Raw genomic sequence first — 576,716 nt, 5'->3', positions numbered from 1 at the left:
GCTGTGGCCTCCCGAAGGCAATGGAAGGCCTTGTCACTATTCTGCCAAGGAAAGGTCACAGGCACTGTAATAAGGCCTAACCCTCAACATCCAGAAATGGGTAGAAAAAAGATAGAAAGAACATGTTAGTTTCCATTTCATAGAAGGATGGCAATCAAAGGAAACAAGGTGTTATGGCCGCCGGCCGCGGCGGTCCACGGCCGGGACCAGGTGCTCAACCGCAGCATTGGGTGAGTCCGGAGGCTCCTGCAGGAGCAGGGAGCCTTCTTCAGCGTTCTTCCCACGGTCTTGGCCGCTGCCTAGGCCGGCCGTGGAGCCCAGCGGGGCTGAGCTGACTCCTCCCCCTTTCCTGGCTGCCTTAGAGCCGCGCGCGTGGCTGAAAATAAGATTTAAAGGGGCCACGACAGGAAATGGTCATGACTCCCTTCTGTAACTCCTCCTTCATCCTGGTATTTAAGGCAAGGTCTGCCCCCAGACCTTGCCTTGGTATTGAGGCTTCTAGTTCCGGATTCTGCGTTGGTGTTCCTGGTCTCCGTTCCACTTCTATTCTCCTTCCTTGTTGGACTGATTCTTGGCTTTCGACCCCTGGACCGGCTGTCGTTCTTTGTTTGGCTTGACCTTGGACTGGCTGCGGATCCTTCTCCTGATTTGCTCCTGGACTGGCTGCGGACCCTTCTTCTGGCTTCGACCCTCGGAACGGCTTTCGACTACTCTTTGGCTTTGACTCCTGGACTGACTCGACCTGCTGGAGGTGCCAGCCATCTGGAATCAATGACTTGCAGGAGGCACCTACATCCAGACCAATCTTCAGTCCTGAGGGAGTCTCCTAAGTCCCAGCGGCCGGGTTCCTTCAGGCTCCTCCTGGGGGAACCGCGAGCTTCCAGGGTGAAGTCTTTTACTCGACTGGCAAACCTTCAAGCCTTGCCCTCCGATGGTAAGGACCAGAGAGGGTTAACTCCCCCTTTGGCAGTGATAACCTTACCTCAGAACAGGAGTCCACTTCCAGAGTCATAACAGAATACTAAGTCCATGGACCCGGCAGAGGCTTCTGCTCATCAGGCCATTCCCGGACTAGCCCAGAAAGTCAGGGAGCAGCAACGGATATTAGAATCTATGGCGCCTCCCTGGAGCGACTCATTGCCCGGCTGGATTCCATTGCTGCGGTCCAGACAGCTCCTCCATCATTTCCGCCACCATCCGTAGGGCTGGGTAATGCCCGTTCTATGATTCCTTTGGCTATTCCTCCACGTTATGCTGGTGAACCTCGTTCATGTCAAGGATTCCTCGACCAATGCGGTATGCATTTTCAGCTACAAGCTTCTCTGTTTCCGGATGATCTAACCAAGACTGAGTATATTTTATCTTTGTTGGAAGACAAGGCACTAGCATGGGCTTCCCCCTACTGGAGACGATCAGATCCTATTCTACAAAATCTTCCTCAGTTCTTGAATCTGTTTCAAACAGTCTTTGATGATCCAGGGAGACAAGTAGTCTCTGGCTCCAAGCTTCTTCAACTCCGCCAAGCAGGTCATCCGCTGGCAGACTACAGCATAGAGTTTAGAACTCTTCCATCAGAACTCCATTGGGAGGAGAACTGTCTCCGGACCATATTTTTGGAGGGATTGTCATCCAAAATTAAAGACAAAATGGCAGCCCGTGAGTTGCCTAACTCCTTGGATTCTTTGATTGATCTTGTCACCAGGATTGATCGCCTTTTACAAGAAAGAGCTCGTGAAGGACACAGCACAGGTAGACACACGACTGAGTCTAGTGCTGTTCATTCCTCTCCCCCGGCAGCTCGATCTACATCCAATACAGAGAGGTCGGGTGAAGAGCCTATGCCGTTGGGTCGTGGACCTCTCTCTCCAGAAGAAAGGCAAAGGCGACGTAAGGCAGGCCTCTGTTTATATTGTGGAGGAGTGGGTCATCTCATTGCACGTTGTCCTAAGCATCCAGGAAACTGCCAAGCCTAGGGTATATTGGAGGAGTAACCCTAGGCATCACTACTCCTGCTCCTCCACTCACATTACAAATAACCCTGCTTCTAGGAGATCACAAATTTTCTACATTGGTGTTAGTAGATTCTTGGGCTGGAGGAAGTTTTATCCTGCAAGATGTGGTGGAACAACTACATATTCCTACCAGTCTGTGCCCCAAGCCTTTAATCATCTCTTCCATCCATGGAGACCCTCTACCAGGGAGAATAACTCATCACACGATTCCCTTGGACTGCCATATTGCACCGAATTATACCGAAAGCATCACCTTTTATATCATTCAGAAAGCTATTTGCCCAGTTGTTCTTGGGATTCCTTGGTTGCAAAGGCACAACCCACAGTTTGACTGGACATCACTAAGACTGGTTCATTGGGGTCCAGCCTGTCATGGAACTTGCATTAAAGAATCCAATGCCTCTAGTACCATTATCTGTACCACTCGTCTGGAGGGCCTTCCTTCCCAGTATGAACAATTCATCGATGTCTTCTCTAAGAAGGCTGCAGATACGTTGCCTCCGCACCAGGAATTTGATTGTACCATTAACTTGGTTCCTGGAACTTCCCCACCGCGTGGTAGGGTTTATCCACTATCCGCATTGGAGACTCGTGCTATGACTGAATATGTCCAAGAAAACCTACAGAAGGGATTCATTCGACAATCCAAGTCTCCAGCAGGGGCCGGGTTTTTCTTTGTTGGGAAAAAAAGACGGTACTTTACACCCTTGTTTTGACTATCGTGGACATAATGCGATTACCATCAAGGACCGATACCCTCCACCGCTGATAGCGGAACTTTTTGACCGACTACAGGGAGCCAGAGTGTTCTCTAAACTGGATCTACGAGGAGCGTATAATCAGGATTCGGGAGGGTGATGAATGGAAGACTGCTTTTAACACCAGAGATGGTCATTATGAATACCTTGTTATGCTCTTCGGATTGACTAATGTCCCTGCAGTGTTCCAGCATCTCATTAATGAGATTTTCCAAGACCTACTTTATATATGCGTGGTAGTCTACCTTGATGACATTTTGATTTTTTCCTCCAATCTACAGGCAACATGTGATTCAGATGTTACAACGCTTAAGAGAGAACCGTTTATACGCCAAGATCAAAAAATGCATCTTTGAACAGGAATCCTTACCCTTCCTGGGGTAAGGATTCCAAACACCCTTCCTGGGGTAAGGATTCCAAACACGGTTTCCAGATGGATCCTTCCAAATTAAGATGTATCCAAGAGTGGCCCCAGCCGAAAGAATTACGTTCACTTCAGCGGTTCCTAGGATTCGCAAACTACTATCGTAGTTTTATTAAGAACTTTTCCAAACTGGCCACACCCCTTACTGCGCTTACCCGTAAAGGGTCGAACATCAAGGAATGGCCTATTGAGGCTGAGCAGGCCTTTCAAGCGCTTAAAAGCTCTTTTCTCCAGCAACCCTGTCCTCAACATCCCGATCCTAAATGCCCATTTATTGTGAAGGTGGACACTTCTGCTGAAGTAGTAGGAGCTGTTTTAAGCCAGCATGACATCTCAGGGACCTCCCATCCTTGCTCCTATTTTTTGAAGAAATTTTCATCAGTGGAGCGTAATTACTCCATCGGGGACAAAGAATTACTTGCCATAAAACTGGCTTTTGAAGAGTGGCGGCAATGGCTGGAAGGAGCTCAACACCGTATAATGGTATATACGGATCATAAGAATTTGGTATATCTTCAACAGGCCCAACGTTTGAATCCACTCCAAGCTCGGTGGGCACTCTTTTTTTACATGTTTTCACTTCGAACTGCGATATCGCCCAGCTAACAAGAATGTTAAAGCTGATGCCTTATCCCGATCGTTTTCCACTGAAGACACAGAAGAACCCATTCAGCATATTATAGATCCAGCCTGCATCACCCTAGCCACCACCTTCATGGTCCCACCTGGAAAAACGGTGGTACCTAAGAGACTGCGGAATAAAGTGTTGGCTTGGGGACACGATTCTCAGCTAGCAGGACACCCAGGACAAGCCCGGACCCAGACACTTCTACAACAGTACTATTGGTGGCCTGGAATGTGTAAGGATATAAAAGCTTATGTGGCTTCCTGTCCAACCTGTGCCCAACATAAGATTCCTACCGGGAAAATACAAGGACTGTTACAACCATAACCGGCACCCTCGAAACCTTGGACACACATTTCCACAGATTTCATTGTGGAACTTCTGCCCTCAGAGGGCAATACTGTTATATGGGTGGTAGTGGACCGATCTTAAAAAATGGCCCACTTTATCCCACTACCCTCCCTCCCGTCTGCTCTTCAGTTGGCTCAACTGTTTATGCACCATATCTTCAGACTTCACAGTCTGCCACAGCACATTGTTTCTGACCGAGGTCCTCAGTTCACTGCACATTACTGGCGCAATCTCTGTAAAAAATTTCACATTTCTTTGGACTTTACTACTGCATTTCACCCGCAAGCCAATGGACAGGCTGAACGTACGTATCATACTTTAAAACAATTTCTGTGCATATATGTAAATTCTCGCCAAGATGATTGGTCAACTCTTCTCTCTTGGGCTGAATTCTCCCATAATTCTCACGCCTGTACGGCTACGGGGGCTTCACCTTTTCAGATCATATTTAGACGGCAACCCAGACCACCCTTACCTTTGCCATTACCAGTTCCTTCCCCAGCAGCACAACTCACTACTGCACAATTAAGACGGCTATGGGTCCATACTCAGCAGATACTACGTAAAGCGGCACTCTCCGCCAAAAGCTTTGCCGATAGGCACCATCAACCAGGTCCTCGGTTCCGTCCAGGTGAAAAAGTATGGCTGAGCACCCGGCACATCTGCCTGAGAGTTCCGTCCATGCGACTAGCTCCTAGTTATATTGGGCCCTTTCCGGTGCTTCGACAACTAGGTCCTGTGACCTATCAACTTCGTCTGCCAGTGACATTACGAATCCATAACTCCTTTCACACGTCTCTGCTGAAGCCGGTGGTCCTCACTTGGCCTGCCCACAAGGTCCCTGAAGCCACACCGCCTAGGGCAGAAGAAGAGACGATTTATCAGGTGCATGAGGTACTTGATGTCCGTAAATGAGGTCGCACATGGGAATACTTGCTGTCTTGGGAAGGATTCGGACCGGAAGAGAATTTCTGGGAGCCTGCTAAGAACATCTTGGATAAAGCACTTCTCCAGACCTTTCACAATGAACACCCAGATAAACCCAAGCCTTCTAGAGGGAGGCCTAAAGGAGGGGATACTGTTATGGCCGCCGGCTGCGGCAAGCCGCGACCAGGGCTGACTGTCATGGCCGCCGGCCGCAGCAGTCCTCGGCCGGGACGAGGTACTCACCCGCGACATCGGGTGAGTCCGGAGGCTCCTGCAGGAGCAGGGAGCCTTCTTCGGCGTTTTCCCACGGCCTTGGCCGCTGCTAGGCCAGCCGTGGAGCCCAGCGGGGCTGAGCTGACGCCTCCCCCTTTCCTGGCTGCCTTAGAGCCGCGCGCGTGGCTGAAAATAAGATTTAAAGGGGCCACGACAGGAAATGGTCATGGCTCCCTTCTGTGACTCCTCCTTCATCCTGGTATTTAAGGCAAGGTCTACCCCTCAGACCTTGCCTTGGTATTGAGGCTTCTAGTTCCGGATTCTGCGTTGGTGTTCCTGGTCTCCGTTCCGCTTCTATTCTCCTTCCTTGTTGGACTGATTCTTGGCTTTCGAACACTGGACCGGCTGTCGTTCTTCGTTTGGCTTGACCTTGGACTGGCTGTGGATCCTTCTCCTGATTTGCTCCTGGACTGGCTGCGGACCCTTCTTCTGGCTTCGACCCTCGGAACGGCTTTCGACTACTCTTTGGCTTCGACTCCTGGACTGACTCAACCTACTGGAGGCACCAGCCATCTGGAATTAACAACCTGCAGGAGGCGCCTGCATCCAGACCAATCTTCAGTCCTGAGGGAGTCTCCCAAGTCCCAGCGGCCGGGTTCCTACAGGCTCCTCCTGGGGGAGCCGCGAGCTTCCAGGGCGAAGTCTTTTACTCGACTGGCGAACCTTCAAGCCTTGCCCTCCGACGGTAAGGACCAGAGAGGGTTAACTCCCCCTTTGGCAGTGATAACCTTACCTTGGAACAGGGGTTCACTTCCGGAGTCGTAACACAAGGACCCTGTCTGCTGTGCAGAAGATAATATCCAGTAGAATATTAATACAAGAATGATATGAAAGTTAGGCAGAATAGAGAAGAACCTTAAACTGTAATGTATTAGCGGTTTGGAGATCCCGCCATTCTGCTGGCAAGACAGTATTCACTGCATGTAACAATAAATAGGGAAAACATCAAACATATGCTTTGGTTTATCAGATTTATCCATGTAACCTACAGTAGTTCAGGCTGATCCATTCCTGCCCTGACCCAAAGTACGCAGGATGAATCCGTCCTGCTCGGTCAGCAGGCACTGCTTTTGTATATGTATAGTCACACCCTCTGAGTGTATCTCCATGCATGCCAAGGAGGAAAACCAGAATTGGTTTAACCTATCCTATGTGACACATAAAATTATCTACAAGCTGAGGTAGTAAAAAAAACAAAAGAAAGAAAGAAATGAGACTATAAAAGTTTGGAAACATTCTGCAGGTAAGAATAATAAAAATAAGGAACACAACTAATTATGAACCCACAGCAATTAGAGCAGCAACCATAATCGTGACTAAGAGCCTTCAGGACATTGATGAGAATACAAAGCAAATTGCATGTAGAGCAGATATTGCATATGTTAAAGCTGTATTATCTTACTAGACGAACAACATAACACCCATTAAAGACTCTGAGATCAAAGCAGCCATGCATCAAAGCAACCCAAATTTACATTCTGCCTACAGTCATGACAGTTAGCGAGAGGAAGTAATTTGGCTATGGAAAAATCAACTCATCAAGAGCTGGTTAAAAGCAAACGTGGCAAATTCCATTGAAATGTTTATGTCCATGGGCTCAGAACTGGAGAAGACAGACCTCTTATGAATCAGGCCTGCTCAGTCATTAGCTGCTGCTCTTGGGTATGTGCAGTCACGCCCACATGGGTAATTTTCAAAGGGACGTCTGCAGGTAAAAACAGCGCTTGAGCCACAGAGATGGACTTTTTGATATGTTTCTAAAATAGCGCGACGCAGCCTGTATGAGCGTAATTTTATACGCATAGTGAAGGGGCTTTCCGCTGGGCGGCGTTTGGATTTACGATTTTGAAAAGCATTGCACGCATATATTCTCAGGAAAGGTCCCCACGCAAAATTAGCAGCTGCAGCTTGTACGGAGAGCTTAGCTTGGATTATTTTGAAAGCAAACTTGTGCGTGTAAGTTCACTTTGAAAACTGGTATAATTTGTGCGCGTAACAGTTCAAAAATGAATGCAGTTACAAAATTACCCCATAAAAGGCTGTTAAAATTCATATACCATCTCTAATGTGGCTTAATACTCCTAGAGGTGAATTCTAAAAGCCCAGCACATGCATTAATTAGGGGATGCATGAACAAGTCAGGCTTGCGCCTGCCGAGCAGATTTTAAAAGCCACCCAGAATCACGTGTATCTCCCATAGCGCGCACATCTCCACAGATTTCAAAAAGGGGCGGGTCTGGGCACGGTCTGGGTGGGACATAGGCATTTTGGGACGTGAATGAGGGATGAGCGCGTGCCAAAGTCCCATGCTGTGGAATTTACTTCTGCTTTGGATGATGTGTACGTTCAAAAATAAAGAAAACTAGGCAGATCTGCAGGGTTTTAAGGGTCGGGACTAACTGGGGGGAGTGAAGGCTATTAAACTAGGGGAGACTGGAGGACCTATCTCTTAACTGGGAAAACTGGGGACAAACTGGTAGAACTGGAAATAGTGTCGGCGCGCTCCTTTAAAAAATCCCCCGATTTACGCAGTAGAAGCGGGGAATTGCACGCCCACTTAAAATTTGGTGCTCAAGTACCTGCAGCCAGACTATTTTAGAACGTGCACGTATGTTATAAAATGGCCGCGTCCCTGGGCATGGGCCGGTGTATGTGTGCCCGCACCAGTTTGAAAGTTACCATCCCAATGCGGCTATATAAAAAATAACATGCTTACATTATATTTTCAATTTAAATGTGCCAGTACCATGGCAATGAGTTCATTACTTAAGAACATAAGAAATTGCCATGCTGGGTCAGACCAAGGGTCCATCAAGCCCAGCATCCTGTTTCCAACAGAGGCCAAAACCAGGCCACAAGAACCTGGCAATTACTTGTTGCTGTGGCATTTGTCACGGTGCATTAAATTTACCTTGGATGCTTTTCATGCACCTGTGGGTCAAACTGAGGTAGCAAACCCTTCATTCAGTTGAGAAGCAGCGAAGCAGGAGACCTGAGGTAGGTTGCTCTCTTCTTCCTCCTGCTTCTTTCCTGTTCCTAGGAAAGAGAAAAGGCTGGGGGTTTCCATGACTTTGGATAGGGTTGGTTTGAGTATTTCTGCAGGTGAGGATTTGGGGGAGCTTGTGTGACTGGGAGGGGTGCTTGACTTGGGTGGTTTGGAAGATCTTATGTGATTGGGGGCTTTAAAGGGCTCTGGGGGGAGGGGGTGGACAGAGACCCCCTGTTGGTGTTGCCCTTTCCTCCTATCTACTGTGGATCGATTGGTGCGGGCTTCAGGAGACTGCATGGATTGTGGTCATGTTAAACTGACCGTCTTAGGCCTAGATTTTCTAAGACACCGCGGCGGCGTGAATCACACGGTACAGGGGGGCGAAGCGGGGGCCGGCTTTCGCACTCAATAGCACCATCATAAAAGGTGGTGCTATTGGGCTCGAAATAGGCAGCAAAAAGGGTTCTTACCTTTTCTCTGTCCGCCATGTCTTCGTGGCGTCCGCCCCGGTGCCGCCCTGACTTTTCGCGTGCGATTGCTTTGAAAAATGACCCTCTTAGTTTAATGTAGACATTTTAATAGGGCCACAATCTTGCGTCTCATATTAAAATGTGGTTTAGCATCACCTTCCTATTCTAACACGTCTTAGTAAATGATGATAATCCTCTGCCGACATGTTATGCTTAATTTAATTTCTGTTTTGGGTTCCATGATCCTGAAAGAAAAAAAAGAATTAAACTCAGTTAAGCAATTACGCTACATTTATTTTCTGTTCTATCAAGGTTAGGAATTTTTTTAACTGGAATTTTCAAGATTTCAATAAAATACTTCCTAAGTGTTAAATGGGGTAATTCACCGTGACTTTAGGGAAATTGGTGAATCTCAAATTCAAATGTCTGAATTGATTCTCTATAACTTCCTACCTTCTATAGAGAGAAAAGCGCTCCTGAATAATCATAGCATTAACTGTTGAATGTCCTTAACATCCTTCCCCAAAGATTGAATTGTCTCTGAGTGTTTCTGAAGGATTCTCTGATGATCCTGAGGAACCGTGTCCAGTCTCTGAGATATGGCCTCTAAACAATGGGAGTGATCACAAATGACTGGGATAAGCTCACAAAAACCAAAGCAAATTCAATTGAACTACTGCCAGTTTAATAAAACAACTGGGGGGCTCGAAAAACAGCACACTTACTTTCTGGAGTGGCAACCGCCGCCAGCAACCTCCCCCGCTGGTGTCGATTCTGAGGCAGAGTCATCCCATAGAGCATCCTGCCTCCTCAGCAGAAGCCCACCACAGAGATGACACAAGACTCATCTCCCCAACAGATGAGATGCTGATAACTTCCTCCTCTTGGACAGCAGCTATGAGGTCATCACCAAGCGCTCCCATAAAGTCGCATTCCTCTGAGTACTTGCAGGCAGTGGTGGCTGAATATCCAGCGGGCTGAGTAAAACTTCCCCCGGTGAAGACAGGACTCCTCTCTCCATCCCGCCAATGGGACTTAAAGCCTGAGCTTCTAGGGTGGAGGAAGCATATTCTAGGATGGAACGCTGATCCAGTGGAAGCGAGGGCTCAGAAGGGAAAACCTTCACTCGACCCTTCCTCTTATGCAGCATATTTCAGAAAGGGAAAACAAGTACAAGGAAAGCTAGGAGGAGCAGTGAATATGCGTTTGTTCATGCTACCATCTTGAAATTTCCCCTATGACCAGGTTTTAATTAGACCTTATCTGAATTCTTCCCCCCTCTGGAGAAGGTGCATTGAGTGAGCCTAACTTCAGTGCCATGAAAAATCGTGGAAACTGTTATAAAGAATAAAATCACAAAACATTAGATAGACATGGTTTGATGGGACACAGACAGCATGGATTTACCCAAGGGTAGTCTTGCCTCACAAATCTCCTACATTTTTTTGAAGGGGTGAATAAACATGTGGACAAAGGTGAAGCGGTAGATGTGGTGTATATTTGGTTATTCGGAAGGTGTTCAATAAAGGCCCGCATGAGAGGCTTCTAAGAAACCTATAAAGTCATGGGATAGGAAGTGATGTCCTTTTGTGGATTGCAAGTTGGTTAAAAGACAGGAGACAGAGAGTAGAATTAAATGGTCAGTTTTCACAGTGGAAAAAGGTAAAGAGTGGAGTGCCTCAGGGATCTGTACTTGGACCGGTGCTTTATAATATATTTATAAATGATCTGGAAAGGGGTACAACAAGTGAGGTGATCAAATTTGCGGATGACGCAAAATTATGCAGAGTAGTTATGATATGATAGAAGTCTTCAAAATCATGAAAGGACTTGAACAAGTTAATGTAAATTGGTTTTTTACTCTCTCAGATAATAGAAGGACCAGGGGGTACTCCATGAAGTTAGCAAGAAGCTCATTTAAAACAAATCAAAGAAAATTATTTTTCACTCAGTGCATAGTTAAGCTCTGGAATTCATTGCCAGAGGATGTGATTACATCAGTTAGTGTAAATGGGTTTATAAAAGGTTTGGATAAGTTCCTAGAGGATAAATACATAAACTGCTATGATGGTAATTAATAAGCAATAGAAGCTTGTGATCTATCTAATGTTTGGGTACTTGCCAGGTACATGTGACTTGGATTGGCCATTGTTGGAAACAGGATACTGTGCTTGATGGCCCTTGCTCTGACCCAGTATGGCATTTTTTATGTTCTTATGTTCTTAATTAGTTCATCTCTGCACCCAAGTGTGAATAAGTTCAGTGCTTCTCTAACTCTTTCTAGTTAGGTCACAATACCATCTCACCTCAGTGCCACCAGAAGGCCAGAATCTTGATTCAAGATTCATATGGCTAATGAGCCGGCTCAAAGTAAAACTTTAAAATAAATTGCAAAGGCCTGCAGCAGTGATTTACCAGCATGACTATAATAGATCCCTCTGGGTACTGGAGCTATTCCATGGTGTCCAAACATTTCAGCTGTACCTGTTATTGTGCTAAATGTAAATAAGATGAAAAAGATCTTGAGCCCAATTTATCAAAGGCCTGCGTCTACCTACTAGCCTATTAACTGCTTTAGATCTCAAGCATAAAGAGAAGTGTTTCAGTGGCACACACCAGCAGCTTGATTTATGTCTGCCTAAGTTGCACAAGCAATGCTTCTGCCCACAATAAATCAAATCCCATGTGTGGAAGTCCCATAGAAAGGGAAAAATCTGCTTGACATGCATGAGATGTCATCCCTAAATGCTTTACATTAAATTAAAGATACTTTGGATCTTTATTTAAGGATATTTAGCTTTTACGTATTCAATTAGGAATTTTAAATAAGATCAATAGAGCAGTCTTGCAAATCAAGATTAAAATTGTGCCACTGTGTCTCACTGACGATAGCAACATATGTTTTAAAGATCCTTGTTCTAGGAAAGGTCTAGCATTACCAGTAAACGTCAGTGCCAGACAGTATTATCGATCTGAATGCCAGTTCTTGTGACCTACAGGCTCTTCTTTAATTCTGCAAAATACTTCAGTGCTTTCCAAAGACAAGGGAAACAAGTTTGCAAAAAAAGTAAGTTTGTGTGAAACAATTAGACTCCAGCAACTAAATCATGAAACGCTGCAGGGCTCCATGGCCTTGAGCTCCCTTTTCTGAAAATAGTAACTGCTCTAGCATGACTAGGGTTCTATTATTTATATTAGCTCAGAAAAGAAGAGCTGAAATACACGTTTTCACTCTGAGGAGAGGCAGCTACAGGGTGATTTCTTGAGCTGATTGAAGGGAGCCCTATTAGCCTAGAAAGCAGGGACAAAAGCATAGATATTCTCAGATCTGGTGCCATACGACAATAGGTAGTTCATCTGGTCCAAAGTAGGCCAGAAGAAGTCCATTAAAAAAAAGGTTGCTCAGTGTACACACCATCACCTCTGAAATGGTGAAAGAACTCAAAAGGGCATGGGATAAACACTCTGGATGAGAATACATGGGGGTAACTTATTGGTGCGAAAATTACTACCCTTAAGCAATGTCTTGATGCTGTTGATAGAACTCCAATATTGCTCTCTGCATTCAACGGCAGGGGAAAAAGGAACTTGGGTTCAGACAGCAACAAATGAGGGCCCCGACTTTTACGGTCTGGGGAACTGATAAGCATGGGAGTGTCTTGGTGGTGTGGCTGTTACTACCCTTAAGCAATAAGCCTTGATACTTTTGAAGCAACTCCAAATTTGCTCTCTGCTTCAACAGCAAGGGGGAAAGGGGAATTTGGACTCAGTCAGCAACTGATGGCCCCGACTTTTATAGTCTGGGAAACTGATATGCAGATATAAGGGAAAAAAAACATAGGACTGCTTCTACGGCCAAGCCCATAAGTAAAGCACGTCAAGCAGCACTGTCTGAATTTTCAAGAAGGTTCATCACCCAGTAAAAAGGTTGCTGATAATACATTTTTATGGGTTTTATGGATTTTTGCCAGAAAAGGCAAGTTAGAGATGGGGCGGTAATTAGTTAGGGTGGCAGGGTCAGATTTGGGTTTTTTAAGTATGGGTTTGATGATGTCCTGTTTAAGGACAGTGGGAACGTCTCCTGCGTTAGGGAGCTATTTATGACGTTGGTGATGGGTGGCGCGATTATTTCTGGGATGGTCAGGAGTAGTTTGGCGGGGATGGTATCGCTGGGGTGTGTGACAGGTTTGAGTTTCTTGAGAATGGATTTGATTTCCGAAGTGTCAGTGGTCTCGAAAGTGTTGAGTGATGCATTAGGGTTATACGTTATGGTTACAGTGGGGGTGGGGGGGGGGTTAAGGGGCAGAGAATCGAGTCATGGTTTTTTCTATTTTGTCACGAAAGAATTGAGCTAGGTCTTCACTTTTGCTTTTTGCATCTTCTTCAGGTATGGGCAGGGGAGCTATCTTGGTCATCTCAGAAACATAACTAAAGAGAGCATTGGAACTGAATTGCAAATCGTGGATTCTTTTTGCGTGGAAATCTCTTTTGGTTTTGAGAGTTTGATTGTGATAATTGTGAAGGGAGGATTTGTATCTAGCTAGATGGGTGGGTGAAGGGTCTTTGCGCCAGATTTTTTCTAGTTTTCTGAGACCTTGCTTCATGATTTTTAGTTCGGGGGTGTACCAGGGTTTTTTGGAGGTATTAGAGTGGTTTATTTTTTTTGAAAGTAAGGGACAGATTTGATTAGCGATATTGCTGGTGAGGGAGTTCCAAGATGAGATGGTAGTGTCAGTATCTGACAGATCTAATTTGTGTAGGTCATTGTTAAGTGCGGCAGTGAGGTCGTCTATAGAGCAGATTTTACGAAAATGTATGGTATTGATTCTTCATGTGTTTGTATGGAATTAAAGTGCAGAGAGAGTGTTGTTCGTATAAGGTGGTGATCAGACCTTGGAATGAGTGTGTAAATGGGGGCGTCTAGGGAAATAGCATTGTTAATGAATATGAGGTCAAGGGTGTGCCTGGCTTTGTGCATGGGGTTTGTTAGGATTTGCTTGAAGCCCATAGCCTTGAGGGATGATAAAATGATTTTGCAAGAGGGAGAGGGCACGCGCGCGCCGGCGCGCCTATTTTGCAAAGGCCTCCAGCGCGTGCAAAGCCCCGGTACATGTGTAAGTCCCGGGGCTTCGTAAAAGGGGCAGGAGGGGGCATGTCCGAGGGCGTGTCGGCCAACAGGGAGTGTGTTCGGGGGCGTGTCTGGGGTCAGGGGGCAGTCTGAGGCGGGTCCGGGGGCGTGGTGATGGTTTGGGGGGGGGGCCAGGAGGGCGGTCCCGCACAAGTTACACCTGCCTCAAGCAGGGATGATTTAGATAGGGCTGGGAGGTGGGTTAGATAGGGGAAGGGAGGGGAAGGTGGGGGGACGCGGAAGGAAAGTTCCTTCCAAGGCCGCTCCGATTTCGGAGTGGCCTCGGAGGGAACAGAGGCAGGCTGCGTGGCTCGGCACGCACAGGCTGCCGATTTTGTGCAGCCTTGCGCGCGCCGACCCCGGATTTTATAAGATACGCACGGCTACGCAGGAGCCCTCCACCCTTTTTTTGGGATCTGGGGATAGAGAAAATATTATAGGTATTGTTAGGGAGCTGGTTGAGTAAGACAGTGTCTGTGTCCTTAAGCCAAGTCTCCGTGATAGCACGTATATCTGGGTTTTCATTAAGGAGTAAGTCATGGAGAAAGGCGGTTTTTTTGGTTATCGATTGTACATTGAAAAGCATTAGAGTGAGGGCGGTGAGGCCAAGGAATTGAGTAAGAGGACTGAGCATGATTGGAAGTAATTGCCTGGCGAGATGGCTGGGATGGGTGAGTGAATGGTAGCTGGGTTGGTGGGAGTAGTATCTGAGAGTAGGGATGGGGTGCCTAGACATAATTTAAAGGTAAGTAGGGGTAAGTGAAAAATATGATGAGCTTAGAAATTAGGGAGAGGGAAGGGGATAAGAGCAAGGGTAGGGGTGGGGGGGAAGGAGCGGGAAAGAACAGTAACGATTAGTGAAATTGGTGAGATTTGGTGCGTCACTAAGGGGCGCACCAAGGGGCCTGCTCCATGTTTGTGCTCCTTAGGCGCACGACACCTTGGAGCAGGCCTTACTTTAAAGGGCTCCTTCGGATGATGTCACTCAAGGGGCCGTCTGAAGCAGGTAGGAGGCGCGGCTTCGCATGGTCGATGGCGGTGAGGTGCGGCCTACTCCAGACCCCGATGTGTCAGTCGCCGATCACGGGAGCAAGGGCCGAGGTCGAGCCGGTTGGGAGGGCGGCTGAGAAAGTAGCGATGCCTTGGAGCAGGCCTTACTTTAAAGGGCTCCTCTGGATGATATCACTCGAGGGGCCGTCCAAAGCAGGTAGGAGGTGCACTTCGCGTGGTCGATGACGGTGCTGTGCGGCTTACTCCGGACCCCGATGGGTCAGTCGCCAATCGCGATTGATGTTGCACAAATGTAATGTGCAACTGATGTTGCACAAATGTAATATCAGCCGCTATGAGCCTCTGGGAGAAAAGTGTATGATAAATTGAAGAATAGACTAGAAAGAGATGTACTTGTGTATTTTCCATTTGAAAACTGGGCACAAAGTAGGGATATGTGTTCATTTATCAAATAAAATGAAAATCCATGACAAAACACTGGCATTTTGTTTTGTTCAAAATGAAATCAAACACACACATCCCGAAATTCAGGGGGGGGGGGGGGGTTCCATTGACTTTTGTTTAGGAAAATCAACCCAAAAAATTAAAATAAACCTCCATTGTCCTTTTCCATAAGTCTTCCAGAAGCCGTATCTAATTTTTATTTTTGATTGCTGAGGGGTGAGGGAGAGCAGTGTCATTTATTGTGTGTGTGGGTTTTTTTTATTATTATTTTAATGTTTGCTTTGGCTCAGTAAACAAAAGGAAATGTAATTAACATTTAAGTAACTGTAACACATATTTAAAAAAAAAAAGAAACAAAATGAAAAATTTCCCTGCCAAAACTCTAGTATAAAGAACCCATGAACTTTTGCACCTCTTGTTTTTTTTTGTATGAATAAAATTATGCTGGAAAATAAGGTGCCTAGATTTGAAAATGCAATCATGGAAGATAAGTTTCTAACAAATGTGTACGGCAGCATATGCACACATATATAGCCAGGATCAGATCTCCGCTACGCTAGCTCTCACACACAGTGCAACCCAAACAGAATTTTAGACAGATTACAGACAGCCAAGTTACTGTACCTGGGTAAACTGATTTGAAAATTGTCTTCTTAGTGATTGCTTTCCATTTTGGCTTTTGCCTTTCTCAGGTGCTCCCATGGAGCAGGCATGAAGTTACAATGTACCGGAGGCTTTTTTCAGGAATGTCCCTACTTCAGGGACTCCTGATATTCCCTTCCAACCACAGAGAGTCTGGCCTTGAACTGGAAACCATTTTGTGCAGAGCATAATTGTGGCCAGCTATAAAACAACTTTAATTTTATAGGAAATATACAGTCATTAGAAATATTTTCGGTGGCATGATTACGTTAAATCAGCAATGTTGATTTTTTTTAAGACATAAAACGTTATTTTATTTTATTTATTTTTTGCTAGCTTTAAATAGTTGTTTCTGAACTTTTTGGGTTCTACTACAAGTCCCAGACATGTTTGTATTCACTGAAGTTTGCTATTTGCAATATTATAGTCATATAACAGACTGGAGCAGGAATAACTTCATCTTTCCATTTACTTGCGATGAGCTGAAATCACCAAAGGTAAGCAAAGTATGGTTTATCTGACTGTGTTGCTATCTTTGCACCATAAAGTGAATCAGAAAGCAATTTGCATTACATTACATTTGTGCAACATCAGTATAAAGCACCATTTTGAATTATTTATTGAAAATTTAACTAGCGGTATGCCAGAAGGCTAATACAGAAATTCACAAATTGATTTTTTTTTTTTTTTAGATTAAATTAGTTTGGAGCTCACTTAACACAGATTAAAATTTAATAGTAACTCTTTCCTTTGCATTGCTTTTTTTTTTTTAACTGTGTTGTGCTATTTAGTAGGAAAGTTATCAATGTATTTGGTTACAGTAAGGTGTTCAAATGCTGTTTGTTTTCTTTGTGATGATAAAGAGGTTTATTTATGCTTTTAAATGAACAGTGTGTAATGTGAATTAAAAATGTACATTAATGCACCCTTTTAGCACAAAAGACATTATAGAAATGTAAAGTGCAAGCCTTGATATATTTGAGTTGCTTTACATGATTTTGAATTTCAGTAGTCCATGTATATAATATTTTACACATTAATGTGAAACCTTGCACGCTTGCATTAAGACAAACCTATTAAGGCATATTCCCACCTCCTTAACACTAATTAGGTGATAACACAGCATAGCAACTGATAACTTAGGGCCTCATTTTCCAATATCGCACAGTATTGCATGCGATACCAAAAAGGGGTGTTACCTTATGCTAATAAGCATGTGTATCACAAATTGTGATAACAGCTATGCAACACGCTCTTAATGCAAGTTGCACTATTAACCCAATTTGGGCTGCAGGCTAGGAGAGAGAGAGAGAGAGAGCGAGCAAGCACCTTGCTATAGTGCCTCTTCCCTAGACAGGTATTTGTATCCCTATGGGAGGCCCACCTAGTAACTCGAGGTGGGGATTAGGTATGAGTGTAGGGGGTTGGGGGTAGGGATGTGAATCGTGTCCTCGATCGTCTTAACGATCGATTTCGGCTGGGAGGGGGAGGGAATCGTATTGTTGCCGTTTGGGGGGGTAAAATATCGTGAAAAATCGTGAAAAATCGTGAAAAATCGAAAAAATGTAAAATCGCAAAACCGGCACATTAAAACTCCCTAAAACCCACCCCCGACCCTTTAAATTAAATCCCCCACCCTCCCGAACCCCCCCCCCAAATGACTTAAATAACCTGCGGGTCCAGCGGCGGTCCGGAACGGCAGCAGTCCGGAACGGGCTCCTGCTACTGAATCTAATGGCGCCGAAAAATGGCGGCGGCCATAGACGAACACGATTGGACGGCAGGAGGTCCTTCCGGACCCCCGCTGGACTTTTGGCAAGTCTTGTGGGGGTCAGGAGGCCCCCCCCAAGCTGGCCAAAAGTTCCTGGAGGTCCAGCGGGGGTCAGGGAGCGATTTCCCGCCGCGAATCGTTTTCGTACGGAAAATGGCGCCGGCAGGAGATCGACTGCAGGAGGTCGTTCAGCGAGGCGCCGGAACCCTCGCTGAACGACCTCCTGCAGTCGATCTCCTGCCGGCGCCATTTTCCGTACGAAAACGATTTGCGGCGGGAAATCGCTCCCTGACCCCCGCTGGACCTCCAGGAACTTTTGGCCAGCTTGGGGGGGGCCTCCTGACCCCCACAAGACTTGCCAAAAGTCCAGCGGGGGTCCGGAAGGACCTCCTGCCGTCCAATCATGTTCGTCTATGGCCGCCGCCATTTTTCGGCGCCATTTTGGAAAATGGCGCCGGCTGAAGACAACAAGATTCAGTAGCAGGAGCCCGTTCCGGACCGCTGCCGTTCCGGACCGCCGCTGGACCCGCAGGTTATTTAAGTCATTGGGGGGGGGGGTTCGGGAGGGTGGGGGATTTAATTTAAAGGGTCGGGGGTGGGTTTTAGGGGGTTTTAGTGTGCCGGCTCACGATTCTAACGATTTATAACGATAAATCGTTAGAATCTCTATTGTATTGTGTTCCATAACGGTTTAAGACGATATTAAAATTATCAGACGATAATTTTAATCGTCCTAAAACGATTCACATCCCTAGTTGGGGGCCACTTTCACATTCAACATGAGACGTACGAACAGAACAGTGGTCTCTTGTGAAGATTTGATGGCCTTCGGAATGAGGAAACTCACTCCGCAACAACAAGCTAGGTGGAGAGAACATTGTCCAAATCTCATCTTGGAGTGAGTTTCCTCACTCCGAAGGCCATCAAATCTTCACAAGAGACCACTGTTCTGTTCGTACGTCTCATGTTGAATGTGAAAGTGGCCCCCAACCCCCTACACTCATACCTAATCCCCACCTCAAGTTACTAGGTGGGCCTCCCATAGGGATACAAATACCTGTCCAGGGAAGAGGCACTATAGCAAGGTGCTCTCTCTCTCTCTCTCTCTCTCTCTCTCTCTCTCTCTCTCTCTCTCTCTCTCTCTCTCTCTCTCTCTCTCTCTCTCTCTCTCTCTCTCTCTCTCTCTAACAGGCTGTCCAGAAACATTATGAACTGTGATAAACCTTTACCAGCCTCTAGCACACAACATACCGCAAATGAAAGAGGCGTAGCTATTGGCGGCACACGATAACTCTTTCCTACTTTACATATGCTCTGTCCCAACTCCACCCCCTAAATTAAAAATTTGCATTCGCAAATCGCATTAATGGCTGTTAGCGTGATTTGCGGAATTATCTCCCGCGGTAACTCCTTGGAAAATGACCCCCTTAGCTCCTGCCCAGCTTGTTGCCATCAGGTGTCATAACATATTTCCTTGGTTTACAGAGAACATGTTGGACCTTAAGCACCTAACAAGGAACCTTGAACATTGCTGGCACAAGTCAAATAGTGAGAATGACTATCTTGAGTGTAAGTTGCATAGATAGTTTTACCACTTACAGGCTGATGCAATATTGGTGCGCATTAAACGGGCATCATGATTGAACGCCCACTCTCTTAACGTGCGCTGATCCACCTCTCCTGATCGCCGATTTAATATTTAAATGGGCTGCCATGGTAAAAAGGGGCGCTATGGAAAAGTTTGTGGTCCCTAACACCTCTTCAGCATCGGGCGCCCAGGAGAGGTGGCTGTCAGCGGGTTAGGAAAATGGGCGCTCGTTGTTAATTAAATGTCCATTTCCTATGCATAGCCACAGGTTAGGAAATGTTATGGTTTTGAGGTGTTTGAGTGGATTCTTGGGTACTGTGGAGATGACCACGCCCACAGGGAGGAGCCCCGTGAGAAACCACAGTACTAGACTAGACTCGAGACACGCAAACACAGAGATTTGTCTTTTATTATACAGCTGAGATATACCACCAGAGGTGGCAGTAGTGAGGTGATCCAGAGGTAGCAATCCAGGGGTGCTCGGCAGAGGAGACCTGTCTCCCAGAGATAGTATAGGGAGATCCAGATGCAGGTTCCCAGTGCAGCAGAGCTGTAGATGAGACAGACTGACAATCGGGCCGATACAGTACAGTGCACTCCGACAGAGCGCACTGTTAACTCTCTATTGGACGCGCATTTTCGACGCGCTAGCGTTACCCCTTATTCAGTAAGGGGCCGAAAATGCGCGTCCAACCCCCCGAACCTAATAGCACCTGCAACAGGGCGATATTAAGTCGGAGGTCCCGAAAGTTACCAAAAGTAAAACAAAAAAACAAAACAAAAAAAAATTTGAAGTCGGCCCGCGGCTCGCAGGTCGAAAACCGGACGCACAATTTTGCTGGCATCTGGTTTCCGAACCCATGGCTGTCAGCGGGCTCGAGAACCGACGCCGGCAAAATTGAGCGTTGGCTGTCAAACCCGCTGACAGCTGCCGCTTCAGTCCAAAAGGAGGCGCTAGGGACGCGCTAGTGTCCCTAGCACCTCCTTTTGCCTGATTTTACCATCGGGCCTAATTTGCATAGTGAATCGCGTGCACAGGAGAGTGGCCTGTGCGCGCTCTCCCACGGACTTTTCTGTATCGGCCCGAATGTTAGATTACTCACTAAGTTGGTAGCTATATAGGTGGAGATCCCAGCAGGCACTGAGCCAGGGAGAGCAGGCCCTCAAGGAGTGAGTACCTGATCCCAGATAGGCACCTGAAAGAAAGCAAAGGGCCCCCGAGGAGCGGGTACCCAAGTTAGAGAAATACCCCGAAGGGCAAAGAGAGCTTCCAGTGGCAGCAAGGAAGCGGCAGAATAGCTCAGACCGGAGGCTTTCCATCCATTCACAATCCTTGCTAACTCGATTAGCTAGCAAACGAAGGGCAGGCTAAATACCTGGATGGCATGACGTCACTTGAGGGGAATGCCCCTGAGGTTCCCGCCATGACGTGGATAAAGACGTGGGTGGCGTGCGCGTGCGCACCCTAGGAGGCCCTCAGGAGAAACATGGCATGAGGCATTGCCATTGCCTTTCCAGGGATGCCGGAGAGAGCGGCATACAGATGCGGCAGTAGCCATCTTCCCGAGGCTAGCAGGGAGAGCAGAGAGAAAGATGAGGCAAAAAGGTTGAAGCCGTCTGAGACCAACGGACACAACAGGAAAATGGACACTCATTAATTGAGCGTCCATTTTCCTAACCTGACCACTGTCATCTTTTATTGAACTGATTTATTGTATTTCTAATATGTATATTGTAAACTGCTGTGAAGGCTAACGCCAATACGGCGGTATAAAAAACCCAATAAACTATAAACTATATTTCTGTTCTCCTTTTTTAGGTTCCTCCGACTTAATATCGCCATGATACTAAATCAGAGGAACTACAGAAAAGCAGCATTTTCTGCTTTTCTGTTAACTTTAGGGGCTCCTCAAGAATTAATGCCTACTTTCCCTTGTCGCCTAATGTGGACCATATAACTTTTTTGCATAAACAAGGCTAAAAAACCCTTACTACCAGGGTCTCATTGTTGAATTTTGAGGTTAAAATATTGGCAAAGATTATGGTGGATAGATTAGCCATATATCTGCAAAACTTGATTGCAGAAGAGTAAGTTGGATTTGTCAAACGTAGGATTTCAGTGCACAGTGTTCACCAAATGTTGGCTTCAATGGAGATCAGTACCAGGCATAGGCTTCCATCTTTGCTTTTAAGCTTCAGTGCTGAGAAAGCATTTGACCAGGTCAACTGGCAGTTTATGTTTGCATTTCTCAAAGCAGTAGGAATAGATGGGTATTTTAATAAAGTGGTAAGAGTACTATAGAGTAAACCGATTGCCTTGGTATTCACGAATGGAACTCAATCCAAGTGTTTTGAACTCCAGAGGGGAATTCGTCAAGGTTGTCCACTTACCCCTCTATTGTTTATTCTTACATTAGAACCTCTCTTAAAAATGATTAAGGGAAATCAGGTTATTAAAGGAATCAGCATGGGAAGTGGGCAATCCCCAATATTTAAGCTTTCAGCATTTGTCGATGACATCTTGGTTCATATTATGGATGTGGAGACTTCCTTACTGGCTCTTTTAGAGGAGTTTGTTAAGTATGGCAGATTGGCTGGGTTTAAAAGTAATCTAGATAAAAACAGAAGCTTTGCTGATGCGACAGGAAGTTAGATCCTTATATGGGAATCAGATTCCTTTTAGTTGGGCTGGGGATTCTTTTAAATATTTGGGGGTGCTATTATATAGGGATGTGACCAGAATGCATAAGGAGAATTATAAACATTTATTATCTCAAACTACAAAACTTCTACATTCCTGGATAGATCTCCCTCTTTCATTACTAGGGAGAATACATTTGTTTCATATGATCCTACTAAATCGCCTAGCAGAAATCGGATTAACAGGATCGGCACACAGCTGGTTTAACTCCTTCCTAAGTAACAGAAGCTTCAAAGTAAAAATCAATAACAACGAATCCCCAGATGTCAAATCAACATTAGGAGTACCACAAGGCTCCTCCTTGTCACCTACACTGTTCAATATATACCTCTTGCCCCTCTGTCAATTGCTTACGGACCTAAAACTAAAATTCTATCTCTATGCAGACGACGTACAGATTCTGATTCCCATTACAGAATCTCTCCTTAAATCTCTCGACTTTTGGGAATCCTGCCTCAAATCTATTAACAATCTGCTCACCAACTTGAATCTAGTTCTGAATGCAAATAAGACAGAACTCCTAATCATCTCCTCGGACCACTCGGCCTTAATCAATCCACCAGCAAGCAACACCCAGATCACGCAAGTAAGGGACCTTGGAGTAATCATTGATAACCGTCTGAATCTTAAGAAAGCCATCAATAACACTACCAAGGACTGCTTTTATAAATTACAAGTCATGAAAAGGCTCAAACCCCTCCTCCACTTCCAAGATTTCAGGACCGTGCTGCAAGTCACGCTCTTTTCCAAAACAGATTACTGTAACTCTCTTCTCCTCGGGCTCCCCATTTCATCTATCAAACCATTACAGATGCTCCAAAATGCTGCGGCAAGAATCCTGACTAATACCAACAGAGGAACACACATCACTCCCATACTACAGAACCTTCACTGGCTGCCAATAAAATACAGAATATTACACAAGGCCCTCACCATAATCCACAAAGTCATTCACAACCAACAACAACTAGACCTCCAGATTCCCCTCAAATTATACTCATCAGACAGACCAATTCGAGAAGCATATAAAGGCACCCTGCAACCCCCTACAACGAAATCTACTCGACTATCATCTACCAAAGAACGAACTTTCTCTACAGCTGGCCCAGCCATCTGGAACAAGATACCCACAGAACTCAGATTAGAACCATGCCCGCTTACCTTCCGTAAAAAACTTAAGACATGGCTCTTCATCCAGGCCTTCACCTAACATACAGATCCAGCAATTCCTCACTAGTTCAGACACTGATTCCTATCTAAACCCTCTGACAAGTGTAGCCTATACAGTTATGCCTCTTCTCTTCATATTATTGTATTATCTAATTTGTTCAGTTATGCCTTCTATCGCTCCGGCTTTCTTAGCCCTCCAGGTTAATACCCCTTGTTATATGTAACTTTCATTTCTTGTTATATGGTTGACTTTGTTATTTCCCTCGTGTTATTTGTAAACCGATTTGATATGAATTTATTTCATGAAGGTCGGTATATAAAAATGTTAAATAAATAAATAAATAAATGATGATACTCCTAAAATGATTGCATCTGCTCCAGACAGTATCCATATGGTTAAGGAAAGGGGAGTCTGGTGGTATAGAATGTCAAATACGGCAATTTATATGGAAGAGGGCCAAGCCCTGCATACAACTTGCAATGTTAACAAGGAAGTGGAAAAATGGAGGTTTGGGATTGGCAAACATAAAATATTATAATAGGGCCTGCAACCTGAGACACGTAGATGACTGGCTCATGGGGACAAAATGTCACCCCCTTGGAAATGAAGGCTAGTTTGGCAAGACCAAGGTAGTTGCATTATATTTTACATAAGTCTTGTTTGGACTTTCCAAAACACCTTCAAGAGAGTATTCTTTTGGCTCCAGTAATCAGAACATGGCAATGGCACTATCAAAGAGCAGGGGTGGATTATCGTACATCTCATTTCTTGCCTATTGTAGGGAATGATGATTTCTCGCCAGGATCACAATCTTGAGTTTTTCAAAACTGGGGGACAAAGGGACTATTACTTTTGATTCATACTATATCTGAGGAGGGTGCTCTTTTATCTTTCCCAGAATTGTGTCACAGATTTGATTTGTCTCCAATGCATAGCTTCTCACATCTCCAATTAAAGCATTATATGCATTCATTGAATTTTCAGGTTTTGGAGGGGGAGCAGTGTGAGATATTTTCAACCTGGAAGACCCTGTCGCCACTCTGTTTCCTTCTAGTATAGAACCCTACAAAATTTGCAAACAGGACCTAGTTTTGAGAAAATAGCAAGCGGTTGGAATGGAGAATTGAATTTGAATTTATCGAGGGGGCCTATTCTCTCATGCCAAATGCTTCCTTAAGGGAAACTCAATATAAATTTCTTCTTAGTGTTTTACTCCCAAATCCAAGCATAGAAAAGTAACCTAATGGTGAGTGATCTATGTGTGAAATGTGGGTCGGGAAATAGGAATGTTGGGTCATAATTTTGGGGGTTGTTCTGCTTTACAAAACTATTGGAAAGCAACACAAGACTATAAACAGGAGGTAATGGGAGTAACACTAGCTATGGAGGCAAGTGTTCTTTTGACTGAGGATTTAAAGGATTACTCTTTTTCATCTGGCTATGCCAGATTATGGTGTAGGAAAGTTTTGCTATTAGCTAGGAAATGTATTCTTCAGAAGTGGGTAATGGAAGAGGCACCTAATTTAGGGCAACTCAAGAATATGATCTTTCAGACTTATCAACTGGAGAAATATATGGAACAAATGGATATGATTAAGAGACACTGGACCTATCTACAAATTTGGGATCTATACTTGCTGGCTTTATCACCCCTTGCTAGGAGCCTGATTATAAATGATATTGCTCAATAATTTGTTTAATAGAAAGCTAAATGGAACTGCATATACAGATATTGATATACTCTCCATAAGGTATGACTGGGATTTCAATGTTATTGGGGATGGGTTGGGGGATTAAGGGGAAGGGAAGGGCTTAATACATTATTCTCTTTGATTGTGATTAATAGCTGTTGTATTCCACATGGGCTGGAAAGAGCATACCAGCCCATGAAGTTTGTTCTGTTATCTTGCAATGTGTTTAAAAATAAACAGATTTAAACTAAAGCACTGACTTGGAGACATATTTTGAGGGGCACACAATTGTTAAATGCCTTCCAGGATCGTTAGCTAATAGAAATGCAAACCAAATTAATTGTTAACGAATTAGAGAAGAAAGTAAGGACTATGAAATTGATTATAATTGATATGGAGACCAATGACCCTCACTAGAAACTGAAGTACAGAGAACAATGCCATAGCTAACCTATTGCACTGATGGCCACGATCATAGGTGCCACTGCTGGAGGCACTCAGGCCACAGTGTGGGGACCAGAGGTGCAGGAGGAATGTTGCTGCCATGCTCACCACTTTCATATAGTGGCCCTTGATCCTCTTCATCTCCTCTACCCTGTGGAATTCTTCCCTGAGGGAGGCCACCACTGAGGAAGCGAGGACCCTTCTGCCACTGGTGAAAAGGACCCTGCCACCTCCACCAGAATAGAGATCCCAGTGACTGCCATCAATGGAAAGAAAGGGCCCATCAGCTGGCAGCAAAAAGAGACCCCTGCTGCCACCACCAGAAGAGAGAGCCACACAGCTGCCTGTGAAGAGAGGGCTTGCCACCGCCAAAGAAAAGGGCCCCCATGGCCACTAATGAAGACAGGGCCCTGCCAATGACCAAGTAAGGGCCATGCCAAGACAGCTGAAAGGGAAAGAAAAGAAATGTGTTGGAAGACCTATGGCTGTCAGGAATGAGGAAGGAAGAGCAATGCAGCAGGAGCCATGGCCTCTTGTATGAAAATATTTAAATACTAAATTAACTCAACTGGGAGAGAGGGGGCAGAGAGGGGGATGTTGATGATGGTGGAGGAAGGGACAGAGAGGGACTGTTGATGGTGGTGGTGGTGGGGGACAGAGAGGGAGATGGTGGTGGTGGTCTGGGAGGGGTCAGAGGGGGTATATTGATGGTGATGGGGGGGCAGAGAGAGGTGGTGTGGAGGCAGAGAGAGATAGTGGTGGTGGTGGTGGTGGTGGTGGTAGTAGGACAGAGAAGGAGATGGTGATGGAAGTGGTCATGGAGGATGAAAAAGGAAACTGAGGGGGAGAGGTCCATTACCTGCTATTAATTAAGTTGACTTAGAAAATAGCCACTGCTATTACTAGCAGCAGTAACATGGAATAGACTTAGTTTTTGGGAACTTGCCAGGTTCTTATGGCCTGGATTGGCCACTGTTGGAAACAGGATGCTGGGCTTGATGGACCCTTGGTCTGACCCAGTATGGCATGTTCTTATGCTCTTAAGAGAATGGTCGATACATTACAGTGCACTCCAGTGGAGCTCCAGTGGAGTGCACTGTTAGCCCAGTTTGGACGTGCGTTTTTGACGCGCTAGCTTTACGCCTTATACAGTAAGGGGTAATAGGCAGGATTGGAGGGGTGGGGGTGGGAGACCCTGGAGATCAGATAGTGGATGACGTCCCTCTCCCTCCACTCCCCTCAGAGTCCTAGCGTGTCATAGCAGTCCCCCTATGAAGTGGATTGCTAGAGCAGGCTCCTTGGCACAGTTGCACTCCTCTTTGGCCTGAGTATTTGGCACCTTCAAATTTTGGTGCCCTAGGCAATTGCTTATGATGTCTATGCCTAAATCCAGGCCTGTAGGCAGGTAAAAGAGAAATGTGTGGTCCAGAGTTGTAAGGATGTATAGTGATGCAGACCCTGTTTGAAAGTTTTTTGCTTTTCAAGAGTTATGTGGGGTTTTTTTCACAAGTTTGGATTTCATGTAAGTAGGACTGGCAGCTGGTTCCAGGGCATCAGAGACAGAAGATGCAATCCTGGTTTTTGCACAGCCACATTTGTTGACTTGTAGCCTTGTTTACAAGTTCATAGGTGCAACGAAGCAAACCAGAACTGACTCAACCTTTCCCAGGTGATCTGGAGCCATCTGGAAACCCTAGCAATGGGCAGAATGCTGGCTGCAGCTGCTTGATGCACTGCTTTAACCTGGAATGATTTGAAAGTTTAGTGTCTGATGCTTTCCTGGCAGGATGAAGGCACAAAATAGCCAGACAACGTTATGAGCATTACAAGAGGATTCAGAACTTTTAAAAAAAACTGGCATCAGTGGCAAGGTATGATTCTTCCTAATATGTTTTTGTGTTTTTAGCCTCAATCCCCAGAATAGTAACACAGAAACATAGAAGTGAAGGCAGAAAAGGACCAAACAGCCCTTCCAGTCTGTCCAGCAGGCTCTCATACTTATCAGTCTCCCATACTTATCAGTCTCCCATACTTACTTATCAGTTTCCCACACTTATCAGTCTCCCAGACAGCCAAGGTCAGGGCTCTTGTTGGTTACTGTTTGAGTCCAAAGTCGTTGAAGCAGTATCCCAGATACATTTTTTTTTTTTAAATGTGCTTCACTTTAAGCCTGCACCCTTCCCTGGACAATCACATCTACCTAAAAAGTAAAAACTTGTTCCATTGTTGATATTTAAATTTCTCCTGGAGTTTACAGCCTGAAAGCTCAGCTCTTTCTCATCCAATCACGAGATAAGCAATTCTGAGATATACTCTGCATTTTAGCAATATTCTGAAGATGATTGAATTATGAATGTATATGGAAGTTGAGCAAATAGAAAGTAGCCAGGATTGAAGTCTTGAGAACCTGTGCTACTGCTCACAAGTTTCAAATTTGTGCTAATTCAACCCCCTTTTTATTTTATTTATTTTATTTATTTAGGCGTTTTATATTCCATCGTTCCAAAAGAAGTTCAGAACAGTTTATAAAGTCATTAAAATTCTTGGTTAACATTCATATTCAAGGTCAACATAACAGCAAAAACATATTCTCATTCATATCCATAAATATTCTAGGTCAACACATCGGCAGATATATAATCTAGTACATATTCATACATTTTCTAGATTGACACAACAGCAACTACAGATCCTGATTCTAATAACAATACATTTAACGTCGTTCAGTCCTTATTGCTCGCTCCGCTAACATTATCTCTGGTACTGATTTTGAAGTTAATCAGCATATTGGTATTTTATGTTAAATCGTATACTTTGCTAAACAGCCATGTTTTCAACTCACGCTTGAAACTCTTTATTTCTGTTATCTGGCGTAGTGACTCTGGAAGAGAGTTCCATAACTTGGGGAACCTGCTATGGAAAACATTTGTTCTCTTATTTGTGTTTGGTGTGTGCTCCAAATAAAAGGCACCTTTAGAAGTCCTTTGTTTTTTGATCTTAAGGTTCTCTGTGATGTGTAATGTTGAAGTGTCACTCCTAATAAATCTGGGTTATTATTGTTGATGATATTGAAAATTAGAGTTAATACTTTATAATGAATTCTGGTTTGTATCAGTGAGGGGGTGATGTGGTCAAATTTTCTTGTCCCTAGTAAGAGTCTAGCAGAGGCATTTTGAAGTAATTGTAGTGGTTTTAGTAGTCCTGCAGGTAAGCCTAGTAATAGGGAGTTGCAGTAATCTAAGTCTGAAAATATTAGAGTTTGTAAGACAGTGCAGAAGTCCTGTATTGTTAATAAGGGTTTCAGCCAATGTAATATTCTCAGCTTGGAGTATCCTGTTTTGATTAATTTGCTTATATGCTTTTTCATAGTGAAGTTTTCATTGTTTTGTATTCCTAGATCCTGTACTTGATCTGAGGGAGTAATATTAATAACTCCTAGGTCTAGGGCTGGCAGTTTGATTATCACGGTGTCTCTCCTTAACCACACTATTTCAGGTTTTGGGGGGTTTAGATTTAGTTTCAGTTGAGAAAGTTTTTGTTGTATTACCTTCATGTATGTTGTCAGAGCTGATGCAGTTTTTTCAAATGTTTTGTCAAAAGGGATGTAGAATTGTATGTCATCTGTATATAGGAAGAAATTGATTCCTAGATTTGCTAGTAATGTGCATATAGCAGCAGAGAGACGATAAATAGTGTGGCCGAGAGAGCTGAACCTTGGAAGACTTCTGTTATCGATTGGTAAGGTGTCAGAAATTTGATTGCCCAGTTTGACTTGGTATGTTCTATCTTTTAGGAAGGAAGAGAACCATTTGTTAACTTTTCCGTCTATTCCAGTTTCTCTCAGTTGGTGGCATAGCAGGGTATGATCAACTGTGTCGAATATTGCTGTTAGATCAATTAGTACCAGGATATGATTTTTTGTTGTCAAACCCCTGAAGTACAGAGTTGGCTAAGGAAATGAGTAGGGTTTCTATTGAGCGATTTTTTTTCTGAATCCAAATTGGTTTGGGTATAGTCTATGTTAAAAAAAAAAAAATGTTCGTTTCCAGTATGTAATTTTTGTTCAGTTAAACCTCTGACTCTAATATTCTTCCTTCGATAATAAGTTGTTCTAATGTGATTAAATTGTATTAAGTTGTTCTCATGTAAACCGGAGTGAAGGCAATCTGCTATACTTCGGTATATAAAAGACTGGAAATAAATAAATAAAAATATTTATTTATTTTATTTAGCATTTTTATATACCGACCTTCATGGTTAAATACCATATCAGTTCGGTTTACATCGAACAGGGGTAGATAACTGAAACGGAAGGAACAACTTTTTTATAATCAAAGAGACAAAAGAAACAAAAGTTACATTTAACAAGGACCGTAAACTTGGAAGCTTAGGCAGCTGGAAGAAAAAAACCCAAAGAGGGTATTAAAATAAATTAAATACAAGAGTAAAAATGGAATCCGGTGTAGTGTTAGTCCAATTATTAGGGGGAGTGCTACTGCAAATGAAGTATTTAGAGGAGGAGTGAGGTTCCATTGCTCGTGAGCGGATTAATCATTTAATGAGTGTCCGAGGGATCCGGGAAGGCTTGGCGGAACAGCCAGGTTTTGAGTTTTTTTTTAAATGTAAGTAGGCAAGGTTCCAGCCTAAGTTCTGCGGGGAGGTTGACCCAGATGGCTGGGCCTGCTGTCGAAAAAGCCCGGTCCCTGGTTGAGATGAGGCGTGTGGCTTTGGTTGGAGGTGCTTGTAGTGTTCCTTTGTAGATTTCTCTCATTGGTCTGTTGGAGGTATGGAGTTTGAAGGGGATTTCAAGATCGAGATGAAGGTGATTATGGATGGCTTTGTGTATTACTGTTAGTGATTTGCATAGGACTCTGTGGTTGACTGGTAACCAGTTTTTGTCTTCTAGGTGGTAACCAATTATTGTCTTCTAGGTGGTTCTCTAATTGTGATACCACTGCTTTTTCTAGGACTTTAGCAATGAAAGGTAGGTTGAATATCGGTTGATAATTGTCTCAATCATCGATTCTGCCAGTTTTCACTTTTTAGGATTGGTTAATCATAGCTTGTTTTGCCCTAGCATGAACCAATCCTTCTGCTAGCGAGTGGTTTATTATGATTGTGAATGTTGGAGTTATTACATGTTTAACTGTTTTCAGAGCACTAGCAAATATAGGGTCCAGTGGGTAGATAACGGGTTTGATTTTTGTGGTGATTTGGTTTATTTCAAATTTGTATACTGGGTCAAATGAGTTCCATTTCGCTTGACCAAATTTTTCTTTTGGCTCTTTTATTGGTAAGTAGGAAGAGAATTGTATTTTTAGCTTATTAATTTTGTTTAACAATGAGGTGTTAGACGCCTCGGCCACAGGTGGCCGCGGCCGACTCCTCTCACCTCCTCTTCGGGCGCCGAGACCACCATCAGGATCCATGCAGCGGTGGGGAGACACCCCCACTGCAAGCCTCTGGCCTCCTCCTCTCTCGTGGCTACTGCTGCCGAATCAGTGCCGCAGGCCAACGCTCCCAGCAGCTCACTTCGGGCAGGGCTCCTCCTAGATGTGCGGCTGTGCCCCCTGAGCACTTTTAAAGGGCCAGCACCGATTGATGTAGCTCAGCCTCCTGGATGACGTCAGGAGCCTGGAACTATTTATAGAAGCCTCCTCTTACTGTTCCTCGATTTGGCAACGAGTCTGCTTCACCTTGGTGGAGTTTTCTGTGCTTCTTGGATGCCTTCTGAGTCCTGTTCCTGCCTTCCGAGTCCTGTTCCTGCCTTCTGAAGTCCTGTTCTTGTTCCTGCTCTCTTTTCTTGGTGCTCATGGACAGATCTTCTGGCTCTTGACCTTGGACTGGCTCTTGGTGATTCTCTGGCTTCTGACCCTAGACTGGCTATCGGCAACTCTCTGGCTTCTGATTCTGGACTGGCTATTGGCGACTCTCTGGATTCTGACCTTGGACTGACTATCGCGATCCTTCTGGCTGTGATTCTACATTCTTCACAGGGGCCCACCTAAGACCAGCCGGCCCCACGCACCCAAAGACTCAACCTGCGGGGAACAGGGTTGGTATTGGTGAAGCTCCAGTCGGGCCCTGCATCTGCTCAGCCTCACCTCCCGACGGTAGGTGAGGCGAGGGCCCCCCTCGCAGGTAGTGCCAACTCCTCAGGCAAGGAGTCCACACCCTCCTCCATCAGCATAACAGATTGCCAAGTCCATGGACCCGGCAGAGGCCTCTTCCCTCCAAGCCATCCCAGGCCTAGCTCAAAGGATCCTTGAGCAGCAGAAGGCCCTAGAGATGCTTGCCTCCACCGTCGAGAATCTTAATCGGCGATTGGACTCCACAGCTTCTACAGTCACCGCCTCACCACCGATGCCTATTGCCTCTCCTTTGCTACTGGGAGCTCACCCGGTGATTCCCTTAGCTGTTCCTCCCCGCTTCTCGGGGGACCCACAATCTTGTAGGGGTTTCATTAATCAGTGCAGCATGCACTTCAGCTTACAACCAGCTCTCTCCCCGAGGATGTCACAAAGACGACTTATATCTTGTCTCTTCTCGACGGGAAAGTCCTGACCTGGGCATCTCCCCTGTGGGAATGTGCAGATCCAGTTCCGTGGGACTTGAATGACTTCCTGACACTTTTCCACACTGTGTTCAAAGACCCCACTCGGCATGTGGCATCCAGGGTGACCCTTCTCCACTTATGCCAAGGTTCTCGGACTCTGTCAGTGTATGTCATCGAGTTTCGAACCTTGTCCAACGAGCTCCACTGGGATACTAGTTGTCTGAGGGCCATTTTTATGGAGGGCTTAAATCCCAGAATCAAAGACGAGCTCACAGCCCATGAGCTACCAGAATCACTAGATGCCTTGATCGACCTGACCAGGCCTATCGACCAGCATCTCCAAGAACGCTCTCGGGAAGTTCAACTTTCAAGAAAACCCTCCACTGGCTCCCAATGTTCCTGGCGTTCACCTTCCCCCAGAGGCCCTCTTGGGCACCCCAGGAACCGCAGCAGAGGAGCCCATGCAACTGGGTCAGGGTAAGTTAACCCCTCAGGAATGCCTCAGGCACCTGCAAAGCAGCCTCTGCCTCTACTGCGGTGGAGCAGGGCATGTGCTGGCGTTGTGTCCAGTGAGTCCGGGAAACTCTCAGGTCTAGAACCTGAAGGAGGACTCTTCCTAGACCTTGCCTCACCCATGCCTCCATTGACATTACCAGTTACCTTGATGATGGGAGCCCACGACTTCCATACCCTGGCCTTGGTGGACTCGGGGGCCAGGTGCAACTTTATTATGAAGAGCTTGGTGGAACATCTCCAACATCCACTTCACCGCTCCCCGGTTCCGTTGGTTCTCTCATCTATTCAGGGCGAACCCCTACCAAGTCGGGTCACCCACATTACCGCTCCCATCCAGATCCATACTGGAATGCTTCATGTGGAACACCATGCCTTCCATGTTCTTGATCGGGCCATACATCCCATTGTGTTGGGACCTCCCTGGCTACAATTACACTCCCCCAATTCAACTGGAAGACATTGCAATTGGTCCACTGGGGACTGGCCTGTCAAAGCACCTGTCTCAATTCTGTTTCTCCTCTACGATGCTTGACCACGATAGCCCTTCCACTTGGTCTGCCACCGCAATATGCCTCGTACATGGATGTCTTTTCCCAGAAAAAAGCCGAGACCCTACCACCTCATCGGTCCTTCAACTGAGCAAAGTACTGAGCCACCCCGGGGGCACACTTATCATCTTTCACCTACTGAGACCCAGGCCATATCCCACTACATCCAAGAAAACCTGGACCGAGGATTCATCCACAAGTCCACCTCGCCAGCCGGAGCTGGGTTCTTTTTCATGGGCAAGAAGGATGGGATGCTCCGCCCCTGTATTGACTAGCGGGGACTGAACACTATAACACTCAAGGATCGCTACCCACTCCCCTTAATTTCAGAGCTCTTCAATCGACTTCAGGGGGCATGAGTCTTCACCAAGCTGGACCTTAGGGGAGCCTACAACTGAATCCATATCAAGGAAGGCGACGAGTGGGAAACGGCCTTCATTACCAGAGATGGGCACTATGAGTACCTAGTTATGCCCTTCGGTCTTTGTAACACCCCGACTGTCTTCCAAAATCTGATGAATGAAGTCTTCCGAGATTTACTGTATCAATGTGTCATCATCTACCTCGATGACATCTTAGTCTTCTCCAAATCTCTCTCTACCCACCACCAAGATGTCTCCCGGGTTCTCCAACACCTTCAGGAGAACAGGCTCTTCGCCAAACTCGAAAAATGCGTCTTCAAGCAAGAAGCTCTCCCTTTCTTGGGGTATACCATCTCTAACCAAGGGTTTCGCATGGATCCTCAGAAGCTAAAAGCCAATCAAGACTGGCCTCAGCCTTCCGGATTAAGACCTCTACAATGATTCTTGGGCTTCGCAAGCTACTATCGTTCTTTCATCTTCAACTACACCTCTTTCCTGGCCCCTCTGATTGCCCTGACTCGTAAGCGGGCCAACCCTAAGCACTGGCCACCCGATGCGGTCTCGCCTTTCTCCGCTTGAAGGAAGCATTTCTTCTCAAGCCCTGCCTCTGTCACCTAGACCACAACGTCCTTTTATTGTCGAGGTGGTCGCTTCCACTGAAGGAGTTGAGGCCGTCCTCAGCCAATACTCCGCCAACCACACTCTGCATCCCTGCTCCTTTTTCTCATGCCAATTCTCCGCAGCAGAATGTAATTACATCAATGGCGATAAAGAACTCCTTGCCATCAAGATAGCTTTTGAAGAATGGCACCCCTGCACCAGATTACGGTCTACACTGACCATAAAAACCTAAAATATTTGCATTGGGCCCAACGTCTCAATCCATGGCAAGCCTGTTTGACCTCATTCTTTGGAAGATTCGATTTCATCCTACGATATCATCCAGCCACCAAGAATGTGAAGGCAGATGCACTCTCTTGAGCCTTTGACACCACGGATACGCCAGAACCCCCCAGCTTCAACATCGACCCATCTCAGGTCCTACTGGCTGCCACCACGCCAATTCCACCAGGGAAAACCTTTGTTCCACAACGTCTCCGGAGTCAGGTGTTGACCTGGGCCCACGACTCTCACAGCTCTGGTCATCCAGGACAACACCGAACCCTGGCTGCTCTCTGCCAGTTTTACTGGTGGCCTGGGACCGTGAAGGATGCCCGGTCCTATTTTGAATCCTGCCATATGTGCGTCCATCACAAGAATCCTACAGGTTTATCATGGGGTCTACTCCACCCACTACCTATTCCCAGTGAACCGAGGACACACATCTCAACAGACTTTATCATTCACTTTCCGCCATCTAAAGTCAACACTACCATCTGGGTCATCGTTGACAGCTTCTCAAAAATGACCCATTTCATGGCATTACTGGGATTACCCTCTGCACCTCAATTAGCCCAGCTATTTATCCACCACATCTTCCGGTTTCACGGTCTACCCAAGGTCATTCTTTTTTACCGCGGACCCCAGTTCATCACTAAATTTTGGAAATCCCTTTGTCAAAAGTTTGATGTCACCCTGGAATTTACGTCAGTTTACCATCCACAAACCAACGGTCAAGCAGAAAGAACAAACCAAACCCTCAAACAATTTCTATGGGCATACATAAATAACAAACAGGATGATTGGGCGGATTTACTTCCATGGGCTGAATTCACCCTCAATTCCCATCCATCGGCTGCCACCGGCTCTTCTCTCTTCCAAGTGGTATATGGCAAGCAACCTCTCCCACCTTTGCCCGTTCCTGTGACCGTCCCTTCACCGGCCGCTCAGCTATCTGCCAGAGATTTACATCGACTTTGGACCTTCACCCAACAAATGTTGCTCAAAGCTAGTCAGGCGGCCAAAATATTTTCAGACCTCCATCGAAGACCCAGTCCACATCTTAGACCCGGCCAGAAAGTGAGGTTGAGTATGCGGTTCATTTGCCTGAAATTACCATCTATGCGCCTCGCCCCTCGTTTCATTGGTCCTTTTTCGATACTCTGCCGCGTGGGCCCTATATCTTACCAGCTCCAACTCCCACCTTCTCTTAGAATCCACAACACCTTCCATGTGTCCCTCTTGAAGCCAGTGGTGTTGACATGGCCCTCCAAAAAACCGCCCGAATCACAGCCGCTTTCCTCAGAGGACGACTCCACCTATCAAGTATGAGAAGTTCTTGATGTTAGGAAACTCAGGAGGAAGTGGGAATACCTGCTAGCTTGGGAGGGGTTTGGCCCTGAAGAAAATAGTTGGGAGCCTCTCGCTAATATCTTCGACAGGGACCTCCTTGCTCAGTTCCATGTGAACCATCCTTCCAAATCAAAACCCCCAGGGAGGCACCCTAAAAAGGGGAGTACTGTTAGACGCCCCGGCCACGGGTGGCCACGGCCAGCTCCTCTCACCTCCTCTTCAGATGCCGGGCCACCGTCGGGATCCGTGCAGCAGCGGGGAGATGCCCCCGCCATAAGCCTCTGGCATGTATTTTGATGTTCTCTGACGATTTCCATAGTTTCCTCATCCTATAATGGTTTCAGTGAGGTATCCCAGTCCCATTTTATGATATGTTTGGTTAGAGCTGAAATTAAAATTTACTTCAGGCATGCACGAAGGGGCACACAAAGGAGCAGGCTCCTTTGACGCGCTCTTTCATGCACCTGTGGCGTTACAGCCACTTGGATGTGAACGCTGATGGTGGTGGTGTGCGAGCACCGGATGTTGGGTGGGCAGAGGGAGGGACCGTTCCTCTGGTGCCGGTTCCCACCTTTGCTTCCTCCTTGCTCTGTGGGGGAGGGGGGTGCGCACTGGACCACGCTGCTCCCCGTTGTTTTTTCCTTCAGTTCCCATGTGTCCAACAGACTTTATCATTGACTTTCCGCCATCTAAAGTCAACACTACCATCTGGGTCATCATTGACCGCTTCTCAAAAATGACCCATTTTATGGCATTACTGGGATTACCCTCTGCACCTCAATTAGCCCAGCTATTTATCCACCACATCTTCCGGTTTCACGGTCTACCCAAGGTCATTCTTTCGGACCGCGGACCCCAGTTCACCACTAAATTTTGGAAATCCCTTTGTCAAAAGTTTGATGTCACCCTGGAATTTACGTCAGCTTACCATCCACAAACCAACGGTCAAGCAGAAAGAACATGCATTTTTCTTCTTAAAAAATTTCTGGAGAGTGACAAAAATAAGAAGATGTTTGTTTTGTGCACAGAATCTAGCACTATTGCTACTATTTTTTAGTAAAGGAAATAGAGACTTGCAAATGTGAAAAATAAAGTACAACTGCACACTGCATGAGGGTGGTCGTACACCTAACAAAATTATGCCAGCCTACCGCAGGCGTGAATATATGTGGGGGTGAGGGCTGCCCAAGACGCGTATTTTCTTTATTTCAGTGAATCCTCTCAGATATCCGTGTTTATGGCAGCTGCTATTTGTTTTCCTCACTGTTTGTCCTCTGGAGGCCAATAAGAATTTGGGCGAATCAAACTCTTTCACGTCATGTAGGATATCCTGGACCAAGCAGGAAAATTCTTTTGCAAAGAAGAGTAACAGTATTCATGCTGTTAGAAGTGTTTCTCCATTTTAAAAAGAACTGCAGTGTCATGGTTGTCCTTTTGAAAACCTGGGTGCAATATTTTACAACAATATGAATACACTTCCAGCTTGAAAAACACAAGGCAGGAGGTGAATGTTCAATTAACACTTAATTTACATCTTAGAACCAAGGCGTGAAAATCTGACAAACTAGTTCTCAGACTCAATTATACCAAGCAATCTGATGAGGGCCAGAAAAGAAAACAACAGCCTTACTGCACGGAAGCACTTTATAGTGCAGACGTATGGTGATTCATTATCCTGATGATTTACCAAGGCAAAATCAAGGGGGCCAAGCAAAGGAAAATGCACTTGTCAACAAAAGCATGTATGGTATCGTTAATCTCTGTCAAATGAAAGAAGAATCGGTTTATCAACATGTAGCTATGATATATGCATGAATGGCAGAAATTCTACTATTGTTTAGTACAAGGTCTGTTTAATCTTAGTTCTTCAGTATTTTGTAATTTGAATAGCTTATCTTATCCAGCTGCTAGCGACTGTATACTAAGAAAATAATAATTGCCAAACTGGATCAGAGCAGAGGTCCATCTGAGTCAGTTTTCTGTCTCTGAAGTAGCAAGCAGCAGGTATTCAGAGGAGGTATATTAAGAAACAGGGAATGTGTAGAATGGGGATTTGCAAACTTCTTGAAAACATGTTTGCGAATTGCGATGCAATTTGGCAAATCCTGAAAATCTTTGTAAGTGTGTACCTGTAGAGTTTCAAAATTGCCATCTCCATCAACAAAATGCTTTGGAAGGAGGGGAGGGGGGATGCAGGTCTGTCGTATTGTTCTGCCATCACCCACTATGTTACTTTTTACAGGGGCCACCTTCAAATGCTGCAGAGTACTCTCCAACTTGTTGCAGCTCTGGAAATAAAATTCTGCTGTGGAAGACAGGTTAACCTGTAAGGCCCAAGGGATCATAGTCAGTCACACCAAAAAGAAAATCCATAGACCAAGAGGTAGATATTGAGCCGCGGTGAGGCTCAGCTAGTTTTTTTTATTTTTATTTAAAAATATTTTCTATACAGGTATTTGGATACCACCATTATATCGGTCTACAATATAAAAAAGTTAAAATAAACTATTAAAACAATACAAAAATATAAAATAACATATAAATCCATAGATTCATTCATACATTAGTTAACCCGATAAACTAATCCGGCTAACTTAGCCCATATATTCAGCGGCATGACTATGCCGCTGAATATATCTTTATTTATTTATTTTATTTATTTATCAAAATTTTTATACTGGTATTTGGGACAAGCCATCATATCGGCTTACAAAAGATACAATTAACTGAAATTCTACCACATTCAGATAAATAACATAAAAAACTGGTCATAAAAATATTACTAAAAATTAACTTATTACAATCTTATAATTATAAAACATAAAAAAGCAAATAAAATTACATAAAAACATGGATGAATCAGTAGACCACTCCTTTTAAATTAAGTGCCAATAGAAATAGCTATGCTCAGGTGTTACCCTCAGTGAATGCCTGTTTAAACAACCATATTTTAAGACTCTTTAAACTATATTAAGCTGGTTTCTAGCCTTAAATCTGCTGGATGTTTATTCCAAATTTTAGGCCCTGCTAATGATAGAGCTCTGTCTCTCATAGAAGTCAATTTTGCTGATACCAATGAAGGGTATTTGAAGATCTTAAAATTCTGGTAGGTGTATATAACCGTATTGATACGTTCAACCAGCTATCTTAAAGTTGGTCAGGTACGTTTATCCGGCTAACTTAAGGACAGTCCTATAGACTGACCAGACTTAGCCCCTTAATCTAACAGCCAAGCCTCCCTTCCACGTCTTATTACCAAGTTTTATAGTAACCTTCACAGCCATCAAAATGAGTGAGGCGACCAAAATGATAAAGGGAATGGAACAGTTCCCCTATGAGGAAAGACTAAAGAGGTTAGGACTTTTCAGCTTAGAGAAGAGACAGCTGAGGGGGGATATGATGAGAGGTCTAGAACGGGTTAATGTGAATCACTTATTTACTCTTTCAGATAATAGAAAGACTAGGGGGCACTCCTTGAAGTTAGCATGTGGCACATTTAAAACTAATCTGAGAAAGTTCTTTTTCACTCAACACACAATTAAACTCTGGAATTTGTTGCCAGAGGATGAGGTTAGTGCAGTTAGTGTAGCTGTGTTTAAAAAAGGGTTGGATAAGTTCTTGGAGGAGAAGTCCATTACCTGCTATTAATTAAGTAGACTTAGAAAATAGCCACTGCTATTACTAGCAAAAGTAGCATGGAATAGACTTAGTTTTTGGGTACTTGCCAGGTTCTTATGGCCTGATTGGCCACTGTTGGAAACAGGATGCTGGGCTTGATGGACCCTTGGTCTAACCCAGTATGGCATGTTCTTATGTTCTTATGTTCTTACAGCTCATCAAACTCATCAAAGTTTACTTTCTAACATGGTCTCTCCATAAAGGATATCACAGCCTTTGGAAGCCCAGTGAAACTACACCACTACCATTAGGATTGTCACCTTTGCGAGTTACCCAAATACCTTCTTGGAAACCTAGTATAGCCATATAACCAACCTTCAGGGTGGTCAGAACACATGAATTTTCAAGTGACGTTTACCAGATTTATAGGAACAAAGCTTGTATTTTTTCACTCCTAAAATATATAACAATAAGTGCTTTGAGAACAGTTGGTAAATTACGGAAAATCCTAGACGGTAGACTTATTTGTGAATCTTGCCAACAGAGCATGAGTCTGATTTAAAAACAAATCTCACTTTCATATTATACTTCGAGAGTGCCAAATCCAAAATCTTCAGAAGCTCATTAGGGATTCAGATTATCATTGGTTAGAATTTGATTATGTTGTTAGCTATTAAGATTTATTGCGAGCTTAACTGACCTTCTACTCTGTGGCCATTGTAATGGCACATAATAATTTATTGACTTTTATGGGGTCTTCCAACAGATTTCCTCTGTTTGCCCATCTCACATTGCTGGTTTTATTGATGATACCCAATGGGCTTCAACAGTAAATCTTTTGCAGTTATATGGTTACCAATGGACACTGAATTTATACCAGATAAAGCAATGTAGAGTTTCTATCCCAAAGACATTACAGTCTGAGAAAACAAAGGTTAAGTAATTTACTGAAGGTCACAGAGTAAGCAATGGAGTCAGGAACATTACCAAGGGCTTCAAGTTTTAAAATCTGATACATGAAGTTTTAGCATTAATATTTCTTAATACAAAATGAAGAATAAATAACAAATGTTGAAAAAGAACTGAATTGGAGTATTTTTTTAATGAAGTGTTCTTGGAGTATCACCCTGCTGTAATTCCTGCAATTTCTTTTGATCTCTGTGTTAAAGAAGATACCTTAGGTTGTTGACTGAATTTCATGAAAAATGTAAATATTCTTAAGATACCATGTGTATTTCTGGCTTGCCATCTCCAGAAATACACATGGTTTCTTAGGAATGTTTACATCTCCAGAAATACACATGGTATCTTAGGAATGTTTACATCTCCAGAAATGCACATGGCATCTTAGGAATGTTTACATCTCCAGAAATACACTTGGTTTCTTAGGAATGTTTACATCTCCAGAAATACACTTGGTTTCTTAGGAATGTTTACATCTCCAGAAATACACATGGCATCTTAGGAATGTTTACATTTTTCATGAAATACAGTCAACAACCTAAGGTATCTTTAACACAGAGATCAAAAGAAATTGCAGGAATTACAGCAGGGTCATACTCCAAGAATACTTCATGAAAAAAATACTCCAATTCAGTTTCTTTTTCAACATTTGCTTTTTATTCTTCATTTTGTATTAAGAAATATTAATGCTAAAACCTCATGTAGCAGATTTTAAAACGTGGAGCCCTTGGTAAAGTTCCTGACTCCATTGCTTACTCTGTGACCTTCAGTAAATTACTTAACCTTTGTTTTCTCAGACTGTAATGTCTTTGGGATAGAAACTCTAAATTGCTTTATCTGGTATAATTGCAGTGTCCATTGGTAACCATATAACTGCAAAAGATTTACTGTTGAAGCCCATGGGTGTGTGTATGCTGTGTATATATTAGATATATCTCTGATTTAATTGTATGTGATCCTCATTGAGGAGACATGAAAAATTTGAACTTGGCATGATTAGAGAAATTTTAGGTGACTACTGTAGGCAAGTCATAAATTATCTTTTGAAGCCAAGATGACTGGATGACTGATATTATCAGATCCAATTAAAAATGTCCATCCCCTATACAGTATATAGATAAGTAAGCTTATATGGGGATGAACATTTTTATCCATCCCTTATATATGTATATAAATATATATAGATATCTATCTATATCTATATTTATATCTGTATCTGGATACACATGAAGCATCCCTTCTTGCTTCATTTGCCACCCCACCAGTGGGCTCTCTGCTCTGGATACTACCTTCATGCCTAGGTAGAAAATGCAAGGAATGGTTGGATGGGGCAAATGACTGACCATATACTGATAGGCTGCTTGGTAATGTAATATTAAGGGAAACCCCAAAAAAGAGGAATTTAGAATTGCATGCCAATTTCAAAAAGTGTGTTTTATGACTCCATGACCTGGATGTTTATGTTATAGAAGGTGTCTTTCACGTGCTCTGTTGGGGGTGGAGGAATGGAGGTAGGTATCTGTGTGGGGGGAGTCAATGGGTAATGGATAGTAGCGTGTGGGTTGGTAGGCTTGCAGAGGGTGTGTGGGTGGGAGGGGATGATGTATGCACTAGTGGCGATGGTGGTTTGTGTGGGTAGTTGTGAAGGTTGGATGTACATGTGGATGCTGTGTATGGGGGTAGTGATTATGTTTGTTAGCACTGATGTAAGTGACAGGTGTGTGTGTGTGTGTGTGTGTGTGTGTGTGTGTGTGTGTGTGTGTGTGTGTGTGTGAAAAATGAGTGTTCAAGAGAGTGAGTAGAGGGTGGTGTGTACATGAATTCTTCCCCCTCAGACTCTCCACTTTGTATCCTTCTTCTCATCCCCATGCTTGTATGTAGAGGGGGAAGTAGTGGTATAGGTGGGGTGTGACTGAGAGATATGAGTAGTGTTGGGGGGTGTGAATGTCAGGAGGCTGGGGATGTGTGTGGAGGGGTAGGGCCACTCTTTTCCCCTCAGATGCTCCTCTTTGCCTCCCTCTCCTTATCCCTGTGTGGATGTGACTGGGAGGTGATGGAGGGACGTAAGTGGTCATGTGTGGGAAAGGGAGGTAGGATTGTCAGCTGCTCCAGATTTTCAGGTTTTTGATCCAATATCAAAATCAGTCCATCTTGCCTATTAGAGACAGTTTTTTAGAAATTTTATAAGTGCTAATTTTTATCTTTATTTTATGTTTCATACCTACATAAAAACATAAGAAATTGCCATGCTGGGTCAGACCAAGGGTCCATCAAGCCCAGCATCCTGTTTCCAACAGAGGCCAAACCAGGCCACAAGAACCTGGCAATTACCCAAACACCAAGAAGATCCCATGCTACTGATGCAATTAATATACTCCAACACCCACTGTTCAAGGGAAACCCTTGCTCGGTGGTTTTGTGCGGTGGCTATGTTAAAGGACAACCACTTTGTAATTGTCCCTATTTATAGCCCCGTGTTTTACTCTTTATTATTCACTCTTTATGTCCATTTTTCTCTTTTTTTTCTTTCTTTTTATTTTCTTTCTTTTACACTTCTCCCTGGCTGCTTATCCGACCCAATTATCAGTTTTTCCTTTTATCATGTACTTATCAAGGCTGCCGCCCTTATTGCTTCTCACGGGTTCGGATCTGCCTGCCCGACATTGGCCATGCTTCAGTGTAAAAGAAATAAAAAGGTCCCTGAAACAGGCAACGTCTTGCCGAAACATGGCCAATGTCGGGCAGGCGGATCTGAACCCGTGAGAAGCAATAAGGGCGGCAGCCTTGATAAGTACATGATAAAAGGAAAAACTGATAATTGGGTCGGATAAGCAGCCAGGGAGAAGGGTAAAAGAAAGAAAAAGAAAGAAAATAAAAAGAAAGAAAAAAAAGAGAAAAATGGACATAAAGAGTAAAACACGGGGCTATAAATAGGGACAATTACAAAGTGGTTGTCCTTTAACATAGCCACCGCACAAAACCACCGAGCAAGGGTTTCCCTTGAACAGTGGGTGCTGGAGTATATTTTGTATAGGGAAAGAGGTTGGTTAGTGAATACTGATGCAATTAATAGCAGTGGCTATTCCCTAAGTAAACTTGATTAATAGCCGTTAATGGACTTCACCAAGAACTTATCCAAGCCTTTCTTGAACCCAGCTACACTAACTGCACTAACCACATCCTCTGGCAACAAATTCCAGAACTTAATTGTGCGTTGAGTGAAAAAGAATTTTCTCTGATTAGTCTTAAATGTGGTACTTGCTAACTTCATGGACTGCCCACTAGTCCTCCTATTATCCGAAAGTGTAAATAACTGATTCACATCTACTCGTTCAAGACCTCTCATGATCTTAAAGACCTCTATCATATCCCCCCTTAGCCGTCTCTTCTCCAAGCTGAACAGCCCTAACCTCTTCAGCCTTTCCTCATAGGGGAGTTGTTCCATCCCCTTTATCATTTTGGTTGCCCTTCTCTGTACCTTATCCATTGCAGTTATATCTTTTTTGAGATGCGGTGACCAGAATTGTACACAGTATTCAAGGTGCGGTCTCACCATGGAGCGATACAGAGGCATTATGACATTTTCCGTTCTATTAACCATTCCCTTCCTAATAATTCCTAACATTCTGTTTGCTTTTTTGACTGCTGCAGCACACTGAGCCGACGATTTCAAAGTATTACCCACTATGATGCCTAAATCTTTTTCCTGGGTGGTAGCTCCTAATATGGAACCTAACATCGTGTAACTACAGCAAGGGTTATTTTTCCCTATATGCAACACCTTGCACTTGTCCACATTAAATTTCATCTGCCATTTGGATGCCCAAACTTCCAGTCTTGCAAGGTCCTCCTGTAATGTATCACAGTCTGCTTGTGATTTAACTACTCTGAATAATTTTGCATCATCCGCAAATTTGATAACCTCACTCGTCATATTCCTTTCCAGATCATTTATAAATATATTGAAAAGCACCGGTCCAAGTACAGATCCCTGAGGCACTCCACTGTTTACCCTTTGTCAAACACCTTCTGAAAATCCAAATACACTACATCTACCGGTTCACCTTTATCCACATGTTTATTAACCCCTTCAAAAAAATGAAGCAGATTTGTTAGGCAAGACTTCCCTTGAGTAAATCCATGTTGACTGTGTTCCATTAAACCATTTCTTTCTATATGCTTTGCATTTATTAAGGGAACTGAGTCACTGTAATTTTATATTGCTTGCACCTCTTTACTGCTCTTTTGGGCTGTCAGCTCTTGGAACCTGACCCAGCTGGGGTTAGGGGGTAATGAGCCTTCGTTAATTCCTTCTAAAATCTGGTGCAGGGGAGCTCTTGAGTTGGCCAGTAGATGTCACTCTTGAGAAACAGCTGGGACTCTCTGTCAGGTCTTTATGGCATCCTCAGCCATTGCTGGCCCCAATCCAAGTCCAGGAATCAAAACTCAGATGTTGTCGTCATTGGACAATTGATCCAGCCCTCTGTCGCTTTTCTGATATACTTTAAATGCATGTAAGTGAAAGGAAAACAAGATTATTAAAAGAGAAAAACAGTGCTATTACACAGCTCTCCCACAGGCAAAACAAACAAACAAGAACAGTTTATCGCTTCCTAGGAGTTGGGAAAAAAAATAAAAGCCAGTAGGGGTGACAGCAATAGACCGAATTACTAGAATTCACTTCTTCAATCCTTATATTATATACCCCACGGTTTGTTTAACAATGACTAAAAACACCGGTGCAGAGAAAATCTTTTCATTTTAATGTTAAATCCTTTTTCCTTAAAATAAATCAAAAAATGTCACCAAAGTACTGCAGACATACACAAGCAAAAGGGTGATTTCTAATTAAAATTTAAAATGTTTCTCTGCACCAGCATTTCGGGTTGTCTTGGGGATTTTGCTCACTCAAGAACATCTTGTGACTTTTCTATATATGAATGAAACAGAAAAGTTAAAGAAACTCTCAAGTGTTCAAAATTCTTTGAACCAATACACAATTGGTTGGACTGGGATGGTGGCTGAATGTCAAGTGCTGTGCTCGGCAGTGGACCGGGGTTGTATTTTGGTGGCCAGCTCTTCTGTTCCATGGCCACCTAGGGCTGGAAAAGTGGTGGAGGCAATGTTTACAAGCAGACGGTCCCAGTTCTCACACAACAGTGTCATCCAAGTGGGCAAGATCTGAGGTCGTGGTCCAAAGGCCACATTTCTTCTAGGCAGAATAAGCAACTGCCTAGGGGTGCCTTTAAGGGCGCAGGTAGGAGCGGACGGCCGCTGTCACACAGCCTGAACACGGGGGGCCACCCAGATGTGGGAGGAGGTACCACTTTTCATCATGGTGCATCTTTGGAGGGGGAACTCTCCCCCACCCTGGTTTCTACACCCCCCAGTAGGGACAGCTCCCTTCCTGGCTCCCACTTCCTCGGATGGAGATATCCCCGTCCCCATGCTCCTGTGCCTCGGGGGCACCCGAGAGGTAAACCCAGTCCTGTCTGACCCACAATCGCAGGGTTCCAGAAGGAGTTCTGACACATGGGGGGGGGGGGGGGAAGAATTGTAAATGTAGGCTCCAGATCCCGCCCTGAAGGAAGCAGGAGGAAGCCACCAGGTGAAAAAAAACACACTCGGTCCTACTATCAAAGGATTTCTTTTTGTCATGAGTGAGAACCTTGTTTGAAAATAAGATCCATATAATCTTATAATTCTTCAAGCACAATACTGTCAGCCTTATACTTAATTTGCAAAAAAAAAAAAAATTGGACACAATTCTTTTGCCAAAGGCCTTTGCTGTGCTTCATAGATTAAATTAATGTAGCGGCAGCTATAAATACTGTAATACTACTAAACCTGATATATTCAGTGCGACTTTATGATGCAGATAAAAATGTAATTATACTTTTCATGAGAAGTAAACACAAGAGGGGCATTTGCCAGCAGCAATGTGGATTATTCATTTTCAGTTATTTTGTTAGGAAACAAGTCTAATACTGAACTGAAGAACTTGTGGGACTCAAGCTTCATAATGCAAACAAATTTAGCAAAATTGTACTTCAGCACATTCAGCCCCAGGACCGAAATACTCTCGGGTCTAGCCACATGCAGAAAATTGGAAGTGGGTGTGTGTTTGTCTTGGGGTTCTGCCGCCTACTCTTTGTGTCAGTACCTGCCAACTAAACCCGAGATGCCAGGGATAGCAGGATGGCTCCATCCTGCTTCTCTAAAGCCTATTTATTAATTAATATATTTTGAAAATTTCTATTCTGCTCATATCTGAAAACAATTTATGGTGGATCACATGATAGCATTCAAAATAAAACATAATAAATAAACAATTAAAACAAAGCTTAAAACATAGTATAAAAAACATAAATGCAAGATAAAAAACACAAAAACATGATTAAATGTCAAAGCTCAAACACCCATAAATACACGTGAAACATAAAATAGACTGCTCAAAAATATTCCTCTTAGCCTCACTGAGAAAGGTCATTATTCTGCTTCTCTGTACTTTTTGCCTTAACAACCTTTCTACAAAGCTGAATATATAAAGCTCCAAAATAGCATTGAAATAAATCTCACAAAACTGGTTATTTATCTGGTTCACCAAATGTCTCCTTATAAAATATAGGTTTAACCACCTTTCTAAAGGTAATGGGACATTTTTGGCTCCTAATTGAGTCCGGAAGGGCATTCCATAGGGATGGACCCACTATGAAAAAGGCATGCTCATGGGTTTCATCCAAGTGTATCAAACTGAATGAGGGAACCTCAAGTAAGGATCTACCTGCAGATCATAAATTATGTGACTATTTCAAAACAGCTGACAAATAGAATAACATCCAATAATTAAAAGCGCATATAAAAAATTGTAAAAATGTTCCAAACACCAAAAGGTATTGCAAAACAGAAGACACATCAAATAACACCCACTGATTAAAAATAATAAGGATAAAAAAATATCCCTACTCTCCATATCGGGGAACTTCTGATTTGCAGATGCCCTGAGATTGTCATAGATTAGCCGTGGAGTTGAAAGTGAGGATTGTTGCTCACAAACTTTCTCCTCTCTCTCTCTCTTATATACCTATACAAACATGCTTTTACACACATGCTCTTTCACAGGCTTCCTCTCTTTCTCACTCTCAAATGCACAGGCTCGTTTTCAGATACACATGCACACACACATAGACAGACATCCCAACTCCCTCATACAGGCTCCTTCCCTCTCTTCCTCTCTCACTCACACACAGACTCCCTCCCTCTCTCGCTCACACACAGGCACCTCACTCCCTCATACAGGCTCACTTTCTCTGCCTGTTCACTCACACACATAGCCTGGCTCCCTGTCATTGGAATACAGACTCTCTCTCCCTCTTACATACACAGGCTCCCTCTCATGCTCTTACATACACACACACACACAGACACACACACTGGCTCCTTCTCACTTCTCACTTTCTCACTCGCAGACAAATAAATAAGTTCCTTTGCTTTCTCATTCTGGGCCTTTCCCTGTCTCCTTCCTCAGCAGACAGGATGGGCTCTGTCCGCAGCTCTTGCAGGCTTCAGGTCTTAGGCAGCTTTTCTCATCTTTGGCCGCAGGAGGGATGAGCTCCACCCATGGCCCTCCCGGGCCTTCTCGTCTTCACCATGGGTGGGATGGACTTCGCCCATGACCTGGCTGAGCCATTCACTTTATCTTCATATGCTAGGGGATTGGGCTCCTCTCATGGCTCCACTGGGCTACACGCCTCATCTTCAGCCACAGGCAGGATGAACTCTGCCTATGGCCTTCTTTGGCCTTCTAGTCTTCGTCCATGGGTGGATTGATTCTGCCCGCAGCCCCTCTGGACTGATCTCCGTATTGGTTGTGTGACGAATGGGCTCCACCTTTGCCCCTCCTGGGCCTTCCTGTCTTCGTTCACAGCCCCACTGAGCTACACTTCTCATCTTCAGGCACAAGCAGAATGAGCTCTGTCTGCAGCCACACTGGGTCTTTTTGCCTCCTGTCTCTGATCAGGGAGGGGCTCGTGCTGAGGATTTTGCCTCCCTTTAAGGGTTGGCATGCTAGGTCAACCCTAGTTTACCAGTTTATAGAAGTGCCAACCATGCTTGCTGTTTAGTCAGGAGTCCAACAAGTAAAGAATTACAATAGTCCAATCCTGTAATGACCAATGCTTGCAACACCATGCAAAAATCTTGCTAAAATAATAAAGGCCTATGTCTATAGAGCATGAGCATCTTTACAAACAAGGACCTCACTAGAGCACTAATCTGATGTTTCATCGATAGATTAGAATCCAAGGTAATTCCTAGATTCTGGACAATAGATGAAACCCTAATGTCATTGCCAGCTAGTTTAACATTGATAGCGCATCATCCAGAAGCAGCTTGCTCATAATCAAAATTTCAGTCTTATTTGGGTTAGAGCAAGGTAATTATGTGTTAACCAAGTGAGAATAAAATTGTAGAGAAATAGAAATTAAGCATTTTACCAGTTGCCATCCAAGATTCAAGTTTAGGTATAAAAAAAAACTGGATATTGTCTGCATAGATCTTAAAATTAATACCCAGGTGATACCACTCACAGACCGCTGCGTCATGCCCAACCGCCGAACGCCACCATTCCGCAGCAGAGACGTGCTGCCAGGGGTCCCCCAGGTGCACGCGCACGCAACAGCCCATTTCTTAAAGGGCTCGCGGCAGGAAACCCCAGTGGCACAGGTGATGGACATCATCAAGCAGCCCCTATTTAAAGGGCAGCTTGACTTGCCTTCGGGGCCTCAGCTACAGGTCCCTTGTCTGAAGCGTTTTCCTGCTGTTGCCTGTTATCTTGTCGGACTGTGCCTGAATCATTGTTGCTTGCTGCCTGCCCTGACTCAGACTGTGCCTCGGACTCCTCTTGCCTGCCGCCTGTCCCCGGATTATACTCTGGACACCTCTTGCTGGCCATTGACCCACTCAGAGGACAGCTGTCAGGCCCCGTGCCTAGATGCAGCCTTCGTCAAAGTGTCTGCCTGCTATGGCAGGGAGCCCGGGGACCCCTTCGTGGGGCCTTCCACTCTGTCGCAGTACAAGAGTCCATGTAAGTAACACTAGGGAATTCAAAATCTAGCAAAACGGAGTCATATAAATATTAAAAACTACAGCAGAGATTACTGACCCCTGTGGAACCCCAACCATCGAGTGTGCCATTGAGATGATTCTGTCGCAATGGTAACATTTTGCTTTCTGTACATCAAATAAGATAAAAACCAGTTAAAATTTGTTCCAGAAATACCAGTTTCTTTAAGTCGGTTAAATAAAATCACATGATTAAACATATCAAACGCAGCAATAATAACTAATCAAACCATCACATAAGATTTCCATCAAAGCCACATCTGATCATATCCACTGAGGACAATAATAAGGTTTTGGTGCTATGCAGATTTCTAAATCCAAATTGACATGGATCTAAAACAGCATGTTCCTCTAAAAAAAAAATCATTCAATTGTATTAAAACTGCAGATTCAATAACTTTAGAAACAGGACTATAATTGCTATAACATGCTGGGTCTAGCAATGGCTGAATGGATGTCCTTTTTAAAGATGGGAAGTGACCCTCTTGGTAAGGAATTTACAACAATCATCCCGTAATACTTTTAACAATACTGGCAAATACTGATTTAAAGGGCAGAAAGATGGATTGAGACTAGACGTCTAACCAAACGATATTAGATGCCCCTCTGCCAAAGCTCATCCACCTTGAGGAAATGTTACACCCGTCGGTCGCAGATGGCTGCGACCGCTCTTGCTCACCTCCTTCTTTGCTTCCCTGTCTCCATGGATAGATTGGCAGCCTCCGCCAGCTGCCAACAACCTGCCTTTGACCGCCATCTTGCCATTGGGACCTTCTAGGCACGTGCGCACGAGCCAGACTTATCCATGTCAAGGCGGGAACCTCGGGGGCATCCCCTCCAGATGACATCATCCCTCTCGGGTATTTAAACCAGCTGGCCCTGCCTATGGACGACTTGGCAAAGAGTTCTATCCTTGCCATATTCGCCTTGCTTCCTGAGGACCCTGTGTTCCATTTCCTGCCTCCCGGTGTGGACGTCTCGGGTACTCGCTCCTCAGGGGCCCTCTTCTAGTCGTGGCTATCTGCTCCTCGGAGGGCCTAACTCCTGGGACTCTGCCTGCCACGTTCCCCGGGGCTTCCCTGGAACCAACATTGCTCTTTCGTGACCACTTCCTACTCTACCAAGGATCTCCCCAGTGTACCCCATGCTGCGGACCATTACCATCTCTACGGAGGTACCCTTTGGATGCACCCACTCTGCGGGCCTTCATCAACCCTATTGAGAACCTCACTGGCGCACCCCACTCTGCGGACCACTATCATCTCTACCAGAGACCCTCATCAGTGTACCCCGCTCCGCAGGTCATTACCATCTCTACTAGGACCTCATCTGTGCACTCTGCTCTGCGGACCACTACCATCTCTACAGAGGACACTCTTTGGTGTACCCTGATCCTCGGGCTACTACCATCTCTACTAGAGACCTCTTCGGTGTACCCCGCCCCGCGGGCCACTACCATCTCTACTGAGGACCTCGTCGGTGTACCCCGCTCTGCGGACCATTACCAACTCTACAGAGGTATTCCTTTGGGCATTCCCCATTTCACCAACCCTGTGCCTCTGGGTCTGTGAGACGTCCTCTCTGGCACCCCCGCTCCACGGGTAGTGCTCCTATCTCTTTAATAAAGCCTCTAAGACTGTCTCTGTGTCTGACGTCAGCTGGAACCTTGCCTCCCAACAGTGAGGCTCCCAGGGCTTCTCCCTGTGGACTGTACCACCTCTCACTTTGGCCCAGGGCCACTTACCAACTATCTTAACAGAATCCTAACAGGAAACCAGAGAACGTGCATTCGTCTCCGCAGGACCACGCCTTTGGAACAGCCTACCTAAGGAAGTAAGATGTCTCTGAGAAAGAACATTCTTTAAAAAAGCCCTAAAAAGATTTTGTTATTCCCCCCTCCTTAAGAATTTTGTATTGTATTGACCTCTCTTAGACTTTTGACTGTGTATGTTTATTTTTTGTACCCCGCTCTGAACGTAAGAAGGGTGGGTAATAAGGGCTGGATTTTAAAAGGGTTACGCGCATCGGGCCCAGCAACGCACATAAAACCCCGGGACGTGTGTAAGTCCCGGGGTTTGCAAAAAGGTGAGGGGGCAGGGCGGGGGCGGGGACGGGGTCAGGCTCCCGGCACAGCGGCCATATTTGCCGCTGTGCTGGGGATCACGTGCCGACAGTCGGCCGGCGCACACAACTTACTTCAGCCACAGGGCTGAAGTAAGCTGTGAAATTAAAAAAAAACAGAAAAAAAAGGTAGGGGGGAAAGGACGGGGGAGGTACGGGAAGGGAAGGTAGGGTAGGGGGTTTGGAACGGGGGAAGGCAGCGCGGCTCGGCGCGGGCTCGGCGCGCGCAAGGTGCACAATTGTGCACCCCCTTGCTCGCGCCAACCCCTCGTTTTAGTTATAAAATCGGGCATACATGTGTGCATGCCGGGTAGCTTCGCACTTGTACGCCATGCGCGTTCCTATTAAAATCTACCCCTAAATGCCTTTAGATAAATAAATAAATATTTGCTGCACTTCATTACTAGATACTTCCAAAAAAACAAAAAGAGGCCCATAATGACATTTTGCTGTCAGAATTCAAGATGGAGAAGCAATTTTACCCACAAATCTATTACATACTGTTAAAACCTTTTCTTTAAAATAGCTTCCAAAGTTATCATGGTTACGCACAAATCCGGAGGATTTACGAGCATAACCGGGCTTACGCGCGCCAGGCCTATTTTACAAAAAGCCCGGCGACGCACGTAAAGCCCCAGGATGAGTATAAGTCCCGGGGCTTTACTAAAGGGGCAGTCTGGGGGTGGGGGCGGGGCCAGAGGCCTCCAACAGAGCGGCCATTGCTGCTGTGTAGGAGGATTACGTGCCGGCAGTCAGGCTATTGCCCTTTCTTGTTATTTTCTTTTCTCAGTCATTGGAGGTATCCAAGGTATTGAGAACAGAGGAAACTTTTACATTAGGACAGGGTTGTAGCTAGGAGGGTGCTGATACTGCAGTGGCACAGAATGCATCTTTGAAAAGCTAGCAAAGGTGGCAGAACGGTCATTGACACCGAGATCATCAAGGGCGCTAAATTCACTAGTGATGGCGCTATGGTAACACCTCCTTTCCAGAAATGTTGTCACAGCTGAAGAAGGGACCCTAACTGGCCTTCAAAACTCATATACAGCATCTCTGAGTAATTCATATGTTGGTCCTCTAAAATGTGTCTCATAGATACACAGAAGATGGCTGAATAGAAAGACCATCGTGCTTTTTGCCTACTATGCTGCCACAGGCTCTACACAATCTGTGGTCTTCACCCTGCCATCACTAGGGTCCCTTTGCATCCGTCTTATCCATGCTTCCTTGAATTTGACCATAGCTTGCAAAGAATCCAGTCAAACAGAAATAAGTAACTCAAATTGCTGGTGAAGTAAAATAAAATATTATTTTTGTGAATTATGTCATGTTTACAGGCTGGAGGACAGACTTGCTAGAGCCAATACAGTTACAGAAGACCTCAACTGGGCAGCTTAGTCCAGGTGAAAATGAAAAAGACCAATCCTGTTCCAATGCGGTAAGTATTGGCAGTAGGAAGTTAGTGACTGAGAAAAGTTAGATTAAATTTTGGTACATTAATTAAAGAACACCTTTTCTCCTTCAGATATGACTCATATTGTACTTGTTACCTTGTGAATTATTTTTGTTAAAATATGGGCTTTAGCTAAGCACACCTCACTATTTTCAACCTCTGAAACTTTTCTTATAAAAGATGTGTTTAACACTGCTGTATTTCTTTGCATAAAACTGATATTTTATAGGTCTTTTAGTTGCAGACTGTACCATGATTATTTCTCCAAGCAGCTACAGCTTTGCATTGTGTTTTCTGATACTTGTCATCATCACCTCTGGTATTGGTGCCTGGCTCAGGTGAACTCTGAAACGCTGATCCAATACTGGGCTCCATTGAACACCATCCTATTGCATTCTGGGACTTGCAATTCCATTTATTATCAGGAAAAGCCACATAAAGCAGCAAAGTGATGCACCTGCACATCACCGTTTTTTTCGGCAGATGCGGAATCCTTAAATTCAGTCACTTTCAGCGAAATCCAGGAATCTACTCTTAAAAGTCTTTAGCTGAGGACAGTTACTCTGAGTGACTGTATAAGGACTGCTGCATCGTTTTCTTAATAACTCAGTGTTGTGTTTACCCAAGTCTGGGAACAGGAGATGGGGGTGGGGGGAGGGAGAGGGGAAAGCAGTGGGTGAGGGGGGTGAGAGTACTGGGGGACTAAAAGTATAAAAATAAGGGGCAGATTTTAAAAGCTCTACGCACGCCGAGCTTATTTGGCATAGGCCCGGCATCACGCGCAAAGCCCCGGGAAGCGAGTATGTCCCAGGGCTTGAAAAAAGAGGCGGGACGTGGGCAGTCTAGAGTGGGGCGGGGCGTGGCCAGAGGCCTCTGTAGGGCTGTAGGCCAGGGGATCGTGTGCCGGCACTCGGCCAGCGCGTGCAACCTACGCCTGCCCGAAGCCAGGCACAACTTGTAAAATAAAGGTTAGGGAGTTTTTTTAGGTAGGGCTGGGGGGTGAAGGAAAGTTCCCTCCAAGGCCACTCCGATTTCAGAGCGGCCTCGGAGGGAATGGGAAAGCCATCGGGGCTCCCCTAGGGCTCGGCGCACGCAAGGTGCACTAGTGTGCACCCCCTTGCACGCGCCGACCCCGGAATTTATAACATGTGCACGGCTGCGCGCGCATGTTATTAAATCAGGCGTACATTTGTGCGCACCGGTTGCGCACACAAATGTACGCCATGCGTACTTCTTAAAATCCGGCCCTAACTGCACATCTAATGCTATGGCGTATCTGTCCACCGGGGTACATCAGTCGAATGTTTCTATGTCATAATGGTTTAACTTTTTGTACCTATATTGGTTCTCAATAAAAATGTTAAAAAAAAAAAGAACAGGATTGCCCCAGTTTGGAAGAATTGGTAACTAGACTGAAGGTGGTGTAGAGGAATAGAGCAATCACGCTGGGAGCCAATTAGTGCGAGCTCAGTGATAATTTCAGAACCTAGACCAGTTTGGAACCACTCTGGGTGTTCTGTCCCCAGTAGTGGGTACATGTTGAATGAGCCAGCACACTGGGTATTTTGGATATATTCAGATACAAATCAAAAATGACTACATCGCCCTGAACATGAATCACCCGGCTTGCTCCCAGCAACATTTCAGCACTGGAATGAGCAGTTGAAAAATTATTCAAAAACCTGCAGCCAATTGTTTGGATGGGAGCTCACCTCCAGGTGGGCAAGTGACTTTCATGACCAGCTTTCCTGGCATGACTTTTTGGAGTGGAATGCTTTTCCCTTCCAGAATTTAATTTCCTTTCAGAAAGAAAATGATAAAAAAGAGAAAAGCAAACAACTAGATTAACATATATTCTATAAAATGGGTGTCATGATTTTAAAGAAGTAGTGAATATAGGCATAGACAGGAAATCCTTGACTTAAGGCGTTTCAATAATTCAGAGTTAAAACATTTCTAAATTGACACCAATTATCCAACTTACAACTCTTGTTTCGACTTTAAGACGCCTGAGCACATCCCAACAGGCACACATTGGTGCGCTAATGAATATGACGCTTGGCAAGGTGACATCAGTAAGAAGAATACCAGGGACTTCCTCTCCTGAAAATGGTGTCAGTGTTATGTCCTGCAGGCATGCCTTGACACTTTTCTCTTCAGGCAAATAAAAGTACTGCTTTAAAAGGTGTCTGTGCTTTTTTACTGTACTATATATTCCTAAATTATAGGTTGCATGGGTGAAAATAGGATTTTGGGTCCTGGCGCTGAAACCAGTCCCCCAAATATATAACTTTTGTTCTTATGGGGCGATCGATTTCAAGTTAAAATGTTTCAGCTTAAAACACAGTTTTCAGGACCCTTAAATCTGAGGACGTCCTGTATATATATATGCATGTCAAGGTGCTGACTCTTGCAATCATATGATAGGGTTTCAGTCAATGGCAGGAGAATTCTAAGATATATGTCATGGTTTGCCAGCTAGTAAGGCCCCTGTAGTTATCTATGGATGATTAGAAAACTGGAAAATAATAAAAGTCCCAATAAAATATGACACTAGTTCAATATGAATTTGCACAAAGATGGATCATGCTATGTAAATGATTCAAATTTATGGAGGAGTCAACACTATTTTTTCAGACACAGCTAAACATCTTAGCTAAGTGCTTTGAAAAGCAACACTTTATGCTATAAAACTAGCAGTAGTTGCAAATGAGTAAGTAGAACGTTAACCCATTGGAAGAATGAACTTCCAGCCTATCAAATGGTAAAAATAAGAAGGGAAAATGAGCATTTAAAAGACTAATCTGACAAATTAATACATTTTCTGCATAAAACACCAAAATATAGTTCTTCTTACGGCAAGTGAGCCATCTTAAATTAGCTAATATTGGCCAATAATGACTGGCAATTACTGAAATATAGAAACATAGAACATGATGGCAGATAAAGGCCATCGGTTCCACCCAGCCACACCTCCTGCTCTGCTTTATAGTCACTTCCTCTCCCTCAGAGATCCTCTGTGCCTGTCCCAAGCTTTCTGCCCTCGCCTTCACCACCACTACCCTGACTCCCGTCTTCCAGAGCCTCCTTTCCTCGGAGGCATTTGAATGTCTGTCATATCTCCCCTTTCCCCTTCTTTCTGCCAGGGTGTGCACGTTTAGAACTTTAAGTCTGCTCCCCACTTACTTTATGATGAAGACGACCATTTCAGTAGCTGTCTTCTTCTGAACTGACTCTATTCGGTTTCTATCCTTTCGAAGGTGTGGAACTCAGCACTCCAAGGTCTCACCAGAGACTTATACAAAGGCAATGCCACTTCCTTTTTCATACTGGCCATTCCTTTCCCTCTGCACCAAACCTAATTTTGGCTTTTGCCATCACCATATCTACCTGTTTGGCTACCTTAAGCTCACCCCCAGATTCTAATCTGAACTTCATCCCCTGTACTATATTGCTCTCTTATGGGTATATTTTCAAAGGACTTACATGCATGAAATTAGCATAAATGCATGTAAGTAGCTTGTATTTATGTACATTCTGCTTTATAAACGTCAAAGCATGTGCGTATTTTCAGTTTTATATTTACCTGCACAAAAAAGAAGAAGTCTAGAGGTGTTTGGGGACAGGTCTAAGAGGTATGCATGAAAGTTGCGATTTTATAAGTGTGAACGATCCTCCAGTCGTGTCACCAGTAGGACCTGGTTGAACCCTTTGTTCAGCTAGAGAGAGAGAGAGAGAATAGGTTAGAGTGACGGGAGGATCCATTCAAATACAGCCCTTTCTTCTGCAGGGTCTGGAATGGCCAGCCCACTTGGAACAGTTTATAACCGAGCCCTTGCTACAGCTTGGGAGGCAGTCCTTTTAGGTTATCACAGAGTGCAGAGGGGTCAGGTGTTAATGTTTGTTGTTTTACAGGCCCAGTCAGTAAAGGCAGGCTAACCCAGCTTGCTGGTCCTGACTAGGCTCAGGAGGGATTTCCTCTTCCAGTCCACCACCTGTCTGGTTGAGTCCCCTCTGGGTCTAAGATTAGGGATTTTTGAGATTTTCATTAGGAGCCTTACTGGACACCTGGGCCTGTTTTGCATGTAGGGATTGAGGAACCCTGCATGTGAGCCGCCCAGGGATAGGGAAGATGCACCCCTGAAGTGGTGGGGACCTTCTCCGAACTTCACAGCCCTAAACTCTTTAGCCTTTCCTCATAGGGGAGCCGTTCCATCCCCTTTATCATTTTGGTTGCTCTTCTCTCTACTTTCTCCAGTGCAACTATATCTTTTTTGAGATGCGGCGAGCAGAATTGCACACTAGGTGTGCTCTCACCATAGCCCCATCATTCTAATAACAGCTGATCAAGCTAATGGGTGTAGAAAGGCCTGCACAAACAGCCAGGGCTTTTAACCCTCTTCAAAAACCTCAAATAATTGAATTCATAGGGATATCAATTGGAATTGTGTTCCACAATACCGGGCCTACATACATATGTGCAGTTTTTTTCTTGATCCGTTTTGGCTTCACCCCCACCTCTACAGAAGAAGGCAGCAAGCAATGAGCTCCCTTCCTGGCACACAGTTGCTTACCCGTTGCCTTCCTGGCACACAGTTGCATACCCGTTGCCACTCTTTCAGTCACTGCAATCAAGCTGACAGGGAGCACGCAGGATCAAATCACTGTCCCGCAAGTACATCATAAACTCCAAAACCTCTTCTAAACATTGAATCTTTCATAATCAATTAGTTTTATTACTATAGAAGACAAACCACAGCCAGCAGGAGACATTTTCATTGCATTACGTTGACTTATGACATGTTTTTCCTGGACTTCACCTCCCGCTTTTAATTGAAACAAGGGCAAGTTCATATATAGCTACGCACACGCCAACATGGAGCCGTTTACCAGTCTTATTTCTACAGGGCATTCATTATGCTATTCTAGACTATGACTCAGTTACTTCAGAGGGGTTTGAAAAGGTATCGGTTTAAGAAAAAGAGTAGAGACTTAAATGAAAAGTTGCTTTATGGTTCCCGCCACTCTTTTGGCAAATCCCATGCAGAAGTGAGCTTCTTCCATTCATTTTCCATGGAATGCATCCTTTCGAAAGTGCACTGTCCATCACCAGTGGACAGCTGGAGGTCATCTTCTTGCAGAAAGCCCTTTTCCCGCAGCTTAGGTGCACAAGTGCAGAACGAGCAGAGAGGCATGTTAGCTCACAAAAGCTTTTCTTTGCTCCAAAGTGTTAATTCGTTAAAGAAGGAACTTGAAAATTTCGGCGCGATTGGTTTTGTGTTACCTGGGGGGGGGGGGGGGGGGAGGGGGCGGGGCAGGGCCCAGGGAAACAACTTTAGTGATTCTCTTCATGTTTGTCAAACCTAAAAGCGATCGTGAAATGTTTTCTTGTCCTCTGAGCTAAACGGCCCTGAAGCTTGAAAATCCTCCTCAGCAATGGCAAGTATTTCTTAATGCCTGCCAAAAATGCCGTTTTCTAAGGGCCAGTGGATTTGAAGGTGCATTATCATGCACCTTCAAATCCACTGGCCCTTAGAAAACAGACTTCCCAAAAACAGACTTCCCAATTCCTAAGTATCCTAATTACCCTAATTATGGACACTGCATCAAGTACTAATTTTAGAATCTGCTACTGGACAATTACCGTTGAGCTCAAAAATTTACTATATTTTATATATATATTTGGCATTGCTTATATTTATATTTATTGATACGTTAAACAGTTAAACTGTCTTTATAAAATATTATATTGCTTTATTTATTTCCAGTTAAACTATTATTACTTTATTTAGCACTATGTTAAATTGTCAATCAGTTATACTGTTCCATATGTTCCTCGGTTCCATGTAAAGCTCCGCTCTCTGTTGAGCAGTTCTTCGTTTTATGTAAACCGGATTGATTTGTAGTCCATACAAGAACTTCGGTATATAAAAATAAAAAATAAATAAATAAATAAATAAATCATGCTCGGTTTAAAAGAACAGGCAGTAATCTTCTTAGCTACAGAGCAGCTTGGTCCCACCAGCTGTCCTGGTAGTTTTTTGGTAGAAAAATCTTGCATTCCTATGTTAGGCCTGGATTCACCATTATATCGCAGAATGATGAATCCAGCGAAAACGGGGGGCGGGCCTGCAAATGCCGGCAGCCATCGCACCACCACAGTGTTATCGCTGCCGACTTTCGCACCCAATAGCACCACCGGCGACGATAACGTGTCTTACCTTATCGCCGCCAGCGAAGACATCGCGGAGTCCGCCCCGACTCTTCCCCAACTCCGCCCCTAGCAAGCTATCACATGCGATAAGCCTTACAAAATGTGACCCCCCTCAGTGAGAAGCAGTAGAATAGCAGCGTTAAATTTGTAATTTTCATCTGTAAATAGTTTTCTTAGCATGGACAAGGTGCGGTGCCTACATGTCCTGCACTCTGCTTCTTTTAGTAACCCACAAACGGGCCGATACAGTAAAAGTCGCGGGAGAGCGGGCGAGCCACTTTCCTATGCACGCGATGTAGTATCGGCCCGCATGCAAATGAGGGCCTGCGGTAAAAAGAGGCGCCAGGGAAACTAGCGTGTCCCTAGCATCTCTTTTTTCACAGGAGCGGCAGCTGTCAGCAAGTTTGACAGCCGACGCTCAATTTTGCCGGCGTCGGTTCTCAAACCCACTGACAGCCACGGGTTCAGAAGCCGGACGTCGGCAAAATTGAGCATCCGGTTTTCAACCCACGAGACGTGGGCTGATTTTAAATTTTTGTTTTTAATTATTTTTAACTTTCGGGACCTCCGACTTAATATCGCCATGATAGTAAGTCGGAGGGTGCACAGAAAAGCAGTTTTTACTGCTTTTCTGTGCACTTTCCCAGTGCCGGCAGAAATTAACGCCTGCCTTTGGGTAGGCGCTAATTTCTGAAAGTAAAATGTGCGGCTTGGCTGCACATTTTACTTTCTGAATCGCGCGGGAATAACTAATAGGCCCATCAACATGCATTTGCATGTTGCGGGTGCTATTAGTTTTGGGGGGTTGGACGCGCATTTTCAATGCGCTATTACCCCTTACTGAATAAGGGGTAAAGCTAGTGCATCAAACGTGCATCCAAACGCCGCCGCCGGAGCACACTGTACTGTATCGGCCTAAAAGGAAATACCATAGTGGACACTATGAATGCCATTTGTTTGTTATTTGTTTTACAGGTGATTTTATTTGAATTATATTGTAATTATGTATATGAATTTTATGATGCTTTGTTGTAATGAACTAACCGTTTAACATTTTATTTTATTTTTATTTATATTTTTGCTGTGAACCATTATGAATGTATTCAGAATATTGGTATATAAACTATTATAAATAAATAAATGGTACTCCACAAACCGAATACAAACATTCATAAACCAAGCCCTGCTACAATAGCACAGTATTTTATACAGAATTATGCTGTGAAAAGACTGCAGAGCAAACTAGCAATAATTGCCACCAGTGATTCTGAAAGGCAATATCAACTGCTAACAAACATTTCATGTTCAAAATATGCATTTTATTTTTCTGCTAGGATATCAATAATATTATTGCTCGGTCTATTGTCAGCTTCATACCACAGATCTATTATGAGGTCCATATTCAAAAGTATTTAGCTGGATAACTCAGAAGTTATCATGCTAATTGAAGATTTGGGCACTTATCCGGCTAAAACTTGGGGGCATAACTGGGAGGAATTGAGTTAGCCGAATAAGTTATTTGGCTACGTCTGGTCGTCCCGTAGCCCTGGATATATTCAGAGGTGTGGCCACTCTGCTGACTATATAGGTAAAGTTAGCTGGATAAGTTTATCCAGCTAAGTAGCCAAGCTACACAGTGGCTGAATATGGATCTCAGCACATGTTAGTGTCTTGTGTTGGGGTTTAAGTGTGTGCAGATATGTCTTTGTTGTCATTGCATGTTGCCACAATGGAATGCACATCCAGAAAAAGTGTTGGAGAGAAGAAAATGCATGTGCAGCGACTGCTGACCACAGCACGGAGTACATGCATGAAGCTTGACTGTTTGTCATTTTTTACCACAGAAATAAGGGAATATTTTTTATTCCTGCAAGCAGCTTCACAATACATAGAATTACAGATTCACTTCAAAAGAAAAGCCCATTACAGTTTTCCTCCAAAGACCAAGGACTTTCTCCACATTCAGAAAACAAATAACCATTTTAATTAACATAATTATAACCCAGTGCCAGAGCTAGCTATCCCCGAACATAACCCAAGTATATTATCTTAGTCCACAGAAAATTCTGCCATCCAAATATCTCCATTTCATCTCCTATTTACCCAGCTTAGCAATTTGCAGAACTGAGCCCTTTGCAAATATTTATATAGTCATTATTTCCATAGTGGAAATTTGGGCACAGATTAGTAGATTGCACTGGACCCAAGTCAAATTCAATCATGCATCCCCTATTTTTAGGCCTACTTTCCAAAAAGATCAAAAGAACACCATCTGGGTAGGTTGTGCCCATATTTTTGTGGCCTGGCTTCAATGAGGAAATGAGGGAATAGATTTTAGATGAAATATGAAAGTTTTACACAAATAGGAATTGAAAATGACGCTTTGAAATTATTTCTGTCAAAAAAGGGCAAAGCTTGCTTTACCGAAGAATACCATTGGCATATGTGCGCGTACAGTGGTGGAAGTACACACTGCCTACTTGTTATTTCTAAAACTAATCTTTCTAACTTGCACAGACCCCACCCCCAACTCCCGTCAGAACTCCAGGGGTGCCAATTACTTTCTCACAGTATACCCAGACCCTGGCAGCCCAAGAAGCAGGACGGGCGATCGAAAACTGAGCCTAGGGCTTCTGTGTCACAGAGCACCCACTGGCTCCTGCATTTTACATTTTGAATGTGATATCAGCTATATCGTAGCTGATACTAAGGTGAATTTTAAAAGCCCGACGCGCCAAAACCGGGAGAGATGCAAATATATCAGGCCGGTGCGCACCGAGTGGATTTCAAAAGCTGCCCGAGTACGCGCGTATCTCCCGCTGCGCGCACAACTGAAAAGCTCCCAAAAAGGAGCGGGGCTTGGGCGCTCCTGGTTTTCAGCTTCACATTAGCGTGTAAATACTCACGCGTGCACAGGCACACAACGGGGTCCCCTGCCGAGTAACTTTACTGGCGGGGTTTTTAGAGTTGGGCTAACAGGGGAAAAGAAAAGCTATTAAACTAGGGCGATTTGGAGGTCCTATCCCTTATCTGGGCAAACTGGGAAAGAACTGGGAAAGAACTGGTAGTGGCGTCGGTGCGCGTGTCTTTTAAATCCACCCCCCCCCTCCCACTTACACGGTAGAAGTGGCATTTGTTGCGCATAGGCGTGCATCCTCTTAAACCTGTGTGCGCATGTGTGCACGATCAGCCTATTGTATAACATGCGTGCATATACGCGCACATGTTATAAAATGGCTGCGTTCCTGGACATGGGCCGAAGAATGTGCACACATCTGCGCCCGCGCGCAGGTTTGAAAGTTCCCGTCGCTGTGTTTATGAGTACATCCAGATTTTCAGTGAAATCAATGGTCCCTATCTTTCCATTTCTTTGCACGTGTAGGTTTGTTTTGTCAACAGTGCAAAGACGTACAGGACTCCGTGAGTCAAGCTTCACGCCATACCACAAAATTAGCAATTTCCATCATTTTCTTTCTAACTGAATAGCTTAAAATCCACAGTAGCGAAGGCTCTCCAGTATTCTCCCATTAAATACAGTGCTTCATGGTTAACCTGTTCCTGTTTTACTACTACTCATTTGGTAATATTAAATGTACAGTCTAAGTCGCCTCTTAAAACATAATTAATAAATGCATTTGGTCCTGGATATTGATTTTTCTCCCTGTGATTAGGGAGGCAGATTTTATAAATTTGCGCGAGCGCGTACTTTTGTTCGCACACCAGGCGTGAACAAAAGTACGCTGGATTTTATAAGATTCGCGCGTAGCCGCGCGTATCTTATAAAATCCGGGGTCGGCGCGCGCAAGGGGGTGCACATTTGCGCGCTGCCTGTTTCCTCCGAGGCCGCTCCGAAATTGGAGCGGCCTCGGAGGGAACTTTCTTTCCCCCCTCCCCCCCCCCGCACCTTCCCCTCCCTTCCCCTACCTAACCCCCCCCCCCCCCCCCGGCTCTATCTAAACCCCCCCTACCTTTTGTTGGCAGATTTACGCCTGCTGAAAGCAGATGTAAATCTGCGCGCGCCAGCGGGCTGCTGGCGCACCATCACTTGACCCGGGGGCTGGTCAGGAGGCCTCGACCACGCCGGATTACAATAGATACGCGCATAGCCGTATCTATTGAAATCCGTAGCCGTGCGTATCTTTTAAAATCCAGGGTCGGCGCGCACAAGGGTGTGCACATTTGTGTCAGGGCACTCGGCATGCCCCCCGGACCGCCGCCACGTCCCCGAGGTGACACCACGCCCCCTGGTCACACCCCCGAACCGCCCCTTTTTCAAGCCCAGTGACATACGCATGTCCCGGGGCTTGCGCGCGCCGCCGAGCCTATGCAAAATAGGCTCAGCGCGTGCAGGGGCAGATTTCCTCAGGTTATGCGCGTAGCCTTTGAAAATCTGCCCAATTCTGTACATACAGAAAGTTGCATCTTTTCCCGAGCAGGCGTGGCTTTCCTCGTGTGCATTCACACACATAGTTTCAAAAATCGAAAGTATGAGTGTAAATGCTTTGCCCACCCTGACTCCGCCCCACCACCAGCACCACTTTCGCAGGCCCCTCCCCCCGATTGATTTCCAAAGTGACAGCTTGCACGCATGAAACTGGATTAGATGCATGCAAGCCTCTTTGAAAATCAAGCCCTGAAAATTTTTTGAAAATCTGGAGATCTTTAAATTGTTAGGTGCGACATCAAAAATGAGTAAAAGGACATATACATCATCGAATATAAGGCATCACGCTGTGCAGAATTCGTTTTTTTCTCCAGGACAAATACTAGGATTCTGCATTCCATGGACACCAAGAAAATTATTGACTTACTAAAGAATAAGAGGCGGATTTAGAGCCGGCCTACAACGGCCGGCTAAAATTTAACCAACGATATGAGGCTTATTTTCAGCAACACGAAAATGCAGCTAAAAATGGGTCTAAACGCAGGTGACCAAAACCTGGCCACCTAGTTACAGGCCTGCCATTTGATCACTCAGAGTTAGGGTGCCCAACTGTTAATCAGCGCTAGGCGGTTGTCCTCTGCCTGTCCCCGCAACGGCCTCCAGGGGCCACCTACTTTTACGGGGGCTAAATTTAGCTGCTATAATAGGGAACATTTCCTCTTGCATGATTTAGCTCACTACTTTCTAATTTGGCAGCCTCATCCCATGGTAAATCACCCCCTAGGTGCACCCAAGCTAAGGTAAGCATGCAACCGCAGGAATTTCTTAACTTTTGTTTTATCGTATTTGAAAACATTAATCTATCATGTTTGTTTGTTTGTTTGTTTTTGTTGCAGACGCCAGAGGTCAAATTGCCCACCCTACATACAGGATGTGAAGGAACAGAGGCAACGTCTTAGTCAGCCTTGTCTAAAATGGAGCAATTTGAAAGACAAATCTGTCAACAAGATGTGCTTGCCTGGAAAATGAAAACCCTTCGCTAGAAAATTGCTGCAGTAATAAATGCTGAAATAAAATGAGAAAAGAAAGAGAAATACATCATAAGAAATGTTTTCTGATTTCTATTCATTTGTTTTCGTGATTCCAACAGCTTCAAATCTCTTTGCCTGCAGAATTTTTTTTTTGATTCAAATTGTGGAAGCAAACAAGCATACAGTTTGTTTATTTGTATTGACATCAAAATAAAATATCTGAACCCGATAGCAGAAGCATTTGTCACGCTATGTGCATTTCACTTTGGACAGTGAATGTTAATTTGAAAGTGAGAAATGCAGTACGAGTCTTTGCTTCAACTCTTTGACGCTTTCTTTTTTTTTTTCAATATTTTTTTCCGTATTCTGAGTGAGGAAAATGTTGCCTGATTAATTCTTCATAAAGAAAACAGCTGAGACGGGAGTAAATCATGTGTATCACAGAAGCAAAACGGATCCCTTGCCTCTGCCAGTCTCGTGGAAGACAGATCATTTCCTTGGCTGTGCAAAATAGAGTATCATTCCTGCAAAAATGTTGTTTCACCTTCTCCGGTGCAGAAGCACCAAAACAACAGCCAATCAGGATTACCATCAGGAGCGGTGCTGCTCAAGTGGCAGTAGCCATCACTGCTTCACAAATGACATAGCACTCTGATGACATAAAACACAGGGGCTCCAGCACATGACCAGGCATTGCACAGATGGAACGATCACCAAACACTTTCCATTGCTGTTTTGTCTTTTTATTAAAGTCTTTATGATCTACTCAAGTAAAATCGATTAGGCAAACAGAAAGCCTCACAAGAAATTCCCAATGAAAACATTCAGGAATAAGGAATCCGTTTCCCTTCCCTATGGTCTGTGATTAGTCTGCAACTTCCAAGGGGGAGCTAGAAACATAAGAACATAAGAAGTGTCTTTTTTTATTTCTTTATTTAAATGTTTTAGATACCATCATTCCATGTGAGAATCACTAGTTCATAACAGTTTACAAGTAAAACATTCATAAATATAATGGGGCAGATTTTCAAAGGGGTACGCGTGTACCCCCGAGAACCTCCCCCAAGCCTCCGGACCAGCCCCCGGACCGGAACATGGTGCGCCGGCAGCTGGCCCGACACGCGCAAGTTACGCCTGCCTCAGGCAGGCGTAACATTTGGAATAAAGGTAGGGGGGGAATTAGTTAGGGCCGGGGGGTGGGTTAGGTAGGGGAAGGGAGGGGAAGGTGGGGGGAGGCGGAAGGAAAGTTCCCTCTGAGGCCGCTCTGATTTCGGAGCTGCCTCGTAGGGAACAGAGGCAGGCTGCGCGGCTCGGCGCACACTGGCTGCCGATTTTGCACAGCCTTGCGCGCGCCGACCCCGGATTTTAAAAGATATGCGCGGCGTACCCTTGTTTGCGCCGGGTGCGCGAACAAAAGTACACACGCGCGTACTTTTCTAAAATCTGCCCCAATGAGTGTTACAAGATGGATAAGCATCCATAGAAATGGAAGTAATACAATGGTAGTCATTTAACATGAACCAGAGCTAGATTATAGGGGTTTGCGAGGAGGGGGGTTATTGTTTAAGATTTATTAGGTTACTGAGTCATGGGGAACTGGGGGTTTCTGCAAAGTAGAAGGCATTTTTTAATAGCCAAGCTCTTAAGTCGCTTTTGAATTTCTTTTTATCTGTTAATGTTTGAAATTCTTCTGGCATGGGATTCCAAAGTTTTGGGCCAGCAATAGTATTCATTCTATCTCTAGTTAGCGTTATATGAGAACCTCTTAAATTAGGGATTTCTAGGAGGCCTTTCTTCTGAGATCTGAGAGCATGTGGGGGCTTGTAAGGTTAAATGTTATTCCTGGCAGATCGTTGTTATTCAGGTTAATGTTATTGAATATTATTGTTAGAACTTTACAATCTATTCTTGACTGTTCAGGAAGCCAATGCAGAGTCATCAGTATTGGGGTGATGTGGTCCAATTATCTTGCTCCAGACAATAGTCTAGTTGCAGCAATTTGCAGTAGTCGAAAGGGTTTTAAGTGACTAGTCAGAAGACCTAGAAGTAATGAATTATAGTAATCCAGATTTGAAAAAATGAGGGTTGTAAAACTGTTCTGAAATCTGTTGTGCTTAGTAGAGGTTTCAATCAGCTCAAAATCCACAGCTTGTGGAAGCCAGATCTAATCAGTTTTCTTATGTGGGCTTTCATTGTAAAATTTTCATCGATTTGGATCCCTAGATCTCTCACTTGGGTTCTGTAGTGGGAGGCTTGGATACGTCTCCACCTGCAGCCATATCCAATGGAATAGTAGAAGCTTCTAATTTAGAAATACCTGATTTAAATAATGTGACCCTGCTTGATGTCTGGAAGTCAGTAAACAGTATGCAAAAATTATTAGCTCAGGCTATGACTCAGTTCGGTTCTTTTAATAATGAAACAAAAAATTCACTTCAGGATCATGCAACTCAATTAACTAGTTTGGAAAGTAATCATATGGCTGTAAATTTACAAGTTTCTAACTTGTTTCTAACACAGCATTTGTTAAGGATAGCTTGGTAATGTCCAGACAGCTAGAGAGTTTAGAAAATGTAATTAGATCTAAAAATCTTCGTTTTTTAAACTTTCCAGTTACTAGATTATTGTCAGCAACAGAGTTGCTACGGAAATATCTGGGTGAGGTTATACAAATTTCTACAAGTAGAGAAATAGTGTTAACTAAGATATTTTATGTCCCTAGATCTAAAATTATTCCTTTGGGTCCTGAGGTTGGAGTAGATATGATACAGGGAGGTAGCCCGAATTTGACTTCCTTTTTAGAAGCTTCAATGGATGACATTCCTACAAGAGCTACCCTCCTAGTAACTTTCAATAGTGAGATTGATAAAAACTTAATTTTACAAAAATATTTTAAAAACAAGGATTATCTCTTCTGTGGAAGTAAAATCCAGGTTTTTCCAGATGTGGTTAGACCCACCCAGATGAAAAGAAAACAATTTCTAGCATTAAAAGACAGGGCTTTGTCGTTAGGTGCATTGTTTATACTTAAATTTCCAAGCAAGTGTTGCATTACTTTAAATGGAAATAAGTTTATCTTCTATGATCCTACACATTTAGAAACCTTTCTTCTTGATAAAGAGTTGAAAACTGAGTGATCTAGAGGACTGCTGAGGAACAGATGGAAAAGAATAGAAATAATATGTCCCTCTGTATGAAATTGATATTTGGTTTTTCTTTTTTCTTTGTTTTGTAGCACTCTCCATTTTTAATGAGGGCTAGAGAAAAGGTTTTGGATTGACAATCCATAATTATGTTGGTTGTTTTTTCTTGATACTTGTGGAATCCTTATTTCATGTATTTTATTGATGTAAAAATTGATGAAATCCTAATAAAATATTAATTTTAAAAAAATCCACAGCTTGTGGAAGCCAGATCTAATCAGTTTTCTTATGTGGGCTTTCATTGTAAAATTTTCATCGATTTGGATCCCTAGATCTCTCACTTGGGTTCCAAGGGTTAATTGGCAACTTCCGAGATCTATCACTGGGGGTACAGTATTTTGAGGGTTGTGGCTTAACCAAATTATTTTAGTCTTATTGGGGTTCATTAAGAGTTTCCATTGAGCTAGTTTTTCTTTTATTTTAATCATATATTCAGAAATTAGAGATGTTGTTTTTTCAAATGATTTTGTTAAAGGGATATAGAATTGGAGATCACCTGCATATAGGAAGAAGTTTAAACCTGGGTCTGATAGTAATTTGCATATGGGTAGCATGTAGATATTAAATAATGTTGCTGATAGTGCTGATCCTTGTGGTTCGCCAGTTGTGCTTTGGAAGGTGTCAGACCAGTAATTGTTGAGTTTTACTTGGAATGATCTATCTGCGAAGAAAGATATGAACCATTTTAGCACATTTCCATCAATCCCGATGTTTTTCAACTGTTGGCATAGCAGGTTATGGTTAACAGTGTCGAAGGCAGCTGTTAGATCAATCAGGACTAGGCAGTATGATTCGTTTCATTCAAAACCTCATAAAATAGGATTAGTTAAGGATTGAAGAAGAGTTTCAGTTGAGTGGTTTTTCTGAAATCCAAACTGGTTATGATAAAGTATCTTATTGTCTTCAAGATGGTTTTCAAGTTGGGTAAGGACTGCTTTTTCAAGTATTATTGCAATGAAGTGTAAAAAAGCTGCCCCCCCCCCCCCTTGACTAATTAACCCCATAAAGACCAGCTCTACAAAGGTCATAAAAGTAAGAGGTTTATTTATGGAGGAAGGCAGGGTTCCTCCAGGAGCAGAAGCAACACAAAACAAGTGGTATATCTGAGCCTGCTCAAAGATCTGATGTGTGTGCTCAGCAATTTAAGGGTTTTGCTCAGCCAATTAACAGATATCTCCAAAAGCCCACCCATTACCTTATAGCCAATCAATAAATTTTAGCATGTGTGCATGCTCTTACTATGGGCAGGAGCCTCTTGTTATCATTAGCAGAGAATAAGACCAAGTTAACTTTCATTTTCCCAGGAATTATGTCATCTGTGCTGGCTGGTTCTCTGGAAAGTTCAGTTTTCATAGTGCTTCATAGTGCTAGTGACACGTGTGCAGGATATATGCAATTTACTATTATTACAGAAGGTTAAGTTGGAGATTGGACGATAGTTATTCCAATAGTCAGGTCTACCAGATTTAATTTTTAAAATTGGTTTTATAATTGCCTGTTTTAGACCTTGGATCATATAACCTTCCTCAAGAGTGAGGTTGACTAGCGTTGTGATTGTAGAGTTATTGTCTGATTTACTTGTTTTAGCAGGGTGGCTGGTAGCAGGTCAAGGGGATGTGTAGCAGGTTTTAGTTTGGCTATAATTTTGCTTATCTCCAGTTTCGATACTCTGTCAAATGATGACCATTTATCTTGTGCTGATAGATCTTCTGTTGCTTTCAGAGGGTAGGAATATGTGATTTGTTGATTCAGCATCTTGATTTTTTTCTTAATACTGTCGTGTAATCATTACATGAAGTTTTTGCAAAAGTAATGTTCGTTATATGATGTGAAGAAAGGTCTTTAATAAGACTCTTAACTGTCTCAAACAAGAGTTTTGAGTTGAAAATTACTCTATGTATCTGTTTTGCATAATATTCTTTTTTTGATTTGTTCATTAATGTTCGGTAATGGGATAGGTGAGATTTGTCTCTTCTTAGTGATTCATTTGTAGGGTTTTTTCGTCATCTTTTTTCTAGTTTTCTTAGTAGTTGCCGTACTGGGTCAAATCGAGGGTCCATCAAGCTCAGTATTAGAGATGTGAATCGTGTGATCGATCGTCTTAACGATCGATTTTGGCTGGGGGGGAGGGAATCATATCGTCGCGGTTTTGTTTTTTAAAATATCGTGTAAATCGTAAATCGGGGGATGGCGGGAAAACCGACACACTAAAACAACCCTAAAACCCACCCCGACCCTTTAAAATAAATCCCCCACCCTCCCGAACCCCCCCAAAATGTCTTAAATTACCTGGGGTCCAGAGGGGGGGTCCCGGTGTGATCTTCCACTCTCGGGCCACGGGTGCGTTGATAGAAATGGCGCCGGCGCTACCTTTGCCCTGTCATATGACAGGGCAAAGGTAGCGCCGGCACCATTTTGGTTCCTGTCCCCCGACGTCACGAGCATAGGAGATCGCTCCCGGACCCCCGCTGGACCCCCATGGACTTTTGGCCAGCTTGGGGGGCCTCCTGACCCCCACAAGACTTGCCAAAAGTCCAGCGGGGGTCCGGGAACGACCTCCTGCACTCAAATCGTGTTGCTGTAATGAAAAATGGCGCCGGCCGTATGGCCATACGGCCGGCGCCATTTTGCTTTGCTTTGTATCAGCCTGTAAGTCTTAAGTTCCTTCTTAAATGCTTTTGTGTCGGTGGTTGTGCATAATGTTTCAGACAGCGCATTTAATAAATGTGGGCCGGCCACTGAAAAAGCGTGGTTTCTCGTTCAGCCCAATCTTTGAGTCAGAATGTCAAGCATGTTTTTATTTGCGGAGCAGAGCTGTCACAGAGGTTTATACATCCACAATGAAGAGCTCAGCCAAACATTAGAGTCATTATTAAGCAAACTGAAGATTATCATTAACACCTTATATTGTATTCAAAATGTTATGGATAGCCAGTGCAACAATGCTAGTACTGGTGAAATAGGATCTCTCTTTTGAGTATTAGTCAAAATGCAAGCAGCAGAACTTTGAACTAGCTGCAACGGCCACAAAGCGTTACTGGCATACCCAAATTCAATGAATTACAGTAATCTATTTTTGTTGAGTCTAGGTATTGAAGAACCATACAAAAATCGTATGGTTCAAGCAATGGTTTTAAACACTTTAATAGTTGTATCTTGTAAAATGAAGACTTCACTACAGAGAAATTATGGTGGTCCATAGAAAGAAAAGAATCAAGAATTATGGCCAAATTTCTGGCTGTTTGTACAATGGAATAGTAAAACCATCGAAATTTAAGGTTGCAGTGATAATAGCTGGTATGCTGGATAATAGCATTATCTTGGCCTTTGCAATGTTCAATTTTAATCTGTTGTGTGTTAACCATCTTTTTACAAAGTTTAAACATACTCTATCAATGATAAAGTATTAGGGTACCAAAAATTGGATGTCGTCAGCATAGATTTTGCAGTTCATGTTGAGATATTCAAATATCTGACACTGTGGCACTAAGTAAATGTTAAAAAGTTGCCAAGAGAGCTGAGCCCTGCGGCACACCAATTATTATCTTTTTCTGTTGTGACTGAAACTGACCTAATCAAATTTGTTGAGTTTGTTCCAGTTTAAAAAAGACCTCCTAAACCATTTCAGCAGCACTATGCCAGCAATACCTATAGAGTACAAACGCAGCAGTAAGATGTTATGATCTAAAGTATCGAATGAAGCTTTTATATCCAAGAGAACAAGTATGTAATCAATATTAGAATCAAATCCTCGAATAGCAGTGTCAAACGATGAGAACAGAAGTGTTTCGGAACCATGGCCACGTCTAAAACTTTGTTGATTAGGGCTTAATATTACATTGTCGCTTAGGTAGTCTGTAGTTGATGTATGATTTAACGTCTAAGATAACTTTATTAACAAGCATATGAATTTTTGTACACTCTGTTAAACATCAAAACTTTGTAAACCGTTGTGATGGTGAAACTGAATGACGGTATATAAAACTCGATAAATAAAATAAATAATTAAATGTAATATAACAGATTCTTTTATTTTTTCTAATGCCAGCAGAGAAGAGTTGGGTCTGAAATTAACATAGTCTGTTGGATTGCTTGGTTGTTTTTTTGGGATCGGAGTGACCAAGGCACGTTTTATTGTATTTGGTAATCTCCCAGATGAAAGAGATACATTTACAATTTGCATGATGTATTTAGAGTCATTGTTTTTTGACAATGTGAATAAGGTAATTGGACATGGATTTAACAGATTAAAAGACAAATTTAATTTGTTTATTATTTTTTCAATTGTAGCATTACCAACGGTTTCAAATGCGGTCCATCGCACCTCAAAATCTGACACGTTAATGATTGGCGTTGGGAGATTGGAACATTTTTTAGTTATGTTATTGACTTTGAGAAAAACAGGCAATTTTGTTTCATTTACTTTGATTTACATAAGCATCAGTGGCAATCTTTGTGGCTGTCAAGAATTTAACAATATTAAACAGTACTGCTGGATTCCCACTCGCTGCTTGAATTTGTCCTTAATAGTATGCTTTCTTTGTTTTATTGATTTCCTTCCTGTATATTTGCAGAGAGGCCATAAAGGCTTCTTTTCTCATGAGAATAGAATTTTCCCACCACCGGCACTCATGTTGTCTTAATGTTTTCTTCATGGTCTTAAAAGGCTCGATATACCGTGGAATACTATGATTACAGGAGGGTGTGATGGTCTTAATTGAAGCAATAGTTGTTGCGCTGGAGGTGGATTCTTGGGCTGAGGTGGGGTTGATGCTACCTGTGGGCAGGGGCCTACAGGTCCCCACCATCAGCAGGTGGAGTGGGCTGAAGCTAGAGGCCAATGGAGCTTCACCTATACCAGCCCACGTTCCCCTTGGGTGGAGCCTTTGGGTGCCGGGCCAGCAGGACTCAGGCAGGCCTCGAGTTTGATCAACGGCAGGTATTTCAGCCCAGACACAGCAGCCAGCAGATGGCGTAGTTCTACCTCTGACGGGTTTCGGAACTGAAACTCAAGCACCAAAGAACAAGGAAGAGCTGAGGGTGCCTGAGGAAGGAAAGGCCGAAGCCTCAAGAGTCCACGTCCAGAGGATAGAGACAGGAGCATCACTGTTGAGCTTGAATGGAAGCTGGCGGCCAATAGGTAGCGGCCAATAGGTAGCAAGCAACATAGAACTCTGGAAGAAAGAGAGTCTGTAACAATGTTGTCCATAGCAATGATCAGGGCACGAAGAAGGCAGGCATGGTCAGGAGTAGCAAAGGTCGAGACCCAGTGAAGGCAGACATGGACAGGCGTAACTATGGTCAAGGCACGGAGAAGGCAGGCGTGGTCAGGCATAGCAATAGTTGGGCTTGGAGAAGGCAGGCGAGATCAGATGTAGCAGAGGTCAAGCTTGGAGAAGGTAGGCGAGGTCGGACGCAGCAGAGGTCAGGCTTGGAGAAGGCAGGCAAAGTCAAACATAGAAGTCAGCACCGGGAAGTCAATCAATACGAGAAGACGAGACGAACACAGGAACTAGGAACCGAAGACACAGGAACAGGATCAGGAAACACGGAGAAGCAACGAGTACTTGGAAACCAGGAACAGGCAAACCAAGGAAACCTGTTACAAAAGCAAAACTTCTGTGGAAAACCAGGGAATTTATATGGTACAGGACATGATGTCATCATACGGGTCCGCAGCCTGGTTCCCGCCGCAGGCCCTTTAAAGGTCTCAAGGAGTTGCGCGTGCACCTAGAGGGAGGCACAGCGCCACTGGAAGCATCTCTCCGCTGTCCACACAGAGAGGCCCGGTGGATGGAGGTATCCTGGCTGGAAGGCCCGGGAGGACATGCAAGGCCGGAAGTGTTGGTGGATGCCCAAGGTCGGAGCCAGCAGCCCACCACCACCAGGGAAGAGGAACTGGGTCCCGCAGGCTGCGTAGCAAGGTACGAGGGCCGCACCGCAGGGTTACCACGGGCAGCAAGCATAACAATAGTATCCATTACTTGAGTGACTATCCCATAGAGAAACAGTCTCGTCAATATTATTTAATGGGAAATCAGAAAGCATTGGATTTAAGGTCAAAATAAATAAAGCAGGGTCAGTAGTTAAACGCTTATTAAAAGATTTTTTTCATTTCAGATGGTAGCATGTTTTGACTTTAATGTACAAGAAAAAGATATCAGATAATGATCTGACCAAGGTATACCTTTGTTTCCTATTCTAATTGAAGACGGTGAACTACTGGGTAAGATATGCCCATGTTTAAAAGTAGGACTGGTTATTATTTGTTCCCAACATAGGCCGCACATAGAATCCAGTAACAACGAAACTACACTCGAATGGGGAAACACATCCAGGTGGAGGTTAAAATCGCCAGCAACTATGGTATTAGAAGTATCAATTGGTAAGGTAGAAAAAATTTCAATTAAGGGAGTTAGATCAGTATATGAAACTTTCGGAAGACAGTAAACCAAGCAAAAATTAGCTTGCAGGGTCGAAATGAAAAATACTTCATAAGGATTGTCAATTTTAATAGATTTTTGTTGAGGGGCAATTGAAGATTTAATAATTGCAAGAAGACCTCTACCTCAACAGTTTGGCCTAGGCTGAGAAACAGCAGTATAACCAGGAGAGCAAATTTGTTTCAGAATAACATTATCTGACTCCAATAGCCATGATTCAGAGATTAACAAGCAGTCAGGTTTGGAATCCAAAATCAAATCATAAATTATAGGTACTTTCTTGTTGACAGATTGTGCATTTAATACTAGTAAGCAGAGAGTGAAAACAGCCATTAGAATGGGAACAGGATTAATAATAAGAAGCATGCTTAACAGGTTTTAGAGGCTTACATTGGAGGTCGCCATATCAACAATGTCCGGTGATTACTGGGATATCATTGCAGAACGTTTAGAAAGAACTTCTGGTCAACTCTGGTCAAATGAAGGCGTGTTCAAAGAGGCAAGCACCTTTGTGCTACTTCTTTGGTACGCAGCACCTCTGGCGTCACGCGAGCCCTCCTATACCCAGCTGGCGCCCAGATGACATCAGAAGGGGCAGGGCACAGTTTCCAACCAGTTGGGAGGTACTGCAGGGTGGAAGTCAAGCAGCAAGAAACGCTGGTGCAGGGAAAAAGGCTCCCACGAAGTCAGCTGAGAGCTGAACAGGCAGAGCAGCTGGAATCTCCGGCATCACGCGAGCCCTCCTATATCCGGCGCCCAGAGGACATCAGAAGGGGCTGGGCACAGCATCCAAATGGGTTGGGAGGTATTGCGGGGTGGAAATCAGGAACACGCATGTTTTCAATTCCCATTTTCATAAATATGTGCATATATTTGGTGCATGTAATAACTCTGAATTAAACATGGTGGCAGGTGTTACTTAAAGTATGCGCCAACGCTGCTTCTGAACATACTTACTTGCACGTGAACTTAGAATCACCAGTTCACTGATACCTCCCCCAGTTCATCCAGACCTTCACCATTTTACCTAGACCCTCAAGCACTTATTTATTTATTTATTTATTTAACACTTTTCTATACCGACCTTCATGGTAGAGACCATATCAGGTCGGTTCACATCGAATAGGGGAACTGAACCAAGAACAGTAACCAAAACAAAAGGTTGAACGTGAAAAGCAAAGTTACATTTAACAGGGAAATTAAACTTGGAGGCATAGACTGCTGGAAGGAAGGAAAGGCTAGAGATAGCGGAGAAATTATTAGTATAAACAGAGCAGTCAGGAGGCTCTTATTCTGGGCTTAGGGGTAATATGGAAATCCATTGCTCCTAAAGGAAGTTCTGTCGACTATTGTGTGTCATGGGTATCTGAGAAGGCTTGGCGGAAAAGCCAGGTCTTCACCCTGAATCCCCCTACCAGTTCACCCACACCTCCCATCCAAAACTGCAGGGAACAGATATCAGTCGTGCGAGTCAATAACAAGCGTAAAAGTGTTCAGACGAGTTTGGTAATGTATGCGCATCTACTGCTTACAAAATAGTAACTTGCACTGATACTTCTAAAGCCCCCCCTTGAAATACTCTAGACAGCCCTTTTTCCCCGTTAGCATTTATGCGCAACACTGCAAGTACGCGCGTACTCTCGAGGTTTATAAAATAATCGCAAAGCATGTACGTGCTACTCTGCTATCTCTTTGAAAATTACCTTTCATTACAGGCATAAAAATGTGCACATAATTTTATTTAAAAGTATGCATTTCCCTGCATTACAATTGTACATACATAGTTTTGGGGTAGAAATATGTGCTATTTCATAAATTGTGTGGCTCCCGCCAGACAGTTTATAAAATATTAACATTAATCTCCATGGGCCTACCTACACGCACATTTGGTGACATATGTAGGCTATTGAAAATTAGATGTCCCATGAAGATAACTTTCAAACAACTCTGCTTGACCTCGTATACGTGTAGAAATCTACTACAGTATTTTGTAATCTGTACATATCTGTAACATATGCACGTATGTTGTTTGGTTGCACACAAATATCAGCAATGCAGTGAAAGTGCGTTCTTTTTCTATATATGTAGTTTATAAACATACACATATATTTTACGTTCCAAAAAATTATAACTTGCGTAAAACCTTGATTTATATGTGGAAGTCTGTATGTTTTAAAATATGCTGTAATTGAAATCACTAGTTTGCCGGTACATCCATCATTTCATCCAGGTCTTGGAGACCCTCCTAGTACTTCACCCTCAACTCCTCCCAGTTCACCCAGACCACCCACCCAATAATAGCAGATAACAGACAAGTCTAATCTCAATTGCACTGGATAATTAATTAGCAGGTGCAAAATTGTGCAAATAACCTGCTTAATGAGGATGTGTAAATCTCTTATCAAATAGCATTTTTATAGGCATTCCTCTTGGCCTCACCCCAGAATGTCCCTAGACCATCCCTTTGTTGTGCAGATAAATGTGCACACAAAACTGACAATATGCGCCTACTTTTGATGTTTGTATAATAACTTGTACTCAAAGACAAGCTACTGACTTGCGTATATACTAATTTTATGTGCATAACTCCTTTGGAAATTACCTCCTCTGTGTATTAACTCCTGCATTAAAGTTAACAATGTTTAGTAAAGAAGCCCCTAAGTGACAGAACATAGTACTTAACTATTTTATTTATGGTGGGGTTTTGACAAGCATAAAGGCTTTGGAAGTTTCGCTTTAGAACAAATTTCTGACTATTGAGTATCTAATGACTGAATTTGCAGCTTGTGTTCTGGAGAGAAGAAAAGAGAGCTGTCACAGACTTTCTACTGTAGAAAACATCTCCCACGTTAGAAATGCTGTAAGTCGTTCTAGAAGGGAAGTTACTTCACTTTCTTAAAGGCTCTTAATGACCTACTGTGTGGCAGACTTTTCAGCTTTCCTTCCTGCACGTTCTCCAGTAACAGCATGGATTTTTCATCCCTAGCCTAGCCTACAAAAAAAATCTAACATCCCCTCTACTATATCCAGGCTAGCTTAGCACTTACAAAGACAGCTTCTGTTCCCAAGTTTATCTCAACTACCCTGGATATTGGTGCATAGGAATACTGTTAAATAAGCAAAATTAATCCTGTGCTTACATCCATAAATAGAATTACCCACATCTCCAATCTCAGTATCATTCAGAGGAGAAATCTATATCTATATAGATACAGATATAAGTAGATAGGTAGATGATATTTTTTATTGGATTGCTCAATCAGTTGATTGCAACTTTAGGTAGCTCCTGGTAGCTCCCTCTCTACAATTGGGGCTTCTTATTCTGCTTGAGGATAGCTAATGATGGCTTAATGAGAAAGACCCAGGAAGGTTTTAATTTAGCCTGCTTCTCCTAAGCCACTTTTCAAACAGATTACTTGTCAGAAAAAAAAATCAAAATGTTAAACATTAGCTATGTCAATAAGGCACTCCAGGGGTTGATTGTGCATCAGGTAAAATCTGCTGCTAAGGTCATGGAGCATCTGCTTCACTGCACGTAATCTTAGAGTATCTGGTAACAACTTGACTCTTAGAATGACTCACTGTTTAAGAAATTAGCCTCCAGGGAAATCTGATCATTAGGACTAACAACACACTCTGCATGTCTGGCATAAACAGAAATTACATATAGGGTGGCATTCGCTAACATTTTTCCTGGCATCTTCTATATGACATTATAACGTAGCAAGCCACTGATGTGTTGGCCAAAGTGTCATCAGAATTTATGTGCTTCAATGCCAGACAAATGGCAGTGGTTCTCTCTGTGCAGTCTATGGGTGTGTGAGTCTAGACAAAACTAGTACCAGAAGCTTGCAAGTCAATTTGCTTACATTATTTTGTAAAACGAAGGGTCAACAAACGAGCTGTACGTGTAGTAGCTTTCTATTGAACTTAGTGGATCTGTGGCTACCTTTCAAGAGCTAGTCACGATAAAAAGCGATCGCCTACAACTGGTTTATTGACCATTAGTTCTACGTATTTAGGTAGACTAATATGACAACCACAAATACTTTTCTTAATTTGGAACAATGGGAGGTTGGATGTGAGAGGGGGGAGCGAAGTTTGGTCAAGGATTTAATTTCCTGCAGCTTTTGGGGAAAAAATAACTGCAGTGCTGTGTTAATCTACTTGGATGTATAAAACCCTTTGAGACAGGAAAAAAAAATCCACAGGAAAAAATAAATGACATGTAAACAAATACTTGTGCAAATAGCCCGATGAAACTTTTTCCAAATTCATAACCAGTACTTTTGGGCAAAGGTTCTGCAGGATTGATTGCACAATTTTGTTATGTAGGGGTTTTTTTTCCTTTCTAGAAGTTGCAGGATATTAATTCTGTTTCATAGAGATGCTCTTATTTTTTTCTCCCAGGTCAATAATTCAGATCTGTTCTGGGGCAATTTGTGGTCAAGAATCATTCAGTAGCACTGATGTGCCATTTTGGTTGATACCGTAAGAACAGAAGAGGTGCCATGCTGGTCAGACCAGTGCTTCACCCACTCCTCCATCCTGACTCTGAGTGTGGGCTATCAATCTGGATCACTTGGAAGTGCTTGGCAGATCCTAATGGGAGGATTCCTTCCAAGAAGTAAGAGGAAGAGATTCTCAGGGTTATCTGGTTAATACTCATTAAGGGATCTGTTCTCCAGAAAGGTATTCAAACCCTTTTTATTTATTTTTATTTTTTCAATCCAACTATCCAGCTAGCCTTGATATGATCCTCTGGCTACAAATCCCACAGTTTAATTGTACACTGACTGAAAATTAATATTAATGTGTTTTAAATCTGCTACCATTTAGGGGGCCATTTTCAAAAGCGATCGCACGCGAAAAGTCCCTTTTCACGTGCGATCACTAAATGGGGGCGGAGTCGGCCCCAGAAGAGGAGGAGTCGGGGTGGCACCGGGGCCAACGCTGCGCAGACATCGCTGGCGGCGAAAGGTAAGGACCTTTATCGCCGCCAGTTTTGCACCGAATAACTACACCTTTTAACTAGGGTGTAGTTATTTGGTGCGAAAGCCGGCAGCCAGCGCACTGCAGTGGTGCGATGGTTGCCGGCTTTCGCAGGCCCTCCCCCCGCTTCGCCCACTCCCCTGCCCCCGTTACCGCCAGATTTTCTAAGGTCTGCAACCTTAGGAAAATCCAGCTCTTAGTTTTTTGGAGTGTCCCCTAGTCCTAATACTATTTAAAAGGGTTCCCTATTAACTTGTTCCACGACATGATTTTATAAACCTCTATCATATCCACTCTCACTCTTCTCTTCTCCAAGCTGTTCCTTACCCTTTATCATTTTTGTTGCCCTTCTCTGTACCTTTACTAGTTTTTTGAAAGGGCAACTATAAGTGAAGTACTGTAAGTTGGTAACACTAGACCATTTCTCATTGGATAAAACTGCCATTAGAACATAAGAACATGCCATGCTGGGTCAGACCAAGGGTCCATCAAGCCCAGCATCCTGTTTCCAACAGTGGCCAATCCAGGCCATAAGAACCTGGCAAGTACCTAAAAACTAAGTCTATTCCATGTTACCGTTGCTAGTAATAGCAGTGGCTATTTTCTAAGTCAACTTAATTAATAGCAGGTAATGGACTTCTCCTCCAAGAACTTATCCAATCATTTTTTAAATACAGCTATGCTAACTGCACTAACCACATCCTCTGGCAACAAATTCCAGAGTTTAATTGTGCGTTGAGTAAAAAAGAATTTTCTCCGATTAGTTTTAAATGTGCCCCATGCTAACTTCATGGAGTGCCCCATAGTCTTTCTATTATCCGAAAGAGTAAATAACCGATTCACATCTACCTGTTCTAGACCTCTCATGATTTTAAACACCTCTATCCCCCCTCAGCCATCTCTTCTCCAAGCTGAAAAGTCCTAACCTCTTTAGTCTTTCCTCATAGGAGAGCTGTTCCATTCCCCTTATCATTTTGGTAGCCCTTCTCTGTACCTTCTCCATCACAATTATATCTTTTTTGAGATGCGGCGACCAGAATTGTACACAGTATTCAAGGTGTGGTCTCACCATGGAGCGATACGGAGGCATTATGACATTTTCCGTTTTATTCACCATTCCCTTTCTAATAATTCCCAACATTCTGTTTGCTTTTTTGACTGCCGCAGCACACTGTACCGACGATTTCAATGTGTTATCCACTATGACGCCTAGATCTCTTTCTTGGGTTGTAGCACCTAATATGGAACCTAACATTGTGTAACTTTAGCATGGGTTATTTTTCCCTATATGCATCACCTTGCACTTATCCACATTAAATTTCATCTGCCATTTTGATGCCCAATTTTCCAGTCTCACAAGTTCTTTCTGCAATTTAACACAATCTGCTTGTGATTTAACTACTCTGAACAATTTTGTATCATCTGCAAATTTGATTTTCTCACTCGTCGTATTTCTTTCAGATCATTTATAAATATATTGAAAAGTAAGTGTCCCAATACAAGTCCCTAAGGCACTCCACTGCCCACTCCCTTCCACTGAGAAAACTGTCCATTTAATCCTACTCTCTGTTTCCTGTCTTTTAGCCAGTTTACAATCCACGAAAGGACATTGCCACCTATCCCATGACTTTTTACTTTTCCTAGAAGCCTCTCATGAGGAACTTTGTCAAACGCCTTCTGAAAATCCAAGTATACTACACCTACCGGTTCACCTTTATCCACATGTTTATTAACTCCTTCAAAAAAGTGAAGTAGATTTGTGAGGCAAGACTTGCCTTGGGTAAAGCCATTCTGACTTTGTTCCATTAAACCATGTCTTTCTATATGTTCTGTGATTTTGATGTTTAGAACACTTTCCACTATTTTTCCTGGCACTGAAGTCAGGCTAACCGGTCTGTAGTTTCCCGGATCACCCCTGGAGCCCTTTTTAAATATTGAGGTTACATTAGCTATCCTCCAGTCTTCAGGTACAATGGATGATTTTAATGATAGGTTACAAATTTTTACTAATAGGTCTGAAATTTCATTTTTTAGTTCCTTCAGAACTCTGGGGTGTATACCATCTGGTCCAGGTGATTTACTACTCTTCAGTTTGTCAATCAGGTCTACCACATCTTCTAGGTTCACCGTGATTTGATTCAGTCCATCTGAATCATTACCCATGAAAACCTTCTCCAGTACGGGTACCTCCCCAACATCCTCTTCAGTAAACATCGAAGCAAAGAAATCATTTAATCTTTCCGCGATGGCCTTATCTTCTCTAAGTGCCCCTTTAACCCCTCGATCATCCAACGGTACAACTGACTCCCTCACAGGCTTTCTGCTTCGGATATATTTTAAAAAGGTTTTACTGTGAGTTTTTGCCTCTACGGCCAACTTCTTTTCAAATTCTCTCTTAGCCTGTCTTATCAATGTCTTACTTTTAACTTGCCAACATTTATGCATTATCCTATTTTCTTCTGTTGGATCCTTCTTCCAATTTTTGAATGAAGATCTTTTGGCTAAAATAGCTTCTTTCACCTCCCCTTTTAACCATGCTGGTAATCGTTTTGCCTTCTTTCCACCTTTCTTAATGTGTGGAATACATCTGGACTGTGCTTCTAGAATGGTATTTTTTAACAATGACCATGCCTCTTGCACATTTTTTACTTTTGTAGCTGATCCTTTCAGTTTTTTTCTAACAATTTTTCTCATTTTATCAAAGTTTCCCTTTTGAAAGTTTAGCACGAGAGCCGTGGATTTGCATACTGTTCCTCTTCCAGTCATTAATTCAAATTTGATCATATTATGATCACTATTGCCAAGCGGCCCCACCACCGTTACCTCTCACCAAGTCCTGTGCTCCACTGAGAATTAGATCTAAAATTTCTCCCTCTCTTCTCGGTTCCTGAACCAATTGCGCCATAAAGCTATCATTTATTCCATCCAGGAACGTTATCTCTCTAGCGTGTCCCGATGATACATTTACCCAGTCAATATTGGGGTAATTAAGTCTCCCATTATTACCGCACTACCAATTTGGTTAGCTTCCCTAATTTCTCTTATCATTTCACTGTCCGTCTCACCATCTTGACCAGGTGGACGGTAGTATACTCCTATCACTATACTCTTCCCCGACACACAGGGGATTTCTACCCATAAAGATTCAATTTTGCATTTAGTCTCATGCAGGATGTTTATCCTGTTGGACTCTATGCCATCCCAGACATAAAGTGCCACACCGCCTCCCAGGTGCTCCTCTCTGTCATTGCGATATAATTTGTACCCCGGTAAAGCACTGTCCCATTGGTTATCCTCCTTCCACCATGTCTCTGAGATGCCAATTAAGTCTATGTCATCATTCACTGCTATACATTCTAATTCTCCCATCTTACTTCTTAGACTTCTGGCATTAGCATACAAACATTTCAAAGTTTGTTTTTTGTTTGTATTTTCATTCTACTTTTTAATTGATAGGGATAAATTAGAATCTTTTAACTCAGGTGAGTTTTTAGTTACAGGCACTTGGACTACTTTTCTTATTATTGGAACCTCACTGTCAGGATGCCCTAATTCTAATGCATCATTAGTATCCTTTGAAGATACCTCTCTCTGAACCATGCGCTGCTGAGCGACTGTCGGCTTTCCTCTTTGTTCTAGTTTAAAAGCTGCTCTATCTCCTTTTTAAAGGTTAGTGCCAGCAGTCTGGTTCCACCCTGGTTAAGGTGGAGCTCATCCCTTCGGAAGAGACTCCCCCTTCCCCAAAAGGTTCCCCAGTTTCTAACAAAACTGAATCCCTCTTCCTTGCACCATCGTCTCATCCATGCATTGAGACTCCGGAGCTCTGCCTGCCTCTGGTGACCTGCGTGTGGAACAGGGAGCATTTCAGAGAATGCTACCCTGGAAGTTCTGGATTTAAGCTTTCTACCTAAGAGCCTAAATGTATCTTCCAGAACCTCCCTCCCACATTTTCCTATGTCGCTGCTGCCCACATGTACCACGACAGCCGGCTCCTCCCCAGCACTGTCTAAATCCTATCTAGGTGGCGCATGAGGTCTGCCACCCTCGTACCAGGCGATCCTCACGCCCACAAGCCACCCAGCTATCTACATTCCTAATAATCGAATCACCAACTATGACGGCCAACCTAACCCTTCCCTCCTGGGCAGTAGGCCTTGGGGAGATATCCTCAGTGTGAAAGGACAATGCATCACCTGGAGAGCAGGTCCTTGCTACAGGATCCTTTCCTGCTGCACCTGGTTGATGCTCTCCAATCATGAGACCTTCTTCCTCCAAGGCAGCACCAGGGCTGCCAGCCTGAAGTTGGGGCTTGGCTACTATGTCCCTGAAGGTTTCATCTATATACCTCTCTGTCTGCCTCAGCTCCTCCAGGTCTGCCACTCTAGCCTCCAGAGATCGGACTTGTTCTCTGAGAGCCAGGAGCTCTTTGCATCGCATGCACTTGTACAACTTCTCACCGGTGGGTAAAAAATCATACATGTGACACTCGATGCAAAAGGCTGGGAAGGCCCCCTCTTGCTGCTGGACTGCTGCCTTCATCTCAATTTTGATCAGTTTCTAGTTAAGTTTTAGGTTGCTATGGGAGTAGGAATGTGTCTAACGTCCTTTAAATGTATTACTGAATTCACTATATGTCTGGTAGTGGCCTACCGGGGTCTGATCAAACTCTCAATAAAGTTTTTGTTGTTGGGTTTTGGTTTTTTATTTTTGTGAAAGTGGCACCTGCCTATAAATTAAAGGATGAGCTAGGGGTGGGTGGGCAAGGGGTGGGAGGGTTGGGAAATACAAACAGTCTAACTTCAATTAGTCAGCCAGAGTGACTCACTGCTCTCTTGATTAACAAATGTTGGTACCTATTCAAACCAAATCATACTACCTCAACACCTTTCCAAGGTGAGTAACTGAGCTGAACCTTTCAACCTTTTTACTTAGGTATACACTGCTCCTAGCTTATTTCTAGCTTCTGGCTACTTTTTTTTTGGGGGGGGGGGGTTGTGGGTTTTGTTTTTTTTAAATACAAGCACTCAGTTCTGCTTACTAGCTGCCTTACAGACTTTTAAAAATAAACACATTATCTACTGCTTACTAGCTGCCTTATTGACTGACTATTTAAAAATACAGTCTAACTTGTTTATTCACTGCCTGACTATTAAAAGCACAAACACACTAAATAATATTCCCAAATAGTTAACTTTGCCCCAATACTTTTAAAAAAGACAATGTCCCAAGCAAAAACTTACTGATTCCTTTCAGCCACCAGCAAGGTGATCCTCTCCTCTCAGTGCTTGGAACCTTTGTTGGTCGGCCATATTAGAGAACTAAATAGATGATAAGGCCTTGAAAACTGAGCTACCTTCTCACCCGAAGAAGCTGGTCATTCAAAGCATGGTTGAGGCATTTTGACAGAACAATGGGGGGAGGCTTTCAGTGTCTCAGTCCATGGTTATAAAAACATTGGGGGGAGAAGTCATCTATGCAGAGGAGAGGCAAGAGAGAAGATGGTGGCTGAGTAGGGACGCGGTGGAAATACTCTCGCTGCAGATTACTGGATTTGCTATATTTTCCTTTGGGAATTTTCTCTAGAATGCCTCACACGAAGAGGAAAGCGAAACTGAGAGGGGTGACTTCTAGCTCTCCTTCTTTAGACCCTTTACAATCCTGCATCAAGGGATTTTTCACTAGTGATGTGGTTCAGACACCGAGAGACGCGGTCGCTGGAAGAGGTGTGCAAGAGCGAGCACCCTCCCCCTTGACCCTGGACACCACACTCAGTTCCGGCACACTGAACAGACCAGCCGCTCCACGCTTTGAGGGTATTGGGAGTCCAGGGACGGCAGAGATATCCCCGGAGGAAAGTCAGAGAATTTCGGGGCAGTTGCAAAGGAGGATATCATTGGGGGAGAATGAGGAGCCTCAGATTCCGGGCGGGGCGACTCCTCTAAGGATAGAGGACAGATTCGATCTAGGCCCCTCCGAAGTGGTAAGAACTATTGTGTCCACTATAAGAACTGACCAAGATTTCGTGGCTGGGAGCAGGCAGTAGTGTGGGAGTGAGGAATCAGTGTCTATGGAAGGCTTGTGGACTGTGTTAAAGTCTATTGAAAATTCATTATCAACATTATCTTAAGCAGCATTTGAAACTAAAAATCAAGTTTTGGTCAATACTAATCTGATTACAACTTATAACTTAAAGCTAGAAGATATGGGCCAACGAATTTCATGAGTGGAAAATGTCAAACAGAATTTGGTTAAGACTGAGTTAATTCATAATAAAAGATTGGAAAATGCATTGAGAACACATAATTTGAGAATCTTAAATTTTCCAGTGGTCAATCTTGTATCTCCTTTGGATCTCTTTAAGAGGTATATTCAACAAGTACTAAAAATCCCTGAGGCTGCAATGCCTGTTGTAACACAGTTTATTCAAGAAAATCAAGCAGCTCAGGGGGAATTAGCACAGCCATCTGTATCTTTGGATATTTCAAGGGTCTTGGAGGTATCCCAGGGAGAGGAGATTACATAAAGAAGACTTTTATTAGTATCATTTGCTTTCCTGATGGATCGTAACAATATCTTGAAACGATTTTTCCGCAATAGGCATTCTCTATTTCTTGGTCAGAAACTTTGTATATTTCCTGACTTGGTAAAAGTCACACAGACCAGGAGGAAAAATTTCCTGTCCATGATACCTGAAGTCTTACAATTAGGAGCCAAATTTGACTTGCGTTATCCCTGTACGTTCTGTGTTAATTACCAAAATATAAAATATGTCTTCTTCAAAACTAATCAGCTCAGAGTTTTTTTTGGATGGTCACCCCCAAAGAGTGCTCACTGCTGGTTTGACATAAAGATAAATAATCACATACCCTCTCGGTGCCATTACTGAATTGTAAAGTAATATTTGCCTTTTTTTTTTTTTTTTTGCTTGTAATATGTTCAGCTTCCTCCTCAAATTACTGTTGCGCTCGGGGGTAGACCCTTGTCCTGGGGCAGAGGTGGAATGCCTCCTGAAAGGGATGGTGCACTGGAGGAGACAGAGGCTGGGAAGAGCTTCACCACTGGAAGCCCGAGGTCCCCCCAGGGGGAGCCCGTAGGGACCAAGGCCGCCTGGACTTAGGTGGACCTCGCATGGAAGTCCGGCGTGCCCACGGAGACAGGGGGAGCGCGATTGGGTTCAAAGTGGCTGCTAGTTGGAAAAGGGAGAACCTGAACAGAGTTGGTGATGACAAGGCGAGGAACAGAGCCAGAATCTGGAGACTAGGTCAGGTAGGCAAAGGTCAATGTCCAGAGGTCAGTCCGAGGAGTGGTCAGCAAAGCAGAAGTCAGATACTGGAGGTCAGATGAGGTCAAAGGCAGGCTGAGGTCTTGAGGCAGGCAGCAGTCAGGCAGGGAGGTCAAGAGCAGGCTGTGGTCTTTGAGGCAGGCGGCAGGCAGGTCAGGAACAAGCTAAGGTCAGTACCAGTAAGTCAGTCCGAGGGTACTACCTGGGTAGACAGACAGACGAACATGGGAACAAGCAGGATACAGGAACTAGGATGCAAGAACGAGTCAGGAACAGAACTGGAACAGAAGCATCCTGGAAGGAGACTAGGAACAAGCAGGAACAAGTACAAGCACGGAGGCAATCTCAGAACAAACCGACCCGATTGCCAAGGCAAGGAAGCAGAGACAGGAACTTCCTTATATCGGGGGATAATCAGTGCACGCCACGGAGCTAAGACCCGCCCTTGGCCCTACATGAGTCCGGGCAGTCCGCGTGCGTGTATGGGCATGGCCAACATGGCCAAGGATGCCGAACCTCGGCGTGAGGCCCGGCGCGCAGTGGGAGGCCTGGCGACCGCCGCCGCTGGACGCCGGGGCCTGGCAAGACTGGCAACTACTGCGAGGGAGGTCGTCCCGGGACCTGCTGTGGAACCATGAAGGCGAGCAGGCCTGCGCGCGGGACGGCCATGGGCGGGGCGCGTAACAATTACTTATATTGTGGTACATGGCTAAATGTGTTGTTAACATTTTGCAATATTAATATGTAATTTCAATTTGATTATTATAATATCTATGTACCGAGATTGCTAATAAGTTCTTCTTGTAAGAAATGTAAAAGTTGTGAAAATTAAAAATTAAAAAAAAAAAAACATTGGGGGACAGAGGTGGTCATTTTTAAACATATTCAACTGTTCTTTTCAAAGTTTCTAACAACTAAATTTAATCAGATAAGTGGAGCTGTTTAATGGCTGACGAGTGAAGAAAATCTTCTCTGACTGAAGACTAAACTGACACAGTATCAATCACTGTTCTTTTTGATTAAGTAGCACACTAATCTTTGTCATTGTATAATGACTGTACTTGAAAATAGTCAAATTGCTTTGTGCCGTTCATGTGCATTAATCAAATAAAGTAAGAAAGACAGTGATATACTTCACCAGATAAGGCAAGAAGCTAGATGACTTATCCCTGAAGAGGAAGAAATGATGCACTGTAGGAAGTAGGACTCGTAAGCAAGTGAAAATTACAGCCTAAAGGAAAATATAACAAATTATCATAACCTGTGGTTATTCAGTGCAGAGCAATTTAGAATATCCAGAAGTGAAAACAGGGGAAAAATATATTGGGTCCCACTAACACATTAGCTGTGACTTAGTCATGTGGTGTGATAACAGTGGAAGAAGGATATTGTACTATCATATGGAGCGGTTTCGTTGAATCCTACAGTTATCTACAGAATCGTACTAAGAGATAGATTAGGAGTTTAAGACAATTTGGGGAATTTCTTATGTTGAGGTCCAGGTTCATTCCTAGGCTTCTTTCGAGCTGCATTTTTTGACAGAAACCCTTAGGGCCTTAGCCACAGTAAAACAACCGTGGCTCATACCATTCGGGCTTACTCATGACACATCCGGCTTGACAGATTTCTGACTAGATTGGGATCCTAAATGAACAAACAGAAATCGCAGACTGCATTGATGCAAAGCAAAAGCTGACTCTCATATCTGATTTGATTTCTCATGTGAAAAGTACAACAGGTACTTAGGTAAACAATTCTTAAAGAAACAGAGCTAAGAATTCTTTGTCTCATAAGAGCATACAGAGGGCAACTCAGTAACTGTGCAGGCAGGGCTAAAAAGTCTAAACCTCTACATGCAGACCTTAGCCAACATGCTCAAAGCGAATTTATGTGCAGTAATTTACTTTAAAAATGTCCTGCCACACTCACCCATTAGGTTACACTACCTCTACAGAGAGCATAACTTGCATGGGATTAACTCACACACACACTTTCTAAAATAAAAAAAAATTGATGTACATTAAGTTCCAACTCTGCCCTAACTCCACCATTTGAAATGCCTCTTTCCAGTTTTGCAAAAAAGTATGCATATAACTGGGTTACAAGCCTAATTTTACATTCACCAAGCCCTGGGCTATTTTGTAACAGCTGTTTATACGCTTAAAGAAAACAAGTTTATGCAGATAAATGATTTGGACAATTCACTTCTGCAGAAATGTACTGGCAATCGAAGGGCAAACACAGGCATTCTGTGGGTAACTCTATGGTGTCTCTACGTCTAAAGTGCAAACACCTGATGAACCTCCTAGGAGTTAATAAGCAATATTACTTCTCTACAGATTTCTTTGAGTATTGCAACAGAATTCAAACATGCTAGAGATTGACAGAAAGGATGGGAGTGGCCGAGAGGCCAGAGCTAGAACTGTGGCAGCAAATGAATGTCAGAATCAGTCCCTGATAGGACTCAAATCAGGGACAGATGAGGAAAACAGGCCACCGAGCCAGTCACCAGTTCTCAGAAAGCCCAGGATCCTGGAAGACGTCAGCCACAGGGGCATAGGGTGACTGCTGAAGTTGATGGTGCACCAGAAATGTTCCTGCTGCTAGGTGCCCTATAACACAGTCCACCCTCCAGAATTACCCTGTGAGCACTATTTCTTTGATGAAAAAAGCCAATGTTATGCTCACAGCAACCCAATCTTAGAGGGAAATTAGCTAAATCCATTCCTTAAAATAATCACCTCATTTACTAACAGCAGCTGCAATAAAATAATGGGAATAAAAAATATTTTCTGCAAGAACATTCAAAACCATTTTCTGCATGCAAATGAAATTAATAAGGAGCAAACTTCTGTTTCAAATAGAAATGAGAAAGAGAGGACCATAATGCCGTAAAAGCCATCGATAAGTACCTGTTATGTTATGAGTAAAGTCAATAGTGGACCCTTGGGCCGGCTGAGGTGGACAGCGTCCACAGGAGTTAATAAGCCGGGAGGCGGCACTCAGCTGGAGCGGACTGGTGGCGTCTTCACCCTGGAAACCCGAGACCCCCCCAGGAGGAGCCCGTAGGGGTCCGAGTCGCTGGGACTTAGGAGAATCGTGAAAGAGTCCAAGGTTCGAGGCTGGCAGAAGACAAAGGAGAATCGTGAAGAAGACCAAGGTTCGTGGCTGGCTGAAGACAAAGGAGAATCGTGAAGAAGACCAAGGTTCGTGGCTGGCTGAAGACAAAGGAGAATCGTGAAGAAGACCAAGGTTCGTGGCTGGCTGAAGACAAAGGAGAATCGTGAACCGGAGCTGGAGTCAGGATATGTAGACAGCAAGTGGAGCCCAGAGCTGGAGCCAAGGCACAGCAGGACCAAACAGAACCTGACCTGGAAGCAAGGCACGACTGGGACAAGCTGGAACCGGAGCTGGAAGCAAGGCACGGCTGGAACAAGCTGGAACCGGAGCTGGAAGCAAGGCACGGCTGGAACAAGCAGGAACCGGAGCTGGAAGCAAGGCACGGCTGGAACAAGCAGGAACCGGAGCTGGAAGCAAGGCACGGCTGGAACAAGCAGGAACCGGAGCTGGAAGCAAGGCACGGCTGGAACAAGCAGGAACCGGAGCTGGAAGCAAGGCACGGCTGGAACAAGCAGGAACCGGAGCTGGAAGCAAGGCACGGCTGGAACAAGCAGGAACCGGAGCTGGAAGCAAGGCACGGCTGGAACAAGCAGGAACCGGAGCTGGAAGCAAGGCACGGCTGGAACAAGCAGGAACCAGAGCTGGAAGCAAGGCACGGCTGGAACAAGCAGGAACCAGAGCTGGAAGCAAGGCACGGCTGGAACAAGCAGGAACCAGAGCTGGAAGCAACGCTGGGAAGCAACTAAGCACTCAGGAGAGCGACCTCGTTGCAAAGGCAAAGCAAGGAAGTCAGACGATGGTTTAAATAGCCAGCCAGCGTCTGACGTCAGGAACAGGGCGGTTCAGCACTTCCGGGTGCTGGACCTTTAAGAGCCCCCTGCTCACGCGCGCGCGTTGCCTGGCAGTGGGAGGAGTCAGAATCGTCCTTCGGCAGCATCTCCACGTGGAGAGAGACGCTGCCATGCGGCCCTGCAGGCCCCAGGAGCAACGGATTGCAGCGAGACCGGGGGAGGCAGGAGAAAGGTAAGGACCCGGTCGCTAGCCTAGCGACCGGGACTGCAACAGTACCCCCCCCTTTACGCCCCCTCTTCAGAGGGCTTGGCCTGTCAGGATGGTCCAGATGATATTGCTGCAGAAGAGTCTTGTCCAAGATGTTGCGGGCAGGCTCCCACGTATTGTCTTCGTCTCCACAACCTTCCCAGGCTAGCAAATATTCCCAACGTCTGTTGGCGAAGCGAGCATCCAGGACCTCTCGTACCTGAAACGTAGGATCCTCATCCGTAGTGATGGAAGCGTCCTCAAGAGGCCTGGGGTGGAATCTGGAAAGAATCACTGGTTTTAAGAGAGAGACGTGAAAGACATCATGAATGCGTAAAGTGGTTGGGAGTCGTAGACGGTAAGAGACCAGCCCTACCCTCTCTGCAACGCGGAAAGGACCACAGAACTTGGGTGAGAGCTTCTTGGAAGGTTGCCTCAGATGAATGTTCTTTGTACTAAGCCACACTCGATCGCCTGGGAAAAAAGCGAATGCCGGTTTTCGGTGTCGATCATAGTAGCGTTTAGAAGTGCGTGCGACTTTCTGAAGTCGGTGTTGAGTAGAGGACCAAAGTTTACTCAATTGGTCCGCGGTCAATTGAGCAGCTGGTGAGGAGGTTGGTACTGGTAGAGGTAACGGTGGTTTGAGCTGTTTACCGTACACAATTTGAAAAGGGGATTTCCCCGTCGCCGTATGTATTTGATTATTATAGGCGAATTCTGCCCAAGGCAAAAGCTCCACCCAATTATCTTGTTTGTGGTTAATGAACGCTCGTAGGAACAACTTTAATGAACGATTCATGCGTTCGGTTTGCCCATTACTTTGCGGGTGGAAAGCGGAGGAGAAAACTCAGCTGGATCTTAAATTTTTTGCATAAGGCTTTCCAATACCTGGCTGTGAATTGAGGGCCTCTGTCAGATACAATGTCCTGAGGCAGACCATGAATACGGAATACATGGTGTGTGAACAGAGAAGCCAGTTCAGTGGCGGAAGGTAATTTGGGCAAAGGCACAAAGTGAGCCATTTTAGAGAAGCGGTCCACCGTGACCCATACCACAGTCTTGCCTTGCGAAGGCGGGAGTTCCACCATAAAATCAGTAGCAATATGTGTCCAGGGTTCCGTGGGTATAGGTAACGGTTGTAGAAACCCTCTCGGAGGGCCATTAAGCGGTTTCTGCAGGGCGCAAGTGGGGCAAGAATTCACGTAAAGGGAAACATCACGTCGAAGACCAGGCCACCAATAGAAACGATTTATAAGATCCAATGTTCTTAGTCTACCAGCATGTCCCCCGGTCAAGGAGTCATGGCCCCAAGACAAGACTTTCCTCCGAAGCCTCTTAGGAACGGTAGTCTTATTTGAGGAAGCAATGGAAGTGGTAGTTATTTGAACACAGGCAGGATCCAGGATGGTTCGTGGAGAGTCGTCCTCTTCTTCCGGCTGATAGGTACGAGATAGAGCATCGGCTCGAACGTTCTTCTCAGCTGGTCGAAACTTGAGGATGAAATTGAAACGACTGAAGAAGAGTGACCATCTTGCTTGCCGCGAGTTTAGTCGTTGAGCTTGGGCCAAGTACAATAAATTTTTGTGATCAGTGTACACTGTCACCGGATGATTAGCCCCCTCCAGCCATTGCCTCCACTCCTCGAAGGCCAACTTGATGGCTAAGAGTTCTTTGTCTCCGATGCCATAGTTACATTCAGCAGGCGAAAACTTTTTAGAGAAGTAAGAACATGGCATCAATTTGCCCGAAGTATCGTGTTGACTGAGCACCGCTCCAACAGCCAGATTCGAGGCATCGACCTCCAGGATGAAGGGTCGTTGTGGATCTGGGTGTCGTAGGCAGGAAGCGTCTAGGAATGCTTGTTTTAAGTCTTCAAAGGCAGCCGAGGCGGTAGTGGACCAATCGTGAGCGTTAACCCCTTTGCGAGTAAGCGCCGTGAGAGGAGCTACCTTCTGGGAGTAATGTGGTATAAAATGCCTGTAAAAATTGGCGAATCCAAGGAATCGCTGTAGCGCCTTCAGGCCAGACGGGCGAGGCCATTTGACAATGGCCGCCACCTTCTCTGGGTCCATCTGGAAACCGGACGAGGAAACAATATATCCCAAGAACGGAAGCGACTCGCGCTCAAACTGACATTTTTCAAATTTAGCGTATAGATGATTGTCTCTTAGAGCCTGTAAGACCTGTTTGACGTGTTGGCGATGGGAGGAGAGATCTTGGGAATAGATCAGAACGTCATCAAGGTACACTATGACGAAAGAATGAAGCATCTCTCGGAGTACCTCATTCATCAGATTCTGGAAGACAGCAGGGGCATTACATAAGCCGAAAGGCATTACTAAGTATTCGTAATGTCCATCTCGCGTGTTGAACGCTGTCTTCCACTCGTCACCGGGACGAATACGAACCAAATTGTATGCTCCACGTAAATCCAATTTTGTAAAGATCTTGGCCCCCTGAAGTCTATCGAGCAGTTCTGGGATCAGAGGCAAGGGATAGCGATCTTTCTTAGTGATGGAGTTCAGACCTCGATAGTCTATGCACGGCCGGAGGGAGCCATCTTTTTTGGACACAAAAAAGAATCCTGCTCCTGCAGGAGAGTGCGAAGGGCGAATGAACCCTTTGGCAAGATTCTCCGTAATGTAGTCTGACATTGCATGGGTTTCTGGCAGAGAAAGAGGGTATACCCTACCCCGCGGGGGAGTGGAACCAGGTAGTAAATCAATGGCACAGTCGAAGGGCCGATGGCATGGAAGCAGTTCAGCTTTTTGTTTGGAGAATACGTCAGCGTAATCCTGGTACGGCAAAGGAAGGTCCAGGGCAGAGTGAGAGAGTAATATCTCCGGTCTAGGAACGGGATCCAGGCAATTCTGGAAACAGGAAGGACTCCATTGCGCAATTTGGAGAGAGTCCCAATGGATCACCGGAGCATGTTGTTGCAACCAAGGGAGTCCCAGGACCACAGGGTGCACCGATTTATCCAGTAGCAAAAAGGAGATTGTCTCAGTGTGAAGCACTCCCGTCCGTAAAGTGAGAGGCATCGTGGTTTCAGAAATGGATCCAGGTAGAGGGGTTCCCCGGATAGAGGTAACCCGTAACGGAGGTATCCGGCGCTTAGTAGGTAGTCCTAATTGGTGTACCAGTTCTCTCCAGATAAAGTTCCCTCCGGCTCCGGAATCAATGAAAGCTAGAGTCTGCAAGGAGCCACCTGGATATTCCAGCGTTATAGGAACTGTACATTGAGGAGTAGCATTAACATAGCCTAGGGGAACCTCCTCATCTCTCCCTAGACTCGAGCATTTCCCGGTCTCGCAGGACATTGACCCAGGAAATGACCCTTAGTGCCGCAGTATAAGCACAGGCCCAGAGTGCGGCGTCGTGTCTTCTCCTCCTCGGTTAGCGGTGCCCGTCCAAGCTGCATAAGTTCCTCTGAGGAGCTGTGGGAGGCTGATGGTGTCTTGTGAGGTACAGTCAGAGACCTGGAGAAGGAGGGTGCCAATGAGACAGGCCGACGAGGAACTCGACCCTCCTTAGCTCGTTGCTGCAATCGCCGGTCAATCCTCCCGGCCAAGTCTATCACCCCGTTCAGAGTGAGGGGCAGGTCGCGAGCCATCAGCTCGTCTTTGATACGACCTGCAAGACCTTCCAGGAAAATACCCCGCAAACAGTCATCCTGCCAGCCGAGTTCCATCGCCAGAGTACGAAATTCAATAGCGTACTCCGCCAGAGAGCGGGATCCTTGTCGTAGCTGTAGAATTTCAGTGGTAGCAGTGGTAGCACGAGCTGGCTCATCAAAAGTCTGTTTGAAGTGAGTCACGAAATCCTGCAAGTTGTGCAGCATGGCGTCCTGTTTCTCCCACATGGGAGAGGCCCATAGCATAGCCCTCCCATCGAGCAGAGACAAAATATATGCTACCTTGACGGCATCAGACGGGAACTGCCCTGGTAGCAACGTGAAGCGGATGAAGCACTGATTCAAAAACGCCCTGCACGATCTGGCATCCCCGGAGTATCGAGTAGGCGCTGGAAGCTGAGTCTGTGCGGGAGCTTGAACCGCCAGTGGAGGCGGGGGTGGTGCCAGCGGTGGAGGATTGGCGTCCAAGCGACTGGCTAGGCGATCCACCGTAGCAGCCAAGACTTCCAGACATTGCTGTTGCTGCTGGATTCTTTGGGCCATGCCAGGGATGGCCTGCATAGGAGCGGAGTCCGCCGAGTCCATGGCCTTTGCAAACTGTTATGTTATGAGTAAAGTCAATAGTGGACCCTTGGGCCGGCTGAGGTGGACAGCGTCCACAGGAGTTAATAAGCCGGGAGGCGGCACTCAGCTGGAGCGGACTGGTGGCGTCTTCACCCTGGAAACCCGAGACCCCCCCAGGAGGAGCCCGTAGGGGTCCGAGTCGCTGGGACTTAGGAGAATCGTGAAAGAGTCCAAGGTTCGAGGCTGGCAGAAGACAAAGGAGAATCGTGAAGAAGACCAAGGTTCGTGGCTGGCTGAAGACAAAGGAGAATCGTGAAGAAGACCAAGGTTCGTGGCTGGCTGAAGACAAAGGAGAATCGTGAAGAAGACCAAGGTTCGTGGCTGGCTGAAGACAAAGGAGAATCGTGAACCGGAGCTGGAGTCAGGATATGTAGACAGCAAGTGGAGCCCAGAGCTGGAGCCAAGGCACAGCAGGACCAAACAGAACCTGACCTGGAAGCAAGGCACGACTGGGACAAGCTGGAACCGGAGCTGGAAGCAAGGCACGGCTGGAACAAGCTGGAACCGGAGCTGGAAGCAAGGCACGGCTGGAACAAGCAGGAACCGGAGCTGGAAGCAAGGCACGGCTGGAACAAGCAGGAACCGGAGCTGGAAGCAAGGCACGGCTGGAACAAGCAGGAACCGGAGCTGGAAGCAAGGCACGGCTGGAACAAGCAGGAACCGGAGCTGGAAGCAAGGCACGGCTGGAACAAGCAGGAACCGGAGCTGGAAGCAAGGCACGGCTGGAACAAGCAGGAACCGGAGCTGGAAGCAAGGCACGGCTGGAACAAGCAGGAACCGGAGCTGGAAGCAAGGCACGGCTGGAACAAGCAGGAACCGGAGCTGGAAGCAAGGCACGGCTGGAACAAGCAGGAACCGGAGCTGGAAGCAAGGCACGGCTGGAACAAGCAGGAACCAGAGCTGGAAGCAAGGCACGGCTGGAACAAGCAGGAACCAGAGCTGGAAGCAACGCTGGGAAGCAACTAAGCACTCAGGAGAGCGACCTCGTTGCAAAGGCAAAGCAAGGAAGTCAGACGATGGTTTAAATAGCCAGCCAGCGTCTGACGTCAGGAACAGGGCGGTTCAGCACTTCCGGGTGCTGGACCTTTAAGAGCCCCCTGCTCACGCGCGCGCGTTGCCTGGCAGTGGGAGGAGTCAGAATCGTCCTTCGGCAGCATCTCCACGTGGAGAGAGACGCTGCCATGCGGCCCTGCAGGCCCCAGGAGCAACGGATTGCAGCGAGACCGGGGGAGGCAGGAGAAAGGTAAGGACCCGGTCGCTAGCCTAGCGACCGGGACTGCAACAGTACCATAATTTTCACAGCAAGAATTCAAGTTACACAAGAACTAGACCTTTAAAATACAGACAAACCCTCACCAATTACAAAATAGAAATATGCCAACAAATACTGTACTGGAAACCAGAAGAAACGAACCATATTATTATTCCTTGCAAAACATCAAGCAATAAAATCATTCATAATATTAAAACCATACTAATAAAAAGAATAAATGTCAACATAGCCAATGAACATCCAATAATTTAAAAAAACATGCATAAATTTATTCTAATATTTCCCAAACATCAATACAATTTTTCAAAACATCTGATGAATAAAACATCCAATAAATAAAAAAACAATCAAATGTTTCAAAACAATAGAAACATCAAATTACACTCAAAAAATCTCCTGCTCTCTACACCTGGGACCTTTTGCTTTCCACTCACCCTGAGATAATCATTGATTGGGGGAGGTAGATCTAGGAGATCTTTCTCATTCACACATACATACTAACACGTTCACTGTGCACTGTGGACGCTCCACCCATGATCAGCCAGACACACACAAGAAGGAACCACACCCCCAAGGGAGCAGATTGGCCGTGGGAACAGTTATAAGGGAAGGCTGGGAAACAGGAAATGCCCCCAGCAACTTGATCATAGCTTTGCCACGGAACCTTTTTCTGCAACTCCAATATCTGTAACCTCTGAATCTCCAGAGTGCCTATTTCCTGTGAGTCCAGCACCCCTGCCTCCAGAAATATCCACGCCCCTGCATTCTGCATCTTCTGTATTCAGGATTCCCTTAGCTGCCTATACTCCTGGCCACTCCATGAACTAAGAAATTGCCTTGCCCTTGCTGGCTTTGAAGCCTAAGGATGAGAAGGGCTTACATTTTTGTTTTGGTTCATTTTTTGGTTCATTCAATGTTTGTTTGGTTTTTTTTTTTGTTTAGTTTCCAAACTGAAAAAAAAAACTTTAAGGGATCAATGCTCAAAGGGATCTAGCCAGGTAAGTAAACCTTTAAAAATCAGACAACATGCCCAGCTGAATATCCTAAATTTCAGTAGGAAGCTAAATTTAGACAATCAAATTCTAAGCAGGCCTGATGGCAGTGAAACTGTAGAGGCAGTGAAAGGGTAGAGAGTTAAGCAGCTAACACTGAGCTCCAGTGCTAGCTGTCTAACCTGGCCAAAGAAATCTAAACAAACACTGCTAAAAGCAGTCCTTAATAAAACAACAAAAAAAGTGACTCTGCTGGCCCAAGGCCTCTCCATCACCCTCACGATCTCTAATCAATGAAAGAAGGGATCCTCGCCAGCCCCAGCCAGGCCTGGCACCACCAGGTGTGCAAACGGTGCAATTGCATAGGGCGGCACACCCAGTGGGGCAGCATTGGGAGCAGGGAGAGGCCTTTGTTGCCACTAGTGGACCTGATCTCACAACAGAAGAAGCAGTGAAGGTTAGTGTTGCCGCCAGTGGGATTGGCTCCACCGACGGCAGAAAAAGCAGGAGGCCCGTGGTAGCATGTGCTGGCCCCATGGTATTCAACATTCGCGGTGCTAGCACTTACTGTATTCTCATCTCATGATGCATGAGTGTGTGTGTGAAAGGGAGCTTGCCTGGAATGAGTGGGTGTATGAATGAGAGCCTGCCTGCCTGGGTTGCATATGTATATGTGTGTGTGTGTGAATGGGAAACTGCCTGTGATGGGTGTGTGTGTGTGAATTGGAGGCTGCCTGTGATGGTTGTGTGTGTGTGAATGGGGCGCTGCCTGGGATGGGTGTGTGTTTTTGAATGGGAGGCTGCCTGAGATGTGTGTGAATGGGAGCCTGCCTGGGTTGTATATGTGTAAGTGTGTATGTGAATGGGAGCCTGCCTGGGATGGATGTGTATATGACTGGGAGCTTGCTTGGATAAGTGTGTGTGTGTGTGTGTGTACATGCATGCATTGGAGCCTTCCTAGGATGGGCATGGTGTGTATGTGTCAGAATGGGAGCTTGACTGGGATTTGGGTGGATGTGATGGGAGCCTGCCTGGTTTGTGTGTATGTGTGTGTGAGAGAGAGAGAGCGAATGGGTGCTGCAGGTGGATTCCATACTGCCAGCATCTGTAATGAAGATGAAGGCCTGATGCTGCTGGTAGATCCCTACCAAAGAAGAACTGGAGATTTATTTATTTATTTAACATTTTTTATATACCGAACATTTGTGTTAACCTCACATCGGTTTACAAAAGGAAAGAGGACAAACCATTATTCTTTGTCCAGTAAAACATGTTAAGTTAATTATACTAAAAGTAACGTAAAATAAAATTAAAATAGAGATAAAAAACAAAATAAAAATGTAAATGATGTTAACAACATTAGGAAAATTAAGAAAAATTGCCCTTTAAAGTTACTAAATAAAATAACATTTAAAATTGAATCAATTGTAAGCTATAAAATTACAAAATAATAAAATACAATTATTAAATTCAAAAAACACAATATACATTAATTTAAAAAACCTCCTTATCATGCAATTAATAGTGATGGGAGAGTCAATAAAACTTAGGATTATCCTGGCTGGGTGTAGACCTGTTCAAACAACCATGCTTTCAACATTTTCTTGAATGACTCTATGTTTGCTTCTTGTCGAATGTCAAGTGGAAGAGAGTTCCGAAGTTTTGGCCCTGCTAGCGAAAGGGCCCTTTCCCTGACTGCATTTAAATGGGCTGACTTCGGTGACGGGATGGAAAGTAGTGCCTTGCCTAGAGATCTAGGAAGGAGTGTGTATATGAAGAGATGCATTTAACCAACCTGTGTTCTCACAATATACTGTTTTTTTTTATTAAGGTCAGACATTTGTACTGGATTTGGGCGTGGATTGGTAACCAATGAAGGTCCATCAATATAGGAGTGATATGGTCGAATTTCCTAGAATTAGTTAGTAGATGTGCAGCCGCATTTTGTAAGAGTTGCACAGGACGGATTGATGCTGAAGGCAGGCCCAAAAGGAGGGCATTGTAGTAGTCGAGTTTGGACAACAAAAGGGCTTGGAGTACTGTCTAAAAGTCTCTACTATGGAGCAAGGGTTTTAATTTCTTCAATATTTGTAATTTATAAAATCCGTCTTTGACTATTGCTTTTATAAATGCCTTCAGGTTAAGTTCGCTGTCCAAAATACAGCCAAGATCCCTTGCTTCCTGACTAATTTTATAGGAGGGAAGGCAAAAGCTAATGTTCATTGAGATCTTTTCTGTGATTTTATTACATATAAGAAGAATTTCGGTTTTTGAATTATTTAAGGAGAGAGACATTTGAGTAATTGTTGTATAGAGTTAAAATAAATTTCCAAGAGTTTCAAAGTGTTGTGAAATGAATCTTTAATAGGTAAAAGGATCTGGACATGCCTGTGGGTTGGTCTGAGAGGGAGCATACATGTGTATGAGCTAGTGTGTGTGTGTGTGTGTGTGTGTGTGTGTGTGTGTGTGTGTATTTATATAAGAAAGAGAGGAGAAAGTTTGTGCATCTCACTCCCACTAATCCATGACAATATCAGGATGAATGGAAATCAAATGTTCCCAGGTATGGAGAGTGTGAATTTTTAACATCCTTTTTAGTTTTATTTTTCAGGTGTTATTTGATGGTCTTCTGTTTTGAAATATTTTATTGATATTTGATACATTTTAAAAAAACATGTATATGAGTTTTTAATTATTTGATCCTTTGTTCATCATCTTTATTCGAAATATTATTATTAGTATGTTTTTAATATTATGATTATGTATTTATTTTATTTCTTGATTTTATTGTTTGATGATTGAGGAACGGCGATGGTTCTGTTTTTTCATTGTTGCATTGCATAGAGAGTCTGGCTTCTTGTGGTTTCCAGTTCAGTTTTTATCTGCGCATTGGTATTTCTACTTTATGATAGCTCTATTCTGTATTTGGTGAGGATCTGTTTATGTTCTGCGTGTGTGATTGAGGTGAGGCATTTTTCTAATAGGAAGTCGGTTCAGTGTGATGCGGCAGTCAAAAAAGCAAACAGAATATTGGGAATTATTAGAAAGGGAATGGTTAATAAAACGGAAAATGTCATAATGCCTCTGTATCAATCCATGGTGAGACCGCACCTTGAATACTGTGTACAATTCTGGTCACCGCATCTCAAAAAAGATATAGTTGTGATGGAGAAGGTACAGAGAAGGGTGACCAAAATGATAAAGGGAATGGAACAGCTCCCCTAAGAGGAAAGACTAAAGAGGTTAGGACTGTTCAGCTTGGAGAAGAGACGGCTGAGGGGGGATATGATAGAGGTGTTTAAAATCATGAGAGGTCTAGAACAAGTAAATGTGAATCGGTTATTTACTCTTTTGGATAATAGAAGAACTAGGGGGCACTCCATGAAGTTAGCATATGACACATTTAAAACTATTCGGAGAAAGTTCTTTTTCACTCAACGCACAATTAAACTCTGGAATTTGTTGCCAGGGGATGTGGTTAGTGCAGTTAGTGTAACTGGTTTTAAAAAAGACTTGGATAATTTCTTAGAGGAGAAGTCCATTACCTGCTATTAATTAAGTTGACATAGAAAATAGCCACTGCTATTACTAGCTAGAGATGTGAATCGTATGCCCAGTCGTTTCCGCTTTCAGTTTCATGTGCCAGTGGGAAAATCTCGTATTCCCGTGGATTGGCTTTTTTTTTTTCAGTGAAAAATCGTTTTTGGCTTAGTGCGCATTAACGGGTCTATATAATATATTAAACCATATGATATTCTTTGGAATTTAATAATCCAGCTGAAAACTCATCAGATTTCATAGACTTACTACAGCTGTTCAGTGCTATATCCTTTTAGAATCATGAAAAGATTATCATCAAAGGTGGTTATGTGTTTTACAATCATTGAGCCCAATTTCATAATAGCCCTAATTTTCAGCATGGACTTCCACATAAATCCGCTTTGAGAATTAGCAGGTACATGCATACCTTAATGCAGCATAGGGCTGCACTTTTACAACCATATTTTGTGTGCATAAATGCTTTTGAAAATTACTTCCCTTGCTTTTAATTTATCTTATGCTGGCAGACGTTAATTGTGACAAGAATGTACTATAGGCCAGCCCATATGCTCAGTGGCAATGCTGAAGCTAGGAATGCTGCAATGTGCACAGCCCCCAACAGGAGGGAACGTCGACCATCGCGCAACAGTGAACCCCTAGTTGCCAGAATCAGGATGCGCGCCTATCAGGTTCTATAGGGAGCTGCGTCCTCTGGTCAAGGACTGTCCCCATGACGGCTGGGGTGGGAAGATGTTGGGTTCATGAAATGGGGAAGTTCTGAATGAAGGTTCATGGCACCGTAGTCCAGCAGAGGCTGGTTCCAATAGGAACAAGAGGAAATTGCTTTGCCAAAACAAAAAGAATGCTCGCTATCTGCCATTTTTCTGCTCTTATCCTGAAACCATAGATCAAAAACAAAGCCAAGAATGTATCAGGCATCCTAATTATGTGATAATCCATTGCCATGAAAATTATTGCATCAAGTCTATCCATTCTCATGATGAAGAATAACAAGACAGAAATAATGCACCATTAATCCTTTCTTCTGGTGCTCTATAAATTCAAAACTCATGATGGTCTATTTTCAGCTGTTCTATAAAAGGAGGTGTAGAAAGAAAACCACATGCATGGACAACTGATGAAATATAGACACACCAATTCTTCAGTCAACTTCAGCTCAAAGGGATGTAACAGTAGTAGCCTGAGCTTTTAGCTAATCGATGTCTGGAAATTGTTCATCAGTAGAAGCTGGGGGTTTATTATTGTTTGGGTTTCTAAGGAAACGAGAAAGCTTCCAAAAATGTGGGGGATTCAGCATTTTTGGACTTCCTGAACACAAAAGTGAACAGAGCTCCTGGATTCATAGAAAAACAGGCCTCCGAAGGGTGCAGTCATGATCATGAAGGGAAGGACATTCCACGAATCAAAATTAGTTGCAGTATTGAATCCAAAAGTAATGGAAGGTCTCTGACTTGGTTCTTCATCCTTAACTGGTATCGGTTTCTTTACATTTTTTAGAAATTAACTCTTTCCTCTTAATTCTAGTCTTGTGAAACATTTACCCCTCCTGTAAACCCAACACCTACAGCCTCAGAGAAACAAAATCAATAGCTCTTAGGTTCTTTTCTTTTTGTGTTCTTGGTGTCCAAACAAATCCAGGCAAGATGGAGTTTGTTTTTTTTTTCCAACACCAGATATTGAACTTTCACATGCTGGAGGCTACAAACTTCATATAAGCTCAATAAAACAAAAACTCATTTAGAATAAAGGGAAATATATTTGAAAACCCTAAAGGCATAGTTTAGCTAAAGAATGCTTGAATAGGCCCCATTTCCCAAAAGAAGAAACTTGCCATAATCCTGTCATGTTGTCAGAACTGAATTTCAGGGGAATATTTCTTGTAAAATGGATCCTGGAAAACAAAAAAAAAAAAAAGCAACAATAAAAGCTCAATGGATGCTATCTATACCAAAGTCATAGTAAATCAGTCCACAAGCTTTCCAAATTTTAGAATACATGCCTAGCACATATCTGTTTCTTTGTGGTTAAATCTGCTGGGTGAGGATTTAGAAGGTAGAAGTAGCTACTAGTGCTTTAAACTTTGCCTTGCTTGCTCACAGTCCCTATTAAAGGGGAGGGGAAAGGGGGTCATAGTCCAGATTTAGGACTGTCATTTTAGGGTTCTAGAAGAAGCCCTAGTGCATGGCCTCTGCAGGACTGTCTCCGCAATGACCGGACTGAGCTGGGAGTGGATCTAAAATAGGACAAAAATCCCCAGATAGTTGCGAATGATTCCAGTACAGTTGGAAGCCCATAGGTTCAAAGGGTCAAGGATTTCGGTTTTTTATCTTGCTGTTCGCTAGCATCCTTCATGCTCAGAAAGGGGAGATTCCTACTGTACTCACTGTGGTGTGTCATGTTTGTTTCTTGTGAAAATCTGGGCCAAAATCATTTAGCTTATTTTGATGTTCATTTTTTTTTGTATTGCTCAGACATAAAAAAATAATTGTTAATAAATGTATTTTCCATAAAATTTGGTAGCCAAGGGCCAATGTACTGCAAAGCACTAACATCAGCTGTTGGCACATGTGAACATGGTATTTATCTCACGTGCTAATGGCCGATGTTAAGAACATGCAAATGAAGCAGACGGTGAAGTGCTTGTCGAGCTGCAGATGGTATCGTAAGAGCGGAACACTACACCACTCTGAGGCGTGGCTCTACGTTTTGCACTAACGAGTCAGTGTGAAGCAGTTTGCGCATGCAACTTTTCACTGCACCGAGAGGAAATGAGCCATTTTGCATAGTTTTGCACTGAGTTCACATTAAAACTGCCACAAGTCAGTTTTGCACAGGTTAACAGAACTGTCAATGCTTACAATAGCGTTAATGCACTTTAGCACATTGGTTCCTAACATTCGGGCCGATAAAGAAAGAAGCGCGGGAGAGCCGGCGAGCACCCGCTCTCCTGACGCGTGCACAGGCCAGTGTCCTGGGTGCACGATTCAGTATCGGCCCGCATGCAAATGAGGGCCCGTGCTAATAAGGAGGCACCTCCTTTTTTACAGAAGCGGCGGCTGTCAGCGGGTTTGACAGCCGACGCTCAATTTTACCAGCGTCTGTTCTCAAGCCCGCTGACAGCCACGGGTTCGGAAAACGGATGCCGGCAAAATTGAGCGTCCGTCTTCCAACCCACGGGCCGCGGGCAGATTTTTAATTTTTTTTTTTTGGGGGGGGGGCCTCCGACTTAATATCACTATGATATTAAGTCGGAGGGTGTACACTTTGCTGTACACTTTACTTAGGCAGGCGTTAATTTCTGGAGGTAAAATGTGCAGCTTTGCTGCACATTTTACTTTCTGTATCACGCAGGAATGACTAATAGGCCTATCAACATACATGTTGTGGGCGCTATTAGTTTCGGGGGCGTTGGCCGCGCGTTTTCCACGCGCTATTACCCCTTACTGTATAAGGGGTAAAAATAGTGCATCGAAAACACGCGGCCAAACGCAGGCTAACAGTGCGCCGTAGCGCACTTTACTGTATCGACCCGTCTGTGTTTCCAGTGCTGACGTGTCACCCAGTTGGAAAATGGTACAGGCTGAATTGGCCCCTACTGAAGAACATGCTACTTGCCGACCCTGTACAGTGCACTATTTGTGCTTTACAGATTTCTGCACTTACACTGTCATCAACTGTATTTCTCATAAAAAGGTGATACAAACCGTAGAGTCCTGGAGGTGCATTGTAATGGGTAGACCCTTGAGCAGTGACTCAGAAGAAGTCACTGGGCATTGTAAACTCAAATCCTGCTCATCTGATGACTTTCTGGTGCAGTTGGGCAAACTATTTCCTCTTCTTGCCTTACCCAGCTGTAACAGTGAAATATAATGATAACCACTCTCCCTTCCAGAAGTTTTCATGCAGGCCCGAGGCACCAGAATTGCACTGCTGTCTGGGTCATCTCTCCAACCACAGAGATGACTGGGGGTAGGCTCCTGAAATTGGGATTCTGTTCAAATGATGAACATCAGGCAAGTTAAATTGATTATCATTATTATCTTCAGAAGATGCAGGCTGAACCTGTGACAGGCGTCCTTGTACAACAAAAACCTTTGTATATGGGGTGCTTTTTTTCCCCCTTCATCTACATTCCTCAGATTTACAGTAGAATAACACCTCATTGTCTCTTGCCAGATTTGTGCCAAAACAAAATGTGCCACCTATGGCCCTGATTCAAGCTCTGACATTCTCAGACTGACCTTGGAAAATGAGAAACCATGTTCTAATATAAATTTCCTAATTCTGAAGATAATGAGGTTTTCACAGATGAGTCGCACAACTACCTTTTCAAGGTTCATTAGCTGTTTCACCTTGAAATGGCTTTGCTGCAGTGCAATGTGCACATTTTCCAAGATTAGTGCTGCACGTGCTCTAAAGCAATGAACTGCAGCACTGACAAGCAATCCTAGTTTCAAATACTTAAAACTAGGGTCTTCATAAAGAATGCTATGAGATAACAGGGCAGCATCAACTTCAGAAATTATTGAATTTAACCCGTAAATTCCCAGGGGGGGGAAAAAAAAGGCATTGAGAGGGTGCTTTTCAAACAGCCTGCTCAGTGCTAAAGTCTCTGCCTGTCCATTCCACTTTGCTGAATATCTGAAATTTGCGTGCATGGGCTGGCTTTGGAAATCTTCAGGTGGCTGGCTGAGGACGCGCGCACGTAGAGTTACTCCTGCTTTTCAGAGGGTGTAACTTACTTGAGGGGAACTTGGGCGCATGCTTTTGAAAAATAAAGAAAAATGTTATCCATAAGTTCCATTCCTCTGGAGCACCTCTCCATAGTTTGCTTAAAAGTTGTTACGCGAGTACTTTTAGGGGCACAGAGCCCCAGGCTGCTTTAGTATCACCATTCATGTGCATAAAAACTCAGTTTTATATGTGTCATTTACACCCTTAAAATAACACGTGCCTTTCTTCCATCCATAACAATATAACTTGACAGGTACTATCATAATTTTGGAGAGGTGGTGTTGGAATAGTCACTTTTAAACCACGGTGACTAGTCCTTACACAGAAAACAAGTATATACTTATAGGGGCCGACGCAATAGCGGGCGCTGAGTTTAGCGTGCCGCTAAACGTGTGGTTAGATGCGTGTTTTAGATGTGCAACACATACACCCAAAGTAATATCAGGATTGGCGCGTCCATGCCAGCGCATAGCTAATAGCACTCATCACATGGAAATGCATTTCCATGTGATGAGTGCTATTAGCGCCCAATGTGCATATTTTAACCCTCAAAAACTGATGCCAGCCCAGAGCAGGTGTTAAATTTTGAGGCACCCCAAGCCATGCTCAGAAAAACAAAAAATACAGCTTTTCTGTGGTTCCTCCTACTTGATATCGTTGCGATACTAAGCAGGAGGAATCACAGAAAGCTGCAACATGAAAGAAAAAAAATCTTGACAGCAGTCAAGCTAGGAAAAGGGAAGCTCAATTTACGAGCGTCCATTTTCCTAACCCATGGTTGTGCACGGGTTAGGAAAATGGATGCTCAGAAAATTGAGTGCTTTCCTTACCTGTGCCCAGCCACTTCTTCTGGGCGCTCAATGCCATGGACGTGCTAGGGACGCGCAATTTATCCATTGCGCATCCCTTTTAGCATGCCTACTCATTTGAGTATCATATCAAGCGCCCAAGAGAGGGAATGTGCACGCGTAAAAAAAAAACGTGCATCCAGGTTGAACGCGCGTGTTTTGCACACATGATATTGCACCAGCCCCATAGTTTGCCTGGATATCCTGCACACATGCTTGTTATGGCTGAGAACTTGGTAATTTCTTTGTATCTGTTTGTTTTAATAAGTTGTGAATATAGGTTTACATGCAGTTTTAAAATTGTTTATATTATATATTGATTTGTTTTATGTTTTTATGCTTGGTGTTACAAGATTTTAGGAATGTACAGCTGTTAACCGCCACAATCTATTGGAATGCGCGGTAAAGAAATAACTTTAAATAAATATCATAAGCAATAGTTAATTAAAATAACCACTGGGTCGTAATGCATATTCAATCTTTATCAACAAATAGTCTTATTAAATAAATTTCCTATTTATGTTACATCGCTCAATGCTAACAAATAAATGTACACTCAATTAATGATTTCTGTCAGGCAATATTTACTGACTGGTAAATATAAAAATTTAGTATTTATATCTAGATCTAATCTAATCTAGTTTTGGTTGTGTTACGTCTTTCTATAGGGAAACCTGTTCTAAATGCACATTACAATGATTCAGTGAAATATAACACAAAGCAAATTACATCAATAAAAGTTGTACATAATAAATAATACATCACCATAAAATAAATGATGAAATAATGCATCATAAAAACTCAATACATAATAATATATCATGTTAACAAAAAAATCTGCAAGTACCATAAATACATAAGGATGGTCATTTTCAAAGGCATTTCCATGGGTAAAACAGTGCTTTACCCATGGAAATGGCTTTGTTACAAAATTCCTAATCCAATATGTGGGTAAAGTTACAGGCGTTGGTCCTGTTTGCACTAAGTTTCCATGGATTGAGTAGAGGCATTCCTGGGGGGGTGGTTTTGGGGAAGGATTTGGATTTATGTGCATATTTTTGGATTTTCAAAACTATGCACATAAATTTCCTGCTCTCAAATTAGTGGTGTAATTGTGTGTGGGTAGTTTTGGCGGGATCATTTTCAAACCAAATTGGTTTGTATTTGCTGACTTTCTTATAGGTGCTGTTTCAAAATTACCCTCTCTAACAGTCTAACCACATGACCCAAACTACCTCACCCTCACTAGGGAGGAAAAGGCCACTAGTATTGCATGCATTCATAACCTCTCAGAACCGCATATTCTATCTCCTACAAGGTGCATGGTCATGCCTGTTGCATGACAGTTTCTAATGAGGAGAAGGTATAAAAAATGGTAATGAAGTGGGAGCATCTTCCTGATGCAAAACATTCCTGGTGGTTCCTGCAGCAGTATTCCTCCTCCCCCGGATGATCCTTGCCACAACCTTCATGGTAATGAGCTGAGAGATGTCTGCTGTAAATATCCCTTTGATGCACCATGGCTAATGTGTGTGCCTTCAACAATCTGTCAATATTAAACTGAACGAGTATAACGACCTTCTTACAGTATATCTAAATAAATGTGTTCTTACTGTCGAGAGCTATTGCTTTCGCTGACAGAAATGAATCAATAAAGCATAAACTATGACTAATTTCTCTCAAAGATGAACAGTCATTGCAGCTGATATTAGAACTCTGGTTGAAATTTTCCCCTGCGTGACATCATAAAGCTCTATAAAATAGTTCCAGCGAAAGTAAAGGAGTCCAAGATTCACTGCAATTAAACATTGCTTGAAATGAGCATTTTAAACTTGATTGTTCTACCCAGCTGGCCTATGCCAAAGAAAGAAAGAAAAAAAATCTATATTTAAACTCAAATTACAAGTGTATAATAGGTTTAATCAGGCCTACTGTTGTTATCAGAGATTTATTTTTCTAAGAATTTGTTGTGCAAATTAATGGCTCACAAAGTGAAGCTGGGGTGAACAATGGCATCAACCTTCATTTTTCCACCATTCAAATAGCAAAAACAGAGAGGTTATAATTAAGCGATTTTTATCAATCTGCATTAAGCCATCAGCCAATATTGATTTTAAAGTCCATTCAGTGGCATAGAATATGCTTGAAAAAGGTTTTAAACTCCAGTAAAGTAGGAAAGCTTATGTTTATGGCATCTTTTATAGTATATGTGTGGTTTCCAATTCTGGTCCTCAAGAATCCTGTTGGGGTTCTCAAAGTCTTTATTTGGGAGCCGCCCTTCTAGACAATCACTTGGGGCCTGGTTTTCAAAAGCATTTACACGCTTAAAAATGGGTTTTACATATGCAAATACACTATCTATGTAAGTGGGCTTTTGAACATTGCTACAGTATATGCCAATGAATTGTCCATAGGATTTATTCACGTAAGTGACTTTTGAAAATTGCTACAATAGTATGTTACGTTTAGCCATAATGCCTAAATTCACCTGAGAGAGCTTGATTTTGCTGTATTCAGAAGATGCAAAAGTTGGCAACTATCTGGAGATATTCAGTTTAGAGATTTTTTCTCATGCACAAATCCACATCATTTTACACCTGAAATTCATTTCCCCTTCCTAATCCTCCCCCCTTGTTCAATCTCATGAGCTTAACTCTATTCCCTTTTACTACACCCTGTTTTCAAACAAAAAAAACACAAAAAACTTGTAATGCTTACAGTGATCAGGAAAATAATCAATTATTGGAAGTTGTGTGGGTCCAAAACAATATGGCAGAATCAACTTTATGGGCTGAACAATAAAGTACCTAAGACAATAGAAAAACTTTCCAAAAAATCAATTGTCTTAATTTTCTAATACTCCTAAAGATCTATAGCAAAAGTACCATTATCTGGCATGCATGAAGAATAGTACATGCTGTTATCTTGGTGTTAATAGGGGTTAAAATTAAAAATATACTTAGTTGATCCCTGGAGAACTGATGACAGGAGTTGCCACAGAGGAAGGGCCTGTGGGGCCTGTAATAATGCTTAAGGAGGTTGGAAGGGCTTCCCATGGTGCTCTGCTGGGGGCCTGTTCTGGACAGTTGCAGGGGCTTGAGGTAGGCCTGGGAGGAATGGGACTGGAGTAGGACTGCTGAAGCAGCTGTGAACCACAAGTGAGTGCCATCAGAGCATGAGGGAAGCTCCCTGTGGCTCCGTTGGGGCTAGTGTTCTGTTTTCAGGTGAGGATGGTGCTGAAGCAGCAGCATAGCGAAGGGCCATGCCTTGGCCACCATTTTGACTGAGGTAGGGGCTGTGACAGGCTACAGTAGTGACTGAATGCTGCAGGAGCCTGAGGGACGCTCCCTGTGGCATTTTAGATGTTGCAAGGGGGTGGAGCAAGCCGCGATTTTCTGGGCTGTGGCTGTGAATAAAAATTAAAGCACTGTCATAGGAAGGATCAGAGCGGCATGATGAGGCATCAGGGTTGTGGGAAGGCCCCAGGTGCATTGATGGTGCACAAGCCACAACACTGATGTCGCTGATGATGTTAGTGGGATTGTGTGAGTCCCAGCCTGAGGAAAGAATAAAGTTAAAATAAAAGTGCAAATAAAAATAAAATAAACCTCGATTTCAGGTGGGGGATATTGGAGACGCCCCCACAGAAGTTTTAACTTCCAGGAAGCATCCTGGCAATGCCGCTCCAAAGAGTTTAAAAACATAAAAAATACAAAAGGGTAGGAGCACATTAGAAAAGGTTGGGGATCCCTACCAGGCTTGCTTTTTTTCCGATTTAAAAGTGAATTTTTAAAACTAAATTTGATCTGTTTTCCACTAGTTGATTTTGGGTTAAAAACATGTAAATTACCACAGGAAAAGTTAATTGGAGTATGGGAACATCAGGATAGGGATTATTAAACCCTTAAAGGATGGTAACTTCAAGGACTAGGGGGCATTCCATGAAGTTAGCAAGTAGCACATTTAAGACTAATCGGAGAAGATTCTTTTTCACTCAACGCACAATTAAGCTCTGGAATTTGTTGCCAGAGGATGTGGTTTGTGCAGTTAGTGTAGCTGAGTTCGAAAAAGGTTTGGATAAGTTCTTGGAGAAGTCCATTAATGGCTATTAATCAAGTTTACTTAGGGAATAGCCACTGCTATTAATTGCATCAGTAGCATGGGATCTTCTTAGTGTTTGGGTAATTGCCAGGTTCTTGTGGCCTGGATTGGCCTCTGTTGGAAACAGGATGCTGGGCTTGATGGACCCTTGGTCTGACCCAGCATGGCAATTTCTTATGTTCTTATGGGCACACTTGTATATATGGGCATACCAGCAACTTTATATCCCGCTTGCAGATAGGCGCGCATGTTATAAAATAGCCTTGGCGTGCATATGTGTATTCCTAATTTTACAAGTGTGCATGCACAGTCACATAATGTTGGATTTGAACCACTCTGATTAGGGAATTGTATAACAGATGCGCGTCCACACCATGACCAGTTTCACCAGTTTGTCCACCAGTTTGCCCAGTTTACGATTAGATCCCTCAAGCACCTCAGAGTTGCCCGGAAATTGTTTTAGTGTGGTCCATATTTAAAAGCCATTTATACGGATACCTCAAAAGTTATCCATTTAAATAGCAAGTGTGGCATATTCAGCCATTTATCCGTCCAAATTATTTCCGGATACGGTAAGTAGTTATCCAGCTATTATTTAGCAGGCGTGTTATCCAGCCTTGTGTGCCCGGATAAGACGCTACTTAACTAGATGTCTTTAAAAGATATCCAGCTATGTAGGGCTGTCACGACCCTACAAAATAAAAGATTAATTTTAAAAGCCTTACGCATGCCACAGCCGGTAGATTTACGAGTATCTGGGGCTGGTGCGTGCCACGTGGATTCTGAGAAACGCACGAATACGCGCGTATGTTATAAAATGGCCGCGTACATGTACGCCCGCGCAGCTGTTTGAAAGTTACCGTCCCCAGGTACAGACCAGAGGGCAGCCAGTCCCTTCCCTCCCCTCCAAAGCGTGACAATAAAGTCCTGCCAGGCCGTAATCTCCTATTCCCCAACCCCCTCTGCCCTAACCTTTTTAAATCTTGAAGTGCCCCCCGGTCTCTGGCCCCCGGTGCCAACCTTTAAACATGCCAGCTGCCTCCTCTTCTTCCCCTCACCCACCCACAATGAAGAATCATGACGCCCGCCCCTTCCCCTCCCCCCTCCTCTGACACTCCTCATCCCGGCCAATGCTTTTTTTTTTGTTATCTGTGCCGGGAGCAAGGGGACTTTGACGCTGCCCAGTGCCTCCAGCTGGGACGCATAAGCTGTACAGCACTGCCATTGTCAGAGCAGCACTGGAAGCACTGGGAGTGGGGCCAAGATGGGAGGGGGGGGGGGGTCAGGCGCCATGATCCTTCCTTGTGGGTGGATGTGGGGGAAGTCGAGGAGGAGGCCAGAGTGTTTAATGATTGGCACTTGGGACCGGGGAGCAATTCCTCAAGTTTTGAAAAGGTTTTAGAAGGGGGGGTAGGGTTAGGAGACTATGGCCTAGCAAGATGTCATTATCATGCTTTGGGGGGGGGGGGGAGGAGGGAGGGGATTGGCCGCCCTCTGGTCTATGCCTTTATTTTGTAGGATCATGACATGATCATCATCCTAAGCATGTATTTATCTCATGCTCTTCCAGATATCCGGTTAAGTAGCATGTTATCCAGCCACACAAGGCCGGATATCAAAAACGTATCTACTAGATAAGGGAGCCCGGACCGACGTGCCGCAAATGCGCAGTAGAGAGCAACTCTACCGTGCATGCGCGGGCGAGCACGTTGGCCAGAGCTTGCCCATAACAAAAATGGCGCTGGAAGGCGAGGAGCAGTGGCGGCGGCGGCAAGGAGCGGCGGCAAGGACCAGGAGCGGCGGCGGCGAGGAGCGGCGGCAAAGACCAGGAGCGGCGGCAAGGAGCGACGGTGGCGAGGGGCGGCGGCAAGGACCAGTAGCGTCAGCGGCGGCAAGGCGCAGTAGCGGCATGCGCGCGCAAGGGACCTCCCCCGAAGATCTTCCATTTGTGCTATCCGGAAGGGGAGTGACTGAGGGGAGGGGGAGAGGGGAGGGAGTGACTGAGGGGAGGGGAGGATGGAGTGACTGAGGGGGAGGAGGGAAGGGAGTGACTGAGGGGAGGGGGAGGGGGAGGGAGGGAGACTAGAGGTGGGAGGGAGAATAAAGGGTGAAGGGAGAATGAGGTGGGAGGGAGAATAAAGGGTGAGGGGAGAATGAGGTGGGAGGGAGGAGAATGAGGGAGGGGGGAGGTGGGAGGGAGAATAAAGGGTGAGGGGAGAATGAGGTGGGAGGGAGGAGAATGGGGGGGGGGGGAAATGGACCGAAAATTTTTTTTAATGTAGCCCGTTGTTACGGGCTTAACGGCTAGTCCAGTTATATTCAAACATAGCCGCTTAGGTTTTTGTTACCCGGCGCTGTGTATAGCCAGTTAACATTAGGTTGGTTATATTCAGTGGGACGTTTATCCTGCTGAATATATGGGGCAAGTTATCCAGCTAACTTGATCTGGATGGACCCCATTGAGACTTACACCTCCTCCACAGCAGATATGCTCACATATATCGGGGCGCGTGACCAAGCCTGTAGGTAATTGCGTGCACATCTCTTGGCCCTGCCTCAGAATGCCCAAGTCCATGCCTTGCCCATATTCCACCCCTTTTTCACCCAATGTGAGATATTTGCACATTGGGACGTGTGCTCGCATCTGGGCAGCTTATAAAATCGGGTGGGCAGGCCCATACGTACCCATCTCCCGATTTTGGCTCGGGCCCAATGTTTAAAATTCACATTTAACTATCATCACCAGCCCCAGGATCCCTTGCACACTAGAGAACGTGTAACAGTTTGAGAGCACAGAGGAGAGCAGAGTGGAACGTGAATAGAGAATGAAAGTTATTGGTTGACTCCTTTCTGAGGCTCTTTAAAACTAAAAAGAAAAAAAAGTACTGAATTACGGAAAGAGAGCAGTAGTAAAAATGCAAAACAATGTTTGTGTGAATGAATATGAATTGTTTAAAGGGAAGGAAACATAAAAGAAGATAGGATTTTCTGTAGCCGGCCCGCTATAAATAAATTCCAGCTTTTCTAGTTAAATGTTGTGAGTGAATCTTGGATGAAAGAAGATTTGTGAACAACTTTTGAGCCACAAATAAGCTGCATAGGAATGAAAGATATTCCCTCATTTATACAAGCCCCAAATTTCCAGCTAAGAAGAGTGACCCTCCTGCTGGACAGAAAAACATTGCAGTGTACGTGTGCTGACGGGCAAAAGAAGTGTAATGTCAGGTGGAACTAAGTGTTTCTTGTAAGGTGCCATAGCACCTTTCAGGCACCTGCAGTGCAGCAGCTTATAAAGGCCTAAGAAAAACTCAACTGGAATTTCTTAAAGGTATCTGCAATTAAAGACATTTCTCATTATTATATAACAATTATCCTGCTTAACAGATCACATACCAGAGTGAAAACAGTAGTGAGCAAACAGATCACATACCAGAGTGAAAACAGTAGTGAGCAGTTAAGAAACCAAAGCTATTATTATCAGACCTTACTAAAGATATAATCTCCAGAATAGAGTGATGAATATATTATTGTACAATTGTAATTTTTTCCCATAATGACTTCGGCTTCTTTTCTCAAATAGTTAGGGGACTGTCAATTATCATTTCTTTTCTTATAGCTAGTTATCTGAGTTCAATAAGACATCTAGACAACACATCTAGACAACACTGAGGGAACATTTTAGATAATGGAAGATTTACGTGACAGGTAGTTAGTCTCTCTTTTTTAGTTTTTAAAGACAGGGAGTAGGAAGAAGATAGACATTTGTGGCAAGAGTTCCAGTCATCAAAAACTAGTTTAAAATCTTTGCAGCATTCACTAACTTCTAATAAATTCAGCTAAGTGTGTGCATACACCTACATTCCTAGCCACAGATCATACAGAAGAAAGAGTCAGTGTCAAAAGCCATCTTTTCACATTAAAATATAGAAATAAAACAGAAAATAATACAATACAGATCCATGAGGAGAGAGTGAGGAAAGAAAGCCACAAAGAAAAGCACACTACAGCGTAATATAAAGATTACAGATGTTCTAGCATTTATCTTATTTTATGATAACTTAAAGTTTGAAAGAATATAGGAGTAATAGATTGTTAAATCTTATGAGCTTATAAGAAAATTCTAATAAGAACTGAATATTATTCCTTATTGAATACAGTAATTTAATTTCTTTTGCCATCTTAAATTCTCATTTGAATACAATCATATTCTTTATATCAGAGAAGTGTCTTTCTAGGTTATACCATCTGTGAATTTATGTTAACAATAATTAGAACCCCTGAAGCCTTAGCCATCAACTATAAACATGACAGCGGATAAAAAGTGAAGTTCCAGCCTAGGTGGTTTACTTTAGTATCCCCTGCTTCCTACTCCAGGTGCAGGGAACAGGAGGGGAAGGAGTGAGGCTGGAGTGCACAAAGCAGAGCAGAGAAAAGCTACTCTGCTCTATAATGTTGATTACAATTCTTTAACATCTTGATAGCAGTTAAAAGAATTTTTAAAAAACCCAGAGTTCTGATGAGACTGAAAAAATATCTCTACATCAGCCAGGATTCATGGTGTCGGGCAATCATTTTTCATAGTAATAAATATTACAACCGGTTATTTACATATATAATAGCCGCCATACTGAAGTAATTATAATTTTGTACATTTAAACCGTATTTTGCACTCCATTTCAATATGTCCAAATAATGCATAATCAACCATAGCTTTATGGATTCCTCTAGCAATTAACTATAATGCTCTATTTTGGAGCATTAGCAGAAATTGGAAATAAGCCAACCTTAAACTCATTAACCCACCAGAAAGTCTTAGTCACTAATCAGTGCACTATAAAGATCAGTCAGTTTCTTGCTGATAATCCACTGCTATTATATTCCATTTATACTTTAGCTTACAGAGGGAAATTTCCAGAACCCTCCTATGGCTAAAGTGAATTTAGCCCAAATTTTCAAATCAGATTTATGCACGTCTACTTTAAATATTGGCGGGTTGTAGTGAGACTCATACATGCAGGAAGTTACGCCTGCTCCCAAACAAGTGGAACTTTCTGCCTGTACGTGTACGTGCTTACTTTCAAAACTAAAAACTGTGGGAAATATAAGCTTGCCAGCAAGCCATTTCAGGGTTTAAACATTAACTTCCCTTCTCCCTGAACTTTGCCTGAATAAAAGCATCACTTGTGCTTAAGCCTCTCTGCCTAGGAAAGGATACCTGACATCATGTATTTCTCTGGCTTGTGCTTAGCCCTGAATTCCTGGGGGAGGGGCTGGGTGTTCCCTAGTCAGAGGCAGGACAAAGTCAGGAGGTATAGATTTCAGCAGCCAATGAAATGATCTGTGCACACCCCCTGAGCCAAAACCAATAGTGTAGGGACTCGTCTGTTGCTATGGGAAAGTAGCCAATCATGTAATGACACATCATCTGCCTTTGTATGAATGTACAATAAAAGAGAGTGCTACACTGTGCTCAAGTCCTTTTGCTGCCTGCCATGAAAGCTGTCTGATGCCTCTTCATTACTCCTACATCTGGTGAACCCCGACCGTGATGATAAACTCCATGCTTATTTCGGCTGGTCATAGCTTAAAGGTACGTACCGTTCAACAGATTTGCAATCGTAAATATTTTTAAGGTATGTTTTAGTATTTTTAAAAGTATTTCTCAGCAAGTTTGTTCCCCACACTCGTAAGCATGGGCAGTGATTTGACTGTACAGCAGAGGCTACATGCCAGAGAGCTGCAGCAAATCATCAATAATCATTATTTCATCACCAGAACAAAAATAGCGCAAGTCAGCCTGGGGGACTTAGAAAAATTAATAAGTGAAATAGCTTGCCGTTGCCCTTGGTATTCAATGGAGTCTGGAACTCTAAATACTCTAAATACCCAGGAATGGATTTCAATCGGCAATTGTCTTCATACGGCTCCCAGAGCTCCCATAAAGCAAAGATTAATCTGGCAAAAATGTACAGAGGCCATCGAACACATGGAAAAAAAAAGTTTAAAGACAGCAGTTTCAAACCATGTGCTTTTAGAAGCAGGCAGACTCAATCAGAATACCCTTCCCCCATCTTATGCTCAGTCTTCCTCGGAGACAGCAAATTCTTTACCCACACCCAAGCCCATTCACACCTTCCCCATTTCTTCAGAAAAGCAACCCTTGAGAACAATAGAGCCACGACCTGGCCTGGGTGGGGCGATTAGCATTGAATTTCAGCAGAAACCGCAGAAAGAAAACTTTACAGAAAAAGAATTGTTGGAAGGACTTCAAGCCTTCCCCATCACAGAAAAGAACCATGAACAAAGGGGGACAGAAAATGAAATAGAACATCTGGGGACACACACTCACATGGCTCCTGTGGCTTCCTCTGCCTCCACCTCAGAGAAAAGGCCCCAGGAAACTGAAAACACTGAGGTCAGAAAAACTAGCCTTCCTCCATCTTGCCTGCAACCCCCTTCCCCCACCACAAAGGGGATTAAAGAGCTGGGTGTGGCAGCAAGTGCCATGTGCAGTGGCTATGCCCCCAGGTCTTCAAAGAAATCAGCATATAAGACCTTGGGCCAAGCAGCTGCACTCCTGCGTTACAAGCAAAGAAAATATCAATATGAAAAAAAGGATTTAATTAGACTCCTGCGTTACAAGCAAAGAAAATATCACTATGAAAAAAAAAATGGTTTCTCTCTACAAACAGTACAAATTTGGAAAAAATGGTTTCTCCTGGTCTTCGATGTTCAGTTGCAGAGGGACTGCATGCTTAAGGAGTAGTTTCTATTTGAATTCAGTTACAAAAAATCTGCATACTTTGAGAGTATTTTCCCCCACAAAGTGTATGCACAGCCTTATGTTAAAACTGTACTGAGATTTGAATAATATACTGTGTAAATTACATGTGAAAGTTTCCCTTTTGCAAAGTTTATTTGGCTCACATTTAAAATGACTCCATTTCTCTGAGATTTAAGTTTATAGCTTGAATTGCCAGTGCACAGAACTTCTACTTTTATTGTAATTTGCCCTACAGGAGAAAAATAGTATCTGTCTGCATGGAATCAGCAAATCAATTGTTAAACAAAGCTATCTTTAAGTTCCTATTGACTGAAGGATTAATTCCTTGGGTGCAGTTCTTTTCTTTTGAGAAACACTGCTCCTCCCCCCCTTTTCTGTCTTTCTTGCTTGCCACTCTTGCTTGCCACTCATGGGGGAGGGAGGGAGAACTTTTGAAAAGAAAGAAAAAAAACTGGACTTAGTACTGCAGTTTCTCTCTCTAGTTTATATATTTGTTATAACTTTTCTATATTTGTTATAACTAATACTTTTCTTTAACTGTGCTTGCAGCTTTCAAAGGGGGGCACGAGACAGTTCAGATATCCTGCTGATCCAAATCTTTTCCCTCAACTTTCAATGCATTACTGCACTAGCCCTTCCTCTCAATCTGTCTTTAATCTTTTAATACTTTCAAACTTTAGCGTGCAGAAGACAGAGCAGAGCAAACAGCGTGTTTAATTTCCTATTCTAATAATTATATGAAGAAATTCTATTCTGATATTCCACATTGAAAGTAAGCTCAGAGTATTACTGATTGCAACCTGGAACAATAGTTGCAATCTATAAAGTAATGATGGTGTCTCCACTAGGAGGCGCTATGCTATTCTACAAGTTATATTATATTATTGTTTTAATAATTCTGTTGTATAATAGTTTTTATTTTTCAGGCCTACAGACCTTCTGTATTAAGGACACTTCAGTTTTATTTTTTTGTTCACAAAATTTATACAGAATTCTGAACCTTAAAATTTTTACTGATAGAGGTTGCTACTTCTAAAGCAATCCCTCCCAAGCCTTTTCTTGCAAATCCAAATTGATTTTATTAAATTGAATGATAGAATTGATTCTTCAAGGTTAAAAAAAAAAAGTAAAAACTTCACTTTAATCCTTACCTTAGTAATTTTTTGCTGTATGCCAGTTTTTAATATTTTCCAGATTTACAGCCTTCCTGCCATGAGGAGATGTGAAGATGAACACTTTGCAGTTTATTTTAACATTTTTCTAACACCTTTTGACTTTTGACTTTTGATCCTTGATCTAATTTTGTTTTTGATAACTTTTTGATAAGATTTTTATCTCACATTATGTGTTATCTGTTGTCTGTCTTGATGCCAAGAAGACTATGAATGAATATTTGCAGAATGGATGAATATGTGTCAGTTTTGTGTAAATGAATATTTGCAGGACATATGAATATGTGTCAGTCTTGTGTAACATATGTTTAATGTAATCTCTAATATACTTGTCATTTGATTCTGCTTACTGCAAATGACTTTTCCTTTAAACGATTAATTTACATTTATTGCTATTTTACTGAATGAAAATTGATCACTGCATAAAAACTTTCTTGATAATGGGGTTACCCTCTGTCCTGAAAACTGATAATGGCTCTGCTTACTGCAGCCATTCCTTTGCATGAATTTTGTCAATAATTGAACATTAAATACTTATTTGGCAACCCCTACAACACCACAGGGCAAGCCATTGTGGAGAGAGCAAATCATACCCTTAAGAGCTCTGGACCAAACAAAAAGAAAAAGGGGGGATTGCCCCTGGATTTTCCCCCTGAACAAAGTATTGTTTACTTTAAATCATCTAAACAAATCAAATTTAAGACCACAGCCATGAGTAATCATTATGGGACTAGGGTTAGTCACCCACAGCCATCAGTTTTGTATAGAATATTTAATGTCTGGTACGGTCCCGTTCCCTTAAAATGGGGAACGAGGATATGTTTCTCTGCTTGCTTCCACAGGTATCAAGCCGTGGAAAGATGGAAAGGTGTCCAGGTCTACAGGACCCGATCCCCAACTTCTCCCTGAGCCTCCACAGCCCTCAGAAGGACAGAGACCGGACTCCTTGCAAAAAGCAGCACCACATGACCTGGGGACAGATCAAGGCCCTATCCAACCAATCTGCACAACTCTTAGAACAGCAAGGCCTTGAGAAAACTCCAGAGAACTTATTAGCAGTCTTTTCTTGCCTGAATGCCAACTCATTAACAATTGTGTTCTGTACCCTCATCCTTTATGCACAGAACTTTTCACACCTGTTGAATCGAACAGACTGTTGGATCTGCGCACACATGCCAACCCAAGCCTGCGGAGAATGACTGATGCATGCTGTACCATTTAACCTTACAGTATGGACTAATTATCCTTTACAGAGAGGTGTTTTCATTAACTCTCCAGTTAATAATACCATACTACACATTGGTAGCTGTATTCAAGAGACTGCCACTCTTTGTTGGGACTATGATACAGGGGATGGGAAAGGGAATTCAGGTGGGAAATATCCATATTGTAACTGAACTTTTGTATTAATCACTGAACACTTGCATAGTTATACCACATATGTATGCAATTGGCAGATTTCAGGATGTGCAGTGGGAGACCCAAGCAGGTACAGAAAGTATAGAGGGGATGAAGGATTTACCTTTTGTAGTTATATAGCCCAAATATAACCAATGACATGTCCACTAATCTGTTAGGAAACATATGGATGTTATGTGGGTGTAGAGCATATATGTACATTTCCCCAAGATGGAGAGACAGATGCACTTTAGGCTACATCCTCCCCTCATACTATGCAGTCAAAAATTTACCCAAAGCAAGGCTCCGTAACAAAAGGGAGGCGATAAATATCCCATAGAAAAGTATACAGAAACTCAGATAGCTAGAAGCCTGTTTCCCCCAATGGGGACAGCTATGAATTACAGAGATTTACACGTCCTAGCTAACTGGACGGCTGCCATATTTAATCAGACAGTCCATGCATTAAAACTACTCACAACAGAAGTCTCTCAGATTAGAGAAGTAGCATTACAGAACAGCTATACCTTAGAAACCATTTTAGCCTTAAAGGGTGGTGTTTGTGCATTAATTGGATCTCATTGCTGTGTGTACATATCAGACTATAAAGCAAACCTCACACATACCACAGAGCAGATAGAAACCATGGTTGCTGATGCACCACTTTCAGGCAGAATACCAACTTCTCCATGGGACTGGCTATGGTCCTGGCTCCCTGCTATTTCTGGTCTCAAAGGGGTGATTTCTATTATAATGACCATAATTGTCTTAATTATTTGCCTGTGATGCTGTATTCAGTGCATACCCAAACCTCATATCCATATTGAAACCTTGCTCTCAGCCCGAATACAAAGATGTCTTGTAAGATGCCTAATAGGGAATCATGAGCCCTGCAGCGTTGGCACACCACCTGCACCAGCTCTGGGTGATATGGAGATTCAGGAGCTCATCGGTGGCTGGCACACCACGCCGAATTAGCTTTCTTCTCTCCATAATCCCCCTTCCCCTATTTCCAGCCCATACCAAGACATAACAGATTTCAATAAGGGTCTAAAGCTTTACTGAGCTGCCTAAACAAAAACAGAAAGGGTGAGATGTGGGAAATATAAGCTTGCCAGCAAGCCATTTCAGGGTTTAAACATTAACTTCCCTTCTCCCTGAACTTTGCCTGAATAAAAGCAACACTTGTGCTTAAGCCTCTCTGCCTAAGAAAGGATACCTGACATCATGTATTTCTCTGGCTTGTGCTTAGCCCTGAATTCCTGGGGGAGGGGCTGGGTGTTCCCTAGTCAGAGGCAGGACAAAGTCAGGAGGTATAGATTTCAGCAGCCAATGAAATGATCCGTGCACACCCCCTGAGCCAAAACCAATAGTGTAGGGACTCGTCTGTTGCTATGGGAAAGTAGCCAATCATGTAATGACACATCATCTGCCTTTGTATGAATGTACAATAAAAGAGAGTGCTACACTGTGCTCAAGTCCTTTTGCTGCCTGCCATGAAAGCTGTCTGATGCCTCTTCATTACTCCTACATCAAACTATGCATAGAAGTGCATTTCCCAGCACAACTGCCATGAACACAGGTATAAGTGTGTGCAAAATCGAGGAAAATGTGTACTTCCACCCGCCTACCACCCTGCCCTGGATGACTTTCAAAAGCCAATTTACATGCATAAACTGGCTTTTAAAACTTACCCCCATAAATTTAAGTATCCCAAGCTGATTGGATCCTTCTATGTCTAGCTGGTTACTGCTATATTCCAAAAAAACCCCCCAAAAAACAAAGGTCTTCAGAAAAGCTAAATTTATTTTAGGTTGTCAAAACAAAATTGAATTTGGCCTGAAGACATTAGGTGGTAGGGGTATGCAGAGAAAAAAACTTTGTTTTCATTTTTCGGTTTGTTTTCGGGAGGGTTTTTTCCCATGAATTTCAGTTCATGGAAAGTTCGATTCTAGTGAAAAAAAATGAATCAAACATTTAACCCCCCCCCCCCCCCAAAGCAGCCAAAAAACTAAAAACGAGACCTCCCAAGGCCTCCCACCCACCCAGAAAATTGCCGAGGCCATGATCCCACTGGCCCCCACTTACCCAGTCTGGTGGGGATCCGCTGGCGAAGCCTAGTCCCAGGCGGAAGCCGAAGCCTTGCATAGCCGGAGGTCGTGGTAGGTCGCCACGATCTCAGCCTTGGCCTACACAAAGCCAATGCCTCAGCCTAGGCTGAAGCACATGCCCAAGCCCGACACCACAGCCCGGCCTGAAGGCCGGGTCCTGAACATGGACTGAGGACTGACTCCAAGGCCCGCCCTGGAAGCTGGGTCCCAACATATTGGCCTCAGTCTAGGTTCAGGCCAAAGCCTCGCCATTGCATAGGCTGAGGTTGCAGTAGGTTGCTACGATCTCAGTCTTGGCCTACTCAAAGCCTCAGCATCAGCCTAGGCTGGAGCCCAGGCTTAGGCTGGACACCAAGGCCCAGCTCAGAGGCTGGGTCCCAAAGTTGTGGCCTTGACCCAGACCCAATGCCAGAGCCCAGCCTGGAGGCCAGGTTCTGACATCAGAGCATCAGTTTGGACCCAAGCCCAGTGTCAGGGGCCCGGCCCAGAAGCTGGGTATTGACACCTGGGTTTTGGACTAGTTCAGAGCCTGGACCCAGGTCTGATAAAGCAGCCTGGCCCAGAGGCCAGGCCCTGACACTAGGACCTCAGCCTGGTCCCTTTCCCAACACCAGATCCTTGCCTGGAGGAAGGGTCCCAATGCCTGGGCCTCAGCCTAGGGTCACGCCCAGGCCTCAGAGCATCTCAGATGGATCCAACGACCTCTTCTTTTCTTCTTCAATTGATTCCGTCTGTTGGGGTCATGCCGGAGTTAATAAACTCCAGCGCATTCACCCCAGTGTATGGCACCATTTTGAGGTATGGGCCAAGGCCCAGCATCTTATCCAGCTAAGTGGCGGATGCTGAATATCCAGATATGTTCAGTGGTTGCAACTTAGTCAGATAAGTGTATTTATTGTGGTACATCTAATGGGCTGGCAATGGGCAGATCGGGGAGGAGATACTTATCTGTCTATTATAGCCAGATAAGTGATGAAATTCAGATATATCTGCCTACAATAGGCAGATAAGTTAGACCTGCTCAATAGCAGTTCTAAACTTAGCCAGATAAGAGAAGGGGGAAATGTGGAAAAGAGGATTTGCATTCAGACAACAACCAAAAAGGACTGAACTTAACAATCGGGGAAACAAATAAGCGTGGGGGTAGCTTGCTTATTACGGCGGTTACTACCCTAAACCAATTAAGCCTGATACATCACTTTGAATGCATATATAGTGTTGCTCTCTGCTTCAACGGCAGGGGGAAATGTGGAAAACAGGATTTACATTCAGACAACATCCAACAAGGCACCCAGGGACAAGGCACCTAGGGACAACTGCGTCCGGACAAAGCACACCAGGGCCATGTGCATCCAATACAAATGCACCAGGGACAAGTGTGCTGGGGACAAGTGCAGTGGAGACATGTGCACTGAAGGACAAGAGTACCAGGGCAAGTGTGCCAGGACAAGTGTGACCGGAACAACTGTACCGGGGCAAGTGCATACAGGTTAAGTGTGCTGGGGTCAGATGTGCCTGGGACAAGTTTACCTTGGAACAAGTGTGCTCAGGATCAAGTGCACCCAGGACAAGTGTGCTCAGGAAAAGTGCGCTATGGACAAGTGTGCCTGGGATCAAGTCCACCGGGGACAAGTGCACCCGGGACAAATTCACCCAGGACAAGTGTGCCAAACACAAGTATACTGGGGACAAGTGCACCTGAGACAAGTGTGCCGGGGACAAGTGAACCGGTAAAAGTGCACCCAGGGACAAGTGCACCTAGGGATAAGTGCATCGGGACCAAGAACACCAGGGCCATGTGCATCCAGTACAAGTGCACCTGGTACAAGAATGCCAGGGACTAGTGCACTGGGGACAAGTACACCAGGGGATAAGTGCACCAGGGACATGTGCACCGAAGGATAAGAGTACCAGGACAAGTGTGACCGGAACAACTGTACTGGGGACAAGTGCACACAGGACAAGTGCGCTGAGAACAAATATGCCTGGGACAAGTTTACCTTGGAACAAGTGTGCTTGGGATCAAGTGCACCCAGGACAAGTGTGCCTGGGAAAAGTGCACTGCTCGTAGCCCTGAGAAGCACACAGTCAGCGGTGCGAACGAGGTAGGAGTCGGGGCTGAGACCACCAGAATCGGAGAGACCTGGGGGGGGGGGGGGCGGCATGGCATGCGGAAACACAACTGGGGGCGGGGGCGGGCACAAGGCAGAAATCATCTAGGGTGCCTACTACCCTTGCACCAGCCTTGTACACCAGTAACAAATGAACCCAGGACAAGTGCACCTGGAACAATTGTACGGGGGACAAGCGTGCTCAGTTGAAGTGCATCCAGGAAAATTGCACCTGGGACAAGCATTTCAGGGGCAAGTGCTCCCGGAACAAGTGCACTGGGAACAAGTGCAGCCGGAACAAGTGTGTCCAGGACAATTGCGCCCAGGACATGTGTGCCTGGGATAAGTGTACTTGAGGCAAGTGCGCCTGAGATAAATGTGCAACGGGGACAAATGCACCTGGGAGAAGTGTGCCTGGGACAAGTGGACCTGCGACAATTGAGACTGGAACAAGTGCGCCAAGGGCAAGTGCTTTGGGGACAAATGCACCAAGGGCAAGGGCTCTAGGAACAAGTGTGCCCAGGGCAAGAATGCTGGCGACAAGTGCACCTGTGAACAAGTTCAATGCTTCTTTAGAGTGTGGAGTAGTTCTGGAAGACTGGAAAAGCACGGATGTGGTTCCTATTCATAAAAGTGGTAGTAAAGAGGAAGCTGGGAACTACAAGCCAGTTAGTCTGACCTCTGTGCTGAGCAAACTAATGGAATCGCTGCTAAACAGAGGATTAGTGCAATTTTTAGAATCCAATGGATTGCAAGATCTGAGGCAGCATGGTTTTACCAGAGGTAAATTTTGTCAGATGAATCTGATCAATTTCTTTGATTGGGTGACCAGAGACTTGGATCAAGGGAGAGCATCAGACATAGAGTACTTGGATTTCAGCAAGGCCTTTGACATGGTTCAGCACAGAAGACTTATAAATAAATTGTGCGCTCTTGGTATGGATCCTGTGGTGACTGACTGGGTTAGAAACTGGCTGAGTGGGAGGTGACAAAGGGTAAATGCAGTTTTCTCATGAGGGGGTTGTTACTAGCGGTGATCCTCAGGGATCGATCCTTGGACCAGTTCTTTTCAACACTTTTGTGAGTGACATAACTGAAGGGTTGTCAAAAGGTTTGTTTTTTTGCCGGTGATACCAAAATCTGTAACAGGATGGACATCCAGGAAGGAGTGGAAAACATGAGGAGGGATCTAGCAAAGCTCGAGGAATGGCTTGAGGTCTGGCAAGTAAGATTTAATGCTAAAAAATGCAGAGTAATACACTTAGAATACAAAAACCCAAGGGAAAGGTACAGTATTGGTGGTGGAATTCTTCTAAACACAAAGGCAGAGCAGGATCTGGGGGTAATTGTATCTGATGATCTTAAGGTGGCCAAACAGGTGGTTTAAGTGACGGTAAAAGCCAAAAAAATGCTTGGCTGCATAGGGAGAGGAATGGTCAACAGAAAAAGGGAGGTGATATTGCCCCTGTGGAAGTGGTGGAGACAAAAACAGTATCTGAATTCAAGAAAGCATGGGATAAATAAAGGGAATCTCTAAGGAAGTGATGAGAATTATAGTGCTAAATTAATTGGACGGATGGGTACACTGGTGGATGGTCTTTTTCTGCTGTCATGTTTCTGTGTTTCTATATATGTAGTTTCTCTGATGAACATCTTGCTAATGGCGTTAAATGCAAACTCCATAGTAATAGTGGCTGATCATCTTCCTTTTTAGTATATGATATACCTGCCCCATCCAAAGATCTATGTGGGCAGAACTATGCAGATTATAAGGACCCGACTGATTGAACATTGTAGTTGCATGCACACAAACAAGTTGAACGCACCCATCATGAAACATTGTTTTGCTACAGGGCATGATTTTTCATATGTTAAATGGAATATTATTGATAATGTTTTGCCCTCAAGAAGAGGGGGCCATCGTGAGGCAGTTTTGAATTTATAGGAACAGTATTGGATTTTTACATTACAGTCAACACAGTAGAATGGCATGAAAGCCGACGTGAAATGGCATGAGAAAGCGATAACATTATCAGTCATAAAATGTTTCAGCTCATAAAACTTTTAAGTTGCCACATGTTTCTTAGGCACTCACTGTGTCAGTCTGTAGGAAGAGTTTTGCTAATCAGCAGCAGCCAAACCATACTGCCAATCTTCATCCTGTGTCAGGGCCTCCGCTGCTGCCAATGTCAATCATTTCAAGCCAGGCTGGCAGCGTGGCTGGTGCTAAGTGCTTACAGCAGAAAGCTTAAGAGACCTGGAGACCTCTTTTCCAGTCTCACCTCCATCTCATGCTACGTGACCTTGAGCAAGTCAAGGAAGCTCCCTGTGCTCAAAGGTAGAATCTGAACTCATTTATAACTATGATGTGTTCCCTAGTCCTAGTACTATTTGAAAGAATAGATGCCTGTATTCTATTCATATCACCTCTATCATATCATCTCTCGGTTGTCACTTCACGTTGAAGAGCTCTAGCCTTTCTTTATAAGAGAGCTGTTCCAACCCCCTTATCATTTTTGTTGCCCTTCTCTGCATTTTTTTCTAGTTCTGCTACAGGGACAGATTAGCCTTTTGGGACTTCGGGCATGCGCCAGTGGGCCAATCATGTTGGTCACATGATGAAAGGCAGCAGCAAGATTTCTCCATTGATTGCTTGCTGTGTAGGGCCGATGCAAGGGTCTGTAGCGCCCTAAGGCAGACCAACGTAACACCGCCTCCTCTCAGCCCACCCCGAGTTGAATGTGCCCTCCTACAGTGGTAGATATATAGAGTTATGGTCATGCTCCTACAGTTCTCTCTCTCTCTCTTTCTCTCTCTCTTTCTTTCTCTCTCTCGCTGCACAAACCTAGCAAGCACGCCATGACTGCTGTTGCCCCTTCTTTCACATTTTGAAAATGGTACCCTTGCGTACTCTGGCGGTGCCCCGCCCACTGATGCCACACTAGGAGACCACCTAGTCCTGCCTAATTGTCATGCCGGCCCTGTTGCTATGCAGTGTCCCCGCGTTTCTGGTTTTACCATTTTGTTTTATATTTCTTGGTTTTGTTGTTTGATGTTTTATGGGGAATAGTAATGTTTCTGCTTTTCATGCACAATGTCTGGCTTGCTGCAGTTTCCAGTTCAGATTTTGTCTGCACATTTTTTTTTAAATACTTTATGGTCTCTTTATTCTATGTTTGTTGAAGGTCTGTCTGTATTTTGCCTGTGCCAGACCAAAGTGAGTTATTTGGTTAGGGTATAGTTTCTGTTTAGGGATCTATAGCTGCTTGCCTAATAGGAGGCATATTGATGTTTTAGGGCCTGGTGAAATATTTGCAGTCCTGTTTTTTCACAGGAGGGTTGTTACTGTTGGAGTGCTGGCAGTTAGTGCTGTTTTGATGTGGGAACTTATTATATTATAGTTTTAATTTAGTTTATTCATGGTTTTCTTAAGGCCAAGCTCACACCCAACACATGTTACAATAGGCCTAATACCATATGAGTTCCAAGTGTCTTATGTTTTGCAGGGTTTTATGATTAGCAACACAGCAGTGCAGGTAAATATAGAATGCATATTTCTATTTTTATTTCAGAAGACTGTACTTCAAATGTTCTTTTTCGTGTACATTTTTTAATTGTGTGAGTGGAGGGTAGGGCTGGGGATACAAGGCTGTACAGTTTGCCTAGGGTGCCTAATACCATTGCATCAGCCCTGGCTCCACGTGGGAAAGCAGAATTCCTCCTGGAGCTGGGTTGTTGTGGGCCAGGCTCTCCCCAGTCTCTGCTGCAGCAGTTGTTGCGGCCCTGGGCTGTGCCCCGGGTCCCCCACCTACCTTGAGGCCGGCCCGGACCGCCGTGGATCCGATTAGGCCTGCTCGGGCCTCTGCTGCAGCTCTCCCTCCTCGAGGGAGACACTGGCGTTTCGCCGTGGCTGTCCCCACCCCCTAGGCGCACGCGTGCGCGCGCGCAGGGGCTGGAGAATTAAAGGGGCCAGCGCGGGAAACCTCAGGACTGCCCCTGGATGACGTCAGACGCCTTGGCTTATTTAAGCCCTGCTTCTTAGTTCTTCCTTGCAACGAGGTTCCTCAGGTGTTCCTGACTTGCTAGTTGCTGTTGGCGCTTGGATTGCTTCTGTCTTCGACCCGGCTTGCTTTTGACCTGTCTCCTGCTTCCGTCCCTTGGTTTTGATTTCGACGTCCGACTTCTGGCTTCTGACCTGGCTCCGTCCCACGACTTCGTCTTCGGCTTCTGTTCCTGGCTTGGTATTGTCTTCTGACCTTCTGGCTTCTGACCTGGCTCCGTTCCTGACTCCGTCTCCTGCTTCGTCCCTGGCTCTGGTGTGGATCTTGGACTCCTGGCTCCTGACCCGGCTTCGCTCCTGGACTTCAACTTCAGCTTCTGCCTCATCTCAGGTATACAGTACTTACTAGCCCAGAGGTTTCTCCTAAGTCCCAGCGGCTCGGGCTCTCACGGGCTCCTCCCGGGGGAGCCGCGGGCTTCCGAGGGTGAAGTCTCTTCAGCCGCTACCTGGGTCCTTGGTCGCATAGGACTCCATCTAAGTCCAAGAGGTCCTTGTCCCTATGGGCTTCTCCTGGGGGGACCTCGGACTTCCAGTGATGAAGCCTCCTCTGAGTCTCTTCCGAGCCACCTCCCGGCTGGGACGCTTGCTGTGGCCTTCCATAGCATACCATCCTCTGTCCCAACCGGCCCAAGGGCCCACGACCGTAACAGCAGTGGTGCATAAAGCCTTGACCAGGGCTTAATTTTCTTTTCCTTTAGCTTTGTAGGAAGCAGGCAGTATGGATCAATTCTAGTAACTCCCTCTCTAGGCAGAGCAGAGACTGGGGAATCATACAAGCAGCAGACAATGAGATTGTGCTGGAGTGGGCAAGGCCCTGAGACGTGGAGGCAAGCTACTGTCCTAGAACGGGAGGGGGTGAATCAGAAGGAGATGTCTGTGCAGTGCTAGTGAGAGGTGGCTGGGCTGAGCTCTTAAAGGGGCAACTGGCTGCAGCAGTGCTGGGCCAGGGAGGCACTCGCTGAATGAGCACAAGAGAAGTAAATGTCTCTGAGTGTGCGTCTGTCCTAGCCACTGGCTGGCAGTGTGGTTTTCTCATTACTTGGCAACTTGTTCAAGAGCTGACTGGTTGGAAAAAGACTTTAACACCAGACCAGGAATCCAGGATATATGAGGGATGTAACCAAATTTGGGGGGGGGGGGGCCCCAACCGATTGCATGGATAGAAAAGGGATTGCAGTTCAGTTTGCTCGCCCCGATCTAGGAACGCCCTCTACTTAAATTTCACCTTTTTCATAAAAAATGATGTTGGAGATTTTTTGTCTCAATTCTTTCAGGCTCTAAGTTACATGATGCACCTCGCAACAATTTGCTCAGGATCCTTTTGGGAGGTTTTGAAGCAACTACTGCACAGAAAGCATATGAGTGAGGCACAAATACCCTGCGGGCTGGTTTTGAAAAAATCCCCATGGTTGACATCTGCCTGCAATCCGCCCCCGTTCTGCTACATCTTTCTTGAGATGGGGCTACTCAAGGTGCATAAATCTATTTCCGAGGCATTTAATATTCACTGTTTTAGTCTCCATTCCTTTCCTAATAATTCCTAATATTCTATTTGCTTTTTTGACCTCCACCGAACACTGAACTGAAGATTCCAATGTATTGTTCACAGTGATTCCAAGATATTTTCCCTGGGTTGTTATTCTTAATATGGAACCCAGCATTGTGAACCTATAAATAGGATTATTTTTTATCTGAGTGCATCATTTTGAACTTGGCAAGCCTCTCCTCAAATTCTGCTTTATTAATATTTTAACTTTAGTTTAGCAGTCTAAATGTGCCTTCCTATTTTCCTTAAGAGGTCCTGCTTTCCATTTTTTAAAAGATGTCTTTTTGGTTTTGATAGCCTCTTTCACAGCCCCATTTAGCTATGCTGGCAGACACTTTGCCTTCTTTAGACCTTTTTCAAGTTGTGGAATACATTTTATCTGGGTTTCAAATATGGTGTATTTAAATAGTTTGCATGACTCATACACAGTTTTATCATTTTAGTTTCCTTTTAACTATTCCTCATCTTATCAGTCTCCCTTTTTAAAGTTATGTTATTCAGTGGTTTTATTTATTATTTTCCCTCCAATGATTATCTCAAATTTGACTGCATTATGACAACTACTGCCAAGCAGCTCCTTGACCATTACCCTTTGCATATTCATTTCAACTGTCCTGAAAACTAGTTAGGGGTGCCTCCAGGGCTGGATTAGAAAATACCCGCTTGAACAGCATGATGCCATGAGAACTAGAAGTCTGAAACATGAGATGAAAATCACACTATTTGTGAAAACAAGTACCATAATAACCTCCCAGTTGTTCCTGCTTTCTCTCTTGCTATGAATACAGGACCAGTGCTTCCATTAGGCAAACCAGGAGGTGTCCTAGAGCACCAAAATTTTGGGGGCAGCAAAATTCCATCAGCATGAAGCCCAGAAGGGTGCTGTGCCAGAGGCAATATCGCCAAAGAAGGGAGCATTGTGCTGATGCCACTGCCACTGGTAGGTGCTAATAGTAAGTTGAGAGAGGAGGGGGGCATTATGGAAGGTTCACATAGGGCACCAAATATTCTCACTGACCCTGTATGAATGATAATTGTCTTTTTTATAGCTGACAATAGTCCCTTTGTACTCTCCTCATGCACTTCTTGTCTGTGACTCATCTTTACTGTCCCATCATCAACCCGGCCATGGGGGCGGATATTTCCATAGCTCTGTTCTGCCTGTCTGGAATGAACTACCAACACCTTTACATATCACCATCGCACTCAACTCCCTCCTGAAGATGCACCTCTTCTTCGTTACCTATTAGTGCTAATTATACTGATAATGTAGGGGGTGGTATATTCTAATGTATTCTATTCTCCTTGTGTGCACCTGATGAATCATTATAGCATGTTTTAAGATGTATTTGTCTATTCTATAGACATCTTATACAGATTAACTTTGAAGAATCACAGGTTCTCAACCTTCAAGTTGAGAAGCATCTGGTTTTTGAAAAAAGAATAAAATTCCAAGAGCATCGATTGGCAGGAAAAAGTAATTTTTATTTTTTGTTCCCGATACACACCTCTTGAGTATTATTATTTTGTGCCTAGCAGTATCCTCCTGCTCCTTTCGACTTTCAGCTCAATCAGACTCAGACTCTGTTAGAGCACAATGAGCCTTCATTCACAACTTACCTGTGGCTTTTTTCCCCCATTTTACATCCCCTTCACAACTCTGCCCAACCATTGTAGCAACAGCCCTTGGCCAAGGGCTACAAACCTCAGCTGTTTCCAGAATCCAAATCAAGCCCCTGGGTATCACTTTTTAGGGATGGCCAAGAAACTCCATGCCCTCTCTCTCCCTCCTCTAGAGGCTATGAATACTGCCTCTACAGCATCCCCAGACCCAGCCAACCCAAAGATTATAGCCCTGGCCCAGGAATCAAATCCCCTATGTATGGTCTCCAGGCCAACCCGAACCTCTCCCAAGTAATGAAATGCAGAATTCTTTTCCTGGCAGAGCTTGTCATATTTTTCACAGCAACAATATTTAAGGAGCTTAAATTGCTCCAACAATTTTGTTCTTGTTTTCCATCATTATAAGAGCATGTGGCAGATCACGAGGCACAGGAATGACAATCTGTGATATGAAAGGATCTTACTAACCAATGCTTAGATTGTGGCGACAGTGGTGATCAATGCGATGAAGACGTTATCTCTACATAGGGCCTTACTTTTTAAAAAAGAATTTGGCCAGAAACAGAACTGAAGAAAACCTTTTGAGAGCAGTTTCCACATAAGGAGGGAACTAGCAAAGCTTACAAACATTAGCGAATGAACGTTTATGGGTGCACATGTGTGTATATATTTATACAGCGAACAATGTGAAAATATTAGAAACCGTCTTGATTTCTTAAATACCCTTTACTTTCCACCATTTTTTCTGACTCTTCTAAGGTTGGACTTCCAACACATGACAAATGGTACTAGATAAGAATCCATTTCCCTCCTTGTCTTCTCAATCCCTTGTAATACCAAGTATCTCCATCTCGCTGTGATTCAACTGACCACATGACAAAAAGCATTTTTTTAATTTCCTTAAACTGAAATGATCATATGGCTAGAAGTATTTTGGGAACACAGCCCTTTTCGTGACTAAGTGCTATAACCAGTCGGGGAATAAACCAAGCGTGTTTCATGGCACCGGAGTATGTCATCATTGGACTAGAAACTGCTATCCCATGCAACAGTTTGTTTCAGCAGGGAATTACTCTGCTATTTTCCAATAGTACATACTGTCAGAAATGGCAATAAGCACGTTATCTATTACATAGCTACTCCCCTCCCCTCCTGGGGTGCCTTCCTTGATATGACACAAGGAAGGAGGAATAAGGCCCGAGTGCGTGGCTTAGCGGCAGAGCTTTTCACTGTGGTGGAAGCAGTTCACATCTGAGACTTGCTTTCATGCTTGGTAGAGTGCCAGTATGCTGTGGGGGTGATATGCACCGTCCCCAGAGGAAGGGAAAACAATTACCGCTGAAGGAGCAACCTATTTTCATTTAGGAGCCATACTTCAGCATTCAGACTCAAAAAAATAAAACTTACCCTTTATCTCATGCTCAACAAGTATGACTAGAAAATTCCAATCAACTGTCCCAGAGATAAAAGGAGGAGTGGGTGAGGGGGGGTGAAGGGAGAAGATTTTAAAAAAATAATAAAATAGGTTAGCAAACTGCAGGTAAAGAGATCAAGTCCAAATCCAAAACACAAGAGAACGGCGATGTAGCATTCTGGTAGCCATATTGATCCAGGATTCCAGTAACCTCGTCCTGATATTTTAGATTGTTGTAGAGTAGTCTGCCTTCAAACTGGTTTTTGAATTAAAAACTATAAGGACCCAATAAATTACAATAGAGAAATACTTTTGTTTAAAAGTCCTGGGGCCTTTTCTAAAGCCTATATGCTAATATGTTCTTGCCTGCTTTATAACCTTAATGCATAATACAATTCAATTCTCTTCTTATACTTGAGAGTCAGCTGTGAATCTTCCACGAACTGTTTCTCCTTCATTGCCCGCATGAAAGGGATTATTAGTGAACGCTTGGACAGGCAAATGCTCCAGTCTCAGTCCCACACTGCCATCTCCCGTTTCAGCAAGCAATGCAGGGCCCTGCAGAATTCAGATCTCAAACTGCTAATCTAAACCCAGAACATATATTGAAGGAGCTATCTTAGGGATGTGCTATCATTTGAAAATGAGATGGAAATAACAAGGAAACTTGTCGTTTCCAACCCAAAACGTCAAAAAATAAAATAAAATAAACCGAAACAAAAATAATATGAATAATCCCGAAAGAAAAACAAAACAAAAAAAACAAAGTACCTTTTTTTCACGTGCACATCCCTAATCTGCATGAGTAGATGGTCTGGACTTTGGTGGCACAAGCTCACATTGCTGCATAGCAGTATAACTTACTAGGCGTATAGTAATTTTTAGAACTGTATAGTGTCCTAAGCCTACATCTTTGGCCCTGTGCTCACTATTTTATTTAATGTCAGAGGTAATTGAGAACACGGTATATCAGTGTTCTTACCTGTAAATGTTTAATGCATTTGCTCAATGGAATCACCAACATTTCTGCAAACTTTTGGGAAACGAAGATTTTGGAGGGAGCATTTCAAAAACTAAAGAGTAGAATGAGAATTTTCAAAAATAGAATGCGCTATATTAAAAATACATAAAATGATATATTAAGAGTCTATAGAGCGCATTAAAGTGGTTAAATGTAAAATAATCAGATATTCTGGGAAAGTCAGAATAACCGACAACAGCAAACACAACCTGGAACGGGCTATTCTAGGCCATGGCGTCGATGAGATCAATCCAAACATACATGAAAGAAATTGTATCTCGCAAGCCATTCAAATGATGAATTGAATAATTTTAAAACAAAACACTAGATGATTGTTTCAGGGATTTTACTGAGAGAATTTTACTACTTACTAACAGACAAGGGCGGTTCTATAGTGAGGCAGGGTGAGGCGGCCGCTTCAGGTGGCAGAATTTAGAAGGGTCAAAAACTGCCCCCCCCCCCCCCCCAAACTCCTCTAGCGGCTCCCTCACCCTGCCGCCAAAAGAACAAAGGACCCACAGTCCTAGGGGAATTCTGCGCTACTGCAGAACACAGAATTTGCACAGAATTCCCCCCCAAAATGGCAAAGATGGAGGAGACCCCGGGCATGCCACAAACAGCGCACATCCCGCTCGCGGCAAAGATGAAGGCCCTAGCATGCCTTTTATGTCTAAGGTCCTAACATATATTAAGATTAAAAAAAGAGAAAGAAAGGCAGGAGACCTCAGCATAAGCCTGCAGGAAAGGTGTCTTTTTTTCTTTTTGTTGGAAGAAGCAGGAACGACGGCACAGGCACAGCTGACTGGCACTGCCTCTTTAAGACATTCCACACCCCCTTTCCTTTTGGGCGGTTCCTCAGTGACGCCTGTACACGTGGTAACCCCTCCCCTTCCCATGCCCCTCCTTGACTGGTTCTGGTTGGGCTACAGTGCCATCAGTCAGTGCCGGGGGCGTACGAGCTCTGATCGCAGTGAAGATGTAGGCCCTGGCATGTGGCGAGTGGAGCACAGTGAGAGTGAGTGTGTGTGTGTGTGTGTGTGTGAGAGACTGTGAGCCTGGGGGGGGGGGTGAAAGAGCATGTGAAGGTGCTTGGGGGAAGGGAGAGAGCATGTTTCAGAGTGCTTGGGGGTGTGTGAGAGAGAGAATGTGTGAGAGTGCTGGGGGAGAGAGCCTGTGTGAGCATGATTGAGTGCTGGTGTGTGTGAAAAAGGGGTTGTGTGAAAAAGGGGTTGTGTGTATGTGAGGGTGCTTGTTTTTGAGAGAGGGAGCCTGTATACAGGGATTGTGTATGTGTGAGAGAGAGCCTGTATGAGGGTGTGTATATGTGCACTAAAAAGAGTGAGCCTGTGTGAAAAAGAGAGAGTGAGAGGGGCAGAGGGAGGCTGTGTGAGGGGCAGTACTGAGAACAGGGTCAAACTCTGGGAGTGGAAATAGTGGAAGGGAGAGATACTGGTAGGTGGAGGAGTTGGGGCCTGAGAGGGCAAAGTGGCCAGGGGAGTAGGGAGAGAGAGTGGAAGGGACACCCTTACAGTGAATTTCTAGGGAAATTATGCTCAAAATATTTAAAACTCTGCAACTTTAAGTAATAACTTTTTTCTGTATTAATTTAAAAAGTAATTACTTAAAGACTGTCATGTAAATTGTGTTATTTTGACCAATAAAAAGTTTGCGGGCCTGGGGAAAGAGGAGGCTCCTGTGGCTAATGAGAATCGAGGTGAGAAGAGGCAATGAGAGTGCGTGTGTGTGTGGAAGAGGGAGAGGAGTGAATGAGTGTATATGTGCGTATGCATGTATGGGTGTGTGTGGAAAAGAGAGAAGGGGGCAGGGGGTGGAGGAGCAGAGGGGGGCACCATCTCATCCCTCGCCTCAGGTAGCAGATTGCTTTGAGCTGCCCCTGCTAATAGAAATAAGAACTTTTGAAGAAATGATAGAGTTGCATTTGGCAGCTCATGGGATGATCCTGCAAACCGCTGCACTCACCCCTGCAGCTGCCTCTCACTGCCAGAGGTCTCCCGTTGCAGAATACCGCCAACCATTGCTGACGCCATCATCCCAGCCAGGCTACTGCCTTCCGATAGGCGCGCGCGCACATGTGTGCAAATAATATGTGCACTGTGGCGGGAAACCCGGAGTGGCACCTCCAGATGACGTCAGCCTTCTGGCCTATACAAACTAAGGCCCTGCAGTAGTTCCTCATTTCAGCAACAGATCTTCTATTCCTGAAGTAGTGCACATGTTGCTCCTATGTGTTGGTTCCTGATTCCTGTCTGCGTTCCTGGTTCCTGTGCTTTGTCTTCTAGACTTGCCTCATCTAGCCTTGCCCTCCAGCCTTGTCTCATTTACTCTTGTCTTCCAGCCTTGTCTTGTCCTGCCTTCCTAATCCAGCCCACCTTATCCAGCCTCGCATTGTCCTACTCATCTTGTCCAGTGTCTTCAGTGTGTCTCCGTCCACCCTTGGCTTAACTGCTCAGATCTTGACCTCTTGCTTGGACCTGACCATGATTGCCTGCTGCCTGGACCTGACCCCCTTGCCTGGACCTTGCCACAATTGCTAGCTGCCTTGGCCTGTCCTTGACTCCGTTAGTCTGCTGTTTGCCCTGACCCTGGTGTGCTTTTGGACTTTCGTTACCTTCACCACCCTAGAGACCCACCTAAGTCCTGCCAGCCTTCAGAACCCAACAGTTCAACCTGCGGGGGAGGCAGCTGGTAAAGGTGAAGTTCCAAACTGTCCTGCTATTTAGGGTGCATATGCCAGCTGCCAGTGTAGGCCTTGTGGGTTCGCCCTCAAGGCTGCATCAACTATGCCACAGCACAAACGGCTCCCACACCCACCACCCTTCGCAGATAGCACACAAACGATGCGAGAAAAATATACAACCTCCTAGGGAAAATATTTAGGCCTCTTATCCCATATCAAATATACATAAAACCAGGGAACATTTACCATAGAACGTGCTCTCATTTATCATGAACTTGTGATGAGGCAGAAGGCAGAATTCACGGATTGAAAGGAACGTGACAGAAGCCGGAAGAGAAAGCAAGTCAAGAAATGTATAGTTAGTCCAGTAAAAAGGTATCACTATATATATATTTTGGTTTTTATTGGCTAACCTTTATGTTTGCTTATCCAAGTTGATTAACACGGCAGCCAAAATAATTTATCCAGGAGCTGTGAAGTCAATATTTCTGTTATGGTCTTTGAAAGTGGACTGAAGACACTGGGTTCATTTCCTACAGGCCACAACCCCTAGGCTCATTTTATACAAGCCAGTGGAGCAGGAGTTTGAAGCAGTGGCCTAGAGGTGAAAGGGTTTGGATTTCTGTAAGCATTCCAGTCAGTTATCCCAAAAGAACATAATGAGGAAAAACAAGACCAGCTAAACCAAAGACCATAAAATAGGCCAAGGAAGATCCCTGGCAAGGAATGCCCTCCTCCTCCTTCTATTTATAAAGTGCTACTAGACATACGGGACTTGGGAGAGGCGGGGGAAGGATTGGTGAGGGAGAAGGAGAATAGTTCAAGTCAAATTTTGGATGCTTTTAGACCAACATAAAACGAAATGAAATAGCCATGCAGAAGACTGAAAAGGATTCAAGAAGCAGGGACAGAAGATTACTGACAATGAAGAAAATACAATTTATCCATACACCATGGTGCTGTATCTCAGTACCCTGACAATGGATTTCAGAAATGTGAAAACCCTAATGTACATCTACCGGGAACAGTTAGATGTTCATAGAAAACTGCTATCGGTCCCCAAGGCAAAGTAAGAAGGCCACTCAAACATTATAGATTCAGATAGCAGATGAAAAATGTCATTACCACCAGACAGCCTGGAATAAGAGGCATGGCCTTACTAAGGCAGTACGCACATCTGCAGAGACTGGAATTGGTTGTTTACATGAACTTTAGAGAACAAATTAGATCAAAGACTGAAAATGATACTGAAAATAAAGCACAGGTTGACAAACATCTGTGATCTCATTTAAGAAGATGTAAGGTACTTCCACAATCAAAATATCAAACTTTCTTACGAGGTTATCTGCCACGTTAACACTATAAAACCATTCTGGATAGGGTAATTTTAAGTTATATTACATACATTAACCAAACTGCATAGAAATCTCCAGCTCTTTAGGGGATATGCAGTCTATATCCACCAGTGGTTCAGCCTTCGCACAAGTCCAAAACAGAAATTTGCAACCTATAGTGTGACTTGCATGGGCCTAAATCCCACAAATCAACCATCCCAGTGAGGTCTCCAGCCATATAGCACACCCTGCATGACAAAATTATGTCTGTCTAGACCTGATCCAAATGACTGTAGTGAGAGAAACCAAGATGGGGATCTGAAGTTTGCCAAAACAAAACTTCTACAGTTTAGCATTCACCACTTTTCTTCCTGGGTTTCCAAAAGAGAGAGAGAGAGAGAGTGCTTTCATTACCAGGCTGCTACTCCAGACTACCTCTGCAAATGGAATATTAGCCTCTGAGGTTTCTTATATCCAAGATAAATGAAATTCACATGCGTCCTCATTTTTGTGCCAGACATAGCCCAGACACAATTTTTCTCCATTGATAGCAGCTCTGGCTGATAATGCTTCTAGTTTAAAACTCTGAAGAAAGTAAAGAAAATATGTTCCATGAATTCAAAACAAACAAGGTAATGCAATTGGTAAGGACTGAGTAAGCCACAGAAGAGAAATAAAAGAGTAAAAGTGTTGCACCCACCTCCAAATCCCACCAGCCCCACTGATGTTAGGTGACATGGACTGTTTACGTTGCTGTTTGCACGGCAGGGATCTTTGCGAAGAAGCGTTTTCAGTGCGGAAAGGACAGAGAACGAGGCACCATCATGAAGCAGTGGGAGCAATTGCTGCTGTGAGCATTTTGGGGGTAATTTTCAAAAGGATTTCTGCGTGTAAAAGTATCATATATCGTAGCGATTTTCAAAAGCTCACTTAACGTGCTTAAAGTGCATTTGCACATGTAAAACCCAGTTGTACGGGCAGAAATCCTTTTTGAAAATTATCCCCTAAGAGACTAATTCACTAAATTGTTTGCTGTAACGTGCATTGCTAATGGCTGATTTTAACGCAGCTTACATTATAGTGCATGTGTATTACTAAAATATGTCAGTGTGCGTTATCGCAATGCATGTTTACGAGCTCAAGTCACCTGATAGGCCTGTAATTGAAAAAAACGGAGAAAGGCTGCAATAGAGCCATCTCATTTTCTACTTAGAGCAGTGGGCCTGGCCAGAACCTACATATACAGTATATCCGTCTCAGTCTTTCAATTGGCAGCTATAACAAAATCAACACCACCATCACCTCCCCTCTTCATTATGATTTTTATTTTATTCCAAAGGCAATATTAGTATGTAAATCAAAGTTCTCTGTTCTGACACTTTTCTGAAGTGAAATTATTTTGTTTGTCCTTCATTTAAAAATGAAGGACAAACAAAATCTTCCTAGCAGTACAAGAAACAAATTACTGTAGTTCTAGTCAAAACAATAAAGCAGAAGGGGGGTCCACCGAGACGAATGTCCTTGGCATCATCAACCATGAGGATGGCATTGTATGGCTTTGGATGAAAGAGAGAGCCAGATCCAACCTTCCCCTCGGGTAGTCTGCACTCGGTGCGTTAGGACACTGCCAGCAGGAGCGTCTCCCTTCAAAGAGGTTGGCAGGAGAGTTTGGGCGATGTGCACACAATGAGACTTATTGGAAATGGAAACTCATGAGACTTGATGGCAGCTAATCCAATTTCAGAAGCAATATGAGAGAAATAAAAAGTCAGGTACGCTGCCCAGCTGCGACTTACGTGCCTGAATCCGAGGTAGGTGTTTCAGCAGAGTCTTTAGAGGAAAAAAAAGTGCTCTAGGCTAAGAGGTCAAGATATGGCCTCCAAGGGAACAGACTCATGAGCAGCATCGGAAAGAGCAATGGATGCATGGAGACAAAAATACGGTAATAACAGAATTCAAGAAGGTATGGGATAAGCACAGAGGATCCCTGTGTACCAAGAAATAAGGGGAAAGCCAAGATTAACTGGGGTCTATGGCAATGTACCAGGAATGATATCGGGGAAACGAAATGGGCCTTAAGATTTTTATCTGCCACCATATTCCATGTTTCTATGTAAAGCCGATTTCTGTGAGCCTGTTCATTACATGCCTAATCACAAGCACTCGGCTAATTAGGAATGATTTCAATTTAGGAACAGTTACGCTCATTTTCAGTTTTGGAAATGATTGAGCTCTCCTGATCAGGGCCGACGGCACTCACTAGGCAAACTGTGCATTTGCCTTGGGTGGTAATTCCAGAGGGGTGGTGTCACCCAGCTGAGCCCGACAGGTGCAGCCCGCTTCGTTATTGCTGCCCCTGCCAAACTCCCTTGTCACCCTGCAGCCTGACGCCTCGCTTGCCACGTTTCCTCTTCACCCCCCACCAAGGGCCTGCAGCTGCTGAGCTCCCTCTCCCCCGTGACCCACTGCTGCCGCTGCTGAGCTTCCTCATCCTGCCCCCCCCCCCCCCTCACAAATATGGCCTGCTGCTCCTGGACCCTGTGTTCCACCAGTGGTCGCTGTCACTGAGCTTCCAGGCCCTGCAGCCCGCCACCATGCTCCCTCTTGCTGGTGGTCCTGCCGCCATGAGATTCAAGGCCTTGAAATCCACAACATCTCCAGTGCACTAGCGTGCTCCTTCTTCCTGGGGGGTCCTGCCCCTGCTCTCACTGTCTCCCACAATTTCTCACCAGCAGGAAAAGCAGCGCTTAAAATGGCATCTGCTTGCTATGAGGAATGGGGGGGTCGGTCTCTCAGTATGAGCCAGGAGATTTGGACCATTCACGCACAAGACTGACCCCCACGCAGGAAGGAAGCAGACATGGTGTATTAAGCGCTGCTTCTCCTGCGGGCTGGTGAGGAGACTCAAAAGAGTAAGCCTGCTGCACAGGAGATGGGAGGGGGAGGTAAAGCAGGATGAGGAGAGGAGGAAGTACAGTGAGAGTTTTGGGTGGAGGAGAGAGGGAAGAGGATCAGACTTTAGGGGGAGAGTGGAGCAAAGTGAAAGCTTTTTGTTTTGTAGGGGAAAGAAGGAACAGGGTGACAGTGTTCAGAGGAGGGGGAATAGGGAATGGGGGTGAGAGTGATACTCACAGAATGGGAGAAAAGCTGTGGTGGGTCAGGCCCTTGGATGTCTAACTCTTCATCCCGTTTAGGCGTCCGATCTAGTTTCCAGATGGAGGTTTAGATACATGATACTGATTGGAAATCTGCCCAGGTTTTAAATGTGCACAAATTTATGCATTTCAATTTGCATTTAGACAGAAAAGTTGACCCATAGTATGCAAAGTCATAAAATAACACAACTCATGATGCCTTTTATCAAATAAGTTCATCAGGGGCTTAGTTGGGTTTTGCTTTAAAATCCTGTTTTTGATTTAGAAAACAAGAACTCTGTGTACCACAGCACCATGTGAATGCTTTGTATAATACTAGCAGCATTTTCAGAGCTTATCTTTGAGAATAACTTGGATGGCCACCTCACACCAGGTCGACCACACAGGCCGATCCGGTCCCCATTTTAACCTATGGCAGTGCCGCTCTGATTTTCTTAGGGAAATCAATGGTAAAAAAAAAAAAAAAAAAAAAAATCAGAATATGAATGCAATAGGGTAAAACCCAAGACTGGATCAGCCTGTGTGGCTGACCTGGGGTGAGGTAGCAACCCTAAGTATGACCCAATAGAAACAGCAAAGTACCGCAGTATCAGGCAATAAGCCATGTGGAACTAGAAAAAGTACATAGAAGGGCAACAAAAATGATTTTAAAAAATGGAAAGGTTCCCTTATGAAGAAATTCTACACAGGTTAGAGCTCCGAAACTTGCAAAAGAGACTGAGGAATTATGATACAGGGTTATAAAATCCCGAGTGAGGTGAAATGGGTGAAGAGAGCATAGTTATTTACTCTTTCAAATAATACTAAAACAAGGAGACACTCCATGAAAGTAAAAACCAGCAGATTTAAAACAAATTGTAGAAAGTACCTTTTCACTCAACGCACAGTAAAGCTGTGGAATCTGTTGTTGGAGGACTTGGCCAATGTAAGCATAGCTGGGTTTAAAAGAGATGAGGACAAGCTCCTGGAGGAAAAGTCCAAGCAACATTATTAGCCAGAAAGACTAAAGAAATCTATTACTATCCCTGGGAGTGAGTAACAGGAAATAGGATCTAGTTTATGGGATCTGCAGGGCACTTGATATCCAGACTGGCCACCGTTGGAGACAGGATGCTGGACTTCCTGGATCTGGGTCTGAGCCAGTATGGCATTTCTTATGTTCTTATGTGTAATATAGAAAGAGGTTTGAATGCAGCGCATTTTCGCCCAAATTTTCAAAGGCCCGCGTGCGTAAAAATCGGGGGTTACGCGCCTGGCCGGGCCTTGTGCGCGCTGCGAGTATTTTAGAACAGGCCCAGCCAGGCATGTGACACCCCCGATACGCGCATAAGTGCCAGGCCTACTGAAAGGGGCAGCCCGGGGGGGGGGGGGGGGGGCAGGGGCGGGGCGCGGAGGGGCGGGGCGGGAAGTGCCCGGGACAGCGCCATTAGATGTTGTCCCGGGGAAGAATGTGCTGGCAGCTGGTTGGCACATGGAGTTTACTGCTCTGGAGGAGCAGTAAGTACAAAAATAAAAAAAATGGGGATAGGTAGGGTTAGCTTTGGGGTTAGGGAGGAGAGGGGAAGAGGGAGGAAGGATAGAGTTAGGGGTATAGAAGTTCCCACCCAGTCCACTCCTTTATTGGAGAGGACTGGAAGAGAAATGGGGAAGCCCTACTTGCGGCTCCACATGCATTTTTCTAAAATTCCCTCATGCTGACGCGCGCATGTTATAAAATCGGCGCATCCATGTGCACATGCCGGGAACCATGCACACATGGACATGCGCGCGTGCTTTTAAAATCAACCCCTTAGTGAATATTTGATCACTAATGCAATCTTAGCGAAGGTCAGAATTAATTTTAAAAAAAAAAACCCAAACCCTAAACATACAAAGGGAATTGGCGCCACCTTGTGGTCATAAGTAAAAACTATAATTTTCAATTTATTACTGTTTTGTGGCAGTAGAATCTTATCATTGCCATATCTGGATATCTAATCCAATACATTTGTGAGAACACATCACCGTGAAATTGAATGCAAAGACAAAACTTGCTTCATCAAGCCCAAATATTCTAGCAAAATGAGAAGATATTTGCCTCAGCTCTGTACAAAATCTGCAGATTTCCACAGATGTGTGAATTTTAGTTGAGCCACAGCAGGTTTTTGCCAATTTTTCCGAAATCCACTGCAACAATAACAATAACAGGAGCAGTAACTTTAATCAGGATATTTAACAGGACTTACCAGGGAAGTCTACGTCTGAATAAGCTCTCCTAAGGTAACCTGGGTAATTTCCACTGGCAATCTTTAGAACTGTGATTTACCTGACCAAACCTATCTGCCGAAATTTAACCAGATAGCACTGAATATTGGTGCTACTGAGATAACCGCAAGCCATGCCCCAGAATGCCTACCACCTTGTCGCTTTTTATCCGGCTAAACTGTACCCAGATAAGAAAAATTACCTGGGTAAAATGTCACTGGTCAGTGAAGTGGGAAACTGAAATCTCAGAATTTATCCGGATTACTTGCAAGCCACAGGTCCATGTTACCATGTCCTGGAGGGGACTGTGGTCTGTGGCCCCCGGACTGTCCCTGAAAAGGCTGGGCTGAGTTGGGAGGGAGGGCATTAAAAGTTAGGGAAATAGTCACACGTGGATGTCAATGAAAACCTATGGCACTGCAGTCTAGTAAGTGCCCAGTCCCAACCAAGCTGACCAGTAATCCTGAAGCCCTCTGGCTGCACAAAATAACAGAATAACAATGCTGCTTCCTCTTGATGCGCTCAAAATCTAGTTTGAAACGACTTGCAAGCACCAGTGCTTTCTCCCAAGTCTATAATCGGTGTAGCCTGTCTGTGATAAAATGACTAGAAAAGGCTACACTTAAGGTAGGACAAGCTTGCAGCCTGTATGCAAAGGAGGTGCCTGTGTGAGGAACCGACCTAAATTAGACCACATAAGAGGACTAATTAACCAATAAAATAGAGCTGTTTGCAGACAGGAAACTAAATAGACTTGTAAGCCTCACATATTGCAGAACGGAGACAACTCATATAGTTCATTGACTATCGTTTAAATCAGCTCATAAGACGCACTTTTCACCAAAACATGGTCTAAATTAGTCTTGTGTCATAGCTTCTGTTGATTGGTGGAGCCGAAGATCGGAGAGGTTCTAGGAGATGGTCCGGTGTGGCTCGCAGAGCCCATCTCACCAGCCGGAAAGTAACCCAGGGCAGCTGGCAGAAATGTTCTCATGGACTGTATTTATCAGACTATAAGACCTATAAAAAGGCCGTAGTCCATCTTAGAGTCTGATAAAGATGAAAAGCTGAGGCCGGTCAAGCTCCCTTTTACTGAGGAGATTTTAATGTTTTCATTTTCACTACATGAAGTGTGAATGATTAGTGATTTCTCAACGAGCCAGGGGAGAAAAAGGATTAATTGTGTAGAGATAAACACCCTGCATTGTCCGTCTTGTGTGTCCAGGTTAATTCTGAGAGGTAATTCTGATGAAATCTAAAAATTGAAGTGTCAAAATATTTGGAGGCCTATTACTGGCCGTGTAATTTTACTGCCTCACAACACTTCTGCTCTGTGGGAATAAACAGAAAAACAGTTATGTGCAAAACCTGCTAACATCAGCTTTTATTACTGGCGAACCATACTCCATGCAAATCTCGGAAGCAGGTGGTAGGGTAAAATGAATTTGATCAGTGGCTCTTGTCGTGCATTTTTAAAATCTATTTTGAGAGTCTCTTTTTTTTATTTTGGTTTGAAAAGGGCTGCACTTCACTGGTAGCTTTGCTGGTGGAGAGGAGCCAGCATTCCTCAGAGTGGCCTGAATGTTTTATGAACTGCATCTCTGGGTAATGGCAGTCAACATCGCTAGAACCATTCAACTGCTTTTAATTCCCTCCAGAGGGAAGCCGGCTGTCTATCCTTATCCTGGATGGAGCAACTTTTGGAACAGACTCCACAGAGCAAAATCTTAAACTGAATCACTAGAAGTCCTGAAAATGGCAAAAAAAAAATCAACCAACCCCCAAAAAACAACGTTTTAAAAACTGTACGTTATTGCTTTGTTTTTTTTTGTAAGAGCTGAAAAGTGATTTATTTATGGTGCATTTTGTTTTTTTCCACTGGTTGATATGGATATTGGTTGTGGTCTGCATGGAAAAAATATGTTTGTTTCGCATCATCATATCATTTAGTTACAGATTTATTAGGTTTCTATAAAAATGTTAAGATGTGCCATGCTGGGTCAGATCAAGCCCAGCATCCTGAGGGTAATTTTCAAAAGAATTTACGGGCCTAAACGTAAGATATAACATAGCAAATTTCAAAAGGCCATTTATTCGTGTAAAACCCAATTTTAAGCACATAAATCCTTTTAGAAATTACTCCCCCAGTCTCCAACAGTGGCCAATCTGGGTCATTAGGAAGCACCCGGCATATCTCAAAGAGTAGATCCATTTCTTGTGGCTCACTCCCAGGGATAACTGGTGGCTTTCCTCACCTGGCTAATAATCATTTATGGACTTTTCCTCCAGAAACCTGTCCAAACCTCTTTTAAACCTCGCTATGCTAGATGCCTTCACCACATCCTCTAGCAACAAATTCCATGGCTAAATTGTGCATTGAGTGAAAACAATACTTTCTCCAATTTGTTTTAAATCTGCTACCTGCTGTTTCAATGTGTCCCCTAACTCCTTGTAATATTTGAAAGAGTAAATAACCACTCCCCGGTTCCCTGTTTCACACAACTCATAAATTTATAAACCTCAGTCACACAATATCTCAGTTGTAAACTGTTTTGTTTTCCTGCGTGTATCATTTTGACTTAGAGCCTGCTAAAATATTTTGGTGCTCACTAAAATGACATAAATGACATGAGACAAAATTTTGCTTTTTTGTGTCATTTCAGATAAAACCAAAACAGGAAATATAGCTGGTGTTTCAATGTCATTTTAAAACAAATGCAAATCCACATAGTTGGCATTTTAGGACCCAAGGAACGCAATCACATTTCCGCCCTCCCACCCTCATCCTTGTTATACTCTCCCACCACTACCCCCACCCCTGTTCCCCCCCATCTTATTTTCCTCTCTCTAACCTCTCTCTCTCCTTACTCAGGATTGCACGAAACAGAAAAGTTCTCTCCATTTTGGTCCCTCTCTGACCTCGCCTCTGCTTTTAGCTAAAAAGATTAATGGCAAGTACGATCCTTCCAAAAATCGGCTTGTCTCTGAGCGCAAGTGAAATGTAACTGTCATCCAGTACAACTTCCTGAACAGCAGACAATAAAGAGCTTTGCCAGGCATAAAGCCAGTACACGAGATGGCGAGTGCAATGTCCTTGCAAGACACGTCTCAGCAATCCTAACCAGGATTACTTTTGTTCTTCCTATTAATTCAGTTCTCCTTATACTACATCCCCTGATTTCGGCAATAGTACCACAATGCTGGCAGGTGCCAGGGCCGGATTTAACATTTCAGCTACAATAGGCAGTTGGGGAGTAGGGGGAACCTCCTTCCCTCCTAGAAATTATTGGAGAGTGCGGGGCCCCTACCCAGATCTTCTCCTCTCCCCTTGGCTTCCTGCGTCCATCTCCCTTCAAAGTCTCGGCCTACCGGCAAGTTCCGGTTCATCCAGTGGCAGGAATGCAACGGGGAACATAAGAACATAAGAAAATGCCATACTGGGTCAGACCAAGGGTCCATCAAGCCCAGCATCCTGTTTCCAACATTGGCCAATCCAGTTCATAAGAACCTGGCAAGTACCCAAAAACTAAGTCTATTCCATGTTACCATTGCTAATGGCAGTGGCTATTCTCTAAGTGAACTTAATAGCAGGTAATGGACTTCTCCTCCAAGATCTTAGCCAATCCTTTTTTAAACACAGCTATACTAACTGCACTAACCACATCCTCTGGCAACAAATTCCAGAGTTTAATTGTGCGTTGAATAAAAAAGAACTTTCTCCGATTAGTTTTAAATGTGCCCCATGCTAACTTCATGGAGTGCCCCCTAGTCTTTCTACTATCCGAAAGAGTAAATATCCGATTCACATCTACCCGTTCTAGACCTCTCATGATTTTAAACACCTCTATCATATCCCCCCTCAGTCATCTCTTATCCAAGCTGAAAAGTCCTAACCTCTTTAGTCTTTCTTCATAGGGGAGTTGTTCCATTCCCCTTATCATTTTGGTAGCCCTTCTCTGTACCTTCTCCATCGCAATTATATCTTTTTTGAGATGCGGCGACCAGAATTGTACACAGTATTCAAGGTGCGGTCTCACCATGGAGCGATACAGAGGCATTATGACATTTTCCGTTTTATTCACCATTCCTTTTCTAATAATTCCCAACATTCTGTTTGCTTTTTTGACTGCCGCAGCACACTGTACCGACGATTTCAATGTGTTATCCACTATGACACCTAGATCTTTTTCTTGGGTTGTAGCACCTAATATGGAACCCAACATTGTGTAATTATAGCATGGGTTATTTTTCCCTATATGCATCACCTTGCACTTATTCACATTAAATTTCATCTGCCATTTGGATGCCCAACTTTCCAGTCTCACAAGGTCTTCCTGCAATTTATCACAATCTGCTTGTAATTTAACTGCTCTGAACAATTTTGTGTCATCTGCAAATTTGATTATCTCACTCGTTGTATTTCTTTCCAGATCATTTATAAATATATTGAAAAGTAAGGGTCCCAATACAGATCCCTGAGGCACTCCACTGTCCACTCCCTTCCACTGAGAAAATTGCCCATTTAATTCTACTCTCTGTTTCCTGTCTTTTAGCCAGTTTGAAATCCACGAAAGGACATCGCCACCTATCCCATGACTTTTTACTTTTCCTAGAAGCCTCTCATGAGGAACTTTGTCAAATGCCTTCTGAAAATCCAAGTATACTATATCTACCGGTTCACCTTTATCCACATGTTTATTAACTCCTTCAAAAAAGTGAAGCAGATTTGTGAGGCAAGACTTGCCCTGGGTAAAGCCATGCTGACTTTGTTCCATTAAACCATGTCTTTCTATATGTTCTGTGATTTTGATGTTTAGAACACTTTCCACTATTTTTCCTGGCACTGAAGTCAGGCTAACTGGTCTGTAGTTTCCCGGATCACCCCTGGAGCCCTTTTTAAATATTGGGGTTACATTTGCTATCCTCCAGTCTTCAGGTACAATGGATGATTTTAATGATAAGTTACAAATTTTTACTAATAGGTCTGAAATTTCATTTTTTAGTTCCTTCAGAACTCTGGGGTGTATACTTTTATTTAATTTATTTATTTATTTAGCATTTTTTTATATACCGAGGTAGAGCAGAGTAGCCTTCACTCCGGTTTACAATTATAACAACCTGTTACATTAAAAGTTTTAAAACATTTACATTTAACAATCTGAGAAATGTCATATCAAATTAATATAAACAAGGCAAGATAAACCAAAGGATAGATACATTGAATATAAACAAGGCAAGATATACCAAAGGATAGGTACATTGACAAGACTGAGTTCAATCATAATGGTAGAACAGTAGTAGACATCTGTAGGATGCAGGATGACTAGTCAGAAGGGACGAATGAATGATAGGAAGATATGGGAGGCTGTGGTGTTATGTTTTGAGATTGTTGTGCAAGCTGTCAGTATGAGATTGGCAGAGTAGCCAGGCTTTTAGTTCTTTCTTAAAAGATTTTGGGTTTTCTTGAGCGGCGAGGTACTGAGGTAATGAATTCCATAATTTTGGGCCGATGATAGAAATGGCTCTGTTTCTGGTGGAAGAGAGTTTGGCATGTGGGAGTGATGGAGTCACTAGTTGTAGTTTACTAGTTGATCTTGTTGTGCGTGGAGAATAATGGATATGAATGATGTCATCAAGTGCGGTGTAATCTGCTTTGTATATTGCTTTCAGTAAAGTTGAGAGGATCTTAAATTCGATTCTTTGTTCAATTGTGAGCCATTGTAATTGCTTGAGAACGGGTGTGATATGATCAGATTTTCTTTTACCCGTCAGGACTCTGGCCGCAGCATTCTGAAGAAGTTGTAAAGGTCTTAGGGATGATTTAGGTAAGCCAATTAGTAGAGAATTGCAGTAGTCCAGACCAGTCCGGTCTATACCATTCAGTTTGTCAATCAGGTCTACCACATCTTCTAGGTTCACTGTGATTTGATTCAGTCCATCTGAATCATTACCCATGAAAACCTTCTCCATTACGGGTACCTCCCCAACATCCTCTTCAGTAAACACTGAAGCAAAGAAATCATTTAATCTTTCCGCGATGGCCTTATCTTCTCTAAGTGCCCCTTTAACCCCTCGATCATCTAACGGTCCAACTGACTCCCTCACAGGCTTTCTGCTTCAGATATATTTTTAAAAGTTTTTACTGTGAGCTTTTGCCTCTACAGCCAACTTCTTTTCAAATTCTCTCTTAGCCTGTCTTATCAATGTCTTACATTTAACTTGCCAATGTTTATGCTTTATCCTATTTTCTTCTGTTGGATCCTTCTTCCAATTTTTGAATGAAGATCTTTTGGCTAAAATAGCTTCTTTCACCTCCCCTTTTAACCATGCCGGTAATCGTTTTGCCTTCTTTCCACCTTTCTTAATGTGTGGAATACATCTGGACTGTGCTTCTAGAATGGTATTTTTTAACAATGACCACGCCTCTTGGACATTTTTTACTTTTGTAGCTGCTCCTTTCAGTTTTTTTCTAACAATTTTTCTCATTTTATCAAAGTTTCCCTTTTGAAAGTTTAGCACAAGAGCCTTGGATTTGCACACTGTTCCTTTTCCAGTCATTAAATCAAATTTGATCATATTATGATCACTATTGCCAAGCGGCCCCACCACTGTTACCTCTCTCACCAAGTCCTGTGCTCCACTGAGAATTAGATCTAAAATTGCTCCCTCTCTCGTCTGTTCCTGAACCAATTGCTCCATAAAGCTATCATTTATTCCATCCAGGAACGTTATCTCTCTAGCGTGACCCGATGATACATTTACCCAGTCTATATTGGGGTAATTGAAGTCTCCCATTATTACTGCACTACCAATTTGGTTAGCTTCCCTAATTTCTCTTAGCATTTCACTGTCCATCTCACCATCTTGACCAGGTGGACGGTAGTATACCCCTATCACTGTAGTCTTCCCTGACACACAAGGGATTTCTACCCATAAAGATTCAATTTTGTATTTAGTCTCATGCAGGATGTTTATCCTGTTGGACTCTATGCCATCCCGGACATAAAGCGCCACACCCGCCTCACGAGTGCTCCTCTCTGTCATTGCGATATAATTTGTACCCCGGTATAGGACTGTCCCATTGGTTATCCTCTTTCCACCATGTCTCTGAGATGCCAATTAAGTCTATGTCATCATTCACTGCTATACATTCTAATTCTCCCATCTTACTTCTTAGACTTCTGGCATTAGCATACAAACATTTCAAAGTTTGTTTTTTGTTTGTATTTTCATTCTGCTTTTTAATTGATAGGGATAATTTAGAATTTTTTAGCTCAGGTGAGTTTTTAGTTACAGGCACTTGGACTACTTTTCTAATTATTGGAACCTCACTGTCGGGATGCCCTAATTCTAATGCATCATTAGTATCCTTTAAAGATACCTCTCTCCGAACCATGCGCTGCTGAGCGACTGTCGGCTTTCCCTTTGTTCTAGTTTAAAAGCTGCTCTATCTCCTTGTTAAAGGTTAGCGCCAGCAGTCTGGTTCCACCCTGGTTAAGGTGGAGCTCATCCCTTCGGAAGAGACTCCCCCTTCCCCAAAAGGTTCCCCAGTTCCTAACAAAACTGAATCCCTCTTCCTTGCACCATCGTCTCATCCACGCATTGAGACTCCGGAGCTCTGCCTGCCTCTGGTGACCTGCGCGTGGAACAGGGAGCATTTCAGTGAAATGGGCCTACGCCCCAGCGCGGGGCTTGTGAGAAATGGGCCTATGCCCCAGCGCGGGAATTGTGAGCTGGCACGTACCCTCCCAGACCCTACAGCACTCCCCTCCTCGCACGTGTCTCCCTGGTAACAGGAAGCGTGTGCTGGGAGGAGAGGGTGGGGCCGCCACTGTGCCTGGGAGAGCACGTGCTAGCTCACAGACCCACCATGATGTTTAGGTGGCGTTCTTGGCATAACCGTGCAGCCAGATGAAAATGAAATTGTCAGCAGGCACCAGGGCAGGCAGGAGGCTAATCGCTTCCAAAAACCCCGTATGACTCAATTCTCCCAGATTTAGGACTTAGAACAATCTATGATCGCAAGTGTGCACAAAGAAAAAAAAAGAAATCACTCCCTCTAATAAAAAAAAAAACAAAAAAACCCAAAACCAAACAAAACACAGCCCAGAGGCCCAGCACATACCTCAGAAAAATTTCCACCTTACATGCTCCTTTTCTAGCCTGGCCCTGGCATGGAACTGAGTAATACACCAGCATAACCTCACTGTCTCTGTCTTAATATCAAGAATAATTCTCCTAATGTCGCTAGTATCTGGAACTGGGCAAAGAGAAGCCCCAAGGAGCAGGATCTCACCTGCGATGTTAGCTCAAAGGCCTCCAAGCTCCACCAAAAAGCTAGAGATGAGAAAAGGAGAAATTACTACTTACCTGATAATTTTGTTTTCCTTAGTGTAGACAGATGGACTCAGGACCAGTGGGGTTTATGTTTCCCTGCCAGCAGATGGAGACGGAGCAAGCTGACGTCACAGTAGATATATATAACCCTGCAGTGACCCCAGCCTGCCAATATTCTCTTCAAACGCAACTGTGGACAGACTAGCAAAAAACTTTATTAAAAACAGACAACCATTCATGTACTCAACCAACAAGAAACACTGTTTGGGCAGGTGTAGGTTGTGCGTGGCAGCACGCGATCCCCCGGCCTAGCAGCCCTATGGAAGCTTCTGGCCATGCCCCCGCCCCGGATCGCCCCGCCCCTTTTTTCAAGCCCCGGGACATACGCGTGTCCCGGGGCTTGCGCGCATCGCTGGGCTTATGCAAAATAGGCTCAGCACACGTAAATCCAGCTGGGCTGAGATGCCCGAATCCAGCTGGATTTACGCGCGTAGGGCTTTTAAAATCTGCCTCATACTGAACAAGAGAAAAAGAATTGAGCACATTCGAGTACAAAATTAAGGAAGATTATCCACGAAGGTTCTGGCTGTAGCCGGATCTTCAAAGAAAAATTGATTTCCCCCCATCCCAGATCTTGAGTCTTATTGGAAACTGTAAGGTAAATTTCAGTTTCTTTTGTAGAAAGCAGAGTTGCTTACCTGAAAGCTGTCCTAGATGTTCTCCCAGGACAGCAGGATGTTAGTCCTCACATATGGGAGTACTCTGTGTTGATAATGCCTGTGACCCACCATGAATCGCAGGTACTTGTGATGAGGAGGGAAGATTGCAATACGGGCATATGCGTCCTGAAGGTCCACAGAGCAGAGCCAATAACTTTGATGTAGCAGAGGTAGCATGATGCCCAGGGACACCATCCTGAACCATTCCTTGCAAAGTGTTTAAGGCACGGAAGTCCAGAATAGGCTGGAGGCCGCCAGTCTTTTTTGGAATTAGGAAATACCTAAGAGTAGAATCCTTTCCGCTGCTGGGTCAAGGGAACCAGTTATATGGCCCTGGCATGCAGAAGGGTTGAGAATTCTGACTTGAGAAGTGTTGTGTGATTGTCCCGGCTCCACGCTAGACTGGGTGGTGAGTCCGGGGGTATAGGTGAAAAATTTAGACGGTAGCCATGGGTTATGATGGACAGTACCTACTGGTCTGTGATAACTGGGTGCCAATTGGTTGCAAAGTGGCAAAGGCAGTCTCCCACTGAGATCAAGGGGAGATGGCTGCTGCTTTCTGGAAAAGAGTCAAAATCCAGTCGCAGGACCAGCTTGTGGAGCTGGCTGCACTCTAGGTGTCCTCGCTTGGCGTGTGCATGTCCTCTCTGAGGGACCCGAGCTGGTCGAGCACAGGATGCAAGAAGATAATACCTACGCGGTCTATAAAATTGTTTCCTGGTGTCCCTGCGCGTAGCCCTGAGGGCTATGGAGGGTGCATCTGAGGTGACAGTTGAAAGTTGACGCAGGGTCTCATGATGGTCCTTTAACTGGGCCACTGCATCTTATCCCCGAATAGGTTTTCTCCTGTACAGGGAAGATCTGCAAGTTTGCCCTGCACCTCCGGGAGTAATTCTGAGGCCTTGAGCCAGGCCCAACGCCTAGCACTAATGCCCGCTGCTGAGACTCTAGCTGCTGTCTCAAAAGAGTCGTAAGCAGCTCTGACCTCATGTTTACCTGCTTCCAATCCTTTTTGTAGGATGGAGGTTAAGGTCTCTTGCTGTTGTTATGGTAAGGTCTGTACAAATTCCTGGACTTGTTTCCAGAGATTTCTGTTATGCTGCTATTCATGCTATCAACATGGACCCTTGAAAGACTCTTCGTCCTAATGCATCCAATGCCTTCTGTTCTGTACTAGGAGGAGCCGAGGAATGTGGACAGGATCTTTTAGCCTTCTTTTGGGCTGATTCCACCACTACAGAATGGTAGAGCAGCTGGCTGTTTTGAAAGCCTGGGGCTTGTTGAACCAGGTACGTAGCATCTGTCTTTCTGTTGACTGAAGGTACAGTACCTGGATGGTCCCACAAGCGGTGCAAGAGGTCAAACAGTACATCAAGTACTGATAAGTTTATCTGGCTACCTTGTGCAGCCGGACAGTGGCTGAATATTGGCCACATAATCAAGTGTTTTAAAGTCATCTGGGTGCCACCTTTACTCAAATACTCCAGCTCTGCTCCATATCTCAAAACAGGAGCTTTACCCAATCTTTTATTAATATCTAAAAGCGATAAAAGAAGCACATTGAACAAATAAAACCACATCCTCTTTCTTTAAAACATAAACCAACTTTTAATAAAAACAGATTTCCTATTTATTTTAATGAGAATAACAATTTAATTTAAAAACAGAACAGTGCATCCTGTAAAATGCCCATACAATCATTTACTGTACTACCTTACTGTATAATGAGTTACTTGCATTTTTATGTTTGAGTGTTAATATTAAAAAAAAAAGGTGTCTTTGTTTGGCAGGCACTACAAAGATAGTAATTTAATAGAGATGGTAAAACAAAGAATGGGTAAAAAATGACTGGATATTTGAGATATTAATCCACCAGATACAGAGAAGTTACACTGGCTCTCACATAATATTTAAACAATTTGGCAATTCTCTCTAGAATGAAACAGTTAATATTAAGCCATGTCCCTCACGTGAGATTATTCTCCAGTTTACTTATTTTGTATCTTTTATTTGGTTAACAGAATAATAATAATAATAATTTGAATTTATAGATCACTTTTATCTAAACAGGATACAAGGGTGTTTTTTACAATCCAGTAATTAAGACACATGGATGCAGCTACCCTGTGGTGCTTAGACCATCAGACTGGCAGCACATTTTGTGCACACAGAGAGCATGAAATCTTCCTAAGGAGGAAGGGCAGGATAGGGAGGGATGGGAGAGACACCATCTAAATTTACTAACAACCAATTGCTGTTGGTTAAAGGGGAACAGAGAGAGGATGTCTCTTGCCCATGCTACTACAGAGTTTGTGGCAGGAAGGAGACTTAACATGTTTAAGGACGTCTCTTAACTTGCATTTCAAAGACCGCCATTATTAAATCCAAAAATCTTCAAAATGGTATTTAAATCTGAATAAGAAAACAATGATAGGGCCAATATGCATTTATGGAAGGGGTGGGGGCAGAAATTTGTTGCAGTCCCTGTTTCACTTCCCAGTCTGTCCAGCGTTGTGGCTTGTGTTTGCGGGACTATAACATCTGACAGACATGAGGAAAAACACTTCGAGCCCCTTCCATGGCGTTAACCAAATGGGTTCTGAAAGCAGTCAGGTTGAAAGAGGAAACAGCTTTGATATGTTAAGACATGGTAACCTAGAAGTTAGTTTCCTCCCACTGGGGGAAGACTGATGAATGAACAGCACTAAGGCACATCCTTTCTGGCCAGAGACCAGTAACAATTTTCCATTCGTTTCAACATGTGCTTTGGATGAATGTATTGTACTAAAGAAGAATACTGATCAGGGGAACAAGATCAAAGCAAAGTACAATATATACACAATTCTTTTACTTTTTACTTATTAATCTTTCTACTATATCATAATAGTTGAATTAAAAGATTACTTAAATACTGACAAGTTTTCAGTGTTAAATAATGTAGAATCATTTGTAAACCAGGAATATCTGGATAATTTATAGCATTGTAGGTTTGTGCCATTTTGGACAATATAACCTTTAAAATCTTGTATATGGTATGTAACACCAGGCTGTAAAACTGTCATGTCAGTCCATATAAATAACTACTTCTGACCTTGTTTCAAATCTACCTTCTATTAAACGTATCTGAATATTTTCTTTTTCATTTTTGTTTGTTTAATACATTATTTCAATTCTCCATGTCTCTCTCCTGAAATTTTACAGTATTTCCAGAAAACATGAAAGAAGATTATGTAGAACAACTATTCCACTGCTGAATGTCTGGTAAAACAAATAATAATAATCAGAAGCTGTAAGAAATGTAGTATACAGAAAATGTTGTTTACTGATGTGAAGCATAATGGAGTTCTGGAATAAATACTTAGATTAAAACAATACAAAAAAAAAACCTTGTGCTATTTACGATTTTAAAAATGTAGACCAATATATTAATAAGTATGTTCATGACTACAATGGTCCAGAGCAAATGTATGTATCCATGATTCAAAGTCACTGACAATGCAAGCTTGTTTGCTACGTCAGGTTCCAGTTGCTTTATTCTGTGTCAGATTTATGCACCGCAAACTGTATTTCACATCAGTTCAGCTGCTGATCCTTGATGAGTAATGAGGCGCTTTCCACAGTTTTTACATTTTATTTTTTTTGGCAGAAGACAATTCTGTCCAAAATCCATGCCACAAAATGCCAAGAACAAGCCAAGGCACACGTACAAAATGTCGAACCTTGTGTGGCTGAAGAAGGCAGCAGATTGGGGGTGCTTTGAGGCTAGACTCTGATTTTCTAGGAGAAAGCACACATACAGGAGCCAAGAGTGAGGACAGCGCTGTCTCCTCTGGTTTCTGGAGCACTGTTCATCGCCAATGGCACAAAGTGACCCTTGTTTCTTTCATGACATCTATCTCTGTTGAATATTTATAGAGTGCGCTACAAGATTGTCTTCAGCTTTGCTTGTGTTTTACAAATCTCCGTCTAAAGGGGGCTGGCAGAGCTGGTAAATCCTATAAAACAAAAATTTAAAGAATTACTATAATAGGAAATTTCATTCGGCAATTTTAGTTGTGCTCCATAAAGTCGACTTCTCCAAAGTCTGTTCAAATGCAACACCCTTATAATTGGGTTGAACAACTCTTAGTTGCAAAATGACATAATGGTTGTCATTCTTCTCGATTCCTTGAGGTCAGTCTAAAAGCCGCAGAAAAAAGAGTCCCTAGTGTGCACTGTACCTTGTTCCCTCAGCCATGGGAGACTGCTGAAGCATTTGATCTACACAGAGAACAGGTATGGTAGGAGAAAGACTTTATTTATTTATTTATTTATTTATTTATTTATTTATTTATTTATTTAAAGCTTTTTTTTTTTTTTTTTATTCCGGTATTAGTAGTTGCATCATACTTGGAAAAAATAATGGAGGATTCAGGACAACTCTCTGTTAAGAGCTGGATAAGCAAAGGAAGAAGACCTTGCAGCAGAAAAGAAATGGGGAAAATGTTTATGTTCCTCAGAAGAACTTTAAAATCTTCTGAAAAATAATTAAAATAAAGCACTAGTAGGATGGCCCGGTGGCTCAGTGGGTGCACTATATACTGCCATGTGGAGGGACCAGATTTTGATTCCTGGTCTTTCAAACCCTGGGGATGCTAGAGAGGCAGAGTTAGCAGCCCCTGAGTAGAGGGGGCTCGCGTCATTACTAAGGATAACACCTGGTGGCTGGAGTTAGAGTCTACAATACGCACAGGGTCGGTTTATTTATTTATTTATTTAAAAACATTTTTGGAAGGCCTATAATAATACAATCATGCTAAGCAGATCATACCTTAACATATAATAATAATAAAACCACATACATACATTTAAACAATCTTTAACTTGACAAGTCATCAATTAAAAGCTTCTCTAAACAATAATATCTTCAACTGTTTTCTAAAAAACTTCAAATCAGACATCATCTGCAGATCTAAAGGCAACTCATTAACGACAAAGTTTGATTCCTTGCAGACTGTAGCCGAACTTCCCCCATAGATGTAATCACTAGAAGCTATTGGGTAGCAGATCATAAGCAACAGGATGCTTGATAAAACTTAGACAGATTTGTAAAATATGTAGAATAGTTCCCCTTTAAAGCTTTCAGAGCCATAATTAATATTTTAAATTTCTCCCAGAACGTAATCGGTAACCAATGAAGTTGACACAGTTGGGGAGTGATGTGCTCCTTTAATGGACTTCTAGTAACAAAACGCACTGCAGAGTTTTGCAACAACTGCAAAACACACAAACGGTTTTGAGGTAAACCCACATATAGTGAGTTGCAATAGTCCACTGAAGACAAAATGAACGCTTGAACAACTATTCTAAAATCCACCACGTCCAAAATAGTCCTCAAATACCGCAAAAGTTTAAGCTTATAATAACCAGTGGTAAGAATGTTATGCAACTGAGCCTTAAAATCCAAACTACTATCAAAAATAACCCCCAAATTCTTCACTTGATCCATAAAAGAGATTAAATCTCCTTTGATTACAATAGTTGGAAAATCATTTGGTCTTGGCCTTCTAGAAATCCCTAAAGCCTTGGATTCTGCTAAATTCAAAACAAGTTCATTGGAAGAATCTCTGGTGCATAGCTCTTGGACACAAGACTATTGCTGCAATGACCACACTAGGAACAGTGGGAGAGAGGGTCTGTTAAAATGGGGAGAATTCCCAGGTAATGGCAAAGGGAGGCTCACAGAGTCCAAATCTCAGCCCTGGAAGAGAAAAGAGGAACTACTGCGCCAAAAAATAAATAAATAATAATTCCTGTCATCTCCTTAAAAAAATGCATCCTGACCTGACTGGCTTATTCCCCAGCAACCAATGTTGTAAAGGGTTTCTCCAATTTTGTGTCTACGACAAAATTCTCTATACGCTTGCAAAAAAAATAAATAGTCATTATCATCATTGTTTATTACACCCTCAAAGCATGTTACAGAAGAGTGGAAAAGGAGTCTGCTCCAAGAGTGTCAGAAAAAACAGAACAAAGAGGCAGTAATGTTAAGTCAATACAAGACTACATTTGGAACAGCACTAAATAAATGAAGAATACCAGTGATAGCATGCATGAGGAACAGGCCATCTGAGAAGCACCATCTGAAAAACACCAAGGGGGTGAAGAAGTGCAGCAGGGAGGAAAGCAGTCAGCTAGGCCATAGAGGCCAGGAGGTCAGGTCAAGAAAGGTCAGAGGCCTCTGCTATGGGCCAAAGGCCTCAGCAAATAGCCACGTTTATAGTTTTTTCTTATAGGTCAGGAGATCCAGACTACATCTGATGTCCCGTGGCAGGGAGTTCCAAAGGGTCGGGACTGAACCAAATAAATAACTGTCTGTAAACAGACTATTACACTCCAGAGTCAACTGCATCCTTTACTGTGGTCTAGTTAAAATATTATCCCATGTAACTCCCATCACAACCATTACAATACACAGATTCTCAGCTCAGTGTCCTGAAGATGGCCTGCTAGTGAGTGAAATAAGCAGTTTTAACCACTATACTATTATTGAACATATCCACAAACCTAGAATATAACAGCAGATAAGGACTGTAGGGACCATCTAATTTACCCAGATTAATTCCTGTTACAATGCCTTAGTCATGCCCAACCAGGTCTGATTTTCAGGATATCCACAATGGATATTCATGAAATAGTCTTGCATGCAGTGTAGACTGTGCATGCAAGTCTATCTCATGGATATTCATTATGGATATCCTGGAAACCAGAGTGGCTTCTCTAGGACTGGATTGAGGCACACATGTCAGGCTTTTCCTTCACTTTGAGGATAAGGATACTCTGTGCTGTTGCTGTACATCAATCACCCTCTCGGTGAAGAAAAGTTTTTAATGTTACAACTGAGTTTACCCCAATTTCGATCTCATATAATAACCTCACTCCTTTCCACTGAAAAATGTTTGCCTCCTGGGCCTTGTTTGTACATTTGAACTAACTGAATATCTCTATTGTATCACCTCTCCTCTAGGGCATATATATTTAGGTCCTAGGGCATATATATTTAGATCCTTAAGGCTTATCTCATAGGGCTTTTGGTGAAGACCTTGCACCATGTGATCACTCTTTACTGTGTGATGGTTGGGTTTGGCTCTGTTGAATTACATCTTGCACCTAATACATGAGGCAAGGTTCCAGGTACAAATCTATAGGCTGAAGACAAGACTCATGCTAACTGCTGAACTGAACAAAAATAGAAGCTGTTGTGACTCTATGTCACTGGTCTTCAAAAGCCACAAACAGGCCAGATTTTCAGGATATCGACAATAAATATACATGAGATAGATCTGTATGTACTGCCTCTACCATAAGCAAATCTATCTCATACATATTCATTGTGGATATCCTGAAAACCCAGACCTGTCTGTGGCTCTTGAAGACTGGAGTTGTCCACCCTTGCTCTATGCTGAAGAACCATGCCGACACTGACGAAAAACCAATTATCGACAATGTCTGTATGAAACTGCAGCCTCTGCAAGCACATGCAGTCTCACAAGGCGGCTCTCCTGGTTGTTTTCTGGTCTCCCATATGATGGGAGGCAAGGGCTATTGGTGATGATACAACAACTTCTAGGTGAAAAGTCACAGTTACTCTGTCCAAAGTGAATGCAATATGACCCATGATTGACAGGGATGGCATCACCCATGAATTTCAGAGATACGTTGCCAAAAAGGTATCAGAAATGAAAGAACACAAAAGGAACTTCAAAGTCATCATCATCATGCAAGTTTTGGGCACAGACTTATCATCTGACTTCTCCGCCCTTCTCATGTTCAAGAAGCAGTTTGGGCTAAAATGCTAATAAATTCTATTATGTTACTCTTGCAAAGATAATTAGATGAACCTTTCTCTCCGTTTACAAACTCCGAGATCCCAAATACATGCAAATATTTACATTTCTGTACACATAAGAACATAAGAAATTGCCATGCTGGCTCAGACCAAGGGTCCATCAAGCCCAGCATCCTGTTTCCAACAGAGGCCAAACCAGGTCACAAGAACCTGGCAATTACCCAAACATACATGCTATAATCTGACTGGGTATTGTAATAGTAGTAATTATAATAATCTATTCATTTATTTGGGTAACTTTCTGGTCCCCAAGAATTATTTGGTTTTATTTGTACAACTTATTGTTTATTTTGGCATTGTTACCACTGTTATCCCCTGCTCCCCTCACAAGGTGGTTAATATCTGGACTACCTCTACTCTGTCTAGATTCATTTGGAGGAATGGCCTCCAGAACTGGAGACAATACATCTTATAGGTTAAGAGACCCTAGGAATTAATTTTAAAAACAGCTACTGAAACAGATATTTATTCCTTTGGAAAGCATCGTGCCAGCAAACACACCTCGATAAGCGAATCTAGAGATGCAACATGTGCCAAAGTACATGAAAGTGCAAGTTCATATGTGAAAAAGGGTAACAGGGTGGAAGACAAATATCAGGTTACTGGCAAACTGGCAACAGATCTGTAACTACTATTTGAAAATTGTCTAGAAACACAGAAAAAGAGACCTCGACAGCATATAAAAACCACCACCACCATCGCCATTTCTTTGTTTCATGCTTTCTACAACTAGCAGAGCTCAAAAGTGAGTTGCAACAGTTTAGGATCAACATCAGAGTATCTATATTTAAAACATACATCTGGGAGTAACTTTTCAGTATAAGACACAATGGGTAAGAGAACATAAGAAGGAAGGACTCCACACTCCACTATTTAAAGTGACAAGTAGTAACATCAGTACTAAAAGTGACTAGGAGTAACAATTGTTCAAGCATCATAAGGCCCATCTGGTCAACTCATTCTCCCTTGCTGTTATAATACCACAGACCCTGTATAATTTCCAGCAATACCGTCCCCAGGACCAGTTTTGCAGGTAGCGAGCAGGGCAACTGCCTCGAGCTCCAGTGCCACAAAGGGCAAACCTGAGTGATGCCACTGAGGGAGAGCTCTAGGGCGCTCAGCATCGGCTGTGCCTGCCGATCAGTTTCTGCCCTGAGCCCCAGTTTGCCTTACACCAGCTCTGAAGTTCTCTGTCTCACAGCTAAAGATTGTTTAGTGCTTATCTCATGCTTTCGGCAATTCTGTTACTGTTTCTGCTTGCATGACTTCCACTGGGAGGCTGTTCCATGCATCTGCCACCCTTCCCAACTTACCAATGAAAAGTTATCGGGCAAAATGAAAAGAGAAATAAACAAGTTCAAACAAATGCCTTCCAAAAATCATTTTTCAGTCAACATAATGATTTTACTAGCAGAAATGTTGCACACAGAATAAACAGAAATGAGCACAGATATTAATTCTCATTGAATCAGACGCATTACTCTGAGAACGTACCGTGGTGCAGAAGGTGGCATTTGATCCATTACTTTTAAATTTTTTGCAGAGATTTCAACTCTGGGTCCCTAGAGGAAGAGAAAACATGGGTTATTGATCTCACTAAATCTTTCACTCCTGAAGCTGTAACTAAGGGCGGCAATTGTTTCTGACTGCAAGGCCATTAAATTCTAATGAGGCAAGAATTCCACTGCTCATTAGATTCACAGCCATTTGCAGATTTACCTAAAAATATCATGTCAATTCTTCCACCGATAAGAAATTTCACAGGTAAGCTGGCAAGCAAAAAAACAACATCCAGCTGAATATTCAGCAGCATTTATTGGGGTAAAGGTGCTGCTGAAATATACTTGGCTAAAGTTATCTCCAGATAAAATTATCCAGGTAACCCTCCCCCCCCCCCCCACTGAAAAAAACCCCAAACCCAAACTAGCAGCCCATCCATTTTCCTCCTTAATATAATTCAGAAACGTTGCACGGCCAAACGGAACCCCTGCCCCCATTCCTGATAACATATGCAAAGCAGGTGGCCCGGCCAAGCCAGATCCCCCCCTCAGTTTCTTTGGAATCAGGAAGTACTGGGAGTAGAATCCCTGCTCTCTTTGCCCTGGTGGAACAGGCTTGATCGCTCTGGCCATTAAGAGGACGGAGAACTCCTGTAACAGCACCTCCTGATGTACCATTGGCCCCCAAAATGGGCATGGAGGAGAATTTGGCGGGACACCCAATAGGTTCAATCGGTACCCTTGGTGGACGATGGACAAAACCCACTGGTCTGAGGTTATACTGGGCCACCGATCCGCAAAGAACCGTAGCCTGCCCCTGACTGGGGTGCTCCAGTGTCTTGGGTACAGCTGGCTGGGGTATGCTCCCTATGATCCAGGCAAAGCCCTATCCTGGGATTTGCCTGGGACACCGGCTGGGGCTTGGGAGCATGCTGCTGCCTGGGATGGCCTCGGGAGCTCACCTTCTGTGAACAGAAGTGAGGGGTCGGAGGATATTACTTCCTCTGATGGTAGAAAGACCTCCTCTGACCCTGCCTCGCAGACCTCCTAGCTGAGGAGGGTGGAGGGTGAAGTGCCAGTGGAGAGATGCTGAAGGGTCTCATTATGATCTCATAACTGGGCTACCGTGTCCCTTACCTCTATCTCTGAAGAGATTCTCTCCTGTGCACAGCAGGTTGGCGAGTCTTTCTTGTACCCCCAGTCAGAGATCCGAGGCCCGCAGCCATGCCATTCTGTCGGTGACAATTTCCACTGCAGAGACTCTCGCTGCCATTTCAAAAGCATCATAGGTGGAACGTGCCTTGTAATTTTCACACTCCGGGCCCTGATGCACCAGCAACAAGGAGGTGTCTTACAGCTGTTGAGGCAGCTGCTCGGCCTCCTCCTGTACCTGCTTCCAGAGGTTGCGAGTGTACTGGCTCATGTAGAGCTGCTGGAGGCGATGCGGGCAACGAGCATCGCTCTCTGAAACATGTTCCCCCCCAACAGCATCCATCACTGTGATCCTTCCCTGGGGGTGCCAAGGCATGGGTCAGAGAGCGCTTGGCCCTCTTGAGAGCGGATTTGACAACTACTGACTGGTGTACCAGCTGATGCCTTTTGAATCCAGTAGCCTGTTGGACGAGGTAAACCCTGTTTGCCTTCCCCTTTACAGGAGGAACTTGTGAGGCGGTGCTCCCAAGTCCTTAGCAGCAACTCCTTAAAGCTCTCATGTACTGGGACTGCCACGTTCTCTTTAGCAGCCTCCACAAACTGGAGGATTTCCAGTATCTTGTGTCTAGCGTCCTCCTCCTCTATCATTAATTGAAAAGGGAAGGCTTCCGCCATTGCCCTCACAAAATCTGGGAAGGTTAGGTCCTTAGGCAGAGAGCTCCTTTGTTCCTCTGGAGGAGACGGTTCTGAGGGAAGACCCTCCAAGTCCTCTGAGGAGGATTCTGCAGTGTCGTCCTTCCAGGGGTTATCCTCACTGAAATCTACAAAGGATGGGGCCCTGGGTGCTTGGCCTTTTGTCCAGAAGCCTAGGCACCGGTAGCATCGGTGCCAACCCCGGCAAAGATGGACAGGGGGCTGCAGGCCTCAGTGTCCCTGCTGGCCTTGATGGGACTTCCTCTTCCTCGGAAGAACTGGCAATGAGCACATATTGGTCAGGGTAAACATCATGCCACGCCGGGCATCGATGGCCTCCCAGGAACCAATGTAAGCTGGGTTGGTAACACACCGATGAGTTCATTGAGCTGTTCCGGCAGCGGTTCCAGCAGGGAAAGTGTGGGCATTGATATTGTCTGTGCTGCTAGCTTGATGCCCCACAGGGCATGATCAACTGCCAGCTGGACTCTCTGCTCCAACTCCTCCTCGAAGGTTGCCAATGCCAAATCGGACTGGGAGGCAGGAGGGGTAGCCAGATCTTCCTCGGATCCCTGAGGGGAATGGATGATTGACACCAGGACCAATGGAGACTGTCGTGGACTCCCAGCATCAATGGAGGTTAGGCACTCCTTGCTGTGGGGTCGCTTCGGGGGCATCTTGGCAAGAACTGGTGCTTTCACAAGCCCAGAATCATGCATCGAAGGTGACTGGTGCCGATGTTTCCTCGGCTTCCCTCAGTGCTCGGCCCGGTCTTTCCCCACTGCCAAGGTCAATGACGTTGAACCTGATGTCCTCGACCTGGAAGATACCAAAAGAGGCCGGTCCCTGGTGCCCCTATCTGCCGGCGGCATCGATGGAGCCAAAGGCACCGCAGATGTCGATGGCTCGGTGTCCATCACTGCGACTCCAAGGTCCTTCGGTGTTGGGTACTTGCCAGGTTCTTATGGCCTGGATTGGCCACTGTTGGAAACAGGATGCTGGGCTTGATGGACCCTTGGTCTGACCCAGTATGGCATTTTCTTCTTCTTCTTATGATTCCACCGATGCCAACTTCGATGGCTCAGCCTTTCTCACCCCGAAGAGCTTTTCCATCTCTTCGAGGTGAGCGCGGCGTCACTCGAGGTTCATTTGGTTGCATAAGCAGCACCCCCAGACATTGTGCGATGCCCCCAGGCAGTGGACACACACATCGCTTGGATCCTTGATGGACATAATCCTCGAGCACTGAGGGCATCGACGGAAATCCGACGCAGCCATGTTGAAGTGAAAAGAAGGCTTGAAAACGAGAACAGTGACAGCAGGCCACCAACGCCGGGGGGCACCGAGGCACCACCGCCACGGGGGAATGGAGTGAAATAAAACTTACCAAACCATCAAAAACCTTGCTGGAAGCTAAAGGGGAACCAGAGAGAGACCCGTGCCAAGAAAAGATACGAAGAAGAGGGAAAAAAAATCAGTGCAAAAAGTTTTCCAAGGCAATTTAAGAAAACATGCTATGAGCTCAGAGAAACTGATGTAAAAGCTCCACGGAAAAAAAAAAAGAGACTGAAGAGGGCCCCCTTGTGGAAGCAAGGTATAGTGCATGCTGAGCATGCTCAGTGTAGAAGTTCTAGAAACTTTGTCATACATTTTCCATGCCGAGCTCAATCCGATGATGTCACCCATGTGTGAGGACTACCATCCTGCTTGTCCTAGGAGAAAAGTAGTTATCCAGCTATAATTTAGCCGGATAATAAAGAGACAGTTTGGGGGCATTCTGAGATGTGACAAAGTTATCTCGCTAACTCAACTTTTTCAGCTAAAACCAGCTAAGTCAGCTGGATAACTTTAGACCTGCTTCCAAGTGCATGCACTTTTCCTCCCCAAACTAAACACACTCCTAGGGACGCCTCTTTTCCATGTAGCTAAAAGTCTGTGCAGTGTGGAATAGGGGCAGGACTGAGCATCCCCCAACTGCACCATTGCAATACTCACTTGCTTTCTCATAATGTCCATAGTCTGCATGATACACTTCGGTAACAACCCATGACTCCGAGCAAGGATAGCCGCCTGTTCCAGGGACACGCTTAAAGTGCTTCTACATTTACGGATGCAGAAAATAAGTGTTAAAGCAAACAGCAACATAAGCGCACAGCTAGCAAACACAGTGTACAAGTCCATAACACAGAATTAATTACATCTCTGAAAATAAATCAATATCATAAAGAGAGTGCTGGAAAAATTACAGAGATTCTAAGGTTAATTTTAAAAGGGCATATTCTCTTCTGAACCTGTTGGGAAGGTACTGGGAGCAATCAGAAGCATTGGGGCAAGAAACCACAACCAGAAAAAATGCATTTTAGCATATTTTTATGAGCTAACAGCTAGTGGAGCTGCTACTTAAAAAACACAATTTAAAATCCTAATCCATTTCCTCCACTGTTAACGTATACTATTGTTTTAAACAATCACTGACTGATTTCCAACTGAATCACCAACAATTTGTCAACTTCAGATGCTTAGCAATTGTGTCCCCCTAGAGTTCTGCCACCCATCCCAGTTCTGCTTTTCATCTTGGAGCACTGAGATTTGTTTTTAATGGGCTCCCACTGCAGCAGATGCGGCGACACAGAGAAAGCTGAAGCACGGGATCTCACCTCTGCATGCCAGTGCCGCACATGACCATCTGACAAGCACCAAGCCGATAGCAGAGCTCTGAAGAAATGGGCAAAAGTCCAGCTCCGGATACATTGCCGCTCGAATACCCCGATGGTGGCATGTTTGTGCTTATAAAGGATTTCGTCAGGCGGCACAGCTCATCCATAGCGTTAATCGGGCGAATCAGCTATGGGGGAATAAGTCTATTAAGCACATGTTGTAACAGGGTCCTTCTCACACATTTCGCCAAGAGTCTGTCCTTCTGGGGCAGCTGAGAATTGTTTGTGTTATGTTACCAGACAGAAGAATAAATGCAGAAGAACAAGACTTTATAGAAGCAATTGTCAATGCCTCCACAGGCTTGCAAGCTCATTTAGAGGGCTAATAGGTAACATGGGTGCTTTTATACCCACGTGTTTTGCAGGTGCAAAGTTATGCAAGATAAAGTACACGTGCGGAGCCAAAAATGAAATTTCTGTGCATACTCTGATTTCCTTGCTAAGCTCTATCCCATGTCCCTTTTTAGTATGCCTCCGTCATGCAGTGCATAATTTTAGCAGCATATATGGGTGGGTGGGAGGGAGGGCACGCACAATATCTTCTGACCCTGCAGTTTTCTCCTGCTCCTTTGTACTTCCAGCTCAGTCGGAACACACGTTGGGATCTGGTGCCATGAACTGTCACTCACAACTATCAGGGGGACTTTAATCACCTATTTCTATATCCCCCCCTCCCCCAAACATACCTTGTCCAATCACTACAGTGACAGTTCTGGGCCAGAATCCATGCTCTAGGGCTCTTTCCAGAATCCTGCCGTCATGGGCCCTGAATCTGGCCACGTGGTGTCAGCCTTAAGCAATTACTATAACCCCCCCCCCCCTCCCCCAACTGGGGGCTGTGAATGCTGCCTGTGTAGCATCCCTATCCCCGGGTGACAAGGACAGTGCGAGAGCTGCCTCAGTGATCGAACCGGGGACCTTCTGCAGAGTAGGTCTCTCATTTCTCCTTACAAGCTGACAAGACCATTGTAATTACATGCCGGTGTACCTGGTCAATCTTTACTGCTGTGGTGTTCGAATCCGTGGATTTCTCAAGATAAAATGCCCTAGAAAGGATTATAAAGTAATTATTTTGAGAGTGATCTTTTTCTAGGCGTTATCGAAAAATCAGAAACAGGGATGAAACTGCAAAGATGGCATAGAAAAAGAGTATGTGGCATGGAATAACATTTTGCTTGTACAGTTTTATCTGCTCTGATCCTCTGTGAACAGTACAGTATGCCTGATACTTTTGATGCAACTCCAACATTGCTCTCTGCTTCAATGGCAAGAGGTAACTGGGTATTGGACTCAGACAGTAACCAACAAGGGCCCTGACTTTGATGGTTTGGGAAACTAAGTATGGGGGTGACTTTGTATAGCATGGCAGATGCTACCATTATGGCGCAGAAGATGCTACCATAAGCTTGCTGGGCAGACTGAATGGATCATTTGGTCCTTTTCTGCCCTCATTTCTATGTTTCTATGACTATTACTCATCTCTACAGTTGTGGAAAAGGACAAGCGTGCAACAAATGTTTTATAGCCGAATACATCAAATCAACCTTTATTTTCCTATTAAATTAACTGCTCAGGGTCAGCTTTATGAGTTGCCCTGGTCTGATATTTACATCATGCTTTGTTTCATTGGTTGGATGCTGAAAGGGTAATTTTCAAATGGAATTCCATGGGTAAAACAGTGCTTTACATGCAGAAATGGCCTTCTACAAAATTCCCCACCCGATATGTGGCTAAATTTAATGCACATAGGTTAAGTGTGCATGTGTGTTTACCAGACTGAGCAGAGGTGTTCCTGGAGGCGGAGTTGGGGAGATAACATAGAAACATAGAAATGACGGCAGAAAAAGGCCAAACGGCCCATCCAGTCTGCCCAGCAAGCTCCCACACTTATTTTCCCATACTTATCTGTTTCACCGACCACCAAGTTCAGGGCCCTTGTTGGTAACTGTTTTATTCGAATTTCCTGCCACCCCCTGCCGTTGATACAAAGAGTAACGTTGGAGTTGCATCAAAGGTAAATAATAAGGTTTAATGGTTAAAGGTAGTAACCACCGCATCAAGCAAGTTACCCCGATGCTTGTTTACCCTGACTGCACAGGTCAATGCCTTGTTGGATGTTGTCTGAATATAAATCCTCTTTTCCACATTTCCCCCTGCTGCTGAAACAGAGAGCAATGCTGTATAAGCATTCAAAGTGAAGTATCATGCTTATTTATTTATTTATAAGTTTTTATTTATTTATATGTTTTTATATACCACAGAATAGGGCAGTAATCTGACCATCTAAGCAGTTTACACATACGACATACATAATAAAATGACATTGCAATCAAAATTAAAATACATTAATATACAATATCAATTAAAATATGCTGGTAGAAAGATGATGTCTCTAAATGAAATGAAAGAATAAATCTGTTAGCTAATCTTATAGGCTGATGTAAAAAGAAGTTTTTAGCAGTTTTTTTTTAATTCTTTTGTATTTGATGTTAGACGGATTTCTTCAGGGATAGAGTTCCACAGAGTTGGGCCTGCGACTGAGAAAGCTCGTTTGCATGTTAAATCCAGATGTACGATTTTTATTGAGGGTACTTCAAGGATACATTTGTCCATTGAGCGGGAATGTCGGGTTGGTTTGTAAATCCTTAATAGAGTGCAAAGCTGTATAGATGTAGGGTTGTAAAGTAGATTATGAATTATTGTGAGAATTTTGTATGTGACTCGGTAAGATAATGGTAACCAGTGAAGATGTTGTAGCATTGGAGTGATATGATCCCTACGAGATATGAACATAAGAACATAAGAAAATGCCATACTGGGTCAGACCAAGGGTCCATCAAGCCCAGCATCCTGTCTCCAACAGTGGCCAATCCAGGCCATAAGAACCTGGCAAGTACCCAAAAATTAAGTCTATTCCATGTAACCATTGCTAATGGCAGTGGCTATTCTCTAAGTGAACTTATACAATAGACTTGCTGTGGAATTTTGAATGAGGTGAAGTGGATGAGTGGTGGATATTGGCAAGCCTAGGTATAAGGAGTTACAGTAATCTAAACTTGTCAGAATGAGTGCTTGAGTTACGGATTGAAAATCCATTGGAAACAGTAAGGGTTTGAGTTTTTTCAACATTTGAAGTTTGTAAAAGGATTTCTTTACCAGTGCTGATATATTATTGGACATGGATAGTCTGGAGTCCATGACTGTGCTTAATTGGTTTAGGGTAGTAACCGCCGCAATAAGCAAGCTACCCCCAACCTTATTTGTTTACCCAGACTATGTAGTTCAGTCCTTGTTGGTTGTTGTCTGAATGCAAATCCTCTTTTCCACATTTCCCCTTGCCGTTGAAGCAGAGAGCAATGTTGGAGTTGCATTAACCGTGTGAAGGCTTATTGAGTAAGGGTAGTAATCACCAGGTAGTAGCCATCACCATTCCAGCAAGCCACCCCCATGGCTCTTCTCTTCATTCCCATCCTCTAGCCTTTTTGGATCCACAGTGTTAAAGATCAAGGAAACGAACGGAAGAATGAGAACTTCAGAAGTGGGATTCGAGCCCACAACTCCATCAGGAGACCAGAACACCAAGTACAGAGAAGAAGAAACACTTAAATTCAGCACCTTAGACCACTCGACCATTACGACAACTGACATATTTGTACTTACATGCATACTTTGTCAAATTCAAATGTATGCGTGAAAATTTTCCTAAAAAGATGTATGCATACCAAATAGCTGGTGTTTGTGTGTATTGGAGACTTTTCAAAGCAAACCCATGTGCATAAGTCTGACCCACATATCTATTTATTACAAGTGGACTTATTTTCACTCTGATATGGTCTAGAGGGAACCCACATTGCTCACTGCAATCAAAGGGAGCACAAGTTAAGTCTAATCACAGGCCACGGAATAACCAGGCTACAACTGCTCAGAAACCAACCAGGTTGACTTCGGAGGATTGGTAGTGGCAGGTTGTCATCCAGCAGGGACCACGGGGACCTGGGAAGCCAGATATTAGGACCTCATTAGCTTTGGAGGCTGTTTAGATTTTTTTTTTTTTTTTAAACTTGGTGATCAGACGTGGGGGGGAGGAGGGACGGGGGGAGGTGGATTAAAAATGGTATCTTTTAGCCAGGATGGCAGAGAACCAGTAAAGAAGGAAATAACTCACTTGGATAAGGAACAAGCCTTATCCTACAAATGGCCAAGCTTCTATGACAGGTAGATGGGAATATATCCTTGTAGTGTGGATAAGAATAACTGCGTGGATGAGCCAATCAGTCTTTTTTTTTTTTGCTATCATTTACTAGCTTACTATATTGTTATTTCTTATAGTGTTTTTGTAAACAAGATTTTAAACAAATCCATTTATCTCTGTGGAAGGCTTTTTGATTTTTTGTTTTTACCTGAGTTTACGATAATAATGTTGTACTTTCTCAAGGGAAACTCCATTAATCTGATGCTGCAATTCTTCCAAGGATAAGCTGCTGCCTCCTGGTGACTGGCCTTCAAGGTTTTCCAAGGCTGAGGAGAAAACACTTTTCATAAACAATAGTTTTCCACAGATGTTATTTGCCCAAGCTATGCTGCAGGCCATCCACCACCACGGTGGGTGCATTTTGTAGAGCTGATCTTTAATGAGAACCCACTGAACTATTTCCATTCAGACCCAACAGTGGTTTCTCCTCTAGGAGCCAACCCCCAAATGGAGAGTGGCCAGCACAGGAACACTGCCCTCACTTCCCCTTCTCGTCCTGACCTGCACTGTAATTATTGGAATCTCTTCCACCCGCAGCTTTTCATTTCTAAGCGGTCCTAGTCCCGTCAGCACGTCTGATTCTACCGGACAGGAATGAATGGGTGGACTTGCTTTTCTACAAGAGGAGGGCACACTGCGGACCAAGGCGTTCAGCCATGACGCACAAACGTCTTCAGTTTCCCCAATACAGTCGCTGCCTCATTAGGAGGACGACCATTCTTACTGTAACGTGGGTAAAAATAAAGTATAAATAGCTTAAGAACGGTTTACCACTTCAGGCTGTTGTGTGTAGCATTGCCACGTACGGCGCTATTAGTCGATGATACTGCCAGCCTCTGCTTAGCAGTGACAAAGTACTACAATGGCCACAGCGCATTTTATACCGATATTTACAGGGCTTCCACATCACATGCCCTGAGATCTTTATAAGTAAAAGCACAGCCGCACTGGCTGCCAGCCCTTTCGTTTCCCATCAGGGACAGCCACGCAGTTATCTGTCCTGGCTTTGCCATGTAAGGAACGAGCACGGCACCTCTGGTGAAGAGCACAGAATGGAGCTTCAAACTCCCGCCGTTCTGAAGCCGAGATGGTAACTTGGAGAAGTGGTAACTGTCGAGGTAAAATAGGACTTTTAAGGATTGACGACTTCCTTCTACGTGGTAGAAGATACATGTGTCTGAAAAGGAAAAGAAAAAAGAAAAACAAAGAAAGAAGAGTGTTTAGCTTAAAAGGATAAACTTTACAGTTCTATAGCATTTTCTGGCTGGCGTTATAACCATCACAGGGGTATTTTAGTTCACCATGTCCTGCAAACAAATTCACGTCACCCAATGCAATTCAATTCAGCTTTATGACGTGTCCCTTAATCCCATGTCACTTCCAAAAACATCCCTCAAAGCATGACTTAACCAGCCCTGCTAATACAAGAGAGCAACAGGGAGGCTGAAACTCCAGACTGACGTTGCATCCTTCTCTTTACTCTTTTCTGGTTGCAGCTCTGTACTGCAGAGTTCTAGTAACTGTCCTGGCCCTGCAGGATACTGGACTCTGGGTAGGTTGTGATCTCTTTTATTATGTTCTAGTACACATATGCTTTCCAGAGCACTTAAGTCCCCTTCCTCAGATGTGACTCTTGATGATAACCCTTTTAACATTTATTTGACCATTTTTCCAGACCCATTTTTTTAATAGCAGTTCTGTGATTTGTCATAGAAGACAGCTCGCCATCAAGTGATGCTGTATTAGCCCACACAACAAAACATATCACAGCCTCCGCAGATTCCCTGCAGTCCCTTAACCTTCCCTCTTCTCAGAAGGAGCAGGGAACAGGTTGCTATGCTGCAGGTCAGAACTGTATCAGATGAAATCTGCACTGGAGCAGGCCCAATTCATTTGAGCTTTTCTCTGGTAATGCACTTTTACAGAAAGGCAAATGCCAGTAATTTCTTCATGAGAAGTGGCTTGCTTCAACAGTGAACTAATTTTTCCACTGCACCATTCCTACCAGAGGGCAGACAGTGCTGTAAACATAAAAGCATTCGCTGCTCCCCACAGGTTCTGAGAACAAAGCCCATTTCATAGATAATTACTGCAAAATGAGGTTAGAGATCCTTTCAAGAAATCCCATCACTGTTTATGAATTATTAAAGTGTCCGTCCAGGAAAAGAATTTCCTCTGTGATGTTTCCCCTATGGCATTTGAATCATGTTTGGCTCAGTTTGCCAATATTAGTACTGCTTAGGTAATCTGTGATACTGCAGAGCCAACCTAGCTCACCATGATCATGGTGTATTTTTTTCCTTTATACTGGTGAAAGGTAATAAACAGACCATAATAGACTAAAGCCTGTGGGTACTTTTATTTGCAGATTTTAGCCTGAATTTTCAAAGTGGAATTATACATCAACTATATGCACAAAGTTGCACCTACTTGGGAGCAGGTGTAACTTTGCATGTGTATATTTGCAGCCATACTTTCGAAAATCAAAAGTATATGTGTAAAACATATCCCTGCCCCAGAGCCACTCCCCCTGAAATGCCTCTTTGTAGTGCATGAAAAAACTTGTAGGGACGTGCATTTGTTGGGCCATTCATTTCATAGGTAGATGCGTACCTCACGGATTTATAGTACACATGTAAGAACGAATGGTATGCGAGTACCCACAGAAGAAATGAAACGAACGGCCCAACGAATGAACATCTCTATGAAAAGTACGTGTGAAATCACTTGTGCGCGTATGTTTACATGCACAAATCATCCCGCCACCACCACCCAGGCCATTTTGAAAAGGCCTTTTATATTCATAAAACCAGGGTTTATGCATATAAATACTTTTGAAAATCACCCTCAATATGAGCACCCATCATGGACCAGAATCTTATTTACCTCGATTAGGTACTGGAGAATATATATTCTATATTGCCAGAGGATTTCTGGTCCAAGGGGCACCTTCCGTAATGGGGTTAAAGTGCCTGGGATAAAATCCACAGGAACCAAGGTCCACAGTGAGTTAAAAAGACAGATGCTATTTATGGTCTTTCCCATGTGTGTAGATTCGGATTCTGAACTATGAGATGCAGAACAATAAAATTAAAATAAACCTGCTGGGACAATGCTCTTACTTGCCACTTGACTTTCATCCAGCTGCTTAAAATAAAAGACCACCTTGTCCAGTTCCGAGAGAGTGACTCTAATGTCTTCAAGCATAGTGCGCTCCTCCTTCTAGAAACAACAGATTAAAAACAACATTACTACATCACGTTTCAAAAAGCACAGCAATCCTGTCCCCATGACACACTTCAGTGGCAGCCCAAGTCACACCCTGCACCTCTTCCCCCGAGACGTGGCAGTGTGGTCACCGTGTCAGTCCATCTGAAGGCGCGGAAATAAAAGCCACCCAAAGAAAATATAGGTAAGGCGAAACCTTTTTGTTAGACTAACTTAATGCACGTAGAAGATAAGCTTCCATTCCCTCCCTTACTGCGGCTAAGAGCACACATTGGGTCCAATGTTCAAAGATATCCGGTTACCTAAGTTATCCGGATATAACTTATCCAGTTACCTTAGAAGGGATATTCAGCAACACAGCTTTGCTACTGAATATAAGTGGATAAGTTCTAGTTAGCCGGATAATATATATCCAGATAACTTTAGACCTGCTCAATGGAAGTCTAACTTATTCGGTTAACTTATCCGGATAAGGATGAACATAGGCACTTAAGATAACCAGATAAGTTGCCTTGTCTTGATCCACCCATTGCCTGCTCCCAAGGCATCTGGCTATCTATTTAGCTAGATAAATACCTATCCGGTTAACTGGTGGCTGCTGAACAGAGCCAGATATTTAGCGGCTGCCACTTAGCCGGATAAGTCCCTATTTATCTGGCTTAAGTGGCGCTAAATACAAGCCCTGTGGTGTTTTAGCCACATCTAAAGGAGGCGTTCCTCGGGGACGGCCTTCTCAATGCTAAGTGCATCATTTGCCACGAAAAAAAAATAAACTAACACCAGCAAAAAAAAAAAAAGCAGGAAGCAAATGCCTCCAGGCACAATGTACCTGCAAAGAGTCTCAAAACGAAAGTAGGATGCAAAGCCCACGGGAAACAGTTTTAGAATAATCTCCTTCTTCACTATCTTTCGAGAGCTTATATGCCACATGTTAGGTCAAAACAGGAAAAGCAGGTAAAGACGAGGGATGATGCTGTCTGAATACATACTTCTCCCCCGACCTAACCCAGCCTACTTTTCCATGGGTAAGAGTAGGTGCCTCGGCGATCCCCATGTGTACATAAAGGGCGAGTAATTTTCAGAACACCTCCTTACTCAGGTAAATGGCTTTTGAAAATTGCCAACACCCCCATATATTTCCAGTAAATTTATTCCGCTAGGAGATGCAAGTGATAAAACACAGTGCCAGCCAGGGTAAGCTTTCATACTGAGCAGCCAAGGTATAATATTCCTTTTGGGGGGGGGGGGGGGAAAGAGGGGAATAAAAGAAAATCACCAGCAGTTACTAGTGCAGAGATTTTAGTGTTTCACATCCAGAAGCAGCAGACAAAATGTTAAGCAGGACTGCTGCAAGTCGCTTTGAGCCTTTACGGTAAGAGCATAAGAACATGCCATACTGGGTCAAGCCAAGGGTCCATCAAGCCCAGCATCCTGTTTCCAACAGTGGCCAATCCAGGCCATAAGAACCTGGAAAGTACCCAAAAACTAAGTCTATTCCATGTTACCAATTCTAATGGCAGTGGCTATTCTGTAAGTGAACTTAATAGCAGGTAATGGACTTCTCCTCCAAGAACTTATCCAATCCTTTTTTAAACACAGCTATACTAACTGCACTAACCACTAACACATCGAACCCCTGTACATATCTTTTCCCTATGTTTTCCATTTTCACCCCTCCCCCTCCCCCCTCCTATTGTCTCGTATATCCCTACCCTTCCCTCCCCTACTTACTTATCTAGTTAATTGCCATGTTACTGCATTTATGTTACAAACTGTTCCTTGTAAAGGCTTTGCCTATATATTATTTGTTATAAGTTATCTGTAAACCGGCACGATGTGCAAACGGCTGTCGGTATATAAAATCAAATAAATAAATAAATAAATAAATCCTCTGGCAACAAATTCCAGAGCTTAATTGTGCGTTGAATGAAAAAGAACTTTCTCCGATTAGTTTTAAATGTGCCCCATGCTAACTTCATGGAGTGTCCTCTAGTCTTTCTACTATCTGAAAGAGTAAATAACCGATTCACATCTACCCGTTCTAGACCTCTCATAATTTTAAACATCTCTATCATATCCCCCCTCAGTCGTCTCTTCTCCAAGCTGAAAAGTCCTAACCTCTTTAGTCTTTCCTCATAGGGGAGCTGTTCCATTCCCTTTATCATTTTGGTCGCCCTTCTCTGTACCTTCTCCATCGCAATTATATCTTTTTTGAGATGCGGCGACCAGAATTGTACACAGTATTCAAGGTGCGGTCTCACCATGGAGCGATACAGAGGCATTATGACATTTTCCGTTCTATTAACCATTCCCTTCCTAATAATTCCCAACATTCTGTTTGCTTTTTTGACTGCCGCAGCACACTGTACCGACGATTTCAATGTGTTATCCACTATGACGCCTAGATCTCTTTCTTGGGTTGTAGCACCTAATATGGAACCCAACATTTGTGTAATTATAGCATGGGTTATTTTTCCCTATATGCATCACCTTGCACTTATCCACATTAAATTTCATCTGCCATTTGGATACCCAATTTTCCAGTTTCACAAGGTAAAGTGGCAGATTCCCTGAAATATTTATAAACAACTAATTAAAGGGGGGGACAATTTTCAAACTGTCCGCTTTGGAAGAAAGGCTGAAGGTACTGTTTTACCTGCAAACACTGCACCCGTTTTTGAAGGGAAATAACGTCCATACGTTCGCTGCGAAACGTGCGGTGGACATTTGTGCCTGTGTTCTGAGCAACTAGAGCTTCCAAGGAAAATAAGGCTCATGAAGAAGGAATGAACAACCCGCACGTTATTCTCTGATTCTGCGCAAAATATGCCACCCAACCCCCGCTCCTAGGAATGCATCCCTTAAATGTGGTTAAAAGAACATGCGCTGTGCAACACCGCGCTGCTTCCAATCACTGAGGGAGAGGGTAATTTTCAGTCAATTTACACGCATATAAGGCGATTTACCTATGTCACCGGTTTTGAAATCTGTCTTGCCTGAGACTCGTCCCCCCACCCTCAAGCCAAGGCTGGCAGCTTTATGAGAAGATAAGTCACCTTCTTTTCCATTAGCCTGCACAATTTCTAAGAATACCACCCTGTATAAATATATATACACACACACACACATCAGCACAAGACTGGCAGATCACAAAATCTCACCCAGAAGTAAACTACTCATGATTTCAATTTACTAGATGGAACTAAATTGCAGTGCCCCACACCATACTTTCCTTTCAAACCTAGATAAGCATTGGAGAAATTACTTACCCAATAATTTTGTTTTCTTAGTGAAGACAGATGGACTCAGGACCAATGAGTTGTGCTCCCCTGCCAGCAGATGGAGACGGAGTCAGGTTTCAAAGCTGACGTCACCCTAAATACACCCCTGCAGTGACCTCAGCTCTTCAGTATTCCCTTCAAAAGCCACTGTGAACCTACTATCAAAAAATGTGATTAAAAAACTTGATTAGAAATGGATAACCGTAACTGTACTCAACCAAATACACACTGAACCCCAGTAAGATTATAGATGCCCTGATCTAGGGACTGGATGATGGCTTATTCATAATCTCTTGGAATCGACATCCACTCCACAGGCGAATCCTTGGCACCGTTCTTGGGCTGCCGGGGGCGAGATGCTGAGTCCATTTGTCTACACTAAGGAAAACAAAATTATCAAGTCGATAATTTCTCCATTTCCTAGTGTGTAGCCAGATGGACTCAGGACCAATGCATAAGCTACTCCCGATTGGGGTGGGAGGCTGCCCACGGTCCGGTTAATACTGCCCTTGCAAAGGCTGCGTCTTTTCAGGCCTGTACGTCCAGGCGATTGAACCTAGAGAAGGTGTGCAAGGAGGACCACATCGCCGCTCAGCAGATATCGATGGGAGACAGCAGTCTAACATCCGCCCATGAGACCGTCTAAGCCCTAGTGGAATGAGCTTTAACCTGAGAAGGTAATGGCTTTCCTGCCTACACATAGGCTCCTGTGACCACTTCCTTAATCCAGTGACCTATGGTAGCCCGCGAAGCTGGTTCACCCTGCTTCCTGCCACCAAGAAAGACACACAAGCAGTCTGTCTTTTGGACCAGTTCTGAAACTTCCAGATATCACACCAAAAGTCTACCGACATTCAAATGACAAAGGAGGTGGTATTCCTCCATGTCCCTGTGCTTATCTAGGGAAGGCAACGAAATGGACTGATTCAAATGAATGAGACAACCTTGGGCATGAAGGATGGAATGGTATGACGTTGTAACGCTCCTGGAGTCATCAGGAAGAACAGTTCCCGACACAACAATGCCTGCAGTTCAGAGATGCAACACACCGAGCATACAGCCACTAGGAATACCATTTTCAAGGTTAATAAATGCAAGGAAAGACTGTGCAGTGGCCAAAAGGGGGGCCCTGTTAAAAATTCCAATACTAGATTAAGATTTCACACGGGAACCGGCCACCTAGGTTCTTCACCCCTTTCAGAAAATGGGCCACATCTGGATAAGCTGACAGGGAAGTTCCGTTCACCTCGCCCCTGAAACAGGAGAGGGCCGCTACCTGCACCTTCAAGGAGTTAAGGGCCAAACATTTATTCAAGCCGTCCTGCAAAAATTCCAGAATAAGTGGGATTTCGACCGCCTGAGGGGGGACACCACATTCCTTGCACCAGGCCTCAAATACTCTCAAATACTCTCCAGACCCGCACACACACTAGGCACGAAGAGAACTTCCAAGCACGGAGTAAAGTGGCAATTGCTGCCACAGAATATCCTCGCTTCATCAGGCGAGTCCTCTCAAGGGCCAGACCATAAGACAGAATTGAGTCCAATCCTCATGAAGGACAGGTCCCGAACAGGAGTGATCCTTTAAAGGGCATCTTTGTAAGGCTGACCTTGGAGGTTGTCAGATGAGCAATTCCGAAGCCATAGCTGTCTTCTGGCCGCTACCACTGAGGCCACTCTTCTGGCTGAAGTATGGACTAGATCCGAGCCAACATCTGCTAAAAAGGCAGTGGCGGGTTCCAGAGCTGCTCTGGGGTTCACCCCTGAGTCATCCACCTCCTGAGAGAGAAGTAGACACAATTGCGCTACCAGGGCACAATAAGAATCAATCTGTAAGGTCATTGCTACTGCGTTAAAGGCCTGTTTAAGGATGGACGCAAACCGTCTATTGTGCGCATCCTTTAAGGCCACTCCTCCCTCCACTGGGATAGTTGTTCGCTTAGAGACAGCGCAGACCATTGCATCCACTTGAGGGAAACGCAAACGTTCTGTCAATGCTGGATCCAGCGGGTATAGAGCTTCTAAAACCCAGCCCCCTTTAAAACTTAAGAAACATAAGAACATAAGAAAATGCCATACTGGGTCAGACCAAGGGTCCATCAAGCCCAGCATCCTGTTTCCAACAGTGGCCAATCCAGGCCATAAGAACCTGGGGCACCCATTCCAGGTCAATCAACTCCTGGATGGCTTCCAGTACTGGGAAGTAGCAAGAGGCTTTGTGCAAGGAAATCAAAATAGGATTCGTCTTTGATTCCATCATATATTCCACTCCAGGAACTCCCAGTGTTTTCAGGGTCTGGAAAACCAAGGCCGGCAATTCATCTCTATGAAAGAACCATAATACTGTTCGATACAGTTCTAAACCCGAGGGAATTTCCCCTTCTTCCAAGGGATCTTGCTCTTCATCTGTGCCATCAGGGTCCCTACTAGGGATACCCTTGGTCAAGCGGGGCATGCATCGAAGTCTGCCAACAAGAATGGGAGAGGGATAGGGGGCTGGCTGGGGTTCCATCTGGAAAGGGGCAAGCGAGAAAGTAGACAGCACCTATACAAAGGCCTGAGTCGCTGGAAAAATTCCATCCAAGAAAAGGCTGCCGGATCCATGACTAGCCCAGGGGGAACTGGGGTGGGCTCAGCTGAGTTTCCCTCTCCCATGGAAGACCCAGCCAAGGGGTTACTCAGATCCAGAGTACTTCCAGTTAAGGCTGCCAATCCATCATCTGAATGGCAGGAGCAGGGCTCAGCAAAGTCCGGGGAGGCCAAACCCCCTTGGGCTTCCTCACAGTGCGGGAATCCAGGTCAGGCTGGGAAGCCCTAATATGACAAGCAGTGAAGAGAGCAAGGCACTTATGTTTCTTGGCTGCCGGCTTCATTGGCGGAGGTAACTGTGAATTCAATCGACTCACACTTAAAAATGTATGCGCACAAATTTTGAGCGCCTAGGCAGGGCTTTTCCTGTATCCTGTGTTTACTTTTCCTGTATCCTGTGTTTACTTTATTGTACGTGTAAGTTCGCATATGATGTACTGCACGCGGTGCATCCACAGAGCCAACGCAGTGCACATACATGGAGTGGAGGAGTAGCCTAGTGGTTAGAGCAGTGGGCTTTGAACCAAGAGACCTGGGTTCAAGTCCCACTGTTGCTCTTTGTGACCTTGGCCAAGTCACTTTACCCTCCATTGCCTCAAGTACAAATACCTCCAGTCAAGCTGCTCCACCTGCTTGTAAGCCCACTTCCCCCATCAGGATCAGAAGTGACATTGGGTACAGTGCACCAAGTAAGGAGACTGGAGGAAGTCTTACTGAAACCCCTCTTATCTAAAGGTAAATCTTCTTACCTGGGCTCAGTGCTTATCGGCTGAGAGATGGTCTCTGGCTACAGGAGGGGAGAGGGCTTTTGCCATCACCACCATGTTTCGCTTCCTGCACCCGCTGCCTTTCAGCTGCTTGAGAAACGTCTACGCCAGGAACTGGCTACCGGACCAAGGCACACCTCTGAGGGATCTCAGGAATTCTCAACTGGGGGAGGGACCTTTAGGTATCACCGCAGGAGAGTGGGGCTCAATCTTTTCTCCAATTTAAAAGTAGAATTTCTTCTTCCAAAAGGTACAGCGATCCCCCTAGGGAAAGCATGTCTACATCTGCAGGAGACGGAGAAATACTGAAGGGCTGAAGTCACTGCAGGGGTGTATCTAGGGTGACGACATCTTTGAAACCTGACCCCATGTCCATCTGCTGGCAGGGAAGCACAACACATTGGTCCTGAGTCCATCTGGCTACAAGCTAGGAAATAGCCCAATGGCAGGCTACACTTTCCTCAATAGAGGGCAGTGTGCACACATTCAACTAAAGATAAGAAACAAATCTTAACAGTTTACAGAAGTCAAAGATGAACCCTGCTCTGCCAAAAGCAAAACCCCCTGAGAAACAAATGATTTTACTAAATGCCAAGACCACTTAGCATTTAACACTGTCCTTTTTTGCCTACTTGTTCCTTCTTCGATAGTTGTAAGATCCTAGTTTAATTTGAAGAAGGTAATAAGATTGCACCACCAAACCCCTGCTCTCCCATTAGCAGCTACCCACAGAGAATTGGTTCATAATTGATGGCATCACAGTTTGTTTTACCACATAAGAAACAGCAGAAAAAACCATGGCCTCTTATCTTCTGGACACTTTGATCCAATAAGGTATCATTATAATTTAAGAGATGAGTAATAGCAAATTATTAAAAGAATAATCCTGACTCTGCTTTTATAAAGTGAGCTTCCTAAAAACAATATCCAGCACTGAGTTGCCTGAACTGCCTGTGGTTTTGTCTACTCAGCTTTATTTGGCTAATTAACAGAAACACTTGGACAAATAAAACACTCCCTGTGGTGTCCTAGAGCTTTGCTCTTAGTGCTGAGTCCACTCTTAAACTCAGAGACCACAACCCTCCCAAAGTCACGCTCACATCTTCATCCCAAGATGGGCAGCATCAAGGAAAGCTGCAGGGGTTTTTTTTTGCGCTGGGTACACAGCAGAGAGCATAATACAGGAGGATCAAGAGAAAGAAAATAAATGTATTGTATTTTATCTTGCATTTGAGTGCAAGCAATTTTGGTTTACACACACACACACACACACACACACACACACACACACACACAAAAACACTCTATTAGGCTTGCTGACACCAGAAACAGTGCTATTATCCAGAAAAATCAACTAGGAAAGCTACCATTTAAGTATCTATTCCTCACCCAGTGAAATATTGAGACTACACAAACCACGGAAAAATGCATTTAAAGGGCTTATCTGGGTCAGATTTAAAACATTTCTTTCGAGTAGTCCCAGAGGTGACAGAGTGCATCTCAACCCAGAGCACACAGTTATATTACTGTCTGTATGTGCTGCAGTAGCTCTGAATCCTGTATGCGTTGCATTATCCTCAGGTGCAGGCCTTGCGCTCCGAATAAACCTGCGTTATTCATACTTCCGCCTCCCCAGGTGACGACACAATCCCTGCATGTTGCAGAATATATCCTGAATGTCAGGATCAAGTTGGCTGGCCTATATCTTTGAAGGCATCAGAAAGGAGTCAACCTGTATCTTTCTCATCCACGCTGCAGGCGCTAGGGGGTGACAACTCTTACCGTGCTGGGAGAAAGGAGTGACTGGTAGTTTAAAAGGACTCCAGTAGCTGAGATCTGCTCCAGCCACTTCCTGCTGGCATCCCTGCTGTTCTCCTCGTACTCGCCATTGTTGTTGTACCTGTAGTTCAGAGCCGCCGTCAGCTGTTCCGAGAAGGTACATATAGCAGCCACCAGGGACTGGCAGAAGATGACGTCACGTCTCAACTGCAGCTCCGTGTCTGCCACAAGGCAAAAACAGAACGGTTTTAGAGTCAGTTCACCTAGAATCTTACATGACCATAATTTGTCTTGCCCAATATCTTGAGTCTTGTGTTTCAAGCACCCATACTGGAATTCTAATATTTATTTATTTATTTAATATACTACATGGTGAAAAAAAGAACACCGTAACTTTATATAGCAAATCCATAACCGAAAGTGTAGAAAGCCAATGGAGTGACGGCCATGTGGGTGCATGAAGGCTGAGCATATGCTCTACTGGGTAAAAGTTAAAGAGAAAAGGAGAAGAGAGAAATGTGGCTAATCTAAAAAAATGTGTGAGTCTTGAAGAATATATAAGTGAATGTTTGACTTATTTGGCCTAACGGGAGTAGGTCGCTCAGCACATAGTTAAGCTCTGGAATTCATTGTCAGAGGATGCGGTTACAGAGCAGTTAGTGTAACTGGGTTTAAAAAAGGTTTGGATAAGTTCCTAAAGGAAAAATCCATAAACTGCTATTAATTAATAAGCAATAGCAGCTTGAGATGTATTTAATGCTTGGGTACTTGCCAGGTACTTGTGGCCTGGTTTTGGCCTCTGTTGGAAACAGGATGCTGGGCTTGATGGACCCTTGGTCTGACCCAGCATGGCAATTTCTTATGTTCTTATGTCCTTAAGGACAAGGAACCCAAAACAGCAGAGCACAGGATGGTACCAATGACATCATGATCAAAGGGATTTCTGTCCTAATGCAGCTTTCTTCATCAAACCTACTTTCTGGTGTCACCACATGAGACACTGAGCACACCAAATAAAAACCATATACGCCAGTGCCCAGGAAGGGAGATTTTAAAAACCCATTTACCTCGCTAAAAGTTCACGTGGGGAAGCAACAACGTGTGTGAGGTTTACCTGGGAAAAAAAGAAGGTGGGCCTAGGGGTGCGGCAAGGCTAGAGAGGCACCAATGCCACAATGTGATGAGACACGGGCAACAGGAATCAAGAAAGTAGAAATGGCTTGGAAAGCATGAGTACTTCAAAATCACCGTGTCCTGCTCTAAAACCCTATATACAAATGTACAGATATATATATATATATATATATACTTCTAACCACTAGTGTAAGTTTTACCCATTGACAATTCCTTTGAGAGTAATACTTTGAACAATATGAACAATCAAGAGAGTTTTATTCAAAAGTATTTACTTTAATTATGTTGAAAGCACAATTTTTTCCTTGTCGGGGTACTTTACAGCAGAATTTCAATGCTGCGCCATGCAAGAACGTTTCAAACTTATTCGTTTTAATATATTTGCGTTGATACTGGATTGTGGTCACGTGGCCACTGATCATTCTAAATATATAGTTTATTAGTTTATTGTATTGTATATGCTGTAATTGTTTGCATTAATTGTACTTTCCAATAATTTAGGAGATTTAATTACCACAATTGAACGATGATGGCGTTTCAAGGAGCAACTGGTGTGTGTGTGTGTGTGTGGTGTGTATGTTTTTTGTACTTTGGAGCAATATTTTTAACTATTGATACATGAAATTTGGCATATGTGTTTTAAATGTATGTAAGTCAACCATATTGTCAAGGAATATGTCAATTATTTAATATATGGATAGTCTATGCACATATTTTAAGCTTTGTGGAATATTTCATTATTCTAAATAAAGTCTGGATGGAATTAATGGCATGTCTTATAAAGGATGCATGCGTGCTGGTTTACCTTAGGGTAATTATGTGCGTGTGTTGTATATATAAATATATATATGTATGTATGTATGTATGCATGCATGTATAATAAATATCTTTGGTTTGGGTTCAGGTGGTGGGTGCGAGGGTGTGAGTGTTACAGAAAGGAAGAGCACAGTTCTAAATGTAGCACAACATTCTAAATCAAGGAACAAACTATTTAAAATTACTTTGTTAAATATTATTAATAGCATGTGAAAGTGTTTACATTCCCCACACTGAAAATAGGGAATAGCTGGAAGACAGATGACTTATTACTCATTTCCACATGCTTCAAGCATCGGTGATGGTAAGGCATGATAAAAATGAATGTAGAATTATTAGTAGTAGTAGTAGTACCCAGTTGTGTAGGGAGTGTATAGGAGTGGCCTCACTTCTAAGAGGGGGTCCTGGGTCTACAGCTCCACACCACTCCCACCTCAAGGAAGGTGGCTGAGGGATTTTGAGAGCACTGCCATTGGAAAGATGGAAGCAGGACAGAGTGCAAGCCACCAGCAACCAGTGGAGATCTCCGAGTCGAGAAGGATGTCCAACTTTAGCCATCTTGTTCTACTTTGACAGCTAGAGTCATGCCTTTGACAGTTTCCAAAACGTTAAACTTGGTCCCACTTGGCCATGTGTGCTATTTTACGTGTCTAACGCACAAGTTTTCGAAATTTGATGTCACTATGGATATAACAGTGAAGTGCTTGCAACATGAAAAATAAACTTTCAAATGTACAATGTTGAACACATAAAAAAGCATCCCAGGCAAGCAATGTAAGCCCTACCTGTACATTTTAATAAGGCAAGCAGCAGCTGATTTTTCCCATCTACAAAGAATCAAAAATAAGATCCATGAAACATACATGTTCAAATAAACCTACCAAACTATAGCACATCCCTTTATCATTTTTCTTTGTTTCTGCAACTGATGGCAGAAATGAAGAACTAACATAGACTTCTTTATTCAAAACGGATTTTCCCCATGCTGAGCCCATAAGGAAACCTGAGGCCTGCGACCTTAGCCCACCAGTTACTCAGGCACCTTTAGCCGGCCGATGCCGCATGTTGTCAGCGCTGACTGGCCGTAAATGCGCTCTGGGAACAATCCCCCACCACTGCCTCGTTTTAGCCTACTAAATTTTGTCCCTGGCAACAACTGTCCTGGAGAAGATTTAGCTGAGAGAGGGCAGAGAATTTTAACTGTGAAGTTTTTGTCTGGCTAACTCCCAAACACAGCCAGACAAACCTTTTGAATATCGACCCCCACAGTATTTTCCACTTATGTTTTCCACCTTACGCAGTGCTTTCTTCCCGTTACCATTATACATTTTGGGCATAAGAGACACTCAGCCCTTTATCTGCCAATCATCGTCATCACAAGCATAATGATCACAGCAGCAAACTGTAAGGGACCCAATATTCGGTAAGCCAGCGAGCAGATAAGGCTACAGTTACTGGATGACTTGTTCCGGATATTCAGTGGGATAAATTTCCCACTGAATATCCCTTATTAGCTAAGGGGTAGATTTTCACATGTGTGCGCACACATGTACGATCGATTTTATAACATGCGCGCCGATACCCGCGGGCTTCCCCCGTTCTCTTCCCCTAAACTAACCTTTCCATCCCTTCCTCTAACCTGTCCCCCCCCCCAGCCCTATCCTAATCCCCCCCCCCAAATTTTAATTTACCTTCTGCGCCTGCCGGCACGTGATCCCCCGGCACAGTGGCAAATGGCCACTGTGCTGGAGGCCTCTGGCCCCACCCTTTCCCCCGGACCGCCCTGCCCCTTTTGTAAAGCCCCAGGACTTAGACGTGACCCGGGGCTTTCCGCGCGTCACCGGGCCTTTATAAAATAGGCCCGGCGTGCGTAGGGCTTTTAAAATCAGCCCCTAACTGTAGCCAGAAAACTTTAAACCTAACTGGTCACATTTTAAATGTGTCTGGTTAGGTCTAAAGTTATCCTGCCTTATCTGGCTGGATAACCTGCCACTTAACCGGATATCTTCAAAAGATCCCATAGGAAACAATCCCGGGGTCAACTGGCCTTAATGGTGGTGGGGATGTGAGAATCAGGACAGGATGCTCACAGTTTTGGGGTTTTTCTTCTATAGGATTTGCACTTAACTGGATATCTTTTGAAGTCCAGAAAACTTAGCCAGTTATAATTAGAAAATGGCTTAGTTAGCTGGATAACTTAATTCCTCTTTGGAATGCCCTCAAAACACCTCTTTCTTTTTATCCAGCTAAAATCTAGCCTGACAATGGCTCAGACTTCAAAAACGTGCCATTTAACTTATCTGCCTGACTGGCTTTGAATACTGACCTCAAGGGTCTCTCAGGCAGCAGCTGCATGGAGACGGCGTGTTGAGAACAGCATTGCATGATTCTATTTTGACTACGTAAAGGTTGTTAAAATGGTATTATTCGTAAAATGAAATGCACACATTTTGATTTAAAAGCTATCAAGCTTTTCCTTTTGCATTTTTTTAATAATAACTTATATTTGAAAACCTGTGTCATGCTCAGCTTGTCAACTACCAAAACCAGGGTCAGGGGCAACTGCCAACACAAGTGAGGAGAGCGTGCAGATCACATGACAGCAGTCATGTGCTGTTGGCCAGGCCCAGGCACGCTAGTATTTATGGAATCTCCATAGGCAGTTGCAAGGCGCCTTTGCAAACGGCATTCTAGGCAAACCTGCCTGCCGACTGACTGGCGGGCTGCCTTCCACTGCACGTTTAATTACTAGTCGTTATTACATTACTCTGGTCTTAAAAGATTTGCATTGGCTTCTTGTCTCTTTTCTAATTAAATAACAAAACTGGCAAATCCATTCACCACCTCCTATATGACAAAGTCCCCATGGATCAGCTCTATTTTAAGAATTCACACTCCTGTTTGAACACGTGGGTCCTCCCATCAGTTCCTATTGGATGTTCCCCCTTCTAAGGCAGCCTGGCTCGCTTCTACCCATGAATGTTCCTTTGTCAATCTTTGGGCCGATTCTCTGGAATTCACTTACCCTCTCTCTGCGCCTCACACAGGACACAAAGATATTTAAAAAAACAAAATAAAAACTCATTTATTTAAAGAAGCTTGCCAACAGTCCTTTTTGCTCCAGCTTTACTCCACCTTGTAAATGCTTGTAATATTATATTCATATATTTTGTTAGTCTGTTTGCTGTTACTATTTCACTATCATGAATGTTTTTACTGTACCCTGCCCAGCACTTTGGAGGGGCGGGAAATAAATGCTTTTGAATAAATAAACATGACACTGTCACTGTGTAATGCACCATGTTGTCATAAATACAGACCTGACACATTATCTGAGAAATCTGGGAAGGGATAAATTTGCACCTGCGAGTCGAGAGATTTGTTTCCCCATTCCAATAAGTAAAGGACCTCATCTACAAACCTTCGACATATTTTTGTATGCTCTCCACGAGGGTCTTGATGGAGTTTGGAAGGTTCCAGGGATCTTCCTGAATGCTGATTTGAATAATACTCCTACATCGTATTGTCCATTCCTCTTTCTGACGAAATTCTGCAGGGAGAGATGCAGTACAAAGACATTACTACTTGAAGTAGGATTGAGGCTGATGATAAATGCCTTCTGTCTTTGGATGACAAGGCGATTTGTAGGCATGCAGGGAATCGCTGCAATGTATCGGCATCAGAGTTTCTGTAACAGCCCTGATCCTGGGTCAGGCTCTGGCCTCGAGCCTAATCATGCTTCTCGGGCACAATCATACCAGCACTGCTCCAGAACCACCCTCGTCAATCTACAGATGAAGTCTCAGACTCACGCCTGCACTTGAGCTGCTGCTCCAAGAAACTGTCCCCAGGTCGTGCCTCAGGCATGGGCCCAGGATGGGGATGAAGAAGGTGAAGTCTGGTGGTAAGAATGAGGAGTCCATGCTGCCTCAGTCTTGGTGTGACTACTTGAGACAGCAGCTAAGGGAGAATTTTTCAAAAGGATTTCCGTACGTAAAATGTGATTAACATTGGCAGTCCGCACTTCCGTGTCCGTCCCCTCCTCCCCCCACTTTCACAGCCGCCCCACATATCACACAGAAACTCAATGCTTGGTGAAACAAGGCCGCAGCATTTATTAACATTAATTAGAATAAATCACCATAATCAATTAGAATAAATCAACATAATTACATTTCCGGTACCCGAGCCGTCGGTACGTCCACCCTAGTGCATTCCGGGCGTCAAACCGGCGTCCGCCGTTTAAGCCAGACCGCCACCATCTTACCGGCCCCCCGCCGTGCCAAAGCCACGGGGCCATTCTTCGAGGCTGCCCACGCCTGTATACATGCACTTTCTTTTACCTAGGACTTCCGGTCCGTCCTGACCGTGTCCTCTATGTCCCCACCTACCTACCGACTCGGGTACCCCCGCCTTGCTGCGACGAATCCTTCCTTTCTTATCCACGTGTAATTCGCCCTCCTTCTCCCCTGTCTCCCGATACCCCGTCTCTTCGTGGCCACCCCCTTCTGCTACTGTGGGCGGGTGGGTGGGTGAACCGGCGAGCGCTGGCCAGGAAAAAGGATCAAGGCCGGCGCTCGCCGGCGTCTTAAAGGCCCCGGGTCTCGCGAGAGACCCGCGGGCCGACGTCATCGCGTTGATGACGCGCCAGCGCCGTCCCTCGCGCCGCCCCGCCCCCTCCCCGGGGCCCGACGTCACCACGCCGCCGCGCCGCCCCTCCCTGCACTGGGGGCCGGATCGCGCGCCGCCGCGCGAACCTCCCGCACTGCCGTGCGAACGGCCCACGCCTCGGGACGAGGAGGGGGGGGGGGCCCTCCCCTCCGGCGGACGCCATGTTAAGGGGGGGCCCTCCCCACACGAGGTGAGTCGGCCCGTTTTAACATTGGCAGTCCGCACTTCCGTGTCCGTCCCCTCCTCCCCCCACTTTCACAGCCGCCCCACATATCACACAGAAACTCAATGCTTGGTGAAACAAGGCCGCAGCATTTATTAACATTAATTAGAATAAATCACCATAATCAATTAGAATAAATCAACATAATTACATTTCCGGTACCCGAGCCGTCGGTACGTCCACCCTAGTGCATTCCGGGCGTCAAACCGGCGTCCGCCGTTTAAGCCAGACCGCCACCATCTTACCGGCCCCCCCGCCGTGCCAAAGCCACGGGGCCATTCTTCGAGGCTGCCCACGCCTGTATACATGCACTTTCTTTTACCTAGGACTTCCGGTCCGTCCTGACCGTGTCCTCTATGTCCCCACCTACCTACCGACTCGGGTACCCCCGCCACCAGACTGGGACAGTGCCCCACTTGTCTCAGTCTCCCCCCAATTGCTGCGGCCCAACCTTGCACAAAACCCGCTCCAGCGATTCTTGAATGGAGTTATTAAATAAATCGTAACCTATGTCAGACAGATGTATTTGGTCCGGCCTATACAGGCCTGAGCATGGCTCATCCGCCCATTCATGCCTGATTTGGTGAATGCCCCTCTGTTGCGCCCATAAACAGACCTGCCTATTAATCTTCTTCCTCCCCCTACCCCATAACTTGCTGCCCTGCCATTTAATCCTCGGTATTATCTCCGACCAAACTACGGCTGTTCCCGGTGTCAACTCCCTAATCGCGGCCAGGTCCCTTTTTACCATCTCAATCAATTGTTTGGCCGAATGCACCCCCAGGTCGTTTCCCCCGAGGTGAATAACTATGGCGTCTGGGTGTTGAGACGTGCATAGTTTTTGCCGCAGATCCGATAACAGGTGTTCCCATTTCAGGCTGACTCCTTTCGGAGCCAGCCCCAAGTGCGCTCCATAAGGTCTCTCCTGCGCCCTTTTGGCCGCCCATCTCACGAAGGAATGTCCTATTACCCATGCTATCTTCCTTTGGTTCCATGCATCTGCGGGTGAAATTAAACGCATTAGTTATCCATCTGAGCGGACTCCGGCCTCACATACCGCTTGGCCACCGCGGATTGCCAACGACCGATCTTACGGATGGTCTCCATCGGCAAGCCCGCTTGCGCTGCGCTGGTCGCTACCCCGATCCGGAACGAGTGTGTTCCATACTCTCTCGGGTCCAATCCAATGCTTTCTAACGCTGCGCGCAACACCGCAGTGAACTGATACCTAGTTAGCGGAACGCCATCCCTGTGCACCAGCAAGTGCTCCCCGCCCTTCGGCCGTACCCGCAAATAGTTCTTTATGTTCCTCACCGGGCAAGTTACCTGTGCCCCCGCTGTTGTCAATATAATCTCGACCCCTTTCGCCATCTGGTCTGTCTTAGATTTGTGTACTCGCAGTCTGATGAGCCGATCCTGAGCTTGGACGTTGCCGTACAATAACCCGTTATTACCCTTATCGTTTTTGGATGGGGCCACCAACTCGCTAACCCTTAACGCGGCGAAAAAGACCGTACAAAACGCTGCCCTGAACAATGTCACCTCAAACGGCTCGGTGCATACTTGCTGTACTGCGTGCCACAATCTGACCAGTAGCTCATGCGTGATGGGCCGTCTTTTATCGCCTTCCCATGCTACCTCCCTCGCCCACCCTGCTAGCAACTTCTTGACTATGAAGAAGCTGAACGGATCCCCCAACCCCTGCGCCTTCGTGAAGAAGGCAAAACCGGCCAAATGGTTGATCGTGGCTCCCCTGGACCGGCCTGCCTCCTTTGACCGTGATATAAAGCGAACTATCTGATTGGCCTCTACTACCCCTGGCGCGCTGCCCTGCTCTAACAGAAATTCCTGAACCTTCTCATAACCCCGGCAGTATGCTTTCCAGGTCGCCGGGGCAACCGACGCCCTCAACAATCCCTGCTCGACCTTGCTCCAATCTGCCATAGATGGGCCGGTATTGGGACTCCCTCCGCCTCTGCCTCCGGCACCTGTTGGCGAAAAAGATCCCACTTAGCCCTTGATAACGCATCCGCCACCTGGTTCCGGGCCCCCGGTACATGTTTTGCCCCTATGGTCATGTTCCATCGCAAGCTCTGCAGGACCACTTCCCTCAACAATCCGGCCACCCGGGGACAGTGGGCAGCCTGTTTGTTCAACACCGTCACTACTGCCGAGTTGTCACACCAAAAGACTATCCGTTTGTTGCGCAACTTGTGGGCCCACACTGTAATCGCTACCAATATGGGAAAGAGTTCCAGGAACGTTATATTCCGTACCAAGCCGTCGTCCCGCCATGCCTGCGGCCATGGCGCCGCACACCAGGCGCCTTGGCAATACGCCCCGAATCCCCAACCGCCTGATGCGTCCGTGTAAATATCTAAATCTCGGTTGGACATTACCTCCTCCTGCCACATTGCTACCCCGTTGAAATTTTCCAAGAATTGCAACCACATCACAATTTCGGCCCTTATCGGTCTCGCTACTCTGATGTGGTGGTGCGGTCTCCTTACCCCTATTGTCGCCTCTGCCAATCGCCTCAAGAAAGCCCTTCCCATGGGTATTACCCGGGTGGCGAAATTCAGACTTCCTATTAGGGATTGCATCGCGGTTAAGGTGACCTTCCTTGATGCCAGTGTCTGCCTAAGCAAGTCCCGTAGCTTATACACCTTCTCTAACGGTAATCTTGATGTCATTGTCTGGGTGTCTATCTCTATGCCCAAAAAGGACAGGGTAGTAGCGGGGCCCTCCGTCTTTTCCTGTGCCAATGGAACCCCAAACTCTCGGGCCATTCCCTGAAATTCTACTAACAGCTGTGCACAGGTGTCCGTATTGGCCGGTCCCACAAACAAGAAGTCGTCTAGGTAGTGGACCACGTTGCCATTCCCTGCCCTTTCTCGCAATGCCCAATGTAAGAATGTACTGAACATTTCGAAATAAGCACAAGATATGGAACACCCCATCGGCATACATTTGTCGAAGTAGTAACTGCCTTTGAAGCGAAAACCTAGTAGCGGGAAGCTGTCGGGGTGCACGGGCAGCAGTCTGAATGCGGATTTTATGTCCGCCTTGGCCAGTAATGCCCCGTGGCCGCATTGCCTTACCAAAGCGATCGCCTCATCGAAGGATGCATATTGGACCCTGCAAGCCTCCTCCGGCACGTGATCGTTAACCGAGTCACCTGGGGGATAGGACAGGTTCTGAATAAGTCTGAATTCCCCTTTCTCTTTCTTGGGCACTACTGCCAGGGGCGATATCATCATATCCAGGAATGGGGGGTCCGCGAATGGGCCCGCCATCCTGCCCAATTCGATCTCCTTAAGTACCTTCTGTTGTACTATGCCCGCGTGTCTCACCACTGAGGCCGCATTACCTAAACTTGCGCTCCTAATTTTTCCCGTGAACGGTATTATAAAACCATCTCTAAAACCCTCCCGAAGCCTGGCAGCGTCTAAACTTCTAGGGTATTCTGCCAGCCATTCCGACATGGTCACCAATTGTATCGGTGAAGGTGCCTTGCTGAACACACTATCGCCTTCCTCCTCCACCGAGATTTTCTGCCGGCCCTTGCCCTTTTTTGACACACTTACTTGCCGGGTGCGGTCCGGCACACATGGAACACATGTGCTTAAATTTGCATTCATTGAAGGTGCACCCTGCCTTATTGAATCTCCAACACACTTTGCTATTCCCGCTCTCTCCCCAGGCACTACTCCCCGGCGTAGGTGTCCCGTTGCCCGCCTTTGCGGTCCCATGTGCTCCACTTGTATCAAGGACCTTGCTAGTCATCTGACGCAGCCACAAGCCGACGTCCTGTGTTCCCCAAGCCATACTCTTGTTGTCTTCCATTTTGTCCCTAAACTGCTCGTCATAATTTAACCAGCACCAGCCCTGATACTCCTTGTAACCCTCGAGTATGGCATCTGCGTAGCTAAGCATGGGCGCATACTGCGACGGGTCCTCCCTCCCCGTGATACTGATCATCCTCAAAAAGGCTCTGGCCCAATTTATTATGTTCTTTGCCACCTTCGCGTCCCCCCCTTTCTTCTCCTCCTTCTTTCCCCTCTTTCTCCTTTCCGCTGCGCCTTTCCTGCCCTCCATTATGGAAAATATATCAATGTATTCCCTTCTCCTAATTTTACAGCGCAATGCCCTCGGAACACTTTCCCACAACTCCGCTAAAGGTGGCAGGGCCGTTACGGATGTCGCGCCCGCTGCTACGCGCCCAACCGTCTCAGAGGGCCCTCTTTCCCCTTCGCTCCAGTCAGATTCCTCGTCTGACGAGTCAGTGGGAGATTCGCTGTCCTTTCTCCTTCTCTTATTACCCTTTCTCTTTGTCACTGCCTCCTTGTCCCGTCCTCCACTGCCTTGTTCGCTGGGTGCCTCCGACCCGACCGCCACGTCTGCTGCTCCTACCGGAGTTCGTGTCTCGCCGTCCTCCCCCGAGCTCGCCTCTCTCTCTCTGCTCTCCGTTCCTTGTCCTCTGCCGGCACCGTTCGCCGCGGTCTGTTTCTTGGGTTGTTGACCCGACTTGGTCTTCCTCTCTCGCCCTTGGGTGGGCTCCGATGTCGTTTGCGCTCCAGTGACCCTGTCCTGTGGAGCCGTCATTCCCCCGGACGCCGGGTTGTACCATGGCGGAGGTACCTGCCACCATGGGGGGTACATGTGTTGTTGGTAAGGATTACCCATTGCAGCCGTCCATGCCTGTGCACCGTGCTGAGTTCCTCCCAGCCCACTTTGTGTCGACACTGTAGCTGGTCCGGACGCTCCCGAGGGCTGCATAGCCCCTGTTCCCATCACCGGCCAGAAGGGCCATCCCCACTGCGGTGGGCCGCCTTGCCCCGACTCCAGCTGCCTGCCTTGCGACCCCTGGTGACTGCCTTGTTCCGCCGAAGCCGGTTTCGCCTGCTGTCTCCTGCCTCCGTTCTTCCTCGCCTGCACCTTCTTGCCTTTTCCAGTCAATCCTGGCTCGCCCTGGTTCCTGGCCTGTGGTCTTCGCCTCCCCCCGGCTTCTCGCCCTCTTTCCCCTCTTCTTGGGGCAGGAACCGCCGGTGCGTCCCGCGGCTCGGCGCCCATCTGCTGCCTCGCTCCTCCCCGGGGTTTCTGCTGCCTTGCTCCTCCCCGTGCTTTCTGCGCTCCTCTACCCGGCATGCTCGCGGTCAAATACAAATGACTCTTTGCTGTTCTTTATTTAATTGTTTGTTATTGTTTACTCACGGTTTGTAGCTTCTAACGGGAGGAGCGCTGGCAGGTACCTTGTTCTGTACTTGACTCCGTCTCTTTTGCCTCCAGGGGTATGTCCGACTTTAAAATTCTTGTGGTACTGGGATCCCCACGAAAGCACGTGGTTCTCTGCTGCTCGGCCGTCCAATCTCCTGCCTGGTTCTTCCTGCAGCTGCAGTTCTCTGCGCTGACCCAGCTCAGGCTGCCCACGTGGCCACCGCCTGTCCGGCTCCCTGGATCGAATTCCGGATAGCTGCTTTGCCCGGCAGAGCTGCACTGCCCTTCTGCCACTCTTCTTTGGCTGCCCTCGTGGCCACCTCCTGATTGCCTCCTCCGATCAGCCTCCGGGTCGCCGCTGCTCGCGATCCCGACGTTGTCTGCCGCAAAGGGGTGCTGTTCTTTTGAATTCCTCCCTTTCGCGGGTCCCCGGGTCCCGTCAGCCGACCGCTGCAGTGCCTGCCTCCACGTCCGACCTCCCGGACGTCCTCCTCCTGCTCGATCGAGCCTTGGTCCTCCGTGCGTTGCCCCCGATGCTGCGAGCCCCTCCGTGCACTGAACCGGCGAGCGCTGGCCAGGAAAAAGGATCAAGGCCGGCGCTCGCCGGCGTCTTAAAGGCCCCGGGTCTCGCGAGAGACCCGCAGGCCGACGTCATCGCGTTGATGACGCGCCAGCGCCGTCCCTCGCGCCGCCCCGCCCCCTCCCCGGGGCCCGACGTCACCACGCCGCCGCGCCTCCGCCGCCGCGCGAACCTCCCGCACTGCCGTGCGAACGGCCCACGCCTCGGGACGAGGAGGGGGGGGGGGGCCCTCCCCTCCGGCGGACGCCATGTTAAGGGGGGGCCCTCCCCACACGAGGTGAGTCGGCCCGTTTTTTATGAAAATTACTCTGGGGGTTGTACGCGTAAAAGTGCACGCAGAAGCATCTGACTACTGCAGACAGATGTTCCCAGGGTCGGAGGTCAGGCAGGGAAATAATTTACATGTATGCTTTCTATTTTCAGAAGTCCATGCGTAAATATTCGCCTGGACATTTACATCTCCTCTGTAGCAGGTGTAAGTGTGCACACTCAAGCTGCACAAAAGTACGCACGGTCTGGCTAATATTCAAAGTGGACTTATGTACATTATACATCTGCTTTGCAATGAGCTCTCAGTGTGCTATTAGAAATTTGGGCGCCCACTCTAGAAATGCACAATAAAAAGGAAGGGAGGTGAGACACAGAGTGAACCCCTGCGACCTCCATCTTCATGGCTTAAAGGCACACACTCCTTTTCAGGGTGATTAATCAGTTGGGTAGAGGTTAAGGATCAGTTCTGGTACATTATGAATTTTTATGTTATGAATGTATCATTACTTTGTTGTTTGTTTTTATTCTGTTTTTAGTATATTATTACTTCTACCTTGTTTTAATGTATTTTGTTTGTATATTACTATTTATATTTCTTGTAAATTGCTTAGGGCCCTGTGCATAAAGTGATACATAAATCCGCAATAAACATAAATATAAATGTTGTTAATATGCAACCCTTGAGGAGAAACTTGTATATGGTGACCACTAATGTACAACAGACTTGGCCATTTCCACTGAGACTTTGTTATACTACACTTGAAGCCTCCCAGACAGACCCAGCTGCTAGTTTAATGCTACTGTTGCAGCCTAACCCAAATGGCTACCCATACTAGTGGGGCTGTTGTCCAAACATCAGGGCTCCTACATCTCCTGCCAGACAAACCCTGTTATGAGAGCACTTGCGTTTCTGCTGGGTCTTCCAGTGCTTACTGTACTTGGAGCCTAGCAGACCCAGATCCAGCTGACAGTTCATTCAATCAGCACATCACAGTCTGTCAAACGGGCCCAGCAGCATGGTGACCTGCATTCATTCTAGTAACCCCAACACTTGCTGAATCATTTCAGCAGTGCATTTTAAAACTTAAAGCACGTGCTGCTAAGTTGTGTTTCTGCTGTTTCTTCCCTTTCCTACAACTAAGGATCCTTTATGCTTATCCGATGAACTCTTAAAGTCTGTTAGCGTTTTAGCCTTCACTCCATGCATCCACCACCTTTTCCATAAGAAAGTATTACCTGACGATGCTCCTGAGTCTATCCACTCGGAGTCTCGTACCATGGTCCCTTGTTCTAGAACTTCCATTCCACTGAAAAATGTTTGCCTCTTGTGTATGGTTAATATATTTCAGACATTTGAACACCTCTCCCCTAGGGTATACATATTTAGATTCTTTAGTCTCACCACATAGGATAAGTTCTTGGAGGAGAAGTCCATTACCTGCTATTAATTAAGTTGACTTAGAAAATAACCACTGCTATTACTAGTAACGGTAACATGGAATAGACTTAGTTTTGGGGTATTTGCCAGGTTCTTATGGCCTGGATTGGTCACTGTTGGAAACAGGATGCTGGGCTTGATGGACCCTTGGTCTGACCCAATATGGCATGTTCTTATGTTCTTATGTGTAGATCGCATTATTTTAGTTGCCCTTCTCTAGACCACCTCCAACCTGTCTATATTTTTCTGGAGCTATGACCTCCAGAACTGGAAATAGTCCAGGTGAGGTTTCACCAACAAACTACACAACAGTATAATCCCTTCCTTTTTCCTACTAGTTATGCCTCTCCATATGTACTCTAGAATCTCTCTGGCTCAGGCCACACACTTGTGGCTTTGTTTCATGCCCTTGAATTCATTAGATATAATCAAGCTGAAGTCTTTTTTATACTTTGTGAACATCAGTTTCATTACTTTTTGCAATACAGTCACCAAAGAAACTACAGCGGCACCTTAAAATAAAGCAAACACCCTTGATGCATTTCAGATCACAAGAAGAAGATAAAAACATCTTACAGGAAGAAAGATTTTTTGCTACATAACTGCCTTTTATATCTAAGAAACATTGGCTCAATTGGTTCTGTAGCTAAGAAAGATGAGGGTCAATATGTGCAGGCAGCAGGTGCATGGGCATGCTTGATGCAGCAGATGAGTTTATTCTGTCAGTCACCCATTAACGATGAATAGCAAAGTAATTCTGTAAGCAAGCTCAAGCATAATCTGTATCAAGGGATCTGTTCTAATTCATTCATCCTTATGTTGGTAAGTAAGATTACGTTTTCTTTTTAAATTAACGCATACTTGTTTCTGTATTCAAGCTTGGGATAACCTGATTGGTTTGACTTCACCTTTTCCAGGTGCAAAACTCTGTTACACTCCAAGAAGAGCACTACCAAGCAGATATATTTTAATAAATGACAACTTGAAGTGTGTATTCACTAAAGCATCACTGCACTTTCTTGCAAGGGTTTTTGTCTAGGGATTAGGACTCATGTTCTAGATCCAGATTTTTCTCTGAATCTCTGTAACATAAGGGGAAAAGTCTCTCTCTGTGCCTCGTTTATCCAAGCCGTAACTGGGACTTCTCCCTTGCGTACTCACTTTAGGGAATGTCATGCAATGCTGCAGAAGTATCAAGAACACATCTGCCTCAGAGATGGCTGCACATAGGTTTCCAAGATGTTATGCTTCTAAATTTCCTGGGATATAAGGTGCCTTTTGCACTATTACAGAGCAATACAACAATTCTTACAAACATTAGAAATAACGAGAAAAACGTTTACACTGTACATGCCCAAAGTTTAATGACACTATAATAACCCCCTTTTTTTTCACCTTGTAAACTGTGGTCCATCGGAAAGTGCTTTGTCTCTTCAAAGGCTTTGGTCATCACCATCCCTTTGAGAAGTGTATTGATAGCATCTACCTGTGGTAGAAAGTATAGGCGTCAACTCTTAAAGGAGTTTTCCAAAGAGTGGTTTGGGTTTTATAGCTTATTTGCACCTTTACTACTCTGCACAAAAGACATGTCACCATTAATTGGGCAGGAAGTTCTGAAATGAGTTTTTAACATTTCTCCATGTGATGTATTTTGGGAGCAGGTGCCTATCTCGCACACCATGTATGGATGCTGTTATTTCCACCACTGCTGATGAATTAACTTGCCCGTGTACCTGGGCAATTTTCCAACTATCCGCAGGCACGCTTTACCAAGGACTTTGTATCATGTATACTTTCCCCTTGAATCTTGCTGCAGGGACTTCTTTGCCTACATTTTTTGGGGGGTAGATTCTGCATGGAAAATAATGAGCAGAAACTTGAAAATACAATCCACGCATACTATTTTCTGATCCCACTCAGAACATTCCCCCCCTCCCCATATGGCTCTATAGGTATGAAACACTGCGTATAGTTTTAGCCATAGAGGGAGGGCAATTTACCCACATAATTGGCTTTGAAATTTGCTCTCAGATTATGTAAACACATGGCTTAAAGTTTTAAGTGTTTGAGGTTCTCCACTACCCCATGATAACTGACGTTACTCGCTTTTATCTGGCTAACATCCCTCAGGAGAGGAGAGGAGTCCATTTTACATGAACACACAACTCTGCCAAATTATACAGTAAACATGTTTTCCTTACTGTAAGGAAACATGCAATCGATAAACTTGACTGGTTCATAAGCCTGCAGAAGGGGAAAGGATTTCTTTGTAGGTTATCCCTGAAAAAAGGGTCGACTGAGACCTTTGACCCTAGTATCCCAACTCTAGTTTGAAAGTCTGTCCACAACTGGAATCTACCACTTGCAGATTCCAGTTGTGGACTTCTGTTTGGTGCCAATCCCCCATATGGATCTGTAAAATCAATACATGTTCACACACCTGATTAAAGAGATGCTCAAGACAGCCATGGAGCTTGTCCTGCTTGTCTGAAGGGATTCGCATGTCACAAGGAAGCTCATCGCCTATAGTAGAGTGAAAAAAAAAACCAGTCAATTAGACAAGGAGGTTTATGTTTCACATTATTGCTTTGAGACTCACTCAGAATGGGCTCCATTTGCACCGTTTGGTCTCTAGTGGGCTACTGTAGATGAAACTGAGAGCGGCAATGGTCATAAAAGCAAATATTCATGAGACATTTACCAAAGAGAAAATATTTGCCACAGCCAAAAAAAAAAAAAAAAGAGAGGAAGATATTCACGGCACGCAGGAAGAGTGCCCTCCACTTCACCCACAGATCTGCTCACAACACCTATCAAGCCAAAGATTTGCCTTTTATTCACCTTTGGCGGCCTTGAGACCTGAATACACTTATTCGAGCCTTGGGCAGTAGCAACTCGAGGCCCTGTCACTGCCACATCCATGCAGCTCCCACTACTTTCAATGGGAAAAGATCTTGCCATTTTTTCCCCTTGGGGAAATAATAAGAAACATAGCTTTGATATACTTTTTCTTTTACTGTGTCAGTTTGCGCCTAAAAATAATTTAACTATCTTCCCTTATTTTAAAGGCTGGATAAAGTTTAACATGCAAAAGCTGCTTTAAAAGGGCTAGAATCATTCTTAGTGGGATCATGGCACTCATCTTTTAAAGACCACTTTTGAATAACCCAGTGTCTATATAACATATATCCTATATCTCCCATCCTAAGCTTAGTTTTTACTTGCAATCACATCTTATTGCTCTCCTCTCTCTCAAAGGGACACGTCAGAGTGATTACAAGAACAAGAACTTTTCCAGGATGATCTCAGTGGACATCTGCTTTCCTCCAACTGACGTCTACGCAAGTGAGCAGTGGGCACACACCTGATCCCATCTCGTCGCTGCCAAGGTAAGAACTGTTACTGCGCACACTGGTGTAGGAGAGCACGGAATCGCGGTTACTGTTACATTCACTGCAGAGAGGAGAGAGAGAAAAACAAGACCCTCTTGTCATTCTTCTCAGTCATCTGATCCCACATCAATGACCTCTAGAAAGCTGGCTTGATTGCCCGTGTGTGATCTCCCATTTTTGCCAGGACATACTTCTGGGGCAGAAACAGTTGGGAAAACTCTAAGAACAGGGATGGATCCAACATATAGTGCAATTTTTCTTTTTTTTTTTTTAAAATAAACAATGAGCACTATTAGATCTAGACGAATGCTTTTGCTGATTGCAGTACCTATGAATAATCCAAAGATGCTGTCATACATGAGTTTTTCAGACCACGTAAGTCCCTCCTTCAGAAAACATTGTACAGCTATTAGAATTCTGCATCCCACTGGATATAAATTATTTCTACAGTACTGCCTGTGATGAGTACATGTTATATTCATCTACACAAATTTGCTTTCATTTTTCCATTAAAATTTGATAAGTAGCAGCTGCCAGCGATACAACCAACATGCTGGGAATAACTGCTCTTCCCTTTCACTTTTTTTTTTTTTTTTTTACAAATACATTTCTAGTTTTCTATTTCCTATGAGTAGAGCAAGGATTGAAATTCAGAAAGCATAAAATTATACAGCGAGACTCAAAACTGAGAAAATAAAGCATGGTACTTGAGGACTTGTTAATGAGAAGTGGAATATTTCCGTGCCTTTTTTCTTTTTCCGTGTCTACAAATCTTAATCGTTTTCTAAGAATAGAAAAGGGAAAAATAGTACAGAGGAAAAAGAAGGAATTGCAATGTTCAGTAGGATTTCTAAGCACTGATTCACCATTTTTTCTCACCTTTATTTTCCATAGAATAGGCAGAGAAATCACAGTACAGGAAAGCTTTAGGGTTAATTTTCAAAAGATTCCTTGAGCGATTAAGATAATCGAGTAATTTATCTTTGCTGTTTAATTTTACCCGGTTATCTTTAGCTGAATTTTAAGCCAAACCTAACTGGCTAGGTTTGTGGGTAAAAATTCCCCTAAATCTGGCTGCGATCATGGTCCCTAAATCTGGCCACTAGGTGTCGCCACTGTGCAATGACCAGGAATCCCTCCCCTCACGGACTGTGAATGCCGCTTCCACAGGATCTTCAGCCCTGGCCAGCCCAGGGAGTAGAAAACCTGAGCCTGGAAGCAAATCCAAGTTCTCTGCATGGCAGAGAATATCACCACAACTGAGACTCTATGCTGGCCCCTAATCTTTTCTATTGTTCCTCCTTATTTCTATAGTGCTACTGGAGATATGCAGCGCTGTACAACTACACATCCAGAGTCCTTTCTCTGTAGAGCTTATAATATATTCAAGACAAACACGACAAATAAGAGACATTTTTTTTAACCCTAAGCATCTATTGTGATAGAAATGCATTCAGATACCTCCAGATCACTATCCTGTTAAGTGCAAGAAACAATAAATTCAGCTAATGTAAGCTGCTGCTTTATTCTGCATGTTGTGTTAGTCTGACAATGGTAACAGCCAGAGGAAATGTGAAAAAAAAAGGATTTGCATTCACAAAAAAATGCGGGGAGTAGCTTGCTTTTTACGGCAGTTACTACCCAATACCAAACAAGCCTGATGCTTCACTTTCAATGCATATCCAGTGTTGCTCTCTGCTTCAACGGCAGGGGGAATGAAGAAAAGATGATTTTTAAATTCCGACAACAACCAACAAGGACTGAATTCCACAGTCTGGGTAAACAAATAAGCATGGGTGTAGCTTGCTTGCTACGGTGGTTACTACCCATATCAATTAAGCCTGATACTTCACGTTCAATACATATCCAGAGAAACTCTCTGCTTCAACGGCAGGGGGAAATGAAGAAAAGTGGATTTATATTCAGATAACAACCAACAAGGACTGAATTGCACAGGCTGGGTAAACAAATAAGCGTGGGAGTAGCTTGCTTATTGCGGCGGTTACTACCCCTAACCAATTAAGCTAGATACTTCACTTAGAAGCAGTCAAGCACTGCTCTCTACATTAATGGTGGGGGTGGAAGGGAAAAAGAACCAAAAGGTTACATTAATACTTCACTTAGATGCAGCTCCAACACTGCTCTCTACATTAATAGCGGGGGTGGAAGGAAAATAGAACCAAAAGGTTACTAAAGGCTAAGAGTAACAGATAAGTATGAGAGAGAGAGAAAAAAATAAGTGTGAAAGCTTGCTGGGCAGACTGGATGGGCCGTTTGGTCTTCTTCTGCCGTCATTTCTATGTTTCTATGTAATGGTAACTGTTGTGTATTCCTCTCTGTTTTACAGAGCTGAGCACCTGAAGGCCTGAAAAGCCTGCTGAAGGATAAAGAATTTTTATTGTTTTTCTTTTTTTTTTTTTATCTTTTGCCTGGTTGGACCGAGTGACATACCTGAGGAGGGAGCAGGCTAGGATTTAGTTTCCCTTGCATTACACTTGGATATTTAAACTAACTCCTTTTTCAGTGATGTTGTTAAAAGAAAACGGGCATTTAGAGAGGGCCACGAAGGACCGGGTAGTGGTACCAGATTAATATTTCTCTTTACTTGAGGAACACAGCCTGAGCCTTCCAGAATGTAAAGAAGCAAGTTGGCCCAGCAGGAGTGGAAACTAACCCAGGACATCCTTTGTCCTACCCCAGCCTCTCTCACAGATCGATACTGTAACGTGCGGTTGAAGATTTCCCGTCCGTAACACGCTGTGGGCGCACAATTCCGACGCGTAAGGTGATCCTGCGATACAGTCTCCAGTTTCACACGTCCTTAGCGCTTCTTAAAACAGACACATAACCCTTTCCGCACCCAGCATGTATATGATATGTAAATGAACAAATTAGCTGTTTAATGAAGGAATTAGCTATTCCCCTCCGATACTGTGACGCGCGCTCAGATTATCTCCTTAGTAACCCGCTATTTTGCCGCGGCCTTAACGTGTTAGTTTACCGCCTACCCTCTACTAGGTGTTAGTGTGGTGTTCGAACAGCTACATAGCGGAATGTACCATGGACGACCTCTATATATATATATATATATATATATATATATATATATATATATATTTGCAGCATAAAGTGTAAAAAAACAAAAATATGTATAAATACATGTCACTTTCCTGTCACTTTCCGAATCCCCCAGACGTGCGGTCATCCAGGCGGCGGCGGGAGCCGGCGGGCGGGTGGGCGCACGTTGGGTCCAGGCGGCCAGGTGGGTGCCTGTTCATCCAGGCGGCGGCGGGAGCGGGGGGCGGGTGGGCGCACGTTGGTTTCAGGCGGCCGGCGGGCGGGTGGGCGTGCATTCATCCAGGCAGAGGGAGCCGGCGGCGAAAGCGGCTCCCTCTGCCTGGATGAATGCACGCCCACCCGGCCGCGGCCTGGATCGAACACGCGCCCACCCGCCCGCCGGCTCCCACCGCCGCCTGGATGAACAGGCACCCACCCGGCCGCCTGGACCCAACGTGCGCCCACCCGCCCGCCGGCTCCCACCGCCGCCTGGATCCAACGCGCGCCCACCCGCCCGCCGGTTCCCACCACCGCCTGGATCCAACGCGCGCCCACCCGCCCGCCGGTTCCCACCACCGCCTGGATGAACAGGCACCCACCCGGCCGCCTGGATCCAACGCGCGCCCACCCGCCCGCCGGCTCCCACCGCCGCCTGGATGAACAGGCACCCACCCGGCCGCCTGGATCCAACGCGCGCCCACCCGCCCGCCGGCTCCCACCGCCGCCTGGATCCAACGCGCGCCCACCCGCCCGCCGGTTCCCACCACCGCCTGGATCCAACGCGCGCCCACCCGCCCGCCGGCTCCCACCGCCGCCACCGCCTGGATGAACGGGAGCCCGCCGGCTCCCGCCGCCGCCTGGATGACCGCACGCCTGGGGGATTCGGAAAGTGACAGGAAAGTGACAGGTATTTATACATATATATATATATATAAACAACTTACGCTGCAATGTTAATATGGAGGTCGTCCATGGTTTTTTACACTTTACTCCCTTTGGTTTTACCCCCATTTTTTACACTTTATTCCCGTTTTAATTTTCGCCCTGCGCCTTGCTTCGGGAGGGGGGGGAACCATCCACTTCCTGGTGCCTGTCATTTCAAATGACATTTGAAATGACAGGCACCAGCGCACCCAGGATACTGTATAGGCACTGTATTAGCGCCTATACAGTAAAATGGGTTGCGCGGGCCTAACGCTTGCCTAAGGCTTCGCAGCCGCGGCATGCATTTGCATGCAATTTGAAGTGAGTATCGAGCGGTAGGTGAAGAGAACTGTGCGTGCGGGGAACGAGGGTGCGCCCGGCACTGCCGCACTGTTTCTACCGCGGCCTTAGAGTATCGATCTGTCAGTTAGTTGATCTAATTCCACCCCTGTTTCATTCTTCGACACTGATAACCCAGCATGTTTATCAACACACTGGAGCAAGGTCAAACCACTTAATTAACAGTGATGAGAACTCCCCAGCTTCTACTCCTTGGTCCAGCCAGGACAGGGAGTGCTGGCAGGGGAGTGACATCTGGCCAGATTCATGGTGACCGATTACGGGGATCCAGATAGAGCCCACTGCTTCTGGCCACTGTGAGAGCAGGGGCTAAGAAGGAGTGGGAGGAAACGCTGGGTATTTAGGAAAGAAGGCTTCTTATTGCCGTAGCTCCTGTAAAGGGCAGGTTCCGAATGAACAGGAAGAAAACATTAACCCACAAAAAAAAAAAACCAACATTCAAGACTTTTACTCTCTTCTGGTGTCAACTGTTGGAATTGCATGTGTGGCAGGTGAGGAAAACAAACAGCTACTCGTGTCTCAGCGCTGTACTGATCTCTGAACCACTGGTGCAGGTTTAATGGGCACCATAAGGCGCCTTCATGTCTATGCTTAGTTGGATTGATCGACATAATTTAATTTTATGGCTAAAAATGCTTGAGAGACTGCCCAGAAGACTTACAACTCTGTAGAAGTTTTTTTTTTTTTTCGTTTTATGAAGTGTGATGTGCTAGGTTCTCTTCCATCACTCACTACAGAGACGGGAAAGCTGCTTCGTGCCTTTCTATGCCATTCGTAGACTTCTGGTCTTTGCTATCAGGAAACTGAGCATGTTCTTCGGCATGCATCGTGCTGAGGGACAATGTGGGTTTTGTTTTTTGGGGGTTTTTTTCACTTTCAGTGTTTGGCACCTGCCACGGTGCAAAAACTGTAGAAAGCCCATCCTAAGGCAGCAGTGGCATCATTATTTTCAAAGCAATTTCAATATTTAAAAGAATCCCCTTCTTAGCCCACTTTCCGAAAGGGATGGCGGCTTGTGTTTGAGCCTGTGTGTGTCTGTTCCCCAAATGACTAGATTGTTTGGCGACCTATAGTATCTACACCTAATGTTCAGGACAAACTCAGGGAGATACAGGAGCATTTTGACAGGTGCATTTTTTTTTTTTGGGGGGGGGGGGGAGGAGTTGGCATACAGCCTAAAAGTGCAGACACATCCCAGAAAGTCGGCTCTGTTGCTTCTGTGTGGGACTTGTTTCCTACCAATTTATATTTCACTTCCAAGGTGAGCTTGCAGCCCCGCCTAGCAGTAAAGTCTGCATGCACATTCTGCACGTGGACGTCAAACGGTATCCTCAAATTTTCAAGCGGTAACCACTGCCGTGCCAGAGGTGCAAAACTATGTGTAATATACGCTTCCAGCGCAGCCTGTGACAGAAGCTGGAGCGCGCCAGGACTGGGTATTGGTAAGTGCATGACACGCTCCCAGCGGAGAATTTTAGGGCTCAGCAGGATGGGGGGGGGGGTGGGCCTGGGGGGTGGTGGAGGTGGAGGCAGATGCGTCGCTGCAATTTAAGACTGTGGGGGAGTGGGAGGGTCTGGCCACAGCCACATATTCAATATTGATTGAACTGGGGATGGGGGTGGGGAGAGGGGGCGTCTGCGGATACCGAAGCAATTTTACATTTAGGAGGGGTTGTGGAGAGGGGGTGCACGGTCCGACACACTTGGGGGGGAGGGGAGCAGAGGAAATCGGGCCACAGGCCCCTTTACTTCTCTTTTCTTTTTATTTCCCAGTGATACTTAACCGGATATTTTCTTGAAGTTATCCAGCCACACAAGGACAAATAACTTAAAAACCTAACCGGCTATATTCAAACATAACTGCTTAGGTTTTTAAGTTATCCGGCTATATGTGAAGGTATATGCCGTTTTGAAAATACTTGTGTGCGTACTAGAAATCACCAGTTCACTGATACCTCCAGCAGGTCACCCAGTCCTTTTCTACTACATCTAGACCTTCTAGCACGTCACACTGAACCCCCACCAGTTGACCCAGACTTCCAACCCAAAAATTGCAGGCAAGTCCGATTTCATTTGCACTAGTCAATTAGGAGGTGTAAAAGTGTACGAATAAGTTCGGTAACGTATGTGTGCATATCTCTTACAACACAACAACTACCGCGCCCACTCCTGAACTCTGCCCCAGAACGCCCCTGGAAGGTCCATTTTTCTCCCCTGGTAAAATGTACGCACAAAACTGAAAATATGTGCGTATGTTTATAAAATAGCATATACGTGCCACTCATCTGCGTGTTTGCTATTTTTACACGTGGAAGCCCTTTGAAAATTCACCATATGCTTTTGAAAATCGAAAAGTATGATTGCAAGCTGCACCTCTGCTCCCCAGAATGCCTTTTCACGGTGCAGGCAAAAGTACTCGTGAAAACAATCTATTCACGTATTTAGGCGCCCTCGGCCCCAGTCAATTGTACAGTAGCCGTTTATGCGCATAAAGCCGGGTTTAAACCCTGCCAATGGCTTTGACAATCACCCCTATAAACGTTCAGCCATCGCCTCTTACTTAGCTACTGACAGCCATCACGAATCTGAGTAAACTGAAATGCTGTGGTCCTCAATACCCAGAACCTCACGCAGCCCCTCCACTTACCAAACGTGAATACAATGGGGTGAATATTCAGCAACATTTAGCCACATAACTCACAAGTTCTCAATTTTTCTCCCACTTATCTGCCTAACTTATGATCTGTCTAAACTTTAGCTTACGAAGGGGCATTCCAGGGGCAGAGTTAAGCTAGCTGGCTACGTTATTCGGCTACCTCTGGTCATGCCGTGGAGTAGTCCTAAAGGTATATATTTGGCTATTTTTAAGGTAAGCCGGATTTGGCCTACAGTCACTAAGCCGCAATGTTTTTTCGCGGAAGGAGTCTCACTGCTGTGGGGCGCGTTGCCACAATAGGGGAGACCCTCCCCTGAAAAAAATATTGTGGCTCTCAGGCGCATTCTTTTGTCGCGCAGCCAAACACCACGGGACAAAAGAGCGTGGCGAGCGGCCCTTTAGGCGCGATGGCGGCCCCAAAATCAAGGGACAGCCATTGCCTTAAAGGGCCGGCCGCTTAAGAAGTTGCCCACTGAAAAAAAAAAGTGGAACAGCGGTCAGGGCTGTGGCCCCCAACCCAGACTCCTCAAAATAAAAATTGAAATGTCATGTGCAGCAATGGCTTCCCCCACTCCCCACTATGCCTTCAAAATGTAAACGAAAAGTCATTGGGGGTTCAGGGACCCCCCCCCAACCCCCGAACCATTAAAAATAGCTGAACATCCAGTAACCCCTAGCACCCAACCTGGTTGACAGCGTTTTTCAAAAATGAAAAATGGCATCGACCTGACCTTGCCCCTGTCATGTGATGGGGCCCGATCAGGTTGGCGCCATTTTGAAAAAATGGCATTGACTGGGTGGGGTGATAGGTGTCCTGGCCCCATCACCGGATCTTCAGCTATTTTTAAAGGTTCGGGGGTGCAGGAGGGCAGTTGGGGGGTGGGAGGTGCCTAGAGATGCAAAGGCATGGGGGGGGGGGGTCCCTGAACTCCCCCACTGATTTTAGTTCACACTTTTGGGGGGAGGAGGTGCCAGAAGAGACACTCTACCCCCCCCCCCCATTAGGTGGGGGGTACCCCTGAACCCCTAGTTACTTTCCTTTTAAACTTTGGAGGGGTGGGGCTTCATCGCATATGACATTTCAACAATTTTTTTTTTTTTACTTTGAGGAGTCGTGGCCACCTTCAGTGGTGGCCCAGGTTGAGCCAGAGATCAGCCCTGACTTCCACTCAACTTTCCTTTCAGCCGTGGCTTTCTTTCTGCTCTGTGCCTTTTAAATGTAACGCAGGAGCCTCGGGGCTCCTGCGTTACATTTAACATTTTCCCAGTAGGTGTAATTTTATCATGGCTGGCCACTTTCTCTGTTCGCTGCAATAAAATATTAACATCAACTTGCCTATTAATGAGCTTCTTTGCATGCATTTACATTATTCATGCATGCAAATCAGGTCATTGTAATAGGGGAGGCAACCTGGACTGTCCACACATAATATCGTGTATATCATTCAATATAGTCGTGATAGTGCTCTATCGTGCGATATACAGCGATATATGCGTTTACCATGCATTAGAGCACTACAGCAGCTTGATGCTGCACCACTGAAAATCCCTCCAAAGTTAGGTCTGTATGTGTTGTTACACAACTGGGCTCTCTATTACACGCCACATGTTTCACTGAATGGGCAATAGTCCATGTTGGGGCTGTTTCTAAAATCAGGGAAAAGCAGGTTGGATATGCATCCCACCGCAGGATCCAATGTCTGTGTAACTTTAAGAACAGGTTACACAATAGTGGAGATTACCACCGCTTCCCGACTGCAGTGCTGAAAGCTCCTTACAATTAGAAAGTAGTCCTTTATTTTCTGGAAACTCATTCCTTGCTGTAGGGATCTAATTACAATAAACCTGACACTTTCAGCACCATAAGAAATGAGATATGACAACAATTATATTTGCCTTGGAGGATGAGAACACTTTCTGACACCGGCGCTCGTACTGTAATTACCTTCACGGCAATTGTAATCGCAGATGACGATTTGCATATGTGAAGCTTGACAGCAAGAGCTGGCTGATTTTTTTTTTTTTACGAAGCCAATTTTCCGACCACGGGCGTGCAAGCCAACCATTAAAGGGAAACTCCCTTCCCTGGTGGGGACCGCGGGTACATAGGTATCTGCAGAGTTTGCAGGTGCAAACTCCCACTCTAGGAAGAATGCACAAGGAGTTAAAAATAAACTCCTCATGTTCACTTTGTTGGAACATCCCATCCTGGTCCCTAGCCCCACCCGTTTTCCCCACACACGGGCGGGGGGAGGGCACAATTTTCAGAGGTAAACACACCTCCCCCTCTGTTTTCTCCTGTATAGCTGTGTTTAAAAAAGGATTGGATAAGTTCTTGGAGGAGAAGCCCTTACCTGCTATTAATTAAGTTGACTTAGAAAATAGTCACTGCTATTACTAGCAACAGTAACATGGGATAGACTTAGTTTTTGGGTACTTGCCAGGTTCTTATGGCCTGGATTGGCCACTGTTGGAAACAGGATGCTGGGCTCGATGGACCCTTGGTCTGATCCAGTATGGCAACTTCTAATGTGCTTATGTTCTATGTCATCTAGCATCTTCAACCAAAGAACAAGCACCAGAAATATTACATTTAAATTACTCCTTGGCTAAGACAATTAGAGGGCCATAGTTAAGAGGAAAACTGAAGCCCTGGAACAGAATGGCAGGTACCGGTTTCCATGCTATGTATTCATGCAGGCTGCAGTTTGGGTTTCAAAGATGCCTACAGCTTCCATTTAAAATGTTTTAACAAGTTAGTGTACTGTTTTTATATATTATCACTTCATCTTATTTATGTTTGCTGTAGTTTTTAAGTTACATTTACATAAACTGTGAATGTTGTTATTGTAATCCGCTCCGACCAAGCTACGTTGGGAGGTGGCGAAATACAAAAAGACAAATATATAAATAAATGAATACATTATTTTTACTAAGACGTTTCTAAGCAAACAGTCAACCATAAACATATAGTAAGATATAAACAACGAAATATTCTGATTGTTCATGCAACAGCTGACAAACTAAACAAGCGAGACAATGAAACCTAAGCAATCATCGCCATCACCAAAGAAGAAAGAATAATTCTGGAAAAAGCAGCTATGAGAGGTGCTTGTGACACACGTTGGTAAATAGAGATTACCGTGTGAGGTGGAAGCAATAATATCAGGTCCTGCATGCATGCAACGAAACCCCAACAGGGGGGCAGGGACATTCACTCTATGCTCTGCCCATTTTGTTGCGTAGGAGGTAGACCCGTGGGCCGAGGTGGGGTTGTCGCTACCCGTAGGAGGGATCCTATGGGTCCCCATCGTCGGCAGGCGGAGTGGGCTGACTGATGGAGGCCGGCTGGAGCTTAGCCAATGCCAGCCCTTGTTCCCCGCAGGTTGAGCCTTTGGGTACCGGGGCTGGCTGGAGTTAGGTGGGCCTCCGTATGCAGTTGTCGAGGAGAAGATGGAGAGGTCAGCACAGAGGCAGCAACAGCGGACATAGACAGTGGGAGCATCATAGAACAGGCTGAAGTCAGGGTAGGAATGGTGGCAAGGCAAGGCTGAGGTCTGGACTAGGAGATGATCAGTAGCGTGGTCAGGCAAAGCAGAGGTCTGGACGAGGAGATGATCAGTAGCGTGGTCAGGTGAAGCAGAGGTCTGGACGAGGAGATGATCAGTAGCGTGGTCAGGTGAAGCAGAGGTCTGGACTAGGAGATGATCAGTAGCATGGTCAGGCGAAGCAGAGGTCGGGTCCAGGAGAAGATCAATAGCGTAGTCGGGCAAAGCAGTGGTCGAGTCCAGGAGAAGATCAATCCGTAAGGGAAGCTGGGAAGCAGGAATGCAGGAATGAAGAAGACAAACCAGGAACAGGAACTCAAAGGGAACAGGAACCAGGAACACGGAGGAATCACCAGGAGGCAACGAAGTACACGACCAGCGTGGAGACCTGTTGCAAAGGCGACTAACAGGAGCTGAGCCCAGCCTTATATACCGGAGCTTCAGCGACATCATCATCCGGGGCCGCAGCCAAGTTCCCGCTGCGGGCCCTTCAAAAGAAGAGGAGATGCGCGTGCGCCTAGGGAGGGGCATGGCGCTGGATGGCGGTGTCTCTCCATGACCACACAGAGAGGCCCACAGCGGAGCACAGGAGTCTGCTGTAGAACCAAGAACGCTGTGGACGGCCCGGGGATGGAGCCGGCGGCCTACAGCTGCAAGGGAAGTGGAGCCAGACGCTGGATTAGACAACAGAGGATAAGAGAGCCTGGCTGCGGGCCTGCCGTAACCGGCACACGCAACACGCGTGGCCCGACGAAGACCGCACCTCCCAAACGGTGCTGGCCAATTGGAGGCCAGGCGCACCGCTGACCTCATCAGGCTGTGATTAGGCAGGCAAGACCTTTTAAATTTACCTGCTCTCCTCGGCGCCACACACCGAGCGCAGCGCCCCGAAGGGGTGCGACCTAAGGGGCATGCCCCTTAGTTTGCCCCTTTGTTTTGCTCCAGTAAATTTCTGTTACCTATTTGCTCAGGTAATGTCTGTTACTTTCATCCCCTTTCGAAGCATTAAAAGACAACTAGAGTATTTCTAGAACCTCTCAGCTCCCCTTTCCCTCTATCTTTTCTTTATCCTATCACTACTTCTCTCTATTCCCCCACCCTCACCCCCTCTCACTTACTCCCCGCACCACAAATTCCAGTGCAGCACTCTTCCCCCCTTCCAACCAATCTTCCCTCTCTTGCCTCCCTCAAAGATCTGACTCCCCTTCACCCACCCTTGCACACGCAATAATACACCCCCTGCCAACCCCCTCTCTCCCCCCTCCACTCGAAAGTAGCCTCTCCATCCATTCAATGCTGCCCAGCACATCACTACACTCATCAAACACACACAGTCTCCTTAACTCCTCTACTCCCTATCTTAACATGCATCACTACCACATAACCACTCTCAAACACAATAAACACAGACCCCCCATCCCCTTCCATCCACGGCAACACTCACACCTCAAACCAATCCTACCTACTATGATCTCCCCCCCACTCTCCCAAATATTCGGTCTCGCTGCCCTCACTCTTATCCTTCTCAATGTACAATCATTAAGCAAAAAAAACCCCATCCTCAATGACCTACTCATTGACGAGAACCCGGACATCTGTGCAATAATAGAAACATGGCTTAAGGAAACGGACACAGTTCTCCTAAATCAACTCCCCACCAAATCATACAACATTTTCTCGATCCCTAGGCCCAAAAAGAAAGAAGGAGGAATCCTTCTATCCATTAAAAAAGAATTTAACATGATACATCAATCCATCACCCCTCCGCCTAAACTTGAAATAGGCCTTTTTAAATCCCTTTCTCTGCAAAATTGTTTAATTTACGCCCCCCCCAGGAACCCTTGACAGCAACCCTTCGTCTTTCATTGAATACATTGCCAAAAACATCTCCATTGACACGCCAGCAATCATCCTAGGTGACCTCAACCTGCATGTCGACAGCTCTCCTCGAACTCCCTCATGCAACGTCATCCTCAATTCCTTAGAAGCTCTAGGTTTCAAACAATCCATCAACTTCCCAACCCACAAAGCAGGTCATACCCTTGATCTTCTTTTCACCAATTCCCAGATTCAGGTTGACCCTCCATCTGGCACTCCCATCCCCTGGTCTGACCATCACCTCATCAGAACCAGCTGCTCTATAAAGAAACCCCCCAACCTTCACAATACAAACAACACTATTCACTACAGGAAAAACTGTAGTAGAGATGATCTCATCACAGCACTTTCTAACAAATTAAATGACCTAGATCTTTCAAACGCTGACAGTGCCTTAGCTTCATGGCATAACATAACTAACACTATTTCCAACAATATATGCCCTTTACAATCTAGGCAACTACACCAGCACCATAACAAAATAAAGAACCCTTGGTATACTCAAGAACTAAAAAACCTGAAACAACACCTTAGGAAAACCGAAAAGGCCTGGCGCAATGATCCTGGCACAATTCAAATCCTCTCCACATCATTACAGCGAAAGGCTAAATAATGTGAAAAGAGATTACTACTCTTCTAGAATACACCAATTCCAATACAACCCGCGAGCCCTCTATGAGTATGTTGCCTCGCTCACTAAGTCAGCACCCCCTGATATTCCCAAAGAAGTAGCTAAATCCAAATGCGAATAACTCGCTACATTCTTTCAAGATAAAATCAACAAGCTGCTGACCTGATTCCCCACCCCCTCTCCTCCTACGCAAGCCTACGAAAAAGCTTACCAAGCCCCCCCAGAAACCTTGCCAAGGGCCTCACCTCATTAGACTGCACCACTGTCCTCGAAATAGAATCATTTATCAAGAAAGCCAGACCATCCACCCACCCCTCAGACATGATCCATACAAAACACCTCCTATCTATCCCTAACTTAATTGCACAACCCATAGCCAACATTATAAATTCCTCCATTAACTCAGGCCATGTACCTGACCCTCTCAAACAAGCTATTGTCAAGCCAATATTGAAGAAACCGAAACTTGACCCCACTGACCTGTCCAACTACCGCCCCATCTCAAACTTTCCATTTATCTCAAAACTTCTTGAAAAAACAATCAACAAACAGCTCATGGAATACCTTGAGGACAATCAACTCCTCGCCCCCTCTCAGTACAGTTTCCGGAAATTCCATGGCACTGAGACCCTCCTCCTCTCCCTGTCCGACCAACTTATCAAAAGCCTTGACAAAGGGCAATCCTATATTCTAGCCTTTCTAGACATCTCTTCAGCATTTGACACCATCAGCCATAATATCCTTCTACAACGTCTAACCGAAATTGGAATCACTGGTGTCGCCTTCAACTGGTTTAAGTCCTATCTCAGCAATCGAAACTTCAAAATCAAACTTGGAAACCATGAGTCCAAAGCTATTCTTCTTGATCAGGGAGTCCCACAAGGCTCCTCCCTGTCCTCCACCCTCTTCAACATCTACATCTCACCCCTCTGTCATCTTCTATCCAGCCTCAAGCTTCCCCACTACATCTATGCTGACGACGTGCAGATACTCATTCTCGTATCAGGCACACTCCCGAATGCCATGAACATCTGGAATTCCACACTTCTCTCAATTAACAAACTCCTAACTACTATCCACCTTGCCCTGAACACTGCAAAAACCGAACTCATGCTTATCTCACCTCAAAGTCATCCCAACACTATCCCCCTGCCTCTCCCTCAATCCCCACTAATCCCATTCTCCCAACAGGTACGAGACCTAGGGGTCATCCTGGATAATCACATCAACCTTAAGAAATTCATAAGCAACACACTAAAAGACTGTTTCTTTAAATTACACACACTAAAAAAACTTAGACCCTTACTTCACCCCCCAGATTTCCGTACAGTACTCCAAACGACTATATTCTCCAAACTCGATTACTGTAACTCTCTCCTCCTAGGTTTACCTAAAAGCTCTATCCACCCTTTACAAATACTACAAAACACAGCTGCCCGGATCCTCACCAACACACACAGAAACGAACACATAACACCCGTACTAAAGGAACTACATTGGCTCCCAATTGCATCCCGCATTCAATACAAGACCCTCTCTCTCATACACAAAGCACTGTACAATCCAGAGATGAAATGGCTCAACGACTCTCTTAGCTTCCACCAGGCTACTAAACCCACCAGACACCAATACCTCACCACCATTCAGACCCCCTCCCCCAAAATCACCAACCTGGCCTCCACTAGAGCACGTGCGCTCTCGGTCGCCGGTCCTACCCTTTGGAATACAATGCCAGTAGAGCTGCGCCAAGAGGACTGCAATAAAACATTCAAACAAAAACTTACGACGTGGCTGTTCACAAAAGCCTACACCTAGCACCAATCAGCCTACACTCCTGCCCATTTCACACCTATCTTCCCCCACAAGCTCTCTACCTGATTATCTCAGTCCTTCCCCAGCTTACACAGCCGAATCCTTCATATCCTTTCCTATTTTGTTATGGATATACTTTCTGCAATGTATACAACACTTAGCTTAAGCATTCCATTCTGTCCCTTCTGCAATCTGTTTAGAATCGGTATTATTTATAATTCTACAGTTCAACGTATGTAGCCCCTGTATATAGTTCACCCCTCTCTCCCAGTTGCAGTTTATGATGTCTACTTACCCTTGCCTGTTCTATGTCAAACGCATTACATGCGTAAGTTACTGTTATACTGTAAACCGATGTGATATCATTGATGAATGTCGGTATATAAAAACAAATAAATAAATAAATAGCACATTTAACAGGCTTCATCTATTTCATTGCCTGGATGACTGAGATGCTTAGACTGGAGAAGGCTTACATCCCATCGCTGGCAAAGCCGGATAAGCTTTATTGAGAAATCAAAGTTTTGCAAGTGGTTGTCTAATTTAACGTTTATGAACCACTGGGACTTCCATTATTAATATTATTTTTTCCAGATTAACTGGTGGATACCTATTTAAATCTAATCTCAATGAGCAATATGTACTGGACTTGGTCTCCGAACATATGCAGTGTTCACAGCATGCATTTCCACCAGGCATCACAGAAAACTACAAGGCACGGGTGGCCCTGGAAAAATGTGAGGATTAAGTCCATCGCCCTTGAAAATAAAATAAAGCACAAAAAATGTAATGAATTGTCACAAATGAATTGTTTGTGCAAAGGGTGTTTTTTCACCACATGCAAAAGCATGCAAAGCTGAAAAAAATATACTTGCTCTTGAGGTGCTGAGCAAAATGCCAAGATCCGGAAATGGTACCAAGTGAAACTAAAAGATACAGACAGAGACCAGCTTCTCTCTGGCATGGAATGCCTTTACTCTTCAACCGCTAACATCGCTGATTTTAGTGACAACAGGAAAGCTAGAGAGGCTATTGCAAAGCAAGAAAATAATGACAAGGTGCTGAAGATGTAAAACCACAAAACCCACGGCAGCAGCACTGCAGACTAGCTGCTGGTCTGCTCTGAGCTGTACAGAGGCCAGCAGAAGTGGCACTAACTATTTTTGTCACAACAACAGCTACAGCAGCCATGACAGTAAATTACTTAGCCTCATTAGTACAATTAGTGCAGATTTTCTGACATATTTGAATATGTTGCTGGAAGTGGCTAATTTGTCAGACTCGGATAGCTAGCAGTTGATATGGAGGAAGTGGTGGTGGTGGTGCCTTACTAGAATAAGCAGAGATTTAGACTAATGCAAGCTCCTTTTTTCCAGCAGCAGAAAAAGAGGGCACGCAGGCACTCACTCACTCACGGAGCACTCAAGCACAGCCCAGCAGGGCCCTTAGTAAATAGGAGAGGCATGACAAGAGTTGGTGACCAACATAAAAAAACAAGCTGAAAGGATATACTCCTTCTGGGCGTACCTATGCAGGAGCGGCCTTCTGGTACACATACCATGCCCCAGTCAATTGCACACTACGTGGCTCTCCTCCCCCTCCGGCATCCAATCTCTCTTCCGGCCCGTCTGCATCCCCTCTCCAGCCACCACCTGCTCGCACGCCTGATTGGCTCTTACGTTCTGCCACATGTCCAGTGGGGGGCTACATCCAACCTCAAAACACAGGAAATTCAACCTGGCATAGGAGAGAGCCCGCACAGCCCAAAGGATGACACAATATCTCCTACCATTAAGCCTTTGGAACAGGGGGTGATATACAGACAGACATGGCCTAACCGTTAAACTTTCCTTTGTACTGGATTGCCTAAGAAATAGAATTGAAGTTGTTAATGGCAGCATTTCTTCCCTGGTTATTTACATCTTTCTTCTACCACAACCAATCAAATCCCAGAATCCTGTTCCAGTAGTTCACGGTCTCCAGGTAAAGAAAACTGTATAAAAACACACCAAATGCCTCTAAATCTGAAGCCACCCTAAAAATACTATATAAACACAAAACCAATGAAAAGGGTGCAGGTTTGACAGGTATCTGACTGGAAATTCATATGCCAGCTTTTAGGCTATGTCTTAACTCGAGCTATATACCGTTTTTAATTTTTTGTTAAGTTTTTTTGATGCAATTTAGAAAAAAAAAGAAAGAAAAACAGTCAGAGAAATGCCAGCAGGTTCTTGAGCCTTCATCCAAAATGTAATGCAATTAAAATCCGAACTAAATGCAAGCAATTCTTAAAACCCTCTCCAAGATCTATATTACTGGCGGCTAGGGAGCATTTAACAGAGATTTGGGCTTGAAGACAGCCCAGAACAGCTTGAAGTAGTATACAAATTCCCTGCGGAGAGTGACTTCCTGCACCCGACGCCGGCAGCGTTTCGACAATCAGGTCTGCTTCGGGGGCTAGAGAAAGTGTATTGAAGAGAACTCAGCACTTTCGACCCACTGCCATCGCTGCAGCTTAAGTCGCTCTCGGCAGGCAATTTGTGTATTACTTCAAGCTCTTTTGGGCTGTCTTTAAGCCCAAATCTTGGATAAATGCTCCCTAGCCGCCAGTAATATAGATCTTGGAGAGGGTTTTAAGAATTGCTTGCATTTAGTTCGGACTTTAATTGCATTACATTTTGGACGAAGGCTCAAGAACCTGCTGGCGTTTTTCTGAGACTGTTTTTTTAAATGGCATAAAAAAAAAAAAAGTAAAACGGTTTATAGCTCAAGTTAAGACATAGCCTAATAGGTGGCATATGTCTTTTCAGTCACATACCGGACAAACTATAAGGCAAGAAAGACATCTGCACCCTTTTTGTTGGTTTTCTGCTTACAAAGGAAACTGTATGCCAACAGCAAGCTAAAAAAACAGTGAAACCACAATAATCTGCTCTGATGAGAAATAATAGTACATTGGCAAGAGTCTGAACAAGAATGATAAATGTCATCATCTCAGGATGATTACATGCAAGGTCCCTGGACTGGCTGCGCCTGTGGCAGAGATAGAAAATGCGTGTAACCACTAACCAGTTTTAGAGACTCAGCGGTGGACTGGATTTATAATGCTTGCTATGCGATTTATTGAAAATAAAGCTGGAAACTAATTTCAGAAATAGTTTGCGTGTGCCTGAGTTTTTCATTTTTCCTGGGTTTCTTCATTCAACTTCTCTTACTTTCTCCATCTGCTTTTACTTATCACTCTTTGAGCCACTTCTTTATAGTCACCCTCTCGCTTCAGCCCGTCTTCACCGTTAGCTCTCTCTCCTCACTCCACACCCCTGCTCTCTTCTCATTCCTTCTGTGGTCTCCCTCCCATTGCTTCATCTCCTTCCGTGCCCCTCCCTCTTTCCCCATCCCACAATATCTTCTCTCCCTCCCACTCATGTCTCCCCTCAAACCCTCCTCCCCACAATGTCGCCGCCTCTCATCCCCTCCCACCATTATCCGCCAAACTATCCACCTACTATGGTCTTTTCTCTCCTCCCCCTCAACCAGGCATCTCCTCTCCTTTTCCCGTTATGCAGCTCGAATCTTCCCCCTCCCCTGCTGCCACCGATCCCTCCCTTCTTGCTGCTTTTGCAGTCACCGCTTCCAGGCTGTGGGGCTCTGTTTTCGGCTGAAGGGGTTTTTCCATGTTGTGTCTATGGGAAAAATGCTTAGTACAGTTCGAAGACACCGCTTAGCACAGGAAGAAGGTGTCCTTGAACCTACCTGTAGGAGTCTCTGCAGCTCATTGTGTCGTGTCCTGAGTCTTCCTGGTCCTCTTCAGAGACCTTGAAACAAACCTTCTTACTGCCACCATGCTCGGCCTTATCGATATCACCCTCTTCTGGCTCCTCTGTGGCAGGAGGCTCACATCTGTCCGATTCGGTTGGCTCTGTTATGGTGGATAAAAGCCTGCAAAAGCCAGAGTCAGAACACTTTGGTACTTTATATTCCAGAGATATGAAGACAATTCGGTCTCACTACTGCATGCTTAAATACACTGCATGGAGCACCAACAAAGCGCGCGCGAGAACACCAGCAAAAACTTGATTTAATTCGTTATCCATGAGGAAGACATCAGGCAAACTCCCATGTTAAAAAAAAAAATGGCACAGGGTAAGATGGGATTACCCAGTAAGCCTCAGTCTATAGGGCTCTGCTCTTCAGCCTGTCTGACTGCATCGGCCGTGTTTTGCTTCCCAAAATGCCTAATTATCAACAAGAAGACTAAAACTGCATAGAAGCATTAACAACTTCTTATACAAGTACTCCTTGGACTGAAATGTCCTAGACTGAGAAAATACAGTCAACAGTATCGGCAGGTTTCCTCCACCCGCAAGCAAAATCTGCCGAGCTGTTCCTGGGTTACCTGTAATGGGTTCACTGGCCCAGAGAACTGCGTGCCAGCACTGCACCTACTGAAGCACAGCAGACTCTCTGTGTTCAACAAAGTACCTTCCCAGCTGGGGGAGACACAGTCCTTTTCTATTTCTACAAAAGATACCTTCAAGCTGTCCTCACCATACACTAAGCTAGCTCAGCTTCCTGGCACTGGTGGGCATCATGTTTCAAATTCTAACACAAAAGGAGGAGACAGACATGCGCGAGGCAGGCAAGAGAATGGATGTCATTCTGAAGATGAGCAGCTTGCGGCGAAGAGGAGTCTAATATTATCACATCTTTGCTACTTTGGCTGAGCTGTACCGTCTTTAGCTAACAAAGACATCTCAAAGAATGTACTAAAATGCGCACCGCACACATTTACAGAGGTGCTCGCTGTTTCTGACTTGAAGACGACTCCTGAAGAACAGTATCCATGGTCTAGGGTGGGTGGACAACTCTCCTGCATTTGGTTAAAAAGGACCTTTTTTTTTTTTTTTACTCTGTCCTGCAAGTACATTCATCCAATGCAAAACATTTCAACAAATTCCTTGACATCCTTCTTTCTGACCAGACATAGTGCAAATATCGGCCACACTAGAACCTCTCTCTCTCACTGGCTTTTGCATCCTTTCCCTCCCAGCTGGGAGAGTTTTCTCTTTAGTCCCCAAAATATCCTGATCTTCCTCTGCCCGAGTCTTCATCGCCCTCCTAAACCCTCTTTATCTTCCATGTTTATTAAGTGTTAAGCTTGGGAGCATAACACAGTAACATGGAGGTCCATATCTAGCCAGCTAGTAAGTTCCAGGGGCATAACTGGGAGGAGTTGAGTTAGCCAGCTAAGTTAAGTGGCTAACTCTGATATTCGAAGTTAGACCAGATGACTTAGCCAGCTAACTGCCTGATTCACTAAGCCTTTTCTCCCATTCTGGGTCTATGGGAAAATACCTTGATGAATCAGGCACTGAGTCTGGTCGGGCCAAAGAGCTGTCCTAGAGTCAGCTAGCTAACTTTAAGCTTTCCAGCTATATTTAATAGTTCGACTGCACTACTGAATATACTGCCATACGGGCCAATTCAGTAAAATGTGCGGGAGAGCCGGCACTCCAAGGCGTGCGCCCGCTCTCCCGACACGCGCCCAGGCCACTCTCCTGGGCACGTGATTCTCTATGCAAATGAGGGCCTGCAGTAAAAAGGAGTCGCTAGGGTCACTAGCGCGTCCCTAGCGCCTCCTTATTGGCAGAAGCGGCAGCTGTCAGCGGGTTTGACAGCCGACGCTTAATTTTACCAGCGTCGGTTGTCGAACCCGCTGACAGCCACGGGTTCGGAAAATGGACGCCGGCAAAATTGAGTGTCCGTTTTCCAACCTGCAGGCCACGGGAAGATTTTTTTTTTATTTTAATTTTTGGGGACTCTGACTTAATATCGCTACAGAAAATTTTTTTCTGCTTTTCTGTACACTTTCCCGGTGCCGGCTGAAATTAACGCCTGCCTTTGGGCAGGCGTTAATTTCTGAGAGTAAAATGTGCGGCCTGGCTGCACATTTTACTTTCTGTATCGCGTGGGACTAACTAATAGGCTCATCACCATGCATTTGCATGTTGAGGGCGCTATTAGTTTCCGGGGGGTTGGACACGCGTTTTCCACGCGCTATTACCCCTTACTGTATAAGGGGTAATAATAGCGCGTGGAAAACGCGGGTCCAAACAGGGGCTAACGGTGCACTCGGCCTGAGCGCACCGTACTGAATCGGCCTGATAGTTAGTACCTGGTTCAATAAGGGGTTTTCTCATAGACACAAAACGGGTGAAAAGCCTTAATGAATCTGGCCCTTAGCCGGATAAGTTTATTTGGCTATCTTCACTATCTGGACTGTGTCTGAATATGGATGTCAAAAAGACAGTACCCAAAGAGACTATAAAGTAAAAAGGATTGCCATGCCAATGCACCACTCAGAGAAGATACTCTTGTAATGGCCAATGATACAGAATGTCTCGTCAATAATGTTAAATGTGCATGACGTAGATACAGAAAGACGGTTAAAGACTGACTTACTTATTAATCTGAGTAACATACTGCTTCATTTCCTTCACAGCAAATTCCAATTTGTTAAAGAGCTGCAGGTATGAATCCTGGATCTCCATGTCTTCCTGTTTCAGAAGAAAACTCAGGCCTCTGTCGTCCTGGTTGGCTCCCCCATTCTGCTGACCGAAGCTGCTGTCCATCATGCTTCCATCTACGTCCTCACCACCATTTTCCTGGCTAAGACACTTCCATGATGGGGCAGCCATGGAAGTAGTGCAGTGTTGGGTATACGACATTGGACTTAAGTTACCTACTGAATATACAGTGCAGAAAGGTACCATTTTAAAAAGTACTTTTTAGTGAGAAAAATTCTAAAGCTGATTTTAAACATTACTACATTAGCAAAATAGCAAGCAGAAAGATGCAGAGATGACTATCATTCATTTATTTAACAGATAACTTAAGCACCAACTTGAGCAAAGCACCATGTTCAAGGACAGACCTCTAGAAGTCATATTTGTCCTGAAGAAAAATGAATTCTTTGCAGATGGTGACACCTTTGTTGAAACCCAACAGGACAGAGCCCGAGCACCTGAAGAAGGGTCATGCATGGACCCAAAATTTCATTAACACGATAATCTTGCAGAATTCTTATGTTGATACAATAAATGGTATCAGAGTCTGCAAGACATAATAGGACCTGAAGAATTCATCCTTCCCCCTTCAGTTCTGATTAATCTACTCTTGCTGCTTTCATCCAGTGCCTTTCCTTCACAGTGACTATTAACTGTACCACGCTGTAATGAGACTTGCATCCACTAAGGCCAAGATTAAAAGCTCCAGACTTAGTCCAGGTGGATTGTTTTTGTGGTGGAAAATAAACTGCATTTCCTAAGTAATAAGTTCTCTCGGGCACACACAGAGACAACGAAGGGCTTCTCCAATCAAGCAGTATTTAAACAGGAAATACACACCGTACACAGAAGTACAACCTGACGTGTCCAGGCATTTTTCCCCACAGGAGCTCACAACAAGTTTTGAAAGCCTAGGAGTGAGAGGTGGTGGTGCTGGGGGAGGGGAAAGCTTCCTTTTCAAAGAATAACAGCAGCTGGAGTCCAGGCCGCAATTGCTTTCTGAACAATTTAATAGGGCACCGTTCAAAGTCCTCACCTTGATCCGGATCCAAACCAAAGAAAGAATTCTTCCGTCCGAACCGAATGCTGAATGACCTGCTGGTTGAGGTAGTGGTTTTGGGGTATGAAACCTCCATGAGGTTGATGTGACAGTTGGTGGGACAAAAGTCCATGCTGCTGAGGGGGTGGGCCTCCGTTGTAGCCTGCTTGAATGGAGGGCTCACTTTTGTCTTCAGTTCTTCTGCAAACTAGAATGGAAAGCCAGCATGAATTCTCACGTAAAATCAGCTCCCTAACCCGGCTAAAAGGACCTCAGGGGGGAAAAAAACCCCCAGCTAATCTTTCTTTCCAAAAGAAGGGAAACTTTGAACTAGTATGGCCACTAAGGAGTCCACAGTCAGATGGTTTGTCCGACTAAGTTCAAGACATGGCCAACAAAATGCATAATTTAAATCTCCTGCTGCACTGAAAAGGAGAAAAAGTTAGTTGGATAATCTGAAGGCATTCCCGGGGCGTTCTGAGGCAGATACGTTATTTGGTTAACTCTGATAGCCAGATAACTTATCTGGTTAAGTTTGATCATGGTAGAGAGCAGTCCTACAGTAGGCTGGATAAGTCTATCAGGCTAACTAGGACTTTTTCTTGGTATATTCAATGGGATAGATATTGAGAGGCCAGCCGGCTATGTAACTGAGCCAGAGAACACTTATCCTGCTAAGTTACAAGGATATTTAGCGGCATGGCTATTCCGTTGAATATCTGCATACAAACAGGACATAGCTGGATAAGTGCTATGTGGCTAAGTCTAGACACTATCAATAGCAGGTCTAGTCTTAGCTGCCTAACTTATGTGGCTATTTCCCAGTATCGCTATTTAGACAAAATAAGGTATTTAGCTAAGTAACGCCGTCCCGATCTGTCCACTGTCCGGCCCCCTTTTATCCAGCTAACTAGCTAGATAAGTCCTATTTATCCAGCTACCTGCTGGTTGAATATGAGCCCCAACAGAGTTCCCAATCAGCAGAGCTCCACTGAATACCCCTGACAATTTATCTGCCTATCTTTAACTGGATAAATTGTCCGCTCACCGCATTGCTGAATATTGATCTCTGAAATTTTTATTTTTTACTTAAAGCAGGAGTAGATTATTAAATAGGAAAGCTGGATTTTTTTTTTTTAACACTGAAAACCAGTATGATGAACCGTCCAAAAACTGGCATGGCGCCTTTCTGCATCTCACAGTATTTATAGGGGAACGTTTTCAGCCCCACCTCCGTGTAGCTTGCAGGCCCACAGGTAATTTGTATTTTGTACCTGCTGACCTTTGCAAATGTCGTTCCTTGAAGGAACTGTGTGGCAAAGTGGAGGTGAGGGGTATCCCCAGCAGCATTCTCTTTTTTTGCGGGGGGGCAGCAGGAAAGGAGGGGGGAATCTTCCTGCCATGGGGGCCATTTTTTCAAATAAAAGAGTCAGAAGGGAGGGAAGGGGTCCTGCTACCACGGAACTGCTGTGCTCATTTTTAAGGGTAGGGTGGAGGAAGGGGTTGGATTTCCATGGGGCAAATTTTTAAACTTAAAGAGCTGGGAGAGAGAAAGGGAAGGGATCGGACTGCGTAGGGGCAATTTTAAAAATTTAAAGAGCCAGGAGGGAGGGAAGAAATCAGGCTGTGCCCATCCAATTTTTTTTTTTTTTTTATTAAAGAACCAGAAGTGAAGATGGCTGGATAAATTTGGGCCTGCTATTCCAGCATTTCCATTTTCCCAGCCAAGTTGGGTGGCTAGCATGACAAACAGTGCTCAGTGTCTAACCTTCTCCACCTGCCCTATCTTCACTCCCAGGCCCACCCAGAATTGACAGGCTAAATTGATCTACCTAGTAGAATTTAGATGGCTAAATTTAGACCAGTCAATTTTCAAAGGCTTTACTTAACGAGCTAGGTCCCTTTGAAATTTGACTTTATGTCGTCTACATTCCTTATATAGCAGGTAACCCTACACAACATCAAATCAATATATTGTTCAACACCATCTTCATGAGTTAAAAAGGTACCTCTTGGTAACTGGCAATTCTTTTGCTGATGCTCTCCAGTTTGGTGTCACAGATATTCGTGAACTCATACTGAGGCATGGTCACTACGGCACTGCTCAAGGAGATCAGCCTTCTGCAGTTCTTCACAAACTGACTGTCATCTGCAGAAAAGGCTTCCAAAAGCTGAGAAACAAAACCACATAGTGAAGAACCGTAGATCCCAGTGTGCCGGTCATCTTAAGATGACAAGATGCAACAACATCAATGAGCAGATGACTATCACCTACACGGAAGTTTGGTATATCCAAGCTCCAAAGCTTTCGTGCTCACTTTCAACCAGAAGAGAGCAGCAGGGAACTGAAAAGAATCACATACGGTGGAAGATTGTTCTCCGTTACTGAGCTCTTCAGTATAATCCATCGTGTCCATTTCTTGCCCTGGGTTTGTGAGCTTGACTTATCACAGATTTGTACATCTGCAACTGACCCCCAGTGTTCACATCAGTTTAACAAAAGACACTGTATACAAGAATACGGAATTATACCAGGGGGATCTGCTGAACAGGCCTGTATTAAATTCTGACATGAAAACCCAACTTACTGCAGTAGCTAATCCAATCAAGGTTACATGAAATCTCAGTAGGTTGTAATATCTTTTTTTGGACCAACAGATTTTGATTAGTCTTATGATGTGCCAATAAAAGCTATCAAAGTCTATTAAGATTCCAGTTTTCCACAAAGCTAATATAGCTTCTAATACTCTGTATTATCAGTGTTAAATTTCTCACAAGTTACAGTACCTGAAAGAGCTGCACCATTAGAGCCCTGGTTCACTCCTGTTCTGCACCTTTGGGAAAACTCATTTCATACCTAGGACCCATATAAGCTTTATTTTAATATGGTATATCCTGTTTCATCTATTTGGTGTCCAATGTGAACATTTTTTGAGATCATCCTCCTTTGGTGAAACAATTCGAAATATGCAATGCAAAAAGGTTGTATCTTTCTATGCATCTAAGCAGAATGTTATTTTTCAAGGTTTTCTTGGGGTTTTTTTTTAAAGTGTCAGAATTGTGCTCCCAGCAGTGCTTGCTCATTTTCAACCCTATAAATGTACTTGTAAGACAAGTTACAACTCACACCTACCCATGAAGTGTTACAATTTGCAGAGAAAGCAGAAAAAAAATTTGATGCTACTAAACAAAGGACTTCTTTTCCAGACTGCTATTCCAGATTTGTTTTTCTTATCCAGAGCTGTCGGTTCACATCTTGCACTGAATGATACATCACATACCTTGGCAGTTAAGTTGAAGCAGCCCCTTGGCTCCACTATTTTCTCTAGAACATAGCACTTGATCCCAGCCGTGCTGACGTACTCATACACCACCCCGTGCTCCAGATGAATGTTGTCCACAGTCAAGCTGATCAGTGGTACGTCCTCGCTGATGACCAGCTGGGAACTAATGTTCTGAATCAGTTCTGGAACAACATGGAAGTAATCGGCAAAACAAGAGTTGGGTCATGCACCATAAGCAGGTTTGCCAACAGCCTTGACAAACAAGTGCTTCATACTAGAACACACAAAACATGTTTAATATCTTAAGCGGACAATTTTCAGAAGCCATTTGCCCAGGTAAAATGGCTGTCTGAATATTGCCCAGCCTTAGCCCAGCTAAATGTGCAGGGTTCCACAAGGTGCCCACTCTTTGCTGGGTTAAGGGGAAGTGCTCCTGGGGACTGGTTTTGGGCAGGATTAAGGAAGCAGTGCACATACATTGCATTTTAAATGTACGCATGCTATATCCCAGCCAAATTTAGCCCGCACTGGAATCAGGTGCAAATTCTGCAGGCTAGTTGTACCTGTGGATAATTTTGTTTATGCTTATCGCCCTGTATCAAGGGGTCTTTTTATCTAGAGCGCATGGGAGAACAAAGCATGGTGTCACACACTGGGGTTGAAAATAAGATTTAAACTCAAAGAAAAGGATTTTAGATTCTCGCAGTGGTATAAACTGTTGAGTATGCTGCCAATGAAGACAGTGCCAGCTACTTCAGTAACATTTTTAAAGCTGGATTAGCTCCTAGTGGTTAATGGCCCTGCAGGGTATTTCAGTTTATTGTGATTCTAATTGATTGGTACTAATTGAAATCCAAATGGTGAAGTGACTGACTTCTGTCTAGGTCTTTTGTTTTCTGAAGGACTGAGTTCTTGATAAGAAAGTTTATTTTACCTGCTTCTTGGGGACTGCTGTTCAGAGGTGCTAATTTTGTGTCTTCATCTTCAGAAAGTTCTTGTTTTCCAGCATCACAGAGACTGCCATTGAGACACTCCTGGGACCCTAATTTCTGAGCTCTTTCATCTTCTGCCTCTTCATGTGTTCTATAAATCCACTGGTGCAACCCCTGAAAAGGAGAAGGTAATCCTTAGCAGTCCAGACTTCAATACAACATTCATATCAAGGCTGCTGATTTTGGATGCTAATAATCTGTTATGTTCTGGTATGGTTGTGGATCCTGGATTGTAGTGAGAGCTGACTCCACCCACAGGGTGACGTCATGCGGAGGGGACGCCTCCGAGGTTCCCGCCATGACGTGTTTAAGAGAGGGCCTGGCGCACGCGTGTGTGCCCTAGGTAATCCCCGTTTTAAGATGGCCGACAGGATTGCCCACGCCGTCCCGGGGACGCCAGGGAAGGTGGCGTTTGCAGACAGAGACTGCCATTCTTCCAAGAATCGCCGGTGCAGGGAAAAAGGAGGTGAGCATCAGAGGTCGCAGCCGTCTGCTCAGACTGGCGCAACATAATCATCTTGTTATGTCGTCATCTACATGGTCCAAAATCACTGGGAAATAAGTTAAATGGGGATAGTACTGTACTTTACCTCTATTCACTTTCAGAGATCACACTGAATTAGTCAAAAAACACAAAGAAACCAAACTGATTCTCACCACCGACTCCTGTTGGGTATTGCTGAATGCGGCAAAGTGTTCTAGAACTTCCACATAGCTGTCCTGGGTAACATTGTTGCCATTCACTTTCAGAATACATTGTCCTGGGTGAAGACCAGCAGCTGCTGCCTCTGACCCTGAAGGAGAAGGACAAAGGTAATTCAGGAACTATACAGAAGAAGCAGAAGAACGCTGGAAAAAAAAACTATTTAGCTAGAAGAATATGGAGCCAATATCTAAAAGCCAAAGATATATTTGTAAAGCAAGTTCTGAAAAGAGTGTACACTTCTATAGCTAAAGCAGGACGAACGTACAAACTATGCTGAGGTGCAAACCATTATACTAAAAGCAACTTCTTTAGCTTGGCCAATGTGCGCATTCTTTTCTTTCCTTTTTGGCCAAGGAATCCTATAACTGTACAATCAGTTCCCAGGCTATTATGGGTTCATGTCAAAGAGGTTGCATTTTAATTTTTCTGCAAGACAAAGGTTTACAGCCTAATGTAGGAATCAATCTCTTTTTGACAAAGCACTTCAGCTTGAGTTGGCTGAACTGAAATGTGCCACCATCCACTCAACAAGGGTGTATCTCACTAAAACACCATGCTAAATACTCTGCAAATGGTGAAAATAACATTTTAGTAACAAGCTGCTGCCCTTTACATGGAGTTCTTCCAGTTATGCAGCACCCAGTTGCTTTTAACCCTTTAGTGAATTCTTGATAAGCTCAAGTGGATATTGCTGTATTGCCAAGAGGAAAATAGAAGATCACTGGGCATTTGCCAACCCCCAAAGCATGAAGGAAGACATTTTAATAAAGTTAATAAAATCTACATTTTAGTACAACACATGTGCAGCAAGGCAGCTCAACTTAGGTGTCTCTTGAACTGGCCAAGTTGACATGCCTCTAAGGCTTTGCGAAGGGATCATAAAACCCAGCCAGGCATGGTAGCATTAACAAACATCCCAGGTTCTTGAGAAACCTGAACAAGCACAGAGCAGTAAGATAACGAGAGTCCAGGTCACAAGGAATCTGCAGATCTGGCGCAGAGAAATTCTCATGCCAGCACACTCAGGATTTTCAGCCCTGTTTAGCTCACAATGACAAGGAATCAGCCCATTCTTCTGCTTGTAGCTTACTAGCTCTTGGTGGTATTTAATGCCTATTAAGCATCAGTCAATACAAATTTGTTTACATAGGAACGGAATGGGGAAACAATTTTTCAATAAGGCCCAGTATGTCTGAATAAAACATTTATATACCTGCTCTAAGAAGAGTACCGAAGAGGCTAGGATGTGCTTTTCATAGAAAAGGCTGCAATGCATTTATATAAATATCTTCCTGCTAAGAGGAAGTGGCAAGTCTAATTCTGGTGAGATGCTCCTGCAAAGAAGAACAATATGATTGCTATATGCCCCGATCTGTCGCATCCTTTCAGAGCAAATCCAATGTTCTGCCGTCAGTCTTGAGCATGCACAGGAGCTGAGTTTACAGCACCTTGGCTCTCCGTATCATTCCCCAAGGGCAAAATGCCCAAGAATGAGGGATGATCCTTCTACAAGTGCACATGGTCTGATGGTACCTATTGGTAACCAATGTTAAAGAGGCAGTTCAACATGAATGACTCAAACAGCCAAACTGAAATGCCCCCTCCACAGGTGCATAGTGCTGCACCCCAAAAAGGAGGCACTGTTTTGCAATTTTTGTATCATTCCTCCATTACAGCCCCTCCCTGCATGACTTGCCTGGGAGATATTTTTTTTTACCTCATTGATTGAGGGACTAGGGCAGAAATTTCTCCCCAAACTGACCCCACTCCTTGCTGAACGTCTGCCAGCAGGGTTTGCACGCTGTGGCAGAGGCCACCTTCCCCTCCCACCTCCTCCCTCTCGGAGATCGAGCACATCATCCCCGCCCTTTCCGGTCCTGCAAGTCAGGAGAATCAAATCTGAGTTCCCCTCTGCTGCAGCACTAACCGTAAAGTCATGGCGGACTGACTGCCTTGGAGAAAATGGCGCTCAGACAAAAGCAGTATAGAGGTGGAATATTTATCCATGTATTTATCTGGAGTTTTCACGTGGAACTCTACCCAGAATAAAAATATTTAATAAAAAACTCTTCCATTGCACAGCATGAATAGTTTTTTTTATGTCATTGGCTATTGCTCAAAATTGAATTTGCTGTTTCAAAGCAGAATTTCGAAGCTGTAGCATTTGTTCACATGGTAATTATTACAGCTTTCAAGGGAAGATAAATTTGGTCTCTGATTTAGTGTCTGCTACTCACGGAGAGACATATTTGTATGTACTGCTTTTGTTGTATGCAAATATATCTCATGCATATTCATTGTGGATGTCTTGAACACCCAACTGATCTGAGGATCCCTAAGGACCAGGCTGAGGATCGCTGCATTAGATCTGCCCAATAAAAATATCAGCTCGTCTACTTCTTGGGTAAGGCTTGGCCAAGGTCTTTGTGATTTTCTCTTTATCACGCAGTTCGGCTTTAATTATTATCATTTCACTTTCTGTTGGGAATTTGGAGTGCTGGTTATTAAATAAGGAACTATTAAAGCCGGTGCAGTGAGGAACCTAATTCCCCCTGGGTTTGCAGATAAAGGATTATCACTCCCTCTTGTACTTTGTGGAAGGATTCCCAGTTGGTTGGCACGCTATGCTGTCTCTTGGCTTGCAGAGAGCATTGCACTTTTGCAAAATCAAAAAATTATTGCCCAGTAAGCATGCTACATAGGAAGGCAGGAAATACAAGCTGGAACAGGAAGTACTACAATGTCACATCTTGTACTTAAGAAAAATGTAAATCAGTCATTTCTAAAGTAATGGACACCATACTAAAATACAATTTAGTGCCGCTGCCAGGGTCGGTGCTAGGTTTTTTGCTGCCCTGTGCGAACAATTACTGTGCTTCCCCCTACCCCCCTCCTGGTCATTCATTCTCTTGTCCCGGGCCCACTAAAAAAAAGCCCAGCTCCCTCCAGTGATACAAACTTTAAAAACTGACACACACACACACCCCCCCCCCCCCACCAATGGCTGGTGCAAGGGTATTAGGTGCCCCAGGTGAACCTTATAGCCTTGCACAATGCCCCCCGCCCCATTCCTCACACACAGTTAAGAGTACTGCATTTATATTTTACATGAAAAATATGAAAGTACAGTATTCTGAGGTAAAAATATCAATTACATTATATTTACATGCACTGCTGTGATGCCAACCAGAAATCTCTGCAAAAAAGACACTTTGAACCCATAGGGTATTTGGCCTATTGTGATGCGTAATGGGTGTGGGCTTCACCCTCTGAAAGCCCGAATACACTTCCTATTAGGAAAATGCCTCACCTCATTCCCACATGCAGAATATAAACAGACCCTCACCAAATACAGAATAGAGCAATCATAAAGTAAAAATACAAACACGCAGACAAAAACTGAACTGAAAACCACAAAAAGCCAGACTCTCTGTGCAGTGCAACAATGAAAAAACAGAACCATCACCATTCCTCAAACATCAAACAATAAAATCAAGAAATAAAATAAATACATAATCATAATACTAAAAACATACTAATAATAATATTTCAAATAAAGATGATGAACAAAAGATCAAATAATTAAAAACTCATATACATGTTTTTTTAAATGTCCCAAACACCAATAAAATATTTCAAAATAGCAGACACAGCAAATAACACCTGAAAAATAAAACTGAAAAGGATTTTAAATATTCACACTCTCCAATCCTGGGAACTTTTGATTTCCAGTCACCCTGAGATTGTCATGGAATAGTGGGAGTGGGATGCACAAACTTTCTCCTCTCTTTCTTATATAAACACACACACACACAAGCTCATACACACATATGCTCCCTCTCAGACAAATCTGCAGGCGTCTCCAGCTCTTCTTTGTTTGGGATCTACCAGCAGTGTCAGGCCCTCATCTTCATTTCAGCTGCTGGCAGGTTGGAATCCACCTGCAGCCCCCATTTTCTCTGTCTATATCTTACACACACACACACAAACATACATATATATTTACATTTTACATTTATTGCATTTATAAACCGCCTAACACTAAGACGGCCTAGGCCTACAAACAACCCAGGCAGCTCCCATTCTTTCTCTCTGTCTCTCACATATACACACATACACCCCAAACAAGCTCCCATTTACACGCACACACCCCAGGCAGGATCCCATTCACATCCACCCAAATCCCAGGCAGGCTCCAATTCTCACACACACACCCTGATCCCAGGCAGCACCCCATACCCATCACAAGCAGCCTCCCATTCACTCACACAAACAAACATACCCATCCCAGGCAGCATCCCATTCACTCACCCATACCCATCACAGGCAGCCTCCCATTCACTCACACACACCCACTCATCCCAGGCAGCCTCCCATTCACACACCCATCACAGGCAGCCTCCCATTCACTCACACACACACACACACCCATCCCAAGCAGCCTCCCATCCACTCACCCATACCCATCACAGGCAGCCTCCCATTCACTCTCACACTCACACACACACACACACACACACACCCATCCCAGGCAGCCTCCCATTCACTCACACACACATGCAGACCAGGCAGTCAGGGTCCATGGGTCATTCCTTCTCCGCTGCTGCAGCCAGCCTGTTTCTTCCTTGTGGAGAAAAGCCATTTTGCAGCTCTTCTTCATGTGCTGGCCCCAACACTTGCAGTGCTAGCACTTCCTGGATTCTCATTTCGCGAGAATACATGAAGTTCTAGCACCACAAATCGAATACTGCAGGGCCAGCACCTGAGGAGGAGCTGCCCAACAGACTTCTTTTGCCACCAATGGGATCGGGTCCACCAGCGGCACCATGGACCTCCTTCCACCGCCAGTAGGATCGGGTCAACTGATGGCACCATGGACCTCCGCTTCTTCTGACATTGGTGGGATCGGGTTCACCGGTGGCAGCACGGGCCTCTCCCTGCTCCCGATGCCACCCCACCGGGTATACAGCTCTGTGCAACTGCACGGTTTGCACACCCAGTGGCACCGGGCCTGGCTGCTGCTTCAACCTCAGGATTTGTTTGAGGACCTCTGCGCTACAGCACATCACAAGCAAACTGAATTTTTTACCATTCTACAATCCAATCTCCAAAAAAACCCCCAAAACCTTTTTTGTAGTCTGGGATTGGGAATAGATGTATAACTGTTTTCTAGCTGAACTAAAAATAATTCAGAATCTACTGCAATATCCCAAGGACTGTGCAACTAAGACTGAAAGTAGAAGTCCATATAAAGGAAGCAAAAGTGTCCGATGGTCCTTGCTGCAGGAGACAACAAAAAATTTTAGAGGTACATCTTTAAAAGCGCTGCTCGTGCAAAAACGCCCACATATATGTGTAAGCAATGCAAATTATAAAAAGCCGCGAATTACACGCATATATTCTGGTACGCACGTCAAAAATAAGAGAGCAGAAAAGGGGTGGGGCATGCGTAACTTCGTATTCTGAAACCGGAGACCGCGGCACATGTCGGCTTGTTATCCGCACAACTTTACTGATGCGCCAAATCAGCAACAAGTCTTTACATCTCGAGTTTTAGAGCTTAGAGGACAGGGAAGTGGAAGACCTCGATATTAACTGGGCAAACTGGGGGATTAATTGGAAAAAAATGGGTTGTCCCTCCCGCAAGCATGTTTTGAAATCCGACCCCATACGTGCATAAAACCCAACAAAGCCTCATGGAAGACACGCGCGCTAGCTGTGCTCGAGTAACCTCTTAAAATTAGGGGCAAACTTATGCCTGGTTGGTTTATTTTAAAACATACGCATGCAAGTGCACAGACGATTTAAAATTCCAGCGTATCTTTGCTCGCGCACCAATACGCGCGTGTATGGGCACACGCATGCTCATTTTAAAATTAGTCTGCTACTATACAGTGCACCAACAAATGCATAGGAAATGGACAGCAGATCCAACTGTCTGGAAGAATACGAATCATTGACATGCTACTGTCTTAACAATATATCTGCAAGTACAGAGATGGACTCCTAACGTATGAACGACTAAGGAGGTCATTTTGAAACATCTCACATAAGTTAGCCGGCAAACACGTACATGAGTTACACCAATTTTCAAAGCGGTCTTACGCACTGCTTTGAAAATCATCCCGGCCAAACTATGCGCACCCCACACCTGCTATGTGGTGCTCATAGTTTGCCTGAGAGAATTTACGCGTATACTTTTTAAAAATCAAAAAAGTAATGCACGTAAGTTCCAACCGCCCCCAGAACGCCTCTCCCCTAACCACGTAAAACCAGACGCTTACAGGCGAAAAGCCCTCTACTCGCCAAAGCCGGGAAATATACACGCAAGTTGCGCTGGCGCGCTCTGAGCAGATTTTATAAGCTGCCCATGTACACGCGTATCTCCCGCTAGGCGCGTACGTCGACATTTTAGAAAAAGGGGCGGGGTCTGGGCATGATCTGCACCGGGCAAGGGTTTGTCGGGGAGAGGCCAAGGGACGTGCACAAAGTTACGCGCACAGGGACAAGCCAGGGTCCCCTGCTGCGTGACATCAAAAATCTAGGCTGGTCAGTGGGGTTTTAAGGGTTGGGGCTAACGGGGCAAAAAGGAGGATAAGAAATTAGTGGGAGGGGTTTGGAAGTCCTAACCCTAACTGGGCGAACTGGGAATGAACTCGGAAAACTAGCTAAGGCGTCGGTGCAGGTCCCTTATAAAACTCCTCCACTTGCGCGACAGATTCGGCATTTGCGCGCGCATGCATGTGTGCATTTAAAATTATGCGCAAAAGTACGCGTGTCTAGGCTATTTTATAATATGCGCGCGTATGTTATAAAATGGACACGTCTCTGGATGCAAGCCTGCAAACGCGTGCACATGTGCGCCTACATGACAGTATTAAAGTTACGGTCCCTGGAGGCAATTTTCAAAGGAGTTACATTTAAATATAACATATTATCGTAGCAATTTTCAAAAGCCATTTAGTTGGGCAACGTGGACTTACACAAGTAAATGCTATGGACAGTTCAATGGATTTATTGTAGCAATTTTCAAAAGCTTACATACTCGAGAAAAGTGCATTTACTCGCATGAAACCCGGTTTTACGCGTATAAATGCATTTTAGAATCAGGGCCCCCATAGCGTGAACGCATGTCGGCTGCGCAATTTTCTAAAGGGATATTTCTGTGGCTAAAGCACTTCTTTCCCTGCAGAAGTCCTCTTTGCTACTGGCATTACTGGTCAGAGAAGATTCTGTGTCCTCCAAAGTGATAAAGCTACCACTTGTAATACAAAGAATCCGCTACCCTCGTTCTTGTACCAACAGCAAGACTAGATTCAGCACACACAGCACCAGTGCCATCTTGGCTGCTGTCCTATTAACCTTCCGGAGCGACCGTCAAAGAGAAATAACAATTAATAAACATTTTTGGAATTTCAGCCCTGCCTTTCCCAAATGATGCTCAAGGCAGCTTATGGCATTATATGAATTCAGGTACAATAAGTCCCTGCCCCACCGAGCTTACAATATGACATATTTTGAATGCAGGCCTACTTTTGGCTTCAGCAAATTGAAATGAAGCGCAGCAGAGCTTAATTTTCAGCAGGATTCGTGGTCAAGGTTATTATACTTTAAACAGATTCACTTTGCTGTTAATTTGTAGTAAGAATCAGTAAGGACCATCCATCTGGTCCATCCTGAGCAGAAGACTGATCATTTCAAGCACTCTCTCCATCTGGCTCTCACCTCTCCCCACAGCATGGACATAGGGTGGAGCCGTTCCCCTTATCTGAAAGCAGGGAGCTTGTGTAGAGTCTGGGATTTTGATAATCCTGTTAGGGGAAACAAAAAAACAGAAAACATCTGCTGCAGCTGTGCTAATTGACATAGTTATAAATAGTGCAGTACTCTGACACAGCATATCACCTTTCTTTCCTGAGAAGCAGACGCATCCATACAGGAATGAATGCAGATTCAGGTCCCGCACCCCAAAACGGAATTAAAAACAGATGCCAAGATTGCTCACAGTCAGTCACCCTACGTCCCTTCTCCCAGTGAGGAAAGTTACAACCTTCAGCACAAAGCCTCTGTTGTAAAGTTCAAGTAGCAATAGATCTAGATTTAGATTTGGAACTACTCAAAAATAAGTCACTAAACCACCAATTGCTATAGTATATAGCAAAGAAAAACAACATTATTTTTGATGCTCGAAAAGATAACAATATACTAATGGACATGACTTTATCATTACAAAGTAATTAAACATTTGAGGAAAAGGTGGAAAGGACCAGAAAAAAATGCTATTGATCAGAGGACTCTACCTAATGAAACCAAAAAATATTTAGGGGTCCATATCTGAAGCCTAGCCAGCTAGGTAACTTAGGGGGTCATTTATCAAAGGCTTATCGCATGCGATACGTATCGTGTGCAATAAGCATCTATCGCATGCAAAATGGGCCTTTTCCATGCGATATAATGCAAATTAGAGGGAGGGGAGGAGTCGGGACGGGAAGGGGAGGAGTTGGGGGAGGAGTCGGCAGTGTCTTTGCTGCCGGTGATAATGTTACTAACATTATCATCGGCAGTAGAGCACCGAATAGCACCACCTTTCACGTGACGCTATTTGGTGTGAAAGTCGGCAGCCGGTGCACCGCCATAGTGCGAAGGCTGCGGGCTTTCACAGGTCCGCCCCCCCACCTCCCATTTTCGCAAAGAATGATGAATCCTGGCCTTAGTCAGGATATTCAGTGGTGCAACCGTGCCATCGAATATACACGGATAACTTTTGAGTTAGCTGTTGAGCAGGTCTAAAGCTAGCCGCCTGACATAGCCGGATAAGTCTCAATAACACTACTCATCTGGCTCCTCCCAGTTATGCTCCCGACCCGCCCACCACTTAGCTGGCTAACTGCTTAGCCAGATAAGTAGTTATCCGGTTAAGTGGCAGCCGCTGAACAGGGGCAGCTATTCAAAAGCCGCCACTTAGCCAGATAAGTTGGAACTTATCCAGCCAAGTGGCACTGATCTACCTCTTAGCTATTAATAAGCGAGACAGACGTAATAGTGGAATTATGGAAAGGTAAACTTACCATCAACGGCGTACTCACGATAAACGTATGCAGTAATTGCATTTATAATTTATTTACAATAGCAATTGTATTATTAGCTGACATCTCAGAAAGTACAGCCGTACGAGGCAAGATGAACTGGATTCGTTCCAGATAATAATGACCTATTGCCAACAGAAGCTTTCCTTTAGAGTCAGCTCTGGAAACGTACTCTTTCGATTTGGTGGCCACCAGGATCCTAAGCGGTCTCCGAGAGCAGAAAGACTGGTTCAGCATGATTTCCGCTTCTTGGAAGGGGCGCAAGAAGACCAGGTCTTCATTGATGGCATAAATTTTCCTCCCAACCTGCAGTCCTGCCATCTGGAAATCAAGACCAGAAACCATCAAGAGTGATTCCCAGTTCAAATGATCATGCAGTTTACTGATTATACGCGCCTGGTCCAAACAAACGTTTGGTGGCATAAAACTGGAAAAACTTAGGAGACCTGCACCGGCCAAGGCCACAGCGCTGGGGGAAAACTATCACTTCCAGCACGGGCAACTCCCTTCTCTTACAGATGCCATTGGCATCTTTGATATTCATTTCTGCCCTTGACGCCAATGCAATTTTGTTCTTTCATCCCAAATAATGACACCAATTTGTGTAACAGAGGAATCAGCACGGAACATGGCTCGTGATTTTCTGGCATGTCTCTGAAGACTGAATGGCCCAGGTAAGTGTGGCTTGGTTATTCATAGGTGACATCAAACACAGACAGTGAGGTGGTGTTTCCAAGCAACCCAACCATCTATAAAGACCAAATAATCATCTCTCCCACACACAAGGTAAGCTTAAAAAAAAAAAAAAGTTATTTATCTCATTTTCTGTCTTAATCAGAAACGGCTTACTGGGTTAAAGTATAAAATATCCAAACTACCCAGATCTCATCTGCCTCAAATAAAATGGAAACGTGAGAAAGTTGTTAAACAAATTAAAGCGTGTACTGCATGTATTATGTATTTAACGTATGCAAACATCCGGGCAATAAGACTGCTGGGTTGTTCTGGAGACAAGAGCTTTCAGCCTTGGTCTGGGGTCCGCAGGTGACGCAGCAAAATAAGGAACATGGAAACTGTCAAACAACTTCCGATTCCTATAAAATTTCAGCTATAGCAGACAGCAAGAGGACAGAAGTAGAGGTCTGGCTGGGAAATAGTCTGAAACGTGCGCCACCATAGTGTTAATGTGTTCCTACAATTCCACTTTTTTTCGGGGGGGGGGGGAGGGGGTGCGTCGAAATTCAATACAGTCATATCTGTTAATCTCCAGCCCAGTTTTAAGAAGACAAGAGCATAAGAAGTGCCATGCAGGGTCAGACCAAGCATCCAGTGAGACCTGCACCCTGTCTCCAACAGTGGCCAATCTAGATCTTGGGAAGTACCTGGCAGATCCCAAAGAGTAGATCCATTTCTTCATAAACCTACTCCCAGGCATGTGATTGCCTTCCCCGGAGCCTAACTAGAGAACTGTATATGAGTTTTTCTTCCAGGGACTTCTCCAAACCCCTTTCAAAATCAGTTGTGCTAGACATCTTGACCACATCTTCCAGCAATAAATTTCACAACTTAATTGTGCAATGAATGAAAAAAAAACCCAATACTTTCTCCAATTTGCTTTAAGTCTGCTACCTGTAAATTTCATGGAACGTCCCCTAGTCTTTGTACTGTCCGAAAGAGTAAATATTATAATTGCTCCTTGTTTCTCTGTTCCACGCAACTCATGATTTTGTAAATCTCTAACTAACATATCCACCCTCCTCCTCCCAGCTGATAAGTCCTACGTTCTTCAGCCTTTTCTCATAAGGGAGCCATTCCACCCCGTCCGTCATTCTTCCTGCCCATTCCTGTCCCTTTTCTAGTTCTGCTACATCATTTTTTGAGATGGGGAGACCAGGAATGAACATCATACTCAAGGTGTGGTTGCGCATAGATCTATAGGGAGGCCTATGACATTCTCATTTTTTTCTTAGTATTCTGTTAGCTTTTTCGTTGACACCGGCATCCTTTTCCTTGGATAGTGATTCCCAATACGGAGCCCCGCATCATCTCCCCCTAATTAAGATTATTTCCCCCTATGTGTATCACTTTGCACTTGTCCACATCAAATCTGCAATTGAGATGAACAGTTCTTTAGTCTGGCAAGGTCCTTTTTGCGGTTCCTCACAGTCTTCTTGTGTTTTTGTGTCGTCTGCAAAACTGATCACCTCACTCATTCATCTCTTTCCCAGATCATTAATGCATAAATTAAACAAGACTGAGGCACTCCAGTTTACCCCTTTCTGTTGGGAAAACTATTTACTTCTACACTTCGTTTCCTATTTTTTTAATCTGTTAACATATTCACAGTAAGACCTCGCCTCCTTTCCCATGAATTTTTAGTTTCTTGAGGAGTCACTCGTGAAGGACTTTATAAAATGCCTTCTGAAAATCCACTGTGGCAACGGGCTCAGCTTTCTCCATATGCCTGTTCAAAACTTCAAAGAAAACTATTAAATTAGTAAGCAACAATCTCCATTTGCTAAATTCATGCTGGCTCTTCCCCCTTAAACCATGCAAATCCATATGTTTAGTCATTCTAAGGTCAATATTCAAAGCCATTTACACTTACAACTACTGCTACTTAATATTTCTATAGCGCTACATGACATATATACTGCTGTACAAACATACAAAAAGACAGTCCCTGCTAAAGAGAGCTTACAATCTAATACGGCAAACATACAGGACAAGAAACTTGGGGTATTTCATAAAATAAGACAATGATTAAAAAGAAACAAAATGAAATTTAGTTAACAAGACTAAAAGCAGACAATAAGGCATAAGATTTAAGAGCTTTTTCAAAAGGTGGGTCTTTAGATGGGATTTAAACATGGCAAGAGAATGAGCATGATGCACCAGTTCAGGAAGACTATTCCAAGCACACGGCACAGCCAAGTGGAAAGCACCGAGTCAGCAATTGGTGGTAGAAGAAAAGTAAACAGATAAGAGTGGCTTGTCAGATTATCGGGGTACACGAGGAGTGGTTTAGAAAGAGATAAGAGAGGAGAGGTAGTGAGGCGCTGCAGAGAGAAGGCATTTGTAGGTAAGAAAGAGGAGCTTGAACTGTATGCGGGAGCAGATAGGGAGCAATGCGGTGACTTCCAAAGAGGGGTTATGTGAGAGTAGCGACTTTGGCGAAAGATAGGTCGTACAGCTGAATTTAGGACAGATTGCAGTGGAGAGGGATGGCTTGCCGGGAGACCTGTGAGGAGCAGGCTGCAATAATCTAAGCGGGAGGTATAGAAAGGTAGAGTCAATAGCAAAAAAAAAAATGGTATTGAAAGCCATGAGAGGAAATCAGAGCACCAAGGGAATTAGTATACAGTGAGAAGACAATAGGGTCCAAGATAGAACCCTGAAGCACACCAATTGATAGTGGAATGGCAGTAGAGGAGGAACCACCAGAGAAAATGCTAAAAGGGCAATGGATGAGGTAATGTGTGAGAGAGGCCCAAAAGGGCCCTGTGAAATTTGGGTGAAGGGAAAGGAGGAAATCAAGCCTTAGGCCCCTTTACTTTTTTTTCCTTCTATTTGACATTGCTATTTAACCAGGTATCTTTTGACGATTAATTCCGTGGGATGCTTATCCCGCTGAATATACTGGAAAGGTTATCCTGTTAAATTTAGCCAGATCATTTGTCAACTTGCTGGCAGATTTTCAAAGGCTACGCGCGTTAACATACGCGCGTAACCCGAGAAAATCTGCCCCTGCGCGCGCCGAGCCTATTTTGCATAGGCTCAGCGGCGCGCACAAGCCCCGGGACGCGCGTATGTCCTGGGGCTTGCAAAAAGGGGCAGTCCGGGGCGTGGCGGTGGTCCGGGGTCATGGCCGGGGGCTTGGCATGGCGGTGGTCCGGGGGGCGGGGGTCGAGTGCTCCAGCACAGTGGCCTGTGCCGGGGCATGGCGCGTAACTTTTGAAGTAAAGGTAGGGGGATATTTAGTTAGGGATGGGGGGTGGGTTAGATAGGGGAAGGTGGGGGGGGGGCCAGAAAAAAGTTCCCTCCAAAGCTGCTCCGATTTCGGAGTGGCCTTGGAGGGAATGGGGAAAGCCATCGGGGCTCCCCTCGGGCTCGGCGCGTGCAAGGGGGTGCACATGTGTGCACCCCCTTGCACGCGCCGAGCCCGGATTTTATAACATGCGCACGGCAGCGCACGCATGTTATAAAATCGAGCATAGATTTGTTCGCGCCGGTCTTGTGGTAGAGTCATCTTTTATTTGTGCAGAGCAAACACCAAGGAGGTTGGTGCAACTGAATTGGCAGGGCCAAATGGGAACTCCTTGATATCTCTGTGGGCCAGTATGCCCGTTAGTTTCTGAGGATTTGTCAATCTGGTATATCAGGTTATAAACAGTTATTATTTCAGTCTCCAAATCAAAGCCTTGAATTGTGTGATGTATGCTGCTGGGTTAGCAGTGTAAAGCAAAATCACAGGAAATGGTTAAAAAACATTCACCGCCCTACTTTTCAAAGATTTTCCATAACAGACTGCAAGCTCATTAGAATGCCCCTTTGTTATACGATGACTGTAGTTACCTTCTCTGGCCAATATTTCAAATGTTCACACAACCAAAGCGGAGAAAACTAAAACTTTTAGGACCAGTTTTCAAATGACCTCTTCCATTCAGGAAAAAAAAAAAATGTAAAAGTGGGATCCATTCTGTAGAGCTCATCCTTTTCCTCAAATTCTGTACAAAGGGAAGGAAAGATTTCCTCACATCTCTGGCAAGGCTGTGATGCTATCTCTGCTGCATACACTTTTGTAGGCACAGTGGGTTTCTTGATCTTCTAAAGAGTTATTTATGCAATTCAACCGGCAGCCTAAAAATCAAACACGTTCCCATCTCTTATTTTACTTCACAGCTGCCAGTCAGTCCAGTCAATTGTGTGCTGCAAAGAGCAAGGTGATACTCACTGCAACCACAGCCCTGCAAGGGACATAAGCTGCAGACATCCTGGACAGCGCTGCGGTTATCAAAGAACAATTAAAAAGCAGGGGTGTGCAGGCTTTGCTTTTCACTTCACTTCACTTGTTGCTGGGGTATTTTTCATGGACTTTATTTGTTTCATTTTAGCACACATTAAAATTGACAACGTGGGATAAAATGGAAAAAAAAAAACTACACAAACTTTATCTTTCATTTCATTTTAAAAATGACACAAGATGAAACTACAATCTCATTGTGGTTTCTGTGCTGTCTCAAAAGAAAAGCACATCCCTAGGAAAAAGCGCTAGAATGTCCTGCACTATAATTTAATCACTGGCAAAATCATTTATGGAGAGTTATGCTGTCCAGTCCAGCTAAGGACCGGACCTGGCCCCTTCCAAATATTTTAACTGCGGAAGAGATTGTGATAGGTCACAACAAGGTCATCTTGGAAGGTCTACAACAGAACGCATCAAGGAAAAATTTTTGCAGAAGATCGTATGCTTCTGTGTCCAAATACAAACAGATTTTCAAGCACAACATTCAGCAGGCAGCTATCCAAAGAAGTGCCTTAGGGGGATCATCTGTTAAGCAAAAATTACACCAGAGGAGGAATGATAACATTTCTGGCCAATGTAAGCAGATTCTTTCATGCGGAGGATACTAAAGTTTTAATTTATTGCATCTGATTCAGCGCAAACAGCAGAGTATATCACAGCTCCATAATCACTTAGTACTAAAATTAGGAGTGTGTGAATGAAATATTGTAATTTCTGCTCATGTTTTCAACACGTCTAAATCTATTTCCCATTTCCTCTTCTTGTATTAAAATAGTCATTACAGATATGAGATCAGCTGTAAACACAACGGGTTCAGGTGATTTGCCATTTGATGTGTTACAGATCCTCTCCAACTGCTCCGCGTTTGTGTAATGGCGATCAGATGTGCCGTGGCCATGTGACAAAGCAGGAATTGGTCCTCATAGCCACGGCGAAGGCTATTTTCAAAGCAATTCAGGCGGTAAAATGCATTTCACCTATGCTAACCGGCTGCCTGCAAATTGCTTGATCTCAATGAGGCTAAAAGTACATGGTTTGGTCTACAACACGCACGCCGTCAGTCCGCATTTAGAGGAGCTGCTCCCAGTAGGGGAAGGAGGGGAAGGGCCTCCTCTCAATAATGCATATGGATTGCATTTTTCACCTTCACGGGGAGGACTTTTTGATGAGAAACGCACCCGCAGAAAAATCTCTGCGCATGCTTTGTTTTCACAGCAAAATCGCAGGCGTGCATTCCCGTTGAAAATCGGTGCAATGTTGGCAGGTAAAAAGTTCTCATGGACATTGTGTCAATGTGGCAAATTTGAAAATTTTCCCCCAACATCCCTAAATACGGTATTTTTCACAGGCTGTTGTGACCTTCGCTGCATGACGTCTCCACTCCACCCACCTTACCTCTTTGGCGACTCCCTCTTTGGTTGATGGAGGTTTGACTGCCGCAGCGTCAACTTGCCGACCTCCTCCGGCGTTGCCGGACTGGCTAGATGCTGTCTTCCGCCATGTTCTCCTGAGGCCTAAGGACGCGTGCGCAGCGCGGCCCTGACTCAAGTACCAGCTGTGGCGCGGACCTCAGGGGCATCCCTCTGAGATGACATCAGCATCACCAGATATTTAAGGTCTCTTGTTTTGCTAGCTATTCGAGTTAGCAAAGGGTTTCCTACTTAGCTGCCTCCAGGTATCGCTGCGGATGGGATTCACTCTCCGCTTACCTTGCTACTCTGCCTCCTCGGACTTTACCAGGGGTACCCGCTCCTCGGGGGCCTCGCTCTCTCTCTTGCTTTTCAGGTTGCAGTCTGGAACCGGTACTCGCTCCCTGAGGGCCCACATTCCCGGACCTGCTATTGAATATAACTTCTGCCAGGAAGTCACCGCTGCCTACAACACCAGTGAGTTACCATCTCTCTCTCAGAGCTTTCCCTGGAACCAGGTACTCGCTCCTCGAGGGCCTACTTCATTCCAGCTCCTGGGCTGTTCCAAGAGACTACAGTGTGAGTGTTACCATCAAGGTTCTGTTCCTGAACTCTGCATACTCTGCCTATTCACTATCTCAGTTTCTCTACAGCTCAGCCATCCTGGGATCGCTGTTCCAGTGCCTGAGGGACTACAGCCCAGCTGGGCTCTTCCAGCTCACTACTGCCACCTCTGGTGGTTCTCTAAAACAGTTTAATAAAAGAACTAGTGTGTGTCTGTCTCCCAACTCTGAGCCTGACCGGTGGCCCCTCTCGGGATCTTCCCCCGTGGGCATGGTCATCTGCCACCGGCCCAAGGATCTACCCACAATTATCACAAATAATAACACAGGCCATTCCATTTTCTACCTTAACCTCCCTATTAGTGCACTACTGAACAAAAATGGTCAAAAGCTAGCAAGATAGGAATTGGAGAATCATTAATGGATCAATCCTTTTAACCCATTTGTTATTTGCTGCCACCTTGGTAGTTAGGCCCAGCCTTTCTTTTAGCTTTTCGCTGTTTCTTAACTTTTCTAATGCAAATCTGAAAGAGTTTGAGAGAGAATGTGCCACATCGCAATGTTCTGAGCCATGGTGCAACGGCAACGTTATCTGTGTGCAAACCAACCCATAATGGTGGTACCTTTCCATTTTGGTATGGACACTAAGGCATTTTTAGATCTCTAAAAAAAAAATCTCTCAGCCGGGAGGACTTGGAAGCACAATCTTGCAAGTAGAATCTGCTGAAGCAAGTGAAAGATAAGAGTATCCCAGTTCTAAATACAAGTCTATCTTGCTGATTGTCCATTTACAGCAGGGCAAAGAATAAGGCTGATGTAGACACCTAAAGCCAAATTGCCTTGTACTCAAGCCACAAGCACGTACGTATAGGGTTGCCAACTGGCTACAGATTTTCAGGACAGGTTGATCCAGTCCTGGTTTTACCACATTGCATGCAGGGATTTGTAGCTTTGCTTTTCTAATCAACTGCAATAGCGAAATCAGAACTACAATTCCCTGCATGCAATGGAGCAATGGAGAGGCTTCTAAGAAAACTAAAAAGTCATGGGATAGGAGGTGATGTCCTTTTGTGGATTACAAACTGGTTAAAAGACAGGAAACAGAGAGTAGGATTAAATGGTCAATTTTCTCAGTAGAAAAGGGTAAACAGTGGAGTGCCTCAGGGATCTGTACTTGGACCAGTGCTTTTCAATATATTTATAAATGATCTGGAAAGGAATACGACGAGTGAGGTTATCAAATTTGGGATGATACAAAATTATTCAGAGTAGTTAAATCACAAGAGGATTGTTGATACATTACAGGAGGACCTTGCAAGACTGGAAGATTGGGCATCCAGATGGCAGATGAAATTTAATGTGGATAAGTGCAAAGAGTTGCATATATGGAAAAATAACCCTTGCTGTAGTTACACGATGTTAGGTTCCATATTAGGAGCTACCACCCAGGAAAAAATCTAGGCATCATAGTGGATAATACTTTGAAATTGTCGGCTCAGATTGCTGCAGCAGTCAAAAAAACAAACAGAATGTTAGGAATTATTAGGAAGGGAATGGTTAATAAAACGTAAAATGTCATAATGCCTCGTATTGCTCCATGGTGAGACCGCACCTTGAATACTGTGTACAATTCTGGTCACCACATCTCAAAAAAGATATAGTTGTGATGGAGAAAGTACAGATAAGGGCAACCAAAATGATAAGGGGAATGGAACAACTCCCCTATGAGGAAACGCTGAAGAAGTTGGGGCTGTTCAGCTTGGAGAAGAGATGGCTGAGGGGGATATGATAGAGGTCTTTAAGATCATGAGAAGTCTTGAATGAGTAGATGTGAATTGGTTATTTACACTTTTGGATAATAGAAGGACCAGGGGGCATTCCATGAAATTAGCAAGTAGCACATTTAAGACTAATCGGAGAAAATTATTTTTCGCTCAACGCACAATTAAACTCTGGAATTTGTTGCCAGAGGCCATGGTTAGTGCAGTTAGTGTAGCTCGGTTCAAACAAGGTTTGGTTAAGTTCTTGCAGGAGAAGTCCATTAACTGCTATTAATCAAGTTTTCTAGCTAATAGCCACTGCTATTAATTGCATCAGTAGCATGGGATCTTCTTGGTGTTTGGATACTTGCCAGGTTCTTTTGACCTGGATTGGCCACTGTTGGATACAGGATGCTGAGCTTGATACAGGATGCAGTAGCCAAGGCGTGCTAATCATAAGGTTGGTGATAGATATTGATTACTTTGACGAAATTTGCTCCTTGTGCCTCCTAATTGCTAATTGTAACTTTTCTTATAATTAAAATGTCAGTAATATATATATATGATGAAATATGTATATTTGATAGATTTGTTTCTTTTGTAGTGACATTGAATATTCTGTAAGGAGTTTTCCTGGTAAAATTTCAAAAAAATTGAAAAGAAAAAATTGAAAAAAATAAATATTAAGTAGCAGTAGTTGTAAGTGTAAATGGCTTTGAATATTGACCTTAGAATGACTAAACATATGGATTTGCATGGTTTAAGAGGGAAGAGCCAGCATGAATTTAGCAAATGGGAGATTGTTGCTTACTAATTTAATAGTTTTCTTTGAAGTTTTGAACAGGCATATGGACAAAGCTGAGCCCGTTGACACAGTGGATTTTCAGAAGCATGGCAATTTCTTATGTTATTATGTTCTGAAACTCTAAATCAAAAGGACACATCTAATATTTAACTCCGTGGCTCAGGAATATTATCTCAAAAATATTATCTCAAAAATCCTCAGCCTGTAGCTATGTTTTTATAATTTAATTTAATTTATAATTTTATGCCTATTACAATTGTAGGACCTATTACAAGCTCTTTGTTGTTGTTTTCTGTTTTTTGTATTATGTTCTTAAAACGACAGGTTCAATCTGTCCTGAAAATCTGGAACCAATTGGCAACCCTACTTGCGTGAAAGGCAAGAACAGCACAACTGTGCTATCAAACTAAAATATTTTTCATTTTTCAAAACTGTATGTTGGTCTTTAATATGCAATCTAGGGGGACCACTTCATGCATACTACTGATGACATACATTACGGTGTGCATCGTATGAGCCCATTAAAATAAATGCATTTCCTTAGCTCGTTATTATTTTGCATATCTGATGCTTGCTTAAAGTCAAAAGGAAACAGAAGCAAGAGTGACCTAAAAAAGCCTCTATTTTCATTTACTTTTATTGAAGGGACACACTGTGCAATACGTCATTGATGGTATCATTATTGATGAAATCACTGCTTATCGGCAGGGGCGCAATTTTCAAACTACTCACATTGATGCTAAAATCCATGCCACCCCCAGGAATGCTTCCTCTCGATGCGGCGAAAAGTACGCTAACAACGCACATACTTTTAGCTGCTCTGAGGGAAGGCGTTAAATTTGCCCTAAGGTAGACTAGAAAATAAAATGATAATATGTACTTTATCAGTATCTCTTGCCACAGTAATGTCTTTATTGCCCAGGCAATAATCTGTACATTCTGCTGACCACTCATTAGCACCGGGCTCCGTCCTATCACCAGTACTTTTCAACATCTACCATAGAACCACTAACACAGCTTGATCCAAGCCTTTGATATAAAAGCCTACATCTATGTGGACAATGGTCCAGCTGTGCTGCCAATGGACCGTGATCCATCAACAGCAATTTAAAAAAAGCTAGGTACCTGCCTCACAGACATCCAACAGTGGACTAAAAGCAACAAACTCCTGAAGCCAACAAAACTGAGATTCCCTGGATACAAAACACAGGCACACAGATCCTGGATTTGAATCTTTGAGCTACCACTAAAAGCAAAGGTTAAAAGCCTTGGAGTCTTGCTTGACTCAGAACTATGCATGTTCCCACCAAACGTCAAAGAATTGCCTCTTTCAATTGCATACACTGCGAAGACTCCCTCCTTCCATCAAGAAAAAGAAGTCACTGTTGTCTATGCCGGAGTAACCACATGATTGGATTACTGCAATGCCCTGTATAAAGGATTAACAGATAAGACCCTTCACAAACTCCAACTAATACAAATTTCCTCTGCACAAATGATAGAGGGATGCAAGATAAATCACCATAACACACCTGTCCTACAAAAAGTGCCCTGGCTACCAGGCCCTGATAGAACCAAATTCAAGGCCCTGACACTGATCTACAAAGCCCTAGGAGAAAATGGACCTAGTTACCTGAAAGATAGGCTGTCCTGCTACAAGACCTCCAGACCTTTAAGATCCTCAATTGGTGCCTTCATAACACCTGTAATAAAAGAAATTAAAAGAACGGATACCCATCGATGAGCTTTTTAGGGAGCAGTATCTGCTCTATGGAACTCTCTCCCAGAAGACCTCCATTAAATGTATGACTACTCCCACTTCAGGAAGCAAGTAAAAGCATGGCTCTTCCATCAGACCTTTAATTCAAAACCAAGAACTACGTCCACCTTGGAAAACAGATGAAATTGCTCCCCTCCATGCATTAGAAGCTATTTGGCACCACACATTAGTACTTGAACATATTGCTAAACCGATTTTTTGATGAGATGTTGTCTATGTTTTGCTGAAGTGTTGTGTATGCTACTGAGATGCTGCTTAAGGTGTTATGTATTTTACTGAGATGTTGCATGAAATGTGTATTTTTTAAATTTATTTCTATTGTTTGGTTTATTTCAAGATCGGATCTTACTGTCCACCTTCTCCAACAGATTAGAATTGCTAAACTGCTACACCTACTGGGAATTGACTATATGCTACCAGTCTAATATATTTTACCTCACCTTGGGTGAATTTCTTATTCAGAAAGGTAAGTAATAAATTCAAGTAATTAAATAAGGTTATGATTTGAGCAGAAGTCAGTTGTCCTGTAAAGGAGTCATAATTTCTCAGGAATAGCTACGCAGACTGGATGGACCTACTGGTCTTTTATTTTTATTTCTCTTGATTTTAAACTCCATTATACACATCTGTACAGCACTTCAGAAATAAGTAGCAGTAGTGCCATCGTCTACTAGATTATGATATTTCTACCTGCAAGACCATAAAAAGTGAACATATGTCTTTTCTTGTTAGTTCAAATGTTGACTTACTGTTGAGAATGGCCAATGGAGAAATTACTTACCTGATACTATCATTTTCCTTAGTGTAGACGGATGGACTCAGGACCAATGGGTTATGTTCCCCTGCCAGCAGATGGAGACACAGTCAGATTTCAAAGCTGACGTCACCCTAGAAACACCCCCTAGAAACACCCTTCAGTATTCTCTTCAAAAGCAACTACGGATATACTAATGAAAAAGCTTGACTAAAAATATGATTAAAAACGGATAACCATAACTGTACTCAACCAATCAAAAACACTGAAATCCAATAGGAATATAGATGCCCTGATCTAGGGACTGGATGATGGCTTACCCGTAATCTCTTGGAATCGATATCCACTGCATGGGCAAATCCTTGGCACCATTCTTGGGCAGCCATGGGCGGGATGCTGAGTCCATCTGTCTACACTAAGGAAAACAAAATTATCAGGAAAGTAATTTCTTCATTTCCTAGCGTGTAGCCAGATGGACTCAGGACCAATGGGATGTACAAAAGCTACTCCCAATCGGGATGGGAGGCTGCCCGCCGTCTGGTTAATACCATCCTTGCAAAGGCTGAATCCTCTTGTGCCTATACGGGCCTTGAGAAGGTGTGCAAAGAGGACCACATCACCGCTCGGCAGATGTCGACAGGAGACAGCAGTCTAGCTTCTGCCCATGAGACCGCCTGAGCCCTAGTGGAATGAGCTTTAACCTGAGAAGGTAATAGCTTTCTTGCCTCCAGATAGGCTCCCGTGACCACCTCCTTAATCCAGTGAGCTATGGGAGCCTGTGAAGCTGGTTCACCCTGCTTCCTTCCACAATGAAGGACAAACAGGTGGTCCATCTTTTGGACTGGTTCTGAAATTTCCAGATACTGCGTTCCTCGCACCAGGCCTCAAATACTCTCCAGATCCGCATATACACAATTACTGCCGCAGAATATCTTTGCTTCATCAGGAAAGCCCTCTCAAGGGCCAGACCGTAAGACAGAATTGAGTCGGATCCTCGTGAAGGACCGGTCCCTGCTGAAGCAGGCCCCTATGCGGAGGGAAGCACAGGAGGGTTTCCATCAGGAGTCTCCGCATGTCCACATATCATGGACGCCTGGGCCAGTCTGAAGCTACTAGTAGGACTAATCCTCTGTGGTACTCAATTCTGCGAATGACCCTGTCCAGCAGGGCCCATGGAAGAAGGTTTTATATCAACTCTTCTTCCGGCCAGGTCTGAATGTGTTACTGTTTGTAAGGTTTTGGGTGGACCCTTGGAGACTGTGGCAGATGACCACGCCCACGGGGGGAAGTCCCATGAGGGGCCACAGGTCAGGCTCAGCTTTAGGACACACAACACAGAATTATCTTTTATTAAACAGAGTTGAGAAGCCACCAGAGGTGGCAGTAGTAAGTAGAGATGAAGCCCGGCTGGGCTTGTAGTCCCTCAGAACACTGGAACAGCGATTCCTCAATAGCTATGCTGTAGGGAAGAGAAACTGAGATAGTGAGTACAGTGGAGCATACACAGGGTTCTGGTATAAAGCCTCGTTGGTTGATTACTCACACAGCGGTTTCTCCCAGAAGGTAACACAGAAGCTGGAATAGAGGCAGGCCCTCGAGGAGCGAGTACCTGGTTCCAGGGAACAGCTCTGAGAGAATATAGATGGTAACTCACTGATAGTGAAGGCAGCAGGTTCTTCCAAGCAGAAGTGAAGCTCAGGCAGCGAGTCCGGGAACATGGGCCCTCGAGGAGCGAGTACCGGTTCCAGACAGTGACCTGAAAGAAAAGAGAGAGGCCCCTGAGGAGCGGGTACCCTGATAGAGTAAGTCCAATTAAGGAGAGGCAGAGTAGCTAAGTACGGAGAGCGAATCCCATCCGTAAGGAGTCCTTGCTAACTCGAATAGCTAGCAAACAGAGTAGGCTTTTGTATCCGGGATGCGTGACATCATCACAGGGGGACGCCCCTGAGGTTCGCACCAAAGAAGGAATAAGAAGCAGGGCCGTGCGGTGTGCATGCCCTATGGCAGCTGAACAACATGGCGGGATGCAGCGCCCAAGTCGGACCGGGGACACCGGAGAGGATGGCAGGCAGACGCCGTGGCAGTCAGACGTCCATCAACCGCGGGAGGAGTCGCCAAAGAGGTAAGGAGGGCGGAGTGGAGATGTCGGGCAGCGACAGTCGTAACAGGATGAGAGTGATGACCCCCAGGGACCACTGTTCTTTTCTGTGACTGAAGAATTGGGGAACCTTCACATTATGGGATGTGGCCAGCAAGTCGATGGACAGGAGACCCCAGCGATCTACTATCAGTTGAAAAGCTTTGGTCAACAACTCCCACTCTCCTGGATCTAGAATCTCCCTGCTTAGAAAGTGTGCTCTGACATTGTCTTTTCCTGCAATGTGGTAGGCTGAGATCATCTTTAGATGTATTTCCTCCCATTCCATAAGGAGATATATCTCGTGTGACACTTGCTGGCTCTTGGTTCCACCCTGGCGGTTGATGTAGACTACCGTTGTTGCATTGCCTGACATTACGCAGACTGCTTGACCCTGGAGTTGGTGGCTGAATTGTAGCCATGCCAATCTGACTGCCCGGGCTTCTAGGCAATTGATCTTCCAGACAGCCTCTTCCCCAGTCCAACGCCCCTGGGCCGTGAGTCCCTGACAGTGAGCTCCCCAGCCCAGGAGGCTCACGTCTGTTTATTTATTTAAAATCTTTCCCATACCATCGTTCAGTTATATACCATCACAACGGTTTACAAAAAGGCACAAATAGTAATGTCGGGACTTGAATATGTTAATACATTTTATAAGAGTGCCATTAAGGTTCGGTTACATAATTTCATAATAAGGCTATTTGATGAATGTAACAAATCTGTTGTGAGGACCAGCTAGTTCGGGGAGGACAGAGGTACACTCCTACTCAGATGAGCTTCCTGCAGCCACCACTGGAGCTGAGAGCATACTCCTATCGGTAAGTGGAGGCAAATCGAATAGTCTTAAGACTGCGGGTTCCAACAAGACAGTAGTGAGCGTTGAAGTAGTCGCATGTGTGCCCGCGCCCATGGCACTACTTCCAGGGTTGCTGCCATCAACCTGAGATCTTGAAGATATCTCCACATCATCGGGCGGATTGTGCTCATCAACTGATGCACTTGGCACATCAACTTCCTTATCTGCGTGGTCGGAAGAAAGACCCTGCCCTGTTTGGTGTCAAATCGGCCTCACAGATACTCCAAGGACTGGAAGTGCTTGAGACTGCTTTTGTCCAGGTTTACAACCCAGCCGAGTTCCTGAAGCAAGGAGGTGACCCTTTTGGTCACTCGAAGACTCTCTTCCACAGACTTGGCCCGGATCAATCAGTTGTCCAAGTAGGGGTGCACCAGGAATCCCTCTTTTCTCAATGCTGCTGCTACAACCACCATAATCTTGGAAAATGTTCTGGGGGTGGTGGCTAGGCCAAAGGGCAGTGCCTGGAACTGATAATAGTGACCCAGTCCTGCAAAGCGTAGGAAATGTTGGTGTTCTCGATGGATTGGAATATGTAGGTAGGCCTCGGATAGGTCCAGGGAAGTTAAGAACTCTCTCGATTTTTCAGCCATTATCACAGAGCGTAGGGTTTCCATAAGGAAATTATTCACTCATAGATGTCTGTTGACACTGTTGAGGTCCAGGATGAGGTGAAAGGAACCTTCCTTCTTTGGTACGATGAAATAGATGCAATAACGCCCCATATTTTCCTGGTGTGCAGGTACTGGGATTATAGCCCTCATCCTGAGGATCCTTAAAAGAGTAGTCTCCACTGCCTACTTCTTGTGCAGGGAGTGGCAAGGAGACATCATGAATATGTCCAGTACCCATTTGTCTGAAGTAATCTCGACCAACCGCTGGTAGAAGAGGGACAGTTGAACCCCATCTCCTTGTTCCGAGGATGGGTTGGCAAAATTTCATTGAGGGGTTTGGGACAAACCTGAACCGGAGCCTGCCCCTCTCTTGGGCTGTCTACTACAAAAGGACTGAGACCTCCCAAAGGGCTGAGACCTCTGAAATGTTGAGTTTCTGTAGAGGCAAAAGCATTGGGAGCCCCTGGATCAACCCCTCATAGGCGAGGGGCGCTGTAACTGTTTTCTCTTATTTTCTGGTAGCCGAGGAACTGGAGATTCATCCCATTTACTGGTCTGCTTTTCCAATTTGGTTCCAAAAAGGAGTAATCGTTTAAAGGGCATTATTGTAAGATTTGCCTTGGAGGTTACATCTGCTGATTAATTCCGCAGCCATAAGTGCCTTCTAGCCGCCACCACTGAAGCCACTCCTCTGGACGAAGTACGAAATAGATTCGAGCCCATGTCAGCTAAAAAGGCGGCAGCGAGATCCATAACCGCTCTGGAATTCATCCCAGAGTCATCCACCTCCTGAGAGGTGGATGACGAGCTACCAGGTCACAACAAGAAGCAATCTGTAAGGTTATTGCTACTGCGTCAAAGGTCTGTTCAAGGATAGACTACATCCGTCTATTGTGTGCATCCTTTACTGCTACTCTTCCCTTCACTGGGATAGTTGTTCACTTAAAGATGGCACAGACCAGTGCATCCACTTTAGGGAAACACAAACACTCTCTCACTGCCGGATCCAGTAGGTGTAAAGCTTCTAGCGCTCATCCCCCTTTAAAACTTGCTTCTGGGGCATCCCATTCCAGGTCAATCAACTTCTGGATGGCTTCCAGTACTGGAAAGTAGCAAGAGGCTTTCTGTAGGGAAACCAGAATGGGATTCTTCTTTGGCTCTGTCATAGATTCTGCCCCAAGAACTCCCATCATCTTCAGGGTCTGGAAAACAAAGGCTGGCAATTCATCTCTATGGAAAAACTGTAACATGGTCCAATATGGTTCTAAGCCAGGGGGAATTTCTCCATCTTCCAAGGAATCCATATCCTTCTCTTCGTCCATGATGTCCTGGTCCCTGCCAGGGATACACTTGATGAGATGAGGCATGCCTCGAGGTTTGCCGATAGGACTGGAAGTGGGAGGGCTTACTGGCTGAGGTTCCGGACAGGGGCATGTGAGGTAGCAGACTGCGCCTGTACGAAGGCTTGAAGGCCCTGGAAAAATTCCACCCAAGAGAAGGCAACCGGGTCCATGCCTAGGCCAGGAGGTACTGGGGTAGGCGCCACTGAATTTCTCTTTCCCATGGATGACCTAGTCACTGGAGTACACAGATCTGGGGTACTTCCAGTTAAGGCTGTGGTTAACCCATCCTCTGAATGGGAGAAGCCAGGTTTATCAAAGTTCGGGGAGGGCAACTCTCCCTGGGCTTCCTCACAGTGCTGACATAAGTTGGAATCCAGGTCAGACTGTGAAGGCCTAATATGACAAGCAGTGCAGAGAGAAAGGTGTTTATGTTTCTTAGATGCTGGCGCCATTGGCAGCGGTAACTGTGCATTCTGTCGGCTCGCACTTAAAATTTTATGCGAACAGATTTCGGGCACCTAGGTAGGACATGGCGAGGCGCACGCACAGCCCATACACCCGGCTTTACCTTTATTCTGTGCTTAGTAGGTTGTGCATGTATGTACGCGCACGACGTTATGCATGCAACTTGCATGCAGAACTGACGCATTGCACATACTGACATTCTATGGAAAGTAATACAGCACGCACAAAGACGTGTGCAAGATGGCGCTGCTGCGGCCTACCACGCACTGTGTCAACCAAGCCTAAAGCGGGGCCTAGCTCACCAGGGGGCCACTCAACCTGCTTGGAAGCCCACTTCCCCTTACCCCAACGGGATCGGGAACGACGTCGGTACGGTGCCGAGCAAGGAGATCGGAGGAAGTCTTACCGAAAACCCCTCCAAACATCCCTGAATCAGGAGGTAAATCTTCTTCTCTTTTTTTTTGACTTACCTGGCCTCAGCACTTACCTGCTGAGTACAGAGACGGCCTCCAGCTGCAGGGGGAGAGGGCTTTGGTTGTCACCGCCGTGATCGGCTTCCTGCACCCGCTGCTTTTCAGCTACTTAAGCAGCAAATTCCACGCCAGGAACCGGCTACTGGACCAAGACACACCTCTGAGGGATCTCGGAAACCACCTCAGGAATACTCAGCTGGGGGAGGGACCTTTAGGTATCACCGCAGGAGAGCGGGGCTCAATTTTTTCTCCATTTTAAATGTAGAATTTCTCCTTCCAAAACATATAGCAATCCCCATAGAGAGAGGAATGTCTACCATCTGCTAGAGATGGAGAAATACTGAAGGGCTGAGGTCACTGCAGGGGTGAATGTAGGGTGTCGTCAGCTTTGAATTCTGACTCCTTCTCCATCTGCTGGCAGGGAAGCATAACCCATTGGTCCTGAGTCCATCTGGCTTCATGCTAGGAAAATAAAATTGCTAGCATTCTTAGGCATTACATACCTCGGCATCGGATCCTCGCCGAACTGATTTGACCATGATGGCTTTGTTCTTATCTTCAACGGTAAATCCATAGTCCTCCTCCTGAGGCAAGATCTGCCATAGAGAAAAGGCAGAAGACATTTCAGCAATTGAGGCTTGAGATTAAAATTCAAAATCCTGAATGTTTGATTTTAAACAACACAGTCTGAAGCACACAAAACTTTACCAAGGAATACTCGCATAGACTTCCAGAAAACCCACTTTATTCCTGTACTGGGGAAAGTGAAGATGCACAGTTCTCTGTCAAGCAGATACCTCATCTAGAAAATCTTTTTCATGAAAAGACTCTACCCTAGTGCTGACTCTTCCACTAGCCAAAACCTGTTCCTGATCCTATTATCATTATGACCTGCTTACAGGAAATCAAGATAAAGCAATCAATATAATGCATAGATACAGAGGAAAACAAAAGAATTAAAATGCTCTTCTGAGAAGCAGAATGTGGTAGTTATTCCACAAGAACATAAGATTAATCTATGCTTGGTCAGACCAATGTTCCATCAAGCTCAGCATCAGATTCATTCCTTGTTGCTCACGCCAAGAGATAATTAGTGGCTTTCCCAAATCTACCTGGCTAAATGTTTATGGACTTTTCCTCCAGGAATTTGCCCAACCCTCTTTTAACCCCACCTATGCTAAAGTAATCATAGGAAGTACTTGAAGCTAAAGCCTTTGAGATACCTACCTGTAAGGCAGCACCACTAGTGTTCCATTATTTACCTGTGCAGGATCAGGCTAGATGCCTGGTCCACCTTAAATCCACTAAGGCGAGTATGCACTATGAGCGAGATCCTGTGGGGCAGGTGGGGCTCAGAGGGAGTAACCAGAGGCTGGGGAATAAGAGCTGGGATCTAGGTAAGGATAACCAGACCCAGGCCCAGGTCTCCTGGAGGAAGGCAGCTCCTGTATGTAACACTGTCCAAACACTGAGCTGAGATGAAGCAGCACAACTGTGAGTAGAGAGAGAGTACGCTGTCTGAAGGTAAAGTCAGTTTACTGTTGTCTATATGAATGAAGCTGTGAATAAAGAGGATGTTTTAAGAAAAGCTGGCGTCAGACTGAATTTCTGCCTCCAGGTCTGTAGGAATCACAACTCGTTTCCACACTACCCAAGAGCACCAGGATAGCCCATTACTGATTAGGTAAAATATCCTCTGTCAGAAACACAAGCTCCTCAGAAAAATAGAGCTTGTGATACAGAATTCTTGGAATGGAGTGTGTGGGGTCTATATTCAATGACATCTAGTGGGATAACTCATAAGTTATCCAGCTAAATGCAATTTTAGCTGGATAACTCATTAGCTAGAATTTAGCTGGAAAGATAGGGGAGTTCCGGGAATGGAGTTAAGTTATCAAGCTAATTCTAATGTTCAAAGTTAGCCAGGTAACTTATCTGGCTAAATCTAGTCCTTGTCACAGAGGAGACCTAAAGTTAGCCAGATACACCTATCCGGTAACTTTAAGACAGATGGGTATATTCAATAGTGCGGCTGCGCCATTGAATATCCTGCCAAAGGTAGCCAGATAAGTTTAACGGGCTAACTTTGCTGGCTGGAAATTGGCTGAAAATGGACCCATGTATCTTTCTGCAAGTTTCAGCTATAAAGCCCTGGCTTCTTGGGGAGAAGGGAATGTATTCATATGTGTTATGTTAATAGTACCTACTCTATATGATCTTATCAATACAGATTGATATAGAAAGGTTTTAAGGACCTCAGACTTATAAGGCAAGTGAGAAATGTCCATATAAATGACGTACATGTATTACTAAGGTATCTGAACAGTAATATTCTATCACATGTTTAAGAATTATATTTTGAAAAGATGAAGCAAAGATCATGCTAGATATTTTCTTCCCATTTGTTGAACTTTAACATTGTTCTTGTTTCGAAGACAAAATAAATTCTATTTATAGAATTATTGACTGCCAACGGCTTCTGCTTCCCTCACTTTAACTGCTAGCAGAAGGCAGGAGAAAAAAGAAGCCCTGTCCAACAGCACAAACGGCTTTCCTGGAAAAATGACAAAAGGCTCGGAGAATGTAAAAAGCTCCAATCTCTGCCCTTCTTGCGGGGGATTCTATAAATCCGCTAATTTTATGTGACGATCAAAAGTGCACCTTGAAATGATAATACAGGCCTCTTTCTTGCAATCTCCACATTGTGGTCAAGGAGATGCTATGTTTTCCAATAAGGCAGGCACACAAAATAATAATAAAAAAAAAAAAGCAGCGTTTAATCGTATGAGTTTGCTTGGAAGAAAATTCACCATGGTTTCTAGTTGTTGGACATAAGAAAGCTGTTTGTGGAATGTTCAGCCAGTTCCAAGAGCTATATCTTCAACTTCCAAAAGATACATCTTGTAATTATCAGCCCAACATCCTTCTAATGATACTTGCAGACTTTAAAATAGCCTTGATTGCTCATTGTATTTATAAGTCATTAAGAAAACAAATTGCTAATCTGTTTCTAGCACTCTGAACTTCAGTGACATTGAATGCTGCTGAATTTAAAGTGCAAAAGCTGGATAACCATCCCCACTGGCCATCTAAGTCTATAAAATGCCTGCAGTCGGGGACAGCTGGATTCCTTCTACGTTCGTTCGGTACTAGTAATCTCTGTTTTCACCGCCATGTTGCAATTTTCTGTATCCCCCTCCACCAAAAGAAAAAAAGCAGCAGAGCCCATGAAAAATGTGCATAAACACAATGCGCATAAAAACACCAGTTTATATACATCAAGAACGCCCATACAGGAGAGCCAAAACAAAGATTCAAGAACCGATAAAACTAGTTTCTCTCCTCTGACACAAACCTGTTCAGGAAGAGACCAAAGAATAAATGAATCCTTCAAAAAAAAAAAAAAAAATCCCAAAATCCTGCTACAGTAATTGTATACCACTATTTATGTAAAGGGGTCCATATTCAGTAGGACGTTTAGTGGACAAGTTATCTGGCTAAAGCTAGCCGAATAGCTTGCCCTGCATGTTCAGTGGGATAAAGGTCTTACTGAATATCCCCGATTAAATTTATCCGACTAACCATAGCCGAATAACTATACATAACCGGTGATATTCAAAAGAATATCACCGGTTATGTATAAAGTTATCTGGCTATGGTTAAGTTACCTTCCATTAAAACAAAAACCAAAACGGGGACTGTCCCCCACCTCCCTTCCACCACCTGAGCTGCCAAGGCCCTACAGGGGCAAACTAGTCACCCTACAAAACGGGCCATATAATGTAAAAACTAAATTTTTGGGTGCCGGGCATCCTCCCCTGCCCTCCTCCACCCCCTGTTCCGATTTCCCCTTACAAATCTAAAATTTCAAATTTGCAGCCTCGCAGACTTATCCCCCCCCCACCTGCCCCATAACTTTATTTCACGTTGGTCTCCAGGATCACGGTAGCCTCCTACCATGATCCAGGACCAGCGCTTCTGGAGACGCCGCTGCCATTGTTAGGCAACTACGATGGAAGTGTACGCTTCCAGAAGGTCTAAAGTTATGTGGCTAACTCAGCCGCATATACCCAATATTCGGCTTAAGTTAGCCGGATAACAGGACCCCCTCCCCCGGAACGCCCACAAAACGCCTCTTTTACATCCAGCTAAATTATAGCCAGGTAACAACATATCTGGCTATAATTTAGCCGGATAATAGGCTCAATACGTCATTTAACCCATTTAGAAAGATAACTTGTGAGTTATCCGTCTAAATGGCTACTGAATATGTACCCCAAAAAGTCTACAAAAATGTAACCCGCAAGGGTTGTGACACCAGAAAGAATACCTGCATCATGGGACAAGAAACTTATCTGTACCACATCTCAGCAGCCTTCACTTTATTCAGGCCTGATTTTCAAAGCCATTTACGCTTGTGGAACAGTTTTAGGCAAGTACGTGGCAGTTCTGAAACTGACCCAGGCTCAAAGCGCCTAAAAGTGGGTACATATCTCGGTTTCACGCTTACTTTTATACGAACCAGAAAGGGGCATTCCTGCAGATGGAGTTGGGACTCACATGCATACGTTTCCATTTAAGTTCACCCACACAAGTTCCATCCTCACTAGAGCTGGTACAACTTTGTGCGAGAGCACCACGGGCACAGACTTGAGAATTTTCAAAGCAAACGTATGCGCATAAGTTTGCTAAGAAAATTCAGGATAAAATCTGCATGTGAAAGTTACATGCACACTTTCCCCCACTGTCCACATTTATAAAGTTACCCCAGCCACCAGTACTAGGCCCAATAGGAAGACCAATGACCATGATTGCTGAGATGTATCCCTCCTGGAGAGGTACATCTGCAATTTTACACATTGGGTTACAATACTGAAAGGGCCAGTTAACTTTGTCTGGATACTTAGCCACAGCTAACTGGCTAAGTAAGTTGCACCTGAATGTCCAGTTGAAGGTCTATGCAGTTAGCTTTAGGACAGTCACTTGTGAGGGCAGAATTGTCTACACAAATTTAGCCGGTTAGCACTCCGGCTAAATCTGAAAACTCTACCCCAGGCACATCTGGCTAAATCTGCCCATACAGCAATTTTGTGCAGACAGATTTTAGCCAGAGAGAAGGGCAGGAATTTTTAACTGGTTAGATTTAAGCAGTTAAAAGTCTACTTTAATCGCCTAAATCTTTTGAACCCATTATGACAATTTGCCATTTATGGCACCAAACCTCAGTACCCTCCAACTCTGGTCATGCTAGAGAATATGTCTTCATGATCATTAAGAAAAACAAATTGGCCAAACAAAATCCGTCTCTGCAGAACATGTGCTGGAAAACCATCTTTGCTTATCTCCTCACAATAAGGACATCTGGTCAGCTACAAAGAAAGAGTGCTCTTCTGCTGACAGAACTACCCTAATGGAGCTCACGTGTGCAGCAGGTAGCGCTGAATTGCACCACCTCAAATTCTATGTTCGCATTTTATCCTGTCAGTATTTCACTTTCAGCTTCCTGCCAACTTTCCTCTGTACAATAACAATCTATAAAAAGAGAAACGACGACTTCCGTACAGTACATCTGAATGAAAATAGCAAACCAAATAATTCACAGCAATGCACCTGTAAGAGATATTAATGTGTTACCCCTTAAGTCAAGGTGCCTGATACTAGTGTGTTTCAAAAAACAAAATCAGATTTTTATGCTCGAGAAAGGAAGCAGGCATGAGACTGAACATTCTGGAACATGCGGACTTTTTGTTGTAGTGCAAGTGGTTTGCATCCATTAGAACTAAAAACCCTCTACAGTTTGAGCTGGGGCATTATTCAATGCTCCTGAAACCGCAGCCTACAAAAACAAAGGCATTCCCAAGCATTACTTTTTACCATGATCAATCACCCACCAGAAGGATTAAAACATCAACTATTCTCTACTTAAGAAAATGACAAATAGCTCTGACTGCCGTTGTAACAGAGTAGGTGATGGCAGATAAAGACCAGTTGGCCCATCCAGTTATTCCAGTCCACACCGCTAAGCATACTTCCCAGCTGCAAGCCAGAGGCGCTTGACTGCTTATAGGATATCACTTATTATCCAAGTCAGCTACCCCATGAGATTAGTCTGATAACTCATTGCTGGGCTCACGAGATGGGCTATTTGGGTTTTTATCTGCTGTCATTTACTATATAAGTTCCCATTTTTAATCCAACACCAAGCTGCACCCCACCCTACCCCTACCTCATGTCTTACCATCAAGTTTTGAAATAACCTAAATAGCTCCTAAACCTAATGAGGCTGTTACCCGAACATCTGGGTCCAGGACTGATCTCTGAGGCACCTCCACTCATCGCCTTCCTGTTTTGAATGTGAATTCCATTTACCATGTTCACTCCATCATTCAGCCAGTACCAAAGGTTCCTCAGCATGTTTTCAGAACTTATGCATAATGGTTCAGTGTAATTCAAACATATCCTCTCAAGTTCACTGAAAGGAACAATGAAGCTTATTACTGCTGTCAGCCTTAAACACACTCCAAGCTATGGACCAGCTGGAGGGCTGCTGCACTTCACTGTTAGTATGTGAAAGACAATGGAAAAGAACAGACGCCGTGCAATACGCCTTGCGTAAGGACTGAGGCCTTGCAAGGACATGAGAGAAATGAGCCCCAACTGACGTGGATACTACTTTTTTTTTTTTTATTGGCTCTCATTTGAAGCTAGCAGAAGCGATATGTGCTAAGCTACTTCTTAATTGCAAAAGGCGCCTCTTAGAGCCAGGAGAAAGATTTCAACTATCATCTGAATCAGACAAGTGATGCCAAGCGAATCACGAGTGATCCTTGTAGCCGAGTCCCACACTTTTTTCTCCCCTCAGCAAGCATTTGTTCTGACAAAAAAAAAAAAAAAAAGAGAAGAGACATCCAAGAATGCACAGAAAAGGGAAGCATGAACGAAATAGGGCTGACTATCTCTCACTCATAACTTGGCGTGGCTGAACATTATGAACAATCCCAAACATTGTTATCGTTAATTCCTGTTCTCAAACAATGGGAGAACTAAGCCTGGAGAGTACCGTACATCTTAAAGGCACTGTTCCCTAATCCTAAGAGAAGGAAATTGCCTGGCAAAGAAAAAAAACACAGAATATAAATAGTAAGGCCACACATGTGGGCAACCAAATAAAAGTTCTATGGCGTTGACCTCATCCGCCTGAATAAACAATGATTTCATTTAAATAAACACATTATCAGAGCTCACCAGCAGAGTCTTGGCCAAGATGTTTTCAATGAGTTTGAAGTCATTGCGCAGCTGCTTGTTCCTGGAATTGGTCCCCTCCATCTCTTCATCGGCATGAAAGCGGAAGAACTGAGATTCATCTTTGAACTCGCTCTTCTCTAGGACTAGAGACAAGGAAAAGGCATGCAAGGGCAAATCAGAAAGGAAATCCAAAAGATATTCCTAATTCAAATCAACAACACAAAATGAAAAAAAAAAATTATCTTATTTATTTATTTAACAGTTTTATATACCGACCTTCATAGTAAATAACCATATCGGATCGGTTTACAATTAACAAGAATAAAAAACTGGGGTAACTATTCAAGTAAACGAAAGATAAACAGTAAGTAGGAATGAGTCAAAGTTACAATCAACAGGGAAGAGAACTTGGAAGCTTGCAACAAGCTGGAAAGAAGATAAGGCAGGAAATAAATATGAAGTGATGCCATAGGGCGTACGGGTTAAAGCTTAATGGTGCTTTAACCTGGGAGAGTCAGAGTCCTTTAACCTGGGAGAGTCAGAGTCCAGAGATCTTAGAATAGGATTCCAAAAAATGCACCATAGAATGCATCCTGAAGAAAGGACTTGTTGCACAGTATCTGAGCAAAGAGAGTAATGCAGCCAGAAGAAGCCGTGAACTGACTAAATACTGAGGTTTTGTGTTGCTCTATCAATAAACTAAGCAAACTCTCCATTCCAGACAGACATTATGACCTCCAGGAATTCCGTTTTTGCTCTTTGCTTTCTTGAGGGTCTGATGCATCATGGATTTTTCTCATAGACACAGAATAGGAGAAAAGTCTTGGTGATTCAGGCCTCTAGGTGTCCTTTAAGTCTGGGGATGCTCTTCATTTTCATGTGAATGAAATGAATGATATAGTCCAACTTACGCTAGAGTGCACACACTCTCTCTCTCTCTCTCTCACTCACACTCTCTGTTGACCTCTTTTTAAAAAATTGGATTTGCTCATGACCAATAGCTATTTTTCACAGGATCCAGAAAAGGTGTTTGGGAGTGCGAGACAGGTGTCAGGGGGTGGGAGGTCCGACTAAACTACTAATGCTTTTTTAAATTCATTTGGGGAAGGGAAGGGAAGGGGCGGCACCATTACCCCAATGATTTTGGAGTTCTATTGGGGTGGAGGACTGGAGGGAAGTCACAGCTCATATGTTTTCGGAAAGGGGGGCTGGGGTGACAACTTATTTTGTGAAGACAGGGTTTGGGGGGGGTCCATCGCTGTGCATGGAAGTCCATTCTTTTTTTTATAACTTTGGGTGTCGGGGCTGCCTCAAGTGGTGGTCCGAGGTTGAGCTGGGGGTCAGCCATGACCCCCAGCTTCGTCTTTTTGCCACGACACTTTTTTAATTTGTATGACCCTTTAAATGCAATGCAAGAACCTCAGGACCCACGTTAGGGTCTCTGGGCTCCCGCACTAGATTTGATTCCTCAAGGAGTGTTATTTTAGCATGGCTGTCCACTTTCTAAGTCAGCCAGGATAAAATATTTACATAGAATTGCCTAGTAATGAGATGCTTTGCATGCATTCGCATTATTCATACATGCAAATGCATGCAAAGCAGTTCATTGTAATAGGGGAGAGAATCTTGGCAGGGCTATGCAAAATATTGCATATACCATGCAATACTGCTTCGATAGGGCTATATTGCGTGATATATGCTATATATGATTATGAACTGATAGATGATAATGATGCTAATAATTTTAATTATGTTTTAATTTCATAGATAAGTTATATGTTTTAGGAATTGACACTGTATTCGATTTTAACAAACTGTTGTAAACCGTTATGATGGAACCCCCTCCAAATGACGGTATACAAAACGTGTAAATAAATAAATAAATATGCTGTTTTACATACATTAGAGCCCTTCCACAGCTTGATGCATCTCCCAGTAAGAGTGCAGGAAGACGATTCTCTCTATATGATCTGAGGTATTGGCACTCGGTGCCACATGTATGGTCCATTTTCCTTTTAAATGTATGGTAGTTTTGGCCGCAGTTAAATATATTTTCTTTGAGCCACCTCAATTAAGACTCTTTCTGGACTTTAAGAAAGTAGCCGCAGGTCAATTATGAGACCAGCATTATGGGACTGACTGCAACAACTATAGTTGGTAAAGATGTCGGAATTTTGTTAACAGTTTTCTTTTCGCATTTTCTCTTTAGGCTGTAACACCTATGAAAGCCCGCTTAGACATATTTTTCTTGATTCTCCCCAATAGTGGCCTCTGAGGTTTGTGTACTGAATTTATTTTTGGTTTTTCTTGTACTTATTTGCAAATTTCTTGTACACACTTCTGTTTACTCTTCAAATACACATTGGGGTGGATTTTCAAAGGATTTTCAAAGGTGGGCAGGCAGAAGGAGAGTTCCCTCCAAGGCCGCCATGAGTTGTGTGTGTCCAATTTCGGAGCGGCCTCGGAGGGAACGGAGGAAGGCTGCGCAGCTTGGTGCGCACAAGGTGCACACGTGTGCACCCCCTTGCGCCCGCCGACCCCGGATTTTATAACATGCTTGCGGCTGCGCGCGCGTGTTATAAAATCGGGCGTAGATTTGTGCGCGCCGGGTTGTGCGCACAAATCTACGCCCACACCTATATCTTAAACTCCGGCCCATTATTTCTTTGATAGTTAACATGCAAATAAAAAAAAAGATTGGAAATGCCATCTATGAATGCACATTTCCTCCCTCCCCACCAACCTAAACCACTCCACAGGAATGACTTCTCTCAACGTGGCTAGAAATATCTGGCCAGCAATTTTCAGCCTGCCAGGTGAAGAGGGTAAAACACTGTTTATCCATGCAGATTGCTTTGAAAATTCTCCTCTTGGTGTCTAAGAGGGGTTTCTTTCAATACAAACACTAAAAGGTTAATTGTAAAAGCCTGATGTGTGCATCAGTTAAGGGATGCAAGCACAAATTTGGCTGGCACTTGCTTGCTGAATTTTAAAAATCACCGAGATGCGTGCAGATCTCTGGCAGCGCACACATCTCACGCAAATTGAAAAAGGGGCAGAGTCTGGGCGGTGCATGGGCATTTCAAGGTGGGGCCAAGAGATGTGTGTGCAAATACTTATGCCCCTGGGCATGTGCCCAGGTCAAGTGCTGCATAAGTTTACTTCTGCTGTGGAGGAGGCACAAGTTAAAAAAACAAAACAAAACAACAACCAGCTGTCCATGAGGGGTTTTAAGGGTCTGGGGTAACTGAGGGGAGTGCAGACTATTAATCTAGAGGGGTTTGGAGGACCTAACTCTTAACTGAGTGAACTGGTGAAACTGGTATCGGTGAGAGCGTGTGCCCATTTTAAAATCCCCCAACTTACGCAGTAGAAGCGGGATTTGCACGCCTATTTAAAATGGGCAGACATGTGTGCACACCCAGGCTATTTTATAACATGCGTACATATGTGCGCACAAGTTATAAAATGGCTGCGTCCCTGGGCATATGCCAGAACACACGCGCTAATATGTGCCCGCGTGCCGGTTTGAAAGTTACCATGCCCATGAGTTGATAGATAGATAGCAGGTGACTTGTCCAGTCAAACATACAAATATAAAATACATGTGGATTATTAACAGTTTGTAGAACTACTTGGACTGTTTACTGGTTTTTCCAAATTTTGCAGCTACCAAGAGGTAGGCTGGAACGACATTGCTGGCATTTTATTCCCAGGCCAGGCATGTCTCCTTGGAATGAATCAGGAAGGCAAAATCATTTCCAAGGCTTGCATGGTCCTTGCTCTTAGCTTTCTGGCTGTGCTACCCAAGAAAGACACTTCTCAGTTCTCCACAAATGAAGAATGAAAAGTTATTTCTGGGCAATGCACCACAATAATAAGATTCATGTAAAAACTGCAAAAAGTGATTCAATCAGCAACAAACACTAAAGGGTGGATTTTCAAAATATTGCACACATAAACATTAGTTTAACAATAGCTTTAAGCTGAGGTTTAAATGAAAGCGTAGCATCAAGAAAGACGCCGAGACTTTTAATTGGTTTGTTCAAAGCAAAAGATGAATTATCCAACCTAATGGTGTCTATGTAAGGTGTAGAATGAGGACGATGTATGAGTAAAAACTCTTGTCTTTTTTGTATTGAGAGAAAGCTTGTTTTGATTTAGCCATTGTTTGATGGTAGTTAAACATAGATGTAGGTGATTAAGTGTTTCTTGCCAAGAAGGTCTGATTTTGATTAAAAAAAAACGGTATGTCATCTGCATATAATTTGAAACCATCCGTAACATTGGTCAGTAATTTAGTAATAGGCGCAAGGTAGATATTAAACAGCATAGTGGACAATGCCGAACCTTGCGGCACTCCAGATTTTAAGAGAAAGGTTGATGACTGCTGATTATTGAAACTAATGGATTTCGAACGACCTTCAAGGTAGTTGGCAAACCAAGCAAGAACAGAGCCATTGATACCACATTCACGCAATCGAAAAAGAAGGATCTCATGGTCGACAGTGTCGAAAGCCGACGAGATGTCCAGAGAAACCAATAGAAATTGCTGTCCATTATCGAGTCCTCGTTTTAAAGTATCAATAAGTTGTATGTGATATTTTTATGTTTGTTTTTTATACTATTTTATGTATGTTCTATTGTAAATCGCCTAGGCCACAATTTTGTTGCGTTAAGCGATTAATAAATTTTAATAAATGAAATGAAATGAGTAAGTAGCCTCTACTTATGCATGCCTTATTTTATAAAAGTCGAAAATGCACATGCATGTTCACTTTTCCACACACATATATGCACATAAAAAGGAAAAGTCTAATCACGTTCTGTGATGGGGCCAATGCTTGTGCATCTAAGTTGCTATTTTAAAAGACACTTATGCGCATACATTTGCCAACTTACTTGCGTATTTTTACACCTGCTAATTATCTGGCATAAGTGATATTAAATGTGCTTATTGTGTAGTCCTGACTGGGTGGGAGATCTGGGTGAAATGGGGGGTGTTCAGGCTGAAGAACCAGGAACGTCTTGAAGACCATGCAGAAGGACTGGGTGAACCGGTGGACTAATTAATACACTGGTTAATTTCATTTACACGTGCATGTTTTAATATTGGCCAACTTAAGCACATAAATCAGGACTTATATAAGCAAGTTCTAATTTACTTTCACACATAAAAATTTACGCATGCCTATTTTTAAAGTAGGAAAGAAAAGTATGTGCGCCCATTGCTTTGGTTTTAATGCGTTGCATGCATCTGTGCGTAAGCCTACGTACACACGTAAGTTGCAGGGTAGAGATATGCACATATATCGCATACATGGGTTATAAAATGCTTGCTTTGATCTGCTCACAGCCTTATATATACGTATATGCCACCGCGCGCATTTGTTGCACTCCCTGAGGGCAACTTTCAAACTGTGCACAGAAGTGTAAAGCCACGAACTTTACATCAATTTTCAAAGCAAAGGAAGTACATAAGAACTTAAGACCAAGATCCATTGAGCCCAGTATCCTGTCTCTGATAGTAGCCAGTCTGAATCACAAGTCCCCGCAGATCCCCAAAAGTAATCTATTTCTTGCTACTTCCTCCCAGGGTTAGCAAGACATACACAGTCCCGTTAGCTGCTATTTGCAAGGATACTTTTCCAGCAAAATTATGCACAAATGATCGAAAGTGCCAAGTTCACCCAGACTCCTAGGATCACCTCCATTCTCCTCATGCAGAAGGTTGAAGGTACTTTTACATGCAGAGAGGACCCCAGTTTTGCACGCAAAACACTGTTTTATGCACAGAAACGGCTTTGAAAACTGCCTCTCCAGCTATTGCCCACCAAATATGCTTTGTTGCTTTAACAATCGATATGGTTTTACCCCTTCACAATGGTCTTCCATCTGAGTGCAGTGTCATCCTGAGCCAATGATTTTAAAAACCCACGGCAAAGAAAAATAATTTGCATGCTACTCTATTTGGGCATGCTGTGAAAGTTATCATTCAGGAGGCTGTTTTCCTTGGCTGCTGAAATCAGAGGTACTGATTAATTACCATGATGCATAAAGCCATTATTGCAGAGTCCAATACCCAGTGCAACAGCTTCCTCCCGAGTCTGGCAGTCTCCCTGGTAACAAAAAGAAAAAAAGATAACATTACACCTCCAACAACTTCCTCATCTGCACAATGCTCCCCTTGAAATTAGCAGGGTGCTCTTTACCCTGCACAATAAGCCATACTTTAAAAAAAAAAAAATCAGCTTCCCGTCCTGACAATCTCATTGATTCCTATATATAGCTCCTCTCGCCTTTCCCGCAGGAATTGGGCAGACAAAGGCAGGAGCTTCAGCATACAGCGGCCCTGCAAACACAGATACATTCTGAGAAACCTCATTTTACTGGCAGTCACGACCACAAGCAATACGCTGCCCGAAAGGGAGGGGGCTGTTTTGTCTGGATGAAATGCGAAGATGAAGAACACCCCGTGCAAACCAAGTCCTCTTGGGCCTCGATTAGTGGTCCCTCCAATACTGTTGACAGTTAATTTGATTGGCCGGCCAACCTAACGTGCAGACTGGGGAAACACTCACGTAGGCACTTTGTGGCTTTGCTCCCGTTTTTAAAGTATTAAGAGAGCGCGCAGTAATGTTTAAAAAAAAAAAAGAAAAAAAAGAAGTGTTTGTAGAATTACAGAGAAGACAGGGGCACGTCTGCTCCCTGGAACGCCCTTGCCCTGCCCAACACTTACCTGGCTAACTATTTAGCCGGATAACTAGCCACCCAGCTGAGTTGTGGCCATTCAGCAGGGGACAGGATATTCAGCCGCTGCCACTTACCCAGACAAGCCCTAACTTATCCGGCTAAGTAGCACCGAATATTACCCCCCTTAAAATTAAAAATTAAAGCTGGCAAGGAGATTTCAAAAGGAAATCCTTGCGTGTCCTCTTCCCTGCATAGGGGGAGGGAGTGCACAGTTTTCAAAGGGGCTTTTACCTGCAGAAATCCCTTTAATAATTGCCAACCTAATGACAGCTACTTCTTCATTTATACCGTTTACACTCATGGCTTTAGATTTTGCCCTGCCCCCTTTCTTCTAAGGGCACGTTGGTGCATGCTTACTCTAAATAGAATTCCATAATAACCCCCCAAAAGAAAAGAGAGAGTCACTGACAGCCAAATAATAAGAATTAACTCAACCTCTGCTGCTGTCGTCTCCAACCCGAAGCCTGGATGTGCTCTGTTGGGAAGTGCAAAGGCAGCGAGACACCACACGCTGTGCTGTCATTACTCAGGGATTCTCCCATATTATTATATAGCACTACAAGAAATGCTCAGCACTGTAGATAGACAGCCTTGATTATTGCAATTCAGTCTACATTGGGATGCCGGAAAAAGGCTCTGAGAGAGCTTCAAATCATTCAAAATTCAGTCGCCCATGCTCGGACAGGTTCAAGTCTTAGAGAATGCATTACAAGGACACTCTGTGACCTTCACTGGCTACCAAGAGAAGGGAGATTCAAATATAGAGTGGCCATGTTTACCCACTAGCCTTTGAGCCAAAACGATTTTCCATGGATTAATGCCACGCTGTGCATTTATAATCTTCCACGCATTGTCCTTCACATCCCATCTTTGCATTCAGTGCCACTCGCTGAGACCAGAGAGAGGGCATTTTCTGGTGTAGGTCCAATTTTTTGGAACGTCACCCGAGTAGCAACATTTAATACCTTGCACACAGATTTTTTTGAAAGAGACTTAAAACATATCTGTTTCAGCTTTTGCTTGCTCCTGATAGGCAGAGTCAGATATTTCCTAATTCTAGCAGGAAGATTGTCTCAGTGCACGCCTATGAGTCTTGAAAGTTATTATTACTGTCTGATCAATCATTCATAGATCAAGCTATGTAAGGGAGCAGTTGAACTGCCGTTGCTTTTCTGTTGGTTTTATTGTATTTTTAGGATTGTCGTGCTGAACGCTACCTTGAACCGTGGACTAAGTTTGGATTGTACATTTTTTAAATAAATAAATACACATAAGAGACATGTCTGCTCCGCTGCTGCTGGCAGACGCTGTGCAGGTAGGTGCTCTACAAAACGAACGGCACACGTTTATTATTCTCCCCAGTGACATTTCCATGACAACTCTGAAATGCATTGCAAAGAATGGCAAAAGCAAGGGCCCTTTTTTGGAACAGGCTTTTTGATAGGCAGAGAATGCACAGAAATATAGTAGATGACAGCAGAAAAAGGACATCTGACCCATTCAGCATGCCCTTCTACACTACCAAGGATATATCCCAGATGCTAACCATAGAGCATGAGCATCTGTAAAATATCGCTCCTTATCCAAGGCAGTTTTTGCATTCATCCTTCTCTGTACGCCACCCTACTGGACACCTGAGCACAATGTTTTGTTTTTATATCAGGAAAGGGGATGGGGAGAAAGAAGTGCTGTTAAATGTTAAGTATCTACAACTTCTTTGCCAAGGCCTTAGTTGAAAATATAAAGTTATTTTTATATATTTTCCCTCTCTTTTGCTTATCTGCAGGACACCTGCCTGGCTAATCCCCGTCACCTTTGAAGGGCAAAGGTCGAGAAGGGAAATCTCATTTAAGATTGAAACCTTCAGCACCACTCAAATTCCTGCAGGCATTCGTCCTTAAGCCAGCAGTGGTCATCTCTCTCCGCCGCAGCCTGACTATAGCCCACTATCAGATGCCTGGGCTTGGCCAGTTCTAACAGACATCGAAAACGGACCATCCTAAGGTTCTAGGAAAGAAAACCCTGGCAATCTGAGCTTCCAGCCCTGCTCTTCTCTGCATCACCCGTTCACAGTCAGTCTCTCTCACTGCACACCTCAGAAAATGACTTACAGGAAAAAAGAAAGCCAGAATCACGAGATAGTGATCTTTAATGAAGCCAGGAAAGGCACAACTACCTAACCCAGGATAGATGATGATGATGATGATGATGAAGAAAATATGTTGATTAATTCTGGAAAGGAGCACCTAACATTATTTAGCCAAACAATTTGTAAGCAACACAAAAATAGCACAGACATAGGTAAGTTGACATTTGAAGAATCTAGCTGGCACTGCTGATTTCAAAAGCTCAAATCTTCTCCTTCCAGTATGAAGTACAAATTAAAAGTGAGAAAGAGAGAGGGATAAAGGCAGAAAAGTAAAAGAAACAGTTAAAATCGGACTGCAAAATAAATTCTGAGGTCATTCCTGTCAGCTCTATTGGAGAAATTACTTACCTGATAATTTCATTTTCCTTAGTGTAGACAGATGGACTCAGGACCAATGGGATGTACAAAGCTACTCCTGATCAGGGTGGGAGGCTGCCTGCGGTCCCGTTAACACTGCCCTTGCAAAGGCTGTGTCCTCTCAGGCCTATACATCCAGGCGATAGAACATGGAGAAGGTGTACAAGGAGGACCATGCTGCCGTTCGGCAGATGTCGACAGGAGACAGCAGTCTAGCTTCCGCCCATGAGACCGCCTGAACCCTAGTGGAATGAGCTTTAACCTGAGAAGGTAATGGCTTTCCTGCCTCCACATAGCCTCCCGTGACCACCTCCTTAATCCAGCGAGCTATTGTAGCCCGCGAAGCTGGCTCACCCCGCTTCCTTCCACCATAAAGGAAAAACAGGCAGTCCGTCTTTTGGACTGGTTCTGAAACTTCTAGATACCGCACCAAAAGTCTACTGACATTCAAATGACAGAGGAGGCGGTATTCTTCCGCATCCTTGTCCTTATCTAGGGATGGCAACAAAATGGACTGATTCAAATGAAACTCCGAGACTATCTTGGGCAGGAGGGATGGAACGGTACAAAGCTGTAACACTCAATGAGTCATCCAAAGGAATGGTTCCCAACACGACAATGCCTATAGTTCAGAGATGCGACGTGCCGAGCATATAGCCACAAGGAATATTGTTTTCAAGATTAATAAACGCAAGGAAAGACTGAGCAGCGGCTGAAAGGAGGGCTCTGCCAAAAATTCTAATACCAGATTAAGATTCCACAAGGGTTGGCCGGAGGTGCTTCAACCCTTTCAGAAAACTGGCCATGTCAGGATGAGCCGACAGGTGGGTTACGTTCACCTTGCCCCTGAAACAGGAGAGAGTAGCTACCTGGACCTTCAAGGAGTTAAGGGTCAAACCTTTATTCAAGCCGTCCTGCAAAAGTGCCAGACTTAGTGGAATTTTGACCACCCAATGGGGGACATTGAGTTCCTCGCACCAGGCCTCAAATACTCTCCAGACCTGCACATATGCAAGGGACGTAGAGAACTTCCGCGAGTGGAGTAAAGTGGCAATTATTGCCGCAGAATGTCCTCACTTCATCAGGCAAGCCCTCTCAAGGGCCAGGCCTTAAGACAGAATCAAGTTGATCCTCGTGAAGGACCGGTCCCTGCTGTAGCAGGTCCCTGTGCAGTGGGAGGCACAGGGGGGACTCCACCTGGAGTCTCTGCAAGTCCCCATATCACAGATGCCAGGGCCAATATGGAGCTACTAGTAGGACTAATCCCCTGTGGTACTCAATTCTGCAAATGACCCTGCCCAGCAGGTGCCATGAAGGGAAGGCATATAGCAACTCCTCTTCCAGCCAGGTCTGAACAAGAACATCGAAACCCAGGGACCACTGATCTCTTCTGTGACTGAAGAATCAGGGAACCTTCACGTTTTGAGATATGGCCAGCAGGTCAATGGAAAGGATACCCCAGCAATCTACTATCACCTGAAAGACTTTGGCCAACAATGCCCAATCTCCTGGATCCAGACTTTCCCTGCTCAGAAAGTCTGTTCTGATGTTGTCTTTTCCTGCGATGTGGAAGGCTGAGATAATCTGTAGATGTATTTCCACCCATTCCATAAGGAGATCTATCTCCTGTGACACTTGCAGGCTCTTGGTTCCACCCTGGCAGTTGACGTAGGCTACCATTGTTGTGTTGTCCAACATTACACGGACCCTGGAGTCTGTGGCTGAATTGTATACACGCCAATCTGACTGCGTGGTCTTCCAGGCAGTTGATGTTCCAGAGGACCTCTTCCTGGGTCCAACATCCCTGGGCTGTCAGTTCCTGACAGTGAGCTCCCCAGCCATGGAGGCTCACGTCTGTTGTGAATACCAGCCAGTTCAGAGAGGAACCCTGCTCAGATGAGCTTCCTGTAGCCATCACTGGAGCTGAGAGCGTACTCCCATCAGTAAGTAGAGGCAAATCAAATAGTCTTGAAACTGCAGGTTCCAACGTGTCAGTAGTGCGCATTGAAGTGGTCGCATGTGTGCCCTCGCCCAAGGTACTACTTCCAGGTTTGCCGCCATCATACCGAGAACTTGGAGATAGCTCCACACCATCAGGTGTATCGGCTCATCAACTAACGCACTTGGCACATCAACTTCCTTATTCACATGGTCCCTGGATTGACCCCTCATAGCGAAGGGTGCTGTAATTGCTTTCTCTTATCTTCTGGTAGCGGGGAACTGGAGATTCGCCCCATTTACTGGCCAGCTTTTCCAATTCACTTTTGAAAGGAGTGATCCTTTAAAGTGCATCTTTGTAAGATATGCTTTGGAGGTTGCGTTTGCTGACTAATTCTGCAGCCATAACTGTCTTCTGGCCATCACCACTGAGGCCACTCCTCTGGATGAAGTATGGACTAGATCAGAGCCTGCGTCAGCTAAAAAGGTGGCGGTGGGTTCCATAATCACTCTGGAATTCATCCCCGAGTCATCCACCTCCTGAGAAAGGAGCCAGCACGAACAAGCTACCACGGCACAACAAGCAGCAGTCTGTAAGGTCATTGCTACTGCGTCAAAGGCCTGTTTAAGGATGGACTCCATCCATCTATCATGCGCATCCTTTAAGACCACTCCTCCCTCCACTGGGATAGTTTGCTTAGAAATGGCACAGACCAGCACATCCACTTTAGGGAAACTCAAATGCTCTCTCACTGCCGGATCCAGTGATATAGAGCTTCTAACACTCGTCCCCCCTTTAAAACTTGCTTCTGGGGCATCCCATTCCAGGTCAAACAACTCCTGGATGGCTTCCAGTATTGGAAAGTAGCAAGAAGCTTTCCTTAGGGAAATCAGAATGGGATTCTTCTTTGGTTCTGTCATAGAGTCTGCCCTAGGAGCTCCCAGCATCTTCAGGGTCTGGGAAACCAGAGCCGGCAATGGAAAAACCATAACCTGGTCAGATATGGTTCTAAACTAGGGGGAATTTCCCCATCTTCATAGAAATTTGTATCCTCCTCTTCATTCGTGCCATTTAGGGCCCTGCCAGGGATACCCTTGGTGAGGTGAAGCATGCCTCGAGGTCTGCCTCGAGGCATGCTTTCCTGGCTACCGGAGCTTTCTTGGCTACCGGAGCCATTGGAGGTAGTAACTGTGTGTTCTGTCAGCTCACACATAAAATTTTATGCACACAGATTTTGGGCACCTAGGCAGAACACGGCGAGGCACATGCACAGCCCGCGCACCCGGCTTTGCCTGTATTCTGCGCTTAGTAAATTGTGCGCATATGTACACGCACGACGTTATGTGCACTGCGCGTACTGACATTCTATGGAGGGCAATACGGCATGCACAAAGACGCATGCAAGATGGCGCCACCAGGGCCTACCACACGATGTGCTGACCAAGCCTAAAGCGGGGCCTAGCCCATTGGGGGGCCGCTCAACCCACTCGGAAGTCCACTTCCCCTTACCCCAACGGGATCGGGAACAACATCGGTACGGCTCGCCGAGCAAGGAGACTGGAGAAAGTCTTACTGAAACCCCTCCAAATGCCTCTGAATCAGGAAGTAAATCTTCTTCTCTTCTTTTTTTTTTTTTAACTTACCTGGGCTCAGCACTTACCAGCTGAGTACAGAGACGGTTTCCGGCTGTGGGGGGAGAAGGCTTTGGCCGTCACCACCGCACTCGGCTTCCTGCACCCGCTGCCTTTCAGCTGCTTAAGCAGCAAATCCATGTCGGGAACCGGCTACCGAACCAAGGCACCCCTCTGAGGGGAAATCGCCTCAGGAATTCTCAACTGGAGGAGGGACCTTTAGGTATCGCCGCAGGAGAGCGGGGCTCAATTTTTTCTCCAATTTAAATGTAGAATTTCTCCTTCCAAAAAGTACAGCAATCCCCATAGGAAGAGGTATGTCCACCATCTGCTGGAGATGGAGAAATACTGAAGGGCAAAGGTCACTGCAGGGGTGTATGTAGGGTGACGTCAGCTTTGAAATCTGACTCCGTCTCCATCTGCTGGCTGGGGAGCATAACTTATTGGTCCTGAGTCCTTCTGGCTACACGCTAGGAAAGAAAGCATTCTTTAAATAAAATCAGCTGATTAGATTGTAAGCCCTCTGGGGATAGAGAAATACCTACAGTACCTGAATGTAAACCGGTGTGGTATCTCAATTGAGATCGAATGTCGGTATATAAGAATAATAAATAAATAAATATACAGTTTCCCAAGTTAAAAGGACTAAACTTTGCAATATGATTTCTTTCTGCCCTATTAGCCCAGATTTGCAAAGAATTTGCTTCACTGAATGTTCAAAGTCATTCACACACTTTTAAGAAATGCTAATTCTTTTTTCTAACTTCTAGATTTACAGGTGTGTCGGCACCCAAAACCCCTTAAAAAATCTGGATACAGAAGGAATCCCACCTGGTCATCTCACTGTAACATCACATGAACACTGAAAGAAAAAGGCCTCCCTCTCAGCGAGAACATCTCTGCAAAATAAGAGATGGAATCCTTCCTTTGCCAGAATCCTGATGCCATTGTTCCATTGTCTGTCTCATAGTTCCCAGTCGGACAGTTAGAGGGCTTTTATAAACACTATCATCCGCCTACAGACCAAATGAGAAAGATCTTACTCCCTCTACTAATTCAGCATCCTGTTGCAGGGGCGTTGAATTACAACTGCGATATATTTAACTGAAATAATTACTCCACGCCGCAGAGAGACTTATAAAGTATCGTTTATCCTCAAATTGTTCCATTCTCTGCTGAACTCTATCTTAAGAAAAGGATAATGCTCTTATTAAATCTAAACTTAAATGCTCCTCCCCTGCCAGGGATATTTTTTGTTTAACAAGTATGCAGTTTAACATCCAAAACATGTGATATGTTAGCATTAAGGACATGTTTCAGTGATGTGAAACTCGGGGCTGTTTTATGCTGTAGATTTGCAGCAGGACAGCAGAAAATAGCTGCAGGCTTTTCCCACATCCCTATCTGTGGATATTCCCTGCCTCTCCCTCCACCCTTGTTGCTGGGATGATTCTGGCTGGTCTTGGGAGGAGGTGGGGGTGGCTGGAATGTAGTCGGAGATCTCTGTGCAGGTTATCAAGACCACTCATGGTTACTTAGTAAGAACGCTCTTAAAACCACCCAATTCAGCTCTTGCACGCTCTGTTCTCATAAAGTGGCAATGCATCCCACCCATTGTAAAACTGAAAACTTCAGCAAGCAGGAAAAAAGGAAAAATAAGATTTTTTTTTCCTGCGTTTGTTTCTTTTAAAGGCAATTATAAACAGAATTTCTTGGAGTAGTAACCTCTCTCGGACCTTCTCTACATCCTCTCTTTGGCTTATCATGGGCAAACCCATTCACTGGAGCTGCTCCAAAAGACCCAACTGGTGAATTTACCCATGACCCCTGCAAAGGGGCCGAGAAACACAATGAAGTGCAGCCTTTAAAATCATACATAATTCATTTTTAAATTGCTATTATTTTAGTAACTTTTAAAAAGTGGTTAATATTCTAAATTATCCCATCAAAAATGTTTCTGCAGTCCAAGTTTTCTATTCAATGCAAGTTTCAGTTTTTCCAGGAGCAGAAGGTTCTCAAGATAGCTTGGGATGGCCTGGGGAAGACCTGAAATAAAGTTCCCTTTCCCTTGCCTGAGATTCAGAGATAAGTTACAGAGTGAGTACCTGCCATGTCTGCCAACACTGGAAGCTCATAAAGCTTTCAGCAGATTTAGACTGAATCATCACAGAGCGAGCGCGACCTGGGATTCCAAACCTTGCAAATGAAAACCATTTCCTCCCACCACAGCTGACCCTAAACTCTATCTGATCTGCACCGGTTTTTAATAGTGAAACTCTTGGGACAGGTCACGGGCTACCAACCGACCTCTACTCTCGCACATACCGGTGCTGCTCTCAGAATTCAATTAAGATGGAGAAATAGCCTCTAAGGGGCTTAGAAGTGACTCCCCTTTTGTGTTTTGACTTAGTCGCAACAATCAGGCAGATGTATCCAGACCTTTATCCATAGTCCAAACAGGACCTCCCAATGCACTGTACAATGAGATTGTGCCCAAAATACATAAAACCAACACCTCTACATCAGTATCTACGTGGCAATATTTCCTCACAGGTGGCCAGTGTGGCTTAAATTACAAGATGGCTGCAGTGTGCCTGGTGGGGAGAGGAAAGGTGTTGTCAGTCACCTGGACACCAGCGGTTCTCAACCCAGTCCTTGGGGCACACCCAGCCAGTCTGGATTTCAGGATATCCACTAGGGATATGCCTTTGTTTAAAACGAAAATGCAAAATGTGATGAAGCAGGCTAATTTGTTTCATTTGGGGGAGCCTCGAACCGAATCAGGGGGGTCCCCCACAATGAAACAAACCTTATTCATTTGTTTCTTTTTAAATCAATGCATCAGGCCCTGGTCTAGGGCACAGGCTGAGGCCCAAATTAGGGACCGCAGCCTATGCCTGAGCGCGATGCAGGTGCCTAGGCCCAAAGCCGAGGGCCTCGCTAGGGACGAGGGTGAGGTCCAAAGCAGGGGCCACGGCCTAGGCCTGAGAGCAACGCCGGGGTCTTGGCGGAGGCACGGGCCAATGCCAGGGCCTTGGCCGAGACCCCCAAAAATAAAAAAATAAAAAATAATCTTACCTGATCTATCAGGTATCCAATAGCTGGGCCTTGGGCCGGACCCAGGCCCGACACTGCAACCTGACCCAGAAGTGAGGTCTCGACACTAAGGCCTTGGCCTCTAGGCCTGATGCCGCAACCCAAACCAGAGGCTGAGTCCCAATGCCGGGGCCTCGGCCCGGACCCCGGCCTGATACCGCGATCTGACCCAGTGGCCGGGTCCCGATGCTGGAGCCTAGGCCTGGACCCAGGACCAGTGCCGGGGCCTCAGCCAGGAGGCCGGGTCCCGACACCTAGACCTTGGTCCAGGGTTAGGCCCAGGCCTCAGAGCTCAGGCCTGGGAGCTCTTCTTTGGTCCTCTTCTTTCTTCACCTGCTTGAAAGTCAAATGACGCTGTCTGCCGGGGTTACGCCAGAGTTAATCAACTCCAGCTCAGTTTTTCCAGCGGACATCACCATTTTGATGTATGGCACTTTAATGTACCTAATATAATCTGCTTTGAAGTGCTAAAAAGCAGAATATAAATCAAATTTAAAAGAAACAAACATGTGCATGTCCTGTACACATATAGGTTTACCCAGATTGAGTGGAAGTGTTTGGGACTTACCACATACTTTTGGATTTTCAAAAGTATGCATTTAAATTCTCCATGCACAAATCAGCATGTAGTTGAATACTGTGTATGGATAGTTTTGGTGGAATAATTTTGAAAGTCAAGAAACATGTATTACAAAGTTACCCCCTCAATAAATAATATCATAACATAAGCACATTAAACCGCATATTAACTAAGGAAATAATACATAATAAAGCATTAATCAATTAAAAAAAATAAAGATATAAATCACAATAAATACATAAAACATTCAATCAACCCAGACAATAAATCGTTTCAGATACCCTACAGCTCAGCAACTGTCCAACATATAACGTAGGCTATTCTAAGCCAAATCATAACAGGGATTATGGCAGAACAGCCAGGCCTTTAAATCACATGGTTAGATATGGGAAGAGAGGAATGCCGGGTATGAACTAAATAGGGTATCTTATAGACTCATTTACACAAAACAGCAGTATACAAAGGAGAAAGATGACAAAAACTACCTGGGATAAGGAGAGAGATCTTACAAGTGGTCATGCTCTATGGCTGGCAACTGGGATATATCCAAGGCAAGAAAGATCTGAGCAGACTGGATGGGAGGGTTGGTCTTTTCTCTGCTGTCATCTACTATGTTATTATGTAAGAGTAGCCTGTTTCCAAGGCAATTTTCAAAGCCTTATCCATGGGTAAACAGCTTTTTACCCACAGGAAGAGGCCAGGTGAAAATAGCAACCTAAGCTCCCCGCCCCCAATGTGGGTACAAGAAGCAAGGCTAGGTCAGAGGTGGAAGAGTATGCGTAGGGCTTTCTTCATAGCAGGTTCACATGTGTGCACTGAGAATGGTGCCCCATTCCCACGATGGCCCAATTTTCAACGAGAAATCCCCATTCATGAATATCATTTGCAAGGTACGAACACTTGGTTTTGGTCTTGTTTTGATTTTTTTTTTTTTTTTTTACTGTGATTGAAAAACCTTCCCCGCATCTCTAACACTAGACTGATGCAGCACTGAGAGTCCGGGTTGTTCTGCCCATTTGTAAATAAGAAAAGCATAATACAATTAAAACAGTGATGCAAACCTGTGATATCAGCCAATCCACAAGCTTACTGGCGGGAACCACAGATTTATAGGTCTTCAAATGGTAGTCCCGGTCTCTGCAATATAGTTATAAAAAAACAAAGAAACACGCCCAAGGCATTATACAAACTCATTCTTAAAAATGCTTTTGATTTTAAGCACTATCGATTTTGTACAATAGGGCAGCAGAGTTTTTAGGAATTAGATCCTATCCATAATTTCAGAGAATAATGCTGAGTACTTAAGCGTAATCAAATGCAGACCCATTAACAGAGATTCCATTACCAGATAAAGCAGGGATGCACCACTGGACCCTTCACTTAAGGCAGCAAAAGAATAACATTTACCTGAATTATATTTTTACTTCTGTAGCAACCACACTATTCCATCATTTCAAACTGTGATGGTTAAAGAATATTAAGGCCCAACATACAAAGGATACAAGCACAACCTCACACTTGTCAAAATATTATAATGAAAACATAAACAAAAAAAGACAGTAATCCCCAATACTTTTCAATCAGGCTGAAAAAAAAAAAAAGTCTTCTCCAGTCTATTGGAAAAAAAATCACTTAATCAAGCTGTGGAAAAAACGTCTTTGTCCTTTCAATGAAAAATCACTTTACCATCCAAACACAAGTATGCAGTCACATTTTTTCCACAGCTTGATTAAGCAATTTTTTTCCAATAGACTGGAGAAGGTATTTTTTTCAGTCTGATTGAAAAAGTATTGGGATTACTCTATTTTTTTATTTTTTCATTATAATGCAGTGACTGCATACTTGTGTTTGAATGGATAAAGTGATTTTTCACTGAAAGAATAAAGAATATGTTTTTTCCATAGCTTGATTAAGCAATTTTTTTTCCAATAGACTGGAGAAGATATTTTTTCAGTTTGATTGAAAAAGTATTGGGATTACTGTATTTTGCCTTTTTTCCTCATAATATTTCGACATATTGGATGGCTGTGTACATAGAGTACTTCATGTCTATTTATTTAGTAATGAACCGTGTTTTCTAACCATTTTTCACACTACGATTCTTTGGTTCCTGGCTTTGACTGCGATAAAAATGCCTTTAATTATATGATGAACTGTGATGCCTGTTGCTTTAAGGGTTACCGTACTGGGGATACCATATAGAGAAAGGAAAGGATCATTTAATTTAAGAATTTAAAAAATATTACAAAAAAAGCAAATGGACTTTCATCACTCATTCACATATTATATTCTTTGGTTGTAGACACTGTGCCAGCTACCATCTCCAGAGCACAGAAAAATATGCTACAAATGTCATATTCGACCTCTCCATCCTGTGAAAAAGAGAAATATTAGTAGACACACAGGAAATACTTGGCCACTATTCATTGACATTTTTGAGCAGCTGAATTGGCACGGCTAGAGTAAAGGATATTTGGAGTGCGCAGGAGATGGGAGCCATGACAGACTACGATCACTGCTATAAGTAATTCTATAGCACTTCCAGACACACACACAGCACTGTACAGAAACACAAAAGACAGTCCCTGCTCCCTGGAGCTTACCACCTGGTCAAGACACAGAAACAAAACTCAAGACTAAAGGCCGAATTTTAAAATGGCTGAGCATGTAAACATACTCACTTACATGTGTGGCCGGACCCTGCACGCACCGCACGCATTTTGAAAAGGGTCCAGCCACACGCGTAAGTGTCAAGACGCGCACAAGTACTGGGCCCTGAAAAGGGTGCAGGGGGGGCGTGGTCTAGGTGGGGAGGGGCGGGGCTGTTCCAGGGAAGCGCGCGCCGGCCAGCTGCGGGCGTATCTTATTTCTCCTCATCAGAGCAGGTAAGTCACAAAACAAACAAAAAAAAAAGGGTTACTTAAGCTAGATTTAGGGGTTGGGTGGAGAGGGGAAAGGGAAGGAAGATTAGGCAGGGGGGTAGGGAAGTTCCCTCCCAGTCCGCTCCTTAATTGGAGTGAACTGGGAGGGAACTGAGGGAGGCCCCCGATTGCATCGCCACGCATATCAATGTAAAATTCGGCCCCCTAGCACCACCGCGCATGTGTCATAAAATCGGCGAGCCCGTGTGCGCACGCACGTTTTAAAATCTACCCCTTTGGGTTAAAGCTAAGAAAGGTATCACTGGGATGGATCAGAGCCAGGTGATTCATAAGGTGAAATAAATTAAGGAGAACTACAAGAAATTAAACCCCTGCCTAGATTAAAAAAAAAAAAATTTTCTATATAAGAAAACCAGGACTTAGGGAGGATACCATTAAAGAAATGAAATACAGTCCCTTTCCCACAAAAGCCACCTCTTAAGAGAACTTAGAGAAGAAGATTAATGCAGATAGCGTTTAGCTCATAGCACTTGCAAGCCCAGGCTGGGCTCCAGGAAGGATATGCAAAGATAGAGCTCCCCAGCCCAGTCCTAGAGGAGCCCCTAGCTAGTCTGGTTCTCAGGACAGCCACAGTGAATATGACACCATAGATTTGCATAGAATGGATGCAGTGGATGGGGGCGGCTGGCTGGCTAATATCAATTTACAGTCTAACTTTAGATATGTAGAATGATCATATCTTGTATGTGTTGGGGGGGTTTTTTGTTTTGGTTTTTTTTTTTTTTTTTTTTTTTTTAATTATGGATTTTTTTTGTAATTTGCCACAAACTGAGGAGTGAGCAAGAAATAAATCTTTATTATTACTATTATTATTATTATTATTATATTACATATTCATGCACATTCATTGTGACTCCTGAAAAGCAGCCTGGCTTGGGGCTCCTTTATGACTGGGTTGAGGTTCTCTGACTCCATTAGCACCCTTGGCACCATCACTGTCCTATCCTGAAAACTGGGCAGACAAAATGTGTCTTACTGTGTTTATCGGCCATCAAATTCTCGGTTTCTATGACCCTGATTACCAAAAAGAGAGAGGTGCCAATATGTTGATTGCAGATGGATTTCACAAATCAGCATTTAGCCAGCTAACAATTGGTTGTGCTGAGAAGCTCAACCTTAGGGGTCTGGCATTAGATTCTCGAAAATGACACTACTTCTCTATTTCCTCTCCCGACCACTTCCTCGTTTTGTGTAATTCTTGGGCTGCCTTTTTTTTTTGTTTGTTTGTTGGATGGGGGAGGGGTTGCATAATCTCACATTCAGCACTTTTCTCATCCCCCAACACAGCATACAGTCAGAGGAAACTTGTAGACTCCAGTTTTGGTTAACATATTCTGTAGCGGTCAGCAGACCACGGACCTATCCCATGGCCCATCGCTCTTACCTCCAGCCCGGGCCCAACCAAGTGCGCTTCTGGCATCGCGACCGGTCTCCCCGTGCATCTGTCTCCAGGCCCCTTCTGCGTGTCCCCGATGCCAGGCTCTCACTCCTGCGTGCGGCGGGAGGTTGCGCTGTACCACTCCTGCAGGCCGCCCTCTTCCTACGCGATGGGATGCTGCTGAAGGTGCGGAGTCCAGCCCCCCCTTAAGGGGCGCGCTCACTGACATCACTACCTTTATTGGGCCAGTGGCAGGAAGTACCCGGTGGAGCTTCCCAATGATGTCAGCAGATCTGCCCTATAAAGGGCTGAGGCCTTCACTCCTCCAGCGCCTCAGCAACAGGCCTTCTCGTCTGAGAAGTGCTTTGCCACCGTGTTCCTACTTCCTGCTCTTCGTTCTTGTCTCCAGTTCCTGTTGTGTGTTGATCCTGTTGTCTCCATGTCGTGTTCTTGGGTTTCTGGCAGCCTGGTTGTTTCCCTTGATGGTCAGTTCTCCCTTGTCTGTCTTCAGCATCTCGTCTTGCCTCTGTGGTCCTCTACCCACTCTCCTCCCTGGATTGGACTTCTGGCTTGACCTCGGATTGGACCTCGATGCTGCTTGACTTCTGCCTGCCCTGACCACCTGCCTGAACCTCGTTACCGACTCATTACAGCCTGTCTCTGACCTACACCCGTTTCTGACTCTGTTGCCTGCTTCCTGCCCGACCTGACTCGCTCTTCATCGCTGGCCTGCCACATCCTCTCTTCTTCGGATCTTCATCCCCACAGGTGCCTGAGCCTAAGCCCAGTCAGCCCCGGCGCCCAAGGGCTCAACCTAAGGGGAACGAGGGATGGTATTGGTGAAGCTCCAGTTAAACCCCTGCGCAGGTCAACTCTGCCTGCCAACGGTGGGGGCCTGCAGGGCGCCTCCCTGCAGATAGCACCAACCCCACCTCGGCTCAAGGGTCCACATCCACTACATATCCATACTGTCACAATGAAATAGAGCAGCATTAGTAACAATGGTGCAACCTTAGCCATTTAGCTGAGCATACAGTGAATCAATGGTAGCATAAAGACACTTCTGCTGCAGTAGCCATGTGTGCTAATGTAGTCTTATTCCATTTCATCCTCCAAATAAAAGCCTAAACTTGGTAAATGGGTACACACCTTAACAACATTGATGGAGCGCACACTACATTACGTTCTGGGGTAGGTGCCACCTCCCCTAAAAAAAGGGAGCAACCTCCTCTTTGGCTGAAGGTCGTGATGGGGCTTCATGATTCTTGACTATCTGGAATTCTTAATGGACTTGAATTTTAGGGAAAACCAATTTATAAATGTACATGTTCTTTCAAAAAAAAAACAAAAAACCCAGAATCAAAATCAGGCTAGAGTCTGAACCAAGCCAAAGTTAAAAAAGTTAGAATCCAATCAAAGTACAATTAAACTGTGAAATTTGTTGTCCAAGTATGTGGTCAGTGCATCTACAGTGGAGTGGAGGAATAGCCTAATGGTCAGCAGGGGTTGCCAACTGGCTTCAGATTTTCAGGACAGTTCGATCCAGTCCTGCCTCTACATTTGCACTTCTGACTTCTCCATTGCACTCCCTTGGAAAACCAGGACTGGGTCGACCTGTCCTGAAAATCTGGAACCAGCTGGCAACCCTAGTGGTTAGAGCAGCAAGCTGCCACTCCTTGTGACCTCGGGCAAGTCACTTCACCCTGATTTACCAAGGCTTTTCTCCCACTCTGGGTCCAAGGGGAAAATACTTAGAAAAGGAGGTCCTTAGAGTGCAAGCCCTATGGGGATAGGGCAAACACCTACAGGACCTGAACGTAATCCGATCTGAATCTAAATTAAATGAATACAAATCAATTAAATACATCAATCTAGCTTAGCTGGGTTTAACAGGGGTTTGGACAAGTTCCTGCCAGGTGGGTTCTACTCTTTGGGATCTGCCGGGTACTTCCCCATGACCTGGACTGGCCCCTTTACAGACTGGGCTTGTCGGGCCTTCGGTCTGACCCAGCATGGCTCTTCTTATGGCAGCCTCTCACCTATATGAGGAATCTGGCAGCCTGAGTTAAATAAATAATAATCCTCTTCACCTGCTTGCACAGAAGGTTGAGACTTTCCAACACTCACTTTGAGCTTCATTAAGGACCCCCCGGAGTTTATTTTTACCAGCCAGGGGACAGATGTTCCTAATCAAGCTCATAGTAAAATCTGCAATGGCTCAAACTTGACGTGCAATGGCTCAAACTTGACGTGCAATGGAAGGGTTAAAATTTTCTCCATTTGCTTAGAATGAAGGAAAAATTCTGGTACCCTTCCCAAAGGTACTGCAAATTAAAAAAAAAAAAAAAAAGAATTAAATTCCCAGAGGGTTATGGCTGCCAAAATGCCTGCTTTATTTCTATAATCCAATACAAAAGCATATAATTGTTGTAAGTGATTCTATTAAGAATCCTGACAGTACGCCTTGAGTAACGAAGCACGCCCGAGAAATCTGTCAGGTAAGAGAGATTTATATGCAGGGCGTGACAACATTTCCTGAAACAAATGTCTTCTAACAAAAAACACAAAAAAAAAATTGTCTAGAAAACCTGACACGCAGACATTCCAGCAATGATCCCACCGCGTTCAGCTCAAAACGGAAGAAGCCCAGCTAGCAGGTTTCATTTTTCCACTCTTATCACACGAGCAGGTTTCAAATGAAAGTGAAAATATATACTGTAAACATTCAGTAATTAGCTGGGCAGATTACAGAGACAATCATCCAGCTTTATGGCATGGAGCGCAGCGTGCTGTCAGGACACACAGTTTCACGCTGTGGTGTATGAGCTGGCATTTCTATTCTTTGGATCTTAGTAAAGCCAATAAGTAGCTAACACACTGCTGCTGCCTGTTAACTGTTTGCACTGCTGGGCTTTTGAAAATTGATTAGAAATGGTTTCCAGCTCAGGGCTACGGGGATAGCACCTCTTCCTATCGTCACCATGCCATACCCCCTGCTGCATGATTGCCATAAATATAGACCCCACTTTCCGACAATTCCTATATCTGTCAGAAACGAGAAGTGATTTTTAAGCACTGCCGGATCGATTCAGATGGTCAGCGTGGAAATATATCAACCGAGCTGTACCCTAATAGCCATTAGAGTGGGTCACTCAGCTTGGGAGATTCAAACCCCACCCTAGTGACTACTGCACACAGACAAGCAGCCAGCACGATGCAGTATAAATGTGTGAGCCAGCCTTGTCTTAGAACTGTGGTTCCTAATTTCTTTTCTTCTTAAGTTCAGACCTAGCCAGACAAACCACAGGATTTAAAAATACCATCAAACTGACTGGCTCTGATATAGCCGGATAAGTTTTTATCTGGATGAAAACTTACCTGGCCGTGTCAGGTGTGGGGAGGAGGCATTCCTGGGCAGCACTGCTTATCTGGCTAACTTAGGGGGTCATTTAATCAAAGTGCTATATGGTGTTTTTGCATGCGTTAAGGCGTTTTTGCATGCAAAAAATGCCTTTAACGCATGCGAAAACGCCATTAACGCGTGCGAAAGCACCATAACGCATGGTGCAATGCAAATGAGAAAAAGGGGAGGATATTGGGGCAGGATTTTTGGCCAAGTGGGCTGGGCTCACAGTTTTGTGAAGCCTTATCGCATGGATTTAATGCGAATTTTAACTACACCTTTTTCATTTGCGTAAAGCCGTGCGATAGGGCTTTATCACGCGTTGCGATGTTTTCGCATCTGCTGTTTTAAGCTCCTGGAGAGCCAGCCTAGCTATTATATCTCTATGGGAGGCCCACCTAGTAACTTCAGGTGAGGTTTAGGTATTAGTGTACAGGTTAGGGGCCACTTTGACATTCAAAGTGAGCTGAACAAACAGCATAGTGCTCTCTTGTGAAGATTTGATGACCTTTGGAAAGATGAGATTTGTGCAATGTTCTCTCAACCTAGCTTGATGTTACCCAGGTAGAGAGTCCATCAAGTTAGAATGAGAGAACATTGCACAAATCTCATCTTTGGGTGAGTTTCCTCACTCCGAAGGTCATCAAATCTTCATAAGAGAGCACTGTTCTGTTCATACATCTCACTTTGAATATCAAAGTGGTCCCTATCCCCTTCACTAATACCTAAACCTGACCTCGAGTTACTAGGTTGGCCTCCCATAGAGATATCTCTCTCTCTCTCTCTCTCCTTCCTAAAAGTAGGCCTAAAGTTAGCCAAATAATATCTGGCTAACTTCCTGATAGCTGAGGATATGCAGCAGCGTGCTGGCGCCACTAAATATCCGGTAGGAGTTAGATGAGTTTATCTGGATAACTTAACCAGACATCCTGTAGCTGAATATTGGCCTTCATAGTGTAAGAATATCATCTTTATCTTGGCCTAGTCCTCTGTTACTACAACTCAAAAAAAAAAAATAAGGTGAGATTACCTCTGAGAGGAGACCATTCTTGTCCAATAAAGGTTCTATTAAATAATTGATTCCTTTTTTGTCTCTTGGTCAGAACCTTTTACACTAGTTCTTAACAAGATGGCAGTCACTGAGAAGGGGCAAGTCTAGCAAAGGCTGAGAGCCCAGCTAGCAAAGTAATTCTCAATGTCCTTTTATGTGGAGAGCAAAGGCGGACCCTTTATGAGTACTTCCAAGAACACAACCATCAAACCCAACATTAATCTTCCCGGTTCCTTTCTGTTCAACATAATGGCTACCAAGAGTGCTTTATTTACTTTTTATGAATGCAGCTCATGCAATAGGAACATTTGGCTAATACTGTCTCTATCCCAGAGAGTGCTCTCAGGACACAAATCCACTGTCATGAAGGCAAGGCAGTTTGCTCTGTAAAGGCCACAGCATGTTCTCAGTGCTTCAGCCTCTGGAATGTCAGATGACGTAAATATCGCAGTTTTAAGTTATGCTAAGCTTGCTATTCTTATTTATCTATTTTACATACAAATGACTCTTCCCAGTGCAGGAAACGCATCCTATAGCCCCCTATTTTCCACATTAGCACTGCAAACCTGCCTAGAGCGACCGTGTTTCCAGTCAGCCAGGTTATGATTGATGAAAATGGCTCTGTGCTACAGACAGCTTTAGCACGACAATGATCTGTCTTTGCCATCAGCACATCTGCTGAGTATCTCAGGGGTCAGCTTGGCTGAAATGGAGCCCCCATGAACTTTATGTGGCCCCAGAATCGTTGCTCCTATGTCCATCTTCAGACATTTCACGGCTGTCTGCCCTTCATGGTTTATAGTTACCATGCAACATCTAAATGTTATAATTACGACTATAGGGCTGCTGAGATACTGCGGGAGCAGCTCCTTTTTTCAGAGGGTGACAACATGTATTACGTTTACTTGGAGAAATGGCATTTTCAACCCAAGATCCTGCCAGCTTCTTTTCTGAAATGTCGCTTTAAGAAGGAGTACAAAATCATTCCTTCAACACAATTGCCTTCTTATTCTGGGCTCTTTTTCCCATCCAGGAAACAGGTTAGTTAAACCTGTTTCCTAATCACCACTTTAGCCTACTTTCCAAAGGGACTTAGGCTTTAAGTTAGTACTTAACTAATTTTGTGGTCTGCTGATCCACAAATCTCAGTGGATTTTAGAAAACATTCACACTTCAGTAAAATCTCATCAAATAAATTAGTAAAGAACGCCATATCTGTGTGTGCGCATCCTTCCCTAATAACTTGGAGGCAGATATTCAGACATATCTGTCTATGTAAGTTAGCCACATAAGACTTATCCAGCTAATTTACATTGAATAATCAGCAACACAGCTATGCTGCTGAATATCTCCATAGAAATCCACACATAGCTGGATAAGTCTTATCCAACTGAAGTTATGCCTGCTCCATGGGAGATCTAACTTATCCGGTTAACTTAATCAAATAAGTCAGAAGATCAGCACTTATCTGGCTACGTTAACCAGATAAGTAGCACCACCATGATGCGCCCATTGCCTGCCCCCAAGATATCCAATTATTTACATGGTCAGGTATGTACTTATCCAGCTAAGTAACTCTGAATGTCGGTCTTGCATATTCTATCTAGTATATGTCAGAAGGTCCGAGAAAATCCCAACAGGGATTTGGGGGTTTTGTGGATTCACGTATACATATATGCCTGGACATGAACATACTGTATCCTGGAAAGTATGGCTTCAGTAGTTCTGCTTTTAACCATCCTAACGCAACTGTAATGTAGCAGGGTGGCAAAGTCATACAGAATGAAACGATGTCTAGAACGGACATATGACAAAGAGGAAGCCAGAATAAAGATGTCATGTTGCAACTAGAAATATGCAAAATTCTTCTCGGCAAAAGAGAAAAAGCTGCCAAATTCTGGCTTTATGCCCAAGTGACAAATTCTTGTCATACTCATATCTACATCTGTAAATGTTTTCCTTACAGAATTTAAACGGACATTATTTGGGAGAAGAAACTGAAAGACAGACCACACATTCACTGCTTTTGTGAATGACCCACATTTTAAAATATTTAAGTGAAATAAAAAATGTGACATGCTGCAGAACTGGCAAACGTCCACATTTTTCTGCATTCCCAGCAAACTTTCCCTTATTAAAGCCTGCGGCACAGAATGGAAAGGAGAATATTCACATAATGAAAGTTTATTTCTCATATATCCCTTAATGACAAGATAATACCATTGGAGGTCCCATGTAAAGTTACAACAATTAATTTATAAAGCAACTTACTTGACTACTGGAGAGAAAAGACTGTGAAGCCGACAGTAAAGTCGCACCCCCTGTGAAGGGAAAAAAAACCTTGAAGTTCAATATTTTAATAATAAAAACAGTTTATGATCAACACACCATTATTTTGTAAACAAATGATCATTCATGTGAACCAAAGGAAACATGTTTGGATGACTAATATGTGCGCAATCTTACAACTGCAAGAGAAAATGCGACACCTCACTAGTGAAGCAAGCCAAATGCAGGTTGTTGGGCCAGCCCAATGGTTCAGTGGCAATGCTGTGCACTGTCGCTTGGAGAGACCAGCAATCTGGGCTGGCCAGGGCTCGGAGGACTCCAGAGGCAGCATTCATATCCAGGAAGGAGGGAGGGCGTCATGGTCATTGTACAGCAGTGACACCCCATGGCCAGACCTAGCGCCCAGGATTGTAGAAGGAGCCCTAGAGCCTGGGTCCTGGCCAAGGACTATCGCTGCAATGATAAGGCTAGGAGAGCTGGAAGGGGATATAAAATAGGAAGAAAAGTCCCCAGGTAATTGTGAATGAAGGCTCATGGTGCCAGATCCAGCCCCTAGTTCCAATAGAGCAGCACTCAAAGGAGCAAAAGGAAACTGTCAGATCCCACCTGCCCACCCCTTTAAAAAAGAATGCAGATTTCTTCAATACTGAAGACTCCATGAAACTGCTGGAAACCTGGAGGAGAAGCAGAGAGGAACCACGTCACAAGAAGGAGATCTGTGCATAGATCACCAACCGGGTCAGTTCGAAAATATAGGGGGCATGCCTTTTTCACCTGAAACATGTGTGACTCTTGATTTTAAGGTGGCTCTTAGACCAGCTGAGCCTGCAAGTCTGCGATTCAGCAGGCCTTTCAAATTGTCGGGGCTATTCACAACCATGAAGATTCCTGCTGGCTCAGTCCATGTCCCTGGGAACTTATTGCCAACTGAAAGGAGAAGCAATACCTTGGACATGATGTCTTCCAGTTCGCTTCTTGGTTTGTACGTTCCATCATCGTACCGAAATCTGTAAAGTACCTGCTCATTCTTAAACTGGTGCTTATCTGAAACTGAAGGCAGAAGACAGCAATCATCAGCATTTCTAGCACTGATCCACATGGTAGCATCTTTCGATCTTGTGATCTATCAGAATATGGAACTGAGGCTTCGGATTTCTCAAATGTAATCGGATAATGTTCCCTTCCCCCACTGGGAGACACCGTATACATATAATAAAAAATACAGAAGCAGAAAAATCAGCTACAAGTCCTTCCCCTCTGGTGGTAACTGGGATCATGTTTCTAAAATATTAGAACTGTTAGGTCAATTGGGAACTAGTTTGAATGGAATGAGCTATATAAGTGTAAATGCATCTTATTGATATGATTGGTCATTGGGAGGTCAGGTCCATACTGCGTAACTCATCAAGCAGGAAAGTTATCAGGTAAGCTTAACCAGATATTCAGCAAAACTTTCCCGGATAAGTATTCTGCTGAATATACTCAAATAAATAGTGAAAAGTGTTCTACAGATCAAACTCACAGAACACATAGAAAGACATGGTTTAATGGAACAAAGTCAGCATGGCTTTACCCACGGCAAGTCTTGCCTCACAAATCTGCTTCACTTTTTTGAAGGGGTTACTAAACATGTAGATAAAGGTGAACCGGTCGATGTGGTGTATTTGGATTTTCAGAAGGCATTTGACAAAGTCCCTCATGAGAGGCTTCTAAGAAAAGTAAAAAGTCATGGGATAGGAGGTGATGTCCTGTCGTGGATTGCAAACTGACTAAAAGACAGGAAACAGAGAGTAGGATTAAATGGTCAATTTTCTCAGTGGAAAAGGGTAAAGAGTGGAGTGCCTCAGGGATCTGGACTTGGACTGGTGCTTTTCACTATATTTATAAATGATCTGGAAAGAATTACGACGAGTGAGGTAATCAAATCTTCAGATGATACAAAATTATTCAGAGTAGTTAAATCACAAGCAGATTGTGATAAATTGCAGAAAGACCTTGAGAGACTGGAAAATTGGGCATCCAAATGGCAGATGAAATTTAATGTGGATAAGTGCAAGGTGATGCATATAGGGAAAAATAACCCATGCTATAGTTACACGATGTTAAGTTCCATATTAGGAGCTACTACCCAGGAAAGAGATCTAGACATCATAGTGGATAACACATTGAAATCATCAGCTCAGTGTGCTGTAGCAGTCCAAAAAGAAAACAGAATGTTAGGAATTATTAGGAAGGGGATGGTGAATAAAACGGAAAATGTCATAATGCCTCTGTTTCACTCCATGGTAAGACCGCATTTGAGTACTGTATACAATTCTGTTGCTGCATCTCAAAAAAATAGTTGCACTGGAGAAGATACAGAGAAGGATGACCAAAATGATAAAGTGGATGGAACAGCTCCTCTATGAGGAAAGGCTGAAGAGGTTAGGGCTGTTCAACTTGGAGAAGAGACAGCTGAGGGGGGATAGGATAGAGGTCTTTAAGATCATGAGAGTTCTAGAATGGGTAAATGTGAATCAGTTATTTACTCTTTCGGATAATAGAAGGAGACACTCCATGAAGTTAGCATGTAGCACATTTAAAACTAATCGGAGAAAAATCTTTTTCACTCAACGCACAATTAAACTCTGGAATTTGCTGCCAGGAGATGTTGTTAGTGCCGTTAGTGTAGCTGGGTTTAAAAAAGGTTTGGATAAGTTCTTGGAGGAGAAGTCCATTACCTGTTATAAATCAAGTTGACTTAGAAAATAGCTACTGCTATTACTAGCATCAGTTACATGAGATATACTTTGTGTTTGGGTACTTGCCAGGTACTCATAGCCTGGATTGGCCACTGTTGGAAATAGGATGCCAGGCTTGATGGACCCTTGGTCTGACCCAGTATGGCAATTTCTTATGTTCTTAAAGTTATCCAGGTATTTTTCCGACTTACCCAGCTAATTTTTTCTTGGCAGCACATAATATCAGCACTTCCTTGGACAAAGTGATGCATCTTTTCACCGGGGTACATTTTGTTAAGTGCAAGTTAGGGGGGAAATATTCAAATCTCATGTCTTGTCCAGGTAACTGTAAATATTAGCCAGGTTGTGCTAAACATATCCTCAAGTACTGTTCTCCCTACACTGAGACTGACATATTTTACAGTGGCTCAGGTTATAACTCGAACAGTGCTTTCCTGCACAGTGTTTTTTTTTACAAAAAACAACAGCTGAGCTGTTTGGTTTGACAGCAGCGCCTTGTACTTGATTAAGAACATAAGAAGTGCCATGCTGGGTCAACACCAAGCTGCCTCAGACATTGGTTAGCCAGGGTCAAGTGCCCAGTCAGATCCCCAAATAGCTAATCTATTTCTTATATCTCACCCCCAGGGATAAGCGCTGGCTTTCCCAAGTCTACCTGGCTAATAACTGCTTATGGACTTTGCCTTCAGGAACTTGTCCAATCCCCTTTTGAACCCTATGACCTTAGTTGCCTTGACCACGTCCCTCTGGCAACAGATTCCATAGTTTGTGCGCTGAGTGAAAAAGGAAACGCATTTTCACAACTTTTTGTACAGATTTCTGGTAAGCACTGCTGCTACAATTTTGCAAGAGATAAGTGGGTTCCACTCTTCAGGGTGTAATTAACTTCACATAGTATTATTTTCGCTCTCATTCTGATGATGGTTGCAAAACTCTCTTGATACCACAGAGGTAGCTCTGGCAGCACTCACAGGATAGTGTGCGAAAATTAGAGAGTCAACAGACAAATTCTTCCATCCACCACTCTTGGGAAAAATAGAAGTATTGGCAGGGCACTGCTAGAAAGAAACTCCCTAAATATTTTACAATGAGTGCTATGCACTACAGATAAAGGAACAAGGAGCGCATAGAGGAAGTTGCTATCAAAACTATGAAGTGATAAAATTACAAAAGTAAGCGTTTTGTTAGCTAAGAGCACAGACTTTTTAATGTCTTGCTAGCTGAACCTAAAATCTGGTAAAGTAAATTTTTTTTACAATTAATCTCCATTGGGAGTTGGGATTGGATTTCAGAAATGAAGTGGGAGTTTTTCCTTTGTTATTTGGTCAAGGTAAGTCCTGGATTGAGTTTTCCCAAACCCGCTGACAGCTACAGGTTAGGAAAATAAATGCTCGTAAAATTGAGCATCCGTTTTCCTAACCTGCCGGCACTTTTTATTTTTTTTAATCTTTTATTTTTTTACCTTTTGGTTCCTCCGACTTATTTTACCACAATATTAAGTCGCAGGATGTACAGAAAGGCAGTATTCTCTGCTTTTCTGTACACTTTTTCTGGTTGATCAGCTGCACATTTTTTCTTTCGGTATCCCAGGCAAATGACTAATAGCCTCATCAATATGCATTTGCATGTGATGAGCGCTATTAGTTTTGGTGGGGGTTGGATGCGTGTTTTCGACACACTAAACCCCTTACTATATAAGGGGTAGTGGATGCATGTCGAAAACGCGCGTCCAACAGCGGTTTAAACAGTGCACTCAGCTGAGCGCACTTTACAGTATCGGCCCGAGTGTTTGCCATCTGGAACAAAACACAGAAAATATTGCCTAAAACTCTTACCGCTTTTAAAGGGATTTCACATTTTGTTAGATAAGAGCACAGATTTTTTAATGTCTAGCTAGTAGAACCTAAAATCTGGTAATTTTTTTTACAATTAATCTCCATTGTGAGTTGGGATTGGATTTCAGAAATGAAGTGGGAGTTTTTCCATTGTTATTTGGCCAAGGTACGTCCTGGATTGAGTCATGAAAGATAAACTTAATTTTTCAGATATGTTTACTTATTAGGATCCATAGAAGACTGGAAAATGACAGCATTTCCTTTCCATTTTACTACTATATTCTGGCTGAAAGTGCATTTTCACTAGGGTGTGAAAGGTATTGTTTAAATGCATACAAAGAATGATGCTCCAGCTTTAAGTTTGTTTTCTCACTGTTTCAATATTTTTATACTCAATATTTTTAAATGACTGAACAGTACCCAAATACCGAAGAAAAATAGAAAGTGTTACCGCCGTGCCACCATCTGGAATGAGCGCGGAGAAGCAGAAGGTATGACTAAACATTTATTCAGGACCTAAGACCTGCGCATGTTGCTTAGAATATACTCTGCTGCCTCCTAGAGGTCGGACATAACATTACAGGTCGAATACACACCACACCATTTCCTTCAGGCATTGTGTGACAGACGCATCATCAGGAAGCAGGCTTGAAGACAGCCCTTAGAATTCCATGCCCAAATGCAACACAGGGAGCACAGAAAAACACCATAATTCTACAGAATACTGTAGCCAGTCCACAGATGGTTGTGGATAATCAGCGTGGCTCCATGCACAATAACGTTGGCATTGGTTTGCCTTGTAGAAATCTACCGCTTTTGAGCAGTGGAGAATGGAGGCTATTATGCCTCTTTATTAGATTAAGAAGTGTATGGACATTCGCGGCCCCAAGGAAGGAGAGAACTGTGGTCAATGCTCAACAGTGACACCTAGTGGCCGGATTTAGGGCCCATAATTGCAGGGTTCCGGGAGGGACCCTGGTGCATGACCGCCACCCCTCCCCAGCCAGCAAAGTGTTGCTGCAATGACCCAGCTAGGTACATTTGTGAGAGCGGGCAAGGGGGATTGGATATAAAACAAGGAGAAAAAAAAATTCCCAGGGAGTTTGCAAATGAAGGCTTCTGGTACCAGATCCCAGCACTGGTTCCAACTCAGCTGGAAACCCAAAGGAAGAGGAGGAACACTGTCAGGTCCAAAAAAAAGAAAAGGCCCATGGATGGGATCTGCCTCTTTAGGAAGGAAAAACTCCAGTTTTTAAAAGGTTTAACTACGAGCCTAAAATGGCAGGAAAAGTCTCAAAATCAAGGTCTTGAAATAATGGATTCCATAGGGCCCTGTGAACTCAGGCAGTTTTCCCAGGCTCCTGTAAGTACTAAAACAATGGAGAAAACAGTGAAATGTTAACAGAGAAACAGGAGGGGGATTCTCTAAACTGCACATTATCGGACCTCATGAAAACTGACTTTCAGCAGGTTACAACTCATCCGAGCTGGCACTGGCACTGCCGAAGCATTACTCACAAACGATCAGGTGCATAACAACCCAATTTAGAAAGGAATGCAACAGCAGAGATAGGTGGAGGTCCGGTTCAAATTCTTAACTATGCAAAAGAAAAGCTCCAGGATTTCCTGCCGCTGCCAGCTGGGAGCCTGCAGGTGCCTTTATCATCAGGAAACCCCACTTCCTGTATTCCAGTTAGATTATTATACATTCCCACCAGAGTAATAAAATTGTGAGACTGGGCAGAACTACCCAGTGCAATCTTTCATCAGGTCCTCCATGGTCCACTTTATCCTAATAAGGCACAGTGAGGCCTGATAAAAAAAAAATAATAATAATAATAAAATAAATCTAGCATTTAATCTGTGCTAAGTGACTTCTATATAATGAGAAGTACTCATCACATGCAACAGTAAGACTCTCTGAGGATGAGCATATTTTCCGACCCTAAATAAAGGGATGCTTAAAGCAGATCAAAGTGTTTGAGAAAATCTCTCAAATCCAAATTTGTACTCAGTCTTTCCACAGACCTGGATTTCTACACACAGTAGGCCCAGTAACCTAGGGTGGAAACAGTATGGGGGCAGCAGGTGAAGAAAGCAAAGATTTGCTGCCTCCAACGGGGGAAGGAGAAGCCATCACTGAATTCCCCCTAATACAGATCATGGGCTTCGGCCGCCACCCCCACTCCCAATATGGCCCTTGGGGGCCAAAGAATAAAGCTGCAGGTGCCACCTCTCCTCCTGGGGATGCCAAAGAGTAAAGCCAGTGGCTCCACCCTCCCTTCCAGATGTGGCCTTCATGGAGCAAAGAGTAAAGCCACCTCTCTTAATGTAGCTCCTCCTCCCAGTGTGGCCCACAGCCTACAGCCCCTGGCAGGGCCAGTGCTAGCTTTCTTGCTACCCTGTGTGAACGATTACCCTGCTGCCTTCCCCCCCCCCCCCCCACCCAATTCATTCTGTCCCGGGCCCATCAAAAAAAAAGCAGAGAGCCCAGCTTCCTCCTTATTTTTAAAAACTGACACCCCAGCCTGGAACCTATGGATAGGGAAGGGCATTAATACCCTAGGGAAACCTTACAGCCTTGCACACACACACACACCCCTCCCCCTCCACACACAAACACACTCCCACACCCTTTACAGACACACTCAGTTAAACTATGCATTTACAAAACATTTCACATGACAAAGGACATTCAAAGGTACAGTCTTTTCAGGCAGAATCATCACGTACAACAAGCATACAATATTTATGTGCACTGCTGTGGTGCCAACCAGAAAACCCTGCAAAGAAGACACCTGGAACTCCTATGGAATTAGACGTTTTGTAATGCATGTTGAGTGTGCGGGCTTGGCCCTCAGAAAGCCATGAATAAACGGAATTACCATTACAATATAGTAAACGCCCCATACCAAAACCACCCTAGCAACCTTATCTATGAAAAGGCAACACTACACACATTACAACAAGACCTAGAACACCTAGAACACCAATACACCTTCTATTAGGAAAACAGAACAAATCAGACTGCTATAGATCCCTACAGAGAAATTATATGGTAGCAGAATACCTCACCTCAGTCACACATGGAGAACACGGACAGACCCTAATCAACTACAGAATAAAGAGACCAGAAAGTGGAAATAGAAACATGCAGAGAAGAACTGCAACACACAACAAGCCGGCCTCTACATGCAGAGCAACAGTGGAAAAACAGAAACATTACCATATTCAGGGCTGTGTGAGAACAAATAGTCTCCATGTTAGGCACAGGAGTCTGGTGAACATGAGAGACAGACTCTTTATAAGGCTCATCCTGATACTTTATATATGGACCATTGTAAGAGGGTACTTTGATTTGGGGTGAGTTTTCGGGACATGGGTTGGGGTTGGATTGGGGGGTGTTACAGACACATTCAGAGGTATCCATTGTAAAATTGATCTCATTGAAGAATTTTTGATCTTATAAGACACTGCAGTGTCTGCTAGCTGGACAGTCACCTAACCCCAATCCACCTCCCGAAAACTCACCCCAAATCAAAGTGCCCCCTCACAATGGTCCATATAAAGAGCATCAGGCTGAACCCTAACTAGAGTCTTTCTCTCCCCCCCCCCCCCAAATGATGTTCACCAGACTCCTGCGCCTAACAAGGATTAGCAGCAAAGAGTTACGCGCACTGGCTGAGGAAAATGAGAGGCTACATGCATCAGTGCTGGAACACGCAAGCCCCGCCCACTTTCTGGGGGCACTCATACAGCGATGTATGTGCGCCCTTCTCAGCTATTTAAAATGCGTGTAGCTCCTGTGCGGCCCACTTACGTGCATATCTGGCCATTTTTGCATGTGCAAGGCTTTTAAAATCTGCCTTTAAATCATAAAAAATCATAGTCATAAAAAGAATAAATATTTCAAAGCGGTTAACAAATAGAATATCCAAAACTTCCCAAACACCGATAAAATATTTCAAAACATCTGATGAATAAACAAAATCCAATGACTAAAATATATTCTATTTCCCCCCCCCAAAAATAAAATATTAAAAATAGCAAATACATCAAATTACACCCAATAATTAAAACTAATAAGGATTTAAAAATCTCCTGCTCTCCACACCTGGGATCTTTTGATTTCCAGTCGCCCTGACATTCAGGCCGATACAGTACAGTGCGCTCCGGTGGAGCGCACTGTTAACCAGCATTTGGACACGCATTTTCGATGCGCTAGCTTTACCCCTTATTCAGTAAGGGGTAATAGCGCGTCGAAAACGCATGTCCAACCCCCACCCCCCTGAGACTAATAGCACCTGCAACATTTTCAGCTGCTAGCCAGTTGAGTTCTGCCAGCGGCCCAGTGTCCTCTCCTGCTGCTGCCATCTCCTCAGGTGTGCATCCCAATGCGAAGGTACAGTCGCGCCAGGCCTGGTCACTGGCGCCACACTCCTTCTCCCTACCCCCAGGGAAGGCTCGTCCATTAGCAAAATAGTTGCTTACAGCGCCAAGATTTTAACAATCCCTGGCACTGACTGCAAGCTTGTTTGAAATCTACAACAAGCACTTCCTGATTACTGATCTTGTGCACTACGAGATCAACATTCAGGACGTCAGACATGCTGGTCTGCAAGTTTTAAAAATGCTTGCAGTGCCAGCACTGGCCGAGGACTGGGACCATTCCTCCAACAGCTGAAGAATGCAGTTGGCAGACCCCCATCCTGCTAGCAGCTGAAGAATTCAGGAGGCCAAGGGCTGTCGGCAGATCCCATCTCATCGGTGGACAAAAATGCATAGGCCGAGCACCACTGGAGGAGCCCATCCTTCCAGTAGCTAAAGAATGCGGGGGGCCCAGGGCTGCTGGTGGAACCCATCCCACAGTGGCTGAAGAATAGAGGAGAAGCCCATCTCACCAGCAGCTACAGAATGTGGGAAGCTCGGAGCCTGGAGCTGCCACGATTAAGAGAGGAGACAGAAGGAAACTAATGCTGGATAAATGTGGGGAAATGGAGGGAAAGGGATGAGAGAGACAGAGAAAATGCTGAGCGAGTGTGCTGGCAAAACAGTGTGTTGGGTGGGTGGGTAGTGAAGAGAGAAAGAGTTTGTACCAATTAGGGATTTGTATTTGTTTCAAACAAATGGAACAAAACGAAAATAGCCTCCTATGAACATTTGGGTATTTTTGTAATTGTGGCATTTCGGAAAAAGAAAAAAAAAATGGGCCTCCAGCAGTCCAGACACACACACACTCCTGAGCCAAAAGAAATAATCTGGCCCAGCCAGGGCAGGGTCCCTCTCCCTTTCCCCCTTCCCCATTTAAAGATGTCAGAGCTGGGGAGCTCCAACCTTAGGCCCCACTTACACCCCACCCCACCCCCTTCCCAGATCTTCATTGAAAAAGCACAGGAGCAATGCCTACTCACTCCCAAGCATTAAAATTGGCGTCATCCACCTGAGGACGATGCTGAAGCGAGGTTACTTTAGAGCCTTTCTCCAGTGCGGCCAGCGCCATTTTGAGGTACATAACATTCAAATGGTGCCAGTCGCACCAGAAAAAGGTGCTGAAGTAATGTCATTTCAACACCGCCCTCCAGGCAGATGGCACCATTTTTAAAGCACTAGGACCCAGGCAGGAGCAAATGGGCACCCCTCCTGCCCTATTCAACAAGGATTAGGGAAGGGAGTAAATGGGAGCCAAGGTAGGAGCTCCCCAGCCCCTACTCATTTAAACGGGGGGGCCTGGACTTTCTTGTCCCAAAGAGCTTTTCCATCTTGTCGAGGCAAGTATGATGTCCCTTCAGGATCATTTGGTCACACAGGCGGCACCCTTCTACATCACGCGATGCCTCCAGGCAGAGGATACACACATCGTGTTAGTCCATAATTCACATCATCCTCAGGCGCTGAAGGCATCGACGGAAACCCAACGAGGCCATGGCAAAGCAAACTAAAGAGGCGAAAAATGTGGAGCGGTGACAGTGGATGACCAATGCCAGTGGACTCCAATGCACCGCCGCCACGGGGGGGGGAACAGAAGCGAAATAAAACATACCAAACCACCAAAAATGGAGAGGAACTTGTGCCGGGAAGACACAAAAAAAAACCCCCAAAAAAAATTGGTGAAAAATTTTTCAAAGGCAATTTTAAAGAAAAAGCCACGAGTTCAGAAAAACTGTGAGGCAAACACTCCATGGAAAAAAGCGACTGAAGAGGGACCCCGCATGGAAGCCTGGTATAGGGCATGCTGGGCATGCTCAGTGTACCTAGTCAAAGTTCTAGAAACCTTGACATAAGTTTTCCATGCCGGTTCCATCCAATGATGTCATCCATGTGTGAGGAGTACTATCCTGCTTGGCCTAGGAGAATGGTGATATTATTTTATTTCTTGCAGCATGCAAATATGCCAAGCTAAAATTCACCTGGAGACCACAAGTGAAGAGTGAATGTTATAAATATGCTAGGTAAATATCAATTTACCACACAAGTTTACATGGGTAATAAAAATTATATTTGCTGAGGAGTGGCCTAGTGATTAGCCCAATGGGCTATGAACCAAAGGCCATGTTATTCATTTGACTTCATCTTCCATTGCCTCAGGTACCCAATTAGATTTTAGGCTCTTTGGGACAGAAATTTGTGGTCCCTGAATTTTAAAAATGCCATAAGCCTCCTTGAACATTATTTGGAAAGATGGACTAAAAGTTATTACTCACCATGATGAATGATGCCGTTTTCTAACAATGCTTGTCCGAGATTGACTCCTTCCTCTGGTTTACTTATCTCTCCAATCTCCATGAGCCAGGATACAAATTCACTACAAGTAAGAACAGCATGCAAGTAAGCCCCTGATCAAATCTGTACTAAATTTGCCAACATTTGGTCATGTTTCTCCTTAGTATAAGCAATAATGCCCATACAAGACCTCCAGACGTGAGCCAAACCAAGGTGAATTCATGACTGCTAGAGTTCCTACATTTCTTAGGGTATGAGCAGTAGATGAAACTTGTTGCCTGCGCAGACTTCCAATGTTTGTTTGTTTTTTTTTAATTATTTATTTATTTTATTTATTTAACAGTTTTATATACCGACCTTCATAGTAAATAACCATATCGGATCGGTTTACAATTAACAAGAATAAAAAACTGGGGTAACTATTCAAGTAAACGAAAGATAAACAGTAAGTAGGAATGAGTCAAAGTTACAATCAACAGGGAAGAGAACTTGGAAGCTTGCAACAAGCTGGAAAGAAGATAAGGCGGGAAATAAATATGAAGTGATGCCATAGGGCATCACTTCATATTTATTAAATATGAATTAATTAATATTTTTATTAATTATATTAATTAATATTTTTATTGAAATTTTCATAATATACAAATTAAATATAAATTCAATTAGACAATAACAATTTTCTTTAAAAATTTTACAATTAAAATATAATTTGTAATTCTTTCCCAAACCCAACTATTTCCCCCCCTTTTATTACTAAGTCCTCCCAACTACTTTCCCTAAATACTTTTCCTTAACTTGTAAATATAAACACACGTACATATTGGGCATGCGGTAACAGACAAAGTTGAACTGGCACAATTTAGAAATTTTTAAGGAGTCCAAATGATCAGTAGCCAAGATTGAAGCTCTGATGAATGGTGCTCTTAACATAGTAACATAGTAATGACGGCAGAAAAAGACCAAAATGGTCCATCCAGTCTGCCCAGCAAGCTTCCCAAGGTAGTAACTGCAGGTTACCCCCAAGCTTTTTTATTTATTCCCATCCTCTAGCCTTTAGGGATCCACAGTGTTTATCCCATGCCCCTTTGAAATCCTTCACAGTTTTAGTCTTCACCACTAGTTTCAAAATTGTGCTACTTCAATCCTTTTTGCATCAGTTTAACATTGCCTATCTATATTTTTAGAATAAGCAAATGTTTTTTTCTAAAAGAATAAAGTAAATCCAAAATCAAGAGTTGCCAGAAATGTAAAATCCTTTTTTCAAGTATGCTATTTGTTTATTTATTTATTCATTTTAAAATGTTTATATACCGCTTTATAAAAATTAATTTTGTCAAAACGGTTTACATTGGATAAAATAAAATTATAAAGTAACAATCAAGGTCAAAATAAATTTAAAATAATCATAAAATTAACTAATAGCTAGAACAAGTTCTGGCTTAAAATAAATCAATATTTACTCAAAATAAATGAAACAAAAAGTTGTTGCCATGGGACTTACTGTAGCTATGGGAAGGAAAGGAAGGGGAGTGGGGGGGGGGGGCATAGGATGAAAATTGATGACATAGCTAATGGAGGGGAGGGAAGGAGAGGAGGGTGGGAGTGAAATGAGGAGAGTGGAATGAGTAGGGGCTGTAGATGAATTAGTAGAGTATGATGAATGTTATGTTTGATCTTGGTTAAGTGTTTTAAATGCGAGTTGAAACAAATGAGTTTTGAGTGATTTTTTGAAATGAGAAGAGTTTGCAATTGACCGGAGTGGATTTGGGAGTGAATTCCAAAGAATGGGACCGGCTACCGAGAAAGCTCTCTTTCTGGTAACATCTAGCCTAGCTTGTTTGGGTGAGGGAATATCTAGGAGGTTTTGAGTGAGTGATCTTAAATATCGTGCATGTTTATAAATCCGTAATAAGGAACAGAGCCAAGTAGAGGTTGGATTGTGGATTAAGCTATGGATGGTGGAGAGAATTTTGTATTTTATCCTAAACTTTATGGGGAGCCAGTGTAATGACTGCAGGATCGGAGTGATATGGTTGTGTAAAGGAGTCCTAGTTAGTATATGGGCTGCACTATTTTGGATCAATTGAAGGGGATATAATGAGGAATCTGGTAGTCCTAGGTAAAGTGCATTGCAATAGTCTAGTCCGGAAAAGATTAGAGATTGAAGACTAGTTCTGTAGTCACGATAGAAAAGTAATGGTCGGAGGTGTTTTAAAAGCCGTAGTTTGTAAAAAGATTTTTTAGTAAGTGAGGAGATATGCTGTTTCATGGAAAGATCTGAATTTATAATTATTCCTAGGTTTGTGGCATGACGTGTTATGGGAATAGCAGTGTTATTTATTGACAGATGCTATATTCTAAGATATGCACTGTATAATTTACATGTATGTTCTGGCAACCTTATGTTATTTATTTTGATTCAGCTCACACCTTTTCATCGGTAACTCAAGGAGAATCACATTCAAGTACAATAGGTGTGGTCATCTCTTGCTCTAACCTATTCATTCTGTTTGGACCTGCAGAAAGGACTGTTAACTTCCAAAAGCCAGTCAAGAAATGTATTATGTTAGTCTAATTAAAAGGTTTCACCTTTTCTTATTCTTTGAATGTTAACCTTTATTTCTGTGTATTTGAGACTACAGGCACAGAGGAAATCTGTGTTTATGGACATCTATAAAAATAAAACAGGTTTAAATGCCAGCACTAAAATATGGACAATCTACCACAAATGTATCCACGCTCTGTATTTTGAGCGGGTGACACGGGACAAGCATGCAGCTGTCTCAGATCTCAAGCAAGCTGTGCAAACCCTCCAGGGACGACATTAAACTGGACTGCAGCACATCCGCGAAAATAAGTGTTCCCCTGAGGGTCATTCTATGCACGCTCACAGGACCACCTCTCCTCCGCATTACCTTATGCCTGAATAATATTTACCTTCACAAAACCTGGGGCAGTGACCTTTAAAATGCAAATGGTTGGAAAGAAAAATTGGTCTTGGCATGGAAAGAAGGATCTGCAATTACTCCTAAAACCTCAAAATTGCATCAACAAACGAAGACAAAATTCCATCTGAAACTTTACCAAGCTGGTAAGCTGACCCACGACTATTCAATGCGAATGAGACTGAGAGACACTGCGTCCTTTTGGGATCATGGAAAAGTGCTTTTTAACATTTTTGCAGCTTTTCTGGGGGCACTTTTTTTTTTTTTTTTTTAAACAACCCCAATGACACATTTTTCCTTGTACCTCATTTTCCCTCCAACTAGTCATTGCAATCTATCGTTTTGCAAAAAGGCGGTGGCACAGCTGCCCTGAGCAAAGTTTCAGGTTTCACTGTTACAATTGTATGGGCAATCATTTGTATGTAGCTTACGTTAGGCCTAAGTGCTTACCACTGTGCTCACCAATTGCTCTAAAAGCTTCTAAATCTTAAGGGCCTGATCTAAACAGGAAAAAAAACTGATCTGTACAGTGCCTCATGCATATTTAAAGCAACAGAGCTGTGTGTGTGTGTGTGCCAGCTGCAGAGCTAAAAGCTGCAGGGCACAGGAAGAAAAGCTGAGCTTTCTTTCAGAAAAGGAACAGCTGGTTCTGTTTTGTTTTGTTTTTTCTTGTGCAGTTCAAACAACAAAAACACGTGACTTTTCCCAAAACTGGCCACCAGTTTCCTCTCTCCTCTTGGGTCACATGGGTCCCGAGAAAACCGCCTTCGTTGCAGGATGTGGTACTGAATTGGATTATTGCAAGAATTAGGCAATGAGGGTGCTGTACAAGAGCTTTCTACATCCTATCGGTCTCTCTTTTACTGGACGACTATAAGGGTCATCCAAAGATGTGGAATGTGAGCTTTCAAGGCTACTGTCATGATCCGCTATGCTGGTGGGAGGAGTAATCAGATAGGGGTGTCAATCTGTTGTATTCCGTAGGCGGACTTAGCAATCTGTTGTTATAGACTGCCGGAGATAGTAGTAAGTGGATCCTTGGGCCGGTGGCAGATGACCACACCCCCGGGGGAAGATCCCGAGAGGGACCACTGGCTAGGCTTAGAGTATGGAGACAGACACACACTAGTTCTTTTATTAAACAGGTCTTGAAACCACCAGAGGTGGCAGTAGTGAGCTGAAGTGCCCGGTAGGGATGAAGTCCCTCAGATACTGTAACAGCGATCCCTGGGTGGTTGAGCTGTTGAGAAACTGTAGACAGTGAGTAGGCAGGGTATGCAGAGTTCATGAACAGAACTAGATGATAACACTCACAAATTGGTCTCAGGGAGCTCAGGAGCTGGAAAGGATAGGCCCTCGAGGAGCGAGTACCTGGTTCCAGGGAAAGCTCTGAGAGAGCGATGGTAACTCATAATGATGTAGTTAATGATGACTTCCAGGCAGAAGAGAATCAGCAGATAGTCAGGAACGAAGGCCCTCGAGGAGCGAGTACCGGTTCCTGTGTGTAAACTGAAAGGCAAAGAGAGAGAGCGAGGCCCCCGAGGAGCGGGTACCTCTGGTAAGTCCGAGGAGGCAGAGTAGCTTAGGCAGGGAACCCAATCTGAACCTTAGCCCTTGCTAACTCAACTAGTAGCGATATCAGAGACCTTTAAATATCGGAAGTGGATGATGTCATCTCAGGGGGACGCCCCTGAGGTTCGCACACTTCCTGGTACTTCACTCGGAGCGCGTGCACACGCACCCTAGGCTTCAGGTAACATGGCGGATCTGCAGCGTCGAGCCGGCCCGGGGACGCCGGAGAGCGACGCTGCGGCAGCCAGCCATCCTTCAGACCTGAAGGGAGTCGCCACGGAGGTAAAGAGGGCGGAGTGAAGACGTCGGGCAGCGACGGTTGCAACAGATGTGTGTCACGTCTGAAAGTGACACTTTTGTGGTCCTGAAAGCTCAGGAAAAGCATCATCTGTTGGGAAATTCTTATGTTGGTCCAATACAAGATGTCATAACCCACAAATAAGGCAGTTCCTCCTGAGCTGGTCAAGCCTCAGTTACATAGTAAGGGACCAGAAACTTAATTAGTAGACAGAGATATTATGAGGTTGAGGAAAAGGGACAGAGACAGACATAGCACTATTTGATTGCCAGGTTTTGTTTTTTTCTGGGATCCTTTTAATTATAATTAATTCACTACTTCACCTGCTTAGATGTGAATATGCTAAAGTTGTCCCAAAGCATTTGTCTTCTGATTTTTAAATTAAACTGAACTGCTTTTGCATTCTGGTTGCACAGTTTAACTATGCACTTAATCAGCTAATTCCAAGATCGGCCAGGCCAAGATTTTAATCTGAATTAGCAGAACCAAAGCGGATCATAGGCTAGAATTAGCAAGGCTTACTCTTAACAGAGGCAAAAGAGAAGTAACATCTCTGCGCCATTATTCCGTCCTTCATTACTGGATGACAATTCCTTCCATCTAGCTCCGCTTTATGTGAAATCAGATGCGTTCAGATTTGTCCAGACTAAAGAATGCAGCTCATTTGGGGGGGGGGGGGAATTGTTTTACTGCCAAACAGCCGAAATTCCAGAAATAAAACCAAAATTTAAACCTCTGATGCCAAATCACCAAGCATACATGAAATTTAGTACGTTTGCCTAGTCTCCACCTGGAGAACAGATGCCATCTGGACTCCTGATGAAATGTAAAACTATCCAAGGTGGGGGATAGATGTATTAACTCTCAACATCTTCCTAATCCAAGGCGCTCAAAGGTTTCTGCTTCTGAGAAGCTGAACGTTAGCCAGAAGATTTCTCTGCAACTGAACAGGAGGAATCCAGAAAATTACTGAGATGCAAAATAAAGCAACAACAGAGAGAATTCAGCCATCAGGTAAATATTTATACTATCAAACACAGGAATTAAAGAGGGTATTTCTTAGTAAGACGATAGGAATTTTCTTGTTGATATTAAAAGCAAAAAAAAAAAAAAAATCAGATCCAGTCCGGGAGGCTGGCCTAGTGGTGATTTCTAATTGATTCAATTTCAGGCCAACTTGTGAGGCTAGCAAATGGGCTGAAAACAATGCCAGAGGAGAGGTTGTTCTTCACAGTTCACTTAGGAAAAACAAATTACACCAATTTTCAAAACCAACCTGCTAATTTGTGCAAGGAGATTATTTTGAAGGAAGTTTATGTGCCTTACTTTTCAAAACTGAAAAGCAGGCAGGCACATGAGCTCTGTCCAGACTCCAGCTTCCCCTCCCCAAATGTCTCTCCACTGTGCGCATAAAATTACGCACATCAAGGGTGCACGCATGCAAGTTTACCGTGTGTCATCGGGTGAGCAATTTTCCAAAGGGCCATGTCTGCACTGTTTTACCCACAGATGTCCCTTTGAAAATGTATTTTCTTATAGTACAAAAAAAAAAAAAAAAAAAAAGGTTGATCGCAACAACACAGGGTTCTAAGAACATTCTTAAGAATAATCCAGAAATGTCAAGGCGATATATGAATGTGCTATTTCTGTGTATTTTGCAGTAACCTGTAAACACTGTTAAAAGCCTGCATGTGGTCTGTTATGTTACAAAATGACAGGAAGGAACCCTGATCTTTGATTAACTGCTGAAGGCTCCATTTCATACCAGTCTCCCAGCATGGTAGTAAGGGTTAGATGTTAAGTAAAAATGGACTTTTAAAAAAAAGTATAACTGCAATAAGCCACTCCAACTTCTATGCTGTACGCTACTAGAATGCTGTTGTGCCTCAGTGCTTAAACATTATGCACTCTTTTAAGGAGAAGAAATTACACTTTTCTCAGCAACTTTTGGGTTAGCACCTGCCAGGAGCTCTTGGTTCCTTTCCAGGCAGTGATCCATTCCCCTGCTGTGTACCATCAGGAAATCTGCAGTCCCTGATGGCAGGTTCTCAAACAGAAACAAGAAACTGAACCTCAAACATGCATTGACAAAAAAACCTTATATAACAAAAGGTTCCTTCTTGCAACTTTTTACATTGTTATACTATAGTGCCATGTAATTGTTGGAAGCATTTAACTGGAATAATTGGACGTGAAAGAAACAAAAGCTGGCTCGCCAAAGGCAGATGGATACAATTCTCTCTCAGCATTGCCATCACTTTATGTTATTAGTGTAATATTTTTCTCTGCCATGACGCTACCTATTACTCATTGGTCAACAAAAACATTCTCACAATTCATCTGATGCGCACAATAACATGGCTTTTTCGCCATGCTCATACAACTCTAGGTCACCAAGGGACAGGCAGGCTCAGTTCAGTCTTCGTATTTCTCCTGCCAATGCATTCTGGAATTTGTAAAGGAAACACCACCACAATTCGGAAGGTTTTAATAAAAAAAAAATAAAATTCTGACTCATCCAACCTGACCTTTGTAATCTCTAGCTGTATGGCTCTGTAAACCATCACAGTACAACAACCAGAGGCCGACTCAATGAGTCACAACATTCCCCTTAAATATTCTTATTTATTTAAAGCATTTAGAATCCACTGTTCCAAATAAAATTTTTCAAAGCGGAGCACAGAACAAAGTTAGAGAGACATTCCTGGCTTTACTTTACTTCTAAATGAGACAATAGACATCACACTGTTATGATAATAATAATATAATATATTAAGTTAAGCACAAAATTCAATAAGGCATGAAAGTAATTTGTTGGACATCATAACACCAGGGTAGTTACTTGGTAAGATACTTTTCTCCGCGAGAACGGAATTAACTAATCATCAGTCCACGGGTCCTTTTTTTATTTTATCATGTAGAATCTGTGAGAAGTAACAAGGTTAAATTAAAGTTCAAAAATCTTGAAAATGTCCAAAATTCTCTAGAATAACATATGAAAAAGATGCTTACTTGTGCTCAAAAATGCATCTGTACTTCCAAAAGTTAAAGAAATGCCAACTGTGCTCTCTGTAAAATGGGGTGAAAAGCGAGTAGAAGTTTGTAAAAACAGGTGGGATTTAATTCAAGGAAAAAATATTAACTTGAAAGCATAAAGAAGACTAAAAGTGCAGTATGGAAAAACAAAAATAGACTTACTGTCTTTAACATGGCATGAAACGCAGCAAAGTTTCAGCTGTAAAGGTCTCCTCCTACATTGCCGTTCAGGAAAAGACACTACTGGTATGTGGTGGTCTTTAAAGATGGCTGACGGGGAACACCGATGCATTTTTGTATGGGTTCATGGGCCAATATCCTTGTTAATTGAAGCCCCTGAAGCAAGTATTTCGAAACATGGTGCCATGTCGGGCCCATTAGAACTGGGCACAGTTGAACTTTACTTCTAAGTAGAAGGGAATAGTTGAACCTGATTCCTGAGCACAAGTAAGCATCTTTTCCATATGTTATTCTAGAGAATTTTGAACATTTTCAAGATTTTTGAACTTTAATATAACCTCGTTACTTCTCACAGATTCTATATGGACACTTGAGCATTTTGTTAAAATAAAAAAATGACCCGTGGACTGATGATTAGTTATGACCATTCTCGTGGAGAAAAGTATCTTACCAAGTAACTGCCCTGGTGATATGATGGTCCTTCAACAAATTAGCAACAGATCCTAAAAGGTCAGAATCAACAACAAAGAATCCCACCCTGTCAGCTCAACCCTGGGAGTCCCTCAAGCCTCCTCACCATCCCCTACCCTCTTCAACATTTACCTCCTCCCACTCTGCCAGCTCCTTTCGAATCTAAAGTTAACTCACTACATATACCCCGATGACGTGCAAATACTCATCCCGATTAAGGACTCACTTCCCAAAACCCTCTGCTTCTGGAACACCTGTCTACAATCTATCAACCTCCTTCTCACAAGCCTCAACTTAATACTTATCATCAACAAGACAGAACTCCTCCATCTCCCAGGACGACAACTACGCAACAGCCAACATCCACCTCACCGCTCAACCAACCTTCTCCTCCCAAGTGAGAAACCTCGACGTCATCGTAGACAATCATCTGAACCTAAAGAAATTAGTCAATAACACTACAAAGGATTGCTTTTTCAAATTACAAGTCCTAAAACGGCTGAGACCCCTCCTACACTTCCAAGACTTCCACACAGTTCTTCAATCCATCATCTTTTCTAAAATTGACTACTGCAACTCGCTTCTTCTCCGGCTCCCAGCTAATACCATCAAACCCTTGCAGATGTTGCAGAATGCCATGGCCAGGATTTTGACCAAAACCAACAAAAGAGAGCACATAACACCTATCCTGCGGAACCTTCACTGGCTTCCTATCAAATTTAGAATTCTGTACAAAGTCCTAATGGTTATACACAAAGCCATGCACAATCTCACTCCACTCGATCTTAACATCCCTCTTCGTCCCTACAAGCCCTCCAGACTGGTTAGATATGCATACAGTAACACGCTCTACACCCCTCCTGCCAAATCCCCTCTTAGGAAACGAGCCCTTTCTACAGCTGGTCCTCCGCAATGGAATGCATTCCCTCCAGATCTCCAACTAGAACGATGCACGACAACCTTCAAAAAAAGACTCAAAACTTGGCTATTCGGTCAAGCCTTTCCTCAATCTCAGATCACCCATCCTTCCTTCTAGACACGCTAACTTCTGGACCAGCTCTCAGTTTTACGTCTCGGTCTTCTGAACCAGACATAGCGTCGCAGAAAAGTTTAGTTTTAATTTTTTATTTTACTTTAATTTTAATTTTATTTTAATCTTTAATTTTAATTTCTAACTTTTAGTTTTACCTCCACCTCTGGTTTATTGTCTCCTCTCCTTTCCCCCCCCTTTAATTTCACGCATTGGTCCATTACCACCCAGTTTTCATTGGTTTTGTTCACTCCGACATCATCTTCAAGCGAAGTTAGCTTTGGTTTCCATGTTAGATATCATAAAAATGTGACTTTGTTGGGTGTTTTATAACAGTTTTATAACAGTTACTCGCTCTCTGGAGGAGCTCAATATTTATCTGTATCCCTTGATCCCAGTTACCTGTATCCCTTGTTCGATGTAATGCATTCGTTTTATGCTGTTTCTCGTTTCGCTGTAAACCGATCTGATATGTTCTTTTGCACATGAATGTCGGTATAAAAAAGTTCCAAATAAAAAAATAAATAAATAAATTTCATGCCTTATTGAATTTTGTCCTTAACTTAATATATTACCTTCTAGTGCCTCATATTTTTTCACTCTTTCTGAGGCCTAAATTCATGAAAATGTGGGAGAAAGAAAGAGAGAGAGTCTTTATAAAGCATTTATAGTAGTCAACTATTTATATCACTATAGGAGGACCAGCTAATAACTTGAGGTGAGGTTTCGGTGGTTGTTTAGAGTTTGGGGGCCAATTTGACATACAGAGTGAGACCTACAAACAAGCACAGTACACCTCAGTGAAGATTTGATGTCATTTGGGTGAGGAAGGTCTCACAAAGATGAGATTTCTACAATGTTCTCTTGCCCTAGTTTGATTGGGTTGTAGAAATCTCATCTCTGTGAGACTTTCCTCACTCCAAATGAGGTCAAATCTTCACTGAGGTGTAGTGTGCTGTTCGTACATCTCACTCTGCATGTAAAACTGGCCCCTAAATCCTAAACCCCCACCAACACCTCACCTCAAATTACCAAGATGACCCTCTTATAGTCATATAAATAGTTGAATATTGTGACAGCCTCTCCAGAGGCTCTCTCTCCCTCCCTCCCCCTTCCTACTCTAAGCCCAGAAATGGGCAAAATGCAATTTGCAATGTTTATCACAAATTGCGTTACGGCCATTTCGGGCATATCACACAGCTTAACATCAGGAAAAAAGGTGTAGTTATTTCTGGCATTAAAAAACATGCAATATTGCCCCTCATTTTTATTAATCCCACCCAAATCCCTCCCCAATCCCGCCCTTATGAAAAATTTGTATTTGCGCAATGAGATACCATTTTGATGAATGACTCTGTTAGTTTGGATTATTTTTGGGATGATAATAATACCAGCAAAATCAAGTTTTACAGCTGGGATGGAATAACTCACACTACCTCTCAAATTCTCTAGTGGATAAAGCAGTGGGCTATGCATCAGCAAAGGCAGTGTTCAAATCCTGCTTCTACCTCCCGTACTATTTGTGACCTTGGTCAAATTGGCTCACCCTTCATTACCTCAGGTACCAACTTAAACTGTACACACACTGAGGTAGAGACCTACCTGCTGGATATGAATGTAACTCCCCCTGAGCCTGTCTTTAGAAAGGTGAGTAAATAAAACTAAAATCCGCATTCTTCCTTTATCAAAGGAAATTATATTCTCTTTCCTTCTGGTATATCTGCAATAATTATTGTGGGTATCTGGAGTATGTTCTGTTGGCCTTTTATGATAATTTTTGTGCCCCATATAAGTACATCAATGATTAACTGTTTGCAAATGCTAATCGTGTGCAATTCGTTTCTAATTAATACAAAGCACTTCTGGCATCTCATTCCCTCCTAAGAAACTTCCTAGATTTCTCTGGTTTTTTTGCTAAGAAAGAGCCTTTCCTATCAGAATGCAACTTACCTGCCAAGAAAACACTTGGGAATCGTACTGAATTTTCTCCTCCGATCCTTGATAAGGTTCGATTTCTTGGATATCATCGCGTGATAGAGCTTCTCCCCTTTCTCTGCAATCATTACGTAAGCATCCCTCTCCATTCCCAGCTTAAGACCTGAAATACAAAATCAACATCTCACGCCAGCCGCTGAGGGTCCAAACGGCATGATGCCAGCAATGCCTGCTCCTATCCAGTTCTGATGATCCATTAGTGGAACCACAAACATACAAACCGGAGCGCGTTTCATTCTGCCAGAAAATGAACAGATGTGTCCAAAGACATTTAGGGACCGATGTATTAATCCGCATTAACATCGGCTGTTAATACATGTGAATATGTTGTTTTACTCTGCTGTCATTAATGCACATTTATGCGTTAATATGTAAATGATATAGCAAGCAAAATTATGCAAAGCAGATCATGGACATGTAGCATCGTTTGCATTAACCATCCACATCACCCTTAAAGAAACTTTGAGCTATACTATAAATACAGAGGCCAACCAGTGAGACAGAAATTCAAAGGCTAATGGCAACCATGACCATTATTTCTTCTTGCTAGCAGTTATGCTGATAATGTTGAGGTGAACTGTGAGTCTGTTCCCCCTAGTGAGAGCAAAGCGGATTTCGGAGCCCCAGATCTAGATTACTGATGTATTTTTGTGCTGTATTATGTATAGTCCACTCTTTCAGCCATTTCCAAGCAGAGTACATTCAGCTAAGGGATTTTCCTGCAATCTAACAGGCCGATGCAGAAAACGGTGCACTAGGGGACTGTGCGCAGAATTTCAGCACCCAGTTTTAATGCACAAGCTGCTTTATTTTTTTTTAAATTCCCACTGCATTAAGCTAATGCCAAGCCAATGCCTCAGGAGTTAAAAACTGCACATACAGAGTTCAAATTGGGAGCTCAGCACAGGCTGCAGGCACATTCTAACTCGGAGGGGAGAGGGGGTGTAGAGTTTGCCTGTTGCAGCCTTGTGCCTGAGCGTGCAAAGAAGAGGGGTAGGACCAAAGTGCCAATAAAGACCTCACAAGGGAAAAGTGAAAGTTAATGTCTCTTTATTGCATTGGAGAAAATAACTTAGCAACTGCAATTCTTGATGGCTTGTGGGGAGAGGAGAAGGACAGGTTTAAGCTTTTGCTTGGTTTGTTTCCTAAAGAAGACATTTTTCTGGCCTGTGTTTATATTTGTTTTGCCTGTCAGCAGTGGGTATTATCGGGGATTGTTATTTTATAATTTATTTTACCTCCTCAGTTTGAGGCCGATGCAATAAGACATGTGAAAGAATTCAAAGGGGCATGGGATAAACACTGTGGATCCCTAAAGGCTGGAGGATGTGAATGAAGAAAAGAGTGCATGGGGGTAAGTTGCAGGTGTGGCGGTTACTACTCTTAACCAAGAAGCCTGATGCTGCAGATGCAACTCCAACATTTGCTTTCTGCTTCGACGGCAGTGGGAAAAGGGGAATTGAATTCAGTCAGCAAACTGCGAGGGCCCTGACCTTTACAGTCTGGGAAACTGAGAAGCATGGGGGGTAACCTGCACGGCGCGGCAGATACTACCATAAGCTTGTTGGGCACGCTGGATGGTTCATTTGGTCATTTTCTGCCATCATTTCTATGTTAAAACAGGCGCTCATTCTGAGAGCAAGTTTTCCTAGTGCGCAAACAGCCACATCCCCTGAGCACCCGATGCAATATTAAAATGAGGGGCTGTGTTAGAAAGGATGTGCTAGGAAAACCTTGTGCGTCCCTAGCTCAAATTCATCGGGTGCACATCCGTTTTAACCGCTTCTGGCCGATTTCACCCCTTGCTATTGTACGTGCATGAAGTGCGTGTAAAGTGTGCGGGTATACAGTGTGCGCGGAAAGCGTGCATATAAAGTGTGTGCCCAGGAATTTTTTTTTTTTTTTATATCAAACCATTATACTATACCTATCTTTGTAAACACCAACGATAGTGTTACAACGATACTAAGTAGGAGGAACCACAGAGGACAGTAATTTTTAATTTATCATGAGCCCTTGACTCGCGGAGTGACTTAACGCCAGCTCCGCGGCTGGAGTTAAATTTTCTGCATTCAGAAGTGTGCGTTGGCACCTGGGGTGATTTTCTGCATCGGGGAGGGGTAACAGCTAATAGCCTCATCTACATGTTTTTTCTAATTAATCTTTTTCTAATTAATGTTTTTATAGCTTAGATACCCTATTATATACTCCCTGTTATTATATACATATATATCTCTTGTATATTTTCACATATATATTTTATTTACATATATCTCTTGTATATATTTTTTTTCACATCTTGCTATTGTTCTTTGTAAGGGCTATACCCATAAGTTATCAGTTGTATGTAAACCGATACGATGTGCAAATGGCTATCGGTATATAAGAAACTCCAAATAAATAAATAAATACATACATACATACATGTGCTGAGCGCTATCGGCTACGCAGCCATTTGGGCGGGCGTTTCAGACGTGCTAATCTCCTCATTGCATCAGGTACTAGTCTGGCACGCCCAAAACGAGCGTCCAACCATGCGTAAACCTGTGTCTTCGGCTGGGCGCATTTTATTGCATCGGCCACTTTGTCTTTGTTTTAAAAGGGCCAAAACTTAAAACAACCCTGAAAATCTCTCTTTTTTTTTTTTTTGGCTCGTGTATATTTTTTTAAAAAGACCCTAAAGTTTCTGTTTAAGTTTCTTCACTACATCGTTTTATGATTTTCCAATATTGCTCTGCCTCCATCTGCAAACTGAACTTCTGCAAGGGGACAGCAGCACTGGAAACCTAACTCCATCCTTCACCAGGAGTAAAGTTTCTAGCACTAGGAAAACCCAAGTTAGGCCAAGCGCACTTCTCGGCATCAGGGAGTACTGCTTAATGCCCTCACTTGATGGGATTTGCGTGTGAGGGCACTAAGCAGGACGCACAGTTTTACATGCAACATTTTTGTGCACAAACCTCTTTCCTGCATCGACAGTAAGGTTTGTGAGCACATGCGGGCAGATTTTAAATTCCCGGCGCGTGGAAATCTCGGGGTTTACGCACATGGCCTGGCCTTACGCGTGCCAGGCGAATTTTCAAATGGGCCCGGTCATGGGCGTAAACCCCGGTATGCGAATAAGTCCCGTGCCCTGAAAAGGGGGCGGTCTGGGGGCGTGTTCTGGGCAGGGAGGGGTGGGGCGGGGCGGGATGGATGCCAGCCGGTAACTTGCTGGTGTGGCGGTTATAAAATCCAGCGCGCATGTGCACGCGGCCACCCGATTTTATAACATGTGTATGCACCGGCGCACGCATATTATAAAATCGGCAAGTATTAAAATCTACCCCAAAATGTGCATTCTACTGAATGCATCTTATTGTATTGACCTGTAAATCTGTACCCAACGCAATGGAGGGTGAAGAGACTTCAAGGGAACAGGTGTTTTACAATAATATTCACAAATGGTCCCTGTGGACGGATTCTCTAATAAATACTGCTGTGTACATACCTTGAAGGCACTTATTGCTTATTTAAAATATTTATTCTGGGGATGTTGGACCATTTGTGAATATTATTGCAACACACCTGTTCCCTTGCTATGGGTTTGCTCATTACTCCACATTTTTTGGGGTGAAGGGACTTAGCCAAGATCACAAGGCGCAGCCAGCAGTGGGATATGAGCATTGGCTTCCCTAGTGTGCAGCCTCCTGCTCTAACCTCTACTCTATAATATATTCTATTTTGTTTTATTTGTTTGATGTAACTCGCTTTGGGCTGAACTTGTTTCAAGGAAGGTGATATAAAAGTATTACACAAAATACAACAGCCCACGCAGTAATGTTAATTTTATTTTTTTTTATTTAACTTCTTTTACTATACCGACACTCAAGACCAGGTCTTATCGTACCGGTTTACATTAGAACAAGGGGAAAAATCAATTAACGTATAAGTGGAAAAGAGAAGTTACATTAAAACAGGGAGAGTAAAAACATGGATGTCGGAAGATAGGACAGAATTAAGTAATTGAACAATAAGTTAACAAAATTACAAACTATAAATTAACATAAAACAATAAATTAATAATACAGAAAACATGGATTATAATCAGCGGAAATATACATGGAAATATATATATATGGAATATATACAGCTGGAATATACATGTTATGTCAGATGGGAGGAGTGGCGGGGGTGAGGGAAAAGGGTGGGTTGAGGTTGCGAGTGGAAAAGGGAAAAAGTGAAAAAAGTTTGGGAGTGCGGGGAGGGAGAAGGGTGGGTTGGAGGGTGAGAGAGAGTTGGTTAATATGGAATCCTTCAACGATAGGCTTGTGTGAACAGCCAGGTTTTAAGTTTTTTTCTGAAGGTTAAATGGCATTGTTCCTGGCGTAAGTCTTGAGGAAGCGAATTCCAATGTAGGGGACCTGCTGTTGAAAAAGCTCGCTTGTGGATGGAGTTGTGAACTGATGATTTGTTGGGAGGGGCCTTGAGCTTACTTTTGTAGGCAGTTCTTATTGGTCTTGAAGATGTAAGTAGTTCCAGAGGGAAGGTGAGTTGGAGAGAGGATTGTTGGTAGACCGATTTGTGGATGATAGTGAGAGCTTTGAACAGTATTCTATGTTGAATAGGAAGCCAATGTAAGATTTTTAGGATAGGTGTGATGTGGTCCTTGCGCCGTGTGTTTGTAAGGATCCTGGCTGCTGCGTTTTGCAGCATCTGTAGAGGTTTGGTCGAAGAGGCGGGGAGACCGAGTAGAAGAGCGTTGCAATAGTCAATCTTTGAAAACAGTATTGCTTGAAGCACAGAACGGAAATCCTGGAAGTGTAAGAGCGGTCTTAGATGCTTCAGGACCTGTAGCTTGAAGAAACATTCTTTAGTTGTAGCGTTAATGAATTTTTTGAAATTCATTCTGGAGTCAAGGGTGGCCCCAAGGTCTCTGACATGGCTTGCTAGTGGGGTTATTGTGTTATTAGTGAAGGGGTGGTTATCGCTAGGGGAGATAACCAGGAGTTCCGTTTTGGACGTATTTAGGACCAGGTTGAGATTCGTGAGAAGCTGGTTGATGGCATGTAGGCAGTCGTTCCAGAAATTTAGAGTTGAGGAGATGGGGTCCGAGATGGGGATTATGATTTGCACATCGTCTGCGTATATAAAATGGGTGAGGTTGAGGCTATTGAGCAGCTGGCATAAAGGAAGTAGGTATATGTTAAACAGGGTAGGGGACAGAGAAGAGCCCTGTGGTACTCCTTGTTTTGATGGGACGGGGTGGGATTCTTTGTCGTTTATTTTAACTTTGTAGTGCCTGTTGTTCAGAAAGGATTTAAACCAGAGCAGTGCAGAGCCAGAGATGCCTATTTCCATTAGACGGCTGATGAGGATGTCGTGATTTACCGTGTCAAACGCCGCAGAAATATCGAGTAGGGCTAGGAGGTAAGATTGTCCCTTGTCAAGGCCCATCAGGATGGTGTCCGTTAAAGAAAGAAGGAGGGATTCTGTGTTTAGGCGTTTCCTGAAACCGAATTGAGAAGGGTATAAGATATTGTGGGAGTCCAAGTAGTCGGTGAGACGGAAGTTGACAAGTTTTTCCATTATTTTAGCTATAAAAGGTAGGTTTGCGATGGGGCGGAAATTTGCTGGGTTGGCTGGGTCCAGATTGGGTTTTTTTAGTAAGGGTTTCAGCGAAGCAATTTTTAAGGAGTCAGGGACAGATCCTTGATTGAGGGAACAATTTATGATGTCTGCCAGAGATCTGGCAATGGTGTTAGGAATGGTGAGGAGAAGTTTGGTTGGTATTTGGTCTAGAGGGTGAGATGAGGGTTTCATTTTCTTGATAATCGATTCTATTTCCAGGGATGATGTAGGTTCAAGAGATACTAGCGTCTGTTTAAGAATAGTAGAGGATGGATTTTGGCTAGGAGTTTGGCTGGGGGGTTGTAAGGCTATTGATGATTTGTTGGATGTTGCCAGTGGGCCAAGTAGGTTTTTGACTTTGTTGTCAAAGAAAATCGCCAACTCTGTAGATTTGTTTTGGGCTTCTTCTTCTGAGAAGGTAGGGGAAGTGGGAGTGGTGAGGGCTGCCACATATGAGAAGAGCGTTTTCGGGTCGTATAGGAAACCGTGTATTTTTTTGGCATAAAAATCTCGTTTGGTGCGGGTGATCGATGTTCTGTAGAAGCTCATTGCTGTTTTGTAAGTAGCCAATGATGTGGGGGAGGGGTCTTTCCGCCAGCGTAGTTCCTTGTGTTGTAGGTCTTGTTTGAGTTTTCTTAATTCCGTAGAGAACCAGGGTTTTTTGTTCGAGCGTGCTGGGTTGATAATTTTTGAGGATAATGGGCAAATTGAGTTTGCTACTGCGTGTGTGATTGTTTGCCAGGAATTAATTGCGGTATCAGCATCTGTGAAGTCCAGTTTGGATAGGTCTTTGGCAAGGCTGTTGTTGAGTGCGTCCATTGAACAAGGTTTCCTGAATTGGATGGAGGATTTGGAAGCAACAGGGGTCTGTTTTTGATTAATGGCTAGTTTTGTAACTATCAACGAGTGGTCTGACCAGGGGATGGGGGAGCAGGAAGGTGGGGAGATGGGCGAGATGGTTTCATTAGTGAATATCAGGTCAAGCGTGTGGCCTGCCTTGTGGGTGGGATTATTTATGATTTGATTGAATCCCATAGCCTGGAAGGAGGAAAGTAGGGCTTCGCAATTGGAAGATGGGGAGGGAGAATCAACATGGATGTTGAAATCTCCTAAAATGATAGCGGGTAAGATGGAGTCGATATGTTTGGCTATAATTTCGATGAGTGGAGAGGGGTCGGCTTCTAGGAGCCCTGGGGGGGCGTAAATAAGGCAGATTTGGAGTTGGGAGGATTTGAATAATCCGATTTCTAATTTAGTCGTAGATTTGAAGGCTTGTTGAGTTAGTCTTAATTCTTTTTTTGTGATTAACATTATTCCACCCCCTCTTTTTTTAGGTCTGGGGATAGAGAAGACGTCATATTGTTGTATTGGTAGTTGGTTGATTATGGCTGTATCAGTGTTTTTCAGCCATGTTTCGGTAATGGCACAAATGTCCGGTTGAGAGTCTAGGAGATGGTCGTTGAGCAAGTGAGATTTTTTTGAGAGTGACTGTGAGTTTAGAAGGCTTAAGGTTATTAAGGATAGACCTAGGAATTGTGTTATTGGGGAGATCATGATTGGAATCAGAGATCTCTTTGAGCGTAGATTGAGTAATGGTGCGTTAGCTCTGGTGGGGATTGAGCGAGGGATAATCGGAATGGAGAAGGTTTGTAGCATGTTAATGTCTTTTTTGGATGTAGGTTGATGCTGGATGCTGGAGATACAGATGACAACTCCCCGACACGCAGTTACATTTTTGCATAAATGCATCTGCGATGTGCTTTATACATTTTAACGTGGATACTTTTCCGCTGCGCTAATAGATAATGAGCTATTTTGCAAACTTTTGCATAACACTACCTCATTAGCATAGATTCCACATTAACACCATTGCAAGCTAGTTTCTGCACGTTAAGAATATGACTAATGCACATTAACAGCATGTGATCGCATTTAACAATTGCAATAGTGTTAACGTGCTTTAGTACATTGGGTCTACAGTTTAGTCTAAATATCTGCACAGTTTAAAAGCAAATACCTTTTGCATAAAATACATTTTAATAAATTACAGCTTGATTTCAGCTTTAAAAAAGTCAGTCGTACTAAAAAAACCCCAGCATTTAACCTGTACAGTTGATAATTAAATTCATTAAATTACTTTGTTAACAACTCCCTCTCTCATTCATATTTAATTTTAATTCTTGAAGTCACATTGGTTTAAAGTTTCTGAGAACACCTCTTATTTAATCGCTCTAATATCTATGTAAACTGAGGATGCTGCTGTACTGATTATCATCAGAATCCCATGCGGGCATCACAGTGAGGCACATAAGTAATGAATGTAGCACAAATATTTGAAAAGAGAGCTCAGAAATAGAATTTAAAACCAGGTAATGTAGACATGACAAAAAAAAATTGCACTTAAATTCAAAACTTGGGTAAAACCTAAAAGAGCTTTGGGATTTGGATTGGTATTTGGAGCTACTTTTGACCTTATCCCTGAGGAATGCATCCTGTCCACGTGAACGTTACCTTGGATTAAATAACATTTTGTTTCAAGCAATTGGGTGAATCTCTGTGAATGACATAACACATGGAGACCTTGGCCCTCGAGTGAAGAGTTTGCACAGGAGCAGCAGAAGATCAACTTTGGGGTTGGAATCACATCCAATCTCTCTTTGGAGAAAGAGTCACTCTACTTATCTAAGATAAGGGACTATGAACTATTTTTACACTTGCGATCTGATGTTAGGTGCTAGATCTGAAACAAGCGTTTATGATCTTTATTGTCCACCTGTTACGTGCTTCGGTACTCAGTAACACCCTTTGCAGTACTAAAAATACTACTTCATGCATGAATTGAAATTTCCCACAGCAATCGATTAAATAGTGTAATTTTGCTTCAGGGTTAGACTGAACCTTTGCAATTTTATCATTAGAATAAGTCTACTGCTGATATTTTTCAATTTGCTAGTAGTTTATTGAATTAAATATGACCCTATTTGTTTTATGGATTCATTTTGGGCTGTAGGGTCATTCTTCGCTTTGTTTTTGGTGTTGTAATCAAAACATGAGAAATAAAGTATAGCCAAAAAAAAAAAAGGAAAGAAAACAGAGATTAAACCAATAAAGGAAACAGTCAATCCAGAAGGAGGCTGCTTGATATGTTTAAGAATACAGTTAGTGTTATTTTAATAATTACCTCCAAGACTGGGTTTTCCTGTTAAAGCCCTAGTGTCAAGATCAATGAGGGAGCATTTGGCACCCTACAGACATTTGGCAGCTCCAGTACAGGGTTTCCCTCTTCGGTATACTGGCTTCGGCACAGCACCACTCTGTGCCTCGTGCTGGCAAGATTTTGCCACCCCCAAAACTTTGGCACTCTGGGCGCCCGCCCAGTTTGCTTAAAGGAAGTGTGTGAAGACCTGAAGCAACTCCTGCCAGCAAGGTATTAACTATCAGTAAATGTCTTCTCCGTCAAGTATTACTTAAATAATCCATTCAGCAGTATATAACTAAGAGGGTCATTTATCAAAATGCATCAGGACCCTAACACAGGCAATAACGCCGTAACGCCTGCGATAAATACCGCATTGTGAAATGCATATGCAAATTTAAAACTAGTATTCGAGTGAGGGGAGTTTGGGCGGAGTAAATGGAAATGAGGGTCAGTTAACATGGCGTGCGATAAAGTAATGCACGCTATCGTGGGATTTAACTACCCCTTTTTTCTGTGTGTTATGCCTGCATTACCAGCCGAAACAAGAGAGAGAGAGAAAAAAGAGAGAGAGCCTCTGTGGAGGCTCAGTTACATTTGCTACCTAACTTGATGCATTCTCTACCTAGCTGCAATCAAGCTAGGTAGAGAATAAGAGGTACAAATCTACTCTTCTTTCACCTTTCATCACTCCAAATCACATTCAATCTTCACTGATGGTAGTGGTAAAAAAGTTAACTTTTTTGTGATCCTCTCTCAGCCCAAAATCTTTTCTTGTGTCAGGGCCAAAATTATGGAACATTTTGCCTGGAGGGTTACTGGCAATTAATGATATTAGTATTTTTAGGAAACAATTAAAAGCACATTTGTTTTCGCACACTTTCAAGTAATAGTACTGTCGGTAGTAGCTGGTATTTTTCTCTTTATTGAACCTGATTTGGTTGTATATTTTAATGTTTTATTTGATTATATTTAATTTTAAGATTGTTAAGCTATGATTTTTTAAATTGTAATCTGCTTAGCACAACTTATTGCTATAAGTGGAATAAAAACACTTATAAATAAATAAATAAGATTTATTTATTTATTTATTTAGTACTTTTATGTTCCGTTAATCTGTAATTCATTCTTAACGGTTTACAGAAAAATTAAAACATGGTCTTAAAAAAGTAAATTACAAAACAAATTCTTTATACAATGAACATTAAGAAACAGAAATAAATAATATTTTAACTGAATCTAAAAAATTAAATTATTGAATATAATATCGCAATAAAAAGAAAAAGAAAAAAGATAAAAACAATCAAATAAAACTTTAAAAAGCTAAAATATAGAGATGTGAATCGGAACCGGAATCGGTTCGGATTCCGGTTCCAATTCAGATCGTGGGGTTTTTTTTTCGTCCGGCCCGATCGCGGTTTTGTTTATCGGCTATGCCCGAGCCGATAAACAAAAAACCCACCCCGACCCTTTAAAACTAATCCCTTAGCTTCCCCCACCCTCCTGACCCCCCCCAAAACATTTTACAGGTACCTGGTGGTCCAGTGGGGGTCCTGGGAGCGATCTCCCGCTCCCGGGCCATCGGCTGCCACTAATCAAAATGGCGCCGATAGCCTTTTGTCCTTACCATGTGACAGGGTATCCGTGCCATTGGCCGGCCCCTGTCACATGGTAGGAGCACTGGATGGCCCGCGCCATCGGCGCCATTTTGATTAGTGGCAGCCGACGGCCCGGGAGCGGGAGATCGCTCCCAGGACCCCCACTGGACCACCAGGTACCTGTAAAAAGTTTTTTGGGGGGTCGGGAGGGTGGGGGAAGCTAAGGGATTAGTTTTAAAGGGTCGGGGTGGGTTTAGGGGTTATTTTTGTGTGCCATTTTTCCCGCCCTCCCCCAAAACGATAAGAGAACCCCCACAAACAATATCGTGGGATTTTCCTATCATTTTGGGGGAGCCCCCGATTTCTGACGATTTTGAAAATATCGTACGATATTTTCAATCGTCCGAAGCCCGATTCACATCCCTACTAAAATATAAGGCTGATCGGCAAGAGCCTGTCATAGCTGCTAATTCAGGTGTTGTATGCCTTTTTAAAGAGCTAAGTTTTCAAAGTCTTCTTGAAGGCTTTAATATCTTTTTATGTCCTTAGTTCACTCGGTAATTGATTCCATAATTTAGCGTCTTTGATGGAAAATGCTCTTTCTCTAACTTTATGTAGGATAGCATTAAAATATTGGTCCTATATGTTTTCAAGAGCTAAAGCAATTAAACACTAGCCCTCCAAATGCCACGGCAAATAAATACATTCTAGTGTTAAGGACTTGAATTAATTGCAGGGAGTTGTTGGAAAGGCCATGTCATCTGTTAAACTCAAAGAAGAATGGCAGTGGAAAGGAAAACCTACACAGAGGCTGGAGAAACCTTATAGATTTATTGAGGCTTAAGCTTTTCAGGCCAAGTGCCCATGCACTTCATCAGATGTGTCTGTCGGACTCTTACCTTCCTAAACCTATGCCTCAGTGGATCTGTTGGTCCAGAAGCTGTCCCCAGCCTGTCTGCTGGTTTTGCTTCTTCAGTTTAACATGCCCACCCTTCCAGTAGTTTATCACCACATACAGGAAAGGTTATCGAAAACTTCACCTTCCTATCTTGTACAGTGTGACTTTACAGATCTTAAAGCTAAGCACGTTTTAATAAAGCATCAGTACTAGTGAAAACATTTTTAGATCATTCAGACCACAGTTCGGTGATATGAAAGATACTCCTTTCATATTTTTATTGTATTTTTGTTTATTCATTTCTTAACGGAGATTAATGCTGAAAGGTTTTGAAATATCATGCTCTTAGCCAAACCCACCCTTAACAAACTTCCTGCTGCATTGATCATTATCAGAACCTCACGATACCTCGCCTAGCCATGTAAAGCCTGAGCACAACATAAACAAACGACGTGCACTCAGAGAAAATAATTCCAAAGACTACAAAAAAAAGGATGCACACCTTTTATTTAAAAAAAAAAAGAGAGAGGTAAACCATGAGAAATAAAATACTTTATCATAAAAATGGAAGGAGAATTCGTAAGGAATCTACAAGAAGCAGCAGAAGAGCTAAGATAAGACCAGTTGCTATTTTAAGCAACCTAGGTAGCAGTGCTTGTGAAGTAGTGGACCAGATGATGTGAAATTAGATAAATTAGCGGCACTGCTTTTGTACTGGAAGGTCAAAAGTTCAAATCTTATATGGTGGGAAGGAAATACATCTTACCTTTGGCCAGTGTCCGGTGCAGGAAACACATTATCCTGCATATCTTTCAACCTCAGACTAGGCCACCGGGATCCTGTCTACTGTTGAGTGCTGACGGCTTGATCTTCCTTGATTAACAAAACAATGTTTTGCTAATTTTTCAACACGATCTAATCAGTTTTAAAGATCAAATGCCATGGCTTGACTGCATTTGATTTTGTCAAATGACCACCCTACTTATTCCCTTTGATGCGCCGTAATTCTATCAACAGAGGAAAACTCCATTTCTTTGTCATTCTGGAGGTTCATGCCACTGTCTCGTTTACTTGCTTGACTGTCTCATTTCATTTACACACATTAGGAGTTCATAGTACCCATTGAGTTACACAAAGACAAGAGCAATTCTTGAGAATTTAAAGAGGGTAATTTTAAAACAGCCTGCAGAGTAGTACATTTTACACGCAGACTTTGCTGAGTATTTCCCAAGGAAACGTAAGTGCACATGTTTGCTTTGAAAATCCTCTATTAGTTGGCCAAGTGTGCGCATGCACACTTCCATTTACAGAAAGTTCCACTTGATTTTCAAAAGCATGTACATGTGTAAAACTGGGATTTACATGTGTAAATGCACTGAACCCGTGCAAATGGGCTTTTGAAAATTGCTACAATCAATGCCATTGAATTGTCCATAGGATTTGCTCGTGGTAAGTACTCTTTACATGCGTAAATGGCTTTTGAAAATTGCTACAATAGTATATGCTACATTTATGTGCATAACTGCTTTGAAAACTCACCTGATTTGGTTTAAGAACCCAGTAAATTTGTGTACACTTACACGCAGACTTTGTCAAATCAAAAACAGGAGTGTAGGTGAAGACCGCCCCTCCCTCCCCCCTTCAAGTGTCTCTCCTCAGTGTATTTACAAGTGTGGATAAAACCGGGTTACTTTTGGCCCAGGTCAATTTTAGAACCCCAAAAAGACTGAAAAAAGAGTGTAGAATTAAATACAAAATCATTACCATTTCATTTACCATTGGTTCTCAACTCTGCTGTTCTCAACGGAATCTGGTCTTCATTATATTCACATTGAACATTGATGGAAATATTTGCACACTTTGGGTCTGATTTTCAAAAGCATGTACATGTGTAAAACTGGGATTTACATGTGTAAATGCACTGAACCCGTGCAAATGGGCTTTTGAAAATTGCTACAATCAATGCCATTGAATTGTCCATAGGATTTGCTCGTGGTAAGTACTCTTTACATGCGTAAATGGCTTTTGAAAATTGCTACAATAGTATATGCTACATTTATGTGCATAACTGCTTTGAAAACTCACCTGATTTGGTTTAAGAACCCAGTAAATTTGTGTAACTTATTTCCCCTAGAAAACCATCAGACCTAGGGAGCACAAGGCCTGGAGCCTAAAGTCATTTCCCTCTATCAATGCTATAAATTGTTGGGCTCCAAGAATACTAATTCATGTTGAAATTTAGCTGCAGAATCCATGGTGCTTTCTGTCTTGGCTACTACAGCAACTTTCACTTCCCGTCCCCAGAAGAGGGAAGGCGGTGACTGGTACAATAACTCAGCCTACACCTGCTGAAGACGCAGGAATTCCCCTGAGATTTTATTTTATTATTATTTTTTTTGTTATCAAAGAGGAATTGGAAAAAGCAAATCCTTAGAAATTCTTTTTACTATGATCTTCTGCATATGTTTCTAGAAATGTCTTTCTTCTAAATAGTTTCCATTGAAAACATTATAAATCATTACAAAAATACATTTTCAGGATGTTGCAGGCACATTATCAAGTTGTACCTTGAATTTTAATGTTATTAAAGAGAAACAAACACCCGATTCATGTGCTAGAACATGTAAGTAAAAACACATTCCTGCTAGTGGAAATAAAATATGGGGCTAGAGAAAGTTTGTTCATTTTTCTATGGGAATATAATAGCTGAAATGATGAATTGCTTAAATTTGCACAGACATTCATCAAATAAACGTTCATCATACCATCACTTTACACAGCTCATCTATCAAATGAGCCCCGGTGCTCTCAGTTTACAAATTATTGGCATAACACAGTAAAACAGCAGATGACAGCGGAAAATGACCAACCTATCCATCCATTCTGCCCAGTTATTGTGTCTACACTACTAAAGAAGCATTCCAGCTGCCTGCCAGAGTGTGACCACATGTAAGATATTTCTCTTTATCCAGGACAGACTATTTTGCATTTCTCCTTGATACTCCACTATTCTTGGGATACTAATGAAGCTACAAGATCCTCTCTTAGCTTTCTCCAGCACCCATCCTTTCTCACGTCCAAAGCACAAAGCTCTATAATAATCTAAAAAGTCAGTAGGGCAAGCACAGTCATTGCCCAAACATCCAGTCTCCTGGGTTTCCTATGCAGTCTGCCAGACAGACCAGCTGCTAGCTTGTTTCTAATAGTTTCAGATATTCTTCAAATACAAGGAATGTATCACACTTACTATAAAATCCACTACAGTTATCTACCTATTATCCAACTGCCAAGTAGTCGACTAGTCCAAGTAATCGTTTTGGTGATAGATGTACCACGCTTGGACAATAATCAAAAAAGTCCAGATAACCGATCTTGCTGTCAATCACAGTTGGCCACCAGGGACGCATCCTTCCAGCAAGTCAACCCTGTCTGGACATCGGAGGTCACCGTCAATCAGCACCTTGTCTCAGTCTCTCTCTCACCCCAACCTCTCATTGACTTGTAATGCCACACATTCCAAGTAAGCACCAGATATTTGATGCTTCCGATTATCTGACCTAGCTCAGGTCCCAAGGGGTCAGATAACAGGTCAATGACTGTACTATCAAATTGCAAAGGGCATCAAGCATAGCCTCCAGCAAACACAAATACTCGCTCCCATAAAATAATCCTTTTATCTCTTATTGCAATCCATGATAATCAGTCACCGCACCATCCAGAACATAACTACTAAGCCCCAAAGGAGTGAAAAGAGGGCCGGCCCAGGAACTCAGTGGGCTGCAGAGGCAGCACTCAGGACCCCTGGAGAGGAGAGAGTCAACCACCACTCAAACCAGGCTTAGGGCGCACGTATGCCAAGTTTCAGAGAGAGCCGTGATCTGTGGCCTTGATCAAGACTTGTGCTGGCAACAGCTGCATGGCAGGGGGGTGTGGGTTGGTGCGAATGAAGCCTCATGGCACCATATCCCCAGCAGAGACCAGTTACGGCTGAGCTGGAAGCTGGTAGGAGCAGGAGGAAACCGCCGAGCATCAACAAAAAAAAAACAAAAAAAAAATTTTTTTAAGTAAAGGAAATCCTTATTATATTCCCAGAGACAATGGTGTCAACGCAGTCAATTCCTCTTCCCTTAAGTGTTACAAGAAAGTTAACAATAAAAGGTTTGCGGGTCTCTATCTCTGTGGCTTTGTGTTTCCTGAGCAGGTCGGAAATGTCATTTCACAGACTAAAGAATATATCCCCCGTTAAACCCCCCTCCCCCAAAAAAAAAAAACCAAACAGATTGATGGCTTAAATATTAACTCTATACCCGTTATGTTTCCACTACTCGACGCACTTTACTGCCCAACCTGTCCACAGCTCGCTTACCTTGTTTTATTTAATGTGCAGTACAAAACAAGTAAGAGGGTATTTTTCAAATGACTCGTTATAAACCGCCCGCCCGATATGCGGGGAAACCTAGGCGGGTAGGTCCTGTCTGCAAGTCAGTTTACCTGGGCCAAGAGGGGCGGGAGAAGGGTCCTGCATGGAAGGTTTCCCTGCAAACTTTCCTGGGCACCCATTAGCAGATGTGCAAGCAGTGAGAGTGGCATCGTTTCCAAAGACGAGAGAGCATGCCTAAGCTCGCTTTGGAAACTGGTGTAATTTATGCACAAACTTGGCAGACTTTCTTATGCAAGCTGTTTACAAAATGACCCCCCTAAACTGCAATTACGCCACTCTACACTGCTCTCTTATGGAGCAGGAGAAATAAAGACTCATTCTGGCGCATATTCTTTTCTAATACCCATATTTCATTTTCCCCAAAGGAAATTCTCTCTTAGGGGGGGCCCTTTTCGCATGCAATAGCAAGCTGGGGGCGGAGTCGAGGCGGCGAGGGGAGGAGTCGTGGCGGCGAGGAGGCAGACTCGGCGGTGTCTTTGCTGGCGGTGATAAGGTAAGTAACGTTATCGTCGCCAGTGGCGCGCTCAATAGCGCCACCTTTCACGGTGGCGCTATTGGGGGCGAAAGCCGGCAGCGAAAACACTATGGTGGTGTGAAGGCTGCCAGCTTTCGCAGGCCGGCCCCCCCCCCAACCCCCGTTTTCGCTGAATTCACCATTCTGCGATAGAATGGTGAATCCAGGCCTTATTTTTTAATATGTTGAGTTGTTTGAAATTAAGAAATATTATTCAAGGCATTCTCCAACATTACAGGAGTAAGGGCCTGATTCGTCCCATAGACACAGAATGGGAGAAAAAAACAGTATATAAGGGGTCAGAGGCCTGATTTCCACTGGGTGGGGCTGGACAAGGGGGAGGCCGAGAGTTCAGAGGCTCAAATGCTGTTTGGGAGGATATTTCAGGCACTCTAGCCCCAGAAAAAAGGCTGGGGCTAGAGTGCCTAGGGTTTCTTTCAGGATTGATTTCGACTGTTCTAGGTGACAAGTATTTTTTTGGTCTCCTTTTTTTTTATTTTTAGTGTACCAAGTCAACACACTCCTATGTCAACACTTACTGGCACACAGGCCCTTTTCTGCATTATGATGTGTCAAACATGGCGGCGGACCATTTTCTGAAAGCCAAGCAGAGCCTGGGGAGGTCGGGTTGAAAGTTTTGTGATTTGATCCCCTGAAGAAAGTGGTCGCTGGTGCTGAAACACTATCAGTGTCGGGTCTCTATTTGAAAGCATTAGTCATTGTGAAGCGAGCGGTATAAGTTTAATTAAGTGAGTCAGCTAAGTACAAAATATTTTTATAATGATTTTTTCAAAATATACTAAAATTTGATTGAAATAAAAATTAAACAATTTCTTTTTAAGAATATGAAAATAAATTGGCAAATATAGGTGGGGAACAGGCAAATGACGTGATTCAGGGTGCTTTTCCTATGATACCAGGTTGAAGCACATTATGTACAAGAGCCTGCGGATTAAGAGTATAAAGCAGAGTTGCTTACCTGTAACAGGTTTTCTCCTAGGACAGCAGAAGGTTAGTCTTCACACTTCCATCATAGGATGGAGGCTGGTACGGAAAACTTATGTCAAAGTTTCTGGAACTTTGACTAGGCACACTAAGCATGCCCAGCATGCCATATACCACGCGTCCACGTGGAGTCCCTCTTCAGTCTTGTAATATAGAATTCCAATAAAAAATAAAAATAGGAGAAACCCTACTCCGCGGGGTGGTGGGCGGGTTTCATAAGGACTAACATCCTGCTGTCCTAGGAGAAAACCTGTTACAGGAAAGCAACTCCACTTTCTCCTAGGACAAACAGGATGGTAGTCCTTACACTTGGGTGAATTGCTAGCTACAGGCTGCTCCCCAACACGGAAGGGAACCAACAAGCACCAACCAGGTGCCAACGGGCACAACAAACACAGTACTGTTGGTAACAGAGGGGGAGACAGCCTGAACCCAAACAATGGGTCCTAGGCAGGGAGAGTTGGATTCTACATCTCAAAGATATTCCGAAGGACAAACTGGCCGAACCTACTATGATGTCAGCCATACCTATCCAGACAGTAGTGTGATGCAAATGTTTGGAGAGAGCTCCACGCTGTAGCCTTGCAGATCTCCTCCATGGTAACTGCTCATCAGTGGGCCACCAACTTTGCCATGGCTCTGACAGAATGAGCCTTAACATGACTGCCAAGATGCAGTCCTGCCTGGGCAAAACAGAAGGAGATGCAATCTGCTAGCCAACTGAAAAGTATATACTTGGCATCGGCAACTCCCAACCTATTCCTAACAAAAGAAATAAAATGTTGGGTGGACTCTATGGGCTTCTGACCACTCCAGGTAGAAGGCTAAGGCTCTCTTGCAATCCAAACTGTGAGGTGCTCGTTTGCCTTGGTGCAAATGGGGCCTGGGAAAGAATGTTGGCAGGACGATGGAGTGTTTAAGATGTAAATCTGTCACCACCTTAGGCAGGAACTTAGGGTGCATATGCAAGACCAATCTGTCACAATAAAAATTGGTATAAGGTGGATAAGTAACTAAGGCCTGGAGCTCACTGACCGCCACCAAAAATATGATCTTCCAGATCAGGTACTTCAGGTCACAGGAGTGCAGCAGCTCAAAAGGAGCTTTCATCAGATGAGCTAACACCACTTTGAGGTCCCAAGATATAGCGGAAGGCTTTAGGGGAGACTTCAACTGAAGCAGGCCCCACATAAAGCATAAAACTATAGGCTGCACAGAAATGGATGTACCATCTACACCTTGGTGATATGCACCAATTGCCTCTGATAGCTGTAGAAGGTAATCATGTAGTTTTTGGGTGGGGCAGGAGAACGGATCTAGGGCCTTCTGCTCACACCACATGGAAAACCTCCTCCACTTCAGTCCATATGACTCTAGTGGAAGGCTTTCTAGAAACCACTATAACCTGAGACACATCTTTTGAAAGATCAAGCAGCTGCAGAAACAGCCTCTCAACATCCAGGCTGTGAGCAACAGGGCCTAGAGGTTGGGATGCTGCAGCCTGCCCTGATCTTGTATGATGAGATCTGGGGAAGTCCCCAGACTGATCAGTCTCCGGAAGGACAACTTCCAAAGGAGTGAAAACCAGATCTGTCTCGGCAAAAGAGTGGCTATGTGGATCATAGTCCCTCGGTCCTCTCCAAACTTTAGGAAAGTCTTTGTCACCAGAGGAATTGGAGGATACACATATAGAAGATCCTTGCCTCAATGGTGAGCAAAGGCGTCTGAGGCTGGCTCACCATCTGACCTGTACAGAAAGCATAATTGAGTCACCTTTCTGTTGCAAGGGGAAGTGAACAAGTACATGTCTGGGTCTCCCCAAAGAGAGAAGATTTGATTTGCCACCCCCTGGTCCAGCAACCACTTGTGAAGTCTGAAGGCCCGACTCAGCCTGTCCACTATCACATTCTCCACTCCGGCCAGATACATGGCTTTGAGTACGATCTCATGGGACAGAGCCTAGGACCAGATCTGGACCGCTTCCCGACATAGGAGGTATGATCCTGTGCCTCCCTGCTTGTTGACATAATACATCACTATTTGGTTGTCTATTTGGATCAGGACAATTTGGTTGGACAGCCAATCTGTGAAAGCCCACAGAGCGTATCTGACCGCCCAAAGTTCCAGGAAGTTGATTTGACATTGTGCTTCCTGGGTGGACCATAGGCCATGGGTGTGGAGCCCCTCCTCATGAGCTCCCCTCCCCAGGGTGGATACATCCATGGTTAGGACAATTTGGGTAGGGGGAGTTTGGAAAGATATTCCCCGTTCCAAATTCGAGAGAACTCGACACAAGGACAAAGAGTCCCGGAGAGATGAAGTGATTCGGATGTGGACCTGGAGGTTCTGGGTGGCCTGGCACCACTGCAGCCTCAGGGTCCATTGGGCTCTGCTCATGTGTAAGCGTGACAAGGGAGTAACATGGATGGTTGCGGCCATGTGACCCAACAGCCTCAACATGTACTGAGCTGACACCTGCTGGCTCTGTTGAAGCACTACCGCTATGGACGCCAAGGTGACCGCCCTGGACCGTGGCAAGGTAGGCTTTTGCCTGTACTGTGTCTAGCAGGGCTCCTATGAAATCCAATCAAGGTCTTTGAGTAGTTGATGATGAACCCTAGTAACTCCAACACCCAGATAGATGGTCAAGCGCATGGACCGAGCCACCCCGTCTGAGAGGCACTCTTGACCAGCCAGTTATCTAAGTAAGGGAAAACATGCACTCCAAGCCTGTGGAGGTGCGCCCCCACCACGGCCAGGCATTTTGTAAAGACATATGGGGCCGACGCTAGCCCGAAAGACAACACTCTGTATTGGAAGTGCTGTTTTCCCACCAAAAATCGGAGATACTTCCTGTGACTTGGGAAGATCTCGAGGTGAATGTACGAGTCCTTTAAATCACACAAGCATAACCAGTCTCCTTTTTGCAGGAAGGGAATCAGAGTGCCCAGGGAAACTATCTTGAACTTTTCTTTTTTTTAGAAACTTGTTCAAGACCCTCATGTCTAGGATGGGACGGAGTCCCTCTGTTCTCTTTGGCATCATGAAATACTGGGAGTAGAATCCCTGCCCTCTTTGTCATAGTGGGTCCATTAAGAGGGCGAATAGCTCCCTTAACAGTACTTCCTGATGATCTATTGGCCCCCAAAATGGGCACGGAGGAGAATTTGGCAGGACACCTAATAGATTCAATTGGTACTCTTGACAAATGATGGACAGAACCCACTGGTCCGAGGTTTTACTGAGCCTATGATTAGCGAAAAACCATAGCCTGTGTCTCGGGTACAAGCAGCTGACTCATGCTCCCTGCAATCCAGTTAAAACCCCGTCCCGGGATTTGGCTGGAGGGCCAGCTGGGGCTTGGGTGCTCGCTGCTGCCTGGGACAGCCTCGAGAGCTTACCCTCTGCGAATGGGAGTGAGGGGCCAGAGGATAGTAATTCCTCTGGTGGTAGAAAGACCTCCTCTGACCCTGCCTCGCAGAACTCCTGGCTGGCTATCATTGTCACCATTTTATCTAATAAACTCATTTCGATTTCACCAATCGCTTCTTTTTAGTTGTTACTCAACCTGGAAGAGACTGGCAGGTGCCAGTCCCTGGCACCCCTATCCACCAGCAGCATCGATGGGACCAACTTCCCCACCAATGTTGGTGGCTCAGTTTCTATCAGTGCAGCTCCAAGGTCCTTCGGTGCCAATGCCGCCAATGCCGATGTCGATGGCTCGGACTTTCTCGACCCAAAAAGCTTCTCCATCTTGTCGGGTCGAGCGCGACACCCCTTCAGAGTCATCTGGTCACACAACTGGTGATGCCCACAGGCAAAAGACACACACCTTGTGTGGGCATGTGCCTTGGGCACTGGGGGCAACAACAGAAATCAGACAAGGCCATAACAATACAAACACAGAGGGAAAAATGACAGGCAATGACAGCAGATGACCAATGCCACTGGTCACTGAGGCAACACCACCACGGGGGGAATGGAAGCGAAAATAAACTTGCCGAACTGCCAAAAAACCTGACTGGGAGGCTAAGGGGAACCGAAAAGGGACCCGCATTGAAGAAAACACGCGAAAAACCAAAACTGATTGGTGGAAAACCAAAAGAAAAGCTATGCACTCACTTCACCACAAAGCAAAAGCTCCATGGAAAAAGAGACTGAAGAGGGACCCCACAGGACGCATGGTATATGACATGCTGGGTATGCTCAGTGTGAAAGTTCCAGAAACTTGGATATAAGTTTTCAGTGCCAGGCTCCATCCGATGATGTCACCTATGTGTGAGGACTACCATCCTGCTTGTCCTAGGAGAAACCATGTTTAAAATCTGATAAAATTCCCTGAAAGGTTGAGTTTTAAATATTGGAGCACCTTTTTTGTATTTTTGTAGTATTAGTTGAGGTGTATTGCTCATCTTTTGAGTTGAAGCTCTCATATAAGACCCTTTAACTGAATGGGAACATAAATCCCCCTAAGAAGAAAATGCCATACTGGGTCAGACCAAGGGTCCATCAAGCCCAGCATCCTGTTTCCAACAGTGGCCAATCCAGGCCATAAGAACCTGGCAAGTACCCAAAAACTAAGTCTATTCCATGTAACCATTGCTAATGGCAGTGGCTATTCTCTAAGTGAACTTAATAGCAGGTAATGGACTTCTCCTCCAAGAACTTATCCAATCCTTTTTTAAACACAGCTATACTAACTGCACTAACCACATACTCTGGCAACAAATTCCAGAGTTTAATTGTGCGTTGAGTAAAAAAGAACTTTCTCCGATTAGTTTTAAATGTGCCCCATGCTAACTTCATGGAGTGTCCCCTAGTCCTTCTACTATCCGAAAGAGTAAATAACCGATTCACATCTACCCGTTCTAGACCTCTCATGATTTTAAACACCTCTATCATATCCCCCCTCAGTCGTCTCTTCTCCAAGCTGAAAAGTCCTAACCTCTTTAGTCTTTCCTCATAGGGGAGTTGTTCCATTCCCCTTATCATTTTGGTAGCCCTTCTCTGTACCTTCTCCATCGCAATTATATCTTTTTTGAGATGCGGCGACCAGAATTGTACACAGTATTCAAGGTGCGGTCTCACCATGGAGCGATACAGAGGCATTATGACATTTTCCGTTTTATTCATCTTCCCAATGGAAGTACTTTTCACAGGATCTCATATCCAGGCCTGGATTTAGGCATAGGCAACTGCCTAAGGCGCCAAATTTTGAAGGCACCAAATATCCATGCCTAAGAGAAGCCGGCTTCTGCTTGCTTTAGGAACATGCTCCGGCAAAGCTTCAAAGGGATGCCATCATGCCTAGGGGCACCAACATTTTAAATCCAGCCCTGCTCGTATCTCCTGTGCACTTTTGTTATCAGTATTCTGAACGTATCTACTATACAATATTTGACATATAGCTCATAATTTTTGGTTCACATGTAACAATACTCAAGCTAGGAAACAGAATTTTAATTAGCGTTATGCAGTCTGCAACATGCTATGCACTACATGATCAGGACACGTTATAAATGAGAAAACATGGCTGATCCTACATCACCTATCTTCCACGTTACGTGTGTGAACTTTCTTCCTGTGGACCAAAAGTAAAATTAAGCTACCATGCAGCTGGCATCTAAACAAAAGTGCCACAGACCTTTGCAAAGACCTATTCTATAAAGAATATAATTCACTTTTCTTTTGTGTCTCTTATACCCAGTAATTGAATTGATTTCAACTCTGTTTTATCCTTCAAAGAGGTTAACATATCAAATTGTAACTCAACTGTAATCTACCTTTAACTGTATCTCTATTGTAATCTCCTGCTGCTGGCGACTCTCCTAACCTTACTCCAGTCCACTTCGAAGTGGCTGTCCAATCATGAAAAGAGAAACAGAAATTGAATTAAATTAAATCTATGTTTGGGGCAAAGGGAACCAACTGGACATTCATTGTATTCTGAATCACTTCCAGGAAAACAGTGCACTGATAGAAATACCTATACAGGCAATATAAAAGAACTGGTTAGTTTAATGGGATGGGGAGATGGCTGCCCAGGATAATGTGGGCGTTGGGCCTGACCTTATCATGCTCCCACTGAAGGAGGCCCAGAAGGGTCAGTTAGGTTAGGGAATTGGGGGGGGATTGTTCCCTTACTCCGTTGTGGGCATTTAAAGTTATATGTTATATGTACGGGCACTGCCCAATGGTTTTTTGTTCACTGTGAACCGATACGATGTGCGAACGGATATCGGTATAAAAGAAATGTTAAATAAATAAATAAAATAAATAAAGTTAAAAAGGATTCCATCGGGCTTCCTGATTGGATGAGCCAAGATGGAGCAGGAAGAGGATTGTTGTTGTGATTCTCTGCCTTGCCAGCCTCATCTCTCCCATCCGCCTTCTATATATTCTCCATATTTGTCATCTCTTACAGGTTGTTATTGTTACAGCTGCAAAGTATTGGGCAGAAGTTTGAGGGTTGGGAGGTGTAGACCGATTGGCCTGGGGAGGCCAGTTGGAACATTCTCCATGAACTCGGGACGAGGGGTGTGACTGAGTACATCTGGTGTTGGTAGTTAACTACAGGCGAGGTGGCTTGGGGTGATGCATTTTGCTGGGCAGTGACAGATGTCCACCAAGGTGAATTTGGTGGTTTTATTTGTTATGCTCGGATAAAATATTTGGTTGTGTTTGTCCTAATAAAGCTGTGGCCTTTATGATTCCTAAAGATTGCGTGGCTGGTGTTATTTGTTTGGTTGGTATATTAATGGTGCAAGGAAAGCGGATGCGTGATGAGGACAGAAGTCCTGGCTGCCCATATTATAGACGTAGTGAAGTTGATATCACCATAATACTCTGCAGACAGTGAAGATATTCTTAATAACCCGCTAAACAAACAAGAAGACAGACAAGCAACTGTGCATCGCAAGACTGTAATTTCATTATGAGGTTATGGTGACTGAAAGTTTGAGCAGTCAAGTGGTTAGAATGTCGCCATAGTCGTATGATGGTGTTCCAAACTCTTGTAATTCAAATTCAGTCTGTCTACTTCTTATTTTTAGAATATATAATTTGTCTCAGTTATAATACAGCACCAGCAGAAAGCCATTGTGTTGGATTAGGGAGGGGATTTAGTTCCTATTATGGACTCTCAGCTAATCTACACACTGGCTTTATGCAACTATCTCAACAGGAAAACCTGCTTTTTACAGTCGTGAAGACAATCACGGTTTCGAAGAAAAACAATGTTTTGAGCATGCAGAAGGAGAAAACAGAAGGAAGAAGGGGGGGAAAAGTGAAGTTGCCTGTGACACTACAACACTGGCTTCCCTTCTCTAGCCATGGAGTTGAATTGTGATAGGACATCTGCAAGTGCTACAGCATTGCCTCCTACTATCAGAAAAAAAAAATCCAAGACCCCCTCCCCATCTAAAGATACCCCATCTATCTAATATAACATTGGCAGGTGCCCAGAACTGTGCTAAATCAAAGACCAGGTTTTACTCTTTCAGGCTGCCAGAATGTTTCACTCGCAAATTCCAAAATACAGCAGAAAAAAATTCCTTATTCTAAACAAAGCATACAGCACATACTTTAAAATCCTTTAGTGAAAAAAAACAAGCAGCAAATACGTTTAATGTTGTACTTGGTCTCAGCCAGCATGAACTACTACTCCCTGCATGTACAAATGTTTGCTTTATAATTTTAAATTTAAGCTCTCTCTCCAAAACCACTGCCATAGTAAGTGTTGAACTGGTTCTGATCCAGCTGAAAATCCAAAGGATCATGAGAAAACTGATTACTACATGAGTAAGTAAATAGGTCAAGAAGGAAACACTTGCAGTTACATATATTTCCGAGGGACTGAAGTATACAGGTTTTCTTTCAGTTATTGTGCTGTGTGCCTTTTCTGCTATGGCTTACTAAAATGATATTCGCCATTCTTTTACCAACTTTTAAAGTGTAATAGGGATGTGCACAGAAAATCTTTTGGTTCGGTTCATTCGTTCTTTTTTTTTTTTTTTCAGTGCATTTTTTCAGTTCAATTCATTCACTGCGGGGATTTATGTACATAGATGCCGCTTTGTGTACGTAAAGTTTACATGCATATGCTACCAAAACAAACAAACATGAATGCAGTCCCAATTATTACTGCAACAGTGCAGAATTAAGAGCTTTTTCCCATGCATCGCCTGGACTATGGAATGCCCTGCCGATGAATCTACGGCAAGAGGTGGGAAGGCCTTAAAAACCCGTGTTGTTTCAGGAGGCATTTGATATGTTGACGAACACCACCCAGTGATTGTATTAATGGTTTAAATGACTTAGTTGACATGTATTGTATTTTTATTATTGTGTGTGTGTGTTGAATACATAATCCACACTGGACATAATCCTTTGGAGAAGTCTGTGGAATATAAGATGTCAATAAATAAGTAAATAAATAAAAAGGCAGAGTTATCTATCTCCTTATTCCCTTGCCTGCCAAAGTCTTCTGTCATTGCGGCTGTCAGACTTACTGCCCATGAAAAGTAACTCAGAAGGTCCTTAACAGCAACTTACTCTCTCTCTGCTCTCTTTCCCTCAGAACAGCATCCAGCCATTTCTGCTTGTCCTCCGCCGTCTTGGCCATACAGACAAACCATTTATTTTTGGCTGTGTTGTGGATCTTCCAGCCATTCGTCACCGTGTAGCCATTGCTGTGGTAATCGGCTGCAAAAACACAATGGGGGAGGGGGGAGGGGAAGGTAAGACGATGTTCAGCTCAAGTAACGAGCAGAGAAAGTTGAGCCTAAGACAGCTCGCACTTGGAAAGCTGAATTAATTCAACAAATCACGTTCTCTACGGTAAACATGCCGACAAGCTAAAGAACAGTTTTCTGCAGGTCTGGGAGAGAAGCGGAGGTCTAAGCGCCCTGCCCATAAACGTGCAAAGATCGAGCCTCCTTCCATACGTGCCAGTGAATGGTCTATCGTATTGAGGGGACAACCATAAGCTCGTCTCTCTGAGCCCGAGCTGGAAAGCACAGTAACCAAACAGCTCTGAGTCATGGGAGAGGGCGCCCAGAAAGCAGCAGCCACAAAGGAAAGAATTCCCCAATGATGCTTTTATTCACCTTTGAGTAAAAATACAGGGTGCAACGTACAACCTACAGCGTCAAAACTGCATTTTATGCCCAACCATCATTCATCCAGTTGTAAGAACTGGCATTATTGGATTGAGTAAGGACTTCTGTCTTGCTTCAAACACATGCGGGAGGGGGTGAAGAGTAGGAAATTAGCTATTCAGAACATTTAGCACTAATTTGTTGATTAATCTATTTTTCCGTCTACTGATAAGAGAGGATTTCTGTTATAACGACTCCTGTTGGAAAACATTTCCACTAATTAAAACACTGGCATGGTTCTGAAGAACTCCTTGCGGTAGAATAAAAAAGATTTGGCTTACAAAGGCACCTTCTCAAAGTCTGTAACATGCTCTTTCCTTAAACAGACAAAATAATTCAAGTCTTAAAACCAGGCCGCTGCTCAGAACCCCTTGTTTGATTTAACAAATGCCTTTCCAGGAAGATTCCATCAGGTTTATATTTTTCTTTTGATGTGCATGAACGCCCGATGGTCTGGTGAGGTATTTCTAGCCATTTGTTACTAATTACATTGACAGCCAGGAAACTGACTTTATCCTCAAATTCAGGCCCATTGAAATCTGGTCTCTCCCAGTGACAGATAACACTGGGGCCCAGCCTAATGGCAGAGTTTGCAAATTGCAGACCAGGGTCTGAATTAAATACACACACACGCACACACACACACACACACAATTTTCTGATCCTTGACTAGCTGGGAGGAGGGGAGGGGGGCAGAGTTTGGGGATGATGCTGAGGTAGCATTCAGAACCCAGGGGAAAATGTATGGCAGTGGGGGGGGGGGGGGAGGTAGGGGTGCAAGGCAGGGAGTCCCAGGCTAACTGTCAGGCACAGAATGCACACACAGCAGGTTATGGAGGCAACTACAATTTGTGGCCCCTGGATGAAGGATCGTCAGGGGACTGGTTGCTCTACATGGAAATGAGGGGAGTTAAAACCCCGGGGAAGGAGGGAGTATTAGAACTACCACCATGAGTCTTCATTCACACCCACCTAGGATTTGACTGAGCTGAAAGTCTGAAGGAGCAGCAGAAAACTGCCAGACCAAAAGCAATAAAAACAAATAACATTGACCTCGCAGATAAATCTTATTCCAGCTAACCATGTGGCAAATAGACAACATAATACAGGTTCCAACAGGCTGAACTCACCTAGACTCATCCGCACTTGGTCATTCCCTCATCATTGGGAGGAAAAAGCTATTTTAGAAAGATTTAGCTCAAAATACTAAGATCTAGAATATATAACTCATGGAAGTTCTAACAACCAAACATTAGAAAATAAAAGGTGTGGATCTATAGCACAAATTAACAGAAGTAGCTATCATATTGGCATTAATTGATATGTGTTTATATTTTTTTGTATTAATTATCTTACTCTACTTAGGATATTTCTGCTAAATAGTACCTCACTTGTTTGCAGATAACATGCAACTTTGTGTCAATATAGGAGCCGACCAAGCTTCTCCCATCCCCAGTCTTAACAACTTGTCATTGCAGTAACCATAAATGTACCCGTAAACCCCCGCCCCCATCCCTGAACTCCTCTAGCTTAACCCCCGTAGTCACCTCTTACGACCTGAACCACCCTTATAAGGAACCCTCTTCCAGCCCAAAGAATCTGTTCAAAGCCTAGGAGTTCAACTCGACCCAAATCTCATGATGGATTCCCATATCTCTAAAGTAGTGATAGCCTTCTTTATGCACCGCCAGATTCAACAACAATGCAACTACCTCAATCAGTGTAACATGGCTTCTGTCAATTAGATTATTGTAACTCCCTACTAAATGGTATCTCCAGTATCAGCTTGAAATAGCTACAACTCATGCAAAATGCGGTGGCTGGACTCTTGGTAGTGCCAAAGCATCAGACCACTTAAGGCCCATCCTATACAGACTAATTCCTGATTCCTGACGAAACCAGGATAAAATTCAAGATTCTCTGCTTTCTCTTCAAATGCATATTTAAACAAGCTCCAGAACATCTCTCATGTATCCTTCATCCTATATCCCACCTAGAAAACTCTGATCCACACAAATAGCCTTTCTTTCCTCCCCCAACTTGACCTGGGCTAAACTGAGCTGCCCAAGACTGAAGGACTTCAGCTGCTATGCCCCCAAGGTCTAGAACAAGGTTCCACTACTCATTCGCCTAGAAGCATGCTTCCTCACTTTCCGTAAAAAAGCAAAGGCATGGATGTTCAATCAGATCTTTCATTAAGAACGTGAGAAATTGCCATACTGGGTCATATCAAGGGTCCATCAAGTCCAGCATCCTGTTTCCAATAGTGGCCAATCCATGATACAAGTTCTTGGCAAATACCCAAACAGTAAATAAATCCCATATAACTAATACTGGTAATAAGCAGTGGCTATTCCCGAAGTCAATTCGATTAATAGTAGTTTATGGACGTTTTCTCCAAGATCTTGTCCAAACCTTTTAAACCTACACTAACTGCCATCACATCCTCTAACTATGATTTCCAGAGCTTAACTGTGTGTTAAGTGAAAGAATTTTCTCCGATTAGTCTTAAATGTGCTACTTGCTAACTTCATGGAATGCCCCCTAGTCCTTCTGTTATCTGAAAGTGTAAATAACCGATTCACATTTACCCGTTCTAGTCCTTTCATGATTTTGTAGACCTCTATCATACCCCCCCCCCCCTCAGCCGTCTCGTTTCCAAGCTGAACAGTCCTAACCCCTTTAGCCTGTCTGTTCGTTAAAAAGAACTGTTCCTCTACCCATGATCCCTTTGCTTTTATGAGGGCACATATTGCTAAGGTTTAAGGCTCCTCTTCTGATATTGTACCTGTTAGTCCATTAAAATAGATTGTAACCACATTTTTGGAAAAAATGTGGAATATCAAATGCTTGGAAATAAATAAATAAATAAATAAATAAATAAATAAATAAATATAACTAACTAGATAAATAAACAAATAAATAAATAAATAAATAAATAAGATTGCGAGGAGGTAGAATTGAAAGAGTTTGTCTGGCTAACCTTTGGAGTCAGTAGGACAAAACCTGAGATGTCAATATTTCCCCCTGCTCCTTGGCTAAATTTTGTCTGGGCAATTTTACACAAATAAAAAAGAAGCAGCGCTGAAGGTGCTTTCAGGACTCGGTGTCACTTTGTCCAGGCAGTTCTGATAGTCAATGTTGTCAGGACAAACTTAGGCCTAGAGCCACTAAGCCACGATGTTTTTATTCGGGAGAGGTCCCACTATCGCAGGGAGGGGGGGGTGTCGCTGCAATAATGAGGAGCCTCCCCCAAAAAACTATTGCAGCTCTATGGCACATTCTTTTGTCTCGAGGCCAAACACCACAGGGCAAAGGAATGAGCTTAGCGCCCCTTTAATGTGATGGCGGCCCCAACCTCAATGGACCACCATCGCTTTAAATGGCTGCTGCCCCCCCCCCCCCCCAAAAAAAAATGTAGTACCAAAATGGAGAAGTTGAGCGGGTGGTCAGTGCTGACCCCTAGGTCCTCAAAATGTTACAAATGGAGAAAGGTGTCCATGCAGTGACAGCCCCAGCCCCCTCGCCCTCAAAATCCAAGATTAAGTAGGTCTCGAGCCCCCATCACCCCCCAATCCCCCACCAAGAGCTCAAATATTAAAACATAGGCCCCTGAGCCCTGGCCCTCCCTCCCCCCCTGCCACCACCCTCCCTCTACCCCCTCACACCTTAAAATCAAGTTACAGGTCCTGTGGTGGGACCAAGGCACACCCTGACACTCGGTCTGGTGAGCGCCATTTTTCAAAATGGCACCGATCTGACCTTGCCCCAGCCATGTGACTGGGGCAAGGTCTGGGAATCAGACCTCGGCACATTAGAGCACCATCGTGGTTCGATGCATCTCCCAGTTAGCCGGCTAAGCCTGGCTGGAAAAATACCTGCCCTAAAGTTATCCCGATTCATGAAATCTCGAGGTGGCACAAATTCGGTTTTTGATCTTTCAAAAACAAACAGATCATAGCAGACTCCTCCATTTCTCGAGTTGTCATCCCTGCCATCTGAAGTTGAACTTTTCCATGGGACAATTTTTAATTCTCAGAAGCCTCTGTTCATCAAGGGACGAATTTAAGAAATGAGCAACAGAGATGATTAATCGATATCTTTAACGAGGAGGATGCCCTGTCAATTGCATTAAAAGGGCTTGTAAGAGGGTGTTGCATGCTGAGCAAGATTAACATTTTTTTTAACCACATATTGATCAAGATAAATAAGATATCCAGCATCCTGTATGTGTGCTTCCGTTCTCTGCTCAGGCACATCAGTTTCAATGTGAAATCTTACAGTTTTGGTCTGTGTTATCAGTCCATTTAGTGTTCCAGGTTCCTCCTATTTTTGCCTTTGAAAACGCACAAGTAAGCTTCGCGATCGAGTCGTACATTCCTATGAGAGTGACGGCCCTAAAAGAGTATCCCATGGTGAAAAGGCCTTTGTGCCCTGTAAGAAGTGCTCTGTTCTCAGGTTATCCAGGGCTCATTGATTCATTTGGAGAACAAGGGCCCATTTCAAGTCAATTTTACAGTGAATTGTACAACTGCTTATGTAGTGTATTTCATTGTTTGCCCACATTCATTAGAGTATGTGGGAAAAACTCATAGAATGTTTCGTACAGGAATCATTGAACATTCGTAGCTGCATCACTAACGTTTCCCAGTGTATCCAAGCACACCATTGTCATTCAGAGTTAAGGTGGGGTATTTTGGACATTGTTGGGCCATCGCGTTCAGGTGGCGATTCGAACTCTCGCCTGATACAATTTGAGCAACGATGGATCTTTAAACACTGAGATTACATTTAGAAATTGATTAGACTGCACTGCACTTATTAACAGTTAAAGGACTCTTTTTCACTTCTAATATGCTAGCTCTGACATATGGTCATGTGACCGGCTGTCGGCATTTTTCAGCTCTTTAAAAATGGTGGTTTTCCCCACTCTCGTCTTGCTCTGTCCACAGGTCTCCTGAAGCAGAACAAAACATCAGTGTCGGGTTCTGTTGTGATATTAAATTTGGCTTTGGAAAAGCAGTGACGTGTTCCTGCAGGTGCCCTTTGCATTAAAAGTACTGCTATGAAGTTTTTGTGGTTTTTTGGTATAAGATACGTATTTTACATTTAGCAATAATTAACATGTTTTGAAACAATCCGTGTTTGAATTCTGTGACTTGTGAATTTTGGAAGTGCTAGTTATACTGAGAACTATTTATACTTTGGTTTATTTTTCACATGGGACACTTACGTGATATGTTGGCAGATGATGACTGGATGATCAATAAGGTTTAAACAAAAACACTGCGCTTCCGCCACATTTTTTTCAATTTTTATTTATGATTAAGAGTGGTATTTGTGTTTTACAAACATCACAGTTTTTGACATACTCACTCGTTATACCAATTCATTTAAATTGTGAGTTTGTACACTTCTGGTTTGTTTTTATTTTAATCCTTTACCATAATACTTATCAGTATATGTATGGCTTTATTAAATGGATTATGCATATTTCTCTTACAAGTTTTATTTTATTTATTTATTTAAAACCATTTTTTGTCCGCCTATAATAAAACAATCATGCTAAGTGGATCACACCTTTGAGTTTTTTTTCTTCAAAACACCACTTAGAATTTCAAAAATGCACTGTGCATACACCTAAAGCACAGAAGACTTCTGCACTTGGAGACAGAAGAAAGCAGGCTTCTTATGAAAAGCCTTTACATTTTTATTCTATGACAGGAAGTAGATTGGTCCTAGACATCTGGGCTGGCGCTGTGATAAGAAAAAGTGGAGACCTGTGGCCTTTATCAGTGACTTCCCTTCTCCTGAAACTTGAAACCCAGCTACCCTGAGGGCACTGAAGAGCCGTCTATGTATTTACTCACTGATATTTAAGGGCCTGACTCACTATGCTTTTATCCTTCAGACAGAGAGAAAAGCCTGAGGAGTGAATGATGCTACTGTATAAATGGCAAGATTACCAGCGTATGTTCGGTTTCGCACATACATTTTACAGGGGGAAAAAGAGGAAGTCTGGGGCATTGCAAGGCAGGATTCCAAAGTGCACGCCCTAGATGCTATTTTGTAAGAAATATACACAGTACTGTCTATGTTACCGACATTATTCAGACACTTTTAAACCTGCTAATTGACTTGTGGAAGTGAAATCAAACTTTTCCACTGTCAGCAGTTTTTGGGTGGGAGGTCTGGGTGAACTGGTGGGGGTTCGGGGTGCAGTGCTAGCAGGTCTAGGTGAACTGGAGAAGGACTGGCCCCCCCTTCTCATATTCTTTCTATAATAAAGAGTTACAAAAGCCACCCCACGTGCCCTCACCTGTTCCATCTTCCACATTCTCTACCTCCATGACCTCTGTGTTGATTCTACCCCGGAAGATGTACAAGGAGCCGTTGATTGACTTGGTACGTTTGGTCGACTTTTTCCCAGCAACTCTGAAATGAAAACGATTAACGTTGTAAGTTATTTTCCTTTATTAATCAGAGAGTTTGCAAAGATGTAAATATTTTGCTGTAATGTTACTTCCTATTAAACCTAAGAAAAATATAAAGCTAAAGAAATATCATAAGTGCATTATAAAGCATTGCAAAGGACAAACAAAGAGCAGATACTGTATACTGAATTTACAACAGTATGGTAAGGTACTGAATGTTCATCATATCATGCTGAGGAGTCTCCTAAATACAGAGATGAACTCCTAGCATATCCCTTGAATGACGTGCAAAAAACTCATCAAGAAAAAGCTGATCATTAAGCAGAAGACAAGTTCTTTTCTAGACACACAAATCTACTTCTGCCCCTACTGTATATTGCTTCATTGCATTGATCTCTTACAATTTTTCAGCTGCACCAAAAGAGAAGAATTAAATTAGTCACTGGATATTAGTAATAAGTGGCAGCTGTGGATTTGTATGCCTAGAAAATATCTACAGTAATTAACAATCATCTTTTTTTCTGATAATTTTACATTTTTGCCTGGTTCACTTTTGCCTCTTTTCTTAAATGCAAAAAAAAAAAGAAAATCTAGCCAGTATTATTGTAATACATTTCAGGTTGCAAATTCCTTTTTCATCTTTTTATTGCATTGTTCTGGTCCCTTGGCAGCTTTTTATTGCTCCATAAGGGCTTTCTGGCTCTAGCACCCTTCTTAAATACCATGAGCCATCAGACGCAAGCTTTGGGAGTTGCCAACTGGTTTCAAATTTTCATGACAGGGATGATCCAGTCCTGATTTTACACCACTGCATGCAGGGACTTGTAGTTTTGCTTTTCTTAAGATATGCATAGGTAAGTCAGAACTACAAATCCCTGCATGCAGTGGGGTAAAACTAGGACCGGATCAAACTGTCTTGAAAATCTGGAGTCACTTGGCAACCCTATTCCCACAACCTCACACTCCTGGCCTTCGCAGAGATAGTACCTGGTCAGGGCATTCCCCTTGGAGCCCGGTGCGAGTGTATTCTTGTGCTGGCCCCCTCCCCCCGGTCCACCCTCCTGCCCTGGCCAACCCAAGAATTGAAGCCTGGGCTAGTATCTCAAATCTGGATCCTTCCTGTATCACTGGCTGGCCCTCTTTAAGAATGATACACTAGTATGAGTATTTGCCTGAAGGATGGTGATTTCTTGAGCTTGTTGCTTTTCAGATGTCCACCATGCCAGAGAAAACCTATTTACACTTTTAAGTAATTCCACAAATAAATAAGTAGGATCCTTTCAGACAATCCAGACTATCTCTTGCAAGCATGATCAGCTATTTTCAATCTCAAATGACTGTCGGTTGCTGTGTTTGGCTGGCTGCAGGCCTATCCTGCGACCAGCCACTCTTATCTCAGGTCCTGGGCCAAAAGGGGCCCGCCGAAACTCCAGCCTGCGAAGATGCGGCCGACCACCATGCAGGCCCGATGCGACAGACAAAAGATGCTGCTCAGCTGAGCGAGTATCCCTAGGCGCATGTGTAGCTCAGCCTTTTTTTTTTTTTAAAGAGCCCACAGCGGGAAATACCCTGCGAAGCCTCTGGATGACATCACTGCTCCCAGGGTATATAAGGCCTGCTTGAATTCCCCTCAGATGCCTCAGCAATAGGTCAATCTTCTCGGAGTTGCTGTTTGCCACCTTGTTCCTGGTTCCTGTTCCTGCTAGTGTTCTTGTGCCTTGTCTTCGATTCCTGGTTCCTGTTCCTGCTTCCTCGGAAGTCCTGTGACACGCGAGGGACGCTGCTCAGCTGAGCGAGCATCCCTAGGCACGTGCAGCTTTTTATAAAGAGCCCATGGCGAGAAATTCCTCACGGTGCCTCTGGAATGACATCAGTTCTCCCAGGGTATATAAGGCCTGCTTGGACTCCCCTCAGATGCCTCGGCAATAGGTCAATCTCCTCGAAGTAGCTGTTTGCCACGTTGTTCCTGGTTCCTGTTCCTGCTTGTGTTCCTGTGCCTTGTCTTCAGTTCCTGGTTCCTGTTCATGCTTCCTCGGAGTTCCTATGTCTTTGTTCAGTAGTCCCTCGTCTTCATTTCCTCCTTGCTATTCCACCTTTCCTTCCTCCCTCCAATTTGACTCCTCGGCTTGGAACCCGGCTCCATCCTCGTTTGGATTCCTGGCTTGACTTCGGACCTCCTTTAACTTCGTCGGATTGCTGCCCTCTCTGACCTTGGTTTGTTCTCATCTCTTCTGTCTGCTGCCTGCCCCGAAATCTGCCTGGAACGGCCTTGTCTTCTTCTTGCTGGCCAACTATTTCTGCGACGGATTCATCACCACACAGAAGCCCGCACCTAAATCCAGCCGGCCCTGGCACCCAAGGGCTCAACCTGAGGGGGAATGAGGGCTGGTACTGGTGAAGCTCCTGTTGGGCCTCTGCTCAGCCAGCTCTGCCTGCCGACGGTGAGGACCTGCAGAGCTCCTCCCTGTGGGTAGGGCCAACCTCACCTCGGTCCAAGGGTCCATGCCCGCAACATCGGTGACGGTCAATGTGTACAAGCTGAGGTCAACTCAGACAAGCTATGGTATCAGCCCATAACCCAAGTGTCTGTTTGAGCCAAAGTCCTTTTCAGGTTCATGGATCCCAAGCCGACCTATTACAGAAGGACACAATTCATAGGGCAGCCGGCTCCTTAGGGGGAAAAAAAAACCACTATTTCCAGGCTTCTTGCCATGAATACACTGGGAAAGGACTCTTAACTCATGCAACAAATGAGGCATAAAAACAGAGTAAAGAAATACAGCGTCTGTCCTAGGGTGGTAGTAAATATTTCAACTGAATGGCAGCGTTTGACAGAAAGGTTTGTGCTTTAAACCAAACATCGCACAAGTCACTTTCTATGTCACTACTTCTCCATCTGTATATCAATAGTTTCCAATGCTGTCAGAAAAAAATTTTCCAGTGTGGTACTTAGGAGCTTAAACGACATTATGCCACATTTCAGACAGACAGGCAGGACAGCCCATGTTAAAGCAGCCATGGAATCTATAAAACAACACATGAGGCTGGTGGCACCTCACGGACTAAGCAAGTCATTGAGGCATGAGCTTTTGAGGGCAGATCTGAGACTGAAAAGAGCTGATCACGCTAGCAGGAGATAGCCTGGACTGTCTGAAAGGAAGTTACATAAATTACGTGTGGAATTACGAGAAAGTGTAAATAGCTTTTCTTTGGCATGACAGACATCTGAAAAGCAAGAAGCCCAAGTAATCACCATCCTACAGGCAAATAAATTGGTTAGTCTATAAGGTGCCACCCGCCCCGGGTCATTTTTGCCACGCCAGTCTAACATGGCTAGCCCTCTGAATATTTGGAATCCATAAACATAACATCTTTGCTGTAGGTTGCAGCACCGCAGTTCCCACTGTTTCAGTTACCTGGGTAAAATCATTAGCTGGAAATTGTCCTAACCCCTCCTCTCTGTGGCTTAAAGTGAAATAGTGCCCACACGTCTAACCATGCCACGAAGTGGGAAGGCTCTGAGTTTGAAATCCCCACATCTAGTCTATGGTATTGACTTTGCACCTGCCAGTCACCCACATATTTTAAAAATTGCTCCTATGATATATAAAATATTCCAATACTAAATACCGTCTACTTTGTAAGTACTGTGGATTATCCTCTAAACATAGATGGCAATATTTGCCATCAAACTAACAGAAAAATCAAAGTCATAACATAAAAAGGGGTTAAAATGGCTCTGCCTTAAGATCCCCATCCACAGCGTCGCTGTTACCTGCAGTTTATCGCATAGCAACTTGTCTTCTTGACTTTACTGCTTCCTATCTTGGTCTTATTTGAGTCTCTTTCATTTTGTCTAAATATACTTTATAAGTGTCCATCAAAGACGCCCCTCAAAAAAAGGCAAGTCTTTGATGGACTCTTAGAAAGACCTTAAAGATATAGGAGAATGTTAAAGATAAGTTTATATTTGCATATAAAATATAAGAACATAAGAAATTGCCATGCTGGGTCAGACCAAGGGTCCATCAAGCTCAGCATCCTGTTTCCAACAGAGGCCAAACCAGGCCACAAGAACCTGGCAATTACCCAAGCACTAAGAAGGTCCCATGCTACTGATGCAATTAATAGCAGTGCCTATTCCCTAAGTAAACTTGATTAATAGCCATTAATGAACTTCTCCTCCAAGAACTTATCCAAACCTTTTTTGAACCCAGCTACACTAACTGCACTAACCACATCCTCTGACAACAAATTCCAGAGCTTTATTGTGCGTTGAGTGAAAAAGAATTTTCTCCGATTAGTCTTAAATGTGCTACTTGCTAACTTCATGGAATGCCCCCTAGTCCTTCTATTATTCGAAAGTGTAAATAACCGAGTCACATCTACTCGTTCAAGACCTCTCATGATCTTAAAGACCTCTATCATATCCCCCCTCAGCCGTCTCTTCTCCAAGCTGAACAGCCCTAACCTCTTCAGCTTTTCCTCAGAGGGGAGCTGTTCCATTCCCTTTATCATTTTGGTTGCCCTTCTCTGTACCTTCTCCATCGCAACTATATCTTTTTTGAGATACGGCGACCAGAATTGTACACAGTATTCAAGGTGAGGTCTCACCATGGAGCGATACACAGGCATTATGACATTTTCCGTTCTATTAACCATTCCCTTCCTAATAATTCTTAACATTCTGTTTGCTTTTTTGACTGCTGCAGCACACTGAGCCGACAATTTTAAAGATTTATCCACTATGATGCCTAGATCTTTTTCCTGGGTGGTAGCTCCTAATATGGAACCTAACATTGTGTAACTACAGCAAGGGTTATTTTTCCCTATATGCAACACCTTGCACTTGTCCACATTAAATTTCATCTGCCATTTGGATGCCCAATCTTCCAATCTTGCAAGGTCCTCCTGTAATGTATCACAATCCGCTTGTGATTTAACTACTCTGAATAATTTTGTATCATCCGCAAATTTGATAACCTCACTCGTCGTATTCCTTTCCAGATCATTTATAAATATATTGAAAAGCACCGGTCCAAGTACAGATCCCTGAGGCACTCCACTGTTTACTCTTTTCCACTGAGAAAATTCACCATTTAATCCTACTCTCTGTTTCCTGTCTTTTAACCAGTTTGTAATCCACGAAAGGACATTGCCTCCTATCCCATGACGTTTTAGTTTTCGTAGAAGCTTCTCATGAGGGACTTTGTCAAACGCCTTCTGAAAATCCAAATACACTACATCTACTGGTTCACTTTTATCCACATGTTTATTAACCCCTTCAAAAAAATGAAGATTTGTTAGGCAAGACTTCCCTTGGGTACTTGCCAGGTACTTCCCTTGCCAGGTACTTCCCTTGGGTACTTGCCAGGTTCCTATGGCCTGGATTGGCCACTGTTGGAAACAGGATGCTGGGCTTGATGGACCCTTGGACTGACCCAGTATGGCATTTTCTTATGTTCTTATGTTCTTAAATCCATGTTGACTGTGTCCCATTAAATCATGTCTTTCTATATGCTCTACGATTTTGATCTTGAGAATAGTGTCCACTATTTTTCCCGGCACTGAAGTCAGGCTCACTGGTCTATAGTTACCCGGATCACCCCTGGAGCCTTTTTTAAATATTGGGGTTACATTGGCCACCCTCCAGTCTTCAGGTACAATGGATGATTTTAATGATAGGTTACAAATTTTAACTAATAGATCAGAAATTTCATTTTTTAGTTCCTTCAGAACCCTAGGATGCATACCATCCGGTCCAGGTGATTTGCTACTTTTTAGTTTGTCAATCTGGCCTACTACATCTTCCAGGTTCACAGTGATTTCGTTCAGTTTGTCTGACTCATCACCCCTGAAAACCATCTCCGGAACTGGTATCTCCCCAACATCCTCATTAGTAAACACGGAGGCAAAGAATTCATTTAGTCTTTCTGCAATGGCCTTATCTTCCCTAAGAGCCCCTTTAACCCCTCTGTGCCTAAGCCGATGACTAATTATAAGGCAAAAGAAGGCATGAATTGCCTTGCCTTGAATTTGTTGCCAGAGGATGTGGTTAGTGCAGTTAGTGTAGCTGGGTTCAAAAAAGGTTTGGATAAGTTCTTGGAGGAGAAGTCCATTAATGGCTATTAATCAATTTTACTTAGGGAATAGCCACTGCTATTAATTGCATCATTAGCATGGTTCTTCTTAGTGTTTGGGTAATTGCCAGGTTCTTGTGGCCTGGTTTTGGCTTCTGTTGGAAACAGGATGCTGGGCTTGATGGACCCTTGGTCTGACCCAGCATGGCAATTTCTTATGTTCTTAAGTGCCTATTATGACTGGCATAACACACATTGATGTGTTTGAATTTGTAAAAGAGAGACTCTGGGAATCTGTAATTCTTATCATTTATTATCGTCTTCACTGAATCCATTCTTTAGCTGTTTACAAACTACATATATGGTATTGAGGAGATTTTCAAAACCATCTAGCTGTCTAACTACAGAGTTAGGTGACTAGACCCAGTTAGATATATGTAGCCACTCGATATGTGGCCATTTTCAGAGGTGTTCCCAGGGTCCGGGGAATAAAAGTTAGCTATCGCTAATTTTCAGCACTAGCTGGCTATGTTAAGCTGGCTATCCCTGTGTGCAGATATAGAAGACTTTTAAGCCTTCAACTTAACCGGTTATGCCAGTTATGATGACCCTTCCTTACCAACCCCAGCACCTAAATGCAGAAAAGAAACCCCAATCCCTGCCAGAACAACCCCTAGATCAAACTCACTTATTTCCCCAACCCCATTATAGATCTGGTGCTAAACAACTTTGCTTCTCATCTCAGTCATCAAATGAAACTCTCCTGTTATTGGGGGCCAGATAGGCTGGCAAGAGAGAGCTCATTTGATGAGGTGGGGTGGTAGGTTTGGAGAAGAGGTTGAACACTGCCATGAACTGGGGCGGTGGTAGGTTCTTAAGGAGTTAGGGGTGTAGATCCTCTTCTAGCCATATGCAGATAAACTATTAACCAACCGACTTATGGACAGGCAAATTAAGGCAAAATTTCAGCCGGCAAGGTTGTGGTTGAAAATTTGCCTTACCTTAGCAGGGTATCAAAGTACCCATGTTGGTGCAAACTCTTGTGAGTACTTTTTGACTGCAGGGTTTGCACAGCTAATCAAAGCAAAAGTGAATGCATTAATTATTGCCCGTTCCCCTCTCCAAAATTGGCGGCAGAGGTTTGTTCCTGCTTTCTCTGCGGGTAATTTTTTTCAAGTAAAACAATGCACATAGGTTTGTTCGTACAACAGTATGCGGGTTGCTCCATCCCCTCCCCGGGACGCCTTCTCTAGAACATCAGGGGTAATTTTGTCCCCACTGAGGGTAGGCAAATCCTCAAAGCCCCGATTTCCATTTTTCACCATGGAAAGGGCTTAGTTATTGCCCCCTCTATAATCAGCTGCCTTGCTGCTGAACAGTTTACTGAAAATATATCGCTATAGCTGCAGAATGATGGAACGATATTCTAAAAGGCAAAAACTTCATCTTATCTACGTCCACAAAGCCAGGCTTGGCTACACAAGAGGAGCTTTCCAAATCTTTATGCAGTCACCTCTCCTCAAAAATGAAACAGAAAACAAATAGAAAAGGCTGGGTACACCGATAACAAAGATAATGATTGTGCTTTGTTGTAACTGCCCAGTGAATTATCTAACGCAGTTTCCTAGCACTGCCGTTTTCTTTAACTAGTGTGCTGCTCTAGGGCTGGAAGACACTTCCTGCCCCACGGTTACGAGTACAGCCATACACATCCTCCCCACAGGGTAAGAAAGAATAGAAAACTGGGTAGGGAAAGAAACCAGCAATGTAGAATATATTATAAAAAAAAAAAACCAGTAAAGAAGAAGAATGAACAGACAGGCCTCACCTGGACTTCCTCTTGCAGTAGACTAGAAGGCTGTCAAAGAGAAAGAAGGTCCTTTCCTGAATGTTGCCAGCTGAGATCTTTAGCAAGGTGCCCTGCAGTAACAGCTGTGTGCAGATGTCTGTCAGGTTGGACCCCTAGACCAAAGGGAAAAAAAAAATCACCTCTGATGCATTTTTCTTTTTTCATGGAAGAAATCTATCAAAGGACTCATGAGCCCCCGTCCAGCGAAGTGCCCAGAATGGGACCACAAGCTTAGCTTTCCACATTCCCTGTCCTGGTATTTGGCATTTGACAAGTACCACCTCAGATCCTTTGTTTAGTTGCCTTTACCTTTTAATGTGGCAAAACAACAGAATGAAGCCATGCTGCAAGGAATTAAAGAGAATTACCGCCATTGTTATTCCAGTGATCTGGTACACACCTGTGGAATGGTCATTGCATTCCTGAGCAAGTAACGGGAAGGGGGGAGGTGTCATTCTGTAGCTGTCTTTATACGTTTTATTAAAGCAAATCCACGCATATTTTCCTTTTGAAAATTACCCACTGAAAACTACCCTGCCACGCGTTTCATACCTGCCAACTTGTGCACTGACTTTTGGGAGAAAACTTACAGGTATACTTTTGAAAATGCTAGTATATACAAATAAATGCAAACCGCTCTCCTCGGCCCCTCTCCCAGAACGCCCCGACTCGCTGTGGGTAAACTTTCACGCAAACAGACTCTACCCATGTGTTGAGCGGGCAATTTTATAACAAGTCATCTCTATGATTAAAGCAGCTTTGAAAATGACCCTCTCTGTGTAATAACACAACACTGTGCAGTAACATATTACTGTCTACTGATCAAAGAGTCTTGGATACAAATAGCTCACTATAATTTTTAAAGGAGCTCTGTTCCGAATTGCAGCCTTCCACTTTTTATTAACGTTCACATTCCTCCAACACGGTAATGGTTCAAGGACAGCGTCTGGGATCTTCCTGTCAGCCATTTTTGTTCTGAATGTTCGACAAAGGTCACGCCCTGCTCTACTTTAGCCTTTGGCCAAATCTGGTGTTTTGGAAACCGCTTTTACTAGGCCTGAGAGGGAGCACGAGACCGAGGGCTAACCAAGCAAAATCCTCAAGTGAAGGATGGTGAACAGATGAGTGCAGGCTTGGGCACGTATGTTTTAAATTTGGAAAGGGAAACTTCTGAAAAGGCATCAGTGGTCTTCACCTGCTGTCCAGACGTCGGGCATTTTGCTAACTTATCAGATGACAGCAGCCTGGCTTGTGCATGAGGCAAGACTTGGTAGCCTGCGCTACTTAGCTTATTCTGGAAGGTAGAACAGGTACGATGGTATGGCTGGATAGGTAACAGCGCATAGAACCTCTCTCTTCAGGCATGCTGACCCTTCACAATACTATGACAGGTATGCATGGCATACTTTACTGTTAAATGCCAATTGCAGTCTGAAAGGTGTTCGGGATAGCAATAGCTTTCTTTAGTCTATCTGACTAATAATATTGCATGGACCTTTCCTGCAGGAACTTGTCCATCCTGTTATGTTATTCGCCTTGACAACATCCTCCTGCAACAGATGCCACAGCGTGACTGTGCACAGAATCAAAGAGCACTTTATAGTAGGGATGTGAATCGTTTTTCTGACGATTGAAAATATCGTACGATATTTTCAAACTCATCAGAAATCGGGGGCTGCCCGAAACCGACAGGAAAACCCCATGAAATTGTTCGTGGGGTTCTCTTATCGTTTTGGGGGAGGGCGGGAAAAATGGCACACAAAAATAACCCCTAAACCCACCCCGACCCCTTAAAACATATCCTTTAGCTTCCCGCACCCTCTCCCCCCCCCCAAACTTTTTAAAATTACCTGGGGGTCCCGGGAACCATCTCCCCTCTCGGGCCGTCGGCTGCCACTAATCAAAATGGCGCCGATGGCCCTTTGCTCTTACCATGTGACAGGGTATCCGGCCAATGGCATGGATACCCTGTTACATGGCCAATGGCACGGATACCCTGTCACATGGTAAGGGTAAAGGGCCATCGGCGCCATTTTGATTAGTGGCAGACGACGGCCTGAGAGCAGATGGCTCCCGGGACCCCCACTGGATCACCAGGTAATTTTAAAAAGTTTTGGGGGGGGGGGGGGGGCGGGAGAGTGGGAGAAGCTAAAGGATATGTTTTAAAGGGTCAGGGTGGGTTTTTTGTTTATCGGCTCGGGCACAGCCGATAAAAAAAAACCCGATTGGACCGCACGAAAAAGATTTCACTATAGTCCCCGAACCAGGAATCGGAACCAATTCCGGTTCCGATTCACATCTCTACTTTATAGTATTTGTTTTAAATCTGCTTGTTATTAGTTTCGTGGAGTGTCCCCTTGTTTTAGTATTATTGGAAAGGGTAAATAACCGTCTTTTATTTACTCATTCCACCCCATTCAGGATTTTATAAAATTCTATCATGCCCCCCCCCCCCCCCCTCTCGGCAGTCTCTTTCCATGCTGAAAAGTCATGATCTGTGTAGCCTCTCATCATAGAAACACAGAAACAAAGAAATGACGGCAGAAGAAGACAAGACAGTCCATCCAGTCTGCCCAGCAAGCTTTCACACTTATTTTCTTTATTCTTATCTGTTACTCTTGTCCCTTGTAAGTAACTTTTTGGTTCTATTTCCCTTCCACCCCTGCCATCGATCTATTTCCCTTCCACCTCCGTCACTGATATAGTTAGCAGTGCTGGAGCTGCATCTAAGTGAAGTATCTAGCTAATTGGTTAGGGGTAGCAGTGCTGGAGCTGCATCTAAGTGAAGTATCTAGCTAATTGATTAGGGGTGGTAACCGCCGTCATAGCAAGCTACTCCCATGCATGTTTATCCAGCCTGTGCAATTCAGTCCTTGTTGGTTGTTGTCCGAATATAAATCATCTTTTCATCATTCCCCCTGCCGTTGAAGCAGAGAACTATATTGGATATGCATTGAAAGTGAAATATCAGGCTTATTTGGTTTGGGGTAATAACTGCCGTAAGAAGCAAACTACTCCCTGCTTTTTTGCGATGCAAATCCTTTTTTTTCACATTTCCTCTTGCCGTTGAAGCATAGAGCAATGTTGGAGTCGCATTAACCGTGTGTATGTTTTTTGAATAAGGATATTAATCTCCAGGTAGTAGCCGTCATTCCCGCAAGCTGCCCCCATGCCTCTTCACTTCATTCACATCCTCTAGACTTTATGGATCCACAGTGTTTATCATACGCCTCTTTGAAATCCTTCACAGTTTTGGTCTTCACCATTTCCTCCGGAAGAGCGTTCCAGGCATCCTCCACCCTCTCTGTGAAGAAATACTTCCTGACAGAGGGGAGCCGTAACACTGAAGTTGGACGAGAATTATTCTCCTCCTGAGACTCTCCTTTCTGTGCACCTAGGATGCGTCTGTGTTACAGGGACACTAAGGTTACGTTGGAATTTTGAAATGCTACGGCCGCAGAAAAACTGAAGTGGCAGGACTGGTCCCTTCCTACCGAGTTGCTCCTAGGTTCCTGTCACATCATCTTACACACGATTACCACTGTACCATGGCTGTAAATGCACATCAGCCACTAATTGCTCTGTGGTATACACACTTGAGCATTCTCATTAGAAAAGTTAAAAAATTTAAATAGGAGGCTATCAATAGAATGAAGATAGAAAGATTTAACTCTTAGAGACTTTCCTGCCTCACCATCAGGCCCGGTACTGAGCCTGTAAGTTACTTTGGAGACTGATCATGACCAATGAAGACCAATGTAAAACGGCTGTCCTAAGTGTGTTCTTTTCAGCAGCCTAGGTAATAGACATCCACACAGACTCGTAGCTTCTTAGTTAGACTTGGAAACTTGAGGACTAACTTGATATTATTTAGCTGCTAGGTTAAAAAAAAATCCCAGTAATTACAGGTTTAAGTCTTTCCGTTCTCAGCTGTTTTCCATATGGTGTACAGCAGGGATCCTCAAACTTCTTAAACGAAGGGTCGCATGTGAAATTTCAAAGCACCAAGAGGGCTGGGAGTTGGGAGGGGCGTTTGTTCCTTGGAGTCAGGCCTGTTCAGTGATTTGAAATACTGCAGAAGGGGGGAGGTAAGTGCAGCGGCAGGGTTCCCGCAGGGGTACGGCAGATAAGAGAAAAATATTCCTAGGAAGTTGATAACCCTACCGCCTGCCCCCCCCCCCCCCCCCACCTTCTTCGCCATTTCCATCTCTCCCCTGGGGACGGGGGGAAAGGGTGAGCGGCAGGGAGATGCATTTTTGGCATATACTATCTCCCACTCATACTGCCTACACATTCTTGTTTTCTTCTTCCCTTCTTTTTCTCACCTCTCTCCTCTCACTCACATTCCCTCCCCTTCCTCTCATCCCTCTCTACTCCTCTCCCCTCCAACACGCCACATACAGGCTCACACAAACAGGCTCTTTCACACACACAGACACAAAAACAGGCTCATTCACACAAACACACGCTCTCCCACATAGGCTCTCTGGCCTGGGTTTCTTCTTCAACTGCCAGCGGGTCCTCTCGCTCTCTTCAGCTGCTAGGGACAGGACCCACAGCAGTTTGCCCTGCTTCTCTTGCTCTTCGGCCACCAGCAGGATGAGGTCTGCTTGTGGCTACTGGGACCATTTGCTCTCTTTGGCCACCAGCAGGATGGGTCCGTTGGTGGCCACTGGGTCCTCCCGCTATCTTCGGCTGCTAGCGGGATGGGGTCTGCAGCAGCCTGCTGGACGGTGGCCTGGGCAAGAGCAGGGGTCACGTTGAAGCGAACGTGATCTGCTGCTGCTGCGAGATTTCCTCTCTGGCTGGCGGGAGGTGGGAACCCCGCCAGCAGCTCTTGCTTCTGCCGCTGCACGAGATTTTCTGGCTGGCTGGCAGGGGTTTGGGGTCTCCGCCAGTACTTCCTGCTTTCGTTGCCATGCACAATTTCTTGTCTGCTTTTTCTGCCACCGCGCGTGGTTAAAATGAAAAGTAAAATGTGAATCTTGCTCTGCGGGCCAACTGGCCAGTGAAGTCTTTGGCAGGCTGAGCAAAATTGCTTCTCAGGCCGGATGCGGCCCACGAGCCATAGTTTGGGGACCCCTGGTGTACAGTGAAGACCAACAAGGCGGTTCCCAAACACTGGGTCATGACCCCATAATGGGACTGGAGAAACAGGGTCGCTTCTCACTCCGTTTGAACCTCCGCTCTCTCTCCAGACCTCCACTTCAACCGGCAACGGCAGTCAGAAGAAGGCCTGTGAGTCTGTAAGCTTCCACTGGCCCCACCCTTCCTCCTGCACAGGGTTCTTGTTAGACCCTCTTGCAGAGGGCCGGAGGATAACTGTGAGCACGCACAGACTCACAGGCCCTGTGCTGGCTGCTGCAACTGCTGCTGCTGCTGCCAGTGCTTCCTTGCTTAGGGTAATTGGGGGTGAGGAAGAGCAGAGGGAAAAGGGGGAGAGGTCTGCTATTTTGTTTTGCTCGTCATCTGAGCTCGTATGAATTTTCCAGTGTTAAAATGGTGACAAGTTGCATAAAAGTTCGGAAAGCGCTGGCAAAAGGTATACTGTAATAATCCCAGGGAAATGCCCCAGAGAAACTGTTAAGACAAGGAACAGCATAGCGCAGCAGCATTGCACTACAATCTATGCACAAAGAGGACAAATGTCTGAAGATTGGACCCGGGTAAAAAAAAAAAAATATGAACAATGTGGCTAACTTTTAACCATGTGAAAAGTAGGCAGGCTCAGAGGCGGGATTAGGATGGCAGAGGCAGCAATGCGTGTGGCTTTGCATTTTCAAACCTCTGCGTCGAGGGGGGGGGGGGAAGAAACAGCTGTAAATCTTTGCAGATACTTGCACCCTGGGTAGTTTCCAGGGGGAAAGTACGTTCGTACTTCCCCTTTGAGAACTGGTACGAAACCAGCAGGGAAAAGTAGCCTCGGATGCTGCACCTCGCTCGCATAGTTTTGAAAGTTGCCCCACACACTCTCTCCCAGCTGATGAAATATTCTCAAACGAAAGTACTGTCGAGAAAAAAAAAAAAGCTCGTCACTGTGAAAGAAAAACCATTATTTCAACTGCGCTTCCTCTAATTGCTTCTATTTTAACCACAGCACATTTGTTTTTTTCAGGTGGATCAGACGCAATGCCTGGGCTCTACTCAAGCATCAGGGCAAGCCCTCTTTCCTAGCTAGTACAGCACCCAGCTGAAAACGGGTTTCTTGTTTGCCTGATGTGCGGTGACCAAAAGATTAATGGAACATGACCAATACGTCACTGTCATTCTCCAAAAGGCCAACGCTGAATAGTGGCAGGGTCAAAGTGGTTTTCTTATGCATAAGGGGACCTACAGTTTGCTAAATTAAAACATCGGCGTGTTTTATAGCAACACTGAGCAGACTATAGTAACCAATCGTGTTTGTATTTGACTATTTCGAGATTAAGAAAACCAGAGATACTGTTTTCTTTGATAGATATAAAGTGAGGCCCAGGGAACAGCTATTAAGAATTACAAACTCAAGCTGTGTCCCCAGTCCTACTGATCCTCCCAATCACACGCTATTAGAATGGTGCAAGTAGCTTCGCAATCCTGCTCACATTGTGCAATATGCTTTGCTGGCCTCTCTGGTGAACAGGCTATCCAAGCAACACACAGCTGGATACATTTCAGTTGTTCTCATGTCTTCAGTCAAATGCCAAGAATATTTAAGGGAAAAAAAATTAGCAAAGTTTTAGTATGGGCAAGTTTAAAGGGGAAAAAAAAGGTGGAGGTATGGAACATATTCAACCAGTGGGATAATGAGGGAGTCTACATGACCTCTCGGAAGTCTCAGCTGGCAACATTTTACAGCAGTGTTTAAAATATGACATGTGCATTCAAATCCACTTCATCAGTCTCTTTACAAAATGTTCTCAGCAGCAGTAAGACACTGGGCAAGAATAAGATCCTAGGGTATGAGAGTGAAAATTGAAACATCCTGTTAACGGCATCATTCGCTCAATGGCTTTTGAATAAAAAGCATATTACAAAAGCTCTCTCAGTACTCAATTGTATGGCATGCTGAGAAAATCCATAATCAAAATGTCTCTACAGCTGTTTTGAACTCTATCCTTTCCTTTTTATCCAATAGCTGGAACCTTACTGGAGTACTGCTATGAGCTTCCCCTCCGCAATATCTAGCTGCCATCAGCTGAAACAAACAGCATTCATACACACAATATTTCAGTGAATTTGGTGGAGGGGAGGGACCATATGTTACGGATGGCTTAGAATCAAATAGGATAAAAGTCTTGCAGGAGACAAAATGCAATGTTGAATCTCTATGGATAGAAATTCCATGTGTGATGAGGAGGACTATAGCAGTGCAGATATATAACTATCCACCTGGCCCAGATGAAGAGACAGTGAAATGCTAATAGAAATTACAAAAGATAACGAATTTGCCAATACCGTGTTTTCCCGAAAATAAGCCATAGCTTGATTTTCAGGATTTTTGGAGTGGGCTTGAAATATAAGCCCTACTCCAAAAACAAGCCCTAGTTATAATTTCAACAAGGCTGTGTCTGTTACCGGTACCATCTTTGCTGCGCTACTTGCCGGCGGGCCCTGCTCTCTCCCCTGTCATGCACAGCAAACGAGCTGTCTAGCGCACCGCGTTGCGGTGCATGACAAACAAGCTCTGACACACAAGTGGACGCGCAGTTCCACCCCAAGACTTGCCCGACCTCCCCCCCCCAAGACTTACCGAAAGTCCCTGGTGCTCCAGCAGGGTCCCGGGAGCAATCTCCCCCTCTTGGGCCGTCAGCTGCCACTAAGTAAAATGGCGCCGATGCCCCTTTGCCCTTACTGTGTGACAGGGGCTATAGGTGCCATTGGTCGGCCCCTGTCACATGGTAGGAGCAATGGATGGCCTGCACCATTTTTTAAGATGGCGCCGGCCGTCCATTGCTCCTACCATGTGACAGAGGCCGGCCAATGGCACAGATAGCCCCTGTCACATGGTAAGGGCAAAGGGCCATCAGCACCATTTTGATTACTAGCAGCCGATGGCCCGAGAGTGGGAGATCGCTCCCGGGACCCCCACTGGACCACCAGGGAATTTTGGCAAGTTTTGGGGGGGTCGGGAGGGTGGGATGGTTGTAATTAATTAAATTTGAAGGGTTGGGGTGGGTTTGGGTTTTTGGGTTTTTTTACAACCCCGTTGTAATTAATTAAATTGGAAGGGTTAGGGTGGGTTTCGGATATCATTTTGGGGGGCAGCCGAAAAAAATCAGCCCGAACTGCGGGAAAACAAAATTTCTCGCAGCGGGCTGATAACGAAGGCCAAACCGAAAGGTTCATGGAAAAAAAATAAGACGTCCCCTTTACTTTCAATGCATGACCAGTGTAGCTCTCTGCTTCGGCGAGGGAGAGAGTCTGATACTTCTCTTTCAACGCATGGCTCTCTGCTTCAACGGCAGGGGGAGTGTGGAAGGGAGGATCTGAGTGTGGACGGCAACCAACGGAGTTTGGATCGTATAGTCTGGGTGGACAGGGGCAAGGGTGTGGCCTGCTTGTTGCAAAGGTTGCTACCCCTAATTGAGCTGGATGTTCACTTAGATGCAGATCCGGCGATACTCTCTACATTGGTGGTTGGGTGGAGGGGAAATAGGGCTGGAGGGTACTGGAAGCCAAGAGTAACAGGTGGGAGAGAGAAAAAGGAAGAAAAAAAAAAGGATAAAGTGCGTAGCTTGCTGGGCAGACTAGATGGGCCGTTTGGTCTTCTTCTGCCGTCATTTCTATGTTTCTATGAAAATAAGCCCTAATATTTTTTTCAGAGCTAAAAATAATATAAGACCCTGTCTTATTTTCGAAGAAACACGGTATTATAATAATAATGACAGATTTCAATTACCTCCAACATTGACATTTATCATCGGGTCATGCTAAGGAGGTAAAATTTCTTGATGCCATAAATGACTGCTTCCTGGAGCAGCTGGTCCTAGAACCGACAACAATAGAACTACTCTGGATCTAATCCTCAATTTGATGCAGGATCTAGTGTGAGAGGTAACAGTGGTGGAGCTGCTTGGCAGTAGTGATCATAATCAAATTCAACATAATCACTGAAGAGAGAACATTAAAGAAAACTATTGCAGTAGCATTTAACTTTGGAAAGGGAGACTATTATTAAAAAAAATACCAAAAGGAGCAGTTGCAAAGAATAAAAGTTTTCATGCAGTATGAACCTTGTTCAAAAACACCATCCTGGAAGCCCATACTAAATGTATGCCATGCATTAAAAATGTAGAAAGAAGACCATACGACTGCTAGCATGATTGAACAATAAAGTGAAGGAGGATATTAAATCCAAAAGGGCATCTTTCAAAATCTGACAGGTGGATCCAAATGAAGAAAACAGAAAACAGCATAAGCACTATCAAGTTAGCTGTAAAGCATTAATAAGGCAAGTCAAAAGATAATTTGAAAAGTTTTTCCAGAGGCAAAAATTTAAAAAATAAACTTTTTCAAATATATTGAAAGCAAGAAGCTTGACAAGAAGTCAGTTGGATGTAAAGGACGCACTCAAGGAAGATAAGCCATAGCAGGAAAACTAAATGAATTCTTTGCTTCGGTCTTTACCGAGGAGGGTATTAGGGAGACACCTACCCTGGAAAAATTATTTGCAGGTGATGATTCAGAAGAACTGAATCAAATCACAGTGAACTGGGAAGATGTAACAGAACAAGTTGACAAACTAACATATAACAGATCACAGGAATCGAATGGTATGCACCCCAGAGTTCTGAAAAAAACTAAAAGAAATCAAATTGCAGACTTTTTACTAATAATCTCTGATCTGTTATTCAAATCAGATATGATACCTGAGGATTGGAGGGTGGCCGACATAACACCCATTTTTAAAAAGGGCTCCAGGGGTGATCCAGCAAACTACAGACCAAGGAGCCTGATGTTGGTGCCAAGCAAAATGAAAGACCAAAATTACTGACCATCTGGATAGACACAGATTAATGGGGCAGAGCTAACAAGGATTTAGCAAAGGGAAATTGCCTTACAAATCTGCCAGATGTTTTTGAAAGGATGAACAAATGTTGACAAAAGTGAGTCAGTTCAAATACTGCATTTGGATTTTCAGAAGGCAACTGACAAAAGTCCTTCATGAGAGACTCATCAGGAAATTAAAAATCCATGGGATAGGAGGCAATGACCTATTGTGACTTGATAACTAGCTAAAGAATAGGAAACAGAGTAGGACTAAATGGTCATTTCTCTCAATGGAGAACGGTAAATAGTGGCGTGCCCTAGGGATCTGTACTGGGACCAGTGCTTTTTAATATAATATAAATGATCTGGAAAAGGGAATGAAGAGTGAGGTAATCAAGTTCACAGATGACACAAAATCATTCAGAGCTGTTGGATCACGAGCCAATTGTGAGAAATTGCAAAAGGACCTTGCGAGACTGAGGGTTTGGGGGTCTGAATGGCAGATGAAATTTGATGCGGACAAGAGTGAAGTATGGAGGGAAGAATAATCCAAACTATAGGCACACGATGCTGAGTTCCACATTAGATGTCACCACCTAGGAAAATGATCCTGGAATCGCTGTATGCAATGTTTTGAAATCCTTGGCCCATTGCCCGGCAATGGTCAAAAAAGAAAATAGATTGTTAGATATTATTACGAAAGGAATGGAAAATTAAAAAAGAGAAGATACCACAATGCCTCTGTATTGATCAGTGGTGCGACCATACCTTGAGTGCTGTGTGCAGGTCTGCTTGTCCCACCTCAAAAAAGAGAAAGGTGACCAAAATGATGAAAGTTTGAGATTGCTCCCCAATGAGTAAAGGCTAAAAAGGTTATGGTTCTTCGGCCTGGAGAAGAAACAACTACATTGAGATATGAAAGCAGTCTATAAAATCTTGAGAGGGGTGAAATGGTTATTTACCCTTTCGAAACGTACTAGGACTATTTATTTATTTATTTTATTTATTTATTTATAACTTTTATATACCGGCATTCGTAGAAAAAAACATCATGTCGGTTTACAGACAACTGAGAAAGGAAATTACAATGATAGATGGAGGAAGGATAGGAAGTTAAAAGGTGACAACTTTACTGTAGAGCCAACGGGCGCCACAGTTATTAAATGAGATTACATGTGGTTAACCAGGTTGGACATAAATTAATTATATACAAGAGACGACAAAGTGGGGGGTAGCGCGGGGGTGGGGGATAAAGCGCATAGGGGAGGCGGGGTGGGGTAGGAACTGTACAAGGGGGCAGGGGGTGGCGATGGGAAGGAGAGGTGGTGACTGAATATCAGGAAGCCATAATATGGATGGGGTGGTGAGGGAGGGAGGGTGTGTAGGGGGGCGGGGGACACTGTACTAGGGAGAGGGAAATAATGAGTGTTGAGGAGAAGTCAAATGCTAGGGTTGAGAGGCGTTGGGATAGGCCTGTTTAAATAACCAGGTCTTGATTCCTTTTTTGAATTGATTAAGTGAAGGTTCTAGTCGGAGCTCGGTGGGGAGGGAGTTCCAAAGGGTGGGGCCGGCGATGGAGAAGGCTCTCGCTCTGGTGTTTGTGAGGTGAGCAATTTTGAGTGAAGGGGTGTGGAGGGTGCCGGCAAGGGAGTTTCTGGTAGGACGGTTGGCCTGGTGGAAGTGTGGCATATCTTCGATCCAGGGGGAGTTATTTTTATATAGCGTGTTATGTATGATAGTGAGTGTTTTGCATTGAGAGCGATAGGTGATTGGTAGCCAGTGGAGGTTTTGTAATATGGGAGTAATATGATCAGTCTTTCTTGAGTTTGTAAGGATGCGAGCCATGGCATTTTGTAAGATTTGGAGGGGTTTGATTGTGGAAGCTGGAAGGCCTATTAGCAGTGAATTGCAATAGTCAAGTTTTGATAGTATAGTGGTTTGCATAACAGTGCGGAAGTCATGTGCGTGGAGGAGAGGCTTAAGTTTTTTGAGGGTTTGGAGTTTATAGAAGCCCCCTTTTAGGAGCGATTTGATGTGGGATTTGAAGCTAAGTTGTGTATCTAAGAGAACTCCTAGATCTCTGACAGTGGACGGAGGTGTGAGATTTTGTGAAGTGTTCTGTTGCAGTTGGTGAATGGATAAGCTGGGTTGATTAGTAATAATTAGGATTTCAGTTTTTGAAGTATTGAGTGCAAGGTGTAGGTTGGAAAGGAGGGCGTTGATAGATGTAAGGCTGGAGCGAGCAAACTGGGGCCGGTGGAAGCTTGAGCAAATCCTAAAGGAAGCACATTGGCTGCCCAACCAGGGAAGTAAAACATGGCTGTGCCGTCGAGTCTTGGTGCTCGGGAGGGAGGAGCTGCCACAGCGAAGTGACATTATTGTAAGCATGCCACAATTCAGCCATGCGGCTCTTTCAGTGAGCCCGGGAGAGGAGCTGCTCCTGCTGTGGTCAGGCCCGGCGGAAGGGGGGTGGGTGGGGACTGGTTACTCTGTGGCAGAACTAGACGTAGGGGGCGCCACTGCGGTGCTCCACAACCCAAGCCTCGGCCCAAAAGGAGTCCCTACCCCGGGAGAGAGAGAGCGCAGCTGTTGCCTGCCAGAGGGAAAAGAAGTGGTGAGGTTGGGGAGGAGACTGGAGAATGAAGAAGTGGCGGGGAAAGGAAGAATAAAGGCAAAAGTGCAAAAAAAGTTAAATAAGCAAATCAAACCATGAGAAGATAAAGATGAGCAAACTAAGAAAAATGCAAAAATAGAAAGAAAAAAAGAAAAATGAGTGAAAAGAATAAAAAAGCAAAGAAAAAGTTAGACAGGGTGAGCAGGTTTTTCTCAGCTCCTAAAATCTTTTGGCTGGTACCTAAGTTTTTTGGGGGGTTTTTTGCGGTGCGGGGCCTGTGGGTCTACGTGTGGTTTGGAGTTTGTTTCTCTGTGTTTGGTGTGTTTTGGTCTGTGTGTGTGGTTCATGTCCCTGTGATGGGGTCTGTTTGTCTTTGTCTCTCTTTATGTCTGTCTTCTGTCTGGGGATGGTCTGTCGGTGTCTCTGTGCCTGTCTGGGGGTTGGGTTTCTGTCTCTCTGTGGGTCCGTATCTGAGTCTGGGGTGTCTGTCTGCACATGGGATAACTGTATCTGTCAATGTCTGTCTGGGTGACTGTTTCGTTCTCTGTCTGTCATGTGTGGGTGTGTGTCTGTATGAGTTTACACCTTTCAGCAACTTGAAGAGAACCAAAAAGGAAGCTTTGAGCCAGTGGTAGGCAGTGAGGCTGCCTTGTGATTGCCTTTCACATATACATATGTGTGTGTGTGTGTATGTGTGTGTGTATGTGTGTGTGTGTGTGTGTATACATATATATCTACATAGACATACACATATACAAGCGAAAAGCACTCAGCGTTGCTCGGATAGTCTGATCTATAATAGCCTGTGTGTGTGTGTGTGTGTCTGTCTGTATGCACCTATGAGTGGGTGCCTGTGTGTGGGTGCCTCTGCCTGCATGTGTGTGTGTGTTTGAGGGGAGCTTGTGTGTCTGGAAGGCAGTGGCTGGGCCTCAGAGAGTGCTTGTGCATGTATGTGTATGTGTGTGCAAGCCTATGCGAGTATGCAAGTCAGTGCCTGTGTGTATGTGTGTGAGTGTGTGGGAGCCTGTGAGCGCTTTTGCAAGCCTGAGCGCGGTTGTGCAAGTTTGTGTGATCTTGTGCACACTGGTGCGAGTTTGCACGCACACTTGTGTGAGCCTGCACGCGCTTGCGTTCATACTTGTACAAGCTTGTGTGCACCTGTATATATATGTGTGCCTATGCCTGCCTGTCTCTGTTTGTGGGAGCACGAGAGACAGGGCTTTGCAGACAGAGCGTATAATTGAGCATTACCCAACGCTGATCAGGTTGTCTGGTCAATAACAGCCCATGTGCGTTTGTATCTGTGTTTGGGGGTGCCTGTGTATGTGTGTATGTATGTGTGTATACTTGTGTATGTTTGCAGACAAAGCATATTGTTTCTGCTCACTGCACCTTCCACTGTTCCAGCCGCAAATTAGTGTCCATGAACAGACAAGATAGTTTGACAGACACAGCCTTTTAATATATATTTTTATATATATATATATGTACAGAAACCCATCTTAGGGGGCCCCAATTAATTACATGAATGGAAAGTATGGCTGCAGCTGAAAACGTTTGCTCACCCCTGGACTAGAGGATACTCCATGAAGCTAATAGGTAGCACATTTAGGGCCTGATTTTAAAAAGCATTTACACGCTTAAAACTGGGTTTTACACCTGTAAATGCACTTTGCCCATGTAAGTGGGCTTTTGAAAATTGCTACAGCATTGAATTGCCCATAGGTTAACATTTGAAAGTGCAGTTTGGGGTAGATTTTAAGAGACGCACGGCTCCCAGAGTGCGCACATGGTCGCGCCAAGCACATGATATAAAATACGATATCTGCACGCACATGCACGCGCCGATTTTACTATTGGCGCTTGCATGTGTGGGCGGGCGTGCACAATTGTGCACCTTGCGTGCGCCGAGCTGCGCTGCCTTCCCCCGTTCCCTTGCCCCTAGCCTGACCTTCCCACCCCTTCCCCTAACCTTCCCCCCCCAGCCCTACTCTAACCCCCCCCCCCCACGACCTTTGTCTTACCTTTTGTGCCTGCCTCTGGGCAGGTACAAGTTGCGCGCGCCAGGAGCCTGCCAGCACGTGATCCTCCGACATAGCGGCAAATGGCCGCTATGTCGGAGGCTTCTGGCCCCACCCCCGGACTGCCCCACCCTGCCCACTCCCCGCCCCTTTTTGCAAGCCCCGGGACTTTTGCGTGTCGCCGGGCCTTTTTAAAATAGGCCTGGCGCGTGTAGGGCTTTTAAAATCCGGCCCAATTAAGCAGCGAACTGGGAGGGAACTTTCCTATCCCCTTATCTAACCTTCCTTCCTTTTCTCCTCTCCTCTCCTCTCCAACCCCTAAACCCACCCTAAGTCCTCTAAATTTTGTTTTTCAGAACTTACATTCTCCTTTGAGCAGCAGCAAGTTCCGCATGCCAGCCGCTGTCCCGGTCGGCCCCCGCCCTGCCTCCGCCCGCCCCTTTCACCAAGCCCGGCATGTCTGCACACGGCCCGGCCACATGCGTATCCCCCCGATTTTTGCGCGCGCCGAAATTTCAAATTTGAAATTTGGGCTTTTATGCGCATAAATGGCTTTTCAAAATTGCTGTGATAGTATATCACATTTTCACATGTATCTCCTTTGAAAATTACCTCCTTAAAACAAACCGTAAAAAGTATTTTTTTTTTTTACTCATCGCACAATTAAAACTGTGGAATTTGCTGCCAGAGGATGTGGTGAAAGAAGTTTGTGTAGCTGAGTTTAAAAAGTATTTTAGGAAACGTCCATAAACCATTATTAGCCAGGCAGACTCGGGAAAGCCGCTGTTTTAACCCAGGTTATGAGCAAGAAGGTTTGGCTCTATTCTTTGGCATCTGCCGAGCATTTGTGACCTGTCGGAGACAGGATGCTGGGCTTGATGAACCTTTGGGTCTGACCCAGTATGGTATTTCTTAGGTTAGTGGAAAATTGGAAGTGTATTGTTCAGCAATGCACATAGAGGCAGGCCAGGGGCTGGAGAGCGGGGCGAGTGGACGGATTACATGGGTTTATTATTAAAATTGATCGGCGTGGTTTCCGACGGAAAAATTACCCACAGAGAACACAGGCACAATCTCTGTGAGTAATTTCTCCCGAAAAAAATGTATTTGAACATTTACATACATTCATTGATTTCTCCATGGAACCTGAGTTCCTGTGGAGATAAAGATAAGCTGAGGTGGGTGAAGTGCGAGGGGGGGGGGGGGGGAGATCATAAAGCTTACGTTTGTGGCTTCTTTTTTATGCTTACCATACAATTTATCATACATTAAACAACCGGCTGTGAATGACACTCTCCAATTAAAGTCAGGCTTCTGTGGTCATGATTATGTTATTGATTCTGGGGAGAAAGCACTCGACCTCTACCTTGCAGGGTTGCGTGATGCAGTGCTGTGAGGGATGACCTCTGAGGGGAGCGTGCCCTGGCTCAGTAAAAGGTGAGTGCACAGTGGAGTGGAGGAGAGCGCTGCAGGAAGCCGGAGTGAAGTCCAGGTGGGGCAGCCTCACTCTCTCCTTCCTTGCCCCCCCGTCCGGCAGGCCCATGCTTCCAGGAGACGCAGAACAGACTTCTGGGCAGTGCTGTTGAGCACCTCCTGGGGGGAGGGAACCATGAAATTCAAATTTGTAGGATTCCAGCCTTTGACCAAGGAAATGTAAGAGGGTTCTGTGTGACTGAGTGCTCTCTCTTTTGAAAAGGAGGCTTCTCAAACTTGTCCTTGGGGACCCCCCCACACACACACACACGGCCAGTCGGGGTTTTCAGGATCTCCACAATGAATATGCATGAGATAAATTTGCATATAACTGAGTCTCCATGGTTTTCTGAAGGGGATCCTTAGAAGAAACGTGAGTTCTTGTTGTTGCCAATGCTGCCGCTGCTATTAATGCAGTAAGAAATCCGTGTGCCCTGAGAAATCAGTGATTTCCAAAGGTTTTACTCTGATTGCTGGGAACCCCAGATTTTGGAATAAATACAAATTTTGTTTGAAGACAGCTTTTGGAGTGAGGCCCTCCTTTTTTCCCCCCAAGGAGTGGGTTCAACAGAGGCCACTATCAGTTGTGTGAGAAGTTGGGGAGCAGGCAGGGAGGACCTTTGCACATCCATCATAGACAATACAGCCCTCACCTCAGAACCAGGTCCACTACACCATCTGCTCAACCATTTTATTTTAACCCAGACAGAAAGAGGTGCTCAGCTCACAAACAGGCAGCAGACATTCTGTCATTTTAAGTGCCCCTACAGGAGGTTACACCAATTACATTTTAAAGAAAAAGAAAAGACCTCTGGCCTTTGTAAAGATGACAATACAAGCCTTGCAGAGGGAGCACCATGATAAGATTTAGGCCAAGGCCTAAAGAAATCATTTCATTGCACTCATGATTGAGTTGGTACATGCACGTGGAATGAGGTCAAATTGTTTTATTGTGTTCGGAAAAAGTGCAGGAATTGGAACTCACCTCCCATCCTTCAATGTGGGACTGCAGTTGTTCAAGGGCTTCCAGCTTCTCCATCTGCCTCTTGGTCTCATTGATATTGGTACAAACTGTCTTCATCGCTTGCAGTGCGCTCTGGACAGGATGGTAATCCGCATGTTTGCTGGGCGTCCTCTTTGCCAGCTCCTACAATTCAGTACACAAACCAACAAAACAGAAGACATTTAATTCCGAGCAGCGTGAGGTCCCCCAGTCGTTAACTGCAACCAAATGGAGCCAAGAAAAGGAAGCCGCACATGTGCACACAACGAAATCCACAAACGGCACGAAGCTTTGAACGTTCATGAACGGACTGGATGCCAATCGCCTCCCAGCGGCCCCTGGCAGTCAGTCCCACCACCCAACTCTAATGTAATGCAGCTGCACGCTCCCAAGTGACGAGCTTCCCTCTGGCCGCTTAGGAGTCCGTCAGCTTGCAAAGAATGGAAATCGGGGAAAGAGGAAGAGCTGAGACTGGAGGACAATCCCAACAGCGATTTACCCAGGCCAGTCTGAAAATGGCTTCTCCTCGCGTTCAGCTGAAAAATAGGCCTGGGGTTCCCTCTCACACGCATCAAAAAGGGGGGGGGGGGGGGGGGGATTCCTGTGAGCGTGCTTAGGTCAAGGGAGGAAAGTACACGTTGCAGAATAAAAATTTCAAATCTGCACGCACACACTTTCCCCTTTTGCCTCTGCCCGTAGAGAAAATGGAGGAGCAAAGTGCCGAGATACTTTTGCTTCCCAGTCCACGGGTACAGAACTACTCATGGATTCTGCACTAGGGCAGGCTCCCTTTATGGCCTTATTCTACAGCAGCAGGAATGTTACATAATAAACACACAGTAAGAGTACAGGGGATCTGGGTTAGCTTGATGAAAACTATCCAGTGGATAACCAACAATTAAAAACTGCAAAAGCTCAGATTAGCGTAGGCTTTCCTAATTAAGAATGCAAACACAGACTGTCCAGTGCATACACTGACAGAACTAATTAAAGCAAGCACAAATAATGCACCCACAATGAAAAGCTTCCAGCTTTCATACTTATTGTACATGCTTATTTTTTGACTTATTGTATTACAGTTTTATTTGATTGATTTTATGATATTTATGGATATTGTCTGTATTATTATTCTTAGGTCGTCATTTGGCTGTGTTTTATCGTTGCGTGTGGTTATTAGGTTATTATGATTTTTAGGTCGGTACTTTGCCATGTGTTACCCTGCAGAGTTGTCCTGCCAGTGTCTTCCTGGATGGTAGCTCTACCCCCTCTCTGTCATCTGTGGTGGACAATAAGCAGAGGGGGAGGGTCATCCCCATAGAGGAGAACCAGAGGGACTCATCACTTTTGAAAGCAGGAAGTATTATTCAGTATCAGATAAGCTATGAATTCTCTGTTTTTGATGTAAAGGGATATTGAGGCTTTTGGTAGTTTAGTACATTGTGTTTTGGGCACTGAGTTAGGCAGGTGTGAGAGGGAATTTTTGGGTTTATCTGGAAGGATGACTGCTTATTGTTTTAGTTTTCTATTACAAGTTGGTCTATTCCCTATTAGAACATAAGAACATAAGAAAATGCCATACTGGGTCAGACCAAGGGTCCATCAAGCCCAGCATCCTGTTTCCAACAGTGGCCAATCCAGGCCATAAGAACCTGGCAAGTACCCAAAAACTAAGTCTATTCCATATTAACATTGCTAATGGCAGTGGCTATTCTCTAAGTGAACTTAATAGCAGGTAATGGACTTCTCCTCCAAGAACTTATCCAATCCTTTTTTAAACACAGCTATACTAACTGAACTAACCACATCCTCTGGCAACAAATTCCAGAGTTTAATTGTGCGTTGAGTAAAAAAGAACTTTCTCCAATTAGTTTTAAATGTGCCCCATGCTAACTTCATGGAGTACCCCCTAGTCTTTCTACTATCCGAAAGAGTAAATAACCAATTCACATCTACCCGTTCTAGACCACTCATGATTTTAAACAGCTCTATCATATCCCCCCTCAGTCGTCTCTTCTCCAAGCTGAAAAGTCCTAACCTCTTTAGTCTTTCCTCATAGGGGAGCTGTTCCATTCCCCTTATCATTTTGGTAGCCCTTCTCTGTACCTTCTCCATCGCAATTATATCTTTTTTGAGATGCGGCGACCAGAATTGTACACAGTATTCAAGGTGCGGTCTCACCATGGAGCGATACAGAGGCATTATGACATTTTCCGTTTTATTCACCATTCCCTTTCTAATAATTCCCAACATTCTGTTTGCTTTTTTGACTGCCGCAGCACACTGCACCGACGATTTCAATGTGTTATCCACTATGACACCTAGATCTCTTTCTTGAGTTGTAGCACCTAATATGGAACCCAACATTGTGTAATTATAGCATGGGTTATTTTTCCCTATATGCATCACCTTGCACTTATCCACATTAAATTTCATCTGCCATTTGGATGCCCAATTTTTCAGTCTCACAAGGTCTTCCTGCAATTTATCACAATCTGCTTGTGATTTAACTACTCTGAACAATTTTGTGTCATCTGCAAATTTGATTGTCTCATTCGTCGTATTTCTTTCCAGATCATTTATAAATATATTGAAAAGTAAGGGTCCCAATACAGATCCCTGAGGCACTCCACTGTCCACTCCCTTCCACTGAGAAAATTGCCCATTTAATCCTACTCTCTGTTTCCTGTCTTTTAGCCAGTTTGCAATCCACGAAAGGACATCGCCACCTATCCCATGACTTTTTACTTTTGCTAGAAGCCTCTCATGAGGAACTTTGTCAAATGCCTTCTGAAAATCCAAATGTTTGTGGGGGAGGGCTATTCTGTATATTAGTGACTAATTTGTACTGATTCTTGTATTTTTGTCTATGATGTAAGCCACTTTGGGTTCACATTTGTGAAGAAAGTTGGTATATAAGTTTATTTATTTATTTATTTATTTGAAAACTTTTTTTATACCGGCATTAGTGGGTACATCTACCGGTTCATATCCAAACTGAAGGTGGAAAATACATCGAACAGGGACTGGGGGTGGGACGAAGAGTAAAAGGAGGAGGCCAAAAGATAGCACACAGAGTCAGGTAATATATAAATAACAAGAAAGATATAAAAAAAAAACCTATCAAAATTTAAATAACAGGATAACAATATCAAAAACTGTATACAAAGGTTCAGGTCAAAGGAAGATGCGTCTTCAGGTTAAAAGTGATAGGGAATTAATCTGGGTAGGCCTGCTTAAAGAACCAAGTCTTTAATTTCTTTTTGAATTTGGTGGTACAAGGTTTGAGTCGGAGATTTGTAGGTAGTAGGTTCCATTGTGTGGGACCAGCAATGGAGATGGCGCGATCTTTCATAGAAGAAAGAAGTGCCTTTTTGAGCGAGGGCACATAGAGGGTTCCTTTGTTGTTTGCTCTGGTGGGGCAGTTGGAGCATGTAGGGTAGAATGGATCATCAAGCCAGTTGGAATTGTGATTATGTATGGATTTATGGATGATGGTGAGGGTTTTGTATAGAATACGTGAGGGGATGGGGAGCCAATGGAGGTCTTTAAGGATGGGGGTGATGTAGTCCGATTTTCGGGCATTTGTGATAGTCCTTGCTACCGCATTCTGAAGCATTTGGAGAGGTTTTATGGTGGAGTAGGGGAGTAGGGGAGTAGGGGAGCCCTAGAAGAAGGGAGTTACAGTAATCCATTTTAGAGAATAGAGTGGCTTGGATAACTGTGCGGAGGTCATGGGTGTGGAGTAAAGGTTTTAATTTTTTTAGAACATTGAGCTTGAAGAAACCCTCTTTGAGGATTGTGTTAATGTATTTCTTCAAATTCAGTTGTTGGTCTATGACAACCCCGAGATCCCAGAACTTAAGGGAATCCAAGACAGAGTCGTAGACAGGTATGATGATTTGGACATCGTCGGTGTAAAGGTAGAACTTTAATCCAAGGTTTGAGAGGAGCTGGCAGAGGGGTGTAAGGTAGATATTGAATAGGGTGGAGGAGAGGGAGGAGCTTTGTGGGACCCCTTGTGAGAGGGAGTAGGGAGTGGATTCAGCATTACCTATTTTAACGGAAAATTTTCTATTGGACAGGTATGATTTGAACCACAGGAGGGCTAAGCCAGAGATGCCAATGTCAGCGAGACAGGAGAGAAGGAGGTTGTGGCTTATAGTGTCGAAAGCAGAGGAGATATCAAGGAGGGCAAGGATTTAGCAGTGGCCTTGGTCCATTCCTCTGATGAGATGGTCAGAGAGGGTGAGAAGGAGGGTTTCAGTACTGAAGTGCTTGCGAAAGCCAAATTGTGCAGGGTGAAGAATGTTGTTGTTTTCAAGGTAATCCATAAGTTGTGCGTTGACCACTTTTTCCATAATTTTGGAGATAAAAGGGAGGTTTGAGATGGGACAGAAATTGGATGGGTCATTAGGGTCTAATGAAGGTTTTTTGAGTAGGGGTTTGACCACTGCCTGCTTGAGTGTGTCTGGGATTATGCCGGAGGAGAGTGAGCAATTAATCATTTTAGCCAGAGGTTTGGCAATGGAATCGGGGATAGATTCCATTTGGCAATGGAATCGGGGATAGATTCCATTTGGCAATGGAATCGGGGATAGTTTAGCATGAAATGTAATGCTATGTCTTATTATTTACTTATGTTATTGTGGTTTGAAGCTGTTTTTGTTTTGATACTATTATATTTTTATGTTGTGCACCACTCCCAGCATAAATTTAACATTAGACTACAGAAAAATGTAGCCAGTTGTTATTTAACATAGGACAGTGTGATTAACAATGGGAATGTTATGCTACTTGATGATGGCCATCTTACACAACAAAAGCCGGCAAGCAGCATATCCTGTTATCAAAACATTCATCATTTTCAGAACCAAAATAGCCAAGTGCCAGCTTTTATCAAATTGAAGATTAACTTCTATTCAAGGGAGCTTCACCACAAGCTTAAAACAGGATGCGGGGCTATCTGAAACCTGAACGTTTGACATCTGCTTTCCAAATTGCCTAATCTTTTGATAGTGATACAATTATTCTGCTTTTCCCCTTTTTTTCACATTATAAATCAGAAAGAAATACCGGTGCACGAGCCCAATTAAACAGAATTTCTGCAGATCAGAATCCTGGCACAACACAGCACCCTGGGAATTCTTCATGCAGGTTATATGGAGGTCTTCAAACATTTATTGGATATTTAGAAACGTTGAAATTCAATCGTGCTTACGATTCAGTCATTGCAAAGGAGAGCACATGCGTCTCTTGACCTGGAAGTATCCTCCGGCTCTTTTGTATGTCCAGGTCAGTCTGAACCAGGGCTGGGAACTGGCCCCCAAGAGATTCATTCGCCACGCCCTGTGGAGTTCCCTCCCCCCTACAGCAGTTGGTCATTGCAGTGACAGTCCTGGGCCAGGGGCCACGTACCGAGGCTCCTTCTGGAAACCTGCAACCATAGGCCCTGAATCCACGTCAACTCCTTCCCCGGAGGGGTTGAGGGTGTCGTAATGATCTTGCAACAGTAACACCCAGGAGGGCCCCATGACTGCAGGGCTCCGGAAGGAGCCCCCCACCCCCACCCAATGCATGGCCCTTGCTGTGGATTGTGGCTGCAAGGACTGTAGTAAAATTAAATTAACAGGGAATATAAAAGCAGAGGGGAAAAAGTTCCTGGATGGTTGCAAACAAAGGCTCATGACACCAGTTCCCAGCCCTTGCTTCTGCCTGAGCTGGAACCCACAGGAAAAAGACGACATCATCGGTTTAAAAAAAAACAAACCAAACAAAACAAACTGAGGAGGTTTTAATAGCAGGGCAAAGATAGCAGAAGGAATATTGCCATGAGAAATAAGATGCTTCAGTCTCCTGATGAGGTTTTACTACAATGGAACCAAATATGTAAAATAAAGAAGCAAGTTATGTCCCAATCCTTGCAGAAAAAAGATTTGTAACACTGGGAAAAACCCTTTTTCAGGGATTGTGTGATAATGCTAATTCTATTACTAAAGATATCTCCCGACTGTATCGTATGTTTAACAAAGATCTCTCTCTCTCCAGATCCTACTCACGTGCGGAATTGGGAGAGAGATTTGGGTAGGAACCTGGAAAACGTCCAGTGGGATCAATGTTTCCGTGCGATTAAAGGGGGCTCAATTTCAGCTTCTATAACGGAAAACAGTTACAAACTGCTTTATAGGTGGTATCTGACTCCTGAAAGACTACGTTAAGTACTATCCACGGCCAGGGGGTGAGTGCTGGAGGAAATGCGGACAGCGTGGTACCTTCTTTCACATCTGGTGGACGTGTCCTAAGGCAGTACAGTTCTGGGAGGAGGTTGCATTACTAATAAAGAATATTGTGGGCACCGATATAAGTAAAGATCCTAAGATGTTCCTTTTAAATATGGTGGACGTTGCCTCGTGTGGGGGAAACCTGACACTTCAAGTGATCTTTGCGGCACGGTGTGAACTGGCATATCACTGGAAGTCTCCAGAGGTACCTTCCCTCTTGAAGGTCACTCAGAGGTTAGCTCGCACTTACTATCCGAATAGACTCACCGCTCTTAAACGGAAACAACTGGTTAAATTTGACAAGATATGGAAACCTTACAAGTCTTGGTGTCAAAACAATGTGTGAAGATAAGGATACCTGTGAGAGAATTTGACTCTAGATCCCTCCATATATAGGGGAAGGGGTAGAGGGTAGGGGGGGGCGGGATTGGTATGGGGAGGTTAGGAGGGGGGTTCAATGAAATTGTATGCGACAGTTAAGGATATTACTCGCTGGTTCTAAAATTTCTTATAGGACAATTTTTGACCCACAATACTCTTACTTGATGTTTTTATTTCCTTTATTAGTAATTGCAGTTTTATTGTGATACTATCTTGTATTACCTATTGTGTGAAGTTATGGGCCTCTTTGTAGAGGTTACTGAGGTTGTAATCTTTTTTCTGTTTGATGTCTGTATCTTAAACGATTGCTGTTTGAATAAAACAAAAAAATTAAATAAATAAAGAAGCAAAAGTGAATTGTAAAAACCGGGACAGATACTGTGGTACAGAATCAAACACCTAATGCTGATATATCGTGGGCCCGATATACTAAGCCATGCATTAAAACTGTGTGCAGAAAGCAAACAGAAATTTCTTAATGCTAACAAAATGCTAACTCCAGATTTGATTTATTTATTTTGAACTTTTTTTATACCGACCTTCATGTAGCTAATGGTTTGCTAATGCATCGGGAGGTCGATATTCAACGCCACTTAGCGGGAAACGTTCGGACTTATCTGGCCAAACGGCATGTTTGATTAATTGGCTGTGTTTAGCGACCATCACTTAGCGGGATAACTATTTATCTGGCTAACGGCCGGATTTTAAAACCCCCGGCGCGGGTAAATCCCGGGGTTTTAAGCACGTGGCCGGGCCTTACGCACGTCGGGCCCATTTACGCAAGTAAGTGCCAGGGCCTGAAAAGAGAGTGGGCCGGGGTGGGCCAGGACAGCGCCATTCCTCACTGTCCCGGCTGCCAGCAAGCGCAAGTTACTTCGGGTCGGGCCCTGAAGTAACTTGCAAAATAAAAGGTAAAAAAAGGGGTTTTAGAGGGTGGGGAGGAGAGGGGAAAGGGAAGGGAGGTTAGGGTAGGGGGTCGGAAAGTTCCCTCCCAGTCCGCTCCAATTAAGGAATTGGGGAAGGCGCCGATGCGTCGCTGGGCGAAAGTTGTCAAAGTCGACCCCCCCCCCCCCCCCCCCGCGCGCATGCTACCCCCCCATTTTATAACATGCACGCACCGGGGATGCGTACGCATATTTTTTAAAAAATCTACCCCTAAGTGAATAGTCGCTAAAACACTATTTTCTTTCTAAAGTTATCCAGCCAAGTGGTGGGCGGGGCAGGGGGGTGTTCTGGGGTGTGGCTACTTACCTGCCTAACCTACGGGCCAATACAGTAAAAGTCGCAGGACAGCAGGCGAGCGCCCGTTCTCCCGGCGCTTGCACAGGCCACTCAATTTTGTCGGCATCAGTTCTCATACCCGCTGACAGCCACGGGTTCAGAAACCGGACGCCGGCAAAACTGAGCGTCCTGTTTTCAACCCGCGAGCCGATTTAAAAAAAATTTTTTTTTTAATTATTTTTAACTTTTGGGCCCTCCGACTTAATATCGCCATGATATTAAGTCGGAGGGTGCACAGAAAAGCCGTTTTTACTGCTTTTCTGTGCACTTCCCCGGCGTCGGCTGAAATTAACGCCTACCTTTGGGTAGGCGCTAATTTCTGAAAGTAAAATGTGCGGCTTGGCTGCACATTTTACTTACTGAATCGCGCGGGAATACCTAATAGGGCCATCAACATGCATTTGCATGTTGAGGGCGCTATTAGTTTTGGGGGGGGGGGGGGGGGTTGGACTCGCGTTTTCGATGCGCTATTACCCCTTACTGAATAAGGGGTAAAGCTAGCGCATCGAAAACACGCGTCCAAATGCGGGTTAACAGTGCGCTCCACCGGAGCGCACCATACTGTATCGGCCTGTTAGCTGGATAAATGGCGATATTCAGACTTGTCCGGCTAAGTTATCTGGATAAATTAGATGTGCTATTTAGCAGGTCTAAACCAATTAACTATTAGTAATGTGGGGATATTCAGCAGCATGGTTGCGCCACTCTGTATCCTAGGCAAGTTAGCTGGATATGTTTATCCGGCTAATTCGTTCATCTGGAGAGCAGCTGAATAAGAACATAACCCACAGATTCAGGGCAGTCCGGGGGTGGGACCGAGGCCTCCGGCACAGCAGTTCTGCCGAGGGATGGCGCACCGGCAGTCGGCCGGCACGAGCAAGATACGTCTGCCAGAGGCAGGCGTAAAATCTTGAAATAAGGTAGGGGGGGGGGGATTTAGGTAGGGCTGGGGGGGGGGTTAGATAGGGGAAGGGAAGGTGGGGGAAGGTGGAGGGGAGCAGAAGAAAAGTTCTCTCCGAGGCCGCTCCAATTTTCCTCGAGGGAACAGGGAAAGCCATCGGGGCTCCCCTAGGGCTCAGTGCTCGCAAGGTGCACCCCCTTGCACGCGCCAATCCTGGATTTTATAACATGCGCGCGGCAGCGCGTACATGTTATAAAATTGGGTGTACCTTTGTGCGTGCCGGGTAGCGCACACAAATGTACCCCGCACGCGCTGGTTTCAAAATCGGCCCCCTTGAGTTCAGTTTGAGAAAGCAGTCAGAGAGTAAAGATGTATTTTTTTCCACACTCTGCTGAGGCCTCCCAGCTTCACCCTAAAGGAGTTTCTTTTAAAAGCGACACCTCCCAGTGCACGCCCTGCCAGAGGGTCCTTTTTCTAACTTACAGAGAAATAGACTTTTAAGCCTGATACCCTTTTGGGGCAAAGGGGCTCTCTTCAAGGGACCGAAGACCTGTGAGCCTATTGTCCACCCTAGGTAGGCGAGCACCAGTGATGGATCCTGCTGCCAGAGACAGTGAGGGCAGAGAAGATGGATCCATTTAACTTTAAGAAGTATATTTTGACTTGAGAAAGAGTGGAGAGGTTTTTGGATACCCCCTTCCCCACTGGGATTGCAGAGCTGAGAACTAGCCTGATCCCAATGACTTTTCCCCAAGAGATATCCCCTGGGGAAAAGGATGGATGAACAAGAGCAGAAGACCCCCAACCGGCTCTCCACAAACGCAAAGGGCCCAGGACGACGGCTGAGTGACCAAGGAGAAGATGACTAAAGGTAGGACTTTGGCAGTAAAGTTGGGGAACCCCCCCCCCCCCCGCACAAATAAAAATCACCATGGGCTCTACTCAGAGGTCTGGTTAAAGGACACCTACCTATAGAGGAAATCACTGATGTAGCGTCAGTCAGATGTAAAGTCACACCTCTGGATAATGGACTTTAATTTATTCTTACCAATCAGTAAACACCCAGACCTGGCCCTGTCTGAATCATTTCAGCCTCTCTCTTACCCCATGAGAAGCACCTACAGTTCATGCACATACATTGAGAGCACAGTAACACCGTCTGGGCCACAAGCGAGAGCTCCCCCCACCCCCCAAAAAAAAAAAATAAAGAGTCAGACGTGGGATGGATTATGCTAGCCGGAGCAGCCCCTGAAGAAATAAATTAGTTCTGTGCCCTGAAAAGCAGCCTCCTCCGAAAAATGGGATGCACCGGGGATACAGAGGAGAAGAATGAGAAGGAAAGAGAACCAGGGATGAGGGGACCAAGAGAAGAGAGTGAGGACGAAGAGCATGGAAGCTGGAGAAAACCGAGGAAAAAAGGGGGCACGGGAAATCAGAAATCTGAGCTGGGGGAGGAAGGGAGAGGGAAGAAGGTTCTGGGATCAAGTAGGGAGAGAAAGAAGTAAGGGATGAGAATGAGTTCCAGGATCTGGGGGGGATAGAATCCGAGGTCAAGGAAGAGAGGATGTGAATTGCATGGATAGGGACGGGGGAAGAGCAGGTGCCCCTGCCGTGCTTTCTAATCTCCCATCCAGTCTGGCCCCCACACACACATAACTGGAACCAAGCCCTTCTCTCTGACGCCCACTGACATTGCCCCTTCCCCTGTTCCTTTCTCTCTCACACTACACAGACATGCTGACCCCCGCCCCCCCCAGGCACAGGCTCAGTGTGCCTATTGACTAATCCAGGCCTGAGAGCTTTATTCCTGCTGCTGCTCATTTTCTCTTGTGTGTCGCTGGATTCTTACATTTGTTGTCTAGGTGCTATTATCTTGGCTAGTTATTATTTTAAATCCCTGTGTATTTTTAAGAGAAATGCAGGGCTGTACCTAGCAGACTTGTGCGTGTTGTGTGTAATCAGTTGCACAGCAAGGGGTAATGAACTAAGAAAATAATAAAATCTCAGAAGAGCTACAGAGCTTCCAGTGTTCTGGCTGAGGACTGAGCTGCTTTCCTCTCCCCTGACTCCTAATTGTGTAAATTTGAAAACTCTAATTTCATATAATGTTTTCTTTATTTTTTTCCCCAATATATATTGCTTTATTTCTATTTTGATTCTGTTCTTCTGTGTGGCTGGATTATTGTTTTGCCAATAGAGTTACAAATCAAAAGAGGCTGTGGTACATCCCAGGATACTGAGGGAGCTCAGAGATGTCCTGGCAGGTCCACTGAAAAAACTGTTCAATAGATCCCAGAAAACGGGAGTGGTGCTGCGAGACTGGAGAAGGGCGGATGTGATCCCTCTTCACCAGGGAGGTAACAAAGAGGAGGCTGGAAACCACAGGCCAATTAGCCTCACCTCGGTAGTGGGAAAATTAATGAAGACTCTGCTTAAGGAAAGGATAATGAAATATCTACAATCAAGTGGCTTGTTGGATCCGAAGCAGCATGGATTCACCAGGGGAAGGTCCCGTCAGCCCAAATCTTATTGATTTTTTTTAATTGAGTGACTGGAAAATTGGATCAAGGAAGAGGGCTCAACGTGATCTACTTGGATTCCAGCAAAACTTTTGATACAGTCCCAAATAGGAGGCTTGTGAATGAAATGAGAAGCTTGTATGTGAGTACCAAGGTGGTGGAGTGGATTACAAACTGGTTGACTGATAGGAGACAACATGTTGTGGTAAGTGGAACCTACTCTGAAGAGAGAACCATGTTAAGCGGACCGCCACAGGGATCGGTGTTGGGACCGGTTCTCTTCAATATCTTTGTGAGCGACATTGTGGAAGGGATAGAAGTTAAAGTTTGTCTATTTGCAGATGATACTAAGATCTGTAACAGAGTGGACATGCCTGAAGGAGTAGAGAGAATGAAAAGAGACTTAAGAAAGCTTGAAGAGTGGTCGAAGCTTTGGCAGCAGGGATTCAATGCCAAGAAGTGCAATCATGCATCTGGATGGAGTGTGGTAATCCGAAAGAACTGTATATGATAGGGAGTGAAACACTGATGTACATGGACCAAGAGATAGGGCTTGGGGTAATAGTATTTGGCAACCTGAAAACAGCAAAGCAATGTGACAAGGCAATAGCTAAAGCCAGAAGAATGCTGGGCTGCATAAAAGAGGAATAACCAGCAGGACAAAAGGAGGTGATAATGCCCTTGTACAGGTCCTTGGTGAGGCCTCACCTGGAGTATTGTGTTCAGTTCTGGAGACGGTATCTCAAAAAGGTTAAAGACAGGATGGAGATGGTCCAGAGAAAGGCAACCAAAATAGTGTGGGGTCTATAACAGAAGATTTATAAGGAGTGGCTGAAGGATCTGAATATGGATACCCTGGAAGAGAGATGTAGGGGAGATATGATACAGACCTTCAGATACTTGAAAGATTTTAAAGATGCACAAATTTCTAACCTTTTCCATCAGAAAGAAATCAGTAGAACTAGGGGTCTTGCAATGAAACTCCAGGGGAGTTGACTCAGAACTAAAGTCAGGAAATATTTCTTCACAGAGAGAGTGGTAGATGCTTGGAATGCCCTTCTGGAGGAAGTGGTGAAGAAGAAAACAGTCAATTAATTCAAAGGGGCATGGGATAAACACCGTGGATCCCTAAAGGCTAGAAGACGAAAATGAAGAAAAGGGTGCATGGGGGTAACCTGCACGTAGCAGCAGTTACTACACTTAATAGAAAGCATGGGGATTACGACCTTCAATCAATAGCCTTGATGCTTTTAACGCAACTGCAACATTGCTCCCTGCTGTGACGTCAGGAGGGAAAAAAGGGGAACAGGATACAGACAACAACCAACATAGACCCTGGCTTTTACAGTCTGGGGTACCATCATGCAGACATAAAGAGAAAAGCGCAGGACAGCTTCTACAGCCAAATACAAAAGGAAAGAATGTCAAGCAGCATTGTCTGAATTATCAAGAAGGCCCTCACCCAGTAAAAATGTTGCTAACAGTAATTTATGGGTTTGACCGTTGCTTAGTTTTGATTCATTGTAAATATTACTGATTTTATCATAAGGCTTGGGGATAACTGCATGGCGCAGCAGTTACTACCTTTGAGAGAAGCATGAGGATATCCTGCACAGAGTGGCAAATACTACCATAAGAAGCTTTTCTGGACAGACTGGATGGGCCATCTGGTCCTTTTCTGCCGTCATTACTATGTTACTAAATATGTTTATTTTGGCCTCAAATAAAATGTGAATGTATAAAGTGGATATCTAATGCAAATGCAAGAACCAAAAAGATTGCTGTGCCTACATCAAAGACGAGAGCCATGGCAGGAAAGAACTTGCTGCTCAGATAGGAAGAGATAAAAATGTGGTGTGAAAGCTCCAAAACCCATAACCTTAAAATTGGTCAAAGGCATTTTGTAAGTCTTCATGAGTAGGACTGCAGCACCAAAAGGAAATTAAAGAATCATTAGTGGGACAACATTTTGGACAAGCATCATTTAGGAGGCCATGCATTATAAATAGCACCCTCTTATTAAGCTTATGCCTCTAGCACTTATTTCAGTGGAGTCTCCCATATGGCTTCTCTCACTATGAGATGGTCATAAATCGATTTATGAAGTTACTAGGTGATATATTTAAGACAAATAGGAGAAAATATTTTTTTACTCAACACATCATTAAACTCTGGAATTTGTTGCCGGAAGATGTGATGAAAGCTAGTAGCACAGCTGGGTTTAAAAAAAGGTTTGGACAAGTTCCTGGAAGAAAAGTCCATAAACCATTATTAAGGTAGAACAGAAATCCACTTCTTATCCCTGGGACTTTGATCTGCATTGGCTGCAGTTGGAAACAGGAAGCGGCTTGATAGACCTTTGGTCTTATCCAGTATGGAAAATCTTATGTTCTTAGCTTTGGGTAACCCAGTTAACTCAACTATAATTGCATGGGAATATTAATAGCCACATCGTCCTTCCCCTTCCCCCTCTATTTTGGAAGCCCACATGCTTGGCCAGGGACCAAATGAGGATTGCCCTGAAAGTGGCTAGATTCACATTTGTAGAGTGAAATCTCTATAAAGTAAATTGTGATCCCATTTGTCTGAAAGTTACTGTATCTACTGGAATAAATACACTTCCCTGTAAGAATATGACAAAGCTCTCTGGATTGCAATCCTTAATGAGCATTCTCCTTGGACTATAATATGCATTTAGCACTGGGTACTGTACAAATGGCATACAGAAATGCCCTGGTAGGAACTTGGCACTTAAAGAGGGAACCCTAAAACTGAAGAGGTGAAAACTATAGCTAAAAGTGAACTTCTGGTTTGAAACTCCCCCCGAGGGACTCCTTTTAATTATTTCGCTAGTGACAGATTTATGATGTACAGAGCAAACTCCTGGTAGTGTTTGCCAGTATGCTAAAAATAAATAAATAAGAAATCTCTGATCGGTCCAAAAATGCAAAGTGGGAGAACATCAGATTAGCTGTTGGATATGTTTTTTTTTTCACTCTAATGGCAAATCTGTCATTAACCCCCTAAAAAAACATGAAGAAAGGGGGTCCAGACCAGGTCAAATTTGCAACACTACATTCAAAGGATAAAGGAAAAACTCACTCTTCCAAGCCAGCCACATACATTTTGCTAACATGAATTCTTTATACTGCATAATGGTTATTGGGTTTTCAAGCAAAAGTCCACCACCTGTGCCCATCAAGTAAAAACACGTCTGCCATCCTTTGAATGAATGACTGCCCCTCTCATCAAAGAGATTGCTTTGTTTGTAAAATGGGCCTATTAAGTAAGCATTCTTGTTTCAAGAGGTGGCAGGAATTGCAAGCTTTTCTTTTTGAAGTCTAAGGAAATCGTCCTTCTGCAAAAAATGTAATGCAGCATCTTGACCTCCGTGCCCTCCAGGTCACCTCCACGGACATGCCGCAGAGCAGCCCTTATCACCTGCTGGCTGCAAAACGCCAATGTCCTGCATGCTATTCATTTCCAATGTTTCCTAATGCAGGAGGAGGTGCAGTATAGAAATACATCAGAAGAAGGGAGCAGGGAGACCGGAAATGTGGTCAAGTCTTGAACCATGGAGCTAAGTTACTACATAACAAGGTTTTACTGTATACAGCTCCAGATCAGGAGTGAAGGGTAACAGCGTGCATGGGAAAAGGGTAGGCCGAGTTTCAGATTCCTCCTGTGCTGCATCTTCAATAACTCTTGTAAGCCAGGGCAGTAAAATATGAGAAAACCAGCTTACCTGAAGGAATCTTATAACAGATCCAGGAAGCATCTTTACTTGCTAGGGGAAAATACTTCCAGAAGGGGCAATGATTTGAAAAGGAAAATTAGAATACCGGTAACTTTTTTTATTTTTCAATTCACACTATGCAGCATTTAAATTGCCCAATAAACACAGCTGGGACCCTCTCAAAGAAATCTCCCACAGCATGAAGACAGGAACCATAAACACTGGGAATTTCTTTATCCAGAATGCAAACTAACCACATTGTTAAACCTCCATTTCCTGTGGTTTATTTATCCGATTGGGAACTTCAGTAGTTTCTGTATATTTAAGCTGTTCCCCAGTGCAAATTCATGGGCTGGACAAACACTATAGTGCAGTACCCCTGCCTCCTGCCAACAGAGGGATCCAATGCATGTTTCCTTACACATCAGCAACTGAAACATCCTTCACTTAGCCCTGATGGCAGGGTCAATAAGTACAATTAGAGGAATAAAGATGTGTGAAGACATTTAACATCAGAACTAATCATGCCTTGGGATATTCTAAAATACCTTCTGTCCCTCTAAGAGAATGAAAGAAATAAAGCAAAGAAATCAAAAGATCAGTTGATTAAGGGAATCACTTTGAATCAAAGTAGGCGTGTACTTTCCCTTTGAAAATTATTCCCAAAAAAATACTTATACATATTTTTTCTTTTCTTATTTTAGAAAATGCAGAAGTTATGCGTGCAAGTGTGAAGTACTCTCCAACTCTGCCGCTGGGCATGTCTATGCTCACTGCACTGCAGTTAAAATCATGCACCAGAGGCTCCATGTGCACATGTAACATTTGGCCGGTCGCAGCCTGGCCCCATGACCAGCCTCACTCACTCCAGGATGCCATGGCTCCAGCGAGTGGCTGAGATGCCGCCATCAGGATCCTTGAACGATGCCCTGCCTCCATCTAGGCACATGCACCTTGGTCAGCTCCATGACGACCTTAACACGGCATTTAAACCCCAGCTGCACTCCCAGCCAACGCCTCAGCAACAAGTCCCCTGCCCTGCTTGCAATGCGTGTTCCTCATCCTCCCGGTGCCTTGTTCCTGTTTGACCTACCTTTGCCTCATTCCTGCTTCTCCTACCTCCGCCTTGCTCCAGCCCACCCAGCCTTCACCTTATTCCAGCCCATCCTGCGTTTGTCCCATTCCTGTTCCTGTCTGCCCTCCAGAGTACTTTCTTGTGCCTGATCTTTGCCTGGATACTGACACCAACTGATCTCTCCCTGGACCACATCTCGGCTACCTACCGCCTGCCCTGATCTTGGCCTGGTTACTGACTCTGAATACTTTCTCTTCTCTGGCCTAAATCCTGCTGGCCTCAGAACCCAAGGGCTCAACCTGCAAGGGAAGAGGCTAGTACAGGTGAAGCCTATTCCTTGACCCAATCAGCGTGAGTCCACCTACTGTCAGTGGGAGTCCAACTAGGATACCAGCCGGGTAGTACCAATCTCATCCAGCTCAAGGGCTCACACTCTGTGACAGACTGCTGAGGTCTTGAACTCGGTGGATTCATCTTCATTTGTGGTTGGTCCTCTGAATACAATAGCAACAGGCCAGCTGAATCATATTGCAGAGCTCCTTCAAGATTCTGCGGTGCAGATGGATGCAATTTACTCCCATCTTCCAGTACTAGCATCTTCTCCACCACCAGCACCAGCATCCATCTAGGTTCCAGGGCCCATGCCTCATCTGGCAGCACCTCCCAGATATGACGGAAACCCCAAAGCTTCTAGGGGATTTATTAACCAGTGCCTTATGCATTCCGAGCTGCAAGTTGCCAGTTTTCAGTCTGACTGGACCAAGGTCACTTTTGGCCCTGGCCTGTGGGTCTTAAAACCCTATAAAGATTTCTAGGCTTTACAAACTACTACTGGCAATTCATCCACAATTTTTCAATTCTGGAAGCACCCCTCACATCCCTTTCCAAGAAGTGCTCCAATACCAAGAACGAGCCAGAAGAGGCCATCCGAGCATTCGCTCGGCTCAAGGAGGCACTTCTTGAAGCCTCAAGGATACAGCACCCAGACACTCTGAAGCGCTTCATAGTGGAAGTAGATACTTCCTCTACAGGGGTGGAGGCTATCCTCTCTCAACACAACAACAAGGGAACATTTTTTCCTTGCTTCTTCTATTCTAAGAAGTTTACATCAGCTGAGAGGACTTACAACACTGGTGACAGGCAATCTTTAGCCATAAAACTCGCCTTGGAGGAATGGCATCATCTGTTAGAGGGAGCCGTCCACCCTGTCACTATATACACAAACCTCAAAAACCTCCAGTATTTTCACAAGCACAGTGGCTGAACCCTTGTCAAGCCAGGTAGTCCTTGTTTATTAATCATTTTGATTTTGATTTCAAATATCGGCCTTAGGATAAGAATCAACGTGCGGATGCTCTCTCTGAATACTTCAAAGATCTGATATGCAGGTACCACCCTGTTACATTATTGACCCTGCTAAAATCCTGGCAGCAGCTATAGTTTCAGCATCCCCGGGAAGATAGTAGTCCCTAAGAAGCTTCAGGAGAAGGTTCTCCATTGGGCACATGACTCCTGTCTAGTGGGCCATCCAGGCACCAAGAAAACCTTGGAACTATTGTCTTCTTATTACTTGTGGCCCTGTATGATGCACAATGTTCATCACTATGTAGAATTCTGCCCTAGTTGTGCAATCCACAAGCCATATCATGCCCACCCGGGAATGTTACAGCTGTTGCTAGTCCTTGAGAAGCCATAGTCCCACATAGCCATGGATTTCATCACAGATCTCCCACTCTCCAAAGGCTGTACAATAATCTGGGTTGTAGTGGACCAGTTCTCTAAAATGGCAAGATGATTAGGCTTCCCTATTGTCATCGGACAAATTTTGCCATAACAATCACACTGGCAAATCTACGGGCTCCTTGCCTTTCTATATAGTCTATGGCAGACATTCTCAAACCCCTCTTCTGGTTCCTCTGATAGTTTTGTGTCCCATGGCTTATACAGTAGCCCAAGATTTTGGGGAGCTTGGACAAAAAACTCATCAATACTTTGTTCTGCCACTGAAAAAAGAAGAAACAGGCTGATATGAAATGCCACCTGGCACCACACTTCAAACCGGGTGACAAGGTGTGGATTAATACTCAAAATCGCTGCTTAAAGATCCCTTCTAGGAGGATCAGACATCCGCCAAGTGGGACCGGTTAGCTATCAACTTCAGCTGTCTCCCACTCTAAGAATTCACAGTACCTTCCATGTCTCTTTACTAAAGCGAATGCTCTTTTCCTGGCCATCTTGCTCTATACCAAAACCCACCAAACTGGCCTCAGAAGTGGACACAGAATATAAATTGCAAGCTATCTTGAACTCCAGGTGCATCAGAGGAAAACTTCATTACCTCATCTTGGGGAAGGGATTCAGCCCCAAGGAGAACACCTGGGAGTCTACCTCAAATGTACAAGTCCCTTGTCTCATGCTGGAATTACACTGTCTCTTTCCCCATAAGCCTAAGCCTGGAGGACTGGGGAAGGGGCTTAGAAGAGGGGATACTGTAATCTTTGGCCAGTTGCAGGCTGTCCCAGTGAACGGCCTTACTCACCCCAGGATACCATGGCTCCAGCAAGCAGCTAAGACACCGCCATCTGAATCCTCAGATGATGCCCTGCTTCCTTCTAGGTGCGCAAATGTGCGCATGCGCCTTGGCAGCTATGAAGGATAATGCCATGGCACTCCATGATGACGTTAGTGCAACTGGGCATTTAAACCCCAGCTATGCTCCCAGGCAACGCCTCAGCAATAGGTCCCCTGCCGTGCTTGCTGTGCGTGTTGCTCAATCCTCCCGGTGCCTTGTTTCTGCTTGACCTGCCTCTGCTTCATGCCCGCTTCTGCCTTGTTCCAGCCTGTCCTGCCTTTGCCCCATTCCTGTTCCTGTCTGCCCTGCAGACTGCTCTCATGCCTGACCATTGCCTGGATACTGACGCCGCCTGATCTCTGCCTGCCCCGACCATTGCCTGTACTCTGACGCTGCCTGATCTCCGTCTGCCCTGAACTCTGCCTGGATCACAGTTCTGCTGCCTGCCCTGATCTTGGCCTAGTTACTGACTCTGACTGCTTGCTCTCCTCTGGACTCTCACCTATGTCCTGCCGGCGTCAGAACCCAAGGGCTCCACCAGGGTTCAGGTGAAGCCTACTCCTTCTCCCAATCAGAGCGGGTTCGCCTATTGTCGGCGGGGGCCCAGCACTAGTCTCACAACAGCTCAAGGGATCACGCTCCGTGACAGCGTATATGTGACCCACATAGCAGGCGAGCAATTTTACAGATGCTCACTTCCACGGGTAAAGCACTGTTTCACCCATGGAAATGGCTTTGAAATTGACTCTCTCTAAATCCAAAACACCGCTTTTATCTCATGGCCCAAAGGGTGCTTTTTTTGTAACCAGGCTATTAAAAAAAATGAAATAAAAGTTCCTTCTAAAGTTGAAGAAGCTTCAGGACTGGCACAACAAAGCCACATAAAAGCTTGAAAACCAGGCCCCAGCATTCTGACCCCCACCAAAAGTGTCAGTCATTGTCACACGAAACCACATCTTTCCCATGTGGAAAACACAGCAGCAAAATGGAAACCAGGCGTCGTTTTCACTCCAACACCTTTCTTAAATTCCTTTGATGAAGCTGAAAAAGGATCCCCCCCCCCCCCCCAGCTATTTTTAACAAATTTTTGTCAAAATTGAGGCAGCCCAGGGTACCAAAGGAGAACGAGTGGCCCTATTGGTTAGAGCAATGGACGACAAACCAGGGAAGCTGGGGCTGAAATCCCACTCCTGTTACCTCAGGTACCCGCTTAGGGCTGGATGTATTAAGATGTGCTCAGCAGAGCGCACGGTTTGACCCGCTCAGCTCCCTCGCATGGGACTCCCATGCTGATGAAGGCATTAACTATTACCCACCAAAGCAGAGAGGTGCCCTGGCTTAACTCGGGCTCCCTCAGCGCTGGAAATTTTACTCCTGACGTGAGATGGAACCCGGTTTCCAGCACCGGTGTCAGTCCATGGGCAGAAGCTGCAGTTCTGATGCCTGGACCCGTAGCCGGGATTTATGCGCAAAAAAAACCATGCTCAGCACTGAATGCATTTTTGTGCGCATAAATCATCTTTTATGCACATCAGACAAGCACCAATCATGTTTTTCTGTGTTGAGCCCTTAGGGCCTGATTCATCAAAGCATTTTCCCATAGACGGAGAATAAGAAAAATGCCTTAGTGAATCTGGCCCTTAGATTGTAAACTTCTGGAGGTAGGAATTTCTTATACCTGGAAAAAATGTTCCAAAATACTTTGAGCTAAATTTGGAAAGGTAATCTAAAAATACAAAATTATTATTACTGGACAGATTAGAAACCAAAGACTAATTCTCAGGGGGCAGCCGTATTTTCAGTTTTCATCATTTAGTTGCCTGCTTTCAGTTCAAAAAGATGCAAAGTCTACTCCATTGTTGGTTTCCAACAAGGCTAAAGTCACAAACAGTATTTCACGATAGTGGAAACAAAGCACATGTGCTGTATGAACCTGGCTCTGTTCACAGTCGCTCCACTAGACATCAGGAAGCTAACATACTACTGGAGCAAACCAAAGAAATACATTATTTTAAAAGTTACCTTGAGAAGAAGCGGATATTTGCAGATTCTCTGAATTGGAGTCAACAAATAGCCCTCTAAGGGGATGTCTGTTGTCTTTCTGCCTCCCAGCAGCATGCAGCTCTGTGACAGATAAAGGAAGATTATTAAATAACAGAGAGCCCTCTGGATACATTGATACAATAGGGATAAACCCCTTCACAAAAGTCTCACTTAATAGGAGACCTCATCTTAATTATTCTGGCTCTTCTCGCATCTTTCACCATGTTTATTCTCGTTATGCTTTTATGTTCTTTTATAATTTATTGTGTGGAATTTTTATGAATGTGCCATTGTACATCGCCTAATGTGTTATGCTTAGGCAATCAATAAATTGGAATAAACATAAACATATGTGGACAGATGTTCCAGACCTCCTCTTCTGCTTCCATTCTCCCCTCCATTCCTAAGTAAGCTAATTACTAGTGAAAGTAAGCCCCCTTTCACTCTTCATCAAGGACAAGCATCTGTTACCTTCAGTATGCACCAGTGGCTAGAATGACATTAAAAAAAAAAAAACAATCTGTTTCTACTGCCTTTCATTCTGGAAGCAGAACCGGAGTATTTTTTGGGTCCCTGCGGCAGCTCAGGGTTAGATTCTGCAGCAAGAGTTAGAAAATTCTGCAGCAAAGTCTGAAATTATGTGATGACTATGGCATATTTGCATACATTTGCTTATATCTGCATATTAAATAATGCCAGGTTGTATTTTATTTTATAAAACTAAAGTAGTTTTCTGGTATTTCTTATGTGTTCAATTAATTTATTTGGGGATTTTGTTTTGGGGGGGGGAGGAATTTTAGTGATCGGCGCTGAGAAGGGAGGACACGGAGAGAGAATAGGGGTAGGGGAGATTGGGGAATGACGAGGGGGAGGAGTGAGATGGAGAATAGATTTCAGGGAGGGATAGGGGATAGAGGGGGGGACTGAGGCACAGAAGGAGAGGAGGATAAGAGAAATCAAGGTGTAGAAGGAGAAAAGGGAAGAGCAGAGAGCTGAAAGGAGAAAAAGGGAGATCAGGGAGGTGGAAGGACGCACAGATACTGATCCCTTTTCTCATCCACACACCCCACAGCCACTCCGGTCCTATCACTCAAACACCCTCTCATCCCTTCAACATCTCCCTTAGCCCATCCAATCTCCACACTCTCTCCCCTCAGCCCCTCACTCGCCCCATTCTCTCACCCACCCCCTCCTTGCCCAATGTCCTCACTCACTCCCTAATTCCTCCGATCTCCTCACACACAGCATCCCCCTGCACCCCACCAGCAGAGTACCATAAGATCCATCTAATGTGCCCAATTTACGTCTCGTGATGATGCCATAGAGCCAAGTTGATTTCTGCTTTTCCTCTCACATCTTCACAACAAGGGATCCTCTGTGCTTAGCTCATGCTTTCTTGAATTCCATTTCCTAGCGAGTGGCCAGATGGACTCAGGACTAATGAGTTATGTGCTCCCCTGCTAGCAGATGGAGATGGAGTCAGATTTCAAAACTGACGTCACCTTAGATATACCCCTGTGGTGACCTCAGCCATTTAGTACCTCTCCATCTCCTAGCAGATGTGGACGTGCTATCCCCACACCAGCATTGATGTTTAGCAGGATCGCAGTACTAGTTTGAAGAAGAAAATTTACCTTTAAATCGGAGAAAGATCGAGCCCCGCTCTCCTGCTGTGATACCTAAAAGTCCCTCTCCCAGTTGAGAATTCCTGAGGCGATTTCCGAGATCCCTCAGAGGTGTGCCCTGGTCCGGTAGCCGGTTCCTGGCGTGGACTTTGCTGCTGAAGCAGCTGAAAGGCAGAGGGTGCAGGAAGCCAAGTGCGGTGGTGATAGCCAAAGCCCTCTGTCTGCAGCCAGAGACCGTCTCTGTACTCAGTCAGTAAGCGCTGAGCCCAGGTAAGTAAAAACAAGAAGAGGATTCCTCCAATTCAGAGACGTGGAAGGGCTTCGGAAAGTCTTTCCTCCGGTCTCCTTGCTCGGCGCGCCATAGCAATGACGTTCCCGATCCTGTTAGGGCAAAGGAAGGGGGTTTCTGAGCAGGTTGAGTGGCCCCCCGATGGGCTAGGCCTCGGTGGGCACTCCACGTGGCAGGCCGCAGCGGCGCCATCTTGCGTGCAGTTTGATGTGGCGCCATTTTCCCCCATTGACCGTTGGTACGCACAGTGTGGGCCGGCCCTGTTGTGCGCCTAACACGTGCATAAGTGCGCGCACACCTATGCGCATACCAGTGCGCATAAGTACAAGCATACGTTTGCGCACAACCGGAAGCTTATACTTATGCGCGTCAGGGTGGATCTGTGCGTGCTCGAGTCCAAGTGCTAGCCAGCTGAACGCACGAGGTACAGTGAACTATGGCTTCGGCAACAAAGAAGCATAAGCGATACTCTTTGTGCTGCCTGCCAAATTAGGGCTGCACAGTCTGCCCTAGAATCCTTCCTGTGTCATCACTGTGAGGAAGCCCAAGGAGGGCTGGACTCTCAGAACTTCTGCAAGCCCAGTCCCTTCCAGTCGGAGGATGGGTCAGCCACGACCTTATCTGGTTGCACCCCAGCAATCCCGGGGCTGCATCCTCCTCAGGAGAGGGCAGTTCAGCGGCACCTACCCCAGTTCCTCCTGGGCTAGGTATGGACCCGGCCACCTTTTCTTGGGTGGAATTCTTTCAGGGCCTTCAAGCCTTTGTTCAGATGCAGTCAGTGGCTGCCCCTGCCCAGTCTGAGCCCCAGCTGGGAAGGCCTTGTCCTCCCAACCCTATCAGTATGCCTCGGGACATGCCTCGCCTCACCAAGGGTATCCCTGACAGGGACCCAGACACCACGGATGATGAAGGGGATACAGACTCATTGGAGGACGGGGAAATCCCTCCAGGCCTGAACCCATACCGGACCATGCTACAGTTTTTCCATAGAGATGAATTGCCGGCCCTGGTCTCCCAGACCCTGAAGACTCTGGGAGTTCCCGGCATGGACCCTATGTCAGAACCAAAGAAGAATCCCATCCTGGTGTCTCTAGGGAAAGCCTCTTGCTATTTCTTGATGCTGGAAGCCATCCAGGAGTTGATTGACCTGGAGAGGGACACCCCGGAAGCCAACTTTAAAGGGTCAGGTCTTGTAACCTCTGGACCCAGTGGCCAAAGAACACCTGCGTTTCCCAAAAGTGGACGCCCTGGTCTACTCCATTTCAAAGCGAACAACTATCCCATTACAGGGAGGAATGGCCTTGAAGGATGCACATGATAAATGGCTGGAGTTCATTCTTAAGCAAGCCTTTGACGCAACAACAATGGCACTGCTGAGCGTTTCGTGTTGTGCCCTGGTGGCTCGTTCATGTTTGCTTCTCTCAAGAGAGGCAGATAGCTCAGGGGCACATTTCAGAGAGGCAAAGGAGCCCGCCGCGACCTTCCTAGCAGATGCAAGCTCTGACCTAGTGCATACCTCGGCCAGAGGAGTAGCTTCAGTGGTGGCAGCCAGAAGGCAGCTATGGCTGTGAAATTGGTTAGCAGATGTAACATCTTAGGCAAACCTCACAAAGATGCCGTTTAAGGGATCCCTCCTATTCAGAAGCGAATTGGAAAAGTTGGCCAATAAGTGGGGTGAATCTACAGTGCCACAGCTACCAAAAGATAAGAAAAAGAGGTCGCAGTGCCCCTCGCCCATGAGGAGTTGGGCCAGGGGCTCCCAGCACTTCCAGCCCTACAGAAACTCGTCATTTCAGACATCTCGGCCCTCGGGAAGGTCTCAGTCCTTTTGGAGCCGACAACCAAAAAGAGGAACTGGTTCGGGCTCAGGTTCGACCCGAACTTCCCAATGACGTTTGGCTGACCCATCCACGGGATGAGGAGATAGGGGGCCGATCCTCCCTCTTCTATCAGTGGTGGGTTGAGATCACATCGGTGAATGAGTACTGGACATCATATGAGAAGGATACGCTCTGGAATTTCGCAGCATCCCTTGGGACATGTTCATGATGTCACCTTGCCACTCCCAGCACAAAAAACTGGCAGTGGAATCCACATTGATAAGGCTCCTTAATTTGAGGACTATAACCCTGGTACCTACACTCCAGGAAAATATGAGACATTATTCCATCTATTTCATCATACCCAAGCAGGACAGTTCATTTCACCCCATCCTGGACCTCAAGAGCACTTCTGCATGGAAACTCTTCACTCCGTCATAATGGGTGTACAACTGAGAGAGTTCTTAACCTCCATGGACCTCTCAGAGGCCCATCTTCATATCCCAATCCATCAAGACCACCAGTGTTTCCTACACTTTGCAGTACTGGACTGTCATTATCAGTTCCGGGCATTGCTCTTCGCCTGGCAACCGCCCCCAGAACATTCTCCAAAATTACGGTGGCACTGAGGAAAGAAGGGATCCTGGTGCACCCTTACTTAGATGACTGATCCAGGCAAAGTCATTGGAAGAGAGCCTCCAGGTGACCAGTAGGGTTGGGTCCCTGCTTCAGGAACTCAGTTGGGTAATGAACATGACAAAAGCAGCCTCAAGCCCTCCCAGTCCTTACAGTACCTGGGAGTCTGATTTGACACCAAGTAGGACAAAGCCTTCCTCCCTCCCTCGAGGATAAGGAAACTGATGTGTCAAGTGCGTTGGTTGACGAACACAATGCGCCCCAGGGTGTGGAGCTATCTTCAGGTCCTCGGCCTGATGGCGTCAACCCTGGAAGTAGTACCATGGATGAGGGCACACATGCGGCCACTCCAATGCTCCCTGCGGTCACATTGGAACCCACTGTCTCAAGACTACTCGATATGCCTCCACCTACTGATGGAAGTATGTTCTCAGCTCCAGTGGCGGCTACAGGAAGTTCATCTAAGCAAGAGTGTAAGCCTGTCCCCACCGAACTGGCTAGTCCTCACGATGGACGCAAGCCTCCGAGGATGGGGAGCTCACTGTCAGGAATTAACAACCCAGGGGTGATGGACCAAGGAAGAGGCGCGCTGGAACATAAACCTCCTGGAAGCCCGAGCTGTCAGATGAGCTTGTCTGCAATTCACCCACAGGCTCCAGGGACAGGCAATCCGCATGATGTCAGACAACGCAACAACGGTAGCCTACATCAAAAACCAGGGAGGAATCAAAAGACACCTAGTGTCTCCGCCCATTCCATAAGGGGAATAGACCTCCTTATGGAATGGGCGGAGTTAAATCTACACGGGATCTCGGCCTCCCACATCGTGGGAAAAGACAACATCGGAGCACACTTTCTCAGCAGGGAGAGTCTGGATCCAGGGGAAGGGGTGTTGTCAACCAGAGCCTTCCAGCTCCTAGTAGATCGCTGGGATCTCCCAGCCATTGACCTACTGGCCACATCTCACAATGCGAAAGTCCCCTGATTCTTCAGTCGCAGAAGAGAACAGTGCTCCCAAGGGATCGACACCCTTGTCCAGACCTGGGCAGAGGAGGACTTACTGTATGCCTTCCCTCCATGGCCTCTGCTGGGCAAGATCATTTGCAAGATCGAACGCCACAAAGGATTAGTCCTTCTGGTGGCCCTGGATTGACCCAGACACCCGTGGTATGCAGACATGTAGAGGCTTCTGGTGGAGAGCCCACTATCCCTCCCCCCACTCAGGGACCTTCTCCAACAAAGTCCGATCCTTCACGAGGACCCAACTCAGTTTTGTCTTACGGTCTGGCCCTTGAGAAGGCTCGCCCGATGAAACATGGATATTCGGCGGCAGTAATCGCCACCTTGCTCCTCGTGCAGATGTTCTCGACATCCTTGATGTACGTGCAGATCTGGAGAATATTTGAGGCCTGGTGTGAGGAATGAGGGGTACCCCCTCAGACAACCAAGATCCCCATGATTCTGGAATTTTTACAGGACAGCCTAAACAAAGGGTTGCCCTCAACTCCTTGAAGTTCCAGTTGGCGGCTCTCTCCTGTTTCAAGGGCGAGGTGAACGGACTCCGCGTGTTGACGCATCTGGACTTGGCCCATTTCCTAAAAGGGGTCAAACACCTCCGACCACCCTTAAAGTGGCCAGTCCCCCTATGGAACCTAAATCTAGTATTGGACTTTTTAGCAGGGCCTTCCTTTTGGCCGCTGCACAGTCTGTCTCTACGACTCTTAATGCTGAAGATTGTATTCTTGGTGGTAATATTCTCGGCTCGTCGCATCTCTGAACTACAGGTGCTGTCATGTCGGGAGCCATTCCTCTGGTTTACTCCAGGAACATTACAGCTTTGAACCATTCCTTCCTTCTTACCAAAGGTAGTCTCAGAGTTTCACCTGAACCAGTCCATTTCCTTACTGTCCCTAGATAGATGTAAGGACATGGAAGACTACCACCTCCTATGCCACTTAAACGTCAGTAGGCTTTTAGTATGGTATCTGGAACATTCAGAACCAGTGCGCAAGATGGACCACTTGTTTGTTCTTCATGGAGGAAGGAAACAAGGCAAAGCAGCTTCGCAAGCTACCATAGCTCACTGGATCAAGGAAGTGATCACGGGAGCTTATTTAGAGACAGAGAAGCCTTTACCCTTCAGGTTAAAGCTCATTCCATTAGGGCCCATGCAGTATCCTGGGTGGAAGCTAAGCTACTGTCTCCCATCAACATCTGTCGAACAGCAACGTGGTCCTCCTTACACACCTTCTTCCAGGTTCTATCGCCTGGACATCCAGGCCTGAGAGAACACAGCCTTTACGAAGGCGGTACTAACCAGACCACGGGCAACCTCCCGCCGCATTTGGGAGTAGCTTTTGTACATCCCATTGGTCCTGAGTCCATCTGGCTACACGCTAGGAAATGGAGAAATTACTTACCTGATAATTTTGTTTTCCTTAGTGTAAACAGATGGACTCAGCATCCCGCCCACAACTGCCCATGAACAGTACAAGGAATCGCCCATGAGGTGAATCTCAATTCTTTGAGGTTACAGGTAAGCCGTCTCCCTATCCCTAGATCAGGGCATCTATAATACTGCTGGGATTCAGTGCTTATGTTTGGTTGAATACAGTTATGGTCACCAGTTTTTTAATCAAGTTTCTAATCAAGTTATTAAGTTGTACCCAAATTTTATTCAAATTTTTCAATAGTATGACCATAATGGCTTTTGAAGAGAATACTGAATGGCTGAGGTAACTGCAGGGGTATCTCTAAGATGACGTCAGTTTTGAAACCTGACTCAGTCTCCATCTGTTGGCAGGGGAGCACATAACCCATTGGACCTGAGTCCATCTGTCTACACTAAGGAAAACGAAATTATCAGGTAAGTAATTTCTCCATTACTGTTTTTATCTCCATCATCTCAACTAGGAGAGTGGGAGGTCATGCCGTGCATCCACCATCCTTTCTTTCACTGAAGAAATATTTCCTGATGTGGCTCTTGAGTTCTGTCTCCGTGGAGCCTCATACTGCCATTTTTTAGTGGCAGCCAACCCAGCAAACCTATGGAATCACTGATGTAAGCACTAGCTGGCATTTACAGCATTAAAACTTTAGTAATCTAGCCTCAGACACAGTCAGAAACCATGTCTAAGTGATGGGTTATTTGTAATTTTACTATGTTCTCTAGTAGAACACCCACAAGGACAAGCCAAGTTCAAGCATTCAGGATGCAAAGATCCGCTCAGCAGTTAGATAAGTCCTTGCCAATACATTTTTTTTTAAAAAGCTTATTATAATCTTTAAACGAAGGTCTAGCCTGATTAACAAGGAAAGGGATACTAACATGGAACAAATACAGCACATGCAGCAGCCAGGCCCGGATTTAAACAGAGGCAACATAGACAATTGCCTAGAGTGACAAATCTTGAAGGCACCAAATATCCACAGGCCAAAGAGAAGCCAGCTTCTGCTGGCTACGGTGCCGTGTGCCGGCACTGCCTATGGGCAACACAATTTTAAATCCAGCCCAGGTAGTGGCAGTGCAGACTTCATCTATGCTCTGGGAGACCATCTCATCAAGGACTGAGAGGATTAATAAAGTATCCTTGCCTGTTAAACCTTTTGGACTCTCTGCTGGGACCGCCAACACAGGTGTGTCAACTAATGCCACTTACGATCAGGGGCAGATCGGCCTACCGGGGGATCGGGCATCCCCCGGTAGGCCGATCGCTCCAGTCACGTGGTCTGCCGTGCATGGCCGTGACAGAGCCGTGCTCGGCAGACCACGTGTCGTGTCCTGGGCCGGCCTGGGCGGCGAATACCTGGGCCGGTCCGACATCGTGAGTCCGCCGCTGCTTACGATGATGTTTTCTTCTAGTGACAAGAATATCTGTCCCCTGCGGAAAGTACCAAGATTGCCAACCCATGTCACACAGGCGATCACTACCATCCTGAGCCAGACATGAAGCGTTTATTTACATCCCAGAAAAACACCTCTTGGAACCAGAATCAAATAATCCAGTACTGAGCTGAGAAACCTGGTTGTTTGGCAGCCCTATCTCACGAAACCAGTATATCCAATAAAATTAACGTCAACACCAACCAGGGTTCATTACACAATTTGCAGCAAAGAGATATGGATATTCCAGATGAGGCTTGGAGAGTTTCAGTACATACCAGGAGAAATGCTCTGACTTGTGGGATTTTATTCAGTTCCATTAAGAGTCTCAATGCTTTCTCGTGGTTGCTGCAGTATTCTTCATACACACAGAACTTGTCCTTCTGTAATTAAAAAAAAAAGAAAGAGATATCAGAGAGCATATCTACAGAATGCCAGAATTCCTTTTCATATGGGCTTCCACTCCCGGGGTCAGGCAGGGCTCGGGAAACATTTTCAGCCTCTAGGGGTGGGGGGAGTCATAGTCACTGCACTACAGCAAGGCTTGGTGGCTGGATTTAGGATCCGTGCTCACATGGTTCTGCCCATGGATCTCGGGCTGAAGGCTGTTGCTGCAATGACTGGACTAAATTAAGTCGGAAGGTGGGAATGACGGCATGGCGGTGAATGAAGACTTCTGGCGCTAGGATCCCAGCCCGATTCCGATTGAGCTGTGTTCCCTATTGCTCAGGCCACTCGGGGTCTAACATAGCTGTCGTGGCTGCCTGGGATTGGGCACAACACAGAGGAGATGGTCCCGGGAAGAGAAAGTAGGAGCTGCCACTACCATGTCAAGACTCTGCCGGCCATAAATATTGGCATTATGGCTCATTGCAGAGGACACAACCCTCCAACCCTCAAGGTTGAAGAGAGGTTTTTGGTGTCGCACAGGGATACTGTCTGGGAAATCAGGTTTAACGGGAGGCAGAAGAGGACTGCAAAAAAAAAAAAAAAAATAGAACCAAATTGATTTCCATTGCCAAAATTGACCAGAAAGTGGCATCAATAGTCCTTTTTCTCATCCCACTAACAGCTAAAAAAAAAAAAAAAAAAAAAGCAAACTTAGTACAAACAGATCTTGCCTCAATGGACACAAAAAAAAAAAAAAAAAACAGAATTCCTGCTGATCATGTTGGGCCTTTGTTTTCTACCGGTCCCTCATCCTGAGATCTGATCTGATGCACAATTGACACTTTTGAATTGAAAAAGGGAAAGGAAATGTTATAAATATAACTCTAGGTGCACAGGAATTTAAAAAAAAAAAAAAAAGGGGGGGGTGTTAACATGACAATTTCGGGAGGACAGTAAAAATCCACAAGTCCCATATGGACGGTGCCTTGAAATATTAAAAGCCTCCTTGACTTATCACCTTTGGTTAGACTGATGTATCATGGTCTACTTGACCCTAGGCCACCTGGAACCCTCAAGGAAAACGAGGTCCATTAAAAAAAACAAGAGCACAGTCCTAGCTTGTGCTATAGTCTGGTACGGCTCAAGAAGAAATATATACACATATTTTTGTTTGTTTACTTGAAACCATGCAAGAATCTTCAATGCAATGGCTTTGTATAAGGACGGGATTCCCAACATGCAGACCATGGAACCCTGGTGGTCCGTGGGAAAGCAAAATAACAATGCGAGGTTCTATTCCAGGGGGCAATGGCCTGCATGGGTCAGGAGGTCGGCAGCAACAAGGGAGTAAGAGTTAGAGAGAGTGGAGGAATGAAAGAGTGGTAGGGACAGGGGAGAGAAGCTGGGGAGGGGGTGGAGAGGTAGAGATGGGGTGGGGGGGGGGGAAAAAGAGTAATAGGGAGAAGCTGTGAAACTTCTGAAGATTGAAAAAAGAGGCCTGAAAACCCAACAAGGTGGAAACCCCTGGTATAAGGAATTAGGATATTCTGTGACTTTTTCAGGAGCTGCAAGAAAAAATGTTCAGTTCCTATTATCCGCTAACTGTAAAATCTTACAGCAGTTGGCAAAACTAATTTGTAAGCTGGAAAGTATCAAAATAAGCATTTTTCACCTATTGACGTAGGATCGCTTGAGGCATTTTTCTATATGTGCTAATTTCACAGGCTACTTTCCCACCTCTCAAGGCCCAGGATCTGAATTCTCGCCTCGAGTGAGCTAAAAACCAGCTCCTTAAAATAGAATTCAAATACGACCTCCGTCAACCTGAGCTTGACAAAATCAAAACTCTGTTTTTAGTGGGGGGGAGGGGATGGGCGGGGGTGTGGTGGCCCAGTGGTTCCTCCTTTCTCCGTTTTCTTCCAGCTCAATCAGAACCAGGGCCGGGGTTCTGGCACCACGAGCCTTCGTTCACAGTCATTCAGAGCAGCTGTTCCCTCTGTTTTGATCGGCCCTTGCTCCCACTCTTCCTAGTGAATGCAGCAACGTTCCTCACGCTGGGAGCCTTGCACCGGAGCTTCGTACAGACCCTAAATCCGGCCATCAGGTGTCGCCCGTAACAATGACCATGACACTCTCTCCCCCACCCCCACGTGAACACAGCCTCCATTGCTATCGATACCTACAGTCAGATCAGCACACCTGAGTGAAGTCAGAGAAAGGGCTATTTCAGTAGCCGGACCAAAGCTTTGGAATAGTCTGCCATTAAATTTGAGAATGCAGGGCAATCTGAAGAAGTTTAAAAAAAGATCTTAAAACATGGTGTTTTTTACAGGCATACAGAGATAACACCCAAGAGTTTTTATAAATCTTTAGCAGCTTTTATGGTCTTTTTATTTCGAACTTTACTTATGCTATTTTAGTTTGTAAATTAATTTCAATGATTTTATTCTTATTAATGTTTTATTGTATTTATTTCTGTTTCTTAACTGTCTTAAATTAATTTATTATGTAAACCGTTAAGATAGAACATTTTGTTCTGGGCAACGGTATATAAAAATTGCACAAATAAATAAATAAATCATTTGCTGACCCGGGGTACCGAAGTCTCAGCTCAGCGGCCGAACCAGCCCCATCAAAATTCTTTGTAATAGAACAAACGCACGTATTCGCTGTCTCCACGGTCTGCGGATTCTAAATACAGATGGCAGCATCCTGACCCCTAAAATAAGACTCTGTCAATAAAATAATTACAACCACTCCAAAGAGCTTCTACCAGCTCCTTTTTTTTGGCCTCCATTTGCCTCTTACAAAAAACACACCACAAGTATGACGGCTATGCTGTAACTTACAGAAGATCTAAAAGAAACGCTGAAATTCTTCATTAAGTGGCACAGGAGATTCTTTCTTTGGATAACTTGGCCACCACATCATTACAGTTTAGGCTTGCCAACTCAGCAGCCCCTCCCCACTCAAATAAAATAGCTTTTACCCTGAGTCATCACTTCCCCCTCCCTCCCTCTCCCTCTCCCCTGTGAGCCGTCACTACCTTGTCTCCCCTCTCCTCCCGTATCCCCACCACCACTGCCACCACCACCACCATCACCGTGGACCACCACACCATCTCCCTCGCCTCTGCAAAAGCTGGGGAACGTGGATTCTGCTCAGCCCAGTCCCAGCGCAGAGCAAGGGGAAGCTGCGGCATTGAGTGAACCGGAGTGGCTCTGGTTCCCCACTTCCCCTTTTCGCATGAGCGTACTGGGAGAAAAAGCCCACCGGGCAGGTTGGGTGGGAGCGGGACCCGCCCTGCTTTACAGGATGCTGCCAGCACCACCGCTCTGTGCTAGGAGTGGCCCGAGTGGACCCCATCCACGTCTCAGGTTTTGCAGAGGAGAGGGGGGAGAGAACGGGAGGAGGAAGGGGCTGTCCGCTTCTGAGGAGGCCAGAGGTGGGCAGATTACTGGAAATCGCATTAACTGTTTTTAAAGGTCCCACCCGTCACCGGCCTCCAGTAAACAAAAGCCAACCAAGCTGGCCAGGGACAGCCAAGATTTAAAATTTAAAAAAGCATCCTCAAAAAGATGGGATTTTAAGCAGGACCTGAACTGGGCCAGAGAGGAGACATGACAAGTCTTAGATATGCTAAGATGATGGCAGCTTGAAGACTAAACTGTAAAACAGAAAAATCTTAAAACACATATCCCATGATGAAATTATGGGAAATAAAACTGCCATTCAACCATTTACAAAAAAAAAAACTGAGAAATAATGTGATAATGAGTGATTGAGTGAAGTATTCAACAAGTACATATGTAAGTACTCAACAATTCAACACGGTCCATGCACATGTACTCAATACCCAGCTGCAGTAATATAGTCACTTATAGTAACACAGTAAATGACAGCAGAAAAATCCATTCTGTCTGCCCGGCAAGTTTGCTCTTTTTTTTTTTAGAATAGAAACTGCCGCTCTGTGCAGGTTGCACCTATTCCTTCTGTTAAGGGTAGTAACTGCCGCTCCATGTAGGTTACCCCCATGCCTTCTGTTAAGGGTAGTAACTGCCACTCCATGCAGGTTACCCTCCATGTGTTCTGTTAAGGGTAGTAACTGCCGCTCCATGTAGGTTACCGCACTTAACACAGATTACACTTTTTCTTCATTTCCATCCTTTAGCCACAAGGGATCCTCTGTGTTTTTCTCATGCCCTTTTTTAATTCCATGACTATGCTTGACTTCACCACCTCTTCCAGGAGGGCATTCCATGCATTCACCACCTTTTATGTGAAGAAATATTTCCTGACGTTGCTCCTGAGTCTACCTCCTTCGAGTTTAATACACACCTACATTCTAGCCCTTTTAGACATCTCTGCAGCCTTCGACACCATCAATCACTCTATACTGCTTGACAGGCTATCTGACATTGGCATCTCCGGGACCCCCCTTCGCTGGTTCAAATCATACATCAGTGACAGACACTTCAAGGTAAAAATTGAAAACCACGAATCCGAACCCATCAATATTACAAGGGGCGTACCCCAAGGCTCCTCCCTTTCATCTACACTCTTTAACATATACCTCCTTCCCCTCTGCCATCTACTCTCAAATCTTGGTCTCCCACACTTTATCTACGCCGATGTGCAAATTCTCATACCCATCACTGACACCATTTCCAGTGCCCTAAAAAGATGGGAAAGTGCCCTCTCCTCCATCAACAGCCTACTCACCCAACTCAACTTAGCCCTAAATGCTAACAAAACCGAACTCATAATTATTGCACCCCAACACATCAACCCATTACCCAGCTCCGCCACCAACTCCCCACTTGCCCCCCCAGACTTCTCGCAAATCGTAAGAGACCTAGGTGCAATCCTCGACTCCCAATTCAGCCTCCAGAAATTTATCTCCTCCACCATCAAGGATTGTTACCATAAACTACACACCCTCAAAAAACTTAAACCTATCCTGCACCTTAGCGATTTTGTAGAACAGTCCTACAAGCCCTCATCTTATCTATGATAGACTACTCAAATGGTAGACTCCTAGGTCTACCGAAGAACAGCATAGCCCCACTGCAACTACTACAAAACGCAGCTGCGCGAATACTAACAGGCACTCGCAGAAAAGAACACATTACACCTATTCTCAAACAACTCCATTGGCTCCCCATCACAGCAAAATATTCAATTTAAAACTCTCACCTTCATACACAAAGCTATTCACAATCCAGACATGCTCTGGTTCACAGACACTTTACACATCCGTTCCACCTCCAGACCTACCAGAACGCCATATATAGCTACTATACACACGCCTTCTCCCAAACTCTTTCAACTAACCGCCACCAAACAACGCGCCACATCCCTAGCTGGACCCTCCCTATGGAACACAATGCCTACCCAGCTACGCCTCGAGACCTGCCCTAAGAAATTCAGACAGAAACTCAAGACTTGGCTGTTCACACAGGCCTACGCATGAGCCCACCTCTGCCCACTGTCCTGCCTTTCACCTACGCCCTTCCTTCCCACGCAGCTCGCCCAACTCTGTCCTCTTTTACACCCTCACCCTCCTTTCCCAGCCCCTTCCCCTCACCCTCCAGGTCCACCACCCTTAGTTCTTGTATTTAATGCCCCCCTCCCCCCCTTTGTATTCTTATTGTATATAACTTGTACATATGTACTTAACTGTATATCGCGTTTACTGAATGTACAGCAAAAGACCCAGGTTACCCTCCCCTCTCCCCCCTCCTCCCCTCCCCTCCCCTAGTTCTATTATCAGTTACACTGTAAAGCCCTGTTGGCTATTTTCACGTTGTATGGAAACCGATGTGATGTTTTCTTAACGAATGTCGGTAAACAAAAACTTTAAAAAATAAAAATAAATAAAAATATTATGACCCTTAGTTCAACAGCTTTCTTTCCATTGGAAAAGGTTTGATTCTCATGCATCATTAACATCTTTAACACCTTTCAGGTATTTAAAACCATGTATCATATCTCCCCTGTCTCTGCTCTCCTCCAGAGTATACATATATGGCTCCTGCATTCTTATCTCATATGGCTATTGATGCAGATTCCACACCATTTTGGTTGCCTTCCTCTGGACTGCTTCCATCCCGTCTCTATCCTTTTTGCGATACGGGCTCCAGAAATGAACATAAGACTCCAGGTGAGGCCTCACTAAACAAAAGAGCATTATCACCTCCTTTTTCCTGCGGTTAAGCCTCTCTCTATGCAGCCCAGCAACTCTCTGGCCTTATCCACCGCCTTGTCACATTGTGTCGCTGCCTTCAGATCATCAGACACTATCACCCCAGTCCATTTACATCAGTCTTTCGCACCCGATCCTTTGGATTTCTGTACCCCAAATGCATCATTCTGCACTTCTTGGCATTGAATCCCAGCTGTCAAACCAACAATCACTGCTCAGGCTCTCTTAGATCCCTTCTCATTCTCTCCACTCCTTCAGACATTGCCCACTCTGTTGCAGATCTTAGTGTCACCCACAAAAAGACAAACTTTTCCTTCTAACCCTTCCGTAGTGTCTCTCACAAAGATACTGAACAGAACTGGCCCCAGAACGGATCCCTGAGGCACTCCACTTATCACTCTTCTCTCCTTGGAGAATCTGAACGCCATCAAACCTCAGTCATGAAACTTGGATTTATTTTTTTTTAACTAAGAGGCAGGTTTTTATGGGTTATTTGTTTATATTTATATATTTTGATTTGACAGATATATTTCTTTTATTTTTGTTGCTGTGATTCAGCTATTTTAATTTTACCAGTTGTTATGTAAAGTTTGTATTTATTTATTCATTTATTTATTTATTTGTTGAGTTTTATATGCCGTCGTTCGGTGAAGCCATCACAATGGTTTACAAGATTCAAATGATAGTTAGTATGTTAACACATGCGAATTGAGGAAACATCAGGATACATATTATTTTCGAAAAAGAAAGGTTAAAAGGGATCGGAGTGGGTAAGGAATAAAGGAAGGGGATAGGAAGTGGGGGGGGGTAAGTAGAAAGAGAGGGGAAAGGAGGGTTACATGATGTGGGTGTTGTACATTGTCTCCAGTTGTTTAAGATCTATGATATACTTGCTATTTATACGTTTGTATGACCCTTAGAGATTATTTTAAAGCATGTAAATAAATTATCTGTTGCACTGTTTTAAAAAAAAAAAAAGTAATCCAATGAGACAAAGTTCCATCAAAGTTCATGCTGGTGTTTTGAGATTAACGGTGATGTCACCTTTGGAAGGCAGCAGACTACAGTCCTGGGATCTGGACGCAGACTTCCTGCACAATTTCCACTGAACTACCTTCCAAGTCAGAAACAACGGGAAGAAGCTGCTCAGCCGACCTGGTGCATTTGCGCATACGGCAGAGTTTTAACGAGCAAATCCTTTGAAACAACAGCCCTATTCCTGACAGTCATCAGTATATAGAGATATGTAAAACAAAATCCCATCCAGTTTTACAAATAATATATCTACGCCTTCATTTGCACTTCCACACCTTTTACAAAATGTGCTAATTAATGTTTGTTCAAAATTGACTGTAATGTCACAAAACAAATTGGTGTCAAAAAAACACCAATGACTATATTGTGCAGTGCTCTTACTGTTAGGCTATTATCCCTTAATTTCAATTCCTCTCCCTCTAGTAGTTACACTACAATCATTCTGCATTCCTAACAGCCGACTGCTTTTTTTTTTTTTTTATAGGCATCTGTGATACCATCTGGCTAGTGACATGGAAGTTGTATTACAACCTTGAAGAATGACATGACCGAGGCTAACACAGGTGGGCAAATTCGAAATTTCCGGACCACATCCAGGTCACGTGGGTTTTCCACTACTTTCTCACCCTATTCATTTCTGATATTGCCATTAGAGGCAAACAAGCTTCTTTATTACACAACTCCACTGCAACTGCTGATAGGCAAATGGGATGCATAAATCTGAATCTAGCAAATATATATACTGCACATATGAATAAGATATTCTGTCAAGTATTTCCCATGAGTACAGACTATTACTGTACTAGCCTAGCTGAGCTGAGCCAAAAACTGGGACCTCTCTATCTCCCCATCTCTGAGGGGAGTCCACCACCATCCTCCTCCAGTCCTGCCTATGGCTGCATAATCTTAAATCCAGCCATGAACATAAGAGGATCCCATCAAACCCAACAATCACTGCTCATACAGCAACCTTCTCAGGGAATATTCTTGCAAATAAGGTCTCCTAAAGCAACTAAAGCATTATTCAGAAGTCCTATCATTAATGATTTAATTTAACTACCAACTGAATAAATATATTTTCCTACAGCAGGCTATTTTTTTTTCTGACTTTGGCAACACCTGCACTGGTGAGATATAGATGACTATTTTTCATATTTTCCAGAGACATTAGGCTTGAAAATCTTTGTGAATATTCACTGAGACTTGGATACATCAAATTGACTTTCAAGTACTGACATTTTAGGAGAATCCAGATTTCATCAGAGTATTTTAATAGGTATGTCAAAGATTTAAAAACTGTAGGTTTACTAACATGCTTGTGCTCTCTTCCAAATGGTATTAAAAGAACCAAAGACTTTGCATATTTGAAAACTATGTTTTAAAACATACTTATTTTTAAAATATCGATGGCAACTGTAACTACATAAATAGCATTATAACTTGTAACAAACTAGCCTTATCAAAGCATGCACAGTCCTGCCATTCTAAAAAGTAGCCAGATATACCCAAAGCAAAGATCTTTGGAGAATGTCTTGGTGAAAGTGATGGAGAGAACTCAACCAGTTAAGCTGGTTATCGGTGATATTATTAAACAAAACGCTGGCATTTGACGTGGAAGTGTTCTCCAAGCAAAAATGCTGGACAGTGAGCTAGGAAAAGATTCCACTGCAAACCAGACATACACTTGCTTCTAAAAATATCTTCCTGCTTGGTTGTTTTAGAGATTTACAATGCCACCAATGATATGGCTTCACTGTTTCTGCCGCATTCATAAAGGGGCTGATTTTAAAAGCCCTAGGCGCATAGCGCCTATTTTATAAAGGCCCAGCAACGCGCGTAAAGCCCCGTGGACGCGTGTAAGTCCCAGGGCTTGCAAAAAGGGGCAGGGAGGGGGTGGGGCGGTCCGGGGGGCAGGGCAAGTCAGAAGCTCTCGGCTCGGTGGCCATTTGCCGCTGTGTGGGGGATCACGCACTGGCAGTCGGCCGGCACGCGCAACTTACTTCAGCCCCAGGGCTGAAGTAAGTTTTGGAATAAAAGAAAAAAAAGAAAATGGTACGGGGGGAAAGGGCGGGGGAGGTAGGGGAAGGGAAGGTGGGGTGGGGGGGTAGGAAAGTTCCCTTTGAGGGAAATCGGAGCGGCCTGGGAGGGAACGGGGGAAGGTGGCGCGGCTCAGCGCGTGCGAGGTGCACAATTGTGCACCCCCTTGCGCGCGCCGACCCCCGATTTTATAACATGCACTCGCCTGTGCACGCATGTTATATAATCGCGTGTCCGTGCGTGCGCGCCGGGTTGCTCGCGCACCTTTTAAAATCTACCCCCAAAGCTTTTCCCACCCCATGCCTAGCTCCTTTGTTCCACCTTTCCACATAATGCACCAGTATAAGACGGTAACGCTACAGTTTCTTGGAGAAAAGTTCAGGCACGTTACGCAGATTGGATGAAGGAAAAGGGGGGGGGGGGGGGGTGAGACAGGAAACAGCATTCACAGATTGCACAAAGTTATTCTACTCACAAATTTTAAGAAAACATTTCCAAGTTCGTGCTGAGTCTGGGGCTCTGGTTGCAAATGAAACTCCAAGGCATCTAAAAACTCTTTGTGAACTTCAAGAATGTCTTCAATATTGGAAAACAATACCTAGAAGAAAGGAAGAAAGAAAGAGGCCACCGTAAGCATTTAGAAGCCTACAACAAAAATAAAGGATCTACAGGAAGCTGACCAGCACAGCTGAAGACGGTGACACGACCCAACATGTACACTTGTGTGAGAACACATTTCAGTAGCAATTCTATGGTCACGCAGACTCGGCTTCCAAAATATTTGCAACCCAGGATTTTAAGGAAATGTTTGGTTTGCATTGAAAAGCAATCCTTTGGGCGCCTACCAGAGACTGGTCTTCTTATGGAAAAATAATATAAAGGGTCATTTTCCAAAAGCATGTCCGCAGATGAAAGGGTGCTTTACCTGCTGAAATGGCCAGTTACAAAACTGCACAACAGATATGTGGACAAACGTATGCACCTATAGCCTTGCATGCATACCAAGTTTACTGACAGTGAGCAGAGGTGCTCCTGCGGGGAGTTCAGGACAGATTTGCACTCATACACATACATTTTCAAATTGCAAAGTATGCATGCAAGTTCTCTCAAAAAAATTCTACACAAAAAAATGGCAGATGTCAATATGTAATATGTGAACAAATAGTACCCACTAAAGATATAAAATGAACCCCAAAAGGCAAATAATTTAAGATAATTTTTTATATAATACATTTGAGGAGGGAGCCTTAGCCCACACCCAGGACTAGGAGGCCAGGTCCCAATGCCTGGGCCTCAGCCTAGGCCGCAGCCTGGACCCATGCCCGGCACTGTGACCCACCCCGGAGGCTGGGTACCGACACCCGTTCCATGGCCCGGACCCAGGTCCAATGCTATGACCCAGCCCAGAGACTGGATCCCATTGCTGGGGCTCAGCCCAGACCCAGGCCCGACACCGGGGCATGTCCTAGAGAGTGGGTCCTGATGCCTGGGCTGGAGGCTGGATCTAGACTAGTCCTGATGCCTGGGTCTTGGCCTAGGCCGGAGCCCAGATTCAGACTCGATGCTGTGACCTGGCCCGGAGGCTAGATCCCAACACTGGGGCCTAGGTCCAATCCAAGGCCCAACACTGCGACCTGTCTGCTGGGATGAATGTAAAAGTTCATTAACTCTGGCGCAACCCCAGAAGATGCCGTCAAAAGAAAAGAAGAGGATGATGTGGGAGCACCTGTGAGGCCTGGGCTCTGGGCCTGGGCCTTGGACGAGGCCTCGGCCCAATTGGCGGAACCCAGCCTCCAGGCTAGGCCCTGATGTCAGGCCTGGATCCGGGCCGAGGCCCAGCATTGGGGCCTGGCCTCCAGGCCAGGTCATAGCATTAGGCCTGGGTCCAAGCTTGGTCTAGGCCAAGACCCAGGTGTCGGGACACAGCCTGCGGGCCAGGTTGTGGTGTTGGCCTTGGGTTTGGACCAAGGCTTCGGCGTTAAGAACATAAGAAATTGCCATGCTGGGTCAGACCAAGGGTCCATCAAGCCCAGCATCCTGTTTCCAACAGAGGCCAAAACCAGGCCACAAGAACCTGGCAATTACCCAGATTCCAGGCCAGGTCGTGGCATCGGGCCTGAGTCCGGCCTCCCACCTAGGGCAAGGCCCAGGCATCGGGACCTGGGCTGGGTCCAGGCTCCAGCTTAGGCCCAGGCCGAAACCTCGGGCTGTCATAGTGGCATATGGCTCCCTCACCTACACCTACGCCTACGCCTCACTGGTAGAGAAGGGATTCATCCGACAATCCACTTCTTCAGCCAGGGCAGGATTCTTCTTAGTTACCAAGAAGGATGGGACACTCAGTCCATGTATCAATTATCGGGGCCTCAACACTATCAACAAAAAGGATCATTATCCGTGGACCTAAGGTCTTTACCAAGTTGGATTTATGAGGGGCCTATAAGCTGGTACGCATTCAGCCTAACGACAAATGTAAGACCGCGTTCAACACAAGAGATGGGCACTATGAATATCTTGTCATGCCCTTTGGGCTGTGTAATGCCCCAGCTGTCTTCTAAAAGAATGAATGAGATCTGCCGAGATCTTCTTTATACCAGTGTCGTGGTGTACCTGGATGATATCCTTATATTTTCCAAAGACCTTCTGTCTCCCCGCTGTGATATATGCCAAGTTCTTCAATGCCTCCAGAAACATCATTTATATGCCAAACTGCCTGTTTGAGAAAGAAAGTCTTCCCTTTCTTGGGTACACTGTTGCCAGCCGAAGCTTCTCTATGGATCCAAACAAACTCTAAAGCATTCGTTATTGGCCCCAGCCCTCTGGACTGCGGGCACTACAGAGGTTCCTGGGATTCACCAATTATTACTGACATTTAATCCCTAACTAGTCCTCGATTGCTGCTCCCCTCACCGCCCTCGCACGTAAAGGAGCTAATGTTAAGACCTGGCCCACGCCATCTTGTGCTCCTACCATGTGACAGGGGCTGACCAATGGCACTGGTAGCCCCTGTGACATAGTAAGGGCAAAGGCTATCGGCGCCATTTTGATTACTGGCAGCCGATGGCCCGAGTGCAGGAGATCACTCCCGGACCCCCGCTGGACCACCAGGGGCTTTTGGCAAGTCTTGGGGGACCCTCCTGACCCCCACAAGACTTGCCAAAAGTCCAGCGGGGGTCCAGGAGCAACCTCCTGCACTCGGACCGTCGGTTGCCAGTATTCAAAATGGCGCCAATAGCCTTTACCCTTACTATGTCACAAGGGCTACCGGTGCCATTGGTCAGCCCCTGTCACATGGTTGGAGCACAAGATGGTGCCGGCCATCCCGTGCTCCTACCATGTGACAGGGTCCGGCCAATGGCACGGATACCCTGTCACATGGTAAGGGCAAAGGGCCATCAGCGCCATTTTGATTAGTGGCAGATGACGGCCCGGGAGCGGGAGATCGCTCCAGGGACCCCCACTGGACCACCAGGTACCTGTGAAAGGTTTTTTGGGGGGGTTGGGAGGGTGGGGGAAGCTAAGGGATTAGTTTTAAAGGGTCGGGGTGGGTTTAGGGGTTATTTTTGTGTGCTGTTTTTCCCGCCCTCCCCCAAAACGATAAGAGAACCCCCACGATCAATATCGTGGGGTTTTCCTATCGTTTTGGAGGAGCCCCCGATTTCTGACGATTTTGAAAATATCGTCCGATATTTTCAATCGTCCGAAGCCCGATTCACATCCCTAGTTGATGATGCTGCCAGTGCCAACGTTGATGGGTCAGACTTCTTCGACCTAAAGAGGTGCTCCATCTTGTCAAGTCAAAGCCGACGTCCCTTCAGGGTCATATGGTCGCACAAGTGGGATCCCTGAACGTTATGCGATGCCCCCACGCAGAGGTACAGACTTCATACAGATCGGTGACTGACATGGTCTGCGGGCACTAACAGCATCGGCAAAAACTGGATGTGGCCATGACAGAGCAAAACAAAAGGGCCAAATGATAGAATGGTGGAGGTGGGTGTCAATGACCAGCTGGCACGAGGTACCGCCATCATGGGAGAATTGACTGTGAAAGAAAATTTATCCGCAGATCTCAAAAACCATGACTGGAGACACTATGGGGGGAAAAAAATCACAAAAACGTGAAAATGAAGTTTTGCACTAAGCCGAAACACCAACATTTTTAAGAGCTCAATCAATCACGAGCCTCACAGCACCACAGAAAAGAGGCTGAAGAGGGACCCCGCATGGTCATGTAGTATAGGGCATGCTAAGCATGCTCAGTGTGCCTCATCAAAGTTTCTAGAAACTTTGACACAAGTTTTCCACATCAGGCTCCATCTGAAGGTGTCACCCATGTGTAAGGACTACCATCCTGCTTGTCCTTGGAGAAATGGAGTTTTCTCTGAGGAAGGAGTTGTTAATACTGGTGTTCCTCAGGAATCAGTCCTTGGACTGGTTCCTTTCAACATTTTTGTGAGCAACATAATGGAAGGGTTGTCGGGAAAGGTTTGTCTTTTTGCAGATGATACCAAAATCTGTAACAGGGTGGACAGCCAGGAAGGAGTGAAAAACATGAGAAGAGATCTAGTGAAGCTCGAGGATTGGTCTAAGGTCTGGCAGCTAAGATTTAATGCTAAACAATACAGAGTAATGCATTTAGGATGCAAAAACCCAAAGGAAAGGTACAATAATGGAAGTGAAATTCTTCTAAGCACAAAGGATGAGAGGGATCTGGGGCAATTGTATCTGATGGCCAAACTGATGGTTTACGTGATGGTAAAAGCCAGAAAAATGCTTGGCTACATAGGGACAGGAATGGTCAGCAGAAAAAGGGAGGAGTTATTGCCCCTGTATAGGTTCCTGGTGAATCCTCACTTTGAATATTGCGTACAATTCTGGAGACCGCACCTTCAAAAGGATATAAACAGAATGGAGTTCATCCAGAGGGTTGCTACTAAAATGGTCAGTGGTCTTCATTCTGAAACATATGGGCATAGATTTAAAGATCTAAAAGGCGAGATAAGGGAGATATGATAGAGACAATCAAATATCTCAAAGGTTTCTATGCACAGGAGGTGGAAAGGAGGCTCTAGAATGAGGGGTCATGGGATGAGAGTGAAAGGGGATAGACTCAGGAGTAATCTTAGAAAATATTTCTTTACAGAGAGGGTGGTAGATGCATGGAACAGCCTCTCAGTGGAGGTAGTGAAGACAAAAACAGTATCTGAATTCAATAAAGCATGGGATAAATACAGGGGAACTGCTAAGGAAGTGATGAGAATTATAATGCTAAATTAATTGGACAGACAGGCAGACTGGATGGGCCATTTGGTCTTTTGCTGTTGTCATGTTTCTAGGTTTCTAGAGGTTAGGGCAAAATTATGGCAACCCTAGGTCTAATTTTCAAAAGGTTGATGCACACAGCATGGAATCAACCCTTTAAAAAAAGATGACCATGGCATGTGCAATAGTGACATACTAAATGAAATGATGTCAGATAAAGGCCAAAATCATTCATTCAATCTGCCCAGCAAAAACTTTAGGGGTGTAACTGCCGCTACATGCAGATTAAACCCATGCAGAAATATTACACTGAAAATTACCACAAGGTACCCAATTTCTTCCTTTCCATCCTCTAACCACTAGGGACCCTCTGTGTTTATCCCATGCCCTTTTGAACTCCTATCACCATTCTTGTCATCACCACCTCTTCCGGGAGGGCATTACTTTATCTATATCTTTAATATAAATATTAAAAATTATTGATCGCTTAATCGCAGAATGCAATAAGCGATGTACAAAATGCATATACATAATTTAACATTAAAACGAAACAGTCATTACAATAAAAAGTTAAAATGTCAAAATGCACATACATAATTTAACAATAAATTAAAACAATCAAACCTTACAATAAAAGGTTTAAAATATCATTAAAGAATGAACAATTCCAGATCATGAACAGGCCTGTTTAAAAAGGAAAGTTTTTTTTGCAAGACCTTAAAAGACTTGAAGCAAATTGATAAGCGTGTGGCCTCTGAAACAGAGTTCCACAATGTAAGAGCTGCCACAGAAAATGCAGTCTCTTGTTTCAATGAGGCGAGCATATGCCTTATCAAGGGAACATCAAGTAAGCCTCTCAAGGATCCTGTAGGTTGATAGATCCTCAGAAGAGCATTAGCCCATTTGCATCCACCACCCTTTCCATGAAGAAATACCTCCTGACAATTGCTTCTGAGTCTTCCCCTTGGAGTTTCATATCATGACCCCTAGTTCTCCAGCGTTTCACCTGAGCCCCCGTGTGGCTCACGCTGGGAGGTTCGCTTCTAGAAATAAAGCTGAGAATCCCACATGGTTCTTATCAGTCGGAGAACTATGTTTTAGTCTTTTTAATGAACGCCATTTATTTATTTCATTTATTCATATTCTGCTTTTCAGCACTTCAAAGGCCAGCGGGAGGGATTTCCCGACGAGATAAACTACTGCCTGCACTAGCACTACCACAGTGCCATCTGACCTTGCTAACGACGAAGGATTACAATGAACACCAACAGCTTCATGACACTGCACTTTTCATAGCAAAGTTGATGAAACTGAGGCACTTCTACAGGTATGAGTTTGGCCAATGGGCTGTCAAACCAAAATGTACGTTGAACATAGTACTAAGTGATAGCCCCCGGGGAGAAGGGGGGATCCTAGGAGTCCTTTGTTATATATTTTTATGATCAGGAGGAGTGTCTCACTCGGGGGAGCGGAGCTGATGAGAGCTCCTTGATAAAGAAACTGGCAGCAAGCCACCGATAACAAGGCAGCAGTTTGAGGGCATAAAGGGATCAATGACCTCTGCACTCAAACACTGAACCAAAGATGGGCTTGCTCATGCAACAGGAGATACTTACAGCATTCCTGAACTCAGCTGCTGTCCCAAATTTATATCTACCTATAGCTGTACAAGAGTGGAAATATATTTGGAGAATGTAAGTGCCAGTCAAAATCTTTAGGCACCAGCAAATATTTTTTCCTTACGCATTTCTCACTTATTTCCTCTTTTTTTTTTTTATTGTTGTTGCTATTTGACTTGCTATTTTGTTTGATTTTTCTTATTTTGGCCTCTTTTTGTCTTTTCTTTTTGTTTTGTCTACTTTTAGTTTAGCTTTCACCATACACATTTTATTTTTATTTTCTGCTTTTATGACGTTTAGGCACTGGGTGCCATATTTGAGATGCCCAGCTGACCCGGTTCCTAGGATTTTTCCAGCCCTGTAGATATAACTATGGCCCAGGTCCTAAATTCCAGTCCTATGCTACTAATAATGAGTCCTTTACCTTGTCACTTAACCTCTACTCTTGGTTATAATGGGATTATGGTGTTACAGGAAAGTATGTCACTGCTTTTTGCCTCTCTCTTTAAGTTAGTGTTTGGAGAGAGAACCTCTAGGGGGAATGTGCCCTGTGTAAGTATAAGTTTGAGCTCAAGAATGAGTACGGGTGACTCTGAAGAGATTGTGGTGCTTTTGTAGTGGGCTACAGAGGAACAGACTGAAGTGAGTCTCAGGAGCCCCTGTGGGACTGCTGCATCTTCCAGTCTAGCAAGTCCCTCTGTCACCATGGATGCTGGTGTGACAGGGCAATGCTCCTAGGTAGCTGCCAGGAGGCATCTGGGAGGCTGGATGGACCAAAACCATAGATCTTGTGGCCTCATCTAGATGATTCCTTCTGTGAATAATTCATTGATTGATGTGAGTACTGGTGAACCTATGTAAGAAGACTGACTGAAGCCCTAGGTGTGTTTGAAAAAAGATATAAAAATCTAAATGCTATGCTAGAGGAAGAGGAAAGGTGAGTTTAATTTGTTGATGCTGTTTATCTCTGTGGAATCCTGTGACTTGTCCGTTTGTGATTTGGATGGTGACTTAGCTGCTGGTACTCCAGAAGAATAACATTTTTATAATTTTTTAACTAGAAGACCTAGTATGAGACTTTGATTTATTATGAGGATCTACTCGACAAGCTCGAGGTGGGTGAATAAAAAGTTATGACGCATTAACTGCACTTAGTCACAGACTTCTAATAAGCTGACAATTTCAAATTAAAATTACTCTACGCTACAATCCAATGGGGAGGATTGTGCAAAGCCAGAATTCAAGTAGGGCCAGTGTTGCAGTACTGCACTAAGGCATGAAAACTGCAGCCATGTTCACTGTTTCTATAGTACATAACAGACAGCTTTCATGTTTACTTATTACCTGGGTGGATTCTAATATTTGTATTTGAAAATGAGTTTTGTGGACAACAAGTGAAGGGAGAGGAAAGATCACAGTCATGGATATGCCACAAGGCAACTCATCATGCCACTTCCAAACTTTTTTACATGCATTGCTTTCCTGTGAAATGAGTTCTTCCACTGAAGTTTTGCTTTCCATTACATCACCCGATACTTATAGTACCAAAGGAAGTATAGAATCCGTGTGATCTTTTGCCAGGCCCGCCATCTTGCTTAACTCTTTCTTTTTGTGAATGATGAACAGCTGGTGACCAATGCAGGCTAGGAAACATTATACACTGTTTGCAGTTATTTGAAAACTATTTATTAGCTAAGTTCAAAGACATTAAACTTTACATGATGAGAAGCTGTAAACTCAAGGGAACATTAGAAACGGGGATAAAAGTAAGGAATAAATTTACTATTTTTTTTATCAGATTGGGTCTTATTTTTGGGAAATTAAAAAAAAATTGACTAAGCAGGTTTGAACACTCTTTACTATTGACTCGCTGGCCAAGCTTCTTTAGGATATATTTATCAAAATTAATTTCCAGTGCAAAATTTGCTCCAGTTTTGCTCCCCATTGTTTTTCCCTCTTGGAAATGCCTGGAACATTTCCATAACAAACTTGGGGCAATAATTTTCGAATTGGCTGCAATGTACACAGGCTAATAGTACCTGCCTACGTTAAAAACAACGCTACTCAAAATGAGAATTTAAATCGAGCTGCAGGCAAGCAATTAACTGGACTCTGAGAAAATGCCAGCGGGGGATGGTGTTTCATGGCACCTTGGGGACTTCTCAGTACTTCCTCAATCATTTGCAAGAAAACCATAGAAACGTTGGGACCTTGACAAGAATAGTTTCTTTAATCTGGGGTCTATAGGTGCTAGATTCTATGTAAGATTTATTAGGTAGGTGTCTGCAGCTTAAAGACCCATCAATAAGATGAGGCCAATATTCAAATGGTACTTTACTGGATAAGTAAAGTGATTCTGTATTTCCAAAGCAGGGGCATGAAGGGTAAATATTGCACTCTTGCATCTATCAAACTTACACATAGCTAACCACTTTTTGGGGAGGGGGGCAAAATACAGTGTTATAAAAACAGAATATCCAAAGATTTTACTATATTATGCTGTATAAGGGTGCATTTATATAAGTCATAATTGACTTCAGTAGGAACCAGCAACTCTAAGCATCGAATGTTACAAACTGGTCAGACATGAATGGTACTGAAAATGAATTCAGTATAAATGAGCTCAAATCTGAACACAACGAACTGAAGAACATTAACATGCAGCCATCTTAATTAAGTTGAAACGCCGATCGCAGCCCAGTGCTGGAGATGGCTGGGCTTTAACTAGAACACTGGCTCCTAAATCAAGAAACCCCAACAAGTTTGCATCCAAAATACAGAAATTAGCCTGGTGAATAAAGAAAAGATATCTTATCAATATCTATTGAGGACGTCCTGAAAAACAGATAATTTTTTTTAATGTAGATTTATTTTATTTAGATTTTTTATATTCGGCTTTTCACACTTTTTTCAGCACTTCAAAGTGGATTACAATCAGGTACTGCAGGTATTTCCCTATCCCCAGAGGGCTTACAGTTGGGGGGGGGGGGGGGGGGGGGGGCTCAAGGATCAAATGTGGGAATCATTGACTAGTCAGCCATTTTGGAGAGTCTACATTCCAATCTGCTCTACCCATAGTAGAACACTGTCATTAGGGCTGTGGATTCTTCTGATTGGTACAGTATTTTCAGACCCATGGCATGATGCCATGAATATCTGTAACATTTGGCCAGTCGCAGGACGGTCCTGCAACTGGCCGCCCTCACCCCGCGTGCCGCCAAACATCACCACAGCTGGAATGCCAGCATGCTCTGGCCTTCCTACATGGCTGGCCCGGCCTCCTAGGGGCACACGACAGCTCACACTGATCTTTGTAAGCGCCGCTGCCTGCCACCTGGTACTGACCTCAGCTATGGATAACGACTCATCCTTGCACTTCGCCTGCCCCAACCTCGGCCTGTACCTGGACCCTACTTCTTCGCTGCCAGTCCTGAGCACCGCTTGTACCTGGAATTTCTCTGACCGCCCCTTTAGGGACACTCGCCTGGAAAACAGCGGCTCAGCCTGTGGGGAGCGGGGCTGGTATACGTGAAGCCCCAGGTCCAGTCTCTGTAAAGGCGCGTCTGCCAGAGGTTGGCGTGGGCCTGGTAGGTTTGCCTCCTAGGCTGCATCAACCACGCCACAGCCCAAAGGCTCACAACCATGACAATATTTTCTGGCTTCAAAGCTGTACATGTCTTTAGAATCCTAAAGGTTGAGGCTGTTCACTTTATTTTTACCAATAACTTGTAACATTTAGTATTATTTAGGCAGCGCACTTAAATTTATTTATTTATTTTATTTATTTGAAGAGTTTTATATACCGTTATTCGGTGAAGCCATCATAACGGTTTACACAGTGAACAAATATATTCAAGGAAATTTTGAGATATTATTATAACATCGTGAACATTAAAGTAAAAACATAGAATAACAATTCTGGTAAGTAAAGTAAGGTTGGAAGAGGAGGGAAATGAGTTAGATAGGAAATGACTTTAAAGGTTTGATTTTCAAACCCTGGTTTATGCACGTAAATCATCTTTTGAAAATCAAGTGGAGGCCAGTGTCTTTAAAAAAGCGTATGTATAACTTGATTATAAACATATTTTTTACATGTGCGCAGAAAACGGGTCGTCAGTGCTGAGCACCCGTTTTCCTAACGCGCGCCCAGCCACCTTTCCTGGGCTCCCAATCCAATATTAAAATGAGAGGTCACGCTAAAAAAAAGGAACTAGGGACAAATGTGCATCCCTAGTGCCTCCTCGGAATCGGGCTGTCAAGCGGGCTCTCAAGCCAGTTGGGAAAATGGACGCTCAATCTACGAACCTCCATTTTCTCCTGCTATCGGCATATACACGCACAAGAATCACAGCCTGGATTGCATACCTTGTGTATGCATTGGACGTCAAACATTTTTTTTTTCCTAAGAAATTTTATTTTAAATAAATACTGCTTTATTTGGTTCCTCCTACATAGCATCGCTACGATACCATTAAGAGGAATCTCAGAAACCAGGATTTTTCTTTTTTTTTCAATGCGTCCTTGAGCGTGGTATACCTTTATGGCAGCCTTGGGCTGGCGTAAAATTTGCCGCATTGCAAGGGCGCATTGGCCACGCAGAAAATTTATTGGATCGCGGGGGTTACCTAATAGCCCCATTTACATGGATTTCCATGTGATGAGCACTATTAGCTATGCAGAGATTTGGATGCACATTTTGGACGCGCTAATCAACGTACTGGATCAGAGATTACGGACACTTGTCCAAAACGCGCGTCCAATCTCGTGTAGGCCGTGCGCAGTGGTATTGAATCGGCCGAGCATGTACACACACGTTCACTCATGAAAAGCCACACATCCTCTTCGGTAAGCGCAACTGATAAAAGTAAGCGCCATCCCCAACCCAACTCCCACCCCCACCCCCCCCAGGACCATCTTTCTGCAGTGCACATAAAAGTACATGCAGAACTGGATTAATCTTGTACTTTTACATGCACAGAGCACCAGGCTATTTTACAATGGCCGTTTCTGTGCATAACTCGTTTTATGCATGTAAATGGCTTTGAAAATTAAACCCTAGGAGGGCAAAGTCCACATGCACTTTTTACCCACGGACTCTGCACCAATTTTCAAAAGGGAAAATACGCAAATATTTTCACTGTGGAAGAAAATTGTCGTGAGTGCAAAGTACATGCAATAGACCTGCACCTGCTCTTTCTGCGGGTAGTACTTTGCAAAAGGTGTGCAAAGATTTGAAAATACCATCTGATTTTTCCTCCCCCAGTGCATCTAAAAATCCAAGTTCCCCATACAATGTGGACACTTACCCCATGCTGATGGAAGGCAATTTACAGACTGCCAATTAACACAGGTAAAATACTTTTTATCTTTGTAAAGCACTTTGAAAATTGTACTCCCTAAGCATGAAATCTCATTCAATCCTTTTCAAATCTGCAAATACTACCCAGAACCAATATAAATTTTGTATATGCATGTTGCTCGGTGCTTAAGAACATAAGAAGTTGCCATAGTGGGTCAGAGCGAGGGTCCAACAAGCCCAGCATCCTGTTTCCAACAGAGGCCCATGCTATTGCCAGTAATAACAATGGCTATTCCCTAAGTCATATTGATTAATAGCAGTTTATGGACTTCTCCAGAAACTTATCCAAACCTTAGGGAATAGCCACTGCTATTAATTGCATCAGTAGCATGGGATCTTCTTAGTGTTTGGATAATTGCCAGGTTCTTGTGGCCTGGTTTGGCCTCTGTTGGAAACAGGATGCTGGGCTTGATGGACCCTTGGTCTGACCCAGCATGGCAATTTCTTATGTTCTTAACCTTTTTTAAATCCACCTACATTACCTGCCCTAACCATATCTTCCGGCAACGAATTTCAGAGTTTAATTGTGCACCGAGTGAAAAATAATTGACTACGATTTGCTTTAAATGTGCTACTTGCTAACTTCATGGACAGCCCTCTAGTCTTAAATGGCCGATTCACATTTATCCATTCTAGTCCTCTCATGATTTTATAGAACTTTATCATATCCCACCTCCCCCAACCATCTCTTCTCCAAGCTGAACAGCCCTAACCTCTTTAGCCTTTCCTCATAGGGGAGCCATTCCATGCCCTTTATCATTTTGGTCGCCCTTCTTTGTACCTTCTCCATCGCAACTATATCTTTTTTGAGATGCAGCGACCAGAATTGTACACAGTATGCAAGATGCGGTCTCACAATGGAGCGATAGAGAGGCATTATGACATCCTCCATTTTATTCATCATTCCCTTCCTAATAATTCCCAACATTCGGTTTGCTTTTTTGAGTGCTGCAGCACATTGGGCAGATGATTTTAAAGTATTATCCACTATGACACATAGATCTCTTTCCTGGGTGCTAACTCCTAACATGAAACCTAACATCGTGTAACTACAACATGGGTTATTTTTCCCTATATGCATCACCTTGCACTTGTCCACATTAAATTTCATCTGCCATTTGGTGCCCAATCTTCCAGTCTCGCAAGGTCCTGCTGCAATTTATCATAATCTGCTTGTGATTTAACTACTCTGAATAATTTAGTTTCATCTGCAAATTTGCTCACCTCACTCATGCAACTATTTTTATTTCCTGTAATGCACTCTAAGCTTAGGAAACATGGAATGCCGATCCATTAAATGAATTTCTGAAGTGAACTTTTAGAACAATTAGCTCCCTTTACTGTCACCAAGGAGACAAGTTTGGAGTTTTCAGTTTGGTCTCTGAAAGCATAAAATCAACTAATTGGCAAGAGAGAGTTAAATCAAAGCCATGCCTGCTTTACTTGCTGTAAATTTTCTCAGTTACCTCCCATTCGCTAAAATTTTCTGCAATCATGGAAATTTTCAAAGTCATTTACTTCAGTAAATCGTGATTTTTCTGGCTGAATTGCCTGTCTGGATATAGCCCTCACTCAAATCCGGCTAAAACTAAAAACTAAGCGCGGGGTTTCCATAACGCGTGTGCTTTTAGCGGCATTAAAAAGGAGCAGTCCCATGGGTGCGCTTAGCTTGGAGGAGGTATGCATTCCATTTTCTTTCGCACGCGTCCTATTTTACCCTCTCCTTCCCCTTTTTCTTCCCGTCCACCTCGCCACTACCCGCTCAAACAGCAGGTGCAAAGCAGAAGGGACGCGTTTGGCGCACGCAGTCTGCGGCTGCTTCTTTTCAAAGGGGAACAACGCCAGAGGTTTCTCTTTGAAAAGTTCCAGAACAGTGCATGCGTCATTAGAAACAACACAGGCTGCTCCAAAAAATTGACTCTAGAACATCTTACAATGGAAAAAAAGGAGACATAGCAAATATCGTTTTCGAACAAACTCCTGACCTTAACAGGTTAGCAGCGTGGTCGCCATTTTCAGACGACGTGCAAATTTAAAAGCGGTTACCTTCACATTTTCATCGGTTATGTATTTCTCTGCCTTGTCGACGGCATTCTGTTTAATCCTGTGCAGGAACGCCTGGAGAGAGCAAAAACATGAGGTCAGTTGAAAACCACAGATAAGGCCTAGATGGCATTAAGCCCGTTTGGCCTTTCAGCTAGCCAAAAAAATCTCTGCTTGTTATATACTGACGCGTGCACTGATATAGCCTCTTCTGGTTAGGAGAGCGGTCACATTCTTCCCAGGTGAGGGCCATGAAGTGAAGGCACTTCACTACCGATGTGATAGGCAGCAGTTTCATAAAGCTAAGATGTTACGTAAAGGTAGATATCGGCAGAGCACAAACGATAGGTTGGTAAGAGAACATCAAAATCCTGTAGCAGCTCTATCCTACCCAGTAAATCTGTGCCATTTGTCTCATTCATTCTTACTCCCCCAGCCAGTCCTTCCCTTTAACCCTAAATAATCAGTTTCATCTCCCCTGTACCTTAGATCATATCTTTATATTGCTGCCTGTTTCCTAGGTTGGTTGTTAATTGTTGTAAGGTTGTATTAAGCATGCGACATTGAATCTGAATCACAATCCACTTCCAGCCTAAAATGGCAGAAGCAGACTGTCTATAAATCAATGAATACATATCTGGGGGGCTATGAGGAGCACTCGCTGGTACACCCTCCAAATTCATGATATGGCTCACGCTTCCCGTCTCTGGATTTCCCTAATCTTGCAGCCCTAGAACCATGGACTAAATAAGATTATTTGAAACCTGCGCAAATATCTAAGAGGGCCACAGGATGGTCTCTAGACTTAAAATAAAGCCTCTTTCCACAGAGACCCTAGCCTATTCCCCCCACCACCATATTTATTTCCTATCACATATGCCCTTTCTCAGGAGACCACGTGACTTATTTTTATCTTTTTCTTTCTTTTTTTTTTTTTTTTTTAACATACTTTGAATTTCTCTTGACTAAGACAAAAAAAAAGAGAGAAGAACTATGTTTGTTTATTCCCTCACTACCTTCCCCTTGCCTCAAAAGGTACAGTTGTTTTTAACTTGGTTTCATGACACAAGATGTCTGGATCCCATCAAACAAAAGAGAGCAGCTATAAAGAGGGGATTACATTAAGGGAAAAAAGCAATGCTTTAAAATGCTGAAATCTGCTAGGAATAAGAGATGAAGTAAGCTTCTTACAAACTTCAAGGGGGAAATATAAACTTCAGAATAAGAGTATTCAACCTACACTGGCATTTTCAACGCTAAAACTCTCCCAGCACTTACAAAACACGAGTATGGACTTCCAAACGCAACAAATATATTCTTTATTATTTCAACAAGATGATCACTGTGAACAGCTCTGTTTAAAATACATTGCACGGCTACGATATCCCCCTCCTAAAGAGCTTAGAACCGAAAGGGACCAATGTACTAAAGCGCGATAACATTAACACATGTAAACTGAGCGTTTAACACACATATTAACGGGCAATATTAATAAAATGCAAATGAGGCACATTAATGCAGACAGTAATGCAGAAATGTAACCCCACTCCCCAAACGTCCGTCACACTAACATATTTGCATGATATTTTGCTTAATTTAACGTGAGGCTTTTTTGTTTTGCTGTGGTAAGGTAAGGAGCTGCCCGACAGTTTTGCATCGCATTACCTGATTTTGAGTTCACAGTAACACGGGCATTTAATGCATGCTAACGTTTGCATTGCCATTAACGCACATTAGCATAACTTTGGCCCCCAAAGCTTGAACAGCGTGGTTCAGTTCCTTGCTCCAGACCGCATACTACAAAATAGACAAGATCATTGACCCTAGAGTCTCCGGGTTTCCCGGCTGCATGTCCTAAGCATTAGGTTGCACTGCCTGAGAATATGTTATTTCTCTAGCCCTGGTAGCCAGGTTTTTATTCCACGCAAGAGATATGTTTCAAGAATGAGTCGCATCTCTCATTCTTTTACCCGAGAAAGTTTGAGGATTATCTTATCTGGCAAGCACCTGAACTCCAAGGAAGGAAAGATGAGGAAGGGTTGCCCATCACAGGCAACACTGAGGCCCAAGAGAAAAGCTGTCAAAAAGAGAAACCTTGGGAAGGTGCTGCTCAACCATGACCCAGGAGAAAAGAAGCTGTGATAATAATGAGCACCAAGTAAAGCAGGGGGAGAGAGAGAAAGGGAAGAAGTGAAAATGCAGATAAAATCAGGAGGAGGGGGGGGTTGAGAGTCCAAATATGCAGAAACAAAGGTCCTTTCTGCACTGAACGCTGGGGCAGTGTCTCCAATTCCACAATCATTTAGGGAATTCATTTTTTGTAAGCTTGATTCTACATGGGCCAAAATACCACGGGTTTGACCACTTGTCATGCTATTTATTTATTTGTGAACTTTTAATATACCCGACATTCATAGGGCATATCAGGCCGGTTTACAAAAAACTGAAGCAGGCAGGAATTACAATGAACAGGGAGGGGATAGGGGGAGCAGGCAAGAATAAGGGTGAGAGGGGGGCAGGGCAAGAAAAGCGTGAAAGGATAGGGCAGTTGGAGAGAGAGTAGCAAAACAATAATTGAGCATTAAAGGAAAAACATAACCGTAACTGAGTTCTAAAATTATACAATTAGGATGCGGTGCTTACTTACATGGAATCATTAGATGGGTTATTTATATGTCTTATATCTTTAGAAAAGACTAGATGTCTGAGAGGTGGGGGAGGGGGAGCAGGAGCAGGGGGCAGAGAAGCTATGATGTCTACAGACTGATTTGCTGTGCTATTTTGATTGCCAATCACCAGGATCCTGCCCACTGGGAAGTATTTGGACATCTATCTCTACCACAGGAACTAAGGATGGAATCGGACATTAAAATATTTAAAAAGGGTATTAAAACATGGCTATTCAAACAAGCCTTCCAAGATATTTAACCTAAGGATTATATACCCCTCCTTTAATATAAATATTTAGTTAATTGTATTATCTCTGCTCTTACTGTTCTGCTTAACTGTTTAAATTTTATGATTAATTATTTTACTATTTTATTTGTTTTTATTAGTTTATTATGAAACTTTGTATTTACTTCTCTTCATTTAATTTTGGAAATGCAAATATTTTTAAATGAATATTTGTTAACTAATGTAAACCAATGTGAGTGATATGTTCTCACGAAACTTCGGTATATAAAAATTAATAATAAATAAATAAATAAATCTAGGCAGGTTTTAGGGCCATCATGGTCCAAAAATCATATTGAAATAATGGAGGATCTTCATGGTAAAACAACAGAGATTTTAATATTCAGCGCCATTTGTGGGATAAGTTTGGGCTTATCCCGCTAAGTGGTGCTGTCTGAATATTCAGCAGTGTTCAGTAGCCAACACTTAGATAACTTTATCCGGCTAAATAGTTATCTGGCAAAATGATGGGTGGGATGGGGTATTTCAGAACATGGCTACTTAATCAGCTAACTTACACAAGTAAGTGCCAATATTCAACCTTATCTGGCTAAGTTAGTTGGATAAGTTAGGCCGACTAATGAGCAGCTCTAAAGTTAGCCGGATAAATTTATTCAGATAACTTTTTGATAGCCAGTTTTATAAGCAGCATGGCTGCACCCCTTAATGTCCTAGCTAACTGGGTCATTTATCAACTTGCGTTATGGCATTTTCGCATGCGAAAAACACCTTAACACATGCGATAAGTACCATAGCGCATGGTGCTTTTTTAAAAATGGGAAGGATGTTTGCAAAAGGGGGCTTCACAAAGCTATAACGCACGGTTTTAACTACAGCTTTTCAATTGCATTAAACTATGCGATATTGTTTATGCCCATAATGCAATTTGCGATTTTTTTTGCAAATTCCATTTTGGACATTTTTAGCCTGAGATGTGGGTGGGGGAGAGGAAGAGAGAGAGAGAGAGAGGGACAGAGAGAGACTATCTACAAGGCCCTCCTAAAAGGGAAGTATTTATATCTCATCTTTGTGTGAGTTTCCTCACTCTGAAGGACATCAAATCTTCACAAGAGTGCACTCTTCTATTTGTACGACTCACTCTGCATGTAAAAGTGTCCCCTAACCCCTACACTATTTTATTATTTATTTATTTATTTTTAACTTTTATATACCAAGGTTCCTGTATGAAATACAAATCACCCCGGTTTACATAAAAACTGCAACTTCGCACAAAGGCTGTACATAAAACAATTGAATACGGTACTACCTAAACCTCACCTCAAGTTACTAGCTGGGCCTCCTATAGTAGCATAAATAGCTAACTACTACAAGGGCCTTGCAGATAGTCTCTCTCTCTCTGTCTCCCTCTCCTTCTTCCCTAGTGGTGGAAAAGTTAACACACTTTACAGTAATACCTACACGAAGCACTAAGATAACGCACATTGCAATAAATAGGAAAAGGGGCATGTTTTATGGTAATAGACTATCACATGCAATATTTACTGCATTTTGATAAATCTAGGCCTAAGTTAGCTGGATCTGTTTATGCTAACTATTTCGGCCAGATAGTGGCTGAATATCTACCTCAGAGTATCTAATTTTAACAGTCAGGAAATTAATTTGCCAAAACCAACAGCAAACTACAGAGGTAATGAGTGAAAAAAAAACCAATTTCCTCCTAGCCACAACTCACATACAAATGTCCTCTGAATTCTCAGTGCATTCTCTGTCTGCACTCAGGTTTCTAACCCACCCAATGGGAACTGCAGCAGTGGGCAAGGCGCCGGTACATTAAGGGAAATGTGATTTCTACATACAAGCAAGGGCCAGGAAACAAACAGGAGAGCAAATGTTAACCCATGTTATGAACATTCAAAAAGGACATGGATATTGATTTGCAAAGCGCTGTGATCTTCTTTTGGAACGACGGAATATAAAACGCCCAAATAAGTAATAAAATAAATACTTCCTGCATAAAAGTATCATCGCATCCTTGGGGGGGGGTGCTGCAAAGAGACCATCAAATGGAATTCCACATATTAAATCAGGCCACGCACCATGGACATTTCTTCCCTCCGGTTGGTAGCAACAACCCAGCTCCAACCGTATAACTGCTGGGGGATTTCCTATCCCTGCGCTCTCTTCTCTCTTTGTTTCCATCCTATTTCCTGCTTTGCAAAACTTCTCCATCCACTTCCTCAGGTGTAAACAGAGCTGCAGTGGGGGGGGACGGACTCACAGCATCATGGGACAGCCTGATGGTTACTTATTTATTTCATTCATATTGTGCGTTTCGGGCACTTCAAAGCGGTTTCCCTGTCCCCCAGAGAGTCCACAATCTAAGGGTCTGATTTACTAAGGCCTTCCTCGTGGCTTCCTGAAGGTCACAAGGAGCAGCAGTGGGATTTAAACCCCGGCTTCCCTCCTTCTCCAGCCCATGGCTCTAACCACTAGGCTATTTTTGTGGTGGTGGTGGTGGTGGTGGTGGTGGTGGTGGTGATTGTACTTCATTTTCATGTCTTTACCGATGAAAAGTAAATGATCAAGTTTTAATAATTAACAAATAAAGGCGGACCTTGGCAGGTCATTTCACCAGGTCAGTTACCCTGTGTGGCACCACGTACATGCGTGATGCAGTAGAAATAATAAAGCATTTACTCTGATGAAATCCAGAAGGCAGAAACGGTGATACAAGAAGTCTGAAGGCAAAATGAAGTACGATCTGCATCCAGTATGAATTAGATGTTTTAGAAAGTCTGGAACGGGAAAACTGTAGATTTCAGAGGGCTGCTGCTCAATCCGCAGCATATACCCGTTATCGCTTCAGAACTTAATATTGCCTCGAGCCCGTTCCATCTGTTTCTCGTCTCCTACACTAAACTACTCAATGCCCTAGGGTGCTCTGCCTTTGCTGGTCTGAGGATATTTTGAGCAACATTCCAGTTCTCGCACATGCAAAATCAATCTGTAGCCAAAAAGATGCATGTGTGTAAGGGGGTGTTCATACCTAACTCCAGATACCCCCTGGTAAGGGAAGGAAAGACCAGGCAGGCCCAGGGAGAAAGCATGGCAAATAATGCTGAATACTAGTCTGAGAGCAGGCACAGGGAGGTCTCTGGGCAGTGCTCAGGGGCGGGCTCTTTCCCCCAGCTAGAAGAAGGCGCTTGAAAAGTGGACCCTGGGAGGGAGAAGAGTGGCCAGCCTAGGAGAAAAACCTCACCCTATTCAAAATCCTGGTCCTTGATTTGTTACATTGGTAACTCTTGGAAAAGCCTTGCACTAAGGGATCGCTCTGATGACATCCAAGACTGGAAATGTGTTTTCTTAGACGGACCTCCGGGGGAGAGGATCCAGAGCGACAGAGAGAAAAAAAAAAAAAAAAGAGAGGGAGAGAGAGCGCAAGAAGAGACACAAGCGACTCGAGTTTTGCACTGTCTGTGCACATAGAGCCGGTTTCGTTTTAGTATCAACTTTTTAATTTTCTCAGCTTCAGTTTCTGCATTTCATGAACATGAGGTATACCCTACCGGCGAGCAGGGACATTCTTGTGGTAAATGCAGCCCGGTGCTGGCATCAGTGAAACAGCCTGCCAGAAGGCAGTGTCCGAGTACCCCCACATTTCAACATCTGCACCAACAATCAGCCTACCCGTTTTAGCTGTCATTCAACGCAAATTATCTATAATTTGATTTGAAGAGGCACTCCAAGCTTACTAAATTTGCAGTGTTGATCTACTCCTTGAGGGTAGACGGTGCCAAAATACAGCACGACAGCCTCTCCAAAGAGAAAAGATTCTGACTTAAAAGTTATAATTGCAGGTTATTCTGCTGCGGTTCTGAGGCTCCTCTAATTCTCGTGCAGCCCGGCAGGCATCCACAGCAGCAGGCAGCTCCCAGAGGCGCTCACAATACAAACAACGAAGGAGAAAGTCACTTTTAATTGAAGAGTTTCTTTTTTTCTGTTTTGTTTTGGGGTTCCCCCCCCCCCCCTTTACAGGGCGATGTTCCTCCAGATAAACATTTCAACCCTGATAACATTTCAAATCTGCGAGGCTGGTCTTTCTTTCTTTAATTCGGAAAACTGCCATTAGAGGAACAGCATTAAGCCCTCATCTAGATGATGTCACACACCTAGCAGCACTTCTCTCTCCTATGAGGCGTGAATGAGAGCTCATAAGGCCTTTGTAGCCTGCAAGTTAACGGCCATACAGGCCCATACAATAGAGTACGCTCAGCTGAGCCTACTGTTTAACCTGCGGTTGGATGCGTGTCCACAACCCTTTATACCATAAGGGGTTTAGCACGGCCAGCGTGCATAAACACCAATCAGGAAAGCTATCCGCACTGGTGATCAATGCATGAGAACAATATTATTTTTCAATTGCTTTAGTTTACTTTTAATAAAACAAGTGTTTAATTTGTATAATTTGCTTGGGTAAACTAGAAACAAAAGATCAAATAGGTGATGTTTCTTTCTATGTTTCAAAGTGGACTAATATGGCAGCCACATTGCTTGGGTTAGCTAGCATTAAAGGATTTCTGGAATAGCTGAGATGACGAAACAAGTTCATGAATTTAAGAGGTTTGCCAGCTTTAAGTGGCCCAGATAAAATGCAGCCTGGAGTTATGGACACCGATAAAACCCAGTAGTGGTCTCCTGCAGAGGAGAAGTTATTTCCGTGAGTGCTGCACACCTAGACTCCCTCCAGCCCCATCCTGGACCTATCAGGAAGCCACTACAGGAGCTTGCAACTCCAAGGAGCATGGGTTCTCTTGGCACACACTACTGTCTGCTAAAATAATTTCTAATCTCCTGCTAACAGTGTTAACTTTTTCAGTCAGCTAGGTTTACGTGAACATCCAGTGGCACCTGGAAAGGGCTAAATGTGGTATTCATTCCAGGGACATTAGTCCCTGCCAGAGCCGTTCTTAGGGGAGCAGGTATGAATAGGGTCATCTTCCCTGGACCCCATGTCACCATGGTAGACCCATCCCCAACAGTATAATTTCCTGCCAGCTTGGGGGTGGAACCATGCATATCAGCGCTCCAGGCCCCTACTGCAGTGTTGCTTCCGTCGGTCTCAGACGGCTTCGACCTTTGTGCCTCACCTTTCTTCCTTCTCTCTCCTCAAGCCTTGGGAAGATGGCTGCCACCGCGTCTTCATGCCGCTCTCCCCGGCGTCCCCGAATCGGCGACGGCATTCGCCATGTTTCTCCTAAGGGCCTCTTAGGGTGCGCGGGCGCACGCCACCCACGTCTTTATTCACGTCATGGCGGGAACCTCGGGGGCGTCCCCTCCGAGTGACGTCAGCACATCCGGGTATTTAGCCTGCCCTTCGTTTGCTAATAAACTGAGTTAGCAAGGATTGGATTCGCTCCGGTCTAAGCTGCTCTGCCGCTTCCCAGCAGCCGCTGGAATCTCTCTCTCTGCCCTTTGGGGTAATTCATCGCTAACCTGGGTACCTGCTCCTCGGGGGCCCATCTTCTCTTTTTCAGGTACCTATCTGGGAAACTGGGTACTCACTCCTCGAGGGCCTGCGCTCCCTACACTGGTGCCTGCTACTGCTTCGCTTCTGCCTGCCAGGATCTCCATCAATACAGCTAACTACTCAGTGAGTACTAACTCTCTCAGTCTGTCTCAGCTTCAGCTTCAACGCTTGGGGGTAGATTTTCAGACGAGCGCGAACAGCCTACTTTTGTTTGCGCTCCAGGCGCAAACAAAAGTACGCTGGATTTTAGTAGATATGCGCGTAGTCGCGTGTATCGGCTAAAATCCTGGATCGGCGCGCGCAAGGCTATCGATTTCGTATAGCCTGCGCGCGCCGAGCCGCGCAGCCTACCCCCGTTCCCTCCAAGGCCGCTCCGAAATCGGAGCGGCCTAGAAGGGAACTTTCCTTTGCCCTCCCCTCACCTTCCCCTCCCTTCCCCTACCTAACCCACCCGCCCGGCCCTGTCTAAACCCCCATCCTACCTTTGTCGGGGGATTTACGCCTCCCAGAGGGAGGCGTAAATCCCCGCGCGCCAGCGGGCCTCCTGCGCGCCGGGCCGCGACCTGGGGGCGGGTACGGAGGGCGCGGCCACGCCCCCGGGCCATAGCCACGCCCCCGTACCCGCCCCCAAAATGCTGCCGACACGCCCCCGCAACGCCACGCGCCCGCAACGCCACGCCCGCAACGCCACGCCCGCAACGCCACGCCCCCGCAACGCCACGCGCTCGGGCCCCCGCCGCCCTGCTCGCGTAAATCCGCCCTGTTTTGGGCGGATTTACGCGAGCAGGGCTCTGAAAATCCGCCCCTTGGAGTCTACATCCGGGTCCTGCCTCTGCTACCCTGCGCTGTCTTTCATCTACTTAAGAGTGGGACTGTACTCCTCTGCCGAGGACCCCTGGACTGCTTCTACTGGGTTGCCTTACTACTGTCCACCCCGGGCAGCACCATCAAGCTGTATAATAAATACAAATTCTCTGTGTCTGCGTGTATAGAGTCTAGTCTAGTACTGCGGTTCCTCACAGGGCTCCTCCCCATGGGAGTGGCCATCACCGCAGTACCCAAGAATCCACTCCAACACCTCAAAACGCTAACATGCAGTTGACTCATCCTGAGCCCTGCTCCTTCCTAAGGTCAGTCCTGGTCCCTGTCCTGAACGAAGGAGCTGGCAGGAGTCCAACTATGGTTCTGCCCTTGGGAGAAATGGTCAGATAACCATGAGTTAGCGGAGGCTGACTAGGGTACCTGTTCAGTCCTTAGAGGCAGGGCTTTAGGTGAGAGGGCAAGACCAGTCAGTTGACAGACATTGATAAGTAAAGTCAGCCAGCAGGCCACTGGAGAGAGCTTTCCGACTTGCAGTTGAAGGGAAAACTGCCTATGAATCTGCGGCTGAAAGGAGCCAGGTCAGAAGAATCCTGGAAGCAGAGCCAGGGGAGTTATTCCAGAAGGGGGTCGCAGAACAGTGAGGACGGGAGGGCTGCAGAGCTCCCAGTCAAGTGTCACTGATATTGCATCTAAGGACTGTGAACACGGAGTCCCTCTATGAAGGCGGTGCTAGGACTGTGCTAATAAGGGGGACTTCTGTGACTGGTCCTGAGATAAGGCTGGCCCGCCCCCATCGAATTTTGGCCTTTTATGTCACCGGCCTTTATTTTGTGCTTTGTTTTCACATCAGTGCAAACCAGCGGGATCTAAACTCAGTGATTTGTGAAGAATCTCCACTTTGCCTCACTTGAAAAAGAAAACAGTCATTGTTCCCATCCTTGGCCATGTCAGTTTGGTACAACTTATCAGAGTTCCCGTAGCCATACTGGTCCCTGAGAAAACAGGACACTTTATGGATTACGATACTTTTTATTGGAACCGCATAGGGATTATGCAAAAATCGTGTACATGAGTTTCTGAGACCACACAGGTCCCTTCTTTAGGTGTAATCTCTCGAAAGATGTCCGCCAAAGGGACCTATGTGATCTTGAGAGCTCATGTGCATCGCATCTGGCTCATCCTCATCTCGGTACAATAAAAGGGTTTATAATATAAATAATCATATTAAGGGGCATGAACCCCCCACCCTCCACCGCCACTGAAAGTGCCACTGCTCTGAAAATTATATACTGTAGCAGTACATCCCCGTTACTGGCTCTCAGTCCCTTAATGGAATAATTATTGCTATGAGAGCCTTACCACTGACTCATATTGTTACCAGCAATCCACTGAGACAGAGTTCTAATACAAATGCATGGAGAAATAGAATGGGATGATCGCATTAAGTGTTACGATGTAGTCAAAGGCAGAGCCTGCATTAATTAAAACAGCGGCTTTGCTGCTAAGCCCATCTGGGGAGGTCCTGGAGACGAGGATGTCACTTGTGTTTCACGCTACAGAGCTATTTTTGTAAGCATAGAAAAAAAAATGCCTCTAATAGAAGGCAGGCCTAGCGAGGATCTTTTTTTTTTTTGCTTGGAACTTCAAAATGAAAATCAAGAAAATGGAATTGTCTATGCAAAGCCATCCTACCTCTCAATGATTTCCACCAACTTTTCAGTGCTCAGCCAAGGGCATATAGCACAACTGTATGCTGACCCTGTGTGTAACTTACGTTCAACCCTCCCTGCAGCAAACTGCAGTGCCAAGGTCTATTTTCCAAGCAAGGACCTCAGGATTTGAACCTCCAACATTCAGGCTCTACACCAAGGCCTCCATCACAGGTCTAATGTTGCAGCTACCCTAGCTGAGCTAGTAGGAGATCCCTATCTATCGTAGCTTGATTGCCTGTCTCTCCCCAGTCACTGCAGCCTGTAACACATGCGCCATTTACAGGTAAACACGGGGAGGCCGATACTTAGTGCTACTTAGCTGGATAAGCAGCGACTTATTAAGCTAAGTGGTGGCCGCTGAATATTCGGCTATGCTCAGCCGCCGCCACTTAGCCGGAGATCTTAGGTGTGGGCAATGGGCAGATAGGGTTGGGGCTACTAAACCATTTATCTTAACCAAATACGTGCCAATTTTCAGACTTATTTGGGTAAGTTAACAAGATAAGTTAGACCTTCCATAGATCAGGACTAATTTAGCTGGATTTCAATTTATCCAGCTAAGAAGCAATTTGTACACAGATAGCAGCATAGCTGTGCTGCTGAATATCCCATTTAAGTGAACAGGATAAGTCTTATCCAGCTAACTTAAATAGTTTTCAATATTAGGCCCATATTTATTTTATAAATAAAAGATTGCTTGCATGAATTTTAGCTTGCCTTCCTATTTTTGCCATCTTTTGCTGTCTTCTAACCCAGGAAGATATCAAGGATCAAGGTCTTGCGAAGGTTTTAGCTAGGATTCAGCAGAGAGATACGGAGGAGAGGAGAAGTTCCTGTCATGGGATACCTATAATTCTGCAAGTATTTCATTTTTCTCTAAAGTTTTACCAGAAGATACATGTTGCAACACCACCATACCCTCATGACTAAGTATTTCAACACAACTAACGTTTTTGAGCAGCCCATGCTGAAATGTGCGCAAATCAACTTACAGGTAAATGAACAGAGGGGAAAGTGAGTGCTGAGGAAAGAAATGTGTAGAAGGCTAGGATTGGTAGTCCTGTGCTCTAGGTTATGGACTTTCAGTTCTAAGAACTGATCTGCATCAGCAAGACTGTGCATTCTAGAGACATTTAAACACATCCCCATCAATACATCAGGTTCAGGGCCATCCATTTGGTGGTGGTGGTGGGGAGCGGTGCAAAGAGGGTCAACCGCCCTGGACCCCCATACTTTGGAGAGTCCTGCTCCACCATGGTAACCCCATCCCATTCACTATAATTTCACTGTTGCAGAGCTCTGCTGCGGTAGATTCGTCATGGGCCCTGCACCCTCCCAAGGATGTAGTACTAAGCAAACCCAGTGTTATTTCCTCTGGGCTTCCATGTATAAAGCACCTCTTACCCTCCAACACCTTCTCCTGTGGAGCTTCTCAGGCAGGAGGCGTCTGCAGCTTCCTGAGCATATTAGCAGGTGCACAGAGGGCTGCCAAGGAAGGAGTAAATGATATTGCGTCCTAAAGGGAGAATAGCTTTTAATATGGTTCCAGTACATTTAAACCTACCTTACCAATACCTTAGGTAGAAGATCTGCTAAAAAGATCAAAGTGAATCTTTTCAAATTTCATACGTTTTTTATTTTCTTCTTTGGACCTGGCATTGGCTTCCAGCTCAGTCAGAACGAGGGTCGCGATCTGGCACCAGGAGCCTCCACTCCCAGCCTCCTGGGGATTGTGTCTACTATTTTATATCAGTCCAGTCATTGCAGCGACAGCCCTCAGCCGTAAGCCATGAACCAAGGGCTCCTTCTGGAGCCCTGAAATTATGGGTCCTGAATGGCCACCAGATGTCACCATTGTGCAGGAACTGTGACTCCTCCTTCCCCACCCCTGGCCAAGCCAAGGATCAGAAGACCTCAACCAGGAACCCCAACCAAGGTCCCTCTGTATTGGAGCCCCAGCATTTCATATGTTCTCTACTACAGGTCTCTGCTCACCTAAAACAAGAAGCGGCTCTCTGAACAGTGAAAGCTGCAGAAAACTGCGTGTCTCCAGCTCTTGGCGGCCCGAATGATTCATCCAAGCATTGGAAAACATGTGTACTACCCTGGCCTTTCTAAAAATGTACTGCAGCTCCCACACAGCAACTTAGAAAAATTGTGCTGACCATCATCTGCTCATGCTGGAAACGGTTTCAGTGCTGGAAACTGAAAGAAATCTGTCCTACTGGCACACAATGAACTGGATTAATGGGCAGCCAAAGTGTGTGTGTGTGTGTGTGTGTGTGTGTGTGTGTGTGTACGCACGCACGTAGCATTAAAATGCTGTTTATTCATGCATTTTCAAGCACCACATGCAATGACTGATTAATTGCAAGTAAAGCATGTTTATGAATGTTAAATCCCCCTGCAGATGTCATAGAAACACAGCAAAGCAGGACTCAAGAATCAAATATTTCCTTTTGCAGCTTTTAACCCAGCAGTCTGATCCACATACTGTACGTTTACAAGGATGGAGAGGGGGAAGGTGAATTTAGCCACGCCATAAACATAACACACAGCTTGCGCGTTAAAACAGAAATCTTTACACTAATCTGCTTAGTGTCCGCCAATCTCGCAGCATCCTTTACAACGAGCAGGAATTCAGGCAACCCTTTATGCCTTGGCACACAATCAAATGATGCATCGGAAATCAGCTACCTGTTCTGTCAATCCTATCACAGAAAAAGTGACGTGACTGAGATTTGTAGGTCATGCACCTCTGCAGATTTTACACTTAGGCAGATCTCAAGCAGGTCCTTGGGGACCTCCAAACCGCTCTGGTTTTTAGACTATCCACCATGAATATGCATGAGATATATTTGCATGCACTGCCTTCACTGCATGCAAATATGTCCTTCATGCGGTTGTTGTGGATAACTTGAAAACCCTGAATGGCCGCGTGGTCCCTGAAGACCGGGTTGAGAATTACTGTTCTACTTTGCGTATCGGCAGGTTTACCAGGCGACTCCATGTAATCATGGACGGGCTGAGCTGGCCCTGGTTTGCCTTGCCTTCCTGGATTTCTCGTCACCCTTTGCCTAGACGAGTTCGAACTGCTGGACAAGTTCACAGATCTGAAGAGGCAAAACCAGGGCTGGTTCTACATGTCCCAAGGACACAGAGAACATTAATATTACTCTTGCAACCCTCTGCAACAGAGGGAAAAATACCTCTAGAAGAACTGAAAATTTCACGTTGATCAATAGTATATCAAAATATCAAATGCCACTTTTAAGGACTGATAAATATTGCATGAGAGCTGGTCAAAGGCCTGAGGTTTTGGGTAGGGGGAGCACATAATTTATTTTTATTAATTACTTATATCTTATAACGCCTGTCAAAGCTCCAAGAGGTTTTTACTTAATCGCATCTCCCTAACATGCAGAATTTCAACATTCTTGGTCTCTCCCAACTTTTCCCAAGCAACTGAATGCAGAGTTCAACAGTGTCCTGTTCCCTGTCTATTAAAGTAGGTATATAGAACAGGGAAACTTGCTTTACACACTATATCTATTTCAGCGTAGCTCACCTTTTTCATATTTTATCAGCCCAGAAAATACGTAGATTAGAGTAGCGCTTTAGTAGCCAGGAAAAAAAATTGATTTGTTGTAACACCTTTCACTAGACAAACACAAGCTCTTGCGCAACACAGATCCCATCTTCAAAGAGAGAGCATCATCATCGCTAGATAAATCTGGAAGAGGAATTCATTACTTAATTCAACCTCTCCATCACCTCCACCAGGTGACACCAAAAAATACAGTTTGCAGGATAAGAAAACAAATCAGGTCAGATATAGGGTAAACTGCTTAACCTGAACTTAAGGACTCTCTCTTTAGCAGTACAGCCTCAGATGTGATTAGAGCTGTCTTGAATTACAAATGTGTGGATACCGTTTCTCATGAGCTGCCAGTCGTGGGTTTTTTGACTGCCGTATACTTCCCAGCTCATCCTCTTTCTAGGGCATTCACCTCCTCTCCCACATCTAATTCTCCTACGGGCTTTATTGAGATTTAAGAGTCAAAGGCGTGACTCCTTAGCCCGAGTCCCTCCATTGATCCTGAATAAATTCTGTAAAGGCGCAGGTCTGAATGACTCCATTGCTAATGTTCATCATTTTGCCACTGCACGCACATGCTGGATCTCAGAAAGACTTGTGAAGCCAGCCAGCATGTCTATCTGAGGCCGCCTTCCTTGGCACCCACTATAGTCTTATTTCATTGGCAAAAAGAACACATGGCCCCTGCTATCTACTGTTTAACAAATTAAATAGAGTGAAGACATTGCAAAGACTGTGGATGACAAATACGATTTTGACATCCTGAAAACACTGTATGAAAGAACAGTGTGGCTTCGATACATAACTCAGGCTACAAGTGCACGCCCGTACTCTAACTTTGTAATGTGCCACATACTTTGCCAATCAAGGACAATCAAGACTGGTTAATGGCACTTCCTAAATCCTGCAGATTCCCACTGAGAGACTTATGGTTAATTCTGATGGCACGGAGCCTGCACGCTCGCAATCAGTAAAATGTATGCACGATCGGACAGAATTCCATTTCTCTGCAGGTAGGACACTCGACATGCTATGCAGATTTCCACCAGCTGTGTTGCTCCTGGAGTTTTTTTAGGACATCCAGCGATGCAGGGGGTGCTTGAGACACCCAAATCCCATCTTTACTTGCTGAGATTTCTTCTTGCCTGTTACTTTTTGATTATTGAGCATGTTACTGGTAGCATATCACACTCGTTCACGTGCAAAGAAGGAATCTATATTGCATGAAAAGCTCATAGTCAGGGATGAAAAACTATTTTAAATACACAGGTGCCAGTCAAAAACTGTTAGGAATTGCTTTTCTTTCTTGGTTATTTAGCTTTTTATTTTGCACATTTTTCATTCAGCTTTCCAGAGTCAAGCTGAGCCCCCATGGTAGGTGTGGCAGGCATCAAATTTTAGGTACCTTTGCAACCTGGCACCTGAATTGTCTCCAGTCCTGCTCTTGGACATCATCATCATCATCTTTGGATAATTCTTATGCTGGTTTATTAAAAGGTGTCAGAACCTGCAAAGTATCCAAGTAGTGCACAAGATGAACATTTACTGAAGTTGTCCACACTGAGCTTTTCCCCCGACACAAGTGTGTTCATTCTCAGATTCATTAGGCAGCTGCAACATGCTTTGCAAAATGGGAGACAAAATCAAAGTGCGATTGCATGAGGAGACATCTCCAACCCCCTAAAAAAAAAAAAAAAAAATTCCAAAAATATCAATTAAAAATCATTCCACAAAGCTGAAACCAAAGAAAATATAAAATGACAGAAGCGATGTCACCTCCAAGCAGGGCAGGAGTCCACTGCTGGTGTTCTAATTGCGAAGTGTGCTGCCGCTCTCCCACGATTTGAACTGTGCCAGGTAAACAGATCCTAAGGAGTCCCATGGGCCCTGGCTGCCCAGCGCATTTAAACCGCGAGGTGGCTGCCCCACACCTTGCAGTTAGAACATGGGCAGCAGATTCCGGCCCAGCCTACAGGGAACATTGGACCGGAGTAGGTGAAATTAAATACATTTCCAAAGCACCTGCAGATTTCTAGTTACAACGTCTCCATTTTCAAAAAAGTGCCCCGATTTTGATTCTTAGTCAATGGAATTTAAGAGCCTTTTCCCTAATTTCTCTTTGGGAGAATTTAAAGATCTACCAAAGTATGTGCTTGCAGCTTCATGCTTCTACTACTGAAGAAATGTGTTCTCAAAATGTCAAACAAATCAGCAGAGGAGAAATGTTATTGCCAGTGCCCAATACAAACACACAGATACCTTGTTAACAGATGGCTCCATGAGCTCCAGACTGGGCCTGTTATGTTTTATTAAAGTAACAAGCTATTATAAACCAAGTTCCTGCCCCCACAAGCTTATCATGTGTTGGAGCCTTACAATGTGAACCAAGCTGCATCTGGATCTGAGTGATGTGTTTTGGACCTGTCAAAAAGGGGTTTTCAACCGTATAGAGATTGCAAGTCCCCGCAGCCATGGTGAAGGAATACAAAAATGTCAAAATCCCTTGTGTGCTCTCTTGTGAATGACAAATGGTCTGCAAGAGCCAGCATCCAGTACTCACAGTACTAACAAGTTGGGGAAAGGGCTGTACTGTTTAGTCTGCCCAGAGAACAGCACTATATAGTCAGCAGAGGAGGAGGCCAAAGGAAACCATTTAAACTAGAAAACATGAAATTTGGCTGGCTCTTTTTGTGTGCAGGGTGGAGACGGCCAGGAGTTGAAGCCAGGAGCCAGGAAGAGAGGAGTGCATTTGGTAGCCCTGCAATCTGTTCTTCTCCTGAAGAGCTAATTGATGAGAGGGAGAGACAGAAGTCTGCGCACTTAGGAAACAGAGAGACAGATAGCCTTCTATTTCCAAGTGAGTTGAGAGACAGCCATGCTACATGTAAAATCCCAATAAGGGACAGAGGAGCCAAGAGCCGAGAGACTGAGAGACTTCCTTTCCAGAGATATCCAGGCCCAGGAACACATGGCTGGTTCACCCTCCTAAGATACTGAGTTAAGTAATCTAAACTTTGCACAGACAGTATAGTATGTTAACAGAAAAGGGAGAAGATTTATTTCGATGCCTTTTGTCACAAATTCAGTATCTCATCTTAACTGCTTTAGCCTTTCAGCTGAAGTCAAGAATAAACTCTTGCTGGCAGGTACATCCATACGAGATAGGACTGGGAAAGAGAAGCTAATGGACCGAGGTGTTTCTGTAAGAGAATGAAACCAGGCCCGCTTTCTGTTAAGTACCAAGTAAATCATTTGGGGAAGCTCCCCAGGAGAGAGAGAGAGACCTTTCACACACTGCAGTGCTCCTCTGTTTGATTTGTCATCTAGCCAACTCCACCATCAAGAGGGACTTCTTCATTTTCTTGATTGGTTTTTTTCCTACACATTTTTGTGTTTGGGACAGGGTGCATCCTTTACAAACTGGTGAATTGGGGTGGATCTGTTCTCCCTACCCTTTCTGAGTACTCAGGGGTAAAGACAATTTTTGAAAGCTGTGTACGTCACCACTGCTTCTCCCCCCCCCCCCACCACCAACCGTTCTCTATTAGAGTTCCATATTTTTTTTTTTACTATCTATCAGGCCGATACAGTAAAGCACGGTCGCGATTACCCTGTTTCTAACCCGCTTTGTACCCGCAATTTGGCCGCGTAAGTCCAACCCGCAATTCACTATCCCTTTTAACCCATCCTTACCGCTTCTTTAAATCAACGGGTAACCCTTTCAGCCCACGGCATGTATATGAGATGTAAACGCTCCAATTAGCTATTCCCTCCCATACAGTAACATGCGCCCCGACTATCACCTTTTTAACCTGCAGTTTAGCCGCGTCTTTAACCTGTTAATTACCGCCTACCCTTACCCCTGTGTTAGAGGGTAGGCGGTAAAGTTTGCCCGTGAAATTTCACGGGCAAACTTTCCCCCAGCCCCCGCTCACCTGCCCTGGCCGCGTCCATGGGTGGCGGTCTCCCGTACGGGCCCACGCTGACAGGGACAGGGACATTGACTCACAAATGTCCCTTCACTTTCTCTTTCAGCATGTCTGCTCCCGCTTTGGCTCACAACCCTTCACTCTCTCCTCCAGCATTCCTTCTTCCGCTTTGGCTCATGTTGTCCCTTCATTTTCTCTTTCAGCATTCCTTCTCCCACTTCAGCAGCACGGGGCGGATCGGGCGCTCTCCGCGAGGCGGCTTCCAGCAGCCCCCGCCGGCGAAGATGCATGAACGCACGCCTGTACTTCCAATTTGGGCGTACAGGCAGTGCGAGCTCATCATGCCAAAAATGCTCAAGGGTCAGGGGTGACGTCACCCCTGACCCTTGAGCGCCCAAACGCCGGCGAAGGTGCATGAACGCACGTCCAATTTGGGCGCTCAAGCAGCGAAGGCGCATGAGCGAACGCCGTGACCTCGGAGGTCCATCCGGGCACTCAGGTCACGGTGTGCGTTCATGCACCTTCGCCGGCGGGGGCTGCTGGAAGCCGCTTTCGCCGCTGGCTGCCCCCAGGAGGCAGGGGAGCTGCGGTGGGCGCCTCGGGAGGAGGGGAGAGAGGACTGGGGCTGCTGGAAACATGCAGTAAGTTTACTTTAGTTACAATTTCTATTTTCTTAATAACATGTCGAGTCGATTTTCGCCCTGCACCTTGCTTCGGGAGGAGAGGAGAGAGGACTGGCAATCCCCGATGCCCGAGCGTAGGAGAACCATCCACTTCCTGGTACCTGTCATTTGAAATGACATTTGAAATGACAGGTACCAGCGCACCCAGGATACTGTATAGGCGCTGTATAGCGCTCTATACAGTAAAATGGATTGCGCTTCATGGACGCTTCTTGGACGTGCTTTGGACGCGGCTTGCATTTGCATGCCATTTAAATACTGTATCGAGCGGTATGTGATCCGAACTATGCGCGCGGCAAACAAGGGTGCGCCCGGCACTACCGCACTCTTTCTACCGCGTCCTTACTGTATCGGCCTGTTTATGAGTATGTTGGTTGCCCTGGCTAACAGGCTATATCCAGTGTTTTATACTTCACTACTGTACTTTTCCTATTTAATGTTCTGGTTAGATGTAATGTCTATTTACACAATACTAGTAAAGGGGTTAATTACTGTTTTATTTTTTATCTGTCTGTGGTGCCACAAGTGAGAGGTTGTTTGGGAAGGGCACAGAATTGTGTTATCGAGGTGACTGCGACCCTGTCTCATCCCCTATTCAGGCTACGAACCCGAAGATAAATCATATTAGTAAATATAATTTCTCATGTGGTACTTCCTACCCAAAACATAGGGGTAATTCATAGTCCAGACCAAGGGGGGTGGGGGAGGCCACAATAACTATCATCATCATTTATTCCACACTTTTCCAGCCTGATGAGATCAAAAAGCGTACAGTAAAATTTCAAACACACATAAATAAACATGGTACAATAAAAAAAAAAGCTGCGACTTCCGGCTATGACGTCACGAGAGACGGAAGCAATAGGGTAGAGCTCCGTAGCCCCGCTCCCCTACTCACCGACAAAAAGCTTCTAATTCTGGGGGAAACTGCCGGTTTCTCCCCTGCTCGGTGGCCTCTCTGTCGTACCTATTGGCTCCGGAGGTGGAGGGCAGCGGAGAGTGTGCGCGCACGAGCCCTCCTTGGAGCTTAATTTCCTCCGTGGCAGCGCTAACAAAATGGCGGCGGACATGTGGGGTTTTTTTTTTTTTGCTAACGCTGTAGCCGCATGGTGCTGCGGATCGCCTCCTGGGCCCCGGAGGACCTATTATCTTTCATTGCCCTGCGGCTTTTCTTGGAGGGTGCACCCACATCGAGCGCATACGGAGTCTCTCCCTCTGGCCCGCAGCTTCCCGCGGGGGTGCTGCAAATTGGCGACGGACTTGTTTTTCTACTTACTGATGCTGTGGGGTGCTATCTCCTGCCGGTAAGAATCCCTGCCCTTGAGTTCTCCTGCTACTCGGCCCATCTTGCAGCGATTATCAGCCCCAGAGACAGCGGGTATCAGCTACGCTACCCTTGTTTAGAGTACAGATTTGCTGCCCAGATCGCCGGCTTGGTGGTTGGTAGCGCTGCCACGCGGTTGAGACCGAGCAAACTTGCGGGTGATGCGTAGGTCGAACACACGGGGCCAGCTAGAACGCCGAACACACCGACCACGTGTAGCCAAGATGGCCGCGGCAGCCCAGTCCAATGAGCCCCTGCTTGCTTCAGTCACGGAGGAGGCCCTGCAAAAAATCTCCCAGCGCGTCACAGAAGCGCTGGATGGCCGCCTCTTCAAACTACAAACAGCGATGGAAGACATCAAATCGGCGGTGGAGGGCCATGCGAAGCGGCTGGACACTGCGGAGGGCCTCATTTCAGACCTGGGAGACCGGATGGCTACGACGGAGCAGCGTCTGGAGGGTCTGCAGGACAGACAGCAAGAGCTCCTCGCTAAGATGGAAGAACAAGAGGACAGGGGCCGTCGGAACAATTTAAAAATAATAGGTCTCCCGGAGGAAGTGAAGGAAGGGGACCTGAAAGAAATTGTTGAGCAGTGGCTCCCGCAACAAGTGGGCCTCCTTCTTCAAGGAGAAAGGATCCAGTGTGAGAGAGTACATCGTGTGGGGCCTATGCGAGATGGCCTGGGGCGCCCGAGACCGGTAATGGCCAGGATCTTGAACTGGGATCATAAGACTCGCTTGTTGCGGTCTTACCGCCAAAAGAAGGAGGTGGACTATCATGGCCACAGATTGTTGTTATTTAATGACTTCTCAGCCGCCACGGCAGCACAGAGGAAGGAGATGGCCCCGGCCTGCACGGCTCTACATCAGCGAGGTATTCGCTTCGCCCTGTTATACCCGGCTAAACTGCGGGTCCAGCATGATAACAAAACTCTTTTCTTCAATTCTAAGGCGGAGGCCGATGGCTTTGTGGCAAGCCTCCCTCCTGCGCCTGGGCAGTGAGGGGCCTGGCTCTTGGACTTTTTTTTTTTTTTTTTTTTCTCCAGCTGAGATGGTCTTTTCCAAGTTTTCTCCTCTGACCATAGTTTGTTTTGCTTTGTTTCCCCTTTTTTCCTCTCTTTTGGAACTCTATTATGTGACTTGCAATGTTGAAGGCTATGCGGCTCTGTTTATAGGACTGCCGCGCTGCGGATCCCTGCCTTCTGTCCCGAGAGGCTCTGGGACTATTGCTGGGGAAGGCTCTAACACCACTGAGTTCTTTTCTTTTGTGGATCCTAGACCGGCTGTTTACGTGCCTCAGCGACTAAGCTTTTTGGAACCACTCAGAGGATCTTCTGGCTCCCACCAGCCGGACTCCACACCTGCATCTGCATCTGCTGTGCGGCGGCAGGGGTCCTTGACTTTCTTTTTGGGGTTAACTTGTGCTGGTTCGGGGCGCTGGAAAGTGGGGAGCGGGGCAGGAGATAGGAGTAGGGGTGAATAGGGAGGTTCCTATGGTGCTCAGTAGTTTGAGCCCTCTGGAACGACAAGGGAAGTTTCTGTTGCTCGTGTGGATGTGTTGTATGTATGTGAGTATGTGTGTTCAGGGACTGGGGGGGGTGGGGAAGGGGTATGGGGGTTATTGGTCTTCACGACTTCTATTGGTGGTACGAGTATGGATTGCAACTTCCCCTCAAGGCCTAGGCTGGGAGGCCGGGAGGGATTACCACTCCCTTTAGCGGGGGGCTTGGGAGGCTTCGGCTAGCCCATCCTCCCTCTCTTATAGTTTGTATTACTGCTAATCTGTGATGGCGCCTGTTAAAGTAGTTACTATGAATGTGGATGGTATCCACTCCCCCATTAAGCGGACCAAATTATATGCATCATTTAAACGTATGAAAACGCAAGTGGCGCTCTTACAAGAGACGCATTTGGAGGATGCGGAACATGCTAAACTAAAAAGGGATTGGGTAGGGCAGGCATATTATTCGTCCTATAATAGGCGCCAACGGGGAGTTGCTATTCTTATTCACAAAAATTTACCGTTTCAGCTAGAGCGTATCTGCCAGGATGCGGAAGGCCGATATGTTCTGGCGGCGGGTACTTTATTTCAACATCGTATTGTCTTTTGTGCTGTGTATGCCCCTAATGTGTACTCCCGGGGGTTTTTTGTATCCCTAATCAATCTCCTGGCTGAGTTTTCGGATTACAGTCTTGTGGTGGGTGGTGATTTTAATATTGTGGCCAACCGACAGCTTGACCATGCACCCCCCAAGCTTGCTTCCCGAGGGGAGGGGCAGGAGGGGGTAAACTTATTGTGTCAAGAGCTTCACTTGCTGGACATTTGGCGCGTGCTGCACCCGCATGAGCGCGATTTCACTCACTTCTCTCATCCGCATAAGGTATATTCTAGGCTGGATTATTTGCTTGTCTCGGACCCGTGTTTTGCTAAAGTACAGGAAGCCAAGATAGGGACTATCTCGCTATCAGATCATGCCCCCGTGACTATGGTCCTTCACTGGGGGGTAACGGTTCGACCCCCTCACTCTTGGCGCATGCGGCCCGATCTCTACTTAGACAAGGAATTTCATGGGTACCTGCAGGCCTGCTGGAAGGATTATGTCGCCCATAATAAGACCCCGGAGGTTACCCCGTCCACTGTGTGGGAGGCGGGGAAAGTGGTCATGCGAGGGGCTATAATCGCGTATGTGGCCAAGAAAAATAGGCGCTGTAACGAAGAAATACTGAGGCTTACGGGAGTTCTTAAAGCGGCTCAAAATGCTCATATGGGGGCTATGTCTGAGAATACTAAAGCCCAAATGGTTAGGGCGCGGATAGCTCTGACTGATTTACTGCACCAGCGGGCTTCTAAATCCCTTAGATATTATCGTTATCAGCTGTATAAATACGGTAACCGTGCCAGTCGGCTAATGTCCCATTTGGTTAGGCCTCGGGGTCAGCGTGCCTCGATTGTGGGTATTAAGGATGGTACTGGGGTGCACCGCACAACTCCTCAGGAAATAGCGCATCGATTCCTGGAATATTACACGACCCTTTATGCTTCGAAGCCAATGGATAGGGCCCTTGCTGATCAGATGTTTGCAGGCTTACCCTGGCCGCAGTTAACGCTGGACCAGTCAGCCATGTTGAATAACCCGATCACTATCCAAGAAATCTATGCGGTTATCAAACAGCTTAAATTAGGTAAGGCGGCGGGCCTGGATGGGCTGGGGTCCGAATACTATAAAATTCTCAGTTTTGGGGTGCTTGAACCTGCGCAAGCTTATTACACTGACTTACTGCACACGGGTCACATCACGCCAGCCTCCAATCAATCTGTTATTGTAGTTATCCCTAAGCCAGGGAAAGATCCGGCGGAGGTGGGCTCTTACCGCCCGATTTCGTTGCTCAATGTGGACGTTAAAATATTGGCTTCTGTTTTGGCTGCACGGGTTTCTACCGTCCTGCCGAGTATCATTCATGAGGACCAAACTGGTTTTATCCAGGGTCGGCAGGGGGTCCGTAATGTGCGGCGTTTAATAGCCGCGTTAAGTTATCCGGATGCGGCTGAAGCCTTGGTCCTGAGTCTCGACGCGGAAAAAGCGTTTGATTCCCTTTCTTGGGACTATCTATTCTGGGTGTTGCAAAAATATGGCTTCTCGGGGGCATACCTACAATGGCTACAGGTATTATACCAGCACCCTAGTGCCACTATCTTGATTAATGGCCTGCCTACGGAGGCTTTTCCAATCTCCAGGGGGGTGCGTCAGGGATGCCCCCTATCTCCTGTGCTTTTTGTTATGGCCCTGGAGCCCTTGGCCATTTGTATCCGGCGTGCAAAAGATATTAGTGGTCTTAGTTTGGACGGGCACCCCCTGAAGCTGGCTCTGTTTGCCGATGACCTCTTACTATTTGTGGGGAAGCCACGTACCAGCGTACCAGCCATTATTCATTTATTTGATCGGTTTCAATTGGTGGCGGGTCTTAAAATTAATTATGATAAATCGGAAGCCCTGTCTTTACACGAGAATCTTCCTGGTACATGGGGCGGAGTGTTTCCATTTCGGTGGGCGGCCGGCAAGCTTAAATATCTGGGAGTTGTAATACCGCGAGACTTACGGCAGCTGCACTCCTTAAACATCGGCCCCTGCATTGCCCGATTCCAGGCCCAGTTGGGGCTGTGGAAAATGCTGCCCCTCTCACTTTTTGGTAGGAGCGCTCTAATAAAAATGGTGCTCATGCCAAAGCTTCTGTACTTTTTACACATGCTCCCTTGCTGGCTGACAGTGGCTGAGGTGCGGCGCCTGCGTTCTACCATCCAACAGTTCTTATGGCATGGGAAGCGCGCGCGTTTAGCATACGAGGTTCTGGAATATCCGCGGGAGTGTGGAGGGCTGAATTTGCCCGACTTCCGCCTCTATAATGTGGCCTGTCAAATGAGGTTCGTGGGGGAGTGGTTGACGGGGTCCTACCGTTACTGTGAGGCAGGGATGTTGGGCCGTATGTCTACCCCTGGGTCTCCGTTGAACCTCATTCAAATGCGGGTGGATCAGCGCCGGGCGGCACTTTACCCTACGACTCTTCTAACCCCCTGTCTTAAGGCGTGGCGATGGATGCGGAGAAAACATAAATTATCGGGGGGGGCGATCTTTACTGCTTCCCTTTTTGCATAATGTGGAATTTCTCCCTGGACGGGATTGTAGTCCAGTATTTCGTCAATGGGCAGAGCGTGGGGTGATGTTTGCTTTTCATATGTATGATCCTGTTTCAGGTACTATGTTGGACTTTGCCACGCTGGCACGAACTTTCCAATTGCCTGCCAAGCAATTTTTTGCCTTTCTCCAGGCCCGCCACTATTTGACTGCTTTTGCTTGGACCCCAATGGAGCGTGATGCTGAAATGCGGTTCGCTAATACCATTTTTGATACTGCGTATCTCCGGAACACCATTACCGGTTGGAAGAGACTGGGACAGAAACTTGGGGATGCTGCTCCTGTTCAACGCATGGCTGCTCGGTGGTCTGCAGTTTTGGACTTCCCTATCACTGAGCGACAAATGTCTAGCTGGTGCCGAGACCAGTACCGACTGCTACCTGATATTAGTCTGCGGGAGCTCCAGTTTAAGCTTCTTCACTCTCTTTATTATGATGATGTTCGGAGGTTCAAGATGAAGATGGCTACTTCTCCTACTTGTACCAAATGTGGGACTGCTGATGGTACCTTGGTGCATAGACTGATTACTTGCCCGTTACTCCACACCTTTTGGAGCGAAGTGTTGGACGTGGTGGGGAAATGTATAAATGTGCCTCTGAGGCTTACTGCCCGGATGTTACTTTCCTGTATGTCCCCTCGACATTTACCGGGCGGCTGTGCTAAGGCCCGATTTGAGCGGGTGGCCGTTTTGATGGCCTGTCGCACTATCTTGGCTGGCTGGATAGAGCCACAGCTTGCGCCTACGATAGCCGCCTGGTTTGGGAGAATGGCCTCCCTAGCGAACATGGAACGACTGGACTTTCTGACGGGCAAGAGACGGCCCGACCCTCTATACTGTGCTTGTTGGGATATTTGGTTTGCTACTCTGCCTAAACCGTTGCAGGAGGAACTGTGTCACAATGGTTATACTCTAAATTGGTCCTTTAAAGTGAAGGGAAAAGGGAGGGGGGGAAGTTAGGTATGACTGTTGGATGACTGTGGGGTGTTTGGTGTATGGGGTTGGGGTAAAAGACAGGGGAACTAAGGGGGGGGGGGGTGAAAAGCAAAATGGAATGGGCAGTGAATTGCGTTTTGATGGGCCGGCACTGTTTGCCTTGTTGTACTGTTGTACTTTTGTGCTTGCACATTGTGTTACAAGTCTTTCTGATGTCAATGTTGGTTTCTCTGCCCTTCCTGCTAATAAAAATTATTTTGAAAAAAAAAAAAAAAAAAAAAAGCTGAACATTTTACTGCAAACTAGAATGAACAATCCTGTCCTTTGGAAGAAGCAGAACTACAAACCCCAGAATGCAATGAGCCTGAGAAGAAATCTAGGCTTGGCTCAGATCCACAAGGAAGAGGTTATCTGATAAGTAGTCCACTCAGTCCCCCCTCCCACACACACACACACACACACACACACACACACACACACACACTACAAAACCACACTCTGATGAAGGCAAACCATGGACTACGCATATTACTCATCGATCAGTTAAGCAGACCATGGGTGAGAAGACAGTAAAGCTTCATGTAAATGACCAAGGGTGCTCATGAAAGACTGTAAGGAGAAGGTTCAATCTATGTGCTGGAGTTTCAAAAGCTTCGGGATAACAGCAGCACAGTGCTGGGACCCATTTCCATGGCACACCTTTCTTCATGTCAGCATCATAATCACAGACCATATTGACAACAGCTTCTCAGGTCAAGTTGAGTCCCACTAGCAGATGCCAGGCACCAAATTTTAGTTGCCTTTGCAACCTGGCACCCAAATGTTTTCCAGTCCTGCTCTTAGACATCATCATCTTTGGATAATTCTTATGCTGGTTTAATAAAAGATGTCAGAACCTGCAAAGTATCCAAGCAGTACACAATATGAACATTTACTGAAGTCATCCACACTGAGCTTTTTCCCTGGACACCAGGGTTCATTCTCACATTCATTAGGAAGCCGCAACATACTTTGCAAAATCTGGGTCAACAACAAAGTGATATTCCATGGAGTGGCAGCCCTCCCCTCCCAAAAATAAAACCAAACATACAGAAGACATAAATAGATTGCGCACCCTTGGTATGGAAGCTAGAATGACTGAGTTAGAACTGGCTGAGTAGGAGGCAACAAAGAGTAGCAGTAAATGGATTTCTCTCTAATGAGGGGGAGTGTTACTAGTGGTGTGTCTCAGGGCTTGGTCCTTTCAACATTTTCATGAGTGACATAGCGGAAGGATTATCGGGAAAGGTTTGTCTTTTTGCTGGTGATACCAAAATATGCAACAGTAACCACGCACACTGAAAGTAAGCAATCAAGTTACGCAAGGAACTGTAACTCAGCCTAACATGCTGCCATAGCTTGTGCTACCTGATCAATTAATGAAAGCTGCTGTTTCTAAAAGGCAAGAGCAAGAAAGTTCTGAGAATGATATGATAATTACCATACTATATACTTTAAGACAGACAGAGCAAGAAGATGCTTTATGGCTGATAGTCGTAGACATTATACATTGGAATCATTCAATTCATGTAAATTGGTCTGAATTTGTAGGGTTATCCCTGAAAGGCTACCTACAAGTGCAATGAATAAGGTATTAAGAAGAAAGAAAATGACATGCTGCCGAGCTTTGTAGTTAGGTAAGGTAGAGGAAGGTGCTGGAGAAAAGTAATCAGGGATCTTTGTGTGCTCTTTCATCCAGGACAGCAGAATCCAGAGGGAAAGCCAAAAAAAGGTGTCCTGGATCGGGAGAAATCTCGCAGGCAGCTATATGACTTTAAGTGTTGCAAATTAAGCACTGATTTGCGCAATTTTTGGCATGGAATTTAACTGCGCGAAAATCTCCAATGAGCTGATTTGTATGATTTTTCAGCTCATTAGTCATTTTGCATAAGTTTTGTGTTTGCATTTTCATGCACAAAACAGCATGCAAAGAACAAGCAAATAATGCTTAAAATTTACAAAACGTGATTGCATGCATTATTTGCAGGTTTGCACACTTTACACATTGGCTTTTACATTTTAATTTACCTTCTGTTCCTCCTGTCTGCTAGCAGGGAAAATAGTGAGATCACCATAGATGAGGGAGGGCAAAAAAAAAAACCCCACAACACTGCCCGTTAAAATCCAAAAAGCACATTTTAGATAGATTTTAAGAACAATGGGATGAAACCTCTTCATTTCAAATTCTGCAGCTGAGGCAGACTTTTATACATTATATACTTTTATACATTATATACTTAAAAGAAGAGAACCACCTGTTAGCTAAGAACATTATAAAGCTGAGCAGAATGGAATCAATAGAGGAGCCGTTGTGACACGCAGCAGCACAGAACACAACAGTTAAGATGTATTTGTAAGCGAACGACAATTAAAACATTCAAAGTAGCGCAAAAGGTCAAATGCACTTATGAACATTCCTTCCTGTTGTCTGATGAACCAGACCCCTTTGCCACTCTGGAGAACTGAAGCTGGGCCATTTCCTAATTCACAGGCTGAGTCTGAGTGCAGAAAAGATAAAGAGACTGGCCCAAGGTCACCGGCGTCGCAGGGGAGAGAATCAAAAACAGAGTCCTTACAATTCGTGTTTCTGCACTCAGAATTACTGAATTGCCAAATGATGGCATAAAAACAAGAATTACAAAAAATAAATAAATAAATAAATAAGCCATCTCCATGACATTTCCCACACCGGACTTTAATTTCTTAGTCAAGGAAACTCTCTAGTTCAAGTCTTGCGAGGTGATTATAGGTCTCCTGAGATGTTACAGATCTTACCCTTCCAAGACCACATTTTGGTGAATACAAATTATATCTTATTCTACCAGTCCAGCGATTCTATTTTCAGTATTTCTACCTCACTCATCATTTTAGGGACCTTCGTTTTCAGTTTTAACCGATTTTCACCCATAAATTCCAGGATTTTTCCCCAAAGGTGGCATTCGGTTTAAACCGATATTCTCCCTAATTTTAGGATGATTAAAAAGCTGCTCCACGGCTGCATTTCAAGGCCTCCTGCCACTGCTGGAAGTCAGTGAGGGCCAAAGCGCCTGCTGTTTTTCCACGTCCTTTTTGTTCTTGTCATAATAAACCCTATAAGAGATTTCAGCTCTCTAAATCAATATTCTAACTGCACTAAACCAGCACTCTTGGGACATGGCCCTCTTGTCTGACGGCGGGCTCGGAGGGGACAGGAGTAGGTTGGGTTGTGCCCATTCCTACCTTCTCCGAAGCCCTGAGACAGTCCATGCCTAGGAAGCAGGGCAGTGGGGTCCCAGGGGAGGTGTAAAAAAAATAAGGGGCAAAGTATATTCAGCCTTCTGCAGGTATCAGGCAACCAAAAATGTGCAAATCTCTTCAACCGTCTCATTTCATTTAATAATCCTCCCTTCTCCAGACAGCTTGAAAATAACCGGAGCCTGATGGCAGCAGACCATTCTCCAGCTAAGAAGAGCAGGGCCACGTGAGCTGAGATAGGCAAAATGTAATTGCTAAATGGCTTTTTTCCCCCAAAAGAACTGCTTTTGTGTTCTGAGTTAATTATAAGGTAGTACAGATACATCAATGTGGTATACTTAGGGGTCGATATTTAAAGGCATTTTTCTGGGTAAATGCCGATATTTGGATATCGCTGGATAACATAGGGGCTTTTGGGGGGCTTTCCAGAGGGTGAAGTTAAGTTATCTGAATACTTTATTCAGCTGATATTTGGGATTAGCTGAGTAAATTATTTGTCTAAATCTAAACATGGCAATAAGCAGGTATAAAATTACCTGTGGCAGCTTGTAATTGGCTCAGCCACTGGGGCCACAGTACAAGTTTGCTTTGCATGCAATCCCTTCATTGGTCTTATTTCTGTCCAAGCCATAACCTACCTTTTGGACCATATGCAGGATCTGATTCAAGTCTGAGAGAGAGTCAGACTGAAGCAGGCATTATAGGATAGATTTTGAGCCACGGCTGAGTGCCCAACCTAGATGGCCCTAGTAGTTTCGGCTCAAAATTTTCCTAAATCTAGATGACCAAAAATTGGGCCACCCAACTTTAGGATTTCTATAGGACCAGCAAAGTTAGAATAGGTGGCTAAATGTAAACATTGTGATGAGGGGGTGAGGATTTTCATGCCATGGGATTTAGCCACCTAACTACATTGGTAGGTGACCCGATCCCTTGCAAACTCCAGTCCCTGAGTTTAAAAATGTTCAAATGACAGGGCCCAGTAGGAGAGGAGTGTAATGAGTGCAAGTTTCAAAATGATTTTAATGCATTTTCTCTTTACATCTGGAAACCTGAGATCCATTCTCACCTACGTGAGTTTCATGGCCTAACATAATGCACTCAGGCCCAGGGAGGGAGGGAGGGAAAATAGGCTGTGGCTATGTGGTAGACCCTGCTGGCTCAAAAGGCGCAACACCTGGATCACTGAAGAAGATGATAAATCTTTTCTGAAGAAAAATCTGAGTAGATTTTGGCTCCTCAGAGATCTGCTTTGGTATTTCTGTGGATCCACTTCAGACTGTCTTTGGATGTTCTCCAGATCCAGCATTAAAATTCTGGGGAGTTCGAAGAAAGCTGAAATTTCCTTCAAAGCTCAAAGCAGACCAAATTCCGCCTGTCTTGAAAATTGTTTGCACATTCCTAATCGTCAGCAGACAAAATGTCTTGCTCTGTTAGCTGGATTCTAGACTAAGGTGTTGCATATCATCCTTGAAAGAACAAACAATTTTAGCCTGACCGCAGAGAGAAGAGTGGCTACTGCCTTCTGGACAGAGCCAGCGGAAGCACCAGGTGAACCAGGCAGCCACCTGGAGCACTACAACTTTGGAGACAGTAGTGGCAGGACCAGGCCGACACTGGTCTGTCTATCCGCCAGTGCAGAACTGTAACCTCGTCCTGAGACCCCAGACAAGAAAGTCAGAAAGGCCAGTGAGCCGAGAGGGCATCTAACTTTGCACTCTACCTCCCTCCACCTGCGTCATGCTGCACGTACCCAACGCTCCAGAGCATAGGAGGTGGTCCTTGAGTGTGTGTGGAGAGACGCAGCAGAAAAACACACGGCCACGTGCATGCTCGCTCTGCAGGAGACAGCTCAAGCAGCACAACACAAGGGGGGAGGTTTCCCTGAGCCACTGTCAGTCCGCTGCCGATTCAGGACTCACGACAATCCAGAACTGCAAATGCTGGTCTCAGGTAAAAAGGGAGAACTGCTGTGTATGGAGAACCCTTGACAGGAGGCATGAAAGGAGGAGAAATTCTGGATGGTTGAAAGCCGTTTAGGACAGGTGGGGAAAGAGAGCAAAAAAAATGTTACAACGGGGCGGGTGAGGCAGGGGAAAGACGGACAGAAGAATGCTCCTGGGCCTGGGAGGAGGGAGGGAGAGCGTAATGTTTTGGGATAGGGATGTAGAAGAGAGAGAAGGGAATGCTCCTGGAGCTAGGAGGGTGAAGAGAGAGGGGAATGGTCACTGGACTGGGGGGAGGGGGAGAAGGCAGTGGAATGCTTATGGGGCTGGGAGGGCGAGGAGGAGAGAGAGAGAGATAGGGAGGAAGTGAGGGTGAGCGCAAAGCTGAAGCTTTACGTGAGGTGTCTAATACCCGTGCACTAGCTCCGCTTCTGGAATACACTGGATTGCAGTCTGAGCTGGTGGCTGCCCTCATACAAGGATTCTGCCTCCTTGTGAAGTCGCAAAGGGAGCTCAGCAATCCCACGAGCACAGCAGAAACTCAACAAAGGCTGTGCTTCTTCCGCGATGAACAGAGGGTGGTGGACAGCTCTCTACGGCCCAGCTCTGTTCTCTGAGGTGTGCTAAACACACAGAGAGACAGGGGGACCCTGAGCTTTCAGGACTGGGTCAAAGAAATCAGTGCCCTAAACATGAGATTATGGGCCAATGTCAGCAGCATTCAGTGCCCAAGGTTGACGGAAACAGGAATGTTTATTTCGCTCCCACAGAATCAGGGCCATGCTGATGAACAGATCAAAAAAAAATAAACATGACCGGAGTCTAAACAACTTGAGAAAAACAGCTGAATGGGCCATGCAAGCAATGGCATTAATCGTCTAGGCTCCCATCATTAGCTACTGACCGACCCCACATCTTTCCTAAACATTCATGCATGCACAGAGGTTGAAGCCTTGACAAGTGGCAGCTAATACCAAGATTTTTCTAACATGCTAATACTGCCTTTTCTATCATGTGCTAGCAAGTGTCCAGTCTATGCATGGGCAGATGCAATTCAATAATTAATTCATTCATTCATTCATTAATCAGTAATTCATTCAGTAATTCATCAGGAGCTGGAAGGCCAGCTTATTTATTTCTTCAATTATACTTTTTTATTGCTTGTCCCTTGCTCCAGGCGATAAACAACAAAACTTCAAAAAATGATAACATTCCATACGTATACAACAAATCCCTCAGATCCATATCCCGGCACATTCAATGATTGGGTTCTGCTGGACAGAAAATAGATGCCAAAATGTAACTGGGTAATAACAATCAAGATTGGAAAAATAATTACTTAATAAATTTAGGCACCTACCAAAAATATAAGGGACAAAAGGAAGTTCATTTTTATTTTGCTTTTCTGCTTGACAATTTTGCTCTTTTGTCTTTTTTTTTTTTTTTGGATGAGAAGGTTTATTTCTTCTTTATTTATATATTTTGCACAAGCTTTCCATCTCTTCCAGGTACTTTCGACTCCTCCTTCCTCCAGGGACCTTTCCTCTGCTTCCACGTGCTCTTCCCCCCAGTTCCATCTTCCTCCCCCCCTCCCCTCCAGTCATTCTTCTTGGCCTAGCAATAGGTCCCCTGCTACCAGCAACCCCCCCCCTGCAGCTTCCTCTCCCTGGCTTGAGCCCCCACCAGCGGCAGCTGCCACAATTTCAGTTCCTCAGCCCCGCCAGCAACAGCCGGGGCTGGCTTAAGCATCAGGCAAACTAGGCGACCGCCTAGGACACCAGCTTCTGGGGGGGCAGAAAAGAGCAGCAGCAGTAAAAGCAAAACAGCAGGTTCTGACGGCTACAGAAACCCAAAGAGCCACTGGCACTTTTCATCACTTTGCCCTCACATCTTTTGTGTGCACAAATAAGTAGCCACACCAAGTATACTTTACACCATGGCTTTGTGTATATTTGTGTTTTAGGTTTTATGTTCGCTTTAAAGTGGTTTGACTCGCTTTCAGGCTGATACAGAAAGGTGCGTCCTGGCCAACGTACTGCTTTGCCCGCCATTTAAACGCTCATTATGTGAGCCCAAACTTTACTGCCGGTTCGGCAAGGAGTTTTACGCTCGCAAAATAAACGTTCTAAAGTGGGAGCACTACTTAGTGCCCTCACATGGAGATCCCATGCAAATGAGGGCATTGAGCATTACTCCCCGACGCAGGGCGGTGTGTTCGCCCAGCCAGCATGTTCTTAGCGCTGGAAACTTAATGACAGGGTCAGGGATGAAGTTACGTTTCCAGCGCTACTGTGCCGGCACTTAAACCAGTAAAAAAAAAAAAAAAAAAGTAAAAAATGAAAAAAAAAATGTCAAACATACTTCGCAGTTAAGGTCCGACTTATCCGGGTAAGTACTATCTGGCAGCAGCAGACCTTATCCGGCTAAGAAGCGGTGGCTGCCGCTGTACCATCTGCTTGTCAGGAACGCCCCCCACCCATCCTGAGTTACAATGTCCGTCTGACCTGTACCGAATGCACATTTTACATGTAGCCCTTTTAACTCCCAGTGCATTAGCATTCCAGTGGTTTACTGCATCCTGAGTTAAAAAAATATATATTAGCCTGTGTGTTAGGAAACCGTGCTGAACTGCAGGCACAGTTTTAGCAGTCAGGTGTCTGAAATGGCCTGTTTGTGCCTTCACCTCTGACAGAATCTGAATTGCTATCTTTCAACTTTTGTTCCTGGGACTTAGAAGGGGAATGAGAGGGGGCGGGGGTAAAACTAGAGCAGGCAGAGCTCTGCTCTCTAATCCGGCCCCTCCCTTCCTTTCATTACCCTCCACCATAGGTGGAAAAGGTGAGCTGGAGCTGCTAGCAAAGGGTGCTGTATAGTGGGGAGTGGGAGACTTACAATCGGGCCAATACAGTACAGTGCGCTCCGATGGGAGTAATGCTCTCCCGCAGACTTTATCGGCCCGAATGATTGCTGAGTTTCATTACCAAAATCTCAGAAGAGGAAGGCTATGGGCCCAAGCCCTGAGCCTTTTAAATACCTAGCAGTGTTTCGGTGGTTGGCAGCTGGGATATATCCTCAGCAATGCGGACAGCAATAACTGGGCAGACAGGATGGGCCAGCTAGTTTTTTTTCTCCCATCATCTACCTCATTGCAATCAGTATTCATTTTCTCCTCTTTCATGTAAAAGGAATCTTTAATTATAAATCCAGAAACTGTATTCATACTAATGATCAATATTAACTTTCCAAACTGACTTGGGAAGAGGGGATGCAAGGCTGAAGATATGCCTAGGGTGCCCAATATCCCTGGCACCAGCCCTGTCTGTTCCATTGGGCACCTAGCCATTAATTTTAGGCAGCCAGGCACCCAGGAATTTTCTAGCCCTGATAATAATCATTTTTCCATCTGCTCTTTGGCAAGAAGTGCCACAGAAAATCATTGGATTATTTTTTTTTAATAATAACTCTAGTAATAATTATTTAGGAGTACAAAAGAAGGCAATTGCCAGGCTACGGATAGACAAAGCACATATCCAGAACTTATACAAAATGCTGTGATCAGACTTACTCCAGGAATATTTAAACTTTCAAAACTGCAGAAATAGTTTGTAACGCGTTCTCAGTTTGCATCTGCTGGCACCATCTGCTCTCTTACTGCACGGTCTCACCCTTTACAGCTCAATATGTTTTTCCCTCATGGAATATTTAAAAAAAAAAAAAAAAAGATTCAGTCATCGGGAGGCTAATTTTATAACAATCCGCCTGGAGCTAAAGTCTGTCAGTACTTTGTACCTCTACACTTTAGCCTGAATTTTTAAAGCAGAATTATACCCATGAGTTGCCCCTGTACATTCATACACTTAAGTGCTCCTGAGCAGGTGTAACTTTCCCCAGGTATATTTATGCACTTGCTTTCAAAAGTCAAAAATATAAAGCAAAGATGTATTCCATTCCCCAGCTCCGGCCCTGCAACGCATCTGACTAGTGCAGGTAAAAATTGCACGCAAATCGGGGTTTCGCGCATATTTTTCAAACCACAGCCCCCTAATTTCAAAGCACCACTAATGCACACTTTGAAAGTCAAGCCATAAATATCGCTTTGCCTATTCAGGAGTATGGTGGAGAAGAAAAAAAGAGTTCGCTAAACACATTTTTCTTTTTGAAAGACAGAGCTGAACCAAAGTGACCGGAAACTGTGACGTTCCCTCCAAACGTGCAGAGGGAGGTACTGTAGTCTGGGTATTCAGAGGTTGCTTTTCTCTGCTTTCCTGAGAGCTAAAGCAGCAGCTCCGGTCAGTGGCACTGCTAGAAATGCCCTACCAAGTTATTCCTGTCATCTTTCAAGTCTTTCTCATCAGAGAAGGGAAGAGAAGACCCTGAAAGTACCAGGCACGTAACTGCCACCTCCCTTTTTCTATCATTTAGATTATAAATCAAAAAAATAAAAGTTGCAATGCACGATCCACCTTGCTCTTACAGAGTTATGAACGTAACCTCCTTTGGCTTTGGGCAGCCAGCTCATTTGAATTGACCTCTATTTGGTTATACAGTAAGAGCCTTCATTTGTAACAACCTGGGGCTTTGCCCCCTGTTCTTAAAACTGCTATTACATATTTATATAGTGCTACTAGACACAGGGCCAGTGCAACAGTGTGTAATACCCTGGGCAGACCAATGTAACACCGCCTCCCACCCACCCCCACCCTCCTCAAAACCCACCCTGAGTTGAAAGTGCCCCTCTGACAGTGGTAGATATATATATGGTCATGCTCTTCCTCTCACAGTGCTCACTTTCACTGTGTACGGCCATGTCACACCTCCATCTGGTTTGTGCTCCGTGGCTGCTCTCATACCTACTTTGCCATTTTCTAAAATGGCGCCCTCATGTACACCGACGTCACTCCGCCCACTTACGGGGCCCTAGGCGACCGCTTAGTTCCGCCCAATGGTCACGCTGGCCCTGACTAGACATACGCGGCACTATACAGACAGGTATAAGAGACAGTCCCTGCTGTGTGGAGTTTACAGTCTAGTCCAGACACACCGACAAGAGGCCTGGTAAAATATATTTTATTTGGGGAGGGGAATTCAGCAGTTTTCCCCTGCTCCTTTGGGCCTCCAGCTCAGTCAGAATCGCGTTGGGATCCTGGCACCATGAGCCTTTCTTCCCAACTACCCAGTGATATTTTTCCCCTATGTTATATCTCCCCCCCCCCCCCCATATAGTCTACAGTGACAATCATCAGCCTGGGGCCATGCATAGAGCTACTTTCCGAGCCCAGCAATCATGGGCTCCAAATCCAGTCACTAGGTGTCACTCTTCATGACTCCCTCTACCTTCCCCACCCCTCCCTGAGGGGGCTATGAATGCAATCCAGGAAGCAGAAGACCCCCTGGACTTGAAGATCCGCCCAGGCACCTTCCACATTACACAGCAAGGCTACAGAGTCAAGGGGCCAGCCCAGGAAATGTATTTATTACAATTCCGGCCCCAGGCCTTCCCTTCCAGCCCGACCCAGCCTACAGTCTTCAGCCCGAGGCTATAAACCACGGCTCCCTCTAGTACCTGGGACACCTGCACCCTTAGTCAGACCACCAGGTGGTACAGCTGAGCATTCACCAAAACCTCCTTCCCCCAGAGGCAGGAGTTAGGCTGGGGAATCGAGCGCAGATCTCGCCTAGGACAGCACAGAGCACTGCCAGCAAGCCCACTAGGCCAGCCCAGGCTGATCGGAGTTATGCGATATCCTGCTTAGTGTTTCCTCATCACATTACTGGAGAACAACATTTCCAAAAGAATTCTACATGTCTCTCATTAACTGTGAATTGGGTTTTTTTCCCAAACACGTAGAACTGATGAGAAATTCCTTTCCCAGTTTTGCTATCTCTTTTCTAAAGATAAAGCTTTCTAAACAAGTCACATAACTACAAGAGTGAAATGGAAACACAATGGGTGACATTTTCAAAAGGATTTACATGCTTAATTTTACATATGTAAATGCACTTTTGAAATTGCTATAACATGTCAGGTCCTTCGTTTTCAGTTTTAACCGATTTTCACCCATATATTCCAGGATTTTTCCCCAAAGGTGGCATTCGGTTTAAACCGATATTCTCCCTAATTTTAGGATGATTAAAAAGCTGCTCCACAGCTGCATTTCAAGGCCTCCTGCCACTGCTGGAAGTCAGTGAGGACCAAAGCGCCTGCTGTTTTTCCAAGTCCTGCCCCCCCTCCCCCCACCAATGAAAGCGCTCACCCTCCAGCGCCACCCATGCCCTGTTTCAAGCCCCGCCTCCTCACCCCCCCAAGCAGCCAAAGCGCCTGCTGTCTGGTGCTGTGAATGCGTTTCAAGCAGGCCCTGCCCACCAGAAGCACTTCCAGGCAGGCTCCCTGACCCTGCATAAAGGCAGAAGCGCGCGGCTGCAGAGCACGGGAGCCTCAGAAGGAAAGAGGAGAACACTGCTAGGATGAATGTTACTGCAATAGAGGGGGGACAGGGAGAGAGCCAGGTTCTTGGCTGGAGGTGGGGAGAGAGGGACATGCTAGGCAGGAGATGGGGGACAGAGATGGCGATGCTGCTGAGCGGGTGGGCGGGGGAATCTGCTTAATGTTGTTTTATTGTCCTGGCTTCTGTCCACCAAAATGGACTTTGATATTTACCTGGAAAAATAACGAGTCTTTATTTCTTTTTTCAAATGATTTTCTCCTGTTTTTGTTCTTATCATACTTTTTACATTACACATAATAAACCCCAATACATTCCTGGAAAAAAAAAACAAAGAACAATAAAACCGAAAATGAAGGTCCCTTAAATCATGCCATTGAATTGTCACACGTTAGTGCACTCCTTTGTAAATTACCTTCTATGGACTTAATAACATACTTATTATCTGTAGGTAGAACCTGCTTTTTCAAGTTAAAAACCTTCCCAAGGCAGGGTACAATAAAATTAAAAGCATACTTATAAGAAAGGCTTGTTTTAATAGGCCAAAAGGGTAGGAATGCCTTTCTGACTGAGGTTCAAGGTTTGACAGAAGTCCCTAAGGATTGACAAGAAGCTAGGGGAAGCCTCAAGAAGGCAGCAGTGCAGGGTGCTCAGATTTTCACACCAGTATTAGCTTGTCTGAAAAATAACAGAATATAGAAACGTATTCATCACTGCTCTGCTGCTTGCACAGACTGCGTCGTGTGGCCTGCTTCCCCTATATGAAAACCAGCACATAATAGCTCACACAGTAGCCGTAAAAATGCATAAAAATTGGTAGTATGGCTGAATGAGACTGTTTAGCGTCCTCTGAGTCTCTGAAGTAAGATATATTCATATAGGCATTTACACTTTACCACACTACAGTGCATCAAGACTGATCAGAACTCCAGCTGATAAAAAGTCTGGCAGCTAAAGCGAATCAAAACAGCATAAAACAACTTCGAAACATCTGGCTCCAACAGGGGGTGCAGAGTTTTGACCACAGATCGCTTTTTAATAACAATAATTTACTTTCAGTAAGTTCAACAGCTGGAGCAAGCAGTAGCAGGGCAAGCTAAATTATTTTATTTGGAAAGCACCACTGCTCATCTCGGTCAACGGGAACTGTAGATTATATTTTTGCTTCTATGGTGGTGTTGATAATTTACACTTCGGCTGGGCTCAACATCTCTCAAGAAGCCTTCAGTCCTTCAGACGTTGCTGACATCATTGTCCTCCCCTCCACCCTTCCTACCACCCCCCCCCCCCCCCAATGCCTTTCCTTTCGCAGCCCCCAAGTTTAAAAAAAAAAAAAGAAGCCTCACGGTCATTCTTCATAGAGCACCGGTGTCCAGAGAAGAAACAAACAATGTCACTTCTACACTCCTCGGAACTATGAAAGAGCATCGCCGCCTGATGTGGTCAAAATACCAGTGACCCGGGATAAGGAAGCGCCATCTGGGGAAGCTGCATTTGTTAAATAAATAAAACAGTGATGTCTGATTCCGGCCTTCCCAGACGACTATCCTTCTGTGCTTCGCCAATGGTTAAAGCTCTGCTCTCACCCCTGTCGCAGCAGACACTCCTGAATGCATACATCTTCTACCCTCCTGTGATCGTCGGGGTACATACAGTAAATCAATTGGCCGCAATTTTAAAAATCGTGAAAACCTTCTGCTCTGCCTCTTTACGGCAAATCTGCGTTCATTTCGGAGGGAGCTTTCATCCATGAACATGTGAGCAACTTAGCAGTTCTGTACCCAGTGGAGTTGGGGAATGAGATTTAGAAGTCAACGTACCAAACTGGTGACGTTCTCTGCTGGAATGGACCAGTACCATTAGAGGTACTTTCCGTGATACCAGCTCATTTAAATATCATGCAAATGGCATTGCGAAGAGTAAGGTTTGTGAGGAAATTGCAGGTTTATTGCAAACTCTTTCATTTTGTGAAAAATTATGCAAAGCGGTATCTTCCACGTCTAATTTTACACTATTTTTGTGGCTGGCTTCCCAAATGCAAAATTGCACTCAGAGAAAACGCAGCAAATTATTGCTTGGCTTAAAATGCATAGTCACAATTACTTGTGTTATTGCCATTTTCCCATCACTTTAGTACCTCGGCCACTTAGTCTGCTGCTACCAAGAAGATGGAAATAAAGAGGGCCCACGAAACGGAGAAACTATTTCTATTCTGTGCTTTCTTTGTTTTGGGGATTTTGTTTGGGAGGGAGAGTTTGTATTTTAAGATTTTAATTTTATAGCACCATCATTTATGTATTTATTTATTTATAAAATCTGCACACTCCAGTAATTAAAATGTTCAATGGGGCGTACACTATTTACATCACAGGCGTACAGTAAGTGCTTCCCACAGATGTCCAAGGGTCAGTGTCCAGGCACCCCCTCCCCCCCCAAGTAAAATGGCGGAGAATGGATGGGTATGGAAAATCTTGGCGAATATTATCAGTTACCACACGCTGCAGTCTAAGGAGGCATTTCAGTCAGTGTGCCACAGAGATAGCAGATGACAGTGTGCCCGGTTCTTCTGGGCATATTAGTTGCCAGTCAAAAGAGTGGGGCCACCTGCAAGATATCCTTATCCAGCGCAGACTTTGTCTTCCTCCTTGGGTAGATGAGCATACAAGTTACCTACTTAGTTTCCCCCCCCCCCCCCCCCCCCAGCACCCACCCCTCCCATGTCTAACCACAAAGTTCTGGACAATAACCAGCAGTGCTAGCCAGAGAATTCTTACACTACTGACTGTGGCCTTTTTCTCCATCCGGCTGCAATCTCGATAGGCACCAACACACAGGCTGAAATCCTGAAGAATAGCGTAGCCACCAAAAGGACTGGAAAGGATTAGGTTAAAAATGGAAGATACCATGCTAATTTTATTTCTCCGTGCCACACACTTCAGACAAAACTACTCAATTGCCTCGCAGACCACAACTCTGTCAGGGCTAAGACGGCTTCTAAAAATCACTGGGCCTTTTCCAAACACTGGCCATAAGGGTTACAAACTCAACCCAGCACAGTGTTTCTTCCACAAAAGGCAAACAATAAGGCTGACAAGCTTATATTTCCTGCTCCATGCACACAGAAAGGGGGTCTGAATGACAGCCATACCTGGGAACTCCCCAGAATCCCCTCCGCCCGCCCCCCCCCCCCCCCAATACTCAGTAAATTGGCATCAATTGCAGGGTCTCAGGGGAAACATTACAAAGCTCCAGGCCCTTCTGTTTACTACTCCAGCCACTCCCCTTCAGTAAGCCTGCAGGGAGACGACGAGTAAGCCTGGAGCGTACACACTGCAGGCAGCAGTGACTCCAGGACTTGGGACTCAGCTGAGGATAAAGGTGCACAAGTTGTGTGAGCTGTGACTTGTGAGGGGATGGGAGAAAGGAAAGTGGTGGGGTCAGGGAGGGAGGGAGGGAAGAATGCTGGGGTCATCCCTAGAGGAGAAAAAAGCAATGGTGGTGGTGAGGGAGATAACGTGGATTGGCAGGGAGAGGGTGGGAATGGAGAAAGTTGATGGGATGAGGGTGAAAGGGGGGTAGAGTCAGGAACTAAGGAAATATTTCTTCACATGGAACGGCCTCCCCGTGGAGGCAGTGGAGGCAAGGGCAGTATCCGAATTCAAGAAGGCATGGGACAAGCACAGAGGATCTCTGAGGAAGGGGTAGGAATTGTAGACCGTTTTGAAATATTGCTTATTTTACTGTGATCTGTTGTGAACGTGTCTTGTAAACCACTGAGATTTGAGGATCAGTGGACTATAAATTTCGTACATAAATAGTCGACGTGGATGGGCAGACAAGACAGGCCTGAACATTTCTATGATACACATTATTCCTTTCTTTCATCTTCCCCTCCCCACCCTGCCCCCAGCCTTTCTAATCAACATTCCCAGAGTAGCCACAACTCAAAAGTTCCTGGCTATGCTGGAAAAATACAGGGAACGACTTGAGAAGCACAGAGAAAAGATGCTCTGAAATATTTTTCCAACACGATTTCAGGAGTCTGTCACCCACACTTAATTGGCTCTTTCTATTTCAGCTCTTGAACACGACGGCACACGGGCAGGGTCACGGCCATACAAGACCCCATGACCTCCCGGGGATCCCGCACAAGGCGGAAAATAAAGTCTTTTCAACGCCCTCACAGTTTTGTTCTCTCTGGGGCTGCACCCCAGTCCAGCCACACCAAGAAAGCACGCTTCACTCCTGGTGGCAGGAAACCAAAGTCCAAATCAATGCACCAACTGCACTCCAGCAACCCAAGGTCCAAAAGTAGTGCAAGACACAACCACAGCCTCTTCACACTCTCTTCCCAAAAAGGTCAACTCTTGGCGATGGACCCCTTCCACCCTGGGCCCTCCCAGTACTTTGTTGGGTGGTAGATCTTCTCCTCTGTTCCTTTACCTGTCACTCTCAGCAGAACCTCTTGCTGATTTGCTTGGTCAGTAGTAGCTTGGTAGATCTTCCCAGACAGGTTTTCTCTCCTCAGATACTTCTTTAGTACATATCAAATATTCTGAAGAGCCCTCTTCTCCCTGGATTTCCTCAGATTCTCTTCTTGTCTCAGGAACTTCTCGTTTAGTACACTCTGGACTCCCGGGACTTCTCCCTCCTAGAATCCTTCCTTCCAGGAAGGCCTGGCCAACTTCTCCCCAAGTCCCAGCCACCTTCACCATGCAGGAACTCTTCTCGTCCTCTCTTTCTCCCTAAACCTTCCCTGTGAAGGGATAAGCCCACTGGTGCCACACTGTGAAGAGATAGCATTCAAGCAGAACTCCAGATCTTGGAATCCTCTCTCTTACCCCCCCTTGCATCACATAGGTGCAAGGGTTTTAGACAGCTTTGTAACCCTTCCCAATGGGGAGTGGTATATCTCCCTGACACTTTGTCACAGGTTCACTCTTTGACTGTGGTAAAACATAAGGACACAAAGGGCCAGTATCCTGTAGGCTCCCTTCTTGACAGGACCTGCTATTCAAAATACAAAACAAGGCCAGTGTCATGCGGGCACATCTCCACAGGATCTACTACCCTGAACACAAATGAAGCAGGTATCTTGCAGGCTCGCTTCCCGACAGGATCTGCTACTCAAGAAAACACAAAGCCACACTCACACCCTGAGTCAGCACAACTGTAGATACCAGGATAAACAGTGTGTTTATTTTTAATGCTAGATTACACTTCAGAAAGCAATGCAGTAAAGCTAATGCACAGATACAGAAAAGACAATAGTTACAACAATAATACTTTTCTTATGGTTACTAGGAAGGCGACTGAGGTTGCTTCTGTCAATGAAGATTTTCTCGCTCTCTCTGTATCTCTGCCATCTCTCTCCCTGTCTCTGTTAGTTATACTCTTTTCATCTGGGCATCAGAAGACATGTTTTGAGAGACTCAATACAATTTCCCAAAACATGGTTCAGGATGCGAACTCCCTCTCCACAAATCCTGCACATCTGGTGTTTACTTTTTCTGTTATCGCAGTTGTTTTACAGTCATATGATGTGGGGTCGGTGTGAAAATGCTGAATCCAATGAAACCTACCTTCCGAATATATCCTAAATCAAGCTTGTCAGACACAGGCCAAGCAATCCCATTACACACACTGACATCACACATAGGGAAAAGTCTGGATGAGACCCCCAAAGACATGCTCAGACCAACTGAAGCCATTGTTGCCATTTTTGTAAAGGGCACAGCTAACCTTTAGGGGCAAAACTGGGCACCCTGTCACAACAACTAACCAAAAATTACAGTATTTCACTTTTGATTCTAGTGGGAGAAACGTCTGTTAAACTGTCTTCCAAAGACATTAAAGTTAAATGAGACATCAAAAATCCGATTGCAGTTTTCCATGCAGTCACAAAAATGGAAAGTCTTCTTATTGTTTAAAACCCAAAGGCTTCTATTATCTTTCCGGAAAGTTCTACATTGCACCTGAGGGAAGAAGGTAGAAAATGAGGGAAACTTGGAGCCAGGGCTAATAGGGCTGTGATTGACAGCTGAGTAGGCACTGAAGAGCTTTTAGTCCTCCTAAAAAATCAATATTATAAGTTACAATTGAGCATCACGCCACTGTACAGTAACAACTTATAATAAGGCTTGGGGGTAACCTGCATGGAGCAGCAGTTACTACCATAAGAAACTTGCTAAGCAGACTGGATGGTACATAATGGTATAGTGAAATTGAAAGGGGATAAGGATCAGTGGGTGGAGAGAGATGAGGAATTAGCAGAAATATTAAACAAATACTTCTGTTCAGTGTTCACAAAAGAAGACACTGGAGAAGGACCGTCACTTGTTATCAAGACTGTAGAAGGGGGTGGAGTAGACTAAACTCCATTTACGGAAGAGAATGTATGGGAAGAGCTAAGAAAACTGAAAGTGGACAAAGCCATGGGGCCTGATGAGGTTCACTGCAGAATACTGAGGTAACTCAGAAATGTGCTGGCGAGTCCACTGTGTGACCTGTTCAATAGATCTTTTGAAAAGGGTGTAGTGCCTAGTGACTGGAGAAGAGCGGTGGTGGTCTCGCTTCACAAGAGTGGGAGCAGACGAATCTAATTGATTTCTTTGATGGGGTGACTAGAGAACTGGATCACGGAAGAGCGCTCAATGTAATTTACTTGGATTTTAGTAAAGCTTTTGATACAGTCCCACACAGAAGACTCATCAACAAAATGAGAAGCTTGGGAGTCAGCTCCAAAGTGTTGGCGTGGATTACAAACTGGTTGACGGATAGAAGACAATGGGTGATGGTAAATGGAACCTACTCTGAAGAGAGAATGGTGTTAAGTGGAGTGCCACAAGGATAGGTGTTGGGACCGGTTCTGTTCAACATCTTCATGAGCGACAATGCGGAAGGGTTAGAAGGTAAAGTTTGTCTATTTGCAGATGATACCAAGATCTACAACAGAGTGGACACGCCGGAAAGAGTACAGAGAATGAGATGGGATTTAAGGAAGCTGGAAGAGTGGTCGAGCATATGGCAGCTGAGATTTAATGACAAGAAATGCAGTCATGCATCTGGGACGTGGTAATCCAAAAGAACTATATGCATTGGGGGGTGAAGGGCTGATGTGCACAGAGCAGGAGAGAGACCTTGGGGTGATAGTGTCTAACGACCTGAAGTCGACGAAGCAGTGTGACACGGCGATAGCCAAAGTCAGAAGAATGCTGAGCTGCATAGAGAGAGGAATATCTAGTAAGAAAAGGGAAGTGATAATCCCCTTGTAGAGGTCCTTGGTGAGGCCTCACCTAGAGTACTGTGTTCACTTCTGGAGACCGTATCTCAAGGGAGACAGAGACAGGATGGAGGCGGTTCAGAGAAGAGCAACCAAAATGGTGGGTGGTCTCCATCGAATGACTTAAAGAGGAGAGGTTGAGAAACCTGAATATGTATACCCTGGAGGAGAGGAGGAGCAGGGGTGATATGATATGAAAGGTTTTAATGATTCTTGGTCATCAAACCTTTTCCATTGGAAACAATTTAGTAGAACTAGGGGTTATGATTTGAAACTCCAGGGAGGAAGACTTAGAAACAATGTCAGGAAATATTTCTTCACTGAGAGGGTGGTGGATGCCTGGAATGCCCTTCCGGAGGAAGTGCTGAAGACTAAAACTGTGAAAGATTTCAAAGGGGCATGGATAAACATGGATCCCTAAAAAGCTAGAGGATGGGAATAAATAAACAAATAAAAAGCTAAACCGGCACAGAGCGGCAGTTACTACCCTTAAGAGAAACATGGGGGTAATCTGCACGGAGCGGCAGTTACTACCTTGGGAAGCTTGCAGGGCAGTCTAGATGGACTATTTTGGTCTTTTTCTGTCATCATTACTATGTTACTATATGTTTCTGTTAAGGGTTGTAAATGCTGCTCCGTGCAGGTTACCCCCAAGCCTTATGTTAGGGGTAGCAATATATACAATGAAAAAAAAAACATGTAATTGTTAAACCCATAACAAAATTAATGCTAGCAACATTTTTAGGGGGTGAGCCATCTTCCTGATATTTCAGACAGTGCTGCTTGAACATACTTTGCTTTTTGGACTTGGCCATAGAAGCACTCAGGTGCTTTATCACTAATGTCTGTGTATCAGCACCCCGGACTTTAAAAGTCAGGGCCCAGTGTTGCCTGTCTTCTGAATCCAATTCCCCTTTTACTCTTGCCATCAAAGCTGAGAGCAATGTAGTAGTTGTGTCACAAGCATCAAGGCTAATTGGTTAAGGGTAGGAATCTCCATGCCTTCTGTTAAGCGTAGTAACTGCCACTTAACAGGTTAACATCATGTATCCTTTCCTTCATTTCCAGCCTCTAGTCTTTGGAGATCCCCAGTGTTTATCCCATGCCCTTTTAAATTTGTTTACTGTCTTCTTTCTTACCACCTCTTCCAGAAGGGCATTCCAGGCATCCACCATCCTCTCCGTGAAGAAATATTTCCTGATGTTGGTTCTGAGTCATCCCCCCCCTGAGTTTCATATCGTGAACCCTAGTTCTACAGTTTCCTTTCCAATGGAAAATGTTTGAAGCTCGTGCATCATTAAGACTTTTCAGGCATCAGAAGGTCTGTATCCTGTCTCCTCTGCCCTCCTCTCTTCCAGGGTATATGTATCAGATCCTTCAGCCTCTCCTCATAAGTCTTCCAATACAGACCCCATACCATTTTGGTCCCCTTCTCTGGACTCCCCTCTGTCCTGTTCTTATCCTTTATGAGATATAGGTTCAAAAACTGAACAAGGTATTCCAGGTGAAGCCTCACCAAGAATCTGTACAAGGACATCACCACCTCCTTTTTCCTGCTGGTTATTGCTCTCTCTATGCAGCCCAGCATTCTTCTGGCCTTGTCACATTGCTTCGCTACCTTCAGATCACCAGAAACTCACACCAATGTCCCTCTCCCAATCTGTGCCCAATAGTCTTTCAACCCCCATCACATACAACTGGTTTGGATTACTGCACCCCAGATGCATGACTCTGCACTTTTTGGCAATGAATCCCAACTGCCAAATCTTCAGTCACTCTTCAAGTTTTCTTAAATCACTTTTCATTCTCTCCACTCCTTCAGGTGTGTCCACTCTATTGCTGATCTTAGTATCATCTGCAAATAGACAAATTTTACCTTCTATCTCTTCCACAATGTCGCTCACAAAGATATTGAACAGAACCAGTCCCAAAACCGATCCCTGTTCTCTGTTCAGACAGGTTCCATTTACCATTACATGCTGCCTCCCATCAGTCATTCAGTTTGTAATCCACTCCACCACCTTGGTATCTACTCCCAAGCTTATTTTATTCATGAGCCTTCTATGTGGGACTGTATCAAAAGCTTTGCTGAAAACCAAGTAAATCACATCGAGTCCTCTTCTTTGATCCAACTCTCTAGTCACCCAATCAAAAAGAATCTCTCAGATTTGACTGACAGGACCTTTCCCTGGTGATTCCATGCTGCCTCAGGTCCAGCAACCCGCCAGATTGTAGATAATTCACTATCCTTTCCTTCAGCAGAGTCTCCATTAATTTTCCCACCACTGAGGTGAGGCTAACCGGCCTGTAGTTTCCAGGCTCCTTTCTGCTACCACCCCTATGAAGCGGGACCACAACCACTCTTCTCCAGTCTTGCAGCACCACTCCCGTTTCCAGGGATCTATTGAGCGAGTCTTTCAGTGAACGTACCAGCTCTGAGCTCCCTCAGTATCCTGGGTTGCACCTCATCCGGCCCCATGGACTTGTCCACTTTCAGTTTTCCTAGCTCTTCCCACACATTCTCTTCTGTAAGCAGGGTTGCAACTACCCCACTTCCATCCAGTCTTGTCAACCAGCAACTGTCCTTCCACAGGGTCTTCTCTTTAGTGAACTCAAACTGAAGTATCTGTTTAATATTTCTGCTATTTCTTCATCTTTCTCTACACATGGCTCTTTTCAATTTCACTATACCACTTTGGACCATCCTCTTTTGTTTGATATATCTGAAAAGTGTTTTGTTACCTCTCTTCACCTCTGGCAGTCCTTTCTTCCGCTTGACCTTTTCATCAGAGCTAAACTCAGAAATTAAGATATCTGGGCACTCAATGGATTGACCCGAACTCCTTTGGTCCACAGATCCGACTCCAGGTCTCCAAGACAGTTCTCAGACTTCCTGGCGCTCAGCAGGTCAGACCGTACTAGCTAGTGCTGTGCTCCCTCTTCAGGAATGTGAAAACGGCGCTACTGCAGAATCACTGCATGGCCTGCAGGAGTGGGGGGGAGGGGGCAGAGAGAAAGCGCCACTTTCTCCTGCGTGTCTGCTCCCACTCTCCCACAACCCACTGGGTCTCAACAGGACCGCTCTAATCAATAGGCATTGGGAGCAGCCGAGTCCTTCTGACTTGTTCTTAAGCACTCTGTTTGTGAGTCGGCTGTAGTATCATCTGGTGGAAATGTTTAAAATTACTAAAGATCATTTAACAAATCGAGTATTCTGTCATTCCAACAGTCTTGATAGCATAACCGATATGACTGGACCAGATTATTGACATACAAAATTTAATAAATAAATATAGGGGGATGCAGCTCATTCAATTAGGCAATTTAGGATACTACAAAAAGGTAGTGTAATGAGAATTCAACCTTTACCATTTTCCAATGCCACATATACTGCTTAAAAAAAACACAAGACATAATATAATGTCACAAACAAGAACTGGGTTTCATATTTGAAAGTAGAATCCACTAGATTTATTGAGTAATATGAGATTAATAATATTTTTTTCCGTCCGAGGCACGTCTTTCCTGATCTTGAGGAGCTGAGGAACACAATGCCTCAAATTCTTTAAAATAACAGCAATGTCTTGCTAAATACAATCATATCGAGCTGGCTCAGACATGAACTTCCTTTCCTTACTAATTTGTTTACATCTGGAAAGAATACAAACTAATCTCCGATCCAAATGGCAAGTTACAGAAGAACGATGTCTGCTCTTGTGCGCTGAGCCGCAAGATTTCATACAAGACCACCTGCCCAGATTCCAATTTCACCGCGAGCTTGGACCTCCCAGGAAACAGGCGCTGCAGCTCTGCTTGCAACAGCCCCCATTCTGTTTACCCTGGCTGCACATGTCACCCCATGTCCAGGGGCACAAGTCGAGCCAGCCCTTGTTTTTGCCCCATGGTATACAGGGAGATACAGTCCTGCTTTTCTTAGGGGACTCGAGGGCGGAAATCAGAAAGACGCCAGCGGAGAAAGGGCCTCTTGAACCACCCCAGTTGGCCCACCCGTACCTGCCTATTGTGCGGTGGCAGGTCTTCTTCGGTCTTCACCCTCCCTCTGCCACTAAGGTCCCTTTAAGGATAATTTTCGAAAGGCAACTTAAAAATCACTACCTGGTTGGATTTCCCTGGGTGAACATCGTCCCCCCCTCGTAGCGGGTAAAAGTCCACACATCCTTCCCAACCTGCCTACTTTTAGCTGTATTAAACAGGAGAAGTGTTCCCCCAGGTTGTGGTTACATTAGGGGAGGAAACGAGGATATGTAGAATGGATTTTCTAATCCGTGCACGCTGTTTTGCCCCTATTCCAAATGTTGCATCAAAAGCAGGTGCAAAGTACAGGAGGCTTTTGTACCTGTGTACCGTGTAGGCAGTTTTCGAAGGAAACCCATGAGGGTAGCTACCCTTTGAAAGTAGACTACAAGGTCTGTGAGTGCAAAACTACCGGTGTACTTTGCAGTGACACAAGCTACTCAAATTATCCTCTTTGTGTCTGACCCTTGCATGCTTGAATTCCGCCACGGGTTTTGGCTCCTATCACCTCCTCTGAAAGAAAGTTCCAGGTGTCCACCACCCTTTCAGTGAAAAAAGTTTTTTATTCTCACATTCTTTTAACTCTTCCTCGCCTTCAGCTTCATAGGAGGACCCTTGTTCTGAGAGCTTTACCAGTCTAAGGAAAGTGTTACCTTCTGGTACTTCCTCGAAATCTACAAGATATTTGGATGCTTGCATCAAATCCAGAATTTGTGTAATTGTCTGTAGATATCTCCACTAGAAGCTGGCTCTAGTCTTGTAACTGTGAGGGACGTGAGAGTCAGAGTAGACCACTTTGCCCCTGTTAGGTTGCTGCACTGGTGGGCTCCAGATCAGTGTGCGAGATTCGTTCAGAGTTGAAGAGAGGAGGATGGATCTTTTCCTTTGTTCCCCTATTTCTATGCTGGCCGGGATGCACACACCCCTGGCTGCACAGGACAGGAAGAGAGATAGCAACCCTGCCGGTCCACACCATGTGCTGGTGAAGCGTGCCTAGGTGTTTTGGATTGTTTTAAGGATTTTGGACTTTATTCTGATTTTTTCACAGTTCCCCTAGTCCTGCTCAGGGAGGGGGGGACACCGCTTGCCTTTGGAAAGGCTAGGAAGAAAAAAAAAGCCCCATCTTCTCCGATTCACCATCCAGTGATATTGCTGCCTTTTGCAAAGTTTCTGGAGATTTGTTATGTAGTTGTTTTCAGGAGGAAATGTTCTCTGCCCACTATTCCTGCCAAGGACTGGAGAAAGAGAGGATTTTGTGCCGTTTCCTTTCCATGAGGATTTTTGGGACATTCAGCCAGAAATGAGAAATTACCACTTACTTGATAATTTCCTTTTCTTTAGGACAGAGAGATGAAACCAGAACTAGTGGGTTATGCACCTCTACTAGCAGATGGAGATGGAGAAAACTGTTGTCACAGTATATATACTCTTGCAGCGACACCAGCCTGCCAGTATTATCTTCAAAAGCAAGTATGGCCAGACTAGCAAAAAACTTGATTAAAAACAGACAACCATTCTTGAACTCAACCAACACAAACACTGAACTCATGCAAGAACTAGTCTAGGGACTAGATGAACACTAACTAGTAATTCCCTGGAACACGAACCATTACACAATCATCTGGCAACCAAGAGTGAGGAAGCTGGATCCATCTGTCTCTCCTAAAGAAAAGGAAATTATCAGGTAAGTAGTAAATTTCTCATTTCTTAGCATCCAGACAGATGAATCCAGAACAAGTGGAATGTACCCAAGCTACTCTCGAACAGGGTGGGAGGCTACCCGCGGTCCAGACAAAACCGCACATGCAAAGGCTGCATCCTCCCAGGCCTGCACATCCAGATAATAATACCTGGAAAAGGTGTGTAAGGCGGACCAAGTCGCAGTTTGGCAAATGTCAACAGAAGACAACAAACTAACCTCTGCCCATGACACTGCCTGAGCCTTAGTGGAATGAGCCCTAACCGGAGTAGGCAACGGCTTTTCAACAGCCACATGCGCAGCAGTGACTACCTCCTTAATCCAGCGAACTATTGTAGCCCACGAAACCGATTCGCCTTGTTTACCTCGAGCATGAAGAACAAACAGGCGATCCATCTTTCAGAAAGATTTAGAAACCTCCAGATACCTCACGAAATGTCTCTTGACATCCAAGGGACGCAACAGACGATATTCCTCTGCATCTCTTTCCTTATCCAAGGACGGCAAGGAAATGGATTGATTCAAGTGAAAATCCAAGACCACGTTAGGCAAGAACGAAGGAACAGTACACAGCTGTATCGCTCCTGGAGTCACCCGAAGGAATAGCTCCTGGCAAGACAAGGCCTGCCAGCTTGGAAATTCAATCTACAGAACATATCGTTACCAGAAACACCATTCTCAAGGCCAGTAACTGCAATGAAAGGCAACGCAGCAATCGAAAATTAGGACCCACCAAGAAATCTAACACCAGATTAAGACTCCACAAAGGAACTAGTAACTGCAAGGGAGGATGAAGATGCTTCACTCCCCTCAAGAAACGGACCACATCAGGATGAAACGATAAGGATTCACCAATAACCTGGTCCCTGAAACAGGCAAGAGTCACTACTTGTACCTTCAAGGAATTAAGTGCCACTCCTTTATTCAACCCATCCTGCAGGAATTCCAAAATGAGCGGGATCTTAAATGAACGAGTAAGCACACCAAGCCTCAAACCACTCGCCAAACCCCACACATAGGCTAAGGAAGTGGAGAACTTTCATACTTGAAGCACGGGTGCCAGAAACCTCAGCTGAACCAAGGTCCAGTAGAGGGCAGCTGAACACTCAGGCAAAAAATGCAATGAAAACACTGTTGCAGCCTACCATGCAGCACACAGCGGAAAAAGCCTTGGCGTGGGGCCTAGCCAAAAGAGGCTGCTCAACCCTCCAGGCTGCCCCTGTCCCTGAACCTCCCTCAGGACATGACAAACATCGGAACGGCGCACCAAGCTCAGAGACCAAAAAGGGGAATCCCTGAAAACAACCCACCTTCACTGTCTCTGTAAGGTCTCCTTTTTTTTTTTTTTAAACATTTAAGTGAGCTCAGCCCTTCCCGGTACAGAGTATAGAGACCGTCTCCGGCTGCGGGGAGAGAGGGGCAGATAACATCACCGCCACGCTCGACCTCCTGCACCCGCTGCCTTTAAGCTGTACAATCAGCTAAGTCCACGCCAACTGAAAAAACCAGCTACCGGACCAAGGAACACCTCTGAGGGACCATGGAAATCACCTCTGGAATTCTCAACTGGGGAAGAGACCAACTGGTTTGTCACCTCAGGAGAGCAGGGCAATTAATTTTCCTTTTTTTAAATTCTCCTTCTAAAAGCCGAAGCAATCCCCAGTAGGGAGATGCACGTCTACTATTTGCTGGAGACGGAGAATACTGTCAGGCTGATGTCACTGGAGGAATATATATACTATGATGTCAGTTTGCTCCGTCTCCATCTGCTAGTAGAGGTGCATAACCCACTGGGTCTGGATTCATCTGTCTGGACGCTAAGAAAGATCCTGCTAACCTCTGAGAAGAGAACTGGGAGTACCAGGACCTCACCTGGAGAAAAGAGGAGAGACGGAGACTCCTCAAAGGAGTGTCTTCCCTAGGAGAATAAGGACTGAGAGGACGGCATTCTTGGAAACCAACAGTGACCCCTTTTTGGAAGGGGAGAACCAATTCCAAATAGAGAACCCCATTCAATCCTGGGAGGTTTGCTTACCATGCTCTGGAAGGGAGGATATCCCAGAGCCTACAACACTGGGGGAGACTTACACAGATTGAGCTGAATTTGGATTTGATATTGAAAAGGATGTTACAGTAAGAAAATATGCCTGATGCCAGCTCATAACCACTGATAAAATTCTACAGTAAACTTTTTTCTTTGGAACACCCACCCTGAGTGTCCTGTTTATTTTATTCTTGCATCGTAACTTACAGAATTAAGATGATAGATAACACCCACAGTAAAGACTTCACCCTGCATATTGTGCCCCAAGACTGAGAGGGACCCCACACACACACACACCATCACAGCACATCCTAGAAGAGGAGCTACTGTTAATTCATTATTACCACTATATTCATGATGGTTTTTGTTTTTGTAATTCACTGTAAATTGGAGTAGAGGACCTATAAATATCCTAAATAAATAAATATCTCCCTTTTTCCTTCTTCTGTCTTCATCTTTAGCTCCCTCAGTTTCTTGGTATATGGCTTCTAGAGCAGATCATGCACCATATTGGTGACCCTCGTTTACACCTACCTTGTCAATGTCCTTTTATAGCTGTCGCCTCTGGAAATGAACTGAAATTAAAACTACATATCCCTGCATGCACTGGGACAAAAGAAGGGCCAGCTCAGCTTGTCCCTCTGGACATGGTCACCCTTTATGAAATCCCTAATAACCAGTAAACTGAAGATTTATAAATACTCTATGTTTCCCTACCAATCCAAGTCAAGTTCTCACCGACTTTCTGTTTTTCATTTTATAAAATTATGAATAAGAGAAAACATGTGCTATCCAGCTATTAAACATGTACTATTTATTTCATCAACCTTCATCTGGAACACCTGCCTCAAATACTGCCCCAACATTACATAAAAAATAGATTGGCATTTCAGTAACAGGGAGGTGATACACTGGTGAAAAGGAATATACAAGAAGCAGAGTAAGACTATCACCAAAAAATTAACATCTAGTTTAAAAAAAAAAGAACATTGTTCTGGACATTAAGAGTATTGTGCTCACAGAGGTTCATGATTCAGAAGGACACTGAGGATTCCTGCTGCAAACATGAATTAAAGTTAAAAAAGATTATAGAACTGAAGCTTACTGACTTCTGAGTCATTATTCACTGAATAATTTAGAAATAAATAATGCATTCTCAGCTATAATAACTGAAATGGAGAACAGCCATCTAGTATACCTGGAAAAAATGTTGAAAAATGATAGGACAAATATGATAGAAATACTGTAAAAAAAAAAAAAAAAAAAGCAAAATTAAGTCCCACCCTGAAGGCATCTCCTAGAATATATGGAAGCAACTGGCTCAACCGAGTTAGCAGAAAAACAATGAGACCATAGGGAAGGAAAGTTATCCTACAAGAAAGGGAACGGTCTGTAGTCATGTGTTAAATTTCTTCAGTCAGGCACGGCACCCACCTGGTGTGCAAACTGTGCAATTGCATGGGGCGGCACACCCGGTGGGGCGACGTCGGGAGCAGGAAGAGCCCCAGCTGCTGCTGGTAGATCTAATCCCACTGGCAGCGGAAGAAACAGGAGGGCCGTGGTGCCGCCAGTTGACCCAATCCCACCTGTGGTGGAAGAAGCAGGAGACTGCAGCAGAAGTGGAAGCCTGTCCAGCAGCAACACCTCATGTGCTGGCCCCACGGTATTCAATGCTCGCGATGCTAGCACTTCTTGTATTCTCATCTTGTGATGCACAAGATGCTAGCAGCAGCAATGGAGGAGGAATGACCCCAAAACCCTCATTGCCTGGCCTGCATGTGTGTGTGAGTGAATGGGAGACCACCTGGGATATGTGTGTGTGTGTGTGTGTGTGTATGGAAGGCTGTCTGGGATGGGTGGGGGTGTGAATGGGAGCTTGCCTATGATGGGTGTGTGAATGGGAACTTGCCTGGGGTGGGTGGGTTTATAAATGGGAGCCTGCCTGGGTTGCATATGGGTATGTGTGTGTGTGAATGGGAGCCTGCCTGGGATGGGTGGGGGTGTGTGTGTGTGTGAGAATGGGAGCCTGCTTCTGTGTGTCTGTGTGTGAGAGAGAGAAGAGAGAGAGAGAGAATGGAGGGTGCAGGTGGATTCCAACCTGCCAGCACCTGAAAGGAAGATGAGGACCTGGGGCTGCTGGTAGATCCCAACAAAGAAGAGCTGGAAACATCTGCAAGTTTGTCTGAGAGGGAGCGTATGTGTGTATGAGCTTGTCTGTGTATATATATAAGAAAGAGAGGAGAAAGTTTGTGCACCCTACTCACACTAATCCATGACAATATCAGGGTGACTGGAAATCAAAAGTTCCCAGGTATGGAGAGTATGAATTTTTAAAATCCTTTTTAGTTTTATTTTCAGGTGTTATTTGCTGTGTCTGCTGTTTTGAAATATTTTAATGGTGTTTGGGACATTTTAAAAAACTTGTATATGAGTTTTTAATTATTTGATCTGTTACTCGCCAGCTTTTTTTGAAATATTATTATCAGTATGTTTTTAGTATTATGATTATGTATTTATTTTATTTCTTGATTTTATTGTTTGATGTTTGAGGAATGGTGATGGTTCTGTTTTTTCATTGTCACCAGTGCAGTTGTCACCAGTGCAGTTTTGTCTGCACGTTTGTATTTCTACTTTATAGTTGCTCTATTCTGTATTTGGTGAGGGTCTGTTTTTGTTCTACAAGAGTGACTAAGGTAAAGCATTCTCCTAATAGGAAGTGTTTTAGGGCTTTTGGAGGGTCAAGTCCACACACAACACACATTACAATAAGCCGTATGGTTTCCAAATTCTTTTTTGCAAGGATTTCTGGTTGACTTCACAGCAGTGCATGTAAATATAATGTAAGTGATATTTTTACCTCAGAATATTGTACTTTCATATTTTCATGTAAAATATAAATGCACAACTCTTAACTGTGTGTGTGGAATTGGGGGGGGCATTGTGCAAGGCTATAAGGTTCGCCTAGGATACTTAATACCCTTGCACCAACCATGGGTTTCGGGGGGGGGGGGGGGGGGGGGGGGCAGTTTTTAAAGTTTATACCACTGAAGGGAGCTGGGTGTTTTTTTGGGTTGGGCCCGGGACAGAGAATGAATGAACAGAGTGAGGGGGGGGGGGGGGTCAGCACAGTAATTGTTTGCACAGGGCAGCAAAAAAAGGTAGCACCGGCCCTGCATTGAGTCACTGTGTCAGGGTGCTAAGCATCCTCTTAGCATCATTCAGCCTGCATGATGTGCCAAGACAGTCCCGTTAGCACAAAAATAAAAATATTCTAGACCGATAGGAAACTTCTTGTACATATGAAGGTTCTGCTACAGCAGACAGATACCAAGGGAACACAGCTGGTGGCACAAGACGCAACACTAGGAGTAAATAAGTGTCCAGTCTTTCCCTCAGGGCAGTCTACAGTTCCTCCACTGTCTAACAGTAAAAGAATACATATTTTTAGGAGGCATTGCTAAAGGTTTCCCAGGAGAAAGCTTTCTGAATTTGCGAGTGCTCTCATTTTAAGGAGAAATCCTACGGATATCTTTGAAGGTAAAATAAACCACCGCATAGCCCCCTTTCATTCTTAGCCATTCCTTCATTAAGCAGCCAGAGAATAAGCTAGAAAAATAAACGTAAATTACCCAGCAAAGTAATCCCACTGCCCGGGAGACCGATTATTATCTGCCTCTATTTTTAGAAATCAGTAGGTGTTACTTCTTTCACCTTACAACCTTCTCCTGCACATCCAGTGCATGCTAAATTTAACAGTATTTAATAAACGAGACAACGAAATCTTACAATATTTGAAAATTCAGTTTCCATAGATATTGGGTTGTTAAGCATTAGATCTCGCACGCTCATTACAGCTGTGCTTGTAAGTGGAAAGCTGGAAAAGGGCACTTGCCAAACTCCTCTTTACATCCCTCCTGGGACTACTGACCCTGCTAGATTATAAATAGAAGAGACATAAAATTCAGGGAATACAGGGCTTTGGGGGGTTTTTGTATTCCTAGAGGGCATTTCATAATCCTACTGAAGGAAGCAAAGAAAAAAAAATTCTTTGCATAAAATGAGGAGATTCATCATTTCATTGCTAATCCACACATGGCCCGTGAAATCACACTTTTCCGTAACGCTGATACATTTTCTTCTGTAGAAAAAAAAAAAACAAAAAAACCTGCAGTTTCAATGGCCAAAAACCTTCTTTCAACCCAAACTTTCGGCTCACTGTCAGGGAACCTTTTCCAGAGCTTCATCATTCTCAAGGCCTGATGAACTAAAGGATTTTTATCAGGTTAAATGTGTGGAAAAAATGCTCACAGGACGATATTCAAAGGAAGCTTGCGGGTCTGATTTAGGCTCCTAAGGTTTTTCCCAATTTCCAGATGAACTTAGGATCCCAAGTTTCCTGCTGAAAATTCACCTATCTTTGCCTAAACCGAAGGCACTTACATTTAGGCCTGCTATTTGCTCACCTATTATTTAGGAACCTGTGCGAGGTGCCTCACTTACTTCCTCCAACCCGAACCTGCTCCTGGCTCCGTCCACTTTTGCACCACCCTCACACCATTTGAAAACAGGTATTCGGCCCTAGTCGGTTTTCAAAACGTGCCAATTTAGGATCCTAACTCCCAACATTAGGCAAAGCCCTTCGAAAATTGACCCCTTAATGCATGGGGGCCCTCTGTGAACAGGTCTTTAACTGGACTCATTGCAGGTCATGATACATTTCTCCAGAGCATGCGTGAGGATTATCTAAAGATGTTCATGCTGTACATGAGCTTTCCAGATGTTGTCCTTCAGACATCTAAGATGTGGGTGCTATGTGATCTCAAAAAAGCTCATGGATAATTCTTCTTGGCCCAACAGCCTGCAGATAATCTCCTTGCCGTGCAGAATCTGCTCCAGAAAATAACAAGATGACTAGGATGGGCTGCTTTTAGTGATCTAAAATCTGTCAAGTGGTCAGCCCCTGGTGTCCTCCTCAGATCAACGGGAAGCCTGTGAACAGTTTTTGCAGGGTTATTCCCGTCAATTACGGAGCATTACAGTAGGTCAGCTGGCTCTCCGTAACACACTCTGTCCTTTACACCGGCATCGCTTTCATGCTTTTTCCATTTTTATTCCACCTTTCCATAAAGTAGCTCAAGGCAGATTACAACACACCAAAAAATTCTAGTAAATAAGCCAAATTAATACACCCATCCACGGATGCATAATTCATAAATGCTAACAATGCTATCGCCAGAATTCAGCAGTGCAGATCCACCCAGTCATCTCTACAAGCCAATTATTTTGCAACTCCAAGAATACTTTTATAAAAAGGATACACAATAGGAAATCACTGTATCTTACATGACTGATATATAACACCGAGTATCACACACCCAGCTGCACTTTGATTCTGCCCCCAACACACACACACACACACACACACACACACGAGTCCACTGCAAGATAGTGCAGGTCCAGGGCAAACTGCGCAGCGGCATGAAGCATCACTGGAATGGGGGAGGAAAAATGTCTCTTAGATGCCCAAGAATCTCTCACTAGGAAAAAGTGATTTGCTCTGCTCAAGGGTGCACAGAGCTACATTTCAGCACTAAACAGCCTTAGGGAGCATTCCAATTGTGCTGCGTCTAACCTGAAATGCTCCTAACCCAAAATGCTGAAGTGCTGGTGGGTGAGAAAGGTGCCAGGCCAGAGAGCTGCACCCAGCAATTTGGCATCTGCTATGCATTTACCAGAGATAAAACATCACAGCACTATGAGACGCTCAAACTGGTGCTGTCTGTACCAACATTCAGCAACTATAGAGAGTATCCACATTTTGTTTGGGGGGGGTTGGGGGGAGATTGTTTTTTGACAAAATAAGATATGTTGAAACCTCAGGAAGTGATCAACAGAAAGCTTGCCCTAGCATGGTGAAGGAGCTCAGTTTACATGCCTCGTGTTGTGCCAATGTACCGTCTGCCTTTTGCTGCAAAACACTGTCCTTTTCACCCCCTGGGTCTTTGATGGACAGGTCACCTGCAGTGACGCCGTGCTGAACTTCTTCACATATGCAGGAACAGCAGCTACTGAATAATTCCATCAGCGTGCAGAGAAGACACAAAGAGCCCGGATCCTCCCAGTACAGAAAGGAGCACGGTAACAAGTGCTAGGGTCACTAAGAAGTCAAATCACACATGGATTTTCTCTTCTAAGTCATAAAAAAAGTATAGAGTAACATGAGGAATGCGGGGAACAAAAGCATGAATATTTAGGGTTCTTTATGATAGTTGAAACTATTTTGCCAGGTACTGACATCAGGCTCACTGGTAGGAAGTTTCCTGGATCAGCCCTGGACCCCTTTTTAAAAACTGGCATTACGTTGGCCACCCCAATCTTCAGGTACATAGTTGATTTAAATGATAGTTTACAAATTACTAATAGTAATCTGCAATTTCATTTTTCAGTTCTTTCCACACTCTGGGATTTATACCATCTGGTCCAGGTGATTTGCTACTCTTCAGTTTGTCAATTTATCCTATTACATATTCCTTATTTATCAAGGTTTGTTTCAATTCCTCTGAATCATCACCTTTAAATATTACTTCTGGCACAGGTATCTGCCTTACATCTTCCTCAGTGAAGACTAAAGCAAAGAATTCAGTTAATCTCTCTGCTGTAGCTTTGTTCTCCTTTAGTGCCCCTTTTACCCCTTGATCATCTAAAGGTCCAACTGACATTTAAAAGACATAATTTTCCACTGGCAGATAAAATGTCTTATGCACAGTGTCATGTGTCACAAATAAAGTAAGTGAGGCATCTAGTACCAGACTGACAAGCTCCACTCAAACTTCATTACAAGTTTCTTAACATGCAATGCTAATCACCTGGGTTCAAGCAATGTGAACTTATGAGTGACAGAGGAGAGCAGGAAGACAGCCAGACTTGAAGCTAGTGTTTTGGGAAGCAGCGCGGGTACCCGTAGCGCATTTTATAGTTCTCAAGCACAGCCCTCAGAAGACAACCATTTCTGTCTCACCAGCTTGCCTTACAGTCTAGGGGTGTATCTCTGCAGCATTGTATCCTATTTACACAACCTTCCTAACCCTCTTCCAATGTGTGCAAAGAGAAAACAGGTGCAGCTCAGTGCCATATCCCTGCCTTCATGTTCTCTTGCATTGTCAAGAGGGATGGCAGCCTTAGGAAGAACTCCTCAGGAAATGTCAAGAGAGTTTCTCAACACTATTATTTCCTTGATTTCCGCAGAGAATTATGCTGTTTTAACAAGTCTTATCTCTTTGTGTATTGCTTTCCGATGCAGTCAACATTAACTTCATAAAACGATATATCTACTGCATTGCATTAACCAGGGTTAATTTGTTTATTGTAAACCGGATTGATTTGTATTGTATACAGGAATTCCGGTATATAAAAAATTAAAATAAATAAATAAATTGCAGGAATTACGCATCCTTAATTTTTTTTTTAAGGGGGGAGGGGGCCTAGACGTCTCCCACTGCTCCTTTGGCTTTCCAGCTCTGTCAGAACCAGGGCTGGGATTTGGCACCATGTGCTTTCATTCACAACTGAGGATTTCCCCCCCCCCCCCCATTGTATATTCCCTGCCAACTCGCTCAGCCCCCAAACATTATGGCAACGGTCCTTGGCCAGGAGCCACGCACCAGAGCTGCCTCCAGAACCCCGAAATCGAGGGTTCAAAACCTGGCTGTTAGGTGTCGCCATTGTGTGATGTCCGACTCTCTCTCTCTACCTCAAGGGATGAGAATGCTGCCTCCACAGCACCCCCAGTGGAAGACTTTACCTGGGAATCAAACCCAGTACCACCACTGAACTACCAGGCCAGCCCCTATCCTTATTTGTAAGCAATCGTTTGGCATAAAATTCCATGCATCCACACTGTAAGGTGAATTTTCAAAAACTGTGCGCGTAAAAAAAATGTACTTATGCGAAAACTTATAGAAGCATATATGCGAGCATACGCCATTTTAAAAACTACAATAAATGAGAGTAAAATCAGAGACTGCAAGTAAATTCACGCGTGTATCAAAGGGGTGAGCCTGGGGCATTCCAGGGAAGGGCCATCATTTATGCAAATGAGTTGCAATTCTAAAAGTGACATGCGTAAGTCTTTTACTCCCGGGTATGCGATCGCAAAGATCTTAAAAGTGAAAAAAATGACTGGGTTGGGGGGGGGGAGGGTCTGGGTGAAATGGGGGGGACTTCAGGCTGAAGAGCCAGGAAGGTCTTCAACAAACTGTAGATGCGCTGGGCGAACTCGCCGCGCGCATGTTATAAAATCCCCTGACTTACGCGTGTAAAAGCCGGCTTAAGGCGGGTAAATGTGTCTAAATAATGCGAATAAAATCTATTCACGTAGCCCTTTAAAATTCGAAGTACAAATATGCAGGGCATATCATTTAACGCACATTTATCCAGCTAGATTCTGACTTATCCGGCTAAGTAGCGCCTTTGTTGCTTCTTACAAATTTGAAATTATCTGGATAAGTAGCACTTATTTTTAGACTTATCCAGCTATCTTACATATCCAGATAAGTCCGAAAAGCACCAGACAGATAAATCTGGAATTTATCCGGATTTTCGGATAAGTCTGAACTTGCACGACTCATGGTTTTTACGTACGCAAGCATCTGTGCATGCACATGTGCTCGTATTTTATAACTTGCACATGTTGTATCCATGCGGGTGATAAAAGGTGAATTTTAAAAGCCTGACGCGTGCATTAATTAGGGGGATGCATGAAGACGTTGGGCTTGCGTGCGCTGAGCGGTTTTTAAAAGCCGCAGAGATACGCGCGTATCTCTCACAGCGCGCACATCTCGAAAGTTTTCAAAAAGGGGCGGGGAATGGGCGGGCTGTGGGCGGGGCCTGGGCATTTGGGGGCTGTGAACCAAAGATGTGCATGTAAATACGGACGTGATTCAGCCCGCGCCAAGGACCCCTGCCGCGTAACTGTACCTCTGCTATGGATGCCGGGTAAGTAAAATTTAAAGAAAACAAGGCAGATCTGCGGGGTTTTAAGGGTCAGGACCAATTGAGGGGAGTGAAGGCTATCAAACTGGGGGGGGGGGAGGGGTTGGAGGACCTCTCTCTTAACTGAGCGAACTGGGGATGAACTGGTAAAACTGGAAATGGTGTCGGCGCGCACCCCTTTTAAAACCCCCTGAATTATGTGGTAGAAGTGGGATTTGTGTGCACATGCACACACCCACTTAAAATTTGTTACACACGTGTGTGCGGCCAGGTAATTTTATATAACATGCGCGCATACGTGCGTGTATGTTATAAAACAGCTGTGTACCTGGGCGTGGGCCAGTGTATATTGCTCCTGGGGGAATTCTGAACTACTGCAGGGTTTGCACCGAATTCCCCTCCTGCACAGAATTTGGTGAAGATGGAGCGAGCCCCAGTGTGCCATGAACAAAGCCCATCCTGCTTGTAGCGATGGAGCAGGCCCCAGCATGCCACAAGCAGAGCCCATTCCAGTGAGAGTGAGTCTGTGTGTAAGAGAGCATGTGTGAGCTTATGCAAGCAGATTGTAAAGGAGTGTGAATATGTGTGAGAGATTGGGAGCTGGTGCTTGTGAAAAGGGGATTGTGTCTGTGAAGGAGTGAAGGTGCTTGTTTGTTTGTGAGAAAGGGAGCCTGTTTATTAATTATTTTATATACCGACATTTGATCTGAGATATCACATTGGTTTACATTCAGGTACTGTAGGTATTTCTCTATCCCCAGAGGGCTCACAATCTAAGTTTGTACCTGAGGCAATGGAGGGTAAAGTGACTTGCCCAAGGTCACAAGGAGCAACAGCGGGACTTGAACCACTGCTCTAACCACTAGGCTATTCCTCCTCCCCGTGTGAGAAAGAGAGCCTGTGTGAAGGGATGTGTACGTGTATGAGAGAGAGGGATCCAGTGTGCAGGGGTGTTTGAGAGAGAGACCTTGGTAGCCTCTGTGAGTGTTTATGCATGAGAGAGAGAGGGAGCCTTATGAGTGTGTGTGTGTGCATGTGCACATGAGAGAGAGAGGAAGCGTGTGTGTGTATGAGAGAGAGAGAGGAAGCGTGTGTGTGTGTATGAGAGAGAGAGACACACACACACACAAAAGGAGCCTGTGTGAGGGGCAGTACTGAGAGAGGGGTCAAACTCTGGGAGTGGAGACAGAGTGGAAGGGGTTGAGCCTAGAGGGGGAAGGGAGTGGCAGATGGAGGAGTTGGGGCCTGAGAGGGCAAAGTGAAAGAAGATTGGCCAGGGGAGTAGGGAGAGAGGGTGGAAGGGACACTCTTAAGAGTGAACTTCTAAGGAAATTCTGCTCAAAATATTTAAAGCTCTGCATATTTAAGTAATAACATTTTTGTGTATTTCATTTTCAATTAATTATTTAAAGACTGTCATGGATATTGTGTTATTTTGACCAATATAAAGCATGCAGAATTTTACATAATTAAGTTTTTGTGTGCAGAATTTAAAATTGTTTTTAGCAGAATTCCCCCAGGAATAGTATGTGCGCATGCACGCCAGTTTGAAAGTTACAGTCCTTGGTAGTAAATTTGCGTGCCCCCATATAAACACGTAAATGGGAGCATGCAAGCAAGTTCTGAAAGTTATCCTCCATATGTATGTACTTTTAGGCAATGGGGTGGAGCGTTCCAGGGGGAGTCTGGGCAGGGCTGGGAACTAGGCACATACGTTTTGATTTTAAAAAGTATGCTGCACGGAACTTCTCTCAGCAAAACTACGCACCCCCAAACAGCTGACGGAATTGCGTGCACCTAGCCTTGCCAGGGTAACTTTCAAAGCAGACTTATGCACATAGTTGCCGAATAACTTACAAATGATGTTACAAAATTACCCTCTTAAATACTTTCATATTTCTTTAGGCAGACATAGGTGATGCCAACGCGTCCCTGCTGAAGCTCAGCACTGGATGACATTCCCTCACTTCCCAGTACAGGGACAATCAACCATAGGATGAGGATGCCTCAATGGCTGGAAGAGTAGCCAAGGGGGATAGGGTGCCACAGACGGCATTATCTGTGTCTTTCCCTCCATCCTTCTCAACTGCTTGCATGGATGCATGATTCACCAACATTTATCAATGGGATTTTAGAGAAATTGGTTTCTGCAGTAATTGCCAGCCATAGCCTTCCTGTAACTAACTGCAGGCTCTGCTGTTCTGTTTGTTTGTCTCTCCCACCTACATTTTTCCTCCTCTAAATAAACAAATAGACATTAAGATGTGTATTGGCTGATCGAGTACCCAGACTCCTCACTCCCACCTCTCGTTCCCAATCTTTGCGCTTCAGAACAGCCATGAAAACAATCACGGAGAGCATAAACCAGCTGTTAATTCACATACTAGATTCCTACATCAGCATCTTTCACTCCTTTTCATTACTGTCCTATCTTGAGTTTCTCCCTCCCTCTCTTCATTTCAAAAGCTGAAACCTAGAAGCACATACCAGCAGTCCAACATGCAACTAACGTAAAACCGAAAGTCACTTCACCCGCCACTGCTTCAGGTGCAAACGGACTGCAAGCTTTCTGGGGCAGGGGAACACTCACTGTGCCTGAGATGTTCTTTTCCTTGGGCTCTCGTGTCTGGAAAGACATTAGACGAGTTCATCAGATCCAAAATGGGAACAACCTCTTAACAGTTTCCAGCTGGGATAACCTGATCCCCTCCATCCACCCTCCTCCCCCCCCCTTCCTATCCCCAGGACCCTCCCTGGGCCCCCCCCCAGTGTAAGCCCTTGGGCCAAAATGTTTGCCCACTCCTGCTTCAGAGGCAGCGGGCACAGTTCCCGGTCAGGGGAGAACGCCAGCCATCACACGGCAACGACCGGCAGCTGCTGCCCAAGGTCACGGGCAAGGTTCTGAAGAAAGCTGAACTCTGAAGCCTTGGGTCACAGGGACCACCCGCCTGTAATGACTGGCCTACAGAGCAGGGACTAGGAAAACGAGGATTGGGCTCGCAAGAATAAGACTACAACAACAAAAAAGGAGATTAGCTGGCTGTATAGTGAATGTGGATAGCCACGTTGGAAAGAGAAGTCCAAAGAGAGACCAATGAAGCAGGAGTGAGGAGGCCAACCGGACAGAAAGTGTCCGAGACATAGGCCAAGATATAAAAATACTAGTGTTGGTGGGATCAGAATGGGATATGGCCCCCACAACCATTGGCATGCACTTAAAATGCGAGATGCAAATACTTACTATAAATGAGCAGATGCACAACACATTAAAAAAAATGCAAAATGTATCGCTGCAGATGCAGGGCACTTAGCATAAATCCCAAGACTGTGGAAACCTCATTGTATAGATTTGCAGAGTGCCGTTTGACAAATGCTTTGCATACTTTTGAGTAACTGCCATGGATATGACTCATTGAAAGATGAAGCTTTATTGATCAGATGGTGGACACAGATCCCTGAATCTCTATCACACAGGATAAAAGGGGCTGTGCTTGGGGAAAAGGAATTTGCTCTCCCCCATCCCCAAACCCTTGAATAAAAAAAAACCCCCACACATCTCCCACCACCACTTCCCCTCCCCCCCCAATCCATACCCTCCCCCCTCCCACCTAGTAATGTGCAAGGTCCTGCTTTCCAGGGTAATGTTTCCAGCAAGGCTGCACCGAACCACAGGACTGTGAGCAGCTCGCACAGTCCCTGCAGAAGCAGTGTCGCCCTCCCACCACGGGTTTCCTGTTTAAAAATGGAGCAAATGGTGGGGGCAGAAGCCACCACAGTCACAAGTGCAGAATAACACTGGCATTTAACCAGCCTGGGCGGGTAATCTTTAGAATTTCCCCTCCCCCTCTCTTCCTTCCCATGGCTTTTTTCATCAACGCTCCAAAACCAGAAACAAGCACAGCTATGATTCAAAGCCCACTGGTTGGATTACTTCCTTCTAGCACACAGCAACATTGCTCCTGACCGGAGACGCAATGCCAACATTATCGTCTTTAAACAATTCAGCCAGGAGTTAGAACAACACCACTGAAATTCTTAACATCACTGGTAAATTATAGGGCAGCTAGGCGCATAAGTTACACACGTTTCAAAGTAAACTTGTGCGCATAAGCATTGAAAATTTGCGAAGGTACACACACAAATTTACCCACACAGCGTTACATCTGCTGTACGTAATGAAGGACTTGTGCATGTGAATTTACATGCATAAATCCAGATATTTCGTGGGGGGTAAAAATATGCACGAAATCAGATCTGGCGAGCACACTTTTACACAACAAACCTCTGGCAATTTTACAACCAGACATTTATGCACATAAACCCATGTTTTATGCATGCCAATGGCTTTGAAATATCACCCCCCTGCCCGATAGCTCGGTGGCAATCCGGCACACTGCTACACGAAGAGGCTCAGGTTCAAGGCCCATGTCAGGTCAGCTGGGGGAAAGAGCTCCAGTCGTTCCGCAAGAGCAGCACCTAGTGGCTGGATTTAAAGCCTGCGACTGCAAGCTCTGCGAGAGAGCCCTGGTGCACAGCACGCCAGCCAAGGATGGTCAGAATCATGGCTGCATCAGGGGAGGTAGACTAAGGAGAGAACCCCCTGTGAATGAAGGCTCATGGCACCATATCCCAGCTCTGGTGCTGGCTGAGCTGGAAGCGCAGAGGATCAGGAGGAAACTGTAGGGCCCCCTCCAAAGAAATGTCCTTTTAAATCTTCATTGGGAGTTTATTCCTGGAGAGAAACAGACGTTAGTAGTTTTTTGAAAAGTCCTCCTTATTCGGAGATCAAAGTAAATCCAGGGGTATGTGCAGACCATCATCAATAAGACACCCTGATGCTAGCATTATGGGCCAGATTTAAGGTTCGGAGAAAAGCAACAAAATCTGCAAGTCCGTTTCCTTGCGCAAGGATTTAAAATTCCTGCAGCAGCTTCTGGAAGGAAAGATGGGGGAGGAAATACACGGAGAAGTAACCACTTTCTCCAAATGGGCCGCCAGCCTAGTTTATTTCTTTAAAAACGTTTATACCTCACCGTAAGCAAAACCATAGGAGTGGTTTACAATTACAGCAAACAAGCAAACATTTAAAAAAAAAGCACTGCTGCATCCTTTACTCCTGCAACCCCACCCACTCAGGCACTAGGGAACAGGAAAGCCTCTACAGGTTCCTGGAATTTGTGATCCTTCAGTCCCGACCACACCGCAGTGGGTAACATTTTTCCACAGATCCCCCATACCTGGGGATCTGTGCTAGTAAAAAGCTCTTATGAAAACGCTGCAACTGAAATTCATATCCCACTGAAGCTGACAACTGGAGACCCTGAGAAGAAGGGAAGGCCCAACCTGGAACATAACATTCCAACTTATCGTACAAGTACTTTGGACCATTACTCTACAAACAGCAAAACAAAAATAAAATAAAATGACTGTCGGTAATTTAAACTTTATTCTCTACAGCCCTGGCAACCAATGGAGGTAAACTAACAATTCAGCAGCACCATTATTTCTACTCTTACCGCAAATTAACCTAGCCACACTACTTTGAATTCGTTGGAGCTTCTTGATCACGGCAATCGGCATGCCCATCGACAAAACATTTCATAATTGCAAGTAGGCACAACGAGCCATCTGAGAAACTGGAGTCTGTGACTCCCAAGCTTTTAACACTATCCGACAGCTTTATAACACAGCCATCCAATACAGGCCATCACCATCCGCTCTGCAAGCCATCAAACAACCTTCCTATTCCAAGTATTTCGGTTTTGGCCTTGTTCAAAACCAACAAGCTACTAACCAGATCAACAGTTGCAGCTATGCTTGAATCAGTAGGCACCAGTAACTGAATGTCACTTGCATAAATATATTCAGTGGCATCCAGCTCCCAAAACACATCAGCTACAGGATGCATAAAAATGTGAAAAGCCTGTAAAATCATTTCTGTGGGATTTTTCCAGATTAAATCACATTATGAAAGTCATTCTTACTCTTATTATTATTAGAAATAAATGCAGGGGTAACACCGACAGAGGAAGGAACAAAAAGCAAGACGAGGGCAAGCTGGTGCGTCATGCACGCTCCTGCATCAAGCTAGGTTGAGAGTACAATGTACAAATCTCAGCTTTGTGTACCTTTCCTCACTCCAAATCTTCACTGGCCACTGTGTACTGGGCTGTTCATAGCTCTGACTGTGCGTGTAAAACTGTGCCCCAAAACCTCACCCCGAGTTACTAGTTGCCCCTCCTACAGTGGTATAAATAGTTTACTTATATGAGCACTTTATAAAGAATATCTCTCTCTCACAAAAATGCAAGGTATGCTTTTTTGGTACTGGCAGAGCACATGAACGTGCAGGCTCTCCCCACATCTTTTTTTGCCTTATGTTTCTTCAGTGCTTCAAGCTGGCATCTGCTCTTTTCAGTACCAGTCTAATTATATTTTTACCAGACTTAATATGTAGTACAGTTGATGAGAATTATATTACTGTTTATGCCTTTGCACATTTAATGAAATTAAAACCAAACTGATCAGCATGATGAGAAAATTTTAATTAACATTTTTCATAATTGGGGAAAAATGATTTGTCTATAACTTACTGAACACTGGCTCCCTTATATTCATTAAAGGCCATAGCAGATTTAATGACAAGATGCCAAAGAAATGATCGGTTTCACCGCCTTCCATTTCCAGTATATTTATTTTGGGGTTCCTCCTACTTGTCATTTAACCAACAGAAAGTTGTAAACACTTTCTTACAAAAAAAAAAAAAAAGTTCCACCTTCATTAAAGATGCGACGTAACCTGGTGCTGGGGTGGACCCTCAGGAAAGAAAGAACCCCTGTAATGATCCTTGCAGCTCTTTTCCAACATGTGATGAAAAAAAAAAAAAACACATTTTGTTGCTGGCCCTCGGGCATCGGGCATCACGCACCGCAGACAAGATGCTGCTACTGGGTGCAGCGGGAAGCAGGCCGACAGCTACTTGGCAAGGAGCTGCCCTCCGAACCAGAGGAAAGCCAGCTCAGGCGAGGGCTGAACAGATTTATTGTGCACCAGAAGCCATTCAGGAAGAAATCTCTTGTCTATGCTGTAACTAATCACACACATTCAGGAGGATGCATTGCTGGAAAACCAATTAGACAGGTGTCAAAAGCTTACCTGCTGCTTTCCAGGGAGAGAGGCCTTGCATATGGGTAATACATGCATATATTTGATAAGCACAATCTGTACATTAGGCTGAGCTGCACTGTAGCAGGAGCAGGCATTGTCCATATTCTGAAATCCAGATCGGTTTCTGGCCTACAGGGACTAGAACTGGCCATCCCTGATGACCAAGCCATCCCCTGAGGACAATGTCCACAAACACCCAACTGAAGGCGGAGCAAGAAAGTTCTAGAGGGGCAGAGGCGGAGGCCACCATCCTTGGTCATTAGAGCTTACCAACAAGATTCTGCTGGATTACAAAAAATCAAGTCCTGTATTCAAATTCAGAACAAGCCATCTGGCCAGACTCTATAACATGCACACAGCACTATATCGGGGGGGGGGGGGGGGGCCTGCAGACAATATTTCATGGGGGTGGGGGAGCAATAAAAAAAAAAATAGGCAAATTCCTCCCTAGGAAGGAATTAATGTGCAAGCGGTGGGGCCCTGAGTCACCTCGGAGGTTCTGCTTGCTTCTAAAAAGAGATCTGTGAGTGGTCCCAGCAAATGCCCCCTCACAGCAACAGAGGAAGGAAAAGGAGGAAGCAAAGAAAAGAAGAAGTGGAGGCTCTGGGGATTTCCCACAGGAGCGTGCAAGCATTTATCTGCCTCCCGGGGTGCGCTGAAAGACAAGCCAGCAGTCCCCAGGAACACCGGGCTCCTCTTCTTTCTTCATCCAAGGACAGAGAAACGTTTGGGAAGGGTTTTCTGTTCCAGTCCGTGCAGCCCCATCCCACTCAGCTCTTGGGCATGGGGGCCTGCAGGGAGCATCACAGACCATGCAAGGCACCAGGACCTTCTGGGATTCCCATGCCCATTCTTTATTCTCTAGGGACTCTTCTGCCCACCAGTCCAGACCCACCAAAAAAAAATCACTCTCCACCCCACACTGCTATTCAAAAATGGAGGAGAAAACACAAGTCCAAGACAGTACATCAGTGGGCTGTGCACCAATAGTAGTCACATCCAAACCCCGCCAAATAGAGCTCAGTCTCTCTCACCCTCTTACACCCATATCCCCAAATACATCCCCCCTCCCAGTAACTTTTGGATGGCTGAATCTTCTTCTCCCTTCTGGTTTCTTCAGTTCTATGTCTCTGGAGAGCCTCAGACGGACATACTTGGTCAGTCGTAATTCTGTGGATCTTCCCAGGCAGGCTCGGCCTCTTTGAAACCTCCCAGTACACTCATCCCACATTTTCTGTGGAATCCTTTTCTTTGAGAGGCTCCTCAGACTCTGAATTTCCTCAAGGACACTTCTTTGAACACTCTCTGGAATCCCAGAACTTCCTCCTCCTGGTCTCCTTTCTCTCAGCAGGCCCGTTGAGCCTCTCCTTCAGGTCCCACCCACCTTCCCTGCACAGGTACAGTTTTCACTTCTTCCAAACCTTCCCTGAGAAGGGATAAGGCCTCAGAGTGTCCTCGGCACTCATACCTTCAGATTATGAACTCCCCTTGTGTTGCATGGGCAGTATTTTTTCTTAATGCTCAAACCCCCTCCCAGTGGGGAGCGATGCACTACACCAGCACATCTCATTGCACAGCTGGATAGAGACCTCCAACACACGGCTGGCGAACAGACCTGCTGAGCCACTGATGCCATAAGGGAAGAGGGAAACCACTGCTAGTAAGGAGCAGAATTTGGCACCCCTTCCACTAGCATCTCATTTTGGACTCAGATGCTTCAAACGACATTTCAAAAGCCAAATCCAAACTTCAGTGAATCAGAAGCTGAGATCAGCAGCACAGAGTACATATTGCTCATAGTCATAAGCCCTCAAATGCTAACTATAGATAACTCCTTAATGCAGACATCAGGCTTTGTCTTGACACATTGCCAAAATCAAACAGAAGACACTTAAGAAATTAATTTACTCACACTAGAAACAGATTTCTTTGTAAAATACTAAACATTGCATACAATTAGTCTAAGTAAATGCTTCTGTGCGTGGGGTAAAACAAGCTACGCAGGAGATTCACACCCAATAGGTTTACAGAAAAGAGGCGTGTCACAGGAGGAAGTCTCTCAGCCCACAGAAAAGATCAGATTCAGATTTTGTTTTCAAACAGTAATGACAACAGAGGCAACATGGTACAAAACGATAACACCGTAACATAGTAAACGACAAAGACCAAATTGGATCATCCAGTCTGCCCAGTAGAGATTCTTCCACTTTACATAGTTGAAATTCCCGTATGCAACCCAACACCAATTTCCTCCTTCCCCATCTTGTTTTTTTGCCTGACCTTCAACCCTTTACCAATCTCTGCCTTCCATATCTGTCCTAAGTATGCCCAAAAGCTGTTAAAAGTGCTGACTGCCATCATCTCCACTGGTAGGTCATTTCAGGACTAATCATAAACTTTGATTCTTACAAGATCAATAGTTAAATTGAAGATAACAAGACCTGAAATGGCTTAGCAGTGGACATGGTGGAGACTGGCAATTTTAACAGATTTTGGGCAAAGATCTTGCAACCTCATCTTGGGTCACACATGGGCTCCACCAGCAATTGTTTGCCAATGGTTGGCCAACTCCTAGCTTTACTACAGCCCATGTTAGGCTGCCATCGTGAAAGAGTGGCTAGAGAAGAATCCAGTTCAACATATTTCATTACCAAGTTTTAAATTTACTTTGTTGTACTGGATGGCTCTTCTAAGACTTTTCTTTTGAGCTACCTTTTTCTCACTGATCTGACCAGCATTGCTCAAATCAATTTAGCAAAAATGAAGCAGATGACAGTAATCACAAGGGCTCTACATTCAAAAAGTAGGAAAAACAAAACATTCAGTTGACCAATTTGCACATTTATCTTATCGCTCTGCAATTTCTTAATTCAAACAGGAACATGCTGTAATAAAACAATAAGTAAAGAAATGGCAGAAGTACCCATCACATCCTTGCCCCTTTCCACCCCTTCCCTCTTCTTTCTTTTCTGAGGAATGTTCAATATGTTTCCAACAAGCTTGCTTATATTCATGACCTCTTCATCTCTCTTGCCTTCCATCTTTTAGCTCTTAACTGAGACCTGGCTTTCCCCTCCAGACTCTGCCTCAGTTGCTGCCCATCTGTCTCGGAGGATCTCTTTTCTCTCACACACCTTGCTCAGATGGCCATGATGGTGGTGTTGGGCTACTTCTTCCTCCTCTGCAGGTTTCAACCCCTCTTTCCACCTCAATTTCATTCTCAGATGCCCCATCCCCTATATATGTTCTGTCTGTGCGTGTGTCTTGATTAGATGATAAACTTCAAGAAGCAGTGACTATTATGTGTGTCTATAAAGAACAGCGTACATCTTGTAGCGCCTTAACAACAAGAATGGAACAACTTTGCTCCCTTTGGAATGCAGAATCAAAGAGCTACAAGACCCTATAGAAAGGCTGAAACACCATATGAGAGACCTCATCTCAAGTAATGAGTCAATTTCTGGAAGCTGAACCTACAGAAAGATACAGATACAATCAAAGTGATTCCGAGGAGGGCTTATCGAAATGGTGCTGTGTGTCTGCACATTAAGCCACATGAGGTGAGACTTAATAAACGTAAAACATGTAATAACCTGGAGGAATTGAGGGAGAGGGGGAACACGATACAGACATTCACTTGCCTTAAAAGGTCCAAGTGCAGAAGAGAGCTGCATTTCTCAGGAGAAAGAAGTTCTAGAAAAAAAAAGAAGTCATGATATGAGGCTAGGGGTGGAGCGGGAGGAGGGGGCAGGAGATTCAGGTGTAACGCAAGGATACATTCCTTCCAAAAAAGGGTGGTGGATGCATGGAGGTGTTAGGGTCAAACACAGCAACATAATTCAAGGAAACATGCCAGAATTACAAAGGATCCTTTCCAGTGAGGGAAATGAGAAAAAAAAAGTTGAAGAATACGTTATCATAAGATGCAGGGAAAATGGACTTTCTGTCTTCGTACTCCATGCTTCCTATTCCAGAAGGAAGCAGTTATAGACAATCTGTCAGAAATTCTAGGGAAAGAAATGGAATGCCCACAGATTGCCCATGAGAATATGTAGATTTCTAATAATCTGCACTGTCCATAACAACCATGGAAAGTTAAGTTAAACAACTGCCCAAATGTATCCTATGGGTGGAAGAAGAGAAACCAACAGGCAAAACAATTATAACACTTTAAAAAAAGCAAGACAGCAATTATTTTGTATTTATTTTAATTAAGAATCTCCTGGGAAATTCTTGCAAGTTCCATGTCATGTAATTGTACTTGCAAAGACAAACCTGATATTTCAGGTCTCTTTCAGGCTCTGCCTTTGGCCTAACAACCCAGTTTTCTAGGTACACCAAAGTCTACAGGGCAAGGAATTAAAGTGAATTGTTATGCAATATACAGGTGAGATTTCAAATTCAACTCAGTTTCAGGCTTCAGAATGCTCTTGTACTAAGATTCCCTTTTTACATTTTTTATTACTTATACAACACGCGCTGTAAGTCAGATTTTGCTAATTCCAAGTGGTACACGGTGCTGACTTAAACACACACGACAAGGGAAGGCAAAAATGAGTTATTGTTAAGCGCATTCAACGAATTCGTTATTCAGGTGACCAAAACTATCGTGGCAGTAGAACAAGCTAGCAACCAACCCATCCCTGAGTACGGAAATCAAGTATACCACAGCTCACACTAAAATGTATGGCTTAAATCCCAAGTCTTCTAATGTCCCTGGGTAAATTTGGCATAATAAAACAAATTTAAAAAAAGAGATGGCTTTACTGCAGAAGATTAAAGCCATTTGGTCTATGCTCATCCAACTGTGCCCATTTAGATACTCTATTTCCAAGTCTTTATTAGAGTGTATCAAAGCAACTTGAGTCTTTACACTGGACTGGACTGAAAATAAGGAGCAATATGCTCCTGGGAATTCTCTGCTGCTGTTGTCTTCTACTGCCTTGTCAATTTGTTTACCCTGTGTTGATAAAATGCAGGATACAGTAATAGTTTTTCCCTACCTCTCCTACCCCTATCAAGCTTTGCTTCACACCCTCCTCCCCCTCCTAATGGAGTCTTAAGTTGTGATACCAATTTAAAAGGACAGACAAAAAAAATAAAAAGATGTTGAAGTACATTAGTCTTCCAGGATGAAATCTGAAGGCGGGGCCTTGTGTGTTCTGAAAAGCTAATGCACTACAACCTCTTTCTGGTGATCTTTCAAATAGCTTTCACATCCTACTAAGACTCATGATTACTCCAGGAGTAGTAATACAGCTACTCACAAACTCTTAATGCACACATTCACTTCATGCCCTTGCACGATTTAAACAAAACTTTATTTCAGAGTCTCAAATGGTAGAGGATTATGCTATTCTGTTTTAGAGGCTGAGCCATTAATAAAATGGGCATCACGTGTTAACAGCACATGTTCCTTGCAGGCAAATGCTCAAGCTTTCAGTTGGTGTTGTGCATTAGTTTTGAGCAGTTTAATATTACTTTTATAACGTGTTTTATGTGTTATTTTGTATGTTAATACTTTTACTTGTACTGTGTTTTCATTTTTATGTTGAACAAATGTGTATTTATGTTGAACAAATGTGTATGTTTTTATCTGTTCTATTTTATTATGTATGTGCTTTTGTGCTCCACATTAAACGAATTGGAATCATGGAACATGAGCGGTATAAATAATTTAATTAAATAAACGAGTCGTGGTAAACAGCATGCATTAAATTCTGCATGATAGCATGGCCATTATCATAGAAATGAGGTGCCATTAAGTTTCTCGTGATAACGGCCATGTGCTGAGAGTTGCATATTGGAACTCACATTATTTAGCTATATGAACGCAGATAAAGAGCTGAGTTACAGAATTATGCAGTTCATGATTAAGTTTTGCACAGATTCTGAAGCGATGTTCATAATAGGAAAACAGCACTCGCTAAATTAACAAATCACATGTGCAAAGTTTCACGCACAGAACAGAGCACATTTGTCAATTTAGCATGTTAATGCATTTATAAAGACTGCCGCATCTTAGTACATCGGTCTCTTAGCTTACACCTAATTCTCGGGCCAATACAAGAAAGTGCACTTCGGTGAAGCACACTGTTAGCCCGCGTTTGGCTGCGCGTTTTCGACGCACTATTTTTACCCCTTATACAGTAAGGGGTAATAGTGCGTCGAAAACGCGCGGTCAACCCCCCCGAAACTAATAGTGCCCGCAACATGCAAATGCATGTTGATGGGCCTATTAGTCATTCCCGCACGATCCAGAAAGTAAAATGTGCAGCCAAGCCGCACATTTTACTTTCAGAAATTAACGCCTGCCAAAGGCGGACACTCAATTATGCCGGCGTCCATTTTCCGAACCCGTGGCTGTTAGTGGGCTCGAGAACCGACGCCGGAAAAATTGAACGTCGGCTGTCAAACCCGCTGACAGCCGCCGCTTCTGTCAAAAAGGAGGCGCTAGGGACGCAGCATCATCAGCTAAATTTAGCTGGACAGCTTTAGTCGGACCAATACCGAGTCCAAATCTAGAAGAATTTTCAGCCACAAACCGAGCCACTTTTACTCAGCTATATTACCCACTCAGCTGCGTTTTTGAAGTTTGACACCACCACCCCCCCCCTCCCCCAGGTATTTTCACTGTGCCTAGTTTGGTGGCCTAGAGCCCATGCTACCTACTCAGTCTTCACAAAGAGTGGACGATTAAAGAGAAAACATTTCTGCTTGAATACACGCTCTGAAAACAGGCTACAGGCCCACTGAAGGTGCTCTTAATTGTTTAGGTAAGCATTTTAGGTAGCAACATAGCAAAGTGATCTTATGCAAACTGTGCGGACTACGTTAACATAAAAATCTTAATTCCAAGAAAGAAAACAGAGACTATTCTCAACCCAACCATCCCTCATGCTTCACAGAACATCCATTTAAAGCAGAGAATACGCCCATAAAAGGCACGTCCTTAAGGTCCACTGGGGCACAGATATTAAGGAGTTCCTTTTTTTTAATTTTACTATTTTTTCAGTCTGGCAATTTCTTCCTGCCACTTGGGGCTTCCAGCTCAATCGGAATCACCCCCGTGGGGCTATGAAGCCATGAGCCTTCATTCATCACTGCCCGGGGGGGGGGGGGGGGGGGGGTTATTCCCTATTTTTATAAACCACCTAGCGCAGCCATTGCGGTGACAGTCTTTGGTCACAGATCCCCGGCCTCTCTCTGGAATCCGGTACGCGTGCACTCTACGTTCAGCCCAGTAGGTGTCACCCTTGAGCAGGAAGCAGCGGCTCCTTCTCCTACCCCAGCCCCAGGGGCTTGTGGATACTGCCTCTGCAGCATCCCCAAACCCGGCTGTTTCTGAGAAACAAACTTGGATCTTCCCCACACTCCTGCTTAGCAATCCAGCTGGCCCCGACATTTAAGGAGTTTCTGCATTCAAGGTCTAACACATTAAATAAAGCTTTCCTCCCATTCTGTATCTATGGGAAAAATGAAGATCTTGATGAATCAGGCCCTTAGTTTCTTCAAGAAACAGGAGCCTGCAGTCGGTAAGCTCCTACCTTGAATTTCGCCAAGCCACAAGAAAACGGACTTCAGGCATCAAAGCTTTAAATTCTCCTGGGAAAACAAGCACTGGAAAGTAAAAAGCATGGATGCCTACTTGTGTCGCTAAGGGTCAGTAATATCCATAGGTGAACCTATGTGCGAACGGATATCGGTATAAAAGAAATGTTAAATAAATAAATAAATAAATAAATAACCTAAAACTCACTAGTCAAGTGTCAAGCAGTGTTTTAACCTAGCAATGCTGGTCTTTGCCACCTTACCCTGCGGGATCCTGTTGAAGCACCAAGAGATAGGGAGATGTTCAAGGTTATGCAAGGCATCTGTAGCAGGAAGAGGATTTGAATGCGTGTCCTAGGAGTTCTTCCCAAGTCACAGTTTAATGCTGTAGCCACTACATCTTACATTTTCACACCCCCACCCAAAGTAAGAACATAAGAACATGCCATACTGGGTCGGACCAAGGGTCCATCAAGCCCAGCATCCTGTTTCCAACAGTGGCCAATCCAGGCCACAAGAACCTGGCAAGTACCCAAAAACTAAGACTATCCCAAGCTACTGTTGCTAGTAATAGCAGTGGCTATTTTCTAAGCCAACTTAATTAATAGCAGGTAATGGACTTCTCCTCCAAGAACTTATCCAAACCTTTTTTAAACCCAGCTACACTAAGGGGCGGATTTTCAAACACTACGCGCGCGGGTACGTTTGTTCGCGCCGGCGCGAACAAAAGTACACCAGATTTTACAAGATACGCGCGTAGCCGCGCGTATCTTATAAAATCTGGGGTCGGCGCGCGCAAGGGGGTGCACATTTGTGCAACCTGCGCGTGCCGAGCCCAGCGCGGCCTGCCTGTTCCCTCCGAGGCCGCTCCGATTTCGGAGCGGCCTCGGAGGGAACTTTTCTTCGCCCTCCCCCCACCTTCCCCTACCTAACCCACCCCCCCCAACCCTATCTAAACCCCCCCCTTACCTTTGTCGGCAAAGTTACGCCTGCTTTCAGCAGGCGTAACTTTGTGCGCATCGCCAGCAGCCCCGCTCCGTCCTCCGGTCCCGGGGGCATGGTCCGGAGGCCTCGACCACGCCCCCGGACCGGCGCCACGCCCCCGAAACGCCGCGGCACGCCCCCGAAATGCCACGTTGTTTCGGGAACGCCCCCAGACACGCCCCCTCCCTCCCCGTTTCGAAAGCCCCAGGACTTACGCGCGTCCCGGGGCTTTACGCGCGCCTGCGACCTATGCAAAATAGGTGCGCCGGCGCGCGCAGGGGTTTTAAAATCCGCCCCTAACTGCACTAACCACATCCTCTGGCAACAAATTCCAGAGTTTAATTGTGCACTGAGTGAAAAAGAACTTTCTCCGATTAGTTTTAAATGTGCCCCATGCTAACTTCATGGAGTGCCCCCTAGTCTTTCTATTATCCGAAAGAGTAAATAACTGATTCACATCTACCCGTTCTAGACCTCTCATGATTTTAAACACCTCTATCATATCCCCCTTCAGCCGTCTCTTCTCCAAACTGAAAAGTCCTAACCTCTTTAGTCTTTCCTCATACGGGAGCTGTTCCATTCCCCTTATCATTTTGGTAGCCCTTCTCTGTACCTTCTCCATCGCAATTATATCTTTTTTGAGATGCGGCGACCAGAATTGTACACAGTATTCAAGGTGCGGTCTCACCATGGAGCGATACAGAGGCATTATGACATTTTCCGTTTATTCACCATTCCCTGCATCTCCGAAAGCATGAGTTTTACAGTAAATAACGACAGAGATGAAAACTAAGGCTCGTCTCCCATTTTGTGCCTCTGGGGAAAACTCCTTAGTAAATCAAGTACTAAGTCTCTTATCTAAGAAATTACACGGAAACCACTGCAATTCCATATTTAAACATGGTTGTCTTCCCAGGTTGACAGAGGATGCCTTCTTTTTTTAGGCTTTTTAAATATTTCAAAGCATCTCTCCCTTTCCCCAAGTATCTCCCTGAAAACATGAATCATTTCTAAAACTGATAAGCAAACTTGAGAGCTTCTTAGACGTCTGGTAAAACACTTGAGAGGAAATGTTCCTCCATATTCTCCCCTCCATCCTGCCGCCAACCCTTGAGGATTCTGCTCTGAATGTGCCAGGACAGGCAGGAGCGGCTCTGTAATCTGGCAGCCAGAGATTCCAGGAGATTACACAAATTAAACAGGAGTGCTATGAAAAAACAGAAGACTCTTTCTTTGGTCAAGGCAGTAAAATAAAATCACCAAGGAGAAGAAACTTGCAGACACGTCTGTCTTCGGTATATGAGTTTCTAGCAAACCATCATCACGTCTGTGCATTCGTCTGTCCATGCATCTATCGCTACACATACCTGTGAGACTGTCCAGCAACACACGTGTCAGGTGCATTCCTAATTACTGTTACGTGCTGCAGTATGCAGTTTTACAACTTAGTCCTGTCTCTCCAGTATGTTAGTTGGGGCGAGCTCTTATTTCAGGTATCTTCTTTTAGAGACAAAAGAAGAAATCCCCTGCATCCCCCCTTTGGAGAAAAAAAAGAATATTCATCATCATCTTGTCTAAAGCGAAGGTCACCCAAGGTTACAAAAATATAAACGTGTTATGCATCTTCTCCAACAATGCACATTCTACAGTCAAAATCTTGATTTCTTCTGCTCGGGTTAGTTAGGACAAAACCTTGAGAATTCAAGTGCCACAAGGAGCCAAAACATCCACAACTGTCACACCAGCAAGCGCCAATGTCAACCGGCCTTCATAAGAACATAAGAAGTTGCCATACTGGATCAGACCAAGGGTCCATCAAGCCCAGCATCCTGTTTCCAACAGAGGCCAAACCAGGCCATAAGAACCTGGCAAGTTCCCAAACACTAAGAAGATCCCATGCTACTAATACCAGTAATAAGCAGTGGCTATTCCCTAAATCAACTTAATTAAAGCAGTTTATGGACTTCTCCTCCAGGAACTTGTCCAAATCTTTTTTAAATCAGCTAAGATACCACAATCTCCAGCAACAAACTCCAGAGCTTAATTGTGTGTTGAGTGAAAAAGATTTTTCTCCTTCTGTTATCTGAAAGAGTAAATAACCGATTCATATTTACCCATTCTAGTCCTCTCATGATTTTATAGACCTCTATCATATTCCCCCTTAGCCATCTTTTCTTCAAGGTGAACAGCCCTAACCTCTTTAGCCTTTCCTCATAGGGGAGCTGTTCCTGTTGCGGTCCTGGGCCGTGCCCCGGTCCCTCCACCTACCTCAGGGACGTTTCGGGGCCTCCTCGGGCCTGCAGAACTTCCAGCGCGTCTCTCCCTCCTCGGGAGAGACGCCGACGATCCGCCGAGGCTGGCCCCGCCCCCTAGACACGTGCGCGCGAGGAGGAGTCCCTCTTAAAGGGGCCAGCGCAGGGAAACTCTAGCCCTGCCTCAGATGATGTCAGACGCTATCAGGGTATTTAAACCATGCTTCTGGACATCTTCAGTGCCTTGCAACGAGGTTCGCTCAGTTCCCCTGAGTCACTAGTTGCTGCGTTTGGACTCTGGTTTGTCTCTGCTGACTTCTGGCTTCTGACCTGGCTCCGTTCCCTGACTACGTCTTCAGCTCGGGCCCCTGGCTTTGGTTTGTCTTCTGACTTCTGGTTTCTGACCCGGCTTCGCTCCTGGACTCTGACTTCGGCTTCTTCCACCTCCTCAGGTATCCAGTACTTGCTGGCCCAGAGGATTCTCCTAAGTCCCAGCGGCTCAGGCTCTCACGGGCTCCTCCCGGGGGAGCCGCGGGCTTCCAAGGGTGAAGATTTTTCCAGCCTCCTGGGCCCAGGTGTCCTCTTCATCCACCTCTCCGGACGCTGCCCGGATCCTTGGTCGCATAGGGGCTCGCCTAAGTCCAAGAAGTCCGGGTTCCTACGGGCTCCTCCTGGGGGGACCTCGGGCTTCCAGTGGTGAAGTCTTCTCCAGAGTCTCTTCAGCGCCGCCTCCCGGCTGTGACGCTTGCTGTAGGTTCCCACAGTATTCCCTCTACCGTCTCAGCCGGCCCAAGGGTCCACGACCGTAACAGTTCCATGCCCTTTATCATTTTAGTTGCCCTTCTCTGTACCTTCTCCAGTATAATTATATCTTTTTTGAAGTGCAGCAACCAGAATTGTACACAGTACTCAAGGTGCGGTCTCACCATGGAGCGATACAGAGGCATTAAGATATTTTCCGTTCTATTAACCATTCCCTTCCTAATAATTCCTAACATTCTGTTTGCTTTTTTGACTGCTGCAGCACACTGAGCCGACGATTTTAATGTGTTATCCACTCTGACGCCTAGATCTTTTTCCTGGGTGGTAGCTCCTAATATGGAACCTAACATCGTGTAACTACAGCAAGGGTTATTTTTCCCTATATCCATCACCTTGCACTTGTCCACATTAAATTTCATCTGCCATTTGGATGCCCAATCTTCCAGTCTTGCAAGGTCTTCCTGCAATTTTGTCTATATCCCTTTCGGAGCTGTGCCTCTTGAGTGGCAGCAGAAGAAAGCCATGAGCGCCGTGCTGAATGCTCATGACAGGTTTCCCCAGCTTGCGAAGGAGGGAGGAGAACCGAGATTTCTTCAGCTGATCTGGTTCTGCAGCCTCGGTGAAAAGACTACGCGAGCAAGAATTACAAAAAACTCATTTATGGCCCACTAATAGGGTTTATCTGTCACCATTTACTCCCACAGGCAAAGGACTGGAGGAATCAAACCGTAAAACTAAATTTTTCTTTTCCTCCAGATGGGGGCGGGGGAAGAATCAATAATTCTAAACCCATCAAACCTCTTGGAAAATGAACAGAACAAAAGCTGAAGATCACTTGTCGGTAGAGATCAACATATACAGCTGTTGTAGCGCAATATTTACTGAAAGTCTTCACGAAACAGAAAAAAACAGGAAGCGACACCCTTTCCCAAGCCTCCAGCAGGGAAGATTTATGAACTCAGATTCTGTATAAATCGACACTGCTGGCGGGAAGCAAAGTGAAGTCCCCCCGGAGCTCCTCCTCGCCCTCCGGGTCCTATAAATTCAATTGCCGGAAGGTTGGGACGCGTTGGTTCCCTCGCCCTGCATTTGTGCGGTAGGCGGCACTTCGTCCGAACTCAATCTGGAAGTGCTTTACACCCCAAAAATCTTTAGAATAAAAAAAACGAGAGGCGGAAACTATTTGACTTGTAAATAGTTTGAATAAAGGAGCTGCTACTGTTTTGGAAGACCAGCCGGACCCCGTGTCCGGCCGGGCGGCGTAATGTGGGTGCAGGCCCACTTCAGAGGCGAGGCGCGTGTGGTTGGAGAGGGGGGGGGGGAAGGTGGAATAGACGGAGGTGAAAACAACGTGGGGACAGAAGTAGGGCTGCAACGTGAAGTACGTGAAGGGGGGGGGGGGGGGGGGACTGAAGGCGAGTGTCATAGAGTCGTGGAATGCAGTGATTGGCTTTAGGTGCAAGGGGGGGGGGCAGAAGGAGTAAGCGTGGAGAGCTGGGATAGGTGGGGAGAAAATTCAAACTGCTGGTTAAGCAGTTTTAGTAACGCGGGCTTCAGTCGGTAGCTGGTGAGCGAGAGAGGGTCAGAAGGTTCGCGCGACCCTCCCACCCACCCTTAGTTCTAGGCGATTGTTGTTGGGGAATTGCGGTTTTGTTTGGGGGATTTGTCGCAGCGGGGGCGGTTGGTCCGAGCCATAACTGTTCAATTTTGTTGTTCAAGTTATTTGGATTTTGGTAAAGCCGACGGTGGTTGACAACTGAGGGCTGTTGTCAGGGTGTGGCTCCTTGCCGGATGAGGCGGGGGCCGCTTGGCCAGACTCCTTGCAAGTTGGAGGCGGGAGTACACCTGGGTTGGCTCCTTGCAGGAGAGTGTGGCGGGAGTCGGAACCTGGCGTGTTGGGGCCAAAGAGTGTAACAGAGAGGCTGGTTAGGCTATCCTGCCGGAAGGTGGCGGATAGTCTGGTGGGGGGTGGGCAATACCAAAGTCCTAGTTGTTTGTGTTAATGTGTGGATATAAGCTCGGACCACTGAATGATTAAAGCTGCGGCCTTGTTTTACCCACAATGAAATGTGTCTGTGATTATTGGATTGTAAGGGGGTGGTTGCGAGCGAGTGAGGTCCTGCATGCCCACATTATGTTGTCCCCTGTCAGGTGAATCCTTAAACCAACTTCAGTGCAATATCATGTCATAGGAACAAAAATGAATAGTACTACTGCTGTTACCGCTAATATTAATAATAATAATAAATCCAAACTGAGAGGCATAATCAGTGAACGTAAACTGTTTTATTAACTTAATGGGATACTTAAGGGCCCAATTCACTATGCATTTTTCCCCCCACATCAAATGAGAATACAGATTGGCACCAAAACATTTCTGCTCTAATCACGTCTTGTGATGGCTCGTTAAAAGTGTGCATGCCAGTGAAGCATTGGGGAACTGTTAGCACAGTGCACTAATGAGGCGGCACAGCTCGCCGCATCTGTCTGGGTAACGCGGCAGTCATTGTACACGACAGGAGCGGCATAAGGAAGAGGAAAAAAAGATGTGAAAATAAAGGCAGCTGCCGAATAGCCATTCCGGGCACCCCCCCTCCCCTCTCCGCCTCATCTTTCACACAGGAGACTCAATAGGAACAAGTCTGCCGGGCACCAGAGAAGCAGAATGTCCTTGATTTTCCGACACGTTCCTGATACGTTGATTCCCCATTTTCTGAAAGACACTCAGCTACGTATTATGGTAACAAATATGAGATGACGCAAAAAAAAAAAAAAAAACATCCTGAAATCTGATTAGTGTAAAATTTCATAATTTTGACCAGCTTCGGGGTTTATAAAATTACTTTTCCCCAGGCACTGTGGTGGGGCTATGATCACCCTAAAACTCAACATTCAGAAATGGATAGAAAGAGCACAGAAAAAAAAAACCCCAAAACTATTTTTTCCGTTTGGATAAAGGTAGAGTGAAGATGGGTAACTCAATATCGCTATGGTACTGTTATGTCAGGCACTAATGATATCAGAGGCCAAAAACCTCCAACTGTGTTACCACGGGGTCCTCATCCAGTCTTGACTTTCCAGCTCCTGTTGCAGCACTTTCCGGAAGACACCAAAACAGGCTAGTGTGCACTGAGGCAAGAATTAAAACCCAAGACTGGATCATCTCATAATGGCGCACAGAGTGAAGATGGCGATTACTGTGAAATTCACAGCAAGTGAGCATGGAAACTGTGCCATGATGACCTGGAAGACCTAAACAAGACGCAGCATTTCAGGGTTTCAAGGTCAATGTTCAGCGAGTTTGTTCAGCTAAGTTCGGGACTTAACAGGATTTAAAAATGTCCACGTGCTGAGTGCTTCCAGGTTTAGCCAAATAACCTGGGAGCATTCCGGGGCCATTCCACCTAAGTTACCCCTGGATTTATCATTCCGCTATAAAAAGAGCGGAATGATAGGCCTTGAAAAAAAAGGGGCGGGGGCGATAGTGAGCAGGCGGACCGCATCGCGGCGGAGGGTTTTCGCCCACCGCGGTTGCGGCCGCGCTGCACACCATCACCTCCATAGTGCCAATGAAATAGCTGCAGCTATTTTCGGCGCTAATGCGGGCAATAATGTGCGATACATTATCACCTGCAGCGTTACAGGATTGAAATATTCCTAAACCCCACCTAAACCCTGCCCAAACTCCTTCCCTTTCCCTATTGTAGGCCAAAAAAAGGGGGCGGAGGGTTAAAGTGTGCAGCCGGCCGCATCGCAGCGGTGTAGTATCACATGCCGCGGTTTTCGGCTGCGTTGAACACTTTCGCCCCCGTAGCGCCAGAAGAAAAGGTGTAGGTATTTCCCACGCTACTGCCGGTGATAATGTGCGAAACGTTATCGCCCGCAGCTCTACTGGCCCCTCAATTTACTAAACCCGCCCTTCCCTCATTTACATTTTAACAAGGCGATGTGGTAGTTATCACATGTGTTAGGGTGTTAGAGAGTGTGATAACACCCCAACGCTCGCGATAACGGCCCATCGCGATTTGAAAAATGACCCCCCCTTAAGCTGGATAAGTTTAGGACTGCTTTAAAACTTATCTGGTTAACTCCCCGATAGTTGGGTATATTTGGTGTCTGAATATTGACCTCTTCGTTTTTTTGTCTCCCACAGTAAGTTACACCAAGCAGGACCAATTTTAAGTAACTCGTGAAACGCTGCAGGGACCCTCTCAGTTCACTAAAGGGCCAATTCAAACCTTTTTCTTTTTAATAGACGCCAATCCCCCAGAAAGGATGAATTTATTTTCTGGGAAAAGGCTGAATGGCTCGTATTTAGTCAATTAGGTTCCATCCAGCACTTCCCGCGCGGTGTATGCACGCTGGAATTCAGCCCAGCCCTGAAGGGATTTTTTTGCACTGAGCATACAATGCAGGAAAAGAAAACCTTCACCAGATTTGGCACTAATCTGACATTAAAGCTAGACAAAACACTACTGGGGAAAAAAAAAAAAAAAAAACAGCCCAGCAGTTATTGCTTTTGTGCTATGTAAAACCAACTCGATAATTGAGAAAAAAAAAATGGAAGCATCACCTGTGCACGGGCCACCTGGCCAAATGGCTCGCAAGGGCTATTACTGTGGTTTCCTTCTTAGCAAGCGCAGAGATGCATTAGTGCCCTTTGTACTAAACGGCTGGCTCTTGTTAATCACATCAGCAGGGCATGTACTTACAAATCAGTAGTCATTCATCGTTCTTCTAAGTACCAACGAATTCAGGGTGGTCTTGCTACCTTAGAAAACAATGTGCAATTGGAGGAAAACTCGTAAAAAAAAAAAAAAATTTAATAATGATAATCACATACATAAACAGCACAGGAAGAAAATGTCCGGGTGCATATTGTATAATCAGTGTTTAAAACCCTCATTTCAAAATCTTAAGAACATAAGAAATTGCCACACTAGGTCAGACCAAGGGTCCTTCAAGCCCAGCATCCTGTTTCCAAAAAAGGCCAATCCAGGCTATAAGTACCCAAAAACTAAGTCTGTCCCATGCTACTGATGCCAGTAATAGCAGTGGCTATTCCCTAAATAAATTTGATTAATAGCAGGTAATGGACTTCTCCTCCAAGAACTTATCCAAACCTTTTTTGAACCCAGCTCCACTAACTGCACTAACCACATCCTCTGGCAACAAATTCCAGAGCTTTATTGTGCGTTGAGTGAAAAAGAATTTTCTCCGATTAGTTTTAAATGTGCTACTTGCTAACTTCATGGAGCACCCCCTAGTCTAAACAACTGCCTAATAAACTAACACTTGCCATTATGTTCCAACTCAACGGCACAGTTCCATAGCACCAGAGTTTTGTAATCCTTATCTGCATCAGAAATTAACAGATTAAAGAAAGAGATCTTCCTGGACATAGTTATTCTTCAAGGACTTCTCAAAAATCTGATTTTCTGCATGAAGGCCTTCCACGGGATTCCTGAAATCCTGGCAAGGGAAGGCAGGCTTAGGGAGATGACGTGGGTAGCTTAAGATAGGGCTTAATTTCCCTTCAGCAGAAGGGTAATAAGAAAGCTCTGGTGAGGGCTCAAGATGAACTGGGAGAGGTTTCGGTGACCTGCTGATTTCTAGTACGTGCAAAAAAAAAGTCTTTTCGAAGCAATAGCCCTGCCTCTGCGTATAAATCAGGGTTATTACATGTATAGATGTTGCATTTTTTTCACATCTAAATTATACGCGCATGCGTTTATAAAATAGAGAAAACAAGCGTTTTCTTGCAGTGGAAATATTTACATGTACTGAAACATACGTGCATACTTTGGGAGCAGAAAGACATGGTATTTTATAAACTGTGCAGCTTGCAACTCACAGTTTATAAAATATTAGTGATAAATCTCCCAAAGTCCACTTACGTATGCAGTACCACAAACAGGTTTGAAAGTTAGGCTCTCTGCGTTTAAAAATTGGTTTTTTCCCCCCTCCATATTTTTTCCAGGGTTTTGGACATCCACAGGCTCTCTTGTCATCTTGCTTTTTGGAGTTGCTTTCTTTTTTTTTGGTCTGTTTGCTTTCCCTTTCTTGTGTGTATGGTCTGTAACCTGCTGTGGCGTCCCCAGCTTCCCAAACCCAAGCTGCCGAGAAGCGGTAGCCGGCTGCGAATGATTTATAGGAGCGGTGTTTGGTCTTTTATTAATTTTTTTTTTTCTCTCATGGGCAATTTATAACCATGAAATTGCATCCTACAAATAAAAAAAAAAAAAAAAGAGCATCTTTCTTCCAGGCAAGTTGAGCCACTGAAATTCAAGGCAGCTGTGCTTCCTTAGCAAGCAGAGACAACAGGCCCATACAGTCACATATGAGGGCCGCAAACTCAGCAAGCCACAGGCAGCCTTGGTTAACTTGAACCCTCTCCTAGAGGCACCGCCTAACACCACCTGACTGGCCTGGGTTTCAGGACAGCCACAATGAATTCGCATGCGTCCCTGGAGACGCCAGATGCAATACTGTTGATTCCTCAATTTCAGACCTCAGCCTGACTTTATTCGTTATTTTTATTCTCACTTTAGCATTACAGTTTAGCTACAGAAATTCTCTAGGTGTGACATGCGTGCAGAGGGGGGGGGGGGGGGGGGGGAGTGTTCTCCTTCAGACTGAAGAAAAATGTTCACCAATGGGATGAATGCCACACAATGGTCTGTAGATCTGCCCCAAAAATCTTCAAGTCAGCCTGGCTTCTGCAACATTCAGGGTCTGTGGAACAATTTCTGCACAAGAGTAACTCTCCACAGGACAGAGCCAACTACCCCCCAAAGTATGCCCCTTTTATCTTTTCTGTGGAACCAGCCAAAAACAAACAAACAAAAAAAAATGTCACCAGCTGAGCATCGCCAGCCATTTTGCAGAACCAAGGCCCCGGGATTTCCAAGTCTTATAACCAAAACCACCTGATACTGTTACCTTGCGATAGGCACAGTGCCGAGTGAGGGTTTTTTGGGGTTTTTTTTAATTTTTGGCTTAACTTTTGACCGTTAATAAGTACAACATATTATTTAACCATACAAGAAGCTCAGGGCCATACTTTGTTAAAATTATATTTTTAAGCGGTCTGTGTCATAAACGGCTACTCGGCTCAGTACTATTCATTCAGAAGACTACGCTATTTTGGAGCCTTGCAGTGATTTCTTTAATCCGATGTACTTCTGAAAGGAGCTCTCCAGTTGCGTTCATTAGAATTCCAATTGACAACAGAGGATGTCAGAAGAGTGCTACTTGATACCAGGGAGGGAAACTATTAGTCTCACTTTTTTTTCTAAAGGGATTATAATGTTAGAGGGCTATGCCCAATCATACATCCAAAGCTTCATTCATTTAAAAAAAAAAAAAATGTACGCATCCATTTGTCGGACACAACGCTCCAACTCACTTCAAGTCCAGGCCACAGTTCTACCATTGGTCAAAGTGTTAAAATTGACCTCCTTGCTTGCTAAACGTTCATAGGGCTCCCTGTGCCAGCACAGAAATCAGATGGAAGAACCTCAGCATGGAAATAGGTTCTAGCGCGGAACCTATTTAATGCTAATCTGTGCAAAAGAAAAATCAGCTCTTCAAAAGAATCTATTCTCCAGGCGCCACGCGTAAAAAGCTATAATACGGCTGTCACAGGAATAAAGTCCCAAAGCCAACCGTGGCTCATGCTAAATCCAGCAGTTAAATCGACACGAGCCTTAGCAGGAAAGAAGAGGAAGTGTTCAGCCTGCATGCAGGAGGTCATTTAGAACTGCCCCCACCGGGTGCAAAGTCTGTGAGTGCTTTTTTTGCCCACAGACGTTCTTTGCATTCATTTTTAAAGGGAAAGAAGGTGGCACACTTTCCCTTTTAAAATTATTCAAGAAGAAATTAGCAGCACGCATTTGCACCTGCTAATGTGCGGGGGCGGGTTTTCCCTGAGAAAAATTCCAAGCATGCTTTTGAAAATGCAAAAAAAAAAAGCAAGCGTGTAAGTGCAAGCCCTTCCCCCACCCCCAGGAGGCGCCTTCCCCTCCTGCGGGTATCAGCAGGCATGCAGAAGCTCGGCGTGTGTTACCAGACAGGCCATTTTCCCCCAAGACTTATTTCCGTGGGCAAAGCACCGTTTTACCCACGGGAATGGTATTTAAAATTGCCCTCCCTGTTACCCAACCCTATCGCCGACTCGGCCCATGCAAGTCCTCAAGGGAATCATTTCATAACAGCCTGTCCAAATTAGAAAACAAACATATGCAGACATTACCCCAATTGTTCAAAGCAAACTTACAATTAGACCACCAAATCTACCCATATACAATTACACCTACTGATCTGTGCGTGGATTTGGCTTGGGGTTTTGTTTTTTGGTTTGTTTTTTTTCAGGAAACCATACCTGCTCATTTTTAAAATGCAAAATTATACACGGAAATACCAATCCCCTGCCCATGGAAATGCCTGCCCTCAGTCCACATAAACTTTTTGCACAGTCAGGACGTAGGCAAACAAGTTTACCCATGCACTGGGTAAGCAATTTTGTAAAACACAATTTCTGCAGACACAATACTGCTTTATCCATGGAAATGCCTTTGGAAAATTACCCTCCAAAGGCTGTGTGCACTACCCCACACACCCGTACAGCAAAATCCATCTGTTACCTACCTGTTACTGAAAATGGGGCCTAAGAGAAGAGCTTTCTGCCTCCATAGCTCTTAGCTTTGCTTAAAAAAAGCCAGCGTCCTTGGTTGTGATCACCACTTTACATGGGCAATGCAAACCAAACTGGCATCAGTATCCACGGGACCATTGCAAGAGGTAAGCAAGAAAGCCAGCAGCCCAGGCTCCAGGCCCCAGCAGGGAGACGAGGCTGCACCACACCAGCCTTTTAATTCCGTCTGTGGGTCTGCGAGAGAAGGTGGGGCCACTCTGAAAGCAACCCTGGCCTGGGCTGCCCTTTTGTCCAGCAACTGCCCTCAGTATCTATGCACAAAGGCCAACATGGAAGCTGGTAGACAAAGCCTTTTAAAATTACAGAAACCTGCGAGTAAGCCAAAATGCGCAGTTCAATCCATTCACGGAACGGATGCGGTTTCTGACTGGCTGTTTTCATATTCCAAGTCGGGAGGGGGGGGGGGGGTTAAGGTGAAGCGACAGCATGAATGCAATAGCGAAGTTTCTCAGCTGTTTTAGGTTATCCTTCTGAAGGGTGGAGAAAGCTCCTTTGTTTAGATCTATGCAAAGAAACCGGAGGAGCTCCAAAAAGATCTGAAACTGCTTAGGAGCAAGGGTGTCGAGCTCCTGCCATCGAGGGTCACAAACCAGTCAGATTTTCAGAATATCCTCCATAAATATGCACCGGAGAGATTTGCACATAACTGAGCTAGCGCGCATACAAATCTATCTCGTAGAAACATAACAGCAGAAAAAGACCATATGGCCCATCCAATCTGCCCATCCATCCAATTAATGTAGCTTTATAATTCCCATCACTTCCTTTATCCCATACTTCCCAAAATTCAGATAGCGTTTTTGTCTCCACCACCTCCATGCATTGAGCACCCTCCCTGTAAAGAAATAATTCCTAAGATTGCTCCTGAGTCCATCCCCTTTCACCTTCATCCCATGATCGCTCATTTTAGAGCCTCCTGTCCATTGAAAAAGGCTCACCTCCTGCGTATGGAAACCTTTGAGATATTTGAATGTCTCTACCATATCCCCCCATCTCATCTTTCCTCAGTCTAGGGTGTACATATTTAGATCTTTAAATATATCTCCATTTGCTTTAGACTGAAGACCCCTGACCATTTTATTAGCCACCCCCTCTGGACAGATTCCATCTTGTTTATATCATAAAATCCTTTTGAAGCTACGGTCTCAATCATATTCATCAGGGATATCCTGAAAATCTGACCTGCATAGCCCCACCAGGACCAAAAGGTGGACACCCCCTGCTTTAGAGCGAGAATTAAAAGCAAGGTGGGTAAGAAATCTGCCACTCTCTTCCTACCAGGCCATGCAATCATATGTGTAGGGTGACCAGGGAATGAGAATTAATCTGTCCTTCCAAGCAGAAAAAGAAAAAGCAGGAAAGCACACTCATTTCTTCGGTGTTTAAGAAACCTCCAGCACGTGAAGGCTTTCCGAAAGTCGTTGGCATGTTCTCCCTTGCTGCAGCTCCTTCAGAAAACCCAAGCTATCAGAGGCAGTAGGAAGCATTTCTGCTGGATTGACAGATTACAGCTGGGTAAGCCTTGACTTCGTTTTATGACTAAAGACAAATTCTATTTCCTGTAAATTGTGCATGGGTGAGCTGATGTTTTCACCAGGCTAGGAGAGGCCTTCTTGCAAAAAAAAAAAAAAAAGAAGCACAACCTAATAATATTTCTTCCTATAAGATTCCCTTATATCCAGGAGATAAATAAAAGAAAAGAAGGCAGTTAAAGAGGTGCCAATTTCTATTCTGCTGTTCTGCCTACACTTCTGTTTTTCCCAACCCTGTCCTAAAGGCACAGTTAACAAGTCCGGTTTTTCAAGATTGGCAAATATATGAATGATAGACAGACAGATAGATATAAACACACACACACACACACATACCCCAAAACAAAAAAATGAAAGAACGAGCAGTACATCAAACCCTTACTGTATCACAGATCTGATAAATGAGAGTGAATGGCTGTGCTTGTGCTTGAGGAAGGCGTTCCAGGCATAGCAGAGTCAAAACCAGAGGCACATAACTTCAGTCCTCAAATCTTATTTTGCATTTTTTTTTTTGATTGCTCTGAAACCAAGACAGTCTTGTGACTCTCAAGGCCAGCTTCAAGCAACCTAGTCTAGATTCCAGTTAGGTAACTTCACACAAGAAAACATGAAATTAGGTTAAGTGATCAAATGTTGTTTGTTTAGTAGAAAAAGACTGTAAAGATTGTAAAGTTACTAATGCTTCTGAAGAGTACCACGAATAGCTATCACTTTGCAGGAAAAACCATTCCCCAGGTGTCATGACAAATTCTGTGCTGTAAAGCATTCAGTTTCACAAGACCTCTCTGCACACCCTACCGTGCTTTACTAATTAGGTAACCTCTGTTTTTCATGATATCCGCAGTGAATATTTACAAAGTACAGTTTCTCCAATAACCAAGTTGATTTGCATATTTTTTATTACCTATGTACCAGACTGCTGATGGTCCTAAAGAACCTCATTTGGAAGCCCAAGGCATCACCTCGGGATCTATTCCATCTACAGAGGAAGGAGGAAGTAAGGGAAAGATGAGTTCCAGCTCAAACTCCTTGTGTGGATTCATGCAAAACGCTAACAGCTCACGTAAGAAAGTGTGCAAATACATGCATTAAGTCCCACCAACAACTTATGCGCCATGCATGTTCACTTTGCAAATTACCCCACCACAACTACTCACCTACTAATCTGTACGCAGAAATTTGGGAGAAGGAAAATGTAAGAGCGCAATTTTAGAAATACAAAAGAACGCGTTTTAAGTCCAAACCCCTCCCCAACTCCACCCATGGGAATGACACGTGTGTTTAAGTTTACCCGCGTATCGGGAGGGCAGTTTTATAACAAGTCACCTCCCCAGACAAAGCACAGGTATTTATCCGTGGAAATACCTTTAAAAATTACCCTCTAAGGTAGCAGCATTGGTGCCTAGAACTTCACTGCAACAAACATTGAATCAACTTATTGAAGCAAAGCAGAAAGTAGTAATGAACTAATTACATTAACGTGAGCAAGACTCAGTCCTGTCATTGTTTTTCACATTTACTGCTATTGCAGAAACTGGTGACTTTCAGATGACGGCCACTGTGCAGGGAGGAGGTGGTTGAAGATCGGTATTCATGCAGCCCCCCCTTCCATTATTCCTCTGTCATGCTACAGTAGGTTTGCATGGGGGGGGGGGTCCCAAAGAGCGTTTTATTGACACCCACCATACTCAGGATGGCATCTTCCATCTCAAGGCGGGAAGCGACTGTCTGGTAGGAGCAAGGGAGGGGGGTGGGGAAGGTTAAGCAAAGTTCCGAATCGTTCGGCCCCTTGAAGCCTACATGGGTTACCATGGACACTTAAAAGCACGAGCGAAGCAAAGCTGAAGTCTACCAGCCCAGGACAATGAGGCCGTCACAGGGCAGAAGACGGGATTCTCCCACTTCCTATGCCTCTCTGTCACTTGGCGCAATAATCTGGAAGGAATCGTGCAGCAAATGCAACGTTTCAGTAGAAAAAAAAAAAAAATCAGCTGGGAAAATCTAGGCAGAGAATCAAGAAAAATTCAAACTCCAATAATGCACTTCCAACCAAAACAATTGCGGTTCACAGAAAGTCCTTCCAAAGCTCTCATTATGTCGGACTCAGGAGGAGAGCTTGGCTCCATGAAGAAAAACCCTTCTCCCTGTTAGAAAGAGCTTGTCGGCTTTGCAGCGTGAAATTGAATAAAAACCTTCCCTTTGTACCAGAATCCTGCAGAGAGGGATACAAAGGCCTTTGTGTCACTGCCCTACTCATGAATGACAGAGACTGCAAAACACCACCACCATCCTCCTATCCTACCCTCTCTCCTTCCAAGCTTTCTTCAGCGTTCCCCTCCCCCACCCCCACACAGATTCGCCAAGAGCAAATCCCAGGAAACCGAGCGCTTAGTCACAAGTTGGTCTCTGTCCATTTTCTCCAGTTATCACCCGTATCCTTTGCCACCGAGGCCTTAACAATGCCTTCTTTTTTCGGCCCCCTTGTATCCCACTTCCGCATTTAATTGCGAAGTTCATGGGTATTAAGTGGCCTCCACAGCTGAACCAAGCAACCAGGGTCTGAAGGCTCCCTTTCTCTAATAAATAAATAAATAAATAAATAAATAAATAGAAGCACAGTTCCCCTTTTTGTTCTCAGTCTCTCCCAAGAAAAACTCTCTCCTTTCATCGAGGAATCCTATCAAGAGCAGCCCGAGAGTCCTCGGCTCATATCTTGTCGGGGGGGAACGACGAATGAATATCCGCAAAAGTGGCAGGACTAAATGAGATCCATCTGTCAGAGCTCAACCTGCCCCCTTTCCAGGCCGGTACAAGGACAGCTTTGCCGTATGCTTCAACGGGACGTTTTCAGAGGCCTACGCTCCGCTGCAACCTAGCTCAGACCAGCGAGAGGCTAAAATCCCTTCCCCAGCACGAGACACAGCACCTGGAGGTCAGGGCCCAGGACAGACCCCAGCCAGAAACATCATTCAGTTCTGTGCTGCTGGGGCCCCGGGGGGACTTATCCGACCACCCCTCCCCCAAGTCAAAATAAAAACACCTGGCAAAGGAACCCAGAAAGAACAGGGGAAGGGGAGAATCTTGTTTCTTCAACTCTTCTTTCAAAAGATTTTTCCTTCAGAGAAACAGGACTTGAAAAATAAATCCTGACTGTCTGTGCCCGTCTCTTCTGAGCTTAGCCCTCGGTAGGGTCCAGCAGGCCTGGGACAGGAAGGATGCAAAAGCACAAGAAGGGGAAGCAGTGAAGAGAGAGCCCACGGCGTGCGAGTCACCATCACCACAAAGCAAATACGAGCTAAAGTATAAAAAATCGCCGCCCACAGCCAAGGGGACGGTGAGCTTTGGCCACTGGGAACCGGCAGCCGAGATGTAAGGAATCTCAAGGATGGCCACGGACAGCGGACGGTCTAACCATGCCCTGGCACGTAGGTTAGAAGGGAATCTTAACCATCTTTGCAGCCACAAAAAAAAAATAATCTGGAGTTTTCTGGACAAAACCTGTAACTCAAAAAAAAGGGAAGTGTTCCTGTAGTTCTTATCTCACTCAGAAGAAGATTTTAGTCGTTACAGTATTTTAAATCAAACAGGTTTGTGACCATAATAAAATAAACAGAGAATGGACTGGTGGCTCGGTGGCGGCATTGCACACCACCAGGGGGGGGGACTGATCTGGGTTCAACTCCCAGCTCAGCTCTTCCGCTTATTGGACTGCAGAGGGGGGGAGTGGAGGAAGTCCACAGTTATTGGACGACAGCGACGCCTGGTGGCCAGAATTAGGGTCTGCGAGAGCAGGTTCCAGGCGGTCTCACCATGCGGAGCCCACCCCCCAGCCGAGCACGGTCACTGCAATGATGGGAGCGGATATGAAACAGGAGGGCAAAAACAAAAATCACCGGAGAGTCGTGAATGAAGACCCAGGGTGCCAGATCGCAGCCCTGGTTGCGAGCGAGCTGGAATTCCAAAGCTTTAGTAAGAAACCGGCGAGCGGAAATTAAATGAATGAAGCACACACGGATTCCAAAAACAGGCTAAAAAAAAAAAAAAAATCCCACGAGAAATAAAAATATATTTAGTACAGGGTGGCTAAAGGGGCCCTCGCGGTTTCCGCTGTGCCTCCGCCTCCACTTATCCCCCCTCCCCCTCCGATATGAAGCGTGTCACATTTCTGCACGTCTGACCGCCAGTGACAAAGCGCGGCCACGGATAACAAACGGAACCCAGCCAGTGGTGGGAGGTTTGAAAGGAAAAGGACGTCTCTAGAAAGAAGAAGTGAGAAGCAGAGTGAAGGAGAACTGCAGGGATCAGAAATGTCCCTGGTGAACGCTACAGGAAGAAGCGTGGAAATTAACGCTACTTACTGCTCCTTCCAGACTGCATAAGATTATCGTTAAAGCTTCCTTATTTATTTGCATTTCTAAACCCACCTTTCAAAAACAATTTTTTTTTTTTTTTTAAATGCTCAAGGCGGGTAAAGAAGATAAAACATAAAACTGTCAAACAAATAAAACAAAAGCACAAAGATTAAAAAAGATGCATGCAATTAAAAACAATGCATACACGGGGCAAGTTTCAAGGGCAGGTGCAAGGTCCGTGCGTACTGACATCTATTGGTAGCAAATTTGTACCAGCGGGAATAATAATGAGGCTTATTTCCCTTTAAGAATGTATTACTACTCTTCTAAGATAAACTGAAGGCACCCAGCGGGGACTGGGGGAGAGGGGAGTCAGCTTTCTGGCACTCTCACGGGTGCCGAGGTATGGACCTGCTCTCAGAGAGGAGAATTGTCAAGGAGACCTGCAGAGCTGCAAACTAAGGGCCTGATTTTAAAAAGCATTTCCACATGTAAAACTGGGCTTTACTCAAGTAGATGCACTTTATCCGTGTTAAAGTGGGCTTTCGAAAATTGCTACATTATGTGCCACTGAACTGTCCACAGGATGTTCAAGTATAAGTAAATGGCTTTTGAAAATTGCTTCGATAGTAGGTTACATTTACACGCGTAACTCCTTTGAAAATTACCTCCCCTGCGCAAAGTGCACACGTTAAGGGTCTGCATGCTTTAGGCCTGCTGTTTTAGGCGGGCGGCGGACGGGGGTAGGAGGACAAAAGAGTGCACGGACAGTTGAAAAGCATTTAGGTGCATGCTATTTTAGTCCCCCGACTGGATGCATCCCGCAGGAGCACCTCCTTTTAATGCCGCTGAAAGTACACTTGCTGTGCGAGCCATGCCCGCATTCAGCCACATCTGAGGGGGGGGGGGGGGGGGGGCAAGTTTCATTCAGCATTTTTGCCCTGGTGAACGCCTTTGAAAATTGCCCTCCCCATCTCCTGTCCGACTGCTGGATAGTAAGATCCGAAGTAAAGTGCTCTGAGAAAGCGTAACAGGTTAGTATACAGATACCATCAAGGCCTCATAAAATCAAACGGATTAATGCAACCCCTCTTTTACTTATTTATTTAGATATTTTTATATACCGACCGTCGTTGTGAACATCTCATCAGTTTACATATAACAAAATGCAGCAACGGGCTTTACAATAAACTAGGAACTGGAGGATAAAAACTAAGAGCTATCAAAGCAAATGGGGTAGTGCTCCTTACGGTGACCAAAATCTGTTTTGTTTTTTTAAACAATGAGTGAAAACCAGTAACCAAGGATATCAATTTTTTTCTAATCTACCAATTACCCAAATCAATATTCAATAAGTTATTAAGGGAATAATTACTCATTCCTTTTCTGGTAGAGGGCTGTTGACCTGGTGTTCTTCGTGTGCACACAGATGTGTACCATCTTTGTGGCTCTTCCAGTGGCTTCATGACCAGCGAGCAATATGCAGCTAGGATTTGGCTGATTAATATAACTGTGATGGGAAGCACTGGATGGAAAAGGAATGTGGGCTTCTACCCGAGTCCCCTCCTCTGGGGCAGTGAGCTTCAGCTCACAATAACTGCTAAGGTGTTTGTAATTCCTGTTTTACACTTATTTATTCATTTTTCATAGCATTGTACAAAGTTTACCCATACTGCAGGAGGAACAGCTGAAACATAGCTGTGCTGGGTTTTTATGAACAATCAGTGTGCAGTTTGTTTTTAATGTACCACAATTGTTTGGGTTTTTTTGGGGTTTTTTTGACTCTGCAATTTCCTCCTGCTTTTATTTGGGCTTCCAGCTCAATCTGAACCAGGGCTGGGTTCTGGCTCCCGCAATGACCAGGGGAATTTTTTTCCACTCTCTCTCCCCCCCCCCCCCTCCCTCCCTTCCCAACATACTTTGTCTGGTCACTGCAATGACTGTCCTGCACCAGGGGCCATACAACAAAGCACCTTCCAGAACCCAGCAGTCATGGGCCCTGAATGTGGCCGCTAGGTCACACTCTTAAGCAGTGACCATGGCTTCCTCCCTCCTCTTCCCCTACTGCTCCTCTCTGCAAGGGCTTGGAATGCTGCTTCTGCAGCTTCCCCAGCCTAGGAGTACCCAGAAAGCGGAAGACATAACTTGGAGACTGAATCAGGAACAGCTTCCGCAGGGGCGTGCTGGCGTTTGTATCCTGTTTTCAATCTACAAGATATTTCGCCATCACTTGCCCATTAGCATTTTCTTCCATGGTGATTTACCCCTGTTCATTTGTATTTCATAGACATCTGTATACAACAAGTTAAACTTAATCAGGCCTAGCCTTATATATCTAATATAGTCAATCTTCCAAAATGGATTCTTTAAACCTTAAGATATTCCATGGAGTTCATTAAGAAATCTAAACCAAGTATTCCCAAATTTGTCCTACTGACCTCACAGTCCTTCAGCTTATCAGGATCTCCACAATGAATATGCATGAGATAAATTTGTATATATGGGGGACTCCAATGCATGCAAATATTTTAATCACATTTTTTGTGAAGATCCTGAAAAAATGACTGGCTATGGGGTCAACAGGACAGGCCTAAATACACACTTTCCTGCTAGTCTCTTACTCAGTGTCAATAAGCTCTGAAGAAAGCTTTCAAAGCCGAGAAGGATGGATACCTAGATTTTCCAGTTTTATTTCAAATTTTCCATTTCTATTATCTTTGTAATGGTCACAAACTCAGGCATCAAAGGAAAAGTTATCATCAAACATGACCACATGTACTATACAAAGCATTTTCCCCCAAAAATGAGAGCAACCCATTTACAAGATCTGGCCCACGCCCAATGCTCAGTCAGAAAGAAAGAAATTGATTCATGCAAGCTCATTAACGTCTTTGTGCCTGAAAAAAAAATTCCCAGTAAGGATTCTATTGTTATTGGTACAAAACAGAAAAATAAATTATTCATTACTGACCAGGGCCCTTAAGAGATTATGGTGCAGTCAAAAGCAAACCTGAGGCCGGGGTAAGGCTAAAGTAGGAGATTCGTTATAAAAATCTCGCTTTTCTTCATGCCCTAATTTCGTCCCCCTCTTCCTCCCCACAGTGAATCATTTATTTAATGAAAGTAAAGTTTTTCTGGGCACCAGTGCAGGGAAGCAGAGGCTGCCAGCCATCCACCACATCAAAGCCCGCTCTGTTTAAGAAGCCAGAATGTGACAACCGGTGTTTTCTCCCAGAAACATAACTTTGAGTACCTGCTCCCCCAGGTGGTTTGCTTGGTCAAGAAAGAAGCTTATGTGAGCATCCAGAGTGCACCTCCAATCTACAAAAAGAAAAACAACAAGGGAGGAGGGGTCAAGACCTCTTGCTCCTTGTCCAGTGAAAGCAGGAGATCCTGAGGGTTCATGTGTCTACTCTATGGAGGCTCATTTACAAAATCATGATGAGGCACATTGCTGTTGCACTTTACATAGCAGTCACTGCAAAGCCAAGGGCAAATTAATAACATGCACACTTAAAACACTATTTCCTCATGGCAGGGCCCAGGGCCTGTGCATAAGAACATAAGAGATTGCCATGCTGGGTTAGACGAAGAAGCCCAGCATCCTGTTTCCAACAGAGGACAAACCAGGCCACAAGAACCTGGCAAGTACCCAAACACCAAGAAGATCCCATGCTACTGATGCAATTAATAGCAGTGGCTAATCCCTAAATCAAACTGATTATCATCATTTTGGTAGCCCTTCTCTGTACCTTCTCCATCGCAACTATAACTTTTTTTGAGATGCAGTGACCAGAATTGTACACAGTATTCAAGATGCAGTCTCACCATGGAGAGATACAGAGGCATTATGACAGTTTCCGTTTTATTAACCATTCCCTTCCTAATAACTCCTAACATTCTGTTTGCTTTTTTGACTGCTGCAGCACACTGAGCTGACAATTTCAATGTATTATCCACTATGATGCCTAGATCTGCCACTATATAGGAAAATATGCTTCCTTCCCCATCGATTTTTTTTTTTACCCAGCAGTTTCCCCCTGCTCCTTTCAGCTTCCAGCTCAATCGGAACCACATCTGTGATCCTGGTGCCATGAACCATCATTTGTAAATACCCGGGACATTTTTTCCTGTATTTTATAAAACTGCCTCCACCCCACCTTTGCAGTGATAGCCCTTCAGCCTGGGGCCATGCATCAGGATGCCTTCTGTAATTATGGACCTAAATGCAGCCACTAGGTCACTCTTGAGGAATGGCCACGATTCCCTCTCCTTCCAGGAGCTGTGAATGCTGCATCTGCAGCATCTACAGTCCAAGCCGACTTGGGAAATGAAATTTTCCCCACCGATTTCTAAAAAGATAGGAGTGGACAGTTCTGTACAGGAAAACCTCACTGGGCAAGTAGGTCGCAAATTATGACCTCTTGCAAAGAGTTCATAAAAAACTCAGCGGTAACAATATTAGTATTGGGGTATAAATTGTATTTTATGTTTCAATGTAACGCCTATGTTGCGATTGTTCTGTTGTACTGTAAACCGACATGATTTGTATATCATACAAGAATATCGGTATATAAGAATCCAAAATAAATAAATAAATAAATAAATAAATAAATAAATACTATTAAGTTTCTGGATGTTTTCCCTTTACCAATGCAAAGCCAAGAATAAATTATTATACCCCTAACTGCAGAATGGCTGCCAAGGCATCCAAGAAAGTTGGGGGTAACCTGCATAGAACAGCCATGGTCACACCCCTAACATCAGTGGTAGGATTGCATTCGGCTTCCAAGAAGGCTGGAGTAACTGTAACGGAGCAGTCATGGTTATAACCCTAAAATCAATAAGCCTGCTTGGGAAAGTTATAGAGGTTGGATAAAAGACACGAGATGTGGGCAACCGGGATTGGTTTAATGTACATTACCTTACATTTTGTATTAATATGCCACCCTACTCCAAAAATTACCAAGGGCAGCTTAAAAAATCAATAAACTACATTATGATAAAATATGGCATTACAAAATAATACTCAAATTTCAAACCAAGAGAATCCTCATCATCCTAATGCCTACCCACTCTCCCACATGACACAGGGACAAAAACTAATATCCCATAATTAACCCCACTGAGAGGTGCACACTTCAAAGCCCCTCATCCCCCCTGGTGGTTCTTAAAGGAGACCCCAAATGGGCAACTCAACCCCCATTGTGTTGCCAATTCTTCTACTTCACCACCAGCTCTGATGCTGCTGCGGGCAGGGGACAGGGCCAATAGATCAGGAGGGGGGGTGCAGACTTCCTAAAGATGGAAAGGGCTGCCTGGATGTAGCAGAGGAGGAGGCTGCAAGCTGGCAACCAAAGGGTAATTTATATGCTCATCGACCCACATGGTAGAAAACCAGAGAGGAAGTCAACTGGAAGGGCCTGCTGTGATTTACTATGTTAATGTGAAAATGAGGTCCCTCTTCTTTTAAGATAACCTACCACACTGTGATTATTTTTTCTACTTCCAGGCAGGTCTCTCACATACTAAGTCATGGGGCACCTCATAGGAGCCATCTTTCCAAAAAGATTGGGGGTGCTAAATTCAACACAAAGTATTCCTCCCAGGACATAATGAGGGGTGCTTATGCCAGAGGTGTGCAAATGGGGGGGGGCGGGCACCATGAAAGAGCTTCCAAGGGGTCGCCAGCAGTTGGGACGAAAAGACAAAAGTGCCCGCCTCTTCTGCCTGAGGCCAAGTGGAATGTTATGTCATACCGCAGGGGGGAGGTGCATGCAGCCACTGCTGGACCCGATCCCATCTGTGCAGGCCCGCGGTATTAGAACTCACGAGACTGGCACTTTCTCTATGCTGATCTCGCAGTGCTAGTCCCACCATTCTTTAATATCGCGGGGCCTGCATAGAGGAGGAGGTAGCAGAACAGGATTCAGTGCCAGAAGCAGCGATGAGCAATCAGCTCCTCCCCCAACAGCCACGTGGCAGCGGTGACAGCGGCAGCAGGATTGAGAGAGGCTCCGAGGCTGCTGGCAAAGCAAAGAGAGAGGGGGCCTGCCTTCAGGGTGTGTATGTCTATGAATGGGAGTTTGAGTGTGTATGTGTGTGTGAGAGAGAGAAAGAGAGAATGGGTGCCCGCCTGGGGGTCTATGTGTGTGTGTGAGAAAGAGAATGAGGGCCTGTATATGTGTGTGTGTGAGAGAGAGAGAGAGAGAGAGAATGAGTGCCTGTCTGGGGTCTGTGTGTGTGTGTGTGAGAGAGAGAGAATGAGGGCCTGCCTGGGGGTCTGTATATATATGTGTGTGTGTGTGTGTGTGTGTGTGTGTGTGTGTGTGTGTGTGTGTGTGTATGTGAAAGAGAGAGAGAGAGAGAATGGGTGCCTGCCTCGGGGTCTGTGTAGGTGAGAGCCTGTGTGTGTGTATATGAGGGAATCTGGGGGGGGGGGGGGGATAAGAGCTTTTGTGTGCATGGGGGGTGGGGAGAGAGACTTAGAGCCTGTGTGTGAGAGTGTGTGGGTATGCATGAGAGCATGTTTGTGTGAGAGAGAATGAAAATGTGAGTGTATGTGTAAGCAAGAGAGAATAAAGTTTGGGTGTCCCCCTAGCCCCATAATCCATGACAATCTCAGGGTGACTGGAAATCAAGTTCTCAGGTATGGACAGCAGAGGCTTTTTTTATCCTCATTAGTTTTAAATATTTGGTGTTATTTGATATATATGTGCTGTTTTTAAATATTTTATTGCTGCTTGGGAAATTTAAAAAAAATGTATATGACTTTAATAGATGTTCTATTTGTCAGTAGTTTTGAAATATTTATTCTTTTAGTAGTATGATTCTAATTTTATAATTGATGCTTTATGTTTCTTGATTTTATTGTTTTATGAGGACAGGTGGTTCTGTTTTTCCATTGTTACACTGAAGGCAGAGTCTGGCTTCTTGGGGTTTCCATTTCAGTTTTTGTCTGCATATTGCTGGTCCTAATTTGTAATCCTTTATTCTGTATTTGGTGAGAGTCTGTCTCAGCTCTGCGCGAGTGACCGAGGTGAGAGATTCTGCTAGCGTGTAGGGTCTGTGTAGGGATCTACAGCAATCGGGTTTGTTTCATTTCCCCAGTAAGTGGTGTATTGGTAATCTGGGACCCAGTGTAATATTTACAGTGCTGATTTTTCACAGGTAGGGTTCTTGTTTGAGTTCTTGGTGCTACTACTGTTATGTCATGGTACGTTTGCTGTATAGAAGTGTCTTTTTTGTAGGGTTTTGTATCAGTTCACAATGTGTCTGTCAGTGCTGATATTGCTGTGAGGTGCCTGTCTGGATGTGGTGTGGTGTGGTACCTGCCTCTCTTTGTTTTTGTGTAAATCTGATTGCTCCTATCAGCAGCCTGAAGAGAACCAAAACTGGAATTTTGAGTTTCTGGCTGGTAGGGCGATTGCCTGCTGTTTGGCAAACGATTCAACAGCTGACTGGTTGGTGAGAAACTTTGATATATATATATATATATATATATATATATATATATATATATATATATCCATATATACAATTGTATGGATGGAAGGGAGGGCCAAGGTTCAAAATGCTTGCTCACCCCTGGCTTAAGCATCCACAGAGCTGGCACCGACGATGCACCTTGTTCCCTTCTACGTCCTCTGTAGCCTGGCTGCTCAGACTTTAAATCCTATATACCAGAAGCCACGGGACAAGGAGTGCTAAATGGGAATGCCGCTGGATATTTCCTGGTTAGTAATAATAATAAAATTCCTCAGTGTTACTGAACAGTTTCCAATACAGTGAGGGACGCAGGAAAGGATAGGGAGAGATTCTTCACCAAGTATTCCCATCATGATGCTACGCAAAGGACTTCTCCCTCTGTACTGCTCCCCCCCCCCCCCCAAAAAAAAACTGCATCTATTTGCCTTTGCTTTCCCCCACCACACACAGTTTCTCCTTTTCATTCCAATCCCTCCTCCCCCCCCCCCCCCCGATTAACTGAGCAAACCGGTCCCCTTCTCTGGCCACTGAGGATCACTGAAAAACACTTTGCTCGCCCCCATGAAAGAGCAGAGAGAGAATAAAACTTTAACGCGGTCATTATCCAGGGCTGTGGTCCCCATCTCTCCTGCCCTCCCCACACAGGAGTAAAGTGGAGCAGTGGCTTCAGCTTCTGGAAAAATTACCAAAAAAAAAAAACTGCACCAACACAGCCCCCAGCTCACACCTACAGTCAGAGCCCGTGAGACGGCTTCGCTGAGGGGTTGCAGCTGTCTGAGATCGAGCTACAAACCCAACAGGAGGTAACAAGAAAAAAAAAAAAACAATCCTTTGCTTTCTCAATGATTTAGGGAGCTGTAAACCTTCGGCCCCACCCCCCTCCCAGCGCAGGCGGCTCCATTGGAGTTCTTCACAGAGGGGCAAAGGATGTGGGAGATCTGCCTGAAGTGGGGACTTTTTGGGCCCAGTTCAGTTCCAGAAAATACAACAGATCTGCGCCAACATCTTCACCAGAGAAAGAAAAAGAAGTGCACTGGATTTTTTTTTTTTTGAACATCCGTGCAAAAGTCACAGAAATCCACAGCAGATTGTGTTGCTGGAGCTTGGAGGGGGTTAGACTTGGGAATCTCCTCCTGCCCCCTTGCAAGGGCCGCTAGTTCTCTGGTAACTAGGTTATCATGTCATGAGTTTTCATTTGCAACTACCCAAGGTTTTTTTCCCTATTTTACATCTCTCTTCCAACTCGGCCCAGCCACCGCAGTGACAATCCTTATCTAAGGGGGGGCTACAGCCCACAGCTCCCTCCAGAGCCCAGTTAACGTGGGCCTTAAATCTGTAACTGTTGTGCAATGACTGGGACCTCCCCCCCCCCCCCCAGAGGCTGTGTATGCCTTCTCTGCAGTATCCCAGGCCTCAGCGGGCCTGGGGGGGGAGGGGGCAAAATCCTGACCAGGGAATCAAATCCAGTCCCACCTTACCGGGGACTGCCTCATTCTCTCAAAACAGGTTTGCAAAACTTTCAGATTCCGCAGGAGCTTATGAGAGTGATCCACAAACCTCCTTTTATTACAAAAACTTGTGCACATTTTCAGTCAGAAGACAAGCTGCAGCACTAAGCCAAGAAGTGGGCCCAGGTCTGCAGAGGCATCTGACGTTTCAAAATGTTTTGTTACCACCTAGGAGGGTAGAATTCTGCAGAGATTATAACTGCGCTATATATATTAGCACCTGGTGGATTACCGGATCACAAAAGAGGTCCATCTGGGTATTTTCCAGGGTCAGTTTGTTTGGCACCGTGACCCATGCCTGGATTTGATCCGGCTGTCACTAGTGGGGTAAAAATAAGTGCATTCTGACTGCATCTGGAACATGAGACATTTTTACTAGTGTTGCATTGGACTGGGAAATCTGAATGTGAAATCGTCCTTCCCCACCACCCCCTCCAAAAAAAACCCCAAATACCTGCCCTCTGGAAAATACAAGATCTAATAAAATTTCTGTTCTAAACCTCAAGTATCACAGCGTTGACTTCCAGGACAACAGCATTAAAGTGCCACTGTGCAAGCCACCTTACAAAGATCACTGGGGAATGGCTAAAACCACAAAATTACCTGTCTGTATGGCAGTGGCCGGCAGCAAATGGCAGACAAAAGGAAATACGGCTTTGCTCAAATTCAACATTAAAAAAAAAGGGGGGGGGACCGTGGTAGAGGAGAGGAGGTCCTCAGAGAAGCCTTCCCTGTACTCCGACCAACCTGGTGAGACTATTGATTGAATTAAAAGACCCAGCTGAGTCCCAAGCCGGCTGCTGACATCATCTTTGTGGGACCGCAGGACCTTCAAATCCCGCGGCAAAGCGGCGTGCCGCCGCCGTGTCGCCTAAGCCGCGTGCTGCAAAGGGGTGCGCGGCTTTGACCGGCTTCGATCGCCTTCGATTGCATAGCTGGAAATTGCCTTATTGGACTTTCTTGTTCCATGGGTCGAAAAAGAAAGGCAAAGATTACCACCTCATCTCCAGCTTCCTATAGAAACAAACATCGGCCCCATGGATGCGTGCGAGTAGACTCGATATGCCACAAGAGGACTGCGTTCGAGACATTTTGGGTGTCTCCCTGAGTCCAGGCAACGGCCCTACACCTCCTCAACCCCCAGGTGCTACAGCTGAGAAAGGCTCCATTGAATGTGATCCAGCAAACGTGAGTGATGGAGATTTAGATTCTCCTTTGGCACCATCTGTAACATCCCACTTGATCTGCAACAACAAGGAATACCGAATGGAACGCCTCCTGTAGGCATTGGGAATCTTCAAGTGAATACTGAAGATTCATCCAATGTCACGCTGGGAGATTTATGGAGAATGCTGGTTAAACTGGACTCAAATGTATCACAGGTGAACTCTTGTAAATGGTAACAGATTATCTATTGAAGATCAGGGGAAAAGATTGTCTGAGTTGGAATCTTCTGTTAAGGTTTTATCAACTAAGATTCAGAATGCTGAAAATATGCATATAACTGATAGATTATCTCTACATATAGAATTGGAGAACAGGCCACTCGCCTGGGCGAGCGATTCAGGAGGGTGGCCTATGCAAATTAAGGCCCATGGTAAAAAGAGGCGCTAAGGACACTAGTGCGTCCCTAGCGCCTCTTTTTGGACAGGAGCGGTGGCTGTCAGCGAGTTTGACAGCCGATGCTCAATTTTGCCGGCGTCGGTTCTCAAACCCGCTGAGAGCCATGGGTTCGGAAATCGGACGCCGGCAAAATTGAGCATCCAGTTTTCGACCCACGAGCCGACTTTAAATTATTTAACTTTTGGGACCTCCAACTTAATATCGCCATGATATTAAGTCGGGGGGGGGGGGTGCACAGAAAAGACACTTTCCCGGTGCCGGCAGAAATTAGCGCCTACCTTTGGGTAGGCGCTAATTTCTGAAAGTAAAATGTGCAGCTTGGCTGCACATTTTACTTTCTGTATCGTGCGGGAATGACTAATAGGGCCATCAACATGCATCCACCAGAGCGCACTGTACTGTATCAGCCTGTATGTTATTAACAATCATGGTAGATATTTGAAAAACTGGACTGGCTGTGGGAGTCACCAGAACAGGTTTGGAAAGCTCTGTCTTGCATAGCCAGAATGCAAAGTGCAATTATTTTATCTCTATAAACCCATTCCTCCTCCCCCCCCCCCCCCGCTGACATGATGTCCAGGTAAAAATGTTTCACATGGCAATGCCAATTTATCCAATCCCCAAGGAGCAGCCACTCACATCAACATTCTTTTGACGCAAAAGAATGGATGGTTGTCCCCATCCCACCACAGGCCACTCTCTGATGAACACCCATTTCTTCACCGAAGCTTAACAGCCCTCAAACTCGCTCTTTTGATGATGGCAGCTGAAGGCATTTTGGTAATCTGCTCAAAAAAAACAAACCATTTTAGACTCCTAGAAGAAAATGGACAGCAAGTTCCCAGACACTATTAAATGTCAAGTGCTCTGGTTTCAAGGCTTTCCTTTTCAGTTAGATGAACCTGGCGAACCTCCCATTGCTTACGTACACAGAGAACTAACAGAACTCACCAGAACCAGGCACGAGAGATCAAGATCAGGCAGGTGATGTGATTAAAAAAAAAAAAACAAAACCCTAAAATGTTTCCCACACAACTTTTCTCAGGCCTCTCGGACCTGACCTGCAACATCCCACTTATTCCAGGACTGGAACTGGTCCGCATACAGATTTGGTCAAGGAAAACTTGTGAGGTATTTCTAGGATGTGGACCTGTGTCTGCCAATATCCCAAAAGGCACTGCAGCAAGGCCTCATTAGCATAAGTAGGCCAAAGCCTTAGCAATGCTTCAGAAGAGAAGGTGGCAGGGCCAGATTTCCCATCAGGCACAGTAGGTACGGGTCTAGGTGACGCCTGCAACGCACAGGGCACTGTGGGTTAAAAGTGATTAGGTAAGCTTATTTTAAGAAATATAAAGTAAAGGTATCAACACTGATTTTAAATGGTAATCGATGATGAGTGGGGGGGTGGGCCACCATGCAGCCACACAATCTATACCCCTCCCCTATCCTCATCACAGTCCTGTTCCTTTTCACTCCTGGAGGCAGAGATGCGAGGAGGCACTGAAGGATCTTGTGCCTAGGGGCATGCGAGATGTGTAATTCCAGCCCTGATGGTGATCTCTCTGTATGTGTCACTTTAAACCGGATTGCAGTTCCCCAGAAGTAACACTATAACCCTCTGCATTAACTACCCCTCTCCTCCACCCCCACCACCAGGGTGATCTCCAACAAGGGACAAATTACTTTTGAGTAACAGAGGCAGGATCCCTAACTGGTCATCTGATGCTTTATGTTAAACCATCTTATGTCATCTTACATCATTAAATGGGTCTAAAATTGGTTTATAAATGAAACAAGAGCTGTCTTCAGTTATTTTAAAACTGATTTCCAGTTCTGGAGAAAATTCAAGGATGGTAGAGTAGACTTCTCTGTGAAGGCCACATGAATTGCAGTGGCTTTAAGAGCATACATTTAGCCTAGGAACCTGAAATGAGATGTAATGAAAGCAGTCAGCTGGCATATATTCTAGCAGATGGCAGGGCACCAGCAGACTTCAGAAAACAGCACCATCTGGGTTGAATTTGCAAGTCTGTCCATGAATGAGGGCCGAGCCACAGCACCGCAGAAAATGTATTTGCAAAGTGTGGGAACATCAAGCTGGGCAAGGAGAACGCTTACAAAGCCCCTGCAGTTTTCGGGAGCGACTGGCATCGGTTGCATCACCCGCCCTGCCAGGACGAAGAGAGCGTACGCACTCGCGCAAGCTGGCGCCACTCCGAAGCCCCACAACCAAGACAGCCAGAGCAGACAGCAGAGGGGAAAAGCCAGACTTCTGGGCAACTCTGCTGCAAGCAGCCGATTCTCATGCAGGCTAAAACAGAAAGCACCAGTGCTTATGAATTCTGGTCATTCTGCGAGCCAAATAAACTAACATCATACAAAGTAAACTGCTCTCAAAACAATGCCAACGGCATCATTCCTGCCACAGTAGCTCTTTGTACGAATTTCCAAGTCTCGAGAGTTCGCTCGCATTACTGGAGAATGGAAGAATAGACCGAAAGGAACATCCATTAAAGAACGGGCTCGGGAGAGAATTCTAGCGAAGGGTCCGACAGCGGTGTGTGACGGGGAAGGATGTGCGGGGTGGAGTGGGGCAAAGACGTATCTGGTCAATGTTTTCCGCCAAAGGGAAGGGGAGTCCCTCTTAACTCTCACTGACCCACCACATCCATTAAAGAACGGGCTCGGGAGAGAATTCTAGCGAGGGTCCGACAGCGGTGTGTGACGGGGAAGGATGTGCAGGGTGGAGAGGGGCAAAGATGTATCAGGTCAAAGTTTTCCGCCAAAGGGAAGGGGAGTCCCTCTTAACTCTCACTGACCCACCACATCCATTAAAGAACGGGCTCGGGAGAGAATTCTAGTGAGGGTCCGACAGCGGTGTGTGACGGGGAAGGATGTGCAGGGTGGAGAGGGGCAAAGATGTATCAGGTCAAAGTTTTCCGCCAAAGGGAAGGGGAGTCCCTCTTAACTCTCACTGACCCACCACATCCATTAAAGAACGCGCTCGGGAGAGAATTCTAGCGAAGGGTCCGACAGCGGTGTGGGACGGGGAAGGATGTGCAGGGTGGAGAGGGGCAAAGACGTATCCGGTCAATGTTTTCCGCCAAAGGGAAGGGGAGTCCCTCTTAACTCTCACTGACCCACCACAGAACCCCTGAAGCGATCAAGCCCAGGGCCCTCAAGAGCCACGAAAGTCCTGTTAAATGGGGATGCCCAGAAGCAGTGGTCCATTTCTTTTTGTTTTCTAGTGAAGGAACAGGTAATGGTAGCAATCCAATGCCTAAAGAGAAGGGGAATTTGGAAGGAGGGATTTTTGAAGGTGTAGAAGAGGAGGTATCGCTTCAAACTGTTTTGGTGACTTTCACTGTAGCCCAGCCCTAGCCAATATCTGCAGATAAGGACCTCGTCACCCTACCAGTCTGCCCAGTTGCCCCTGTGTCACCACAGAGCCTGCTTGATCCCAGGTCATCTTCTTCTTTTACCCTCAGCTGCCTGAAAATTAATTTTCATAGCACCGTAACACTATAAAGTAGTTAAACTTATGCAGGCTCTTGCACAGTCCCGTCCAGGTGGAAAAATGGGCCAGGGCCCCATACTTTTCTGTGTCTCAGCCAAGCTAAGAGAATTTGAGAAACAATTCCCATCACGTCTCCTTCTCACCTCAGAGACAATCGAATGGTTTCACAGCACTGAAGCTGTGACATCCAACCCTTGTCCAGCCCTCCAGGTGTATGCAGGTGTCCAAAGTGTCATGTATTATCATCCCGCTGGACCCTTGCAATCGGAATTCTACTCCTATTCCTGATGCCTTCCACCATGAGGCTCAGATTTACACAGACTTCCGTTTTTATTTGGTGCTTTTATTGTTCATTTTGCAGAGCATGACACAGAAGTTGAAAGACTCCACCTAGACAATACTTATTACAGATCATGGCCTATTTCAATCCTATGCAGGAAACGAAAAAAAAACCTCAGGCACCTAGTCACTTCAAAATTGTCACCAAGCCCAGAAGATGATGCTGTTGCCGTGAGAGGCGCGGACCTGAAAAGCGCTGAGTGCCACTACTGCAGAAGATTCCAGAGGAACCACACACTGCTGCCGCAAGGGAATTGGGAGGGGTGGCACACCGCTGCCGCAAGAGAACTGGGAGGAGCGGCGCACCACTGCAGCAAGAGAAGTAGGAGGAGCGGCGCACCTCTGCCGCAAGAGAACTGGGAGGGGCGGCGCACCGCTGCAGCAAGAGAACTGGGAGAGGCGGCGCACCGCTGCCGCAAGAGAACTGGGAGGGACGGCGCACCGCTGCAGCAAGAGAACTGGGAGGGGCGGCGCACCGCTGCCGCAAGAGAACTGGGAGGAGCGGCGCACCTCTGCCGCAAGAGAACTGGGAGGGGCGGCGCACCGCTGCCGCAAGAGAACTGGGAGGAGCGGCGCACCGCTGCCACAAGAGAACTGGGAGGAGCGGCGCACCTCTGATGCAGGAGGCCCAGGCCCAAAAAGATGCACCAGATGCACCAGATGCACCAGAGTTAAGACCGTCCCTAACCGCCCAGAAGAGGAGAAGTTGAAGAAGCGAGAAGGGGAGGGAAGTTAGCAAGAGTAGAAAGGGGAAGGGAAAGGGGAAAACAAAGACAAAAACAAAAGTCTATCCCTAGTAAAAATAATTAAAAGATTAAACAAACCCCAGCCAAAAAAAAAAAGAAACAATGAAACAAAACAGCAAAAAGCCTTGAGGTTTATTAAACAATTTTTCACACTAACTCCTATAAGTTTTGGCTGGCACCCAAGTTTTCAAAATATTTTTCCACCCCTGACAGGAAAATACTCTGGGCATCTTTCACTGGCCTTATGTCCACTGCCACAGTTTGGCAATGATTTTTTTTTTAACCTTCCAAAACCTAAAAGGATTTTTTTTTCTTAATGCATTTCAAAAATGTAAAAAAGTACCATTAATTTTGATGCGAGTATCTGGCCATCTGTCTAGGCCCAAAAGACAGAAGATTGTCCAGAGCTGACATCACAACCCACTGCCCGAGAAACACACTTTTGCAGGCCCCTAGATTTATTAATCTTGCTGGGGTAGGGGGGGAACGTTGATGGGGGAAGGATTTACACTCCATCCTTGCAGTATTTCAGTGCTTTGTATTTTCTTGCTTTCTGCCACCGTCTTGTCTCCCGGGAGTTCACACACTTTTCTGCTTTGGTTTCTTCAGAGACAAGTCTGACAAGCTGCTGTCAAAGGACCAGCCAGAAGAGAAAGCTAAGCAGCCCCTGTCTCCCACTAAAATAGATAATTCTGGCTTTGGCCTGGACTCAACATTTAAAAGACTCTCTGCTTTCTAAAAGAAATCCAACTATGGCAAAGGGATCTTGGTCAGTAAACAGACCCCCCCCTCCCGCATACTTGTCATGACACAGGTGCTAATTCTGAAAGGGAGGAAATCCTCAGTGGATCATTTCTAGTTGAGGTGGTTTTCTCCTTTCTCGTTTGATCTTATCACAGTGTTTGAGCAGGTTTCTTAGATCCTCCATAAAAGGAACTTATTAAACCAAAGCTCCTGAAACAGATTTCAAAAATATCCGGAAAAGGAGGTGGGAAAAAAAAAACAAACAAACATCTAAACACTCACTGTTCCTTGGTATTTTTCCAGCTCTGGTGAAAAGTATCAGTTTCAGAATGGGGATAACAGAAATCAAATAATGGTGAACAAATAAATCGCAGGTGAGCTCTCTCTATCGGACTAAACACTCATGACTAGATTTTGAGAGAGTTATGGTCCTTTCACTGGATCAGGAAGTGAAACCTTTTTTTCATTGTATTTTTCATCAGGTAGTTCCCTCCTGTTCCTGTGGGCTTCCAGCTCAAATAGAACCAGTCTCTGTGGGCAAGAAAATGTGCCATAAAAGACTTCATTCACAATTACCTGGGTCATTCTCCTATTTTTTTAATATCTTATCAGGACCAGTCATTGCAGCAATGGTCCTTGACTAGAAGCCACAGATCATGATCCCCCCAGTTCCATTCAGCAATGACTGCGAGTCCTTCAAATGCTGCCTTCGCAATACCCCTCCCCCCTCCCAACCCTGATGGCCTGGAGAGTAGAAACCCGATCTAGGAATCAAACCCAGGGTCTCCACATGGTAGTATCCAGTACTGCCATAGAACCACCAGACAGGCGCAGTGAAAGTTAGTCACAAATATATTATGGTAATCCAAAAAAAACCAAGATATAATTTACTGGTTCATTGTCTTATTTCTACATATTTAAGTAGACTAATATTGCACCCACACTATTTTATTCAAGAACAGAGATAGAGAAGATACTTCTAATTCATGAATACACAACAGAAGATGGTACCAGCATGCAATTCTGTTTTTCAGGTGGGAATGACCTCATTGTCTTGATCAAGACTCTGAGAAAAGGCAACAAAGGCGAAAAATCCAAACAACTATCAGTGAAATAATACCAAGAGGAAGGACAAACAGTTTACTAGTGTCCTTTGAAGTTCAAAACAAGCAATCTTTAATTATATACGGGCAAGTATGTCAGCATTCTCCCCCACCCCCCCCCACCCTGTTGACGTCATATGAGAAACTGGTTTTGTTTGACCTGCAGCATTTTGAGGATATAAGAACTAATTTCTTTCCACCAGGCCATTAAATCTATCCTTTCTGATCCAACTATTATAGTGAAACCAGCTGACAAGGGGGGAGGTCCTGTTTTAATGGATTTATCCAAGTACACCCTAGAAGTTGATCGCCAACTATCTGACCGTTCATTTTACAAGCCATTAATGGAGGACCCTACTAAACAATTAAGCCAACAGATCTCTGAAATGATCACACAGGCAGCTGATGCCCACCTCATTACACCATGAGAGGCTCTTTTCCTTATTGAACCCTTCCCTCACATGCCTGTTTTCTATATACTTCCGAAAATACATAAATCATTGATTGATCCTCCTGGATGCTCGATTGGAATCCGTTTTGTTGACATTTTCTTAAAGTCTTTGGTTCCCTTCGCCAAGTCATACGTACGTGATTCATCTCATTTTATTTCTCTAATTGATGCACTACCTCCCATTATCTCCTGGATATTGCTGGTCACTTTGGACATTGAATAATTATACACAAACATCCCACAGATAGAGGCGATTACCGTTGTTCAATCAGCCCTCACATCTTGTTCTTATATCTCTTCATCTCTTACATCTTTTAGTAGCTCTTATATGTATTGCATTCACTCAAAACATTTTTTTCCTTTAATGGCACCATATATCAACAGATTAAGGGTATAGCTAGGGGGGGCCACCATGGCCCCTGATACTGCTTGCCTATATGTTTCTGATTTTGAGACTAAGGTTCTTTACCCCTCCCCCTTTTGGTCATTCATTATTACATAGCTAAGATATACTGATACACAACAATAAGATAAGGTTTTTGGATCAATTTTTCAAACTTTTACACGCCATATATGAAAACATAATTACTCTAAGAGCAAAATTTTTGTAGGACCGCTACAATGCTGTCCTATGCTCTCTCCTATGCTGGGTCTGATTGCTCTCTCCTATGCTCTCTCCTATGCTGGGTCTGATTGCTATACAGATCCCTTTGGTAGCGGTCCTACAAAAATTTTGCTCTTAGAGTAATTATGTTTTCATATATGGCGTGTAAAAGTTTGAAAAATTGATCCAAAAACCTTATCTTATTGTTGTGTACACGTACTCCCGGTTTTTGGAAGCTGGGCTTATTTTTTGTAAGATATACTGATGACATCTTTTTGATTTGGACAGGCACTGAAGTCTAATTCTATATGTTCTTAGATTGGCTAAACTCGTGTATCGATCAACTTCATTTTTAAGCCAATATTCATCCACATACTGTTTCTTTTTTGGACTTGACCATCTTCTTTTATAACGGACATTCTTCCACATCCATTTTTAGGAAACCCACTGATAGAAACACATTGCTGTCATACAATAGCTGCCATCCCCAATATTTGCGGGACAATATCCCTACTGGACAATTTTTTCGTTTACGTCGGCTGTGTTCTACTCGTGCTGACTACACTGTTCAGGTGCAGGTTATGTCGAAAAACATTTTGCATCGTGGATACCCAGCAAGGACTATAAAACGAGCTTATAAATGCACTTTGAACACTAACTGAGAAGTATTATTTATGAAACTATCTCCTCTACTGAAGATGTCATTACTTGCGTGTTGCCTTATTCATCAGCTAGTAGACACATTTGTTCTATCATTTGTTTTGGCCTTGTTTACAACCACATTCGATTTTTCAGAAACATTTACATTTTGCATTTGAATGAGGTTGTAACTTAACGTGATATTCTTGTCTCCTCAGACCTACGTACACAGCCTGAAGCTCTGGTATTTGGTACAGATGGGCCACTCTCCTTCTGGCCACTGCAAGGCCTGCTCCCTTTCCCTTTCTTTAACTACTTACATAGATCCTCAGTCCCAACAACATTTCCTACTACATTTTCAGTCTGACTGCTCCACTTCTGGAGTTGTATATGTCATCATGTGCCCTTGTCCACTCCTGTATGTGGGCAAAACTTTATGCCAGATTTGCACTGGTATTTTTGAACATTGTTCATGCCTCAGATGTCAGAAAGAAAATACTCCCCTTGTTCAGCATTGGCAGGTCTGCCAACAATCCCTTGAAGACTTACGATTCACTGTAACTGAGATTTGTTATCCTTCGCCTCATGGTGGCAATTTTCCTTTATTTCTTCGTCAATGTGAGCAAAGATGAATTCACAGACTGAACTCTGTTGCTGCACTTGGCTTGAATGTTAGTATCAAATGATTTGCCTTCACATGATTTTTGTGCCTCGAGCTCTTTAGTTTTCATGTTTCCTTCCTGCCCCTTCCTTTGTTCTTTCTCCTTCCCCTTTTCTGCCTTTCCCTTTCCCCTCCCTATCCACTTTTTTGTCTCCTTTCCTTCCCCCTCCCACGCTCCACCCCTTTTTCTCCCTCATTCCCTTCCCTTAGTTCCCTTGTCTTCTTTCATGCTCTCGTACAAGGGGAATCCTCTTCTTGACGTCATGTTTTGGGTGGTACTCTAAGGGCCTCTGATAGTTTCTATCATGTGACCTCCCGTTTCGTGCCTTTATCTTTATTTATAGTGGCTCTGCTGATGCCGCCTTTGCCAAGCTCTGTCAGCGCTCCCTCATTGATGTTTCTGCTTGGTAGGCTCAGGACATTTGGTTCCTTATAGACACTGCTTTTCTTTACATCTTAATTTTCTTTCTATATTTTCCCTCCTTATCGCTTGTAATCCCCATAATACCACCTTTTGAAAACTTTACAGTAAGGCAAGCCACTCTAATGAGTTGCCGGCTTTTCGGGTCATTGTCTTTAAGGAACTCTCTTTATAAATTAATTTTTTTTTTTGGATGCCGTGATGGTTTATTTATTTATTTTATCTTATATTTCTTGCTTTTTTTCTTCTCGGCGTTTGCAATTTGCGTAACACTACCTTATAATGCTTTCTGGTAAGGCAAGCCATTTCAGCAAGTCTCTAGGAATTCTTTTCACATACAGAGTACTTTTCGAACCTCCTATTACTATAATGCTATTTAGTCAGGAACTAATGCTATTTAGTCAGGAACATTTGATATTTTACAGCCCTGAGTATAGGATATTATTTATATATTTGATAATATTCAGTCCTGAGTACAAGTGATTATTATAGTCCTAAGTATATGACTTGATATTATTTATTTCTTGATATTATTTATTTCTGAGACTAGATATTATTTATTTCTATGTTAGCCGTGACTCTGGCTTTTCCTCCTCCCAGTTCAAGTGCCCCTGTTTTATTGTAACTTTTATTCACTTTTTCACTCTTCGCCTATTGTTCACGTTGTTAATGTTATTGCACCGCTGTTTATTGTAAACCGATATGATATGATTGGTATCATGAGTGTCGGTATAAAAAAGCCCTAAATAAATAAATAAATAAATAATGCCCTCTGTAACGAGTCATAATTTTCCCCTTAGATTAGGCAAGCTGCACAGTACTTCACTAGCTCCTTCATTTGTCTTATTAGCGCAAGGCACTTTACCAGTTTGGCGTTCCTTCACGTCATAGGAGGCCACTGCTATTTATGCTAATTTCTCGGCTAAAACACATTTTTCCTTTCCACATTGCTTCAACCTTTTTCTCTTTTACCATTTTAGACTTCTTAATACCCAAGAATATAGTCCTAGATGTTTCCCCTTTACTTATTTGTTGAGGGATAATTGTAATTTTCTCTGCATAATTCAAGGAATTCCCTTCCATTTACTTAACCTCATATTTCTTTTTTGATCTTTTATGATTATTTTAGATTACACAGTTGACACATCGTGAACTCGTTATTTCAATTATTTGTGGCTAAGACCTTTATATATCTATTTGACATGATATGCTTTATGAAAGCGATTTCTTATTTCTTTATATTATCTAACATTTTGCTTTGGGCTCTAAACTGTCTGTATTAACCTTACCTACATTATCATGCTGATGTTCTGTACGGATATTTGTGTGTTCTCAGTTGCTGTGTCTCTTTTCTTAAATATACCTCTGATATTTGTTAATTTCTTTCAGGTTCCCTCCCGACGCAGTTCTCTCAAAACATGGCCCGTGTCGGGGGGATCGTGAAGCCATTGTTATAAAAAAAAAATTTCTGTGAAGCTGACATACTTGCCCATATATAATTAAAGATTGCTTGTTTTGAACTTTAAAGGACACTAGTAAACTATTTGTCCTTCCTCTTGGTATTATTTCATTGGTGAGGACTCTGCCAAGATCAGAGCTGGTGCATGCAGCAACCGATTTTACGTGCCTAGCAAAGATTGACATTTAACGCTCATCACCACATGACCACATTTTCTTTAGGAAAGCGCTGGGCAATCACTTGATAGAATGGTAATTGGAACTCCATGATCAAAGATTACAAAATGGAAACATCCTGCAAGGAAAGAATCCAAACCCTGAGATGATGATGCATATAAGAGCAATTCTGGCTGCCCAGTCACAGCTAGGCCTGACAGAAGATACAGTCCAACTCCAGAATAGCACGGTACTAGGGATATCCCTTCAGGAAAGCCTGGAAAACAGTAAGACCCAATCTACTGCATGCTGCAGAATTTCAGAAGGTAATTTTTACCCAAAAGGTGCAACAATTGGGATCCACTACCCTCAGAAAGTTTGTGAGGTAAACCAACGACAAGTAATGAATTTAATTAAGAGACCGAGGTTCCAGCCCACTTGTTTAACAATTGTTCCATTGAACACAAGCTAATTAAATGCCATGTAGTGGGCTGAACAGGGAGTCACATAACATCTTTATTAAATAGAAGAAAAATAAGCACAAAGAACACATCAAAAGTATCACATGCATCAATAATTTCATCCATCATGGACAATTTACAGATAGGGTACAGAGAGGCCATATCTTGAAAAGAATCAACCCAACAACAAGAAAAAAGATATAAAGTTATTTGTACTGTCCTATTCATACTGACTGCAGATTAAATTAAACGAGAGGGTCCAGGCAAAACTTTGCCATCACAAGTAAATTGGTGCTAAGTAAGCATTTCCAGAAGATATATCATTTGTTTACTTGCAAGCTCTTTTCAAGGAAAGATTTTATGTAATAAACGTTCGTTTCATATAAGAGTCCCCTACAATTTAGCTTTCCTTGAAATTCTCTTTTTCCTCTCTGCACATTAAGATTTTTTGAAGGGGAGAGGTGTAGAGGATTTTTTTACGGCCTTGATTAAAAATCATATTAATTGTTGCCCCTTTATAGACATACATGATCCAAGATTCCCAGGGGGAGGTTTGGAGATTCTAGCATAGGAAAGCAACTTGATGGATGTCAAAGTGCGATAGAAGGGACTCGCCCATGACCCCAGAGGCCCTCCTCCGACAGGCTATTGATAGGGCATTGAAGGTCAGGAAAGGAACATAATGGGACCTAACAGTATTACGGGAGTTGTAAATGGATCGTGACATTGATTAATGCAGAAAAAGCAGATGAAAAGTGATCTTTCAGCACACATGGGGCATTTTTATCTAAGAGTAAAAAAAACACATTGTAAAAAGCCACTAGAGAATGAAAAAAAAAAACAAAAAACCACAATCTCTATTAGTGCTGTTTTCATGCAATCTCACATCTGTCTTTTTCCACCTGTGCCTGGAGAACACATTCTGGCAAAGTTTATCTGCAAACACAATTAGCTATAAAAAATAAAACCCCAACATTAACGCATCTATAGATCAGTCAACAAGGGATGGGCTGCAATCAGCCTAATGAATAAATAAATAAACTGCTTAAGGGGGCATATCATCCTGAAGGGTCCATTCCCCAATTTAGGGTTATGAAGCCTTTTTAGAAAAACATCCTGCAATCTAAGCCTCGAAAACAAGCTAGAAATGGTAATCTGAAAAAGGCTGATGCACGGCACTTGAACAGGCCCACTGGGACTTCTGTGGCTTACCACTCACAGCTGCATCAGCCCCACCTTCCTCTTTATTTTTTGACCCAGCAAATTGCTCCTGATCCTTTGGGCTTCCAGCTCAATAGGAACCAGGGCATCAATCAGGTGTCTGAGCCTCTATTTGCACCTATCCTGGGATGTTTCCCCCATTTTACATCCTCTCCTAACTTTCCAAGTCCCGTCACTGCAGCAACAGCCCTTGGCTGGGGGCCACGAACCAGGGCTGCCTTCCAGAACCCTGCAAGCCTGTGCCCTGAATCTAGACGCTAGGCATCGCCATTGTATGAGAACTAGGACTCCCTCCTTCCCAGGGGCTGTGAACCCAGTGTCCCCAGCCCCAGCCAATCCTGGGAGCAGAAGAGCTGAGCCAGGAATGGAAGTCCCGCTGCATGGCAGTGCACAGTACTGCCACTCAGGCACTGGGCTCAGCTCACCGCCCCTCTTTCCTGTGCCTCAACTTCCTGTTTCCTCTGGTGATCTCTTAAAAAGCATTATACATCCTCTCTCCGGAGGTCATTCTTTCACCATTTTTGCTGGACAGATTTTTACCATTCAGTGGCTGTGAATTAAGTTTAAATATACAGTTACATGGAATTGTTGAAATCAAGGCCAAGATCTAAAAGACCAAGAAAAATCTCAGATAGAACTACCCGAAAACTGGTCAACTCACAGATCACTGCAAAAGGACCTGCTGAAAAGTTTAGCTGACACTGTAGTTCACAAGTCCACAGTACAACATTGCTTACACAACAGTGATCTGCATGGGAGAGATGTGAGACAGAAACTTTGTCTATGATTGCATCACAAAAGACATCTAAAGTTTGCAAAACAAAACCTCGATAAGCCTGTCACTTTTTGGAACTTTTTGAAATTAATATTAAACTGTTATGACTACAACTACACAAGATATTGTAACTTCCATTTCTTAACAAAGTTTCTGACAGTTGAAATTGTTAAGTGGTCACAATTAAAGATTCTTTTTTATAGCTTTCCCCTTCTTTGTAAGAGTGAATTACAGTATCTTCATTTTCCAATGCTCAGATAAAATAAGAGGAGTTCATAGTTGTTGAAAGTAGACAGAACAACCACCACAACCTGAGAAGTCAGAAGGGTCAGAGTATTTGTTCAACCACAGAATTGTCTTCACTTGACTAACTGAATGCTTAATGAGTCAATCAACATGTTTGGCCTTTTAAACTATATTTTTTCAAAAAGTAGTAACGAATCAAATGATAGGGTGTCCAAGGTTTTGCACATGCCATATTCACAGCTTTATTATTCTTAAACTGTTAACATGAGCAAATAGCAATTTTGACTTAAAAATTGCAGAAAGATGTTGTATTTAACTTAGTATCATGAAGAGATTGTGTCACCTTCTTTTCCCTTAGAAATTCATTGAAACATACAACTTGACCAGAAGTGCCTAAACTTTTGACCACCACTGTGTGTTAAGGATAGAAATCCACTTTATTAAATGCTTACAATTAGTCTTTCCCACTGCTTCTAAATGTCCTCCTGACACTCTCCTTGGCATTTTGGAAAACAACATCTTATGACCCAACTGAGATTTCTCAAAATCCTTTTTATCTTGTAGGCACCGGCTAGGTGAGGAAACACAGAACTCAGACCACAGTTTATAATAAGGTGATGAGGGGAAGGTGCAGAATGGATCAGATTTCACAGGCAGGGGGGAGCTCAGAGTGGTCAATCTCTGTCCTTCTGTCAGAAGATTTACAACTCACTGCAGATTGATGCACCAGATTCAGGAGGGAGAACGGCTGCCCTGCAGACGGACATCTGGATATCAGTAGTTCAGACAGGAGGCTATGCAGTAAAGGAAGCGAGTGAGCTGAATTTCCCAGAGGAAGAGGAAAGAAACAGCAATATTGTCAAGTGCCTTGAGAGCGTGGCATGATCTGTCATTGAAAAGGCCAGCTCAGTTCATTTCTCACCCACACTGGGACTTCCAATCTGCTTCCTTAAAAAAAAAAAAAAAAAAAAAAAAAAAGGGGGGAGGGGGAAAACAAGGCAAAAAAATATCCCAAACCTCTACTAAATATACCTGTTCCACGATTTCATTCTTCCTCGCTTAATGCAAACTTGGATTGCAATTATCAGCATTACTATCCATTGCATGCTTCAACTCAAGTAAAAATAAATTATTAAACCAAGCAGTGAAAGACTCCATTGCATTACTGAGTAAGCATCTATTCACCCAGTGACCTACACCTGCTCAAAACATTACCAAAGAGTCCAACAGCATGAAAACCATAGCTAGGAAATGTAAGCACATCTTATGCCAGCACCCTACGGAGACCCAAAACACGAGCTTGAAGCCAAAGGTTCGACAAGGCAGTTGGGCTGCTAGTTGGCCAACCTATGCCTTTTTTTCTTACTGCACAAACACTCTGGTTCGCTCAGATACAGTTTATTAAAGGAAAATTAGGTTCTTACCTTTGCTAATTTTCATTCCCGTAGTACCATGGATCAGTCCAGACAGCTGGGTTATGCCTCCCCTCCAGCAGATGGAGTCAGAGAGAAAACTGAAAGCACCCCCTAGATATACTGGTGTGCCACCTGCGATCCCTCAGTATATGTGATATCAAAGCAGAAATAAGGAATGAATCACCTTCAACTGTACCCCCAAGAGAATGTCAAAAATTGTTATCTATATCATCACCTAAATGACCAGATCAAGTAGAAACCTCCTCGAGAACAGGTAAAACCAGAAATAACAAATAGGACACCACAGAGCGAACAATAAAACACGAGGAAAGGAGACACTTCACCTCGAAACTGTGGCATCTATTACAAATACAAACTGTAATGGAAGAAAAAAACAGAAATGGAACACGAGCGGACTCCCAGAAGTACTGAGGGCGGGCGTCTGGACTGATCCATGGTACTACGGGAACGAAAATTAGCAAAGGTAAGAACCTAATTTTCCTTTCCCAGTACTTACCAGGATCAGTCCAGACAGCTGGGATGTACCCAAGCCGCCTTAACTGGGGTGGGACCCTGAGAGTCCCGCTCGAATTACACTGCTTCCAAAGGACTCTGCAGGAGGACCACGGACATCCAGGCGATAATGCCTGGCAAAAGTATGCCAGGATTTCCATGTGGCCGCCCTGCATATCTCTTGGCAAGAGACCAAGTGATTCTCCGCCCATGAAGTCGCTTGAGATCGCAGAGAATGAGCCTTAAGCCCAGCAGGAACAGGCTTACCACATCCGACATACGTGGCCGCAATAGCACCCTTTAACCAGCGTGCAATCGTAGCTTTGGATGCCTGGAGACCCTTCTTGGGTCCATTCCACAACACGAAAAGGTGATCTGACTTCCTAAAGTCATTGGTAACCTCCAAATAGCGTAAAAGGATCCGACGGACATCCAGACGCCTCAAGTCCCTACCTTGAGAAGACTGCAGGTCCTCGTCCGAAAAGGAAGGTAATTCCACCGTTTGGTTGACATGAAACGCGGAGACCACCTTGGGCAGGAAGGAAGGAACAGTTCGTAGAGAAACCCCTGACGCCGAAATGCGCAAAAACGGTTCCCTGCAAGAGAGAGCCTGAAGCTCCGACACCCGACGAGCCGAGGAAATGGCCACAAGGAAGACAGCCTTGAGAGTCATATCCTTCAAGGAAGCCGCCTTAATAGGTTCAAACGGAGCCGCACACAAGCCACGGAGTACCAAGTTCAAGTTCCAAGACGGACAGGGAAGCCTGACGGGAGGACGCAAGTTTTTAACCCCTCGCAAAAAACGCGCCACATCTGGATGACTCGCAAGGGAAGAGCCCTCGACCTTACCCCGCAAGCAGCCCAAAGCCGCCACCTGAACTCGAAGCGAATTATACGCTAACCCCTTCTTCAATCCATCCTGTAAGAACATAAGGATATCCGCCACGGACGAACGTCTGGCCGAAGTACCCACCGTGTCACACCAATCATGGAAAACTTTCCAAACCCTCGCGTAGGCGAGCGTAGTGGACGACCGACGAGCCCGAAGGAGAGTAGACACCACCGCGTCCGAATAACCTCTCTTCTTCAACTGCTTCCTTTCATAAGCCAAGCCGCCAGACAAAAACGATCCGCCAGATCGAAAAATACCGGACCCTGACGAAGAAGATTGGGAAGATGACCGAGACGTAGTGGGCCGTCGACTGCCAAGTTGACCAGATCCGCGAACCACGGACGCCGCGGCCATTCCGGAGCCACGAGGATCACCGGACCGTGATGGGACTCTATGCGTCTTAGCACTTTCCCTACCAGGGGCCACGGAGGGAACACATAAAGAAGAATGTGACGAGGCCACGGAAGTGCTAGCGCGTCCACCCCTTCTGACGCGTGCTCTCTCCTCCGACTGAAGAAGCGTACCGCCTTTGCATTTTGACGGGTCGCCATGAGGTCCAAGCGCGGAGTCCCCCACCGCCGCGCGATGAGAGCCATCGCCTCCGACGAGATCTCCCATTCTCCTGGATCTAGGTGCTGCCGGCTGAGGTAATCCGCTTGAACGTTGTCGACGCCGGCAATGTGGGTGGCCGCGAGACGCTCTATGTGCCTTTCCGCCCAGGACATCAACAGCGCCGCCTCGGTCGCTACCGCCCGGCTTTTTGTGCCTCCTTGTCGATTTATGTACGCCACTGTGGTCGCATTGTCCGACAGAACTCTTACTGCACGTCCGCGTACCAGTGGAAGGAGACAACGCAAGGCCAGGCGAACTGCTCTGGTCTCCAATCGGTTGATGGACCAAGTCGCTTGGAGTGCTGACCAGGTGCCCTGGACTGCACGGGACTGGCAGACCGCTCCCCAGCCCGACAGGCTGGCATCCGTTGTCACCACCAACCAAGGCGGGGGTTCGAGGTCCACCCCCTGTAGAAGATTGTCTGGAGTCAGCCACCAAGAGAGACTGGAGCGAGCCGGCTCCAGCAAAGGCAATTCTATCCCGTACTCCTCCGAGCGGGGATCCCAGCGAGATAGAAGTGCTCTTTGTAACGGACGCATATGCGCAAAAGCCCATTGTACCATTTCCATAGTAGACACCATATGACCAATGACTTGTAAATAATCCCAGACCGTGGGAATCTCGAGCTCCAACAGGCGCCGTACCTGAGTCATGAGATTGAGCATGCGTTGCTGCGGAAGAAAAACCTTGCCCACCAAGGTGTCGAACCGAGCTCCCAGGAACTCCAGCTGTTGGGTCGGTTCGAGTCTGCTCTTCGTGAAGTTGACTACCCAACCCAACTCCTGCAGCTGGTGCACCACTAAGGAGACCGCCCAGGTGCAGGCCGCCTGCGACTTTGCTCGAATGAGCCAATCGTCGAGATAGGGATGCACGAGGACGCCTTGACGGCGGAGGGAAGCCGCTACCACCACGAGAACTTTGGTGAACACCCTCGGCGCGGTGGCCAACCCGAAGGGGAGGGCGCAAAACTGGTAGTGGTCCCCCATCACCATGAACCTCAAGTACCGTTGATGCCGTTCTCTTATTCCAATGTGAAGATAGGCCTCTGTCAGGTCCAAAGAAGCCAAGAATTCTCCCTTGTGGACGGCCGCAATAACAGACCGGAGGGTCTCCATCCGGAAGCGGGGCACACGCAACGCCTTGTTTACTCCTTTGAGATCCAGAATGGGTCGGAAGGTGCCCTCCTTCTTGGGCACCAGGAAGTATATGGAATACCGACCCGTCCGTAGCTGGTCCCGCGGAACCGGAACCACCGCCCCCAGAGCCTGCAGATGGGCGACCGTTTGGGCGATAGCTACCTGTTTTTCTACCGGGCCGCATGGCGATACCAGAAAGAGATCCCGGGGGGGACGTACAAAATCCAACTCGTAGCCGTACCGGACCACGTCGAGGACCCATTGATCCGAAGTGATCTTGACCCACTCCTCCCAGAACCGGGACAGCCGACCTCCGATAACGGGAACGGAGGAGTGGGCCCGCGCACCTTCATTGTGCGGGCTTGATGGCAGGAAAGCCTTGGGAAGAGCCTCCGCGTAGAGGCCTCCTGCCGCGAAAGGAAGAAGAAGACCAGGCCTGGGATCTTGTCGCCTGCTGCCGCTGGGGAAGGGAACCCCCTCTTCCCCCACGGAAACGCCGTTGCCCCCGAAAGCGAGCCCTAGCGTTACCAAACGACCGAGATTGCCGAGGCTTATCCTCAGGCAACTTGTAAACTTTGTTGTCACCCAGGTCCTTAATGAGCTGATCCAGCTCCTCGCCAAACAGCAACTTGCCCTTAAAGGGGAAGGAACCTAACCTCGCCTTGGAGTTGGCATCCGCCGACCAACGACGGAGCCACAGCAACCTCCTGGCTGAGACCGCCGAGGACATAATGCGAGCCGATGTGCGCAACAAGTCATACAGGGCATCCGCAGTATAAGCGACCGCCGCCTCAACACAATTTGCCTGCTCAGCCTCTCCCGGAGGGAGCTCCTGCATGGTCAGCAGCTGCTGAACCCAGCGGAGGTTGGCCCTCTGCACAAGGCTGCTGCAAGCCGCCGCTCGGACCCCCAGAGCCACCACGTCAAAAATACGCTTTAATAAGACCTCAAGCTTGCGGTCTTGGAGGTCCTTCAACGCTATACCCCCCGTCACGGGGATAGTCGTATGCTTCACCACAGCCGTGACAGCCGAATCTACGCGGGCGTCTTCAAGAGCTCCAATGACTCCTTGGGTAAGGGATATAGCCTTTCCATGGCCCGATTCACCCGCAGGGACACCTCTGGGAGGTCCCATTCCTTGGAAACGATCTGTAAGACCTTGTGGTGAAAGGGAAAGGTCTGCGGGGGAGCTCTAATCCCTGCCATTGCAATATCCCCTGTAGACGTGTCCGCCTCCTGCGGCGGAGTCGTTAACTCTAGCTCCTGTAACACGTGGAGAATAAGGGAGCTCAATTCCTCCTTTCCAAACAAACGTAGCACCTGGGGGTCATCCCCTTCTACGGCCCCCTGAGTATCCGCCGTCAGCAAGTCCGGAGCCCCCGGGGACTCCGGCGCGGCTCCTGAGTCTTCCGGGTCCTCAGCTCCCCCCCCCGCGGACGGGGACCCTGGCCCCCGGAGGACCCCGCGCCCGGCGGGGTCCCCTGGGGCAAGGCAGTGGTCCTGGGGACCTTCGGGGGAGCGGGCGCCTCTGCCTCCCAGCCGGATTCTGCCTGCAAAAAGGCTTTGTGCATTAGGAGCACAAAATCAGAAGAAAAGGGGACCGCCCTTTTCAAACATTTCTTCGGGGCATCAATAGAGGGGGGGGCTCGAGGAGTCCCCAAATCGGGCTGGGAGCGCGCGCTCTGTGCACCAGGAGAGGGAGGAGGGGAGATTTCCTCCTCCTCCGACGCTGACGACTCAGCCTGCCTCGTGGCCAAGATGGCCGCCGCACTCCTCCCCGAGGGAGGAGGGGCCGGAGAACAACTGCCTGCAGCGCTGCGATGCCGGGACGGAGAGGGGAGAGGAGACCTGCTGCGGGCAGCGCTCGGCCCCCGAGAGGATCCCTCGCCCCCGGGAAAACATCGGGGACAGAGACCCTCTCGGGAGAGTCGCGCCCCCGCCCCCCCACAGGACACGCAGAGCGACGACCGCGGCATCAGCGAAGAGAACGGAGCTGCAACACAAAAACGGCGCCAAAAGCAAGGTGAGGAAAGAGCCTCACAGATACAGCGCGCCGGGTGAACTAGCCACCCCCTCCGGGTCCAAGAACACGCTGGCAGGCCGGGGTTAAGGGAAAAAATAGCTCACTGCCTGTCCCCAACAGGACTTAAGTGGCTCAGCTAGCCCAATTCAAAAAAACTTTTTTTTTTTTTTTTTTTTTTTTTTACTTTAAATGTTTCCCAGTACCGATAAACTGACCAGACCAGGACCGCAGGTTATGCCTCTCAATCTGCTGGAGTCAGAGAATATACTGAGGGATCGCAGGTGGCACACCAGTATATCTAGGGGGTGCTTTCAGTTTTCTCTCTGACTCCATCTGCTGGAGGGGAGGCATAACCCAGCTGTCTGGACTGATCCTGGTACGTACTGGGAACAAACAATTCTAAATGATAAACTCCTATACAACATCCAGCTGTTCAGAAGCAAACAACGGCACTTCATCCAATTGGCACTTCTAAACAATCAATCCACCCCTTCCCCATCCCAACCCCAGTCCTCTCATCAGTTAATGATGCAGGCAGCACTCAACCTGAGCAGCAAGACAAGCAGCTCATCCTGCAGCAGTAGCACATTTAAGACTAAACAAAGAAAATTCTTTTTTCACTCAACGCACAATAAAGCTCTGGAATTTGTTGCCAGAGGATGTGGTTAGTGCAGTTAGTGTAGCTGGGTTCAAAAAAGGTTTGAATAAGTTCTTGGAGGAGAAGACCATTAATTGATATTAATCAAGTTTACTTAGGGAATAGCCACTGCTATTAATTGCATCAGTAGCATGGGATCTTTTTAGTGTTTGAGTAATTGCCAGGTTCTTGTGGCCTGGTTTGGCTTCTGTTGGAAACAGGATGCTGGGCTTGATGGACCCTTGGTCTGACCCAGCATGGCAATTTCTTATGTTCTAGGGACCAAGTGGCAGGATGCATCTTAGAAAAGATTTTGAACACATAGGGGGCTTACATACAAAATGGGAGAAAACCGTGACCCATGAACATAAGAACATAAGAAATTGCCATGCTGGGTCAGACCAAGGGTCCATCAAGCCCAGCATCCTGTTTCCAACAGAGGCCAAAACCAGGCCACAAGAACCTGGCAAGTACCCAAACACTAAGAAGAACCCATGCTACTAATGCAATTAATAGCAGTGGCTATTCCCTAAGTAAACTTGATTAATAGCTGTTAATGGACTTCTCCTCCAAGAACTTATCCAAACCTTTTTTGAACCCAGCTACACTAACTGCACTAACCACCTCTTCTGGCAACAAATTCCAGAGCTTTATTGTGCGTTGAGTGAAAAAGAATTTTCTCCGATTAGTCTTAAATGTGCTACTTGCTAACTTCATGGAATGCCCCCTAGTCCTTCTATTATTTGAAAGTGAAAATAACCGAGTCACATCTACTCGTTCAAGACCTCTCATGATCTTAAAGACCTCTATCATATCCCCCCTCAGCCGTCTTTTCTCCAAGCTGAACAGCCCTAACCTCTTCAGCCTTTCCTCATAGGGGAGCTGTTCCATCCCCTTTATCATTTTGGTTGCCCTTCTCTGTACCTTCTCCATCGCAACTATATCTTTTTTGAGATGCGGCGACCAGAATTGTACAAAGTATTCAAGGTGTGGTATCACCATGGAGCGATACAGAGGCATTATGATATTTTCCGTTCTATTAACCATTCCCTTCCTAATAATTCCTAACATTCTGTTTGCTTTTTTGACTGCTGCAGCACACTGAGCCGACGATTTTAAAGTATTATCCACTATGATGCCTAGATCTTTTTCCTGGGTGGTAGCTCCTAATATGAAAGCTAACATCATGTAACTAGAGCAAGGGTTATTTTTCCCTATATGCAGCACCTTGCACTTGTCCACATTAAATTTCATCTGCCATTTGGATGCCCAATCTTCCAGTCTTGCAAGGTCCTCCTGTAATGTATCACAGTCTGCTTGTGTGTGGGAAGTTAAGCAAGTATTTCTTTCTGGGTGCACCTGGGCCTGTCCCGCATGACTCATTCACACTGGGCATTACTGATTTTATGCCCTCTCCCACCATATCACATTTCATTCCCATGTTCCATTCAGTATGCAGGAGAACCACAGTAAGGTACAAAAGTCTACAATATATATAGGACAGATCTCACCGAGATCACCATAAAAAAAAACCATCACCAGCATCAGTGTGTTCCCTGAGATAACCAGGCTTCAGTTGCAATGATACATCATCTCCTCACTGCTCACAGCTTTTCCTGGGATCATCTATCCAGGACAGCAAACTGAATGAAATGCAGCTCCGTCAACAAGGACTGAACGTCATACCATAATATAAAGAGGCTAGATTGTAAGCAAGAGCCAACAAACTGCATATTGCAAGTTGTCATAAAGAAAAAAGCACAACATGCAGGGCTCTCTGGCATAGGAACTGCTAAAATTTCAGCATATTTTTTTGGAGAAAAAAAAACAAAACACATTAAGGTCTTAATAATGTGACAGACGTGGACTGTGAACAACAAATCTTTGGGAAAGGGTTATGTGGCCCTTAAGTTACAGCATGGTACTGAAAGCCATACTTTGTTCTCTGCACTTCTCCTGGCACCGTTTGTGAGGTCAGGGCTGCCAATAAGCTTCACCAATTGGATCCAGGTCATCTGGTCAGGCTCAGCCAGTCCTGATTTTACCCCCATTGCATCTATGGATCTGTAGTTCCGATCTTTCTAAGGCAAGCAGGACTACAAGCCCATAAATGCAATGACTCAGTCTGTTCAGGTTGAGTCTAGCCAGCTGGCGACCTCTCTCCCAAATAATTCCTCCCCCCACCCACCCAACTCACTGGCAGTATCGCTTTGCGGTTAGAGAGCTGAGTTATGTACCTGGAGGCTGCAGCTCTATTTCCTTAGCCCCCATCTACTGTATGACCACCATATGCAAGATCGTGCAGTCATATGTTCAAACTTAAGATGGTAAGCTCTTTCTGAAGGGACACTGTAAAAATGTGAGGTAAAAGGTCAGCTACCATGCATCACCCTTGAGCAAAGATGCAAACAATATCCAGAAAGAAGTCAAAAAGGAACCGTGGGCAATGTATAAGTGATCAACAGCAAAACCAAAAAGTCCTTAGATCCAATCTTTCTAAAACCCTTTTAACCACCAACCATAATTGTGAGAAAAGTGAGTGTGATGGAAAAGTAAAAAAGACATGTCCCTACGTGCCTGTCAAATCTTAAGTGATGACCACACTCCCACCCCAGGGGCTGTGAATACTGCCTCCACAGCATCCCTAGACCCAGATAGCAGAAGACCGGCCTTGGCGATGGAACAAGAGACCTTCCTTATGGCACTGCATGGCGCTGCCACTCAGCCGGCACACTTAAATTCTTCTCTAAAGATAAGGCTCTACCAGTTACTTTCACCTCGATATTTTGTCTTTTTCACATTCCATTTATAATAACATTCTCGCCCAACAGTCAAACAGGATAAGACGTGAACATTTTTGCCCTATCAGGTGTGTCAGGTTAAAGTCAGGCACTTTGGACATGAACAGAGAGAGAGAGGTGCTGATCAGGAAGACGGAAATCGATAGGAAAGTGTGTCCTAAGCATCTCCTTTCAATACACACCCCATCCCACAAGGTCTTGGGTGCATGCTTCTTCCCATTAACCAACTACATAAATCTCTCACTTTAAACCATTTTTTGTAAAGTATAAAAATGTGTTTACAGGGAATATTCACTCCGTGTAAAGGTTACATTTCAAGGGCAGAGGTCACCATTCACAGAAGGAGGCTGGCTAGCAGACTACTCGCAGCCAAAATGTCCGATCAACAGCTCTCTGGGGAGAACTGGCCTCTCTTTAAGGTCACGGCAAATCCTCTACGGCTCGTGAAAGAAAACAAAAAGAAATCTGCCTGTTTACGTAAGGATTTCAATGAGGAAAACAGATTGTTATCATTCCAATTCTGAGATTTGAGATCTATAAAGTACATTTTTATAGACACACTATTTGTATATAAATACCATTTCTCAAAGCCACTCATGTGCTGTCTATGCTAAAGTCAAATGCGGGACACAATGCTGATGATTTATTTGAGTGGTTCTGCCTTCCTAATGAGAGTGGGATGGGTTTCAGCTGCTTCTTGACTTATTAATGTATTGATATTTTTATTTATGTGTTGTATCGATCTTTTATTTTATTATGATTTCTCTTCTACTCTGTTGAAAACTACTTTGGGTTAAATTTCATTCAAGGAAGGGGATGTAAGAGGAACTTAAAATAAAAGAGTCTCCATGCACTCCCTCTGGCTTATAAATTAAACAGAAAATCACACAAATAGCATTTTGGCTAAATGGTTTTCATGTTAAAAATTGGGCTAATGGTGCCCGCTTTAAACCAAGCACTCACAGGGTTTAGCAGCCAGCAGACAAGAATGAGATTCTCAAGATCTTGAGACATCAACTTGGGTAGAAGTGGGCCCTTGAAAAAAGTGTGCATGTGTGTACGTTTCACGGGGAGAGGCAGGGGTAGGCAGCAGGAGTGGAGGCGGTGCTCCTTAATTCCCACACACAGCTGAAGAATCTGCAGGAAAGCAAATATTTTCATTTCATTGTCCTGGACGAAACAAAATAGGAAATGGCAGAGTCTCAGCCGATGGACTTTCCAGGTCTTGTTGCTATCACTCAGAGGAGAATAAGACACCAGACCCCATTATGGCAAAGCTTCAGACTAAGGTAAAAAGCTTTCTATTCTTGGTGCGAGCATTTCAAATTACAAAGTAGTCTACAGGAAGGCAAGAAATGTGAAGGAAACCGGTTCATTGGTAGTCACAATTTATAGTTTCCTAGAAGTTTTTCATTGCATTAACTCGAGCTGGTGTATTGAATACCTGATGTTAAGATAAAACTCATTTAAACTGTACGCACGATCCAAGCACATCTCATTTAGCATTGGCCTAGAGTTTTCTTTATGTTGTGAACATGGACGGATGCTTAAGAGTGTGAACCCCTGTGCTGTGGCGTGACCTGCACAAGCCGGGACTGGTCACAGTCCATGCCGCTGGTGGGCAAACGCATCCGGGCACAGGCTGACTGGAAAGGGAATACTCTTGTCTTGGAACTAGGAACACACTTGACTTGGAAGAGAAACACTTGGATGTCCAACACATACCAGAAGGGAAACTCAACCTCCAGTCATTCAAAAGCCCTTTCACACTACTGCTTGGAAGTGGTTTGAGCATGAGGACAGACAGAGGCTGAGGACTCAAGACATGACGAAGGCTTGAACATGACTCTGAAGACTTGGACCTAGCGAAAGCACTAAAGACTTGGAAACATGAAGAAGCTCTGGGTCAGCCCTGCACCACAGCGCAACCTGCACAGCCTGTGGGCTGGCCATGGACCACGTCAATGGCGGCATAGACTCTGCACTTGGAACTTAACAAGGACTTGGCATCAGGGCTTGGAACATGATGAAGTCTCTGAGGAGGTCCGGCACAGCTGCGTGCCCTACACAACCTGTGGGCTGATCACGGTCCAAGGCAATAGAGGTGCAGGCACTGGGCTCTGGAACAAGGCAGAAGCTGGAAAAGAACTCCAAAGACTGGGACAGGACTCAGGAACTTAGGCTTCAGAAACTCAGATTCAGGAACCAGGGTTGGATTTCCAAAGACTTGAGCCAGAAAAACGAAGACTCTGAAGACTCTAGACAGGACGAAGACTTGGAACCAGGAAAATGGCAAGGACTTGGGTTCAAGAACAAAGTGAAGACTTGGATTCAAGAACAAAACGAAGAGACCAGGACATCACAGGAACCAGGAGACCAGGAACATGGAACAGGCAAATGGAGGACCTCGAAGGTGCTAGCAGACCTTTGCAAAGACCCCAAGGAACTAACTGAAGGGCCCTTTTATAGAGCTGCAGGAAGAACATCATCAAGTAGAGCCGTGGGGCTTTTCCCACTGCAGTTCCATTAAATCTTCAAGAGTTGCGTGCTCTCCAGCAGGAGCAGGAGCTGTGGAGGTGGCGTTCCAGGCCACAAGGATAGCAGAAGCAGCATTGGGAAAAGCAGGGCTCCAGCCACACAGAGAGGCAAGGCAGTGACGCCGGCACAAGGCCGCACCAAGAGACAGAAGCGACGCCCGTCGGCATCAGGATTTGGCGGTGTCCGGGACTCAGGAGGTGAGTGAGCCGCTTGCGGGCCTGTCCCACAAGTAGAATCGCAACACTTTACTTCCTCAAAAATCTGAAAACATTTCCAAAATCTAGAGGGTAATAGAAGGTGGCTTCCAAATTTTTCTTCCCTTTTTGAATTGGGATGTTATTATGTTGACGTTCCAGTCATTAAAAAACTTTCACGTTTGGTTACATGGAAGCCAAAAGGGCGATCAAGTTTAAACCCGCTTGGGGTCAGATGCAGGATGTGAGAAGAGCGGGAGGGTAAAAGAAATGGGTGTGGGCCTGGGTGTTGGACTATGGATGTAAACTTACATGCTCATCTTTCCACAATGGAAGGGAGTCGAAAAGAGGAGATGACAAAGCCGATGAGCAGCAGTATGACTGCAACAAGCCCTGAAGACGATGCGGCACGGTCAACCAACATGCAGGGCAGATTTAAGATTTTGGTGCCCAAGAGCACCAGAAGTGCCCACTGGTTCCCACTAAAACCCAATAAAATACATGTTCGTATTCATAAACTTCTGTAACCCCCATCCTGTTCTGGTCCTGGACACAGGGGGCACATGGGGAGAGCCACAGACCAGTCAAAGCCCCCATGACATCCCAGGGTTCCCACACTGTGGGGGAGGGGGGTTCAGTCTTTTCAAGGCCCTTAGGGTTTTTATGTCTCTGGGGCTCTTCGGCACACCAGCTACAAGTATTCAAAAATAACCACTCTTGACACTTGTGCTCTTGTTCAAAACAAAGAGTCTTTACTGAGGCTAATGGCGAGGTAAAAACAAAGTCCAAAAGCCTGGCACACAACACCAAAAAGCAAATCTCAGTCTCTACTCAAGCTCCTCTGCCCCAACACGGATCAGCTCTTTGGGACGGGGACCCCTTCCACCCTGGGCCCTCCCAGTACCTGTTGGGTAGCTGAAATCTTCCTCAAGGATTCCTTTTCCTTTCTCTCGAGCCCCTGGCTGAGTTTTGGTTAAATCAGTCTTTGACTCTGGTGGACTTTCCCCAGGCAGAATGCCTCTCCTCTGGCACCTCCCAATGTTACACTGATCGGGGTTCTGGACCCTTCGTGCTGCGGTGCAATTGGCGCAACCTATTGGGTGAACCCACCAGGCTTGCACAAACAAATGGCGGAGAGGCCCCTTGGGCAGGACCGGCTGGAGCTTCACCTCGCCCTTGGGGTCTGGCAGCCGACAGGTCTTAGGTGATGCTCCTCCTCAGCACAATGGCACTGAACTTACATCACAAAAAGGCAAGGCCTAGTGAGACCTCTGTCACACTAAGGGACTCAGACCAGCTGAAGCCACAAAATGCACATTTTTGTAAAAGGCATAACTGCCTTCTTAGGGGTAAAAAAAAAATGGCACCCCCCCCCCCCCCCCCCACTATACATCATTATGATGACTTATTTCAACTTTCATTACAACTTTAGAACACAGCAAGAGCCCCGCTGCCTCCTACCCTCCCTCATGGCCTCTTCCCAGATCCTCTGCCTCCTATTCTCCCTTCCCCCATCTCCGGCCCACCCCTTCACCTCATTTGACCAGTCCCAGGCCCAGCAGAGATCTTCTGGTTCTGGCAACAAACTAGAAGAAAGATCAGTGAGGGTCCACATGCTTTCGGGCCCTACAGAAGCCCCACCCTTTGCACAGGTTTCCATGGTAACAGGAAGTCTATGAGGGGGGAGGAGGGGGCAGGGCCACCGCAGGGTCTGTGAGCTCGCACTTCCTGAAAGAGTCAGTACGGAGTTGTTCTATTGCCACCTCCGCCTGAAGATCTTGGTCATGGCCGTGCTGGGCCCAGGGCTGGGCCATATTTCGTCTGGCTTTGAGCCGGCACATGGAAAACCCAGATCTCCTCTCATGCCTTCAAAATGTGGCAGTCATGGCCAGTTGTCTACGCTGGGTCTGCATAAACCCCAAGGCCTGCCTTCTCAGATGTAGTCAAGGGGCAGGTGGCAAGCTTCCTAGCCTGGGTGGGAGGCTGCCTTGGCTACACTCCCTGTAACAGCAAAAAAAAGAGAAGAAACAAACAAAATCTCCTGCAAGCTATAAAGCTGACAGGGCTGACAGCTGAGAAACATCCATAGCTAAAACAGCATGGGAAGGAACCACTGGGCGGGCAGGGGGTTCAAATGGTCCTTATCTGCAGGCATCTACTGTGTTACTATGTCTAGCTTCAAATATTTTAAACTGAACTCCCCACATGCCAATAATGCTAATTCAATTTTGCAGGCTGCCTTGCGTTCTGAGAGCCTTGCAAATTCAAGCTGGATTTCTTCTGGGGATTTCATGAAAAACGTTGCTGTCTGCAGCCTTGTTATGCACAGTTGGGTGTGCCCTACTCCCCAGGTCACTCTACTCTGCCAAGAGGAGAAAGAGGTTGTGTCTATCTAGAGTCTAGACGGTGGAGACATTCAGACTGCATCACTTTCGTCACAGCACTGAAAAGGGTAACTTTCCAAATTTAGCAGGTGATTAGCAGGCTCTTGTGTGTGACCACCGGAGAGACTGGAATCATTTTAGAGAAAAGACAACAGGTCTGCCAACCTTCTCGTAAAACCTTAACAGGCTAATCCATGGCGGGGTGCAAGCCCTGTTGGGATGCTATTTGCCCTAGTGATTGGGACATTATATGCGCTGAGCACATGTGTGCTCCAAGTCTCATGTTGAAATTACATCCCAAGACGGAACGTCTGCTCTTGAAAGCTCCTTGTGCTACACTTCCAGACTGTATGTTGTCTACTACCAAAACACAAGAAAGCTAGAAAAATCACCCCTTAATTATAATCAAAATATAAATTAAGGGAAAGGGGTTGGACTGTCTTAAAGATATTTTCTGGTATCATATGATATGCTAGAAGCCAGGATCACAATCACAGCTAAGAACCACCGGGGTATAATCATATACCAGTTTGTCTCAGTTACGTCAATATAACCTCCACTATTCTGTTCTTATTTCTGAAATTTAATTTTTATATTTTTTTCTTGCAAGTGAAAAAAAGGTTCAAATATATAGAAAATGAAAACCTTATTCCATGTAAAATTCACAAATTCCTCCAAGGGAGTAGATCCCACAGCACGGAATAAATGATGAGAAGAACAAAGAAAAATTAGCTTAGCGGCTCAGCGTAAGTGATTGCTTCAGTGATAGATATCTCAGTGCCCAGTTATTCAAAACAGACCTGACACTGACAGCGTTGCGACAAAAATATTGTCTGCTTCGGGGCAAGTTAAAGCTTATAAACTATGTTTGTCGAATGTACATCTCGTTCCTGAGCAAGGCACAATGCAGGCGGTGAGGGAGTTTGGACCTACTGGCACAAGGGAACTCATTGTCGCTTTTGTCACTGTTCCTGCAACTAGAACTATTTTCATCCATGAGAAAATCAAGTCCGTTCCAGCCCTGAAAAAGATGCACCACGCAACCTGCAACCTGAATTCAAAACAAAAAGCCCATCCCCATCCCACTCACCTACAAATGGGCCAATACAGAAAAACCTCCTGGGCGCGTGATTCAGAAAAACAAAAAATGCAAATGAGGGCCCGCGGTAAAAGGAAGCACTAGGGACACTAGCGCGTCCCTACTGCCTCCTTTTTGACAGAAGTGGCGGCTGTCAGCGGGTTTGACAGCAGACACTCAATTTTACCGGCATCGGTTCTCGAGCCCGCTGACAGCCACGGGTTCGGAAAACAGACGCCGGCATAATTGAGCGTCCATCTTCCAACCCGCAGGCCGTGGGCAGATTTTTAATTTAATTTAATTTTTTTTTATTTTTGGGGCCTCCAACTTAATATCACTATGATATTAAGTCGGAGGGTGTACAGAAAAGCAGTTTTTTCTGCTTTTCTGTACACTTCCTCAGTGCCGGCCGAAATTAACGCTTGCCTTTGGCAGGAGTTAATTTCTGAGAGTAAAATGTGCGGCTTGGCTGCACATTTTACTTTCTGAATCGTGCGGGAATAACTAATAGGCCCATCAACACGCATCTGCATGTTGCGGGCGCTATTAGTTTCGGGGGAGGGGGGGGTTGGCCGTGCGTTTTCCACACGCTATTACCCTGTATAAGGGGTAAAAATAGCACGTGGAAAACGCGCGGCCAAACGGGGGTTAACAGTGCGCACTTTACTGCATCGGCCCGAAAGAGCATAAGATCTCGTGGCAGCAAAGTTAACAAACAAACAGGAAAGGTAGGGCAACACAGCTAACACATACCAGCACCAGACACCAAACTACAGGAAAGGTAGAGCAACATAGCTAACACATACCGGCACCAGAGACCAAACTACAGGAAAGGTAGGGCAACATAGCTAACACATACCAGCACCAGACACCAAACTACAGGAAAGGTAGGGCAACATAGCTAACACATACTGGCACCAGAGACCAAACTACAGGAAAGGTAGAGCAACATAACTAACACATACCGGCGCCAGAGACCAAACTACAGGAAAGGTAGAGCAACATAACTAACACATACCGGCGCCAGACACCAAACTACAGGAAAGGTAGAGCAACATAACTAACACATACCGGCGCCAGAGACCAAACTACAGGAAAGGTAGAGCAACATAACTAACACATACCGGCGCCAGACACCAAACTACAGGAAAGGTAGAACAACATAACTAACACATACCGGCACCAGACACCAAACTACAGGAAAGGTAGGGCAACATAGCTAACACATACCGGCACCAGAGACCAAACTACAGGAAAGGTAGGGCAACATAGCTAACACATACCGGCACCAGAGACCAAACTACAGGAAAGGTAGGGCAACATAGCTAACACATACTGGCACCAGAGACCAAACTACAGGAAAGGTAGGGCAACATCTTATAAAACCTGAAATGGCCACAAGGGGAAGTTTCTGGACCTTACACTGTTTCTCATTTCATTTAGAGCACTCAGGATACAGTCAGTTACCTTCCAGGTGGTCATGACTGCAAATCCTTCTATCAATGCAACCTCACTTCATGCTCAGTACTGGTGCAGGGCCTAAATATTTATTTATTTATTTATTTGAATTTCTTATATACCGGCATTCGCGATAGGAGTCGCATCATGCCGGTTTACAAATAACAGGGTGTGATAAAAGGATAAATACTTTAAAAAACTTAGAACATTAACATGTGATAGAAGAATAAAGTAGCAGTTACAATAAAACAGGGATAAAATGTAAACTTGGAATGTAGAGAAGGCGAGAGAAAGATTAACAATGAGATAAAAGATAATAACCAAGGTAAATAAAAACCTGCCAATTTAAATGAGAAGAACATATCCAGCACTTCCCCCAGCCAGACATCTTCCTTAGTTTAAAATGAAAAATAAAAAGGTTGTCAGTGAGTGAAAAATAGATCTTATCCTGTTGCTTATAGCGATTATCTCTTCCTTTTAATCTTACTAGGGCTAGTCCGCCTTGTTGATATCCTGTTTGGGGGTTTTTTTTTCTGAGTTTACACTGTTCACATGAGTTGGAAAGGTGGCAGGAAAGGGATGCAACCACTTGATGGAAGCCAGGTGAGAGTTGTTTTATCCACAGCCTCTCTGCACTCGCTAAGAAGGATGGGGTGGGGGGGAAGGTAGGAGGTGAAACTCAATGTGGGGAAAGAGGGGAAAGCTCCAGACAACATACTATAAAAGTGTGGAGTGGGGGAGGGGTGAGGTCTGTCCGTACCCTTAACCACCTGGCTAAGGTGCCGGCATTTCAATGTCAGCGAATAAGTTTTCGTCCTATGTCTATGCAGGAAGACCATGATAATAATGGATAAACATGCAAGGGGCTATTTAATTAAAAAAAAACAAACAAACAAAAAACCCAGTGGCATGCCCCAAGCCCGTTACTGCAGGAATGCCTTCCTCAATCACACTCCTCTGAAGCTGTCTGTTGAGAGAGAAACCCCCACCCTCTCTTTAAAACAGACCAGCTGGCAAATTTTGCACCCTGCAAAAAATATGGCTCATCTCCAGGAAATGAGGCCTTAAATCTTGGCAGCAGAGAGAACAGTGAAGACCCCAGAAGAGTTGGTCTCACTTCAGCCTGCTCTTGCAGCAGTGAAAGAGAGCAACTGCCTGACTCCAAGTTTTGGAGAACCATGAAAGACAACATCCTACTCCGAGATGGGTGGAGCACGCAGTCAAAAGAACAAACCGTGTGACCTGTGGCTACAGCGGAAATTACACAGAAGCAGCACAGGGAATCCGTTGTCGGCATGTGATGTGGTTTACTTTATCCTAAGGCACGTGGCCCAAAAGACGATACTTATACTGATGATGGGAGAGAAAAATGCTTGGGGGGGGGGGTTTCAATCAGCAAGCACCGACTTTAAACTGAACCAGGGAAGCTGATGTGAGCCAGTGGGTAGAGCAAAGGGACAACCCTCAGAAGATTCCCGTGGCTCTGCCACTGACTCTCTGTGTGATCTCAGGAGAGTCACTTTAAAGGAGTATGTTAACTTAGCCAAGCGTTCTTATACGCTCTCAGATGGAGGGGAAAAGCCATATGAAAGTGACTTTCTTCACAATTCTGGGTTTTTCTTTATGTGCCTTCTGACCCCAAGCTAAACCTCTCAGGGAGCTGCTGTAGGCAGTAGGACAATTCCAGATATACTCAGCAGAGGCCTGGAGCACTACCTGGGAGGGAAGAGATTAGGTTACTCTCCTCATCTGAGAATGTACTGTAGCACTATATTTAGCAATATTATAAACCCTCAGGGAGCCTTTAATGCTTCTTCATTTCACCTGCATCTCCATCTACCCGACCGTAACAGGGCAATACACATATAAAACAGTTCTTTACATTGCATTCTTTTTTTTTTTTTCTGATCCCAGTGATGTTCTAACAAGCACAGGCCACTCTTTTAATGGTAAGCTTCTGACAGGGACGGTGTCAAAACACTTGGCCGTGTATCTCAAACCACTAACCCAACACCTGCAGTGAAGCGGTGGAGGAAACCCTAGCAGGGTGTGAGGGAGGAGGGGAAGTCACCACAGACAGAGACATCCTTTCCCTGAAGTGCATCCGTGGTGCTCAGCTCCCCGCACCCCACCCTCGGAGCTGGTGGCTCTTGAACTGCAATGCTGCTTATTAAACAACTGGAAAACACAGGGGCCGGGGCGATACAGCGAGCGCACTGTTTAAGGCGCGGCTGGACACGCAACCACAGCCCCCTTGTGCTATAAAGGGATTAGCGTCCAAAACACCCCCCCCCCAACCCGCAAAACTAATAGCAATCATCACATGCAAATGCATGTTGATGAGGCTATTAGCTATTCTCCCCAGATCCCCCCCCCCTAAAAAAATGTGCTCCCAACCCACACATTTTTACATTCTGTACATCCTCCGACTTAATATCGTGGTGAAATTAAGTCGGAGGAACCAAAAGGTTAAAAAAAAAAAAAAAAAAAAGTGTGCTGGCGGTCAGATTAGGATAAGGGACGCTCATAAAATTGAGTGTCCGTTTCCTAACCCCCTGACAACCACCTCCTCCTGGGCGCCCACTGCCAAGGAGATGCTAGGGGCACAAATTTTTCCCTAGCGCCTGCTTGGCAGCGCAACCCCTCATTTAAAAATATTCCATCTCTGGCCCAGGAGAGGTGCTGGGCACGCGTTAGGGAAGCGGGCACTCAACACCGAGTGCCCGTTTTCCGAGCTGATTTATTGCATCGGCTGGGGCACCCCCCTAGCACCCAGCCCAGCCAATGCCATTTTTTTTTTTTCAAAATGGCGCCTTACCTGGCCTTGCCCCTGTCATGTGACAGGGGTAAATGTCCAGGGATCGGACCTAGGCCATGCGGCCTAGGGGCTGGAACCAGTCCTCAGGCCCTCCCCTCCTGTGTGATCTTGTACATGCCGATAACAACAGTACTTCTCTCCTCAACCTTTCGGGGGCTTTTCAGGCAATGCTTGAGGCGCCAGGCCACCCGCCCCAGAGATGGCTGCCGGCATGTTTCTGAAGCCATAAAACGCGAAAGCAAGGGGCGTGGCTCCTGATGCCAAAGCCTCGCCAAAACGTACGGTTAACAGGCCTACCAACCCTAAACCAAGCGTCAGACTGACAGCTGGGCCTCGGCCGAGTGACGTTCCGCACGGCCGCTGCTCCCAGATGCTGCAAACTGGTATTCGAGATGAGCTGCTTGTCAGAAGGCTGCACCCTAACAAGCAAGGGCCGTCATCAAGAGTTCGGCGCAACGCCAAAACACTTCCTGTACTTTCTTTTAATGGCAAATTACGGTTTTGTTTTGTTTTTTTTTTAGCACAAGTTCAAAGCCAAGTGTCGTGGATATCCCAAGCCGCCCGTAGCACAATTTCTAATTCAGGACTTAGGACAGAGGATTTCCTCCTCCCTTGCAGTGCAACGTTTTCAGGATAGAATATTCCTTCATGAATCTGACACGTTAATGATAGTGCGCGGAATTAAAGACTAATAATTCTACTTTAAACAGAATTGGGAGGGAAGAAAAGGAGGGGGTTAAGTAGGTGGAAGCTCATATAAACAACCACATCCTTTCTTGTTGGTCGGGTTCTTTTGTGGGGTGGTTGTTTTTTTTCTTTTTTTTTTTTTAAGGCTGTTTTCCACTTGGGTGAATCTTAAGAACTGCGCAGACAAAGCCAGAGGAAGGAGCCTGCCAGAGAGGGAGAAGGGTTCAGATCAATCCATGCTTAGGAGAGCAAACGCGGGGAGGGGGTCGGGGGTGTAAAACCAAGGGAGGCGGCAAAGTAGCCACATTTTACATAATAGGTATGCTCCTCCCTTGCATCACTAGGGCTCACTATTTTTTTTAGATGTTTTTTTTCTTGCACATTTTAAAACTCCACGCCATGCCAGAAAAGCCACCCCCATCCCCCCCTCTCTTGCCGGGTAAAGTTAGCTGTGGAAAAAGTTCCTATTTTTTTAAACAGTGGTGTGTGCGTACCCAGCAGCACGCCCCCCGGTTAATCGAGAGTGTTAAGACGGCTTTCCTCGGGGCACAGAACCGCTAGGTTCTCTATTCTAACCCACCCATGCAAGTGGAGCCCTGATGTATTCCTCCCATCTGACATTGGGTTACCTGTGAAGCCGAGATGAGATCAGTTAGCAGAAGCGTTTTCCTGCTGCTACTGCTGCTCGGCTCTCCCGGCTTCCCAGCTTTAACTCTTTGTTTGCCACCAGTTAAGCTAGGGGCCCCGTTAACTAAGCATTTTCACCACAGGCACTCAGAATAGGAGCAAAAAACTGGGGGGGGGGGGGGGGGGGGGGCAGTAACTTTGTAACATCACAGGTAAACGCGTGCACATGTGTTTCCTTTGAAAATCGTCCCACCGCTAAAACGCACGCCTGCTATGCGGAGCGTGTTCATTTCCCTTGCAAGCCTCCGCGCTGACCTTTTTAAAAGTACGCGGCTAAGTGAAAGCTCCACTCCCAGGAACGCCTGCCTCCTCGATGCCCAGGTAGCCTTGCTTGCGAACATGACATAAAGGCACAGGTTTACCCGCAAAGTGGATGGACAAATTTATAAAATGCCATTTCTGCGCGGACAACAGTGTTGTAGCATGCAGAAATGCGTTTGAAAATTACCCCCAAGCTAGTAAATTGGGCTCTTAAAAAGGGATCAATCACGGTTCTCCCTTTCCACTCAAAAGAATCGTCGTTTCATAGTATAGTCCCTGATAATAAGCCACTCAGTCCCGAGTTTGCCATCTGAACACACTGAGAATCTAAATGGAACTTTTTTTTTTTTTCAATGAAAAGTGAAGCCCCAGACTTGTTAAAAAGGAAGCACTGTATAAGGGGAGCTCACGCTGTGCCTTAGTGGGTGTCCCCCGGTACCGCTGATTGCAGGAGGGGAGGGAGAGGCATCTTGATCAATCCTCCCATTCAAAAGCCCGTCCCGAGGGGCTCCCGTACACGAAGTCATGAAGCGGTATTGGTGTCTCCAGCCTGTTTCCCCGCCACTCACTTGACCCTGTTTTGTTACTGGTGCCAAGGAACGGATATTGCTGCCTTCCCAATACGACCCCCCCCAAACACATCGGCAAAAAAAAAAAAAGGCAACCACACTTATCCCATCCTCTATCGCGCCATAGATGTTTTGTATTATTTTAACTTAAAAAAAATAATAATCATTAAAAAAAATACTTTGGTGACTTGCTACTAGCCCGTTTGTTTGTTTTCTGTCTGGGGACCGGGACATCACACGCACCCGTAACAATAATATCATAATAAGGGATACTCACGGATTGCAGGAAGTGCAGGGTCCCCACATAGTCCCTCTCCGTGCTCAGGATCTCGTTGAGCACGCAGAGCCGCAGCCGGAGTTGGCGATCGGAGTCCCGGGCACTCTCCGCGCCGTGCCCGTGCCCGTGCCCCCCGGCTTCCATCTTCCCTCGCCCCCGGTGCCTTTCGGCCCACCCGCTGCGACCTTCTTCACGGGCACTTGCAGCCCTTCCACGGCTCCATGCTCGCCGCCACCTTCTCCCCCTGCAGAGGACGATCGGAGCCCCCCAGCCCAGCCCAGGCAGGAGAAAGCCCCCTGGTAGCCACGGGGCATGTGGAAGGGGGGGGACCCGGCCCACCCCCCTGGCCGGGGGCAGAGAGGCAGAGTCTCACCCCGGAATCGAACTTTCCAAAACGTGGAGCGGGCAGAGGAGCCCCCACCTTCCCTTCCTCCAAGCAAGGGCTGCGGGAAAGCAAGCTAGACAGTCCCTGGTCGACAATGAAGTGAAGCAGTGAGGCAGAGGGAAACCCTTAATGTAAGGCAGACGCTGCCTCCCAGGGACCGTCTCCAATTTACCAGGCTCTGAGAAAACGCGAAGGCAGAGGTGCAGGCAAAAATGTCTTCTTCTCACGACCACCCCCATAAAGTTTTGCATAGGAATTATCCATTCATAGGCACATTGATTTAAAAAAATATATTATATATACAGTATGTATAAAACTATACAGACAATAGCTGATTTTGAGAGTTCGGTAGTGCTTTATATAATTTTATACAAATTTTATTAGGAATCAGGATTTTAATGTTGTTGGTATTTACAGTGCGTTCAGAAAGTATTCAGACTGCCTTCACTTTTTGCACATTTTGGTACATTACAGCCTTATTCTAAAATGGATAATATGCAGTTTTTCCCTCCTCAATTTACACACAATATCCCACAATGACAGCGAAATCAGGTTTGTAGAAATTTGTGCAAATTAATTTAAAAAACAAAACTGAAATATAACATTTACATAAGCATTCAGACCCTTTGCTACCACACTCAGAATTGAACTCAGGTGCATCCTGTTTCCATTGGTCATCCTTGAGATGTTCCTCTAACTTGATTGAAGTCCACCTGTGGTAAATTCTAGGGATGTGAATCGGGCTTTGGATGATTGAAAATATCGGACAATATTTTCAAAATCGTCAGAAATCGGGGGGTTCCCCAAAAATGATAGGAAAGCCCCACGATATTGATCGTGGGGGTTCTCTTATCATTTTGGGAGAGGGCGGGGAAAAAGGCACACAAAAATAACCCCTAAACCCACCCCGACCCTTTAAAACTAATCCCTTAGCTTCCCCCACTCTCCCAAACCCCCAAAAACATTTTACAGGTACCCTGGTGGTCCAGTGGGGGTCCTTGGAGCGATCTCCTGCTCCCGGGCCGTCGGCTGCCACTAATCAAAATGACGCCGATGGCCCTTTGCCCTTACCATGTGACAGGGTATCTGTGCCTTTGGCTGGACCCTGTCACATGGTAGGAGCACTGGATGGCTGCGCCATCTTGTGCTCCTACCATGTGACAGGGGCTGACCAATGGCACCGGTAGCCCCTGTGACATAGTAAGGGTAAAGGCTATCGGCGCCATTTTGAATACTGGCAGCCGACGGTCCGAGTGCAGGAGGTCGCTCCCAGACCCTCGCTGGACTTTTGGCAAGTCTTGTGGGGGTCAGGAGGGTCCCCCAAGACTTGCCAAAAGCCCCTGGTGGTCCAGCGGGGGTCCGGGAGCGATCTCCTGCACTCGGGCCATCGGCTGCCAGAGGATCTGCAGAGAAAAATGGGAGAAAATCCCCAAATCAAGGTGTGCCAAGATTGTAGCATCATACCCAAGAAGACTTGAGGCTGTAATTGCTGCAAAAGGTGCCTCAACAAAGTAAAAGTACTGAGTAAAAGGTCTGAATACTTATCTAAATATGATATTTCAGGTTTTTGTTAATTAATTTGTACAAATTTCTGCAAACCTGATTTTGCTTTGTCATCAGGGGGTATTGTGTGTAGATTGAGGAGGGAAAAAATGCATATTATCCATTTTAGAATAAGGCTGAAACATAACAAAATGTGAAAAAAGTGAAGGGGTCTGAATACTTTTTGAATGCACTGTATCTGATATGCTGGTTTTAAGGCTATGCTATGTAATGAACTTACTTGCATCCATGTGCGTCCATGTGCGCATGGTTCCTGGCATGGATGCGGTGATTTTATAACATGCATGTGTTGCTGCGCGCATGTTATAAAATATGATTCCTGCGCGCACATGCGCGTCCTATCTTAATGTTGGCCCATGCGTGTGCAGGTGGGTGACATCTCACGCGGACAAAGGGGGGGGGGTGTTTAAAAAATAACGCACAGCAACGCGATTGGGCCTACGCCAGTTCCCTCTTAGTCCGTTCCAATTAAGGAGCGGACTGGGAGAGAACTTTCCTATCCCCCTACCTAGCCTTCCTCCCTTTTCCCCTCTCCTCCCTGACCCCTAAACCTACCTTATCATAATTTTTTTTTTGTTTTAGAACTCACCCACTCCTCCGAGCAGGAGTAAGTTTCGCGCGCCCGCCAGCTTCCAGCGCGCTCTTCCCCCTAGACAGGGCCTAATGGCCACTGTCCCGGTCGGCCCCGCCCCGCCCCGACCCCGCCAACCGGCCCACCTCTTTCAAAGAGCCCGGCACTTCAGCGCGTTCAGGAGATATGTGCGTGGTTGGTCGTTTTTAAAATGCGCTTGGCCCAGCCACGTGCATATCCCCTGGTTTTTGCGCGCATCAGGCTTTGAAAATTTGGGCTTTTTTGTTCGATTTTAATTGTTTCAGTATGTTGGTTGTTTAGTTTTATTTGATTATCAATGCATTTGTTACTATTTTTAGTGATGTGCATGGAAATAAAATGTTTCATTTCATTTTTTTTCATTTTGCTTCATTTGTTTTGTTTTGTTTTTTTCATTTTGTTTCTTTTACTGTGTCTTTTGGTTTGTACCATCTACTTGAAATGAAATAAACACTAAAGTGGGGGAAAAAAAAAACATAAGAAAAAAAGAGAATGGGTTCTCCCTTTCCCCCTGCTGGAACCACCTCCTGCCCGCCCCCCCCCCCCCCCCCCCAGTGCCTCTGAAATTAAAAAAAGAAGTAACCCACACCCATCCACCCACCCTGGTCCCATCTTACCTCATCCATGGGTTGTAAGAAGTTGAAATGGGGGAAGGAGTGGTCCCGTTTTTTTTTTTTAATTGCTCCGCCGGACCTGTGGTTGGCATCATTCTGTTGTATGACCATAGGTTCAAGTATTCCCCTTCCCTCAGTTTACCCTCCGATCATGCCCTGGTTCATTTCAAACCAAAGCCTCTTTTGGTGTGTCCTGACAGGATCATAACCTCCACAGAGGAGGGACTGCTGCTTATTTGTACCTGCACGGCCTGCATACATCTGGTATCGCTGGTATTAGGCTGCCAGTGGAGGGGAAACAAAAACCACTTGGAAACCCTGATCTGACAGTAACACTGCTGTGGCTAAGCTGCAAACAAAACTTGAAGCAAAACAGCTGATTACACAATAAAATGATGCTAGTGATAGTATTTATTTTTTTAATTATGAGTAGGGCTCCTGATCCTAGGTGTTTATAAATTGCAAATTTAGCTGCTAACTTTTCAGGCAATTAGGTGTATTTGGAGAGTACTGAAAATAGACATTTAACAGTGTTTTTGCATCATGAACAGTTCTTCTTGGGCATTTATAGGTTGATTCAAGTTTATACAAATGAAAACCATACAAAAATCTACCACAAATTACAAATAAAACAAGGGTAAGGATAAAGCAGAGTTGCTTACCTGTAACAGGTGTTCTCACAGGACAGCAGGATGTTAGTCCTCATGTATGGGTGACATCATCAGGAAGGAGCCCAATCATGGAACACTTTTGTCAAAGTTTCTAGAACTTTGACTGGCACCTACTGGGCATGCCCAGCATAGCACTAACCCTGCATCCAGCAGGGGTCCCCCTTCAGTCTCGTGTATAGCAAGAAGTACGTGCAAAAAAATAAAATAAATTGCAAGCGAACCCAACTCTGCAGGTTGGCGGGCGGGTTTCGTGAGGACTAATATTCTGCTGTCCTGTGAAAACACCTGTTACAGGTAAGCAACTCTGCTTTTTCACAGGACAAGCAGGATAGTAGTCCTCACATATGGGTGAGTAGCAAGCTGAGGATGCCCGAGCAATGCACCAAATGCACCCAAAGACGTGCAACAGGCACAACAACAGGGGTGGATTTGGGTAGGAGGGCATCATGAAAACCCTGAACGGGTCACTGGTAGGATGTTGGGTAGTTAAGCTGAGAATAAGTTGTGTGCATTTGACTCGCTTGACCATCAAATTCTGCTATTCCGCCTTCGTGAGTGTGGAATCACTGGATCAGTCTTGGCTTGGTTCGAGAGCTATTTGTCTAACCGCTCTCAAACCATTAATTTCAACAATTCTTTCTCTGACCCACAACAAGTGACAACTGGGGTTCCCCAGGGTTCCGCCCTTTCGGCTATGCTTTTTAATGTTTATTTGGCCCCTATTACTAAACTACTAGCCATTATTACCGATGGGTATAAAATCTACGCAGATGATATCCAGTTTTAATATTAAAGTTCAGAATTCTTTATCTGAAACAGTTGAACTGTTTGTCTTTATGTATGAAAACCATCACTCGGTGGTTGAAAACATAATAAACTTCTACTGAACACTAGTAAAACATCTATGTTGTTGATTCACCGTCCTCATTCTCAACCTGCCTTTGATACTATCTCTTTTGAGAATTTTTCTTTTTCTCTTTCTAAACCAATCAAGAGTTTAGGTATCTTGATCGATTCAACTCTTTCATTCAGAGCACAGATCAGATCTGTTTGTGAATTGGGTTTCTTCAAATTGAGACTGTTAGCAGGATTACGACATCTTCTGTATGAAACTGATTTTTTGATGGTCGTACGGGCCATAATTTTCCCCATATCGACTATTGTAAATAGTCTTTACATTGGTCTCCCTAAAAATTCAATTCGTTCGCTTCAACTTTTGATGATTCAGCAGCCAGGTTAGTGTCATCTTCCAAACGGTGTGATGACACTAACCTGGCTGCTGTCAAAAAATTCAAAGCTGTGTTCAAGAATTTTTTGCTGAATCGTGTCTATAACTCTTGACAACGTACTAGAATAAGTTAGTGCATATTGCCAATGAATATTAGACAATTTTTCATAAGCTAGTCTTTATGAATTTATGTATATGTAGTTGTCTTTATTTGTGTTGTTTTTATTATGTATGTAAATTTTGTATATCGCTTAGACCTAACAGTGTTAAGCGATTAATAAATTTTATAAAATGAAAAAAAATGGCCAAAAATAGAATCTTGCTTGCCCGCCTTATCTAAGCAATAATGGGCTGCGAAGGTATGGAGAGAGCTCCAGGTCGCAGCCTTACAAATATCAATAAGTGGCACTGAACGAAGTGTGCCACTGAGGTTGCCACGGCCCTAACAGAGTGTGCTTTTACATGGTCTTGTAGCGGAATGGCTGCTTGCTGGTAGCAAAAGGAGATACAGTCCACCAACCAGGAGGAAAGGGTCTGTTTTCCTACTGGATTTCTCAATTTGATGTTATCGAAAGAAACAAATAATTGAGTGGACTTCCTGTGGGCTGACGTGCGCTCTAGATAAAAAAACTAGGGCATGTTTGCAGTCCAGGGAATGTAGAGCCTGTTCTCCTGGGTTTGGAATGGGGTCTTGGAAAGAAAGTAAGTAAGATGATGGATTGATTAGATGAAATTCCAACACTACCTTTGGTAAAAAACTTAGGGTGTGTATGGAGTACGACTCGATCATGTAGAATTTTCGTGTAAGGCGGGGTAGGTTACTAATGCCTGTAACTTACTAACTCTGCGAGAGGATGTGATAGTGAGAAGAAAAATCACTTCCAAGTGAGATAAGCGAAGATCGCAGGAGTGGAGACCACTTTAAGGTCCCAAGGAGGGGCCAAAGGGGGCAATAGAGGTTTCAGGTGGTGTGCAAACCTCTCATGAAGCATGTGACTAAGGGTTGTGTCGAAATAGAGACATCTCCCATGCTGTTGTGGAAAGCGGCTACCGCATTGACATGCACCCTTATAGAGGAAGTTTTCAGGCCTGACTCGGACAGGTGCCAGAGATAGTCCAGAAACTTTGCGGTGGAACAAGTGAAGGGGGTCTATGGACATGGACGTGCACCAGACCATAAACCTTTTCCACTTAGAACAATAAGTCCATCTCGTGGAAGGCTTTCGTGAAGCTACTAGGACTTGGGATACTGACTCTGAAAGGTTAAGGGGTTGAAGTATTAACCTTTCAACATCCAGGCCGTCAGAGACAGGGCCTGGAAGTTGGGGTGGTGTAGGCACCCGTTGTTCTGAGTTATCAGAAGCTGATCCTTCCCTAGAGGGATGCGCCAGTGAACTGATAGGTCCCGGAGGATTGGGAACCAGACTTGGTGTGGTTAGTGAGGGGCTATCAGAATCATTAAACCCTTGTCCCTTCGTAACTTCATGAGAGTCTTTGATATGAGTGGAAGTGGGGGGTACACGTAGAGGAGACCACTGGACCACGAGAGGGCAAAGGCGTCCCTCGGATGTGAATGGCGGCTGCGAGTGAGCGAGCGACGCAAAGAGATCTATTTATGGATAACCCCAACATTGGAACGATCTATTATTTATTTATTTATTTTTAACTTTTTTTTATACCGATGTTCATGTAAAATACACATCACACCGGTTTACAATGAAACTGAATTGTCCGCATGGGAGCGTTACAGGGAACTCGGATTGCAAATAAATACAAAATAACAAATAACAGTGGTGCGGGGGAAACTAAAATATCTGTAAATTAAAATACAACCAGGGAAACTATATAAATTATTTCGATAAATAAGCAATCTCAATATAATATCAGAAAGGAAGAATCATAAGGGTGAAAAAGGGTGAGAAGTTAACAAAGGATCCGAACAATGTACAATTAAATGTCCTAGGAAGAACAATGGTAAGATCATGGTGAGATAAACGAATAATGGAAGTAATTAAAGGACTGGACCTGACAATCATGGAGTAAGCTAGAGTCATATTTCAGGGAACACTTGGCTGAATAGCCACGTTTTGAGGTTGGTTTTTTTAAATGACAATGGGCATGGTTCTTGGCGGAGGTCCGGGAGGAGGGCGTTCCATTGTGGGGGACCTGCAGTAGATAAGGCACGTTTCCTTAAACATGTTTTCGCTGGAGGGGCGTACATGGTGCCTTTATATGCTCTTCTAACAGGTCTGGAGGATGTATATGGACGAAGTTGGATGCTTAGATCGAGGGGGATAAGATTGTGCATGGCTTTGTGAATTATCGTAAGGACTTTGAAGAGGATTCTGAATTTGATAGGCAGCCAGTGGAGGTTCCGAAGGATGGGAGTGATGTGTTCTCTTTTGTTGGTGTTGGTTAGAATCCTAGCGACGGAGTTCTGCAACATCTGTAGAGGTTTGATGGTGTTGGCAGGGAGACCGAGAAGAAGAGAGTTGCAGTAGTCGATTTTTGAAAGGATGATGGCCTTGAAGCACCATGCGGAAGTCCTGAAAGTGGAGGAGAGGTTTTCAGCTTTTTTAGGACTTGCAATTTGAAAAAAGCATTCCTTTGTGGAGTTGTTTATAAATTTTTTTAGATTAAGATGGTTGTCCAGCAGAACGCCCAAATCTCTCACATGAGGAGAGTGATTTAAGTTAGCCAATTGAGAGGAGATTGGTGCATTCAGAAGAACGTTGTTGTCATCCTGGGAGATGATAAGAATCTCCGTCTTGTTGGTGTTGAGGACTAGGTTGAGGCTGGTGAGGAGGCGGTTGATTGATCGAAGGCAGCTATTCCAGTGGCTCAGGGTTTTGTGTAGAGATTCTGTGATTGGGATGAGAATTTGTACATCGTCAGCGTAGAGATAATGAGTTATTTTTAGGTTTGTAAGTAAATGACAGAGCGGGAGAAGATAAATGTTGAACAGAGTTGGTGAAAGGGATGATCCTTGAGGGAATCCCAGGTTGGAGCTGACAGGGTGAGATTCTTTGTTGTTGATTTGGACCTTGAAAAACCTGTTACACAGGAAGGATTTGAACCAGCTGAGAGCCGTTCCCGTGAAGCCTATGTCTGCGAGCCGGTCTAGGAGAATTGCATGGTTCACCGTGTCGAAGGTCGAAGGTAGGTCTAGGATAGCCAGCAGATAGGGTTGGGTTTTTTCCAAGGTTCAGGAGAATGGTGTCCGTGAGCGAGATCAGGAGGGATTCTGTGTTTAATGATTTGCGGAAACCGAACTGAGTTGTGGCGAGCATCTTGTGTTCCTCCAGGTATTCTGAGAGTTGCTTGTTGACTATTTTTTCCATGAGTTTGGCAATAAGCGGCAAGTTGGCTATGGGTCAGAAGTTAGCAGGGTCCGCTGGTGATAAGTTTGGTTTTTTAAAAGGGGTTTTAGGATGGCCAGCTTTAGAGGGTCTGGCACTAGACCTTGTGCCAGAGAGCAATTTATGATTTCTGCGATAGGCTTAGCAATGGTGTTAGGAATGGAGATGAGTAGGTTGGATGGTATCGGGTCTGAAGGATGGGAAGAAGGTTTGATTTTCTTGAGAATGTTTTCTATTTCGAGCGATGACGTGGACTCGAAAGATTGAAATATTGTATTTCATTGAGTTGAGGTAGTGAGAGGGGACGGGGCAGGGGATTGGAAGAGGTAAGGGGGGCGATCAGATTGGTAATTTTTTTCTCTAAGTAATTAGCAAGATCAGTGGCTTTGCTAAGAGCTTGGTCGTCCAGAATAGTAGGTGGGGAAGGTTTGGTGAGAGCCGATACGTAGGAAAACAAGGCTTTAGAGTCAAAGATGAAGTGATGGATTTTTTTTGTGTCCGCTACCATGGGTTTGAGAGACCATTCATGCAGATGAAAGGTCCGGCTCAACCTGTCAGCCAGAACATTGTCCACGCTTGCCAAGTAGGTTGCTCTGAGGTACATCGAGTGGGAAAGAGCCCACACCCATATCTGTGCAGCTTCCTGACATAAAAGGTAGGAGCCCGTTCCCCCTTGTTTGTTGATGTACCACATCGCTACCTGGTTGTCGGTTTGAATCAGGATGGTCTTGTTTGAGAGGCAGTCCTGAAAGACTCTGAGGCTATATCTGATCGCTCGAAGTTCCAGGAAATTTATCTGATGTTTGGCTTCCTCTGGAGACCAGGTACCCTGAGTCCATAAGTCGTCGACATGAGCACTCCAACCTAGATTGGAGGAGTCCATTGTTAGGATAATTTGAAGTTCTGGAACCTGAAAGGGAAGGCCTTGAAGGAGGCTGGAGAGCTGCATCCACCAGGCCAGCGACAGGCGGAACTACTTGGTAACGTGGACAATGCTGGTCATTGGATGATAAGCTTGAGTCCACTGGGACTTCAGAGTCCACTGCATGACTCTCATGGTGAGGTGTGTCATTGGAATGACATGTACAGAGAATGCCATGTACCCAGTAAAATGAGGAAATGACGAGCTGTCGAGTAATCTCGATTCTGGAGGCACTGTGTGAGGGATATGAGAGTACGAGCTCGAACCTGAGGGAGGAATGCTTTTGCCTGCATAGTGTTCAGGTCGGCTCCTATGAAGGATAGGGTTTGAGACGTAACTAGGATGGACTTGGGGTAGTTGATCAAAAACCCGAGAGACAGCAACGTATGGATAGTTAGACATAAGGAGGCTAGTGCATCCTTTTGAGTTGGTGCCCTTATCAGCCAATCGTCGAGATAAGGGTAGACATGTCCAGGTAGGTGGCATCTGTTTTCTGATTTTCCGGTGGTACAGAGCCTGGATGCTCCCAATTTCTCTTCAGCAAGTCCAGGAAAACTTCATGAACAGGTATGGACATGATCTCCTTGGGTGCATCTACGAATTGGAGCACTTCCAGCATCTTATATCTGGAGTCCTTTTCTGTCTGAAGTTGGAATGGTATGGCTTCAGACATTTCCTTTATAAAATTAATAAAGTACAGGTAGAGAACGTCTTCTCTCCTCATGGGGAGACAGCTCTGAAGGTAGATCATCAGTATCCTGGGAAGAATCATCGGTCCAAGGATCGTAAGATTGATTACCGGCTCCCATAGGATCCCCAGAGAGGAGTAATGGTGCTATTCCTGAAGGATCAGGCCTAGGCCCCGACAGCATCAGTGGTGGCACCGATTGAGGATGATGCGGTATCAATGGCAGAATAGGCACTGATGGAACCAGTGACATCGACAGGCGAATCGGTGGCAAGATCCCAGATGGTCCAGGGATAGGTTCCGGCATCGGTGTTTCCTCGTCTTCCAATGACAAAGGTATCAGCGTGGAAGGTGGTGGACATACCGGTATCCTCGGTTCCACTGGTGGAAGGGCACCGATCAGTGCATCCAGTCTGCCAAGTAGCGGTGCGAGCACCGTGGGTATCAGGTCGGTGACTGGGGCTGGCAACAGTGTCGGCGCCGATGGAGGTTGGAAGCCCTGCAGTGCCTTACCGATGGCCTCTTGGATCATCTGATCCAATTCCTCGCGGAAGCCTGGGGCATGCAACCCCAGCTCCGGAGTAGGAGGCAATACTGGTGTAGCCAGAGGGTCCACCAGTGAAAGTGGAGTCGTGGCTCCCAGCACCAATGAAGGTGGGGAACGCCTCAGTGATCCAGTCGCAGAGGAGGATGGGGCCTTCTCTGGATGGGATTTTTTTGTTGGTGGCTCTGTCGACGCCGATGCCGAGGGCTTGCCTGGATCAGCGGATTGAGCCTTCCGATGACGGTGTCAACGCTTTCATGATGTTCTCCTCAGTCCTTCTCCAGAGCCTATGAGGAAGAAGTCGACACCTTCGGAGTAGTCGGTGCCAGTTGGGGAGTACTGGTGTCCCACTGCTGGCGAGAGGTCGATGGCACCTGCTCAGACAATGTCAAAGCGGTCGATGGAGTCGGAGGCTTTGCCTGAAAAAGAAACTCCATCTTCTCTGAGCGGGCCTTACGGCCCTGCAGTGTCATTTGGGCACATTTGGTGCAAGTTAGAATGTCATGGTCGGACCCCAATCATAACACACAAACCCTATGTGGGTCTGTGATGGACATTGTCCAAGGACAGTCGGGGCACCGACGAAAACCCGACACCATGGCTTCGACAAAAATTTAGCCGCGGTGCGGTCGATGGCCAGTAGGCCCCCAAAGGGAAAACACGACGGGAATCGATCGCAAACAAGAGTAAAGTCTTACCTTTCGACCGCAGAGTATGGTATCGATGGGACCCCTTTGGGGTAGAATTTTTTGAAAATTTTGAAAGAAGTTCCGTGAGGAAAATTCCTGTCAGGAATCTCTGGAGAGCTCCTTAACCCGCGTGGCTACTGCTGAGCGGAAAAAAAAGACTGAAGGGGGGACCCCTGCTGGATACAGGGTTAGTGCCATGCTGGGCATGCCCAGTAGGTGCCAGTCAAAGTTCTAGAAACTTTGACAAAGGTGTTCCGTGATTGGGCTCCATCCTGATGATTTATTTATTTATTTAAATGTTTATATACACCGAGGTATGGCTGTGTGCCTTCACCCCGGTTTACATTTACAACAACTAAATTACATTTGACAGTAGACATTTAACATTTCACAGTTTAACATTTAACAGTTTAACATTTAACAGTAA

At 44.7% G+C, this 576,716-nt stretch overlaps 1 protein-coding gene across 2 annotated transcripts; it reads right to left on the bottom strand.

Moving 5' to 3' along the window:
- Positions 1-154,205: 154,205 nt before the first annotated feature.
- Positions 154,206-565,518, bottom strand: PREX1 (phosphatidylinositol-3,4,5-trisphosphate dependent Rac exchange factor 1). Of its 2 annotated transcripts, none has more exons than XM_029611388.1 (40): positions 565,017-565,518; positions 422,715-422,786; positions 408,901-409,023; positions 399,037-399,141; positions 390,485-390,586; positions 369,702-369,863; positions 352,619-352,752; positions 344,596-344,711; positions 337,672-337,821; positions 311,812-311,959; positions 300,311-300,411; positions 289,980-290,083; positions 289,016-289,065; positions 279,032-279,107; positions 267,512-267,584; positions 261,466-261,608; positions 254,724-254,816; positions 236,411-236,559; positions 234,878-234,963; positions 227,104-227,240; positions 226,389-226,560; positions 225,452-225,636; positions 224,180-224,341; positions 222,168-222,378; positions 221,028-221,310; positions 218,319-218,504; positions 199,672-199,760; positions 198,748-198,830; positions 197,703-197,793; positions 187,330-187,458; positions 184,694-184,735; positions 181,962-182,179; positions 173,437-173,536; positions 171,348-171,491; positions 170,463-170,580; positions 167,051-167,108; positions 166,003-166,190; positions 165,341-165,443; positions 161,496-161,563; positions 154,206-156,108 (listed from the first exon to the last, which is right to left on the bottom strand). In XM_029611388.1, exons 1-40 carry the CDS (start codon positions 565,158-565,160, stop codon positions 156,066-156,068), a joined length of 4,941 nt encoding a protein of 1,646 aa, XP_029467248.1. In that variant the 5' UTR covers positions 565,161-565,518; the 3' UTR covers positions 154,206-156,065. The 2 variants fall into 2 exon arrangements, with proteins under 2 accessions (XP_029467248.1, XP_029467249.1); XM_029611389.1 differs by having other exon boundaries at positions 221,028-221,307.
- Positions 565,519-576,716: the final 11,198 nt, after the last annotated feature.

The sequence above is a fragment of the Rhinatrema bivittatum genome, chromosome 8, assembly GCF_901001135.1.
Source record: "Rhinatrema bivittatum chromosome 8, aRhiBiv1.1, whole genome shotgun sequence".
NCBI classification, from domain to species: domain Eukaryota; kingdom Metazoa; phylum Chordata; class Amphibia; order Gymnophiona; family Rhinatrematidae; genus Rhinatrema; species Rhinatrema bivittatum.
Note: the sequence above shows the minus strand (reverse complement) of the source record. Positions and strands in the feature narration are given on the sequence as shown.

Excerpts from the sequence above, each read along its gene's own strand:
- PREX1 (XM_029611388.1), bottom strand. The coding sequence starts at position 565,160 with ATGGAAGCCGGGGGGCACGGGCACGGGCACGGCGCGGAGAGTGCCCGG. Across the intron at positions 300,412-311,811 it reads CCCAAGTGTTTTCTTGGCAG|TGAATTTGTATCCTGGCTCA; the intron begins GTAAGTTGCATT and ends TCTTACTTGTAG. Across the intron at positions 289,066-289,979 it reads TGGAAGACATCATGTCCAAG|GGGGTGCGACTTTACTGTCG; the intron begins GTATTGCTTCTC and ends TTCCCTTCACAG.